At 47.0% G+C, this 576,716-nt stretch overlaps 1 protein-coding gene across 2 annotated transcripts; it reads right to left on the minus strand.

Moving 5' to 3' along the window:
- Positions 1 to 69,765: 69,765 nt before the first annotated feature.
- On the minus strand, positions 69,766 to 382,349 carry DCLK3 (doublecortin like kinase 3). Of its 2 annotated transcripts, XM_069613196.1 has the most exons (5): positions 382,053 to 382,349; positions 292,358 to 294,243; positions 199,765 to 199,897; positions 165,050 to 165,217; positions 69,766 to 75,427 (listed from the first exon to the last, which is right to left on the minus strand). In XM_069613196.1, the coding sequence occupies exons 1-5, from the start codon at positions 382,111 to 382,113 to the stop codon at positions 75,231 to 75,233; spliced, it is 2,445 nt and encodes an 814-aa protein (XP_069469297.1). In that variant the 5' UTR covers positions 382,114 to 382,349; the 3' UTR covers positions 69,766 to 75,230. The 2 variants fall into 2 exon arrangements, with proteins under 2 accessions (XP_069469297.1, XP_069469298.1); XM_069613197.1 differs by lacking the exon at positions 165,050 to 165,217.
- Positions 382,350 to 576,716: the final 194,367 nt, after the last annotated feature.

The raw sequence follows: 576,716 nt of genomic DNA on the forward strand, positions 1-576,716 counted from the left end.
TGTCTCTACCCTGCCCCCCACACCCCGCTCATGCCCCGTGTGTCTCTCCCCTCCCCCCCTGCTCATGCCCCGTGTGTCTCTCCCCTGCCCCCCACCCCCCGCTCATGCCCCGTGTGTCTCTACCCTCTGCCCCACCCCCCGCTCATGCCCAGTGTGTCTCTCCCCTTCCCTCCCACCCCCCGCTCATGCCCCGTGTCTCCCTACTGTTCCCCCCAGCCCCGTGTGTCTCTCCCCTCCCTCCACCCCCCACTCATGACCTGCCTCCCCTGTTACTTCCCAACCCCCGCTCATACCACGTGTGTCTCTCCCCTTCCCCCCACCCCCCGCTCATGTCCCGTGTGTCTCTCCCCTTCCCCCCACCCCCACTCATGCCCTGTGTCTCCCTCCTTTCCCCCCCACCCAACGCTCATGTCCCGTGTGTGCCCTGTTCCCCCCACCCCCGCTCATGCCCCGTGTGTGCCCTGTTTCCCCCCCACCCCCCGCTAATGCCCTGTGTCTCCCCTGTTCCCCCCCACCCCCCGCTGATGCTCTGTGTGTTCCTCCCGTTCCCCCCACCTCCCGCTCATGCCCCGTGTGTGCCCTGTTCCCCCCCACCCCCCGCTCATGCCCCACGTGTGCCCTGTTTCCCCCCCACCCCCCGCTCATGCCCCGTGTCTCCCTTGTGTTCCCCCCACCCCCTGCTCATGCCCCGTGTCTCCCTTCTTCCCCCCACCCCCCATTCATGCCCCATGTCTCCCTTCTTCCCCCCACCCCCGCTCATGCCCCGTGTCTCCCTTCTTCCCCCCCCACCCCTGCTCATGCCCTGTGTCTCCCTTCTTCCCTCCCCACCCCTTGCTCATGCCCTGTGTCTCCCTTCTTTCCCCCATCCCCCGCTCATGCCCCATGTCTCCCTTCTTTCCACCCACACACCCCGCTCATGCCCCCTGTCTCCCTCCTGTACTCCCCACCCCCCGCTCATGCCCCGTGTCATCCTTCTTCCCCCAACCCCCCGCTCATGCCCCATGTCTCCCTTCTTCCCCCCACCCCCCGCTCATGCCCCGTGTCTCCCTTCTTCCCCCCAACCCCCCGCTCATGCCCCGTGTCTCCCTTCTTCTCCCCCACCCCCCGCTCATGCCCCGTGTCTCCCTTCTTCCCCCCACCCCCCACTCATGCCCCGTGTATCCCTTCTTCCCCCCAACCCCCCACTCATGCCCTGTGTCTCCCTTCTTCTCCCCCCACCCCCGCTCATGCCCCGTGTGTCTCTCCCCCCACCCCCTGCTCATGCCCCGTGTGTCTCCCCTTCCCCCCTACCCCCTGCTCATTTCCCGTGTGTCTCCCCTTCCCCCCCACCCCCGCTCATGCCCCGTGTGTCTCCCCTTCCCCCCACCCCCGCTCATGCCCCGTGTGTCTCTTCCCTTCCCCCCACCTCCTGCTCCTGCCCCGTGTGTCTCCCCTTCCCCCCCACCCCCCGCTCATGCCCCATGTGTCTCTCCCCTTCCCCCCAACCCCCTGCTCATGGCCCGTGTGTCTCTCCCCTTCCCCCCAGCCCCCGCTCATGCCCCGTGTGACTCTCCCCTTCCCCCCCACCCCCCGGTCATGCCCCGTGTGTCTCTCCCCTCCCCCCCACCCCCGCTCATGCCCCGTGTGTCTCTCCCATCCCCCCACCCCCCCGCTCATGCCCCATGTGTCTCTCCCCCTCCCCCCACCCCCCGGTCATGCCCCGTGTGTCTCTCCCCCTCCCCCCGACCCCCCGCTCATGCCCCGTGTCTCTCTCCCCTGTTCCCCCCACCCCCTGCTCATGCCCCGTGTCTGCCCTGTTCCCCCACCCCCTGCTCATGCCCTGTGTCTGCCCTGTTCACCCACCCCCGCTCATGCCCCATGTCTGCCCTGTTCCCCCACCCCCCGCTCATGCCCTGTATCTCCCCTGTCCCCCCCACCCCCGCTCATGCCCCGTGTGTCTCTCCTTCCCCGCCAACCCCGCTCATGCCCCGTGTGTCTCTCCTTCCCCCCCACCCCCCGCTCATGCCCCGTTTGTCTCTCCCCCTCCCCCCCACCCCCGCTCATTCCCCGTGTGTCTCTCCCCACCCCACCACCCCCCGCTCATGCCCCGTGTGTCTCTCCCCTCCCCCCACCCCCGCTCATGCCCCGTGTGTCTCTCCCCTCCCCCCACCCCCCGCTAATGCCCCGTGTGTCTCTCCCCTCCCCCCACCCCCCGCTCATGCCCTGTGTGTCTATCCCCTGCCCCCATCGCCCGCTCATGCCCCGTGAGTCTCTACCCTGCCCCCCACCCCCCGCTCATGCCCCTTGTGTCTCTCCCCTCTCCCACCCCCCGCTCATGCCCTATGTGTCTCTCCCCTCCCCCCACCCCCTGCTCATGCCCCGTGTGTCTCTACCCTGCCCCCCACCCCCCGCTCATGCCCCGTGTGTCTCTCCCCTCCCCCCCACCCCCCGCTCATGCCCCGTGTGTCTCTCGCCTGTTCCCCACACCCCCTGCTCATGCCCCGTGTCTGCCCTGTTCCCCCACCCCCTGCTCATGCCCCATGTCTGCCCTGTTCCCCCACCCCGTTCATGCCCCGTGTCTGCCCTGTTCCCCCACCTCCCTCTCCTGCCCGTGTGTCTCCCCTGCCCCCCCACCCCCTGCTCATGCCCCATGTGTCTCTCCCCTTCCCCCCCACCCCCCGCTCATGCCCCGTGAGTCTCTACCCTGCCCCCACCCCCCGCTCATGCCCCGTGTGTCTCTCCCCCTCCCCCCGACCCCCCGCTCATGCCCCGTGTGTCTCTCCCCTGTTCCCCCCACCCCCTGCTCATGCCCCGTGTCTGCCCTGTTCACCCATCCCCGCTCATGCCCCATGTCTGCCCTGTTCCCCCACCCCCCGCTCATGCCCTGTGTCTCCCCTGTTCCCCCCCACCCCCGCTCATGCCCTGTGTGTCTCTCCTTCCCCGCCAACCCCGCTCATGCCCCGTGTGTCTCTCCTTCCCCCCACCCCCTGCTCATGCCCCGTTTGTCTCTCCCCTTTCCCCCCACCCCCCGCTCATTCCCCGTGTGTCTCTCCCCACCCCCCACCCCCCGCTCATGCCCCGTGTGTCTCTCCCCTCCCCCCACCCCCGCTCATGCCCCGTGTGTCTCTCCCCCCCCACCCCCCGCTCATGCCCTGTGTGTCTCTCCCCTGCCCCCCACCGCCCGCTCATGCCCCGTGAGTCTCTACCCTGCCCCCCACCCCCCGCTCATGCCCCTTGTGTCTCTCCCCTCTCCCACCCCCCGCTCATGCCCCATGTGTCTCTCCCCTCCTCCCCACCCCCTGCTCATGCCCCGTGTGTCTCAACCCTGCCCCCCACCCCCCGCTCATGCCCCATGTGTCTCTCCCCCCCCACCCCCCGCTCATGCCCCGTGTGTCTCTCCCCTGTTCCCCCCACCCCCTGCTCATGCCCCGTGTCTGCCCTGTTCCCCCACCCCCTGCTCATGCCCCGTGTCTGCCCTGTTCCCCCACCCCCGCTCATGCCCCGTGTCTGCCCTGTTCCCCCAACTCCCGCTCCTGCCCCGTGTGTCTCCCCTGCCCCCCCTCCCCCCGCTCATGCCCCATGTGTCTCTCCCCTTCCCCCCACCCCCTGCTCATGGCCCGTGTGTCTCTCCCCTTCCCCCCCACCCCCTGCTCATGCCCCGTGTGACTCTCCCCTTCCCCCCACCCCACGCTCATGCCCCGTGTGTCTCTCCACTCCCACCCACCCCCGCTCAAGCCCTGTGTGTCTCTCCCCTCCCCCCACCCCCTCGCTCATGCCCCATGTGTCTCTCTCCTCCCACCCACCCCCCGCTCGTGACCTGTCTCCCCTCTTACCCCCAACCCCCTGCTCATGCCCTGTGTGTCTCTCCCCTTCCCCCCACCCCCCGCTTATGCCCCGTGTGTCTCTCCCCTTCCCCCCACCCCCCTCTCGTGCCCGTGTGTCTCTCCCCTCCCCCACCCCCTGCTCATGCCCCGTGTGTCTCTCCCCCTCCCCCCAACCCCCGCTCATGCCCCGTGTGTCTCTCCCCCTCCCCCCGACCCCCACTCATGCCCCGTGTGTCTCTCCCCTGTTCCCCCCACCCCCTGCTCATGCCCCGTGTCTGCCCTGTTCCCCCACCCCCTGCTCATGTCCCGTGTCTGCCCTGTTCCCCCACCCCCGCTCATGCCCCGTGTCTGCCCTGTTCCCCCACCTCCCGCTCATGCCCTGTGTCTCCCCTGTTCCCCCCACCCCCTGCTCATGCCCGTGTGTCTCTCCTTCCCTGCCAACCTCGCTCATGCCCCGTGTGTCTCTCCTTCCCCTCCACCCCCCGCTCATGCCCCGTTTGTCTCTCCCATTCCCCCACCCCCCGCTAATGCCCCTTGTGTCTCTCCCCTCCCCCCCACCCCCGCTCATGCCCTGTGTGTCTCTCCCCTGCCCCCCACCGCCTGTTCATGCCCCGTGAGTCTCTACGCTGCCCCCCACCACCCGCTCATGCCCCGTGTGTCTCTCCCCTCTCCCACCCCCGCTCATGCCCCATATGTCTCTCCCCCCATCCCCTGCTCATGCCCCGTGTGTCTCTACCCTGCCCCCCACCCCCCGCTCATGCCCCGTGTGTCTCTCCCCTCCCCCCCACCCCCCGCTCATGCCCCGTGTGTCTCTCCCCTTCCCCCCCACCCCCCACTCATGACCTGCCTCCCCTGTTACCCCCCAACCCCCGCTCATGCCCCGTGTGTCTCTCCCCTTCCCCCCACCCCCCGCTCATGCCCCGTGTCTCTAGCCTTCCCCCCCACACCCCGTGTCTCTCTCCCCTTCCCCCTCACTCCCTGCTCATGCCCCATGTGTCTCTCCCCTCCCCCCACCCCCCGCTCATGCCCCGTGTGTCACTCCCCTCCACCCCCGCTCATGCCCGTTTGTCTCTCCCCTCTCCCCTACCCCCCGCTCATGCCCCGTGTGTCTCTCCCCTTTCCCCCCACCCCCGCTCATGCCCCATGTGTCTCTCCCCTTCCCCCCCACCCCCGCACATGCCCTGTGTCTCCCTCCTTTCCCCCCACCCAACGCTCATGTCCCGTGTCTCCCTCCTTTCCCACTCCCACCCCCCGCTCATGCCCCGTGTGTGCCCTGATCCCCCCACCCCCCCTCATGCCCCGTGTGTGCCCAGTTTCCCCCCACCCCCCGCTCATGCCCTGTGTCTCCCCTGTTCCCCCCACCCCCCGCTGATGCTCCGTGTGTTCCTCCTTACCCCCCCACCCCCCGCTAATGCCCCGTGTCTCCCATCTTTCCCCCCACCCCCCGCTCATGCCCCGTGTCTCCCTTCTTCCCCCCCACCCCCCACTCATGCCCTGTGTCTTCCTTCTCCCCCCACCCCCGCTCTTGCCCCGTGTCTCCCTTCTTCCCCCCACCCCCCGTTCATGCCCCGTGTCTCCCTTTTTCCCCCCACCCCCCGCTCATGCCCCGTGTCTCCCTTCTTTCCCCCCCCACCCCCGGTCATGCCCCATGTCTTTCTTCTTCCCTCCCACCCCTTGCTCATGCTCCGTGTCTCCCTTCTCCCCCCCACCCCCTGCTCATGCCGCATGTCTCCCTTCTTCCCCCCTTACCCCCCCGTGCATGCCCCGTGTCTCCCTTCTTTCCCCCATCCCCCGTGTCTCCCATCTTTCCCCCACCCCCGCTCATGCCCTGTGTCTCCCTTCTTTCCCCCATCCCCCACTCATGCCCCATGTCTCCCTTCTTTCCACCCCCACCCCCCCCTCATGCCCCATCTTTCCCCCCGCTCATGCCCCGTGTTTCCCTTCTTCCCCTCCACCCACCGCTCATGCCCCGTGTCTCCCTTCTTCCCCCCACCCCCCGCTCATGCCCCGTGTGTGCCCTGTTCCCCCCCACCCCCCGCTCATGCCCCGTGTGTGCCGTTTCCCCCCCCACCCCCGCTCATGCCCCGTGTCTCCCTTGTGATCCCCCCCACCCCCTGCTCATGCCCCGTGTCTCCCTCCATACCCCCCACCCCACGCTCATGCCCCGTGTCTCCCATCTTTCCCCCCACCCCTGCTCATGCCCCGTGTCTCCCTTCTTCCCCCCCACGCCCCCCTCATGCCCTGTGTCTCCCTTCTCCCCCCGCCCACCGCTCATGCCCTGTGTCTTCCTTCTTCCCCCCCACCCCCAGCTCATGCCCCGTGTCTCCCTTCTTCCCCCCACCCCCGCTCATGCCCCGTGTCTCCCTTGTGATCCCCCCACCCCCTGCTCATGCCTCGTGTCTCCCTCCATACCCCCCACCCCACGCTCATGCCCCGTGTCTCCCATCTTTCCCCCCACCCCTGCTCATGCCCCGTGTCTCCCTTCTTCCCCCCCACACCCCCCTCATGCCCTGTGTCTCCCTTCTCCCCCCCGCCCACCGTTCATGCCCCGTGTCTTCCTTCTTCCCCCCACCAACCGCTCATGCCGCATGTCTCCCTTCTTCCCCGCTTACCCCCCGTTCATGCCCCGTGTCTCCCTTCTTCCCCCCACCCCCCGCTCATGCCCCGTGTCTCCCATCTTTCCCCCCACACCCCCCTCATGCCCTGCATCTCCCTTCTTTCCCCCCATCCCCCGCTCATGCCCCATGTCTCCCTTCTTTCCACCCCCACCCCCTGCTCATGCCCCGTGTCTCCCTCCAATACTCCCCACCCCCCGCTCATGCCCCGTGTCTTCCTTCTTTCCCCCCCGCTCATGCCCCGTGTCTCCCTTCTTCCCCCCACCCCCCGCTCATGCCCCATGTCTCCCTTCTTCCCCCCACCCCCTGCTCATGCCCCGTGTCTCCCTTCTTCTCCCCCACCCCCCGCTCATGCCCCGTGTCTCCCTTCTTCCCCCCCGCTCATGCCCCTTGTCTCCCTTCTTCCCCCCCAACCCCCCACTCATGCCCTGTGTCTCCCTTCTTCTACCCCCACCCCCCGCTCATGCCCCGTGTGCCTCTCCTTCCCCCCCACCCCCCACTCATGCCCCGTGTGTTTCCCCTTCCCCCCACCCCCCGCTCATTTCCCGTGTGTCTCCCCTTCCCCCCCACCCCCCGCTCATGCCCCGTGTGTCTCCCCTTCCCCCCCACCCCCCGCTCATGCCCCGTGTGTCTCTCACCGCCCCCCCACCCCCCGCTCATGCCCCGTGTGTCTCTCCCCCCACCCCCGCTCATGCCCCGTGTGTCTCTCCCCTCCCCCCCACCCCCCGCTCATGCCCCATTTGTCTCTCCCCTCCCCCCCCACCCCCCGCTAATGGCCCGTGTGTCTCTCTCCTTCCCCCCACCCCCCGCTCATGCCCCGTGTGTCTCTCCCCTCCCCCCACCCCCGCTCATGCCTTGTGTGTCTCTCCCCTCCCCCCCACCCCCCGCTCATGCCCCGTGTCTCCCTTCTTCCCCCCCACCCCCTGCTCATGCCCAGTGTCTCCCTTCTTCTCCCCCACCCCCCGCTCATGCCCCGTGTCTCCCTTCTTCCCTCCCCGCTCATGCCCCTTGTCTCCCTTCTTCCCCCCCAACCCCCCACTCATGCCCTGTGTCTCCCTTCTTCTACCCCCACCTCCCGCTCATGCCCCGTGTGTCTCTCCTTCCCCCCACCCCCCGCTCATGCCCCGTGTGTTTACCCTTCCCCCCACCCCCCGCTCATTTCCCGTGTGTCTCCCCTTCCCCCCACCCCTCGCTCATGCCCCGTGTGTCTCCCCTTACCCCCCACCCCCCGCTCATGCCCCGTGTGTCTCTTCCCTTCCTCCCCACCCCCCGCTCATGCCCCGTGTGTCTCCCCATCCCCCACCCCCCGCTCATGCACCGTGTGTCTCTCACCGCCCCCCACCCCCGCTCATGCCCCGTGTGTCTTCCCCTCCCCCCACCCCCCGCTCATGCCCCGAGTGTCTCTCCCCCCCACCCCCTGCTCATGCCCTGTGTGTCTCTCCCCTCCCCCCCACCCCCCGCTCATGGCCCGTGTGTCTCTCTCCTTCCCCCACCCCCCGCTCATGCCCCGTGTGTGTTTCCCCTCCCCCCACCCCCCGCTCATGCCTTGTGTGTCTCTCCCCTCCCCCCCACCCCCCGCTCATGCCCCGTGTGTCTCCCCTTCCCCCCACCCCCCGCTCATGCCCCGTGTGTCTCTCCCCTCCCCCCACCCCCCGCTCATGCCCCTTGTGTCTCTCCCCTCCCCCCACCCCCTGCTCATGCCCTGAGTCTCTCACCTCCCCTCCAACCCCCGCTCATGGCCTGTGTGTCTCTCCCCTTCCCCCCCACCCCCCGCTCATGGCCCGTGTGTCTCTCCCCTTCCCCCCACCCCCCGCTCATGCCCCGTGTGTCTCTCCCCACCCCACCACCCCCGCTCAAGCCCCATGTGCCTTTCCCCTCCCCCCACCCCCCGCTCATGCCCCGTGTGTCTCTCCCCCCCACCCCCCGCTAATGCCCTGTGTGTCTCTCCCCTTCCCCCCGCTCATGCCCCATGTGTCTCTCCCCTCCCTCCCACCCCCCGCTCATGGCCCGTGTGTCTCTCTCCTTCCCCCCACCCCCCACTCATGCCCCGTGTGTCTCTCACCTCCCCCCCACCCCCCGTTCATGCCCCGTGTGTCTCTCCCCTCCCCCAGCCCCTGCTCATGCCCTGTGTGTCTCTCCCCGCCCCCCCACCCCCCGCTCATGCCCCGTGTGTCTCCCTCCTTCCCCCCACCCCCCGCTCATGCCCCGTGTGTCTCTCCCCGCCCCCCCACCCCCCGCTCATGCCCCGTGTGTCTCCCTCCTTCCCCCCACCCCCCGCTCATAACCCGTGTGTCTCTCCCCTCCCCCCACCCCCCGCTCATGCCCCGTGTGTCTCTCCCCTCCCCCCCACCCCCTGCTCATGCCCTGTGTGTCTCTCCCCTCCCCCACCCCCCGCTCATGCCCCGTGTGTCTCCCCTTCCCTCCACACCCTGCTCATGCCCCGTGTGTCTCTCCCCACCCCCCCACCCCCCGCTCATGCCCCGTGTGTCTCTCCCCTCCCCCCCACCCCCTGCTCATGCCCTGAGTCTCTCGCCTCCCCCCAACCCCTGATCATGGCCTGTGTGTCTCTCCCCTTCCCCCCACTACACCCCTCATGCCCCGTGTGTCTCTCCCCTTCCCCCCCACCCCCCGCTCATGCCCCGTGTGACTCTTCCCTTCCCCCACACCCCCCGCTCACGCCCCGTGTGTCTCTCCCCTCCCCCCCACCCCCCGCTCATGCCCCATGTGTCTCTACCCACCCCCGCTCATGACCTGTCTCCCCTGTTACCCCCCACCCCCCGCTCATGCCCCGTGTGTCTCTCCCCTTCCCCCCAACCCCCGCTCATGCCCCGTGTGTCTCTCCCCTTCCCTCCCACCCTCTGCTCATGCCCTGTGTGTCTCTCCCCTCCCCCCCATCCCCCGCTCATGCCCCGTGTGTCTCTCCCCTTCCCCCCACGCTCCGCTCATGCCCCGTGTGTCTCTCCCCTCCCCCCAAACCCCCGCTCATGCCCTGTGTGTCTCTCCCCTCCCCCCCACCCCCCGCTCATGCCCCGTGTGTCTCTCCCCCTCCCCCCGCCCCCCGCTCATTCCCCGTGTGTCTCTCTCCCTCCCCCCCACCCTCGCTCATGCCCCGTGTGTCTCTCCCCCTCCTCCCACTCCCCGCTCATGCCCCGTGGGTCTCTCCCCTGTTCCCCCACCCCCTGCTCATGCCCCGTGTCTGCCCTGTTCCCCCACCCCCTGCTCATGCCCCGTGTCTGTCCTGTTCCCCCACCCCCGCTTATGCCCTGTGTCTGCCCTGTTCCCCTACCCCCCGCTCATGCCCTGTGTGTCTCTCGTTCCCCCCACCCCCCTCTCATGCCCCGTGTGCCTCTCCTTCCCCCCCACCCCCCGCTCATGCCCTGTTTGTCTCTGTCCTTCCCTCCATCCCTGCTTATGCCCCGTGTGTCTCTCCCCTCCCTCCCACCCCCGCTCATGCCCCATGTGTCTCTCCCCTCCCCCCACCCCCCGCTCATGCCCCGTGTGTCTCTCCCCTCCCCCCACCCCCCACTCATGCCCCGTGTGTCTCTCCCCTGCCCCCCACCCCCCGCTCATGCCCCGTGTGTCTCTCCCCCCCACCACCGCTCATGCCCCATGTGTCTCTCCCCTCCCCATCCCCCGCGAGTCTCTACCCTGCCCCCCACCCCCCGCTCATGCCCCGTGTTTCTCTCCCCTCCCCCCACCCCCCGCTCATGCCACATGTGTCTCTTTCCTCCCCCCACCCCCGCTCAAGCCCTGTGTGTCTCTACCCTGCCCCCCACCCCCGCTCATATGCCCCGCGTGGCTCTACCCTCCCCCCACCCCCGCTCATGCCCCGCATGTCTCTGCCCTCCCCCCGCCCCCCGCTCATGCCCCGTGTGTCTCTCCCCTTCCCCCCCACCCCCCGCTCATGCCCCGTGTCTCCCTACTATTCCCCCCACCCCCCGCTCATGGCCCGTGTGTCTCTCCCCCCCACCCCCTACTCATGACCTGTCTCCCCTGTTCCCCCAACCCCCGCTCATGCCCCGTGTGTCTCTCCCCTTCCCCCCACCCCTGCTCATGCCTCGTGTCCCTCCCCTTCCCCCCCACACCCCGCTTATGCCCCGTGTCTCTCTCCCCTTTCCCCTCACCCCCCTCTCATGTCCCATGTCTCTCCCCTCCTCCCCACCCCCCGCTCATGCCCCGTGTGTCTCTCCCCTCCCCTCGACCCCCGCTCATGCCCTGTTTGTCTCTCCCCTCCCCCCACCCCCGCTCATGCCCCGTGTGTCTCTCCCCTTCCCCCCACCCCCGCTCATGCCCTATGTCGCCCTCCTTTCCCCCCCCACCCCCCGCTCATTCCCCCGTGTGTGCCCTGTTCCCCCCACCCCCCCTCATGCGCTGTGTGTGGCCTTTTTCCCCCCACCCCCCTGCTCATGCCCTGTGTCTCCCCTGTTCCCCCCCACCCCCCGCTGATGCTCCGTGTGTTCCTCCCGTTCCCCCCACCCCCCGCTCATGCCCCGTGTGTGCCCTGTTTCCCCCACACCCCCCGCTCATGCCCCTTATCTCCCTTGTGTTCCCCCCACCACCTGCTCATGCCCCGTGTCTCCCTCCTTACCCCCCTCACCCCCCGCTTATGCCCCGTGTCTCCCAACTTTCCCCCACGCCCCGCTCATGCCCCGTGTCTCCCTTCTCCCGCCCACCCCCGCTCATGTCCTGTGTCTCCCTTCTCCTCCCATACCCCCCGCTCATGCCCCGTGCCTTCCTTCTTCCCCCCACCCCCAGCTCATGCCCCGTGTCTCCCTTCTCCCCCCGCCCACCGCTCATGCCCCGTGTCTTCCTTCTTCCCCCCCACCCCCAGCTCATGCCCCGTGTCTCCCTTCTTCCCCCCACCCCAGCTCATGCCCCGTGTCTCCCTTGTGATCCCCCCACCCCCTGCTCATGCCTCGTGTCTCCCTCCATACCCCCCACCCCATGCTCATGCCCCGTGTCTCCCATCTTTCCCCCCACCCCTGCTCATGCCCCGTGTCTCCCTTCTTCCCCCCCACACCCCCCTCATGCCCTGTGTCTCCCTTCTCCCCCCCGCCCACCGCTCATGCCCCGTGTCTTCCTTCTTCCCCCCCACCCCCAGCTCATGCCCCGTGTCTCCCTTATTCCCCCCACCCCCCGCTCATGCCCCGTGTCTTCCCCTTCCCCCACCACCCCCCACTCATGTCCCATGTCTCCCTTCTCTCCCCCCCCGCTCATGCCCCGTGTCTCCCTTCTTTCCCCCCCACCCCCGTTCATGCCCCGTGTCTCCCTTCTTCCCTCCCCACCCCTTGCTCATGCTCCGTGTCTCCCTTCTTCCCCCCACCAACCGCTCATGCCGCATGTCTCCCTTCTTCCCCGCTTACCCCCGTTCATGCCCCGTGTCTCCCTTCTTCCCCCCACCCCCCGCTCATGCCCCGTGTCTCCCATCTTTCCCCCACACCCCCCTCATGCCCTGCATCTCCCTTCTTTCCCCCCATCCCCCGCTCATGCCCCATGTCTCCCTTCTTTCCACCCCCACCCCCTGCTCATGCCCCGTGTCTCCCTCCTGTACTCCCCACCCCCCGCTCATGCCCCGTGTCTTCCTTCTTTCCCCCCCGCTCATGCCCCGTGTCTCCCTTCTTCCCCCCACCCCGGCTCATGCCCCATGTCTCCCTTCTTCCCCCCACCCCCTGCTCATGCCCCGTGTCTCCCTTCTTCTCCCCCACCCCCCGCTCATGCCCCGTGTCTCCCTTCTTCCCCCCCTGCTCATGCCCCTTGTCTCCCTTCTTCCCCCCCAACCCCCCACTCATGCCCTGTGTCTCCCTTCTTCTACCCCCACCCCCCGCTCATGCCCCGTGTGTCTCTCCTTCCCCCCCACCCCCCGCTCATGCCCCGTGTGTTTCCCCTTCCCCCCACCCCCCGCTCATTTCCCGTGTGTCTCCCCTTCCCCCCCACCCCCCGCTCATGCCCCGTGTGTCTCCCCTTCCCCCCCACCCCCCGCTCATGCCCCGTGTGTCTCTCACCGCCCCCCCACCCGAGCTCATGCCCCGTGTGTCTTTCCCCTCCCCCCACCCCCCACTCATGCCCCGTGTGTCTCTCCCCCCACCCCCGCTCATGCCCCGTGTGTCTCTCCCCTCCCCCCACCCCCGCTCATGCCCCGTTTGTCTCTCCCCTCCCCCCCACCCCCGCTAATTGCCCGTGTGTCTCTCTCCTTCCCCCCACCCCCCGCTCATGCCCCGTGTGTCTCTCCCCTCCCCCCCACCCCCGCTCATGCCCCGTGTGTCTCTCCCCCCACCCCCGCTCATGCCCCGTGTGTCTCTCCCCTCCCCCCACCCCCGCTCATGCCCCGTTTGTCTCTCCCCTCCCCCCCACCCCCGCTAATTGCCCGTGTGTCTCTCTCCTTCCCCCCACCCCCCGCTCATGCCCCGTGTGTCTCTCCCCTCCCCCCACCCCCGCTCATGCCCCGTTTGTCTCTCCCCTCCCCCCCACCCCCGCTAATTGCCCGTGTGTCTCTCTCCTTCCCCCCACCCCCCGCTCATGCCCCGTGTGTCTCTCCCCTCCCCCCCACCCCCGCTCATGCCTTGTGTGTCTCTCCCCTCCCCCCCACCCCCCGCTCATGCCCCGTGTGTCTCCCTTCTTCCCCCCACCCCCCGCTCATGCCCCATGTCTCCCTTCTTCCCCCCCACCCCCTGCTCATGCCCAGTGTCTCCCTTCTTCTCCCCCACCCCCCGCTCATGCCCCGTGTCTCCCTTCTTCCCTCCCCGCTCATGCACCTTGTCTCCCTTCTTCCCCCCCAACCCCCCACTCATGCCCTGTGTCTCCCTTCTTCTACCCCCACCTCCCGCTCATGCCCCGTGTGTCTCTCCTTCCCCCCACCCCCCGCTCATGCCCCGTGTGTTTACCCTTCCCCCCACCCCCCGCTCATTTCCCGTGTGTCTCCCCTTCCCCCCACCCCTCGCTCATGCCCCGTGTGTCTCCCCTTCCCCCCCACCCCCCGCTCATGCCCCGTGTGTCTCTTCCCTTCCTCCCCACCCCCCGCTCATGCCCCGTGTGTCTCCCCATCCCCCACCCCCCGCTCATGCACCGTGTGTCTCTCACCGCCCCCCCACCCCCGCTCATGCCCCGTGTGTCTTCCCTTCCCCCCACCCCCCGCTCATGCCCCGTGTGTCTCTCCCCCCCACCCCCTGCTCATGCCCCGTGTGTCTCTCCCCTCCCCCCCACCCCCCGCTCATGGCCCGTGTGTCTCTCTCCTTCCCCCACCCCCCGCTCATGCCCCGTGTGTGTCTCCCCTCCCCCCCTCCCCCCGCTCATGCCTTGTGTGTCTCTCTCCTCCCCCCCACCCCCCGCTCATGCCCCGTGTGTCTCCCCTTCCCCCCACCCCCCGCTCATGCCCCGTGTGTCTCTCCCCTCCCCCCACCCCCCGCTCATGCCCCTTGTGTCTCTCCCCTCCCCCCCACCCCCTGCTCATGCCCTGAGTCTCTCACCTCCCCTCCAACCCCCGCTCATGGCCTGTGTGTCTCTCCCCTTCCCCCCCACCCCCCGCTCATGGCCCGTGTGTCTCTCCCCTTCCCCCCACCCCCGCTCAAGCCCCATGTGCCTTTCCCCTCCCCCCACCCCCCGCTCATGCCCCGTGTGTCTCTCCCCCCCCACCCCCCGCTAATGCCCTGTGTGTCTCTCCCCTTCCCCCCGCTCATGCCCCATGTGTCTCTCCCCTCCCTCCCACCCCCCGCTCATGGCCCGTGTGTCTCTCTCCTTCCCCCCACCCCCCACTCATGCCCCGTGTGTCTCTCCCCTCCCCCCCACCCCCCGTTCATGCCCCGTGTGTCTCTCCCCTCCCCCCCAGCCCCTGCTCATGCCCTGTGTGTCTCTCCCCGCCCCCCCACCCCCCGCTCATGCCCCGTGTGTCTCCCTCCTTCCCCCCACCCCCCGCTCATGCCCCGTGTGTCTCTCCCCGCCCCCCCACCCCCCGCTCATGCCCCGTGTGTCTCCCTCCTTCCCCCCACCCCCCGCTCATAACCCGTGTGTCTCTCCCCTCCCCCCACCCCCCGCTCATGCCCCGTGTGTCTCTCCCCTCCCCCCACCCCCTGCTCATGCCCTGTGTGTCTCTCCCCTACCCCCCACCCCCCGCTCATGCCCCGTGTGTCTCCCCTTCCCTCCACACCCCGCTCATGCCCCGTGTGTCTCTCCCCACCCCCCCACCCCCCGCTCATGCCCCGTGTGTCTCTCCCCTCCCCCCCACCCCCTGCTCATGCCCTGAGTCTCTCGCCTCCCCCCAACCCCCGCTCATGGCCTGTGTGTCTCTCCCCTTCCCCCCACTACACCCCTCATGCCCCGTGTGTCTCTCCCCTTCCCCCCCACCCCCCGCTCATGCCCCGTGTGTCTCTCCCCTTCCCCCCCACCCCCCGCTCATGCCCCGTGTGTCTCTCACCGCCCCCCCACCCGAGCTCATGCCCCGTGTGTCTTTCCCCTCCCCCCACCCCCCGCTCATGCCCCGTGTGTCTCTCCCCCCACCCCCGCTCATGACCCGTGTGTCTCTCCCCACCCCCCCACCCCCGCTCATGCCCCGTTTGTCTCTCCCCTCCCCCCCACCCCCCGCTAATGGCCCGTGTGTCTCTCTCCTTCCCCCCCCCCCAGCTCATGCCCCGTGTGTCTCTCCCCTCCCCCCCACCCCCGCTCATGCCTTGTGTGTCTCTCCCCTCCCCCCCACCCCCCGCTCATGCCCCGTGTGTCTCCCTTCTTCCCCCCACCCCCCGCTCATGCCCCATGTCTCCCTTCTTCCCCCCCACCCCCTGCTCATGCCCAGTGTCTCCCTTCTTCTCCCCCACCCCCCGCTCATGCCCCGTGTCTCCCTTCTTCCCTCCCCGCTCATGCCCCTTGTCTCCCTTCTTCCCCCCCAACCCCCCACTCATGCCCTGTGTCTCCCTTCTTCTACCCCCACCTCCCGCTCATGCCCCGTGTGTCTCTCCTTCCCCCCACCCCCCGCTCATGCCCCGTGTGTTTACCCTTCCCCCCACCCCCCGCTCATTTCCCGTGTGTCTCCCCTTCCCCCCCACCCCCCGCTCATGCCCCGTGTGTCTCTTCCCTTCCCCCCACCCCTCGCTCATGCCCCGTGTGTCTCCCCTTCCCCCCCACCCCCCGCTCATGCCCCGTGTGTCTCTTCCCTTCCTCCCCACCCCCCGCTCATGCCCCGTGTGTCTCCCCATCCTCCACCCCCCGCTCATGCACCGTGTGTCTCTCACCGCCCCCCCACCCCCGCTCATGCCCCGTGTGTCTTCCCCTCCCCCCACCCCCCGCTCATGCCCCGTGTGTCTCTCCCCCCCACCCCCCGCTCATGCCCCGTGTGTCTCTCCCCTCCCCCCACCCCCCGCTCATGGCCCGTGTGTCTCTCTCCTTCCCCCACCCCCCGCTCATGCCCCGTGTGTGTCTCCCCTCCCCCCACCCCCCGCTCATGCCTTGTGTGTCTCTCCCCTCCCCCCCACCCCCCGCTCATGCCCCGTGTGTCTCCCCTTCCCCCCACCCCCCGCTCATGCCCCGTGTGTCTCTCCCCTCCCCCCACCCCCCGCTCATGCCCCTTGTGTCTCTCCCCTCCCCCCCACCCCCTGCTCATGCCCTGAGTATCTCACCTCCCCTCCAACCCCCGCTCATGGCCTGTGTGTCTCTCCCCTTCCCCCCACCCCCCGCTCATGGCCCGTGTGTCTCTCCCCTTCCCCCCACCCCCCGCTCATGCCCCGTGTGTCTCTCCCCATCCCACCACCCCCGCTCAAGCGCCATGTGCCTTTCCCCTCCCCCCACCCCCCGCTCATGCCCCGTGTGTCTCTCCCCCCCACCCCCCGCTAATGCCCTGTGTGTCTCTCCCCTTCCCCCCGCTCATGCCCCATGTGTCTCTCCCCTCCCTCCCACCCCCCTCCCACCCCCCGCTCATGGCCCGTGTGTCTCTCTCCTTCCCCCCACCCCCCACTCATGCCCCGTGTGTCTCTCCCCTCCCCCCCACCCCCCGTTCATGCCCCGTGTGTCTCTCCCCTCCCCCCCAGCCCCTGCTCATGCCCTGTGTGTCTCTCCCCGCCCCCCGCTCATGCCCCGTGTGTCTCCCTCCTTCCCCCCACCCCCCGCTCATGCCCCGTGTGTCTCTCCCCGCCCCCCCACCCCCCGCTCATGCCCCGTGTGTCTCCCTCCTTCCCCCCACCCCCCGCTCATAACCCGTGTGTCTCTCCCCTCCCCCCACCCCCCGCTCATGCCCCGTGTGTCTCTCCCCTCCCCCCCACCCCCTGCTCATGCCCTGTGTGTCTCTCCCCTACCCCCCACCCCCCGCTCATGCCCCGTGTGTCTCCCCTTCCCTCCACACCCCGCTCATGCCCCGTGTGTCTCTCCCCACCCCCCCACCCCCCGCTCATGCCCCGTGTGTCTTCCCCTCCCCCCACCCCCCGCTCATGCCCCGTGTGTCTCTCCCCCCCACCCCCCGCTCATGCCCCGTGTGTCTCTCCCCTCCCCCCACCCCCCGCTCATGGCCCGTGTGTCTCTCTCCTTCCCCCACCCCCCGCTCATGCCCCGTGTGTGTCTCCCCTCCCCCCACCCCCCGCTCATGCCTTGTGTGTCTCTCCCCTCCCCCCCACCCCCCGCTCATGCCCCGTGTGTCTCCCCTTCCCCCCACCCCCCGCTCATGCCCCGTGTGTCTCTCCCCTCCCCCCACCCCCCGCTCATGCCCCTTGTGTCTCTCCCCTCCCCCCCACCCCCTGCTCATGCCCTGAGTCTCTCACCTCCCCTCCAACCCCCGCTCATGGCCTGTGTGTCTCTCCCCTTCCCCCCCACCCCCCGCTCATGGCCCGTGTGTCTCTCCCCTTCCCCCCACCCCCCGCTCATGCCCCGTGTGTCTCTCCCCACCCCACCACCCCCGCTCAAGCCCCATGTGCCTTTCCCCTCCCCCCACCCCCCGCTCATGCCCCGTGTGTCTCTCCCCCCCCACCCCCCGCTAATGCCCTGTGTGTCTCTCCCCTTCCCCCCGCTCATGCCCCATGTGTCTCTCCCCTCCCTCCCACCCCCCTCCCACCCCCCGCTCATGGCCCGTGTGTCTCTCTCCTTCCCCCCACCCCCCACTCATGCCCCGTGTGTCTCTCCCCTCCCCCCCACCCCCCGTTCATGCCCCGTGTGTCTCTCCCCTCCCCCCCAGCCCCTGCTCATGCCCTGTGTGTCTCTCCCCGCCCCCCCACCCCCCGCTCATGCCCCGTGTGTCTCCCTCCTTCCCCCCACCCCCCGCTCATGCCCCGTGTGTCTCTCCCCGCCCCCCCACCCCCCGCTCATGCCCCGTGTGTCTCCCTCCTTCCCCCCACCCCCCGCTCATAACCCGTGTGTCTCTCCCCTCCCCCCACCCCCCGCTCATGCCCCGTGTGTCTCTCCCCTCCCCCCCACCCCCTGCTCATGCCCTGTGTGTCTCTCCCCTACCCCCCACCCCCCGCTCATGCCCCGTGTGTCTCCCCTTCCCTCCACACCCCGCTCATGCCCCGTGTGTCTCTCCCCACCCCCCCACCCCCCGCTCATGCCCCGTGTGTCTCTCCCCTCCCCCCCACCCCCTGCTCATGCCCTGAGTCTCTCGCCTCCCCCCAACCCCCGCTCATGGCCTGTGTGTCTCTCCCCTTCCCCCCACTACACCCCTCATGCCCCGTGTGTCTCTCCCCTTCCCCCCCACCCCCCGCTCATGCCCCGTGTGACTCTTCCCTTCCCCCCCACCCCCCGCTCACGCCCCGTGTGTCTCTCACCGCCCCCCCACCCCCCGCTCATGCCCCATGTGTCTCTACCCACCCCCGCTCATGACCTGTCTCCCCTGTTACCCCCCACCCCCCGCTCATGCCCCGTGTGTCTCTCCCCTTCCCCCAACCCCCGCTCATGCCCCGTGTGTCTCTCCCCTTCCCCCCCACCCTCTGCTCATGCCCTGTGTGTCTCTCCCCTCCCCCCATCCCCCGCTCATGCCCCGTGTGTCTCTCCCCTTCCCCCCACGCTCCGCTCATGCCCCGTGTGTCTCTCCCCTCCCCCCAAACCCCCGCTCATGCCCTGTGTGTCTCTCCCCTCCTCCCCACCCCCCGCTCATGCCCCGTGTGTCTCTCCCCCTCCCCCCGCCCCCCGCTCATGCCCCGTGTGTCTCTCTCCCTCCCCCCCACCCTCGCTCATGCCCCGTGTGTCTCTCCCCCTCCTCCCACTCCCCGCTCATGCCCCGTGGGTCTCTCCCCTGTTCCCCCACCCCCTGCTCATGCCCCGTGTCTGCCCTGTTCCCCCACCCCCTGCTCATGCCCCGTGTCTGTCCTGTTCCCCCACCCCCGCTTATGCCCCGTGTCTGCCCTGTTCCCCTACCCCCCGCTCATGCCCTGTGTGTCTCTCGTTCCCCCCACCCCCCTCTCATGCCCCGTGTGCCTCTCCTTCCCCCCCACCCCCCGCTCATGCCCCGTTTGTCTCTGTCCTTCCCCCCACCCCTGCTCATGCCCCGTGTGTCTCTCCCCTCCCTCCCACCCCCGCTCATGCCCCATGTGTCTCTCCCCTCCCCCCACCCCCCGCTCATGCCCCGTGTGTCTCTCCCCTCCCCCCACCCCCCACTCATGCCCCGTGTGTCTCTCCCCTGCCCCCCACCCCCCGCTCATGCCCCGTGTGTCTCTCCCCCCACCCCCGCTCATGCCCCATGTGTCTCTCCCCTCCCCATCCCCCGCGAGTCTCTACCCTGCCCCCCACCCCCCGCTCATGCCCCGTGTTTCTCTCCCCTCCCCCCACCCCCCGCTCATGCCCCATGTGTCTCTTTCCTCCCCCCACCCCCCGCTCAAGCCCTGTGTGTCTCTACCCTGCCCCCCACCCCCGCTCATATGCCCCGCGTGGCTCTACCCTCCCCCCACCCCCGCTCATGCCCCGCATGTCTCTCCCCTCCCCCCGCCCCCCGCTCATGCCCCGTGTGTCTCTCCCCTTCCCCCCCACCCCCCGCTCATGCCCCGTGTCTCCCTACTATTCCCCCCACCCCCCGCTCATGGCCCGTGTGTCTCTCCCCCCCACCCCCTACTCATGACCTGTCTCCCCTGTTCCCCCAAACCCCACTCATGCCCCGTGTGTCTCTCCCCTTCCCCCCACCCCTGCTCATGCCTCGTGTCCCTCCCCTTCCCCCCCACGCCCCGCTTATGCCCCGTGTCTCTCTCCCCTTTCCCCTCACCCCCCGCTCATGCCCCATGTCTCTCCCCTCCTCCCCACCCCCGCTCATGCCCCGTGTGTCTCTCCCCTCCCCTCGACCCCCCGCTCATGCCCTGTTTGTCTCTCCCCTCCCCCCCACCCCCGCTCATGCCCCGTGTGTCTCTCCCCTTCCCCCCACCCCCGCTCATACCCTGTGTCGCCCTCCTTTCCCCCCCCACCCCCCGCTCATTCCCCCGTGTGTGCCCTGTTCCCCCCACCCCCCCTCATGCGCTGTGTGTGGCCTTTTTCCCCCCACCCCCCCGCTCATGCCCTGTGTCTCCCCTGTTCCCCCCCACCCCCCGCTGATGCTCCGTGTGTTCCTCCCGTTCCCCCCACCCCCCGCTCATGCCCCGTGTGTGCCCTGTTTCCCCCACACCCCCCGCTCATGCCCCTTATCTCCCTTGTGTTCCCCCCACCACCTGCTCATGCCCCGTGTCTCCCTCCTTACCCCCCTCACCCCCCGCTTATGCCCCGTGTCTCCCAACTTTCCCCCACGCCCCGCTCATGCCCCGTGTCTCCCTTCTCCCGCCCACCCCCGCTCATGTCCTGTGTCTCCCTTCTTCCCCCATACCCCCCGCTCATGCCCCGTGCCTTCCTTCTTCCCCCCACCCCCAGCTCATGCCCCGTGTCTCCCTTCTTCCCCTCCACCCCCCGCTCATGCCCCGTGTCTTCCCCTTCCCCCACCACCCCCCGCTCATGCCCCGTGTCTCCCTTCTTTCCCCCCACCCCCTGCTCATTCCCTGTGTCTCCCTTCTTCCCCCACCCCCCGCTCATGCCCCGTGTCTTCCTTCTCCCCCCCACCCCCTGCTCATGCCCCGTGTCTCCCTTCTTCCCCCCACCCCCGTTCATGCCCCGTGTCTCCCTTCTTCCCCCCACCCCCCGTTCATGCCCCGTGTCTCCCTTCTCCTGCCCACCCCCGCTCATGTCCTGTGTCTCCCTTCTCCCCCCATACCCCCCGCTCATGCCCCGTGCCTTCCTTCTTCCCCCCACCCCCAGCTCATGCCCCGTGTCTCCCTTCTTCCCCTCCACCCCCCGCTCATGCCCCGTGTCTTCCCCTTCCCCCACCACCCCCCGCTCATGCCCCGTGTCTCCCTTCTTTCCCCCCACCCCCTGCTCATTCCCCGTGTCTCCCTTCTTCCCCCACCCCCCGCTCATGCCCCGTGTCTTCCTTCTCCCCCCCACCCCCTGCTCATGCCCCGTGTCTCCCTTCTTCCCCCCACCCCCCGTTCATGCCCCGTGTCTCCCTTTTTCCCCTCCACCCCCCGCTCATGCCCCGTGTCTTCCCCTTCCCCCACCACCCCCCGCTCATGCCCCGTGTCTCCCTTCTTTCCCCCCACCCCCTGCTCATTCCCCGTGTCTCCCTTCTTCCCCCACCCCCCGCTCATGCCCCGTGTCTTCCTTCTCCCCCCCACCCCCTGCTCATGCCCCGTGTCTCCCTTCTTCCCCCCACCCCCCGTTCATGCCCCGTGTCTCCCTTCTTTCCCCCCACCCCCTGCTCATTCCCCGTGTCTCCCTTCTTCCCCCACCCCCCGCTCATGCCCCGTGTCTTCCTTCTCCCCCCACCCCCTGCTCATGCCCCGTGTCTCCCTTCTTCCCCCCACCCCCCGTTCATGCCCCGTGTCTCCCTTCTTTCCCCCCACCCTCCGCTCCTGCCCCGTGTCTCCCTGCATCCCCCCCACCCCCGTTCATGCCCCCTGTCTCCCTTCTTCCCCCCACCCCCCGCTCATGCCCCGTGTCTTCCTTCTTTCCCCCCCACCCCTTGCTCATGCTCCGTGTCTCCCTTCTTCGCCCCCCCACCCCGAGCTCATGCCGCGTGTCTCCCTTCTTCCCCCCTCACCCCCCGTTCATGCCCCGTGTCTCCCTTCTTCCCCCCAACCCCCCGCTCATGCCCTGTGTCTCCCATCTTTCCCCCCCACCCCCGCTCATGCCCCGTGTCTCCCTTCTTTCCACCCACCCCCCGCTCATGCCCTGTGTCTCCCTTCTTTCCACCCCCACCCCCGCTCATGCCCGTGTCTCCCTCCTGTACCCCCCACCCCCGCTCATGCCCCGTGTCTTCTTTCTTTCCCCCCACCCATGCCCTGTGTCTCCCTTCTCCCCCCCCACCCCCCGCTCATGCCCCGTGTCTCCCTTCTTCCCCCCCACCCCCCGCTCATGCCCCATGTCTCCCTTCTTCTCCCCCACCCCCCACTCATGCCCCGTGTCTCCCTTCTTCCTCACCCACCCCCCGATCATGCCCCATGTCTGCCCTGTGCCCCCCACCCCCCGCTCATGCCCGTGTCTCCCTCCTGTACCCCCCCACCCCCCGCTCTTGCCCCGTGTCTCCCTCCTGCACCCCCCACCCCCCGCTCATGCCCCGTGTCTCCCTTCTTCCCCCCACCCCCCCGCTCATGCCCCGTGTCTTCCTTCTTCCCCCCCACCCCTGCTCATGCACCGTGTCTCCCTTCTCCCCCCGCACCCCCCGCTCATGGCCCCTGTCTCCCTTCTCCCCTCCCACCCTCCGCTCATGCCCCGTGTCTTCCTTCTCCCCCCTGTTAAGCAGAAACCTGTGCAGTTCCCTCTGGGACCACTGCAAAAGATTTAGGCTTACAGGTGTTTGGCAGTAAACCCACTTGGTAGCATTCTGTACCACACAGGTTCACCTGGTAGCTGTGGCTGAGCAGTCAGACTTCCCTCAAGAAGAGTTAGGCAGTATGTGGAGTGTACAAGATAGGGCAATTTACACAGTAGAACAAGCAGACACGGAACAGAGCTTGGGTTTAAAGATATATAATTATTTATTTTAAGGACACATCTATGAAAACACACTGGCACTAATACGGCAAACAACTTCAATTACAATTACTATAAGTATATCAATCCCCTAACAATATTTTGACAAGTCTAGGTTCAACGGCACCACTTATTTGCAGACAGAGGTGAATGCGTTAACCTAGATGGCACTCTAATATTCGTTAGAACGGGAGAGAAAAGGCAGGGTATGAAACCAACTCGGTACCAACACTTTTACGAAGCAAATGCAAGGCCCGCAAGGCAGGGTCTACTGTGGATCACAAAGTTCAGAGGCAAGGCCCACTCGGAGAGAGGCAAGGCGATATGTCCCAACAAGTGTCACAATGGGAAAGCACTTCGAGTCTTTGTAGCAAATTGTCACAAGAAGGTTGGACCAGTTTAGAACAAAAAGTTAAGAAGGTCTGGAGGCGACCCAATGGAAAGGTAAGGATTTAAGAAACCTCACGCTAACCGTCACAAGGGAAGCCAGGCGGACACGGTACCTTGTAAGTGAAGAGACAGCTCCGGCGGGGGCAGTTGTTCCTGGTGGTGGATGCAAGTTGGGGCTTTGCCAAGAGATGAGATGATCTCGTCGTCGAAGGAAAGTTGAAGATCGTTGCACCACCAGGGAAGAGACCAGCCGCGGAGTGCTCCGTCACAAGGCACCACCTTTTGGTTGCGGTATGGGCTAGTGGCTATCTGGTTGCCGGGGTGCTCAGCACGGGCAATTCGACCACTACGCCCTGGAAGCGAAGAAAAAGCAAAGGGACTGGTTGTTCACACCAGTCAGGGGGAGAAGACTCTCCAACAGGGAGATCTCCTCTGTCGTTGGGAAGTGGTGAGTCGGCTCAGCAGGACTCCACCGGAGGTGTCGTCGTTGCAGGTCAACCCAGCTTTACCCTCGTCGGATTCTTAGGTCCTGTGGCGACTTCTGAAGATCCAGTGCCAAAAGCCCTGCTTTTATGCAGCAAACCCCCATTCATTCAGCCTAGCTGTCAATCAAAACATGCTAAGTGGTGAGCAGGGTTGGCTCACCACTTGGGCCAATCACACCAGAGTTCGACTTGAGTTGGCAAGGCAACTCAGTCCAGGGTGCCTAAACCCCCTCCCACACCCCCTGTGGTACCCAGACAGAATGGCACCACTCTGGAGGGCTTCTGTGTAGAAGCCCGCCAAAAGTGGAACAAAGGGCTCAAACTTTGGTTCGGAGTTACAGAGGTGAACACAGACGCCAATTTAAAAACCGACTTCTGGCAGAAAGTACCGACCGGTAGATTTATTTAAGACAAATAAACCGGCGGTAGGTTAGAGACTAACGGGAAAAAGTATTAGCCTCCAACAATGGGAAGAATCCCATAGAGTTATATTCGGGGTCGAATATAACAAGTAGTTTCCACTGCCACCAGCCAAAACTCGACGAGGGGGGACGGGACAGTGCCCCCTTGAATAACAGACCCAGGGGTAATCGAATTACCCCTACTAGTACGTCCACAATAGGATGGTTTGTACTAGTTCTGTTAGTAAATTTAGGTCTAGTAAAGCCAATGGTGACTTTACATGCCCTGGGAGACAGTAGTCAGTCCCAGGGTATGGAGTCTATGGTGGGGATCCTCTAGGACGCCCCAGTGTTACGGCACGGAGGGTGCGGTGTAACACACATAGTAAAACACATGAGACCCTATGGAGTAAAAGACCCCATAGCCCATAGAACACATTGACATTCACAGGAATCAACCACATTCATGTCCAAGAGTGGGAGAAAAGAGTCTCACTCTTGGCAGGATGGACAAAAACAAACTCCAGAAATCCAGCAAAGCTGCTGGGGGACTCACTAGGTTAGGAAATTCAGCCTAAACAGAGAATTCTCCCTAACACTCGCCCCCCCAGACTAAGGGACAGGAGGATTTAATCCACTCCTGGATGAATCTCATACCTCTAGACGATGACATACATCCTAGAGAGACCATCAGCATTTTGGTGGTGACACCCTGACCTGTGCTCAATGGTGAAATCAAACCCTTGCAGGCCGATTAACCATCTCAGTAGTTTCGGGTTTTCCCCTTTCATTTGCATTAACCATCTCATGGGTTGGTGGTCAGTCTGAATGACAAAAGTAGAACCATACAAGTATTGCCTAAACTTCTTCAGAGCCCACACGATAGCAAAGCATTGTCTTTCGATTGTTGCCCACCTTGTTTCAGGATCCTTCAGCGGCTGATGAAGCAAATGGAGTGCTCCCTACCTTTCCCATCCAGTTGACTGAGTACGGCACCTATTCCTACATTAGAAACATCTGTCTGCACAATGAAAGTTTGGTGGTAATCAGGAGCTCTGAGTACTGGGGCTTGGCAAAGAGCCTTTTTCAGGTTTTCAAAAGCCTGATTGCACTCCTCGTTCCATCTAACCTTTTTAGGAAATTTTGGAGAGGAGATGACATTCAGAGGAGAAGCTATGGTCCCATAGTTCTCAATGAAATTCCTGTAATACCCAGTGAGACCTAAGAAGGCTCTCACTTGAGTCTGAGTAGTAGGTGTTGTCCAATTTTGCACAGCTTCAATCTTACTGAGCAAAGGCCTTATTTCTCCACCTCCTACCTCATGTCCAAGATAGACTACCTTACTCTGTCCAATTTGGCATTTACTCGCCTTTATGGTCAGATTGGCTCGTCCAAGAGCCTGCAAAACATCTCTTAGGTGGGTTACATGTTCCTCCCAGGAATTGCTGAACACTGCCATGTCATCCAAGTATGCCATGCAGAAGTCCTCCATCCCATTCAGAACCTGGTTTACCATCCGTTGAAATGTAGCAGGTGCATTTTTCAATCCGAAAGGCATCACCTTAAACTGGTATAAGCCAACAGGGGTAGAAAATGCAGTTTTCACCTTGGCATGGTCTGTCAGGGCTATTTGCCAATAGCCTGACGTCAAGTCAAATGTGCTGAGGAACTTGGCTGAACCAAGTTTATCCACCAACTCATCTGTTCTTGGCAAAGGGAGGGCATCAGTCTTGGTGACTGCATTAAGAGCTCTGTAATCCACACAGAATCTAAGTTCTTTTGATCCTGCCTTTGGTACTAACACTACTGGGCTAGACCATGGACTTGTAGAGGGCTCTATTACCCCGAGATCAAGCATCTTGCTGACCTCACCTTTGATGTGGGTTCGTACATTTTCTAACATTCTGTATTCTCTGCTTTTGACTGGCAGACAGTCACCAGTGAGTATGTCATGCTGGCCCCAAGGGGTCAAGCCTGGTGAAAGTGAGAACAGAGAGGCAAACTGATTCAACATAGATTTGCACTCTTCTTGTTGCTCAGGTGTCAGATTTGAAGAGAGATTCACTTTTTTTGTCTAAAGGTAAGCCTCTGAGGAGATCAGGAAGAGCTTTACTCTCTTCTTCTTCCTCTGATGATGCTAGAACCAACGCTCCTACATCAGGTCTCGAGACATACGCCTTGAGTCGGTTGGTGTGGAAGACTGCGGAGCCTACTTGGGATTGCCCAAGTCTACCAGATAGTTGACCTCTCCGAGTTTACCCACAACTCTGAAGGGTCCCATCCATTTGTCTTGCAAGGCCCTCTGCCTTGTTGGGATCATAACGAGAACTAGCTGGTCTTGAGTGAACTCAAATAACAAGGGGGGTCCTGGGAGTCCCTCTGCCAGACATTAGTCCTGGTTACAAGAGACTTACCCAGAGTCTTTAGCTCACTATCTTTCACAGAGAAGAAATATCCTAAACATATCAGTCTTTGTCCTGCCCTGGGGCAGTCCAGCACCGAAATGCTAGGCAATTCTCCTCTGAACAAGAGTACCAACAGAAACCCCAGACACGTGTTTCGGTCTGGTTGGACCTCATCAGTAGGGTGGATCTGTGCCTCTCTAAGAATAGTGAGCAAGGGGTCCACGTCTGGATTCCCCTAGTAACTTAGGGTGAGACCCAAAGTTACTTAAATATGCAAATAACAAGGGGGGGTCCTGGGAGTCCCTCTGCCAGACATTAGTCCTGGTTACAAGAGACTTACCCAGAGTCTTTAGCTCACTATCTTTCACAGAGAAGAAATATCCTAAACATATCAGTCTTTGTCCTGCCCTGGGGCAGTCCAGCACCGAAATGCTAGGCAATTCTCCTCTGAACAAGAGTACCAACAGAAACCCCAGACACGTGTTTCGGTCTGGTTGGACCTCATCAGTAGGGTGGATCTGTGCCTCTCTAAGAATAGTGAGCAAGGGGTCCACGTCTGGATTCCCCTAGTAACTTAGGGTGAGACCCACAGTTACTTAAATATGCAAATAACAAGGGGGGTCCTGGGAGTCCCTCTGCCAGACATTAGTCCTGGTTACAAGAGACTTACCCAGAGTCTTTAGCTCACTATCTTTCACAGAGAAGAAATATCCTAAACATATCAGTCTTTGTCCTGCCCTGGGGCAGTCCAGCACCGAAATGCTAGGCAATTCTCCTCTGAACAAGAGTACCAACAGAAACCCCAGACACGTGTTTCGGTCTGGTTGGACCTCATCAGTAGGGTGGATCTGTGCCTCTCTAAGAATAGTGAGCAAGGGGTCCACGTCTGGATTCCCCTAGTAACTTAGGGTGAGACCCAAAGTTACTTAAATATGCAAATAACAAGGGGGGTCCTGGGAGTCCCTCTGCCAGACATTAGTCCTGGTTACAAGAGACTTACCCAGAGTCTTTAGCTCACTATCTTTCACAGAGAAGAAATATCCTAAACATATCAGTCTTTGTCCTGCCCTGGGGCAGTCCAGCACCGAAATGCTAGGCAATTCTCCTCTGAACAAGAGTACCAACAGAAACCCCAGACACGTGTTTCGGTCTGGTTGGACCTCATCAGTAGGGTGGATCTGTGCCTCTCTAAGAATAGTGAGCAAGGGGTCCACGTCTGGATTCCCCTAGTAACTTAGGGTGAGACCCAAAGTTACTTAAATATGCAAATAACAAGGGGGGTCCTGGGAGTCCCTCTGCCAGACATTAGTCCTGGTTACAAGAGACTTACCCAGAGTCTTTAGCTCACTATCTTTCACAGAGAAGAAATATCCTAAACATATCAGTCTTTGTCCTGCCCTGGGGCAGTCCAGCACCGAAATGCTAGGCAATTCTCCTCTGAACAAGAGTACCAACAGAAACCCCAGACACGTGTTTCGGTCTGGTTGGACCTCATCAGTAGGGTGGATCTGTGCCTCTCTAAGAATAGTGAGCAAGGGGTCCACGTCTGGATTCCCCTAGTAACTTAGGGTGAGACCCAAAGTTACTTAAATATGCAAATAACAAGGGGGGGTCCTGGGAGTCCCTCTGCCAGACATTAGTCCTGGTTACAAGAGACTTACCCAGAGTCTTTAGCTCACTATCTTTCACAGAGAAGAAATATCCTAAACATATCAGTCTTTGTCCTGCCCTGGGGCAGTCCAGCACCGAAATGCTAGGCAATTCTCCTCTGAACAAGAGTACCAACAGAAACCCCAGACACGTGTTTCGGTCTGGTTGGACCTCATCAGTAGGGTGGATCTGTGCCTCTCTAAGAATAGTGAGCAAGGGGTCCACGTCTGGATTCCCCTAGTAACTTAGGGTGAGACCCACAGTTACTTAAATATGCAAATAACAAGGGGGGAGGTGGGAGTCCCTCTGCCAGACATTAGTCCTGGTTACAAGAGACTTACCCAGAGTCTTTAGCTCACTATCTTTCACAGAGAAGAAATATCCTAAACATATCAGTCTTTGTCCTGCCCTGGGGCAGTCCAGCACCGAAATGCTAGGCAATTCTCCTCTGAACAAGAGTACCAACAGAAACCCCAGACACGTGTTTCGGTCTGGTTGGACCTCATCAGTAGGGTGGATCTGTGCCTCTCTAAGAATAGTGAGCAAGGGGTCCACGTCTGGATTCCCCTAGTAACTTAGGGTGAGACCCAAAGTTACTTAAATATGCAAATAACAAGGGGGGTCCTGGGAGTCCCTCTGCCAGACATTAGTCCTGGTTACAAGAGACTTACCCAGAGTCTTTAGCTCACTATCTTTCACAGAGAAGAAATATCCTAAACATATCAGTCTTTGTCCTGCCCTGGGGCAGTCCAGCACCGAAATGCTAGGCAATTCTCCTCTGAACAAGAGTACCAACAGAAACCCCAGACACGTGTTTCGGTCTGGTTGGACCTCATCAGTAGGGTGGATCTGTGCCTCTCTAAGAATAGTGAGCAAGGGGTCCACGTCTGGATTCCCCTAGTAACTTAGGGTGAGACCCAAAGTTACTTAAATATGCAAATAACAAGGGGGATCCTGGGAGTCCCTCTGCCAGACATTAGTCCTGGTTACAAGAGACTTACCCAGAGTCTTTAGCTCACTATCTTTCACAGAGAAGAAATATCCTAAACATATCAGTCTTTGTCCTGCCCTGGGGCAGTCCAGCACCGAAATGCTAGGCAATTCTCCTCTGAACAAGAGTACCAACAGACACCCCAGACACGTGTTTCGGTCTGGTTGGACCTCATCAGTAGGGTGGATCTGTGCCTCTCTAAGAATAGTGAGCAAGGGGTCCACGTCTGGATTCCCCTAGTAACTTAGGGTGAGACCCAAAGTTACTTAAATATGCAAATAACAAGGGGGGTCCTGGGAGTCCCTCTGCCAGACATTAGTCCTGGTTACAAGAGACTTACCCAGAGTCTTTAACTCATTATCTTTCACAGAGAAGAAATATCCTAAACATATCAGTCTGTGTCCTGCCCTGGGGCAGTCCAGCACCGAAATGCTAGGCAATTCTCCTCTGAACAAGAGTACCAACAGAAACCCCAACCATGTTAGCCTTTTGATCATGCCAGTGCTTAACCAATGCTTGTGCAGCTTTCAAGTTATTACTTGTTTCCGTCATCATGTGCGACATTCTCCTCCGGAGACCTATCACGTAGTCAGTCACTCTGACTGGCTTGGGGGAAGGAGCACTCTCCAACCCCTCCTTAATCAGGGCCAATGGACCTCTGACGGGATGACCATAGAGAAGCTCAAAGGGAGAATAACCTACTCCCTCCTGAGGGACTTCTCTATAAGCAAAGAGAAGGCATGGAAGTAGAAGGTCCCACTTTCCTTTAAGGGGTTCTTCTAAAGCACCTATCATGATCTTCATGGTTCGGTTGAACCTTTCTACCAATCCATTGGTTTGTGGGTGATAAGCTGTTGAGAACTTGTAAGTAACTCCACAGGTTTTCCGCATGGTTTTCATGTAGTGGGACATAAAGTTTGACCCCCTGTCAGAGATTACTTCCTTAGGAAACCCGACCCTGGTAAAAATACCAAGGAGGGCCTTAGCCACAGCCGGAGCTGTAACAGTCCTCATAGGAATTGCCTCAGGATACCTAGTAGCATGGTCTACCACAACAAGTATAAACCTGTTGCCTGAGGAGGTTGGAGGATAAAGGGGACCAACAATATCAATCCCTACTCTCTCAAATGGGACTCCCACAACTGGGAGAGGCACTAAAGGTGCCACTGTCATGATCTCTGCTTCCAAAAGGTCAGGGTTTTCCCAACTCCCTTGGAAGCAGATCCATAACCCAGGTTCCGAGTGCCAACCAGTCCCAATTGGGACCTTTTGGACCCAGTCCTGGCGCCAGTGGCACCAGGCTCATAAATATTCCCAGTCCCAGCGCTGGAAGCGCCGGGCTCATAATGCTTGGGTGGACTTACCTGCAGCAGACCATGCTGCTTACTTGCCTGCCAGCTGAGCCTCTGATCCTCTTCTGTTTGGAACTACTTTTCCTGTTGGGTGGGGCAGGAGCCACTCCCTAGATTCAGAACACTGGAACTCTTCTGGAAAGCAGGAACTCTTTTCTTACCTAGGCGTGGCTGTGGAAGGAGACACCTAAGCACTACAGGAGGCTATTTAAACCACACCCGATGGATGAATCTTGCTTTGCGTTATTCTGCATCCTCTGCAGCAGAACGCTCATCGTGTCTTCTGCATCTGATCCTGGGCCTAAGGAAAAAGGCTTACCATCCTGAATCCAGTCTTCAGCAACACCTATAAAGACAAGAAAGAACAGGTTAGCATTACGGTCTTCAGTGACAGCTCTTCACTTACCTGGTCCATCGGCTGTCACCAACGCCTCGCGCTGCATTCCGGCATCTGAAAGACAAAGGCTTACATACTCTTCGTGCGCTCCGGAGGTCTTCGGCGCTGCATCCCGCATCTGAAAGACAAAACAAGGTGCGTTTAAAGACATTGGGGAACTTTAATACTCACTTGCCATTACTCCTTTCCACATCTAACCCAGTGGGTATTCCGGCACCCTGCAGCCGCTCCGAACTTGTACCTGCAAAATAAAAAGACAGTTAGAGCGCATCGTGAAGCAGGCAACAAGCGCTTACGTACGTGCTTCCAGGCGCTTCTATTCATCACACGGGCTCCATCTTCAACTCACTTCAGCCCGTCATCCGCCATCGCCGGAACCCTGCAAAACAAGAGACATCATTACTAAAGACTTTAAAGACATTAGAATTACTCGAAACTTACCGTTCGTGCAGTAAACGACGGACAGCAGTCCCCTGAAGTCAAGAGGCCTGCTCCCCTTATCCAGTGAAGAAACTGGTTACAGCACCCTGCCCCGAGGCAGATGGAGAGCACAGCGTTCACTTACCTAAGGTGAGAGCGTTAACCTTTGGGGTTCTACAGGAGAATAGAAAGGGAAGAAGAGAGAGACATTCAATAACCCAGTTCCTTAATCCCATATTTTCTATCTGCAGACATCTTACCCTTCGAGTCAGACATACAGTGCACAGAGGTCCAGCCCAAAGAGCCAGCCGTGTGTTACACATCACCTTTGAAGATACAGTATACGCCCAGTCAAGACCGGCGCCTCTACGGGAATCAGGTGAGCGTTACAGAACGCAAAGCCTACCACAAAACTCCCGTCCAGGCGCTATGGAAACCTCGGATACCGACCAGCTAGCCCAGTTACTTGGGGAACTAAGGGCAGAAGTGCATGCAGCCCGTCAGGAAACGAACGCTCTAAGAAGGGAACTGATTATTTCCAAGGAGCGAACAGATGATCTCGCTAGACAATTGCTACAGTCACAAGCCGGACAGACCCCGTTATCCGCATCTGGGGGAAATCTTCCTTCTACATCCTCTATGAATCCAGTGCAGATCAACCTACCTGGGAATGTACCTCTGGCTCCGCCCGAACGATTTTCTGGTGACCCAAAGAGGTTTGCAGTATTTATCAATCAGTGCCGGTTGCATTTCTTATGCCGGCCAGCAGCCTTTCCAACTGATCAAGCTAAAGTAGCTTTCGTGCTTTCGTACCTTAGTGGCAATGCGGCAGACTGGTCGATCCCTCTAGTAAATCAAGATGATCCGGTCCTCCATGATTTTCAAGCTTTTCAGCTCAGTATGGAAAAACTGTTCGCAAGACATTCACAGGGGCAGGCCTTGGACAATGAGCTTCTTTCGTTGCGACAAGGTAATCAAGACCTTTTGGCTTATATTGCGTCTTTCAACAGACTGATAGTGGAAACTCAATGGCCTGAGGACAAAAGGATTACGCTGTTTTATAGAGGTCTACGTGGAGAGCTCAAAGATGTGTTAGCCCAAGTAGTGAATCCCCCACAAGATTGTTCGGACTATATAGACTTAGTCGTTCAAATAGATCACAGACTGCAGAACAGGAAGGCCGATCGTTCCAAGTTTGATGCTCGAGTATTTTCCAAACCGCCAACTCCTTCCAAAGGAGTAGACTCCGGGGAACCCATGCAAATAGGGGGTCTGAAAGGTCCTCTAACACAAAAGGAGCGGGAAAGGAGAAAACAGTTGCAATTATGCCTCTATTGCAGAAACTCAGGGCACTTTCTTCGAGACTGTCCGGTGAAACCTGCCAAGAAGGCAGTAGGAGCTGCAGTTACCAAAGTTACAAACCCTGAGCAGGGAAACGACCTCGCCCGACAAGAATAGAGGTCCTCTTGCCGAGCGTGAAAACCAGTTCCGTGACCTCGCATTTCGTGATACCTATGGTCCTCATTAGCCCTGATAATCCGGATCGATTACATGCAATTGAAGCTTACGTCGACAGCGGTGCCATCGGCAATTATGTGGATCATGAAATGGTTTTGAGAATGAATCTAACTCTTTGTCCCAAGGCTGTAAAGGACGTCATTACTACGGTGGATGGTACGGAGATAGCTTCCGGGCCAGTAACGCATACCACTCAAGAGGTGACGCTAGTAAGTCAAGATGGACACCATGAGAAGATCGTGTTCGATGTGATCAAGGCCCCTCAGTTTCAGATTATTCTAGGAATACCTTGGTTAGAGAAACACAATCCTCTGATCGATTGGCGAGCAAGAACGGTCCAGTTTCCAGAATGTGTCTCTACTTGTCACCCTCCACCTGGTGTTGCACTGGCAGCAATTTCTTCAGAGACTCCCCAGTTACCTCCCGAATACCTAGAATACCAAGATGTTTTCCGGAAGGATCAGGCTAACTCTCTACCTCCTCATAGGTCTTATGACTGCCAGATAGACCTGATACCTGGATCTACTCCTCCTTGTAGTAGAATTTATGCCCTCACCGAGCCTGAGAACCTTCACCTTCGACAATACCTGGATCAATACCTGGCAAATGGGTTTATTCGTCCTTCCAAGTCCCCTGCTTCTTCAGCTTTGTTCTTCGTTCCAAAAAAGGAAGGAGACCTTAGAACTTGTATAGATTATCGCTCCCTGAACCAGATCACCGTTAAGAATAGATATCCGTTACCTTTGATCCCTGAACTCCTGGACCAAGTCAGAAAAGCATGCATATATACAAAGCTGGATCTTAGAGGAGCTTACCACTTGGTACGAGTAAAAGAGGGCGATGAATGGAAGACAGCCTTCCGCACCAAGTATGGGCTATTTGAATATCAGGTCATGCCCTTCGGACTTTGCAATGCCCCGGCCGCCTTTCAATATTTTATGAACGATGTCCTCAGAGAGCTCATAGACGTGTGTGTTGTTGTTTACATTGACGACATCCTCGTTTATTCTTCATCGGAATCTGAACATCGGAAACACGTGAAAATGGTCCTCGAAAGATTGCATCAACACAAACTTTTCGCTAAGTTGGAAAAATGTGTTTTCAACGTGACTGAAGTTGAATTCTTGGGATCCATATTATCACCTGGCGGAGTGCGTATGGATTCAAAGAAGGTCGATGCAGTTCTCAAATGGCCATCACCATCCTCCGTAAAAGGTGTGCAAAGCATGTTAGGCTTCGCTAACTTTTACCGCAGGTTTATCCCTGAATTCTCTCGAATAGTCCAGCCCATCACTGCCTTGTTAAAGAAAAACAAACGTTTTGAATGGTCTACCGAGGCGGAACAAGCTTTCCAGGATTTGAAGACTAAATTTATCTCTGCGCCAATCTTAAAACACCCTCGCCCCGAACTCCCCTACATCGTAGAAACTGATGCTTCAAGCCTTGCCATGGGGGCAGTTCTATCACAAAAGGACCCGGTAACCAATCAGTTGCATCCCGTGGCATTTTGGTCCCGCAAATTCTCGCCTCCTGAAATCAATTACACGATTACTGACAAGGAACTTCTGGCTATCAAGTCTGCCTTTAAGGCTTGGCGGCATTATCTGCTGGGGGCCCGACACACTGTTACTGTGATTACGGATCACCGAAACCTGCAATATTTGAAAACCGCAAAAGCCCAATCCTCTAGACAACTCCGTTGGGCATTATTCTTTGCCGAGTTTGACTTCATAATTACCTATCGACCTGGTACAAAGAACGGTAAAGCTGATGCCCTTTCTCGGATGGGAGTGGAAGAACACTTGATCAACCCTAAACCTGTACCAATCATTCCCAAACAAAGAATTCTGGGTGTAATCGCCACAGAATCCATAGAGGAAGTTAAGGATAAAGCCAGGCAACTTGTAACTCCAGCAGACATACAGAATTGGCATCTGCAGGGAAAGGACTTTGCAGTAAAGGACAACTTATTGTATTTCCAAGAATGATTATACCTACCCAGCACAGATTTACAGAAAAAAGTAATCTCTTGTTATCACGATTCTTTAATGGAAGGACATCCCGGTATGGCCAAGACCTCAGAAAAGATCAAGCGCTACTTCTGGTGGCCGTCTTGGAAAAAAGATATCAGAGACTTTATAATGTCCTGTGGAGTATGCGCCCAAAACAAGAGTCAAAAGGAAAGACCAGCAGGCCTCTTACGCCCTATTGACATCCCACCTCGCCCTTGGCATACGCTTTCTATGGACTTCATCACCGATCTACCTCCATGCTCCGGATACAATACGATTCTAGTAATCGTGGACTTATTCTCCAAGATGGCGCATTTCATTCCGCTCAAAGGCTTGCCAACAGCAGCAACTTTGGCCCGAGAATTTCTCGAAAACATCGTCCGACTGCACGGTTTTCCTTCGGTTCTAATTTCGGATCGAGGTAGTCAATTTATTTCTCATTTTTGGCGAAGTTGCTGTCGGTCGGCTCAAATTGATGTGAGACTATCGACCAGTCACCACCCTCAGACCGACGGACAAACCGAGAGGACCAATCAAACTCTGGAACAGTATTTACGCTGCATGCTGCAACAAACTGAAAAAACTTGGAAAGACATCCTTTGGATAGCCGAATATGCCTACAATAACTCTGTCCATTCGGGAACTGGGAAAACCCCGTTTTTTCTTTTGTACGGCAGTCACCCTCGAACCTCGGAGTTGGAACCCCTCCAAGATCTTGAAACACCAGCAGTAGACTACCTGCATTCTACAATCACCCAAGCCTTCAGGGAGGTTTTTCTCACCTTCAAAGGGCTAAAGAACAATACAAGAAAGGAGCAGATCAACATCGGAAGGAAGCCCCTCCATATCAAGTAGGGGATCAAGTCTGGTTATCCACCAAATATCTACCTCTAAAAGGGCCACGCACATTCAACCCAAGATACCTTGGTCCCTATTCCATCACTACCATAGTAAACCCAGTAGCGGTCAAGTTGGACTTGCCCCCGCACATGAAGATACATCCGGTCTTCCACGTCTCTCTATTAAAACCCGTGCAACCTCAAACCCGACTAACTAAATCTCCAAAACCTATCCTAGTTGATGGAGAACTCGAGTTTGAAGTCAAAAGCATTCTGGACTCCAAGATCTCCAAATCTAAACTATTTTACCTAATTGACTGGAAAGGCTACGGCCCCCAAGAGAGATCCTGGGAACCTGCTGAATATGTCCACGCTCCTCGCCTAATCAAAAGATTTCACCGAACATTTCCTGACAAGCCAAAACCCCCGGAGAAGCCCGGTTTGGGAGGGGCCTTGAGGGGGGGTACTGTCATGATCTCTGCTTCCAAAAGGTCAGGGTTTTCCCAACTCCCTTGGAAGCAGATCCATAACCCAGGTTCCGAGTGCCAACCAGTCCCAATTGGGACCTTTTGGACCCAGTCCTTGCGCCAGTGGCACCAGGCTCATAAATATGCCCAGTCCCAGCGCTGGAAGCGCCGGGCTCATAATGCTTGGGTGGACTTACCTGCAGCAGACCATGCTGCTTACTTGCCTGCCAGTTGAGCCTCTGATCCTCTTCTGTTTGGAACTACTTTTCCTGTTGGGTGGGGCAGGAGCCACTCCCTAGATTCAGAACACTGGAACTCTTCTGGAAAGCAGGAACTCTTTTCTTACCTAGGCGTGGCTGTGGAAGGAGACACCTAAGCACTACAGGAGGCTATTTAAACCACACCCGATGGATGAATCTTGCTTTGCGTTATTCTGCATCTTCTGCAGCAGAACGCTCATCGTGTCTTCTGCATCTGATCCTGGGCCTAAGGAAAAAGGCTTACCATCCTGAATCCAGTCTTCAGCAACACCTATAAAGACAAGAAAGAACAGGTTAGCATTACGGTCTTCAGTGACAGCTCTTCACTTACCTGGTCCATCGGCTGTCACCAACGCCTCGCGCTGCATTCCGGCATCTGAAAGACAAAGGCTTACCTACTCTTCGTGCGCTCCGGAGGTCTTCACACTGCATTCCGGCATCTGAAAGACAAAAGCTTACCAACTCTTTGCACGCTCCGGAGGCCTTCGGCGCTGCATCCCGCATCTGAAAGACAAAACAAGGTGCGTTTAAAGACATTGGGGAACTTTAATACTCACGTGCCATTACTCCTTTCCACATCTAACCCAGTGGGTATTCCGGCACCCTGCAACCGCTCCGAACTTGTACCTGCAAAATAAAAAGACAGTTAGAGCGCATCGTGAAGCAGGCAACAAGCGCTTACTTACGTGCTTCCAGGTGCTTCTATTCATCACACGGGCTCCATCTTCAACTCACTTCAGCCCGTCATCCGCCATCGCCGGAACCCTGCAAAACAAGAGACATCATTACTAAAGACTTTAAAGACATTAGAATTACTCGAAACTTACCGTTCGTGCAGTAAACGACGGACAGCAGTCCCCTGAAGTCACGAGGCCTGCTCCCCTTATCCAGTGAAGAAACTGGTTACAGCACCCTGCCCCGAGGCAGATGGAGAGCACAGCGTTCACTTACCTAAGGTGAGAGCGTTAACCTTTGGGGTTCTACAGGAGAAGAGAAAGGGAAGAAGAGAGAGACATTCAATAACCCAGTTCCTTAATCCCATATTTTCTATCTGCAGACATCTTACCCTTCGAGTCAGACATACAGTGCACAGAGGTCCAGCCCAAAGAGCCAGCCGTGTGTTACACATCACCTTTGAAGATACGGTATACGCCCAGTCAAGACCGGCGCCTCTACGGGAATCAGGTGAGCGTTACAGAACGCAAAGCCTACCACAAAACTCCCGTCCAGGCGCTATGGAAACCTCGGATACCGACCAGCTAGCCCAGTTACTTGGGGAACTAAGGGCAGAAGTGCATGCAGCCCGTCAGGAAACGAACGCTCTAAGAAGGGAACTGATTATTTCCAAGGAGCGAACAGATGATCTCGCTAGACAATTGCTACAGTCACAAGCCGGACAGACCCCGTTATCCGCATCTGGGGGAAATCTTCCTTCTACATCCTCTATGAATCCAGTGCAGATCAACCTACCTGGGAATGTACCTCTGGCTCCGCCCGAACGATTTTCTGGTGACCCAAAGAGGTTTGCAGTATTTATCAATCAGTGCCGGTTGCATTTCTTATGCCGGCCAGCAGCCTTTCCAACTGATCAAGCTAAAGTAGCTTTCGTGCTTTCGTACCTTAGTGGCAATGCGGCAGACTGGTCGATCCCTCTAGTAAATCAAGATGATCCGGTCCTCCATGATTTTCAAGCTTTTCAGCTCAGTATGGAAAAACTGTTAGCAAGACATTCACAGGGGCAGGCCTTGGACAATGAGCTTCTTTCGTTGCGACAAGGTAATCAAGACCTTTTGGCTTATATTGCGTCTTTCAACAGACTGATAGTGGAAACTCAATGGCCTGAGGACAAAAGGATTACGCTGTTTTATAGAGGTCTACGTGGAGAGCTCAAAGATGTGTTAGCCCAAGTAGTGAATCCCCCACAAGATTGTTCGGACTATATAGACTTAGTCGTTCAAATAGATCACAGACTGCAGAACAGGAAGGCCGATCGTTCCAAGTTTGATGCTCGAGTATTTTCCAAACCGCCAACTCCTTCCAAAGGAGTAGACTCCGGGGAACCCATGCAAATAGGGGGTCTGAAAAGTCCTCTAACACAAAAGGAGCGGGAAAGGAGAAAACAGTTGCAATTATGCCTCTATTGCAGAAACTCAGGGCACTTTCTTCGAGACTGTCCGGTGAAACCTGCCAAGAAGGCAGTAGGAGCTGCAGTTACCAAAGTTACAAACCCTGAGCAGGGAAACGACCTCGCCCGACAAGAATAGAGGTCCTCTTGCCGAGCGTGAAAACCAGTTCCGTGACCTCGCATTTCGTGATACCTATGGTCCTCATTAGCCCTGATAATCCGGATCGATTACATGCAATTGAAGCTTACGTCGACATCGGTGCCATCGGCAATTATGTGGATCATGAAATGGTTTTGAGGATGAATCTAACTCTTTGTCCCAAGGCTGTAAAGGAAATCATTACTACGGTGGATGGTACGGAGATAGCCTCCGGGCCAGTAACGCATACCACTCAAGAGGTGACGCTAGTAAGTCAAGATGGACACCATGAGAAGATCGTGTTCGATGTGATCAAGGCCCCTCAGTTTCAGATTATTCTAGGAATACCTTGGTTAGAGAAACACAATCCTCTGATCGATTGGCGAGCAAGAACGGTCCAGTTTCCAGAATGTGTCTCTACTTGTCACCCTCCACCTGGTGTTGCACTGGCAGCAATTTCTTCAGAGACTCCCCAGTTACCTCCCGAATACCTAGAATACCAAGATGTTTTCCGGAAGGATCAGGCTAACTCTCTACCTCCTCATAGGTCTTATGACTGCCAGATAGACCTGATACCTGGATCTACTCCTCCTTGTAGTAGAATTTATGCCCTCACCGAGCCTGAGAACCTTCACCTTCCACAATACCTGGATCAATACCTGGCAAATGGGTTTATTCGTCCTTCCAAGTCCCCTGCTTCTTCAGCTTTGTTCTTCGTTCCAAAAAAGGAAGGAGACCTTAGAACTTGTATAGATTATCGCTCCCTGAACCAGATCACTGTTAAGAATAGATATCCGTTACCTTTGATCCCTGAACTCCTGGACCAAGTCAGAAAAGCATGCATATATACAAAGCTGGATCTTAGAGGAGCTTACCACTTGGTACGAGTAAAAGAGGGCGATGAATGGAGGACGGCCTTCCGCACCAAGTATGGGCTATTTGAATATCAGGTCATGCCCTTCGGACTTTGCAGTGCCCCGGCCGCCTTTCAATATTTTATGAACGATGTCCTCAGAGAGCTCATAGACGTGTGTGTTGTTGTTTACATTGACGACATCCTCGTTTATTCTTCATCGGAATCTGAACATCGGAAACACGTGAAAATGGTCCTCGAAAGATTGCGTCAACACAAACTTTTTTCGCTAAGTTGGAAAAATGTGTTTTCAACGTGACTGAAGTTGAATTCTTGGGATCCATATTATCACCTGGCGGAGTGCGTATGGATTCAAAGAAGGTCGATGCAGTTCTCAAATGGCCATCACCATCCTCCGTAAAAGGTGTGCAAAGCATGTTAGGCTTCGCTAACTTTTACCGCAGGTTTATCCCCGAATTCTCTCGAATAGTCCAGCCCATCACTGCCTTGTTAAAGAAAAACAAACGTTTTGAATGGTCTACCGAGGCGGAACAAGCTTTCCAGGATTTGAAGACTAAATTTATCTCTGCACCAATCTTAAAACACCCTCGCCCCGAACTCCCCTACATCGTGGAAACTGATGCTTCAAGCCTTGCCATGGGGGCAGTTCTATCACAAAAGGACCCGGTAACCAATCAGTTGCATCCCGTGGCATTTTGGTCCCGCAAATTCTCGCAAATCAATTACACGATTACTGACAAGGAACTTCTGGCTATCAAGTCTGCCTTTAAGGCTTGGCGGCATTATCTGCTGGGGGCCCGACACACCGTTACTGTGATTACGGATCACCAAAACCTGCAATATTTGAAAACCGCAAAAGCCCAATCCTCTAGACAACTCCGTTGGGCATTATTCTTTGCCGAGTTTGACTTCATAATTACCTATCGACCTGGTACAAAGAACGGTAAAGCTGATGCCCTTTCTCGGATGGGAGTGGAAGAACACTTGATCAACCCTAAACCTGTACCAATCATTCCCGAACAAAGAATTCTGGGTGTAATCGCCACAGAATCCATAGAGGAAGTTAAGGATAAAGCCAGGCAACTTGTAACTCCAGCAGACATACAGAATTGGCATCTGCAGGGAAAGGACTTTGCAGTAAAGGACAACTTATTGTATTTCCAAGAACGATTATACCTACCCAGCACAGATTTACAGAAAAAAGTAATCTCTTGTTATCACGATTCTTTAATGGAAGGACATCCCGGTATGGCCAAGACCTCAGAAAAGATCAAGCGCTACTTCTGGTGGCCGTCTTGGAAAAAAGATATCAGAGACTTTATAATGTCCTGTGGAGTATGCGCCCAAAACAAGAGTCAAAAGGAAAGACCAGCAGGCCTCTTACGCCCTATTGACATCCCACCTCGCCCTTGGCATACGCTTTCTATGGACTTCATCACCGATCTACCTCCATGCTCCGGATACAATACGATTCTAGTAATCGTGGACTTATTCTCCAAGATGGCGCATTTCATTCCGCTCAAAGGCTTGCCAACAGCAGCAACTCTGGCCCGAGAATTTCTCGAAAACATCGTCCGACTGCACGGTTTTCCTTCGGTTCTAATTTCGGATCGAGGTAGTCAATTTATTTCTCATTTTTGGCGAAGTTGCTGTCAGTCGGCTCAAATTGATGTGAGACTATCGACCAGTCACCACCCTCAGACCGACGGACAAACCGAGAGGACCAATCAAACTCTGGAACAGTATTTACGCTGCATGCTGCAACAAACTGAAAAAACTTGGAAAGACATCCTTTGGATAGCCGAATATGCCTATAATAACTCTGTCCATTCGGGAACTGGGAAAACCCCGTTTTTTCTTTTGTACGGCAGTCACCCTCGAACCTCGGAGTTGGAACCCCTCCAAGATCTTGAAACACCAGCAGTAGACTACCTGCATTCTACAATCACCCAAGCCTTTAAGGAAGCTGTTTCTCACCTTCAAAGGGCTAAAGAACAATACAAGAAAGGAGCAGATCAACATCGGAAGGAAGCCCCTCAATATCAAGTAGGGGATCAAGTCTGGTTATCCACCAAATATCTACCTCTAAAAGGGCCACGCACATTCAACCCAAGATACCTTGGTCCCTATTCCATCACTACCATAGTAAACCCAGTAGCGGTCAAGTTGGACTTGCCCCCGCACATGAAGATACATCCGGTCTTCCACATCTCTCTATTAAAACCCGTGCAACCTCAAACCCGACTAACTAAATCTCCAAAACCTATCCTAGTTGATGGAGAACTCGAGTTTGAAGTCAAAAGCATTCTGGACTCCAAGATCTCCAAATCTAAACTATTTTACCTAATTGACTGGAAAGGCTACGGCCCCCAAGAGAGATCCTGGGAACCTGCTGAATATGTCCACGCTCCTCGCCTAATCAAAAGATTTCATCGAACATTTCCTGACAAGCCAAAACCCCCGGAGAAGCCCGGTTTGGGAGGGGCCTTGAGGGGGGGTACTGTCATGATCTCTGCTTCCAAAAGGTCAGGGTTTTCCCAACTCCCTTGGAAGCAGATCCATAACCCAGGTTCCGAGTGCCAACCAGTCCCAATTGGGACCTTTTGGACCCAGTCCTGGCGCCAGTGGCACCAGGCTCATAAATATGCCCAGTCCCAGCGCTGGAAGCGCCGGGCTCATAATGCTTGGGTGGACTTACCTGCAGCAGACCATGCTGCTTACTTGCCTGCCAGTTGAGCCTCTGATCCTCTTCTGTTTGGAACTACTTTTCCTGTTGGGTGGGGCAGGAGCCACTCCCTAGATTCAGAACACTGGAACTCTTCTGGAAAGCAGGAACTCTTTTCTTACCTAGGCGTGGCTGTGGAAGGAGGCCCCTAAGCACTACAGGAGGCTATTTAAACCACACCCGATGGATGAATCTTGCTTTGCGTTATTCTGCATCCTCTGCAGCAGAACGCTCATCGTGTCTTCTGCATCTGATCCTGGGCCTAAGGAAAAAGGCTTACCATCCTGAATCCAGTCTTCAGCAACACCTATAAAGACAAGAAAGAACAGGTTAGCATTACGGTCTTCAGTGACAGCTCTTCACTTACCTGGTCCATCGGCTGTCACCAACGCCTCGCGCTGCATTCCGGCATCTGAAAGACAAAGGCTTACCTACTCTTCGTGCGCTCCGGAGGTCTTCACACTGCATTCCGGCATCTGAAAGACAAAAGCTTACCAACTCTTCGCACGCTCCGGAGCCCTTCGGCGCTGCATCCCGCATCTGAAAGACAAAACAAGGTGCGTTTAAAGACATTGGGGAACTTTAATACTCATGTGCCATTACTCCTTTCCACATCTAACCCAGTGGGTATTCCGGCACCCTGCAGCCGCTCCGAACTTGTACCTGCAAAATAAAAAGACAGTTAGAGCGCATCGTGAAGCAGGCAACAAGCGCTTACTTACGTGCTTCCAGGCGCTTCTATTCATCACACGGGCTCCATCTTCAACTCACTTCAGCCCGTCATCCGCCATCGCCGGAACCCTGCAAAACAAGAGACATCATTACTAAAGACTTTAAAGACATTAGAATTACTCGAAACTTACCGTTCGTGCAGTAAACGACGGACAGCAGTCCCCTGAAGTCAAGAGGCCTGCTCCCCTTTTCCAGTGAAGAAACTGGTTACAGCACCCTGCCCCGAGGCAGATGGAGAGCACAGCGTTCACTTACCTAAGGTGAGAGTGTTAACCTTTGGGGTTCTACAGGAGAAGAGAAAGGGAAGAAGAGAGAGACATTCAATAACCCAGTTCCTTAATCCCATATTTTCTATCTGCAGACATCTTACCCTTCGAGTCAGACATACAGTGCACAGAGGTCCAGCCCAAAGAGCCAGCCGTGTGTTACACATCACCTTTGAAGATACAGTATACGCCCAGTCAAGACCGGCGCCTCTACGGGAATCAGGTGAGCGTTACAGCCACATTCTTGGAGCCAACCTTACCAGAGGTCTGGCAGGTGTGGCAGCTCCTGCAGTGTTTTTCTACTACGGCCCCCATCTTCGGCCAATAAAAGTAGAGAGAGAGCCTTTCCTTAGTCTTCTTGAAACTCAAGTGACAAGCCAAAGGAATCTCGTGGGCTAACTGCAAGAACTGTTGTCTGTTCTCTTGGGGTACTACAAGTCGTTTGTAGTCTCCAGGTGCAGACTCGGTCGGTTCACTGTAGAAGAGGCCATCTTCCCAGTGCAACCTGTATTTCCCAGGCTCTTGCCCTTCAGCCTGGGCTTCTGCCTGGTGGCAAAGACCTTCCAGAGTTGGACATTCCCTCTGTCCCTTACTGAAGTCTGCCCTGTTGGGTCCACCTTCTGCCATAAAGACTGCAGCTCAGGATGGTCAACAGGATCCAGATCTCCAATGAGTTCCTGGCCTTCTATTAGCTCTTCCTCAGAGTCTAATTCTACCACAATGGGTTGTACCACCCTCTCAGCCTCAGCTGGAGGGGGAGTTACGGGTGTAACTTTGGACAACCGCGGGGAAGTCCTTGTTGGCTGCACTGGAATGCTGGCTGCTGGTTTTGGGACAGAAGTCTTAGGTTTCCCTTTCGCTTCTGATTTCACAGCAGCTGACAATTCCAGTGGAGCAGGAGTGATATCTTTCTTCATCATCTCCGGGGGAGTACCTCTCATGGTTCTCTCCCTTGCAGGTCTGGTTAGCTCCTGTAACCGTTTACTAGGAGGTCTGGGACACAACTCCAAGAGTTTTTAAATCGTTACCCAACAGAACTTGTCCTGGTACCTCACTCTGTATGGTGACAGGTATCTTTACAGTCATGCCGTTACACTGGATGAGAACTGGTAATTGGGGAAGCATCTGCACAGGCCCTCCAGCTAACTTGGTGAGGCGTTTGGGTGCCTTAGCAACATCCTCAGCCTGAAAAAAAGATTTATCCACCACAGTTATGCTGGCCCCAGTGTCCCTAATGGCAGGAGTCTCCTGACCATTCACCTGGACACTGTCCTTATAATACTCTTTAGTGTTATCTGGGATAGAATTATAGACATCTAAATTCAGTTGTTCCCACAACCCCAGAGACACTAAAGAAACACTGGCTGAGACTCCAGTGGGTTCATCAGCCAGTAGTAGAAAGTTTCCACTTGCCATTTGGACCTCCTCCTCTGGAGCGAAGGCTAAGGAGACAAGCTGGACCCCTGAAGGTTTACCCTTGCATCTGGGATCTCCTTTCACATGGTCAGTCGAGCCACAAACAAAGCATTTACCAAATGCTTTCTGGAATGGTGGCTTGTTCTGGCCTCCCTCCGGTTTGGCACCAGACGGTACACTATTCTGCTGTGGTTTTCCTTGTGGCTTACCCTTATGGTTTTGTTGGGGGCCCTCTTTGGAATTTGAGTTATTAGAATTCTCTTTTGAGTCTTTTTAGGCTGTTTTCCCTCATCCTTCTTCTGAGTTGCTCCAGAATCCTTATGTGTAGCCCTGTTGGCAACCCACAAGTCAGCAGCCTTAGCTAGCTTCCTGGAATCCAATTCCTTCGAGTCAGCCGAGTGCTGTCTGAGCTCAGGAGAACAGGCATCATAAATAGACTCCAACATAAAAAGATTCTTCATACCCTCATAAGTGTTCACTTTGTAACCCTTAATCCATCCCTCTAAGTTTTTCAACCCTTCATTCACCCAGGTAGCCCGAGGGGTACCATCATGCTTTTTGAGGGTTCTAAACCTCTTAAGATACTGGGAAGGGGTCTTCCCAAACCTAGCTATCAAAGCTAGTTTCACACTTTCGTAATCCTTCTTACCCACCTCCCCCAACTCCATTACCACATCAGTTGCAACAGGGGGAAGCCTAGAGAACAACCAGGGAAGTAACTAATTCCCTGTGATGTCCTGGAGCCCATGATTATATTCAAACATTTTCAACCAATCCAACACATCCAATCTCGGTTCATACATACCCACTAATTCCTTAGGCATCCGAGGTCTTTTGGGACTGGAACTTCTAGAGGAACCAGAGGAAAGAGAAGCATTTTCCAGAGACAACTTTTTCATCTCTAACTCATGATTAAGTTCTATTTCTCTGAGTCTTAACTCAGCTTGCTTCTGCTCAGCTTGGGCATTCATTCGTCTGAACTCTAGCTCTTGGTTTCTTTCAGTTTGGGCTAAAAAACGGTTGTACTCTAATTCGAGCTTCATTTTTTCAAGTTCCAAATCAGCAGGGTTACATGTGCGACCTGTTATGGGCCCCGTAGGTACAGTAGGTAAGGCAGACAGAGGCTCAGAGTGGCTAACTTCATTAGGTTCACTTTCCTCTTCTGACTCATTATCAAGACTTTTATTCAGATCAATACCATCACTGTTTTCTACATTCGCTGGAGAAGTTGGTTCCTCTGAACCAGTACCCAGACTTTGGTTTTCCAGAAATCTTGCTATCAGTTCTACTTTCTTGCCTCTTACACAAAGATTCCTTTGTCTACAGAGAGCTCTCAAACTCTCATTACTTTCGCCTGACAAGGACTCTTGGCTGTAAACTTCCATAGTAGACATGTTTTTGAAAGTTGCTTTTTAGTGCTAAGCTTTGTGGTTAGTTATCCTAAATTGTTGAAAAGCACTCTAAACTGTATACTCGATACAAATCCCACCGCTGTACACCAGTGTTAAGCAGAAACCTGTGCAGTTCCCGCTGGGACCACAGCAAAAGATTTAGGCTTACAGGTGTTTGGCAGTAAACCCACTTGGTAGCAGTCTGTACCACACAGGTTCACCTGGTAGCTGTGGCTGAGCAGTCAGACTTCCCTCAAGAAGAGTTAGGCAGTACGTGGAGTATACTAGATAGGGCAATTTACACAGTAGAACAAGCAGACACGGAACAGAGCTTGGGTGTAAAGATATATAATTATTTATTTTAAGGACACATCTATGAAAACACACTGGCACTAATACGGCAAACAACTTCAATTACAATTACTATAAGTATATCAATCCCCTAACAATATTTCGACAAGTCTAGGTTCAACGGCACCACTTATTTGCAGACAGAGGTGAATGCGTTAACCTAGATGGCACTCTAATATTCGTTAGAACGGGAGAGAAAAGGCAGGGTACGAAACCAACTCGGTACCAACACTTTTACGAAGCAAATGCAAGGCGGCAAGGCAGGGTCTACTGTGGATCACAAAGTTCAGAGGCCAGGCCCACTCGGAGAGAGGCAAGGCGATATGTCCCAACAAGTATCACAGTGGAAACGCACTTCAAGTCTTTGTAGCAAATTGTCACAGGAAGGTTGGACCAGTTTAGAACAAAAAGTTAAGAAGGTCTGGAGGCAACCCAATGGAAAGGTTAGGATTTAAGACACCTGACGCTAACCGTCACAAGGGAAGCCAGGCGGACACGGTACCTTGTAAGTGAAGAGTCAGCTCCGGCGGGGGCAGTTGTTCCTGGTGGTGGATGCAAGTCGGGGCTTTGTCAAGAGATGAGATGATCTCGTCGTCGAAGGAAAGTTGAAGATCGTTGCACCACCAGGGAAGAGACCAGCCGCGGAGTGCTCCGTCACAAGGCACCACCTTTTGGTTGTGGTATGGGCTAGTGGCTATCCGGTTGCCGGGGTGTTCAGCACGGGCAATTCGACCACTACGCCCTGGAAGCCAAGAAAAAGCAAAGGGACTGGTTGTTCCCACCAGTCAGGGGGAGAAGACTCTCCAACAGGGAGATCGCCTCTGTCGTTGGGAAGTGGTGAGTCGGTTCAGCAGGGCTCCACCGGAGGTGTCGTCATTGCAGGTCGGCTCAGCTTTACCCTCGTCGGATTCTTAGGTCCTGTGGCGACTTCTGAAGATCCAGTCCCAAAAGCCCTGCTTTTATGCAGCAAACCCCCATTCATTCAGCCTAGCTGTCAATCAAAACACGCTAAGTGGTGAGCGCGGTGGCTCACCACTTGGGCCAATCACACCAGAGTGGGACTTGAGTTGGCAAGGCAACTCAGTCCAGGGTGCCTAAACCCCCTCCCACACCCCCTGTGGTACCCAGACAGAATGGCACCACTCTGGAGGGCTTCTGTGTAGAAGCCCGCCAAAAGTGGAACAAAGGGCTCAACCTTTGGTTCGGAGTTACAGAGGTGAACACAGACGCCATTTTAAAAACCAAGTTCTGGCAGAAAGTACCGACCGGTAGATTTATTTAAGACAAATAAACCGGCGGTATGTTAGAGAATAACAGGAAAAAATATTAGCCTCCAACAATGGGAAGAATCCCATAGAGTTATATTCGGGGTCGAATATAACAAGTAGTTTCCACTGCCACCAGCCAAAACTCGACGAGGGGGGACGGGACAGTGCCCCCTTGAATAACAGACCCAGGGGTAATCGAATTACCCCTACTAGTATGTCCACAATAGGATGGTTTGTACTAGTTCTGTTAGTAAATTTAGGTCTAGTAAAGCCAATGATGACTTTACATGCCCTGGGAGACAGTAGTCAGTCCCAGGGTATGGAGTCTATGGTGGGGATCCTCTAGGACGCCCCAGTGTTACGGCACGGAGGGTGCGGTGTAACACACATAGCAAAACACATGAGACCCTGTGGAGTAAAAGACCCCATAGCCCATAGAACACATTGACATTCACAGGAATCAACCACATTCATGTCCAAGAGTGGGAGAAAAGAGTCTCACTGTTGGCAGGATGGACAAAAACAAACTCCAGAAATCCAGCAAAGCTGCTGGGGGACTCACTAGGTTAGGAAATTCAGCCTAAACAGAGAATTCTCCCTAACACCCCCCCCCACTCCCCGCTCATGCCCTGTGTCTCCCTTCTTCCCCCTCCACCCCCCGCTCATGCCCCGTGTCTCCCTTCTTTCCCCCCACCCCCGCTCATGCACCGTGTCTCCCTTCTGACCTCCCACCCCCCCGCTCATGCCCCGTGTCTCCCTTCTCCTCCCCCACCCCACCCATGCCCCGTGTCTCCCTTCTTTCCACCCCTCACCCCCCGCTCATGCCCTGTGTCTTCCTTCTCCCCCCACCCCCGCTCATGCCCCGTGTCTCCCTTCTTCCCCCCCGACCCCCGCTCATGCCCCGTGTCTCCCTTCTTCCCCCCCACCCCTGCTCATGCGCCGTGTCACCCTTCTTCCTCCCCCACCCCCCGCTCATGCCCAGTGTCTGCCCTGTTCCCCCCGCCCCCGCTCATGCCCCGTGTTTCCCTCCTGTACCCCCCCACCCCATGCTCATGCCCCATGTCTCCCTCCTGTACCCCCCACCCCCCGCTCATGCCCAGTGTCTCCCTTCTTCCCCCCCAACCCCCGCTCATGCTCCGTGTCTCCCTTCTTCCCCCCACCTCCGCTCATGCCCCGTGTCTTCCTTCTTTCCCCCGCCCACCCCCCGCTCATGCCCTGTGTCTCCCATCTTCCCCCACCACCCCCTGCTCATGCCCCGTGTCTCCCTTCTTATCCCCCCACCCCCTGCTCATGCCCCGTGTCTCCCTTCTTTCCACCCCCACCCCCTGCTCATGCCCCGTGTCTTCCTTCTTCCCCCCACCCCCCGCTCATGCCCCGTGTCTCCCTTCTTCCCCCCACCCCCCGCCGTTGCCCCGTGTCTCCCTTCTTCCCCCACCACCCCCCACTCATGCCCCCTGTCTCCCTTCTTCCCCCCCACCCCCGCTCATGCCCTGTGTCTCCCTTCTTCCTCCCCCACCCCCCGCTCATGCCCCGTGTCTGCTCTGTTCCCCCCACCCCCCGCTCATGCCCCGTGTCTCCCTCCTGTACCCCCCACCCCCCGCTCATGCTCAGTGTCTCCCTTCTTTCCCCCACCCCCGCTCATGCCCCGTGTCTACCTTCTTCCCCCCACACCCCGCTCATGCCCCCTGTCTCCCTTCTCCCCCACCCCCCGCTCATGCCCCATGTCTCCCTTCTTTCCACCCCCACCCCCCGCTCATGCCTTGTGTCTTCCTTCTCCCCCCCACCCCCATGGGGCCCCACCTTGCCCTACCCCCGCTCCTCATGCCCCGTGTCTCTCCTGTTCACCCCCACCCCCACTCATGCTCCGTGTCTTTCTCCCTCCTTTTCCCCCCGCTCATGGCCCGTGTCTCCCCTGTTCACGGCCACCCCTCGCTCATGCTCCGCGTCTTACCTTTTCCCCCACCCCCCCGCTCATGCCCTGTGTCTCCCTTCTTCCCCCCCACCCCCCGCTCATGCCCCGTGGCTGCCCTGTTGCTTAAGTTGCGCTGCTAAAAACCTATGAAATCCAGTAAAAAAAACTTTGTTAAAGGGACGTAGTAAAAAAACTTTGTTAAAGGGATGTTATGGTTAAGTTGCGCTATTAAAAACCTATGAAATTCAGTGAAAAAACGTTGTTAAAGGGACATTATGGTTAAGTTGCGCTACTAAAAACCTATGAAATTCAGTGAAAAAACTTTGTTAAAGGGACGTTCTGGTTAAGTTGCGCTACTAAAAACCTATGAAATCCAGTAAAAAAACTTTGTTAAAGGGACGTTATGGTTAAATTGCACTACTAAAAACCTATGAAATTCAGTAAAAAACTTTGTTAAAGGGATGTTATGGTTAAGTTGCGCTACTAAAAACCTATGAAATTCAGTGAAAAAACTTTGTTAAAGGGACGTTATGGTTCCAAGTAAAACCGAAAATCCCTTGAAATTCGCCAGTTATGGTAAGCTAAGCAACCATAACTCGTGCCACCACCGTGCACTGCTAAGCCTAACACCCAGGACATCAAAGATGACATCACAAATGTCATTGATGACATCACTGATGACATCACATATCTGACTCTCCCTTTTTTCCTTTCCTGACATATCTAGGCCACATGATTTTCCTCAGTAACAGTCAGGAACTAAACATTGTAAATGTACTATATTCGTAGACTTATCCTTCAAGTATGCTCTTACAATAATTCCCTTAGGGTCCAGTCATATCATATGAAACATATACATAGGGGAAGACAGAACCTTGAAAGACAGCAATCCTTTTTGTGCATTAAAATTATCAAAAGATTTATCAGCACTTTCTGATACTTTTGATGTTTTTTTATTACTGTACTTTCCCTGTATATGCTCATATTTTTATATGTTGTACTCACCCTATTTTCCTTAGGGTCCAGACACATCATGTGATATATATAGATAGGGTAAGTAACAGCTTTGAAACAGAGCAATCATTTCTCTGCATAAAGGTAATCAGTTAGGTTATGAACACTTTCTGCTACTATTGCTGTTTTTTTTTCTTACTTCAATTCCCTTGTATATATTCATATTTTTATGTGGTGTTGTCTCTTTTTGATTTGTCTATAATAATGCAATTATGTAGTAAGTGGGTTTTATTACATACTTATCACAAGTTTCACTGTATGCAAAACTCTAATATGAAAACAGTTATCCTTTCACTATTCAAATGGCAAGCTTATGAATATTGCACCTCCATCATGTATGCTGCACACACCTATGTTTCTACATGAGTACCTTAGTATACTGGATTGAAGTTAATAATAGAATGCTATTTATATCAATGCATAGCTTAATGCACTGATTAGCACTTGATATTTATTCCAATAATCTTTGACACTTTTTTTATTAACATTACACTAAGAATCCCTTGTACAGACTTTTCTTGAAAGGTAAATGCACATGTGATGTCATCAGTGATGTCATCAATGACATTTGTGATATCATCTTTGATGTCCTGGATGTTAGGCTTAGCAGTGCACGGTGGTGGCGCGAGTTATGGTTGCTTAGCTTACCATAACTGGCGAATTTCAAGGGTTTTTCGGTTTTACTTGGAACCATAACGTCCCTTTAACAAAGTTTTTTCACTGAATTTCATAGGTTTTTAGTAGCGTATATATATATATATATAGCAGATTTGAACAGTGTTTTTAAGAATGTAAGAATTTGGATTCCAAGATAGCCGCTGGACCGTGAGGGTGTGTGTCCCTATCCCTCCGTCCAGGTGACCAAATAAGGTATACGCAGAAGTGAAACCTGGCAATGTTATAAAGTGGCTTGGAGAAGATTAGCCACCTGACAGTCCCGGAAGATCGAGGTACCTAAGTTTACTCTTGGGAAAGCAGTTTACAGCTTAACCGGGATGCAGCATGAATACCGGCCCAGACAGAGGGACAGTTCTGGACAGGAAAGGAAGCAGAGGTGAGGACAGGCCAGCAGAGGTCTGCAACTGCGGGTGGTGAAAAGGAAAAGTAATACTTAAGCTCGCTGGGGACAGCAGCGAGAGGAGATAGCTGCGGTAGAGGCGTGGATGTCACTCAGGGAAACTGCAGCAGTGAAGAGACTAATGGTGGTGAGAAGACCTGGACTGCAGGAGGAGCTGCGCAACGGGAGCCGGGGAAGCTGAAGCACACTGGCGAAGGAGAGAAAGTAGCCTACGGCGACCCAACAAAGGCAGAGTGTCGGAGGACGGTGAGGATTACCCCTCCCCCAGCAACACATCGCACTGGGGAGAGCCCAATCAGGAGGCAGAAGACAAGACGGACCGTGGTCTGCTGGGGAGAAAATATAGCACGGAAAACAGAGTGAGCAGCCTGCTCACAAGGAACGAAGGAGATGAGCAACACATGTGGAGCACTCTTCCCCCAATCCGACAGCAGGCAGAGTATCCCGGGAGGAAATTGGGATGAAGACCGCTCACGGCCAGAAGGAGGCTGACCCCTTAACACGAAGGCACTCAGTGAGAGGGCTGCAGATAAAGCACAGACAGTGGGGGAAAGAAAGGAAAGACACCATAGAAAGGAGAGGGAAAGAGACGTCAAAGGAAAGATGAAGATGATTAAAAATAAAGAGCCTGCCACAAGGGGGAGAAAACAATAAAGCAATACCCAAGGAGGTGCACCCCACCCCTAAGCCTGGAGGCAGAGAGTGACTGGGGCAAGAAAGGAGGAGAGAGGAGCTTGAAGGGCAACACCCAGAGGCAGGCTTGAAACAGGGGAATCTGCGGAGAGAAGAGGGGAAATCAAGCACACAGGTGCCTTAGGAAGCACAGTGAATGGCATATTAGGGAGAGGGAGGCCAGGGAGCCTGCCCCCCCAGAATCCAAAGAACAAGTGAGAAACTCACTGAATAAGCGGCCAAGAAAAGAAAGGAAGAGACTGAAGCCAGAAGACCTAGATCCGCCCCAGAGTCCCTCAAGAGGGGCGAGGTGAATGCTAGAGAGTAGATCTGGTTGGATGGAGTTGAGAGGAAGGCGGTCCCCTGCGCAACCGGCAAGAGTTAGTGCATGGGTATGATAGTACTTGCGTCCTGGCACATGGTTTGTCAGGGAACCGAAACTCCAATGTTCCCAGTGGATTGTTTGCTGGCTGGTGTGACAAACCTTGCTTGGTGATGGTGATGGCGCTGGCGTTGGGTTGTTAACCCAGGTTGCGGCCTTTGGCTTGCTTCAGTAGTTTGTTATTCAAATCAAGGCGAAAGGGACTCTTGACCAATTTGCATCAGTAAGGGTTTATTGTGTAAAATGACAAAATGATCACAGGTCTAGCCATTAATGCTGGTTGAGGTGAAACAAAAGCCAATGCGTGTTTCCACTGTAGTCTTTTTCAAGGCAGAGACGGTGGTTGATCCTGGATAGGCGGGGAGTGCCTAAGGAGCCTCCCCAAGATACAGGGTGGTGAGCTGGTTAGCCAGTCTGAAAATACAGGAATGCAATGAATGCTAAAGAGGTAGGTGGAAGAAGAACTGAAAAGAAGAGGATTATGGGTAGTGGATAAAGGACATACAAAAGTGGAGCAATTGGTTAAACACAAGTAGGTGACATTTGAAGAGCGCCCCCCCCCTTCTTGAACACATATTGGTGATGGAACACGTGCAAGTTGACGAGAGAGTCCCCAGATGCCAGGGACTAAGCCTAGGAACACCCCAGTGAGAGCGAAAGGATCAACGAGATTGCAAGGGGGGCAATTAGAATGGCGCTGGAGACAGCAACAGCAGGTAGACACACACATATCAGAACCAGCAAAAGAAACTGGGGTAAAGGAGAATACCGAAACAACAACCAAGATGGCACTAAATAAAGAGGAGCTGCAGGACTGTTTGAAGGGAATGGAAAGCAGGATGATGGAGTCCTTCCAGGACCAATTCAGGAAAATGAAGGAAGAACTCCAGTCATCGCTTCAAGAGGTGAGAAGAGAAATCAACGAAATGGGCAATAGAGTGGATGTGCTTGAGGATGGCCTATTTGAAATGGCTGAAGAGGCGAAACCAGGGGCGTAGGAGACACATAAAATCTGGGGGGGACAGGGAACATCTTGGGGACTTTGCTTTATTTATTTATGTATTGTGTTTCAGTCAAAGAGCTCGACTTTTCACAAAATTATAATTAAAATAGCAGTACATATTAAATTACAAATATCACTGTATAAAACAAGAGAAAAGAAGAAAAGAAAAGAGAAGAACATTAAAGGATGCAGCAGCAAAGAACATGTCTTTGTATGTTGCATTTCTGGCTTCATCATCTGACTATGAGCTCATGTAAGCGAGAGAAAATAATTACTTCCAGTGGGCCAGAGCTAGGACGCCAGCTCGTTAAGAGGCAGATCACCTGTAAGTGGACTCCTGCCAAATAAAGGAGTTGCAGCCTTTTCTACCAACTGCAAGTTGCTACTTTTTTGTGTTGGTCAAGGAGACGTGTGTGTCTCTTGGAATGGAAGGATGGGGGTTTCAAAGAAAGAGGAAATCTTGTTTGTATCTCTGAGTAAGCCCTGTTATGGGAGTAGAGGGACCAGGTGTGTGATGTTGCTGCTTTGACTCTCCTCCGGGGGGGGCTTAAAGCAAACAAGGAGGATGAGCGATCGCAAGCCCACCCCCTTATAAGCACTCCCGAGGTCCGCATCTGGATGTGTCGGACCCGGGGGATGCCTAGTAGGTGGGGTGTATGTGGACCCAGGGGGTGGCCAGAGGGGCAGCCCGCTATGTGGGCTGCCCCTCTAGCGCCCCTGCGAGGGCCGGTCCAGCCTCTCATGATGAGTCTGGTCCCTCTTATTCCATCTTATGCTGGCTTCGGAGCCTAGCCTTTCTTTGCCTTTGTTATTCTGAAAGCAGAACTGGACCTTTATCGTTTAACATTTGCTGCAAAGCCTGATCTATTTGATTCTCTCATATGTTACTAGGACGGCAGAGCATGGGTCCTCTGCCCTGCTACATTATTCAAAGAGCTCCTCTAGCCTTTCTTTGCCTCTCCCTTGTCTCACTGCTTGCTTGCTTAATGCATACCTCCTAGCTTGAACACTCAACATATTCTCCCTAGCACAGCAATGGTAGCTGCAGTCTGTCTTAACTTCTATTTGTTGTGTATCTTGAATTGCCCTCTTATTTCCGCTTTTCTGTCTGCAGGGGAAAGGCATTTGCCAGTCACTGCCATGATGGTTCTACCTGACAATAAGAGAGCAACAGCTAGCCAATATTAGAACATGGGCATATTATGCCAGAGGCTGGCAACTGCCTTCCTACTGCCTACACAAGAAACAACTCTTGCCTTTGTTTCTAACAGTAATTCAGTGGATGAAGAAATGTGAGAACACACATATTGCTTATAAATGAGGGGGATGATGTCACACTTGGTTAAGGCATTTTGATCACACCAAGAGCTAATTTCCAGCTGCAATTAAGCAATTAGCTTTAAATAACGTTAGTATCACCTGGAAAGCACAGAGGTTGCTCAACAGGGTTCCTGGAGCACGAGGGCATGGATGATTGGAGGGCATTCTTGTCCTGGTTTGGAGCCTGGCCCCTACAGCCATGATGGGTCGAGGGGCCTATTACTTTTGATTTTACGTACCCTTTGAGGGTGGGCAGACATTGCCTCCTGCTTTAGCCCACTAACAGCTCTGCTTTGCAACTTTATTACACATACCTGTCAGTTGGCATGTAACTCAATGCTACTAATGTTATCAGAGAAGTCTGGAATCCTTTGCCACATCAGCTAGGGTACAGGCTTGCCACCTGAGACTTACCCATGTCTGAGTCGGCATCTGTCACCCTGTGGGGAAGACACGCAGAAAGAGCAGGGCACAGTGCCCTTGTGGGTTTTTCACACTTCTTCCTCTGGGTGGGCACAATAACTACGCAGAGAAAGCGGCACATGCTGGGCAACATTCTCCCACTTTGACAATTTCACCCAAAGAGCGAAAGTGGCCATTGGAAATACCTCTGTCGACTTATTATTGCGCAATCCACACTGATGGGTTTAAGCACCTGCTTAACGCGAGATGGCAATTAAGGGCATTTGCCAACGCACTCAAGAAGCACAGGGCACCCTCTTACCAGCGACATGCCATGCTCACTCATTCTGATCACGAATTGTCATTTATCTGGGGTCAGGTTAAATATATGTATTTATTTATTACATGTGTAGCATCACGCAAAACCCCCAAGCATCAAGGCGCAAATTAAACTGCATGGAGTGGACCACTTCCATTGGCGCACGTTTTTACTTTTCCGCCACAAAATGGAAGATTTTAGCATAAAAGGCAGGTGAAATCACATTGCTTTTCCACTTTGGAAGAGTGTAAATACCTTGTGCAATTAGCAATTGCTGGCAGAATTGACAATGGCTTCCTCTGGACTCTGCCCGCTTTTACCAGGTTTCATTTCCAAGCAGATCCCAGAGGAATCCCTTTCCTTATTTCCAGCATGAGAATCCATGCTGGCAGTAAGGCTGCATTTGTCTGGTAGAGCGGGAAATACAGGGGGTCCTGGTATGTCCACTCCGCTCCCGAACTCCACCCAGAAAATGCACAATTTCCGCACATTTCACTCTGGTCACCCACCGAAACATGCAGCCAACAACACATGGCCTACCTTCCCGCGTTCCCACAGGTGTCCCGACAAAAACAGTACCTCACATGTGTGGGTGCACCTACCTGGGTGCAAAGGGAAAAGGCTAAACCACCGGGAAGGTAGGACTTGTGGAGTTGGCGGCGTGTTTCGGTGGGTGGCAAGAGGGAAATGTCTGAAAATTTTATTTTTTTCACTATATTTCAGATTTTGCCGGGGATTGTGGGTAATACATTCTGGGACGATTCGCGCAAGTCAGACCTCTGTGGATTCCCACGAGTGTCCTCTTTTTGGAAATGCATGGGGTTCCCTGTTTTCCTTGGTTGCTTTGACACCTTAGGCCCAAATCTGTATGTTGTCCACATGAGCAAAATCTGCTCTGCCGAAAGGCTTGGGGTTACCAGTGGGTTAGCCTTTTCCCTTTGCGCACAGGTAGGTGCACCCACACATGTGAGGTACCATTTTCGTCGGGACACCTGTGGGAACGCAGGATGGTAGGACGTGTGGAGTTGGCAGGGTGTTTCGGTGGGTGACAAGAGGGAAATGTCTGAAAATTGTATTTTTTTCACTATATTTCGGATTTTGCCGGGGATTGTGGGTAATACATTCTGGGACGATTCGCGCAAGTCAGACCTCTGTGGATTCCTAAGGGTGTCCTCTTTTTGTAAATGCATGGGGTTCCCTGTTTTCCTTGGTGGCTTCGACACCTTAGGCCCAAATCTGTATGTTGTCCACATGAGCAAAATCTGCTCTGCCGAAAGGCATGGGGTTACCAATGGGTTAGCCTTTTCCCTTTGCGTACAGGTAGGTGCACCCACACATGTGAGGTACCATTTTCATCGGGACACCTGTGGGAACGCAGGATGGTAGGACGTGTGGAATTGGCAGGGTGTTTCGGTGGGTGACAAGAGGGAAATGTCTGAAAATTGTATTTTTTTCACTAAATTTCAGACTTTGCCGGGGATTGTGGGTAATACATTCTGGGGCGATTCGCACAAGTCAGACCTCTGTGGATTCTGACGGGTGTCCTCTTTTTGGAAATGCATGGGGTTATCTGTTTTCCTTGGTGGCTCTGAAAAGAAGACACCCGTGGGCAGCCCCCTTTCCACTAAAAACATCCATGGGTGTTTAGTGTGCTCCCCGCACCCACTCAAAACAAGTTATCATTTTTTTTATTTTTGTTTTTGTTTTGCCTCTTTCCTAGGGGCAGATTGTGCTAGCAATCTGCCCCCAGGGAGGGCTACATGAGATGCCCCCCATCCATTTGGGGTGGGAGGGAGAGGGCCACCCCCTTTCCACTAAAAACATCTATGGTGGTTCAGTGGCCCCCCACACCCACCCAAAACAAGTTATAATTTACATGTGTGTGGTCATCTGCCCCTGGGGGGGGGCAAAATGTACTGCTCCAGGCTTGGGGGGTGGCTCTGCCAATATTTGCAGTGGACCCCCCCACCCCAAATGGATGGGGGCTTTTCATGTACCCCTTCCTAGAGGCAGAAATCTTCCCCCAGGGAGGCTACATAAGGTGCCCCCATCCACTTAGGGTAGGGGAGAGGGCCACCCCCCCCCTTTCAAACATAAAAATCCTGGTGTTCTAGTGGGCCCCCCACCCCCACCCAAAACAAGTTATAATATATATATATATATTTGTTTTGCCCTTCCCTAGGGGCAGATGGGCACATGTGTGTGACCATCTGGCCCCAGGTGGGTGGCAAAACGTACTGCCCCAGGCTCGGGGGCGGGGTGGCTCTGCCAATATTTCCAGTGGCCTCTCCCCTCACCCCAAATGGATGGGGGCATCTCATGTACCCCTTCCTAGGGGCAGAAATCTACCCCAGGGAGGGCTACATAAGGTGCCCCCATCCATGTAGGGTGGGGGGAGAGGGCCACCCCCTTGCAAAAATCCCTGGTGACTAGTGGTCCCACCCACACCCACCCCACCCAAAACTACGTTTTTAAAAAGCATATTTTTTGTTTTGTTTGCCCCCTACCCTCTGGGCAGATGATCACCCATCTGCCCCCAGGGTATTGCCCCCATGCTCTGGGGTACAGGGGGGAGAGGGCAGCTTACATAGTAAGCAGCCCCTCCCCCCACTTCAAAAACAGATCCCTGCACGACACACCAAACACATATTCTGGGGGGGATAAATGATATTACATCCCCCCACTCAAAATTGTGGGGGGATTTGTACCCTCTATCCCCCCCATGTCCTACGCCCATGGGTCAAACAGAACAGAATTCTGCTGGAACAGGTAGCCAGAGCAACACATAATTTAGAAGTTCAGTCAGAGGACCTGGAGAATAGGTCTCGCAGGTCTAACATAAGGGTCAAGCGACTGATCGAGTCAGTCATGGACAACGACCTAAAAGACGCAATGCAACACTGTTTCAGCAGCCTATTGAACGGAACACAACCTGAAGATATACTGATAGATAGATTGCACAGAATTGACCCTAAGAGGAAAGACCCTGGGGCAAGACCTCGAGATGTTTTAATAGCCCTGACCTCATACACCATGAAGGAGGAAATACTTAGAGCGGCAAGAACACAACACGACTTGACAATTACCGGAACCCGAATCCAGCTAGATCAGGACCTGGCACTATCAACATTACACAAGAGAAGACTGATGCAGCTGGTTACGAAGTCTTTAATTACAAAACACATAGCCTACAAATGGACATTCCCGTTTGGACTGCTCTTGACATGGGAAAGCAAACAGCAACAGATTACAACGCGTGAGGAAGGATTATCGCTGTTGCAGAAGGAAGAGGACGTGAACCAAGATGAGCAGGGACCAAAGCAAAACACCTCAAACAAAGATGCCAGACCATGGGAATGGTCAATGGACAAAAGAACGAGGCATGGAAGGGAAACAAAACTGACAGGTCCCTGTACGAAATAAGGAATGTGTGGGTTATTGATGTAAGAGGTAAAGCCAGGGGTACAACCCAATGAAATATAGACGAGAGGATGGCTCAATTAAAACAACAATGCTAGGAAAAATATGAGCCTGGACGGAGGAGGGAAAGCGAGACACATTGGAATCCACATCAGGGTATGGAAATATCCAGGCGGAGGGAATTACCGGAATTGTAAAAGGCTCTACGTCCTGAGGGGACACAATGGGGGGGTTCGGGTGAACCCTGGCAACTATGGGATAAAGGGAAATGGGCAAATCAGGGAAAGGGAGGGGATGGGGTGGAGGAGGAAAGGAAGTTGGGGTTGGGGGAGGGAGTTAGTATAGGGTTGATGTATGGTTTAGAGTTTTTGCGGTGGAAGCAGCGTTAAGGACTCCGACGTGGGTGGAAAGGGAAAGAGGCAGAGGCCTTAAGTTATCGGTATACGGTCCCAAAGATACCACAGATGGCTGAGGCGACGATTATAACCTTGAACATGCAGGGCTTAAATTCACCAGCTAAACGCCTTTTAATATCTGGGAGACATGTGAAATTTCAAGGATCAATAGTGTTCCTACAGGGGACACATCGCCTCCCTCAAGATGAATGAAGGATGTTGCATAAGGCATTCCCCAAGCAATTTTATACATCAAGGGGGGGAACAAAAAGAAGGGGGTGCTATCTTGCTCAGCGCCAGTGTGGGGTTTGAAAAACACCACCTATACAAAGATACCAAAGGTAGATATCTGGTGCTCAAGGGGACAATAAAGGACCAACTTTATAGACTGATTGAAATGTATGCTCCCAACGAGAAACAGGATGTTTACCTACGGAAAATTCTGCTGAAATTGGGAGAGTGGTGCGAGGGACAGGTGGTGATTGGTGGAGATTTTAACTGTGTGCTGCACCCTACAGATAAAACGCTCCTGGCCTTCGCAGCGGATGGGAAAAACAGGCAGGCACTGGGGAAATTCTTTAGGGATCTAGGGGTAATTGAAAAATAGAGATTCTTTCATGCGCAAGACAGGGAATATACACACTACTCTGCGGTTCACAAGAACTACTCAAGGATTGACATGGTCTTAGTCTCAGCAACATTGATCCTGTAAGTGACAAAAGTAGAAATTGGGGTTAAAAACTTTTCTGATCACGCCCCGGTGATAATACAAATTGAACTGGGCATAGACAAAGAGAATAGACAGAAACACTGGAGACTGAAGGAGATTATTCTGCGGGATATACCTCTTAGAGAACACATGGAAAACTATAAATAACAATTTCAAAGACAAAAGACAATGCTTAGAGCCCTATGGAAAGTTAGATCCCTAGTTGGAAGTGCATGTGGCTGATCTCGTGGCACAGAAACTTTAAAAAAGTAAATCATATTATACTCAGTGCGGGAAAGCTAACCGATTCTTAACTGCTAAACTAAAGAAACAAAGATTCCGTATCTACATAGTCCAACTTAGAAATGAACAAGAGAGACTACAAGGGAGACTACTGGTCGGACATGGCGGGCAGAAAGGCACCTACGAGCACAGCATGTGGGATGCACCGAAACCGTTATAAACGGTGCCGGTGCATCCAACCTCCCCATTCCCAGTCAGCCCTATGGGGCCGAATGGGAATGCTGAGCTTTTTTTTCCGGTGCCCGCAAATGGCCAATTACTGGGTCGGGCAAGGCCATAATGACCCGGTAATTGTCCATTTGCGGGCTCCAGAAAAAAAGGTTTTACCGGCAAGGCTACTGCCAAACTTGTAATGAGGCCCAATGTGGAGGGAAAGGGGATCTATACCACATGTGGTGGACATGCCCCAAAGCGGTAATGTATTGGAAAGAGATCCTAGGGCACATAAAGGAGATCACAGGGTGCAATTGCCTGAATCACGAAAGGTGGTACTGTTGGGGGTGGAAGTGGAAGGGATCTATGTGGCAACCAGGTACAATGCCACTATCATCACACACCTGTTGATGGCAGCGCAAATAACCATGGCGCAAGGGTGGAAAACGGTGGAGGTCCGTATAATAGCATGGTGGTGGGTTAGGATCTGGGGAGTGATGGCTATGGAGAAAGTATGCACCTTGAAAGAGGGACGGTATCAGAATTTTTGACAGTATGGAGATCTTTCCATGAATATGTAAAAGACATGGAAAATCGTTTCCACAAACCGATAACACTTAAAATGTTCATGTTGAGCAAAGGAAAAGGTCTGAAACAGACTGCACTGCACCTGCATAGATGGAATATGAGACCCTAAAAGCAGAGGGAGAAACCTAAGCCATGAAAGTGGGGGTAGGGACTGGAAAGGGGTGGGGGTAAGAGGGGAAGTTGAAAAGGTAATTTGGAAAGTTTATTTTTGTGATATGGAAATTCTCATGAACACTATAAAGGCGGGATATGATACCAGTTGGGTGTAGAGTAGAATGGCATAAAGCAAGTTTACAAACAATACTACTGTTGATGTAATAGAACTGTGTTCATGATTGAATAAATAAAATTTGTAAACAAAAAAAAAGAATTGTAAGAATTTCCTTCACGTAGGACGATGCCCAATTGCATGACTGTCCTACACGTACGATATAGTGGTTCTGGATCAAACAGCGATTGGCCTTTAATGCAGCCTTATTGCCCTAGAGGATTTCTCAGCAGCCCATGGTTTGATGATTAATTTAAGCAAAACCACAGTGATAACCTTCAAGGCAAACAGAAAAGCCATTAAAAAGTATAATTGGGTGATGCAAAATTAATCTATACAAGAAGTATTAAATTACGTTTACGTAGGCATTCCAATAACTTGTACTGTAGATAGGGTGACACTCTCAAAAACATTTAATACTATGGCCAAATTCCAAGCTATTAGATCCTTCATACAAAGAGATTGGGGATATTCTATTGATGGATTACTGGTGGTGTATAAAACCTGTATTGTACCTAGTATTATATATGGTCTTGAAATCTTTGTATCTAAAGAAGTAACCTGGTTAAGTGTACTGGAAGGTAAACTTTGGGTCTTCCAAATTCAGTACCTATTGAAGTGATCTGAAATGAGCTGGGGCTTACTACTCCTGCCTTGTATAAAATAAAGGATTGCTGCTTGTAGCTTTTATCTGAGAATTCTGGGTAACAGTAATAACTGCAATTCTATTTACTCACTTTTTATAAACCAAATGGATGTTAGTATATCTTTACCAGCTTTAAGAGTGTGGACTGAGGAGATGCAGATGATATGATATGATAGATTATTTATAACGCGCTTAATATTCAGAGGTTTCTAAGCGCAGACCCGGGGTTCGAACCTGTGGAGCTCTATGTCGTCTTGCTTCCAAGACAAGTGCGTTACCCCTGGGCTATACTCTCGATATTTTTCAAGGATATCGGTTGTACATTGGACACAGAGGACTCTCTCCCAGCCAGGTCTTTCCCACTGAGCCAACATTCAACACGGTTAAATATCAGAACGGTCCTTCAGGAAACAAAAAAGAGGGGGAAGCAGTACATATTAAGATAAAATGAATTGGAAGGGTTCCCTTCTGGTAAACTTTTAAAGACACAATCCTTAATAGGATAGGCGGTCCAAGTAATAAAAAAGGTATAATGGCTGACCATTAAGGAGTGTACCTCATGGACCTTCGTGAACACAGCAAACCACAGGTAACCACTTGCCTTACCACTTTCTGCACCATGCTCCATGCTGCAGGTAAGGTTTTGAAGCTAACAGACTGGTGAGCAAACTCCTCCTCCAGGCTACAGCAACTGTAGAGAGACTCTCCAAAGGCACAAACTGGTCCACAGGCAACCACTTGCCTTATCACTTTCTGTGCCACGCTCTGCACTGCAGGTAAGGTTTTGACGCTAACATTGCTATCCAAACTCCTTCTCCAAGCCACTGAAATGGTAGAAAGACTCTCCAAAGGCACAAACTGGTCCACAGGTAACCACTTGCCTCACCACGTTCCGCTATATACATTAGATTTGTTCATAGACCCAGTGACATTATACTTGGGAGTGTGGGAAATGGTTAAGGCACACAATTCATCATATATACGAAGTGCATTAGAGTCATAAACTGGTGGTGCTTCAGTCTGTAATGAGGCCAATGGTTATTTAAGTGATGGCTTATCCTTGACCACTTCATTGTATTTCTTCCACTGATCCCCCATTTTTTCACCAATCTCTGTATGAGCAAACACCGGGCACTTGACCGTCCGGTTGCCCTCCCAACTGTGTAAAGGCAAATTCGAATGTGCGGAAGCAATCGGTAAAGCCGTATTATTCTAAGCATTTATAATAATATAACCCCCTACTGTGGATCAAATCCTTCTTAACAAACAGAACAGAGACCACAGGGATGAAACCTTTCAAATCCAACCCGAAAGAATCCACTTGCGGAATACCACAAGGATCATCCTTCTCCCCATTATTATTCAACATCTACGTATCTCTACTAATCAAAATCATCAAAAGCCACGGCCTCACCTGCTACAACTACGCTGACGATGCACAAATAGTCTACAAAATACAAGACACTCAAGAAGAAAACACAACATTAGAGAACTGCCTCCATGCTATATACAACTGAATGAACTTGAACTACCTCAAACTCAACCCAGGCAAAACAGAAATAATGATCATCACAAAAACAAGACAACCACTACATCCCTTGACCAAGGGAACTCGCTACAACCCAAGCCCCATTGTTGACTGTAAAACACCTGTCAAATCAATGTGCATCATACACATAGCAATCCACAACCAAGGCACAGAGTTCCTGAGAGACAAACTAAGCCTACATCACCCAACAAGGACACTCAGATCAAGCAATGACATCCGATTGGAACCTAAACCCTACAACGAAAGAAAACTTTGAGGATCTTCTTTCTCTCACCTCGCACCAAAAACTTGGAACGACTTACCAAAGGACATACATAACACAAGAAATCACCTACTATTCAGAAAACTCCTCAAATCCTGGCTCTTCACTGCATAACTAGAGGAACACCCACAGGGGCATATACATATTCGAAACAATGATGAGTGAAGAAACTGATCCCGGATCCCACTAAACAATCAACTACAAACAGAATCTAAGGAAGACACTCTACGAAATACCAAGCATACCAACTGAGAGAGAGATATGACAGGACGAAACTAAAGATTGAATACACAGCTAGACCAGGACGGAAGGACAAGGACGACCACCAATAGCACCCTGGCCTCAATTACACACTTGCACCACAGACCACCGACAAAAATAGATAGCAAGGGAGTAGGAGACTGCTAATCTACAGCACCAACACTAGAAGGGAGGACTAGACGCACCTCGTACCATTGCACTAAGCCCAAACACAACATAGCCGGGAACGCGCCACACCATCACTCACAACAATAGGATGGACAAGAAAGGAAAGTACTAATAAGCTTACCTACAGGAATGGCAGTTAAATTGAACAATTCCTGCAGTGACCTAGGATATATAACCGACTAACCCAAATTCAAACCTCTGCCTACCTAACTCACCCGAAATTCCACACAACCATCTTTCGCCCAGCAAACATGACGCACTTCACCATACCGCAACAACAACAAGCAAAGAACACATAAACCGCACCAACAGCACACAAGGTCTTGCTTCGGTCCAAAATTCAGACCAAAGCTCAGTGCACAGTGAAAACCAAACTGAAGCCGCCAACAGCACACCACTTCTCTCACTTTCCTACTCCTTCTTCACCCGACTAACCTAACCCGCCCGCCTCTTGTTTTACAGATCCGCCTGAGTGCCTGGGGACTAATACCATTGGTAATGGTGCGCTGTATAAATACCTTTAACATTTATAGACACTGATGCCCTATCATCTTTCTGTACTAAAACACAATCTCGGTTTAGCAAAGTACAATCCCTCCTACACAAGGAGATCATAGGGCATTGTGTTGTATGTTTATACTGGGTTGTTGATGTACTCATTGAGAGAGTCACACTACCTCCCATATAGGCACTAGTTATTTTCCAGGATCTGTGCTGGTCATCATTTTCTGTGTCTTCCTTGCATCGTATTGGAGATTCACGCTCTGTTGCTGATGTGATCATTGTTGGCTTCACAATAACCCCAGTGTTAGCGTTAGTGATTTTTTGTAGTCTGATCTGGTCGTCATTTTCTGAGTCTTCCCAATTCTCAGAGAAGCTGTCCACTATCACTTCTTCTGGGGGTTTAAAAGACCTCAGCACAAACCTTATCGGTAAGTTGCGCAAACATTTTCTGCAGGGTTTTCTGTTTCCATTCTGTGCCTTACAGTTCTTTGTTTTTTACACAGGCTGTTTTTCAATATTATTATGCTTCTGAGTTGCCTTTGTTTGTTGCGGCACCAGCACTGAAAGAGTAGCAACTACATGAGAAGGATTACTGAAGCAATTGTCCACCTGAATGGCCATTTGACCATTCATTTCAAGTACTACTGCTGGCGAATTTCCTGGTTCATCATCCATTCCACCTTGCCTTAAATCCAAAACCACAGGATTCTGCAACCGGACACTGATGGAGTTGTTAATCATCTATCAGTTTCACCAAACTTCTGGGGTTATTCTGCAGTATTTTGAACATTTGAATTGCTTGTGAAAGGTCTGACAAACCCAAAAACTGTTGTGGATTCTTGATTAAAAAATGTGTGTCTTAAGTTCCACTTCATTTGTAACAGCCTTGAGTTTCCTCTGGATAACCCCCAGTGTTATTGTATGCATTTGTACTTCTGCCTTTATACCCTCATATAATGAAACACATGAGGACAAGACATAGTTTAATGCAATTAATGCCTTTTCTGCATCGGGATTACTTGCAGCGTTAATTTAAGAAGGTGTAATCAAGTGTCTGTTATAATGCTTTGGTCTCCCTCCGAGTCTGTGTAAAACACAGGTGATTGTGGGCAGTGTACATCAGTCAAATCGGAAGTCACCACCTGATTGTCTAGTAATTCAGCTGTTACTTTATCTATTTCTAATGAATTCGCTACTGCCCACTTCTCTCTGGAAGCCGTAGGTTGTAAAAGTATGTTGGGGCAGAACTCCAATTGTGTTCTTTCCCCCTGTGTTTCGGGGATTTGCTTTTTCTGGCAATGCTCCCACTTTCTCCTGATGAAGCAGGTAGTGGTAGGTTCCTAGCCATTTCAAACATTTCTTCGGCAACTGATTTATCAGTATGTTTGGACAGGCTGCACAGGACATACATATAAATTGAGAGAAGAATACGAGGCAACACTTACTCTGCACACCCTCAGCAACTGTCAAACTGCCAAACTACTTCTCACTTAGCTTCCCACTTGCCTTCGGACATACTATTGCGCGCGCTGGGGGATTTTGTAACACCCAGTGTCTGCTTGCCTTACGCCAAGCACTGCATTGCTCCCAGGCGTAAGTAATTGAACTCAATCATATTGCTCTAACAAATCACGTCACTGTGAGGCATCAGTTAAGAAAAATAACAGGGCACTCTCTGCCAAAATGCTTCTCACTTGGCTTCCCACGTGCCTTTGTGTGGAGGTACACTCCATTTTCATAGATCGCTGTAAACTGCTTTAGCAGTCAGTGCTCCATTCAGGATCCTATCGTGGAACTCAAGAGGTCACAGCGCATTTTTTTTCAGACATTATTTGTCTTCAAGAACATTGGCTGACTAGTCAACCTAGACTTGACGGCTACCCGACATGCCTTCAGGCGGCCCAAAAGGGTAGAGTTGACTGTCTTATCGGAGGGCTTCTGACTGTGTCTAAATTGGGGAATGGAATCTCTAATGTAAAGATGATGGATTCACCAACAGCGGCTCTTGCAGTGGAATGTGTAATTGCAGTGGAAGGGGGAAAATACAGGATCTTGTTAATTAACATATATTGGCATGATGTGGTTTAAGGCAACAGACACGTTTGTGGAGAAATCCAGATCTCGTGTTGAATATTGTCTGAGTGGGAAAGACCCGGGACATGTGATCATAGTGGCTGACTTGAATTCTATCTGCCTGTTGTCAGAACATGACAATTTTGAGAATATTGTTGTTTTGCTGGATGATCAATCGACAAAGAAAACTCAAAGAAGGCTAAATGACAATTTAGAGAATATTGTTGTTTTGCTGGATGATCACTCGACAAAGAAAACTCAAAGAAGGCTAAATGGCTTAATTGTATGAATTATCTTGGTTTACTTAAAATCAATGGGGCAGTTAAGGGCCATTTCCCCGGAAACGATACTTGGTTTAGGGGAAACATGAAGTCCACACTGGACAATTTTTTATAGATAAGAACTTGTTTGCCAAATGTTGTGAATTTAGGGTTGAGCCTACTTTGTGGAGTGACCATTCTAAGTTGTGCTGTTCCTTAGACCTGCAGTTGGAGAACCAAAGGGGAGCCTATGATTATGTTGTTTCCACCAACTGAAGGGCCAACAGAATAACTTGGAACAAGGGTACAATTAAAAGATTAAATAACAAGATGAATCACTCGTTGGATTCTAGAGAAATAAATAGGGTTGTTCACCGTTGATAATATTGAGCAGGTGTTAACTACTAATTTGGCTGTAATACAAACAGCTAAATGTAGGAGGCAACAACTCTGTTGTAACGGCAAATTGAAGACCCATGCTTAGGATCAGGAAATTGTGGTGAAAAAGAGAATTGAGAACCACAATTAGGTCCATCAAAAAACTTGGTTCCCCTACAATAGTAGAAAAGGAAAAACGTGTTAAGATCGTTTCAAAATATAAGAACTGGGTTAAGCGGCAAAGAGCTTAAACAGCAGGACGCTGAGCTGATGATTGTTTGCCTTAAATGCAGAAAAGTAATTGATTTCTGGAGCTTGGTTAACAAATCAAAACTTCTGAGTCAGGGCGCATAGGTAAACACGGTTACCCACTTTTTACTTCTATTCACTTATATTCAAGGGACAAAGCGGTTCTGTTCCTTTTGAACTTATTTGCATTGGGGGATGGTAATCAATATTTGATAGACTTTTCCTCTCATATTATTGTTCATGTCATTCTTGAAGCAAGTCAATCAAGGGCACCTGAACCCAATAATTTATTGAATAAACTTTTCAAGGAAAATCCACATAGATGGGGCACTATCTAATCACTACTTTTCTCTCTCAGATATAAGAAGAAAAGGCTGTTTTCCTTCCTATATAATACCTATATACAAATGAGAACCTCACTCTGACCCCAAAAATTATCACCCCTGTTCAATCTTACAAACAGATAGTAACATTTATGTCACAGTACTCTTGAAACCTCTAGAGCTTTGGGCAAGAAAGGTGGGGTGTTTGAGCAAATGGCAAACAGGATTTAGGAAAAGTGTTGTCAAGATTGTTTAACAATAGCCATCACAAATCGATCCACTTAGCCGTGATTGACTTGAGTGCCGCCTTTGACCTGGTGAGTAGAAACTACCTATGGTTGAAGTTATGCAAATTGGGGAATCCCACTGGGATTTTTGTAGCTAATGATATGAATGTATGACTCAACCGTAGTGCAGGATAGATTAAATAAGGCTGGGGCGATGTCAAAAGCTATTTCTTTTGGGAACGGATTTAGACAGGGGTGCATCTTAGCCCCCTGTCCATTTATCTGTATGTATCTGATGTGGGGGAAGAAATCGAGCGTGTAGCCCTTGCGCCAACAAAAATGGGCGATTTGCAGATTATTTGGTTGGCTTAAGCAAAGGGTTTTCTGTTATTAGATAGCACGATAGTAGGATTGCAACAGTTCTTGAATGCTTTTGAAGGATATGTAAAACGGAACTATTTAAAGATAAATGTTTGGAAAACCAAAGTATTGACTTTTACTCCGAAGAAGACTATGGTTAGAGGTAATTAGATGATGAATGGACGTCACTTGTGAAAGTTCCAGACTTGATATGTCTGGGCTTTTATATAACTGGCTCTTTGAACAAGGCCAACATTCTTAGATATTTTCGACATCGGACCAAATCATTGATAAGTCAGATGATTTATTTTAATAATAAAGGTTGTAAATATTCACTGCTCCGTCTTATTAAATGTTATGCCACTATTGCGCTCCCAAAATTAACTTATGGGGTAAAAATGTATTCAACTTGGGTTTGTCAAATTTTGTCAAAAATGGAAAGCAGATTTTGAAGGAAAGTCCAGGGAATACCTAATTATGTGGCCACGTTAGCGATTGTATACAACCTTGGTCTGTGTGGTATTACAACTCTGGTGAGGTGGAAAGTGTTAGCATTTTTAATAAAATGTTGATGCCTTGCCCTAACTCATTATACTCTCATTTTAATCAAATTTTATTAGTAGAACGTGAAAAAATTATGAACAATTTTGGAATATTATGTGATTCTGTATTTAAAAGAAATAGGTTTTCACAGAGTGGAACTGATGAGTGTTCCAAACAGGGTAAGAAGTCCCTTTTTCGAATTAATTGGTGTATGTAGACAGATGGGTTTCATACCCAGAGGAATATGCAACATCTTCTCCATGAGCATAAATCTTTGGGGTCTCCCCCTCCCCACTGCAGAATATCTCCTTGCTCAAAGCTTAGACAGGATTTCACCAGATTTCAGTGGAACCTATATAGGAGTTGTGAGGTTCTAAAGCGATACAATAAAGTTGATCTTGAACACGTGGGTTTTCGCTTTTGGGGAGCTGCGTGGTCAATTGAAACCTTGGAAAACCTAATTATGAACTGTGAAATGTCACGCCCCAAACAACAGGTTTATTTTGATGAATATTTTGATAAGATGGGGTCAGTTCATTATGAGTCCTTCTGGAAATGTTGGTTGAGTGGTGTAAAGCAGTCACTCTCTATTGCTGTTGTTGGTTTTATAAACTCCTTAGGCCTCAATGATGATGGTGGGTAATATAAGTCTGGGGATTGGAACGATGAATTTTTGTAAAAAAAAGATATATTCTAATTTATTTTCTTATGTGTTGTAACATTGTTAAGGTTGAACTTTGTTTTAGCCAATAAACAATACAAAAAAAGAAACAAAACTAACAATCCAAAATGTGCTTTTGCTTTCTTTATTTAAAATAGTATTTTCAAGCAAAGGTCATAAAGTTGAACAAGTGCCTTGAATTAAAAGAAGTAATCATTAACGTATGTGCAGTAACATAGTTAATTAAGTCATTATTTTGTACTATTTTCTTACGTTAGACATCTTTGGTCTCAAAAATTACTTTTAAACATATAAACACTTCAAGTACAATACCAAAATATATACATTAAAGGAAAACACTAACACAAGGTGCTAATGAAATTACTTTTAAAATTCTTCTTTTCTTGAATGAGATTTAATCACGTACCCCTCTAATGTTCCTAAAATATGTCATTAGATTTCTGAATTGATGCTGAAAAGTTGCACATTTTAGTATTTCAGCCGAATACAGCTCATGTTAATAATTCTAGAGAAGAAACCAATGTTGAGTTCTGATATCAGATGGCTAGAGCACCCGTTTCCAGAAGCCAACCACATAATTTAAATCAAAGAAATCCCTATTGTTTTAAATCAGGAGGCATAAAGGGCGTGTCGGCAATGGAACTACGTAGGTTTGTTAGTTATCTTACATATATATACTACATACATAAACTATTTTACAGAAGCATATATAATGCAAAATATGCATATTTGTTCCGTGATATTTACTTGTTTTTGCCACAAAGTGCAGGGCCTCTTCTCTGTGCTAAGAGACAAGCACTTTGCAGAAAATGGTGATAAAACATGACTGCAAAAAACTGTTCATAACTCTTCAGGACTTGCCTGTGGCAGGAAGTAGAAACCGTTCTCTTGGCTTGAATACCACAGGGTAGAACCCATGATTACGATTGGTTAAATTTGAATCCCCATTGTGCAAAGACACATCCAGCAACCACCAGTAATGGAGCTTTAAAAACACGCACATACCTTGAAATAGATCAATGAAAAAGTAAACCAATTTGGGAACTTCCATGGACTTTCCACAGAAAGGCCTCATGACCAGAAACACTTTAAGGCCTTCTTATGTTAGCTACCATATCAAAGTAATGATGGGCTTCATTGTACACTTACAAGGACACACTTGTACACTTCTAAAAATACTCATGAATACTGTTGTGTTTTGAATTGTGCAAACAGACAAAGATAAATTATGCTTAAGACAAGCCTATGCCACAAAGACAGCAGCAATTTAATGGAAATGGTCTGACTAGGGTTGCCCAACTCCATGCCTCGAGGGCCAGAAACATGTTTGATTTTCAGGATACCCCTCATTAATATTCATGAGATACATTTGCATACAATGATTCTAAATGTACGCACATTTCTTTCTCATGAATATTAATGAGGGATATCCTGAAAACCCATCATGATTGCGGCCCTCGAGGCCTGCAGTTGGGCAACCTCTACCTGACATTTATGCTGAGAACTTAAACAGCAATTTCACAATAGTGCAGTCACTAATGCACACAGGGAGGCAAGAACCTATTACGCTGGCTCCTGTTGTACTTCATTGGTTACCATTTACTAAACCCACCAGGCCCCGAATGATGTCCTACTAAAGCACAATATGCATAGGTGGTGGGCTGGCAAGGCTGTCTTTACAATCAGAAATACACTTCCTATTTGAAACCCAGCATGGAGTAGTCCCCTAATAACATCAACTGCCAGCCCCCTTTAGTAAAACCTGACCTTTTCAAGCCATGTCAGTGGACATAAAAATAACAAGCAGGATCTGGAGTTTGCTGTGCAGTATTAAAGAAACATGTTTTGACAAACCTTTATAAATACTTCTCAAACATATGCCCTTTAAACTGCAAAACAAACTCGTCACATCCTTTTAGAAAGGCATTTCCCCAGATGCTATCAACAGCTAATGAGGGACCGCTCAGTGGTGAAGTGAGTACTGGAGTGAAATCACCTGCACATTTGCGTTTGCTCTTTTGCTAGTTAGTCCACTATTCCCTTTGGCCATGAGTGAATTACAAGATAATGCAAAGGCATAAATAATTCTACCGCCATAGCTACCTTCCAGGAGGTTCCTGAACTTACAATGGACAATAATAGGCAAGTGCCATTTTGAATTGTCCTTTCATGGGACAAACTGGCCTTCATTATGAGGTTGCCGGTAGGCGGTCGGTAGTACCAGCAGCCTACCGGCAACCTCGGCTTACCATTCCGTTGCCCGATAAACTGGTAATACTGGGATATTACGAGTGGCGGGGAACGGAAAGTTCCCAGCCTTGTGGAGTCCATCATAACTCCACGAGAATGGGAGCACTGAAGCACCGTTAGTAATAGTGCTGGTGCTTCAGTGAATTATCTGCGGGTAGTTCACAGACCCTACTGGCATGGTCCGGAAAAGGTGCCTGTAACGTTGTAACCAGCACCTTATTTCCAGACCGGCATGCTCATAATGAGAGCCACTCGTTTCAGTACAGTATGTGTGACCGAGATACGTTGCTGAGTGACACGTCTTCTGCCCCAACCTTGCTTGGTCTCAATTAGGAATATTCTGTATTAGTTTAGAATATGAGACTTGCATTGTAAGGGACCGGGGAAAGTTGTGTGGTGGCCTAAAGTGTAAGCTTAAGATAGATAACCTTGCTACATTCTGTATTCTTTGGCTCCTTCACCAATCATGTAGGCATTAACACACAATCATGAACCATCATCACCATTCCTTTGGCACCCATTGCACCCTCAATCCTCTACATTGGATCTCCTTGTTTACTCTAGGAACACAAGACTGGATGTGGGTCTACTCGTTATTTTGTTTTAAGACTATTCATTTTTGACAGAATACGGCAAATTACTTTTCACCTTTTTGGTCAAATTTGCCACTCTAATGTTTTTGGTATTTCTTATTCTACCAAGCCACTTTAAAAGAATGATTACAGGGGCTTAATCTGCATTGACGAGCCCTTTGATGACCATAAGCCCACACCCTCTTTCACACCTGAACTCTTTATTACCTATCATTTAAACATTGAATATTCATAGGTGCAAGGAGCAGCCACTCTGTTTGGTATAAAATGAAGGCCTCAGGCAATAGATTGATTTAGAGTCCCCAGTCTTTAGCACATTCTATTGTATTTAATGGTATCCCAAAACATTGTAGTGGGAAGTATAATGATGCCGGCATTTAAATGTAAACAAAGGTCCTACACACAGACAGGACTGATGCCATGTTTGCACGCTTGCTTTGGCAGGATTAATGCAGATCCAAGAGTTTGCAACTTGAAGCTTGGACGGAGCTTTGCCCACCCAGCCACTACCAGCTTCCAATTTTGAAGTCTGATACCACTGCACTACATGATCAAACATGATAGAAGGGGCCAAGTTGTGTCTGTTTTGGAGTCCTAACTATTATGCGAGATGATGGCGACCAAGAGAAGGTAGTCAAAACGTATTCCTTTGCCAGCTAACTCTCATGATTCCCTCTCCCCTCTGGTTGTATTATTTCACCAATGCATAGTTTGTATGGTCCATTCAGAATACTTCAATGGGAGGGATAATGCTTGCTGTGGCGTGAAGAAGTTGCACCCATAGCAGTGCCACATAGAACACAAGGGTGGGGTTTAGGAGCTAAGCTGAAGGAGACTCTCCTACCTGGTGGAAGAGGTGTGGGGCTGACTGGCTCTGGAGACCTGCTCTGTAATTGGTCCAATCCCCTGATTTTGACCTTGGAGTCGTGGCTTTTTTAATATGTCATCAGATTTGGAACTTGTGATATCAGATGCCTGATGTACCTTTAGTGATACATAGTCACCGTACTGGCGGAAAGTTAGGTAAGGATAAGACCTGAGGCCTATGGTCAGTGAGTTGAAAATTGGGTGTTTCAGATGGAGTTTGGTTTAAATTGAGGTGCAAGGGAAAGAGTGGTCAAGGGTTTGAGGAGCATTTTCTGGTGTCTCTTTTGGATGCTAGCTAATGCTTCTTCATTCTGATTAAATAAACCTTCCCTTTCTCCAACCCTGAGGCTGGAAAGATCTCTCCTTGGTGACTAGGAGTGAATGTGACATGATCACAGGTGTAAGTGAGGTTCTGCTCAGCGGAAGGGACTCAACTGCCAGTTAGCCTGTCCCAGAGCAGTTCCCAAATACTGAGCAGGGACAGGTCCATTGGGGGCCTAAAACCAGACACGGCTCATGCTAGTAATAACAGGTGCTTATGGTTTATATTAGTTTAGATGCAAGTATTACCTTTTTTGTATACATGATTATGACCAAATCTCTCTAGTATCATTGTGTTCAATCCCTGCACATCTGATGTATAGTATGATTTGTTTTACTCTATTGCTGCTGGCATCATTCTATGTGATGGGTATTTTGTCCATTCTATTTCTCTCAGTACTGTTAATCTTATACCCATCTTTCTTAAAGGAGAAATGCCAAATTTAAGTATATAGAATTGTGAAGTATTTAGCTTTTCTACCTTTTAATAGCAAACCAATCACTCATAATCTAAATAATACGTATGCAATGTAAAGTAATGACCCTTTGATAATAAGGAAAAAAACATTTTGAATGAATCCTTGCGAGTTCACCAAGGTGTGTAGGTGTTAGGAAGTGTAAGACACCATCAATTCTTATGACAAGCAGCAGAATCCAAGAATGTGGCTAGATATAATTCACTGATGCAAAACAGCAGCATGGGTGTCCCATGACTTAAAAACAATTAGATTTGAGAGGCTTGGAGGTGTACTTTACACAGAAGTGCCTGATCAACAAAAGGAAATCTAAGTGCACATTGCTCACATTCCCATACTCTGTGAATGGCTTCATGAGGCCTCATACGACCGACTCCAGGAGGTTAAGGGCAATGTCAATAATGTGCTCTTCTGTTTCCTTCTGTGAAGGCGGCACATTTTACTCATGTGTACATTACACAAGTAGAGTTGAAATAAGTGTCCAATTCCATTTGGAAATCAGCACTGTGTGTTTTGCTTCCATCACTGCTTTAAACATAGTGGTTTAGGCAGGACAGTGTTGTCAAGCTTCCACCTATTTTCAGAAACCTTCTAATACTACTCTACAACACTCCCTTACACTTAATTGAACAATGCCAGCAGCTTCCAGGAGGTAAAATCAGAGAATGGGTTTCTGACCTAAAGCACTGGGTACATTTGTTAAGGTGAAAATCTGAAAGCCTGCTGGGCGTAGCTCCATTTGTTGGGTTAGGTTTGCAATGTTGTGAAATGTTGTACAGTAAAGTGTTCTCTCTAATTTAGGCACAACGATTTTGAACAATAAGTTTGGCCCATCAATTGAAATTCAGAGTTACACTGTGGGTTGTAGGGCAGCACTGCACTCTAAACAAATCCTATTTGCTGGTACAGGTAGCATATTCTGCTGGTGTATGAGTTGTCAATTACAAGTTAGTATCTGTCTTAAATAACAATTCCTGCAAGCACTGTTGAGTGAGCCCTGGACAACAAAAGCAATATATGATCAACATTCTGATGGCTTGTTGAAAATGACAGCTCTTGATAGAAGTCATTGGTCGCCGATAGGGACGTCCTGTCGGCGACGGGTCAGAAAGTGGCGCTCTATGTTCATCGTTACTTCCCTCTGTAAATTATTGTCATTTCTTTTGCCACCTGAACTAATCCAGTGATGTTGAAGAACTTGACTGGCCGTGAAGCGCTTTTTGGGATCCACCACTAGCAGCTTGCTTATCAGATCTTTGGCTGCTATAGGATGCAAAATAAAAGCAATGGCAACACGTTAGTATGCTCTCTCTTGAACTACAACAATAAACAACAAACAATACATTGTGACATGCACAGTAAAATATGTTTCAGTTCATTTTGTTAATTCATTCATTCATTTTGTCGTTTGTATAGCACGTTTCACCATAATTATGGTCCCAACGCGCTGTTGGTTTAACGGCTTCAGAGAGACCAGAGTCCAAATTTGGGAGAATTGGGAGGTGCTATTATGCATGTGTGCATTTCAGCTATTAAAGTTATGTGAGAGGCCAAGACCGTATTAATCAACCCATGTCTGAATGGTGTGTGAATGGACGCAGCAGAGGTAAACTATGAACTAAACAGGATGGATTGTGTTTGAGGAGATAGAGAATTATGTGGAAATCTACAGTTTGAATAGTTGTCATTAAAAGTATCTTCATTCTTATGGTAGAGGTGTTGTGCAACAGTGTTTGTGTTATATGCGAGTGCAGGGTGTGTGGAATGTGCCAGAGCCTTCCGCTAAATTATGAAGGTGCAGTGTGCGAGGGGAGAAATGAGATAGCTGTACAAACAATGTTTACAACCTAGGCTCCATCTATGTACAAAGAGGAGTGCTACTAGCATCAAGAAGGAAAGCAGGGCCTAAAATGCGTAGAAAGACGAAATGTGAACAAAATTAGGAAAATGCCTAGATTTAAAAGGGGAGCAGGGCCTAATTAGGAAAATGCCTAGATTTAAAAGAGGAGCAGGTCCTAAAATGTATGGACAGACATTGAGTGAATGATTTTAGAAAACACCTTATGCAATATATGGCTACCTTACACAAATAGGCTAGATGCAGAATATGGCTACCTTACACAATTAGGCTAGATGCAGAATATGGCTTCCTTAAATAATTAGGCTAGATGCAGAATGTGGCTACCTTACACAATTAGGCTAGATGCAGAATGTGGCTACCTTACACATTTAGGCTAGATGCAGAATATGGCTACCTCACACAATCAGGCTAGATACAGAACATGGCTTACACAATTAGGCTGCATGCATGTAGCTTTATGATATTAGGCAATAAGAGTGGGGGGGTTTGCTGAAGTACTGCAATGGCTGTACGCCCCATGCACAGCACACATACCTTATCCATCGCAGCACAGGAGGTGCGTGGGGGCAGGTGGAGGGCAGGGGAGGCGCACACAACAAACACAGTTGCGGCAGAGGCCAGGAAAAATTAGAGAGAAAGCAGAAAGCGCAAGAAATGTAGAAGAAAAATAGCAAAATGGAGGAGGTGGCACAGAGCAAGAAGACTGCAGGGGAAGGGGTCAAACAACACACACACAGGTGTGGCAGAGGCCCAGAAAAATGGAAAGAGAAAGCAGAAAGTGCAAGAAATGAAGAAGCAAGATAGCAAGAAGAGGATGGGGCGAGGTCGTACAACAAACACAGGTGTGGCAGAGACTGTAAAAAGGAGAGAGAAAGCAGAAAGCTCAAGAAATGAAGAAGAAAGATAGCAAAATGGAGGAGGGGGCACTGTGAGGGACCGGAGGGGGGATCTGTAATTCCGCTCTCTGTTTGGTAGAGGAGAGGCACAGAGGACCCCTGCCAAGATTCTCAATATTGGTACGTGGCCGAGCAATCAAGGTCTAGCTTCTCAGGAAGGTGATGCAGGCTGATTCTTAAGTGCAATGTAGTCCCCAAGCACCCACAAAGGAATGTCCGCACACTGTATCGGTTAAAACACAGTCTTTATATAATTAATATTCAAGGTTATATACAATATCACGATAACGCACTTTGTACTTGGTTATGTATAATGGCAAATATATACAGTTCTACGTGGTACCACAATTACTATTAGATCTCTTTAAAGTGCATCAACGGTACGGTTAAATGGCACACAAATCAAGTCGTAAAGGAAACCAACAGTAGAGAAAAGAGGAAAGCAGTTGATAAGAACAACTGGCAGAAATACTGGTCACTACCATTAAACACAGTTTTGTGTGGAGATCCCCCCACCTAGGCAACCTGTAGAATAAAGATACAAGCCCAGTCCATATATTGTTCACAAGAGACTTCCCAATAGTTCTGCAACCCCAAAGTACCTGGCGTTGTAGCGTTCCTAGTCGGGGAATCGACAGCCCTTGGAGTCACGGGTCGTCGAACGTCCGACGGAGAACAGGGTGAAGTGGCAGCTTCGTTCCTAGTGGTGCTCATTGACGGAGAAGGGTAAACGTCCGGCAAGGAAGAGGCGTGCAGGGCACCTCAGTGTCTATAGTTCTGCACCGCGAAGAGTTTGAAGAACTGTGGCCCAGCAAGGGCGTTGAGTCGTCAACGTCTCTATGGTTTTTGGGTGGCGGGAAACCCACCGGAGACAGCTCCTTCGGCGCGTCGACGGTCAGGCCTTCTCCAGCAGGATACAGCGGTGACAATGTGGACCAGAGCATCCTTGGATTCGAAAGTTCTTAGGCAAACGGGAGCATGGCGGCTCCGGTTGGCGACGGCAGTCGTTGACAGTGGCGAACAACAGTCCGGGCGCTTCTCCTTGGGATTCCGCAGCAGTCCCTGTCTCGGGTCGGCAGCCTGTCGAAGGTCTGTCTACCAGGGAGCTTTGGCAAAGATCTGCTGGTGCACGATGGCCCCTCGTAGCTCGGGAAGAGGGCGCCTTACCAGGTCCTCTCTGGGTCAGTCCTTAGAGACACAGCAGCTTTCAGATTGTGAAGGAGAGCAAAAGCAATTCTTCTCGTCCAGCCGGGCTTCAAGGTCAAGCTTCAGTTTCACTCCAGTTACTCGTCATAGTGGACTTCAGCTTCTGAACACGATTCCTAGCAGTGAGAGGTCCCCAGATATACTGTTGATCTCCCATTCATTCCGCTGGGTCATACTCAAGCATCCAATCACGGCGAAGGGCATTCATGCAGGCAGGCAGCCAATCAGGCACACGGTGCATTCAGGCCATTCACTTCTCTCTAGACACTCACAACAAGTCATGTGTATTGGGACAAGTACCAAGCCATTCAACACTCCACACTGCATTCATACCGGTTTCGGGCAGGGTTGTCTCAGTCACTGTGTCAAACACCAGATACTAGACAACCACAACACAGAATGCGTATTCGTCACACACTCCATTCACCCAGGTCCCACCCACAGGCGTACCCACAACATACGGTTGTTGGGAGGGCTCCAGCCAGTCTGATCAGCACTTCCCCACACTACCATATATGGAACTTCCACCCAACAGCCAGTCAGGGGGAAGGGACAGAGTCAGGGCTTCCCGGGACTTCGGGAAGATCAAAGTAATAGGCGATGGAAGCAAGAGGCCACGGGGGCCATCTTGTCTCCATCAGGAATCTACCGATTCCAATGACAGGGCCTGGGCATCCCAAAATGGAGGACGCTCAGGGCACCAGTCAATTCAGCACGGAGCTGCCACCAGCCCGTACCCTGCTCTGTGGGCAACATACGGGTGCCCGAAAACATACACTAGGGGCACAGGGTTGTACCCCTACCCACGGGTGCCATAAGGGTATCCCATGGGTCTGTTCACCAAAACCAAAAGAGAGAGCTGCACCACCAGAAGTCCCACACGAACTCCTGCACAGAAAACACGACAGAACACATGATAAAAAGCAGTAAAGGACAAGGATACGGAGGCCCTGTCCCTCCGATGCATATCCAGCATCACAGGCACAGAGATCTAGAAAGGGGTCCCCTACCTCACCAGGCCAGGACACAAGATGGAAAGAGCTGCCTGGTCCTGGACTCAAAAGGAGGTTTGGGCTTCACCTGAGGAAGCAGCCAATCACAGCCACAGGAGGTGGGCAGATGGAGGGTGCAGAGCACGAGATGGGTCGCATAATTAACACAGGTGCAGCAGAGGCCGGAAAAAGGAAACAGAAAGCAGAAAACACCGAAAATGAAGAAGAGGGATAGCAAAATGGAGGAAGGGGCCCAGGGAGCAAGAAGAGGGCAAGGGAGGGTTCCCACAACAAACACAGGTGTGGTAGGGGCCGGAGAAAAAAGAGAGAAAGCCGAATGCACAGGAAATGAAGACGAAAGATAGAAAAATGGAGGAGAAGGGGGCACAGAGAGTGAGAAAGGGGTCACTTACCTCACCAGGAGAGGAAGCAAGAAGCAAACTCTCCATGGCTAAAAATATTAAGGTGGTCGTTCCAAGTTGACTGGTCATGGTAACTCCAGCATTATTTGCCAAAATGTTGAGATGTACCAACTGACCTATTCAAGATTGGGAGGCATATTTACCGCTGGCAGTATTCCGATTGAATACCACAGACATGAAATAATTATAAAAATTGGCAGATTCTAGTATTGTCAACAGCAGATATGGCAGCCTGGAAGCAGAGATCCGTCACTCCCCTAACTTCCCTGGCGTTTACGAGAGATCTACCAAATTTGTCATATCTTGTCAAGCTTCATGAATGGATACCCAAGCAGTTGAGCGACAAAAGTAAGAAGATGGAGGAGGAGAGCATAGTTGCCAAGTCAGAGATGACAGACTCGGGGAAATGATGACCAACCTCACTGTAGACACTGGAGTCATCAAGCTTGCAATATTGAGTTGACAAGAAAAAATGGCCATCGCTGTTGGGGGAAGGAGTTCTGTGATCACGATAGTACTAATTTATTGGACAGACTTGTGCGGATGGGTATAACACAAAATGAGAAAAAATATTAATGCTGAATCATTATTCTTATTTCGGGCTTTCCCAAAAAAAATTAAAAGGGAATCCAAAGTATTTTCCTCCGAAAACACTACCAATTCTGCTTGATCCCCCCAGCCCCAGACAAAGGTTACAATAGAGGTTTAGGCTCAAATCCTCAATTTGGACCGGGACCTACTGTAGCATTTTGTTTCAATTTCATTTATTGAAAGCTGCACATTACAAGGCCGAACATTAACAATCTTGCATAGAGCCCTTAAAACAATAATTCTGTAACCAGTAATAGATGAAAAACAAAAGAAATTAAATACATATTCCATCCCAGCGGCATGAATATCAGGAGTACTTTAACAGAAGTCTATACTAAGAGTTACAACAACCTGGCAAAATGAAAAAACATTGCAGGCCAGCCAGCACTGTAGCATGTTATTGTGAAATTCTTGAGGTTTCCAAGAAAATACATTATTGTAAAGAGAGCTAGTGAAGCGAGGGGCAAACCGTGGTGTGACAGAAAGGCCATGAATTAAGGAGATGTTAGCAAGGATGTGATTTAGAAATGTAAACGTTTCCTCAAGGCATTCTTAACCCCTCCTACGCGTCTGGTGATTGATAAGCCCCGCCCTTCCACTTCCCTTCACTTTGACACATTTCCTTTAGACATCTGGCCTGTGATTTTGCCTGCCAACCCTTGCTGTGCTGTCGATAGTTTTCAATTTCTTGTCATTAATGGTCACGGATTTGGGAATATAATGAAGCCATCTGGATGGTGTGTCACTGGAGTGCATAAGGCATTTTGTGCCTCTCTTCCGGGAACTTTGGCATGCTGGTCAGTGCCATCACATGGGAGGCCGAACATCCTGCTTAATGCACAGTATACAGTGATGCGGCCTGGGAGGTTCCTCCTGGTGGGCAAGCGAAGATGGCAGCAACTTAGGCATGTTTCCACAGAGGGGCCAAGTTGCGGTCATCTACAGATGAAGTGGGGTGCACATGTCATTCCCTCCTGGGGAAAGCTTTGGCAGCACTTTAATACAAGCTCACAGGTATGCCGATGATCTTGAGTGCTTCCCATTGTGAGTGGTGGATTGCTGCTGCAAGAGAAAGTGATATCCCCTTGCTCCTATTGGAAAAAGGTATTGACTGTTCACAATTGGGAGCTTTTCCATTGATTTTGATGGAAATATGGGTCTGTTTTCCATTAATTGAAGATTCATCATTTGTATCCGAGAGCTTGTCACCTCACAACAAAGTTGATGACTAATCCATTTTGATCACTTTTACCACCTAAAGTAAAGTGCTCACAGATCTACCAGGACTTTGGTTGAAACAGTCATTATCAGATGGGGCGAATATGTACTACTCTCTCCCTCTCTCCCTCTCTCTCTCTCTCTCTCTCTCTCTCTGTCTCTCTCTCTCGCTGTATCTCTCTCTCACCCCCTCTCATCGTCTTTCTCTGTGCTCTCTCTACCTTTTCTGGTGGTAGGGGTAGGGCATTGATCACTCTAGATGTTTGAATCAATACATTCAAATCAGGGAAAGCCAAGACCTAAGCCAATAATATGAGTAAAATCCAACAAATAGCTTCACATCTTCATAGTTTCAAAAAGGTTACAGATGGTTATTTTAGTGCTGCAACCCACACATCACGGATATGCAAAATGTGTCTCTCAGCCTTGCCACAGAACCTCATAAGCCACCCGTAGAGGCTGCTGGCATTGTAAGTGGTTGTATTCGACAGGGAAGGGGCTTTGGCGGGTGGAGGTAGGTAACCCACATGGAATTCTGGAAGGAGACAAGGTTTGGGCAGCACATGCTTTTGGTCTTGCCCCGTGTCCCCCAAGCCACCAGAAATGGCCACTGGCCCATGCCCAGTCTCCGCAACAACCCCTAGTGGGTAATGGTTCTGTCTTTCGGCCATGGCCAATGATCACTTTGCCATGGTCATGTCCACAAACCTACCTGTAATGGGCACTGCCCATTGCATGTGGCCAGGGCACTTTGTCAGTTTGCGTGGATAATTGCCTTTGCTCTACCCCAACTCCTCTAAACCCACCCATGTTGGGCACTTGCCCCGATTTATGACCATAGCCAATGGTCACTTTGCTCAGTCATGACCTGGTGCCCAGCCAGCCCCCCAAAAATGACTCTGGGTCTAGCCAGGTGCCAGGCTCAGTGAACTCCATTTACTGATTTCTGAGACACCTCCCTTAGCAGCACAGTGGAGTGCAAACCGCAAACCAGATCTGAGACCTGGGGCTAACAGTAGCCTGTGTGTGCCAGCCACAGGTCAGGTGGCCAAAATGGGAATTTTCTTTACTTTTTCTGCTACATTTCTTGCCTCTGGCGTTGCAGGATCCCTTGGGGGCTAACAGTGGTTGGATTTGTTCACAGGAAACACAGATCAGGGCCAAAGACAACTTGGTGGGTTGGTGAGCCCCAAAAGACAGCTGTTTTCTTTCATTTGTTTGCCATATTCCATTCCTCTCCGCCCTTTTCACCCACTGTAGGGTTAAGGGAAGCCCCAAACGGGTATAACATACCCCTTTCACAAATGTGTGCAGCTGTTTTGAAAAATTCGATCACCTAATCAATCAGATTCGTTTTGAAACTAACCAGTTTGGTTGCCCCTTAATAAAATGTGCCGCTTTTTGATGGACCTTAAATACAATTTGGCCAATCAGGATTCTGGAAATAGCCTGGCGTGTCTGCGAACAGTTCAGTGGAATAGAGCTGTTGACAGCATTTCAGCCACTTGTGGACAGAATTAAAACAAACTGCGGACTTACACTAGACAAGTGAAAACACAATCTTGGAAGCAAACGCCCACTCCACGCAAAGGTTTAATCTAAATCCATTCAGGTTCAGGTGAGAGCAAAGGTTTCAGTAGGAGGAGTTGCACGTGAAAGACATGTTTAGTTTTGGCGCACCCATATGAACTTACCTCTAATTGACAGAATCTCAAAAAACGTTCAGAGCAAGGTCGAACTTTTTTTCTGGAAAACTTTGTGAAGATTTGTTTAATGGTGTTAGAGGTTTATGCATCTTGTGAAAAACCCAATGGCTTTTCCCTATCAACCCCCTTGGTATCCTCTTCGGGGGTAGCTAGGGAGGGGTTATTGCTGTCGTATCCAGACAACGGGAGTGGACCAGAGAGGGAGGAGTCCCAAGGTGAGAGATGGTGTCCCCCTTTGCTTAACACCTCCCTTAAATCATTCGAAACCTCAAGGCCTAAGAATGACTACTGTTTTTCCCTTGCTCCCTTCCCACCATGAAGCACTTTGAAGCACTTCACTTGTGTATAAGTGCTGTACAAATAAACAATTACAATTACCTGACACTCCCTCCAACGTCATACCCCCTTATGAATAATATACTGTTCTCGTCCCCGATTCCAACATGTACCAAGACAAAAGGGAGACATAGGAGAACTGGGAAAAGGAAGTTACACGTATCACTGCATGACCTACAGGATTATCTCCCTTTTCCTGACAACATTCTACCTGCTTCACCCATAATCACTAAGAATCACTACAATTCCCATAGTTTCTCCCCACAGTTTTTTCCTAAAACCACTGAGACGAAGAAGAGGCAAGTTGGAGCCATGAAGATTACCCATAGGAACAAATGTATAATGGATTCCTATGGGCAACCTTCATTTTGTCCCGTTAACAAAGTCAGGCAGAGTCAGGCAAGGCTGGACAACCACTCACACCTTACTCCCGTTAATTATCCCAGCCACTATAAAAGGTGGAGCACACAGACACACTTTGTGTGAACTGGGGATGCTGGAAGAAGCACAGAGGCCAAGAGGAAAGCACTGCAGCCCTGGAAGAAGAAGGACTGCCAAAATACTGAGCCTGTGAGTACAGGGAAGGCTGCAGTATGGTGAGGGACCTCTGTTTCCAGGGAGCCAACCCAGGGGCAGCTGTGGTTATCTGGCAGTGATCAAGCCAGAGCTCCTCCCCTGGGTCAGATACTAAGCCCAGGCCTTTGGGGAACATGGTGAGACCCTGACCCCAGGAAACCTCCTATTTAAAACCTGCAGCTCTCAAACCTGTCAGAATGCTGTTTTAGGGAAGCTGTCGACGTGGGAGCAAAATAAGAACATTGCATTATGGGACTTAAAGTCCAGAGACATTTTTGTTATGGTTGACCTTTCTGTGCAAATCTAGAGGGTCTGAGCCTGGCTGAGGGAGACCCAAGTGCAAAGTAAAAGGAGTGTCCGAGCCTGACTGAGGGAGAGCCGTGTGAGAAGTAAAGGAGGGGTCCAAGCCCGGCTGAGGGAGACCCATGTGAGAAGTAAAGGAGGTGTCTGAGCCCGACCGAGGGAGAACCATGAGAAGTTCAGTGAACGAACTGTGATGTTAAAGATACCAGCCACCCTGCCGGGTGAACGGTAGAGTTGGGGAGGAGCAGCAGCAGTTGTGGTATAAGCCTTGACTTTAGGATCAAAGCCGCGAAAGGCGAAAATGATGAGTTGGTGAAATCAATGAAAATCCGGTCTGTGTTAAAAGAAACTTGAAGGAAACAGTATCCAATGAATGAAGGTTGCGCGTGTGCCGATAAGACGTGAGAGAAAGCAAAGCATTGTAAAGAACTGTGAATTAAAGATGCAAAGTAACAGAGTGGTCCGGCGAAAGAAGATTGCTCAATCGAAAGTCTGAGTGAAATGTCTGATGCCGTAAAAGCAGTGGGAAGATAAATAAAAACTGAGATACAAGATTTGAACTGTTAGGTTTGATCCCGGCAGCGGGAAACCTGGATGTGAGCGATGTCTTTGAGCTGTTAGTTTGGATTCCGGCAGATGGAAACCTGGATGTGAGAGATGTCTTTGAACCGTTAGGATTGACCCCGACAGAGGGAAACCTGGATGTGAGCGATATCTTTGAACTTTGAAATAAGTACTGTGCCCGGAACTACATTTACCAAGAGGCCTTGGGGTAGAAGAGAAAAAGTAACGTTTGAGGAAAGAAGGTCGAAGCGGTCATGCTGAGGTAAGAGCGAAAGCCTTGCAGTTTCAAAAGTGTTCGACAGCGGAAGGAAAGTGAAAGGAGGCTTGAGCCTGATGGAGGGAAGCCTATGAAGGTGTGATGGAAGCTTGGGGAAGGGAACCCCCAAAATTTGTGATTGAAAGGTTTGAGCCCAGTGGAGGGAAACCTGTATTGAATTGTGGTAACCAGAAGGAAACAAACATTTGTTGAACTGTTTTAGTGACTTTTTGTGGCAGGCCAAGTGGGCCCTGGTCCACAAAACCAACTGCATCCTTGTGTCCGAAGCCAGAGTGTGTCGCAAGGTCCAAGTGTTCCACCTTAGCCCATGCTACAAAACATGAGGAAGGGAGTTTAGTCAGCCATACTGACATTTCTTTTGAACACTGATTTTCCTTTTTGCATTACACGTTCCCTTTACACATTTATTGTAATAGAATGAGGGCAGGTATTAGGTGTATTAGTATAGGCCATTTTATTTTGACTTAGGACTGACTATATTTTCCTTTTGTTTGATGGTCGAGAATACTCCCATCTTAGGTATAGGGTAAGTAGAAGTTTTCAACCCCTTTTAACCCATCAATAAATGTTTTGAAATGTGCAGCTCTTGTGTCTGTGTCTACTTGTGATACCATGCCTTTCTCACAATCTCAATAAGTATTGTTTTTCTGGTGAGGCCAACTTTATATAACTACGGGTTGCTATCCCCTGGCAGTGAATTACCACCACTGCATACGCCCCAAGTAGCCACAGGTGCACAGCATCACCTACATAAGTGTAAAAAGGCCACCACAAGTCAGGTAGAATTTACACCATGGCATGCATTACAGATTGTAGAGGTGCACTGGACTGAACACACTTTCGAGTAGGTCTTCAGGAACCAGAAAGAGAAGAATAAACCCAATCCCAGCGGATGAGTGTGCTGAGTGGATGAGTGTGTAAGGTAAGTGTGTAGGAGTGTGTAGAATGCAGTGCGTGCGGAGTGGATGAGTGCGTGCAGAGAGGATGAGTGCGTGCGGAGCGGATGAGTGCGCGCAGAGCAGGATGGTCGCGCAGAGCGGGATGGGCGTTCAGAGCAGGATGGGCGTGCAGAATGGGATGGGCGTGCAGAGCTAGAGCAGACGAGTGTGCGTAAAGCTAGAGCAGACAAGTGTGCGCAGAGCTAGAGCAGACGAGTGTGCGCAGAGCTAGAGCAGACGAGTGTGCGCAAAGCTAGAGCAGATGAATGTGCGTAAAGCTAGAGCAGACGAATGTGCGTAAAGCTAGAGCAGACGAGAGTGCGTAAGAGAGGAGGGTGCATAGAGCGAGTGAGTGCATAGGGCTGATGAGTGCGTAGAACGGGTGAATGCGGAGATCATGCAAGGGCATAAAGTGGACGAGTGCCTAGAGCAGACGAGTGAATCGAGAAGACGAGTGCGTAGGGCGCATGAATGCATAGTGCTTATGAGTGCGTAGAGCGGATGAGTGCGTAGAGCGGATGAGTGCGTAGAGCGGATGAGTGCTGAGTGCACGTAGAGCGGATGAGTGCCGAGTGCGCGTAGAGCGGATGAGTGCCGAGTGCATGTAGAGCGGATGAGTGACGAGTGCGCGTAGAGCAGATGAGTGTCGAGTGCATGTAGAGCGGATGAGTGACGAGTGCGCGTAGAGCGGATGAGTGTCAAGTGCATGTAGAGCGGATGAGTGCGTAGAGCGGATGGGTGCGTAGAGCCGACGGAACGGGTGACGTATATGGATAGAATGAGTGATGTATGTGAATAGAACGGGTATGTGTGCGGATAGAACGGGTGACATATGTAGATGGAAAGTGTGACATATGTGGATGGACGAGTGCACAGAACGGACGAGTGCGTAGAACGTGGCTGTAGCTGGCGAAGTATATGGATGCAATGGGGACGTATGTGGATGGAATGGGGACGTATGTGGATGGAATGGGGACGTATGTGGATGGAATGGGGATGTAAGTGGATGGAATGGGGACGTAGGTGAATGGAATGAGACGTATGTGGATTGAACGGATGAAGTAAGTGTAAGGTACTGATGTAACATGTGAAATATGTGGAAGGTACAGATGAAAAATGTGGACGGGGTGCATAAAACAACTTAGAATTCACGGAATTGATCGGAGTACATGAACACATCCGAGTGCATGTAACAGATCAGAGTGCATGAAACGCGCTGGAGTGCGTGGGACGAACTAGAGTGCGTGGAACTGATTGGAGCGCATGGAACTGACTGGAGCGCATGGAAGTGTGCGACATACATGAATGGTTTGGAATGCATGTAACATTTGAAAGAGCATGTAAACCATCCTATCACATCACCATGCTTACTCTCCTCTTTACACCACCATTCAACTAGAACACAGAGATACTATGACACCATTCGGTATAGCTGTTCTCATACCAACATCTGCCTCATACTCCACATCACTCTAACTAATCACTGCTGGTTTCACACTCCCCAGCCAGGCGTTCTCCTCAGGCCTAACGCAGCCAGAACCGGTCTGGATAAAACCTGCCAGAACGAACACATACCCCTGACCTCTCACCCACCACACCTACCGCTATGGAGCAGCTATTACATGAATGCCACACCAGCTGCACACATATCCGGTGCTCACAAGCACCTTTGACTCTCTCTACTGTCTCTACTAACTTGAACTTCGGTTCCCGAGGGCGTTCAACCTACCAGCGCCTTCAGACCATACCAATGGTAAATAAGGCGCTATATAAATGCAAAGTAACATAACATAACATAACATATGATGTGTGTTAGGTAAAATGTCCACAGAGTTGGTAAATCTTCCTTTCCTGGTTCAACTCCAGAACCTTTTGCTTTTCTAGTGGGATATTTTTCATTAATACCTCAGTGAGTGGGAACCTTTTTCCACACTCACCTAATCTTTAACTCTTTTTATGGGTGTCATTTTTAAGACTCTCCATAGTGTCTTTTTAAAGTTATCACGTTTAACAACTTATTGGCAATAAGTGCATGTTGTTGCTGGGTTGACATTGGGGCTCCCCATTTAACTTTGTGCTAACCTTGAGTGAAGGAACAAGTTACTTACCTGTAACTGTTGTTCTCCAGCATGGGTCTGGCATGGATTCACATGCTCATGAATATTCCCCGTCGTCAGGCTGGGAATCCTCGGTAAAGAAAAATCAGTATCAGTTTCGTTTCTGATCTGTCTTTCGTAGTAGTAACCAATCACTGATCTCTGCGTCATACTGACCACAGCCAATGACTGCCATCTCCCTAAGCCCCGCCTCTGGCAGCCATCTTCGGATTTGGTAGCACGTGAAGTGGCAGTATGACCAAGTGAAGAGCCGCAGAGGGGTAGGCGGGAGGGTTCGCATGTGAATCCATGCCAGACCCATGCTGGAGAACAACAGTTACAGGTAAGTAACTTGTTCCTTCTCCAGCATGGGGTCTGGCATGGATTCACATGCTCATGAATAAAAGAATACATAGCAGTACACACATGCACAACCATGGGAGGTGGCAAAGGCTCAACATTAAGCATTACATCCAAAACTCAACATTAAGCAATTCTTACCTCCTCACCAGGCTCACCTTAGGCGAACAGATTGCGCAGCACTGCTTGGCCGACCCTGGACTCCTCCCTGGAATCCCAATCGACGCAGTAGAATTTCGTGAAGGTGTGCATCGACCTCCACGTAGCAGCCCTGCAGATGTCCAGCAAGGGCACACCAGATAGGAACGCCGTGGTAGCTGCGATCGCTCTGGTGGAATGGGCTCTCGGACGGCAAGGCAGTGGTCGGTTTGCCAACCGATGACAGTACATGATACAGCCGGAGAGCCATCTGGAAATGGAAGCCTTTGAGAGAGCCTTCCCCTGATTGACAGGTCCAAAGTTCACAAAAAGTTGTGACGTCTTCCGAAAACTCTTCGTGCGGTCCACGTAGAACTTCAGCGCTCTAGCCACATCCAGCGAGTGCTAAGTCCTTTCAGCCGGCGACAAAGGCGACGGGAAGAAAACAGGCAACACCAAGGGTTCGTTGAGGTGGAAGTCCGACGGCACCTTGGGCATGAAGGAGGGGTGCGTCCTGAGCACTACCCTCGTGTCGTGAAAAGTCAAGTACGGGGGCTTGCAGGAGAGGGCCTGGATCTCACCCACCCGTCGTGCGGAGGTGATGGCCACAAGAAACGCAGTTTTCCACGACAAGAACTTCAACGGAGCTGAGTGCAGAGGCTCGAACGGAGGTCCCATGAGCTTGGTCAGCACCAGGTTGAGCTCCCACGCCAGGGCCGGGGCCTTCACCGGCGGGAACGATCTGAACAGTCCCTTCATGAATTCTTTCACCAGACGATGAGACCACAAAGACGTCCGTCCCGTGGTTCTGGTGTATCGGGAGATCGCAGCAAGATGAATCTTGATGGAAGCGTGCGCCAGTCCAGCCTTGGCCAGCGTCAGCAGGTACGGCAGTACTTGAGGAGCTGTAATCCATAGAGGGTTAATCTTCTGTGTGTGGCACCAGACAGAGAACCTCTTCCATTTGTGTCCGTAGCATTTAAGAGTTGAGGACGCCCTGGCCTTTGCAAGAACCTCTCTGCAGTCGGCCGGTATGTCGTAACCTCCAAACTCTAACGCTGCAGGAGCCAGGCCTGCAAGTTCAGCGACTTCGGGTTGTGATGGAGGATGGCGCCTCCTTCCCTGGAGAGAAGATCCGCGTCCACTGGCAGCTTGATTGACGGGGACTCTGACAAGTCCAGAAGGTCCGGGAACCATATCTGCCTCGGCCACGCAGGTGCGACGAGGATCATCCTGCACCGTGACCTCTTGAGCTGGTTGATGAGCCGGATCAGCAGCGGCAATAGAGGGAACGCATATAGGAACAGGCCCTCCCAGGAGAACAAGAAAGCATCGCCCATGCTCCTCGGCTGGGGAAACCTGCTGGCGAACCTCCGGCACTTGGAGTTCGTCGCCGTCGCGAACAGATCGATCTGGGGTGTGCCCCACCGTCGGAAGAGGCGGTCCACTAGATCCTGTCGTAGTTCCCACTCGTGGCACGAGCGCAGCTCTCTGCTGAGCGAGTCGGCAATGGTGTTTTTTATCCCTGCCAGATGAAACGGCACCAGAAACATCCCTTGGGCGACGGCCCAATGCCACAGATCCTGAGCCTCCTTGGACAAGGCTGGGGATCTGGTACCGCCCTGCTTCCTGATGTAGAACATGGTGGTGGTGTTGTCGGTGAAGATCCTCACCACCTTGCCCTTGAGGGACGGAAGAAAGGACCTGAGGGCCCAAAACACTGCCCGGAGTTCCAGGACGTTGATATGGAGGGACTTCTCCGTCGGCAGCCAAAGGCCTCTCGCGTGCAGATTTTCGGTGTGCGCTCCCCACCCTTCCAGGGAGGCATCCGTGGTCACTGTCTTCTGGTGGCCCGGGGTCTTGAAGTCCATGCCCGCCGTCAGATGCGCGTGGGTGCCCCACCACCGGATCGCTCGTCGGAAGCTCTCGTCGAGTGTGATCCTGTCCTCGAAGCTGCCCGTCGTCTGGATCCAACGAGCGTCCAGGAACTCCTGCAACGGGCGTATCCGAAGCCTGCACAGGCGGATGAGATAAATGCAAGAAGACATCATTCCGAGGAGGGATTTGATGGACCTCACCATGGCCGCGTCCGCAACCAGCATCCGCTGCACCTTGCCCAAGATGGCCCTCGTCCTTTCCTCCAACGGAGAGGCCAGAAGCGCCACTGTGTCGAGTTTCACTCCCAGAAACAGTGTGTCTTGCGCGGGCACCAGGTGGGACTTGGCGTAGTTTATGGAGAATCCCAGGTCCGTGAGTAGTTGGACGGTCCTCGCCGTGTGCTCCGCGGCGAGCTCCTTTGTCTTTGCTCGGATGAGCCAGTCGTCCAGGTAGGGGTAGACGTGGATCCCATCCAGGTGCAGCCGCGCCGCCACCGGTGCGAGGCACTTGGTGAACACCCTGGGTGCCGACCTCAATCCGAAGGGCAGGGCTCTGAACTGGTAGTGACGCCCTTGGACCACGAATCTGAGAAACTTTCGGTGTCCCTTTAGGATGGGGATATGGAAGTAGGCATCCTCCAAATCCAACGACGACAGGAAATCGCCCTCCTCCAGTTGACCCAGGACGTGCTGGAGGGTGACCATCCGGAACTTCTGTGCCTTGATGAATTTGTTCAGTCGTCGTAGGTCCAGGATGGGACGCCATCCTCCCGTCTTCTTCTTCACGAGGAAGTATCTTGAGTAAACTCCAGAGCCCCGAAGTCTCTTTGGGACGAGCTCGATGGCGCCTTTATTGAGCATCGCCTTTACCTCCAAGAGAAGTTGAGGGACGTGATGTTCCTTCCTGGCCACGGGGGGACGCACGGGCACTTCTTTAGAAACTCGAGCGCGTGACCCTGGGCCAGGGCGTCCAGCACCCAACGGTCGGTGGAGATGGACTCCCACACGCTGACGAAGTTCGCCAGCCGGCCTCCCACCGGGGTGCTTCAGTGGGGGCCCGACCCCACGGCCGGTTCAGTCCTGCTTCGACGAGGCTTTGCCGCCTTGCCCTCCTTGGCGACGACGGCGGGGTCCGCCCGACTTGCCTCGTCCCCTGTAGGCTTCTTGCGACGACGAACGGGCCGCTTGACGATAGGTGGAAAATCCACCGCCGGAACCTTTGGAGGCACCCTGCTTGCCTCCGCCGCTCCGAAAGGGCGGCCGTCGTTGCTGGAGAACACCAAGAGCCCGGGCCGTCTCCGTGTCCGTCTTGATGGCTTGTAGGGAATCATCCACTGTTTTCCCAAACAGGTTGTTCCCGTCGAACGGCATGTCCAATACTCTGGTCTGCACGTCCTGACGGAAGTCAGTTGCCTTGAGCCATCCACGCCGTCTAAGGCACACGCCGTTGCCCAACCGGCGAAATCCAGTGTCAGCGATGTCCGTCGCTATCGTAATGGCGTAGTCCGATGCCACTTCTCCTTCCTGCAAGATCTCTAGGGCCTCCACCGTCTTGTCGTCTGGTAAGAAGTCCAGCAGGGGGGCGATTTTGTACCACAACTCCCTGTTGTAGCGGGCTACGATAGCCAAGGCGTTGGCAGCCTTAATCGTCGTCGCTGCCAATGAGATGACTCTGCGTCCCATCGTGTCCAATTTCTTTCCCTCGCCGTCCGGCGGGGAGGTTGACGTAGAGGCCGAGGCCCCCCCTGCTTTCTTCCTGGCTGCCGCAGAGACGTCCGAGTCCAGGGTCGGCTGTGCCCGAAGGCACAAGGGTGCCGCGTCCGGGACCCAGTACTTCTTCTCGTACCGGTCCCTTCTCGCAGGCGTTGTGGATGGGTTCTTGTGGAGGGCGAGACCCTCATCCCAGATATCGTCCAGTAGAGGTACAGTGAGGACCATCTTCCTCTTGGTCTCGTGCCGTTGATAAAGGAAACCTTCCTTCTTCTTCTCTTCCGGGCAGAGCTGGAAAAGCTCGGATGCCCTGGCGATCATGGCATGAAACGATCCAATCTCGTCGGGTGGGGAAGCCCGGGGAGGAGGTGACGACGGGAGATCCTCGTTGTAAACCTCGTCGTCTGTGCCCGTCGCGGCCATGTCAGTCCCCGTATCATCCCCACGGGTCGTGGAAGGGGAGGAGGGCTGAGCAGGGCGCGATGGTTGAAAAGGAGGTGGAGGATGAATCCTTCTTCTCTTAGGAGGAGGGCTCCCAGAAGGGCCTGGCTCTGGGTCCCCCGTCGGGAGAGGTTCCTCCATTGGTGGTAACGGCAATCTCGTCCTTATCCCCGAGCATAAGGACTGTATAGCCAACAAAATGGCCGCCGAGTTGTCTTGCGGCACTGGTTGAGGGGAGTCCGACGGGCGGTCAGGAGCCCCGTCGGCACCCTCGACGTTCTCGTCGTCTCCTACGTCGGGGTCCCTCCCGACGGGCTGGTCTTCTTCCACGCCAACGCCGTGGCTTAAGACTTCGATCAGCTCCTCCTCAGAGGTTGAGGCCGAATCCACGACAACCTCCTGCCCCCCCTTTTTCTTCTCCGTCGGAGGTTTCACGGGGGTCCTGTCGATGGGCATGAAAGAGGACTCCCTCCGCGGTGGCAGGGAGACTCTGGGCCCCAAGGTCGCCACCACTGGTGTAGCCTCCACAGGCTGAGCCAGGGCCCCCGCGACTGTCTCGATAGAGGCCTTGGCCGGATAGATTATGGCTTTCATCACCTTAGGTGCGCTCACCGCCTTCTCCTTGGGGGGAGGGTCACCGCCTCGCTCCCCCTCCGATGGGGCCTTCGAGCCCGACCGGGGTCTCTCCAGGAGCTTTGCCGGGTGCTCGGCCTTCCTCTTACCCGAGCCAGAGCGTTGGCTCGTGGTTGATGGCGCCGGGGAGGATGCGCCCTGCCTGGCGCCCGTAGAGCCCGACCGCTCGGCGCTCCCGGTGCCAGCGGACTCGCGGTGCTTGGCCTTCTGTTGGACCCCCGTCGCCGGGGTGCCCTCAAAGGTCTTAGAAGACCGTTTGGACTTCTTCTTCTTCTTCTCGCCTGACGGGCTCTTCCCTTCCAGCCAGTTGGCGAGACGCAGATGGCGGTCCTTCATGGTCCGCTCTGACATATTGCCGCAAAACGCACAGTCCTTCTCCACGTGCGTCTTGTCCTCATGCAGGCAGTAGAGGCAGAGGGAGTGTTCGTCCTCCTTAAAGACATTCTGAAGCTGGCATCCAGGGCAGACCCTGAACAGCTTTCCGGGCGTCGAGCTTCCCTTCTCCTGGGCCATGATCGAGATGGGCCTGAGAAACTTCTGGAGTCCTCCAAAAGCGTGGCTCGACGAAATCTTCACCCTTGAGGGGCGTAGAAGAATACGATACGGGTCCCCGTTGATCGGATAAAGAAATGGTGGAGCTTGAGGCTCTTTTGACCTAAAAAGAGAAGATTTTCCTAAGAAAAAGCACGAAAAAAGCACTAAAGCTCGAGAGCAATAGCACTGGGATCCCAACACTTGAACGTGCAGTAAAAATCTGAAGATGGCTGCCAGAGGCGGGGCTTAGGGAGATGGCAGTCATTGGCTGTGGTCAGTATGACGCAGAGATCAGTGATTGGTTACTACTACGAAAGACAGATCAGAAACGAGACTGATACTGATTTTTCTTTACCGAGGATTCCCAGCCTGACGACGGGGAATATTCATGAGCATGTGAATCCATGCCAGACCCCATGCTGGAGAACTATAGTTCCCAAGGGTAGAAAGGATCTTTGGATCCCTTTTACATTTTATTCTGTGGAACCAACACACCCCACCTTATGTGGAGTGCTGGGGAGATACAATGTATCCCCTTTCACAGTAAAAATGTAACAATTCTGTTACAGTGACAAGCTTGCCTTTAATGGCTGGTGGCAGTGATGCCTTTTACTAATTTGGTGCACCTTTACCGCGGGCTGTGATCACAGCTGCAGTAAAGGCACCTAAGGGTGCTCATTTTACCAAAATGGCACCTGTCTTCTTTTTCTGCCATTTTAGTGTTTCTTGTTGTTTCTTGTTCGTTCCCCTGACATCCAGGGTGGGAAATTCCTTTGTGTGATTTGTGTCTTCGGCGGGAGTCCCCTGGAGACCCCGCCCAGGCTCCAATCAGTCTGTAAGCACAGGAAATGGGGGAGGAGACCAAAACTTCCCCATCCTTTGTCTTACGCCTTGCTTCAACTTGGACAAATCCCAGTGGGGGGCTGGCTGTCCTGACTGGACAGCCAGACGCCCCTTTCTTGTAAAATGCGGGGAGAGAATGCAGAGGTTGTACTGTAGTTCCTATTAAATACTGGGAAGCTGAAGTCATGTCGACCACTGGAATAGAAAACCGAAGAGGATGATGAAGGAAAAGCGGCAGAGATGATTTCCAGCAACCAGAGAGCCTGCTGTGTAACCGGAGCCTGCTGCAGCCCTTCCTTCCAATCAACCTGGAGTCTCCAAAGACGACGACCCGAACCCAGAGCCTGGTGAAACCCACTAGATGGGTTGCTGCGACCTTGCGTTCTTGCAATACCCCAATACCCTGGGACCTCCAGCCACTGTGCGGTGCACGGTCTTTCGAATTACGAATCTCGCTGAAACTTCGTGGACATCTTGGTGTATCTCCAGAGACATGAATCAATTCCCTTCACAAGAGTGCTGGACCTTTGTAATGACGAGGATACAATTGCAATATTCTGTCCTCTTCTGTGCTCCTTCAAAAGGTGCCAAATCTGCAGAACTGCATTCAGCCATTAGGGAAATCTTGCCTAGAGCCTTCTTCATCAATCCCTGCTACAAAGTCCCTTCTGAGGTCTTGTGTTCGGTCTCCAGGACAAGGAATCCACTGACCGGGTATTTGGCTGCAGTTCCTGAAGTTCTCCTGCTGCAATCTCTTCTTCATTGCTGAGGTACTGTGTTGGCTTCGGTATATACTTAGTTTAAGCCTGTTGGGATTTCTGTGTAGTCCCGGGGTGTTTTCTGTGATTGAGAGGTTCCTCGTCAAGTGCACCCAGTCCCACTGCTAGAATCCTGCGGGGGTGTCTTTTGTGAAGCCTCTGGACCCTCTCCTAACTCTAAAAGTAAAGTACTCACCTGTTCGTCCCAGTTTCCATAGGGAACTCTGACTTTTGCTACCAAAGAACTAATTCTAACACTGCCTGTTGGTCACTAGTCCTAGTGACCCCCCCCCCCTTCTGCCACTGAGAACACTCATGCTCTAAGAGAAAGGGAAAGACTTTGAAGGGATTGGGAATTCTGCCTAGAAAAGAAATCAAGTGTTTTAAAGAGTTGGTTGGTAACTGTAATTCTAAAAGTGAACTGCTACAAAAAGTCTTACTGATCTTGAATGTGTGATGCACTATTCTTAAAAGCATGGTTAACATCTTTTCTTCCTTAGCCACACTTTTGCCAGTATAATAGAAAGTAGATGTTAGGTATTTTACTCTCCTGTGATTAGGTTGTGCCTCTTTACAAAAGTAATGTGTTGGTTTCACCAGGTTAGTCCTGTTAGGATAACTGTATGAGTGCCCCCCAACTGGGTCTTGCTTCCCCTGACTTGCTGCTAGTCTGTCCTTAATACGTCTACATTAGGTTGTTGCCTACCTAGATTAACTATTCAGTAAAGTGTGACATTGGGTTTCACTTTCCCTTTCATTGTGAAGTTAATGTATGTGGGTTTTACTTACCTTGTGTTAGCTGTGTGCCATCCAAAACAAGTTACCAGAGTTATTGCTTACCTCAATCTGGGGTTCCCTGATTTCAAAAGCATCTGTATTTGTATATTACATTCTTAGGTTTTACTCACCTGGTATAACTGTGTGTTATGACAAAAGTAGTTATAGGTTTTTACTGTACCTAGGATAAGTGTTTCACTATTCACCAAAAGTATATTGTCCAGTTGACTGTTTATGTGAGCTGTTCCAAGAGTCAGTGTACAACTGGAAGGGCCTACTGCCCTTGTATTACTGTATGTGATCTGAAAGTAACCATTGGTCTTTTACTCCCAAAGGATAGGCGTGACCTATACTAAATGTGTATAACAAGATTTTGACTTCCCTAGAACTACTGTTAGGTGTTCCAAATAAGTTTTTTACTTGGGTCTGTGTGCTTTCAAGTATAGCGTTGTGTTTTTATACTGAGATTTCTTGTAACATTTTAGTACTTACTTCCTCCTAGATTTATCTGGGCCTACCTGTATTTAAATAAATCCTTTACTTTTACAATACATAGTGTTTCAGTGTTTCTTTGGATCATTTGTATTACAATTTCACTTGTACTGTGTCTACTGCCCTCTCTCCCTCCTAAAATAAGCCTGGCTGCTCTGTCTACGCTACCCTGAACTCAGGTGGTAAAGCCTTATACTAAGAGTGGAGTCTTGTACTGCCTCAGTTGAATGGTTTTTCTAAGCCCTTAGTTGGACTTCAGAAAAGCTGTCCTAACCCTGTACACTGCTGACCTCAACATCAGACGCTGTTTTGCTTCGCTCCCTAGATCAACCCATGATGTAACAATTTTGCACAACAGCCCGAGGTCAATGAAGAAACACATGCTCTCATGGATGTCCCTCATAGGCATGTGACTAACCAGACGATCATGGTCCCACTCATCCACAACCAGATCTATGCCTCGGGCATAGACCACTGTCCTTCCTCATCTTCCCCCTCTCGCCCTAAACACCTTCACTCCATTCTCCTTGCCCCCTTGTGGCTCCTTTGGAGAAAAAAAGGATATGCAAATGGGTGACTTTGCCAGGCAAAGCTGACACTCTATGCGCTGCATGACTGATGTAAAAGTATAGCACACACATGTCTGTGTACCCACTCAGCAAATTCCATTCCTGCTGTCAAATGGGTGACTTAAAATATTCACCCCTATACAGGACCCCCAGGAGACAACAGGAATGTCAGTGTCAAGAAGCCCATGTCAGGACATGTGAAACCATAGAGGGGGCTCCTTAAGCCGTGGTTCAGGTACCTCCACCAAAACAGGGAGACTTCCAAGAACATCCGGTTAGGAACAGGAATCTCATCATGCTCTGCTACATGCTACCTAAAATGTGCACACGGTGTCGTGAAAATGCCAGCACGAAATGACATACTGCTGGACAGGGAGGGTGATGGTGATAAAGATCAGCAAAGACCAGTCTAAGTAGTAGATGGACATGATGGGTATATTACCCAGAAGAGTCCATAAGCAGTTGTTTCCAGGGACGTCATTTGGGGGTCATCAGAGGTCGCAGGGACGACCCTTGAGGTCTCCCTTGCTACCCCTGTGGTCTCCATTGCAACCCCTAAAAAATGTTTTAAAAGATTTTTTATATATATATATGTAAACTCCTGGGCTGTGGCCAGCACCATGTGGCTCTTTGTTTCTGGAGTGGCTGGCTTTCTTGTTCAGGCCTCTTAAAAATAACACGGGGTTCCACAAGTGCAACGCTTTGAGCAGAAATCCTAAATAAGAAAGAATAGGAATAACAAATAATTTGTCTTTCTGGAATTCTATAAAATAATTGCTAGACTCATTAAAGGTTTATTTCAAGCACACTTCAGGGGCGAGTCACTGATTTAGTCTGTTCTTAAACCCCTCACCTCATGCTTTCATCCTTTCATCCTTCTGAGGTCGATAAATGAGTACCAACACAGGTTGGGTGATATTGTATGTATATTATTTCTATATAAAGCATTAAAGTGTAAGTGCTATATAATAACACATCATTATCATTTGGCCTTGGACGTCTGCTTGCATTCATAGTAATTTGGTAATATAGGCCTATTCACACTGATATTAATGATACATATGGTGATCCACTCTTGTATGAAATGTATATCACATTGTAGTGATTTGGTAACCATATTTTTCGCAGTGTACTTAGGAATAATGCTATTTGATGCCACTCCTTGTTTTGGCAAGGGGTGAAAGGTCATGTTCCACTGCTATCCGTGATGTGGCTCCGGGCTGGGGGTCAAATGACATCACTTCCTGTAATGTCATCAGAGGTCAAATGTTGTGTGATGTCACTTCTGCTACCCCTGGCATGTTGGTGAATGACGTCCCTGGTTGTTTCTAAGGACATGTTAGGAGAAGACAGTAGCTGTAGTCAGTTATATATTGCATATCTGCAAGCAAGTTAGGTTAGGGACACAGCGTTGGCACTGCATGCACTCTAACAGAAGACTCAGGTCTTATTTTTCTCTTTCTTATTCGGAAGTGCAGCTCAGCCCCTCCTGCGCTGTCTGTGAGAACTCCACCAGACCTATTGCGGGACAGAGGAGGAATGTACCTCAGCACCTTGTGCAAGCAGCAGTCAATGATGATATGTATGTATATGTATGTCTGGTCTTGGAATATCAGCCTTGGGAAGCCTGGGATGCACAGATGACCAGTCCTGCTCTGAGGGGAGTGGCCACTGATAAAGCTGTTTACCACAATCCCCAGTGTTTGTTGTTCTTTCGGAAAGGTTAGCCAGGATTTCTGCTGGTGGGTTATAACAAACAGATAACCAAATATGACAAGGTGTTAATATAAATTTCTGAAGATCACAATCCCAGCACTATTTTGCATATGTGAACGACCAATGGCACAAGAATGAATGGGCCAAAATGATCTATTTACAGAAGTAAGATCTAGCACACCATGTGAACTGCTGTAGCCCAACTCCCCCTATACAAAACACACTGAACATGAAGGTACATCCTAAAACCCACCTTAGCCCAACTCTCCTCCAACCAAACACACCCTGGCAATGACATCACATCCTACACCCATCCTAGCCAAACCCACCCACACCCAACACATGCTGACCATGAAGACACATCCTAGCCCCACTACAGCCAAACTCCCCCAAAACCCATTACCCTTGGCCATGAAGGCACATCCTGCCCCCATCCTAGCTCCACTCTCCCTAAACCAACACATTGCCATCCCCGGCCTCTCAACCATCATCATCTCCATACCATTTTTCCACTGCTATGTGGCGTGGCAGAGGGGATACTAGCAGACAATGCATATCTAGTGGTGGCGAGCAGAGGAGATGACATATAGGGGAGTGGTTCACATAGAGTGCTAGATTGTACTTTGCTAAATAATTTTGGTACATTTGTTCTTGTCCCATTGCTCATTGCAGGGAGAAGTTGGATATGATATGATATATGATATGATAGGTTATTTATAATGCGCTTAATACCCAGAGGTTTCTAAGTGCGGACCCGGGGTTCGAACCTGGGTTGCTCTGTGTTGTCTTGCTCAAGCACTTTGCTCCTGAGCTATCCTCCCGAGACTCCTCAGGGGAGGTAAGGGAAACACTGGTGCTATCCTGGCCTTGCAACTGTCCAAAGGTCGCTTCTCACTTCAAGCTCTGCAGTATTTCTGAAAGAAGGGAGAGATGATGTACCACAGCTTCTGTTACTTCACTCACCTGTCCCTGCAGATTTGTGTCAGCCATGCCTTCTCAAGTGCCTTCCCAATTGCTTTCCTTTTCTGGATAGGATCTTTGGCGTGTTATAGATGGCCACCACACACCACAGTGTCAGCTACTCCTGTGCATCATGCCACCCGTCCACGGCATGCAGTCTGGCTATAAACAGCCAATGCGCCACCATATTGCAGAAGCCACTTGCAGCCCTTTGACACACCCCACTATCTCGTAGAGGTAGTCTGGTGTGCCCCTCAGGGGATCATGTACCCCACAAGTGTCCACAAGATCATTGCTACCATCATCTTCATTACTTGGTACGAAATCCTACTGAGGATGATAGTGATGGTCTGGTAAGTCACACCCCCTACATTTAACTGGCCTCATTGTGTAGGTGAACATCCCCCACTCACACTGCCTCCTCAGGCTGCAGGTGCCTGCACAGTTCATCGGACACAACCAGTGGTTGTGTCTTGTTACACAATTTGTTATCAATATTTCTAATGTATGCTGACAATATCCACTTTGTCTCAGCAAGCAGCCTCTGACACATGATTCTTGTTCCCCATCATTGAAAGTCTTGAAGACAAACAAATCGAACTGGTACACTCTCTCCACAATGTGACACCAGATACAAAATGAACTGCCCATTCACAAGGTTTTGGCCATTCCCACCATGTTGCATTACACACTCTGCTGACGAGCATACATAAAAGGCCATGACTAAGATGGCGCCACACACGTGGTGATACATCGTCAGCCGCTACCCCTCCCTATTCTCCTGCAAAGGAGTAGTCATTTCGTCACACTGAGGGCAGTGGTGGGATTTGATACAGACTGTGACTACAGTTTAGTCATCCAAAACAAAAGTCTATGCAGTTAGAAAGACTGGCATATTTCCGATTGCACACAATGGAGTTGAACGTGATCTGCAGCAGTAAATGTAGGCAAGCTAAATTGCTTAAAAGCCTCCAGGATTTTGAAGAATCCAGGGGGGTGGAGGAGGCACAAGTGGCCAATAGTGAACTGGAGCCCCCAGCTCAGGTGCCCATTTGACTCGGGACATAGCTATAATGGGCGAAAGTGATAGTGGTAGATGTTCCCACTATTCTACCCAGAGGGTGGGTAGTGTGGGGTCCCACAGTTCTAGAGTTTCAGCCAAATGCTGCATTTCTGTCAGGTCCCGGGTCTCAAATCGGTCTCAGATTAGTCTCACTGGGGCGGAGCTGGCTCCAGGAAAGATCCTTCCAGAGGAGAGAAAGGTGGACCTACTGAAACAGAAACAGAAGGATTTTGGTATTCTTTGCAAAATGGAGCTTGATGAGCAGAGTGACGCCGGCAAACATACCTCTAGACGGGGGCAGGTCTTCCTAGTGGTGGCACGCAATGAAAGCCTAGCTGCCACATCCCCCAGGATTTAGTCCAACCATACGAGGTGGGGATGGAAATCTTTGGCTGGGTTGAGGCACTGGAAGTAGCTTTCCATCTCCAGGATGTGAAAGAGGAATTGTGGGGGTGAAGCCCTTATGAGCAACCTACTGATGGCTGGAACTGGTGTAATTACCCAGTTAACTTCTGGCAATAGGCACATTTATGAGAAAATGAAAGCAGTCATGTAGATCCCAGATCAATACCTGAGTAATTTCAGATAACTCTTCAAAAATGCAGCCAAACTTGTGAGCAGTTACAAATCTGTTCCTGAAGTATCTGAATGGGTGAGCCACAGTTATTGAACTACAAAGGGAATGTTCCTGTCTGAATATATGTGAAAACGCCTTAGGCATTTGTTATTTCAACAATCAGTGGACCATGAGTTGCTGGCACAGTTATATGAGACATAAGGAACACATTCCTAAGCACAACATACCTCTCACACATAATCATAGCGCAATTCAAAACTTTTGTTAACAATTACAAAATGTATCTCATGTCAATTGTAAAGCAGGCAAACATAACATACATTAACAAGTAGTGTGGAGTACAGGGTAGTAAAGACAAGCAATACTATATGGAAATAGAAAAATCATATTCAATATGTGCAATAATTCATTATATCCATTGAATAATCAGGCACTGAGTCCCAGTCCGCCACAGTCTTCCCTGTTCTCTTTGGAGTGAGGAGCTGCAGCCACGTGTGGAGGAAGCTTGGTGCTGTCCCTTTAACAGAGTCAGTTGCTCTACATAAACCGAACTCTCGCGCGGAGCGCGGCATGGAGTCTGCCACGGGGCGAACTGGCAAAATGACTGCAAATGCAAATGCCGGCCCTGTGACCAGGCGAAAGACGCTTCAACATCGAAGAATGCTGAACCCCTGGACCGCCTTGAAAGCACCTATTTCGGGGCTTGCCAAAGTAAGCAAATCATTATGTTACCCGAACCTGAAATTGAAAATAAAGCACCGGCTCCATGCGTCCCTATTCCACCTTCAGTGAGCGGGCCGGACTGCTTGCTTGTAAGTGACAAGCCCGGGTCTTTCCCTGCACCCGTTCCGATAGCACGGCTTAAAACAACTGCCCTGTTAACCCTAGCCGACTTTCTTCCAGCAACTCCAGCTGCTGTTGACCCTCTCAGTCCCGAAGATGTAGATGAATTCTACTCGCCATTTCACGTCACTGACGCCGAATTTATGAAACTGCCAATTACTGAAGTTCCTAATTGCTCTGTGCACTATAGCACAACAATTAGTAGCACGGATATCACTGAGCTGCCAATCAGCCCCAGTTCTACCTTGAAAGGCTCAAACAATGCTAATTGTGACAAAAGTCAAAAACGTATGGATTGTTTCCCAGGCAATTTACAATTACATTTAGCCGATAATGAATGCCCCAACAAAGCAGTGGGGGCTGTGGGGGCCAAAGCAGTCATTGTTGACGTTGATATACAACTAAAGTCAAAGACAACAATTGCAAACTCGGATACACCATGCATTAGAGTGTCACCACTGACAAGCGAAGAAACAAACAATACAACTATAAATTCAAAACAAGTAGTCCTAACACAAGTGGACTCTAACAATGAGCAGTCATCTTCAATTTATACCCAGAAGCGGTGCCTCAACCTCGCAGACCGCGAGACTCATTTGATAGAGCGCCTGCATGCAGACTTCCTGTTGACAAAAAAGAAGTTGCGGGCCGCTCACCTATCACCATCAATCAATATTGAACAAAAGAAAAACAAGTCTTATGTTGACTCAGGTGAGCTCGATGCAAGAATCAAGGAACAAACTAATAATGATGCTGGGAAGACAAAAAGTGGGGCCGATGGGTATCGATCACACTGAAATCCAAGGCCTTGCGTTGCGAATAACCTAATGGCAAAGATGCATGAGAACATACATTTTGTTCCAAACTCGTCACCCATCAAAGACATGAATGGCTCAAAAGAAAACACCAGCACTCCACAACTGAATCACAAGACTATCAAACTGGAAGGAAACAGTGCAAATCACTTGATTGGGTCCCCCTATGGCATCGGGAACCAGAGTAGAGAATCCACAAACAGTTTACTGGCCGCTCCAGATAAACCAATAGATGGTGGCTCCAAGTCTAGCCTCTCAGGCGCAGCCTCAACCCAAATACATAATAACCTTCTAACAGCTTCTTCACTTGCCATGATTCCCTTTGTGAAACTTTATGAATCCCTTCACGAAGCGATCAGTCATCAGGTTGCCATGTTAAAGAACTTAACTATTAAAATGGACAAAATGGATTGCTTTAATGCCTTCCTGCAAAAACAGATAGAAAGAGAAGCAGATCTGACAGTCCTTTGGCAGCAGTGGTTTACTGTCCTGTCAGCCCGTCATCACTGTCAAAATGATACTTTGTCCCGGGGGGATAGCTCAGTGGCAGCGTGCGCGTCTTGGAAGCAAGACGACACGAAGCAACAACAGGTTCGATCCCCGGGTCCGCGCTTAAAAACTTCTGGGTGTTTAAGCGCGTTATAAATACGTAACTAAAACAAAAAAAAAAACACAATTACGCAACTAAAAAAAAAAAACAAACAATTCCTGTAACAGCGCCTCGATGCCTGCGGGCTGTGTGAGCGCTTTATAAATGTAAAATAACAACTTTATCTGAAGGTCTGTGGGAAGCAGTCAAAAGGATGCAACATAACGGCGGCGTCGCAACTTATCCCCCAAGGAGCACTCAGAAGAGGCAAGATGCCAAGGCTCCTTTTGAAGATGAAGCACGCCCATTTGTTCAATCTCAAGTTGATCCAACGTTGCTAGAAATAGCACAAATACCGATTGGCAATGTACCTTTTGTTGCAATATTGTCACAATCAAAAAGAAGTGGACACTGCTCTGGACATCCAACACAACCCATTCCAAAACTTGGTTTGTCAAATGCAGCAAATATGAAGGAGAATGCCACTTCATTTGGAATCATGCAAGATAAATTGGCAACTGAAGGCGGGGCGGTTCCATGTGCGACACTGAGCTGTGACAATGCTGTCACACTTAACAGCAACCATGCTGTTTCTGGATCCGCTGTCCTACCGCATACCTCGTTTGGCATCTTTTCAGGGGGTGCAAAATTGGCACAGAGCACATCGGTGGTGGGGGCGCCTGCTGTTGCTAGTGCCGCACTGGCTAATGAAAAGTCAACTAACATAAGACCAATTTCAACTAGACAAAAGCAAACTTGTCCAAATGCCAAGAAATTCATCAGGAATTTGTCCTCTCCGCCCAAACTCGGGCTGTTTAATCGTCAAAGTGCAATGAAATCGTCAAAATCAAAAACAGAGCTAAAATAGGCTCTAGGCGGCAGCTGTCATGCCGCAGCAAAATCACGAACCTCCAAACGGAGAAGAACTGCATCTGGCGAAGCCAGCACTTCCTCATCGCCCTTATCCTCTGCAATCAACCTGTGCGATTTATCAATTTATTCTTATCAGGAAGACTCAGAGAGTGCAAGCGTCACAGGTCTTGATGAAAGTGAGCCAAATCTGGCACCTTCTTCTTCACTAACACGACTCCCCGGTTATGTGCCGAACCACAATCGAGCCAAGACTCAAACTAATAATGCGGAGAGAAAAAAAAAGAGCTCCCCTCCGCCCCCCCCTCCGAGAACAAAAATCAATTGCAGACTGGACATTAAACCCAAAACTAACAACAAACCAAAGGAACCAGCGAGTTCACTATAGCTCTAGGGTTCATCTGCCCAACGATTATACACAGTCAAGAAGAATTTGGAAATTGAGACTGCAAAACATCCAGGCTGACGAGTCAGAAGTCAACTTAAACCGTTCAAACGTGATGAAGCTATTCAAATGTGTACCCTCACCAAGAACTATCGACTCAGACGACATCAAGATCGTGGAATATGCCACTGAGAAATGTTTCAGATCAAGTCTTGCTACACATTGTGTCAGTTGTTGTCCGGAACACAATCTTGAAAGCCAACGAAGAGCTCCTCTCTTTATGCTTTGACATATCCCTCGAACCAGAACAAGAGAGCCATAAAGAGTGAGATCAAATTAAAAAAAAGAAAGCAATAGATAGCTTGACCTTCGAGCAACGTCGTGAAGAGCTGCGAAATTCTTTGTCAGGTGCACAAAACAGGGATTTCCTAAGACATGCTGACAGCCCACAATTCTTGGGAAGCTTCACCATCACCAATAACCATGATCTGATGTGCATGAGCGCACGTGTGAAATTCTATCCTGGAACACACGCGGCTTTGTGCACTTATTCAATGCCTTTGATGTTCCTCTACATAAGGTCCTTGTAATTTGCCTGCAAGAAACATGGCTGCGTGATCCGCCGGCCAGGGACGGCTTCAGTATCTTCTCAAACCCAGCTGAAAAAAATCAAAGAGGCCGACCTTACTCTGGCCTCTTAACTTTGATCAAAATAACTCAGTGGTGGTGACCTGTAAAATCGTTCAATCCAAATCCTTTTATTCAAGGGACCATCATGCAGACTAGAGATGTGGACTTATCAAAACGAAAACATCTTGTGATAATAAATGGCTATTGGAATCCAGCAAAAATAAGCACAAAGAACTTTGTGAATTCGGTCATCATGCTCGTCGACAATGTAATTTTGATAATCTGCTGTGGCGACTTAAACTGCTCATGGTTTGAATACGACAAAGACTTCAAGTTAAGTAAATGCTTGCACGACCACGATGTCATCATCAGAGGCCAGCTATGGCAAACGGCAATGGCAACTAGAAACTGTTATATACTAAACGGAAATGTGAGTGGCGACCAGCCTTCAAAGTCAACATGGCACCGTGCTGGGACCCATAAAACACTAGATTATATATGGGCGTCTAGAAATGTGGTCAAAAAGGTTTTGACCTTCAGGTGCTCCCGATGGAAAACAGCGACCACGATCTACTGCGACTGAGTTATAAAATGGAATGGTCATCTGCTCCCAAAGGTCTCGAAGACGAAATTACTGTAAATGCCGGTCGAAACCGACTGCGCATTAATGGTTGCCAAATTCAACAATTGAACCTAAAGCTCCACAAAATGGACAATCGTCAAATTGTGGACTATGCGCCTCTTTTGATAGACTTCACTGTTACCGGAGGGGCTTCCAGATCTATGGGCTTTGCTCATAAGGATCTGTATAGCAATGCACTACAATGCGCAAAGAAATCCATGAGGAGCGATGTGAACAAGCTCGAAAGAAAATTGCCTAAAACCGAAGTCAGAGCTGCAATCAAATGTAGACAACAGGGTTATCGAAACTGGGTTAAATCCCATTTGGTAATCATCGAACAAGATTGAGCAGAAACAATGATGAAGTTATTAGTCACAAAAAACTCACGAGAAATTTGGGAGATTTTGAACACAGGCCACACACAATGTCACGCCGCCATCTTAAATGAAATTGCTGGTCCTGTGTGGGAAAAGCATTTTGCTGAAGTATACAAGAAACCAGAATTCGAACCATTGGTGACGATAAAAAACATTGGTATCCCGTGGGATGTGACAACCAATCTGCAGGAAATTGAAACAGCAATTAAAGGATTGAAAAACTCAAGAGCAGCCGGTCCCGACTTAATCACGAATGTGATGTTGAAAAAATACATAAACCCTATGGGCCCAGTTCATTGAAACTTTGTTTTGTCGACTCGCATCAATAAAACAAATTCCGAAATCTTGGCTGGAGGCCGTGGTGGTTCCAATAAACAAGAAGGGCAGTCGGGAAGATCCTGAAAACTATTGCCCGATTGCCCTTCTTAACACCATTGGAAAAATCTTTGGTTCTTTCTTGCGAAAAAAGTTGGCATCATGGGCCATGAGTGTCGGGATCTTAGACATTCGCCAAACTGGCTTTATGGCCGGAGTGGGAGTTGAGGTAAATCTCTTGATGCTGAACATATTAAAATTAGACGCCCTAAAAGCAAAAAATAAATCTATCTTGCCTTCATTGACATGAGACAGGCGTTTGACAGCATCTATCGGGGAAAGCTTTGGCTGAAACTGCAAGCCTGGAATTGCCCTGTTAACCAGGAATCCAGTAATGGCCTTACACATGAAGACATCAATACAAATAGGAGTGAACAACAAGGGCGACCTTTCGAACAAAATACAAACCAAGAAGGGAGTAAAACAAGGTTTCCCCTTGGCCACGGGGCTGTTCAAGCTGTTTATATCTGACTTATCTAGACAGCTCGATCAAGTTCACTGTTTTCCACGGAGGATAAATAACACTCCAATAAAATGCATTACATATGCGGATGATCTTGTGCTGATAGATTCTACCCAGATGGGCTTGCAGCGCCTGCTAAATGAATTGCACAAATACCTCGGCGAAAATGACTTAGAAATAAACACCACAAAAACGAAAATGATGACCATCAGCCCACATGGCAAAAAGAAAGACAAAGCATTTCGATGGAAGATTGCCAACGAACATTTGAACATGGTGAACTCAATAAGATACGTTGGAATCATGTTTAACAACTCAGTGCGCGAACTGCATTGGATTCTGGACCTTACAAACCGGATGACGAAATTCGGGTTGCAAGGAGCCAAAATATATAAAGATCATGGCAAATTAGCAGTGGCACCGGTCATGTCCTTTTATCTGCAAAAGGGCGTTCCAGCTATTACATTTGGCGCCGAAGCTGGGTGGAACATCCAAGCGATAAATTGGTAAATGCTGGAAGGAATATATTGGCGCAGAGCGCTTAGTCTACCTTCTTACATTTCGATGACAGCCATAAGACATGAATTGGCTATCAATTCTCTTTACTCGTGGGTAATGTGGAAATCCCTGGGCGCAATGCGGAAAATGCATTTGTGTCCCTCAATTCCGGCATATCAGTTATTTGCAACTGAAATGGAGGGCGAGCAATCTGGCTTACTAAGAACCTGGACATCCATTTTAGAAGCAATCCTGTCAGCCGCTGATATAAAGAAATCAGAACTGCTTCAACGGCCACAAATTGTGAAAAAGAAATTTGAGACCTGGAGCTGGATACTGAACTCAGAAAACCGTCAAAATTCAAGTCAGCAATGAACCTAAATCCATGTGAAATTAAGCTAAACGTTCAACCGAGATACTTACAACATTGCCCGTCACGGCACCATCGTGACCAATAACTGAGATTCAGATTGAACGCTCTAAAAACCAAATAAATTATGTGGCAAAGACGTGATAAGACTGCAAATGACAACTAATGTCGTTTCTGTGGCGCAGCCATAGAATCATTGAAACATCTAGTAACTGCCTGCGCAGGAACAATCGATCAGCCTTCAGTACATCTTGGAAAATACGCTCCGGTGAATAGCGATATGACAGCTTGGTGGCTCTATGCTACCGCCGGCATCAGCATAAAACTATCCTGTGCAATGGTGGATTACATGGACATGATCCTGGCGAAGGTCCCTGGTTAGACCTGCGTAATGGATCTCAATCAGAGCCTGATGGTGTGCTGGATGAATGTTTTAGCGATGAATGATGAATAACTTTGTTTTGCCTCGTCTTTTTTTTGTATCTCTTTATTTAGGTTATTTCAAAGTAATTACAACTCAGAACTTTCTTTCTTTTCTATTTGATCCTGGCTGTTTAAAGCGAGTTTGGAAGTAAAGAATGTTTGGATGTAACAAAACGTTGACGTCATTTGTTGTTAAACTGAAGTTTCAATTAAAAAAAAAATTATAAAAAATTAATCAGGTACACACAATCATCACACTTGATAATGGGTGCTATATATCAGACTTGTTAACAAGGTGCAGAGTCAGCAATAACATTTCAGACTCATTATTATGGTCCATTCGACGTAACCATGGCACTACATTTCAGCGATTAATACATCTAGCGCCTTCTTCAGGATTTAAAACCCTGTGGGGAATAGACAAAAAAGGAATGTGTAAAAGTTTGTGTTCTACACAAAGAGGAACTCATGCTACCATGAAGCCAGATACTAGTAAAAAACCGGGGGTGATAGCTCACCATAGTTCTAATAAACCAAGCGCCTCGATTTATAGGCAGAAAGGGCTGTCCTCTCTTGGCAGTGACCCGTTTTGAAGTTGGTCGGTATGTGGGAAATAAGACTAGTTTTAGATGTCTGACATCAGTTAACTGCTAAGTCGGTTGCTATCTGATCAGTGGTAGCATAGCTTTCATTTATTCAGGCGAACTAACGTGTCTATTCATGATGGATGGCCATCTGGAGCCATCCATAACAGGCCGAGTCTAGCAAAACTAAAAGTGTAATGGCTAAAGATGCAGATAATGTCGGAAGCGAAAGCAAAGAGGGGAGTGGGAGACACTGAGGAAACCCAACTCGCTAAGCGCGAAAAACGACATGCTAGGAATTTAAGTCACTACACAGTGGACTAGCAGCTTACCTATTCAGGTAATGCTGGCAGCGAGGAGAGGTGCTCTTGTCTGAAGCGAGCATAGCGCATAAACGCGCTTATCAGTGTTATCATGTAATGACGTCAGAGCGCGATCAAAGCAGTGCGATGAAGTCATTGCATGCAAGTTCCTATCGTGCAGGACTAGGTGGATGGTCTGACACAGCCATCTTGAGTGACTAAAGTGCATTCTAATGGTAATGCAAAAGGACCGCTGTGATTTATTTCCGAGACAGTATGTTCATGCTTTTTTATTTTATTTAATTTATTGAGCATTTATAAGGCGCACTGTACATCAAAAAGTATTTCTAGACGACACAAGGCAACAGGGGATAAAAACATCAGTAACAGTCCTACTAGGCCTTGTGACATTTGGATCGTGCAAGTGCAGGAAGAAGTCCTGGAGGATCGAGGAGTGGTGACTAGAGGGCCAGGCAAGAGCTCAGGGGGATGGCCCAGACCAGGGGTCAGACAAATGCTCGGAGGAGGCGGGGGTTGTGGAGGGCCACTGCCTAAGTGAGACCAGACAGGGCAGTGCTGGTTAGGGGGTGCGGGTGGAGACTAGTTAGGAAGGGCCTGATGCACTGTGTGACTCATAAATGCAACAGGCCACCAGTCAGAGCAGCAGGAGGGGGAATTAAGCTAGAGATGGGGTGGGGAAGGAGGTAGAGAAAAGCAGTGTCTTGAGAAGCTTCTGGAATTTAAGGAGGTCCGGCTCAAGTCTGAGAGGGGCAGGTAGGCCATTGCAGAGGGAAACACCTTCCGAAGAGAGAGATCTACCCCCCACTCTCTACTTGGAAAAAACGTCTGATCTGCAGAGAGTTGGAGCTGGAGGACCAAAAGGGCTCTAGCAGGAAGGTCGTTAGAGAGAGAGTTGGATGTAGCAGGGTCCCAGGTCCCAGAAGGTCTTGATTTTGATCCTTGCAGCCACCAGGAGCAAGCTGAAAGATTTAAGGGTTGGGGAGATGCAGTCCCTGGGCTTGAGGCCAAGGATAAGTCTTGCAGTCCTATTCCGGATAAGTTGAAGGGGGCGAAGAGTGGAAAGAGGTAGATTGAGGAAGAGGCTGTTGCAGTAGTCCAGCCTAGAGAAAACCAGAGCTCTGGAGACATTGAGTTTCTGGGGAAATGTAAGGAAAGGGATAATACACAAAAAAGAATATAACAAAGCACCACAAGAGGGCACTGTTGTGTAAAAAACAGGACATTCTTGTGTATACAATAGACCTGAAAAAAAGTCTTCCAATTCAATAAACAGTTTTACCTACATTTCAAAGGGACCGCTATGGTGGCAGCTTTTGCCCCGAGCCTAGCAGTAATCTGCATTGCCGAGTTTGAAGAGAAATATATCTATGCTGACATCAACCCTTTCGTGATAACATTATATCATCGAAACTGTATATAGATGATTTACTGTTTATATGGCATGGAAGCAATGACCACTTAATCTAGTTCCATGAGTGGCTTATTTATTTATTTTTACACTTACTAAGCGCGCAAAAACCTTTCTTCACTGACAAGGAGACCGGGATCAGCAGACCATCGATGTGGAAGTTCACTTATTGAAGGTTAATATTCTTGATAATAGTTGGTGGACCTACCATCACGATCTCTGTCGTCTCGTCATTTAGATAGAGGCCATTTGTTGCCATCTATACTTGGATTGTCAGGTATATCGTGTTAAGGGCTTGTGAGACTTCAAGGTAGTTGCCACAGAGGGGTAGTAGAATTTGTGTTTCATCGGCATAACTCGTATATGATATGCCGATAGAATCCAAAAGATCAAAGAGGGGTTTGGTGAATATGTTGTGTTTGGTTGGTGAGATGCAAGAGCTTTGGGGCACTCCAGATGAGATAGGATTGGGAGGGGCGCAGGCTGTTTCAGAGAAGACTCTGATTGATCTGCCAGCCCAGAACGATGCTACCCTGGACATGGCTTCTGGAGAGTAGTTGGCAGCAGACATTAGTTGGTGGCATAAAATGTTGTGGTCGATCAAGTCTTAGGCAGCGGAAAGATCCAGGAGGAGGAGGGAAGGCTTGCCCTCATCTCTGATTGCGTGAAGTTGGTTCTTGAGGTCCAACAGGGCAATTTCGGTTCCATGGCCTAGTCGGAAGCCTGACTATTGATCCCAGGATCTGGTTGATTTCTAAGTAGTGCTGGATGTAAGTATAGACTGCCCTGTCTAACGGGACAGTCATGATGGGGCGGTAGTTACTGGGAACTGCCGGGTCGAGTGTAGGTTTCTTGATCAAAGGGACAACCCAAGTTTCCTTCAGGCTAGTGGGGACTATGCCAGATGAGAAGGGGGCATTGATAAAACTTGTGATATAGGAGATTAGGGCTTCAGCGCAGTCCTTAATGATAGGGACAGGACAAGTATCGCCTTTGCGTCTGGATGGCTTCAGAATCTTGAGTATGGAGGCAACTTCCATTTCTGAGATATCACAGAAGTGAAATGCGTTTTAGGGAGTTGGGTTGACGGGAGTTGGCTTAATAACTGGAATCAGAACATACAATTTACGATGGAATGCAATCATCAGCTTTTTAGATTTTAACATCATAAATGTTGATGGGGAACTATGCTGTTCCTAATTTTGGAAACCAAGTGGCAAAAACACACTATTACACTTGAACAGCTCCCACCGACGTAGTTACTCCTTGCTCAGTACTTAAGCTTGAGGAGGAACTGCACTGACCTGACCTAATACAGGTATTAGACGGGAGACTGAGCAGCAGGGGCTCCCCAAAATATGAGTCATCACCCATACTCCAGACAATTCAGGCCTCAAGAAGATTATCAAAAAACATTGGCCTGTAGTTAGACTCTGTCTCCCAGATCAAGACCCACCCATGTCTGCGCTTAAACATGGCAAAAACGTGTGACACAAATTAGTTCCCTCACAATTTTGCAAGCAACCTATGAAAAACACACTGTGGGACGACCTGCGCCCTATTGTCGGTCGGTTCCCTTGTGGTACTGGTTCGGTTTGCAAGTTTACACAAACAATTACATCTTTTCAGATTGGCGTCAAACATTGGTACCTCGGGGGAAATACCAACTGCAAAACATCACACGTTGTGTATTGAATTGAGTATCCATGCAAATTGCGATACATTGGCCAAACCGGTAGGGCTGCACATGTTCGAATTTCTGAGAACCGGTAGAATTAGATGTAAAAATACTAATGCACCTCTAAGTGGGAACAGTGACAAACATACATATCCCAGATAATATAAAATGGTGGATAGGTGATACGGTCAGATAGAGCCATAACATAGACATGGCACTTTGAAACACAATTTGTTTGTATAAAGCGCCTCAATAAATTAAATACAAATAAATAGAACAGTCATTTCTAAGAAAAGAATGGCGCTTTATCCATCGTTTGTACACACATTAATGGACTAAATGACCAATTTCCAGCAACATTCAATCTCTTCTAGGCTATTCCGGCATGTTTGGCCCTGCCCGAGTGCTCAGTTTAAGAGCTAGCATGCATACGATTCGCTTTCTTTTGCTCCTCGTTTAGGCCGTGATGAAATACGCAAGAATGTCCAGTCTGTTACACGAAAGCGCCCTCTCGTGGTGCTTTGTTTTATTCCATTTTGTTCAAGCATTAACATACAGTCTTGGAAATAAATCAAAGCGGTCTTTTTGTATTACCATTAGAATACACTTTAGTCACTCAATATGGTTGTATCAGACCAGTCATCTAGTCCTGCACAATAGGAACCTACAGGCAATGACACATTGCGCTACTACGATCACACTCTGACGTAATTGCCTGATAACTCTGATAAGCGTGCTAATGCGCTTTGCTCAGTTCAGACTAAACTTCTCCTGGCTGCCAGTATTTACTGAATAGGTAAGCTGCTGGCTCACTATGCAGTGGATTCAATTCCTAGCAGGTCGCTTTTAGTTCTTAGCTAAATATAATAAGTTGGGTTTTGTAAGGGTGCAGAAGTATGAGACTGACACACAGGTGGCATGCTTCTGGGCAAAGACGTTCATTTATACACCACAAAAGAAGAGAAAACAAACCTATTGCTAACTCTAAGAGGGTTTCCCTGCCTCAACAAAACACTAAGGAAACGTCAGAATGTCTGTAACTAAAAAAGTACACCGTCCTGTGTCAAAATCCTACTTCTATCCCTTACACTTATAACCAAACTACACTGAATGTGTCTCTTCTGAGTCCAGAAGAATGACTCCTTTCTTCTGGACTGGTACAGTTCACAAAGTAGGTGGAATGTCACAGGAATACCTCCTTTGCCTGGTACTTTCTCATTCTGGTATTTAAAGTTCCACAAAGTAGGGGAAATGTTTCCCTTCCCCTGGTCTTTCTCAGGTTTATTTTCACAGTTCCACAAAGTAGGGGGAATGTCTCCCTTCCGATGGCCTTTCTCAGACTTGTTTTCATGGTTCCCCTGCTCAGTTGGGCAGACCTGGTATACCCCCCTGCCAGGTTTGCCATTAGGACAATGTGTGTATGTGCAGCTGGTTCCTTGACCCTGTACTTGTCCAACTGGTTTTCCTCCAGTATCCCTGGTATACTCCCCTACCAGGTATACTGGTCGTCCTCTTGAGGGTACTCAAGCCCTTCAGAACGGTTTCTCGTTCTAGTGTTCCAAACCCCTTCAAATTGGCTTTTTTTCTTGGGTCGCAGACCCCTTCACATTCACTTTGTGTTATCGGGCCCCAGACCCTTTCACCTTGGCTTTTCGTTCTTGGGTCACAGACCCCTTCACATTGGCTTCTCGGGTACCAGACGCCTTCACATTGGTTTCTCTTGCCCCCTCGAAGTTGGAGGGCCACCTCCATACATTCTGTAAGGTTTGCTGATCGCTCACTGTGGTCCTGGGCTTCTACGCGTCTTCCGACGGTTCTTTGAAGTTGTTTCCTGTTTATGTACTGCCATACGTGTCTACCCAGCACTTCTTTGGAGTCGGACTATGTGCCTCTGCTCCACCACGTCATACAGCACTCTGGACTGCCTGCTTCGTCAGGTTTTGGTCTGCTGGACCTCGGCAGAGTAGACAGGGATGCCGTAGCTCCACCGGCTACAATCAGGTCAGTACCTTCTGCTTCAGCTTCGCTGTCCACGTTATGGGTGCTCTGCCCGCGGTGCCTCCAGGGAGCGACTTACACACAGGTTAGTTCCTCTTCCATCTTTAAGCCACTTCTTGCTTGAAAGCTGGACTGCTCAACTAGGTTTCATGGAGGCTTCCTTATTGCTCCGCGCCTCTTTCTCATCTCAGTAGGTTGTGATGGGGGTCCAATGGAGTCAACCCAACTCTTCTTCTTCCCAGTACTAGAGGTGTTAGTTGTTTGACAAAGGTACATAGGGAAGTTTACAGGATTAGAGGAAGGTAAGGAAGGAGGTGGGAAAGAGGTGAGTGAGAGTTGGGAATATAGCATTGGCCCATGATGTCCTTGCTGTGTTTCATAGGGGGAATCCCTCCCCATGAGATCCTCCCACTGAGTACCACCCCGAGGGGGACTATCGAGTAGTGTCCTCACCTCCCTGCCCTCATGGAAAGGGTCCCCCCATCGGGGAGAATGGCCGACATCACAGAATTCGTCACAGTTTCCTCAGCGTCTCTCTCTCCCTTATTTGCTTTTGTTTCAGACATTATCTGAATCTTCAACCATTAGGCATTTTGTTGATAGTCTAGGCCAGTATTTGATAGGGATAGAGGACCATCCATCATGAATACACACATTATTTTGCCTGAAAAAAAATAAAGCTATGTTACCACTGATAAGATAGCAACTGATTTAGCAGTTAGCTGATGTTAGACATCTAAAACTAGTCTTATTTCCCACATAAAGACTAACTTCAAAGCCGGTCATTGGCAAGGACAGCCCTTTCAGCCTATACATTCAGTCTCTCAGTACATTGGAACCATGGTGAGCTGTCGCCTCTGATTTTTTACTACTATATGACTTCACGGTAGCATGAATAGAGGTACCTTTTTGTAGAACACAGACTTTTACACATTCCCTTTTATCTATTTTCACAGGGCTCTAGGTCCTGAAGAAGGCATTATATGTATTAATTGACAAAATGTAGTGCCATGTTTACATCGACCTAACCTTAGTAATGAGTCTGAGTTGTTATTGCTGACTCTAGACCTTGTTAACGAGTCTAATAGACCTGACCTTATTTTTATTTTTTATTTCTTATTGTATATTTACAGATACTTACAATAAACAACACAAAACAATATATTGTCAAGCTGAGATGGATCAAGAAGTTGAAAAAAGGAGGTTTCATTCCACAGTATAGACAGTAACCCCACCGATTATAGGTCTAGATCCTCAAACCGTGTCCAGATTTTGTCATACAGATCAATCTTCTTTTGTCTGGAGTATAATATTGTTTCCATTAGTCCAGACATCAGCCAATGGAGGTTGCACAGTTTTCCAACCTCTTAGAATCAACCTTTTCACTACCATTGCAGCTCTAAACAACCATTTATTCTCTGGCTTGGTCAATTCATCCAAAAGAGTGTCATCCCCTAATGACAGGGTTTGTTTTGAAATCCAACATCCAGTCTTTCCTCAGAACCTGGTTCGTTATCATGCATACCTTACCCCAGAATGTTCTCACTATAGCACAGTCGCAGATCATGTGCTCCAACGTCCCTTTAAAGTGCCTGCAACCCCAGAATAATTTTGAATCACACATACCCAAATCAGGCATTCAAACAGGTGTCCAGTAAGTTCTATTTAAGAGCTTTACTTGCCTTGCACGCTCTCCTCCATTCAGGGACCCAAGAGGAAAGTTACTACAAATCCATTGGTAATGACCGCCGCTGTTGGTTTATTGTATAACAGTTTGAGCCAGCCAATTAACTCATGTCCCAAACCAAATCTGTTTAACACCTCAAACAGATAAATACAATACATCCCGTCAAACGCCTTTTCTGCGTCCAAAGAGAGGGCCACCATATCACTCCTCCATTTGCTCCTTTCGTGTAAGGTCAACAATAGCCGGCTCATATCGATAGAAGCGTGTCTCCCCTTCACAAAACCCATTTGGTTTGAATTAATCAATCTGGGGAGGAACTTCTCCAAGCGCTGAGCTAACAATTTGGGCAGTATCTTTCTGTCTGTGTTTAACAAGCTAATGGGCCTGTATCTGATCGGCAGATAGGCATTGTTATCCTTCTTAAGAATTACTGATATATGTGCATGATGAGTTGTTGCAGGAAGAAGACCTAATCTAAGCAACATTCTAAACATGTCTAACATCAATGAATAGACACTATCCGGCATTAGCAACTAAAATTCGGAAGGAAAGTCATCTGGACCTGGAGTCTTTCCAGAGTTCAAGCTGTGGACTGCTTTCTTTAAATCTTCCATCAAGATTTCCATACCCAAAGATTCTGCCTCTTTGTTACTTGCCCTTGGAATATTAACAGAGTTCATCCATGAAGTCAGGTCTTCCACTACCTCAGCATGATAAAGATTTTCATAACATTGCTTGAAGCCATTATGGATACGCTCAGGAATGGACGAACTTGACCCATCGCACAAGTCTATTGCTTTAGTGGTTTTCTCACTCTCCATCTTCCTCAGGTGGTTAGCCAGAAGTCCAATACACTTCTCCCCATCCTCAAAGTAAGTACATTTCGTCCTGAACAAGGCATGTTCAGCCTTTCCTGTAAAAAGTTGATTAAGCTCCAGTCTTCTCATCTCAAGCGCTTTCATCATGTCTACACTTGGGTTTTGGTAATATCTACTTTAAAGCTCCCAGTGTTTACATCTCGTTTTCTTACTCTTTCCTCCTCCTGCTCGTAATCTCTATTACTAAGCCTCTCATGTAGCATTTAAGGGACTCCCATACTACCTGGTCATTCACCTCGCCATTCCGATTTATATCTATAAACAATGATGTTTCTCTTGTGAGGTAGTCCACTGTCTTCTTGGTCTGTAGAATCAGCGTATTCATTTTCCAATTGCTTGATTTCTTCAATGAGAAGTCCAATGACAAGACTGTCAGTACTTGAGCATGATCTGAGATAAGTAATACTCCAATTTCACTCCCCAAAAAGTTCTGGGTCATTTAACCTGAGGTGAATATGTAGTCAATACGAGAGTATACGTCATGAACCCTGACCTGAAGCTATAGTCCCGTTTTGTCGGATGGTCCAGTCTCCACACATCCATCAAGTCAAATTCTGAGACCAGATCACCTAGGACCTGCTTATTCTTGTATCTCATCTGCCTCTGAGAGTTATTACTCCTATCCATCAGTGGGTCCATAACTTCATTTACATTCCCTCCTAATGGGATTTCCCTAACTGAATGGTCCTGAAGAGATTGTGCTAGTGTGTTAAAAAAAATGATCCATGGGGGGGGGCGCTGTTGAGCAGCCTGCAAGATGGCTGCTTAGCTTTCATGCTCCGTGCCCGGATGCTCTTCATCCGTTTATATCAGCGGATATATACTCCATCTGAGGTTCGGAGTGCGAGAATCAAGCTGCCAATGTAGTGGGCGACACTACGATACCTTTTTTGGGCGGATTGGAGCGCTGGCTGCGCCGGTGCCGGCTGGCTCTTTGGGCGGTTGAGGCCTCGTTGCCACTGGATCGGGCTGTGGCCTCGCCCGCTGAGGATCTCCGGGGGCTGGGTTCCTGTCTGCCTCCTGCCTGCGGGTCCTAGAGCTTGGGCGGCGACCCGAGGACTCTCCCGCCCGCCCGGCTTCGTCTTTCCGCCACCGCTCTCCCTCCTGCCCACCAGTTGGGGCCGACTCCTTTTCCCGGCCTGCCTCCCGAGTGGAGCGGGGGCGGGCAGCCCCGCGACACTTACCTGCGGGAGCTGCCGGAGCGGCTTCCCCATCTTGACTCCTGTGCGGCGCCCCGAGGACTCTTCAGGCCGCCCGGCTTTGCGAGCGGGCCCACGCCCCGCTGGGCCTCCTCTTTCCGCCCCGCTCTCCCTCCTGCCCACCACCTGGGGCCGACCCCTCTGCCCGACCTGCCTCCCGAGTGGGCCGGGGTGGGCAGGCCTGCCAACACTCACCTGCGCGAGCCGCCGGAGCGGCCTCCCCAACTTCACTGCTGAGCGGCGCCCCGGGGACTCTTCCGGCCGCCCGGCCTTGTGAGTGGGCCCGTGCGCCGCTGGGCTTTCTCTTTCCGCCCCCGCTCTCCCTACTGCCCACCACCTGGGGCCGACTCCTCTTCCCGGCCTGCCTCCCGAGTGGGGCGGGGGCGGGCGGGCCCACCAACACTCACCTGCGGGAGCCGCCGGAGCGGCTTCCCCAACTTGACCGCTGACTTCGCGTGGGCCCGGCGCCCCGCTCTCCCTTCTACTGCCGGATCGCTGGGCCCCCTCTGGCCTCCTGGAGTGGATCCTCTGCCGGCGGCCCTTACAACCCGAGGTCCCTGGTGACGCCTGAACGTCGGGGGCTTCCCTGCTCCGATCCATCTGGGGGCTGGCCTCCATTCCTCGACCTGCTCTCCCTGCCGCTGGCCGCCCGTGGGGCATCCCGCCTCCTGCTGCTTCTCTGACCGCGGCTCCCCAGCCCCGTGGGGCAGCCCTGGCCACCGGAGATGCCTGGCCCCCTCTATGCTGCCCGCGGATCCTGGGGTAGCCGTGCTGGATTTGGCCCGCTCCTGACACCACATCCATCGGGCTGCTGATTGCGGGTGATTGCAGGTGAGGAGTAGGGGGTCCTTCACTACAGCTTGCCGCCCCCTCTACTTCACCAATCCTTGGGTGGCACCCCTGCGGAGCATTATCGCCCCCCACACTTTCTGATTGCTGTGTATAACACTGGAGCCTTGCTGCGCCTGCACTGCGGACGACCTCTGGGGGATCACCCTGGTCCTGCCATCCCCATTGCCAACCTCTCACTCCCCCGCATGCTGCCCCCCTACAACACTCTCCGCCCGGCGACCCTCGCCCGCCTGGCATCCTGGGCCTGGGTTGCGCTGTGTGGCGATCGCTCTCTGACTGCTACTCGACCTGATCCTTGCTGGGCCTGTCTTTACGCTATAGTCCCCTATCACTCCTGCCAGCCGGACCTACTGCCTCCTCGTACAGGGATACACGCACCCCGCGACGGACCTGCCTACTGCGCACCTCGCTTTCATCCCTATATGGTGATTAGCCCTGTATGGCCTGCCGCCCCCTCTGAGGCCCCCGCCATCGCCTGCCCTGTGGCCTGGTACGTGCATTCTGATTAACTGCCCTCTGGATCTTGGTGTGTCGCCAATATATCTGGCAAGTCACGTGAGGCCAACAAATCTGGGGCAATGGACAAATTCGCCAAAAATCTCTCTAGACAAGAGCAGGGAGGAACTACCCTACCTCAGGGTGATTCTGATGCTCCCTCGCTCTCCCCTCAGCCAGACCTTACAATATTGATGGAATCTATGGCCAAAAACGTTGCTTCGTTTCACGAAAAACTAGATGACATCAACGCCAGTGTCGCCTCACTGCGCACCAAATTGGACCAGCATGGTACTAGGCTGGTTGAGGCTGTGACCAGGATTGGGGCCAATGAGGATGTGGTGCACACGCTCCAGAGCACGGTGTCTGACCTGGTGCGCAATATGAAGCAGGTCAAGGCGAAGTGCGATGACTTAGAGTCCATATCCCGCAGGAACAATATCCGCATCGTCGGGGTCCCGGAGGCGGCCCTCAAGGGCAAAATGGAACATGCTGTTGAAAATCTCCTGAAAGACCTCTTGGGCAATCCTCAACTCTCCCCGTTTTTCACTATTGAGCGCGCTCATCGCGCACTGCTCCCCGCCCCAAACCCGGCGATTTTCCCAGACCAATCATCGCCAAGATTCTCAGTTTCAGGGATACGGATCTCATTCTACGTCTGGCTCGAGAAAAGGGTGAACTGAAATTTGAGTCCCAGACAATCCGTATTTTCCCCGACTTCTCTGTCAATGTCCAAATGGAGCGCAGACAATTCAATGGTGTGAAAAAACTGCTCAGGGAGAGAAGGGTGGAATACGCCATGCTGTTCCCCGCAAGGCTGAAGCTTACCCACCGCAATAAGTTGTATTTTTTCACAGTCCCAGAGGAGGCGGTGAAATTTATTGAGTCCCATATTCCTCTCCCTGCCCCTCTCGACGAACCATCAGCGGAGGGTTAAGTGGGTTGGCCTCGCCCCGAGACTTGAATCCTTTACTGTACTGATGGCCTCCTCGCCATCTGCATTTGCCTCACAATCTCATGAACCCTTGTCTTGCATATCCTTTGTTTGCTGTAACTTGTTGTAACGTCTCCTGAAACTTAATATGGGACACTGGAGCACGAACTACGGTATATCTCACCGACCACTGGGGACTTCTAGTTCTGTACCCTCTGTCTATCGTACTCTGCTGTGGTGTCTCTTGGAAAATCACCATGTTTTCTGCTGTACGCTATACGGTGTATACCACCGATCAGTCATCTTAGTCGGGCTCACGGTAGCAACGACCCCCACTGCAACTGCAACGCCGAGTTTGGCTTGTTTTGATCCCTGGTTGCGCCCCTGTTGGGCGCGCAAGTGTGGGGTGCCCTGTTGGGGTTCACACGCTCGCTTTGGTTTTCTGGGTGGGTACACGGGCACTGCTGAGTTGGGGGTGGCAGTGAGGGAGGGGGGGCTCAGTTGTGGGATGTTATGGTAGAAATGGTGAGATAGCAGTGGCTTATGGCCCGATACAGCGTGTTACTGTTGGGGTGACCGATACTTATTTAACTGGCTATGGCATTCGTTACTGGAATCCCCCTTAAAAACACTACTGAATGGCGGTTAGGTTAATGTCATGGAATATCAGAGGGCTCAGTAACTTCATGAAGGCGCGCAGGATTACTGCATATGCCCAGCGACACAGGGTCAAATACTTCTCTTGCAAGAAACCCACGCCTTCGCTCACCTCTCGGCTTCTCTCGCCCCGGCATGGGGCCCCAACAAATACTACACGGTGTACTCCTCACAGTCCAGGGGGGTCCTTACCTTGATTCACAAATCCTTGGAATTCTCCCTGCGCTCCAGCCACATAGATACGGAGGGCAGGTACGTGATCCTCCACTACTTCCTAGCTAACACTGAATGCCTACTTGTTAATACTTACGCCCCGAGTATCGATGCACCTGACTTCTTTGATCGCATTAATGACACCCTCCTAAGATATGTTGGGGATCCAATTATTTGGGGGGGGGACATGAATCTCATCCTGGACTCCGAGTTGGACAGATCCGGAACCGCACCCAGGGTGTTGTCCGGGGCTGCTCGCCGCCTCCGTGCACATATGGCAACTGCTGGGCTGGTCGATGCCTGGAGAGCATTCTACCCTTTGTCTAAAGAGTTTACATTCTACTCCTCTGCCCATGACAGTCACTCCAGAATCGATCTCTTCCTTCTCTCTGCCGGGCTCATGGCCAAAACACTTACCACACAGATCCTGCCATGCACGCTGTCCGACCACTCCCCGATCACATTGGACATAGCCCTGCACCCGTGCCTCCCCCAGCACTCTAACTGGCGTTTTAAGTCAGAGGCGCTCCAGGATATTGTCTTCAGGGCAGATATCCTCGCTGATATTACCTTGTTTTTTGACACTAACAAACGACATGACACAACGGATGGGGTGAGATGAGAGGCATTCAAGGCCTACATCAGAGGCATGTGTATCTACACGGAGGCGGGGGTCCTGAAAGCTATTAGAAACTCGTTACGCCGCTCTGAGTCTAGACTTGGGGGGCTGGAGCGTTAATATGCTGCCTCCCCTTCCCCACCGAAGCTGTCAGAGATACGTTCTGAACTAGATAAATTTGAATCCCTTGCCCTCAGCGAGATAAGATACTTTGCCCGAACAGTTGCGGCCCGGAGGTATGGGAAGGGAGAGAGGCCGGATCGCACCCTTGCCTGTCTTGTCCGATCCGAGCGAGGCAGAGCCCGGATCGACAGTGTCATCGACAATAACGGAGTGCGACACTGGTCCGACCGGTCCATTCTCGAGACCTTCGCAGATTTTTACGCTACCCTCTATGCCCGACAGCGGGAGCACAGCCCACAGGACCTGGACGCTCTCCTCGACCGCATCCCAATGTCCCTCATATCTTTAGCTACTAAAGAACAATTAGATGCACCCTTCACCCTCAACGAGATCGCCTCGGTCATCTCCGCCCTCCCTAAGGGGAAAGCTCCTGGCCCAGATCGCCTAACTGCCGAATTCTATCAAGAGCACGTTGCCCTTCTTGCCCCGCGACTCCATGAGGTCTGGGTCGAGTCCCTGCGCCTGGCCACCCTTCCCCAGACCCTGCGTGAGGCTGTCATCACAGTGCTTCCCGGGTAAGCCTCTTGATGAATGCGGCTCCTACAGACCCCTGTCCCTCATCAATACCGACACCAAGATTTTCGCCATGGTCATAGCTAACAGGTTCCTCCCCATCATGAAATATCTGATCCACCCGGATCAAAGTGGTTTTGTCCCTGCCCGCTCCACTACATTAAACATCCGGCGGTTATTCAACGTTATTTCTAGGATAGACCCCAAAGCCAACGCGGATGCCGTGACGCTAGACGCCCAAAAGGCGTTCAACATGGTCTCATGGCAATACCTGTGGGCGGTGCTGGTGAAGATGGGGATCGGCCCTTACCTGTTGGCCTGCATTAAACTGCTTTATACTAACCCTGTCGCCACAGTCCTGGTTAATTCTCACCTTTCAGCTCCCTTCACCCTCCATAGAGGGACCCGTCAGGGCTGCCCATTTTCTCCCCTCCTTTTTGCGATGGCTATCGAGCTCATGGCGGATAGTGTCAGAGACAACCACACCCGTAAAGGTATACGGCTACGGGACACCCCTGAGATCATATCACTTTATGCGGACGACGTGCTCTTGTACAGAAGAGACCCATCGGTCCATCTTGACCCGATCATTCGTGAAATAATCAAAATTGGCACCTTCTCGGGCTTCACTATAAATTACACCAAATCAGAAATTTGTGGTGTTGAACTGTGCAACTAAGTGGGAAGGGACCGGAGGAGGGAAGTCATTCCCCCTGGTTGTATCGAACTCTGAAAGCCAAGATACCAGGAGAAGGGAGTCATTCTCCTGGTAACCAAGGCCATGGGAGGAGAGTCACTCCCCTGGTTGTGTTGAACTGTAAAATCCAGATACCATGAGAATGGAGTCATTCTCCGTATAACCAAAGTTATAAAGAGGAGAAGTGATTGAACTTTGTCTTTTGTGTTGGAGAATAGTTTTGACCCGGGGAAGGGAGCCATTCCCTTTAGAAGAAACCAAAACCTGGAAGTGGACTTTTATCCCCACTCCAGAAGAAGGGAGTCATTCTTCTGGACCAAGAAGGTCTACTTTATCTCCAGTTTAGTTTTAAGTGTAAGGGACAGAACTAGGGGTTTGGACACAGGACAGTGGATTATCGATTTACACAGACATTCTGACAGAACCCTTAGTGTTTTAGTTGAGGTGGGGAACACCCTCTTAGAAATAGGAAAAATTAGGGTTTCTCTTAATTTTTCTGACTAATAAAAGTCTATAGCAATCACCATGCCACCTGTGTGTAAGTCTCCGCCTTCTGCACCTACTGTGTGCAAAACATAAAAAAGAAAAACAAAATAAATTTGTTAACAAGCAAAAACATATCCAATATACAGATGTTGGACAGTATCCCACAGCTCCCAAACCTGAAAGGCAAACCCAACTTGCCAAACCCCCAGCCCCATTAAAGCTGAAGAGCACTCTAATATTAGAATCAGAATAGCAGAATCTAAAAGGCAAAATAATGAAGAAAATAAACACCATACAAACACTTATCAAAATTCCAGTAAATCCCCAGCCCTAGCCCTCACATATTTAAATAGAAGAAAAGAATACAATATGAACAAAAGTTTGTTGTCCTGGTATAGGGCCTTGGGGAAGTAGAGGGTCAAATAAAACCCCATCCGAAAATTAGTATAGATTCAACATGTATAAAAGTTGCATTGCGCTTCTTTCTAGACATGTTTCACATTTTGGATGAACTGTTCAATGAGCCTAATGTTCACGTCCCACACCAAAAGATTGAGAAAACAGCCACAATCAAAATGTGGGAGGACCCGGCAATGAGAGTTTCTACATTGCATCGCCTTATCATGGCCTTCGTATCCATAATTGCAATGCAAGGTGATGTGTTGTTAAAATAGAAGGACAGAGAGCAGAATCACTCAAAGAAAGGGTGATGCATAGATGGGCAACGCTCAAAATGACTTGTTGTCTCTGACCTTTACGACATACCATGGGGGGCACATCCTGGGAGCCAGCAAGGGAAGCATCTCACCATTCTAACAAAGTATCAAAAGATGACACAGACTAATGAGCTTCCTGGTGGTCACTCATAGGCCTTACAGGATTTTTAGCTATTCCCTGGCTTCCGAGAACCGTTTGTAATTTTATCCAAGGAAATGCACTATTCTTTTGTAAAGGTTTTCTTGTAAAACCAAAAACAAATAAAAAAAAAAAAAAAAAAAAAAAAAGCAAGGGAAGCATCTCAGAAAGACTTCCGAGGGCTCTGTAAAGACCTCTGGATGTACCATACATATCTGGATTGACCGCATGACCCCAATCAGCGATATCTCCAGGGAAATCATGGTGTTGTGCCATGCTGTGCTGTTCAGGCAATGCAGAGTGCCTTCCTTTAAACTGTTGTGAGGCACTCCACACTCTGCCAGTACTCAATCACATGTTTTAATAAAATAAATAAATTCACCACAATCCTCAAAAAGTACCTGCTTCCCTTCCGATCTCAAAAGTCTGTCCCAAGAGTTCTTCTCTCGATAATCATGAACTTCGGTAATCAAATCTGCTGTATCTGAGGCTCTTCGACAACGAAGTTCATTGAATTCCTCCTGTGTATGGACTCAGGCTGTGCTTCTTCAGATGCAGAGATGCGCTGCTCCCCATTCGAGGAAAGAACCTCAGTGCGCCACACTCCTCGTCGTGATAATCTCTAGGAAATATTCTCCTTCACACTATGAAGAAAATAAGTATGTTCTAAAACGTTTAACAGATTTGTTGAAGAAGAACCATTTTGGAGAGTGTTAATCTACTTAGCTATAATGTGTAACTATCAAATTAACAAAGTTGAAGCCAAACAGACCATGGAAAGTAACTTAACATACCATAGTGGATAACCCATCCTAAAAATAAATCCAAGGTGGGTTAGGTGTAAAATCATGAGGTCCCCATTTAAAGGGCATTTTCCTGAGTAAGTGTCACTTGGCCATTTCACTGCTTCATTCAGGTCCTCTGTGGTCGTGATGCCATTAGGTAGGAACAGTTTAAAAGTTGCAGGATTTGTCAGGATTGCCTTCACGTTCCTATTTTTTGCTAAAGCTTTGGCCTCACGGAAAGCTCTCCCTGTTGTCCACGACCTCCTTGGGGAAATCTGGAAAAATTGTGATAGGCTTATTCTTATATAATGCCGGCCCTTTTTCTCTTGCTGCCTCTGCAAGGTCTGTTCCTTCACACAGATTTTAGAGGAGCATAATTATCTGTCTAGGTCTTCCTTGTACACCCTTGACCGCTCTACTTGCAAAATCCATATCTGACAGGTTAATCACTAAAGGGTTGTATAATTCAGATAGTAGATAGACCAAGAACTCATTTATGTTTTCCCATCTTCTTGTCTTTCTTCCAGACCCATAAGACGCAGGTCACGCTCTTTGCTCTTTATCTCCAGGTCCATGTTTCTTGCCTATAGCTTGCTCTTCTCGCTTTTCATCTCATTGTATGCCCTGAAGCTGCCTGTCATTTCTGTTGACATCCCCACATTGTCTTTCTCCACCTTTGAAATCCTCATTTCTAGATGGCTCGCCTTAGAAGAAAGGTCTGATAAAGTGGTCTTTACTTCACACACATCCTGTGCCACTTTTATTAATAGGCAATAGATGTCCTTGGTACCTGGCGGTTCATCTAGGTCCGCCTGTTCAGGTTTCTTAAAAGATGTGTTTTACAAATCCATTTTCATTTTGCTATTTAGGATCATATTATCCTTAGTTAGATCAAAGCCAGGGGGCAGGGCAACAGGCTTAAACTGCTGCTTCTACAGCCAACATTCCACAATCAGACCTGATCTTATTAATGAGTACTATTTGTTATGGCTGACTCTGCACCTTGTTAGAAAGTCTAATAACTAGCACCCATTATCAAGTGTGATGATTTTGTGAACCTGATTAATCATGGTATATAATGAATGAATGCACATATTGAATGTGATTTCTTTATTTTTATATTACATTGTTTATGGCTTTACTACCTTGTACTTCTCATTAGTTTAATATATGTTATGTTTGTCTGCTTTACAATTGACATGAGATACATTTTGAATTGTTAACAAAAGTTATGAACTGTGCTATGATTTATGTTTGAGAGGTATGTTGTGTTAAGGAATTCATTCCCTATGTCTCGTAAAACTAAGAAACTGGACATTATGTACCAGTAACTCATGGTTCATTTATTGATTGCTGAAATAACAAATGCCTACAGCGTTTTCAAATTTATTCCGACAGGAACATTCCCTTTGTAGTTCTATGTGAATTTCCCCAGTTCCTGGTTCTGTAAGGGATCCTATCCCTTCTGTTTTCCCACAAGTAACAACATTGACACATTTGACGGGATGTATAATTTGGTCACATGCAAACATTTCCTGAAGAAATGTGAAATGAAGTTACATCTGCATCTAGTGAGCAAGACTATCACAGGCCTTATGGAGCTGCTGACAGTAATGTGAGTACTTGAGTCCAGAAAAAGGCTCAAGCGAATACACCTGAACAGGGGCATATGATAAAAGTAAACACAAGGAGGGAAGGACAGAAGTTTTAACCCTTCTTCCAATAAAGGCCTCCAAAAACATGAAGGGAGATCCCAAACACATGGCTAGTCCGCCACAACATAAATGAAGAGTGAGGGCCACTCTTGCACTGAAGCGCGTGCACCCTCAAGACCCAAAGAATGTTTCCTGTGTGCAGAGTTGGCACATAGGAAGGGAGACCAAGCCTGCATGGGTAAACCCAAACAGGCCATTGTGGCTGCTGGTCACATGGGCAAGGCCACAGTGAGTGTGTGCATTTTAGCAAATGAAACCAGGGAGAGGCGAAAGTTTCTGTTGTCAATCTGAGTAGGAACGGCATCAGGTCCCCAGGAGAGGCCCCAGTTCCCACCATAATCAGATATTTTTGGGGCATGTTTTCATAAATGGGGAAAAGTCCCCGCTTTGCTTGACACTGCTTCTGGTGTCACTGCTGTCAGGTGACAATGGGTGAAGAAGGAGTTTATCCCAAGCCCAAATAAACCGGTCAGGATGTTTGATGGTCTTAGCTAATGTCCCTTGGCAATGGTAGAGCTTAGTTGGAACTGTAAAACCTTCATGCACCATGTTGCAGTCAAAGAATCCATTTCAGTGGGGGGTCTATTAGGTAATGACATCCCAACCGAAAATAGTCGCATCAGTTAGTAGAGCGAGAGGTCTGTAAGCAGCGAGGGAAGAAATGCTTGAGGCCATAGGGCCTGAGGTTCATCCAGCTAGGGAGTATGAGGAACCGGTTTCACTGGTAGCTCACAGTCTAATCCAGAAGTCCCCAGAGGTGCTTCCTCCTGTGGAAGAGGGCACAGTAATCTCCAGCAATTTTTGGCTTGTCTACTGGCATTGAAAAGGAACATGAGATGGTGGAAATTGTAGTTTTATGTTTGAAGGGCCTGCCAAAACTGAACGAGTTGCCCTCAGTTGGAGGCCCAGGCCAGGTTGACTCTTGCCAGAAACAGAGGGACTGTCAAACTCTGACAAGTCTCTGGATGCGGACAGGGATACAGGGACAGGGCATGGCCTCTGTTCTACTCCAAACAGGGGAACAGACGCAGAGCAGGAATCCTGGTCTATTCCAAACAGGGAGCCGCAGGCTCCATGAACTTCCCTTGAAGCTGGCTCCTGAAACTCTGGCTTGTCATGTAGAGGTGACTAGGACATCTGACAACTTCTCAGATCACTTTCACAGGCCTCACAGGGATGAAAATTTGAAGCCTCTGTGTGCTCCTTCCAACTTTGTCGATGTTCTGGTAAAGACAGGAGGGGCAAGTCAGACCCCCCCAAGGTCCACTACCTGTGCTTGGGTGGTCTTGTGAGAGGAAAGTGAATATCTCTCATTTGGGATCTCCCCAGGATCCCCGATCTGACAAGGACACCATTTCATATCTGAGGCTATGCAGATACCACAGGCCGGTCAGCAGACCTTTGCCAGCCAAACAGCTTTTCAACACTGGAAAGATGGTTTGTGCAGGGCCCCAGTTCTAGAATTCCCAGACTGTGGGCAAGGATCCATATGCCAGGCACCTGTACATCTGTAATTGTAACAGACTCAGCACAGCTGAGCTCAGAAGGGGTTGATAAGCCCACTGCCTACCTTAGCAGGTGGCTGATGGAAAAGAGAACAATTGGGTGACAATTGAAAGGAATCCAAAGCCTGGACATTGGGCCAGATTGCTACAGAGATGTCATATGGGCCTACCACGAAAGCATGGATCTCACCATTCTAGTACATATGGCATCAGTGTATTTTGTCGCTTGGGAGTACACCAGACCGTCACAAAGCTGGTTCACAACCTTTTTGGCTGGGGAAATGTGATATATTGTCATCTGCAAGGGTGTGAAAGCACTAGCTTTTTGATTTTTATTCAAATAAAATGATGCAGATAATTATGTTTCTGAAAGGACAGTCTGCTAATCAGAGCTCCCTTTCATGAAGCTCCATCAAAAAAGGATAGTGCATCCATGTGCCTTTGCTGGACCAGTCTCCAAGCAGCTTCAGCTCCTGCTCTCCAGTGGCAAATGGTAGGTGATTTGACTTAAAATCATTTCAGCCAAGGGTAGCATTTTAAATTATGTATCTCTGTTATAAATTATCAGGATCCTCTTTTTGTTTCTTCAGTCTGGTTGCTGGGTACTTGTTCTGGTGTATACTTTTCTTGTTCTCATTTAAAATGGTCATTTATACATAATATGTAGTTTTGACAAAACAGAGTAATTGTGATGTCATGAAATTCTAATGAGAATGTTTTGCTTCACTGTATGTTCAATTGTGGTCAGTTGGAACCTGCCTCTAAAGGGGGTGCCTGCTGTCTGCGTGTGTTGACTTATTAAAGAACTTATGAACTTGTTTTCTGTCTGGACTTCAAACTTAACATTGGCGACGAGGATTGCTGATAACTCACCGTGGAATTCTGTGTCTCCCGTGTGGTGGCGCTGCCCGGACCCCGGCTCTCCCTCCCTAGAAGACGGCAGGCAGGAGGCAGACGTAGCGAGGTGAGCACCAATCGCTGTTGCTTGGTCTGGCGCCGCCGCTAGTCGCTGTTGGCTTAAGTTTGGCGTCGCTGTGAATATAAATCTCTGGAAAGGGGCCCAGAGCCGCCGTAGAGCCTGCGCGAGCCATTCCCTGCGCGAGCCACCAGCACGGACGCTGGCGCGATGTTCCTCGCAGCGTTGTTGCTGCATTTGGGCTCCGGCGGGGAGCGTGGCATTAAGGAGGCCAGCGCGAACCACAGCCCAAGCTCCCGAGCGAGCTTCCCCTTCCAGCGCGCACCTCTAGACACGCGCTGTAGAGGGCGCATGGACCTCCGGGAACCCCGGTCCTCCCATTGTGACGTCGGTTGCTCAGCAACAGATCTTCCACGCCTCGGAGTGGAGGAAAGAGCGCAGAACTTGATCTGCCAGTCTGACCAAGCCCCGGATCTTCCATTGTGACACAGATACTGCCTAGCAACAGTATCTTCCCACGCCTGGGAGCACTTGATATTCATGCAGTAAGACAGGAGCCCATTATGACAAGACAAGGTGGCACAATATGTTAATGGGAACCTACAACATTTAAAAAAATATATATATATTTTTTTTCTCTCTTCTCTGTTGCTCATTGGCATACTAGGAAGATTATCAACAGTTCCATTTTTGGTGTGCCCTGCTGCAGCTGCAAAATATGGCTACTTCCCTTCCACCGCCTGTCCCCTTCCTGAGTGAACCGGGGCGACCTCCAATTGCTTGGGATAGGTGGAGAGACATGTTTGAGAACTACCTGGTGGCCATGGGCGGGAGAGATTTCCCTCTGCCCCTAAGAGAGCCTTACTCCTTCACAACCTTGGCATAGAAGGACGCAGGATTTATGATGGACTCTCTAGCCATCGTGCTCCAGATGCTGATGACATGGATGAGTACATGTTTGCTCTTAACCAACTTCGTGATCACTTTGAATCAAAGAAGAATGTTAGTTTTGAGAGACACAAATTCTTCCAGAGGGTCCAAGAGAAGTCGGAATCTGTGGAATAATACATTGCTTGCCTCAGATCCCTGAGTTATACTTGCAAGTTTGAACATTTAACTGATTCTCTAATCAGAGATCAGCTTGTTAGATGCACTAACAATGTGAGAGTCCAGGAGAAACTTCTTGCAAAAGATATGAAATTGGATGAGGCTGTGGAATTAGCCAGAAGCATCGAGCAAACATCAGAGTATGTTAAAGAACTTAGGATTGACAAACCAAATCTTCCATCGGCCTCTGTATGTGTTGTTAATCAAAAGAAAAAAATTAGTTTTTCCACAGTGAAGAGAGGAAGTGGCAATACGAAGAATATGTGTTCTCGTTGCGGCAGTTCAAGACATGGTGTGAATTATCCTTCATGCCCCGCCAAATATGCAGAATGCTTCAAGTGCAAGAATAAAGGGCATTTTGCTAACGTCTGCAAGGGTAATGCTATCGATAGTATAGAGTTCAAGCCAATGGACAATGGTGAAGATGGCATTGGAAAGGGGTACAACATTCATGAAGTATCGTGTGCACAAGAATTCACACCAAGGCACATTTTTGAAATTTCAGAGATGTCTGGGATGACCAAAGGTCCTGTGGATAAGTTTCAAGTTGATGGTATTGAGCTTGTAATGAAAGTAGATACTTGTTCCCCTTGGCCAATCATATCTCAAGACACGTTGATAAACATTTTGGGGAAGAGCACTGCTGTTGTTCGCCCTACCAATGTCAGGGTGTGTGGATATGCAGATTCTGATATAAAAATCCTGGGTGAATTTCTTGATAAAATAACTTATAAGGAAAGGGACTGCCAGGCCATTCTCCTTGTGGCGGAAAAGGGGACCTCTCTGTTAGGCTGGGAGGAGCAGAAGAAGTTGGGTTTAAGGGTAAAGGCTAGTGCACCAAATCCTGTCACCATTGCCGAGGTGGGAGATTCCTGGACCAGGGAATTTCCACAAGTGTTTTCTGAGAGTCTAGGAAGGTTGAAAGAGTTTGAGCATCACATTAAGCTTAAGATCAATGCCCAACCTGTGGTACACAAGGTACGTCAAGTACCACTGAAAATGAGGGCACAACTGAAGGAGGAGATTAGTAGTTTGGTTGACAAAGGGGTGATTGATCCAGTTGTAGCTAGTGAATGGTTGTCTCCAATTGTTCTGGTTACCAAGGCTAATGGTAAGATAAGGTTGTGTGTCGACCTACGCAGTCTCAATAAGAACATAGTGGTGGAGAGGCACCCGTTACCAAATATTTCAGAAGTTTTGTCTACACTAGGAGAACCTAAGTTATTTTCCATCATTGATCTCTCTGCTGCCTATCATCAGGTTCCGCTGTCTAAAGAGTGCCAACATCTGACTGCATTCATTACTCATGAAGGTGTTTTCAAGTATAACCGAATGCCCTTTGGTTTGGCCTCTGCGGCATCGGTATTTCAGAGAGTAATGGAGACAGTACTCAAAGGTCTTGAAAAAGTAACGGTGTTCCAAGATGACATTCTCATTTTTGCCAAGGATGGTCCTGAACATGATAGGATACTTAGATCAGTTTTGGTCAGGCTCAGGGATGCGGGTCTGACGGTGCAAAGGGAGAAATGCAAGATTGCTGTCACGGAAGTGGACTACTTGGGGCATAAGATCTCCTGCAATGGTATTTCTCCCAGGAAGTCACTAGTTGATAGCATTGTGGGTGCTCCCCAACCCCTGGATAAGGAACAGTTACGCTCGTTCATGGGGTTGGCGGAGTAATATCACAAGTTTGTTGATGGGTTTTCTACCATGTCGTCTCCTTTGAGAGATCTATTGAAAAAGGGCACCAAATATGTGTGGTCGGAAGAATGTCAAACTGCCTTTAGTAAGATTAAAGATAGTATTGTGAAAGCACCTTCATTAGGAGGGTTTGTTTCGGGTAGGCGAACTGTGCTGGCTGTAGACGCAAGCACATTAGGGCTTGGTGCCGCTCTTTTTAGTATGATGGTAACATTGAACACATTATAGCTTTTGCCTCCCGACCACTGAGGGGAGCAGAAAGCAATTATTCCGTGGTGGAGAGAGAGGCCCTAGCTGTGTCATGGGCCGTGTCTCATTTCAAATTTTTTCTATGGGGCCAGTCATTTGTTGTAAAAACAGATCATAAACCGCTGGTCCAGTTATTGGGCAGTGCAGAGTGGGCTAAAGGTTCACCCAGAATATCTCGGTGGATGATTGACTTGCTGGCATATGATTTTAGAATGGTGTACATACCTGGGGGAGAAAATGTGGTAGCTGATTGTCTTTCTAGACTGCCTACACAGAATGAGAGCCTTAAGGATGTGAGTGCGGAGTGTATTGTGGGCATTTGCGAACTTGTACACAATGCTATAAGCAAAGAGGAATGGGAATCCGCCGATGCTAATGATGAGGTCCTGGGGCAAGTCAAGTTATGGACCAAAACAGGTTGGCCCAGGAAAGACCTCATTGAGAAGAAATGTGATTATTTTTATTGCATTAAAGAGGAGTTGAGCATATCAGAGGATGGATCTCAACTCAGAAAAGGTATGAAGATTGTACCTCCCTGTGATATCAGGCCCAGATTAGTGGACATAGCTCACCAAGGCCATTTAGGTATGGGGGGTACCAAAAGGCATATCAGACAATCCTTTTGGTGGCCAGGGATTGATTGTCAGGTAGAGAGGTGTGTGAGGAGTTGTAAAGAATGTGAGAGAAGTGACAAAAGCAAGATGGTTAAAGAAGCCCCCCTTAAGACCTGTCAGTGTTCCGGGAGAGTCATGGAGAAAATTAGCAGTGGATTTAATAGGGCCTATACAGGAACTGGGAGAGGATTTTAAATATTTTATTGTCCTGGTGGATTATCACTCTAAATGGGTTGAGTGGAAAGCCATTAGAGAAGCGACCACTTCACAATTGATTAATTTTTTTGAGGAGGTGTTCTACAGGGAGGGATTCCCCTCAGAGCTTGTTTCGGATAATGGAATACAATTCTGTTCGGATAGAATGGTGGAGTTCCTCAATAGGTTTGGTATTAAACACTACAGGACAGCACTTTACCAGCCTAGAGCGAATGGTCTTGTTGAGAGAGCCAACAGATTCCTAAAGGGAGGATTACAATTAGCCATGGCTTCTGGTCTAAGGTGGCAGACAGTTCTCAGGGAGATGGTATGGAACTACTGCGTGACTCCACACTCTGTCACCGGCATTTCACCCTTCATATCTCTCAAGGGAAGACAATCCGGTACAAAGTTATGTCCGGGCTGGTTGGACTTAGCAAAGAGTGTACATGTAAACAGGGAAAAGATCATGCATCTCATCAGAGAGGCCCAAGGGGTGTCAAGGTGATACCATGGTCAGTGGGGGACTGGGTTTATGTGAAAAATCCCAGGGTTTCTCCCAAGTGTATTGAGAGTACATTCATTGGACCTAAGAAGATTGCTGTGATCAGGGGGAATGTTGTTATCATGGAGGGCGGAGAATGTTGGTCAATGGCCAAACTGGTTAAGTGCAATAAGCTTGACGATGATGTCGGTGAGGGAGAGAGAGAAGAGCAGGTTTCGGGTGAACATGGAAAGGATGAACATAGGTTTGAACCAATTGAACCGAATGTGGGAACAGCGTTCAGTCACAACAGCAGTTTGAATGCAAACAGAGTAAAAAAAAAACCTGTCAGGTTGAATGATTATTACCTAGGTTAAATTGACACAAATTAAAGGGAAGAGATGTGTGTTATATATAGTCTTGTACTTTGTCACTGGCCTGGAGTGATTGCCAATAGAATGTGATGTATGATGCAGCCAGGAGAATGTTGAGTGCATCAGTGTATGAATGTTCTGAGTGAGTCAGTTGGGGGCCTGAGCTGGAGTGAGTGGATGGCCAGTGGGTCTTCTCCTTCATGTGTACTGTACTACCTATCCCTGTCCTTGTCCTGTCATCCAGACTACTGTATATACCTGAGAGTAACTGGAACTGTACATATTGTACCAATAAAGCATACCTGGAACAGCATCAGTCTCCACAGCTGGTCTGTGTGTCCCTTGTGACTAATAAGAGACTTTATTACATTGGCGACGAGGATTAAAGAACCCATGAATATGGACAAACACAACTTAAAAGGACAGAGTGCAACTGAGGAGCTGCAGCTACAAAAATGTACAGTAAGGAGAGCTGTGGGGGGGAAGCAGCCTAAGAGTGACCCACCGTTCCCCCATAGACTCAAAAATAAACATCCTGCCAGCTCCAGGGTTGAAAATGTATAATGTGCCACTGGACTCTGGGAGGGAGGTCCCCAGCAACCAAAAACATTTCCCCAGAGTTCCCTCATGGAAAGGCGCAAAAAAAAAAAATAAATAAATAAATAAATCAAAAGAGGAATATGCCCCAGAGATCTTAATGGAGACAAAAAGGGCCCTGCTAGTTGGGAATTGACTTTTTGAGCCCCGTTCAAATCAATAAGTAAAAAGATAACTCTCAGCGTAGGAGTTGGGGGCAGTGTGTGTCAATGAAATGCAATAACTTCATGGGAGCATTTTACAGTTTCATTGACCACCCTGTACATTCTGCAAACCACTGGGTGGCGCCAGAGCTCCATGCACTCAGAATATTAACTGTGAAAATAATACATAAAGGCAGTGCACAACCCATAATGAAAGACATTTTTGTTGTGCCAACTTTTTTTTGTGTATTACAAAATTTCTCCCATGTGGAATGAACATGGATGAAGTTTGCGGTTTGATTTTATCAAAGATCCTGCCTGAATTTCAAAAAATGCTCCGTGTAATACAGTTACATCAGAGGCCCAGCGAGGTCTGTTCTCCTCCAGCCCTTCGAGTGAATGATGAGCAAACATGTCCGGGAAATGAATAATTTCAATGATTGCCTTAAACAAACTGGTGGTATTGGGTGCAGGAAGGAACACTTGCAAGACAAAATGTTATTTTATCAACAGAACTGAAATTACAACGTGGGGGAGATAAGTAAAAGAAGCTACAAGAAAATATATTTTCTGTTGGCTCCAAAATAGTGGAGTTAATGGTTTTTGGCAAATATGCAAACACTTGCTGTTGTGTGCACCTTAAGAAAGCATTAGTTTGGGGTGCTGAAAGGAACATTTTGCAAGACATTTTCTTTATTATTATATACATCAATGGAACTAAAGGCACAACGTGAGCAAGCAGCACACTTGTGAAATAAGCTACGAGAAACCCTTCCCTTGGCATCATTATTTTGGATTGAATTATGTTTGGCAATAATGCAAACGTGACAATTTACAATTTTTTCTTTATTTTGATTTTTTTTTTTCTTAATGAATGTGGAAAAGCCACCATGGACTTATGCAACACTTATAAATATAAATGAAAAAACGAATTTAATTTTTTTTTAAGCACAAAGTAATAATAATTTTTTTTTTATTTTCTCAAATTTCCACCAACATCAAGAAATGTTTATATACTGAATAATGTATGTTATGGTCATGGTGTTAAGGGTCTGATTTACCCTTTGGAGAGTTGTTGAACAAAACATTAGTTACTTTGGATACCCTGCAATTGACTTTGGGCCATTGTCTTGCTCAGTTTGTGTGATGTTGTGGCCCACTGTTATGTGTTCCATCCCGGCCATGACACACGTGTTGTAGTTCATGGTCGCGGTGCAGGGTATTCCTGTTAATGTGTACTAATCAAATAGTCTTGGAGATATTTGAAGCCAGGTGAGAATTTTAAATTTCCACCAGAGCCACAAAGAAAAATGTGGCGGTATGTATACTCTTTTTTGAGGTATATGTTATATGCGTACGCTCTAATGTGAGATGCTTAAGTGGCCAACCGACTGCATAAGGGTTGCGTCATGAAAGAGTTTGGGCAGCTGACTGAATAAGGGTTGCACCATAAAGAGTTTGGCCAACTGACTGAACAAGGGTTGTGCCTAAAAAAAAAAAAAAACATTTTTTTTATTGCCGGCAAATGTACATTCTGTATATATATAGTGCGCACTTGGCTGGTTCAGGGAAGACCTGATGGAATGTATACTTTTCTTGTTCTCATTTAAAATGGTCATTTATACATCATATGTAGTACAAAACAGAGTAATTGATGTCATGAAATTCTAATGAGAACGTTTTGCTTCACTGTATGTTCTATTGTGGTCAGTTGGAGCCTGCCTCTAAAGGGGGTGCCTGCTGTCTGCGTGTGTTGACTTATTAAAGAACTTATGAACTTGTTTTCTGTCTGGACTTCAAACTTAACAGTACTCTCTAAAATAAGCCATGCCTGGTTATGGTATGGTGACTGCCAACAGTACACAATTATTCAAGCCACAACAATTCAATATCATGCAAGTGTCAACCTTGTAATGTAAGGCCAGGAGAAGCATATATACAACGCCAGGGGCTGCCCTGGGAAGCACCTGAAGGTCTGGGGGAGATGGACTGACACTACACAGCCATCAAACAGGGGCAAGGTCTGGGGAGACGGGCGGCAGTTTGCCCATAGGAGTGGAATCAGAGACTCGGCATTCCCCTTTACCCCCCTGCCATGGCACCCCTGTGTGGCAGGTGCCAACCCGTACAAAACAATGTAATGTATCTGTGCACTGTGATCTTGTTCTGTCATTGATTAATGCTTGACATGTTGACTGTGGCTGGTTTTGGTTTTTGGTAAATCAACAAAAAAAAATTCTAAAAAAGAAAACCTTGTAAGGCAAGTCCCAGTGATGTTAGGCAAGATGGATTCATGGATAGACTGGCTGTCCCCACTCAACCCAGTGAGAAAATAGCCAGGAGCTGCATCTATTGATTCTCGGGAGGAAGGATAACACCTCCCCTCCAAAGCCCAGAATCTCTCAAACGGATGTCTCCTGGGAGTCCGTGCTTCATAGGCAGCATTCACATAACAGGGTCCACCTCACACCAGAATATTGTACACCAGAGGGACTTTCAAGTCCGCAGGCATGGGCTAGAGGAGCAAGAGAGGGAATGTGCCCTGAGAAGGGGTTACACCATCTTGGTATTCTGTTCTCTTCCTTAATGTTCCCTCCATTTCCTGCAGCACAAGGGACTCTGGGTATCATGTAAGAAGACTTGGGTCACTTGTTATACCAACAGAACCGGATTACTTACAGCAGGTTTGCTTTAGGCCAATCCCCTGTGACATGTTACCTTTATAACGGAGCTTTGTCCCAATCCTTCACTGATTCTACTTTGGACATCAGGAAGAAGAATACACGTTTGGACCTTCATTGGGAGTGCAATCCACGTCAGAGTCCTCTGACATAGAAGTGATGATGAAAGGCATCCACAGCTGAGGTGACCACTGACCCATATCCATCCCCTGGGAACAGTGGGGGTGAACTGCTGTGTACCAAGCCCTACAACTCTGCCAATTGCACTGGAACCAGGGTCCTCGCTGGAGGTAAAGGAACCCTGCCAGGTGCCAGACAAGCTCCATGGAATGGTAGTGCAGGGCAAGAAGTGCTCACCTTGTCCCAGAGCTCCTGCTCAGCTGCTTTGAACCATCTCAGAGATGCATCACCGCCCTTTCAGCCAATATAGGACCTGCAGTGCTGCTTTTGGCCCTCTTTGACTTCAAACCCTTTGCTGCACTTCAAGCAATACAGACGCCAGCTTGACCCATTGCCCAGGGATATCTCAAGCCACCCAAACCGCAGGTTTGAATTCATGGTATCAACCGACTCAAGCGCCAGCTCGAACTGCTCGAAGACCTGGAACTAGCTGTTGCAAACACTGGCTCGACCCAGAAGAAGCCATCATCTTGCAATCGACTTGACACCTCCTTGATCCATTGGTAGGCATTGTCCCAACCATCTCAAACACTGACTTGACCCTTTGGGAACCTCTACCTTCGAACCGACTTGACACTGGCCACCAGTGGGATTGCACTGACTTCAACCATCTCGAAATCAACTAAACCACAGCCAAAGTGCCAAAAAGTCCAGTTCGATGCTGTTAAACCTCCTAAAGACAAGACAAAGGTACTGTTAAGAGGACTATCCCCCGGTCCACTTTCTTGGACAATAGTGAATTTTAAGCCCCCCTTTTCACCTTGTTTTCCAGACATATCCTTTGAACTGTTATATTGCTGCGATTTCTTGCCTGAATGCCCTTTCTCAAATATCCAGAGTGCCATACAATCTGCATCTTCTGTGTTATTTTACAAGGGTGGATTCATTTGTTTAATTAAAAGACTATCATGGAGCCACCATGGGGCGTCGAGTTGTTCTGAAGCATCTCAGCCTAGCTCCTCCACAGGGCCCGTTTTATGGGGAATGAGCCCCTCCCACCCCCCATGAGTGAGTATCTGCCCCCTCCTTATAGCATTGTAACACTACGGAGCAGAGGAGAGGCGAAGTCCCAGAGATTCTATACCCCGTATTACCTGAATTCTGAGCCGGCAAACAGAAGGCAGAGCTCCCGCGCTTTGCTGCCCGGATCCCGGCTCCAGAACGAGCGGCTGGGGGACGCGGCCACAGTGGGGCCAATTTGTTGAGTGTGGCGGCCCAGCCTGGGAGGCTATTGTTAGCGCCCCTCCACATCGCCTGGTGAGCCCCTGGAGGGGGGTGCTGGTCTGGTGAGAGAATTGCGCTGCGGGCCCTCTCAGCGTCTCCTTCCCGGGCCTCCTCGGCTCGGACCACCGGGGGGCGTGTTTGGCCTTGGCGCACCAGAGTTTCTTCCCCCTGCATTACAAGAGGTCCGGGACGGCAAACGGGAGGCGGAGTTCCCATGCTTTACTGCTCGGGTCCCGGCCCCAGAACGAGCGGCTGGGGGACGCGGCCTTGGTGGGGCCAGTCTGTTGAGTGCCATGGCCCAGCTTGGGAAGCTACCATCAGCACCCCTCTGAATTGCCTGGTGAGTCCTTGGAGGGGGTGCTGCTTTGCTGTGACAACTGCGCTGCGGGCCATCGCAGCTTTGCCTTCCTGGGCCTCCTCGGTGCGGGACACCGGGGGGTGTGCTTGGCCTTGGTGAACCTAGCTCTACAGCACCAAGTCTCCTGCACAATTACTGGATCTTTGTGGATGCTGCAGCTGCATTGGAGGAAGTCTGGCTGTTTCACCCTCTGTTGGGCTTAGCTGCTACTACGTCGGCTACGGTGCCCCCCTTGGGGGGGTGAACCTAGGTGGTGGCTGGTGGCTCAGAACATGGACTTTGGGGGCCCCGCTTGAGGAGGAGGAGCACCGCTGCACTGAGGGGCGGCTGGCCCCCATTGCTTGGAGAGTTGGTGGTGTGACGGGCCCCCTTTCCCCCTCCTCCCCTTGCCTGGAGAGTCTCCCCCAGTCTTCCCCTCCCCTGTTGGCTGCGGGGCGAGGGGTGTCTGGGGTCTGGGAATCATGCGGCTACCATGGTGGGGGTCCCCCCCACTTACCTGAGTCGCATTAGGGATAGTGGTGGTGACCGCGTTCTGGCGAAGTCAAGGTCTCCTTGCCCAGTCTACTGCGGGCACTCCGCGCTGTGCACCTGGGGACCATCCAGCACCCTTCATTCCTGGCACATCTTAAGCAACTGGCCCTCTGTCCACAGAGCCTGAGTCTTTGTTCTTCTTCCCCCTGCACCGACTCTTTGCCCCCCCTAGCCGTTGGCCGCAAACTTATTCCACCCCGTGTCAGCCTTGTCCGCGGTATCTACTGGGAACACAGTTCGCTTGCAGTGGGGGCTCCTAGAAGTGACTTTCCCCTTGCCTCTCTGGCTCTTTGCTCGCCTCTGGTTTGGCTGTGCTCCTCGGCCCCTGCCTCTCCTCCACTACACTAGTCGGAGCCACCAACCCATTGCTTTCCAGCCACAGTCCTGCAGGTTCCTTTCTCTAGTCCCGGTGCTGTTGGAGCCCCCATGAACTGGGCTGATTCTCTCCAGAGGTTCCGTCGTGGGCCAGCTCCCCCTCCCACATGCCTTGCCATGGAGTCATCACCGCGGCCAGATTCAACAGACACCAATTCTATTGCCAAAAGCATGGAAGCACTGGTTGAAGAAATCTGGTGCTTTAGAGCGGACATTGTGCTTAGATTAGATACCCTGGATAAAAGAGTTGATACTATTGATGACCGGGTTCAAGCTCTGGAAGCGAATTCGACATCCATCGATTTGCTGGAGACCCAGTTTGATGTGCGCTTGGCGGAACTGGAGAGAAGGAAGGAGAAATGCACCTTAAAACTTGATGACTTAGAAAATAGGGAACACCGGTGTAACTTGCGTTTCCTGGGCTTTCCGGAGCGAGAAGGCGAGACTCAGTCCAACAAAATTAAAGCTGTCAATGCGGTCATTAACTCACTTTTTGATACAGCCAATACCAACGAGCCAACTATTGACAGGGCCCACAGGGCTGGTTTCTCCGCAAGGGGTCCCAGATCGATCTTGGTGAGGTTCCACTACTTCTCTGAGAAAAGTAAAATCTTGGACTTAGCCCGGAAAAGAGGTCCCATTAGCTGGGAGAACACGCAGATCACGATCTACCAAGACCTGTCTGCCCTCACCCTGGCAAGACGCCGGCTCTGCGCCCCCCTGACGAAGATGCTGCAATCCAAGGGGGTGTGGAACAGGTGGGGATACCCTTTTTCGCTTTCTTTTGAGATGGAGGGGTACAAGTACGCTTTGGTTATGGAGGGCGATATACACAGAGTGTCTCGGGAACTCTTGGGTGACCTAGGATCAGGCCCTGCCGAGGCGGCAAAGGAAAGAGCAGTATTGGATCCTCGTAAGTCCAATGTTTCCACGGAGAGAAGCAAGGTGCAAGGTCATAGAAAGTTTAGAAGGGTCACCCCGGCTTCATCCGAGATCTCCCAACGTCTGATGAGGCCCTGGCTGTGCCTCGATCTACTTCGCTTGGTGGGCCCATTCCAGCCTGGTCCTGAAAAGCGTGATAATCTCTTTCTAACATGATAAGCTCTGGGGATTCTAAGTACTTTTGTTCATGCAAATTCTTGTGGTAGTAGTGGCAATGGTCTTGGCCTATCACTGTCTGATCCTGTGTTTTTTCGTTTTTGTTTTGGCCCTGAAGAGTGCTGAGGTGGGACACAGATCAGGGTGGTCCCCCTAAATTGCTTGTGGGGCGCCCTGGTTGGTGGACCTCCATGTTGGAGGCATTGTTTATGCATTTTGTGGGTCTTCCTGGAGGGGGGAGGGGGTAGAGGAAGCAGTTGACATTGGTTCATGTGTTGGGGGGGCTCAGAATGTTGTGGTTTCAGTTGTTGTTGGCTGCCCTGGTGGAGGTGGTCTATGGTGGCCTGGTCGTGCGGCTAGTTCTATGTCGCAGGTAATCCAGGTACTCGGGGAAGAGGGGGGTTGGGGGAGGAAGGGATGCTTTCTTTTGGGTAAAGGGTATTTTTCCTTGCACCAACCGTTTGGAGTCTCTGTTCTTTGTGGTGTGATACATGTTATGGTAGACTGTGGGGGAATCAGTCAGGAGGGATATCTCAAGGGAGCTTGAGTTCCTGGAGGATCAGAGCTTGGACTTTGCTCACCCGATGGCTGAATTTAGTCACTCACTGATGCTGGGCTCTCTGAATGTGCGTGGTCTCAACTCTACTTATAAGAGGTCCCTAGTTGTGATGGAGTTTAATAGGTTGAAGCTGTATTTTCTCTTTCTTCAAGAAACTCACTGGGTGAGGGGTGGTGAGCTGTCTCTCAAGGCTAACTCAATACAAAAGGCTTTTCATGCGTCGTACCAAACTAAGAAAAGAGGGGTGGCGGTAGTGGTCTCCACGAAAGCGCACTTTACTCCTAAAGCCCAATCCAGGGATCAAGAGGATTGTTATATAATGGTCAAGGGGGAAATTAGAGGTTCCGAGGTGACCCTAGTCTCTATATATGCTCCTAATGAAGCCCAGGATCGCTTTTGGTCGGAGGTGAAGCCTAAAATCATTACCTTTACTGAGGGTGCTCTCGTGGTGGGAGGGGATTTTAATATGGTCCTCGACCTGGTTCGTGACAGGAAGTCTGATCAGACCGGCGTGGATTCTCAGGTATAGTGGCGCTTAGCAGCGTCTTTCCAGAGCACTAATGAAGAGCTAGGGCTCAGAGATTCTCACTCGGCCCGGGAAGGCCAGGACCCCTTCTATACTTTTTTTCTGGAGCCCATTCGTCGTTCTCTAGAATTGATTATATTTTAGTTGACAGATGGCTCTATGAAATGATATCCGAAATGAAGGTGGAGGTGACCCCTTGGTCTGACCACAACCTGGTTAAGGGTCAATTGGGGATCCCCCAGAGAGCTATAGGGCCTGTGAGGTGGACTTGTAACGATCTCCTGTTGAAGGATAAGGAGCTGGCCCAGTCCATCCTAGCGTCCATAAAAGAGTTTTTTTAAATCAACGACGATGGGCAGGTGAGGGTGGCGGGGGTCTGGGAGGCTTTTAAGGGCTTTTAAGGCCACAATCAGGGGTGTCTTGAAAGGGCTAGGGGCAGCGAGGAAGAGGGACAGGGGTAGGGAGGAAAGACTCCTTAGGGATAAAATCGAGGCCATTCAACCAGGGGGCAAATTAAAGTCTCAGATGCAAACTGAGAGGAAATTGTCCTTCCTTAAGCAAAAGTATATGGAGAAGGGGGAGAAAGCAGATAACATTTTAGCCTGGAGACTACGGAAGCTTAGGAATAGTAGGAGGGTGGATTCGCTGGTCCTTACGGATGGGGCGAGCTGCAAGGATGACCCTGGGATAGTGGAGCAATTCCGTTTATATTATGTGCGTCTGTACAGGACAGAATATGACAGGGATGGAGCAGATATAGATAGTTTTCTAGACTCTTTGCCAATTCCCTGCATGCCCCCCGAGAAATCCGATCCTCTGGAGAGGCTCATTACGCCCCAGGAAGTGATTGATACTATTAGCTCGATGAAAGCATGCACTACCCCAGGGTACAACGGGTTCACGGTTTTCTTCTACAAATCTTTTCGCTCCGCCCTAGCCCTGTTTCTGTCTGAGCTCTTCAATGCTGTCCTGGAGTCAGGCTGTCTTCCGCAATCAATGCTTTCAGCCCGTATTGTAGTCATCCCTAAGGGAGGAAAAGAGAAATGCCAGTCCTACCGCCCTATCTCCCTGCTCAACACGGACGTGAAGGTTCTGGCCAAACTGCTGGCGAATAGGCTGGCCCAGCACCTCCCGTCGTTGGTGCATGGTGATCAGGTGGGCTTCATCTCAGGGAGACAAGGGGGTGATAACATCAGGAAGACGCTGGACCTGATGCTCGAAGTAGCCCTTACAGGAGAAGAGGCCTACCTCCTGTCATTAGACTCGGAAAAGGCCTTTGACCGGATTGAGTCACCTTATATGAGCAAGGTCTTGCAGAAGATGGGGTTAGGGGTCAGATTTTGTAGGTGGATTGCAACTCTGTACAACGGCCCGACAGCCAGAGTGACAGTAAATGGGATGACTTTGGCTCCTTTCTCCCTCTCCAGGGGGACTCGGCAGGGCTGTCCGATCTCACCCCTTCTTTATGCCCTTGCAATGGAGCCCCTGGCCATAGCCATAAGACACCATCAGGGGATTACGGGGTCCGCTGTGGAGACCTCGACTTTAAGCTTTCACTTTTCGCGGATGATGTCCTGGCATATGTAACCAATCTTCAACACTCGCTCCCAACACTCTTAGACCTGATCCACTCTTTTGGTGCTTTTTCTGGGCTGAAAATAAACCTAGCGAAATCTTGTTTGATGCTATGGGTAGAGCTGATACAGAGGTTGAAGGGAAGGAATTGTTGGGGGGTATTAGAATTGAGCGGGATGCTACGCCTTACTTGGGGGTTCTCCTGCTGAGGACTTGACCCTCCTCTTTGAAGCGAATTATCCTCCCATCCTTGCTAGGATAGATTCGGATTTGCAACAATGGGCTCCCTTGACTCTCTCTTGGTTTGGTTGCATGGTGTCAATTAAAATGAACATATTGCCTCAGCTTCTCTACCTTTTCACCTCTCTCCCGATCGCTATCCCAGACTCATTTTTCAAATCCCTTCATTCAAGGGTCCTGCGGTTCATTTGGAATGGGAAGAAACCAAGGATCAAACAAGAGATCCTTGCACTTCCGAGATTTTATGGGGGTTTTGGCCTACCTGACTTCCGGCGCTACCACAAGGCAGCTCAATTAAGAGTAATGTTGGAACATTCAAGGGACGACATGAGAACCTACTGGTCATATATATCGAAGACATCCATGCTCACTCCAGAAAAGTGAGGGATCTCTTATGGGCCCCTAGTAAGTACCTCCCTAGTGGGATGAGAACTCATTCCACCTTGTCGGTGTTATGGGCATTATGGAGAGACTGTTAGGCAGAAACCTGTGCAGTTCCCTCTGGGACCACTGCAAAAGATTTAAGACTACAGGTGTTTGGCAGTAAACCCACTTGGTAGCAGTCTGTACCACACAGATTCACTTGGTAGCTGTGGCTGAGCAGTCAGACTTCCCTCAAGAAGAGTTAGGCAGTATACAGAGTATTCACAATAGGTGAAAAGAACACAGTAGAACAAGTAAACACTGACCAGAGCTTGGTGTAAAAGAGATATAATTATTTATTTAAAACCACATCTAGTAAAACACACAGGCACTAATGTTAAGCAGTTCAAAAACACAGTCACTAAAAGATATACACTCCCTTAAAAGAATATTTAGACAAGTCTTAAGTAAAGCCCCACTTATTTTCAGACAGCGGTGAGCGCTTAACGCAGATGGCACTCTAATAATTCGTTTTAAAAAGGGAGAGAAGAGCAGAGTATAATTTGAAACAGATCCCAACACTTTCACAAGAACACAACAAGAGAGGAAGGCAAAGTAAAACCGTGAAGTTAGAGTTCAGAAGGCCGGATCCACTTTAAGAGGATCAGAATGAAATGTGTCCAAGGGCACACGGTTGCGGTGCACAAAAGTCTTGAAAAGGTTCAAAAAGAGTTGGGCCAAAGAAAGGGACCAGTTAGATGGTCAAGGCGGCCAGCCCAGTCCAGAAGGTTAAGGGATTATTATTACCTTGTAGCAATCTTTAGAAAGGAAGGCCTGGCGGACACGCTACCTTAAAGTGGTGAGAATACTCCAGCGGGGGCAGTTGTTCCTGGCAGCGGATGCAAGTCGGTGCTTCGTCCGGGGGAAGAGAGGATCTCATCAGGGAGGAAGACAGGAGTCTGTTGCACTGCCAGGGAAGAAACCAGCCGCAGAGTTCTCAGGTAAAAGGAGCGGTCCTTTTATTCGCGGTCCAGTGGTAAGTGGCTATCCGGTTGCTGGGGTGCTTGGCACGGGCAATTCGACCAAAAGACATCCTGGGATGCGAGGAAAAGAAGGTAAAGTGGTTGTGCCCACCAGTCAGGGGAAGAAGCCTCTCCAGCCGGGAGATCTTCTCTGTCGTCGGGAAGTGGTGAGTCGGTTCCGCAGGGCTCCACCGGTGGTGTCGTCGTGGTAGGTCGGCTCAGCTTCTCCCTCGTCGGATTCTCAGGTCTTGTGGCGACTTCTGACGTTCCAGTCCCCAAAGCCCTGCTTTTATGCAGGACACCCCCATTCACTCAGCCTAGCTGTCAATCAAACATGCTAAGTAGTGAGCCGGCCAGCTCACCACTTGGGCCAATCACACAAGAGTGCGAATTGAGTTACCAAGGTAACTCAGTCCAGGGTGCCTAAACCCCTCCCACACCCCCTGTGGTACCCAGACAGAGTGGCACCACTTTTGGAGGCTTCTGTGGAGAAGCCCACCAAAAAGTGGAACAAAGGGCTCGACTTGGGTTGGAGTCACAGAAGAGAACACAAACGCCATTTTAGAATCGAGTCCTAGCAAAAAATACCAACCGGCGAATTAATATTAATTCAATAAACCGGCGGTATGTTCGAGGCTATGAGAATTAAATAATTAAAGTTGGTAGCCCCGAACAATGGGAAAATCCCATAGGGATATATTCGCGGTCGAATATAAAAAGTAGTATCCATTGCCACCAGCCAAAACTCGATCAGGGGGGACGGAGACGTGCCCCCTCGACTAACAGACCCCAGGGCAATCGAATTGCCCCGACCAGTACGTCCACAATATTATGGTTTCTACCGGTTTCTGTTAATAATTTGGGACTAGTAAAGCCAATGGTGACTTTACATGCCCTGGGAGACAGTAGTCAGTCCCAGGGTATGGAGTCTATGGTGGGGTGTCACTATGACACCCCTGTGTCACTGCACGGAGGATGCTGTGTAACACGCATAGTAAAAACACATGAGACCCTATGGATTAAAGGACCCCATAGCCCATAAAACACATTAACAGTCAAAGGAACACCATAAATCATGTCCAAGAGTGGGAGAAAAAGAGTCTCACTCTTGGCAGGAGAAAAAAAAAAAACTCCAGAAATCCAGCAAAGCTGCTGGGGGACTCACTAGGTTAGGAAATTCAGCCTAAAGAGAGAATTCTCCCTAACACTCGCCCCCCCAGACTAAGGGACAGGAGGATTTAATCCACTCCTGGATGAATCTTATACCTCTAGTCGATGACATACATCCTAGAGAGACCATCAACATTTTGGTGGTGACACCCTGACCTGTGCTCAATGGTGAAATCAAACCCTTGCAGGAAGATTGACCATCTCAATAGTTTTGGGTTTTCCCCTTTCAGTTGCATTAACCATCTCAAGGGTTGGTGGTCAGTCTGAATGACAAAAGTAGAACCATACAAGAATGGCCTAAACTTCTTCAGAGCCCACACAATAGCAAAACTCTCTCATTCAATGGTTGCCCACCTTGTTTCAGGATCCTTCAGTTTTCTACTGATGAAGCAAATGGGGTGCTCCCTACCTTTCCCATCCAGTTGACTGAGGACTGCACCTATTCCTACATTTGAAGCATCTGTTTGCACAATGAAAGTTTGGTGGTAGTCAGGAGCTCTGAGTACTGGGGCTTGGCAAAGAGCCTTTTTCAGGGTTTCAAAGGCCTGATTGCATTCCTCATTCCACCTAACCTTTTTAGGGAATTTAGGAGAGGAGATGACATTCAGTGGAGAAGCTATGGACCCATAGTTCTCAATGAAATTCCTGTAATACCCAGTGAGGCCTAAGAAGGCTCTCACCTGAGTCTGAGTAGTAGGTGTTGTCCAATTTTGCACAGCTTCAATCTTACTGGGCAAAGGCCTTATTTCTCCACTTCCTACCTCATGTCCAAGGTAGACCACTTTACTCTGTCCAATCTGGCATTTACTCGCCTTTATGGTCAAATTGGCCTTTATAAGAGCCTGCAAAACATATCGTAGGTGGTCCACATGTTCTTCCCAGGAATTGCTGAACACTGTATGTCATTCAAGTATGCCATGCAGAAGTCCTCCATCCCATTCAGAACCTGGTTTACCATCCTTTGAAATGTAGCAGGTGCATTTTTCAATCCAAAAGGCATAACCTTAAACTGGTATAAGCCAACTGGGGTAGAAAATGCAGTTTTCTCCTTGGCATGGTCTGTCAGGGCTATTTGCCAATAGCCTGACGTCAAGTCAAATGTGCTGAGGAACTTGGCTGCACCAAGTCTATCCACCAACTCATCTGTCCTTGGCAAAGGGTGGGCATCAGTCTTAGTGACTGCATTAAGAGCTCTGTAATCCACACAGAATCTAAGTTCTTTAGATCCTGCCTTTGGCACTAACACAACTGGGCTAGACCATGGACTAGTAGAGGGCTCTATTACCCCGAGATCAAGCATCTTGCCGACCTCACCTTTGATGTGGGTTCTTACATTTTCTGACATTCGATATCCTCTGCTTTTGACTGGCAGACAGTCATCAGTGAGTATGTCATGCTGTCCCCAAGGGGTCAAGCCTGGTGAAAGTGAGAACAGGTAGGCAAACTGATTCAACATGGATTTGCACTCTTCCTGTTGCTCAGGTGTCAGATTTGAAGATAGATTTACTCCTTCAATCTTTTCGTCTAAAGGTAAGCCTCTGAGGAGATCAGGAAGAGCTTCACTCTCTTCTTCTTCCTCTGATGATGCTAGAAGCAAAGCTCCTACATCAGGTCTGGAGACATACGCTTTTAGTCTGTTGGTGTGGAAGACTGTTGGAGCCTCCTTGGGATTGCCCAAGTCCACCAGATAGTTGACCTCTCCAAGTTTACCCACAACTTTGAAGGGTCCCACCCATTTGTCTTGCAAGGCCCTCTGCCTTGTTGGAATCATAACGAGAACTAGCTGGTCCTGAGTAAACTCAACCATGTTAGCCTTTTGGTCATGCCAGTGCTTGACCAATTCTTGTCCAGCTTTCAGGTTATCACTTGCTTCTGCCATCATTTGTGACATTCTCCTTCGGAGACCTATCACATAGTCAGTCACTCTGACTGGCTTGGGGGAAGGAGCACTCTCCAACCCCTCCTTGATCAGGGCCAATGGACCTCTGACCGGATGACCATAAAGAACTTCAAAGGGAGAATAACCTACTCCCTCCTGAGGGACTTCTCTATAAGCAAAGAGAAGGCATGGCAGTAGAAGGTCCCACTTTCTTTTAAGGCGGTCCTCTAAAGTAACTCTCATGCTCTTCATGGTTCTGTTGAACATTTCAACCATCCCATTTGTCTGAGGGTGGTATGCGGTTGAGAACTTGTAAGTAACTCTGCAGGTTTTCCACATGGCTTTCATGTAGTGGGACATAAAATTCGACCCCCTGTCAGAGATTACTTCCTTAGGAAACCCAACCCTGGTAAAAATACCAAGGAGGGCCTTAGCCACAGCCCAGCTGTAACAGTCCTCATAGGAATTGCCTCAGGGTACCTAGTAGCATGGTCTACTACAACAAGTATAAACCTGTTGCCTGAGAAGGTTGGAGGATCAAGGGGACCAACAATGTCAATCCCTACTCTCTCAAATGGGACTCCCACTACAGGGAGAGGCACTAAAGGTGCCACATTCTTGGAGCCAACCTTACCAGAAGTCTGGCAGGTGTGGCAGCTCCTGCAGTACTTATCTACTTCAGCCCCCATCTTTGGCCAATAAAAGTAGAGTGAGAGCCTTTCCTTAGTCTTCTTGAAACTCAAGTGACCAGCCAAAGGAATCTCATGGGCTAACTGCAAGAACTGTGGTCTGTTCTCTTGGGGTACTACAAGTCGTTTGTTGTCCCCAGGTGCAGACTCCGTTGGTTCACTGTAGAAGAGGCCATCTTCCCAGTGTAACATTATATTTCCCAGGCTCTTGCCCTTCAGCCTGAGCATCTTCCTGGTGACGAAGACCTTCAAGAGTTGGACATTCTCTCTGTCCCTTACTGAAGTCTGCCCTGTTGGGTCCACCTTCTGCCAGTAAAGACTGGAGCTCAGGATGGTCAACAGGATCCAGATCTCCAATGAGTTCCGGGCCTTCCACTAGCTCTTCTTCAGAGTCTAGTTCAACCACACAGGGTTGTACCTCCCTCTCAGCCTTAGCTGGAGGGGGGTTACTGGTGTAACTTTGGACAACCTAGGGGATGTCCTTTTTGGCTGCACTGGAGTGCTGGCTGTGAGGTTCTTTTTAGAAGTTTTAGGTTTCCCTTTTCCTTCTAGTTTCTTAGAGACAGCAGCTGACATCTCCAGTGGAGTAGGAGTGATCTCTTTCTTCATCATCTCCTTGGGAGTACCTCTCATGGTTCGCTCCCTTGCAGGTCTGGTGAGCTCCTGTAACCTTTTACTAGGAGGTCTGGGGGTATGTGACACTACTCCAAGAGTTTTTAAGTCATTACCCAGCAGAACCCTTCCTGGCACCTCACTTTGTATGCTGACAGGTATCTTCACAGTCATGTCATTACACTGGATGAGAACTGGTAATTGGGGAAGCATCTGCACAGGCCCTCCAGCTAACTTGGTGAGGCGTTTGGGTGCGTTAGCAACATCCTCAGCCTGAAAAAAGGATTTGTCCACCACAGTTATGCTGGCCCCAGTGTCCCTAATGGTAGGAGTCTCCTGACCATTCACCTGGACACTGTCCTTATAATACTCTTTAGTATTATCTGGGATAGAATTATAGACATCTAAGGTCTGTTGTTCCCACAACCCCAGAGACACTAAAGAAACACTGGCTGAGACTCCAATGGGTTCATCAGCCAGCAATAGAAAGTTTCCACTTGCCATTTGTACTTCCTCCTCTGGAGCGAAGGCTAAGGAGACAAGCTGGACCCCTGAAGGTTTACCCTTACATATGGGATCTCCTTTCACATGGTCAGTAGAGCCACAAACAAAGCATTTACCAAATGCTTTCTAGAATGGTGGCTTGTTCTGACCTCCTTCTGGTTTAGCACCAGGAGGTACACTAGCCTGATTTGGTTTCCCTTGTGGCTTACCCTTTTGGTTTTGTTTGGGGCCCTCTTTGGAATTGGAATTATTAGAATTGTCTTTGGAGTCCGTTTTTGGCTGTTTTCCCTCTTCCTTTTTCTGGGTGGCCCCAGAATCCTTGTGAGTGGCCCTGTTGGCAACCCACAAGTCGGCAGCCTTAGCTATCTTCCTGGAATCTAATTCCTTTGAATCAGCCAAGTGCTGTCTGAGCTCAGGAGAGCAGGCATCATAAATTGACTCCAACATTACAAGATTCTTCATTCCTTCATAAGTGTTAACTCTGTAACCCTTAATCCATCCCTCTAAGTTCTTCAAACTTTCACTCACCCAGGTAGCCCAAGGGGTACCATCATGCTTTTTGAGGGTCCTAAACCTCTTAAGGTATTGGGAAGGGGTCTTCCCAAATCTAGCTATCAAAGCTAGTTTCACACATTCATAATCCTTCTTATCCACCTCCCCCAACTCCATTACCACATCAGTTGCAACAGGGGGAAGCCTAGAGAACAACCAGGGAAGTAACTCATTCCCTGTGATGTCCTGAAGCCCATGATTATACTCAAACATTTTTAACCAATCCAACACATCCAACTTAGGTTCATACATACCCACTAATTCCTTAGGCATCCGGGGTCTTTTGGGACTGGAACTCCTAACAAAACCTAATACCTGCCCTATCTCTTATACACAAACGTGTGTAAAGGGAAATATGTATGCAAAGGAAAATCAGTGGCATAACATAAAGAATCAATGTGGTTGAGTCAGCTCTCCTTCCCACGTTGGACAGCACGGAGTAAGGCGGTCCCCGTAAATAAGATGACACACTCTGGCTCAGGTTCTCAAAACAAAGGCAGTTAAAAACATGGATAGAGGCCTGCTTGGCCTTCCACGTTTAAGTCACTTATCCCAGCTTTCAAAGATTTATTTCACAGTTCAACAAACGTTCATGCAGGCCTCCCTCGATCAGGCTCAGACCTTTCAAAGCAAAAAGTTCACATAGGTCTCCCTCGATCGGGCTCGGACTTTTCAATCACAGCACTTGCAGGGGTCCCTTGACCAAGCTTAATTCACATTTTTTAGGGGTTCCCTTATCCAATTTTATCACACTTTAGGTCTCTCTAAGTCAGACTCAGACCTTTTCCTGATGTCGAAGACTTTCGAATGTGCAGGGTTTTTTTCAATAGAGCCCTGCAGGAACACTACGACTTTCCCTGTTTCAGCTCAGACTCTTGTGTTATTTGCCCCAGTGTCTCTTGGTCTCAATAGTTCAGTATCACAAGCGCAAAGGTCAACATTCACCTTTTAACTCCCCCTTTTCTCTGGGTTAATCTTGATCAATATACATTTTAGAGTTCATTCACTTTGTCGCTTTATAACAAAACATTTCACCTTTCGCAGAGACTTTCAAGTGGGCTACTTCCTTTCGCCGGACCACTCTGCTATTCTGTATCACTGGCTTCACAGTTATCAGTAATTTACAGTTCCCAACAGGTCTGCCTTCCTTCACGTCTCATCCACACAAGTGCAGCCTTCAATTGTGAGATATATTGTTGCAACTTCAATCTTTCCTTAACACATTCCGGTCTTTCATTTCGCTCGCAATCTCACTGGTTGTGTGCATTTCTTTGAGCATATGGCCATGTAGGTACCGTGCCTGCATTGGACGCAGATGCAGAATAACTCTGACACCAAATAATCAAACCAACTCAGGAAGATGGCAAAGGTGCTGTTTTATTAACAATCATCTAAAACAGGGAGTTATAACGGACAACAACGGACGTTCGCTCGGGCTGTCAGTGAAGTTCTTATAAAAACATCCTTATATGCACAAAATATGTCAGACGTGACGTCATACTACGTGGCAAATAAGAAAAACCTACGAGGGATTGTGATACGTTCAAGGGGAACATCTAAGTATACATTGCATAGAGACTAGGATTGTGATAGGCTGTCTACTGTCAGGGTGACAACTTATGCCTACCTCTAAAACATGCCATCTTCAACACTAGTAAGTACACAGTATATCATTGGTCTTCAAACTATAAGGCCTTTCATTATACAGCCCTCTATAATTGGTTGGCACGCTCGTGCCATGTCTGGAACATTCGGTTCACTTAGCAGCACATAAGCTCAGGCCCAAGTGCCAGGAGGTGGACTTGACTTTACCTCCCCACCCAATGAGCCCAACAACTCTCATCAACCATGCCTTCTTCCATGAAGATTGTCTTTGAACTTGGCCTTGCAAAGTATTCTTGTCTCTGGGAATATAAGGCAGTGCAAGCACGCACTATTGTTGTTCTAGGACTCCACGCTCAACTCTATTTTCATCCTTAGCTCACGTGACAGGAGACCACGGTGTGGTCCAGTTTGCAGCATTTAAATGTCTTAAATGAATCAAACTTGCCACGCTTGATGTTCTTTCTTAGCACCTTAACAAAGGATGATTCAGCTTCTCACGTTAACTGCCTTCAAGAATAGATAACCGTCCTTGGCTGCTTCAGCTTTGATACCAGGCCAGACAGCCTCGCCATGCTTTTCTACGATCTCAGCTTATTCTTGCTGTGACACAGCTCTCGCCTTTTTCTGTCCATGGGTCCTGGCTTACTAAAATAATTAATGACACCGATGTCCAGCTTCTATACAATGGTGGCTTCGCTTGCAGTCTATTCACTACGTATAGCCAGCTTCTATGATCACTTAGTCTACTTGTGTTTCAGCATCTGTGCAGTTATTAAATGGCTTGTATTTTCTGTAGCACTTTGCACACGTGCAATCTTCTTTTCGCATATGAAAGTTTACTTGATTCTTAACTTCATCATCCGTTTCCGCAAGATCTATAGATTCTCTTCAGCCAGTATCCTCAGTGCGTCATGTTCGTCTCTTGTGACGTCACCAACTCCTCATTTTGCTCCTTTTCATATTCCTTCAGGGAGTTCCTCCCTCAGATGATCATCTCTTCAGGGATACATTTGATAGGGTTTTCTCAGAGGATACCTTCTTTCGAATGCTCGCCTTGGTATGGTCACAACAGCTGGTGCCAAACATGGCACAATCCCAGGTTTCCAACATATAGGAGGTAGGGGGGTGGGATTTCCTGAAGAGGCATTTAACTGCTCCTCTACACCTTTCTTGTTTTTTCTGTTTTAATTCACAAGTCAAGGTTAAAACCACAAGCTTGGCCTCGCCTCCCCAACTCTGTCGTTCACCCGGCAGGGTCGCTGGAGGCCTTGAAACTAAATGCAGTCTTCTTGTCTGGAATATGGCCTTCTCAGCGTATCTTTCACGGCTCTTTGGAGGCAATGACCTCCTGCAGGGATCTCCTGGGTTTCTCTACCCTTTGCTCTCATGCCTCCACCTTTTATCTGTGTGGTGAGAGCTACTGGGTATCAGATGGATGCAATTAAAGTCAAGTTTCTGACTTTGCTTGACCAGATTAGCGGGACATGTCCAATGAGATGTGTAAGGGTTTGCCTCTTTACTCTCAGTCGCCATCTTCCTCGGCCCAGTGTTTGTGTAGAAAAGGGGGGGGAATTGGGATGTTGGAGGATTCTATAAAATTGGATGGGTCATGGGTATGGGAAAGGGGGTAATACTGTGTCTCACCATCGGCTGCCTCACCCCCACTCCACGAAGACCCCTCACCCATGTGATCCTCCCGCACTGGTCCACCCTCAGGAACTGGATCCAAAAGCGTTGGCTGTATCCTGGCCACCTGGATGACAAGTTCCTGAGGAATAGCGGATGAGCCACCCTTTGGTTTCTCACAACTTGCACACCCTCAAGCCTCATCTGTAGGCAGCACCTCTGTTACCGTAAGGTTTTCTTCGCAGTTATAGTGAGATTTATGTCCTCAGCAGAGCAGCAATTGATTATCTTCAGGGGGAATGTCAGAAAGAAGTGTTTCCTGCCCTCTACACTGTGGCGGTACGAGTTACCATTGAGGTCAGATTAGAAGTGCTCAAAGCCTCCGCTGATTAAATCTGGTGTGAAAGGCAGAGAATTGTGCCTATTGTGGAACCTCCTAATATGCATGCTTGCCCTGCCTCTTCAGAGAAGCCAAGGCAACACCCTACCAGAGTGTTCACTCTCCCTGTACGACCTGGCTGGGACCAGTGCACCTAGAAATAAAAATTACCTGTTGGCAGCAGACCTGAAATCCTCCAGCTTTGCTTTAGTTTAAAGCACTAACATAACATACCCCAATGTTGTATGGTCATTTTGTAGCCTGTAGAGTGACTTTTCAGTAGTGAACAGTTCAAGGCAGATAGTTTTACGTATCCCACCTTTTGCATACATACACCCCGCTCTTACAGAGGGTACAACGTCCTTTCATCGCAGGATGTTTTTTCGCAAGGTTTTTTACTGCACATTTTTTATCGAAAAAAACCATCACATTTTTTTGGGGGGGGTTAAAAAATTATATATATTTTTTTTTTTTATTTGATTAAAGTGTTTTTTGGTTAATTAAAACCTTATACACTACAAAAATATTATATCAACCAAACACAGTTACATATTACACATAAAAAAAGCATACATCATATTACTCGCTTCCAAATATAAAAGGCTGCCCCAATAAAAACCTTAATCTCTCCATCATAAATAACTGACCAAAATTGGTCAGATTCAATCCTTCGCATATCCTCTACAAAATTTGCATACCCTTTGAAATAACATTCCCTTAATTTGGTGCATGAAGTTAGAATATGTCTTGCTGTCTCCACCTCTATATTACAGTGCCTACACAATCTTTCTGCACAGGGAATTTTTGTTCTTGCCTCAATAATATCATTACACGGGAGGATGTTCAAACGTAGTTGCAAGATAAATCTTCTCAAAGCTCTGCTTCCCGTGTTTAGCAGATATTGTCTTGGGGTGGCAGGTTTGAGGCCTTGGAGAGCATAAACAGAGTATCTGGACTTATTATAAAGATAAGATTGATTTTCACACAGATCCCAAATAAAAGCTTTATCTTTAAGACTTTTCTTAATACACATTCTGTTATCTTTTCCCATGAATTCATTATAGCCAAGGGCTTCCAGAAAAGATAATGCTATTTTTTGAAGATTTAGCATATGGGAATTCTTAAATCTGCCTTCACTTTTATTTTGTCTTATAAGGTTAAGCAGACTTCCTTCATCCCCATCCCCTGAGATTATTCTAAAATAGAGTTTGCAACATTCGAATTTTCCACAGAGTCAAGAGGGATATGAGCCCCAGTTCGCACCTTATAGCTTGTATTGGTACTGAATTGGGGAGTCCTAGGGCTGGTCTCCAGATCTTCCCTTCAAGTAGGTGTAGTTTACTCAGATATTTACTTTCTACTGTTTTTACTGTTCTACTGTTTTACTTTCTACCAGCGCATACAGAATACCAAGTATAATGCATCTTTTGTATATCTCAAGTAAACCTTCGATTGAGTGGCCGCCTTTACTGGTCATATATTTCCTTATGACTTTCCATTTCTTTAGTACTTTTAGATTAACCGCCTCCTGGAAAAAATGTATGCAGGGATTGCTCAGAATAGGCATCCCCAAATAAGGATAGGCCTCAACAACCTCCAGTTTAATAGAGTTCATCTGCCATCTTGAGGAAAGTTTTTTCTTTTCTAACTTTGTAGCTCCGAATACCATTACCTTAGTCTTATTAATATTAATACTAAGGTTATTCGCTTCAGAGTAAGCTAGTAGGCCATTCAACATTCTTTGCAGCCCTATCGGAGTCTTATCCAAGAGGACGGTATCATCTGCATACATAAGGCCACATATGGGTTTCCCCGCCACTATTGGTGGGAAGTTATTTATGATGGTAAAGCTTTCCCACATATCTGAAACATACAAGTTATACAATATAGGCGATGTGACACATCTCTGCTTCAGTCCAGTATTAGTAGCGATCTCAGGTGATAACATCCCTCCTTTGCCCAAACATATGGAGACAGTAGTTTCCCTATACATTTCTTCCAAAAAATGCAGAATTTTGGGGCAGATCTTTTTCTCTCTTAATTTCTTCCACAAAAGTCCCCTATTAACACTGTCAAAGGCTTTCGAATAATCAACGAAACACACATATAGTTTTTCCCCCTTATCCTTAGACCCTGCTATAATGTGTTTCAACATTATTAGATTATCAAGGGTGCTATATCCTTTGCGGAAGCCAGTTTGGAGAGCAGACAGAAGACCCTTTTCCTCTATCCAGTTATTTAAGCTGTCAACTAACAGGGAGCAGAAGATCTTACAGCTACTGTCTGCCATGGCCAGCAATCTATAATTATCGGGCAATTTTCTGTCCCCTTTTTTAAAAATAGGGACTACTATAGCTTTCCTCCAGCTATCCGGTATGCGGCCTGTCTCCCATATACCAGTGAATAGCTGGAGCAAAGTCACTGCCCATTTCATGGGATTTTGTTTTATGACAGCATTAGCTAACCCGTCTGGGCCGGGGGCACGTGATGATTTCATTTTAGAGATCACTTTAATAATGTCCAGAATACCAAAGGGAAATGTATTATAGCTGTATGGATTTATACCAGTAGGAATAGCAGACATATCACTAATCTTGAAGTAGAGATCAGTAATGTACTGCTTCCAAGCCTCCTGGCTCACATTAGTATTTTCCCTACAATCTTCCTCCATCAAGAATTGTCGATATAAGTACCAACATTTTTTTGAGTCATGGGTTTTACATATCTTATATAAACACCTCCAATTAACATTATTAGTACTATACTTATAATCCTTTAGCCAGTTTTTATATTGTGTCTTTATATTACTGATTCTCTTACTTCTCTCTTCGTCATCTAAGTCACATGTCTGCTTTAGTTTACGAATCTCACCCATCATTTCTTTTTTCCTGTCATAAATCACTTGATCAAATTTGTGGGAATGGTTTTTTCCCTTTTTATTTTTCACAATAAGGTTGCTGTTTGTCCTCCGTATTATTCCCAACAAATTCGTTATCAGATTGAGGCCGTTACGTGCAATATCCTGACCATAAATGATCAGGCGATCAAACAGCTCATTAAAGATAATTACATTTTTATCCGACCAAGTGATCCTGTTTCCACCTGCAGAAAATTGAATATCCATCACATTGCCCACATCCCAACTTTGCTTTTTCGGGCCATTAAAAAATTTACCCCTGATGGGTGTATGGTCACTCAAAGTGGTATCTATGTGTTCAAAATAGATCATAGATTGGGTTAGTTTTTTTATTTACAAACATATAGTCTAACCTATAGCCTACCTTCCCATTTGTCCAGGTTGCCCCAGTACCTGGCCCTATATTAGGTTCCAAATATTCTAACCCCCAACTAAACATAAGGTTCATCCACCGGCATCCCTGCACAAACTGGGTATTTAACCCATCAACCAGGTTGCCCTCCTGTGTTTCCAATGATGCAGTAATGACCGTTTCGTCCCACAATTCTTTGCACCTATTCATCTCCCTTACAACAGAGTCACAGTGGGCGTTAAAATCACCCACTATACAAATTTCGGACTGAGGAGAATCCAGGGTCCAGCTTTCAATAGTATGGTTTAGAAACTCCCCAATCTCCTGAACATCATCCCCCCCCCTGGTTGAGAGTAGATGTTAATGAGAAGGAGGTTCCTTGATAACCTTCCCCTATCTATGATTGCACACATAACATTAGGTAAGTTCCCATGCTTCTCATAAGGTTTAAATGAGAGATGGTTTTTTGCCCCAATACATAGCCCTCCATACGGCCGGCCCTTTTCACCTTTGGAAGCAGCGTTACTCCAGATATTATATCCATCAAGTAGAATTTCCCCAGTTACCCAAGTTTCTTGTAAAGCAAAAACATCACTCTCCAACAACAATTGGATACCATCCTTGTGTAGTAGGGAATTAAAGCCTCTACTATTCCAAGAGAGGAGATTGAATTCATTAATACATACCTCATCTCAATTCTGAGTAGTAGTATTTCCCTCCAAAGAATTTACTTCTACGTTTTTATTTCTTGGTTCCATAGTAGTAGGTAGAGCTCCCACCAAATCCATGTTTTTATCATTCCGATCATTATGAATTGCGGAATGGCATATCACAATTTCATAGTTATTGCCCCATACTCCATTAGAGTATTCCCTTATGAGGTCAACAAAAACTGCAGATCTAAATTGGACAATGACCCAGTTTTCCCAGCTTCCATATTCCGGCAGGATAATAGATTCAATATCCCCTGAATTAATATTTTGTAACTGTGGAATGTGTGACAGTTTATTCAGTAACCAAGCCCGATTTAAAAATGGGCTTTCATCAACAGTGGATTTTTCTATGATTTTAATACTTTTCCCCACTATAAGTAGGGGTTCTTCATTTATTCCCACAAAATTTGCCATACTTGTTTTTTGGTTACTATGCATGGCCAATCGTTCCATCTCTTTGATATATATTTCCCTCTCCCTTTTTGTGAGAGGCATAATATTGTTATTATATGGAATTTCAACATATTTAAAATTATTTTCTATAGGTACCATGTCTTCACATTCACTTTCCTCTATTGTATTATCCTTACCCTTTAGCCAGTTTTCTAGTCCCTTACTTTTAATTACCACTTTTTTCCCTTCATCCGACTTCCGCTGATGTTCAATAATTTCATAGTGGTTCCCCACTTCTACGCATTCAGAGTCTAAAGGGGCGGTATTTGCTAGAGCCAGGGAATTTTTTTTAACAATCTTAGTAGTTTTAGTCTTGTCCATCACCATCCTCTTACGGGTGGATTTTTTATTTTTTCTATTTCGCCTAGTACGCCTTGAGCTACCCTTATTTCTACCTCTCTCACACTAATACTAGTCTTATCAGTCGAGTTTTCCCTTGAATTAAGTTGTTCCATATGGGAAGTATTAGTCTGTACAGTGGTAATCTCATTTTCTTTTCAACCACCAAAACCAACTCACTCAAGTCTCCTAACACCTCATTAGACCCCACGGTATGCCTTTTACCCTTTTTAAAATCATTTCCACAGTATTCCTCTATCATAATCCCAAGTGATCTGGTATTATCAATATTCTGTAGTACCAATGATTTTGTGTCACTCTGTTCTTTAAGCAATTTAGTACAAATGGTCAAGAGGACATCCATCATGGTAGTTAAGGCATCCATTTTCTCACCAGATTTAAGTGAGTTTTCACTTACCCTACTTCTATCACTGTTAACAGAAATTTCAGAATGGTTACCCATAGAATTATAAGACTCATCGCTCGAATTAAGTTCCTCTTCTCTCTGGGCAAATTTATCCAAATCTGGGGAAGCTGACAGATTTGTACCGATAATATTATTCATATCGGTATCCTCTACTGCAGAAATTTCCAGATTTGTTCCCGTTCCCATAGATTGACGCCTGAATTTATGTACTAATGTCAACAGCGAATTATTATCAATCATAGAGCTATTAGAGGGAAGAGGGGGAGGTAATACATTATCAATCCTCAAGCTATTAGAGGAGGAAGGGGGGGGGAATACATTGTCAGGTACCGTTACTTTTTCTTTTATGGTAAAGAAGCTGAGTATCTTAGGTTGTTCTAATACGCCTTTAGTCTCACAAATAGGCTCATTCTTACTTCCCTTTTTTAGTTTTTTCCCTTTACCAGGCTTCTGGGTTCCTAATTTAATATTAGATGTGGATACGCTTTTCTTCCCCTTTTTAGATCTCAAATTATGTGAGCATGAACTTTGGGCCATGTTAATAGAGCGTTAGGGGGGATATATATAAATAAGATATGAAAAGGAGTAACTATTAATCCCTAAGGAGACGAATCACCCAAAAATTAAATCAATCCTATCCCAAGTAAATCTATAATAAATGTACCTAGGACCTAATCAATTCAGTAGTTAAAATACACTCCGTTTCTTAAAATTAACAGGGGAGAAGAGACCTTCGCAGCCCCTGAGATAAATTAAACTAATATCAGGGATCAGCAGATAATAGAACTATAAAATGAGCAGCCAATACCATCAATTAGAATGGGAGCGAATAAAAACCAAAATTATACAATTTCGTAAGGAAAATAATTAATTTGTTTAGTTAAAATTATCGTCACAAGTCATATGATGATGAAAGTTAATGAATGGTTGAAGAGTAGAGTTAAAATGTCAATAATTGGAGTATCAAGGTACCAATCCAAAAGAACCACCCGGAATGGGAACGCCCGACAGCTTGAGGAGCGGCCTTAGTCCGACTCTCCCCCCCAGCCAGGTGATAACAATGTATATTTCACTGAGATATCTGGTTTGCTTACTTAGGATCCTGTATATTAATCTTCCTTCAGCAGCATCGGCACAACACGCACAACAGCCGTATAACAGCCAGAGGGCTTAACTCCACAGGGCTTTACGCCGCAAGGCTGGTTTAGGGTTGGTTTTAAGGCCCGGTGGATGTCACGTGATTCGTCACGTGAGGCTGCAGCGCCCCGCCTCCTCCAGGAAGCAGGCACCAGTGTAGCAAGAGCAGTGAGCTCGCAATGCTACTCGAGCGCAATGTTAGGCGGCAGAACGTTGGCGTTTAGAGATACGCTTTTACAGATTTCGGCAGCACACACCCCTCGGCTGGTTTAGGGTTGGTTTTAAGGCCCGGTGGATGTCACGTGATTCGTCACGTGAGGCTGCAGCGCCCCGCCTCCTCCAGGAAGCAGGCACCAGTGTAGCAAGAGCAGTGAGCTCGCAATGCTACTCGAGCGCAATGTTAGGCGGCAGAACGTTGGCGTTTAGAGATACGCTTTTACAGATTTCGGCAGCACACAAATTATATATATGGGATGTGGGTTTTTGGTAATAGATATAAACTGAACGGGAATGGGGGGTTGAAGGGGACCCCCAAAAATAAATGTTACAAAAATTCAATGGGTTTTTTCCGCTAAACATTTTGCGGTAAAAAACCCCACGAAAAAACATACCGCGATGAAATGACATGGAACCTTACAGATACCGTAAATGACTCCCAAAACATGGATCCCAGCATGCCAAACCCCAGATTATTATTTTAAAAAATGATATGGAATGTAACAGCATGTTTGAAGACAATATTAGTGAGAACCAAGCTGCCATGGGGTGGGATTTGGATATGCATCCCACCAGTGTCAACCATAATGTAATCAGGGAGTGTTCAGAGAGCAGTCGAGGCAGTTGGGAGATGTTATAACCTAGTCTATCCTGGAGTGCATACATTTCCCTAAAGAGCAGAAAGAGTTCTCCTACACCACAAGATGAAGAGTTTAGCAAGTGTCTAACAGGCCAAGGTGAGTATATGGAGAACTTCCCTTGCTTGCGTCAAAGTCACACGACTAGTACCTGAGCTTTCAGTGACTGTCAAGTATGATATTAAAATCATTGTCTCAAATGAAAAATGCACTCAGAAATGTGTGATATCTGTTCATCAGATCAACAAAGAAGACAGGGGTATCAATGGTCGGGTCGTAGACATTAATTAACAAGTGTCAGAGGGATTTCCAGAATAGTAACTGAGACTATTGAAAATCTTAAATCTTGATCCATCACTACTACCCAAGGGTGAAAAGAATTGGAAGAATATGAAGTGAAAAATGTGGTCTTTCCTGGCCCTTTAATGTGGGAATCCTGAAGCATGGCTATTTTAGTGCCCTGCCTCTCCACATATGCTACAGTATTTCTGAACTTGGCAGTGTTAGTCAACACATGGACACTCTATCAGAGCAGCATTAAAAAGATTAGGAGAATAAGTGGGGCTACTGCACAGATATCACCTACAGGATTCGTGCATACATGTATGCTGTATAGACTTTTACCTTTCAACCCAACACACTTAGCACATTTCAGTAAGCCCCTCCCACACATGCACTGCCAACCCTCAATATACAGTGAGTTAATCACCCCCTTTCTCCAATCAAGAGGCAATACTGCAATACAAAATCCAATCAGGCCATCGGCAAGGGGTGCCAATAGAGGGCAATGATAAATTACTGCCACATGATCACAGCCACAAGAACCATCAGGACTAACTATGTATTACATGATATGAGTGCTCCATTACACTAGGAAGTCCCATGTGTAGTACACTTGCAGGCATACAGAGACCATCCCCATTTATACACAACATCAATCGGCAGCCTGAAAGAGGAACCAGCCACCAGGTGGAAGACAAACAGGTTGAACAATTATGGGTGTTTGAAGATAGTAGGGACTCCAGGTCATTCGGTGCATTTATCAAGCAACCTAAGGAAATCACATCCCCACAAAAATATAGAGCATCTCATAGAGCCGCCATAAAATGGTTACGTACAAACATTTATTCAATTTTAAACAGTAGTAAGAAAAGGAAATTCAACCATTACTTGACAATTCCACACATGCACTGATGAAGCATGGTGTGAGTGAGGGGAAGATTGGGTCATCTGTTCCAGAAATGTAAGGGCATCTTCCAAAAGAATAAGTATAGCAGGGCGTTTGGAGTGGTGAGCATCAGAGAGAAAGTTGGAGACATGCATCAGTGTAGTCTCAGTGGAGCGTTTACTTTGGAAGTCAGCTTGAAGTGGATCTCCAACACCATTATCCGCTAGGTACTTAATGATCTGGTTGAAGGCCACCCGCTCAAGGAACTTTAAATGATGGGATGGGAGGAAAACTGTGCAATAGTTATCTGGGATGTATGGGTCAGCAGAGGGTCGCTTCAAATATTGGTACGACAGCTGCAGATTCGAAGGAGGAAGTGAAGAGTCCAAATTAGATATATGGATTAAAGATCTCAGAGAGATAAGGGCAGGCGATTGAAACTAACTCTTTGAGCTTGTGGTGAGCAAATGAATTGATGGGATGGTAAGATGGCTTAGCACTGCGAAGAATGGGTGCTAATTCAATTCAATAGGAGAGGTAGGAAATAAGTAGTCAAGAATGGGCAGTGGGAGAGGTGGTGGACAAAAGGAGGGTGAGGAGGGAGGGGTAGCAGGTGTATGAGAGTGAAATGAATTTTAGAGTAAAGTAGTGAGCAAAGTCAATAGCAGAAAGGGAGGAGGTGATGGATATTCCCCTGGGAGGTGCGAGCAGAGCTTGGACGGTAGTTGAGAGTTGGTGGGATGATTGCAAAGAGAGAAAATTAGGTTTGTGCAGTAGAAGGTTTTGGAAGAGTTCAGTGCAGAGACGAGGGCAGCAAGGGAATTTTTGTATCTTAGGAGTAGGGTCGGAGTCTATGATTTGTACCAGCATTATAGGTCACGAGGCATGTTAGATGTGATCCTGGCTGAGGAAGGTGTGAATGCGGAAGCAGGAGTGTTGGCCAAAGGTAGCCATAGGTGCATAAAGAAAGTCATAAAAGCATGGTTTCTGGGCGAGGCATGAAATGGGGAGTGGGACAGGATAGAGAATCTCACATATCAAGGAAAGAGGCAAGAGAGTCCAGCCTGAACTTCCTCTTAATCAGTGAAGATGGAAGAAGAGGAGTAGAGGGTGGAACATGCTCTGTGAATCAGGCCCGGTCTCTTTGCAGATCCCACGTGGTGTTGGGATCGTCAAATACAGTTAAACAGTTAAAGGCCTTTGGTTGGTATCAGAGGATGACACAATAAGTGGATTTAAAAAAAAAGAAAAGTTGACTCATAGACGTTACTGTATTTGATGGGCCTTTCACAGTGATTAAGTCAGTTTATTTGTATTCATGTTTACCAGTTAAGAGGAAATGTCTTTTTCCTGTAGTCTGTGGTATGAATGTACCAAAGAGCGTACATCGTGATAGAAATGGCAGATATGTTTGACATTTTTATTTTCAATGCTGTCTCTTACCATCTGAAATTCTGTCCCAGTAAGGCGAGGTAAATTCATATTCACCAAACTGTATGATTTGAAATAGCTCTTCCTGATCTCGCTCTGGGCTCCGGAAAGGAGGAAAACCACAAAGCAGGATGTAGAGGATGACACCGGTCGCCCACATGTCTACCTCCAGTCCATATCCTATGAGACAATAGAACCCAAACAAGTAACAGATATATCCCAGTAAGTAAATAGATCACAGTACTTCACGTTAGAAAATTTTCTTAACATACAGTGAGTTGGTCTGCATTAGTCTGCTCACAAAACATGTGAAAGCAGACCTGGTACAGTGGTAAAACTCACTAGGTCAGATTCACAAAGAGATGTTAACCCAGCCACAAACTGTGACTAGCACAGTTTGTGCTTCACCCACACATAAACTGCACACGCAGACTGATTCACACAAAACACTTCCCCAGAGGGTTAACTTTTGTACATGCAAATTTCAAGTTGTTTTCGAGGATTTATGGAAGTAGATTCATCTGCAGAGAAAGGAACTGCATGTGAACACACTCCGCTCCCTGTGAGTAACCTGCGAACACACACAGCTATGTGACTGGGTGGGCAACAAGGGAGTGAGTGCATCTCAAATTCCTGAAAAAATGTGCATATGGAAATTATTCTTGCAATGGATAGGGAAGCTAAATAAGGGACACGTCTACAAGTCCATATAGAGTTATGGGTCTACAACCTTTAGCTCTCCAGATGTTTTGGACTACAACTCATCAGCCCTAGCTAGCATAGTCAATGATAAGATATCATAGAAGCCGTCTGAAACATATGGAAAGCAGCAGGCTGCATACCCCTAGTAGTGCATGGTGATTTAAAAAAACAAATCACTTGCTACTTTTATCTCTGTTTGCAACCTGATCCTATTAGTAGTGGCATAAATAAGATTGGGAGTTGGGGCAAATGTGCCTATTTAAAATTGTTATCAATATTTTAGCTCAGGGGCAACGTGCTCATCTTGCAAGCAAGACGACGCAGAGCAGCACAGGTTCAACCCTGAGTACGCACTTAGAATTAATTTGTGCACACGCGGTATGTAGCGTGCACCCCTGCAGCAATCTGGTCACCCTACTCAGGTCAACGCCTTTCTATTTGACTCAGTGGTGGGATTGACAAAGTGACCTTGACACATTTTGAACGCGACCCTCTTTCCTTTTGTGTTACGCCTCTTGCCCTTTGAGTTTCAGGGCAAGAGTCATGGGGTTGGCTCCCACTTTGATGACCCAAAGATAAAGGCTGTTTGCCAGACCCTCCACGAAATAAGCAGCATTTAAGGATTCAAGCTTCTTCTTATGTATCAACCTTCTTTACTTTACTAGGAGCAAGAAACACCTGTTTTTCCAATAGCAGCCGGGGGAAATAATTAGTACATGAAACACACAAATGATCAGTCCAACTCAGTTTTCTACCAAAGAAACAGGCCACATCCCACCTAGCCTCTCCTCTTTCTTTTCTGCTCAAGGCTGTGAAGTAACATTTCCCTTCTTCTCTCTATTTATGGGCATGTTTGCAGTGCAGACAGTGTAGATTCTGTCATGCATGCATAGCTATCCTTTGAGAACTGTTGGCATGTAAAGTATTAGGTCTCTTCGTATGGAAGTACAGAGGGGGGCGCGGGAGAGAGATAGGGAGAGAGAGACAGAGAGAGAGAGAGATAGAGAGAGAGAGAGAGAGAGAGAGAGAGAGAGAGAGAGAGAGAGAGAGAGAGAGAGAGAGAGAGAGAGAGAGAGAGAGAGAGAGAGAGAGAGAGAGAGAGAGAGAGAGAGAGAGAGAGAGAGAGAGAGAGAGAGAGACTGTGTGTGTGTGTGAGCGCGCGTTTGTGTGTGTGTTTCAGATTAGGCATGGTTAGGGTTTAAAGGTCCCATGGAATGCATATCCATCACCTCAGGATAATACTCCTGGGGCTAAATTCACCTTCCATGCTTATGGGAAGGGCAACCAAGACTCTTGCATATCTGTTCAAGCATGCACAAGCGGACTGCTTGGACCCAGGAGACTTTATCTCACTAGACAGACCAACTAGAAGCCTGATGTGTTGAACGCAGAGTCAGGTTCCACACAGGGTGAGAGGGATCAAACTATGAAACATCCTTATGGCAGAGCTCTGGGGTCATCTGTGAACAAAACTGACTGTAAATCCACAACAGCCCTCATCAACCAATATCCTCCAACCTTGACTGCTGGAGAGTGTGAACATGGCTAGAAGTAATTGAGTACTGTACAATACCAGGGAGATGAAAAAACAGGTGTGTGTCTGTGTAATTTCAAGACGGTGTATATTTTTCAGTATACCAGTGTGGCGTGCTTTTTTTGGATGCATGTGTGCGGACTTACTGTATCTCTGTGCCAGCCAACTTCTCCTCCGTAGAGTTAAGCCTGAGAGCTCTGTTACACTATCTCCTTGTGAGAGGGCTTCCCTTTACAGTTGGATGCTTGTATCCTGCCTTAAAGTTAGTGGTTGTACAGCTCTCAGAAGCGGACTGTACAAAAACCGCCTTATCATAGGCTTTCTTTCCTGGATGTGTGCACAACTGAGCTCTTCCGAGACTGATGATTTGGCAGCCGTGATCACTCAGTTGTTTCGACAATGGAAGCCATAGTAGAACTCTGTTGATGGTTAGATCATATGAAGGCCTGGGACAGGAAAGTCATCTAGGTTCTTCACTGAATTGGACGTCAAATGCAACCAAATGAGGCTGGGGAGTAGGTGGTGTGGATATCCCGGGTGACAGAAAAGGGTAAGCTCACATGCTAGACCTGCCAGGAACTGTTAGTAGGGCCATGCTTGATCCATTGACGGACCTGTGACAAGGTGCATTGGAAGTATTTATGAACATAAATATAAATCTGATTTCATTTCCTGAAATGTCAGATTATGGTTCAAGCAGAGTACCTTCCAATTTTGGTGTACATAGTAGCGCTTTTGAAGTCAATTAATCATGCAGGCCACAGGGACCTGTAATACTTAACTGGTTGATTACATGGTGGGTCTGTGCTTAAACAGTCTATTTGTGTCCTCTTTCATTTGGGAAATGACCCAATTTTCCCTCTGGAGACTGCACCCAGCGGTAGCATTAGGGGAGCATGCCTGCAATCATGGGGGTTGGAAAGAGGTTATGTGCTTCCACTTAATAATAGTTTTCTGGGTGATTACCCAGGTCAGGTGACAGAAGACTCAATGATCAGCATGCTTATATGTGCAAATAATGACATTTCATCTTCATTGTAGGATCTGCCCAAGTAAGGGAAAGCCTATAGGTCAATATGTATAGAACACATTTTCAGGACATGGTTATATCACAGGTTTCCCTGCTGTTAGGCCCTGCCCATGTGTTTCAACAGCTCATGTGAATTAGGCTGTACCCTGCAACGATAGGCATCAACAAAGTGCTGCATTTGTCCTTGCAATGGGGGCATCAACAAGGAGCTTGGAATGCTCTGTAAGGCCACTATTTTTATTTGCCTGAACTGCTGTGATAGATTCTGAGATGTGAGGAGTCTGAACATCATAAATTAAACATGTTTGTCTGTCCCACCCCTCTAGAGTGGCACCCTCTGTTGGCCTCACTCCCACTGTTACACCACACGTTACCCAACCTCAATTATACTTTCCTCAGATTGCCAGAAGATCTGTTCTCCTCACTGTTTGCAAGCTTGCACCGCTTTCCAATGAAACAATAGAGCCCTTACCAGAGGGCACCATTATGTGGTAGGTTACAGCTGTTACTGTTACTCTAACAAGGGTAAAGGTCACCTAGCACTATTAGAGTTTGAGCAGGGTGGAAAAAGGGCAACTTTACCTGGGGCTTCCTGTAACACAACTTTTCCATGTCTCATTTACTATTGCCCAGTGTGTGCATATCACAAAGGGAACTTTGGAATGCAACTTTTATAGGTGTTTACAGCCTCCATTCCAAGTTTGCTGATTTGCTCTAGAAGAGCAAAGGGGGGGGCTAAAATGCAGGCTTCTACTACACTTACAGCCTGCATTCCACACTCTCTGATTGTCTAAAGAGAAGAAAACATGTTCTAATGAGGCGTCAGAGCCGCACCAGAGAACTCTATTGTGGGATAGGTGAGCGCCACCCACGCAAGTGGTTCCAAGCCAAAGGAAACGATTTCTAATGATTGCCTTTAGCCATTCAGTGTTGACTTGGTAGTCTCATTACAACTACAATTACTTTTTAACCTAACATTTGTTTTATTTTTGTGGTCGTGTAAAACAAGGTTCAGTTACTGTTTTTATGTATATGAACATTGCATGGATTTTATGGATTGCGCTGTATTTTTGTGGCTGAAGCCAAAATATACATATGATTGGTTGATTGATTGCAAATGTCGCCTGGCACAAAATAGAGCCTGATGGTAAGGCTCTAATAGTATTAGATCGTGTGCATGGGGAAAGGGCAGGACATACCTTGGGCTTCCTGTGACAGAGCTAGTCCATGCCCCCTTTCCCAGTGCCCAAAATGTACACAACACAAAAGGAACCTTGGAATGCTGCTTTTACAGGTGTACTCCTCAAATCCAAGCTTGCAAATTGGCCATTGCATACTTGTCAACTCTACCGATTTAGGCGGTAGGATACCGCTTTTTAAGCAGTCCTACTGCATACCGATTTAGTGGCAACAAATACCGGTTCTTTTTTTTTTTTAAATATTCTTTTTAAAAATGTTTTTTTTGGCCTGGATTTAGCAGCCTGTTCAGCCATGGTTGCAGGGTGCGCAAGTACACAGAATCCGAGGAACGTGCTTCAGTGGGATTGTGTCCAAGCTGCTGCTTTTATAATGGTGTGTTCTTACAGGCAGCAGTTAGCAAACCAGTGCGCCAGTGCAACCTCCCCAGACTGTCAGCGGTGCCTGTGAGATCCGCTCCAGCACTTCTGGATATCAACAGCCACATGGTTCACCGTACCTCAGCTCACTGGTGACAGTCATCTACATGCTTGGGCGAGCCGCTGAAGCAATGGCGAGCCACTCCTCCTAATGAGTTCTGTCAGGTGTGAGCTTGCCTCAGGAGCCGGGGGAAACCACACGTTTCAGCCCTGCCGTGTGCGAGTCTCTCCACTTCCACCCGCCTGCAAGTGCAATATGCTATTTCTTCTACGTAGCTGCACAACGCAGTGCTCCTCTCTCTGGCACCTGCTACATACTTGCCAACCCTACCGATTTAGGCGGTAGGATAACCCTTTTTAAGCAGTACTACCGCCTACCGATTTAGTGGCAACAAATACCAATTTTTGTCAACTTTTCTGAAACTTTAAGATTCCTACAGATTTTTGGTCACAGAATGTTGGCATGTATGCCATTGAGCTGGAGGCAGTGAAAGTAACAAAGGAGAAGAATGGAATACCAGCTCCTACTGGTGGTTAAAGCCTGCATTCCACACTTGCTGATTCTCTAAAGAGAAGCAAACATGTTCTAATGCTTCGTACCGTTAGTTTGTATAAATGTGTATTAGAAGTAGAAGGTCTCTTCCTGATTGGCTGATTGGTATGTACAGATTAACCTTTACTTTGGCAGGCTGACCTTGGTCAGCCACCCAAGTATTGGGAAATGCTTTCTAAAAGGGAGTCTACTAAATATTTGTAAGACTAATACAGGCTCCTGGGGTGATTATTCATCAAATTATAGAATATTTTGTCAGGGCTGTTCAAGAACTTGGGAAAAATGTGCTCCTGATACTCCATCAGATACCTTGCATTTAAACAGCTGGTGAAAGTCTTTAAACAATTTTCAGCTTTGGTAAAAACACAAACGGCCTGAAATTAGATACCTTATTAGAACAAGTGAAACATGGTGACATTGGTAAAATTAAAAAGCCAAAGGGATCAACAAGTGTAGTAGTCTGGGAAGGTCCACTTGATACCTCGACACCTGTTAAACAACACTCTTTAATGAATACCTATAAGATCCATTAGGAAATAGAGATAAGGAAAGGAAATGTGATGCAAGGAGCCTCAGATAAAGAGACGGTTGACCAGATGAGGAATAGTAAATCAAGTCAATGAGGGTTAAAACAAGAATAAAGCTCAGTGAGGCAGGCAATAGTCTACAAGCAGAATAATGGAAAAAATAAAAAGAGTCTAAAAAATCAACAACTGGCGCAAAGTGGGGGAAAGAAACAAAGTTGCAAGGAATTGAGAACCATAAGAGCTTCTCAATCAATGAGTCTAATTATAAATGAGAAGTTGCTACCTGTAAACCTTTATTACAGTGCTAAACTAATTACTTTAATATTGAGTGTATCCTGCTTGGCTGCTTGAATATTTTTAGTAATATTTCCAGTGTCTACTTAAAAAATGGGCCCTCACCGATTTTAATTGTAAATATTTTTGATGCTATTTTATCTAATTTATCAAATTTGATAGATTTCAACCTGGTAGCCAAGTAGTATAGTAAACTCACTGGTACATGTATTGGTTTATAGGCATTGTGAGGCGACGGCGAGGAACTTTGGAACTGCGTTGAAATATGCTCTGTAACTAAATTATACACTTGCACTCGTAATTTGGATTGTAACTTTCTGTATATATGTACGGATATATGTATAGGTGTATTTTTATCATTAGAAATTGATGTGTTTGTAAAAATTCTTTGAACTCTATACAAATAAATAAATAATAATAAAGGAGAAATGCATTGATTTGAAATAGAAAAAAGAAGAAGAAACGAAAAAAGCAAAAAGGCATACAGAGTCAAGCTATAAGACTTATGTGGGAACACCAGAAATCCAAGGAACAATTTAAAGAATCTGTTCAAGAGCTCTCTGTAAATGATTCTAAAGAAAAGTCCTCCTTTAAAGAATCAGCAGTCTCCAAACCATAACAAAGTGATATTAAAGCAGAGAAAAATGAGGAAATTGTGCAGAGCAAAATCAAGCATTCAGAAAAGAATGTATCCTCTAATCATACAATTAAAGTGGTAGGCTCAAAAAACGGTTATCACAGAGTGGTGTCATCAAATGAGAAGAATGAGGGGGAGATTGCTTCATTGAACTAACCAGATCTCCCCATTTAAGTGTATGGTATGCATCCCTCCATTAAGCACGGACGGGCTGGAAAGAGAGTGTAGGCCATTGCCCCACAGGCTGGCTAGTTGGGCTGTTGCTCCCGGGGCCAGTACTGCAACATGTTACAAAAAAATATTGAAAAAAAGTAAATCCTTTGGAATCTAGCCTGTCTCGAAGGAACTGTGTAGTGAAAGGCCTGCTTGACTTCTGTGTACATTGGATGAGGAAGTTGTTTTGAATTCAGGAATGTAGCAGATGTTCCTAGTTGTCCCCCAGCATTTGGGCCTCTACAGTGAGTGAGAGGAAGAAGAGCCTAAGCAATATATTCATACCGCCAAGCAATAATGTAAACATTTAAATGGCAGATTCTGTGATCCCAAATGGCAATGTCTGCGCCATTGCGGCACATACACTATTGTTCTAGCACACTCCTCAACAGCTTATCAGGACACCTAACTGCCAAGAAAGTAAGAGTTTATATTGCATTAGAGTTTGCTCTCAGTTTCATTCTGTAAAAATGTTTCCCCTATCCTCTGGTGAATTTCTTTATCACTGGTGAGTTCATTACAAAGAGAGTTTAATAGCACCCTGAATAGCACTGGTGAATATTACTATGTGGTGGTTATTGAAAAGGCTGTTAGATTGTTAGTTTAATTCACTTTTATGCACAATTGAAAAACACGCACAGAAAGATGTGCCATTCAGGTTTTATTTATCAGTAGACTACAAACTAAGGGAGTCATTGAGAGTTGGGCAAATCTTTTTATGAAATACGGCCAGTTACCACCTCTGCTAGTGGTAGTTCTGAATAATCCACCCAATTTAGAGTTTACCCCTGGCACGGTTGGTATTTCTTGAATACCTAAAGATGTATTTCAGGAATAGCACCTCTGCCGGTGGCAACATAAAAAGGTGCTGTGAAGGTGGAAATTGACTATGTACAGAAGTGGCTTGCTCAAACCACTACTGTACATTTGGATACACAAATAGCTCAGTTCTGACCCTTTTATGCATTACATGGATACGGTGGTGAGGGGGGCATCAAAGATGCACAACATTTCAATTTCACCCCCTTTACCATGTCACTTTATAAAACCTTGTGTCACTGTAACCTGGCACCTGGCACTTGAAGGAAGTGCCTGGTGCCAGGTTTTTAAAAAATTGGGCCCATTTGGATTTTTAGATGCACCTCTCAGGTGGAGAAAAAAAGATGTAGATATTTGTTAGCTAATCCACCTCAAACTCTGAATCTGGTATTCCAAAAGAATACCATTGGTGGTATTTGATCAACCCTGAACTGGGCGGATACTAAAATTGACACTATGTGCCCCATGCCACCGATTGTACTGTTACCACCCAACTCTGAATGACCTCTAAATTTGATAATTATTCATTGTATTGTCGAGAAAACATTTATGTGACACTGAAAGACACTCATGCAAATCCACAAGACATTGGCATATATGGATGCATAGTCACGTGAACACAGATATATCCCTCCACATATTCTTGACATTTTCTAAAATGCACTCAAACACATACATGACACCTTCCTTGAAAATATCAATAACGATAATAGGACACTCTTACACCCTCTTTAGGACCAGATCCAGGCGGATGCCTTTCACGGTTTCCTTTGCTACCATAAATAATAAGAAATATGCAACTGCCATTCCAAGAAAGTGCAACTTGGGAGCACAATAAAAAATAAGTCCCCTCAGTGGCTTTTTCTCTGTGTTAACCAAGTGCAGTACCAGCAAGAGCGATGGTCCTCTTTGTTGTGCCCAGCCCAGACTAACTAGTAAATCAAGGTGATCTACAGTCTACGTGTGAGCCAGGTCAATGGAAGGGGTGGCTGACGAGGAATTGGTGACTGAGCAATGTGAGCAAGAGAAGGGAGTGTGCACGAGGTAATGGAAGGAGAGTGAGTTAAGGGATGGCGCAAAAGGGGAACAGAGATCTGCAAGTTAATTGTAAGGAAGTGGGTGAACGATCGTCAATGATGTGGTGCAAGGGAAGGACACCAGGGGAAGATTTCTAAGTTATATGTATGGGGGTTTGGATAAAAGGGCCACATATGCACCATAGAAATCTGGAAAGGTAAGTCACGGGACTGAGTGAATGTTGCTCAGATCTGTGCATGATCTGCATACCCCTGCATCCAATTGTGTGACTGACGTGTCTAGTTTTTCTTCTGTTGAAGTGATGGGTACTTGCTTTATGAACGTCTCTTATACTTTGTAAGGTTTGCATTATCATATGACCTGGTGCTTTGAAAGCAAGATTTATTGAACAGTGTACTGGTTTAGCCCGTGAGAAACAACTTTGCAGAAAGTGTTTTGTAGCTTATACTATTGAAAATGGAATTGATGATGAAGTCTCCCCTGTTGTTCAAATTGAAAACTGTGGAACCAGGATGCCAGGGTTCAAAGCCCCAACTTCAACACTTCACACATTAAGGGATCCGGAGCAAATCACTTTTCATCACTGTGCCTTATTTTCCTCAATTACCTGTAGAGAACATCTAATTTGGGTTTAAGATCTTTAGTGTTACTCCATAAGTAATGGTAGGGAGGCAGGATGTCAGGTGAGGGTGTTTTGCTGTGCCAGCTCGTATTTAGTGTTAAAGCTAAGCTCAACTATGGCTCGGTTCTACCAATGAATTCTCTAGCTTCCCCACCTCTTTACATTGTTTTTAAACTAAAGATGGGATGAGAGGAGAGGAGATGTAGCCTACTGTCAAATTGCAAACCGGAACACCAGGAAACGCCTGCTCAAATCTCAGCTTTCCCATTTCACCTAATTATAATATCCTTGTGACAACATTTTTCTATATTTGGTATGTGGGGGAAGGGTCCTGGGGCGCAGGTCTATAAGAAACCACAAACATAACTGAAAGATAGATTGTATAAAAGAAAAAGTAATGTCAATAATGCTTACTACATATTCTTGAGAATGCGTGGGCAGGGGAGAGGTTGGTGTTGAGTTTAGTTGTTATAAAAGTTGGAGCCGCTGTGTTGTGGGCTCCAGCCACTGCACCCCAAGGCAAAGGTTGCCACTGCAAATAAGGGCAATTGAGTCAAATGACATGGAGCACGTTCAATTGGTAAATGATTGGTTACTTCACATGGTAAACATCCATTGCAAGTCTGACACTATGGACATTTTAATTTTGACCACGTAGATAACTTTAGGTTAATGGGCTATAATGTGACACTATCTCATGTGGTGGAATGTTTGTTAGCAAAGACTTTTATTAGAAAAGGTTAAAAAAAAAAAAAGGAAAAACCTATCTATATTTCTATGAGAGGTTTCCCTACCTCAACTAAAACTCTAATGACTCTGTCAGGATGTCTTGTAATGAATAAAATCCACCGTCCTGTGTTCAAACCTATTTCCATCCCTTACACTAAGGAAGAACATGTGTCTTCTTGAGCCAGAAGAAGGTTTCTCTCGTTCTGGATATGGACCTTTTAGAGTTCATCTTGTGTGCGAAAATACAATGACTGTTTCTATAAACACAGTTCCAAGCATCAAAAGGGGGGAAAGCCTCTACCCTGATTTCTTTCTCCAAGACAAAACTGTAGCACCAAGTCTGGTGCACTACCCTTCCAGACCTGGCTGTCGCCCTTTAAAAATATCTCTTCCTTCGGCAATGGGTCCTTGACCTTTGGAGTCCGCTTTTTTCTCTTCTCCATATATATTACAAACCCCTCCTGGCTGTCTCTGACTTGCTCTGGGTCTCTGCCCTTTGATTATATATTTCTTTGCTGTTGTTTTTGGTCCCAGACCCGTGCGCTTTGCTTTGTGGGCCTCCCCCAACTTCATATGCTTCCCAGACCATGAGGGTTTGCTGATGTGGGGCTTCTATGGCTTTTCCACTCAAAATCCAACTGAACAGACCAGGTGTACTCTCGTGTCAGGCACTGTTCCACATAGGATGTGTTTTCATATCTATTCCTGTTTTTCTGATGTCTTTGTTATCCCTTTCCTTCCCCTGAGATATTGGCCTCTGCCTGGTGTCTCCTGAATTTTCTCTCTGTCTGATACTCTCAGGGTACCAGACCCTCTTGTGCCAGTCTTCCATGACACTTGGGTTACTCTCCAGCCAAATGTCTACTGGTGCAGCATATTCTTGTGTCATTGTATCCTTGCATTTCTCTTAGGTTCTCAAACCGTATTTTATCAGTCTCAATTTGCCTCGAGTCCCAGACTCCTTTATATTGGCATTCTGGGACACTTGGTTCACTCTCCTGCAAACTGTCAATGGATGTCATTTATATCTGTGTGCTTATCTCTATGTTGGGTCATTGACCCATGTTTCATCAGCCTCTCTACTTGGATACCAGGCCCTCCTTAGATTGCCCTCTTTTGGTTACCAGCCCCTCTCATGGACCCAGGCAGCACCTGTACCATGCTTTCGGGTCTCCGCTGTGTGGCGTCTTGCTAGGGCTCTTCTAGCTGTCTGTGTGTCCTTCCAGACCTCTTCTCGCAGCTCCCGCTGTCGTCCGTGTCCTTGCTTCAGTTTCGGTGGCTTGGGCTGCCCAGCTTCTCTCGATGAGGCGTCCCAAGTGCCTCACACACTTGGATGTGTTCTGCTTTCTGCTGGTCTGCTGGTCCTTGGCAGCCCTCCTAAGGACGATGACTCTGTTTCACCATCACGCCGGTCTGTAGCTACTCCCTGTGTCTCTTGATCTCCCGGGTTCAAACTTCGCTCTCTGTTCCTCAGGGTCAGGCTTAACAAAAAGTCTAGTCCTTCCTCTAACTTATATTTCAGGTAACCAATGGGCAGTCTCCAACAACTGGATTGCACCAGTATTTCTAGGTGACTTGGACTCCTCAACTGTATATAGGTAGATGTGTGGGGGACTATGGGTCATTTATTGGGGTGAAAGGAAGGAGGGGAGTGAAAGGAATGTAGGGAATATTGTGCTCTCCCAAGTTGATTGTTACTGATTCCATAGAAGGCATCCCTCCACCATGATATTTACACGTTGAGTACCACCCCCAGGGGCAATATCGAGTATCGGCCTCACCTCCCTGTTCTCATGGGAAGAGGCTTCCCCATAGAAGCAATGACAGTACCCTGGGATTCGTCACACAGTCAATCAAGTGAATTACTGTGGACGATCAGTGAATCTAGTCCAAATGTGGATAATAGTATGCAGAAACTGTGCCTTTGAGTACAAAATACAAGAGTTCTTGGATGGACGAGATAAGTGAAAGATATAAGACGAAAGTATTCGACCAAAATAGATTGGTGTTGTCTCCCATTTGTTTTTGCATATGAAAGCAATTTAGTATTGTGAAAGACTGGAAAGACATTGAGCTGCTATCATGGAATACTAGAGAATATGAACATTGGCTGGGAAGGAATTAAAATGTAAAAGAGATATTCAAATCTCATATTATACTTCCCCAAAAGGCGTGGTTGGTGGACCAAGAAAATAGAGATGGTATGCAAGTATTTTAAAATCCAGCACAAAAAGGCCTAAAAGGTAGAGCAAACGGAGGCCTGATATTCAAGGTATGACGTTCATTCATCACCAGGATTTCGTTCATGGAGTTTTATGCCGCAGATCTTTGGCTAAGAAAATCTAATCGAAAAATATGGGGTGGGGGAAAAGGGATATAAGTGATCGGGAGGTTTGGGGAATGGGTAGTAAAAAACTGGAAAAGGGGATTGGATGGGAACCCCCCAAATTAAAATATATAGCAATTCAATTTGTTTTTTACACCAAAAATCAGTGGCAAAAAACGATGGTGATGGAATGACATAGAACCATAATCACTCTACAAAATTCCCTAAGGATGGCAGCCATCACCATTCCAGTAATAACATCCAATGTACCGGCCATTCCTTTGACAAGAGAATGTTTGAAGGAATATAAGAACCTATTATGTATTAACAGATATGATCCATCACATACATTATGCACTTTAAAGTTCTTTGATATAGTAAATGAACTGTGACCTTGATGGGAGGAGGGTGCACTGGCATGTACTATACTTGTGTATGCTAACCCGGAGAACAAAAAAAAGGATCAGAGTCAGGAATATTAATGTCAAGATTTGTGGATAGTTGGGGGTTGTTGATGGCAAATGGTAGAAGTAAGGGGGACTGTCTAAGTCATTTTAGTGGAAGTTAGGAGAGTATTGAGCTCAATTTATTATATTTTTGTATCACATTTTATAGGGGTAGAAGTGATCTTGTTAGAAGCACTTGATACCTACTTGAGAAATCACCATATATTAGATTATAATGAAAAAGTCAAAGAGAGAGGATGATACCTGCATAGAACTAAAATTAAACAAAGAAGGTAACAGCATTAGATAGTCAAAGAAAAAAGTAAGTATTGAAATGACTTGATTAGAGCCCAGAATATCTCAGAACAAGTAAAGTGCATGGATATATCTGGGTGTACTATTATAGGTCCTTGTCAAATTGGGTATTAAAGCTGATCAAAGGCTTTAGACCTAAAAAAAATTAATGGACTGTTTTTGTGCAGAAAAATAAAAGGATAACTGAAGACAAAAGAATTTGAGAAACCAAAGGAAAATTTAAAAAATGAATGAACCTTTCGACTAGGAATTTTATTATAAGTCGGCAGGAATTAGACATACAAAACAGAAAAGCTAAACAGAAATTTAGAAACTGAAGAATGAACTACAAATGTAATAATATACAAGAAGGCTGTTAACATATGATGAGGGTAGCAAATAAAAAAGACGATAGCCTTTTGGAAAATCATTAATAAGATGAGCAATTATATTTTATTTGTATCGCGCTCATACACAAGTGTTTCAGTAAGGACATTGATGTAAGACAATTAAACAATATACCAATTGATAGATGGCAACAATTTATTTTTAAAAGAATTCTTGAAATGGAACAAATGAAAGACATCAAATGGATGCTTTCAAGTTGGTTCCTTGGAATATTTATATTTCAATAGAAACTAACAGGACACTTATTGCAAAGATGAAAGCATCTCTGACACCAGGACCAGATAGTCTTACAAATTACATTTTTAATGGTGATCCAGATATTTGGACAAGTATGTGAAACATTTATGTTCATATAATGATAAAAGAAAAGATAATCCTGAGTGCCTGGTTAGAGGCTATTTTAATGCCAATTCATAGAAATAGGAGCTATGAAGGATCCAAGAAACTCCAGTTGAATAGCCCTAATAGTTACCCCCAGCACTATGTCTAGCCTGTTAGAGGAGTTAAAAAAGTCAGTGAGGGGATTCCAAGATGGCCACCGAGATAGTTACATTGTAAGGAGAGAGCTCCTTCCTGCCACCCCTAAATGAAGATTAAATGGACCTGCCATCTACATAACAACCATCTGGGAGACCCTATCAGGACCCCACCGGAGGTGAAGGAAGTATCTACATTGTGGACGTCAGCAGATTAACACAAGAAACGGACGTCGATATGCTTGAGGCGTTGTCTGGGGCGTGGCACTCTTCACAGTGATCAGTTGCAATTGAGGGAGTCATGACGGGAGAGGTGCCCAAGAGAACCATTGTGTTGCATCAACATCGGCATGTTGGTCCAGTATTGCGGGCTACTTCCAAGATGGCGCCTAGTGTGCCATGTACTTCTCTAGTCTTTGGTCCTACTTCCATGCCGCGTCTTTCTACGCCTCGTTTTGATGCATTAAGATTACATGAGCTGTCTGGTGCAAAGACCCAGCGCATTGCTACTCCTGTAGAATACGCTCTGTGAGTTCGCTTCCAAGAGATATTCACCTCTTATGCCCCTTCCTGGCAAGCTTACTAACCTTCTCTCTTTTCGACTTCTCAGAGAATCAAACTACGCCCTCGCGTTCAATCCTCCTAGCTTCCTCTCTCCCACCGGCTTCCTGGGACCCGGTTCACTTCGGTAGGCTACGCCTTGTTTACATCTCACCACCGCTCTGCCATTACGTTTGTTCTGACTTTCTACTTTCTCGCCTTTCAGTCGCACTCCTTCCCTACTGAGCAACAAAAAAAACATCCTTGTCGAACTACTCATTCTCACTATTGCAGTAGGTAGGCAGAATTACTTTCTGTACATTTCTCATTTCGCTACGTGCACAATCTTACACAAAGTTCCGTTCCTCCCAGGTTGTTCCAATCTCACTTTAGTACAACGGTTCCTGACATAGGCACACCATTTATAGGGCTCTCGGTACGCAGTCTAATCTCCTCAAACATTCATTCCTTTTTCTCATCTTCACGCACACTTAACTATCTCTTTCTATCCCTCAGTCTGACCATATACCTAATTACCGGACACCAGACGAGGTCCCTCCCGGACAGCTGTACTAGACGTCTTTGCTGAAGCCATTGCATTCAGAGTCAAGGCAGTTTCACTGCACGCTCTGCTACAGCACACGCAGACTGGGGTTAGACAGAAAAGTTCCAGATCCAGGGTTTTTCTTCCCCTATATGGTTTTCCCTGGGACGCTTGTTCTTCCACGATCTGTATAGATTTAATAGACTCAGGAGGGTGCAAGGATCTCAGGAAGCCTCTCACTTTCAACTTGTGGTTGCATCTGGAGCGGGTTAGTGCTGGCAACTTTCAGTTTTCTTACTTGTTTGACAAGATTAGTTTACAGATAGCGACACCCGAATTCAAGTTGCCTGCGCCAGCATGGATCAGATGCAACAGCTGGTAGCAGCTGTACAGTCTTTGACCCAAGAGGTACAAGGACTCAAGCAAGAGAATGCCTTCTTAAGACAGCAGATTGCCCATAATCCTCAAAGCTCAGAAGTACCCCCTGGACCATTGCCTGGGGGCAGATTTGACAGGAACCCGCATAAGCTGAAAGAATTTCTCGAGGCCTGTACAGTGCAGTTTGCTTTTAAAGCAGCTTATTTTCCAACAGACAGGGACAAGATGGGTCACATGACAGCTCATTTGACAGGGGCTGCCTTGGCTTGGGCTACCCTCCTGGTGAGCACGAACAATCAGATCTTAGACTCATATCCAGCCTTTGTCAATAACCTTAAATTGATGTTCAGTCGACACAATATCACAGTTTCTTGTCAAGAACGTTTACTCGACTTCAAACAGGGTACCCAGGATCTACTCACTTACATTACTAGGTTCAAGCAGATGGCAGGAGAAAGTGCCTGGCCGGACAACGCCCTCATCACTCTTTTCCACAGGGAACTTGTGGAAGAACTCAAGGATGAGATCTCCAGGGTTCCTCGATCGAGCAATTTAGCTGAAATGATCACCCTATCTATGCAACTCGACTATCCCCTTCAGGAAAGGCATCTCGAGAGAAAGAAGATACGGATGAGTAGTCCCCCTTTAGATCCAAACCCTGCTCATGCAAGAGTAGTCACCCCGGAGGAACCCACGCAACTCAGGGTGACCCGAGGTGCCTTATCGGCTGAAGAACGTCAACGCAGACGTACATTATGCCTGTGCATGTACTGTGGTTCCAAGGACCACCTGGTCCAGAAATGCCCTATTGCGCCACCCCGCAAGCAGGGAAACGCCAACACCCGATTGTGAGGGTGAGCCGCCATTCGTCAAAAGCCAACGGGCTCCTCAGAACATAACACATCTCTGTATGGTATCCTTCCCATGGGTACACGCATGGTGGTTTTGAAAGTAGAGATCCAGGTCAATAATCAAACACGCAAAAAAGGTAGCAGGCGCCCCTCTCTCAAAAGAACATGGGATGATAACCTTTTCTGTGGTTTTTACCCACTGTGAGAGTCTGCAGCTATCGCTTTTAGCTCACTGTGCTTTTCATAAAGGAGGAATATCCATTTGCATATCAGTCTTTGTCCTGCCCACAAGGGCAGTCCAGCCCCGAAATGCCAGGCAAACCTCCTTTCAACAAGAGTACCAACAGCAACCCCATACATGTGTTTCAGCCTTGTTGGGCCTCATCAGTGAGGTGGAGCTGTGCCTCTCTGAGCACAGTGAGCAAGGGATCCACGTCTGGTTTCCCCAGGTAACTTAGGGTGACCAACATTTTTTGCAATGAACTTGGGGTGCAGAATTCTCTGTGGTACGATGGGCACACTTCTTTTCTCCCTACGATATAACCTTCACCTTCATTCCGAGCAATACCAATCTCAGGTCCGATGCACTTTCTAGGAAAGATACAGACCTGAGCAGTCAATTTAATTCAGAAAAACTCTTCCCTAAAGCCCTATTGGTACAGCTGATCTTAGACTTCCTACACAGAATCCGGCTAGATACTAGTGAGCACAAAGAATTCTCTCAACAGACGAACACCAAATATCCCCTTGTAAAAGAACACGGTTGTTACTTCGGGGGCAGAAGGTCTTTCTTCCCACTCAGTCTCTTCAGAAGGAAGTTTTACTAATTTGCCATGACTCCCAGATCGCAGGCCATCGGGGAGTGTACGACACTGCAGAACTGATTCAGCTGCATTTCTGTTGCAGGATGTCAGGGATTATGTCTCTTCAAGCATCACATGTCTTCAGGCCAAGACTCCCAGATCACTCCCCTTGGATGAGTTGTTGAGGATGCCCATTCCCAATAAACCTTGGCAGATAATATCTATGGATTTTATTGTGGATCTACCACCGTCTCAGGGGGCCAACACTGTTATGGTTACTATCGACTACTTCTCAAAATTGGCACATTTCATCCCTCTTCCTGGTATTCCTACTGCAGCCAAGATGGCAAGGATCTTCATAGAATCAATTTTCTCCTGACATGGCCTCCCTGATACCATTCCCTCTGACCGAAGTTTGCAGTATACATCTCGCTACTGGTGACAGGTCTGTGCCAGCCTTTCCATCAAAAGGTCCCTTAGTTCCGGATTCCGTCCGCAAACCAACGGACAGACCGAACGCCTCAATCAAACCATGGAAGGGTATCTGAGATGCTTCATCTCGCAGCTCAGGACAATTGGCTTGAGCTTCTACACCTTGCAGAATTTGCATATAATAATTACTCTCATTTTGCTCTCAAGACCAGCCCATTCTTTTGCAACTATGGCTATAATCCCACCTGCTTCCCAACCCTGATGCCAACTTCCACCCAGTTTCCGGATACCAACATTTTAATATCCAATATCCAACAGGGACACAAATCAGCACAAGCCACACTTTTGGAGGCTCAAGAACGGGTCAACCGGTTTGCAGACCGTCATCGCTTACCTGCTCCACCTTTTATCCCCAAGGGATCTGGTTTGGCGGTCCTCCCGTTTTTTACCACAGCACCTTGTGCCTTCCAAACTGTCTCCCCGGAACTTTGGACCTTTTGAAATCTTGGAGTCCTGAGGTATAGCGGCTTTCCTCCTTAAGCTTCCCACTTCTTGGTCCAGGATTCACCTTGTTTTTCAAATATCTCAGTTAAAACCACATGTTCCTGACTGCTTTCTTCGAGATTCTGGTTCTCATCCTCCTCCGGTTCTTACATCTTCTGGGCCTGAGTTTGAGGTGTCAGGCATTTGTGACTCCCTTTATTTCCGGGGCAGTCTCCAGTATTTGGTAAACTGGAAAGGCTACTCTCCGGCTGATCTGTCATGGGGGCTGGCTTCGTCGTGCACGCCCCTCACTTGATGTGGGTGTTTGTTAGGCAGAATCCTGTGCAGTGCCCTTAGGGACCACTACACGCAATTAAGGCTACAAGTGGTAATACAAGTTCACCTTTGGTACAAGCCTGTACTACTATGTTAAAGTGGTAGCAGTAGCGGAGCAGCCAGGCTTATCTCAAGAGTATATGAGCAGTAGCAGAGATTACACAAAGGGACCACAATTACTGGGCTCAATCAAACACTGACTCAAGGTTTCAGGTAAAAAATGTAAGTACATTTATTTTTAAACCATTTGTTATAAACACAACACTTTTATTAATTCAAAACCACACGTAAAATACACTACAACCAACCAATTCACTTGGTAAAGAATAACTCAAGGTAAGTACCCTATGTTTTAACGGACCGGTGTTGTGAAACAAAAGACATTGCCAGGAATACATATGCGATCACTTTTTGACAGTAATGACAATTCGGTCTTACGAAAGATACGAGTATCCGCGGCAGGAAATGTTACCGGGGCAAAAACACACTTACCACCTGAGTTAACCAGAGAGAGTTGCGGGCAAAAATCATAGGCAATACTTTTGTCAGGGCAGACAGAATCAGAGAACACTAGTTGACAGAAATTCAAGAGTCAATAGGCCGGATCCAGTGTCAAGTGGAACCGGATTCCTGTTGTCGAGGATCACACAGTCGGACAGTTCAAGATTCAACATTGCCAGGAGTACTTAGATATTGTCAACAGAGGAAGCAAAAGTTATAAGAAGGAGGGAAGATAAGGACAAGCCTTGGAGGAGGAGAAAAGGGATTAACCCTAGCTCCTCGAAGCAGAACACAGTCCCTTATTCAAGAAATAAGCTGGTGCCACGGCAGTTGTTCCTGGTAGTTTCCTGCAGACCCACGGTTCCTGGAGCTTCGGCAAGAAGGAGGACGTCTGAAGGGGGTCTGCACTACACAGGGATGAAGCCAGCAGCAGCGACGGTGAATAAAAGGTGCGCGCCATAAAAACAGGAGAGGCTCTTCAGATGGCTATCCGGACCACTACAGTAGTGTGCAGCGATTTCGACCAAGGAGAGGATCCTCTGGCTGTCGAAGATGAGCTGGTTAACCCCACCATGCTCGAGGGAAGAAGACTCTGGACTGGATCTTCTGATTTTGATTTTGATTATTTCTAAATGCGCACCAGGCAGACCAAACTGCATTCGGGCGCAGTTGTTAACTAAGAAATGACATTTGGCTGTGGGGAGCTGAGGGGGGCTGTATATGCCCTATAGTTAGCTTCACTTGAATAGGTAGGTTTTCAACTCTTTCCTGAAACCCTCTAGAGACTTACATGATTGTATGGCAATGGTAGCTCATTCCATACTTTTGGGCCAGATACAGAAAACCTCCTATCGACTTTCGAGGTACATTTGATACGTGGAACATCCACCAGAAGTTTATCTCCTGACCGGAGGTCTCTAGTAGGTTGGTGATGGTGAATTCTTGTGATCAGGTATCTGGGTGCAGTTTTATAGTAGCACTTATACATGAGGCATGCCACTTTAAATTTTACTCGATCCTGCACCATAAGCCAATGGAGTGCTCTCTGAGATGTTGAAACATGATCTCTTTTCTTTAAGTGGGCTATAAGTCTAACTGCTGCATTCTGTGCCCTCTGCAGTCTCAACATCTGTTTCGCTGGAATCCCTATCATCAGACTATTACAATAGTCAAGATGTGAGTTTACCAGCGCTCCTACAACCACAGAGTGATCTTGGGCTGCTATGAAGGGGAGTATTATCCTGAGCATCCGTAAGGAATGGTATGCGGCTTTTACTTTGGCCCCTACCTGTGCCTCACTAGCCAGATTCTCTTGCCATATACATCCAAGGTTTTTCACTTTCTTTGCAAATGGAATCTCTTCGTCCCGAATCTGTGGTGTCATATTTAGTTCTATGTTTTTGTTCTTTTTCTCTGATTTGAACAGTATCACCTCTGTTTTTGCTGCATTAAGCTGCAACTGGTTGCATGCCTCCATTTTTTATGTCTTGCATACATCTATTGATCCCTTCAAATGCTTCGGGCAGATTCACTGTCTCCACATAAATCTGTGTATCGTCGGCATAAGAATGGAAACGTAGGCCATGTTTCCTCAAGATGTCAAACAGTGGTTGAATATACAGGTTAAAAATCAGAGGTGAAAGCGCTGACCCCTGGGGTACCCCACAGCTCAGCTGTATTAGTTCTGATAGGAAGGCTCCCAGGGTCACCTGTTGGGTTCTATCCTGCAGAAAGGAATGGAACCAGTCCACCACTACTTTGGCAGCTCTCCCTATTTTTCCAATCCTTTGAAGGATGGTCTTGTGGTTGATCGTATCAAAAGCTGCAGACAGGTCAAGCATCAAAAGTGACCTCGTCGAAGGGTAGATAGCTCAGGACTGCAGCAGGGCGTCACCGGGACAGGATGATTGCATCAGCCGTCTTCTCCGCTTCTCTTCAGTTCCTTGTAGTTCCAGTGGCGACTCTGACTTCCAGCCCAAGAGTCCTGCCTTTTATGCTATAATCCCCCATTCACACAGCCTGGCTGTCAACCACGCAGCAGGGGGGTTGTCCAGCCCGGACAACCACCTCAGCCAATCATGGCAAAGTGCGACTTGGGTTTCCTAGGATACCCTGTGTAGGGGGTGACTACACCCCTCCCTCACATTCAGCCCACCTAGACACCCAGATACCTAGAGGGGGGCTTCTTGCAGAAGCTCGCCAAAAGACGGTGAACAAAGAAACCAAACCTGGTTTGCCGCGCAAAGTAAAACACAAGAAGGACTTTATCAAAAAGGAATGGCGAATAAACCTGACCGGAGCCAAAAGAAAAAGTATTTGGTCAAGCGGGTTTATGTTCGAGGCTAATATAATAGCCTAAAACAATACCATGTTTATATAGTATAAACGCGGTCAAAAAGTTAGGGTAGATACCACTGCCACCAGCCAAGTCTAAATGTTAAAAGAGCAAAACAAGGCTCTAGGAGGTACAGATAAAAAGGGCTAAGAAGTAACCCTTTCCAATACTCCATGTAAGATGGTGTGTACTGGATCTGTGGTTAGATGACTATGTAAAGTTAATGGCAACTTTACCCTTTTCTGGGGGACATGGAGTCGGTGGGACATCTAAAAGACAACCCTGTGTCACTGCACTGTAGGTGCTGTGTAACACACAAAATAAGGGGGCTACTGAAGTGGTGTACTCCAGAGCCTACAATCACAAAAACAGATGAAATATACATGGCAAAACATGGGTAAGAGTGGGGGAAATGTTCACACTCTTACCAAGTGAAAAAATGAACTCCAGAAATCCAACAAAGCTGCTGAGGGACTCACTAGGTAAGGGAAATTACCCATTGAATGAGAATTCTCCCTAATAGCGTTTCATTGGTTGCACCCTGGCAAACCGCAGTGCATGTCCCTTGGAAGGGGGCATAGTGTCACACCTCGCTCCCAGCATTGGTCACTATGGAGGAGATGGAGGCATGTTGGTCCAGTATTGTGTGCTACTTCCAAGATGGCGCTGGGTGTGCCATGTGCATCTCTAGTCTTTGGTCCTAATTCCATGCCTCGTCTTTCTATGCCTCGTTTTGATGCAGTAAGAATACTTGAGCTGTCTGGTGCAAGGACCTGGCGTGTCCCTAATCCTGTAGCATACGCTCCGTGAGTTCGCTTCCTAGAGATATGCACTCATTGTGCTCCTTCCTGGCAAGCGTACTAACCTTCTCTCTTTTCAACTTGTCACAGAATCAAACTACGCCCTCGCGTTCAATCCTCCTGGCTTCCTCTCTCCCACTGGCTTCCCGGGACTCGGTTCACTTCAGTAGGCTCTGCCTTGTTTACTTCTCACCACCGCTCCGCCATTACGTTTGTTCTGACTTTCTAATTTCTCGCCTTTCAGTCGCACTCCTTCCCTACTGAGCAATGAACAAAACATCCTTGTAGAACTACTCATTCTCACCATTGCGGTAGGTAGGCAGAATTACTTTCTGTACATTTCGCATTTCGCTACATGCACAGTCTTACACAGAGTTCAGTTCTTCCCAGGTTGTTTCAATCTCACTTTAGTACAACAGTTACTGACATAGGCACACCGTTTAAAGGGCTCTTGGTACGCAGTCTAATCCCCTCGAACAGTCAAACCCTTTTCTCATCTTCACGCACACTTAACTATCTCTTTCTATCCCTCAGTCTGACCACATACCTGATTACCAGACACCAGACAAAGTCCCACCCGGACAGCTGTACTAGACGTCTTCGCAGAAGCCATTGCATCCAGAGTCAAGGCAGTTTCACTGCATGCTCTGCTACAGCACACGCAGACCGGGGTTAGACTGAAGAGTTCCAGATCAGGGTTTATCTTCTCCTAGAGGGTTTTCCCTGGGCCGCTTGTTCTTCCAAGGTATGTATATATTTAATAGACCCAGGAGAGTGCAAGGATCCCAGGAAGCCTCTCACTTCCAACTGGTGGTTGCATCTGGTGCAGGTTAGTCCTGGCAACTTTCACTTTTCTTACTTGTTTGATGAGATTAGTTTACAAGATCGAAGGAGCATACCGAGGGGGTGCCCACTCCCAAATTGCAAAAGAAAAAACAACAAGAAGGCGTGCTCCAAAAACTATGGCGAAAAGGGGAAGAAACGGCCACTGACGAACGGGTGCCAGCCCACCAGGAATCTAGAGTGGTTTCATCACCAAAGATGACAGAGCAGGACTCCACACCGAAATAAGGAAGGGGGCATACTTTCACACCTCGCTCCCAGCATTGGTCACTATGGAGGAGATGGAGGCATGTTGGTCCAGTATTATGGGCAACTTCCAAGATGGCGCCGGGTGTGTCATGTACATCTCCAGTCTTTGGTCCTAATTCCATGCCTCGTCTTTCTATGCCTCATTTTGATGCAGTAAGAGTACTTGAGCTGTCCGGTGCGAGGACCTGGCGTGTCCCTAATCCTGTAGCATACGCTCTGTGAGTTCGCTTCCTAGAGATATGCACTCCTTGTGCTCCTTCCTGGCAAGCTTACTAACCTTCTCTCTTTTCGACTTGTCACAGAATCAAACTACGCCCTCGGGTTCAATCCTTCTGGCTTCCTCTCTCCCACCGGCTTCCCGGGACTCGGTTCACTTCGGTAGGCTCCACCTTGTTTACATCTCGCCACCGCTCCGCCATTACGTTTGTTCTGACTTTCTACTTTCTCGCCTTTCAGTCGCACTCCTTCCCTACTGAGCAACGAACAAAACATCCTTGTAGAACTACTCATTCTCACCATTGCAGTAGCTAGGCAGAATTACTTTCTGTACATTTCTCATTTCACTACATGCAAAGTCTTACACAGAGTTCAGTTCCTCCCAGGTTGTTTCGATCTCACTTTAGTACAACAGTTCCTGACATAGGCACACCATTTAAAGGGCTCTTGGTACGCAGTCTAATCTCCTCGAACAGTCATACCCTATTCTCATTTTCACGCACACTTAACTATCTCTTTCTATCCCTCAGTCTGACCACATACCTGATTACCAGACACCAGACAAAGTCCCACCCGGACAGCTGTACTAGACGTCTTTGCAGAAGCCATTGCATCCAGAGTCAAGGCAGTTTCACTGCATGCTCTGCTACAGCACACGCAGACCGGGGTTAAACCGAAGAGTTCCAGATCAGGGTTTATCTTCTCCTAGAGAGTTTTACCTGGGGTGCTTGTTCTTCCAGGGTATGTATATATTTAATAGACCCAGGAGAGTGCAAGGATCCCAGGGAGCCTCTCACTTTAAACTGGTGTTTGCATCTGGTGCAGGTTAGTCCTGGCAACTTTCACTTTTCTTACTTGTTTGATGAGATTAGTTTACAAGATCGAAACAGCATACGGAGGGGGTGCCCACTCCTAAATTGCAAAAGAAAAAACAACAAGAAGGCACGCACCCAGAACTATGGCGCAAAGAAGGGGAAGAACCAGCCACTGATGAACGGGTGCAAGCCCACCAGGAATCTAGAGTGGTTTCATCACCAAAGATGACAGAGCAGGACTCCACCAGTGAAATAATAAAACAATGCTTCAACGACTTCAAGGACCAAATGACGGAAGCACTTCAGGCACAACTCGCACTTATAAGAACAAAACTTGCACAATCCTTACAGGAGGTGAAAAGTGACATAAATAACTTGGCAGAGAGAGTAGAAACAAGTGAAACAGCGATTCAAGATATTGCAGAAGATACGCGCAAAATTGATATACTGACTGACCAGTTGGCAACAGCGACCCACAATATGGAAATACAAATGGAAGATCTCAAAAATGGATCAAGGAGATCCAATATTCGGGTCAAATTCCTCCCTGAAACGATAGAGGATCGAGACTTAAGAGGAACTATCAACAAGTGTTTGCTGATCTTTTAGACTTAGAAACGGGGGAAGATGTTCCGCTAGACCAAATACATTGGGGGGCTCAAAACGTAAGGACCCAGGAGCAAGGCCCAGAGATGTGGTTGTGGCAATACAAAGGTATGGACAAAAAGAGGCAATTTTGCAGGCAGCAAGAAAAGCAAATCCTACCAAGGTTAACAGATCTGAAATTCAATTGTACCAAGATTTGGCACAGGTAACTTTGTTGAAGCGAAGACTCATGGGTCCAGTAGTAAAGGTTTTGATCAAAGCTTGCTACAGATGGATATTCACTTTTGGACTACCTTTTGCATGGGAAGGACAACAACACTGAATCACCACTTGTGAAGAAGGATTACGGATATTAAAGATGGAAGAAGAAGGGAGTCACCAAAGGGAAGCTCAACATTTTCGAGAGACTGGGAGGTGAAAAAGATGGGAATGGACCAAATCAACTGGAGATAAATCATCAAAGGGATGATTCCAAGGAGGTGTCGATAGACGTATGGACATCCAAGTTCAACAGAGAAGGTAAAATGTGCTCTATTTTTAAGTTTAGGAATTTTGGGACTGTAGAGGTGATTGTGGTCGATACTATAATCTGAGGGGAGCAGGAAGTCCGAGTGAACGAGGTGGTGGGGCAGGTGGGGGATGTTCTCTGCACTTGTAATCGGGGGTACGATGTGTAAGGGTAGACCCGCACAATTAATCTCTAGGTGTGCAGTAGAGCTCAAGCTCCATTGCGCAACGCATGGGAGGAAGGGGAATAGGTTGGGCTTAACTTGGGAGAAGAGGGGGTGTAGGGGAGGGGGATCACAGGGGTGTGGGGTAAAGAGTTTGGGGTGGTCAGCTGCCAAAGGAATCAGCATAAGGGGCTTAAACTCCCCAGTCAAACGATGTAAATTGGGATTGTTTCTGAGCCGCGAAAAGCCTGACGTGGTGACATTTCAAGAGATGCAAGTTTCAAGAAAAGATGTGAATAAATTAAAATTATTTGGATACCTACATATCATTCAATCAAACAACAAGGGGAAAAGGGAGGGGTCCTAAAAGCTTTGAAAGATCAGGTTGGTCAGATTATATTGGCCAAAAAAATGGATAAGGAGGGAATGTATCGTTTCATTAAAATGCCCATGGGGAGAAAGAGATATACGATTGCTACAGTCTATGCTCCAAACTTGGGGCAAGATGGGTTTTTACACAGGGTTCTGGGCAAGTAGAAAGGTTTGCAGAAGGACAAATTATCCTGACAGGGGATTATATTATGGCCTGGGATCCACTAGTTGATAGGAGCAGGGTTGGAAAATTTTGCAACAACCCCCCACTCAAACATTAAAAATTAGTATGGCCAATTTATCATTAATAGATGCTTGGAAAGAAACTCAGCAGGACAACAAAGGGTATACGTTCTATTTATCTGTCCATGGGACATTCTCTATGATAGACTATATGTGGGTCTCAGCTGCATTATTAGGACAAATACAGAAGATGGTTACGGGCCCTATAACCTTATCTGAACATGCACCATTAATGCTAGTAATTCTTCAGGAAAACAAAGGGACAAGGTTATGGCGGTGGACATTTCCAGAATATATCATAAAAGATCAGGTACTGGGTGAAGATATTCTGAGTAATATTAGGAAATATTACAAACTAAATGGGACCCAGGGAACACCAGAAAGGTGGGTATGGGATGCTTTTAAAGCGACCATGGGGTGTGAATTTATAGCAAAAAAGAGAAGCAATTAGCAGTAGCACAATTAGAGCTGGAAACGCAATTAAAAATAGTTATGAAGGAGATGGAAACAAACAAGGGGATAGTAGTACGGAAAAAATATAGGTACCTCAGAGGACAATTAGACTTGCTGCAGACGAGGCGTGCCGAGAAAGCCCTGTTGTATTTAAGACAGAGTTACTACATCAAAGCCAATAAGGCTGATCGCCTGTTGGCACAACAAGACGAATGAAGGAAGAAGCAAGGACTATTCATAAATTTGAAATGGGGCAAGGCAATATAAACTATTCCTCCTAAAAAATAATAGAAGCATTTACAAAGTATTATTCAGCTTTATATACCTCAGACTCCCAAGTACAAAAGACATACTTGGAACAATGTGGTTAAACAAACTAGATGCAGCAAAAGGGAAGAGTTAGACGGTGAGATGACCTCATAGGGAGTTTGGTTGGCGATAAAGCCTCTACCTCTTCACAAGGCCCTGGGACCGGACAGTTTCCCAGCATTATTTTATAATACCTATATAGAGGTCTTGACTCCGGTGTTGACCTCACTTTTTAATTCCTTCAGGGAGAGGGTACTATTACATTTGCAATGGAAGTGGCTAAGGTGGTGCTTTTTCCAAAGCCAGGTAAGGCAGAACCCAATGTGGATCCTACAGACCTATAGCTCCTATCAATATAGATGCCAAACATTATACCAAAATATTAGCAACTAGACTGGGAAGGCATGTACCGATACGAGTGCATCCAGATCAATCAGAATTTGTTATAGGTAGGCAAACATTTGACAATACAATTCGAGTGAGCCATTTGATCAAGAAAATAAACAAAGCAGGAATATCAGCAGGGGTAATAACGCTAGATGCCCAGAAGGTGTTTGATCGAGTCGAGTGGCCCTTTCTATTCCTGACAATGGAGGCTGTGGGATTTGGTCCTAGATGTTTGCAAATAGTAAGGGCGAATTATCAATCCCCAATTCTCCAACTCGCAATTAATGGTGATCTCTCGCATGAAGTTTGGGTAACTAAGGGGACCACACAAGGGTGCCCGTTGGCTCCCGTATTATACGCATTACATCTTGAGCCACTATTATCTAGAATAAGGGACGAGGAGAAAATCAAGGGTATTCAATTCGGGGGAGAAAAACCTAAAGTAATGGCCTTTGTGGATGACCTATTATTGACGGTGACTGGCATGCCATCTTCTTTGTCAGCCCTAACAACAGAATTGACACAATGTGGGGAAGTGGTGGGCCTGAAAATTAACATACAAAAATCAGTGATGATGAAATTACAAGAAGGGAAAATATCAGGAAGGGGGGATGGCGACGAGAATCAGTTTGGACTAATGGACTAACGGAATGGGGAATAAGATACCGGGGTATACAATTAACTGATTACTTGGAGTCGATGTATCGAGTAACTTATCTCCCTCTTTTGGAGTCAATGAAACAATGGCTTAAGATACGCAACTTCCTGACAACATTGTGGATAGGAAGAATAAATGTAATTAAAATGATGGTTCTCCCAAAAGTGTTGTATTTTTTCCAGGTGCTACCAATAATGGACCCCAAGAAATGTTTTAAGACACTCAATAAGATTACAAGGGATTATATCTGGAGAGGTAAGAAACCTAGTGTTGCATGGACGACATTAACAGCATCAGTACTTGGGACTTGTAATGAACTGGTGCACTGGCAGAAACGGTGTTACGAGTCCGGCGGACACTCGGCAGGAGCACCGGCGGGTTACCACCAGACTTGTAATGAGGCCCTTCAAGGGGCACTAACGGTAATTCTGTTGGGCCGTATCCCGGTGGATTTGCCACCAGAATACTGCCCAACTCGTAATGAGGCACATAGTGCATTGAATCAGTTAAATATCTTTTAATGAAATGTCCACAGTTGAAAAGCTGGAGAAAGGTGTTTTTAGGGAAATGTGTGGTAACACTGAATTCCTCAGTGAAAGAAGAGCTCTGGCCCAGAATAATGAATGGTAACCAGATCTCACTGATTCTAAATTATTTTAGGTTCTGGGACAAGATTGAGACACTATTAGGTCAAATTAATTGAGAGGTAGAAAGAGAGAAGGGAGGAGGGCAAGGGACGTATTGAAGGTGTTTATTGAAACAGATAGAGTTTGTTATTTTACAATACAAATATAAGTGGTGTTGTGAAATGGGAAGGCAGGTCGAATACTGTGATAGTATTTGAACATCTTTTTTTCTGAAGTTAGATTCTTTCTAATGAGATGCAATATTAGGAATGTGAAACTTAAGATGAAATGTATAATATGTGAAATTGTTTTTCAATGCTGTCAATATAGTCTTGATTTTATTTTTACAGTGCTTAAGGATTTTAAACAATAATGAGCACTATAAATGTAAATAAATAAATGTCTAATTCCAAGATGCAAATATGTCTTGTACATGCTAGTAGTTAAGCCTAGACTAAGTGCAACCATAACAATAGAGTGCCAGAGAGCACGTTCTCTAAATTCCTAATTTGTCCATGACCTGGTGTTAGGGAGAATTCTCAGAAATGTGCTAATTCCCTTCTAGAGAACTTCTTCTTAGAGACACCCAGCTCTTTTGCTGGACTTTAGGACTTTTAACTTCTAACCTGGAGAGAGTGAGATCTTTTTCCCACTCTCTCAAGTATTTTTCTGTCATTTGGTATCATTGTGTTTTCTTTACCTTTGGAGTCTGACACACTCCATAGGCATCATCTTTACATTGTGACACACAGCACTTTCATTGCAGTGACACAGGGAAGTCTCTTAGATTTCCCAAAGGTTTAAATACCTTCTCTTGGTAAAACTACTGTTTCCAAGAAAAGTGAAGTGAAATTGACTTTACTTACATTTTGTAACTTTCTAGACCAAGCACACACTATCTTACACACTATCTTACAATAGGGTGCTGGAGGGGTTACTTAGTAGCCCCTTTGTCTAGTTTCTCAGGTAACATATTTATGTTAGCCTTTCCATGATTAAAGGCTGATGGCAGTGGTTTACTTTTTTCTACCGTTGTGTGTTTTTATCGGGGGCTGCAATTGTGGCTGCAGTAAAGCACCCATGGGTGCCCATTTTGTCAAAATGGCCTTGGTCTTCTTTTTTCACCATTTCTTGTTGAAAAGGTCCTTCTTGAGATTTACTCTGCGCGCCAAACCAGGTTTGGTCCCTTTGTTCATTTTGTCTTTTGCAGAATTCACAAGCGAAGCCGCCTATGGCTCCAGCGTGTCTAGCAGGGCAGGAAGCGTGGAAGGTGCCCGAAACTCCCTGTGCTTAATCTCCTTGGTTACAGGAATGCACCCAAGGGTGATTGGCTGGAGGGCTGTCCTTGGAGGACAACCACCCTGCTGTGTGAGTGACAGCTAGGCTGCCAATGAAGGGGAGAAACCTGCATAAAAGGCCAGGCTTTTTGCTTGGAAGGCAGAATCGACCACTGGACGAAGGAATCCGAAGAAGAACTTGGAAAAGACGCCTGCTGCAAATCCTGGACCATTGGTTTGCCCGGTGAAGCCCTGCTGCAGTGCTGAAGCTCTGAATTCGCCTCGACTAGAGAAAACCTGCAAAGGACGACCTCTCCCCTTGGGTGGGTTGGACCAATCGAGCTCATCTGGAAATCCACTCAGAGCTGGCTGTACTGCCATTGCTGCTGCAGGAACAGAAGTGCCAGGGAGAGGAACACCAGAATCGAGTGGGTATCTTTAAGTCAGACCCAAGCTCCAGGAAGATCCTCCAGACTCCCAGGAAGCAGGACTGACCAAGCCTGAGCCACCTCAACAGAGTGCTGGACCCCAGATGTGAGGAAAGTCCATAGTGGTATCCGAGAACCGCAGTGTTGCTATTTGCGAGAGCGGCGAGGAGCAGAAACCGCGAAATGCTGCTGATCTGAAGTTTGCTCATTGCTGCTGCCGACCTTCCATTCGTAGTGCAGGAGTCCCCAAAGTCCTCCCTCTTGTCCCCATGACTGAGGCCAAGGAACAACAGGATCTGCAGACCTATACAGGAACAGAAGCCAGCTGGAACCAATTTCTTCTAACCAACGGTACTGTAAAACTAAGGGGACTTACCTCTTGTTGTGTAGCCTTGCTAGTTCTCTGTAGACTTGTATTGGTTGCTTTTGCAGAGCTGCTTGTCCCCCACAAGCCTCCCAGCTTGTGGTCCCACAGTGATTCTATTTTTTCTACAAATACTTCTAAAACGTTGTTCAAGATGTTTACTTACCTGCAAGAAGTGCTTCAGCTCACCTAGACTTTTGCTCAATTAACTTTGGCTGGCCTGGCTCCCTGAAATACTCTTCTTCCCTCTGACTTTGTGCTTTACCTTTCCTCCAGGAAAGGGTTAATGTCATGATGCCTACCCCCGGGCATCCGGACCAAGCCCATCAGCGCCGGGAGCAGGCATCCAGGTGCTTACTAAAAGCCCAGCAGCCCCGGCTAGGGGCTGTCTGGGTACAGTCCTGGCGCCATTGGCGCCAGGCTCATAGAGGAAATCAGTCCTGGTGCCATAGGCGCCTGGCTCATGTACATTACTTACCTCATGCAGACCATGCTGCAATGGAGTCAAGCCAACGTGAGGCCTGAATGGGACTACTTTACTTCAGGGACTATTTTTTTACTCAGGTGTGGTTCTGGGGGAACTTCTTACCTGGGACTACTTTGAAGGCTATTTAAACCACGCCCAAACAGCAGCACATGCTTTGCGTTATTCTGCATCCAGCAGCGTAATGCTCACCGTGCCTGCAGTCAGCAACCAGTCTTCTGCCACGCCCGCCTCGAATCCAGAGCTCCTAGAAAAAGAGGAAAGAAGAAGTAAAGGTTAGAACACGGACATTATTTTAATTCCTTACCTGATTCCGGATCCATCACATCTTGGAACTTGGAAAGGACATTATTTCTGCACGCGTCGCATCGCCAGCTACAGCGCCGCGCCATACTCACCAGTCCTCACAGCATTTTTCGATTCGGCGCTGCCTCATCATTTTCTTCGCCGAACCCCAGCATCTAGGGGAAAAAGAAATATAAGGTGAGCCGAGAGAGCCAACAAATACAATCTCTTTTTACCACCATATACTTACCTGATTTACCACCGGAGGCATTATTCTTTAACATCCCGCAACTTCTTACGCTGCACCTGTAAGGAGAAAGAAAAACAAGTTAAATACACGCATCTTTTACCGGACAGTGTTGGGTAATACAGACTCTTACCTGAACGCCATCAGCTGCCACAAGACAATCTTCTCTTGGACCCAGCTGCAACACAAGAAGGGAATGGGACAAGAGTGAACATCGGACATATTGAACTCTTTGGACTTTATACTTACGGGTTTTCGCCAGGAACCTCAGAGTCAATATTCATCCGGAACTCTTCCAACACCTTCGAACCAGTGAAGTAACTGGTATCTACGCGCCCCTGCATTCCACGCAGGATGGAGAGCTCATCATTCAAAAACATAAGGTGAGATTACTGAAAGGGAATATCGGAGGTGATTAGTGGGGAGAACAGTGGGGTGCCATTACTAGAATCCACGGGTGGCTAAATCCCTTTCTCCACTTGCAGGAGAATACTTCTACAGGTCAAGCAGACGAGATTAGGCAGGCCAGTCCAGTCTGTCATCTCTGCACTACGCTTCACGTTGGAGGAGACCGCAGCTGTCCGGGTCCGATCAATGCCCCTGTGGGAGCCAGGTGAGCGTAACAGTTAATTTACTTTGCATTGGGGGGTTGAAAAGTATGTACTTGCTCCAGAATATTTGTGTAACCTTTGTTTTATTCTCAACCCCTTTTCTTTGACACCGAACTCGGTATTGCTCTAAATGTACCAGTGATATATTAATGTCCACAATGTCCTAGTTATTTAAATCACCTCAGGGTGTAGGAACTATCTGTGTGCCATCCGAAATGGGTACTTGCTGATTTAGAGAAACTAAGAGTGTGTATTTTGAAGTGTATTTGTGTGTTACTTATATATTGCTCCCTTCTGATGGCTTATTCAACTGACAGTTATATAAATTAAAAATTGTTTAATCAAGAAACCTTGAGTGTAAGAGTTTCTTTGAATACTTGCCACTGTGAATCTCTGTGTAAAAACCCTACTGCTCACATTGACCCCTCTTGAGATAAACCTGGCTGCTCAGCGACACTACCAACCTGTGTAGTACAGACATACACCAAAGTTTGGGTTATCTATTGCCAGGAGGACAGGGTTGGTGTAGTCGCCCCATAGGGCAGTGCACACAATCTTGCCTAACACCTTGTAACAAAAACTCAAAGAACATTTAAAGTTTGCCTTTCCAGAAAGCATGCGACAATCCATTGATGAAGGTTGTGATCAAATACAATGATTATTGTTTTATTCTGAGATGGAGGTGAATGGTGTAAGGAAGAGAAGGGGTGGAAAGGGGGCCAGAGGATGAGAGAAGATTCAGAAAGAGCAGATGTGAAAAGGAAGGAGAGATGGAAGGGGGAGAGAGAGCAGATGTGAAAAGGAAGGAGAGATGGAAGGGGGAGAGAGAGCAGATGTGAAAAGGAAGGAGAGATGGAAGGGGGAGAGAGAGCAGATGTGAAAAGGAAGGAGAGATGGAAGGGGGAGAGAGAGCAGTTTGAAATGGGACAAAAGTTAAGGAGTGTGAAAGATGTGAAATTATCAGAGTATCTTCGAGCTGAAAATGTGACCAAGAGCACAGATTTCTGGGGGGTTTTGTAGGGTTTTACTCATTGAGAATCATAAATAAGACAGTGGGATTCTTTAGTCTGTTACATTTGAACAACATACCTCCTAATGGAATATATCTGACGAGCTTGATGGGCATGGCTTAGCAGCACCATGTTGTGTCTGTACAATTTCCGCTTGGCCTACCCACGTGACACAATCTCTGCTCCCTGTGAATCTCTATCATACTTAATGTGCTACGGTCTGGTGACCAGCATCCATGTGACCCTTATTCAGAGTGCAAATGCCAGCCACTAATCCACTCTCTACTTGTATGCATTTCCCCAAGTTATGGCATTCGCTTGCACACTGTGGCGTCTTTGATGCTTGTCCAGCAGGAAAGGGATCTGAACTACTGATATATGCCTAGAAATTCAGGTTAATACCAGTGATATTTCCTAATGGGTGTGGCAGGCACAATAGAGAGGAAGGGGGGGGGCAGCAGGTTGAGTTAGAAGACTTCAGGGAGTAGTAAGCCTGGGCCTTGGCTCATGTTCCAATAGCTACGCCAAGTCATAAAACACCTTAATAGAAGGGGGTTCAACTGCCATTCTCACCTTTGCAACCATACCCCAGCATACCATTGGAGCAGTTCAGTCAATATTGCTTAATTATATGCATTGACGTACACTTACAGAACCAGAACAATATTTAGCACACACGGCAAAACACATGGATTACTAGAAAAATTGGAAAGGTAAGGTGAAAGACCCCAAGGCCTCAGGGAGGTGATTAGAGCTTTGCAATGATTGCATATATGCAACAATTGGCACCCAGTCTCCTTGCCAAATAATTTTCACAACAGTATTCATTTACTGCAGTATTTCATCTCTTTTTTGGAGCGAAATTCAGGGGGGTGTTTTGGTGAGGCAATTGCGGTAGAAAATAGGGCTGCAAAATTATTCTGTAAAAACACAGAACCACTAGAGTTGTGTTTTTAATTGATCCCACACTTATATGACCCCAAGCCAGTGACCATTAGATGACCATAATGCACCACTGTAGCCATTACAGTTGGCTATTGTTCCCCTCTTGGCCAAGACACTTAGCGCACACAGTGGTGGTGGGGCACACCTTGGTATATTTTTCTGCACCCATCATGCCTTACACTGACCACCTTATGTACTTCACTCCTTTTACAGTAGCACACATCTTGTAAATGGGCAAGTAGAGTCATTAAGAGGCCCTGAAAAGCGATTCTGTTGTGATTGGAAATGAAAGCAGTTCTACTCATAGGGCACTCGTCCGAGTCAAATGATGATCAATGTAATATTTTTTTTTAATATTCACCTTTTTCCAGCAGTATTTCTGGTGCCACATAGGTCGGTGTTCCACACACAGTAAATATGGGTTCAGTCACGTGCACCGCAAGGCCAAAGTCTGCTAGTTTTAGCGTAGTGGATTTGTCTGGATTATGCTGTATCTGTAAGTAATAATAACAAAAGAAATTAATATTTATACCCCATGAGTAAACATGCAAGAAAATCCACGATCAAAATAATGGGCGCTCCCAGTAATTTAAGTGGTCAGTTTGGCACCACATAAATACTGTCTTTTAGGAAAATATTTGCTGTTCATCAATTATTTCTCAAGGATGTTATAATGTATTTGGTGAACAAAACGCTTCCACCACCTTATCACAGGTTCATTTTACAAAAACATTAAACATCTTGTCTAGCCAGATTATCTTTAAGAAGAAGGGAATCAATCAAACAATACATTCTTAAATATTTATTAAATACGATTGCTTTACGTCCTTATTAAAAAAAACATGAGTATATCCCTGCGGCCCGCGCAGTGCCAACGCATGTGCCTACACCTCGATGTTCTTCATGAAGCCTCTGGGAGCCTTAAAACACAGCTCTGCTTCCTATCTGACGTAAATGAAAACCCTTGGGTACTCCTAATAACACAATAACACCAAACTATGGTGTCTTCTTCAGGTGGAACATCTGGAAGGCAATTACTGAACCTTTAAGGTGTTCTTTCTCGAGGAGTGTGAATTACATTAACACTTTACTGCTCGCTCAGTAAAGTGCTGCCACATAGAAGAATGTGTGAGTTCTTCCTTTCTACCCTCTGACGATATGAGAAAAGTCAAATTCCAAGATCGCCGCCGACACTAGGTGACCTGTCTGTAGCTGCTGCGCAAGCCCGGCAAGGTTTAACGGCTTCTCCACCACCCCGTAGCCGGGAAAATCTACTGTTTGGTGGAGGGAAGCTGAGGGAAGTGACGGCTCCTGCAAACGAATCGGCAGGGGGACGCAAGCAGCAAAGCTGCACCAGAGCTAGCATGCGAAGCAGTGCGGTGTCGAGCCACAGAGGCCACAGTCAGGAGTGCACCGCCGCGTGGGTGGTAGGAGCGAGGAATCCGGGTCGCCCCGCTGCCCGGGGCCATGTGAGGGCAGCAGCAACTTAACCGAGGAACCAAAAAAAACCCAGCAGAACCCAAGCGGAGGAGGAGCGGGTCCGCCCGTGGAGGCGTGCAAGAAGAGAAGAGGCTCCTGGCTAGGAGTGGGGTACCGTAGAAGACTCGGCCAGGCCTGTCCCTCACTATCCACCCTCCCCCCTTGGCGGTGGGGAGATATGCATCCCTGCTGGTTGAGGAACACCAACTAAGAAGAAAAGAAGGGAAGGCCTCGAAGATGAGGAGCCACCCGGGCCGCGGTGCCAGAAGGAGGCTGGATTTGAGAAAGGAAGGAAGGAAGGAAGGAAGGAAGGGAAGGAAGGAAGGAAGGAAGGAAGGAAGGAAGGAAGGAAGGAAGGAAGGAAGGAAGGAAGGAAGGAAGGAAGGAAGGAAGGAAGGAGGGAGGGAGGGAAGGAGGGAGGGAGGGAGGAAGTCAGGGAGGGAGGGAGGGAGGGATAGGGGGGGAGGGAGGGAGAGAGGGAGGGAGGGAAGGAAAGAAAGACAGGCACACGAGACAGATGTCCAAACCATCTAAAGCAAAGGCCTCAAAACAGGCAGCGGCAGTGGTGGACACGCCAGGCACCATTCCTACCATGTGGGGCCCAGAAGAGGGGAGAGGTCCTGCAGAGGGCCCCAAGAAATGTCAGACCAAAGGGAGCCTGATGGGACGAAGCCTTTGGGACCCATTTCAAGGTAGTAACTCCAAAAAGACATGATTTCCCTCCAGACGACATTGACGAAAGCATTCCAGGAACAATTTCAGTTAATGAGATCAGATCTTAACATGGCTTTAACAGAAATAAGGAGCAGAGCATGGGAGTGAATAGGAGAAGGCGGCAGCACTGGGAGTCATGGGGGGAGGGCACCCTTGGAGGATAACCATTCAAGCGGTCCACACATAACATGAGAGGCCTCAACTCCCCTCTCAAAATGGAAAAACTGGGACTGTTTACTAGGAAACACGCCCCCGATGTGCTGGCGATACAGGAGACCCACCTCCAGAGGAAAGATCAGGCACAACTAAAATTGAAGGGCTACTCTAGTATTTGTCACGCATCAAACCCGATGAAAAAATGCAAGTGGCACTAGCTATTAGGGATGGGATAGACTTCAGTATCAAAGTCTCCCAGGTGGATAAAGGAGGCAGATATATAATCGTGGTGGGGGAATACGTGGGGGCAACATACACACTGGCATCCATCTGCGCCCCAAATGTGGGGCAAGAGGCTTTCTGAGGGAATTGTTGGAGGTTCTAGAAGGGTTTGCTCAAGGCAACATTATACTGATGGGCGATTTCAAATTAGCATGGTTCCACGGAACTGGACAGGAGTCAAGGGGGGGGGCTGCGAGGGGACAGTGGCATTGGCCTTACTGAGGGACAGGTTTGAACCCTTGGACTATGGGATGTATGGAGGGGGGGCAAGGGAATAGGGAAGCCCTTACTTTTTTCTTCAATGTACACAGGACACAACCCTCTATTGACTACATATGGGTGTCAGCCCCCCTATTGGATGCAGTGTCGGGTATTGAGTTGGGGCCATTAGGGATCACGGACCATGCAGTGGTCACAATGGACTTGCAGCTGCCCGGGCGGAGACCAGGGATGTGGGGTTGGAGGGTACCGGGAGAGCTCCTGCAGGACCTGGTCATTAAGGGAGAAGTGGAGAAGAGGATTAGGAAGTGTTTTGCCCTCAATAAAGCATGGGGGGAGGGTGTTTGTTGGGACGCGTTCAAAGCTACGAAGAGGGGAGTTTTCAAAGGTATAGACAACTGAGAGCCCTTGAAACCCAGCTAGAGGCCGAAGTTGAGGTTAGTAGGACGCAGACCATGAATGCCCCATCTAGGAAAACAGTGAGGGGAATATCATGTAGCAGTGGGCCAGGTCAATGTTTTAAGGAGCAAGAAGGCAGAAAGTTTGTTATTGTTTGTTCATCAGTGGTTTCATGATAAAGCGAATAAAGCAGACAGGTTACTAGCAAGACTTCTTAGGTGGCATCCGGTAAAAATAATATCGCTGCCATAATAGACGATCAAGGGTCCCGCCATACCCGTACAGAGAAGATTCAGAAGTATTTTGTCAACTATTGTAAGGACCTATACACGTCTCAGAACCCGCCAGATAGAACGCAGGAGAACATCCTGGAAAGCATCCGCCTTCCCAAAGTATGAGAGGAGGAAAGCTAGCAGCCAGGGCAAGAGATCACAGAAGATGAGGTCGGGAGGGTTTTAAGGGACCTCCCCACCAATAAGGTGCCAGAACCGGATGGCTTTAAAGCTAATTATGATAAGACATTTGCAGGTTCATATGTCCCACAACTGACTAGCTTCTTTAACCGCTTCTGGCAGTCAGGCAGAATTTCGGCATCAATGGAGGACGCAAAAACCATTCTCCTCCCAAGCCCAATAAAGATCATATGAAGTGCACATCATATAGACCAACAGCGCTAATAAATGTGGACGCAAAAATATACATAAACATTTTGGCCAAATGATTAGGAGGACTGCTACCCAGTCTAATCCATCCGGATCAGTCTGGCTTTGTACAGGGGCGGCAGACGTTCAACAATATAAGACGGGTAGCGCATCTGGTAGAAAAGGTGAATAAGTCCTTGGTTCCCGCAGTCCTACTGTCCCTCAATGCTGAGAAGGCCTTTGATCAAGTGGAGTCTCCTTTTCTATTCCATGTGATGGAAGGGATGGGTTTGGGAGGGAGCTTCCTGTGAATGGTTCAGGCAAACTATATCTCACAATGACGTGTCTGCTGAATAACGGGTCAATGACCAATGGTAATCAACTGAACAGTGGGACAAAGCAGAGATGTCCCCTCTCACCCTTGTTATATGCCATATGCTTAGAACCATTGCTGGAATTAATAAGGGAATCAGATGAGGTGCATGGGATATCATTTGGAGGAATACAGTAGCAGTATTCACAGATGATATGCTCTTAACTCTGGCACGTCCAGGGGAATCGTTGAGGGCAAGAAGGGAAATCCTATCGAATTTATGGGTGGCCTCGGGCCTCAAGATCAACATAACTTAATCAGAACTATTGAACCTCACGGTTAAGGGCAGAGAAGTGGCGGGGTTCAAGACTGAGTCACCATTTATATGGAGCCCAGGGGGGATCAAATACTTGGGAATTAGGATTACTCCAAATTTGGCGGGTTGGTATGCGGCCAACTAGCCGCCCATGCTCGCAACCATTAAGGCAGACCTCCTAAAGTGGAGGGCGCTTAAGATCTCCTGGATGAGTAGAATGGTGGCAGTGAAGATGGTGAAGCTCCCTAAACTGCTTTACCTATTTCAAGCACTCCCGGTGCCAGTCCTGAATACATTGTTTTGCGAGCTTAGGAAAACAAAGGGTGATTTCATATGGGAGGGCAAGGATCAGTCGAGCATTACTGACATCCCCGATGGGGAATGGAGGGATGGCACTCCTGAACTTCAGATTGTACTATGAGGTGTCCCAATTGCGGATCATACAGGAATGGTTCTCTGGAAACGGGGAATCAGTGGGTAGCAAAGGATCGGGCAGTGGTAAAGCACGACTTGGAGGCAGTTCTGTGGATGCCACGACAGCATAGGCCGAAGCACATGTACACAAGTGCTATCACTAGACTAGTGGCAGAAACATGGGACAAACTAGCAGGGAAATATGAGATCATGACATTCCCGTCCCCTTTCACTCCCATATTCAATAACCCAGACTTCTCACATGGGACAGAAGCTAGGGTATTTAAACAAATGGCGGGAGGGGGCGTGCAGAAAACTGCGAGATGTGTTCCAGGGAACTATCAGGCTGTTTATGGAGTGCAAACAGTGCTTTGGGTTGGGTGTGAAAGATTAAAAGAATATCAAGGCTTAATACCACATAATAGAAATACGCCAGTCACAAGTACTAATGTACAAGTACACTTTATTTTACAGAACAGCTGTCTGGCTCTCAGCACCCCGCAATGTGTGCAAGCAGACAATGTGAGATGAGAGAGTGCTAGACATTTCAAAAACATGAGTATTTATACATTTTTCTTACAATACCGGACACATTGACCAGCCCCTCTTCGTGTAAGACATTTACCTATAGTACATAGCTTTTCCACATAACTAATACATGTTCAAACATTCTTTGTTTGTTGTTTCTTCGTTATTTTCTGTTAAACACTTCATATGTTTTTCAAACATTGGACACAAAGGTAACAGTCCTTATTTTATTTACTTATTTACATATGTTTGTCTACCATTTGTTCTTAAGTTCAAAGTCATCTTAGTTTCAAGGAGCGAAAACAAAGATTTCTGCAAAAGCACATGTTCAGCTATTCATCATTCTGTTTCACTAGTTGAACGGGGAAAACACTGTTGGTACAGGTGGCATCTAAATTACTGATTAGCTTGGCTCTTGTTTAGCTCCAAGGTTTCCTCAGCGCAGGACAAACAATCCACTTCAGCAGCTTCAGCATGCTTATTTACGTTGACACAGTACAAAGTAAATTTTGCGCTGATGGAGCCGAAAACACAATTTCTAACATGGGACAGAAAGCAGGAGTTAATCAAAATGGCAGATAACTTAAAATGGCGGTGTAGTCAGCCTATTTGAGGTTCATTCAAATACGATTTACAATGCGATGCGAATGTACTTAGGCAAAGGTTTACTATCAGACGGTATTCACGAAAAATATACTTTTACAGGTGAAGTTGAAACGCTCAGGTGTTTTAAGTTACGGCATTGGCTTCTAGACCCAATGGTCAGAGCTGCAACCTGCCACGACTTTATCCAGTTTGAAAAATTCCTTTTGACACAGGACGGTTCCAGGGGGCTCATTTCCAATCTGTACATAATCCTGGACAAGGCTATGCGCCGGGAAGTCTGGCCCTATATAGAATGGTGGGAGGAAACGATGGGGAGAGACCTGTCGAGGGGAATGTGGGTGAGATTATGGAAAAGGATACCTAAGGTAGTTAAAGCAACCCAGTTACAGGAATGCTGGTACAAGCTGCTCTATAGATGTCACTAAACTCCAGCCCGACTCCACAAGATATTCCCTGGGACCTCGCAGGAATGTTGGAGGGGGTGCAGTGAGGAGGGTACGTGGTCACATATTTAGTGGAGATCCCCAAAGGTTGAGCGCTTTTGGAGGGAGGTACATGGGGCTCAGGTCCAGGCCTTTGGGGACAAGTAGGCCATACCACCAGAGGAGGTCCTATTGGGGATGGAAAATACACAGAGTTGGGGGAGAACTGGGGATGCAGGAAGGCGAGGAAGATGCTATGCCTGGCTGCCATGTTGCTAATTGGACAGAGGTGGAAAGAGGGCCATCCCCACGTTCCAAGATTGGTTTTGGAAAATTTGGGAATTTGTGGCACTGGAATGGGCAATGTTCCATGAATTATATCTTACCGTGCTTCTATAGAGACTGGGGGGAGGTCCTAACCTTTCTAACAAAGGATTTCAGAGTGCAATGGTGCCCCCAACGCCTGAAATGATTGGACTAATGTTGACATGGCTGAGCAAACGTTTGGCCCCTACCGGACATTGTCCACACAGACTCTGGGGGGAGGGAGGGTTATATTATAGTAGTATCTGTAGCACTCATATTTGCTTGTTGAAAACTAATAAAAAGAGTTTAAAAAAAGAAAAGTTAATATTTGTTTATTTTTGTATCACTTTTTGTTAGTCCCGCATATATACCTATATGTAATATTCAAATCACAAATACGAGTCAACATACTATGAACAAGCACAATAAAATACACATCAAACTCTACATGCTAATAGTTCCACAAAAAAGGGGTGGGGAAAGGAGCACACCTTCGTTTCAAAAACTTTTCACACAAAATCAAGATGATTCAACTTAAAGTTCATTAAAGGTTTCCCATTGTCAAGAAGTCAAGGAGGATTAATATGAGGGTTGCACAGATGTTCAGGGTTAAGACATTAATTTATTCAGAATTGTTACACAAAGGGCCAACCTAAACAACCAAACAGGATGGTCTCTCCTTGCAGCTCAAACCAACAAGCCTTCATGATAACAAACTATGTCTGGATTCAACATCAAGTCTCTGACTATCAGTGTCAATCGTCCAGGTGTCCCTTAAATGGGGTACTCCTTTTTTCTGTCAATTACAGTCCTGTGGGTTTAAGTGTCCCTACCTTACTTTCTTGATGCCTGGTTGTGCAGGTTGAGGTTCTATTCTTCTTGTCATTGATCTCTGGCCACACTTCCCTTCATGTGGGTATTGTTGACCTGCATGCACCTAAATAATAGGCAGGGCCGGCCTTAGGCACAGGCGATCTAGGCGGTCACCATGTCACTGTGTGCACCTGGACCAGCTGCACCTTAGAAGGAAGGGTGCACAACACTAGGTGCACTTAGGGAGAAGGGGCACAGGGGGTGCCACAGTGCCTTGTCCAATTGGCTGAGGAGACCTGGGGGTTTATTTAATTCTGAGCCAAGGCAGGACTCAGGACGTTTCGTGTTAGAGACTTCATGGAAGTGGCAACAAGGAGTGAGAGGATGGAGAGCTATCAAGCAACATCTTCATTGAGGAGCATCCGTGGAGGTAGCGGCAATTGGCATAAAGGACAGAAGAGGTGAGCAGAGGGTGGAACAACAGGTGAGTTTCCCCCACTCACTCACCACCTACTTCAAAGAGCTTCTGGGGTTTACACAAAACTTGTTAATGTTCACCTTGCTCTTCCTCTAGTGCTTCCCTTCCCCCCTTTAATTACGCCTCTTTGGATCATACTCTCTCGAGACTCCCTTCCTTACTCTCCCCCTTCTCTGCCTTTCTATCAGCTCTTCTCTCCTCTCATGCTCAGTCACGCTTGTTCAATCTACCTCCTTGTTTCCATCTTTCTCCACACTCCCTTCCTGTGATCTGTGACGCTGGAATTATGTCAACAAAACTCCTCACACCCACTATAGACTGAATATCCTCATTTCAAAATGTTATCTGGAAGACTATGTTGATTGATTGCGTTTTAAAAATTGGTGCAAGTGAGAGTGCCACATATACCACAGTGTATGCATTGCTTCAGGGAAGGGGGCAATATGGAGCACCAGGTCAAAAAGGTACCATTTCTCGCACTGGAGAAGGACTCTAAACAGCTCTTAAATTGGAAATTCACCATCATTGCTAGATCCCTTGTAAAAGCCACTACCAGGCTGTTAACATCCACAGCTGATGCAGGATCCCCCTCCAAGGTATTCACCAATTTAAATAGCAGTTATCCTAGTCCCTATCCTAATCCTCAAAGGAGAACTTGCTTCTCCCTTCTCTGCCTTTCTATCTGTCTCTTCTTCTTATCCTCATCTCACTGTTTTCCACCCTCCATCTTTCTGCTTCTTTGTTTCCATCTTTCTCCACTTTGATCACATCCCAAATTGATCATCATGTGATTTGTTATTCCTTTTACTGGTACTCCAATTGTGGACACAGTGAGTCACATGCAGCCCCCAAAATCCTTATTTACTGAGTTAATACATTAAAGTGGGGGTGTGGACTGTCTAAGCGCCAGACATTTTCACACTGACCTTATGTTGTGATGCATGACACAAGACATATTTTCTGGTTGAAGACTGGCATGGTTAGCATTTATTGTGCTTATACCGTTACATTTTGTCTTTGAAGTGCTGGTTAAAGTGCTGTAGAATTCTGCCAGTTATAGCTCGTGGAATTGACAATCTGGTTAGAAGTATTGTCTAATCCGTTACTGCATGATGATAGAAATTGTAGTCTACAAAATATCGGCTTTGTGTCTTATAAAATATAAGCCACTGCACACAATGCAAATTGAATGTTCTATTTGACCTTAATAGTAGTATGTGATTATTGCACAATTCAATGGAATACGTTTTAACTCTTTTTACTGGAATACATCATGTGACTGTTTATTTATTTCAATTTAAGGACATGTATGTTTATCCTATGAATATTAACTGTATATTAACTGTCTTAACTGTCTTAATTGCTACTGTCTTAAAAAAAAAGTTATTTTACGATGCATTGGTTAATTGTAATATGTTTTTGCTTTTCTTCTTTTTGTTTTTTACATTGATATGTGAGCTTAAAGTTTGTAAAAAATTAAACTAAATGCACAATATATTTTTTTTAAACTTTTAAAAAATGGTTTTCACTTCACCAAACTTTGAAATGCCGAGTCAATCCCACCTGCTTTCAAACCTGCAACCTGTAGGTTTCTCTGTAGTGTGCATTAAAGCCACTGAATTGCTTCATCAGCTCCATGTCCGGGCTTTGCCCACTGATGCTCTGCTATTGTAGAAAAGTACTGCCCAACCAACGAAGGTGCTAGTGGGCCCTGGATGCCCGGCTAGCAACTGCGCTACCTCAAAAATACAGCTCTGCCTTTGGACTCTGCCCAGATTCCAGGCTGATTTCCAAATACCAGATTGGCAAGAATGATGGGTTAAAAGAAAAATGCTGATAGACTGGTGGCTTTGCAATTAATCATAACTACTTCTAGGCCAATCTGTTCGGTAAAACACGAAATTACCAGAGGTTTGGGTGATTCAAAGTCTATTGAACCATCAAAAACGTTCAGGCAATTTATGCTTCAAAAGGTTTGCAGGGACTAATCTCTGAACTGCACTAGACAGAGAGAATGCTATGTTTAAGATGGGCTGTGGAGGTTTTTTTTATTTAAAAAAGGAAAGATAATGCACCAGTGCAAGTCAGCTTGAATTCATTTTGCAACTCTCACACAACTATTGCCAATATGTGAAATATACTATGTTAACCCGGGTCAACTTTGAATGAATCCAGACTAATCGGAATTAATCTGGGCAGCTTTCCATTCCATGAATTATTACCCTCTCTCTGTCATCACAGATGAGGACAATCCAAACTCAAATCAGGGTTGGTTTCAACTGAAAGGGGAAGTCCAGGCTAGTCACATGTGGCAAGCTGAACAATGTGTGATCACTTAATTGTCTCCACTAACATTCCTCCCTTGCCACCAACACCAAAGGTTAGAAAGGAAACACCTAGTGGACACAATTCACAAAGAATTGCTTTGAACCAAATCAGAAGATGCTCTGATAAAATCCGATTTGCTCCTGTTACCTTATACCTGATTCACAAATACTAAAACTAAAGCAAATCCAGAGCTGCCTGGAGCATCTCCAAGATGCCCTTAAGAAAATCTTTGCAAACCGCATTTGCGCATGAGCATCTCAAAGATACTTCAGTTTTTGTCTTCGTGAATACTATATGAAGTAGCAGAAGCAAATCCAAGATGCTCAGAGCATCTCCTGATTTGCACGAGAGCACATCTTTGTGAACTGGGCTTTTTGTATCAAAACCAAAGGACACACAAGTATGGTGGATAACTAAGACCTGTATATAAAATGGGGGGAAATCAGGTATAATAATAGATTGTGGGGGAGCAAACCTGACCTATATATAGTATGGACAAAAAGGCTCCCACACCTCATTTAGGTTTATAGCATGTAATTAGCTGGCTAATCTTGGGATTTACACACTGGCATATGACAATTAAAACATTGACAAGTAGAAGTTCAAGGAAAATATAACCTGACTTCAAAGAGTGTTATTGTAATAAAATAAACAGTTTTTAATAAATAGAAATATTAAAACCATCACATAAAACTAGACAAAGTGACCAGTGCTATAAAGTGCTTGAAGCTCGTCATCACAACAATTGCCATGTGCAAAATGTGCTTCAATTGTGCAAAATATACAATTAAACAGTATCTCTCCCTGAGAGATCTCAAAACAACTATACACGTTAATACATTTTCCTCATTTTCCGAAAGATGATTTAGGTCAGCATTTCTCAAATGAGCATTAAAAAAAAGAGAATAAAAAATAATGCTGAAGTTTTTCATCGCCACTATTAGTGTTAGCATAAACTGCATGTTTTGATTTTCTAGAAAATTGCTCAACCAAACCAGCGTAAAGAGCAGCCTAACAGTGGGAGGTAGCAGGGACTGGAAGCATATATCACAGATTCCCTCCCAGCAAGAACATTCTCCCACACATGTGGCTGCACATCAAAACTGGACTGAAGCAAAACTGACAATGAAATCAAACCCATAGATGATGAGCAGGAGGGTACTAGGTGTCAAAGGGTAAAGCAATGGCAAATGCCTGGGAGCGTGTTCTCGGTATAGGGCAGGTTCTTGCTGACAATTATTCGATCGGCAGGGGATCAATTTACTACATACACCAAAAAAGGTAATGGAAACCTTTTAGCCCGTGTGCAATTATTTGCCAAGTTTGCTGTGGTAATAGAAGAACATCTGCAGAGAGTGCTTGCAAAGGAAGTGGCATGCCGTTTGTTAGGAAAGATTCCCATTTAAGTGTAATTTTCCATCTAATTGTATTCCCCCCAACTTTTTGCTGCTGTTTAAACATCATAGCCTGGCTTTGCCAGTGAAGCACAGCCTTTAGCTACACTCCATTGGGCTTTCGCTCACTTTATTATGGGGAAACTGGCATGCCCTAAAACACAGTCAGTACCGGGAGACTTTGTTTCCCTTAGTCCATTCCAATGTTGCAACTTTTCTGCAACATGTTACAAGTGCACAATGTACCTTACAGTACAGTGCGTGTGGGTCTTCCTTTCATTTCCAAAGGCCCTAGACTCCCTCAAAGGATTTTGTAGGAGAAGTGTAGATGTGCCTTGGACCGGGCTGCTGGCAGCTTATCTTTTCCCATATTTTTAGTCCTTTCTTGCCATACAAACTGCATTTACCGCGGTTGGCACAGAAAGGTGGCCTGGCTCCAAAATGGCCATGCCACGAGGTTCTTTGTCCTCTCCTTTGGCCATCTTGCCCCTTTGCCTTACCCAGGTCAAGCCGAGCTGGGTCAGTCCTTATTTGGGCATGCATTCTCACGCGAAATGCCAAGCTTTCGTGGGCTTCTGCATGCCTTGGTTGTGTGTCTCCAGGATGGGGGCTGGACTGTCTAGTTCCAATACACATCCTGGGTGCCAGAGAGTATGATGTGCTGTGAATGACTGGGACCACCATGGTCTGTGATTGGTCCACATCTGGTGTGCCTGTATCTGAGCAGATCTCCCATTGGGTCCTCTTCGTTCTGGCGCGAAGGAGATTCTGGATAAGAGAAGGCCCCAAACACCCACACCAGGTTGATCTCTTGAGTTCTCACTGAATCTAAGATAGGATCCAAGTATCCTGAAACTAAGAAGCCAAGTAGAGGAACTGCTGGTGACCCGCTGGGAGGTTTGGCACCCTGAGCCCGCTGTTGTCCCGCTGGACCCCTCTACATCTGATCTAACTAGAAGGTCTGCAAAGGTGCTTCAATCCATTTGAATAGTGGAACCAACTATTCACGGCACCTTCATCTAAACCTGCAAGTAAGTCTCTTCAGAAGTGTCCCTGGCCCAACCAGTGGACTGACCAGCTTCTGCAGGACTTTTGCTCTGAAACCGCTGCCGTTTTGAGGAGACCCTTGAAACTTGGTACATCGCAAGTTCTGTGTTCACGCACTCTCACACCGAATTTCGTACACTTGAAATTCCCAGGTCTGGAATAAAGGGAGAGCGCCCGAACCGGAGTACACGCGGTTACCGTGTTGCCCAGCCGTGGTGACAAACTTCACAAGTGCCTTGCTGCTGTTCCCATTTATGCCCTGAAGCCTGCAGCAGTGGAACTGGCTCAATCTCTTCATCTGGAGCAGAGAAATCGCAACTGTCCCACCAGGGAATCAACCCTGTATCTACGCTGCTGAAAGCCACAGTGCTGCAAAATTGCCTCATTTGGACCTGCAACCCAAAGTGGACTCGACAGACGAAGTTTGGTCCGGAGTGCACCGGGGTCGGTGAGTACTTGCAAACCTTACTGGTGGCCCCGAGTGCATCAACCCACTTTTAGGCATGAGTGTCCTCTAAGGGACACTCACCTTTCTACAAATAGCCTGTCTTACCGTCCCTTTCCCAACTCCTGGAACCTGTTCTGCCCTCTTGGGGAGAACCTCCAGGAATAGTGGGAACTTGTTCTTCATTGCCTCACCCACCTTCCTGAGATGTTTCAGCCCCTGCAAGAGACCCTGTTTTGCCCTTCTGCACTATCTTGTGCACCAGCGTTTGAAAGTATATTGAGCACTATGCTCCTCTCTTCGTAGAGACTGGACTGCCTCTCAGTTAGGGTTTATTTAATGAAGAACTGCCCAAAGACTATTTGCTCTGCTTGCTTCCTTCCCTTTTAGGTTGTGGACCCATTCTGTGCTTTTAACAGTTTAGGCCACTTGGTATTGTATATATGTGTATTAGTAGTGTTGTATTGGGTTGATGTATTATTGTTGATAATTGCTTTGTGTTTCAGTTCAAAGGCCTTGAATAAATGTGCATGTATATATATATATATATATTCAGTGAAAAAACTTTGTTAAAGGGACGTTATGGTTAAGTTGTGCTACTAAAAACCTATGAAATTCAGTGAAAAAAACTTTGTTAAAGGGACGTTATGGTTAAGTTGTGCTACTAAAAACCTATGAAATTCAGTGAAAAAACTTTGTTAAAGGGACGTTATGGTTCCAACTAAAACCGATAAACCCTTGAAATTCACCAGTTATGGTAAACTAAGCAACCATAACTCGCGCCACCACCGTGCACTGCTAAGACTAACACCCAGGACATCAAAGATGACATCACAAATGTCATTGATGACATCACTGATGACATCACATGTGCATTTATCTTTCATGAAAAGTCTGTACAAGGGTTTCTTATTGTAAATTTAATTTAAAAAAAGTGTCAAGGATTATTGGAATAAATATCAAGTGCTAATTCGTCCATCCAGTATACTAAGGTGCTCATGTAGAAACATAGGCATTGTGTGCAGCATACATGATGGAGGTGCAATATTCATAAACTTGCCATGTTGAATAGTGAAATGATAACTGTTTTCTTATTAGAATTTTGCATGCTGTGAAACATGTGATAAGTAGATAATAAAACCCTCTTACTACATAATTGCATTATTATAGACAAAACACAAAGAGACAACACCACATACAAATATGAGTATATACAAGGAAATTGAAGTAAGAAAAAAAACAGCAGTAGTAGCAAAAAGTGGTCATAACCTAACTGATTACCTTTATGCAGAGAAATGATTGCTCTGTTTCAAACCTGCTACTTACCCTATATATATATATATATATATATATATATATATATATATATATATATATATATATCACGTGATGTGCCTGGTCTCTAAGGAAAGTAGTGTGAATACAAGATATAAAAATAGGAACATATACAGGGAAAGTACAGTAATGAAAAACAACAAAACTATCAGAAAGGGCTGACAACTCTACTGATTGTTTTAATGCACAGAAAGGATTGCTGTCTTTCAAGCTTGTGTCTTCCCCTATGTATATGTTTCATATGATATGACTGGACCCTAAGGGAATTATTGTAAGAACTTACTTGAAGGATAAGTCTACAAATATACTACCTTTTCCAATTTTAATTCCTGACTGTTACTGAAGAAAACCATGTGGCCTAGATATGTCATTAAAGGAAAAAAGGGGGAGCCAGACATGTGATGTCATCAGTGATGTCATCAATGACATTTGTGATGTCATCTTTGATGTCCTGGGTGTTAGTCTTAGCAGTGCACGGTGGTGGCGCGAGTTATGGTTGCTTAGCTTACCATAACTGGCGAATTTCAAGGGTTTTTCGGTTTTACTTGGAACCATAACGTCCCTTTAACAAAGTTTTTTCACTGAATTTCATAGGTTTTTAGTAGCACAACTTAACCATAATGTCCATTTAACAAAGTTTTTTCACTGAATTTCATAGGTTTTTAGTAGCACAACTTAACCATAACGTCCCTTTAACAACGTTTTTTTCACTGAATTACATAGGTTTTTAGTAGCGCAACTTAACCATAACGTCCCTTTAACAAAGTTTTTTCACTGAATTTCATAGGTTTTTAGTAGCAAAGCTTAACAATAGTAACTTTGACTTTATGTACATGTAATATGGAACATACTGAACCACTTCTACTGAATGTAATGTCCGCGAACATTTTTGATGTCCGCGGACATATTCGGACAACAGTACCACTACCTAAAAAGTCGGGGGGTGGGCATGTTTAATTGTTATATTACAACATGATAACATTTAAAAAATTCACAAAGTAGTACACATACATATTATATGTAGTAACACATAAGAAATGTAACCCATATATGTACTGCACTAACCATTCATTTAAATACAATATATTCTAAAACGGAATATACCAAGAGAAGATAAATAGGCTTCCAACATAATTACCTCACAGACACTCCACAACTAAGACCAAGACCAGACCTACAGAGTACTCAGAACATATCTTACCTGAAATAGTAAGTGTACATCATTTTACTCATATCTTTATAAACTTTCTGTATTAGATTAAAAAAAAAATATTATATATTTTTTTTTTCTCACAGAAATGTCTAGTACTCTTGAATGGCTAGAGGAGCACTTCCCACGTGACGAAATGTCAGAAAATAGTGAAGCTAATGGTACACACTTTACAATATAAACCATTTAATTGTTATTATTTTATATATATTTAACATATATATTTCTTTTTGTACAGAGCATACCAAGATAGAAAATATATCTGAAGAAACTGTTATGGAAAACACGCCTGACACCTTAAAAGAAAAAATGGATTTATTATTGAGCAATTTTAATAATTTGAAAACTTTTGTTGAGGATCATTTTAAAACAAAAACCTCATACCATTGTCCCACATGTACTTGTCCCCCTCACCATATCCCAGTCAATTATCCCCAAACCCTCTCCATAATCCAAAACGTTTTGATGAGACTTCCATCCCTCTTCACCTGATACCAATCATGTTGAAACCCCTAATTCTCCTGTTTATGTTTCTGTTTATGCCTCACCTTCTCTGTCATAAATTATTAATATATGTGAAATAAAGTTACATTTTTATATTGTGTTGTAATTACTTCCCATTTTTTATTTTTTTTAAAACAATGTACATGTCCGCGGACAGCGTGGGTGTTCTGAAATGTTCGCAAATAAACGAAAATGGCGGTGTCCTGAAGAACACTATACCTGTCCGTAATTTTCGCTAGCAAGTTTAAACTGTTCTAGAACATACGCAATGTCCAGAAATGTTTGTTTGATGTGTGACGCACTTTTAATTAATTCAGGACCCGAACACTGTCCGTAGAACATCAAAGCGCATGCGCAAACCAATGTCCGTGCATTTGGTGTCCTTCGGACAGGAGCTTCCTTCGCGGACCTGTTCGCGCAGGGATCATGTGACCGCGCCCATGCTGATCGCGTGTTCTGAATGCGGACATTGTTCATGTCCCCGAACAATTTAAAAGTACATTTTCGAGTAATCCACAATATTTTTCCATAAGAACTCATCATGGCCCAAGTCCCACATAGTAATCCTGACTTTCTACATATCTTTTGAAACTTTTTGTACCCTTTTTTGTGTTCGATCTGTCCGCGGACAGCACGCATGTCTGCGAACCGCGTACAAGCACCCCTATAAAAGACCACGCCCCAGAGCTTATTCTCATTGTGTTTCTGGCTATTCTTCAGAGCACAGCTATTTCTCCAGCAACTTGCTGATTCCACCATCGAGAGGGCATCCCTGGCTGCAGAACTGCCACCTGGTGCTGCACCTGCTTCAGCACCACCCCCACCCCCTCCACCACCACCACCTTCCCAAGGGCCTGAAGAGGGGAACAGGAGTGAGGATGCAGAGGAGGAAGAAGAGGATGACGAGAATGAGGTAGAGGAAATCCCTACTACCCGCACTAGACGTGAGTCTTGGGTGTGGCAGTTATTTTCCATTTATGGGAAAGGTCCTAAGGCTGGTGCGAACCGTGTATTCTGCAATGAGTGCAAAATGATACTCATTCGCGGAAAGCACGGTTTGTACAGCTTTGGAACCACGACCATGAAGCGACACCTGAGGTCATTTCACTCTGGGGCTATTCGCAAGGTTGTACCTTGCAAAGAACGTAGTAGGTTGATTTCCTCTACTTCATTCTCCGTTTCTGATCCTGTCACCACAAGGACCACCTCTGTGGGACAGCGCCTTCCTCAAGCTGCCTCACAGGCCATACAGAATTTTGATGACCCTTACTTTTTGAGGGTCACAGTTGTATGTATGTACTGTGACACAGTACTCTGCAGGGTGGAGCGACTTCGGAGTGCTTTTGAGACTACCGTCTCAGAGCACGAGAAGACCTGCTCACTACCCAAATAAAATGCACTCTACATCTTCCTCTCTCAGCTCGCCCTTTCTTATCCCTGTGGTTGGTGTCCCCGCCTTTACCCTCCTTTCCCTGTGTGTCGTGTCTAAAAAAACAAAAAAAAATACAAAATTACAAAAATCAAAAAAAATAAGGCTCTTTTCAGAGCCGCCTTTCACAGTTAAAAAATAGAAGTGAAGATAAATAAAGCAGGGCCCTTTGTATTTCTTAAAAGTCTGCAGACAGTTCGCGAACATTAAAAAAATTGGGGTGCTACCTTATTGTTACCATTGCATTTTTCTCTGGGAGGAAGTGGTGGCTCTGAAAAGAGCCTTTGGGAGGTGTTTGTATGTCAAAAATTATAAATACTTAACACCTACTTCAAAATGGATGCTGTATTTCTAAAAAAGGTCGCAATGCATTTTGTACATTTCTCAGAAAAATCTGATTGCCAGCATAAGTAAGATGGACTCCATCTCTGCGAAAAATGTATGTACTACGAAACATAATATTTTCATTGTGAAAAGAGGACATGCCAAAATCTCTTAGAAATGCACAAACAGCCTTATTAACATTGCGCCTTGCTTTTTCCATTTGTGGACCAAATGAAGAAGAACAAAGCCACATTTGTCTCTGCGCAATCCGTGAAAATATTTCTTGAGAATTAGGAAACATGTCCATGACTTTCCCAAGTCCTTCTTTCATAGCAAATTGCAAAGAAACTCCAGACACATGTCCTAAACTGTTCCCTCCACAATGAATTACAATTATGTCTGGATGTTGCTTTGTTTCCAAAGTAGCACAGAGAGGTAGCAAGTCCAACCACTTCATTCCAGGTACTCCATGCCAGTGTACTTCCACATGTGGAAATCCAAGATCTACAGCTACTCCACAGCTTTCTGCATGCACCTTCAACCAATGTATCCGCAAATCTCCCAAAATCCAAACAATCTGTTTTCTGAAAACACACAGCCATAGCTATCTGTTGTTCGCTCAGCAAAAAGAGTATCTGAGAAACTCTCTCCTGGCACAACACACCCACTAAACTTTCCTGACCAATCCCTTTCACTGCTCATTCTCATTTGCATGACTTCTGATCCCAAAAATTCCCGGATGTAACTCCCGATGTCCGCGAACTACCGCCATGTCCGCGGACATATCGTAACATGAACAGCCCTTCTACCATTTCCACTTCACTCTCTGTGCCATTCCCTCATTGGATGTAGCTAAGAAATCACATGACCATGCACCAATCACATTCAAGACCTCTACATCTATCTGCATCATCATAGATCAGCACTGCAAATGTACTGTGAATCTCTCTGAGTACAAGTGTCATATAATTGGCAAGCACCATCTACAAGAAATACTGTACAAGTCTCCAAGATTTCTACTTGCAGCTCCATGCATATCCATATGCATAAACACAAACTACAGGTATGCATATTTTCTGTACAGTACATGAACACATTTTCAAACTGACTTTTAGCTTGTGTAATCTGTAAAATGAATCTACTGTCTTTTTTCCAATTTCCTAAAATCAACTATCACTTATAAACCTTTATACTATTAACTTTCTTTATACACACACTACCAAATCATGTTAAACTAACATTTTTGAAATGACATTTATAGACTACATATATTCAAACAAAAGTGCATGCATGCACACTCTATGTTCCAATCTCAAAAAATAATACTTATACAATTACATTTATGTATTTATTTATTTATTTGATTACTTTAATTTAAGCATGACATTAAGGCACTATTACCTAGAACAGCTTAGTTACAGAAATGGTGGTATTCAGTAGTACATTATGAATTTCACAAGACATACTAAAGATATTTTGTTTGTTACAGTTACTCATTGCAATACATTTTGTTCATTAAGAACATATCATATGTATTGAACTGGTGCGACGTATCTTATGTGAATAAGATAGTTTTAATGGTTTTAAGGAAGGCGCTGAGGATTTCAATTAAAAAAATCAATATCTAAATTAAAAACAATGCTATATACAAACAAAATTACTAATTTGTTTCTTTTACAATTGCAGTGAAGACCAATCTCCTGAAAAGAAGCAGCCAAATTTCAAGAACAAAGAAGAACTAAGAATTAAACTGCTCATTTTAGAAATAAAAGTAAGTAGAATATCACCATAATATTTGTATTATTACTCAAACATACTGTAAATTTAATTCATGCTATTTCTGTGCCTAAAAATAGAGATTGTGCACCATTCTGTCCAAAAATCCCCATTTCTTAAACAGCGATTTACAGCCAGAATGGCACACAAATTCCTACTTTTGGACATACAAATTACCCAACCCAACCGCTAGAATTTTCATATTATAGAAAAAACAACTGTTTTTATTGTATACATTAGATTTACTATTTGTACTTCTCCACACCACTAGCATATTTTTTTCTGTCATCTGAACCTGAGTTTAGTAACATATTAATTGAAGAATACACATCCCTACTAGTTGTAGTTCCCAATGCACAATCAGACACCATTACATACATCATCTTACTCAAACACTCATGCACACAGCACACATACATTGCAGAACACCCCAACCCATACCTTCTTTATTTATTTCAATAGACCCTAAAGAATGCCTACCAAAAGTCAAGTCCATAGAAAGCAACGCAGAAGTAGAGCAAATGAAAATAAAAGTGTCCAACATAAGCATCCATCTCTAGCACAATTTGTAAAAAAAAGTTGAAACAAAACAGCTAATACAGTCATTTAGTGAAACACAAGAAGTTTCAAGTACAAAAACTTTGCCTCCTCTATCAAAATGTAAAACAAACCAAAAAACAATTAACAGAAAATCAGCTATCACTACAGATAAAACTACTTCTTTAAATTTTAATATAGTGCAAAGTAAGCATACCAAGAAAAATATTTTAGCCAAAATGTTCCATCACAAAGTCCTTCAAAATCTTATAAAAACAGGAGAGAAATCAGGTTCAATGCTTAAAACCTATCGTAGGAAATTAATTTTAGAAGCGTTGATAGATAGTGCAAATTCTTCTAAAAAGAAAGTTATTTATTTTAGTGTTAAACAAAATGAAACCACTAACAAAACTAATAACTAAATTACAAAAAAGACTTCTCAATAAACAAAATGTCAACAGAAAGAACTTCTTAAGTATCTGCGGAGGTGAATGGAGTCACACTACGAGCACCGTACTTTAATGAAGAAGCGTACAAACAAAAGCAAACAAATACAATTGCCATACATAGCAGTGGTCGAGGTTATGAAAAAGTTAATAATACCATAATGGAACAAGAAGTACTCCTTACAAAAATATGCCCTGAAAACTTAGAATTACCCCTCCATTCAACTGAATCAGAACGTCTAGTGTACAAATGGCCATGCACGTCAATATGTAACATTCCTAAACAATTTTTCAAGTCTTTACGCCAATTCCTCAATCAATATGTAAAAAGCAAAGACAAAATCAAAATTAAACTACTGCAAAATATGGATACCTGTCCAGTGCACAAATACACAGGACTACAAGGACATTCATTGGCCTGCATTACAGGACCTACTTGTAAAACCACCTTCCATGATATCAAAAGAATATCAACACATCATTCAACTATAAGAAATCTAGTCTATAAACTGTACTATGCTAAAAGTCCTGCTTTAGCACTAGCAAATTTAAATAACATTCTTCTACATGGTACAGCGAAAGAACTACTTCAAGAAATTGACTATATCCAGAAAAAATATTTTGGAAGTGAAAGCCATTTACAGAATGAAATAGCTTTAAATCAAATTAGCAACAATTCTACACATGGCAACCTTTTGCTAAACACATACAAAAAAGAAATATTAAAATGTAAAAGTACATCAGCTGAAGTACCAAACCATGTATGTGTATGTTGCCGCAGAACTTTTTATAAACGTAACACGAAAACTGTAGACCTATCATATAAAATAGAAGACAATGAAGATTCTAAATGGTTTGAATTAGCTCTCTATCTTGTAGCAGAAAACAAATACGAAATAAGTGACCCCTTAATACTTTGCAGTTACTGCACTACAAAACTTGACAACAACCAAACTCCTTCACGTGCTATCACAAATAATTTGGAATTATACCCACTACCAAAACCCCTACAACAACTTAATTCATATGAGAGCATCATAATTCAAACAGTACACCCATTTCAAGCAATAATACGCCTTCAACCAAAAACAGTAAAATTACCTCCCTCTGAATTGGTAAAAGGCATTCGTGGGAAAGTAGTTTATTTACCATTAGATCTAAAAGAAAATGTGCATACTCTAGGAGTGCAACGTCCAATGCAGCAATCTTTAATTATCTTAGTAAATGGAGTACCTACAAAAGACAAACAAATATGGCAACAGCTGGTAGATTTACATAAAGTTAGACAAGCCTTACAATATCTTAAAGAGAATAATGAATATTACAAAGAAATTAAAATTGAAGAAAACTTGAAAGATACAACTGAAATAATTCAAGAAACACAAGACGCTGGTCAATTTGAGCTACTAGATCCTGCTACAATATCAAATACTTTAGACCATTATACAATCCATCCTTTACACTCTAATGACGCCATAGAAGATGCACTGGAAACATACCAAATGCGTCAAACAAAAGGATCACCAATCAGCATATGGGAAAAAAGTATAGAAGCACGTGCTTTTCCTCTACTCTTTCCTACTGGCAAAGGAGGAAGGTATGATGATAGACCTATTCAAATATCAGCTTCAGAATACCACTCATTACGGATGTATTCTGAAGATCCCAAATTTAGACAAAATGTGGAATAAATATTCCACCTACTCTTTGAAAGTGAACTAGCAACTTTATGTTACGGAGTTGCACACATATTAAAATCCGGATCCCACTTTCGAAATATGACAGCTACACAATTATTACAAAAAGTGCAACAAAAGGATGAGGTTTTACAATCAAATATTACAAATCTATTAGCAAATATGCGTGGTACTAAAGAGTACTGGTTTCGATGTCATGGAGATGTACGTTGTATGATCAGAAACCTTGGCCCACCCACTTGGTTTGTTACATTAAGTTGTGCAGAATATGCATGGGAAGATTTACATGATTTCCTACGCATATCAAATAAAAACAAAACAAACATAGATATACTAACACCAGGAGAACTTTGTTCTTTGGATCCTGTAAATGTTTCAAGATATTTTCACCATCGCTTCATTGCTATGCTACATTTTATTTGTAATAAAACTGTTCCTCCCCTTGGAGAAGTGCAACACTTCTTTTGGAGAAAAGAATACCAAGCCAGAAGAGCACCACATATCCACATGCTTTTATGGATTAAAGATGCTCCTAAATTTGGTCAAGACAGTGATGCCACTGTTTTACAGTTTATTGAAAAATATGTCACTTGTGAAATTCCATCAGAATCCACAAATAGTGATTTTCATGCACAAATTTTACAATTCCAAAGGCATAAATGTGGCAAATATTGTCGTTGCAAATACAAAAACAAAGGGAAATACTACACCAAATGCCGATTTGGTTTCCCTAGACCAGTTACAAATACAGGTCAAGTGAACAACCTCATGTCTTCAGTTAGACATAGTGTTAAAGGTAAGTCACCTAAAAATACATATTACATAAAAAGAAAAGAAGAAGAAAAATATATCAATGATTATAATGCAATCAGTGCCCACTTATGGAATGCAAACATAGATGTGCAGTACATTGCAGACAATTCTACTGCAGTTGCACGAAATGTAACAGCATATTTAACCAAAGCAGAAAAGACAGAGCTCCAAGACCTCTGGAATGACCTGTCATCAGATAAAACAGTGTCTCAGAAATTACACAGCTTGGGCATAAAAATGCTCTCCCATAGAGAATGTGGATCATATGAAGCAGCTGATCGTTTAACTGGTACTGCATTGTATGGTAAATCTGAAAATATAGTATGGCTAAGTCTTGGTCCAGCTAAATCTAGAAAAAGAGTTCTAAAAACATACGAAGATATAGAAACAATAGCCAAACATGATCCCAACAGCCAAGACATTTTAAAAAACAATTTATTGGACACATACTACCCAAACAGAAGTAATTCTTTGGAAACCATGTGTCTATACCACATAGCCCAAAACTACACAAACAAAAATAATATAAAACCTGATGAAAAAAAAGGTAAATACAGAGTGACAAACTGTGAAGGCAGCTTAGTTAAACTCACTAAACCAAATTTAATTAATCATATCAAATTGTCATTGAAGACTCCTCAACATAAAGAAATATATTACATGTCCCTGCTACAACTCTTTAAACCATGGAGAAAAGAAGAAGAAATACTAGAAAACTATGACTCATATGAAGATGCTTTCAAAGCAAATGAAAGTACTATAGCTGATGTAAACTTTACACAATACAAAACAATGGGCCTCATTACAACCTGCCAGTCCGGGACCGTGCAAAATCCGTGATGGCGGTAAAAACGTTTCCGTGTCCGCAAGGGTGCGGAAAAACCGCACGATTACACGCTGTCGGTCACGCACACCACACGGACTCGGAAACGTTGTTACCGCCGTCACGGAATACCCCACGGAAATGGAAATAACGAAGCCACAAGTGGCGCAAAACCCGTTTCCGCCTCCGCCGCCACGGACACGGAACCGGAAATACCATGATCGCCAAAACAGGAAACAGAGAGGCGGCCATCATATAAAAGCACAATCCATTGCCATCCAGAGCCAGCACAAGCACAATCCTGACTCTGAGAAGCCAAAAGGGACCACCAGCATGTCTGCCAGGATTCCTGCTCAGAGGCAGCGCAAACAGCGCTTCAGCGAGGCGGAGCTAACCGTCTTGGTGGAGCACATTGTGGACAATGCTGAGATGCTGTTCAGCGCCGACCAACGGCGTGCCACACAGCAGCGGAGGAAGGAGGTGTGGGCCGAAGCTGCACGCAAGTGCACCGCTGTGGGCGTGGCAGTGAGGAGCGTGAAGGACTGCCACAAGCGTTGGGACGACCTGAGGCTGAGGGTACGCAACCTCATTTCCACGCACCGCCAACGCAGCAGTGGGACAGGCGGAGGACCCCCTTCCCCACTGAGGCTGCAAGCATGGGAGGAGCGTTGCAGCAGCGTCCTCCACCTAGAGGGAATCCATGGGATTGGGCAGGCTGAGGCAGGAGTGAGCCCACCTGCAGATGCCGGTAAGTGCCCAAACATGAATGCCACATGTAAATATGCAGTTGTGAGTACTGGGCCAAAGGACCCATTAACAACCCCCCCCCCCCAGGCAGTGCATGTGTGGGCCAAAGGACCCATTAACAACCCCCCCCCCAGGCAGTGCATGTGTGGGCCAAAGGACCCATTATGATCCGTATGGCAACCAATATCACTGAATGCAGACACCAGCAATCAGATGCATGTGACTAACACTATTCAATGTACAATCTTAATGACGCATGTGATGCACCCATCTGCCACCACAACAACACTAATTGCATGCCCTTTGTGTCCCCACAGCCGTTTCAAGTGACAGTGATACTGCACAACAGGCCAGCCAATCAGCATCGGCAAGTACACTAGCCACCGCCACCACACAGGAGGATGCTGCCGGCAGTCCTGCACCTCTGGCCACATTACCAGCCACCACAGATGTGCATCACACCACCACCACCACCAACATCCCCACCATCTCCACACTGACTGAGTCCAGACAGGTGCCACAGGAACCTATCATGGCCACCCAACAAAACACCGAAGGCAGCAGCACTGCAGAGGGGGCGGCCTGCAGTGATAACAGTGCCCCGCAAGAGCACTCGGAAACAGGGCCACAGGGGGAGATGCCCACATTGGAAGACCTGGGCTCCTTCCATGAGCTGGGGTTCAGCCCCACTTCACTGGGGAGTCCCATGAGGTCGCCCACCCCATCCATGGCCGAACTGAATGCCCGCATGCAGCGGATGGAGGACCAGCAGGCTACCCTCACCCAGCTGGTGGAGAGGCAGCTAGAGGAATCCAGGCTGCAGAGGGAGAGCTACAGCGCCTCAGTGCGTCGCCTGTCGAGGTCCATTGGACGCTTTGCGAGCACCATAGTGACCCTTGCACGCCATGTGCGGGAGGGCAATGATCACACCTCCAGGCTTGTGGAGGCCATGTTGGTTGGCCAACAGGCAAATCTGGCACGGATGCCCTCAATCCCTGATTCTGGCCAATCAAACACTACCACCCCATCCAGCTCCACTACTGCCAGTCCAAGGAGGCGCTCGAGTAGGCTAACGGGTCCCTTGGGCAAGGTTGCACAGAAGCGCACACGGAAGTGATGGCATGTGTGTAGGGCAGTGCAGGACACATGTGGACTACAAGGGTGTGAGAGGGGTGGTCACGTTTGGGTGGTGGGGTAGGTAGTTTTGGGGGTTTGGACAATGGGCTCTGGGTGGGGGTGGGCACGTTTGGGTGGTGGGTGGCCCCGGGTGTACAGCTTCCCTAACCAATGCACCTTCTTCCCTGTTGTTATTACATCAATACATCACCATTTCAAATCAAGACATACATGTGTGGACATTGATCATTTATTTTGCAGTGCAACTATTAATTCATTGTCGTCACCATGTTTGTGCATTACTGTGAATGTGCTGTGACTCAAAAGTAAATGCGAATCAGGGCATCCCGTGCTCTCTGGCCATCATGTGCACCCCCAGGGGGAGGCGGTGCCATCCCATCCCCATCTCCATCTCCATCCCCATCTCCATCCCCATCTCCATCCCCATCTCCATCCCCATCCCCATCCCCATCCCCATCCCCATCTTCCTCATCTGCGTCTGGTGGCATTGGGATGTTCCTGCGCAGGCATATATTGTGCAGCATGGCACATACCAGCGTGATTTTGCCCGTCTTCACTGGGCTGTACAGCAGTGATCCGCCAGATCTGCTCAGACAGCGGAAACGGGCCTTCAGCAGTCCAAATGTCCTCTCAATCATTCCACGTGTGCGGATATGTGCCCTATTGTATGCCTCTTCATGCCTGTTCCTTGGTCTCCGTACAGGTGTCATCAACCATGGCGTGAGTGCATATCCCGCATCACCTACATGGGATGTAGATGGGGGAACATGTCAGTGTTTGTGGCATCATGTCCTCATCTGCTGCTGTGCATTCTTGTATCATCATTCATTCATGCATATGAACCATGCAGTGTCTGGAGGTATGTTTTGGCCATCACGAGGAATGTCGCTGACTGCATATGGGCCTACACATTAACTTGCATGTTTGCTGTGCCCTGCGGGTGACATTTGATTGTGTGCATGTCATGGTGCAGTGCTGTCCACACATGGCAGAGTGACTTCACTGTACGGAAGTAGTAAATACTCGTCGTATCATTTACACGCCTCTCATGCTTTTTGGGGCAGTGTTTCAATTGAGGGTGGGTGTCTGCAGTGGCACAGGGTTCATGGGACAGTGACGGGATTGGCTGTGGCAGTGTGTGCACGGGCACATTGTGGTGCCCTGTCATGTCTTCCTTCATGATGTTTGGCATCCGCTGTGTATTTGGTAGATGGAAGGGGGGTGATGCATGTGCGGTCACAGCGGCACACTCACAATGCTCATTGCCTGGACACACACACACCACTCCGACAGGGTTGTAGCATCGTCAGCTGTACTCACCCAATAGCCACGTGCTTTGTCCGGCATAGCGTTCCATGTACCGTGGCAACGTGGAATTCCGCAGTACCATTGAGTCATGTGATGAGCCTGGGAAACGTGCGCAGCAGTGTGTAATCAGTTGCATGGCATCACAAACCATCTGGACATTCAAGGAGTGATACTGTTTCCTATTGCGGAACACCGCCTCAATTGCATGTGGTACTGTCAGCTCGACGTGGGTGCAGTCAACTGCGCCTATGCAATTTGGCATGCCTGCTATGGCATGGAAGGCCAACTTGGTGGCAATGACCCCGGGGAGGGTGCGGGGTAGGGCTATGTGTTCCGACACATGGCGCAACATGGCATCCAGTACCTGTACCAGGACTTTTGAGAAACACGGTTGTGATATGCCGTGCAGCTCACCAACCGTGTGTTGATAGGTGCCAGTGCCAAGGAAATGCAGAACTGAGACAACCTTCAAGAGGGGGGGGATGGCAGTGGGGGTGTCAATTAGGCTGCTGATGTTTTCCTCAATCATGGCGGTGATGTGCAGGATTGTTGCACGGTCCAGCCGGTATAGGGTGTGGATCTGTCCTGGGGTGAGGTTCCAGGGTGAGGCCCTGATGCGTGGTATTGGTGGCTGGCGGCGGGGTCGGGCTGGCTGGGCAATGGGGTTTGCCATAGCTGCAGGGTTGGCTGGTTGCCGCCTGCGCCTCCTCCGCCTACGCCTCCTCCTCTGCGCCATTGCTGCCACCATGTGCAGTACTGCCTGTTGGTTGAGTAGGCCCAGTCCCAGTGCTACTAGCCCTGCTGCCTGCATGGTTCTGTGTTGTGTTGGGCTGGGTGTGGCCCTTTTGTAGGCTCCCAGTGGCCTGCTAGGTCCAGCTGGGCTGATTTGGTGCACCTGTGCCCTGATTCAGTTCAGCCGGCAGTGTATAACGCCATGTTCGCGGTGGCGGCGGTTCCGCCACCGTGATCACGGTATTTCCGCCATTTTTTTCCCGGTATTTCCGTGTCCGCGCTAGTTGTGATGCTCACGGTGTTTCGTGTTGCCGGTAACGGAGGGGTTTCCGTGCAGGCGGAATTAAGGGGAACCCTATTTCCGCGGTGGCGGTTTAGGGTGGTGCTATTACCGGGGCCGCGGGTCATGATTGCGCGGACATGCAAACGGTGCCGGTATGGTTTTACCGGCAGTGTTAATTCCGGACCGGAGTACTTGTAATGAGGCCCAATGTTGCACAATGAACAGCAACAAGAAGAAGAACTCCAGGCCCAACTAGATAAAGACACTCCTGACAGTAGTCAACCTTCTGTAACAGGAAGCCAAGAACCACTGGGATAACCACTAATAATAAATGAGGCAGAATTAGCTATGATAGAAGTAGAAAACACCATGTGTCAGTATGAAGATAAAGAAGACTTAACTATACTACAATCAAAACTAAACAACAAACAACGTAGCATTTTTGAAGAAGTAACAAAACAAATTGCACATGGTGTGCAACATGAAAATAAAGAATGTTCCTGCCATAATTATAAACCTATACTACTGTACGTCAGTGGTGAAGCTGGTTCTGGCAAAACATTCCTGATCAAAATCATCAGTAAATTCCTTCAACAATTGACAAACAACAAACTGTCAGCTGTTGTCACTGCCCCCACAGGTTTAGCTGCCTACAACATAGGTGGTGTCACTTTAAACCGATTACTATTATTGCCAGTAGAACACCAGAACAAATTAGACTATTACAAACTTTCTGCAGAAGCTGCAATGGAACTATGCAGAGTATTGAAACAAATGAAAATGCTACTAATAGATGAAGTGAGCATGGTCTCCAACCTAATGTTGGCTTTGATTCACCTCAGATTACAAGAAGTACTGAAAACAAACTATGAAGAGCTCTTTGCAGGAAAACACATTATTGTTTTCGGAGATCTTCTTCAATTGACACCAGTAAAAGGTGACCCTATTTTTAAAGCATTAGGACACAAACTCTGCCGTAAAACTGTTGGCAGCATTGGAATGTCAACCTTTGGCAACATTTCCAATACAGAGAATTAACAGAAAAGATGCGGAAATCTGCAGATCTCACTTATGCCAACATCTTAAAAAGTATCAGAGTTGGTATACTCTCTAAAGAAGCAGAAACAATATTGAAAACCCGGCAAATTAATGCACTTTATGGCGATAATGCATGTGCTACAGATGTTATGGAACAATTAGCCCACAAAAATGCCAATTGTATGGCCTTAATGCCAACTCTTGCAAGCTGTTTCAAATTCAATGAAATAATGTTAAGTAAAGAAATGCAACCAATAATGGAAATTAGCGCCACAGACAAACTAGATGTACATGGTATGACACTATCTATGTGTGACCAAGCCACAACAAGACTAAATAGTTTAGAAAAATCAATCTCAAACACAGCAGGCTTAGAAAAGATATTAAAATTATCCTTAAATTGCAGAGTAATGCTTAAACATAACCTTGACGTGGACCAAGGACTAGTTAATGGAGCACTGGGTACAGTTGTTGGCTTTCAAACATACCCACGTGACAACAAAATTCAGTTTGTCAATATACTCTTTGACAAACTTTCAGAAGTTAAAAGGGTAGGACGCTCAACAGCTCGATTCCTTCTCTTCAAAGACATGTATGTACGCAGAGAACAATTTTCTCTAACTCTTGCATACGCAGTCACGATTCATAAATCACAAGGTCTTACCCTAGACAAAGCAATGATAGATATTGGTAACACAGTCTTTAAAGAAGGCATGAGCTACGTAGCACTATCACGCTTACGTACACTTGACGGTCTATTTCTAATCAACTTTGATGCAAGTAAAATAAACGCTGATATTCCTTGCATTTTAGAATACAATAGACTTCGCTGATTATACACTCCCCATCTAAACACATATTCTGTTCCACAAAAAGTAAAACATTATAAAAGAAAAATAAATCAAATAGAAAAGCAACAGGATGTCACTGCAAATCCTCCAAAGAGAGTAAAAGAAAGTAATACTTCATCAAGTACCACAAGCAAAAAAGAATCAATTAGGGAAAGTAAACCAGGTACTTCTTCAAAGAAGGAAGACAAACTCCAAAAAAAGCTGTCAGATACAGAACTACCTGGTCTATTTAAACTCTCAAATATAGTTGGTGTAAATTGCTATGCAAATATAGCAATTAATATTCTATTTCAATTACCACCAATTGTTGACAACATTTACTTACACAGTACAGACCCATTGTGTTTGCAAATGTTAATACTTCACAGAAATGCAGCAAACAATCCTGACAACACATATAGTGTTTATGGAATAAGACGACAATTGGACTACTGTGCTGGAATGGTGAAATTCACTATAAACTCACAGGAAGATCCACGAGAATTTCTAATGTACTTACTACAAGTACTGGAAAACAAAAACATACCTATAAATGAAATCTTCCAGATTTCATACATGTGGAAACATGCATGCACTCTCTGCAACAATGTGACACAAGAAGAAATCCCCAATGAACGCTTTGTATATATATCAATACCTAATTGTGAATCCATTCCATTTCAGCAACTTGTACAAAATGCAAACCATGGTAGATTATGTTCTACCTGCAATTCAGATAATCGCTCCACGTTAGTAATACAAACACATAGTAAATACATAATATTAATGCTTCTACGTTACAATGCAGATGGTACCAAAAACAACTGCAAGCTGACTGGATTCACACATGGTCAAATATCACTTGGTAAGAAAACCTTCACAACAATAGGTATAATCTACCACGCAGGAGCCACAACCAATTCAGGGCACTACAATGCATATATAAAAAAGAAATGTGGATGGTTTCAATGTAATGATAGTACCAGTACTCTAAAGCAGAGATTACCAGCAAATCTTACAAACGCTTATTTAATGTTCTTAAAACCAAAATTTGATAACTAAACTGTACTTAAACCTCAAGTAAACTTGTAGTAAAAAATATAAACTGTTAGAATATTCCAAAAGCTATCTAACTGCCCAAAGGCTCTACAACAATTAATCACATAAATGAATACCACTAAATTAGAGCGAAAAATAGACAGTTTGAATACGCCAATTGGTATCTAACTGTCCCAAAATGTAATAATATCCAAACAGATAAATCAATATCACTAAAATATATCAAAAAATAGACAGTTAGAATACGCCAATTGATATCTAACTGTCCCAAAATTTAACAATATCCAAACAGATAAATCAATACCACTAAAATATATTAAAAAATAGACAGTTAGAATACGCCTACTGGTATCTAAGTGCTCCAAAATTTCATAATATCCAAACAAATAAATAATATGTTACTGCTCCAAAGAAAAATGCAACAACCCAATGTATAAAGCATTAGCCAGAAACAACAAATGAACACTGAAAACAAACAAACAAATAAACTGTAGCATAACAGAAAAAGGTTTTTTTTTTTTAATCCAACATGGATTTTTTTTTCTTCCACAGACCCAATGATTTTAGCAACGAACACAGAAACTGAGCAAATTGCACAGTACTCTGGTTTGTAATCTACTAAATGTGAGGGTCCAAAAAAAAAATGTTGATTATACAATGTAAAAAGTCATTACAAAATACTAATACTAACATGCTATTTTCTTTTATCACAGAAATTAACAAGAAATACATGTACTCCAGTTACTAAACCAAACAGTAAGTATATTATACACTCTATGCCCTGGCCACAACCATCACAGCATATCACACCCATAGTATCTTATAACTTTGTTCCTTATAAATTTGTTTTTGACCCAAAGTTATAAGCAACTATAAATGTGATATGCTGCGGTGGTTGTGGCCAGGGCATAGAGTGTTGGGTGCATGGTCAAATGGCCATGAACCCAACACTCTATGCCCTGGCCACAACCACCGCAGCATATCACACCCATAGAGTAAAACATTTCAACTATGGCCTATGGAAACTTTTAATGTCCGCGGACATTAGCAGTGTTCTTAGAACACTTTAAATTTGCCAGCGAACAATACGGACAGCGTCCTCAGAACACCCCCATTTTGTTTATTTGCGAACATTTCAGGACACCCCGAGTGTTCTTAGAACACTTTCAACTTGCCATCGAACAATACAGACAGCGTCTTCAGGACACCCCCTGCGAACATTTCAGGACACCACAAGAGTTCTTAGAACACTTTCAACTCGACAACGAACAATACAGACAGCGTCCTCAGGACACCCCCTACGAACATTTCAGGACAACACGTGTGTTCTTAGAACACACCCCCATTTTGTTTATTTGCAAACATTTCAAGACATTGAGACAGTTCTTAGAACACTTTCAACTTGCCATCTAACAATACGGACAGCGTCTTCAGGACAACCCCTACGAACATTTCAGGACAACGCGTGAGTTCTTAGAACACACCCCCATTTTGTTTATTTACGAACATTTCAGGACACCGAGACAGTTCTTAGAACACTTTCAACTTGCCATCGAACAATACGGACAGTGTCTTCAGGACACCCCCTACGAACATTTCAGGACACCGCGAGAGTTCTTAGAACACTTCCGGACAACGCGTGTGTTCTTAGAACACACCCCCATTTTGTTTATGTGCGAACCTTTCCGGACAACGCCAGAGTTCTTAGAACACTTTCAACTTGACAACGTACAATACGGACAGCGTCCTCAGAACACCCCCATTTTGTTTATTTGCTAACATTTCAGGACACCCCAAGTGTTCTTAGAACACTTTCAACTTGCCATCGAACAATAGGGACAGCGTCTTCAGGACACCTCCTGCGAACATTTGAGGACACCAAGACAGTTATTAGAACACTTTCAACTTGCCATCGAACAATACGGACAGCGTCTTCAGGACACCCCCTACGAACATTTCAGGACAACGCGAGAGTTCTTAGAACACTTTCAACTTGACAACGAACAATACGGACAGCGTCATCAGAACACCCCCATTTTGTTTATTTACGAACATTTCAGGACACCCAGAGTGTTCTTAGAACACATTCAACTTGCCACAAAACAATACGGACAGCGTCCCCAGAACACCCCCATTTTGTTTATTTGCGAACATTTCAGGACACCCTGAGTGTTCTTAGAACACTTTCAACTTGCCATCGAACAATACGGACAGCGTCTTCAGGACACCCCCTGCGAACATTTCAGGACACCGAGACAGTTCTTAGAACACTTTCAACTTGCTATCGAACAATACGGACAGCGTCTTCAGGACACCCCCTACGAACATTTCAGGACAACGCAAGAGTTCTTAGAACACTTTCAACTTGACAACTAACAATACGGACAGCGTCATCAGAACACCCCCATTTTGTTTATTTGCGAACATTTCCGGACACCCCGAGTGTTCTTAGAACACATTCAACTTGCCACAGAACAATATGGACAGCGTCCCCAGAACACCCCCATTTTGTTTATTTGCGAACATTTCAGGACACCCCTGAGTGTTCTTAGAACACATTCAACTTGCCACAGAACAATACGGACAGCGTCCCCAGAACACCCGCATTTTGTTTATTTGCGAACATTTCAGGACACCGCAAGTGTTCTTAGAACAGTTTCAGCTTGCTTGCGAACAAAACAGACACATATTGAGTCCTCAGAACACCCCCCATTCAGTTTATTTAGAATATTTCAGAACACCGGTGATGTCCGCAGACAAATCGAACACAAAAAGAACGCCTACCACATAAAAAAGCACAACATTTAACCGATCTCAGACCCTTCCATCCTCCCCAAACACTCCTACACACCAACACACTCTACTAAATACACATTTTGAACAAACTTTCACCGCGCTGTCCGTGGACGTCCGCAAATCCAAGATGGCGGGCGCTATCGAAAATCAGACAGGCTTCATGCTTAAAACCGTCCAATCAGCGAACACGTCGCATGTCCACGGACATCACGCAAGCCGATTGGCCAATCAGGACACTGTCCGCGGAGCGAACAGGGAAGTTTGTCCGCGGACCGAACACAGATATCACTAATTTTTTTTACCTACTTTTTGGTCATTTTAAAAAAAACTACTGGACAAATTTTCACCAAATTTGCAAAAGCACGCTTTCGGGACCAAGCCGCTGCTCCTGGTCCAAATTCGGTGAAAATCCGTCCAGCGGTTTGGGCTGTAGGCGCGAGCAAAATTATTTTCCCATTCAGTCTATGGGAAAAAAAAAAGTTTTGGGACCCCCCCTATAACTTTGCCCCCCCTGGACGAATCATCACCAAACTTTGCAAAAAAAATTCAGAGTTGGCCATATACTTTTTTTGCAAAGTTTGGTGAGGATTCGTCCGGGGGAGCAAAGTTATAAGCCGCCCAAAAAGTGCTCTTCCTATTGAAACAGCAACTTAACCATAACTACATGGCCACTACTGTGGCCATGTAATACACACACACACCTGACTGGGAGTGATTTGCAGATTTGTAGTGTCTTTTACTCTGTGTGCTCATTAAGGTCTTTCAGTCACCCTAACCCCTCCTGAGACCTAGTCTTGACCGCCACCAATGCTACCTTGATTGGTCTGGCTTGTCCAGAGGGTTACCCTGTTCCAAGCAACTAGGCTGGCATTCTGAACCTATGCCCACCAGGTCAGAGTTCATAAATCCATCTTAACACCGTTATTGTGGGAAACCCATCTAAAATGAATGGATACACTTTATGGCTGAGAATGTGAAAGCAGATATCCTAAACCGTGCACATGTAGCAAATAACTTTTCTGTCATTCTTGATTGTTCTCCTGATATCAGTCACCAAGAACAGCTTTCCTTCACCATATGATTTGTGGACACAAACACAGCCGCCCTTTGCACCCAAGTACTTCTTGGGTTTGAGGCAGTAGGTAATAGTACTGGAGAAGGGCTATTTTGCTCCCTGAAATTAAAAAGAACTGTGGTCTAAAAGTGAATACTGCAGAGCAGGGGTGTTGCTAGGTCTGTAAAAGATCCAGGGCTATGCTTACGTCGGGACTGTCAGGACTTGGGGCTAGCTAGCCTTTTGCCTGTAGCCCCTGAGTTTTTATCCGGGGCTACAACCAAAAGACTGGGAGCTATAGCCCCCTGAGCCCCCCCTAGCAACGCCTCTGCTGCAGAGGACAGGGATATGACAATGGGGCCAATATAAAGGTGAAAATATAAGCAGTGCACACATGTGACCTTGATATAAATTGAAGGACTTTGCTCCTGCCATGTGGATGCCACTCCCTTAAACTGATGCTAGGGGATGCGGCAAAATGTATAACCAACTCAATTACTCTCTTTGGAAATCCACAGAGAATAGATGTAATTTTCCTCTTCCTCTGTATTTCTTTAGAACATTCTGAAAGAAAGCATGGGAGTGTGGGAGTGTAAATTAGACAGCATAAGAACTGTGCGTTATCAAATAATGGATGTACATGGTGCTTTTTTTGAACTTGCAGAAGAAGGAAAAACTGGTGTATCGCTTTGCCAGGAAGTAGGCACTGTTGCTCAGCAATTAGAAGACTGTGCATTTTTAGGGGTTGTGGTTTTCTGGTACAAAATATATTTGTTCGACTAAAAATAATAAGCGAAGCCAAGCAGTCCAGGTTTTGGGACATTTCTACTGCTGTTAGCCTTTTTGAGTCTTGTATCCAGATTCTACAGAACTACATAGAAAATGGATTCACAGATGCTCTGATTACAGCACAGGAAAGGGCCACCGATCTTGAAGATGAAGCTGCATTCATAGCAATACCACGGGCGGATGCAATAAAGCTCACTTAAATTATGAATGTAAAGATGATGCTCATTAAGAACCAAAGTTGAAGTTTAGGGCAGAATTTTTCAATGTATTGTTGGACACTGCATTAAACTCCATCCCAGAAAGATTTAAACAAATAAAGGAACACAAATTAACATGGGAGTTTCGATATGAGATGAATGGAGAATACAAGATGTCAGAAGGTCATGGAGGTAAATGTACTGCAGGGGAGTGAAATATTTAGGACAACTCTGGATGCAGCTGTGGGCTGGATATTTGTGAAGCTGGTAATCCTAGATGTTTGGGCTGGAAACAGTAGCCGAGGCAGCTTTTCGTCCCGAGGTGTGGCTAGCTCCTGAGGGGGCACCATCATTTTAAATGATTCATCGGTCAGTCCCCAATGGTGTGAACGCTTTCAGTTGAGGGGCCTACAGTTTTCCCCAAATCAACATGAGCAAACAGGTGTAGCGAGGGAGTCTAAAATAGTTAAGGGGAGAGTTCAGCAGGGTTCCCACTTTTAGAACATTTTTAAAATATTGTGTTGAAGTGGTGCATTTTGCATCAACATTTAAAGAAAAACAGGGTGAACTGGATGGACCCCAGCCGGCTCGTTTAACTGGGGGTCTCCAAACAGCCCTTTAAGATGAGTAGCAGCACCCTCGAGATAGATGGGGATGCAGATTCATACTCTTGCACCAAAGAACTATGACAACTCAATAGTTTGGCAAAGGGAGTCCGTTTAATGACAAGTACAAAAAATGCAGAGTTCCATTAACATCAGCAACTGCTCGATATTCCTTCTCGCTTCAACTCCACTTAATTTCAGAAAAACACAGTATTTATATTAAAAACTCATCATCACTGACGCGCAATCCTAAAAACCTAACATTCAACATGATTGGTTATGGGAAGGTAACTTTAACATAGGTACTATAACTGTATATGGTAACCGGGAGAGGGGACTGGATAATCAATGTCCGGTGGGGCAACTAAGACCTTCCTTCAAAATGGCACCTATAAACATCACTAAAAGTATGACGTCCCATTGGTTCTACTCACTATAGGACCCTAGATTACACGGTCCACTATGATTGGGTTGGCATAACCCCACTCATACCTTTCCACTTATGTCTAGCAGCATGCAGAACAACCAGCCAGGTGCAGGGAGTTTGTCTGCACCCCAGCTTCCCTCCAATTATGTTACAATCAATCATCACCTTGGTGGTCATGTGTCAATTACTTCCTTGTAATTTGGCCTCCAGTCTGCTTCTTGGTCTGAAAAAGTTAAGGAGTATGGGTACGGCAGAGATCCATGCGTAAGTGTGAAAGTCTCATCCCTTCCTGCCTGCCTTGTCACGTGATTAAGACACTGTGAAATCATCCTCTTCTCTGCGTAATTTCGTGTATTTGATTTCATTCTGCCAGTCTTCTACCATCTGTGGATTATCTTTACCTTTCTGAACAAGATACTCTGTTCTTTTTCTCTTTAATTGTATTTACTGTTGGCCTATTCCAGCCGATACGACCTTGGCTTCTTGGCATGGTTACCTTCAGCTGGATTTCTCTCCATCTTAATTCTCAATTTGTTTGCTGCAACACTCTCCTCTTGAGATCTTTAGTAACCTTTGTTCAATTCTTCTTATGTGCGTAGTGGATTTATACTCATTTACAAAAGTGCTTCTTGAGGTATACATATGTATAGTTGGTGCTTGCCGCAATCTATTTGCTACTAAGCATAAGCAAGCTTAACAATTTCTTTGCTTCTTGCGGTTTCTTGCATCTGTACATGTTTAAACTAACTGAATTTCTTCATCGTGCATATGGCATAGATTTCTGCGACTTGACATCAACTGCTTCACCTTTGGCTCAAGATATCACTTATTCATGGTATATCATCTCCTTGTCAATATTCTCAGGTCATTATATCTTCTATATGTGCATCCGTCCGATTTCTTATGACGTCATCATTCGTCTTCCTTTAATATCTTCTTGGCTTCTTCAGGTATTCCATTCTGGCAAACGTCATTTTGTCTTGCCTGTAGATATGGTTTTCTCAATGGGTACCTTACTTTTCAAGTTTTCTTAGGTGTCGGTACTTCAATAGGTTTTTTTACTCTGATAGGCACTGGGCAGAGCCCAGCTGCTGCTCTCTGCTGGTTTATCTGTTCATCACACGTCACAAATCTTGTCGTGAACGTACCTGGCACTTCAAAGGGGGTGGCTGGAGTGTGGATGACACTTGGCACTTCCTCTTCAAGGGTAAAAAGCCAAACAATTTACAACTAATTTTTTAGGGTAAAACATAAAAAATCAATTAAATTCCAGTAGATGACATGTTTCACAGTCTGTCACGTATGGTGAATATGTACAGTGGTGGGGCCTAAATATTTCCCCAAATTGGCATGAGTGACTGAGAGGGAGCCCCAAAAGAAGAGGGGTTGGATGGTTCCTTCCCCAAGAAAATGATTAAAATAATATGTTGAAAAGATGCATTTTAATAGCACAATTATCAAGACACTTGAGATAAAATGCCATACAATTTTCCGTTGGTTTTCTAGGGTATCACATGAACAAATCTAGTAAATGCCCTGTCACCAAAAGTACACTACACAGGTGCATTCTACACCATTTACTTGAGCCTACGGCTGCAACCGATCTATGCGAGTAATCGTCACTATAAATCCCTGGCATGAGGCTGATGCCAAAAATAATCTATGCCAGTAATGGTCATGGTAGTGAGAAAACAGGACAGTAATCAGCATTGCTCTAGTCCCCACCCCGCCCCACCATACAAACACAAGCACCCATTGAATTCATGCATGCTCACAACCATGCCCAGACACCTACACACTCAGTCAGAAACATGTGTGCACACACACTCTCATGCTAATGAACACACACATACATGCAAAGTGACAGACTCACTCAACATGTCTTACACACACACACATACACACAATGCATGCCTTACAATCAAGCATGCATGCATGCAAGCAAACATAACATAAAACACACTTACCTTATGTCTTCCCTCTTCCGACAGTGCCGGTGCACCCAGAACGACTAGAACCACCACGATGCACCAGTGCCATGCCGCTGAAACCTAGGGAAAGTATGCACCACTGTGCACTCCAGCACATGCACAAGTTTATTAGCTAAATTTGAAAATCCAGGGTTAGCGCTCTGAGCACCAGCCAGGCGTGTGACAAGCGGGTGATCCAGGCACAGATGAGGGGCCCCGGGTGTGATCTCTCCTCTATGGCTGAGCCACTGGGTTTCTCCAGAACAGAACCGCAAGACTTATCCTTGGCCTCAAGCCCAGGGACCCCATCTCTCCGGTGCTGAAATCCCTTCACTGGATCCCGGTGGCTGCAAGGATCAAGTTCAAGACTCTCTGCATTGTCCACGCGGCTTTCTGGGGCCTGGGATCTACCTATCTGCAACGTTGCCTACCTAAATACTATCCCTCCTGAGCCCTCCACTCATCTACTTCCAACCTTCTGCGAGTGACTGGTTCTCCAAGCAGAGATTTGGAGGGAGATCCTTATCCTCAGCAGCTGCCTCCCTCTGGAATAGCCTCCCTGCCGCCCTCATCTTGAGCTTGATGTTCTTAAGTTCCGGAAACTCAAGACCTTCCTCTTCTCCTCCTCCGTCACTCTCCCTCTACCCTGCTAACCTAACTCTCTTCTCTTTCCCTCCCCCCTCCTCTTCCTCACAGCTAGCTGATTGGCTGCCTGGTGTACCTCAGGGCCTCACAGGCCCCGGGCACACCCACCAGTCCTCTCTCGCACTTGCCTCAGGGCCCTTCAATCACCCCACCCTCACTGCACTTGAGTAATGACCCAAGAGAGTGGCTCTCTCTGCACTTACTCCAGAACCCACCGACTGGGTGCACTTAGACCTCCCTGTATCCGGTTGTGCACTTGCATGATCTGAATGTACTGTGCCGGAAGATTGTCTGTCTAATCTCCCCTTCTTCACCCCTTAATTGCACTTGGTAAAAATTCAGAGTCATCGCCAGACCAATTTGCTATGTCTCAACTGTAATTGTAGTATATGCACTTACTCTGCCTGTGCAGACTATTATTGTCTCAGAATTTCAACGGCTCTGATTCGACTGTTGTCTTTCCCCATGATCCCACCTTCCTTGAATGCTTTGAAACACTTGCCTTGTGTAATAACAGTTTTTAAATTAACCGTAAAATGGTGGGAGGAGCCTACAATGCTATCCACATATACTGAAGGGTTGAAATGCTGCAAAAGAGTAAAGGACTAGGGTTAATGTCTACAGTGGGAATGTGGAATATATACATGTGTTGAGAGTCTGGAGGGTCTGCAGAGAAGCCAACATATGATATATGTCTGAAGGTGGGCACCAGACAGGTGATCTAGAGTCACAAAGGTACTGGTGGGGGTAACGCACCGAACTAATAGTCTGTTTTGAATATACCCCACTGGGACAGAGCCAGCACTTATTTGCAATTTGATTCGTTTTAAAACACAATAGTGCAGCTTGTTTTTTATAAGTTTAATAATGTGTTAACACACAACTGTTCAGAACCTATAGTTTCTGCTCAAGGTTGCACTGAAATCCATCCACCTTCAGGAGATGTTCACTTTCCTCATGGGCTCGAGACAAGGTAGCATTAGAGACTTTCCGTATGGGGCTCCGGAAAACAACAAAGATGGGACTTACACAAAGCACTACATAAGAGATTCTCATCATTCTAGCTGCACACAACTTAGTTTCTTCTCTTTCCATGGCAACAGTCCCACATGAGAAAACAACATATTGGTGCGGTCTAAAGAACCCTAGGCCAATGTGTTTTGGTGCCAATACACATAAAAACGGACTTTACCAGCTTAACAGGCATGTGTAAACTGGCTGTAGATGCACTTGTTACTGGACCAGAGTGTATATATGTGTGGCTCTAACGTATGGGGCTGGTATTACCTGTTAATGAAAAAGGTGGGAGCTTGCAGTACCAATTTATGGGCCTGAATGGCCGCAACTTCTTGCTACTGGACATGTGAGAGCAGGATAGCTTTATCGGTTCTTGCAGATGTGTGAGCAGGTTAGCTGTGCCAGTTATTGCAGATGTGTGAACAGGTTAGCTGTACCAATTATTGCAGATGTGTGTGCAGGTTAGCTATACCAGTTATTGCAGATGTGTGAACAGGTTAGCTATACCAGTTTTTTCAGATGTGTGTGCAGGTTAGCTATACCAGTTATTGCAGATTTGTGAGCAGGTTAGCTATACCAGTTATTGCAGATATGAGAGCGGGTTAGCTATACCGGTTATTGCAGATGTGTGTGCAGGTTAGCTGTACCCATTATTGCAGATGTGTGAGCAAGTTAGCTATACCAGTTATTGCAGATGTGAGAGCGGGTTAGCTATACCGGTTATTGCAGATGTGTGAACAGGTTAGCTATACCAGTTTTTTCAGATGTGTGTGCAGGTTAGCTATACCAGTTATTGCAGATTTGTGAGCAGGTTAGCTATACCAGTTATTGCAGATATGAGAGCGGGTTAGCTATACAGGTTATTGCAGATGTGTGTGCAGGTTAGCTATACCCATTATTGCAGATGTGTGAGCAGGTTAGCTATACCAGTTATTGCAGATGTGAGAGCGGGTTAGCTATACCGGTTATTGCAGATATGTGTTCAGGTTAGCTATAGCCGTTATTGCAGATGTGTGAGCAGGTTAGCTATACCAGGTATTGCAGATTTGTGAGCAGGTTAGCTATACCGGTTATTGCAGATATGGGAGCTGGTGAGCTATAACGGTTATTGCAGATGTGATAACTTGTAACTATTACTCTGCATGTTTACAAAACTTGGTTGGAAGCAATCTTTTCTTCACAAGTAATATTGTCTTTGCAATATCGAAGATCAAGACAAAACGGTATGCCCTACTTTGCCGAATCACAATATTTGTCATATTTGTATTACCACAAACGTGATGATGGTAAGTATGGGTAATGGATATAGTAAGAGAGTGGTTGGGGGAGGAACGATGAGGGTACATGGGTCTCCCCCTGCTGTTTGTATTTTAAAAAGTGTCAAATTCCGGGGAATGAGGGATTCGAGCAAAATGCCATTCGGCAACAAAGAAAACGGCAAACATTTATTGATCCGATAAAAGGGCTTGTGGTTCAATAGTATATTGTAACTTTATAGTTTAAAAGTATGTAATAGCCTATACAAGCTCAAACTTTGGCCTGGACCAAGGGAACATGCAAAAGAAAACACTACTATAAAATAAATAAGCCTCCCTTGGTTTACAGGGACCCTTGCCCCGGTCCACATCTACATGGTTCATGCCCACCCTATCATGAAATCCTGGCTACTCCACTTCTGGCCCTTGTTGTGTCTGCACCAATCCCCCTCTCCGTCTCACTGACTCTTTGCAAACCACCAGCATGCACATCTAACTTTCATGTATACACTAAGCCACGGCCAGTGATGCTCTGATAATCAGCCACGTTTAATTAACTCGGAGCTCTCGGTTCAGTTTCCAGGCATTTATTTGCTCAGATGACACTTTCTGAGCAAATAAGACTGGTCAACAGCCCTGTCCTCAAAAACACCCAGTGAGCAGGCAATTAAAAAATAATATGGAGAGAAAGTATGCATGATAGCTCTGCGAATTAAGAAATCTCTGGTGAGATCGTGAAACCACAGAAATGCTCCCACGTATCAAAACATAGCACCAGAATAAATACATTTAGGGCTTGATTTTAAGGTGCATGCAAAAATAGAAAAGTGTTCATCTAAGAAGGATGAACACTTTCCTTAAGAGCACTATATTCTGATAAAGTGATAATGTGATGGTCTGGCATCAAAGCGACAACTTTTGCATGTGCCTGATTTACTGCTTGATAACAGCCTTAGCCTCATGAGAAATGCAGCATAGGCAATGCGGGGGATTCTCTTTTCAAATGCACTGCTTTAGAACATCAAAAAGAGGAGTTCAATTCTACAACACACTTCTTCGGTTTTTAAAATAGCATGCCCTAAACTGCAGCACCACTTTTCTAGTTTAATGAAAGCGTAAGAAAACTTCCTTAAAATAGCAAAGTGGCAGTCTTTTATGTAATGCGTGCAGTGCCACTGCTACACATGTTTCTATCTAAATGATAGACTGCTTTTGCTGCTGGACAGCATGGCATTTCCCCTCCAATATTTCCACCCAACTGGGGGCCTGATTCCGAGCTTGTGATAAAAAAAAGTGTGTGAAAATACGACATTCTCCCCTCCAGTCTCCAGAACCATCATTCTGAGGTTGGTGGACATATTGGAGGGTAGATGTGGTGCTTTCCAGCAGCAAAAACTGCTAAAATCTGAAGTTGTGGGGGAAACGTGCTTCAGTGAGATTGTGAGCATTTCTTAATAGACTTCAACTTTTCTAGTTTAAGATTGTTTTCTTAAACTTTCATTAAACTATCAAAGTGCTGCTGCAGTCTAAGAAATGGATTGTTTATAAAGGGAAAAAGTGTGCAGTGGGGTTTAACGACATCTGAAGGGTACCGTATGTGTACTTCTTTTTTGTCATGCTAAACCAGTGCTACTGGCAGGGGAATCCCCTCTGTGTGGATGTCCTACATTTCTAACGGTTGCTAGGGCTGCTGTCAAGCCATAAATCAGGCGCGTGCAAAATCCGAAGCTTTCATGTCCCTGCACCACATTCTTTCTTCATCAGAATATGGTTTTTGCAAGTAAAGTGTTCCTGCGTCACTTTATTACATTTGCACGCACCTCAGAATCGGCCCCTCAGAATGATGGTGCTGGAAACTGGAGGGGAGAAGGTCTGCTTTCCACACAAGCTCAGAATCATGCCCACTCTGTCTTAAATGTTTGATTTTTAAATAGCGTTACTTTATTTATCAACTCTCCAATTTACTTAATTCCCTCAAATAAACATAAGATATCTATTTTGGTATTGGTATTGATATTTATAACGGGATTATTTGGAAGAACTAAATAAAATCCGCCACTTTTTAAATGAACGCTAGGTGGCAGCACGTGCTCGTTATAAAAATTCGGAATCCACTCATAACGTTTTATTTTCACATATCAGTCAGTATCTATTACTATCGAAAAAGCAGCCTGCCGTCCTTGATTGAATGTTCTCCAAACCCCTCATAGGACCGTTTGTAAACAATACGGCTCCCAGTGCGAAACTATGCAATGTGATCCGATCCCCACACTTTCTCCCAAACCCTTTACTGCAATTCCGCCCGAATATCATAAAGTCATAGAATCATTGTCATTTAAATAATGTTTTCTTTTATTGTTCTTAAAAGTAATAAGTAGATAATAAACAAATAGCACTCTGGACGGAATGTTCTCCATGGTTCCGCCAATCAGAATCGAGTATTTCACAGAGATAACTATTATGCAGTATTTTTTTCGCAGAATTACTCATTACTGAAGTACTGGGCATCTCAGAAGGTCCATTATACTTGCGCCCCTGGGCTAAGCATGAGCATCTCTGCAGCTTCTTGTGTATGACAGCCCTCCATAACCCATTGCAGACATTGGGCCTCATTACGGGTTTGGCGGTAGCCGTGCGTTTAACAAAGCCATGGCTGCCGCCGAACCCGTGATTTTACCGGCACCTGCGAATGGGCAATTACCGGGCCATGCCGAGTTCGGCAGTCCCGGTAATTGCGCATTCGCAGGAGCCGGCAATAAGGGACTTCCCATCCCCATTCGGCCCCACAGGGCTGAATGGGAATGGGGAGCTCGGATGCACCAGCACCGTTCTGAATGGTGCTGGTGCATCCACGAGTGTGCTCACGGGTGCCGCAGTGCCCGCCAGGTGGGATCTGGCGGGCAGAGCGAGACCTGCGAGCACAACTCGTAGTATGACGGTACGGTAGCAATGGTGCTGGTAGCGATACCGGTGCCGTTGTTGCATTATCGCCTTACTTATAATGAGGCCCATTGTCCTTGCGTCTTGGCGTCCCCCAGCGCGATCATGTTTTGATGGCTGTGCACTGAAGTCGTACTGATGTGGCCTGCCACAGGATCTTTTTTGTTTTTTCTACAGCAGTCATATACCCCAAAGCAGGGTTCGGGGGATATGAGTGGGATTTTCGGGCCAAGTGTGACAAATTAAGTGCAGGCCCCTTAATTTGCATTTGATAACATCACAGGAAGTGACATCACAGGATGTGAATTCACAAGATAATAATCACTATGTATGAAAGCAGCCGCGAAAACATGGTAATCTGAGAGGAGAAGTTCTAATAAATACACTAGCAAAGTATAAAAGGTACCCACCTTTTAAGCCCAACAATTTATAATGAAATATTCTAAAGAAAACTAAATCCAAACAGGAGACGTGCGCTTTAGTGACACTTTTTATCTGTAATTGTGGGCAAGCGTCTGCATTGCAAACATGACAACCTGGTGTGAAATCCTAGTAGCTGAACACTTGAGCAAGCACACGTTTTTTTATGCTGGCCTCAAAAACACAGAACCAGGGTTACGCCTACCCATTAAAAAAAGTAAGCCGACACTGTCCACCCACATGTATCGACTTGTGCACCCGGAAATTAGCAGGGGCAGAACCAGAGAAAATATCTCCTCCATTCTCCAGGATGCCAACCGCTCTTGTTTTATCCTTGGTAAATATTCATGGTTCACTTGCAGGCCTCATGTATAATATAATGTGAGGAAAATGTTGCATTCTATTTAAACGCTTTTTGGCTTGGTAAATATAAACATGTGGAAACAAGGCAAATTGCTAAAACGGTTTTGTGCAGTATGTTTAATTATTCTGGAGGAAGTCACAGATTGTAGGCAGCTAACTGCTGCTTTGCATGTGCTTTGAAAATAAAAATGCCCCTTTGCGGTTGTTAACACGACAATGGCCTCTTAAATAGGCCATCAATAGATTGTAATTTGTGTTATGCTATATGATCATTTTTATGATTGTTGTTTATGAAACATGATGTTGTTTGATTAATACAATTTGCTTAACTTTGTGAACAAGATACATATATATTTCAGCATCATTGTAATTGTTAGATGAGATACCCTATCTGTAGACACCTTTTAGATAATTGAACTTCTCTTGGATATACATGGGAACAGCCAGCATTAATATATTTTTATACTGGCATATGTTGTGGGAAAAGGTAGTATGAAATGCATTGCAAAATGTTCTTGTGCATGGTTGTAACTTGCAACTATTGGGTTTTTCCATGTGCTACCATACACAACCAATTGCAAACTGCATGGCTTTCTACCCAATTTGTCAAAGAAAATGCTGTAAAATGCACCATTTTATCCCAATGTTTCAAACATTTTCTTGGGAGGAAGAAATCCTCTCAACCACCACTTGTTTGGTTTTGGCTCTACGATCCTGTATAATTGGCGCAAACATTGAAGTCTCTTCTGTTCAAAAATTCACCAGCCTCCACTGTATACCATCTATGTGTCTTTTAATGTGCTCACGGGGGCAGCGGGTGCTCCGTAATACTGGCATCACGCACCACATGCCATCCTATATATATTTATGCATATTATACAAGTTAGTCTGGTATAAACCTTTCTTCAGTAGAGAAATCTATCTTTGCTGTAGTTCATTTGCAGTTGTAGTAACCAACCAAATTTGGGTTCCTCCACATGTAAACTCAAGGGGAGATTTCTAGTGTCTCCTGTTTGCGGGAGTGCCACCGCTGACCCTATGCAAAAAATCGTAATGGGGCCTCACCAAATATTTTGCCCCGGGCCTCACCACACCTTGTGACAGCCCTGGTTGATGTGGCGTCTGTCTCAGCAGGAGTCCCAGCAGGAGGTTGACGGGTGACAAATTACCTCATCAGAAGAAACAAAAGAAACCTGAGGGACAGCCGCTTTTGAAAAAAAGATTTGCTGGCAGGCTTCCCCGACATCATGCATCCTGCAGCGTGTGTTGCTTGCGCTCAGAATGGACTGCAGCAAGCTTATGTACTCTGAGCACACTGCCCACGCAGCAGCCTGCAAGAAGAGGGAGTCAACGGCACCCTCATCCTGGGGCCGCACATGCTGCACACGCCTAGCGCCAGCCCTGCCCCAAAGGTTGTAACAGCTTTAATACCAGCAGGGTGCTGCATTTTGGACATTAGGGGCCAGATTACAGAAACCGGTGCAAGTGCAAGTTTGCACGGTATTAGCACTAGGGAAAAGTTACGCTTTCCAGGTACCTAATGCCCAGGATTGACGCTCCACGCAGGCTCTAAGGCTTTGTTATTACTGAACTGGCGGTTCTGACATAGATTCAAATAGTTGGCTGAAAATACTTGAGGGGACATTATGGAAATCTATTATGGGCCTACCACAAAGTGTCCCCATGGCAGCAATTAGACTAGAAAAGGGTCTGATTTCCCTTGCCGTGCAAGCAACATGTAAGCTGGGACTGTTGTATATAAAAATGATGAAAATCCATTATGTCCTCTGTTCAGCATATTGGGGAATGTAACAGGGACTAAGCTAAGTGAATTTAAAAATATGAATGAAAAGATGTCCAAGTCTATAGGGTGGGATCCAGATTGGATGGAGGATATAAAAAAAAGAAATGTAAAATAATTATTTTTATTAAGAGACGCGGATAGGAGCGTGGCCAGCAGCCACAGCTTGAGCACGTAGCTCTCCGTGGCTCCCGGAATGCCTGTCGGAATCCTGAGTAATATCCTACTTTTGACGCAAAAACGCTGACCACAAGTGGGGAACTTACTGCAAAAAGGCTTGTGCTGCTTTTTAGGTGAATGAGGGACAGGACTCTGTTCCAGAATCTTGGGGATCGGACAAGCGCTCCTTGTTGGAAAAGCAATCCGCAAATCCAAGATGGCCACCGGGACCAGCTAACAAACTGCCATCTGACTCGTGAATGAAGGGCAACTGGGCGCTGATGCGGCCATTGCTTAGGCAACTCTCTGTTCCAGAAAATATCGCTATGGTCAGACCAGTAGGGAGCGCCAGCCACCCTGCAGGATGGGACGGCAGCTGCAGGAGGAGAATAACGGTGCCGGAGCTCCAAAGAAATAAGTGAGGCACCACTGACAAGGAGATGTACGGAGATGTAGGGAGACGTACAGAGACCTGGCTAATTGGGGACCCGCATGCCCCTATGGAGAACAGAGAGACTGGCCCTGTGACCCTGTGGCGTGGGCTCAGATTGGATCAACATAAAGCTCCGACCCGGCCAATGAGGAGGAACGTAAGGGTAATCGCGTAACATAAAGACTTTTGAATCGGACCGGGGAAAAATGACGAAGCAGTACACCGGTGGGTGGAGACAAGATCCTGCCGTGCCAGTATCCATAGAAGAAGGCACAATGACGGAGGCGCACCCTGCAAGGACGGGTGACAAGAGGTGAGAGGAAATTGTGGCAGCAGGGTATTGAGAGGTCCTAGAGAGGATTTAGGTGCCACAGCTCACCCCCTGTGCCAGATAGACTTTGAGGGGGCCGGGAGAGGTGTGAAGGCGGTTGGGAGCAGTGCAGCCATGGACTGGCAGTGGACACTTCCCCCGACATGGTCAGAGACACTACAGTGATGCAGAATTTGGAGGTGAGGGAGACCCCCGGTAGCAGGGCACCATACCGGCAGTGGCGGTGACTTCCTCACTAGAAGCACCCAGCACTGTGATTACTATAGGGGGAGGTCATAAAGTTGGAAGCGCAGACTCCTGGTAGCTGAGCACGCATAGAAACCACGAAGACGTATAAGGTTACAATATAGAAGCTTGGGAGACCCCTAAAGGCACAGCACCACGAACCCAGAGATAATACTGCCCCTGGGCACAGCAGGAATGGTGAAGGTGCAGCAAAAAATTGAGAAGTACGTGGACCTGATGAGTAGGCTACAGAAACCTAAACGGACGGACTGAAGAGCGGAAGGCACAACTGAAGGAGGCGCAGGAGGAGTGACCCTGGACGCATTGATGGAGGCAATCCAGGCCACAAGAACTTCTCTGGAAGGGAGCATCAAGGAGGTGGGTGTGGATGTGTCTCTGGTAAGAGCGGACCTTCGTAAGGTGTGTGAGAGATTGTCACAGAAGTAGAGCAGAGAGTGAGCACTGTGGAAGATGACCTCCAACGACTTAAAAACCAAGTGGCCGGCCTTATAGGGGCAACAAGGACCTTGGAATCTAGAGCAGAGAAGGCAGAGGGGCAATCCAGGCGCTGCAATATCCGTCTGGTCTGGATACCAGAGAGAGAAGAAGGACCCAGCGTGGAGCTTTTCGTGGAAAATCTCATTCTAAATAAGATCGAGTGAAGGGTTTGAAGGGCCCGCCAAGAGTGATTGTGGCAAAGGTCATAAATTTCTGGGTCCGGGTTCCCTGAATGGGGAATTACCGGGCCATTCCGAGTTAGGAGGCTCCGGTGTTAGGTAGAATCCTGTGCAGTGCAGTCCTTAGGGACCACTACACACAATTAAGACTACAGGTGGCAACACAAGTTTTACCTTTGGTACAAGCCTGTACTACTTTGTCAGAGTGGTAGCAGTGGCGGAGCAGCCAGGCCTATCTCAAGAGTATATGAGCAGTAGCAGAGATTACACAAAGGGACCACAATTACTGTGACTCAAGCAAACACTGACTGAAGGTTTCAGGTAAAAAATATAAGTACATTTATTTTTAAACCATTGATTATAAACACAAAACTTCTATTAAACTCAAATAAAAACCACACGTTAAATATACTACAACTAACCAATTCACTTTGTACAGTAAGTCTCAAGGTAAGTACCCTGTGTTTAATGAACCAGTGTTACGAACAAAACACATTACCGTAAATACAATTGCGATCACTTTTTGACAGTTTGGTCTACTAAATAAACGCGTATCCGTGACATGAAATGCTACCGGGCAAAACACACACTTAGCACCTCAGATACCCAGAGGGAGTTGGAGGCAAAAATCACAGGCAATACTTTGGTTAGGCAGGCAGAATCAAGAAACACTCAGAGACAGGAGTTCAAAAGTCAAAGGGCCGGAGCCAGGGTCGAAAGACACCGGGGCCTGTTGCCGAAGATCACACAGTCAGACAGTTCACGATTCAACATAGCCAAAAATACTTCGATATTGTCAATGTTCAGAAGCAAAAGTTATAAGAAGGAGGGAAGACAAGGGCAAGCCTTGGAAATGAAGAAAAGGGATTCACCCAGTTTCCTCAAGTAGAACACAGTACCTTGTTCCAATGGTGCAGCTGGTGCCCTGGCAGTTGTTCCTGTTGGTTTCCCGCAGACCCACGATTCCTGGAGTTTCGTTGTGAAGGAGGACGTCTGAAGAGGTTCTGCACCACACAGGGATGAAGCCGGCAGCAGCGACGAGGAATAAAAGGTGCGCTCCTTAAAAACAGGAGAGGCTCTTCAGGTGGCTATCCGGAACACTACAGCAACTTGCAGCGATTTCGACCAAGGAAGAGGATCCTCTGGCTGTGGAAGATGAGCTGGTTGTCCCCACCAAGCTCAAGGGAAGAAGACTCCGGACTGGATCTTCTCTGAGTCGTCGAAGGGAAGATAGCTCAGGACTGCAGCAGGGCTTCACTGGGACGGGGTAGTTGCAGCAGCCGTTGTTCTCTCCGCTTCTCTTCGGTTCTTTGTAGTCCCAGTGGTGACTCTCTGACTTCTAGCCCAAGAGACCTTTCTTTTATGCAGAAAACCCCCATTCCCACAACCTGGCTGTCAATCACCCAGCAGGGGGGTTGTCCAGCCCGGACAACTACCCTGGCCAATCATGACAAAGTGCGACTTGGGTTTCCTAGGATACCCTGTGCAGGGGGTGACTACACCCTCCCTCATATTCAGCCCACCTAGACAGCCAGGTGCCTTGAGGAGGGCTTCTGAGCAGAAGCCCGCCAAAAGACAGTGAACAAAGAAGGCGAACCTAGTTTGCTGCGCAAAGTAAAACACAAGAAGGTCTATAACAAAAAGAAATGGCGAATAAACCAGAGCCAAAAGAAAGAAGATTTGGTCACGCGAGTTTATGTTCGAGGCTAATATAATAGCCAAGAACAGTACCACGTTTATCTAATATAATCGCTGTAGAAAAGTTAGGGTAGATACCACTGCCACCAGCCAAGTCTAAATGTTAAAAGAGCTAAACAATGCTCTAGGAGGTACAGATAAAAAGGGATATGAGTTAACCCTTTCCAGTACTCCATGGAAGATGGGGTGTACTGGATCTGTGGTAGATTGACTAAGTAAAGTTAATGGTAACTTTACCCTTTTCTGGGGGATGGTAGTCGCCTCAGAAATGGAGTCGAGGGAAGTCTCAAAGACAACCCTGTGTCACGGCACTAAAGGTGCTGTGTGACACACAAAAAGAAGAGGGCTTGTGAAGTGGTGTACTTCAGAGTCCACAATCACAAAAACAGGTGGAAACACATAGCAAAACACAGGTAAGAGGGGGGAAAAGCTCTCACTCTTACCAAGTGGAAAACAATAAACTCCAGAAGTCCAGCAAAGCTGCTGGGGGACTTACTAGGTGAGGGAAATTAGCCATAGATGAGAATTCTCCCTAACACCCGGTAATTCCTCCCTCAGGGAACCCGGACCTTCCCCATTCCCATTCGAGCCCCCATAGGGCTCAATGGGAATGGGAGAGGGAGCTAACAACGGGCCGATAACGACCGGCCCGTTGTTAGCTCCCTGGTCCCCTTGCGGGACCCGGTATAGACGCCTGGTTTTACCAGGTGTCCTTACCGGGTACCGCGAGCAGACCTCGTAATCAGGCGGAATGGGAATAACGGGTCCACATCCATTAGCGGACCCTGTTAACCCATTCCACCTGACTTGTAATGAGTCCCAATGACTGTTCACCCATTGTAGGTCCAGAGGTCAAGCGTTATGGGGAGGAAGGAACCAGACGCCAGTTGGGGAAGGTCAGGGGGGCGGGAGGGAGTCTTAGAATTGGGGGATGAGGGGAGGGGGCAGAGAGAGGAGAGGGGTTGATGATGAGAACTGGGGGTGTTGGGGGGACAGTTGGTGGGTGGGGTGGGAGGAGAGATAGGTGTACAAACAAGTTGGGCACAGTTGACTAATTGGTTGATGTTCGTAAGTAAACTGAATGAGCAGATCGAGACGATATACACAGAGAGCAGGGGTAATGGAACGGGAAGAAACAGGAGGAGGGAAATGAGGAGTCAAAACAGAAATGGGGTGTGAAAGCCTGAAAATTTGAACCTGGAACATCTGGGGGCTGGGTAAAGAATTGAAATGTCAGCGGGTAGTTTTTTATTTTATTTTTAAACAGCATGCGGTGCAGCTAGCACTGATACAAGAAACCCATATGGTATGCAAAGACATAGACCAGCTCAGGAGGAGGTGGGGAAGGATGGTGGTGGGTACAACTTTCTCGAAATTTGCAAGAGGGGTGCTTATTTGGGTAGCAGCGGGGGTGCCTTTACAGATAGGCAAGGTGATCACGGATGAGGTGGTAAGGACGTTGGCACTTCAGGGGATACTGTAGGGAAGGGACATTTGTGTGGTCAACTCGTATGCTCCCAACATAGTGATAAAGATTATTTCCCATCAGTTATGCAGTTGGTAGGAGGCTATCGAGGGGGATTGTTCATATGGGGGGAGATTTTAATTGTCTTTTAAACTCTAGCTGGAATAGCACAGGGACATCAGGGCTACAAAAACAACAAGCAGCATCGTCATTACGGAAGATGGTAGGGGACTGGGACTTGGTGGACCTGTGGAGGTAGTCTCATGGGTAATATCGCGGCTACTCTTACTTCTATGGGGCACATGGAACCTACTCACGATTGGACTACATATTTGTTGGGGCAAAACATTTTAGTAGATTCAGTGGGACAGGATATTTAGGAAGGATCCTCTCAGATTACGCTCCCTTGGTGACAACCATGGGAGGGATACGCCGGAGGTCAGCATTGAACTCCTGGAAACTCTCGGCCACAGCTTTAGAAGAGGGTGTATTTAGGGAGACAATGAGGGAAGGGATAATGCATCTTTTTTTTAAAAAATTAAGGCTCAGTGAAAGGGTGGTTAACCCTCTGGGAGGCCTTTAAGGTCACGATTAGGGGAATTTGCAAAGCCAAATTAACAGGGATCAGGAAGACTCTGCAGGAGCAGCTACGGACCTGGAAGGGGAGGTAACTAACTTGGAACAAGAGATAAGAGGCGGGATGGTATAGGGGGAAGGAATCAGCTGACACTTTGGCATCTCATCGGGAAGCACATGATTCACATTCCAAATTTGAGGGGAGCCAGAAGGATAGGAGAATTCACGGGGAGGGAGATATTTTAGAAGGGAATCGGGGGAACTGATTTCCACTCAGGCAGGGATAAATGAAACCTTTGAACATTTCTATCAAGCCCTGTACATGAGTGAAGAGTTGTACTTGGATGCACAGTAACTCCTAGATATTGCACAGTTACCGGTCCTGGCGAGCGATGTCCTAGAGAAGCTAGATGAGCCCATTGAGGAAACAGAAATACGGGAGACGCTACAGATGATGGGGGGAGGCAAAGCCCCGGGAGGTGATGGATTCCCTGTGGAATTCTACTGTAGATATGAGGAATTACTGATCCCCCGATTTAAGAAGGTCTAGGATGAGGCCTTTGAGATATGGATTTTCCCGGACTCCATGCGAGAAGCGGTGATAAAGCGGTGATAATGGTCCTACTAAAGGAGCGAAAAGGCCCCCTTGGGTGCGTATCCTATCGCCCGATCTCGTTCTGGGGAAGGTATTGGCTACCCGATTATCTGGGGTGGCTCCACGACTGGTATACCAAGACCAGTGTGAATTCATAGGGGGATTTCAGAATTCGGGTTGAGCAGGCATCAGGCTGAAGCAGGAGCTCCTGTCTCCCTGATACTAGATAAACTAAACATACAATAAAATCAAAAAGGAAGATTGATTCCCTTGAGAACTCCATCTCTAAGAAAACTAAGGCTGATATGGTGGAGACGCCCAGCGCCCAAGACATCTACATGCTGTTGTTGAAGGTCTCCCAGGATGTTGGGGAGATGAAGGCTTCCTTTGCTGACTTGAATGGTAAGGTGTCTGATTTGGATGGCAAAGTAGTGTAACTAGAAAATGATTCAGCAGGCCTTTCCTAAGAGATTTCAGGAAGCTACTGGGTGTATAATGATCCTTGCTGATGATGCCCAACAAGGCTAAAAACATGTCTGGGGATGCTTGTGGTGTCGTGCAGGAGGGATGTGACCTAGCAGTTCGGGCTGCCCCTTTGGGGGTGGGGTCAAGCCTGATTAGCATATGGTCTTTTCCTTTGTGTAATGGCTTGGCAGGCGAAGAACAATAGTCTGAGGGTAGCCCAGAGCAATGCCAGGGGTTAAGATGTATTCCAAACCTTCCAGCCATCACCTCTTTTGTGTTGCTATTGTCACCCCGAGTGGGAGGGGTATGTCCAGATGTGGGTCCCGTGCCTGCTGGGCCTAGAGACGCAAGCTACTCCTCACTGATGATGCCCAACAAGGCTGAAACATGTTTGGGGATGCCTGTGGTCTTGTACAGAAGGGATGTGACCTAGCAGTTCAGGCTGGACTACCCCTTTGGGGGTGGGACCAAGCCTGATTTGCATATGGACTTTTCCCTTTTGTAATGGCTTGGCAGGCGAACGACAATGGTCTGGAGGGTTGCCCAGAGCAATGCCAGAGGTTAATATTTATTCCAAACTGTCCAGCCATCATCTCTTTTGTTTTGCTATTGTCACCCTGAATGGGAGGGGTATGTCCAGATGTGGGTCCCGTGCCTGCTGGGCCTAGAGACCCAAGCTACTCCTCACTGATGACGCCCAACAAGGCTGAAACATGTTTGGGGATGCTTGTGGTCTCGTGCAGAAGGGATGTGACCTAGCAGTTCAGGCTGGACTACCCCTTTGGGGGTGGGACCAATCCTGATTTGCATATGGCCTTTCCCCTTTTGTAATGGCTTGGCAGGCGAAGAACAATGGTCTGGCGGGTTACCCAGAGCAATGCCAGAGGTTAAGATTTATTCTAAACCTTCCAGCCGTCACCTCTTTTGTTTTGCTATTGTTACCCCGAGTGGGACGGGTATGCCCAGACGTGGGTCCCGTGCCTGCTGGGCCCAGCAACCCAAGCTACTCCTCACTGATGATGCCCAACAAGGCTGAAACATGTCTGGGGATGCTTGTGGTCTCGTGCAGAAGGGATGTGACCTAGCATTTCGGGCTGGAATACCTCTTTGGGGGTGGGACCATATGGTCTTTTCCCTCTTGTAATGGCTTGGCAGGCAAAGAAATACGGTCGGGCGGGTTGCCCAGAGCAATGCCACAGGTTATGATTTATTCTAAACCTTCCAGCCATCTACTCTTTTGTTTTGCTATTGTCACCCTGTGAGCTATGCACCTGCTGTGCGGAGGCACTGTTGCGGAGGTGACCTGGAGTGTTTTAGGCTCACCCCTGCATCCCAGCATGGAACCTTGTTACATAGTGGCCCCTCTACCTCGCAGCCTACCTCTAAGGGTTGTAATTAGGGTCGATAGGGGTCTCACTTCCCTTCTGATTCCTATGCTGGTACAGTCTGTGCATCCCCCTGAATAAAATCCCGGGACCACTCTAGTGGGAGGTCTCAGAGCAGTCAACCATCTTCTGGGGCTTCACCTTCAGATTCCTAATTTGGGCCTCACAGAATCAGTCCTCAAACTGAGGTAGCTACAGCCCGATGATTACCTTCTCGGGGAGGCCACGAAACACTGCCATTTCCTTCTTGAATTATTCCCCCTTCACTGAAAACCAGAGATGGGCCTTGGTGCACACATCATGGTCTCTGTGGACACAGGTCGCTGTGAGATGGCTGGAGTCAACCTGTTCAGGCAAGACCAGGTCAGACCTAACTGTGGTCTTGAGATTACTGTAATCAAGCAAGGATTGCTTCTTGTGCCCTTCTTTCCAGATGGGGATAGTATAGATCTTGGTAGACAATCCCTGGTACTGGAATTTTGCTTTCTATGACATCTCTACAGTCCGGTACGCCAGGCATAAACATCATCTGTGACTTCATCTGGCTAGCAGTTGCTGCTATCCTCTGATGGGTGGCACTGTCATACAAACCTGGCGATATGGCCCATATTCACACATGCAGAGCATTTAGAAGGTCTGATCTGTGATATGGATCCAGGTGGTCTTTTAGGAATTTGAGGAGGTTTAATAATTGGCACAGTGAGTATCTCTGGTCTTCCACCTGGGTGTGCCGCGTTGCTCAAACTTCCTTCTCCTCTGATGCTAGTGGGTGAAGTTGTTAGGGTTGCTTGTCTAGCGGGCAGATTCTGTGGAGCTGCTTGTCCCCATTGCTGGGCCCGATACACCCAGGTGGCAGTTTGAATAGCCTATTCAAACCTGGGCTGATGGAGTTGTATGAGGTTCTGCTGCAAATTAGGTGGCAGTGACTGAATCAACTGCTCATGGATAAGTGTCTCCTTGACTTCCTTGGGGATCTGCTGGGCCAGACCCTTTCCCAGTAGAAGATGGATCCTGTATGCCATCTGTCAAAGTGCCTCTTGGGGCAGATGTTGGACCTCTCTTAGGTTCTGCAACTGGTAACCTGAATGCTGTCTGAGTCTCTCTAGGGTCCTACTGTATATGTTCCCATAGGCCATTGTCCCATCCCCATTGAGTACCTGATAAGCAGAGTGTCATTCCCCTGGGGAAATAGAGATGGGCCAGTTATTCTGGTCCCATTTTCGCAACCTTTGCAATCCGTTCCCAGTTTCGGAGAATGACTCTGGGCCTTCTGCCTGCACATACTTCTGCCAGGGGGCATTCAGCATTCTTGGGCCTGTATTTGCCCGAGTAGGGCTAGCCGTCCTTCCACCATCTTATATATAATGTCATGCTACTGCCCTTCAATAATAAACATCCTTATAAGATAGCAGTGATCCTGACAGACCTCATGCAGTCTCCAGTCTCAGTAATGAATATCCAGGTACCATCCAAAGGGCCTCATTATGAGTTGGGCGGTAAGTTTGGTGGTAGTTCCGCCCGACATAATTTCCGTTGGTACCATGGTGCCCGGCGGAACCAATGCCACATTACAAATGGACAGGAGTGCACATAAACCATCAGCGGGATTACCACCATAAGGCAAGTATAGGTGGTATTTCTGCCAAATATCGGGGGAAATTGTCCGAAACTCCTCTGGCAGAATTACAAAAAGATAATTCTACTGGCGGAATTAGTGCCAGGCAGAAATAGTGTCATACTGCAAATGGAAAGTCTAACGGTGACCATCTTTAAAATTACAATTCTTCCTGAATCTCCCATTTCCTGTAGGAATCCGAACCCACAACTGCTGAAAAAAATGTCCCAGGGGCTAAAGTACCCAAAATGTGGCTGAGAAAAAAAATCAGTGAGGCAGAGCTGAAGGTCTTCGCTAATGAAGTCATCACCCATACAGAGGAGCTTTTCGGTGGAAGAAGAAGGAAGACATCAGCCCAGAGGAAGAATGCTTATGGTGGTGACAGTGGGTATGATACCAGATGACAGCAAGGATTACCAGAAGAGGTAGAATGACACAAGGCTGCGGTGCATAGCATCTTGTCAAACTGCTGGCAGAAGACAGCTGCCAAAGAAGTTGACACTGTTCGGACACTTGCCCTGACACCATGGACATAGATGCCAACTTTTCATAGTGGGCTAGAGGGTCAGTTATGTTTTGCTCACACTCCCTTTGCCCACACTCCAAAAATGTGCATAATTTGCAAAACTTGGCCCACCTCACTAAACAGACAAAATGCGCTGTGAAGGCACAACATTGAGAACAATAACATTAGAATTGAAAATAAGCACAGTTCCCTTTTATTTACCTTTTTGTAATAGTGTATAATAGCATAGATATGCATATTTTGCCCAAAAGAGGGGGAACTTGTGATTAGTTTGTGAGACAAGCACTTCATCGAATTTGCATCACTCAGCGAAAGTGTGCACTGATTGTACTTTTGAATTATCCTTTAAACGGTATTCAATAGTGATGGAATTACACTCGAGTGCCTTGTGATGTTGAGGCAAAACTGTTCTGAGAACATGTGTTCACCAGCAGTGACTTTCTTGACCAAGTGAAATATCAGTAATTAACGTATGTGGTGATGGGGCAAACACAATTATCTGGAATTACAATTAACCCCATCGTAAACACATGTATATTAGTGCATAATTTATTTTTAGAAATCAGAAATTAACATTTATTTTTTAGCCCAGCCACACCAATAACTTAACATAACTCATTTTTTTTTTTAGATGTGGCAGCAAGGCTACACACTTCTGGGCTGAGAAATATGTAAACATTCGGAGGTCACAGGAGGTCAAAGTTCTGTCACTGGCAGAAGCAGACCTCCGCAAAGCCATTGTATGGAGATGAAAGTCTTGCTTTGCACGTAAAAGGATTATCATTTTAGTAAGTGATGACTTCCCGCCTTTTTTGTTTCGCAGCCTGTCCTGCTTGCAGGTTTTCTGACACTTTAGGCTCTAGGTGGTGGGGGGCAGGGGCGGTTGCAAGTCGCGGGTCATTTGACAGGTCTGCATGGGAAGGAAAAACTAGCATCCTAAGGCATCAGGGGCATGGTAGTAGCCGAAGTTGGAGTAAGCAGTCAAACTGCCAACTGTGGCTGGTGAGTTTGAATGGCACGTCTCCTTTGACAATGCACAGCCAACATCTCTATTAAATGCATGTGTTTCCCTTCATAGATGTGCACAATGTACAGGAGAAAGCCTACCAAATGGCAAAGTGAACAATGGCACTGAAGCAACATGCTTGTGCAAGGGAAGGTGGAACACTGTGAAAATTGATATAACCATAGTGTAAATGCAGATGTAACCCCATGCAATCATGAGACGTACCCATGAGGGCAGGTCATGGCCAAGTGCCAACATGAACCTATTGCTCCCACATCCACCACTGAAACACCCAAAACGCAATCAACTCGCATAGAAAACACCACCATCAATGACTGCCCCAATGTATGTAAATGCCATTTGGGCAAGCCATCTGCCAAGGATGCCCTGCAAATGAGCTCGGGACAGTCTCCTGACCCTAACACAACCTTGCAAGGGCAGTTACTTTTGCCCGATAACCTACTCTGCCCATGTTTCCTAGCCACCCCACTGCCCAATACACAGATGACACTTATCACCTAACACCATGTCACACGAGATACAGCCCTCACATCCTGCAAGGTGTGTGTGCCAGAGAGGCCTGTTAATATGCAACACATCCTGCAGAACGTTAAACCACTTTGAAACCATGTGTCTAGGATTAGCCTCCATCATAGTGCACAACTGTCTTTCAATACCATGTGCAATTATCCATGATGACTGACTGCATATGGCCCTTAAGAAACGTGCACATGTAATGCATGGGAACACAACAAAATAATTCTAAGTCCAAATAATGGAACCAACTCAGCAAGATGGCAAAGTACTGTTTTATTAGCAATTACCTAAAACAGGGTGGTTACAACGAACATCAGCAGACGTACGCTCAGTCTCTCAATATTTCTTTGCCAAGTGTGTGTTGCAATACGTAGATTACATTTTGGTCTTCAGCACATCAGAAGAAGAGTGCAGATGTGAATGAGTTCAGCTAATGATTATCTTAGCTGAAAAAAGATATAAAGTGGACAAGGAGAAATTGCAATATTGCCAAGAAGAGGTGTTATATATAGGACAGTTAATTTCGCATGAAGGAAAGAAAGTTACATCTGAAAGGGCTGAGGCCATTTTGAAAACAATGAAACTGCACACACAGCAATTTTTGGGACTGTGCAATTATGTGAGGGCATGGGTATTTGATTATAGTTTGCCCACAAAGCCATTGTTGCAAGCTCTGAAGAAGGCACAACAATGTCAGGAAAAGATTGAATGGTCCGAGGAAATGGAGGAAAGGTTTGACGAGTTGAAAAAGGCAATTTGCACGTCTCCAGTTTTATGGATTCCTAATTATTCTAAGGAATTCTTTTTATTTTTGCACACAAATGGAACAGTTATGACAGCAGTACTCACGCAGAGAACCACCTTAGGGTATAAGCCTTTAGCATATTACAGTGGAATTTTGGACCCAGTAATGAGAGGTCACTTCCCGTGCGAACAGTCTTTGGCAGCCGCCGGGTTCGCTACTGAGAAGGCTGCCAGCACAGTAATGGGATGTTGTATGACAATGTTTGTTGAACATGCATTATTTGCTGTTTTGGAAAAACCTATGGGTACGTTGACATCTCAAAGTGTTTCTGCTTATGAGGTGGTTATATCGAATCCAGTGATTAAAATAGTCAGATGTAAAACAGTGAATCCTGCCACATTTGTAGCTGAACCACTGGCAGATGACGAGCAGACACATGATTGCTCCAACTGTGAAGAGTTCTATGACGAGATTCTGAGGGTGAAAGAAAATGCTCTAGCAGCTGGGGAGATTCTCTTTATTGATGGTTCTTTGAAAATCGATCAAACTGTTGGGCAAAGATATACAGGTGCCGCAGTAGTAATGCACATGGCTAATAGGGAATTTGAAATATTGATAAGTGCACGACTACGTATCACTTTTCAGCACAGGCTGCAGAATTAGTGGCACTGATTGTCGCGCTTCAGAATACCGCAGACCAGGAAGTAACCATTTATAGTGACTCTGCCTATGTTACATCAACAGTGCATGCAGGGTTAGCATGTTGGAAAAGGAGGGGCTATGTCTGAGCGGACGGCGCTCGAGTGCAGCATGCCACCTTATTGGACAGACTTATTAAAGTACTACAGCTCCCAGTAGCCATCACAATTGTTAAATGCGCAGCTCTGACTAAGAGAGCAGACTTTTTCACACAGAAACCAAGCCACGGACGAAGAGGTGAAATGAGTTGCATATTCAGAGAATATTATGAGCTTTGATATGCCTGATGTGAATGAGAGAATGGTGGTGATGATGATTATTAATGAAAGTTTTGATAACTTGTCAAAAAAACAGTTAATGGAAGTTCAAGTTGAAGCACCACAGGATGAGAAAGATCTGTGGATGCGGAGGGGGTGTTCTTTATCCCCTTCCGAAGTATTGTGGCAACAGCAAAGCACTGGTAAACTGGTGATGCCTGTAGCCTTATTAAGGGTGGTGTTGGAACAGCTACACTACCCTGCGCATGTCACTAGGGAAAGCCTTGCAGTAACTATTGCAGAGGATTGGTTCATACCAAATTTGTTAGAACACGTTGCATTTTATGTAGTAAATTGCATCGTATGTCAACAGTTTACTGCTGGGCACATGCTGCGAACAGTTAGAGTTGTTATTCCTCGACCAAATGGTCCATTTCAGCATTTACGTATCATCTATGTTGATATGCTGCAGGTCTGTCATGGTTACTTATATATGATAGTGGTAGTGTGCCCTTTCTCAAGGTGGGTTGAAGCTTGCCCGTGAACACATCCAAATGCCACTTGTGCTGCGAAGTTCCAGGTTTGAGAAGTATTTCCTAGATGGGGAGTATGTGAGGTATTAAGATCAGATAATGGCCCCCATTTTGTAAATGAAGTATTTCAGCAGATTAGCTTATTGCTTAGTATAAAGCATATGTTTTCTTTGGTTTATCACCTACAAGCAAATGGAATCTGTGAGAGACTCAACGGCCTGCTTAAAGAGAGGATAGCTAAGCTCAAATTAACATTGATGGCTGCATTGCCTGCCTCTAGCATTATATGCATTGAGGAATCAGCCGGGCTCTGACCATCATCTTACGCCCCATGTACTTGTAACAGGGAGGCAAATGAGAACACCTCTTACACCTCCATCGAGGGTTAGAAGTGATGCCCAGACAACAGCAGAATTGTTAGGAGATGAGCTACGTGCCGACTTAACATGTATGACTACACATATCTCTGTCATTTCAGAACAAGTCAAGTGAACCGGGTGTAGGTCTCAGAACACAGATGAAGACCATACAGCAATTGGATCAAAAGAACTGCTACTGCCAAGACTTTTCCCCCGAGATCAAGTGCTAATCCAAAGTTCGCAAATGGCACCAACTTAGGTTTAATGGCCCGTTCATCATGTCTCTCCATCGGCAGTGAAAGTGCAAGGAAGATGTGCTGTGAATTCCTGGGAGATGTGAAGATCTACATTGGCAAGACCACCACACCCCCACCCCATTCGGAAGCAAGTCAAGGAGAAGTAGTTCAGCACGTGCAGACAAGATGGATGACGAGGAAGAAGGATGCAGAGACTGTCCAGTAGACAGATAAAGAGTTCATTGGGCTGTGGTTCGTTCGAGACACTCTTTGTAGCTGGCAAACAAGGAGTGAAAGAAAAGCTATTGCTCTTGTGCCACATAAATTTGCTGACATTGGACTGAGACATATTGAAGTCTTGAAAAGAAATGCCAGACTTAGAATTCATCTTTGACATTTGGAAAACGGACCAATATCCCGATTCCTTTCTCACTGAGTTTCTCTTTGGAAGTGTCCACGGTGGTGCCTAATGGCAACGTTCAGCGGATCATTCTTGCTGTTTTTCTCTTCATTCTTCGTGCTTATCCATCATTGGTTTGGAGAACTACTGATGTTCATGTATTCTTGCAAGATCCTAAAAATTGTCCAGTCGTATGGATATTGCTCACAGCTATAACAGAGCAAATCCTCCAGCTATCTGAGTACTGTATGGAAAACATGAATGCCTCTGTCTGATGATGATGCAAATAGACTAGTTGGAATGGTCTTTTATTTCTTGATTGAAGAACACCTGCATCTTGTTGGAAGACAAACTGATGTTCGTACATTTCTGAGAGATCCTAGTAATCAATTGCCAATCAATCAATTGCTACGTGACATAGCTGAACAAATACGTCTATTTTCTGAGGCAACACAGAGAGCATCCTAATGCTGTTGACAAATGAAAACATTCAAAACTTACTTGCCCGAGTTTTTTATTATCTACTGGAAGCATATCCAAATTTGGTCTGGAGAACGGACAACTCTTTTGTGTTCCTCAGGAACCCTATCAACCGTCCTGACATCTTGTGGAGCTTGTGGAGCTGATACAGAAATTGCCAGAATATTTTATGTGATTACCCGATTAAAGTTTGGTTTTTCTTGTCCCTACACCAGTAGCACATGTAAAAACACCAGTTTTACTGACAAATGTTTCTATGATTCCCCCAGTAAGAAGGAACTATGCAGACATACTTCATGAGATGATTATAAAAGCTCATGAGGCAAGAGGAGACCTAAGGGAAGTATAAGGGAAGATGATCATGACTTAAATGATTATCTAGACAGCACTGCAAGTTTGGGAAACAACATGTGGTATCAGCACATGAAAGAGGTAGGCAAAATAACCTTAAAGGAGAAATGCTATGTATGTACACTCCTGCCTTTTAGTATGGGGAAGTCTAAGATATTTGTATCCATTGGACTAGATGTTCAGACAGCACACTGTCTATGTCACATTGCATTATGCCGAAACAAGAGGTCAATTCATGGGTCGAACAGCTTACTTAGCATGGGCAATGGTATGGACAGATCCGGATGAAGATGACGATGTGCAAGATACAAAGACACAAGAGCCCACAATAAGAATCATGTGATAAAAAATGAACAGCTTGGAGTGAAAGGGGCTGGAGTTAGATGTGAAGTAAACAAAAGATTTGGGAGTCCAGGAAAATCTGCAGAAGGAAGAACAGAGGCCAGATGCAGATTTGGGGATCAGTACTTTCACCAGATGGATGGGAAGAAGGTGTGGTCATCTGCAGAGCATGAGTAGTCATTGGTTTCTACAAACCGACCATTGTACAGAATGGATGCAAACCTTTATGGCCGAGACTTGCTTAACTATTGGCCTGAGTCGAAGATAAAGGAGGGCTCTTGCAGATAGTGCCTTTGGAAAGTGCAAAGCTATCCTTCAGAAATAATGGCACAAGAAAACTTAAAGAAAACCAGAATTGTGGTTGAATCTTTGACGTGCCAGGAATGAGCATAGGAACAGCATTGATAATGGATCACTACTGGGCTTGTGGATCTAGAGATTATATAAAGCTGCCCAAGGATTGGGGAGGACTGTGTTCTATAGTGAATGTTCATGTTCCAGCATTGGTGATTGCTAAAAGTGATCTAAACATTTGCGAGTTTCCAAAAGCAGATGCTCATTTGAGGAAGAAAAGATCTGTTGAGCTCCTGAATTGCATGAAAAGAGAGAACTATTTCTCAGCCAAGTCAATAGAAGCTTTTGATTCTATTCCATATGAGCACAAATTATTCAGTCAGACTTCATCGATATTCATGATAATCTTCATGCCAAAGATCCAGACTTCAGCGAATACCAAGTGGTTACAGATAACCAGATAGGAACTTCTACAGTCGATGAATATGACTATCAAGGGATTCAATGCAATCAAGGAAGAGCTGAGAGCCATACGACTGATGACTCTTCAGAATATGTATGTCCTGGACATGATTACAGCTACGGACAGAGGTGTTTGCACCAAAATTGGAGAATCATGTTGCACATTCATACTTGCTAATGAGGATGAGTTTGGCACCTACACGGAAGCCATAGAAATGCTGATGAACTTACACATCCAAATGATAGACGAAGTAGAAGATATTACAGATGAAAGTTGGATTGGATCACTTTTCTCGTGGGTCTCTCAATGGATAGCAGATATGTTTAAGTTCCATGGAGCTCTGTTGGTGATGATTCTGCTTGGATTATGTGTAATAAAGATAGTAATCTCGCAATGCAAGAGGACTGCCAAGAAAGCTGTGGAAATGAAGATCATGATTGATGTCGAGTCAGGATGGAAGACTAAAGAGCTGACAGATGAAGAAATCAGAGACAACGTGAAGGCAAGTGTTCATGCACCTGAGGTGACGAAGTTCCTGTACCCGAAGAGCCACAAGAAGTATGTGGGGAAATGAATTTGCTGCAGCTCGAATGGACAATGCATGCTTATGTCTTGGAATAATGATGAGCATGTGAAATCATCAGGTTGCATGAAGGGAGTAATAAAGATATGGGTCCCAAAGGATCCTTTTTTCAGACGAGGATGTCTAGATGTGAAGACTGATGAAAAGGTTGTTGATGAATCGCCCAGCGGGGGAGAGTAGAGATGGAGTCGAGTACCCCCACCCAAAGCTCCTCTGCCATGCTGCCTACATATTGGGAGCCGGAATGTGAAACATGTGCATTGTCAGTAAGAATACCTATACCAAAGAGAATCCTGGAAGGAAGATTTCCATTGAGGAATCCGTACATGCATACATGACAATATGATGGTCATTTGAATGAAATCCCAGAGGAAGAGGGAAAAGCAAGCGAGAAAGCAGATTGGTGACATCATGGAAAGCAGAGTTGACGCACTCAGAAGAGATGCAGAAGACGAGAGAACATAAAGATTCTACAAGAACCAAGTTCAAGGTATTAAAGATGAGCAACATTTCGGGCTCGAGATGAAGATGTTCATGCTATAAGAATAATGGAGAAATTATTGAGTCATTTTAGAAGTATACAGTTGCAGTAACGCAAGTAGACAAAGTATTTTTTAAGGCTGGCTATGTAGTGAATAGATTGCGGCAATGCGCCAACCTATATACCTAGGAAATGTAAGGACTATGGACAATTCCACAATGCGCTTTAGCAGAGCTGGATTCCGAAAGCTGGGAGACATTTTCAGTGTGACGCAGTTAGAAATTGTAATCTTAACCATGGAGGTGGATCAAAGAAAGGCTTGGTTGGATCAACACCAAGAAGTCAAGGTCGACTTGGGCCTGGATGTGTGTATAAACAAGTACAGAACTTGTGAAAGAACAAAACTCCTGTCTCTAGTGAGAGGCGAGAACATTGAAGACTTCAGAGGTTCATCAAATAGTAGTATTTTAAATGCAGTAAGACTCGAAATCGTGGTCTACAGTCCCTAGGTCAGATGAAAATAGACACTATGATGAACTATATCGAAATCAAGAAGACAGAGTATGCTATACTCCATCATATTCTCCAGCACAGAGAACATTTCCAAGGCCGAGTTCAATGCCTTAATTGACTGGTAGGCTGCCAGTGTGATGATGGAAGCCAGGGCTAATTGGTGGGAAGCTATGATTGTGGCCATCCCACTGGCACCTGGATTCCAGCCTGCGTGCTGCATACGCATGTGTAATATTACTGAGGGAGACAAGGGTACCAACTAATTATAGAGGGACATGTAATAGATAGCCCTATAGTTTGTGTAACCAATGGGACGTTGTGTATTTGATGATGTTCGTAGTGACCTGCACTAGAAGAGGGCTTAGTTGGCCCACCTGATGTTAGAGACCCTATCACTTTCCCTGACCAGTATGGAACGCATACCTGATGTTCCTTGTAAGCCTATCACAATTTCAAATAGGTTATTGTAGTTTGCAACGTAGATTGACGTCAATAGTGACGAGGTTGTAGTACATAACCTGCTTTTTTAATGTGTTGAACTGAGTGTGAGGATCGAGCAAACGTGCTGATGTTCGTTGTAACTCCCTGTTTTAGATAATTGATATTAAAACAGTCCCATTTTGCCAACGTCCTGAGTTAGTTTGATTATTGATGTTTGAGTAATATTCTGCATCCCCATCTGACTCTATGTATTGCTCTCGTCTTAAAGAGCTGGGTCGGCTATCACAGTTCAACGTAGCAAATGTGCCTGCTTGCAGATTATCAGCTCCAGATAGTCTGGCCTGGGTCAGGCAGAATGGGAAAATCGAAACTGTAGTGGCATTGAGTGTCATTTCATTATCGCACCATAGTGCGATTATCATTCAGCCTGAGCATCAGGATGCTGCAGGCAATGGTGCATCAGCACTTCACCCCCACCCCCCATGCCAGCGCCGCCAGCGCCCTACATCAAACAGTTTCAAACTCAAGACCTACTGGATGACACCATCTGTTTTGCGAAACAGACGGATGTCAACCAAGGTCGCATGTGCTGAGCTCGCAGTAGGCTTGGCACAGGCAGCACCAGAGACGACACTATGCATGTGCGCCAGCGCTGCCGCATTGAAATTACTGGCTAATGGCACTCACACAGCCCAGTGGGAGCCAACGGAGGGAGCGCAACGGGCCCTGGGCTGGAGCCAGGGGGGGAAAGGGCACCCCCTTCCCTCCCCTCCCCCCTTGCTCCGCCAATGGCCAGCAACTGGAGAGAACAAAAGCGAGAACATGTGCAAGGAGAATGAGGGCACAAAAGGGGACAGAAGATTTTGTAGGGGCGTATAGGGCTTGAGAATATCAGACAGGAAAAGTGAGGGCAAGAAGTGTTCACTTTTAGATGTAAAAAGTAAGAAATGAAATTAAGAATTATGAACAATTGGAAGCCATACAGCCTGAAAACATAAGGGATGAGTACCATAGGTCAGAACAAATACCATCAGAACAAAAGAGTGAAGAATGTATTGGAAAATAAGAATGACATGTAAGGGACCAACAGAGAGAGAATAGTAATAATGAATCTGTGGAAGAACAGGAGTTTGGAATAGTAATTTTAGCAGAATCAAAAGAGAGACACTGGCAGATTCTCTTCATATTAACTAGTTGGAAAAACAGGATCTAGTAACAAACAAATTATGTTCCTGAAATGAAAGACCAGTTTATGGGAAGTGAGGTGGGTGAAATGACAGAGGAGGAAACAGATGTAGAAAGTGGGGTAGAGAATGACATGGAGCTGGAATGAAGTGTATGTCAGTTTTGGAGGGACTGAGACATAGGAAATAAGGTGCCATCTGTGATTTGAAGGCTAATAGGCAGTAGGAGAGACGAGAGAGTAGAGATTTGGAAAAGGGGAGAAACGAATAAGCAGAAAAATTAGGATTTAACAGACATCAGTAGAATGGTATACAAAGTAAATAGAAGTGAAGCAAGTACTGTACCCTGAGGAACACCATAACAAAACACATAGGAGGAGTTCTGACCCCTTTCCCGGAGACTGCTAAAGAGCGAGTCCCAAGAGAAGAAAAAAACACGGTTTCTCCACCCGCAGGTAAGTCTAGAAGTAACAGAACCGATGAGAGTTTATGAAGGTAAGACTGAAGCAGGAAATCAAACACAGAGAGGAGAGCAATTTCTGCAGAATGGCTGAGGCAAAATCCAGTACACACAGGAGGTAAAAGCGGTCCCTCGGCTATGGTTTTACTCAAAAACAGCAAAGCTGTGGTTAATGAGCAGTGTTGAAAAGGCTAGTGCACAATGCAACATGTAGCAGAAATGAAGCATTCCCCTATGCTTTCCCTGTAAGCACAAGTTGTACAGCTATGATTTCCCACATGTTTACAGGGAAATCACAAACAGATTTCATAAAGCGGCTTCACACTTAACTGTGACCGCAAACTAATCTCTGAAATTGTCACATATTGCTGTAACGTCTCAGTGGGCACATGGCTACATATATTTTGACTTTAACCAAAGGCTGACAGGTTCCTTTAGTGGTGATGTTTTCCTGGACCTGTGCCCTTGCCTTCACGTCAGAAACACATCTTCACCATCAGAGCCGCAAACATGAGCTAATGAGATCTCCAGGGCCAGGGAGGCTATAGTGAAGTGGAGGCCCTTGGGAGATACGCACGCGGTGGGAAGCGTCTGTGAGATCTGCTGTAGTTATCCTCATGCATATCGCTTCATTTTGACGGTCACTGTAAAACATCACAGGGGGATTTCCGCTCCTCTGGCAAATGTGTCATTTAAGATTTGAGACCATAGCCTCAAAGCTTTTTTGGTGCAAGTGATGAGATGCACTAGCCAATCTCATTGCAAAATGCACCAAACTGCATCTGAATGCGTGCATCATTTGCAGAAACAAGGAGGCATTTCTCTGCATTTCAATGCACCTCCCAAATCCACAAATGGGATGCGCTTTGAAATGTGCAGCACATAGTCACCTTCCCCTACGCCTGTTCATTACAGGAACAGCAGGAGGCGCAATGCACGGCAGCACCATTTCTGACCCTGTAACTCATTTTTGAATTGTGGCAGCAGCGGCTTAAAACGCTAATGTATGCATTGGGGTGGCCCGCGCATCATTTGTGCTACAGCTCATGCCCCTGAAAATGTGCAGGTCACCTTTGTGATTTGCACATTTGTGAAATGAACGCAAATGAAAAAAAAGTGCAGCCTTTGCATTTTCTTTCATTAGTGTGCTTTTTTGAGAACCTCCCCCTTGGAATGCACTTTTTCGGAGATAGCGCGAGACATTTAGGGGCCTCATGGATAATACTGTTGCTTCATCTCCCACGCTATACATATTTATGTTCAAAAGTAAAAAAAGGAGTGTGGGAGGATACTCAGACAGTGAGAGCATTTGAAAGAAATTATACAATGTGATGCATTTAAGAAATTATGACATGCAACATGTTCTTGCTTTTGCTTTCGTCCTATTAATGGCACACTCTCATTCGAAAACAACTCCTGAATTTGATCCGTTCATGCCAGCTCCTTATATCACTCTCTCATCATTTTAAGTTTAGACAGAGAATAACTATGCATTTTCTAAGAAATGCTTTAAGAAGAGTCCGGAATCCTTACATTTCTATAGAAACCGGGGTTTTGGAGATGATGTCCTTTGAAAGACTTCATAAACATAATATTGGAGAGCTGTTCAATGAGCCCTTCAACATAGAACACGATTTCACCAGCCAACACAGCTAAACGGAATATTTATTTATTTTTTATTTATTTACATTTATAAAGCGCTCACACAGCCCGCAGGCATCGAGGCGCTGTTACAGGAATTGTTTTGTTTTTCTTAGTTGCGTAATTGTGTTTTTTTGTCTTAGTTACGTATTTATAACGCGCTTAAACACCCAGAGCTTTCTAAGCGCGGACCCGGGGATCGAACCTGTTGTTGCTTCGTGTCGTCTTGCTTCCAAGACGCACGCTGCCGCTGAGCTATCCTCCCGGATATATATTCAGGTCTTGGAAATAATATACATGTTTATATTATTATGCATTCTCTTTGCTTTTGGGTCTTTACAGGGTGTACTTAAGGTCCCTGCCAGAAATTTTGCAGATCGATCTTAGAGTGGCAGGGGCAGAAAGTGCTTGTGATTGGTTCTTTGCATCCAGGAAGTGTACTTGGAGGTGAGCACAAGCGTCTTCCATCCACCCATCCCTCAAAATGCACTGATGCTCATTGGACAGGGCAGTGATCCTTTCCTGGGCAGGGCTGCCGTGAGAAAGTTTGGCAGGACATTGTCTGCCAATGCTCATTGCGTTCGGGTGGGACTTGGACTATGTCTGGAGGTGCTCATAAATCTGCGAGATTCAGGAAGCTGAGATCATTTTTGCAAGAAACCATAATACCTGTGTCACCCTACTTTTGTTTAGCATTCTCAATTCATGTGCAGTGATGGAACATGGAACCAGTTAGTGTTCCATGTTTCACCTGAGAATAGGTGTCAGTTGACTAGAGCTGGTGGGCCTTAAGGATGTGAATAAATACATATCCTAAATACCTTTGTGAACAGACAACTGAATTTGATGGTAGGAAAACCACTTTACATTTGAAGTCGGCCTACCATCAAATTAAGTTGCATCCCTCATCGAAAAACATGACTGCTTTTTTTACACGTGAATGTTTGTTCCAGTGTGTGTGCATGCCTTTTGGTTTGGTCTCAGCTGCTGCTGTTTTCCAAGGCATAATGTATCAGCTGTTCCTGGATAAAGAAGGGATCATTTATTTCCAGGATGATGTTTTGGTGTATGGGAGGGACTTGGATGAACATAATAAGAGACTGTTAAGGGTGGCGCGCTCAACATTCTAGAGGCGGCAGGTATGACATTGAGCAAAGAAAACTGCAAAATGCATAAAAAGTCTATACAGTATTTTGGTCATGAAGTTTCTAAACAAGGAGTTAAGCCCAAGGCTGATTTAGTCAACAGTATTAATGGGTTTCTGATTCCCCAGAGCTAGGAACGTTTGCTATCGTTCCTGGGTACGGTAGAATACTATGCCAAGTTCATTCCAGCTTTTGGCAGCAATACTTTTCACAATAGGAAATTGACAAAGAGGGGGGTGAATTTTGATTGGGATACCTACTGTGATATGGAATATCTGTAGATAAAAAGGGCACTTAATGAAAAGCTTGCCTTCAGTAATTATAATGCAGCCAGGCGGAGTGTGGTAATGACGAATGCTAGCAATAAAAGGTTGGCGGTTTTGTCACAAGAAGAAGGATGACAAGGGGTCACGGTGGCGTTTGCCTATAGAGTTTTGAAAGTCAGTGAAGAATGATTCTACTATTTAGAAGGAGATGCTAGCCATTAATTGGGCTGTGGAGAGGTGCAGCCCGTTCTTATGGGCAACCAAGTTTGTGTTGAGGTCGGACCACAAACCGTTAGAAGATTTTGACATTAAACGGGTTGGACAAAGTATCGTTCTGCATAAGGAAATGGATGACTAATTTGCAGGAGCATACATGGGATGTGGAGTATGTCCCAGGAATCCAGAACAAAGTAGGTGACTATTTGTCCAGACTTACTAATGTGGTTGATGACTTACATGATGATGTGTATAAGCAACAAGTTCTGGGATTGGAACATGAAGTGGTGTCTGAGGAGGAGTGGGCTGAAGCCATGAATTCTGATGAAACGTTGAAGAAAGGAAGGGGTGGCATGAATGAGGAAGCATGTTGAGGGTTTCATTCTGAGGCAATCAACATTGTACGCAATTAATTGTATGTTGAGAATGGGTTTGTGTTGAGAGGTGATTAAATTATTCCACCTATTTGTCAAGCACCTGGTCACTGGATTTTTTGCTTACCGGATTGTTCATTGGAGGTTCGGGATGACTTATCATTCTTCTTGGAGGCCCCGGCACGTGGTACGTCCAGAATGCTGTGGTCAGTGCAGGCAGGAGGCCCAGTCCCCTTCCTTCCTGAGCAACTGCAACCCCAGGCTGGGTTCAGGACCGGTTGCCCCACACCACGGGCTCACCTCCCAGAATTATCGAAGTGTGAAGGCAGTGGGAACCACTGAACTGGGAGGTGGTAGGTATCAGTGCTAAAGGGGCCAATAGGGAGCCACCCCCATGGCAAATGGCAATTGTGGTAGAAAAGGCAAGGCAAAGGCAGAGAAAGGGATAAGGCAAAGAAAAGGATAAGACCGGAAGGGGAGAATGGAGCAAAAGGAGGCCAAAGGGCAAGGTGAGCACAAAGAAGCGAGAGTCAGAACAAGACAACCGCTGGGAAGGAATAGGAGCGTTAAGATGTGCAGTTCCTAGTCTCTGCCGGCCTTAAATAGATGAACCCTGGGTGTTCCGGCATAGGTCGTTGCCTGGGCGACCACAAGCCATAATGTCACGTGATCCGACACTATAAGGCAGGGCCTTGACATTGGTGCGTTGCCTGTCAGCACTGGAGGACGTCCCCAATAATTGCAGTGCCTCCTGGGGCATCCCTGGGACTAAGGAAGCAGGAAAGCAGGAAATGGCCACCAGCACCACCCTGGAAACAACCGCCAAATGTCCGTGACTGAGCCGTGATGCAGTGCAAAGAGTTCCTGTGACACGCATCTGCAGGTAAGTGAGCGCGGAACATGACACTATTGAGGTGAGAGAAAACATTCTTTTGGTTGCCCGTGAGGGACATATGGGTATGTCTAAGATAAAGCAAATGGTGTGGCAAGATTATTGATGGCAGAGTGTGGACATGTAAGTTGAAAGCATGTTTACAGAGTGCAATACTTGTGTAAATTCCGACAAAGAGGGTGTTAGCAGGTCCAGTCCCATGCAGGTCATGACAATGGGCCTCATTAGAAGGTAGGAGGTAAGAAATTACCGACACCGGTAAGGGTACCGGTGCCGGTAATCCCTTACCTCCATATTCTGCGGTCCCTTAGCAGGTCCCTTCCTTAACGCCTGGTCTGACCAGGTGTTAAGGACGGGACCCGCTAAGGGACTTCAGAGCTAATAACGGTACCGCAAATTGCGGTACCATTATTAGCTACTTCCCCATTCCCAGTGAGCCCTATGGGGGCTCAAATGGGAATGGGGAATGGTTCTCAGAATGGGGACTTACCGGGTCCTCCAAGGTTGGAATGACCCGGTAAGTACCCATTCTGAGAACCCGGACCCGGTATGCGGTAAGGGGGTAGCCATGGTGCTAATAGCACCTTGGCTACCTCCTACCTCGTAATGAGGCCCAATATCTACAGTTCCTTGGGAAAGGGTATGTTTTGATATTGTTGGTCCCGTGAGGAGACAGGGGAAACAGGTTTATTGTATGGTGTTAATTGATCTTTTTTCTAGGTGGGTGGAGGTACAGTGGACACAGCATATATGAATACATGTACCAGTGATCTAATAACATTCCTGGATGTTATATTTGGGAGGGAAGGGTATCCCATGACATTGATTACTGATAATGGCGTGCAGTTGATCTCTAGTGAGAAGGAGAATTTTTAATGGGATTGAGCCTCACATGAGTTATATTTACCATCCTGAGACACATGGGTTGGGGGAAAGATCTTATCGTGTGATAAAAGCAGAGCATTCAGGCTGCTATAGTGTAAAACAAGGATTGGAGAAGGGCTGTTGAGGACACAGTGGTGGCATACAGATTCACTCCTCATTCCACAAATGAGGTTTCCCTTTGAGGTTCTCAGAGGCAGGAAGCCTAACACCAGAGTGTGTCCAGCATGGATGGGTAGGTCAGATGTGAGTAAAGTGAAGATGGAAGAGGTTAGACAAAAGATTCGGGAGAGACAACTCAGTAACAAAGTTGTGTATGCTGTGGTCGAAGTGTACAAAAAGAAGTACTGGAACTATGTTCCCTGCTGGTCTGCACCTCTGCCCACAACCCCCATTGCCGCGCCCTCTTCCCATGCACAAAATAAACCCCAAAACACATGCACCTGCTGTTCAAGGGCACGACCAGTGCAGTGCACTGAAAGTGCAAGTTTGGACTTCTTCCTACACTTTTATTTTAAAACAAAACCGTTCCTGTACGGTTTCTTATTAAAATAAAAATATAGGAATGGTAAAACTTAATTAAAAGAAGTAGAGGAGCACCGCTCCCGACCGCTCCCGCCCACTTCGACCACTGTGTGTATGGTGTCTGTAAGGCTTCCAAGGTGAGTAATGTGGTGGTAGATGAGTATGTGTGCATTAAGTTGCTTTTGGTGTTACAGAAGCAGGGTGGTTCATGGTCTAAACCCATAAGTGTAATGGAGGTGATGCATGGATCTGTAAGGACAGCAGATGGAAGGGTGTGGAATATGTCTAGAGTACGTAAATGTGAGAATCCCATGCTGTCAGGTACCGATGGCAAGAGTACGCTTGGTAGGATTGGCAAACGATTCCAGGGTGATTGAGAGAGGAATGGGGAGATTGAGATTGATAGGCCTAGGAGAGAGTGGAGCAAGCCTGCATATCTTGACGCATATGTTAACTGATTTAGAGGCATACCTGTAATTATTTCAGTTCTTCACTAGCCATCGCTGGGTTATGGTTGATCATAGAGTTCACACTACAACCAGTGCTTTGTATACACATGTTTCCCACCGTTGTATTGTTATTATTCATGTCCGCTTTGCTTATTCCATTATCAGTATAATTCATTTATGTTTATAAGCTGCTTAGCAACTTCGTTTAATGCAATATTGCATTTTGTTGGATAAGGAAAGGAGATGTGTAGCATTCTCAATTCACGCGCAGTGATGGAACATGGAACCAGTTAGTGCTCCATGTTCCACCTGAGAATAGTTGTCAATTACTGGAGCCAGTGGGGCTTAAACATGTGACTAAATGCATCTCCTAAATATCTATGCCAGTCAACTTTTTTACACTTTCCATTCCCATTAAAACCAACCAGGAGCAAAGCCGTCGCACCCTATATGCTTTGCCAGGTCACTGAGTAAGCTCGGCACAAAAAGAACAATTACATGTCATGGGTTGCCCTGTGTACGTGCTGCTGTGGTTGATGACCTAGGACTGATCTTTACACACCCACAGCACTCACTAACTGGCCACTGAGTCCACCAGGAAATTATTTCTTCTTCTTTGGAACTGGTTCAACTGGTTCAACACTAGAAATATCTTATTTTTAGGCTATAAGACTAAGAACTTGTCTTAAATACCAGCTCTCAAGTGGCTAGATTCCTGTGGGTGGCCAATTCACTTGTCTACTTACACCACACATGACCATGGCAGAATAAGTCTGTCTTACTTATCATTTTTACAGAACAAATGGTGTTGTTCTAAGTGTGTGGTTATTTTGTATATTTAGATATGTATATTTGGAATTAATTCTGTTTGCAAATATCTTTTTTCGTTATGTGTGTGGCATTATTTGTGACACTTGTAGCCTGATTCATGGAATTATTTGCGTGAACAACGCAGATTTGCGCGCCTTTCTGCCCGAAAATCCCTATACTTCAAATAGGGATTTTCGGGCAGAAAGGCGTGCAAATCTGCGTTTTTTCACGTAAATAATTCCATTAATCAGGCTGTTGGTTTTTCTCATTCAATGCCTGTATGAATTTATATGCATGCACATCATGTGTTGGTAAAAGTCTGCAATTCAATATGTACACCATCTGTTGGTGACCACCTGAAATTGAAATTGTTTTACTTTTTTTTTTAAATGTTTGTTTTGTCAAACTTTCTAATTAAAATGGCTACTAAGTCAAAACAGTAGTCAACCAGAGTTATTGCTCGCCCGCTCCAGATTGGTGCCATTGCCTCTAAATGGGTCAGCCTTAGATATAGACCTATTGATATATCCAGAGCATTGTTTGGGTTCTACATTTATTGCCCTTGGAGGCAAACTCTATATGAGCCTCACCTGTAGCTAAATAATCACACGGAAATTAGTAGTGTGTAAAACAACCCATGTGGGTAGGTCAGCTCTCCCTTTGTATACTAGTGTTTGATACCCTTTTTTGACCTTCCCAGTGCGCAGGGCTTTCCCTTTTGTTTACCGTGGTGGATGCATGGGCAATGCATAGTGCCTGCTATAAAGACGCTCTGCATCACTCATGCATGTCTTTATTGTTGCTTTATTCAAGTTACATAGGTTTCTCAATAAGTCCATAAGATATTATGCGGAGGACCCACGGGTGCCCACCACCCAGGTCCCACCTCTCCAACTGACTTGTCTGGAAAACTGAGTGGGGCATTCTACCATTTATAGCAATACACATTCTATCAATGACACCACCCCCACTCTGACATCATACACCTCACAATGACATGCTCATACAGAAACACCACACAAACATATAAGACAGATACAACACACCCCTTCTCTTTCCCAACCACATTCACGCCATAACAACATATGCACAGACACACAACCATACTGAGTTACCTTACTAGTGGGATTTAAAACTATGTTCACAATAACACTAAAACACCATTTATCTCCACTCATCCCTCCAACATCACAATTTACCAACACGTCACTGCCTCACTCACCAAAACCTTACATGTTTGAATATCACTGGTGGCGGGAGGCACACACATCACCTCACCAACACAAACATGCACTTCTGTCATGTTTCAATATCACTGGTGACCACAGGTATGCACTTGACCTCACCAACATAAACATGCACTTCTGTCATGTTCAGTATCTCTAGTGGCCACAGCGTGAGGACACATGAGGTCATCACAAGGTCCTTTACTCCGTTGGCTCTGAATCCCTCTCCCACAGCATCATTATTTTCCACAGCTCGCTGAACCGATTGGACCTCTTTAGGCTGCCCCTCCACACTCGACAGAGCTTCACAGCTGGGCTCCAGGCCTGCTCCAATGGCACTCAGTGCTTGCCCTATGCCGCACTTATCCATGCTGTCCTTGAGATGCAGGTAAGCAATGCCCTCGCTGCCTCGCTCCTCACCACCTGCGCCACTTGGCATCACAGTTGAGGGCCTTCAGCAAATTAAATTCTACCACCTTTCTCATCCTTCTTCAATCTCCATACCAACATCACCCTGTTCCTGCTGTTCCACACAGCCTGTATCCCTGGTCTCACCAGGAGCTATATGCAGTTGCCAATTCTCCTGACTTCTTCACTTCTGTTCCCTAACTGCTGCAGTGCACATCATCTCCCTGATTCCCACAGCACACATCAGACTTCACCTGCCATCTTCTTGCAGTACTTCTTTAATCTCCGCACTTGCAGCTGTCCAAGACCAGGTTGATATAGCTGTGCTGGGCCCCAATACTCCTTGCAGGTTCTACCAGGTGGTCGGTCTTCCTTTGGGGGAGTTAGGGTCCTCTCTTGGCTGTCCCCCACCACAGCTCTCAAGGGTTCTCTTTCTCCTTGCTTCGCCATAAGCCCAACTCATCACCATTTTTGTAAAGATGCTCTGCATCACTGAAGTATGTTTGTGTAGTTGATTTATTCAAGTTAAATACGTTTCTCAGTAAGTCCATAAAATGTTATGTGGAGGACTCACCGGTGCCCAACGCCCAGGTACCATCTCTCCAACGGACTCGTCTGCAACACTGAGTGGGGCATTCTACCATTCATAGCAATACACCTTCTATCAATGACCTCACACCCACTTTGATATCAGACATCTCACACTCACATTCTCAGATGGAAACACCAAACAAATACATATATACGACAAATACAATTCAATAAAACAGATTCCTGTTTGGAAAAAGAGTGAGCATGGACTTTCGGAATCCAGTAAATGTGCAATGTCTGAACAGGATGACAGTAAGGCAAAGTGTCATGGTTGACCTCAAAATGTCTAAAGCGTTGTTGATAGTGATACTATATTTGTAACGTCTTATTACTGTAAACAGCATAACTAACCCTATGTTTAGAGTAACAAGACAAATCAGATTGTCAGTAAGTCATCTGAATGACAGCGTGACTATTGGCAACTGTATCTCTTATCTTGGGAATATATAGAGGTAGAGCCGCAGGGAGCAATGGATGGGTGCTAAAATAGGTGCATGGAGTACTATAGTAAAGGAGAATTGTACAGTAAACAGGTATGTGTCTGAAAAATATTGTCCTGATCTTTATGGGTCGTTATATTGCACCACATGCAGCACTAGTCTGCTTCATGGTACTGTGACAGAGGACTGTTAGGCAGAGTTTGTATGCAGTACCCTTTGGGAACACTACACACAACTAAGACTACAGGTGTAAGCAAAACCAACCTTTGGTATAAGTCTGTACTACACAGTTTATGGTAGCGGAGCTGAGCAGCCAGGCTTATCTCAAGAGGGGAATGTGAGCAGTAATGATGTTACACATAGGTCTACAATCACAGTTGTTCAAATTAACTCTTACACTGAAGGTTTCTTAGTTAAACACTTATTAATTTATTCAACAGTCAGTTATAAAACATTCACTAGACGGAGGCAATCAAATATTATACACAAATATACTTCAGTACTGTACAATCTACGTTTCTGAGGCATTCAATCACTGTTTGGCATTCAGAATACTTTGAAGGAGGAGCAAAACGGCATAGGTTATCAGAACATAAAAGGACTACAATTATTACAATTATTCTTAGACAGTGCAGATATATTGAGTTCACCAGAAGAGTCAATTCAGTTCAATAGGCTAGGCCAAAGTCAATGGTTTAAAGTCTTGGATAGGATAAAGCAGTGCTGTTAAGTAAACGGAAAAGTCTCTGTCAAAGTCCTTAGAGGTAGTTTGTAAAAAGAAGAATCATATTTTGGGTCACAAGCTGATTAGGCCTGCGAGTTGCAGAAGTTTCACGCACTTTCACTGCAAGAGGTACGTACTCTCAGTCTTGTTTTACAGTACCTTACAAATGAAGAAAAAGAGACAGCTGATGACTTATGTTCCTAGCAGTTCCTGCAGATCTCACTGTTCCTGAGCCTCAGTCGTGGGGACAAGAGTGAGGACATCGGGGGACTCCTGCACTGCACTGGGACAGTCAAAAAGTGTGGCAAACTTCAATTCCAGTAGCTGCAAGTCAAGCACACTAACTGGTGTCTCTCTCCCTGGTTCTACGGTTTCCTGAAGCACTCTGAGGAAATTTCAACCAGCTCTGAGATGAGTATCCAGGTGGCTTACTGATGAGTTGATTGGTCCCACCAACTCAAAGGTAGAAGTCGTCCTTTAAGGGGCTTATCTGTCGATTAGAACTTCTTCAAGTAGGCACTGCAGCAGGGCTTCACCTGGCAAACCAACGGTCCAGGAGTTGCAGCAGGCGTCCTCTTCGAGCTCTTCTTCGGTTCCTTTGTCCAGTGGTGGACCCTATCTTCAAAGGCAAGAGACTCACCTTTTATTCAGTTCTCTCCCATTCTTTCCAGCCTAACTGTTACTCACCCAGCAGGATGGCTGTCTGTGACGGACAGTCAGCCAGCCAATCACCACAGAGTGCATTTGGGTCTCCTAGGAAACTAATCAGAGGGAGTTACGGGCACCTCCCTCACTTCCTGCCCACCCCAGACACTCAGGCACCAGAGGCGGTCTTCAGTCCTGAAGCCCGCCAAAGGCGAATGAACAAAGAGGCCAAACCTGGTTTGGCACGCATAGCAAAACTCTAGAAGGACCTTTCCACAAAGAAATGGCGAAAAAGGAAGACCGGGACCTGTTTAAACAAAGGGGGCTCAGATGCCATTTTGAACGCTACCGGCGCTTGCGGTCAGAAAAATCATGGTAGTTTGTTGTAAAACCACTGCCACCAGCCATTCTGGGAGGAAAGGGTAGCATTTGACTGCTACATGAGTATCTAGACACAGGGAATACTAAGTAACCCCTCCAGCACTCTATAGGAAGATAGGGTGTGCTGGGTCTAGTAATTTTAAAAAGACTAGTGAAGTCAACTTCACTTTACTTAAACAGTAGTTTAAACAGTAGTTTATCCCAGAGAAGCTATTTAAACCTTGGGAAAGCCTGAAAAGGTTTCCCTGTGTCACTGCTCTGAGGGTGCTGTGTGACACAAATGAAAAGATGATGCCTATGGAGTTGGTTAGACCAAGTCCCAAAGTTCAGCAAAAGAGCTTGGGGTATCTAAGGTAGAGAGGAATTTGCACATTTATGAGAATTCTCCCTAACAAGGTCTGACAGAACACACATGAGTCTATAATAAAGTTTAACACTTTAATTCAATACAATGTGTTTGTTTAGGTTGACTCCTATAGGGCTTGGGGAATTAAGAAGGAAACCATAAAGAGTACAAATACCTACGGTATCAGGATGGAGTAACTCAATGTGTTGCAGGGACCTGTCTATGGGAATGTTGGTCTTCCCAACATCCCCTAACTATCAAATAGTCTCAGGGATAAAATAAACAGTACTCTCCTTGCCTCAAACTTATAACGCCTAGCACACTTCTTGGCTCACATTCATGGGGTTATAGTGCTCCGCATGATTCTTGACTTCATCTAACAGCAGGTCCTTCTCTACCTTTCCCCATTGGCATAGGTCACATGTAAGGCTCAGATATTATTACTCTTTAGCTATGTATCACCCATCTGTGCTGTTGGCAACACCTTTTACAGACTCCTACTAGCAAGTATGTCCCTCCTTCTTTGTCAGGCTATGTTCTTATAACCCTACAGCCATAGGCTGCCCTCATGGTCCAAGGTCTGTTTTGCTCTCTCTCAACATCTGGTCTCCGGTGTCAGTGGAATCTTTGGCTTCTTTCCTTGCCAGTTTCTGGATTCTACTAGTGTCTGTGATGTAGCCCTGAGAAAGCTCTCGGCTTTCTCTCCTCCTCTGTTTCTCGACTTAGCTGAAGTCAGAGATCTAGCCCTCAGCAGGCTCTTGACTGTCTCTCCTGATCTGGTTCATGTTGCTGGCAGGGTCCATGGTGTAGATCTCAGCAGGCGCTCTCATGTCTCTCCTCCTCTGCAGCCGTTTGCTTTAGCCAGTGTCTGAGATATAGCCCTCAGCTGGCTCCTGGCTGTCACTTTCTCTGGTCTCTCTCATTATCTGCCTCTCTTTCTAGGTGTCACTTCTCCCCTTTCCTTTCCTTCTCTAGGGTGGTTGTCCAGTCTGTCTTTAACTGTATTGTTAACTACCTCGAGGAATACTTACTCTGTGGTCCGTCCAATCAGATTTCCAGAGCAAGCACTCCACCAAATCTAGTCCCACCCATGTCTCCAACTTTCTAACCTCTACCCATCACTCTCATTCCTCTTTAATTATAATCCTACTTGATCTCTCCACAGCCTCCAATGCCATCGCTAATCCGTCCCTCATTCAAACCCTCCCTTCGGCTTCAAAGAAACTGCACTTGACTGAGTGGCCTCTTATCTCTATAACCACTCCTTTTCTATATCACTGCACTCAAGCACTTCCTCCTCCATACTTATTCCAGTGGAATGACCCCAAGAATGTATCATCGGCCCACTCCTCTTCACAGGGGAGTAACTTTACTGAAAATGTACTGGGGACATGAAATCTAAAGGAAAGGGGCCCCTGCCAAATGAAGAGGACAAAATGGTGTGCCGTGAAAAGTGGAGGGGTAAAACACCCATGCCCCCCCTAAAAGTATGCCTGTGCCTCTTTATGCTCTACACCCCTCCTTTGCCAAACTCATCTCATCCTTTGGCATTCATCATTACCATTTTGGCCAAGACATGCAGATCTTCTTCCGCTGTTACTCCTTCACCCTTGGCATTTCTTAACACATCACCAGCTGTCTCACAGCTATCTCTCAATGAATAGCTATGCTCTTCTTGATGCTTAACTCCTCCAAATCGAAATAAAAGGTCTACCTGTCTCCAATGCAAAACGATTTTCCTCTCCTTTCTGTCAGAAATTCTCACTCCTTCAACCAAGGTCTTCAGCCTCAGAGTCCTCTTTGACAGTAACCTTAGACTCCAACAGTTCACTATGGCTGCTGCTAGGGCTGTGAGAATTAACCGTCTTGACATTTGGAAACCTCACCATATCTCCCATGCCACCCGGCAAATCTTCCCAACTCTGCTTTTATCAGTGGTGGCTACTCTTTTAGGATGCAAGTGCACCACCCCCTTGCCTTCTGGTTCAGTGAAAAGATGTTCGTTTTGATTTCAATTCGAAACGTATCATTATGATTCACCTAGCATGAGGCATAGTGATGGCTTCTGTTCTCCGACATCTTCTGAATCAATACAAATTTTCCAAATTGGAATGGTAATGATAACGTATGAACAATTGATTATACTGATATTTTATGAATGTATGTTGCAATTTCATTGATTACTAAACAAACTGAATTATGTCATTAGACTGCATAGAGTAATGCCTTGAAACGTGTTGGCAAGAGTACAGTCAAGCAATTAATACATCTATATCAATGGTTAACCTTTTTTGTAAATCATTATCGAAAATTGTAAGTATAAGTGCAAAACCTGGAAAGTGTACCTAACTTATTTATTTGTTAAGAGACTCAGGAGTTAAAATCTCTACTTTTCACTAGTGTGCAGCTATCCCAAGCGCTTCTACTGTCCAATTCACCCATTTTTATTCCTGTGTTTTAAAAAGCTTCTGTGTACTGTTGGTCACCATGCAACATTTTACCAACTATTTAAAAGAAATTCTGAGTGGTAGAACCCCCAGAGCCACCCTTGAATGGCCTTGCTACTTCGCTCTGCTCGGTCGCTGGCCATAATTTGTGAAAAATATGTACAACCCTCCAGTCAAAAATGTCAACAGTGAATCTCGATCATTGTTCGATCATTGTTCGAGCCTACGCCTTGGTCTCTTTCTCTACTCTGCCCAAAGTCCTCACCTTTGTTGCACACACCTTCTATAACCTAACTCAAACACCCACTTACACCATACTGGAACTGATTAAAAAAAAATGTAAGGCACCAAAGCACAGAAATGGTAGAAGTCATCAAAGGAAATGTAGAATCATGCCATAGTTGAATCCGAACCAGGCCAAGAAAACATTATCAGTGGAGAAGAAAAGTCTTAAGTCTCTTTTTAAAAGACTGGAAACTCAGAAATAAGCCAGTTCAGGATGGCTGCCCATGCAAAACTGCTCTGTTTAAATTCCTACTTCTTGACTACACATCTGTACCTGCTCTTGATGCCCAACAACCCTACAACCTTCATGACCTTTCTGCCCCATATCTCCCTGCACCTCATCCCGCCTCCACTCATCCATGCTTGCCTCCTTTCACTTCAATGCCCTCCCCCAAAATATTAAAGCCACCTGATCTGGTTAATGGTTCAAGAACACTCAATTGCCACTTACTGGTCAATGAAAGAGACTCTCCCACCTCCTCCTACTCCACACAACTCACTGCAGCCCTCCTAGCTAGACCTCACATAATGGCCTAGCTGTACTTGGTCGATCATCCCCTTTTGATCGACAGCTTCATGTGAAGCTGCAGCATGGGTTAAATCCTTTCTGGATGAGAGTGAGAGTCTGCATCGGGGATATGGAGGCCGACCTAGAATGCTTACTCTACGGGGTTCCACAGGGGGCATGTCTCTCTCTACCCTTGTATAATATCTTTACTGTCTCTCTATTCAATCTGCTTAAGAGTGGGGAATTCGTTTTACTAACTACTAACTTACCCAATGCGTAATTCCCCTCTCCGGAGCATGCACTGACGATGCCCTCAAGATTAACGAGGCATACAAAGTGATTCAGACATGGATGATACAGAATGGATTGGCACTAAATGATGGAAAGACCAAATTAATGGTAGTGGGCTCCCCAAGCAGAATTCTGAAGCTAGACCCAGCATATCAACACATACAGCTGGTTGGCTGCAGTCTCGACCAAACAGAAAGTTAAGTGGTCAGAGCTGTGGTAGGTCTTAACAGAAGAGCGCATGTGTCCAAAGCCATAAACAAGCTGCATTGGCTGCCAATAGAGACGAGCATTTCTTTTTGCCTACAATCTATCACTTACAACTGCCCCTTTCATCTTTCTGAAAGTCTGAGAAGAAATCTGAGATTAGGTCCTTGAGATTTAACAAAACCAATCTCCTTGTGGTGCCCAGGACTAAGCTGACCATTGTCAGCAAAGGTGCGTTTTTTACAGCAGCTCATATTGCTTGGAAATCGATCCCACCAGATCTCAGGAAGATCAAATTCAAAGAACTGTTCAAACAGTGCTTGTAGACATTCATGTTCGGATAATGTGTATCTGCAGACAGTTTGGTTGTTACTGGCGGGTGGTCGCCTCAGTTATGCCTTGTCCATATGTTTGTTTTTTGTGCGCCCTTATGCCCTTGGGCCACTGGTGCGTGATACAAATGTATAAACTAAACAAATGCATATTAATATATGGCATGGTAGTAGGCCTGTATTGCTTTTGTTATTTATGTCCGTTATCTATTCTTTGTCCCTGGCTTATGTTCCATTATCCTAACTCTCATCAATCAGTTACTTTCACTCACAAATCCTCAATCTTTTCTAATGTCGCCCACCCCAAGGATATCCTAATCTACCTGTAATGCTTCCTAGGTAAATCATTTGTGTTTGAAATGACACCCCAATATTGAATATATGCAACAAATAAACCCAAATGTGTGCCTTGCATGGCATTAGAAGAGCACATAATCAGAACATTGGCCATCAAAGGGCAGCATAGTACAGTGGGCACATTTGATATGACAGCAGAGGAAGAGAAACTGCTGAGAGCATACGGTTGGTCCCGCAAGACTACTGTTGAAGATGGCATGAACAGGCAAATAGAATCCTGTTTAGCTGATGTCCTTAAATCAGTCAAGGTGTCTAGGTTGGCACTTGAAAATAAAATTGGGGTAGTTGGTGAAGACCAGATCTAGGCAACCACTAGAGTCACAGAGGCTGACCAGGGCATGGCTGACAAGCAAGAGACAGTCACATTGCTAAAGGAACAGGTCAAGCGTCTACTGCCAGCAACAAAGCTCCTTGCAGGGCTTGCACAAAAGGGAGATCTATGTGGTGCAATAGTAGGCCGGTAGGACTGACGAAAAAAGGAATTTTAGTTTTTGGATCTACTTCTGGAGAAACTGATCCAAGATGATCTACACTCCAGAGGTCCTTCAGTGACATCAGTGAGGGAACTGAAGTTGAAAGTCAAACAAGATGTCACAGACCTCTCAGAGGTTGATTGGCAAGGTATGCTGCAATACCAGAGGAAATGCAGGTGAGCTCTCAACTCCGGCTCATTCCACTTAAATAGTTCTAGAGAGTGTACTACTCAAGGGATAGACTACCCAGAACAACGATAAGTTAAAAGGATTTATATTTACAGTACAAAACAACCAATGAAGACTCTTATAGCATTCCATATGGGGAATGGAAATAGAAAAATATGGCCAATGAATTAGAGAGCAAATGTCATAATTGGTGAGTTGGTAGTTTGAAGTAGATGCTAAATCCATGGTACTTGCTGAGTGGGCTTCCCTGGAGGCTATATAATATAGCGAACACCTATTGAACACAACTTTATTAGTTACTAAAAGGGGAATTATTGTTCACAAATTGAACTTCACCATTTATCGAAGAAAACCTCTGAGACCTGACATACTCCACAAATAATAGCTGACTTAACATAACCTTACCCACAAGAGACAAGGGCCAAAAGAAGATGCCAAACAAACAAAGAAATCATAATATGACCAACAGATAAAGGTGGTGCTGTTGTGGTCATGGATACACAGAAATACAAAAGGAACGTGTAGAGACAACTCCTTGACACAAAATATGATCAGAACTTATTAATGACCCCACCATGGAGAACAAAAAACTCTGGAGAAATCCAGGTCAAGCAATATTGAGGAGCACCTGCGACATCTGATACCAAACAATCTGATTCCTGGATGTTTTTTTATGCTCCCAAAGATCGACAAACCAGTAAATTCTGGATGCCCGATAATCTCAGGTGAAACACATTAACCAAAGCCATATGTAGATATATTGAATACATCCTAAAACCTCTGGTGATGTACACAGAAAAGCTTTATACAGAACACAACACACTTCCTCAGGAAGATTCAAGAGGTAAGCTATGTGCCCCTGGATGCACTCCTGGCCACGTTGAATGTCACTTCACATGATTCCAGCATTCGACATGAAGATTGAATCTATGCATGCCAGAGAGTTCTGCAAAACATGAAAAGTAAGAAATACATTGCAACAACAGCCCCACGAAAGTCATACTCCCACACCATAATTTTTGTTTATTAGAAGACATTTCCTTCAAAAGACTAGAATGGCCATGGGCACTAAAAGGGCACATATGGCATCCTCTTCATGGCTGACCGCAAATAAGAGCTGTTTCAACAACAATCCAAAACAAAACACTAAAATACCTGTAATACATTGCTGACAACTTCATGGGTTGAACGAAAGGCAAAGATTTTTTTAAACAATTCCATGAATCACTAAATGACTTCCCCCAATGCATCAAGTTCATCATTGAAAATTCCAAGTTAAGCACACATTTCCCAGATTAAAGTATCTGTTGGAAGGAATGGCCACATAGAAACCGCTGTGTCCAAGAAACCCACAAACAGGAACAAATACCTCCATCCAAACCACACAAAACGACCTGCTATCTAAAGCCTGGCAATCCAATACGAGCGCAGGAAGGCAAGGGACAATGAACTTGACAGACTCCCTACATCATTCTTGCAAATGAATTGACACGGAATTTGATCATGCATTGAAAATACCCAGGGACAACCTGCTACAATACAGAAACATTGGAAATAATAATTTTAATAATAATAATTTAGCACTTATATAGCGCTACGAACCCTCAGGCATCTGAACGCTGCTTATTTACCCACAGTGTGTGGTGCTCACTTATCGACCTTGGAAGGATGAAAGGCTCAGTTTAGCCCTGCCGGGATTCAAACCTGCGTCGACAGGCTCTGCAGGGATGTCACAGCCAGCGCTCTACTCGCTGTGCTATCTGACCGAAATAGAGAAATAATACCCTTGGTTCTCACCTATCATCCAGCACTAACACAAAAGAATAGGATTGAGAAGGAGCTACACCAACATTTAGCAGATATATGATGTTGAGAGACATTGTCAAAGAATATCCTCTAATTACTTACAAGTAAACAAAAAACCGACCATGGTCTCTGGCCAGGTGTCATTGTCTACTAGATTAAGAACAATGAGACCTGGAACACACCGATCTAATGTTAAGCGGTGCAAAACATTCCCCCATATATCTCTACCTTATCTACTATAACAACCCCACAGAGCCAGACCATATAGAGACTTGGGTCATACAATCGCATATCATGCATTGTTGACTACCTCATCCAAAGCAAGAAATGCCTCCAAGGAAAGTATGTAGGTGGGACCTGCCAGGAGCTGCATGAAATGATGAATCTACAAAGTTACTCCATTTTGAGCGACAAAATAGAAACGCCAGTGAGTCTATATTTTACACCGGACCGGCACACATTTCAGGATCTATCAGTGGTGGTTTTAAAAGGAAACCTTTCCAGTCCCATACAGAGAAGAACATGGGAGCTCAAGTACTTAATGATGCGTACACTTAAAGGCAGATGTCTGAAAATAGGTATGGGTTATATGATACACTACGGCCAACGTTGAGCCCAGCACTAGCAAGGCAAGACTGGCCCTGGTCTTTTCATTAACAATAAGGGGAAGGAAAGGAAAAACTGAGGGGATAGGTTAGTGACTACGTTTGTAAATAATGGGAACACAGACACAATCTGGGGATGCTTAATCAGGTTTATGATTGCTTTCTTAATCAATGTAAGTGATGCAATGCTAAAGAAATGTTTTTACAAAAAACAATCCAGAAAGGCATGTTAGTTTGGGTGTGACTGATTGCAGTCGTTTATAGTTTTTGTAGAAAGGCAGACTGCCTGCGTGGGGTCTTTGAGGTTCAAGAACATTGTTTTCCATGAGAATATGTTTGTCTTTTCTATCTTGTCCCTTCAGCACCTCACAGGGAATGTTCTTGCTACCAATACCATGCCATCATTCTACAATTGTGTTTTACAGCATATTCCATTTTGGAACTGACATAGGGACTCATCCTGAGGTGGGCAGAGCGATAAAATGCAGCAGTAACGCATTTACCGCTCCGCCCAATCTCGAGTTGGGCAGAAAGTGGGAGTTTTACCTCCAGCTTTTTGCTGGAGTTAAAATTCTCCCCTTTCCACCCATTTTCTGCACTATTAGCGCAGCAAAAAGCAGGCGTTAAAATAGCCAACCTGCAAAGGGACCTCGTAATCAGGCGTTAAGGGGTTAACGGCGCCGCCACCTTTTGCGGCGCCGTTAACCCCTTAACGCCAGGGTTGTAATGGGGGCCATAGTGTTGGGCGGTATCCCGGCGCAATTACCACCGGGATACCGCCCAACTCAGACTGAGGCCCATAGTCAACTAACTAGACTTCAAGTAACCTTCATGCATCTCATTAACCAGTCCATTATATCATCTGGAATATTTGTATGTCCAGCATACACTGATTCCCCCTGAATGCTGGACAACACCCCTTTTGCTGGACATGCTTTGTTACATTCAATGGTACGTACACGATGAATTGCCAAGCCAAATGTTTGCAAAAAAATGTTCATGCTTAATCTATAGCGTTCCAAACATAGATGTGCCACAGAAATGTCGGGTGGAGGCACCCCACAAACCCATCAGCGCTATATTGCAGCTGGTCGACCAAACTCATGACCCCTGCCATTTCTCAGGGGGGAGGCTGGAAGAATGCAATTTTTTAATTGCACCGGGGGATACACATATGCCAAACAAACATGCCATACAAAAACATTAAGGTAAATGTCAAGAATTGTTGATTTGGAGGCCATATTGGAATGTAAAATATCATCTTTACTACAAGTTAACCAATCACAAAAGACACGGAAAACTCTATTTTTCGAAAAGTGTTCAAATTCGGATTTATTTAAATTAGTGTGCAATGAAGGACATAAAGGAATCATGTATGCAAACATGTACGTTTTGCACACGTAAATATTAAATAACAACAATTGTCCTTCAAAAACTCGCACAACTAATCAAACTCACTAAAAGTGTGAAACATATTTGTGAGCTGAATCTTTCTTTGATGGAAAAGCTTTCAGGTGCTCAATTGCAACACAGGCCAGTACAGAGACGTCCTTCCATGAGTCCAGCACATAACCCGCTACCCCCTACAATGCTGGATACATTCATCTCAATTCGTATTGTGGAACCCAAACTTGCTTCTTTGGTCTAGACATGCATGCTGCAACTAACGGCTCCACCAATCACAATAGCAAAATGCATTGAACCAATCTGGGACCTAAGACAAGATGCACTAGATAACCAGAAAGCATACTATGCTTCCTAGAGAAGCTTGTTAACTGACGATACATTCAAGTAAATGTTAGGTCTGCAAGAGGGCTAAAGCTCACTCTAAGGTCTGGTGTAAATTGCAAAGCGCAGTAGCAATAAGAGTGGGCCACAGAGTAGATTCACCGTCATTCCAGAGAACAAATTAACTTTGGGCCATGGTGGAATCAACACTTTTAGCAAGCCTGAATTTGGACTGTGCTGTCCTTTCCTTAGGCTCCACCTCTATTTGCCAACATGTGTAACTTGACGAATATTCCCTGATCCTATGCCTTCTTGCTCCATTAGATGAATCAATCACTCAGTCAATGACACATAAATTCCTCAATCAACGATATATCAACATTTTCATTTCATAGCCAACGGCTTTACATATACAACCCACAAACTACATACATACCTTTACGCATAACAATACATTTCCAATTTAAAATCAGTCAGACCATATAGACCTAATTCGGTGATAGTAACTATACAGTTTTCATATCACATTGGCCATTGATAAGACCTCATACGAAAGTTAAAACCTTACAAAATCTATAAGATGCTTTTATGGATAGTTCATTAAGACAAAACGTTAAAAATCATCAGTATTTTCAGATAAAAATGTCACCATAAAATACATAAAATGAACATCATCTTTTTTCATAAAATGTGGCCATATTACAGACGTTTCATTAATATCAATCGTATTGTCATAGGATTTTAGAAATGATAGGCGTACATTGATTAAACGTTCACAATAAACAAGCAAGTGTTCTAATGTCTCCACCATATTACACCCACATAGGCGACACAATCTTTCTGTGCGTGGTCGCCCCAGTCTTACTCCTACAACTTCCAACGTTTCACAAATATTGTATTTCATGAATAGGTAATTTCTGAAAATATGAGAGCTCTGATATGCTATTATGTGTAGGGGCCTGGTTGTTCATGTCAGCCATTATTGACATTAACTCCCGCTGTTCCTCTAGGTTGCTAATTCAACCAAATGGAACTCTTTGCTATACAGCAGCATTTTCTGTTTAAACAAGAATTTGAGCTTATTTTCCGATATTCTATTAGATAAAACATCATAACCAACTGGCCAATTCTTGTGTTGATTAATGATTTTCTAAATTGTCCCTAAGTAGTATATCTCTCAGTTTTTCGATAGGCTTGCATGTATGTTACTATGATGGTATCATTCTCTAAGAACATCAGATTTTCAAAACACATAACCATTCTGCGCACACATTCTATAACTACCCCTTTTAATTCAAATTCTAAATATATATACTTGATTGTAAGATTCCTTGGAATCCTGAATAATTTCCTAAGGAGACAGGCTTCAAATTTTTTTAGATGAAACTAATATTGGTGACCCCAAATCTCACATCCATACAACAACAGTGGCAATATTTTAGCTGAGTAAAGCATCAGGATCGCTTACTTGGAAATACCAGCATTCTTGCCTATGAAGGCATTGACAGACTTCATACATTTTCCTTAGTGGTGTTCCAATGTTTGTCCCACTTCAACTTGTCATCTATTATAACACCCAAATATGAATAGACTTTAACTTGTTCCAATTTTGTGTGTTCTATTTCCCAAGAATAGTGTTTTGAGGCTGTAGTCATACTAAACACCATAACTTTACTTTTCTGTATGTTTACTTTAAGGCCATCTAAATTTGCATATTCCGATAAGGCATTTAGCAGATTTAGTAAGCCACTTGCAGTGAGATCTAACAACAGCAAGTCATCCACATATGCAAGCCAGCTTATCATTGTGGTTCCAACTTTTAGTGGGCTACACAACGAAATCGTAAAATGGTCATACATGTCGGCAAGTACAATTTGGACAGGGTTTCTGCCACAATGCAACCCTGCTTGACCCCTCGACAAGTATCCATGGAAGTTGACAGTTTACCCCTACCATCTAGGCAAATGCGAACTGTGGTATCTGCATACAGCAACATCAACATTTTCAAAAGTCTTTGTGTAATACCCCATGCACTAAGTTTCCTCCATAATTTGTTTTGGACAACAATATCGAATGCTGCACTGAAGTCAATAAAAGTGCAATATACATTGCGTTTGTGCTGTTTCCAAGAGTATTCAGTAGCCAAGGTCAGAATCAAAATGTTGTGCATTGTGTTAGCTTTAGGCCGTAATCCTATCTGATTTGGTGGAAGTATGTCCTTTGCTTTAATCCATAAATTTAACTCAGCTAGCAATATTCTAGCAAAGATTTTTGATGAAATGTCTAACATTGCTAGAGTTCGATAGTTCACTGGGTTATCCCATGCCCCTTTTTTATATACAGCGAGCAAGTGACCCATGTGCCATGTTGCTGGGATCTTACTGCCACATCCTATTTCTTTAAATAGTATGTGTAGTACCTGTGCCCATAATTCTGTAGAGGGTTTCCGTAATGCATTGCACACCCCATCGGGTCCACAAGCTCTTGACTTGTTCAGCTTTTCAATTATTATGACTATATCTAGTACACTTGTTTCATTATCCCATATTGCATTGGGAAAAGGAAAGGGTTGATCACAGTCTACCTTTGAGCCTAGGGTGGACTTTATGTGATCTATTCATTGGCATTCAGAGATGCAATTGATGCTCAATTCTCTCTTTTTTGCCCAACGCATTACTTCCCAGATAGCTGTATGATTGTGCTGTATAGCAAAATTCGCAATTGTTTTCCATCAAGCTCCTGAAGTTTTTTATAATTTCATAGCCATTTATGGTACACATTTCTGCATGTCTGAATATGTTTAGCTGTTATTCCTGAGTTGCAACTGGGTGCCTCTGTTGCAATCGATTTACGAAGCAATTTCTTAGCTACTGTTACGTTCTTATCACAGTATTGTCGATTGCCTATTTCTTTATTCGAGCGCTCAAGTGCAGATGTATAAGACCTTGGTGGGCCATTATTCATGCCTATTAATGCCATAATAGATGAAAAGAGCTTGACTATTTTGTGACTGTTAGTACTATCTCCACATTGCTCAATAAAACTCAGAACAATACTCACTACTTGTTGGTTTACTAATGTGAGATTTTTATCATGCCATTTAATTCGGTTCTGTGCTTCATTCAATGCAATCTGCCCATTCTTATCATACATAGCTAGGCATACTTTGTTCTCAACGGGGCTAACAATACACATAAAGGAAAGTGATCACTCTCATGGCGATGAACTATGGCCATGTCAACTGTTAATAATAAGCTAATGTTATTTGAAAATACATAGTCAATTGTAGACATTGCTCGCCCATCAGATCTCGTATATGCCTTCTCTGAGTCACTTGGACAACTACCTTTCAATTTGGTCAGGCCAAATTCCTCGATAATTTTAGCCCATGGTCTACCTTGACGGTTTGATAGCCAAAACAAAAGTAGAGCCACTAACTGGCACTTTATATCAAAAATAGAAAATAGAACACATATGCAGGGAATATAGCAGGAGTGGATTGTAACTGTATGGTTAGGGGAGTCTTTGGGTTGTTACTGCTGTCAAACAAATACACTTCATAATGATTCAGAGAAAAGGCAGCTAAAAGAGAGTGCAGAGATAATGTCATAAGCGAAAATAAAAATGGAACTAAAACCCAACTTACCAAAAGGTTTTCTGGTTTGAGATCTCTGTGGACTATGTTCTTGCGATGAATGTAAAGAAGAGCCTGACACAGGTCAGCAATCATGAGGGCCGCGTCGTGTTCCGTGAATCTAACACTTTCTATAATGGCATCAAATAGGTCGCCGCCCTTCACGTACTCCATGATCAAGTAGATTTTGGTCTCAGTTTCATACTCATCAAGCAATTTCACGATGTTAGGATGAGAAAGACACTTGATGATGGATATCTCATTCTCAATCATGTCTTCTTTTCCTTTAAGTTTGGATTTGTCAATAATTTTCATGGCGTACTGCTCGTTTACACTGCGCACTCGGCACTCTTTTACAATGGCGAAATTCCCATCCCCAATAGTCCTGCCAATCTCATAGAAGTTCTCAACATCAAGTCGACATTTCAAAAGTGGTGGCTCTGTAACACTACGTGGAGGATGATCACCTCCTTCTGAGGGGACTGTGAATCTCCCCTTCTCTTGTGTTCTCTCCAGATCACTTTCCACTTTACCTGCCTTGCTGTCCCATCCATTCACTTGTGTGTCCTGTATGTTGTCCTTCGGGCATGTTTTGGTTTGTCCTTCAGCTTCTACCTGACAAACGTCTTCTGCTATTTTACAGATGTCTCTCATTTTACAGAAACTACCCCTCTTCCTAGGCTCAGCTCTTCCTATTTTGGTACTCTGCTGGGGTTCAACAGTGTCTGTGTTAATTTGCATAATTTGTCGTTCATGGGGTTCCTTCTCCTGAAGTGAATTGTCCACCATTTTTTCAGACATGCCTTGCTGTTTTTCTAGTTCTTTGAGGTGGCCATCATTGTGAGGATGGTGACTTTCACAGTCTTTTCCATGCCATTCAAATTCTTCTCCTCCTCTTGTACTTCCTGTGCTCTTTTTGCAACTTTCTATGGGCGTCTTTCTTTCCAAATGATACCTCTGGCAGTCCCCCATCTTAGAATGGGGGGCATCCAATAAAGCATCTACCTGTCTCTCGCTGTGCAGCTTGTGTCTAAGCTGCCTCTCCTTTCGGCACTGCTCACACCTGACTGTGTCATTCAGACTCCCCTCTGCCATTTTGCTTTTACTATTTTTATCTTTAATAAGGGTGTTTTTGCCATCTCCTAATTTTCCAGCTGGTCTTCCTTGCTCTCTGTGCCACTTTTCCCGGTCCCACTTCTTCACCCTGACAGCCTCCATGTGCCGCACCTTGCTCTGGGCTTTCTCCTCATGTTTGCTGGTTATTCGAGGAGATTTGGCACCACAGCAAGTTTTTGACATTTCTGCCTCCTCAAAGCCACTGTCAACTTTCAAAGTTTGGTCCATCGGCTTACCCAAGCCTTTTTCAGTGGGTCTCCATTGCCCCTTAATGGTTCTGTGCCTGCAGAGGCTATCAGGATAAAGGTCCTCTATGACCATTTCAATGTTCTTCATGGTGAGCTGTTCCTGACCCACAGCAATAAAAACGTCATCTCCCCGAAAGAAATCAGAAATGCTTCCTACTTCTTTGCCCTTGAGGCTGAAGAGCTTCCTAACATGATCGTTCTTCCATCGCGGTAAGCCCAGGGCTTCAGAGATGTCGGCAATCAACTGTTCGAAGGTCTGCACGGACCGTCGGTTCAGGAGCAACGTAATCTTTCGGACAGCGCAGTTTCCAGGTTTAACCACCGTCACAATCCTCGGTTTGACAGGGCTGTTCTCCGAGTGGATGGTGTGAAAAGCATTTTGTGAATTGAAAAATGGGGAATTGTAACTGTTCGTTCCCAGGTAGGGTTTTCCAAAGTACCCGCGGCCCATAAGAGGATACGTTGTCTGCAACTTCCTATCCAATTTCCTGGGGATGATTGAGTTGTAGGGGTGATTAAATATCGGAGGTTGGCCTGGAATAAATAAATAAATAAATGAAGTTATTAGACTCTTGGGAAAACAATTTTTAGCATTTTACCCTTAGTGTTGGTCAGTTTCTTTACAAATGATGGTAATAAGCAGGTTTTATTGAACTGCCCTAACAATGGTCTTGCATCTGCTAGAATTATACATTTAGAAATGTGTACATTTAAAACCATTGCTTTGTCTACAGCAAACCCAACATTGTGGTTGTGCGTAGATGCAGAAGAGCAGATCATAGTTACAGTGAGTAAAAATGCTACATTAACTTAAACGTTTCTAATAGAAGAAAGTTTGTGAATTAGTGAAAAGAGAGCGAAACTGTGCCCTTGGAGATGGAGGTCCCCATGGTGAACAATGAGCATCGTCTGGAAGACCCCCTGAGATGATGCAAGTCTTCAGCTTCTCCCTGAAAAGTATGAGGCTCTGGCCGCAAAATAGTTCAGTATGGACCCAGTCGTCCCCCAGGCATGGAACCATAGAGAAGTCTCTGTCTTTGTGAGTTTTGCATGTAGTTCTGTGTGCATCAAACACATTGGCATTAGAGGAGAGCATGCACAAAATGATTATTACATATACAAGAACTGCCAGATGTGACACATTCCTGTGTGTGTGCAAACTCTAATTAGAAGAGCAAGCTTCTTCCGCCAGGCGAGGGTTTAAGCTAAGTTCATCTTTCAGTGCCTTTGGATAGCAATTAACGCCGCCTTTTCGTCAGGTACTATCCCTTGCAATCTTAAGGAGTTGTGGGTACCCCCTCTTCTCAAGAAACAAACACTAGACCCCACTACACCGACCAACTACAGGCCCATCACAACAGTGCCTTTTCTTCTGCCAGAGCGCTCATCCTGTCCAAATTGGAGTATTGTAATGCTCTCTACATTGCAGCCAACAAATACATCATCAAGATAATACAGATACTTCTGAACAATGCCCTCAGAGCGGCACTCAGCATAACTAAGAAAGAACATATTTTTAAGACCAGGAGACAACGCAAGTGGCTATCCACTTACGATCAAATCTGACTGAATATAGCATCTCTCATCCACAAATGCCTAAACAATAAGGCACCATGTTACTTGACAGAAAGAATCATCATAAAATCATCAAGTAGACCCACTAGAACAGCTAACACTAATTGTCTACTTGTACCACGTTTCAAACTCTCTACTATTGGGGGCACCAGTTTCCCTGTTAAGTCAGCACAATTGTGGAATTCCCTGCCACCACCCCTGAGAGTGGCTCAAACATTTTCTAAATTCAAGTAAACTGGTCCAGCCATACACCACATGTAAATAAACCTAAACTGCTTTGCATATTACACTTCTCCCTGTACATTGCTGCTATATCATATATGTGTATATCCTCCTATGTATGTACCCTCTCCCGATGTCTGTATATTATGGCTTGTACTTATACCTCAAGCAACATGCTAATTGCTTGTCTTTTTATTCTATGCTTGTATATAGAGAGGTCTCTGTCTTGTATGCTTGTATATCTTTTCACTATGTCGGTATACTATGATCTGTACTTATACCACATGTAACCAAGCTAAATGCCTTCTTGTATCTTCTGCGCCCTGATACCCTCGGGTGTGGCGAGCATTACAAATAAACAAACAAACAAACAAACCTCCCACCCAAAGGCACAGCTTCTGACTGAGAGACAAGTCATTAACATGTATTGCGAAGCTAATCACTAGCCAGGCCTGCTTCCACTGCCTTTTAGTCAGAAGGGTTGTGTTTCATTCCCTCATTTACCTCCTAAGGGCGCTCTATGCCTAATCTGCCAGGATTTTCTAAGGCCTGGCTGCAGCTCTTCTACCACACTCTACTGTCCGCCAATTTGCATTGCTGCACTGTAAATGTGGGAGCTGTATTTACTAGGCAGAGGCTTGGGTGGCATATAGGTCAATGCCCGATTGCCCAAACATTTGAGCCTGCGTAACCCAAAATTGTAGGTCAATGTCAGGCAGAGAGATGACTTAGCGAATTGTGGGGGGGTGAGGCCGGGAGGGAGAGTAGACAAGAAGCAATAAGGATAATTGAAAAAGTGCTGTAGAGAAGAGTGGAGAGGCAGACATGTCATTTAGGGAGAGTGCACAAAAAGCAGTGAGAATTGGGGGACATTGGGAAAGGACCAGTGAGACAGGCAGAAGGGGGAGCGCTGGAGGGGAGAGAATAGAAGAAATCATGAGAGAAGCATATAGTCATGGAGGGGTAAGTTGGCATCTAGTTGGTAATAGTGAGGGAAAATGTACTTGAAGCTTTATAACTAATTCTCTGCTCCAGTTGACTTTGTTGAATGAGGAAAGGGGGAATAAAGTAGGAAGAGTGAGTTTGGTGAGTGTAAGAGGAGCAAAATAACAGACAGCCTCATTCTGAGTTTGTTGTTGTAGCACGTAACACTACCAGAGGCCACATAAAAGTGCTAAAGTGGTAGAGAACGCAGATGAGTGCTGCAGTGAGTACCTTGGTGCATTTAAGATGTTGTGGTTAGGGAGATACAATACTCACAGGAGTTGGTTGACGTTTAAAATTACCAGGGGGCTCATTACAAATGCCTGCTAATCATGATCCTAAACCTCAATGTGACCTCGGAGACATCCTACAATACCACCCAGTGATATGTGGTATATATTATTGGGAGAATTGGCCACAATGTCCACAGATGTTTTACTCTAGTTTAGCCCCTGTATATACTTGATACTGGTTGTACATTCTGTTTCTATATGGTGCTTACAATGTCATCACTAGATGGCTCCAATCCACGTAACGGGAAGGGATCCATCCACACCATAACATGATGGCCCTGATCACAGACATGCTTTGAGTGAACGAGGAGTGTGATGTAGATGTCCTTTCAAGCACATGGGTGTTCAGACACTTAATGCTGTCTGTAGCAGCCATGGGAGTGGGGTGTTAAACCTGCCTGTTGCACCTGTTACAGATTTGAGCGCCGAGTATGATTCGCTCAACTCTCGTTACTTTTAATGTGCTCAACAAATTGTTAATTTTACATCTGTGGAATTTGTTTATGTGATTATGATGTACCCACTGCATTTTTACATGCTCTGATTTTGGCATATAAACGTTTGTGAATGTTCGTTGTTACTAGTTTACAATGTATTCCTTTTTCTGTATTTACTGCCTTCTGTTTTCTAGTACATATTGGATGCAGGGGGCATATTCGTATGCATTGCATATAACATGCAGCAGAAACAGAAACAATCTACTGTACAGTACACCTTTTGATGTAACCCCTTTCTCAATCCACCACCTTATTCAAAAATGGTGTTTGTCTCAGGCTGAACTCCCCTCCCAAGCATTTCACACCTGACAGCAACTGGGCTCCAATCGCAAAGGTACACTGCATAGGACTGCTCTTACTGCAGAGCAGCGCATTCACTCCTTGCTTTAAGCCTCTCCCATGATATCGTAATGTCCCTTTAACATGAGCCCAAATGCTGGACGCTTGTGGGCCATGTGCCATAGATTTTCCCCCTTCCCCAATTTGATGTCTCATTGGGGCCCATGAAAGCAATCATGACTGTGCCCCAAAGACATTGGTTGCTATGGTTGCCAACAGGGGAGTTGCTAGGTCTGGAAAAGACCCGGGGCTAAGCTGATGTCGGAACTGTTGGGACTGGGGGCTAGCTAACCTTTTGGCTGTAGCTCCTGAGATTCTATCCGGGGCTACAACCAAAAGATCAGGGGCTATAGCCCCCTTAGCCCCCCCCCTAGCAACGCCCCTTGTTGCCAATCCATTCCATAATGGGCTCCTCCTAACCAGTGGCTGTGCTCACAGATTGGGGGTGGAGAGTGGCCAAGACATTTCCATGAATGTACAATCAATTCAACATTGAAAGTTTATCAATTATAGATTGTAGCATATTTTATGGATAGGTCTTTGGTCCTATGTAATTTACGAAGTGGACAATGCAACATTAAAAGTTAAAAACTGCCAAGTAGATGATTATAGCAAGCTGTTCTCTGGGGCACGTGGCAGCTGTTGCATCAAAAGATGAAATAAGCACAGTGGCTCCCATTGGCAGATTTGCAGACGCTGCTTAGTAGAACATGCCATTGCTTGATGTTATCAAGCTGCAGCATTTTCAGAATGGGACAGCATACATGAAATTCTCAAAAACATACCATACTATTAGGCGGGACTTTCTTGTCACTACACTAAAATCAGGGATGTGCAACCTTTCCCTCTTCCGATGTTTTGGACTACAATTCACATTAGCCTTAGAATGCATGGTCAATGGTGAGGGATCATTGGAGTTGTAGTACATAACAAGAGAGACACAGGTTGCAGACTCCAGGTTTTAGCACCACAGTCAGGGTTTACTGTACAGTGAGTACAGGAATGATATCCCTGGTTTCGGTCTCCTGGCATCAATGTAGGGATTTTGAAGCTGAAATCTGCAAATAGCTTAGATAGCTACATGGACTCCTGGAACAAAGAGGGCATTCTTTCGTTCATAGGGGGCATGTCTACAGGGAGACCTTATTCAATAACCCTCCCTCACCACCTACATCATTAGCAGCTCACTTCTCAAGCATGTTGAAATGCTACCTACGGGAATTGGCATGCTGTCCTTTATAGCCTAAATGATCAGGTACTTGTATGGGTGATTTAAATTTGTAATGTTGAGCCTCCTGAGTTTGCCATGGGCAGTTGGGCAAAGCAGTCAGGGCCCGAATCTTCAGAAGAACGAGGACCTGTTCAAGATAAAGATTCTGATGCTTATATAAAGTACAGGATAACAGTGCTTGAAATGGAAAAATGAAGTGCAGGGACGAGCCAGCTTAGGCCAGAAGAACAGAAGGTTTGCACATTATATGCACAGAACAAAGTCATGCCTTTTACCCTTTATCTCTTCCTGTGTCTCTCATTTTTGATTGTTCTTTCTGTGAACCTTTAATCAACTCCCCAAGTCTATCTCTCTACCTCTGTCTCTCTTTCTCTTTACTCTTCCTCTTTGTTTACTTTTAATGGTCATGCTCCTTTGATCTCACCTTCATTGCATGCCACTTAAGCATTGTCTTTCTAGGATTCTCTTTCACTCTGTGTGGCTCCCTGAAAGGTGCCGTTTCTCCCACTGTATCTGGGATCCTCTACTACTCTTCTCTATCTCTGAAAGGTTTGCCAACTGCTTCTCACTGAGTCTCTCTCAAGTTCTTAGTCACCATATTAGTTCATGCTTTTTTTCAAAGTCACTTTTCTATAGTTGTATTTCGATCGCTGCCTCTCTGGGAGTCACTTTTACTCCATGGCTCCCTCACTGCTATCGTCCCTTCACTCTCTTTTCACTTTTCTTTTATTCTTTCCTGTCCATTTTACCAGCCCACCTGCACCCCATTTGCCATTGATAGTCGGGAGGAAGTTACTTAGCATAGTCGGTAGAGTCAGGAATTCTCGTATGTAAAACAGTTGAGCTAACCATTTAAGTAATTTGTAACCAGACACTTAATGGTATTGCGCCTGAACATGAAGAAAGATTGGTTGGCTCTCAGTGAGGGAGGTAAGGTGTTCCATGCTTGTGCTGCCAAAACAGGGAAGCTACTTCTCCCTGCTTTTTTTAGCTTGAATCTGGGCACAACCAGACATGCTGAATTGGCTGTCCTTGTGGGACGTGTCGTTTATTTTTTAGTAATTCTCTCATAGAGGTAGATAGGGGCTGCTTGGTTAAGGCATTTATGTGTTAGTGATAGCGTTTTAAGCAGAATTTTGTCCTTAGTAGAGAGCCATTTGTCTGTCTACTGAGGTGCGAAATGTGTTCTTTCTTTGGAATGCCATGAGCTGCTCTAAGAGCATTGTTTTGCAGAATTTGGATTTTATTGGTGATGCATTTGCTTGCCCCCAGGTATAGAGCATTACAATAATCCAACTTGGATAGGATAAGTGCTCTAGCTAGGATTGTGCAACTTTCCTTGGGCAAAAATGGTTTGCAGGCCGTGATCAACTTACAGGTGTAAGCTGTAGAGGATGCCATGGAGTTGACTTGTTTGTTGAAAGTGAAGGCAGAGTCAAGGTAAAAACCCAGGGTTTTTACCTCTCTGGCTACTTTAATAGTATTACCATCAATATTGAAGGAGGAATAGTCTGAGCTAACTTTGTTATGGTTGGTTTATGGTACTGATTATTAGGAGCTCGGTCTTATCATCATTCAGGCATAGCTTGTGTGTGCCATCCAGGCCTGGATGATCAGGTATATTTTATTCACCAAAGCCAGGTCCTTGTCATCTTCTCCTGAAAGAGCTATGAAGATCTGGTTGTCATCTGCATAGTTAGTGTAGGTGACATCCAGATGGTCTAGGTCATTGAACAGCGTTTTCAATATATTATACATTGTAGGAGAAACACAAGAACCTTGTGGCACACCACAGGTTATTGGAATCGGGTCAGCAGTTGCTAGTGGAGAGAAGACCTCATAGTCCTATTGTTCAAGAAGGATTTGATCCAAGTGATGGTGTCTTGTGAGAAGTGTGCCGCCGAGGCTAAGTGTTTACAGAGTACTTGGTGATCCACCAGATCGAAGGCGGCCGAAAGATCAAGAGGTAGCAGCAAGGCTATTTTTTCCCTTGTCCTTCAGTTCATCAATCTGTGTTTTTAATTCTATTAGAGCTGTCTCGGTACTGTGACGTGGTCTAAAGCCAGATTGGCGGGCTCCAGCTAGGAAGTTAGTCTCTAGGTACTCCTGGATTTGGATGTAGGCCACTTTGTCAAGAATCTTAAGTAAAAATGGCACAGTGGTGATTGACCTATAGTTGGTTGGAATTGGGGGGTCCCTTGACTGTTTATTCAGGATGGGTAAGACCCAGGACTCCTTTAGATTACTAGGGACAGTGCCAGAGGTGAATGAAGAGTTAATTAATTTGCTTATAAATGGTGCCAGGTCTCTGGCGGCGTCTTTGATTATCTGTGCTGGGCAACTGCCTCCTTGACACCTTGACGGTTTGAGGTAGGAGATGATTTTTTCTACCTCTCGGATGGAGACTTGAGAGAAGATGGACTGAAGTGGAGGTTTGCTAGACGGGGCTGGGGCTGCACTTTGCTTGCCTATGTTAGGTAGGTTAGCTTTTTTATTAGCAATCTTACATTGGAGGAGGGAGATTTTATTCTGTAGGGCGTTCTGTATGTTCGTGCACCAGAGTTTGTCCTTTAGACACTCGTCTGACTGAAGAATGGGAGCTTGCATTTAGTGCTTGAGCTAGCTTTATTAATCCTCTCATTATAGGATTCCTGTTTGGTGCGAATTATTTCCTTTTTGTAAAAGGCAGCTAGGTTGATCAAATTTGTTTTATTTTCCTCGGTAGAAAGGAGTTTCCACAGAGTTTCAAGCTTTCTTTTTTCTATTCTCAAAGTTTTTAAGTGGGGTGTGAACCATGAGTTAAGGTGAGCTTTAGGGTTGCTTTTCCGCATTTTAAGAGGTGCAATAGCGTCTAGAATTTTAGTCATGGTAACATTATAGGCATCTACTTAGTTATCAGGACTAGTTGAGTTCGGCAGAGAATTGAGAGTGGGCATAATAAGTGGGCTGCGGTAATGTTCCTTTTATTCCTCTTAAGGAGGGGTGGTGCAATTTGATTGACCTTGGAATAAGAGGTATAAACTGGCACTGTAAAAGAGATCAAGAAGTGATCTGTCCAAGTTTGAGGTAAGATCAATATGATAGAAGTTGCGTAGTTGAAGTCTGCTACCTAGTCAAGGGTTCTTCCATTGTCATGGGTGGCCTGGGTGAAACTTTGGGTGAGCCCCAGTTCTGTTAGTACATTGGAAATTGCTAGAGCATGATGGTCGTTGGGATCATGTAATATTTGCCCGGTTCAAAGTGACTTTGCACTGCTGAAAAGTGACTTTGCACTGCCGACACAAACCCTGATTCATGGAACTGTGCAAAGTGTATTTTTGCCGTGAAAAGTCCAGGCAAAGTGAGTGCAAGTGACGAGCAGTTCGAGACAAGCACCAACCCCATCCAGCAGCTTCCAAAACTCAGAGAAATCCAGGAACTGTTCAAAACTTAAAGCAACTCCGAGGCAACAGATTCATGACCAAAAATGATGATGGTTACAATGAAAGACCAGTCAACCTAAATCACCCTTTTTAAAGTTAACAACAAGAACGATTTGCTCATCTCATTTTTCTAGCAAACTGCAAAATGTACTTTACCCCCTGATGAACCACTTTATGTAAGGTGGGGAAACACGTGTTGAGGACATAACACGCTACTCTTATGTATGCCAATGTGCAAATGTATCTGTGAAAGCAACAGACATTTCAACTTTAATTTCAATTAAACAATTGCTTGGAGCGCCTGGCAAAAGTGTCTGACCTTTTTCATTGAACTAAAGTGAGCGCATAGTCATTTTTGCAGTACAAAATTACTTTTCCCGGACTTTGCACAGCAAAGATACATTTTGCACAGTTCCATGAATCAGAGTTTATGTCGGCACTGTAAAGTCACTTTTCAGCAGTGCAAATTCACTTTGAACCGGGCAAATATGTCATGAATCAGGCCCAATGCATCTTATTCTGAGGGAAAACTGTCTGGCCCTAGGCATGCTGTCCATGTCCCCATTTGCTAGGGAAACACCTGTTAGACTTGTCCATTCTGTACTTGTACCCACTTCTGATGGAAACATGCACTGGCCTGCCCACTCTATAAGTGTAGTTTGTGAGGGACGCTTGTATTTACTTTTTTGAGAGGAAACCTACACTTCCCCATGCTGCGCCATTTGTTGGATAAGTTTGCTCTTGTTGTATGAATGCTATATGTATTTGAGATGAAATCTTGCATTCGCCATGTTCATGCTGTGTTGGGGACAAACTCCCAGGTAGGATTGAGAGCTACTAGAAGTTTGTGGATTCAATGAACTCGTGGAAGGCCCCAACACCTTCCCCCAATAGGAACGTAGACCCAGACAGACAGCAAGTTCAACTGTGGTTTATTACAGACAAAACCAATAGGGATCAGTACAAGGATAGAAGAAATCCAAGAACCACTCAAGGTCTCCTGACTCGCAGGCCAGTTTTTCATAGTGACGTCACAACCTAGGCCCCACTCCAGAAAACCTATCGTCATCTGGAATTGGGTATTGGGTATTGAGTAATAGTCCATCTGTGGTGGACACTATACATGTTAGTCTACTGGCTCTCGCATGTCAGGTGGCTGGCCTGGTCCTTCCCCTATTATCTAGCTCTAAATAATGTTGCAACATGAGGGTCTTGCCGTTGGTTCTTGCCCGTTGCTACCCACCACTAGGTGCCTGAACAGTGATTGGCTAGAGCTGACCTCCAAAGGCCTGGGATCTGCAATGATTCTCAGCTCTTGGTGTACCTCCGCAAGGAAATAAAAATGACTATGTGTCAGCATTGTAACTTGTGTTGACCACCTTAGACTATGAGAGTGCTCGTTCACATCATGCAACACTTGTCTCACACTGTAACAACTTTGTTGCAAGCTTCTGTCGGGCGGCATGAGATCGGCACTCTTTACCAGCTCTGGTTTCGATTTGTCATCAGAGTCAGCAGGATCACATATTCAGAGACCATGATTTGGGGCTTCTGTAGCTCTGAATTACTCTAAATTATGAGGAATTATTTGCACTTATTGCGACAGGTGTTACTGTAGTTCAGGGAATGGAATGTCATTTATAACTAGTGGCCTTGGTAGCTGACCCTGTCTCACACGTTGGCTCTCTGTTCAGCTTGGATTCAGCTCAGCTCTTGCTGCGAGCCTGTGGCCTGCTGTAATTTTCCTAAGCCATAACATGGTTTCTACATGTTCGTGCTATTCTATATTCTCTATATGTTATTCATACTGGACTGTCAGGTCCTACAGGTGCTCCTGCAGTTCCATAAGCATCTGTAAGCTTCATTCAGGATCTCTTGCTTCTTTGTGGTTTCTGCGTTAAGCTAGTGACAAAATAATAAAGTGATGACAGTATGTACTTGTATCTGTCCTTTACCTTCTTTGCATCGTGTTCTTCATTTAGTCGAGTGCGTGGTTGTGTTTCACTGTGCGGGTGGCACTTGTGCTTCCTGTCTAACGCTGCTATGTCATGGTGTCTCTAACAGCGTCAGTGGCTTCAGCTTCTTGGTGCTTTAGTCAATACTGTCAATTGAAGTCTCCTTAGTTGCGGCCTGAGGGTCTTCATTCACTTTGGGTAGGGTTTGTACTGCACCAGATCTATAAGGTTGGCTAAGGGGGTACCTTTCGACATACTTATCGATGATTGGAGCACTAGGAATCGGTCCGAAATAGTATGGGCATTCACAATATCTTCGGTTCCTTTTCCGCATCATATACCTCATTGGAGGGGATGATTTTGCCCATCCTTCTTCAGTCCCCCCTCTGGTCGACTTGTCGATCACATCTTTATATGGCCGTCCTCCTGCTCTGGGCTGCCATATCTTCGTTATTCCTCCTAGGTGTCCATAGTAGTTTGTGTGGTCATCAAATGACCAGTGCATGTAACAGCATACTCCTCTGGGGTTGCACCAAACCCACTTCCCTTCATAGAACCTTGGATCATGTGGATTGTCCAGCTTTATTGTTCCTGCTGGAAATAGTTCACACTGTGCAATCCTTTCTCTTAGTTTTTCACGTTCTGCAACAATCTCATCTTTCGTGCCTCCTATGTTCGCATCCAATAGGATCTGCATTCCGATAGCCTCTTCTGCTGTTTTCTTGCATTTTGCCATGCAGATCTTAATCCCACACAATGATGCTGCTCCCAGCATCAGGGCTCCTGCTATCACCTTTAGTCCACCTCACAACCATGATGGCATCCATGACCATATGTATGCTAGCCAGCTCTTGTCTTTTCCTGTTTCTCGTGCTTGATCCTCCATTTTCACATGCATCTGTGCTAACTGTGAAACTGCATCTGAGAGAGTCCTGTTGTCTTTGTCGTTTGCTTGTATGAATGTGCAACAGGAACTCCTATCTTTGCGCAAACTCCTCCTTCCATAGGCGTGAGATGGTCCAGCATGTATCTATTCTGGAGCGCCACCAACCTTATTGCTCCAAGCTCTTCTTTTATGGCGTTGAACCCATTTACTGTGGAACTGATTGTTACCATCAGCTCCCAACGAGTGATCTGTAACCATTTTGCATTTGTGTAGGTCTGTATTCCTGGCATTATTGATGCAAAGAACATGTATGTCCTGCTAAACAGTCTGTGTTCTGCTGGGATCTCATCTAATGCCATCTCAGATGCCTCTGAGAAGTATTTCCTCCCTCTTGTCACTCTACTCAATCCGTCCTGCTTCTCTGCCTTCTTTGTCTGAGCTGTTGGTGCTATCTCGAATGACTTCTTCTTTCATCTGTTGCTATCCATGCTTGGGAACACATCAAGCTTCACATCCTTCTTGGGTACCACCAATGACGGCATGTTGATGTGTACCAATGTGCAAACTCCTCCCCTTTCCGATGGCAGCTTCTCATATGACTTTTATCCACATACCCAATAGTGATTTATCACTACTCCTGTTCCTGCCCTCAATTCTGGAAGCTGCTCAATCGCCTTGCATCCCACGTTTTCACCAAATTCAACATCACCATTGTTCTAATAGCACAGGGCCGGTGTCTTCAGGGGAATTATTGGCATTGGTCCAGCTTCGTTCTCCACCCATGTCAGCAAATTTGCACTTGTATCCCACTCCTTCAGGCACATGTTGTTTTCTTCCTGCACCTTGTTCACTGCCGATTGTGTAATGTCAGTGCCTTGTTTCCCACCACTCGACCTTGCCAACCTTCGTTAGTGTACACTCATCCATACACTAATATCTGTGGCCTTTCCCAGCATCCTGGCTCTCCTTCTATCTCCTTTACTCTTGTCCAAGGACATTGCAATTCTTTTAGTGTGATGGTCTTTGTCTCTCCTTTCTTGGGTCCGTCAGTTATGTACTGTAATCCTTAATCTAGCTGACAGTAATTGTTCATCATGTCTAATGTCTTTATGTAGTTATCTTCATATGGGAAAGTCCCCTTGGACATCCATCTCAATGTTGCTGTTTTCCCTTGGAATCTTCCTCGCGTCTGCACCATCGCGAGATACATCAGGCACTGTGCTCTTGCTGCAGGTATTTCAGTTGCTTTGAAAGTTTGGGAAGCACTCACGGCATAGGGGATTAAAGAGCAGACATAACAGCTCTCCCTGGTGGTTTTCTTACCTACTTTGGTAATATGGTTGTACCACATGTTGTTTGATACCCGTGCTGTGTCAGTGAGATACATATCATCTCCCTTCATGCCTGTGTCAACACTGTGCTTACCTCTTCTTACCTTATCAACAGTGTTTTCTCGTCTACCTGACTTGGTCGTCCATCCTTCTTGGGTCAGAGAAATGTTAGTAGAGGGTACAGCGGTCATGCTTACAGCAATGTACAGTTGCCAAAACACTATTCCCATTATGCCACTGGGAAGTAATAAACACACCATGATAATACTGTTCTTTATTGTTTCTTTCATACCCACTTACGCTGCTAGGTCCTTGCAGCCTGATGAGATGATAAAGTTGCTCGCTGAAATTCGTGAAGAAAAGCTTTATTGTTTCAGTATTTGTCAGTACCTCAAGCTCAGCGAACTAAATACTCACTTATTGCAAAAACAAAGACCTCCTCCCAAACCTTTCTTACTGATGGATCTCTCAATGTGGCCAAAACTGGTAGTTCACTGTGCTTAAGTTGTTGGAATACTTGGGCCACATACTCCAGAAAGACAAGGAAATATACTTCCGGTGTTTGTGCTCTTAATTGTCTGGGTCTTCTTATATAATGCACAAACTGGTTAGAGAACCTTTCAGGGTGAGAAACGGGGGTATTATCAGGACAACACCCTACACAACCCTCTCTACTTTCAAGTAGACCTGTATGTGCAGAAAGGAAAATAACAAACAGTGTTACAATTTCAGTGTCGTCAATTTGTACAAGTGTTTCAGTTGCTGCTTCTGCTGCTTGGGATCGTCGAACAATAGGGTGACCTGGTCTCCCTAACTATGTAATGTTCGCTCGCACTTGCAGTTCATCGAGGTCTTGAACGTTGGCCCTGTCGATCACGGTAACTCTGTTGCCAGGTGAGGCCACTGCTTTGTATGGTTTGATATCATGCATGTGGTTCCAGACGCTTTTGCCGACCAGCTTTACTGCTTTATCAGCTACAGCCTCAACTACGTGAGGGCCGGTGAATCAAGGCGCAATCCAGCGCCTGGTTAAATGTTGTAGGAGGACTACATTCCCCCCCCTCAACTGAGTGTCTTAATTCAATGTCCTGTGCTGTGTCCTTGTTGTCACTCCCTCTGTTGTCTTCAGGTCCTCCGTGGATCTGCTGTATCTTGCGAGAGATACAAGAAGCACTAGAAACCAGGGAAGTGATATAGTTAAACATTTCCTGTCCTAACACATCTGCACTGTTCTCACAATCCTTCAATGCTCTTGTGGGAGGAGCCAGGGGAAGATGCATGCACCGTCCTGTCACCACCTCATGGGACGTTAAATGCTGGTCGGACCCTGGCTTGTCGTGCAATTCAAACAATGCCAATGGTAGGCAGTGTAGCCAGTTTTTCTTGGTGCTCTGCTGAGTTTTGGCAATACACTCGTTTAAGAGTCCATTCAGGAATTCACATATCCCGTTTGCTTGCAGGTGGTAAGCACAGGTGAATTTGTGACTAGCAAGATTGTGATGTGCTGAAACTGTTCATTGCCAGAAATGGGCCTACAGGCCTTGGTATGGCTTCTCTCACCACTCTCAAAGGGTTCCATGTCGTAATATCCCTGAAAACATGTTGCCATACAAGAATGGTGCCTTTTTTGCTATGATATTACCATAGGGCACCTGCAGGGGACAACCCTGCAACCCAAATATTTATTTAAAGGGAGCAGGGGACACCCCTGCATCCCCTGCTCCCATATACCCCATATATTGTCTCCATACATAATGTCACCTATGTAATTTCCCGGTGACTATATGTATGGTGACATTATTTATGGGGATAATAGTACCTGATAACTCTCAAAATATGTCCTGTTGTAAACTGAGGGCATGTCAAGCATTTGCTAATGAAATGAGCGGCATGTTAATTCAAATTTGGGTAAAACCATGTTTCTCCAATTCGTGTAGCAATTACTTCTTTCCCTGTGTGTGTTGGGTAATGCAATTGTGCTAGTGCGCTTTTCAATAATGCCAGTGGCATAACCACTTTCCCTGTGTTGTTCTGTCGCTATAAGGCATCTGTTGGAGACATGGAGCATCCTGTCTTTATCCATAGCTCCTTCTCCTCCTGTGGTGCAGCTTCCTGCAGTTCCATAATTTGTGTCTCTGGCAATGCATTGTAACCTTCCCTTATCACCATGTTCCTCACTCCTCCGTAGGCCTTTGGTCTCTCCTCTAACTCCCATAGTTGCCCAAAATACGCTGCTCACTTTGCCTCATTATCTGCTGCTTCGTTTCCTCTTGAGATAGGGTCTTCCCCTTTTGTGTGGGCCTGGTCTTCACTAGTGCCAGCTCCTTTGGATATGCAATCACTTCGATCAATTTGTCTAGTAATAGCGCATGCTGCACTGGGGTCCCGTCTGCTCTCCTGAACCCCCTCCTCAGCCATCTTTCCAGTTCTGAATGTACTGTTGATGTAACGTAAACTGAATCAGAATGTATTGTCACATGCTTCTCTATGCTGTGTTCTAGTGCTAATATGAGAGCCACTAGTTATGCTGCCTGTGCTGAATAATGGGATGGTAGTCATGCACTTACAACCACCTCACTGGTCCCGTCCTCCTTCAGTCTTACCACTGCAGTCCCCGTTCATCTGATCCCATCAGTTTGGTCAATTGTCGACGAACCGTCAATATACAGCACGTCTCCCCATTCTAGTGCGTCTTCCTCCACCTTGCGTATCTCACTGAACATCTCTATGGTCTTTGTGCAATCATGTATTTGTATTTCTTTATTTGTATAGCGCGCCTGGCCCAAAGGCATCTGGGCACATGTGCATTCTCTCCTGCCTTGAGAGCGTCTGCCAAAAATAGTACTGGGTTTACAGTCCTGCATCTTCCTATCTTCAGTCCTACATTGGATAGTACCACTTCATGCCCTGATTCTCTCTGTGTGTTCAGTGTGGTCTTTGGTTTATGCAACATTGTACAGAGGGTGTGCTCCACATACAATGGGGTGGTACACCCCATTGTCACTGCTGAGAACATTTCCACTGCAAAGGCAGCTACAGCCAATGGCTTTTTTCATAGATAATGCCCTTTCATCACTGGGTCAAGCTGTCCACTGTTATAAGCAATTGGCTTATGGCCCATGCTCGTCTTCTGAGTAAGCACTGCCTTCCTCACTACACCATCAGTGTGTGAAAATAAGAAGAATATCTTTTTGTAGTCTGGGGTCCCTAATACTGAACTGCACTTATGGCTTTCTTCAGTTCCTCAAAGGCCTCAGTCATGTCTGTGTCCATGTCACTGTCTTTGTTCCCCTTTGTGCTTCTTTCAGTGCACCCAATAGTGGCCTTGTGTATGTGCTGTAGTCAAAGAACCATGTTCTGCATTAATTGCACGTCCCCAGGAATTGCTGCATTTCCCTTACTGTCTTGGGCTGGGGTGTGTTGCATATAGTCTCTGCTCTCTTTGGGACAATGTGTTGGCCGTCCTTAGATATCATCTGTCCAATGTAGGGTACCTCTTTCTGCCAATACTGTAGTTTGGCCTTGTCCACCTTGTACCCCTTGTCAGCTAACACGGTCAACACGTGTACTGAGTCCTTTCTGCACTTATCTTCTGTCTTGCTGCAAATCAAAATGTCATCTACATACTGCAGAACTGTGCTTTCTGTCTGTATGTTGCTTATATCCATCTGTATCACCCTGTTAAAGATGGATGGTGACTCGCATTACCCGTGTGGCAAACAAGTATGTTTCCACTTCTGGTTTCTTTACATACAACTGGTGAGGTCTTGTGAGTCTGGGTGTAGTGGCACTGAAAAGAATGCATTCTTTAGATCAATGACTGTGAAACAGGTGGCTTCTGTTGGAATGCCACACAAGATTGTCGCCGGGTTTGCTGCTACAGGATATTCTGCTTCTACAATGTGGTAAAGAGGTCTTAAATCTTGAATAAAATGCCATGACCCCCCGTTGGCCTTGCGCACAGGGCACACTGCTGTGTTGCATGGAGAGTTTGATGGTACGAGAATGCCTCTCTCAGTGAGTTTGTTAATTGTCTCATAAATGCCCTCATCTGCTTCCGTTGTGAGGAGATACTGCTTTAATCTTGGCAAAGTTGCTCCTGGTTTCAGTTTAATCTTAACTCCCGCAATTATCTTTATGCACCCCAAGTCATAAGGATTGGTGCTCCATAAGCTGTCTTGTATCTTGGCCATGTCCTCCTCCCAGAATGAGGGCGGTGCCTCCAGCGCCATTGCCGTTCTCTGTGGTACTTTTCTGTAGTGAATCTTTAACCAAAAGGTTATACGCATTTAGAACACTATCTCCAGTTCCTGCCTCTTCTCCTAGAACAGCTCCTCATCTGTCACAGTTGTTAGCATGCACCCCTCTGCAATTGCGATTATTGATCTCCATGCCCTCCCTGTGTCATCCACGCATGTACTGCAATCCAATCCTCTCTTGCCAACACTGCCTCAATTTTGATGGACACTATCGTCCCTTCTTGCTCATCCAGTGGTGTCTCTGGCCTGAACAGGTATTCGTTTGGAACTCGCCACACCTTCCCTGCAATGCCTGGCATCCATGCAATTGCAATGTCTGTCCCATATTGAAACATATCTGGGTCCACTGGCACCCCCGTCTGTACTGTGCATCCACAAACGGCCTGGACGATCTGTTTTACACTTAACATATGTATGCCTGGTGTTGATCACACTATGCCTTTGTCGGTGAATGATATAGTCATGTTACGTCTGCTCACAATGTCTCGTACAAGTATGTTTACAGGTGTCTGTCGAGAGTAAAGTAAAGGTAGTGATAAGTCATGATCTCCTATAGATAGGGAGATGTTATCGGTAATAGGAACCACGTCTCGAGCCCCAGAGAATCCTTGAGTGTTCATGACATCGCCTGACAACTTTAATGTTCCTTCCCTAATGTATGACCTAGTCGCCCCATTGTCAACAAGAAAGGAAAATATTTTGTCACCTGTCGCCACCCCTATTCAAGGTTCCTCCGCAGGGTTGTGTGTGATCGGCAGGATGGGACACATCAAGTTTGTCTGTGGGCTGTCCTATTGAGGGTACATAGATAGTCCGTTCCCTGTAAAGGGGTTGGTCGCCACCATGGTGACCCCTCCCAATTGTTGAACTGGTACTGTTGCCACTGTGTCATCGTCTTGTGCCTGTGCTAGCTGTTGTTTGCCCCCCTAATCGGTGGTGCTTGTAAATACTGTGGTATCAGTGCTGCCATTTGTGGTGCCTGTGCCTGCCCCTGTGGCTGTGCCGGTGCTTGTGGTTGTGCTCGTGGTTGGGCTTGTGGCATCTGCTGATATGTACCTTGCAGCTTCCCCTGTGGCTGTTGATCCTGCATATAATAATCTTCTTGCATGCCTTTATTTGACTGCTGGTAATGTTCTCCCCAGTTCTGTTGTACCCCTCTAAATCAGCATGCTCTCGAAATGTGTCCTAGCTGTCCACAGGTACAGCACTGAGGTGGCTCCCTCCCCTGCCCTGGAAAACCTTCTGAAACATCCCCAGGGTCTTGCTGTATCTGCTGTCGATAACCCTGAAATCCTCCTGAAAACCCCCCTTGGTTTTGATGCATCTGTGGCCCAAAGCCACGCCCTCTCTGTAAACATTCCCTTCCCCGAAATTCCTGCTGCGGACTGCCCCTTTTGCTTCCATCCCCATCGATTTCTTCAAACCCTACTGTACAGGCTCTGGTAGTCCCTGCACTAAAATGTGATAAAATATTTATCTGTGTCCAGCTACTGCATTGTGTTCTGGACCTGGTCCTGCAAAGTGGCTGTGTGGTGCTGTCATTACCTGTGTGCGCTTCTTCCTCTGTGCCCCCCACACCCTCCCCCTCCTTTGAATGCATCAGTGTGTCAGAAAGGTAAGTGTCCCCCCCTTCACTGCAGCCAACCATGTTCATATCGATCTCTTCTATCTTCTCTAACTGCTTCACTATCTCTTATCTCCTATCCTTCTCCTATCACAAAATCTGTTCGGTAGAAACTTAAGAAGGACATTCTGGGCTCCAACCCAGGCCTTCCTATTGCAGACATCTATGTCATGGCTTTCGCCAGAGAGACTCTCACTGACATCTTCTTCTTCATTAAGGCACCTGACCTATGGACTAGCTACATGGTCGGCTTTCTCTCTCCGATCGCCTCTTCTCCCATTAATGATGGCACTCACTGGGAAGTTCTCCTTGACCTCTTTGCCATTTCCAGGGTCATCATTAATGTCTATTTCAACGGAACCACTGTGGTTCAGGGTCCTCAACCCAGTCTTCTTCTTTTTTACAGGCTCCTCCCTCGCCTCTCTAACCTCACCTCTCCCTCCTGCCAAGCTCCCTTGCCCTCTGTGCCTTCCTTCTCCTCTGTACAGGCACCCTCACCCTGCCTTACTGTCCCGGCCACCGTGTCAGCCTTGGCTCCTTCGCCATCCTCTACTTTCCATCTGGCCCTATCGCCACCCTTGGGTGGAACCACTGTCCCCTCTGCACCCCCCCGAGGAAGACCCTCAAAGACGGCAAGCCACTCCACATTACCACTATCAACACTCACTCTGCCATCAAGCACTCGTCTGACATCTGCAACCTCCTCGAACTCATGGATCTTGATGTGCTCGCCATCACGGTGGTGGAAGCGATCAGAGACAGGAGGATCAGGATAATAGTTTACCTAGACGACATTCTGATCTTACCTCAAGACAAAGTGACACTAGTGAGGCAAGTGCAGTGGGTAAGCCCTGCTAACCTCATTAGGGTTTCTGATCAATCAGGAGAACTAAAAGTGGTTCCTCTGTCATCCTTTACCCGTATTTCCCACATAAGCCCAAGCTGCCTGCAGCGCAATGCATTAAAGATTATAAGAAAGCTACTGAGGAGGTTAGGCATCGGGTTGCATCAGTTGCTGATTGCTATGTCCTCTCCAATAGATACCAGGCAGGGCAAACAGGTCCTTTTACTTCAGCTCCTACTTTGATCACCTGCGTTAATCGCCAGGGTTCCCCACTTTAGCCACTTTTCAATCAATATCGACAGGCTGTATCTTAGGTCTATCAATTGCAAAGCCAAGGCTTTCTTTCTGGCTTACACAGCTTTTATTTCCCCCCCAAGATTTCTGTCCTTCAAGAGAGTGTAAGGAAGGCATGGTATCAAAGTAAGACAGACACAAGTGATCACAGTTCAAGGGTGTTTATTGAACTTTATCAGGGGTTTGAAAAATGCTCATATAAACCTAAATCTATGATGGGAGCAAGCTTGACCGTCAAATAATAATAATACAGTCCTGGTGGAGTCTAGTCAAATAAAAAAGGGTACATACTAAAAAAGAACTATTGCCAATCCTTACCGCTATGCTACAAAATAGTGTGGGATAATGCTCACAAAAAGAAAGAAGTGTTCACAAAATGATAAGTCAGGATGTAAGGCTGTCGGCCTCCCTTCCCCACGTTTTAAGCACGGGACAAGGCGGGTCACTTAAGCACAGCACACTCCTGGGCTTCTTTGGCACACGGTCACAGTTTCTTTCACCACATTAGGGCCTTTTATGCCCAGGTCTATTTTGTGCAAAATCTCTTGCCTCAGAGGACCTGATGTACCACAAACAACAAACAAAAGTTCCTTTCTCCTTATTCATGTTAGACGATTTACTCTTCACCCTGGATCCCCCTCAGCCAGGCTCCGATCCTTCTTTCACCTTTAACCTCCCTCAGTCAGGTTCAGACCAACTTCAATTTGTAGGCATCCTTCAGTCGGGTTCACACTTGCCTCAATAATCTTCTCGGGTCTGTCAGGTGGGTTAGAAAAGTCATGCAGTATGCTGGTATAGATTTGGGGATATTTGGGGCCCATTCAGTCTACAGAGCAATGGCGTTGAGGGCTTTCACAGCAGGTGTATCCATGCATGATATTTTGAAGTCTGCTGACTGGTCCAGGGAAGCAACATTTAAGACATTCTTACTTCAAGCCTGTATCATTTGTGGCTGCAGTGGTTTTAGACAATTTCAAACAAGCATAATGCTCGTCTCAGTTCCTGACATAGAATGAAGATTACCCAGGTTTATAGCACCAGGTGTCTTGATTCTATTAAAGACACATAGGCAAGCATTATCCTGCCACACATACGTAGGAGGGGCAGGCTGATTGTATGGCTGAGAATAATCTGTCTTGCTATACCGTTATAATGTGGTTTGCTTGGCTTGGCTGAGTATTCCCTCCCTAATTGTATGTTTGGTTGCTCCCTATGTGATGATTTTAAGAGCAACTGAACGGAGGGCTTCTCCAGAGCTGTTGCGAAGCTTACTGCAGTGGTCATGCATGGACCAGGAGCAGGTTCCAGTGTTGTTAAAGAGTCCACGATGGGGATAGTTTGGGAAGATGTTTATCGGTTGAACTGTTACTTGTTGGATCATCAAAGAACGAGGAGGAGGCACAGCAAGACATAACATGAGGAGTGTGCTGCTCATGATTGGTTTATGAAAATGGACACACAACTACAGGGACACTGTGCACTTCTGGGGATTTGTAGTCCTGTGTAGTGGAAGTTTTGTTTAGTTGGATGTTTTACTGTTAAATAAAGTGTAAAACAAAAAGTGAAGATTTGAAAAGGCTGCTGTGAAGAGTGGCATTAAAGAGTTCAAGCATAATGCTCGCCTCTGTGTTTTTAATAGAAGCAAGACTCCCGGCTCTATAAGCCTGGGTAATCTTCATTGTGCAATATTCAGGTTAGGGTTTCACAAACTATTGTGTTATATTATTAGAATGTGCCTGCGTTGCAGGCACCCGGCAGAACTGAAAGAGAAGTGAGTCGGTTTGGTTAATGGGTGGGTGATTGTTTTGTGCAAACATTTAGAGAATATGTATGGCAGCAGCACTAGGGACAGCATATCAGGAATGCCGGTGAGTGTGATGTGATGAGTTCGGACATCTAAGCCTGCTACAGTTGTGTGAAACATTTTAATGGAAATCTGTTTATTCTGATGATCAAGGATAGCCTGGGAGGCGGTTTCGCTCTAGTAAACCTTTGCATTATTTATCAAGCCGTCATAGAAGGTTAGTTTCCAGGCATAAAGGGTGCATGAGTCACCCTGCCACCTAGGAAGGTGGTTTTGAACCAGTTTCACATCGACCCTATTCCCTTTGCAGTGCTTCCATTTTTGAGGGCACAGTGCTGCAGACAGAGGTAACTTGAGATCATCAACCTTGGAAACATCGACTCTCTGCTAAATATCTGAGCGAGTACATTTTTTGTGCAACTGATAACCTTCCATGATAGTGCCTTTTATATCTTTATAATGGCCCGTTGATGAAAATGTGACTCGACTGTCAAACACAGTTGCCTTCTCACCGAGCAACGATGGGATACATTATATAGTTATGGACATTTAAATATCAACCAAATAATAATGTCATGTTTTTACATACAGTAGTGTTATTAGTACCTAATTTAAAGGCAATCAAATTATTGACCTCCGACTATAACAGGCTGTGGCCTTGCTGGGATTCAAACCAGTGACAGTGATTTGCACACAGGTGGTTAGGGCGTGCGTTTACCTCTCTGAGCTGACACTACCTCCATGAGAACGGATCAGCCTTCCTATTTGTGATGGCTGGCTTTCTGGGAGCTGCGAATATGTTTCATCCCTGTAGGTGTCCTGTTAAAAAACATAATGCAAGCTGCCAAGAGTAGCACGGTGGGGACTGTGGGTGCATTGCATAAAAAGGACCTCCTGGCAGATTTTCCCTCTAGACACCAGTTGCCTATGGCTAATCACACAAAGGTGCCAAAAGCTGACCAATACTTCAACCATGTGCTACATCAGGCACGCTCGGTGGCACTTCCCATGGATGTACCACCAATGAATCAACGCAAGGCCATTTGCTTCATATCGTGAAAGTGGGACAAATCTGCACAGTGGAAGAAAATGTTTGATTCAGGTAGTCAGATACCCATTGCTATTAAAAAAGAATGCAAAGCGTTGACGCTGGTTAAGGATGAGCTCTCTGTTACAGCACAGGGCAGCCTCTTGCAAAATAAAGTCATTCAGTTGGCTCATGAAGCACACTAGAACATTGTGTCCTCCAAGTGATTGCGAAGGCTAAAAGGATGGTTTCATACAGTGGACTCCTTAATAGAGGAGGTACTAAATAACTGCTTCATATTTAGAAGCACACCTCATTCATTCCCTGAACCACTAGAAATGACAACCCTACCACTTACTGTGTTGGATAAAGTGGCAGTCGACCTATTTGGACCTTTACCAAATGGCACCTACATTTTGTTAGCCATGAACGAAATGTCCAGATATCCGGCCCTTCAAATCTTATCTTCGACCGCATCACATGTGGTGATTCCAGTGCTAGATATAATGTTTTCCGCCTATGGCATTCCTAGAGTGGGGAAATCAGAAAATGGACCCCCCTTCAATGGCCGTGATTTTGCTATGTTTGCTGAATATCTATGTTTCCATTTATTAAAAATCACGCCTCTGTGGCCACAGGCCAATGGGACAGTCAAACACTTTATGGCAAACCTCAAGAGGATGCTACAAATATGCCACATCACCAAAGGTGCTTTTATGCAAGAACTATATAAATTATTCAGGGATTACCAAAACACTTCTCGCAGCACAACTGGAACATGTCCATCTGAAATGATGTTTAAGAGAGAAATTCTGACCAGGATAACGCACATGTCTAGAATTGGCATGTATGACAATCATCTAAAGGACATACAAGAGAGGTATGCACATAACAAAGGCAAAATGAAAACATACGCCGCCAGGAAGTGGAGAGCAAGTCCAACCTTTAATAAAAGGTTGTTCTGTGTTGGTAAGACAGCTACAACTGAACAAGGCGATGCCTGCCTTCTGACCCATGCCTATGATCGTAACAGACATTTAAGGGTCTATGGTTTTTGCCGAGAGAGAAGGTCAGATACTCACGAGAAATTCTTCTTTCTTCCAAAAAGCCCCATTGTAGGTTGGCAGCACAAGCAAAGAGTCCTCTGTGGATGAATCTGACTCAAGCAGATTGGTGGAGTTTGATGGTGACATTGACACTGATGATAGTTGTGACAAGGAAACCTACTATCCTTCGGAGGCAGCAGGATGGCCTTCCCGTAGGGTAAGAAGACCCAAGTGATGGATTAAGCAAATGGGTTAAAAACTCAAGTTATTGTTTAAGTAAACGTGGGTTGCATAGTCTTCTTTCTATGCCCATGAAAAGAAGGGTGGGAAGGAACAAGGGAAGGCAAGAGGAGGAGGCAGAGATGATAAGAAATAAAATGGTATGCACGAAAGGCTCCTGTGTTTTCATTGATAAAGGTGTTTATCAGTTACCTGAATCACCCCAAAACAGGGGGGCTACAAGTCTCTTATCTTCAAGGTGACTACCAAGTAGCTTGCCATTGCCTTCATCATCCTAGGTCTGGTTTCAGCCAATAAAGGCAACATTGCTGATTCACAGTTCCTTCTTCAACTTTTCCTTAAAAGGCAGACCAATTTTCCCCTTCACAGTGTTGGGATGCACATACAGCATCCAAGCACAGGCAAAAGATTCAGACTAAGGAGAATCTATTAGCGCACGAGAATGTGAAGGTGTGCGGCAGCAGGCAAACATGGATCACAGTTTGGAGCTGGCAACAAATATATCTTCAAGGTATATATAGAGGTTTAGGTATGCCCTGTTATAGGGCATGGGTGGTATTGTGTAGCAGTAGTGAAATTAAAGTTATAGTAAGAAGTGATAATGTGTGACAATGGTGGGGCAGACACGGCCAGAGTGAGGGAAATACTGAAGCACTGCCATATTGGAAGTGAGGTGTAGCATTTTATATACCATGTTGTAAGTGCAGTACTGTGGCACAATGAAGATTTTGACTCATTTCCCTTTCCTACGCCCCAGTAGTGAAAGCTGAGAACAGTAGCATTAATGCTGAATAGATAATGGTTTATTTGTATCCAGCTGCTTGCCCTTGGCGGACCAAGAGTGGAATGTGAACGGCAGAGCAAGGGTAGGGATTCTGACTTCCTGAAGGACAAATCCATGAGTCAGGTCAGAGGCCTCAAGCTGCCAAGATGTAGGTTTAGATTTAGAGCACTAGCGCCCCTCAAGAAAATGGCTGTCTTGTTTAAACTACAAAGCTGCTGGGGAAAAGGACCAGAACATCCCATGATTTGTGATACAAAGAGCAGGTGGTGATGCTAACAAATCTAGTTCAATGCTGGGGAGGCATTGCTGGGGCACCTGCATGTCTGGTATCACGAGGAACGTATTGTTATTTTAAAGGGCCAATTTGACCTCAGAGTTGTCTATTGAGCTAATGCTAAGGACCATGTGCACACAATGGCACACCATGGCCGTCCCGCGCAACATACCAGGTAACTCGTCAATCTAGTAGCTGGGAACCCAGGTAACAAGGTTAGGGGGACCACGTGTTAGAGGGTATGGGTAGATTAGGGTGTGGCCAAGTGGTCAAGGGACTAGAGGGGACTGTTAGTATGTATATAGGTGGCAGCCAATGTGGGGGGTGGGATAACACTGTCTTCTTCCTTAAAAACCATGTGCCCGCTTTGAACTAACTGAGAAATCCATGTCAGTTTGGTTCTACGGGACCTTCTGATACTTTTTCCTTTTTGTATACAAAATAAACCTTGTTTTCCTTGCAAAGCGGTGCACAAAGCCTTTTTCTTTAGAGGAGTGTTTTTATTGTCTGGTTGTCTGGAGGTCTTGCCTTACAACAGTTCTGTGTAATTAGGGCATATCATTGTTTCATCTTGATTACCTCTGCATTGCGTGTATCTTGCCTTTAATTTTCGAAATTTCATAATATTTCAGTTTATCACAAACCCTTTCCTCCCTTGTGGGTGTGTCAGGGTCTCCAGTGAAAACCTTTACATTTTTTGGAGAATTCGGTCGCGCCATTGTGCTCTTTCTCCCTCGAGCTTCACTCTCTCTGCTTTCTGTTTCAGATGTTTAGCTTAGCCTTTAAAGGGCCTTTCACCGGACCTGGTCTAAGCACCTCCTTCATGCTCAGTCCACCAGGCAATTTTTCATTGTATATTCCCTTTAAAGAGCATATTAAATTGTTGCTTTCTGCACACTATCATCACTGTGGAACTAACCCACCTGTTTCTCTACTGCAAGTGATGGAAAGCACAAAAGAACCTGCAAGAGTTTTCTCTGTAGCTTTCGTCAGCAATGCTAACATGTTTTCTTTTGGGATCAAGCCGCCACAGTTTCTGCTTCCTGTCTGCTTACCAAACAGGCTCGGGCAACAACACTCATGGTGATCCTTATTAAAAGGTTTTTGAAATAGTTCCACTTAATTCCAAAGAGCAGAGATCCTTTGCAATAGAGGGGCATCACACACTGTTTTTTACTCCACTTCAAAGCCACAAAATCGATGCCAGAGTAGGATGGACCGACAGCCACATTTAATGCATATAGTTGACCGTATCAATAGACTTTACAGAAGAGAGGTGCGCAGACTCTGCTTCTTATTTGGTAAACAGGTTTTTTTGTATATGCTATTAACTGTGTGTATTTCCAAGGTAACACACAATTGAGCTGTGCTGGAATAGAAAATAAGCAAGGGTGTCTTGTCTTTCCATGTATTCTAGTATCAACAATTATTCTGCCTCCCTCCTTCTATTGAATTTCATTCGTTTACATTCATAACCAAGCAACAATGGAGGGCCTCCATGCCCAGCTATAACCTAATTTTGCAGCTTGGTAAAGGAGCAGAGGTAAATGAGCAATATGAAGACATTAAGCTAGCTCAGTGGATTAAGAGCCTGCCTTTGAGCTCTGTATGTAGCCACGAAATCACAGATTTGAAGCCAGAACCCCAAAGGCAATGAAATTATGCCAATTTTATGTATGTTGATAAAGATATTTGGAAACGTAATAATGGAAACACGCAAAGATTGAGTAAAGGGAATTATGTATTTGCGAATGGCACACTTATTCCAGTCCAATTAGTCTTCAGGATCTCATTGAGAACTGCAGAACAAAGATGTATCCTGTATTTGATACACAAAATACTGTGTAATTTCAGGTAAGTGGTCTTATATAGCACCTTTCGGACATGTTCATTGGCCTCACTGCACATGGCTCTGTAAGAAACGAGGGGGGGTTCTTAGTGGGAGACCGGGAGAGGCAAACAGGAAACCTATGATGCTGTTGGGTGGGGGTTGGAAGTACCTAGGTCCTTGCTGCCGATCTACTTGTATTGGTTTGGTGGGGAGATTTGGGGATACAATATCTGAAGCAGAGAATCCAAGGTCTTGTAGAGGTTGGAGTGATTTGGCTTCAACCTATCAGACCTTTTCCAACTGATTTGGAGGAATGTAATAGGACTAAAGAGGAGAACTTGGTTATAGCTCGATTCGTTTTGATGTGCTAATGGCTAGGCATGTGGCTGCCTTCTCAATGGGGATTTCTGCGGTAGCGTGTTTAGGCAGATTTTAGAGTGAGTCGGATAGTGACAGTGTGGGGAAGAGGGGTGTAGGCATTACAAAGCACAGCAAACTGGTGTCTTCCCTGCACATCTACCACTGGCCTCTCCCAGACCAGTCCAAGTTCAAGCTCTCTCTCTCTTTCTGTTTGTCTCTGTCCATCTCTCTCTCACTCTCAAATTGATACATTGTACCCCATTTGTTATAGGGACTTGGGAATTGGTAGATGAAGATAGAGGGCAATCTGGAGACTGCACTCATTATCATAAACTACATGCAAAGGGTCATGGGAGGCAAGAGCATTTGGTTCAGACAAAGGCTCCTTGAGATACAAGGAAGCCAGGCACCCGTTTCGCCTTCCTAAGTGTGTTGTTGGCAGTCTGAGAGATACCTCAACCCTCACCTTAACATCCTCAAGGGATTTGTTCAGTGGCCAGTTGGGATGTTTGCCCATCGGGCCAGCGAGCAGCATTTTTCAGGCATTCATTGGGCGATTGAGGCAGGGACCAGAATCGCTAGTGGTTTCCCCCAAAGGACAACCTCGGCATCTACGCAAGCCTCGAACTCCTCTCACACAGACACAGGCCAAAAGAACAAGGTGAGAGGTGACCACCTCTCCCGTAGTTTTATGGCAGCACCATAACTTCATTATCTCAAAGATGCTAAAAGCCTAGAAGGGGTTCTTCATTATGCAATGAAGAGAAGGGAAGATAAAAGGTGGAGTTTTCTGAAAGAATTGTCACTCTTTCTTCAATGCCATGAATTTCAAAACTATACTTGATGCTTTTGATAGGTTCACATATTATAGGCAAAGTAAGGGCAAAGTAAGAGACAAAGAGAATGTACAAATGATTGCTCCTTAAGACATTCAAAGTTTAATTTGTTTAACTCATTTAATAATGACATTGGTGGATTTCTCCAACAGATAGCTATGGATTATCCTCAGGTGGAGTACTTGCAGGTCCCCATTCTCCTAAATACAAATGTTTTCTTAGAGTTGTAATCACTAACACAATGCAGATACTCAGTCATATATGTGAAATGTGCTGCCCTCAGAATCATGTTCTAAATCCAAGATTATGAGTGTTGGTCAAAGATAATTTCTCTTCCTTTCTGCCGTACCCTCAACCATGCTAAACAAATGACTCCCAAGTCAAAACCATGCAGAAACAAGCAATGATAAGAAGGACACTGGGATAGGTACAAAAATATAATGTTCTTTAAGTATACAAACTATCAAGATGACTGACAACAAGCCATAAGCCAAAGCTTCAAAAACAAAATATCACCATGTGAAGCAAAAAACATTGTATAACAGAACAAAAGTAATACATGGTAATCTGCACAAACATGTAAGTCATTATTAACAAAACATTTTTGAACATATTATAAAGGCAATATTCTGTGGTTTTTTGGAACAGGGTATAGAAATTAATTCCCAGGGACTACAGGTGATGAGAATGATGATAGGTGGTGTCAATATCTATCGAACCAAGCTCTTGCGTTTCGGCTAATAGGCATCTAATGTTATAAGTAGCCCAGCCTTCACCAGGTCAGGAAAAGGTAGAGGGAACACAATCGTTTAGCTGGTTGTGGGAATGTCGTTAATACAATTCTAATAATTTGCCAAATAAAATATAATTAAAGTGCCCTTCATTGGCTAGGGTAAGTATTTAAGAAGATTAGGCTCAGTTTAGATTAGAGGGGAATTTATTGTGGTCTTCTAAACGGTGGGTTCCGCGCTTCAATACTCCAACTAAGTTCAAATGGATTTAAGTAAGCATGTGACACAATACTGGTAGGTCTGAAAGAAATAGAGCAGAAAAGTCAGATTGGGAGAAGTAAAGTAAAGAATTCAATGTGTGTACTAAAAATGAAAGTGAGAAATTGAAACAGGGTGACTTACCCAGACTGTCCATTCCTTAGTTCAATAGGGGAAAATGAAGAAGGAGGGGCAAGGATTCGATCCCCTGAACCATGCCATTCCCTACAGGATCTTGCCACAAAGAAAACCACAATGGAAATGTAAAAAAGCTTTGATTATAAAGATGGAAGAGTTTGTGCTGAGGCCACATGGGGGCATCATGTTGCCGGGGATGTAATTTGGGGGTAGTCAGAGATTTCAGCTGCTACCCCTTGCAAAGCCCTTGCAACCTCTGGCACTGCACTTGCAATTCTAGCCCACTGGCCTTCATATTTATGATGGCATAAAGGGATGTATCGCTTTGTAATAAAGCACTGTTGGCCAGAAATAAACAGATTTGGTTTTGACAATTTAAGTGTGCACAATCCTGTTCACCCTTTCAAACCTACAACTGCTTGCTCAGTGGAAACCACCAGCGCAAGACGCTCCTGCAGAATTGTGAGCTTTATCTCTTGCCATTAGGAAATTCAAGATGTTCCACAATCGTACTTCCAATGGCATCTTTAGAATGATTGTTACATAGGGAGCTGTACTTGTATACTGGCAGAGAGAGAGAGAAAGTAACAGAGGGTGAGACAGAGAGAAAGAGAGAGAGAGCGAGAGAGAGAGAGAGAGAGAGAGAGCTTGCAGTTTGCTCACATGTGACTGTTTATGTCTTGAGCTTGACACCTGTATTTCTATGCACTTTTATACATTTCAGGCATTACTCCCTTTTTTAGAGTAGGTTGGAAAGAAGGGATGGGGATAGGTAAGTGATTGCTTTTTGTAATTGTGTTAAATATTTCGTTTAGATTTTTCGGTTGATGTTCAATGTGATTTGGTGCTTGGCATATCAGTTTTATGAAACACAAACATTTGGTTCTGCTCATGAAAGAAAATAATGCAGAAATCTTAGTATGGTGATGTAAAAATAAAAATTCAAAGGCAATAGATTTGGTCTACTTGGTCAATTGGAGACTGTGAAACAACATTGTTGTTGCAAAATAGCCTTAGCTTGACATATGGTGGGACCACCTGGTCACGTGAGGCTGTACATTACATGTGAAAAATATACCTGGCATATCAGACTTTACATACTATAAAATGGCAGTACTTGTTTGACTGATGATGCACTTGGCATATAATAACATTGGTTAGGCTTGTGGGGCTTGCATGAGGTCTAGCCTGGAATAACATGGCAAATGGCACTACTTGGGTATATGGGGCTGCTCTGAGCATATTGTAACAGTACCTGGGCAATCTGCATTTAGCCTATAATGTTCATGCCTGGCAAGTGTGGATTTAACTGGCAATAGGTGGCGGTAACTGGCTACATTAGGCTGTATTAGCATAAGAAGACATGTCTGCTCACCTGTGACAGTTTTGATGGGGGTTTCCTTCCTGGCATATCAGGGGGGCTGCACCCATTGCATACTGAGCAAGCACCATAGATAATATATGATTGGAAACTAAATGAGCCTTTTTTCCATTTTATCCATTTTAGTATTATTTATTATTGTGCTAATCTTACTTTTATTGTAGGTATAGTTTATATATATATATATATATATATGATACATTACTCACCGTAATCGTATTTCTGATGCTTGTATCTGCTTAGATTCACATGCTGTGCATAGGCCGACATCTAGTGGAAGCTGCGGAGTATTACAGTTTGTTTTTCGAAAATCGAAAAAGGGCGTCGACACAGGGCGTGCCAGTAATACTATCCCTAGTGTGACGTCCACTGTACCCATGATCCCTCACGCGTCTAGGATCCCCAGATTGTGTTTTTCCTGACATGAGGTAGCATGAGGAGTAGCGTGAGTACAGATAGTCCAAGCAGATAGACAGAAAGGTAAGACTACAAGCAACCATGCGCCTTCTCTCGGAGGGGAGGAAGGGTGGGTCGCATGTGAATCTAAGCAGATACAAGCATCAGAAATACGATTACGGTGAGTAATGTATCCCTTCTGAGGATTGTGGAATCTGCTTAGATCATATGCTGTGCATAGATTAGCGAGCAGTACCAGAAGAAGGAGGTGGGATGTGAGAAGGGTCATGAGCAAACAGGTGTCTTAGAACCGCTTGTCCCACTTGTGTATCTGTCTTGGAATGAGTGTCAATGCAGTAATGCTGAGTAAAAGTGTGAATAGAGCTCCAAGTAGCTGCTTTGCAAATGGTGTCGAGGGGAACATTTGCAATGAAAGCCAGAGTGGCCCCAATGCCTCTAGTAGAGTGGGCCCTTGGTGTAAACGGCAGAGTCTTTTTAGAAAGAGAGTAACACAGCTGTATACAGTTGATAATCCACTTAGAGATAGCGCCCTTAGAGACGCGATCCCCCTCTCTGCCTGTAGCTACGGAGACAAACAGTTGATCTGTTTTCCTTAGCGGTCTGGTTTTATTTACATAGTATAAGACCGCCCTACGCACATCTAGGGTGTGTAGTTTCACCTCAGCCGAGCTTTGTGGGTTTTGGAAGAAAGCCGGAAGCTCGATGGACTGGTTTACATGGAACTTGGATATGAATTTTGGTGAGAACCTAGGGTGTGTGCGTAAAACCAGTTTGTCCTTGTGGATAGTAAAGAAAGGATCTTGCACTGACAGAGCCTGAATTTCACTGACCCTTCTTATGGAGGTAATGGCTACTAAGAAGGCCGTTTTATAAGTCAGGTGTTTGAGACTACTTTTATGCATGGGTTCGAAGGGGGGCCCCATGAGCTTAGCTAGCACCACGTTGAGGTCCCATCCTGGCGGTGGGTTCGAAATAGGAGGGTGAAGTCTCTTTACTCCTTCCATGAAGGCTTTAACCACTGGTACTTTCCACCACGAGACCCTGTTATGGGATGTGGTGTAAGCGGAGAGGGCTGCCAGGTGTACTTTCAGAGAGTTAAAAACCAACCCTGCATCCAGCAGGTGGAGCATGTATGTTACAACGTTGGAAGGAGTGCAATCAACCGGGTTGATTTGTTTATTCTGGCACCAGATAACGAATCTTTTCCACTTGTCAAAGTAACAGTGTCTTGTATTTGGTTTCCTGGACTCTTTTAGAATGTCCATACACCTCTGTGGTAGTTTGAGATGTCCAAACTCTATGACTTCAGGAGCCATGCTGCTAGGTTCATAGAGTTGGGTTCCTGATGCAGTGTTTGACCTTGTTGCTGGGACAGAAGGTTGTACCAGGCTGGGAGTCTGATGGGCTCGCACACCGCCATCCTGCGTAGGTGTGGAAACCATGGTTGTCTCGCCCACATGGGAGCAACTAGGATGAGCGTCATTGATTCCTTGTTCATCTTGTACACCGCCTTCCTGATGAGAGGAGTTGGTGGAAAAGCGTACGCAAACATCCCTGACCAGTTCATCCACAGGGCATTCCCCTGGGAGTCCGTTTGGGGGAACCTGGATGCAAATCCTGGGCATTGTTTGTTTTCGCTTGTGGCGAATAGGTCTATAGTGAGGAAACCCCACTGAGAGAAGAGATCTTCTACTACGTCTCTGTGAAGGACCCATTCGTGTTCTTCTGGGAGGGGGTCTCTGCTTAGAGCATCCGCTAGGGAATTGAGCTCCCCTGGAACATGTTGCGATGACAGGAAGATGTTCCGTCTGAGTGCCCATATCCATATTTTCTGGGCAAGCTTGGACAGATTTGGCGAACGAGTCCCTCCTTGCTTGTTCAGATAGAACATGGCTGTCGTGCTGTCCGTCCTGATCTGCACCGACAAGTTCAATAGATGGGGCTCGAACGCCTGCAGCGCTCGGAATACTGCCAGAAGCTCTAGCAGATTGATGTGGTTCTTGGCTACTGAGTGAGACCAGAGACCCTGAGCTGTGTGGTGGAGATGGTGAGCTCCCCACCCAGTCAGGCATGCATCTGTAGTAACCACTGCCTGTACTTCGGGATCGTAAAAGGGTTTCCCCTTTGCGATATTCTCTCTTGTCCACCAGTGTAGGCTCTGTACGAGTGTTGGCGAAACGACCACTAGATCGTCCCACTGACCACTTGCCTGAGACCAATGTTTCGCCAACCATTCCTGCATGGGACGCATGCGCAGACGCGCGTGGGGGACCAGGTAAATGCATGACGCCATCATGCCCAGTAACCGCATAGCTTTGCGTACTGTTATCTGTTGACCTGACTGATAATGCGGAATTTGCAGAAGTATATTCCGAATTCTTTCTTCCGAAGGGAAGGTCAATTCTCTCTGAGTATCTAGGATAGCTCCTAGAAACTGTTTTGAGGTGCTTGGCACCAGACTTGACTTCTTCTCGTTGATAGAGAAGCCTAATTCGTGGAGGAGGTCGATAGTCCTCTGAATGTTTGATCTGCAGATTCCTGGGGTTTCCCCCGTTATGAGCCAGTCGTCTAGATAAGGGTACACTGGGATTGCCTCCCTGCGTAGGTGTGCAGCTGCCACCGCCAGTACCTTGGTGAATACCCTTGGTGCTGAAGCTATCCCGAAGGGCAGTACCTTGAATTGGTAGTGGCGACTGTCCACCTTGAAGCGCAAGTATTTTCTGTGCGCCGGGAGCATAGAAATATGAAAATAGGCATCTTTCATATCCAAGGTTGCCATGTAATCCCCCTTTTTTAGGAGTGGGATTACCTCTTGTAGCGTGGTCATACGGAATTTTTGGGGCTTGACATACTTGTTGGCAGGTCGTAAGTCCAATACTGGGCGCATTGTTAAACCTTTCTTTGGCACAAGGAAGTAAGTTGAATAGATACCCTTGTTTACCTGGTGTCCTGGGACGAGTTCTATCGTGTCCTTTAGGAGCAGATTGTAGATTTCCTCGAGGAGGATCTTTTGATGTTCTAAAGAGTGGACTTTTTGTCTTGGAGGGTGGTTTCGGGGACGTTGCAGTAGTTCTATACAGTACCCCTTGGATACCGTCGACAGCACCCATCTGTCGGATGTTATCCCTTCCCATGCCTGGGTGAAGCTGGATATTCGTCCCCCTACTGGGGTTGCATGGGAAGGGACCCTGAAATGAGCGTCACTGCTTTGGTGGAGGCGTGCCGCCTCCTTTACTGGGGCTGCCTCTGCCTCTACCACGTCCTCTTCTACTAGCCCTACCATACCCCTGGGTAGACTGTTGTGAGTTGGTGTTCCACTGTGTACCCTGGGTGTGGGAATAGCTATTTCCTCTATTGGAATTTTGGCCGCGGGGGCGACGAAAATTGCCGTTCCCTCTTTGGTTAGGTGGTTTTGTAGTTAACTGGCCAAGGGATTTGAGGGTGTCGAATTCCTCCTTAGCGTTTTTTAGTGCGTCCTCGACTGCCTTTCCAAACAGGAGATCACTTTCCACTGGTTTGTCTAAGAGTGCAGCTTGTGTTTCTGCTCTGAATCCCGACTGCCTCAACCAAGCATGTCTTTTGATGACAGTCCCCTCTGCTATAATTCTACCTGCATTGTCTGCGGCGTCTAAAGTTGCTTTTAAAATGCAGCCTGAGACGTTTCTTCCCTCTGCACAAATGCGAGATAGCTGGCTCTTAAGGGGTTCGGGAGCGGAATCTATTAGTGCTGCCACTTCTTCCCACTGATGGCAGTTGTAGCTGGCCAACAGTGTGGTGGAATTCGCGATTCTGGTTTGGTAGGCTGCCGTGGAAGCTACTTTTCTACCAAAACCATAGAGTTTCTTACTTTCCTTGTCGGGGGGAGCCTCCGAGGAAGATAATGGGGTTCCAGCTCTCTTGCGGGTGTTAGTTACGACTAGAGAGTCTGGCTTAAGTTGGCCTCTAATATATAGAGGGTCCGACTGGGCTGCTTTAAACAGCTTCTCTACTCTCGGGTTTACAGGTCTTGTCAGGTTTGGGTTGACAAGGGATGGTGCTATTCTGCGTTGAATAGATTTCAGGATGGGAATGGTCTGGGCTACTGTCTTCCTTTCCCCTATTAGTTCCTCCGCGAAGTCCCTCTCTTCTTGGACACCTTGTGTGTCTATGTGGAAGTGGTTAGCTGCCCGAGAGAGCAGTTCATTCAGGAGGGGCTGATTATCTATTGGGGAATCAGACACTGGGGCTTCCCTTTCGACTGGTGAGTCCATTCTGTAAATATCTGGGCTATTTTCTGGCTCATCCTCGTCTTCGTCCTCCCCGTAATAATCTGACACTGCGAGATCTTCTGGTGTCTCAAAATCCTGGCCCTCTATAAGGGAAGAGTCTCCTTGGCCTGTAGGGAAAAGGCAAGAATAGGGTTGGACCTCGAAGGGGTCTGAAGCCTTTAACTCCACCAGGTGTACTTCAGAAAATAGAGACGGTGTAAGACCGTTAAATGGAAAGGGCAAATGTCCCCGAATCAGTGTGGGAGGGTGGGATAGACTTGCCAGATATATAGATGTATTACTGGAAAGAAAAAATCAAACAAAAGCCCCTTATTTAGCCCACACTGGTCGTGCTATTTTCTAGCATTTAAGTGCATTGGAATTCTTGCAAGTGTCTCCACATTTGTTTTAGTTGTCCCCACTTCTACTATACATAAAAACATGTTATTATCTTTTTTTGTTTTTGTTTATTTGTATATTAGTTTAATTCAATCTTTTACAAAAATAACATTGCATTAATTCTAGAGTCCAATGCCTCCCCTTTTCAATTAAAAAAAGATTAATTTGCAATCCCCAGTGAACCATCCACTTCCAGTAAAGCAAGGGATTCCCTTGTACCTTTTTACCGCTGACAGAGACAAGCAAATCCTCTCTCCTCTTAGTAGCATAGGCCACCATTCTTCGCAGTTATTGTTGCATGAGGTTCCAAAAAGCGTCCAAAGTGTTTTGCCCTAATCGTGGTTAGGGCCTTGCATTCAATGAACATATGGGGAAGGTTTTCCACCTGATCAGAATGTTTACAGAATCTACAGCAAGCACTGGCTAGTTTCACTCTGGCAGTAGCCGACAGAACTTAGTTGGTTTTGAGTACGTTTTTTCTAATTCTCATGAAGTCGGTTCTAAAGAGAGGGTCCGGGAATTTCTTTATATATTCAGGGGAGCTACCCCGCCTCCTGGGTTCGATTGCTGGGTTGTAGAATAAGTGATAGTTGTTTATTTCATCAATTTTTGTTATTCAGTCTACGTTCCACAGTTTTATCTTGACCGACCCAGGAGAGCAACAAAGATGTTTCACCAATACGCCCAGCTATCTCAGTTTAGCTTCACATTCAGTCCGCCAAGTAGCAAGGGCGTTCCCGTCTTCCTTCAGAAGTGCTGCTTTTATGATGGACAGGATAGGGGCCACGTTCGTGTCCATAGACTTCCAAAGAAATCCAGATTCTTTCCTTTTCCATTCCTCTGCTGCTTTTAAGGAACATACTCCCAACTCACGTCTGATGACTTGGACAGGAACTGATCTTGGGAGGCCCAGTAACCCTTTCCTAAAAAATCCCTTCCAGGAAAGCCCAACACTTTTTCAGAAACCACCTTAGCCTTATACATCTCCAGGATAGGGAGGATAGAATAGCGAAGAAACTTTGTTTTATTATATTTGTCTGGTTTGCTAGAGCTGTAGCTTTCCCCTTTAAAGTAACCCAGGTGTGTGTTTCTACCGTACTGCCGGAGATGTGGATCCCTAGATATTTAAAGAATTTCACTGTTTCTCTTCTACTCCCAGGGGCCATCAAAACCGTGTCTTTCTCATAGGGTTGCCCTTCTTTATTGACAAAATCTTATTTCTTGTGATGTTAATTTTGAGATAGCTTTCCTATGCGTACTCAGTTAGCGCCTTTAGCTGTCTCTACAGACCTGTGGCAGTTTAATCTAAAGCGACTAAGTCGTCTCCGTATAATAGTCGAGTGACCTTTACCCCATCTATTGTCGGCGGAAAACATCTAACCTTTTCCATTGATTTGTCCAAGTCGAAGATGTAAAGATTAAAGAGGGCTGGTGCCAGGTGACAGCCCTGTTTTACTCCTCTCCACGTCGGGATTGCCTCGCTTAACCACCCGTATTTTGATGGTGATATTTCAGTGAAGGGACCTTAATTGAGCCACACCGTCTTCCGGGCACCCCCACCTGTCTAGTTTGGCCCATAGGTGCTCTCTGTGGATACTATCAAATGCTTTTTCAAAGTCTACGAAGGCTAAACACAGCTTGCCCTTGGACCTGAAGGTTTTATCCTTCAGAGTCGATAATATACATATCGGTGGAGTGGTTCCCAAGCCTTTAACAAAGCCAGACTGGAAAGTGTCTAAGCAGCCAGCGTCGCTCGTCCACTTATTTAGTCTCTTTTGAGAAGGGTTGTGTAGATTTTTCCCAGTACATCTAATAGAGCAGTAGGCCAATAATGGCTCAGGTCCAGTTTGTTGCCACTCTTAAAGATTGGGACTACGTTGGCCGACATTCCGGAGCCTGGGATTTTTTGGGTCTCCAGCACATTCTTCAGTATCAACTCCATCATTGTGACCCATTCCTCTGGTTTTCTTTCAATATTACGTCTGAAAGACCATCAGGCTCCAGTGCTCGTGAAGGATTGGCCCACCTAATTAGATGTATCAAGTCTTTGTGATCGAAGTTCAGACTCCATCCACTTTTGAGCAAGTTGTTGGTCATTTTTGCCCATAACAGGAGCAGCATAAAGCGCTTTAAAGAAGTCCACCGAGCTGGCCTCTGTCACTCGGTTTATTTGTGAAAAGGTAGGGTCTTGATGTATCTGGTTAAGCAGTCCTTACCAATCAGCTGTGTTCTTAGAGCTAATGATTTTCAACATCTTCTCTGCGTCCTGAGAACTTTTTTGACCCTTGAGCCAGTTTTTGTCAGCGTTTTTAATCCCTCTCACAGTCGTTTTCCAGCCCAGGGGGCAGCTCTCTTAGACCGTCGAATAGCGCTTCTCTTCTCCCTTTTTTTGTAGCTACCAGCTGGTTATACGCATGCAGGTGGGAGCCCATGACCTTCCTTTTTGGTCCATTTTTTACCAAAAAAGAGACCAGTGTTGGCACGAAATTAACATCCCCTGGTGTGTTCCGATTGCAGAGGTCTCCACATTTCCCTGGAAAATGACAATTGCTTTGTAGGATGTCCTCCTTCCTCATTCTCAGGCAGCAACCATTGCTTGCGGTCTCCATTTCTACATTCAAAGAATGCTTCACTCTCACTACTTGGGCAAACCATGCATTACCTGTTTTCAGGTGGTCTCAGGGTTCTTTCTCCTGCTCGTCTATGCAGAGAGAGTTCAAGTCTCTGCATAGTGTGATTGATGGAGCCGCTTGGTTGTAAGCTTCGTCGACCGCCTGACCCACCTCCTCGAGCGTTACCTTTGTAGTAGTGCGTGGTGGATTTCAATAGATATTTAGGATTATCTTTTTAGTTTGTTTCTTTCAAATCTTTTATTGAATTATCATCACATGCAAACATTACTGTGAACACACAGTTTTATAAAGGTTAATCTATATCTACGATATAACAGCTTTTATCACACCGAAGGGAACTGTTCAGTTCAGAAGAATGTCATTTGGGTTAGTTTCAGTGCGTGCCATATTTCCAAGAGTTATGCATAGGTATTTTATTAAGATGCAAAGTGCATCATTATTCAAAGATGACACACTGGTGGTGGGGAAGACACTTGAAGGACATTACCAAAGGTTATCAATGGTGTTGGAGGAGTTCAATGATGCTGGTTTGACTTTAAAAAAAAAGGAAAATGTAGGATCCGGTTGGACTTGTTGAATTACCTTGGGCACGAGATAAATTGTAGAGGTTTAGAACCTAGAAATGAACTGGTCAATGCAAATGTAAACAGTGAGATGCCCCGAGACAAACAAGCAGTCATGTCCTTTCTTGGGTGGTGGAGTACTATTCAAAGACTGAAGATCTAAGCCTCACCGACTAAACTCTCCAATGCTCCTATATTAGGCAAATGGAACCTATCAACTACTGCTGCCTTACTAACTGCTCTGAGGTACACAAACAGCCTTATCTTCCCATGGGTTTCCTCACAATGACTATAGGAGAAATCCACTCTGTTGCCTCTACTCGCTTGATTACTCCTTGCCTTTCCAATTATTAAAAAAAATACTATTGGAAAAAAAGGAAGTCGTAGTGCTCTGTACATGTTCTGTAAAAAACAAAACAACAATTCTCAAAATCCTATTACTATAACTTGGACTGTGCAGGCTACTCACACCTGACATGGTAACCTGTGCCCTCTTATCTGCCATACTGTAGTTTTGCAAACTACGACTCACTGCAGCACAGCTAATAACTCAGTAGATTAGATTTCCTAGCATTTTACTATTGCTGCAGCACCCCGATGTATTGATTTCCACACTTAAGTTACTTGAATCATCCTGGCTTTCAGCATGTTGATTTTATTGGCAGACCCAGACATCATGATTGCCCCTAATAATATACACAGCACCCTGGAATATTTGTTCAGGACCCAGATATGTATTGGCAGAACCCTGCAATAGGATGCATCCTACACAGCTTGGATTTTGTATTGTTTTCACAGGAATTATTATTTTGACTGGCACAGGAAATGTAATTACTTAATGCACTTTTTGTAAACAGAGGTTACTTCTTCTGACACATGATTTATGATGTATATATCCGTTGGGGGCAAGCTATCAGATGGTCATGGTTCCTAATCTGATAAAACAAAGAATTCCGCTGGATATGCTGTGCACTGTGTTCAGAGATCTTAATGAAACTCTTGTCAGGTGAATGTAGACCATCCAGTTGTTGTCTATTGCCTTCTGGTTGTTGTAGTTTCTTCTTGTACATTATAAAATCAGGATACCTTTCCCAAAATGCAGAGGGGAAAACTGGACTGGATGAGCTACGGTCATCTGACGTGTATTTGCGAACTATGTTTTTGATGTCGAACAAAGGAACATTTGTCCTGCTTTATTATCTGTCAGGCCCACGTTTCTGTTGAGCATGTAAATGACCTTGCTGCTGCACGGAAAACTATCGCCCTATCCCCATCACCCCTTTCCTGGGCAAACTCTTAGCAAAGCTGGCCATCCACCAGCTTACCCTCCACACTGAATCTGTTGGTTGTCTCCATGACCATCAGCCTGGCTTCAGAGCTGCCAGAGGCACGGAATCTGCTCTCCTGAACACACGTGAAGATCTGCTCTCTAACCTTCATTCCAGCATTCCTTCTGTCCTCATCCTCATTGATCTTTCCTCTGCTTTCGGCGTGGTCAACCACGCCATCCTGATCAATCGACTCCCTGAGAACCTGGCATCACAGATCAGGCCCTGGCGTCGCTGACCTCCTTCCTGTTGGACCACCCCTCCCAGGTCCAACTTGGCCCCTTTCTCTCCACCACCTCTCTCTCTACCTGTTGCATTACCCAGTGCTCTATTCTCTCACCCTGGTTTTTCAACGTCTACTTGAACCCTTTGGCCCACCTGATCTTTACCTTCTCCTATAACTTTCAGTGTTATGTGGATGACACTCAGCTTTCCTCCAGGCTCCCCTCAGCCTCCTCTCCTCTCGCGCTCATTACTGACTATCTGCGATTCAGGATTGCTGTGCCTCCAACAATCTCTGCCTTAATGCCAGTAAGACGGAGATCCTTCTCATTGGGACACCTGCCCCTGCTTTCCCTCTCTTACTCTGGCTGCCTCGCCTATGGCCCTCTTTCTCTGCCTTCCTGTGAGGCAAAAAACCTTGGGGTCATCTTCGACTCCACTCTGTCTTTCTCTGCTCACATCTCGGACGTCGCCAAGAATTCCAACTACCAGCTGCACCTCCTCAAAGGGACTCTTCCCTTTCTCACTTTCTCCCATAAGCTCACTGTCTCCAGAGACATGGTTCTCTCTATGGTGGACTACTACAACAGCCTCTTTCTCAATCTGCCTTCCTCTACTCTCCGCCCAGGGCAACTAATCCAGAACAGGACTGCAAGACTTATCCTTGGCCTCAAGCCCATTGACTGCATCTATCCAGCCCTGAAATCTCTCTACTGGCTCCCGGTGGCTGCAGGGATCAAGCTCAAGACCCTTTGAATTGTCCACAAGGCTTTCTGGGGCTAGGGCCCTCACTACATCCAACACTCTCTTCCAAAATACCTTCCTTCTCGAGCCCTTTGCTCAGCTACCTCTAACTCTCTAGTGGTTAGAATCTTCTCCTGGCAGAGTGTGGGGGTAGATCTCTCTCCTCTGCAGGTGCCTCCCTCTAGAATGGCCACCCTGCCCCTCTCAAACATGAACCGGACCACTTGAAGTTCTTGAAGCAGCTCAAAACTTGGTTGCTTGGCTACCCTCAGAATCTCACTGAGTACCAGGCTCTTTCTTGAACAGTCACCCTTGCATTGCATCCGGGCCTACCACGCACTTAGGGGCTGTAACTGTAACCGAAAAGTCCCTTGTTCTCCTTGCACTACCCAGAGCCGCGCTGCCCTGGCTGCACTTACTCAGAGCATTACTGCCCTGTTTACTCCTCTGCTCTCCCTTACACTTCCCCCCTCCCTTACCCCTTGCACTTCTCGTTCTGACAATTGCATGATCTGAATGACATAAGGCCTAGTAAGATAGTTTGTCTTGTCCTCCCTTTCTCTTCCCTTCCTTGTCTTGTCGCGCCTAGAAACACTTCTGTCCAGGCGCGTTATAAATGACTTATATCATATCACATCAATAATGATTCAGAGGCAATGAGGTTCAAAGAATCAATGTTGCTGAAGAATTTGAGACTCCCTCTATAGAACTCTAGAAAACATAGAGCATATGCAACCGTTGGGCCTGTTTAAAAAAAATAGTCGGAGGAGAGTCCACTCTTCCAATCCCCCTTGAAAGAGAAGGGCTTGTCATCCTTAGTGATACTTAGGTTTAGGGTGTCCCAGGCTTGCCTTACAGAAATATGGCAACTGTAAGCTTGTATCTCCATCACATTCTCTTTGAAAAGTGGAAGGGGTGTGGAAATATTTACTGATCAGTATTACCTCCAAATCTGACCATTAGAGAACTACAAAACTGGAGAATTATATAAATGCTAATCTGAAAAGCACTATTGAAGCTTTCTTGTCTGATGCTATTGGTCTGAAGGAGAACCCTTTGGAGCTTAGAGAGCTGGTATGCTCCTGTGAAAGGGTAATCGGGACGAAACAAGATGCTGAGGGTAAAATTCTGCTCACATGGTTGGCCACTAGGGGGCGCACGGATGAGTCGCCTCTCCGTGTGAGCGCTCAACACAGGGTCCGGAAAGTGGCAGTGAGCCCCCACTTCGAGACCCCCCCCAGAGTTGTTTTTTTGAGCGAGAGACGTGGGACGGTGTCCCCCCAGATGAGAGAAAACCCGGAGAAAATCGGAGGTGGCATCGTGGTGAAATCAACATCGGCGTTCTGAGGCCTTCGGGGCGGCGTGCGTCCTGCGGAACTTCCAGTCCAGGCCTGCGTATACGCGGGAAGAGTCGCCTTCTGTGACTGACCCCGCGCTCTTCTTGGAGCTCCGTGAGGAACCTGCTGTGCACTGCTGCTCAGTGCGGCTGGGAGCCCCCTCTTGGGGCTCGCTGACACCCCCGCCACGGCACGGTAAGCGGATCCTTCGTCCCCCCCTGCATCGCGGGGCAGCTGTCCACTGCTGGTCTTTGCCGGCCAGCCCTCGGCTCATCCTCCCCCCTACCTACCCTTCAGGGGGCCCCTCTCCGGTGCTGTGGAAACGGCACTCGCTGCCTGAGAGGTGATACGTTTTGGCTGGAGTACATATCGGAACAAAACTCGAGAGGCCCTGGTGGTTCGTGTCCGTATCAAGAGCTGGTCCTTCGCGCTGTCCCGCGACTGCGGGTGCTAACGTTACATCGATAGGAGACCGCCAGGACATTTTTCACCCCGCTTTTGGGTGCCGCCCTTCATGGACCCTAAAACCAAGTTGGCGAAATACACGTTCTCACCAATTGCCAGATCCCCAGGGCCCTCCTCGACTCCTACAATGTCGACAGCAGGATCCGAGGCTGCCGCGACCAAGGCGGATGTAGCTGATTTGCTTGCCGAACTGAGGGGTATGCGAGCAGATATTGGTAACAGGATAGATAAGATCACGCAGAGGATGGACAAAATGGACGACAGGCTCGAGCAGGTTGAGCACAACCAAACATCTCTGAACGTACTGGAAGCACAGATGGATCACCGCATTGCAGACATATCGAACAGAGAAGACGAATTGCGCCTTAAGGTCGACGACCTCGAAAATAGGGAGCGTCGTAACAATATTCGAGTCTTTGGCCTTCCTGAGAAAGAGGGTGAAACCGAACTAGACCTGAAGCAATCGTTACACACTATCCTGAAGCTCCTCTACAACGATGACTCAGTTGACGCACCTAAAATTGACCGAATCCATAGGGCTGGAGGTAGACCGGGGGCCCCGAGATCGGTCCTGGCTCGATTCCACAACTACGCGGACAGAGCACGAATCTTGGAAAAGGCCAGAACCGCCCCACAATTGTCCTTGGAGAACTCCGCCATTTCTCTCTACCAGGACTTGTCATCTCTCACACTAGCAATGAGAAAAAAGTGCTCTACGATCACGAAAATGTTGAAAGACAAGGGCGTCAGGTACCGATGGGGGTACCCATTCTCCCTCACCTTCGAATGGGAAGGCTCGACATTGAGACTTGTCACGGAGAAGGACATTGCTGATTGTGCTTCGGACCTGATAGGCTCGCCGGAAGGTGCCCCCTCTCACGAGGATCAAGGAACATCTGGTGGTGAGTGGAAAATCAAGGCTTCACGGCGGAGGAAGATCCCAGGTTCCAGGAAATTCAGAAAGATGAACACCTCCCAGGACATGGAACATTGACAAGGTGCCTGAAGCGCTTTGGCATACCCTTGGGTAAAAAGTAAACTGGGCAAATTACTCTGCCGAGGAGGTTACGAACTCATGCATAAGAATCAACCTCCTGCTATGAGACTGTGTAAGGTCACTTTTCTCCAAGTGTGAGGTATCTTTAGCTCTGTGTGTCCCAGACGCTCGGTATGTGATATGGCATAATACTCACTGTGCCAGCTCCTGGGGGATGGTTGATGACTCTGTTATTGGACTAATGTTATTGTTAGGTGCACACAAAAGTTGGGGGCTCACTGATATATGTGACTTTAATATGGTAGGACCGCCTGTTCTGCGGTCTCCACTGGTGGTCCGAGTTCGGCTGGGTGATGTTTACCTGGGCGAATCGGGCGCCAAATGTGTTGGGGAGGGGGTGGTGGGTGGGGGAGGGGGAGGTTGAGGAACACACACTTTGCAACAATCTTGATCCAAAAGATATGCAGACGCACCTTGGCCACACTGAGGTCTATGGTAGGCACTGGACGATTTGGTCGTCGGCCTCCGTGGGATTTTTTGGGATCTACTCTTATAATGACGACCCATGCATAACGATGGCCGGCAGGACATGTGCCGTGGCACAGATGGAATGGCCGCCCACGATCACTAATTACACCTACGATGGCACTCGCACCCCGTAGGGACACATTACGCATTTGCACACTCAACGTCAAAGGCTTGAACTCTCCCACAAAACGATCAATGGTGGCCAGGGAATTCAGAAGATCGAACGTAGACATCTTGTTCCTTCAAGAAACAAGATACCGGAGGGGTGAGGAGAGAGCCATCCCGTCACGGGAGATTGGCCTCGCCTACTGGAGCTCGGGTATATTGAAAAAGGCAGGGGTGGGAATTCTGGTTCGCAAATCCCTCCGAATGACAATTCTTGACATATGGACGGACACTGAGGGTAGGGCGATCACGGTTGTGGGTAATATAGGGGGCATAACAATCACTCTGGCCACACTTTACGCACCCAATCAAGGGCAGAATCGTTTTCTTCACAAAATCTCTGAAAAGGTCTTTAACATGGCTAAGGGGCACACGGTCCTGGGCGGGGACTTTAACACATGGATGGACAGCTCTATTGACAGGCAGACCAGGGCCGACGCATTAGACCCGCCCAACACTCGAACTGAGGCTGAAATCAAGTCTACCCTTCATCTTTATGGCCTTGTAGATAGCTGGCGACATCTACACCCGTTGGACAGAGGTTTTACCTTTCACTCCCTCCCCCACGACACACTCACATGCATCGACTATATCTTTCTCTCCAACGATCTTCTACGTGTACTGCAAGCTGCCACTATATACCCCTCTGCATGGTCAGACCATGACATGGTTGCAATTGATATATCTTGGGATGAGCTGTCACCCCGCAACACCAAATGGAGGTGTAACGAATCCCTCTGGGCTGACCCGGTCTTTAAGGAGACCTTTGAAAATGAGATCGAGCAATTCTTTCCCACTAATGATACAGGGGAAGTAGGGAAGGTAGCTGTGTGGGAAGCAGCCAAGGCTACCTGGAGGGGAATCCTTATAAGGGAAGGGGCCTGAAGGAAAAGGGAACGTGCCCTGATAGAAAGGGGCATTAGGGAGAAGCTTGCTGTGGCTCAGAACTTGGCGCAGACCACCCCGTCTGACAGACCAAGGTATTTAACTGAAGCTAAACAACTCAGAGAAGAATTGAGGATTCTTATCGCTGGCAAAACAGCCCAGACCTTACAGTCCCTTAAGCAAAAATATTACGAGAAGGGGGACAAAGCAGATGCTCTGTTAGCAGCTCGCCTCCGTGCGCAGAGAGCGGAGAGATGGGTCGATCGAATTGAGAGGACTGATGGCACTTTAATAGATACGACGGTCACGTCCCCGAAGGACATACAGGAGGCATTTGCCTACTTCTACGAAGATCTATATATGTGTGACCCCCCTCCCCCTGTAGGAAGCGTAGATGAATATCTTGAGGGAGCGCGTCTTCCCACCCTCACAGGTGCAGAGGCCGAATCCCTAGATACTCCGGTCACTGAGGAAGAAGTGGAGAGTGCCATTAAGAGGCTAAAAATAGGGAGAGCCCCAGGGGATGATGGATTTACACCGGGTTTCTATAAAGCATTTTCTACCCTCCTTGCCCCCTTCCTAGCATCCTTGTTCAACCATATTTTCAATACGGGTCAGGCCCCCCCATCCTTCTCTCAAGCCCTCCTGGCTGTAATTCCTAAGGAAGGTCGAGACCCCAAATACTGTAGTTCTTATCGACCCATCTCGCTTCTTAATATCGACGCTAAGGTGTATGCTAGAGTCATTGCGGCTCGACTCGAAACATATCTTCCTAGATTGGTACACTCTGACCAAGTTGGCTTTGTTCTTGGCAGGCAGGGGGCGGATACCATGCGGAAAACACTCCACTTACTACACAAGGCACAGGGAATGAAGGGGGACCCATCTCTTTTATCGTTGGATGCTGAGAAGGCTTTTGATAGAGTGTCTTGGGACTTTTTAGAAAGAGTGTTGGTGTCATATGGGTTGGGACCGAAACTCTGCCGCGCCATTAAAGCATTGTACACCTCCCCCACGACATCGGTGGCGGTGAATGGAGGATATTCACGTTGGTTTCCCCTTGAAAGAGGTACGAGACAGGGTTGCCCATTGTCAGCAATATTGTTTGTGATGTCCCTTGAACCATTGGCGCAGAAACTAAGAAGTGACGGTAGAGTTAAGGGCATCACGGTGGGAGACAGGGAGTATAAGCTAGGGCTATACGCGGATGATATTTTGCTTCACCTGACCGACCCCTTAGACTCGATCCCAGCTGCGCTTGATATAATTGAGGAATACGGTGCACTGGCTGGCCTAAAGATCAACACAACGAAGTCAGTCCTCCTCCCGATTGACAAGAGTAGGGATTCCGAAATCGTACGCTTTGCCCCGCTAGGAGTCCAAGTCAGCCTTACTACCCTTCGCTACTTGGGCATTAATGTCACCCGCGACCTTGACTCCTTATATGAAGCTAACTTCCCACCACTGTCACATGCTTTACAGAAAGATAGCCAACGGTGGTCCAAGCTCACAATCTCCTGGATGGGCCGTTTAAATGCCATAAAGATGGTCTTTCTCCCTAAGATATTATATTTGTTCCAGATGCTCCCCATTAGGATGCCCCCGGAATTCTTCATCGATGTGCGAAAAATGTTTTTGTCCTTCCTGTGGCAGGGCCAGAGACCTAGAATTCCAAGACCCTTACTCCAGCTCCGCAAAGACAACGCGGGAGTGGGCCTCCCGGACATGGAAACGTATTACAGGGCGGCGCAACTTAGAGTTCTTGTCCCACACTTTAGGCAACGTTCGGAACCCCAGTGGATAGCGCTGGATAATTATCACCTTCGTCCCTTTATTGTGCCCGAATGGTTATGGGTCCCCAGATCCCAGTTGCGTGAAAAAGTCAGATCCCACCCCATCTTGGGTACGTTATGGGCAATTTGGAAACCAGGCAGGAAAATGATGGGAGTCACGACGTGGCCAGCTCCCCTGGGTCACCTTTGGTCACCAGGGATCCGAGACGCAATCCCAGAACCAGGAAGCTATGAAACGTGGTACCAAGCGGGGCTGGAAAGAGCGGGCCAATTATGGCGCGACGGGACCTTTATGACCGTACAGGAGCTCCAAGAGGCGCTTGGCATAGGCACGCTTTCAGTCTTCCTGTATCTGAGGCTCAAAGGGGTAATGACAAGGTCAATCTGGAAGGACCAGCTGCAGAGGGATCTTACCCCATTTGAAATGATCCTTGATCGATGTACGGGCTCCAGTGGTCTGATAAGCGCTATGTATTCGGCCCTGATTGAGACCGATATCTCCCCCTCATTGGTGCTTAAGGGCAGATGGGAAGCAGATATGGGCAGACAAATCTCCGAAAAGCTGTGGCTAAACATCTGCAGACGCACTGCGAAATCCTCAATATCCTGCCAGTACAAACTGCATACCATAAAACTTTTGTATAGATGGCAGTACGACCCGATCAGGCTTGCCAAAATGTATCAGGGGGTTAGCCCATATTGTTGGAGGGGCTGTGGGAAGCGGGCGGGTTACTGGCATATGTGGTGGGGGTGTACCATGGTCCAGACCTACTGGTCAGAGGTTCTTAGCTGGATCAGGGATCTGGACGATGAAGAAAGGGTGCAGCAGCCAATGTTTATCTTGTTTGGTCTGATCGAAACAGGGGACAAAGTTGTAAAAGCACCCAGGATGGTACAAGGTCTGTTGATGGCTGCACGAGCCTGCCTCACTATGGTGTGGAAGAGGGCCAAGCTCCCTACTAAAACTGAATGGCTTGCGGTTGCCCAGACTCTCTACAGGATGGACTACCTAACCGCCGCTTTACGCGGAGATCTTACTGTTGTCGAAGGTGCCTGGTCCGAGTTCAGAGCCAAACATGCCTTGTAAAGACAATGTGTGCAGTATATTGTTGCGATTCGTGTCAATAACGATAACAAACGTAGATTTTTGCTGTGGCGGACCCTTGGATCATGCTACGTGTCCTGGTCGGATATCATATTGATATTAGAAGCTTTCTGGTGTTGTCTCATTGTTTAATGGTGTTTCTCAATCACGTATTTGGAGATAATAAAGAGAGGGGGGAGGGGGGGTGAAACTGGGTTTTGTTGATCTTATTCATTATAATGTTTAATTTTCAGGAACTACTCCACATGATATGTGAAGATGGTACTTGCCTTATATGCTCCCTTTACTTATTTACTGGAGATTTTGGATGTAAGTGACTGTTGAACTTGTACAAAATCAATAAATCTTGAATTTAAAAAAAAAAATTCTGCTCACGCTGTGCGAGTCACCAGAGGGAGGGAATAATACGGGCAGCAGCTTTGAATAATGGTGTTACATTTAGTGGAGGGCGGCTGAATACTATGTTTCCCACGCTTAGTTCTGAATCCCTTCAGAGGAGAAAAGAAATGCTAAAACTTAGAAAGGACCTCCTTGAGCTGGATTTCCAGGCTTCAGTAAAAACAAGTTCATTTTGAATCTTTTGATTGCAAAGGTTGTCTTAATGACAGTTATGCATCCTTCTGATTGTGCAGCATTGCACTGCAGCTCAACACTGTTAGAGGGGGCAAGAATAACCTTTTCAAGAGTATGGGGCAATTCATTTACTGATCACTGGGACAGGGATAAAGATTGTACTCTGGATTAATTATATCCATTGGTCACGGAAATGTTATTAACTGCTGTAAACTGCTTCCAGACACTAACATCTTGAACAAAATTCACACCTCCCAACATATGAAAATTAACTCTCGCTCATGGTGAAATACTAAACCCCAATCAGGTTTTTACAAAAGCTACAATACAAAAGTATGGGAAATATTGACATATGTAAAGAAAGGTATGCGCTATCACCATCGGAATGGTCCCGTGGCTCTCTGGCGGATCTGAAAGGAGTGTGTGGAGGGGGGATGGAGTGGGTTAGTAGGGTATAGCGGGAATAGATAGAGTGAGAGTTATGATGTCCTGGTGACAGCCGCAGTTCGGTTTGCACTGTTCGCTGAGCTTTAGTGCGATTTTCAGGTCAGTACAAATCCCATGTGCTGTTGTGCATGGCTATGGATTGTTTGTTTTGTTGTTGCAGTGTGGTGAAGTGCATGCGGACTGCTTTGCAGACATGTGGTTGTGTGTGTTTGCATTAGGGAAGTGTATGCAGAAATGTATCATTTCAAGTGGGGATATTGGGGATTTTTATTACCTCGTCGCTTTGGACTATTGTGCTCCAATTTTGTTTTGTCACCATAAAAGCACATCTGGAATTTACTATTCAGTGGTTCACTGAGTCCAAAAGCACATATGGAATTTACTATTCAGCGGTTCGCTGAGTCCAGCCCTAATTAAATCTATCGTCATTGGGGTCCAAAAAGGAAACAGGTTGCAAAAGATAATTTCAATAAATTGATAAGAGCGCATACTTTGAGAAATAAAAAAAGAAACTGCTACAGTATATTTTTAGCTCCTCAACAGAAACATACTACCCAACTAAGGGAGAAAGGTCTTGGCAGCCTTTTCTGGGAAGGCCTGCAACTCATTCTGCCATTGCCCTACTACCTTGATCTCCAAATGCAGACTGCAAGAGCCAGATGCAATACATGTCTTAAGATATCCACACAAAATGTATGTAAATAAAGAAATTCTAAGTTGAAGTTGCTAACATAGTCAATAGTTATCCTGAACGCGTGGTATGGTTGGAGGGTTCTCAGCCCTGGACTTTCAGGCCAATTTCCAATTCGGTTGGTGCTTTAGGGCAAGTCCCTGTACCAGGATAGAAGAGGTTGTCTCCAGTATCACATTGGGCATGGTGTCATGCATGTGTAGAGTTTAGGACTGTTCATTGTTATCCTTTTCAAAATTATATTTGTTGTAAAAAATAAAAAAAAGGGACTTTATTCCTTTTTGTTCCCTTGACCTATTTTCACCAAGAGGCATCCATGATCAATTGCACTGGGAATATAGAACCATTGCTCCCTGTAATGTCTTCTATAAACAGAAGGCCCTTTTGATATTCCACATGTTGACATAAGCATGCAAAGAGTTCAATACACATCAGTTTGCTGCTTTGTGTAGAGTGTTGACAATGTCAGTGACAACCTTATTCTGTGCTCTCTGTCCACCGATTGGTCCAGTGGAGACATTTTGGGAGACATTTTGTAAGAACCTAACGGTGTATATCTATATTCAACCAGAACACGTTTTGCTGCTACCGTTTAGAATGATATTAGTGGCCTGATAACATAACAAAGAACACTTAATGAATGGGTTACAAAGACGTGGACCCATGCCCGTTTCCAGGAAGTTGGCATGAGTGAATCTCTTGTTTCTATCTCTTGATTTATTTAGGAAGCAATCTGCGAGCTGTTGCTGGGCACGAAAACTACACGTGGGCGACAATGTGATTTACTGATTTATAACAGAAGAAAGACTGTCTCCGAGGGACATCAACGGTCAATATGGTGCCTAGGGATAAATAACTATGTTCTCTCTATGTCCCTTGCCAGCAAATGTTCCCCCACCCCCAAATGAGGAACCGCTGGGACTTGAATAAAAGGCACTAGCATTTCACAAAAACGGGAACTGAAAAAGTTTAAGTTAAGTCCATCGGTGGAAACCAGGACACAGGGTTGGGTTGCCAGATCTCCTTTTATTTTAATCGACCCTGCTGGCACCCTTCTGCAAATGCAAAAAAGCAGCAGATACATTCTAGGACCTCTGCATTTCCTATCACCTGGATATACAGTAAGACCAATTTGTTGGAAATCATTTTCCTAGGAAACCCTTCCAATCAATTGGCAAACGGAAATGAGGCTCGGCGGATTCTCACCTCGCATCACCCACATTGCAAAAGTCTGGGACCCATCCAAGGAGATAAAAGGAAGAGACTGACAGAGACTCTGGGCCTCATTACGACCCAGGCGCTAATGGGTTAACGGCGCGGTAAAAGGCTGCAGCGCCGTTAACCTATTAGCGCCTAATTACGAGGTCCCTTTGCGGGACCCGACCTTAACGGCTGGTTTTACCAGCCGTTAAAGTAGGGACCCGCAAAGGGACCTTGGTGCTAAGTACGGTGCCGCAATTTGCGGCACCGTACTTAGCGCCTTCCCCATTCCCATTGAGCCTTATGGGGCAAAAATGGGAATGGGGAAGGGCCATGGAGGAAGGGGGAATTACCGCCCCGCCAACCTTGTAATGGGGTGTTAATTCCCCCTTTCTCCATGGCGGAGTCGGTAAATTACCGACATGGACCATGGTGCTAATAGCACCATGGTCTTCCGCCAGGGTCGTAATGAGGCCCAATATGTTATAATTTCCTGGGGTGTGTTTGGCAGGAGAGGGAACCAGACATAAACCCTCCGTGAACAAAGAAGAGGTGTTCACGGGAGAGTTGGAAACATTTATTGTGCATGTTGGGTAAGCTTGGAAAGTCCAGGGAAATGGAGACAAGTCCCCTGGCTGAATGAATACTAAGCTTTCTTTTGTGTTATTTTTGCAAAGTAAAGAAGACCACATAAGGAAGAGACAAGCTCGTAATTTGTCAAGTAGAACAAAAAGGAATCCAGGGGAAAGGAGATAATCCCTGGTCATTGGAATGTTACATTGTGGAAAAGGAATGCTTGTTTTGTTTTTTGACAACCCGAGACATTGGGAACTTTCTGTTGGCAAGAACTGTCATCATCACTTTAGTTCTGAATATAGCGTACTTAAACATAATATTTAAATTACTAGTGTTAGGGTCAGAAGCAGGTTTTTTTGGAAACAACAGTGACTGACTATTTATTTTACATCCTGATGTTTTCCTTGGATTTCTTTGAGGCAGGGAAGCCCCGCTTAGCTTTAGGGACAGAGAGGTCGTTTTTCCACCCCTTTTACTGGTTAATAAAAGTTTATAACCAAAGCTATGTCACCTTTGTGTTTGAGCCTTACTTCTGCACCCTTACGCCTGTCTATAAGATATGTCACTAACGCAGATCAGATTAGCCACTCCAAGCAACCTTTTCGAAATAACCTGAAGACCCTATTCTTCAAAGAGCATCTCACCCATCACTAAACTCTCCACTTAAAGGTCTTCCTCTTATCACCCTCTAGAGCTCTTCCCTCCCTTGCTCCCCGTACTTATCACAGCCAGGGGTGTGGCTAGGTCTGGAAAGGATCCGGGCTACGCTAATGTCGGGACTGTCGGGACTCATGGCTAGCTAGCCTTTCGGTTGTAGCCTCTGAGATTCTATCCGGGGCTACAACCAAAAGATCTGGGGCTATAGCCACCCCACCCAAGTGGCCCCTTAATGACACCTCTGAGTCAGCTACCTCTGCTACCTGCACACCCCACCTGGGTGTGTGCACTATGTAGAGCAATCTGTTGCTTCCCAGCTACATTTCTGATTTACAAATCACATATAAACACACATTTTTTTATTTAGTATTATTCAGTATAACATATAGTCAACTTTAAATACAGTTCATCATATCATTAATATAATAAAAGAAAACAGAAATTCATTCACAATATTTACAGTTTCAAAAGTTATTAATCAGAGAATATTTCCCATAAAAATCCATAATTTTGTTAAATAAAATATGCACGCGTCATTGCTTCCACACATAAGTTTCCCAAATGTCACTCCCATTATAATCTTCTTGTGTGCCCTATGCCTGCATGTACCTGCACCTGTTTTCTTGTATTGCTTCACAGTCCAGCATAAGATGTTTTACAGTTTCAATAAAGTTGTCACCACACAAGCAACATAATCTTGCCTTCCTCAAAACCTCAAAGCGTGTCCCCAGTATTTCACGGGTCAGCACACCAATGAATTTCATTCTTATTGATGTGCATGAGGTGGTTCCCCAAATAACCTTTTACATAGGTACGTATACCGTCACGCCCCTGTTAATGAGTAATACATAACTCAGCAGGAGATGTGCTGCTTGTTCCACTAGATTTTGTTCTCTTGTTATGTTCTTCAGGAAGGGTTCGCATCGTTCTCTTATTGCCTTTATATGGTAGGGTCATATAATTACCAGTTGACCTACTTAGCCACAACCTAGCACATTCAACAAGTTTAGAGATATTGCTAGTTCTCATGTAAGCATGGGGGGAGGGGTTGGAGGGTAGAAAGCTATATACAGGATTTATATTTATATGCAGGTAGGGACAGGGTAGAGGATCACATGTGAGGATTATGCTCATCTACACCCCAGAGAGGGACCGAGGGACCCCTCTAAAGACAGTGGTTGCTTCTCATGCTGATTGTCATGGTCCAGAAAAAAGAGAGCAAACTATCCTCTGCACCTGTGGTGAGAGAGTGAATCAGTGGATAAGTGAATGAGTACACATGACTGGCCAATTGTCATGGATCTGTCCCAGAGGCGTAGCAGGATTCTCTAACAAGTGGGGCTTGAAGCTAATGTAGGTGGGCCAACCGCAGTGACATTAACACCTGTAAATGCACACACAACGCTGCTGAGTGGGCATTTGCAGATTTTGGGTGGGCATTGCCCGCTCAGGCCCTACCCTATCAACGCCTCTGATCTGTTCTCTAGGTGCTGAAGACACCTGTTACTAAGTGCTGGATCAAAACAGCTAGCTCTTAATGCTATGTTAGAATACAGGCTAAACAATGGCCCATAGGGATGGCCCGTGGCACCAAACGGTCTCAAACACATGCCACACTCAACATCCAAAACACAAGATGCATGCATTCAAATGTTCACACATCACACACAATGACACCGGAACCCATCAGACTAAATGATGGAAGCTCAACCATATACCGCAATCAGCAGCTCACAACATACACATCTTCCAGACACTGTGTTTATATCCAAACTCACAACATACTAGAGGAAGGTCAAAAGGACCAGATTATCTTCTGTAGGAACTCACCCAAAGGGTAAACCCTTCATCAATGAACTGTAGTCTGGGAACAGTATCTAGTCGACTGAATCAAAGCACATTCCAGACAGCCCTCAGCTTCAAGAGGCCATGAAAAGGCACTTTGCAAATCCTACAAAGCGCCAATTTCGCAATACAACCCAGAGTGGTTTGTGACATACTCATGCAACTGTGAGCATCAGGGTAGCAATGGAAATCAAATTTTGAAAAAAGGAAACTAGGCAAAAATTGAAACTATCTGATGAACACGAGTGCTGATGGACATCACAAGTAAAGAAAAGGGTCTACTGAAGTATCAGGTCATCTATTATTCAGGAAAGATTCGCCCATTTGGTCACTACTCGAATGGGCATGGCTTACCGAGTTCAGTTCACACAAGAGGGCAAAGGATCCTCCACGTCAACACGATGGACATACAGAGGAAGGATAATCTGGCGGCAGCTTCTCAGCGACTTCTGTAGCTGATTATTTCGCCTCTCTCTTCATCCCCAATGCCCAGGAAGAAGGTTTGAGCCACATGTCTGGAGACAAAACCTGATGGAATGGGTGCTAGGTAGTGATGCATGGGCAGCTTTGCTTCTGGCTGGGCATTCCTCACTGACCCCTTGATTTCGGCCACTAATGAATCGTCAGATAGAGGATGATAACAAGACAAGATAGCGTGAGTCAGGGAGGATTTATTGAATAAGTGAAACCAATACCTTCCTGCAGGAATTACATCACAATATCAGTGACAAATATTAATAACCAACCTCCATTCAGGATGTAATCTGCCCCAAGAGAAGCAAGACGGTTTCCTGTTAGGGAACTCCCGTCCCCTGCACACTTTCAATGGCCTATGAAAGCCCAACAACTAACGAGAAGTGACAAATGGCCCTAGACTAGAGACCAACTTCACAACTTCTGAATTATAGCAATTGATTGTGTGTATTTTACACAATTAAATAACTTTCACAATTTCATTTAGACTGCAATATCGTGATAAATGCAAATAAACATTAAAATCTCAGTAGATTCATTCATTTAAAGTAATAAAGCCTGAGGTGTTTCGAGATAACATAGGAGTGCATAGTGTCTATCATAGGTTTATCTGTAATCAGCCTCACGCCTGCTTTGCTCTGCACATCAACTGAGATCCAGTACTAACACCTACAACACCTGGGATCCCTTTCATAAAAGTGTTGTCCTCCACCTCTCACACATAAATGGAGCATTGACCTTTTGCCCCATACGGGGAGGGGGGTGCACACTGATGTTAGAGAAGGGGCCGGAAGGCCTTACCTGTAATATAGAACTTGTGCCAGCTACCTTTGTGATCCTGCATTGTGAGGGAGGCAGTCCTTCATTTCCATGGGACCTGGCCCATTCAGATGGGCATCTGCCTCTGCCCATAGCACGCCGATCTTGAAATTAAGTGAGTTATTACTGGCCAGACATTTGAATTCTTTAGTGGTGTATAATATAAAAAAGACCACCACAACATGTGTATCAAGTATGTTATTGAAAGTGGTGACCTCAAATAAAAGAGGTCACATGACTGCCAATCTACATTCTAACACCACAGTGGCCCTACACATGTTCACAGTACAATATGCACCTGTAGCTGTGCAGGCATTATGAATAAAGACTGCCATCCATGTTGTGTTATGAAGAATACAATATAAAACTCACACGTCAACATGATCCCTCGGGTGTCTGGTTTTTAAGAGGGTTTTCAGTAGATTTAGACACCTTAATAAATCATGGACTGCATCAGCAGATCGCGGTTGAAAGCCCACAAAAGGTGGCACTGGGGTTCTTTGTCTGCACAGTCATTCAGACCATACCAGGACCATTCCGATGAAAAGAGCTATGTACATAATTGAGAACTGAACTGGGCCGTTTTCTTTCATGGTTTGATTTTAATATGAGGTGAATGGGTGGGGGTATTTACTTTGGGTAGATTTAAACAGGCGAGTGGGCACGCTAAAGTAAGGAATATAATTTGTACTTGTTTTCACATATGGGATGGGTGTGGTGTAACATCATTCTATGGAGCCCACACAAATGTAAGATGGAACAATCCTTTCTCTGAGCCTCTTGTGCTCCCTGGCTGTCCTACCTCTTCTCCTTCTCAACATGCAGCTTCAAAGGCCCTCTGGTGTGCAGCCGCCTAGTTTTAAGCAGGCTTTTGTTATGGAAATGGATCCTTGATACCAGGATTTCTGGTCGTCCCTCGCTGGGAGATGTCAGGCCTGGCAAGGTAGGAGTTACCATTCCTCCTAGGGAGTCAACAGAGGCATGCATCTCCCTTGTCTCTCAATCAATGGCATGTAGACTTACAGGTGCCTGAAATGCACAACAAAGCCTCACATAGTTGTCTGATTTCACAGCTATGACACTGGTATGTTACAGTCAGATGTGGCATTAATAAATATGTGTACTACCACCCACCATACCAAATTAGGTATGTCTTATATTTTCAGATTGTTCTGCCAGCAGGTGGGAGTTTATCATAATGATGATGATTCTGGAACAGAGGTGTAGACTTCAATGCAGCCTCTGCACTGTGGTGACTTGGCTGTCAGAGCAGATGTGCAACAGGACACTGTTATCTCGGGAGGATAACTCAGGGGCAACGTGCTCGCCTTGGAAGCAAGACAACATGGAGCAACACAGGTACGATCTGCAGGTCCGCGCTTATAAACCACTGGGTATTAAGCGCATTATAAATAAACTATCATATCATGTAATTTCATTTATGCTTGTAAGTGTGAGTGGAGGCATAACATAATAGAATGTCCTGCAGGTTCTGACAATGTTATTGTTTAGCTGTGAAGGTGCCACCCAGGGCAGTTAGAGACATGTAGACTGGGTGGTGGGAGCCATTGGGCTCTCCTGGAGATACTTATTTTAATTCATTGTTTTTTTTTTATAACGCGCTTAATGCCCGAGTTGGGTTTCTAAGTGCGGATCCGGGATTCAAATCTCTGTTGCTCTGCATGGTCTTGCTTCCAAGACCAGCAATTTGCCCCTGTGCTATCCCCCATTCACAATTTAAGATCCTGCTTCCAGTCTCTAATGCCTGACATAATGAATCTAACCTGATTATTGTGCATCCTATTAAAGAGCCTAAGAACTTACCATGCTGCCTCCCAAAGTACTTCATTACAGACACCTATGCGCTATGAACCTGCTATGTGCAGCTCTAGAGCAGGGCCTGCAGATCGGGATACTGATGCTGTAGGGCACAGGTGTACACTATGCTTTTGGTATGGAGTTTACTGAAAAGGGGGTCTTGTGAGCATACCACCCTTTTAGAGAAATATTACTTGCATAATTGTATTATTAATACAAATCAAAAAAGCTAAGGCTTTTGCACCCTTGCCAGATCTCAATCCTTCACAGGTGCACCAAAATGTATGATAGAAGTGTGGCTTCCTCTTGTTTTGTTTATTAATCAGAGGAACTGGCCCTCGCAAGCAGCCCTTTCACCTTGCAGCTCTGTTGCGTGAAAGGGCTGACTGAGGCGGCGTGTGCCTCTGCACAGGAAACAAAGGGGGAGGCGGGCACACTGCCATCATTCCTTTTGGTGCACTGCACCCACCTCTCCTTTTTTCTGAATCACAGGCTCTGAACTGTGCAGGGAGCCATTACAGAAGGCTGCCTGCATTGGTTGGAGCCTGTGATTAAGAAAGCAAAGGGCAGGTGAGCGCAGCATAAAGTATGACAGAAATGTGCCTGCCTCTCCTCCTGTGCTCCCACTGGCAGTAAAGCCCGCTCCTCCCTAGGCCAGTTCTGATGTAAGCAGACAATGGGCCTCATTCCGAGTCCAGCAGTAACCCTGCCGGTGCTACAGGTCCACTGTAGAAGTACCCTTGCACTTACACAGCTCTTAGGAACGTTTAGTAGATTTTATGGTGGACCCTCTTCAATGCATACAATATTGTTATATTTAGCTAACATTTTCTCAAAGTCCCTCTATGGAGCTAAGGTAGTGGGTGCCACTGCCAATGCACATGACTAATTTTTATAAGGGCGACATTTAGGTGGACCATCATTAGCCTCCAATACAACATGTCAGTATGCTCTTTACACTAGAATTGGAATTCATGTCCCCTGTATGCATCTCTGGCTGATGCACAGAATTAAACCGTGTCGGGCAAAGTAAAGAACATTATAATGTGAACTCTCCGATGCTGGTTGTGCATTTAACAGAAATCTGTCTGATGGCGGGGAGGCATCTCTTCCGCTACCTGGTTTCTTCATCCTTCAATGCATAATCCGATGTAACCCAGGGGAACCCGCCATTGCCTGGGTTCTTGTGCCTTATAAAGAATTACACAGTGAATGCGCGGATAGGGTTGGTCAGTAAACGCAGAAGTTATGTGAGAAAATGGCCGCTGACATTATATGGGATCCCTAGATACTCTGCTTTATCGTTTGCAATGCAAAAGAGCAAGCCAAATGCACAGGGATCCCAACCGCGCAACCTGCATCAGAATGTGCTGTGGGTGGAGGGTGCTGGCAGATTCCTTGCATGAAGGGCAGAGGGTATCCGGTAATATTATCCCCATACATGGCTGCCATACATATGGTCGCCGGGAAAAGGCTGTGGTGACTTTGTATATGGTGATCATATATATGAGGTCAAGAGGAGCGGGTTGCGAGGGTATCCCCCGGACCCCATGAAAAAAAAGGTTTTGCAGGTTGCAGGGGTATCCGCCGCATGTTCAATGTGATAATGTCCCTGCAAACCACAGCCACTATTTGCGACATTTCTGTCAGGCACATTTTTTGCAGGGACATTATCACATGGAACCGGGGCAGAAAGACACGTAGTGGGGCAACCCCTTCTGCCTCCCCCTACACACTGGAATACATCACACGAGGGGAGGCGGGTCTAACACGGGGTGGGCCAGAGGTGCGGCCCACTATGCCAGCTGCCCCTCTGAAACCCCCACCGTAGGCGGGGCATCTGCTGAGCACATTTCCTGCTCCACGTTCCGCTCCGTGCAGTGAATTAGTTCCAGAAATGGTACAGCTGAGGTAAAACAGAGTGTTTGTCATCAGGTGTTTTGCCTCCTTTATTTCATTTCACAGAATCAGCCAAATAGGAGTTAATGGAAATGTGCACTTCCACAGTAACCTTTGTTAACTATCTGCAGGTTATCTACCAAAAACGTATGCCATAATTAGTAGTGAAGAGAAATTGGAAGCATTGGAAGTAGTATTGTGTGCTTGAACTTGAGCAGGTGGGATAAGCACATTTTCATTCTAACAGGCTCATTTGCATGACGCTGAAAAATCTGCTGAAGCCGATTCTGCACCCGTGCCCAGGGTTTGCTGCACTGGATTTCCTGGGAGCGGATACTGGCCTATGAACTTCTCATGCTCTTTGACCATGCTGTTGGGCGGGCAGAAGGTGGAAGGATTCACGCCTCTTTGGGAACATCAAAATGTACTGCAGGCAGGGCCACTTGCATATTGCAAGAACACAGTGAGGAAATGCATAGTGCGGATTTCCAGCTCTATGCTCCCCTACCTCCCAATGGCAAGGGTGGGTGGGGGGGGCATCCGCCCCTCTGGTGCCCAGTGCATGCCCAATGCGACCCCCAGCCTCCCGCTGGTGCCATATTAACCGCTACTGCTCCCTCCAGGGATTTTCCACTGTACCAAAATAGTGAGAGCCCGTCTGTGTTTTTATTCTTAGTTGCCATCTTGCGATCTTCTCAAAATGAAGCAAACATTGCGGCTAGTTTCGATCCCTGCGGAACGTAAAACTAAGGTGTAACCAAAGTCATAAGTGATGTACACCTTGCTTGCGTTTGGAAGGCGGAGGGGGGCAATGCAATTCCTCCCCCTCATTCACGCCGGGCCTGCAAGACCACCTTGTCAGGATGCATTCAGGATGCGATGCGATGTTTTATTCAGGCGTAAAACAAATGGATTCCCATTAAATACACTTGCCCCTTAGCATCTGCTAAAACGAAGCGGATTCCATAAAAATGCACTGTGAATACCATCTGCCAAGCGTAATTAGCAGGAAGCATGTTGCCTGTGCTCTTTTGTTCTGGACTACTTTTTGTGTGAAAGTGTAACGTGGCATGGGGACCCAAAAGCACATAAGCTCTCAACTGTGATAACTCTTCAACGTAGATTTTGGAATGTTTTACTCACATGCCTGTGTTAAATGTTGCCCTTGCAGCATTTGCTTTGTCTTACTTTTTAAAAAAAATAAAACATAAGTTTATTAACATTTTTAAAAGTGTTCTTATGCGCCTAGGCTATCACGGCAAATAAAGCAGCCCCTGGATTGTACACGAAGGGCCGAATTATCAGGAGAGAAGGGAGGAGATGTGCTGTTCTTAGATGCCGATTTCGAAAATGCATAGGTTACCCCATTCCCAAGGGGCAATGACCCAGCACAAACGATGCATTGGTTACCCCCCTCTTGACTACCTTAGGGTCGGGAGCAAGCCCCTGACCCCAATGGCTGACAGACTCCCAGTACTCATGTGAGTGCCGGGAAGACATTTAACACGTATAGGCTCTTAAAGGACCTGACATTTTGGAATGTAACAACACACACCCCGAAGTGACTACTAAGAGCACACAAACATACACCCACAGCAATTTGGTATCAGCTCTGTGAGAAGGGCTAACATATGTCAGGACTGATACTTAAGCGTCTGGTCTGACTGCCTCCACTACAGCCATGTGGAACAATAGCCAGGATGGGGCCCCTATGATTTCCCTGCAAGATGGGCAACGCCTTCTCCCAGGGCAGAGGAAGCCAGCCAAGAAAACCTCCTGCGACCTTAATGATTGTGCCCCTTGCTGCAGGGTTGCTTTCGGCCAATCATCTGTGCCATTTTCTCTTTAAAACGAAAGGGACACCCCTTCATTCTTTGATCCATTTTATTTATCCCTATAGACACAGGACACAAAGGATTTGCTGGACCTCTGTTGGAAGTATGGGCTACTTCAAGGTCTCTGACATAGCGGTGAAGACAGAAGGCATCCAAGGCAGGGGAGCGCTATGTCCCATAACCATCCCCAGGCAACAGTGGGGTACCTGCTGTAGGATCAAGGTCTCACGTCTGGCTGCACCGGAACAAGGATGCTGTTTACTGGAGGTGTAGGATCACCTTTGGGCCCCAGTCAAGCTCCCTGGAGTCGGAGTGCAGATCAGAAGGACTCATCCTGGTCTGGAGCCACTGGATTGGGACTCCCAGCAGCCCAGAAGACGATTTAATCCTGCTTTAAGACATCTGCAAGCCATTTCGGCTGTGCTCAGCGCACTTCGGTCCACAAAAGGACCTGCTGTGCTATGCTGCTTTTGGCACTTTAGAGAATCTTTGAACTCAACCCGACCAGCTGAACTCGCAGTTGTGAAAGTCGACACAACCCAGAAGAAGCCATGGCTTGCTGCCACCACAACCGCTGCCCGAGCCATTCGAAGGCATTGTCTCACCATTTTAAATGCCTAGTCAGCCCTGTTGGAGTCTGCACCATTAGCCCAACATTGGCTTGACCGCAGCTAAAGCGCCAAGAAGCACGGCTCAACATTATCGAGCCCCAAAAGGCAAGAATAGAAGTACTGTGAAAAGACCATGTCTCCTGTTCCACTTTTGGGACCAAAGGGACATTTTCAGCCCCATTGTCTACCTTTTTCTTCCAAGACATAACCTTGAACATTGACACTGTTGACGATTGATGTCCTGCTCAGAATGCCCTTCTACAAAACATTTATGTTCTCTAGGTTTTCTTTACAGGGATGGATTTTTCTAGTGTTTTCTGATTAGTTTGATTAAAAGTAGGGTGACCAGACGTCCCGGTTTGGCCAGGACTGTCCCAGTATTTGCTGCTCTGTCCCATCCCCCTTTATCAAGATCATGTTCCCATTGGAAACTGCAGTGGTCCCGGTTTTTTGTAGTGGGTCTTCAAAGCTGGCAGGCAAGAATGCGCAATCTTGCAAAGAAGAAATGCTGCATTTTACATCATAAGATAGTCCTAGTTTGTGATAAATTCATTATAATATGTGTTTCTTTGAAAGGTAACACTTAACCCCCCTTCTCCTCCAAATGCTACTGAAGTGTAGTGCTTTCACAGCCACTTTCAAGAGTAAGTCCTACTTTTATGTTAGTTGTTGTGTCCCGTTTTTTACTTTTTAAACCTGGTCAACCTATTAAAAGTCTATTTTTTAAGTAGAACTTTGATTGGGCATTCTTTTGTTTTGGAGTGTTTATACTATGGCTTTTTGTTTTGCTACTGTTATCAGCTCACATCTGTCCTGAACACACTGCCTGACTTCGATCTGCGAGTCGAGGAGGTATACCTTTCGTGCTGTACCTGTTGAACCTTTATGATTGGGATTGCTACTGGTTTAGCAGTAGTGCGGTGTTGAGTAGGCAGTATAGCCACTACACGTCCCTGTACTCCTGCTGAGCAGTAGCCATTTTGTTACAAACAGGCTCAGGGGAATCTGTTTGTTTCCATTTTGAATTTGGGATCCACTTTAAAATGTGGAGTAACACGCCATGATTTGCACAATAGCACAAAGTGGATGAAACAGTGCGTCTGACTGTTTGCATCCAGGATTCACACTTTCAGGTGCACTTTGTGAACTCTGCCAAACTTAAATGCAAGTAAAGGGAAGGCCCTAGTACATTACATCACTTGTACCAAAGAAGTGATCCATTGGCCGGTATTCCGGCGGATTAACCTCCGGAATACCGGCCAACTCGTAATGACCCAAATGTAATATATTTGGCTCTGGGCTCATCCATATACCCGATGGTCCTAATTTCGAAAATAAACAGTCACTGTCCCATGCGGTGGTACTACTGAACAAGTGTTTTAAATGTGTGGTGCAGGCTCTATCAGATATTCCTTCTTGGACAGCACACAGCTGACAGCCACCTCTCAATAGCTCGCGCTTCCTTCTGTAGCCCTCTTAAATTAGGTCATTGTGTTGTAGTTGTAATCTGCAGGATGTAATTCAAGTAAGGAGGGTGATACTCCTCGATACGCTCAAGTGACTTACTGTAAATAATTCAGAGAGAGAGAGAGAGAGAGAGAGAGAGAGAGAGTGTGAGAGAGAGAGAGTGTGTGTGTGTGTGTGTGATGCGAGAAATGTTTCACAGGGAAACATGGGGGAGGATGAGGGAAGCACACTCACTGATGCCTTTTAAGGGACCTTGTTAGTTTGCACGGAAATATGATCAGTCGCATGTGTTCACTGGGAATTTCACAAATAGCAAAATTGACAAATTTCCAAAAGTTAGGGAAAAAGACACAACATTGGATTCCAATCTGGTAGATTTTAAATGGCGCTGCAGTGAATACAATAGGTGTGAACAGTTGCGCATTGCTATTTATTTCATGGTAGATTATTCAAGCTCTGTGAATGGTTTCTAGGCACTGAGATAGCGCATGTGAGGGTTAAGCTGTCAAGAAAATTACCAAAAGGGAGACAACAGCTACGTTGTAAAACGCTTTCTAAAAACAAATTGACTGAACCTAGAGCATAGTTTAAAACAGCCAATTCCATTCCGTACGAGCCACGGCTGAGAAGGATCTGCCGCCTTTGCGGGTAAAGCAGTATCGGAGAACAGTCCGAAAAGATTGATGAGAAGGAAGAAGTAAACGAGGAGCTTATAGAGACTTTGAGAGATAAAAAGGGGAGAGTAGAGTAGAAATAGGGATGGACAATGCATAAGACCTTAAAATGACTCCAGGCTGGGGGAGGGGTCAACCCGGCTGCAAGACGATTACATGAGCTCTGGGCTGTCTGTGACCCGAAAATGAAAATCCTCACTTTACAATATAGCTTTCATGCCCCGGCTGGGGGGGGGGGGGCGGACATGGGCTTTAACTGCCTGCCAGCCCGAGCTTTGGTAGGCCTGGGCAAAGCAAGGGCCTTAGCTTAGGCACGAGCCGTTAAATACTATTCGCAGTGAAAGCTATTCGCACCCCGGGATTTACTGGGGAGGGGATAGTTTTCTTCTTTGTTTCCTTCCGATGGGAGATAAGCTCAGCACAAGCCCATCACCCGTTGGAGAATTCTTTTTTTTTTAAATAGCTGCCGCCGTTGAAATGGAAAAGGGATTAGGTCGCTTTTTGGAGGATGGCAGCCGTAGAAAACATGTTCCAAAATGGTTGGCGTAATCAGAAAAGGGGCCTAGTCCCTTTTCTATTTCAGTGGTGGTGGCCAGATGGGAGGAACTTCGGTCCCGCAGGTATGTGGGGGCGGGGGGAATTGGGTGATGTGGGGAGGCTACCTGTTGCCTCCCCACATTAGAAGAAAACAAATGAAATAAAATCGCCGCCCGGGGTGGTGCCTCATGTGGCTGGAACAGCGGGTAGGGATTGTGTATTCTCGCCCGCTGTTCCAGCCACCTGATTGGTTGGGTCACCCTCCCAGGGTGCGAATAATGATTTGACCCTTGAAACATGCATCGGGCTCCATAAACATCGAAGAGTACAGACACTGACTAAAGCAGTGGAAAATGTGGTGGGGAAGACGCAGAAGAAGTGTGCTGCACTGAAGTTGGCAGGTCGCGCATATACGGGGCGCCCGAGAGATATGCCTTGGCCGGCTGCTATCACCAGTGATCGCTATCAATGGATTTTGGATGTATTTATAACGCAAGATCCCCTATCATGCTCAAAAATCTTTGACTCAATCCAACATTATTTTGAATCAAATATTGCCGTAGATGTCTCATGGGTGACCAGCTGGCATGCCAGCAAGGCAGCTTTTAATTGTCAAGTGTATTCATTTTTGCTTACCTGAGTAGAAAGCCCAGAAATCATACATTTAAACAGTAGAGAAACAACTGACACAACTAGCAGCATTACACAAACAATCAGCATCTTCTCAAGTATATCGGCAAATGACAGGAATCTGGGGTAAGAATACCTCATTGAGGGCAGACGAAACTAGACACGTGTATTATCAAACTGATGTTGAGGAGAAAACAAAACACTTGCAACCATATATCTCCCTTAAAAATAATGATGGCCGAATGGTTTACAGAGACGATGACAATCTTGAATTATGTAAACAATTCTATATGGGTCTATATAAAAGCGCTTAACTAAACATAGATTTGCAACAAACGTACCTCTCAGAGATTCCCCTTCCATCCGTTTCAGAACTGGATAAAGAATCACTTGAAGCCCCGATAACTAAAGAATAAATTCATGTGTTTCTTAAATCCCTTCCCAAAGGTAAAGTCCCAGGCCCAGATGGTTTCACACATGTTTTTAAAGGAAATTTCTAAATCAATGTTCACCTCACTTGAAAGCATATTTTAATAGCTTTATCAAATTCATTTATAGGAGAAATATAACCTGCCTTCTCTACTAGGACCCATGTGTCCTTGATGGTCCTGCAAAGGTACCCAAAATAAGACACATTTTAATTCAATTCTGTTAGCACAATCAATGTCTTTCTTCTATTGGTCTTATTTGCCTTCATTTGCCAACACATGTTTCAAGCTATTAACTCTTCATCAGGGCATACATTTTGCGAATGCACAGAGGAAGGATTTACGCTGAGTGCACCTGAATTAAGGTACTTCAATTGTGGTACACCACAAGAATTATATGTTTATATGAAGCATATCAGCCATTTTGGAAGGCACGTAGTATAAATATACATGCATGGGAAGCTGTAATAAAAGAAAAAAAGCAGTTAAGGTTAAAAGTATAATTTGTGAACTAGATGCCGAAGGATCACATAAGGTCAAATAATGAGAAGCACTTCATATTACTAACCTCATGTTTTAATAACTTTTCTATTATCGGTTCAGTCAACGCCTCCATGCTGGATTCATCCCTCACACTATTGGCTAGACTTCGAAAAGACTATTCTTTATGCTAATCATAACAGCCAATTACACTGTTAAATACACATGCAAAATGTTTCTCTAAAGTGTTTGCAAATCCCTTTGAGGCAATTATAATATAATTGGTACACCGAGATCAATCAGTATTCACCCCAGGGAAAAAGGCATTCTACAATATTCATTGAGTACTGGGTATTACTAATCATGTCCACAAATGTGCTTATCCACTGATATTGCTATCACTAATTTGGCCACCAAATAATTTAAGTGATATTAGCTAACTTTCAGACCTCTTCAAGATGAGCAGTAATGTATCAAATACTCTACTGCTGGGTAGAGGGTTAAGGCTGGGGTGGCCCCCATTCGTGTTTAACTTATCTTTAGAACCATGTTCTCATAAGATTAGGTACAAAACAAGTACTACACCTTTTCCTATATTCCTACATTCAAACAGGTTCACAAAATATCACTTTCACAGATGATATTATTTGCATGATTCATGACTGATTTAACTAACTTCTGTAAATAATGAGATATTAAATAATGTTGGCCGAGTATCAGGCTTCAAAATTAATTTGCAAAAATCAAATGCACTTCATATTTAGGAATCTAGGTATTAATCTCACCTTACATAAACATTTCATTGTTTAATGCAAACTTTACTCACTGTTGAAGACTTGCAAAGATGGCATAACCTTATACTATCTTGGTTCATAAGAATAGCTGGTGTATGACAACTTTGCAACCCCATCTTCTTTATCTGGTATAAGCCTTATTAGGCTAGCATATTTTTGGGAAACGAAAGACAAAACTAAATGTTAAACTTTATCTGGTCTTATAAGCATCCCGAACTATCAAAAAAAGTAATGACGCAGGACATTTCTCAAGGTAGTCTATTGGTCCCAACCCTCAATAGATATGTTATGGTATGACAGTTGAGAGGCATGATTGAGTGGTAAATCAAAGATTTCAAAAGAAGTAATGGATTGACATCCAACTCTCAAGAAGTCTGATTTCTCTGATTTCAAATTCTTTGGTTATCTCCTAAAGCCCAAAACATGTTCTCATCTGATCATGATATTGTGAAGCAGAATTCACCAAGCGTTGGATTGTTCACCCACTAATAGGGAACGTGAGCTGGGGTTAGACCGTCGTGAGACAGGTTAGTTTTACCCTACTGATGATGTTGACCTTTGCCCTATGACCTGACCTATGCCCTAGATCATTGAGGGATCATTTGGAAAATGCTTACAATTTGCATATATCCATTGACACTAACCGCAGTCTTTAATAACCCCAATTTCTTCCCAGGTCTTGAGTCAAATGATTTAGCAACTGGCAAGAGGGAGGATCAACAAGATTAGAACAACTATTTGTTGACAAGTCCCCTCTGGATTTTCAGGCTTGCAAAATCAGATTCAATTTAGTGGAAAAAGAAAAGTACCAATAGATACAAATCTGCCATTAGATTTTAAATCCAGTGATTCACAAAGGGGACTGCAGGGACCCATCTTTAAGATCACCCACGAAGTAGTCTCACTCTCTATAGCACCATTGGCAACAAAGATTAAACACACTCACTTGCCTGCATGAACACATGGGAAAAAGATGAAGAAATTATACCAGAACAAGGTCAACAGGTCAGGGCTAGAGAAGGTAACTCATTTTCTAGACCATATGAAAATGCACTTAACATCCATCTAATATTGTATTTAACCCACGGTAGACTTAAATATATACATCCAGGTGTATCATATTTGTGCGGGTGGAATTGTTCCCAGGCCAGTATTTTTTTAAACATGTTGGGAAAGTTTAAAGGTTCAGATATTCTGGGGGAAGTATTATTTCGTTAAAATAAAGCACATCACTAGATTCACCATAAAGAATACTTATTTGCAGTACTAGCAGAACATGCTCAAGATCTGGACTATCCTTTGCACACTGCAGTGAGGAAATTGTTAACATGTCTATTAACGTTTATCAACATATCTATTGCACAGTTGTGGATGTACTCTGAGTCTCCACATATGAATGTCTTGTGACGCAGGGTCTGGTCTTTAGTAAGTATCGAGAAAATATCTGCAGCAATGTATTAGAAATTCCAGAATTATTTGGCAATTTGATCACCATTTAATGATTTTGTCAATCGAAATGAGGTGAGTTGCTTAAAACTTTACACATACAAGCTTTTCACCTTCATAAAAGATGCTGAATTATTAGATTATATATAACGATTTAGATGTAAGAGGGCCACCCTTAAGTGGTGATTTATGTCTTGTCTTTTCAGAGGGCACACTAATTGAGCTTTAAGGCCTTAATCTGTAATGTTTGAAATGGAAATTGATGTGACAAATGTTCATGTTTCTTCACAGCTGATCGTTTTATGTTTGGCAGATCGGTTGACATCATATTCTTGGCTTTAGGATCTCGTGCGTCTGATTCGCTGTGCAAGTGTCTTTTACTCCTTGGTTTAAATAAATGATTCTCTTTTTATCTCAGCAGCTGCCTTTATAATGTTACACACATGATGAAGTGAATAGGTTCTGTTGATATTCTGCTTTGAACTTTTCTTCAAGTGTCTGGGGCTCTATCTTTGGTGAAGTATGAGAAATATGAAATATGAATTCCTATATTTTCTTAAGTGTCCTGTGGTGACTCTGCAGCCTCTTGATAACTCAGCCCTTGGTTAGTCTGTGGAACAATGTGCTTCTCAGCACTGGCAGTAGATTCCTTCTGAATGTTCTTGTCAGCTTCAGCACATCCTTCTATTTTGTATCCTCTCTCGCCAGAATACTCCCTGCAAATACCCCAAAATCTTCTCCTAAGCCACCTTCTATTTCTGTAACCCTTATAGCATTATTATTATTATTATTATTGTTTTTATTATTAGGATCTTTGTGGAGTGTGGACCTAGTTTGAGGAAGCAACAAAGCGCTTTGCAATCATAGGGGAAGAACATGGTGAGGGGAGCATAGAAACAAGAGAGCGAGATGCTAAAAACAGGGTGTGAGAGGGTGTGCAGTCAGTTTGACAGCAAGGGATCAAAAAGCAATCAAGGGAGGTAACAGTCAGGAGCAGATCATCCAGTCTTGGGTAGGGTTAGGAGTGGAGGGTGCATGGACCCTGGCTCCACTCACCAAGTCAACTGCTCAAAGAAATGGAAAAAAGACTCCTCTACTTCCACTTTCTGCATGTTAACAGGGCAACTTGTCAGAGCAGAGGGGATGGGGAGCAGAGAATTCGGAGAACTAGAGCTCTCAGGGTGCAAGGGAGTGGTTTGTGAAAGATGGGGTTAGCCAGGTGGTGATGGCTGGGACAGCTCAGGCATTGATTTATAAAAAAGAAGAATACAAAGAGAGAATGTCTGTGCAAGTGCAGCCACCCCAGATGGAATACACAGGGGTGGATGAGGATTGGGGGAGGCTCAACAGGGTACAGCTCCAAAGTACAGTACCTTTTAGAGGGGGGTTAAGAAATAAAGAGGGAGTCCAAAGAGGAGGATGGAGCAGTAATCTAGGTGGCTGGGAACAAAGGTGGAGATGGGAGTGTAAGCAGAGAGAAAGCTGAGAAAGTTGCAGATTGTAATGGATGTTGGGGAGTTCAAACATGGCAGTAGTGAATGTAGAAGTCGTGAACGACTGTAGTTATATCTTCTTGTCAATATATATTGTAAAAGCAAATGTGTAATCTGTGTGATTGTGTGTTTGCAATAGGATTTATATTGGCAATGCAATCAGAGTATTGTGAAAAAGTATAAGAGAACATCTGAGTATGATTGGCAACCAGGACCCTAAAATGCTCCTAGCACAAGATTGGTAAACTTAACATCAAGAAATTGACAAATCCAAGATTGAATTCTTTGCTGTAGTACAAGTGAAGATATCACTGAAAGTAGGTGATAGAGAACTAAAACTCAGACAACTTGAAGCAAGGTATGTGTGTGAACTTATTTATTTGTTTGGATTTATCAAGCGCCCAGCGGCCGGAGGCATCGTGGTGCCGTTACATTATATTCAGCTTGGTACATATTATCAGAAATGGTAACAGGCAGGTGTATATAACATTGTGGAGCAGTTGTTCCGTGGTTACAGTAGAACAATATTGAAAGCAATGCAGAGTAAAATACAATTTCATTGAACAACTTTGTTTTCAAGGTTTTTCTGAAAGTAGAGAGGGATTGTTTGCTTCTCAGACTGGGCGGTAGTGAGTTCCATGCTTTAGGGGCTAGAACTTCAAAGCTGGTTCTGCCAGCTTTCAATCTGTTAAATGCTGGGACTGAGAGTTGGTGTGCGTATTTGTTGCATTTAGGCCTATGGGTTGGCGCTTAGAACTTAGAACTGTCCACTTAGGATTAAATATCGATGATGAACGTTAAGTTTTTCTATGAATATGACCTATAATATTTGAAGTTTGAACAGCTGTATATCACATAACAAGGAAAAGAACTGTGGAGTACCCATTCAAAATATATGATCAAACTAATTCACTAGGGAATTACAAAGGGAGATCTAATCATGGAATATTTTTTCATGCAACTGTAAAACTATCAAAGTACTCAAACAGATGCAAGATAATCAGACACAAGAATATGTTCATTAATTGTAAAAGAAAACATATATATGACCCACTTTAAACCTTCAGCCATAACCAGAAGAGTCAATGTTGAGGGATCATGTGAGCCTTAGTCCATAACATCTGTTGCAGACCCCTGCATTAAGCACAACTATCATCAACTCAAAACGTCCACCACATTATGATTAAACCAACAGTATGCAATACTTGTCATATACAAAACCCATATTTGCAACTTTTATTTGAGACGGGCAAACATGATGTCACATATTACCTGTGATGATGTCACATGTAATGACGTTATTATATTAAGCGTAAGTCACCATTGCACATGTATCACACCAACAATTTAGCTGAACAGAGCTGGGGAGAAGTTTGCTCCTAAAAGTGGTGATAAGCATTACTCAGCACTCAATTATGAGCAATTTAAGCTTATTCATAATTTCTCAGGATAAGCATTACAATTGCTACACTAACTCCTACTAATCTCATTATACATTGAGAAAGATGGTGGACACTACCACAAGAATAAGAACGATATAACTATTAAGAATAATCCTATATCCAGAACAAGTAGATAATAATAAAGAGGTAAGTTCCAATTATCATATGAATAGGTTGACAAAATATTAATCATATTAAAGACTGTTACGACAATGTAATAATTACACAATCTCACATTTTAAAGGATGCAACAAATTGATGACTGTAATATAAGGGAGCAAGCATGAAACTTGATGAAATACTAATGATGCGAGATCAAAGGAATTTTTATGGTAGAACAACAAATTATTGATTAAATACATTATTATTTCTTCAGACTGTATCGGTAATGAATAATGATTATTATGGATTCAAACAAAGACAATTAGGAATTAGGCAAGCTAATGTATAATCAATACAAGGAAAATTGCTACCAAAAACTATATTTAAAATTGGACCTCCCATTGACATCACATTTAAAGTGATTTATATGGTTTTGCTACTGTTTTAATACAGAAGGTAGGGTTCATCATTAAGTGTAAATGATATAAATCTCACACAAGAAATCAAACAATATATGAAATAGAATTGAACAAAAGAATACTAATAAGTATTGTTATCTTTATCTTCTTGTATCTCTTACATTGTTGTTTCTCCACACATGCCTAAAATTACGGTTTTTGTTGTTTTTCTGTATCTACTTTGTTTCAATATTACTAAATCAATTTTATGATAGAACAGTGAATGTTGTATTACTTGCAGCCTTGAACAAGCCCGGTTAGGAGAAACATGTGTTGGCAAGCAACTCAGGGTTTAAGCAAAGCTCAAATACTTTAAGATGACTAATCAGGAGTTAAGAGAGGGTTTACTATCTGTATATAATAATGTGACTTCAACTGCTGCTCTAACAATAGACTGTTTATCAATTATTCCACATATTTAAAGACTATGATCATTCAAAGCGAATTAGTGGCATGTGTAATTTATAAGGATGTTGAACTTACAGGTGACTTATTACGTGCAAAGAGCACTTGATATCTGGAATACAAATGTCCTCAGTGATATATTTATTAATGACACAAGGTTTTAGTGTCTTTCCCAGGATATTTATGGCAGAGCAAGCATTACCAGTTAATGTAAGGTTTTTGGTGCAAAAAACCTCATTCACACCATTCGTAATTTAGTATCACATTGACAGAGAGAACCCCCGGGTGTGAGCCATGGGAGATCAGTTGAGGGTGTTGGGGGAGGAAGGACAGAGGACAGGGGAAGGCCAGAGGCACTAGAAGCCGGAAGGTGGAAGTAGATTATCTCAGTTTTTGAATTAAGCATTTGTCAACTAAGCTGCATTCAGAGCAAAATGGTGGTCAGGCACTCTGTGATGCAAGAAGAAGGCTTTGCTGTAAAAGATGAGAAGGAAAGAAAGATCCAGGCAAAGAGATGAGATAAGAACCCAAAGTCGTAAACAAGCTTGCCAACGTTTAAGGTGTAGAGAGTGTCTCTTAGTAGACCAAGGTCACACTTTAAAGGACTACGATTGCTAGTGGGGTTATAGAGGGTGTTCCAGCATTCCAGGAGATGGAAAAAGCATTTAGTTATGAAGGAGGTAGTTCAGGCAAGGACAGTGAAGAGGTCAACAGTGTAAAATGCAGCAGAAGGGTCAAGGAGGATGAGCATAGAGGATAGGTGGCAGTAATGGACCGTACTACGGAAGTTAGATACATGGGCAAATGTTGTTAATGTATAGTGATGACTGCAGACCAGCTCAGAGGATTTGATGTTTTCACGTATCTTCAGGTAAGTGATGATGAGGTTGAATGCCATGCGCTCTATGATTCCAGAGTCGTGTGGGAGAAGGGAGACAGGTCAGTATTCAGCAGGATTGTAGGGGGTCAGCTGGACATTTTCCCAAAGTTTCAGGCAGTGCACATCTTAAAACAGGTTGGTAAAATACCGGAGGACAGGAAGAAGTTGGGATGAGAGGTCAGTGCAGGAAAGGAGTGTCAGTTCCTTAATGGTGCAGGATGAAAAAAGATCAACTGGGAGCACAGAATGGTTTGTCTACTGGAGGATGGGTCAGTTAGAGATATGGGGAGAAAATTAGAGAATGCTGTAGGTGACGGTGGGATGGAGGAGAGGAGAGGGGCCGTGTTGTAGCAAAAGGATGCTAGTAAGGGTGTCATGGATTTTAGAAATGTTTTCTGAGAAGTAGCATGGGAAGTTGTTTGTAGGTCGGGAGAGGAAGAGAGAGAAAGTGGATGAGGGCAGAGAAGCATGGCATGGAGGATGCTGGATAACTTTCAGGGGTGAGAGCAGAGAGAAGATATGAGGTTGGGGTAGTAGCAGTTCTTGGCAGTTAAGGGTAGAGGAGAGCGTGTGGCTAGATTCCACGTACCAGGCACGGAATACCGGGTACCAGGATTTGAGCCAGTCTGATTTGGCCACTACTTGTCAATTCAGTGGGTCATTGCAACAGATCTCTTGGATTCACCTCCCCTCACACGAGGAACTCACACCTACCAACCATCATAGATACTCAACTGCTACTGCCATTTAGGGAAATACTAAACTTCTGCCTCTACAAGGAAAGAGCACCACTTTCTAATCACTGGGGGAGACTACAAAAAGACTGCAAACCCCTAGCTTCTTATGCAGAATGCTGAACTTTGAAGGTATCATGGCCTAGCTTCTTATGCACTGGCCAGTCCGCCATAATGCTCTCAAACCAGAATGCTGAACTTTGGAGGTATCATGGCCTACCTTCTTATGCACTGGCCAGTCCTCCATAATGCTCTCAAACCAGAATGCTGAACTTTGGAGGTATCATGATAGAGAACAGTATTCAGTCTCAAACATGGGACGGAAGATGCGCTGCTGGATGTCCAAGAAGTGCTATTTGTGGCCGAGAATGGAGGGTAGATGACCTGCACCAACGTAAGCACAAGATATTAGAATGAAAATCTGAATTTTCCCGTATAAGTGAAGGATAAATACAAACAACCAACAATACTAAACAAGATTGTGAAAAAGAAAAAAACAATAAAGAAATCTCTCCTGAAGAACCATAGCCAAAGCTATGGGGAAACACGTGTTGGGAGATAAACCAATGTCAGAGGGATGATGAATGTATGGAACAAATACATGGAATAAATTATTTACACCATTGACTACCATTTGTTCTGGGGATCGCTCCAGGAGTACCAACTTCTTTCTCTACTTATTTGGTAAAGGGAAGTCCTCCATTTGGTTGATTTGACGGCAGTCTATGAGGCAGTGGACCCCCACCTGTTACTTACCAACATGATTGCCCAGTCACTTAAGAATAACAGTCATGGCATTGAAGTCATTTAATAACTTTTGATAAACTAGTTACAGTAAGAACAAGTGAAGAATTCATCCCAGAGACTGTGGCTTGGAGCCCATCAGAACTTCTCGATTTATTTTCTCCATTGTGACCAGAATCTATCGATGCTGATGAGTTAGGTAAATGATCATGATCTTCTTCATTTACCGCACTGGTTGTGGAGCAGTGAGAGTGTTTGCCTCTAGAAGCCAGCGGAGGAGCAGGATTCAAGTACCACCTCCACCAGCGACTTTTGGAAATGGCTTTCATCAAATGTATTTTAGTGCTTTTGTTCTGATGTCTTCAAGCAAATAAAATACAAACAATTTATAAAAAATAGAATACAAATACTCCTCGCAGCCTACAGTGATGTATGTACTTGTATGTACACGTGGAGCAGCAGTTATCATTGCAGCTTGGTTAGCTGAGGGAGTCTGTGCACTGACCTGCTATATGGAGATAGTCCTTCCATGTATGAAGACCCCAGGGACAGTTTGAAATCCTCTTTCCAGGGATCAAGTAGCACAGGTTGTCTTGGCGACTACCATCATGTTTTGGTTTATGGCCAAAATAATATCCCTCAGAATGGTGTCTCTTTATTGAGATATCTTTATTGAAATGTGGGCTCTGGTTTTGAGTTGCATTTCTTCAATTTTTACTCTTCTTACAGTACTTTTCAATTTCAGATTTTAGTGACTGTGGGGCGCACCACTCAAAAGATTATTGTAAACGCTTGTTATCGCCTCTGGCCACTTGCAAGGTATCCGCACATTGCCCTTTTTCACATGGGATTCTACTGCTGCTAGTTGTCAAAGACTGGGGGGACCCCGGGGGCCAGAGGGGGGTGAGCGAGGGCAAGGCAGGTTGGGCTTGAGCTGAACAATGGTTTCAATTAAGGTGTTGGAGGGGAGTTTCATCAAGAAGTGACCTGGTGATTGTTCCTGTTTTGTGTTGTATCTAGTAACTAGCAATACCTTATGTCCCATTCATTGAATCTGTACTGAAAAAACAGGATGGGATGAATACAAATAATAAATAACAAGCAAGCAGCACTGCACACAATTGCTATTGCTTATTTCCAGTGCTTATTGTATGCACCCCAAAAATTAGAGTATATAAAAACACATGCAAAAAAAGATATACATGAAAAGCAAATAATAAACATGAGAAAAATGACCCAGGTGTATATTGTATGATTACTGCACACTCCCATGCCATTTGCAGAGCACCTGTGGCTATGGGCAATGCATGAATGTGTGGGCGATTGAGCTTCTTTTGAATGGCAAGGAGCTACAGGGCGGTGAGATGATAAACAGTGCCTCAAAAGGCTGTGCACGACCAGTACCAAAGATAGGTTGGGTCAAAGCGGCCGGATTTGTTGCTGATGTGGTCTATCGGCTCATTAAAAAAGGGATATGTACAAGACTTGCTCTCAACAACTGTATTATGTGCCATATTGCAGGTATGGGGGCTTTTCTTAGCACACACCAAGCTGTGAAGCAACAGTGCACTTTACGATAAGGGGCTAAAGTAATAAGCTACAATAATTTGGATACAATTAAATGGATGGAATATTATGGGTACACTTAAAAGAAAATGGAGAAAGGGGGAAAGGACAAAGGGGATGGAAGAATAGGGAGAGTGTTGAGAGCGCTGAGGTCGATAACTTTAGTCATATCATATTTCCGCATCGGACAGCAGAATCCCTTCCAATGACCCACAACTGAGGGACAGTCGGAGATCTTTGTCTGAAGGGTGAACCATCAAGATATTTGGCAATGGTATCAAATCCACTAGCTAGCAGCTATATTACTACATTTAATCTCAATGAACTACGTCGAGCCTCTATTACGGTAACATGGCAACCAAATATGACCATTTGTTGCCATTGCAACTCAAGCTCTGCAGAAGATCTGCTTCACTTTATGTTCTTTTGTATCTCCTATGTACGTCCTAGGAAGAGGTTTCACTGTCATTTGTTACGACCTAAAATTTGTACTCAGTGCGCGGTAGCTCTTTCTTATTTATTAAAGGAAAAGGAGCCCAGTGTTTGTTGATCCTGGGAACATTATTTGGTAGCTGCAACGAGCATTAGAAAGAGGATTCTTAAATTATAAGGTGTTTATCTCGCTGTTATGATAATATGTTTAACTTCTTCTATTGTATGATGAATTGTACTTTGGTGAATTTTTTATTTATCTGCCAAATGTGAAGTACTTCAGGATTAGTGTTGTATCTTGTCGGTTGTTCTTTGTGCTGCACAAAGATCGCACTAACCTTGTTCATTTTATCTGTTTTATGATCAGTATTTCCATTTTGTCTGTTTTTGCTTTTACTGCTTAATCTACTTGTTCGAGTAAAGCACTTTGACTAACTGACAGTTGGAGATTTGAATAGCGAGGTAAGAGGTGAAAGTGGGGAAGTGGAAAAACATTTGAGTATCATCAGCAAAGAGTTAGTAGGAGAAGCCAAAATTAGGCAATGAGCTTGGCAATAGAGGAGTTAAAGAGGGTGAAGAGTAGGAACCGAAGGCAAAGTATTGTGGGTCTCCAATGAGGAGCTCACTGGAGTCTGAGATGTCCATGTTTCAGGAGATTGGAAGAGATAGTTTTAGAGTGATGTCATGTAATTCAAGCAAGGGTAATCTCCTGAATTCCTAGAAATGAATATGATAAGAGGAGAGAGAAGTGCCAAGTGAAGTGATCTTGGTGGAAAGCCTTATTTATCTGCTGAAGTAACCCTTAGGTTTTAGGTTAAGGGGGATCGTGTCAGGATAGAACCGGAAGGAGATGGAATAGTGTTAGGTACAAGAGGCATGTACACTGGCCAAACAATTACTTTTGTATCACTGTCTCTTTGTTTTTAGGAGACCTTTTTTGAGGACTTCACAAGACACAGCTGTATGTGTTTTGATCACTGACATTGTTGCTTGCATCTCAAAGTGAAAATCCCATATATTTCAGGCCAACCAGTCTATAATTACTAGATTATGAACAAAACGATTAGACTGAAATTCAGCGTAAACACTTTTCTTAAACTTAATCTCATCAAGGTCATTTTCATGATGCTTGTTTTGTTATTCCTTGTAGGGCTACAAACTAGATTCATTTAATGCATAACAATGTGTTGCATGCCTGTGTTACACAATGATTAAGAGCAGGTGACATGCCGGCACATGGATAAACTAGAGGAGAGATTACAGAAATCACATGTATTGTATGTGTGCACAAGTGAATAGAGAAATTAATGGATGCATGAATGTGCGTGTCAATGAGAGAAATTAATTAATTAAATTATTAATGTGTATGAATTTGTGCTGGGCAGTGAGCCTGCCTCTCATTGTGCGCAGAGAAGGGAGGAGGGTGCAGAGTGATGGAGGGATCTGCCAGGATATGGCATGTTTTTATGGCCATCAAGAGAAAAGCAAACATGGTAAGTATTATGTGGCAGGACTGGCCTTCATTGGTGGGACAGTCTGAATATATTTTCTTACTGTGGTGGCGTGACATGTTTTAATGGGCCACAAGAAGAAAACCAAGGATATATTTTCCTAATGTGACAAATCATGTTTTGATGGGCATTAAGAGGAAAGCAAACATGATCAGTGTTGTTATGAAGAAAGACTGGCCTACATTGCTAGTATAGTCTGGATAGAGTTTTTTAAGCAAACAAGAAAAGTGTTATGTGGCTAGACTGGCCTATGTTGGTGGATATATGTATTTACAGTGACACGCCATGTTTTAATTGGCATCAAGAGTAAAGGAAACATGATAAGTGTCATTAAGTGGCTAGACTGTCCTACTTTGTTGCAACCAGTCTGAATATATTTTCTGGCCCGGCAATGCATTTTTTACTGACATCAAGGGGAACGGCCAGCATGATGAGTGTTTGTACATGGTGAGACTGGCCTCTACTGGTGCAGCCAGTCTTGACATGTTTTCTTATTGTGGCATGGTCTTTACTTGGCAATCATTAGTGGCATCATGCACAAAGCAAGAAGAGAAATGAGTGGGCACCACTTGATAATAGATTCTGTGGCGAGACAGGAGGCGAGCATTATGCTTTCTTACTTTATTACTGCCAATCAGCACTTTCAAATTTAAACACTTTTTTTTTTTTTTTTAAACTTATCAACATTTTGTTCATGTCCCCTTCTTTGAACTAAAAGGGTGATAGTTTCTGTCCTTTTACCCAAAACAAAAAACAAAACTGTCTTTGAACTACAAACTCCCAGGTTCCCCTGCCTTCTTGTAGTTCAGCCTGAAACAGCCCCTTGTCCAATCAGGCTCCATCTCCTGCTATATGCTCCCCTTCCGTGATACGATCCTCCTCTTTCTTTGTTGCTGCCATAGAGATAAGTACTATGATCTGATGATTAGTGTGAAGTATGACATGATTGCGTTGGCCTAGTATCTTTCTACACAGTTATCAGTTTTATGTGCGCGCGTAGGGCGTGATAATATAAAAAAAAAAAAAAAAGAAGTACCATTTTAGTCATGTAAAGAACGGGATTTCGTTTGCGTGTGTTTGACTGGATCGGAGATTGAGGCCGGAGCCGCGGGCGAACACACCCGCGTTTGGAAGCCGGCCTCATCTCTTTGTTCTTTCAGCAGCGCTCGGCCCGCGAAAGTGTCTAGGACCTCGCGGGCGCCGGCGCGGGAATAGTTTTCCCTGTACAGCGAGCGTACGGTGCGCGGAGGTCTTTAGGACCCCGCGGACACTGACGCGCGGGGAGGCAGCTTCCTCCAGTCAGTCCTAGCGCGAGCGAGCGCCGTATTTCGGAGTTGGACGCCGGCAGACACCTTATTCAGTGGCTTTTGAAAAAAAAGAAAAAAAAATATATAAACTTGTGGCATATTAGCTGAAGTAAGCCCCCCCTAGCAGCTACTGGTAGCTACAATAAATAATGGCACATTTTCTCGACCACACAGCCTCCCAGAGCACTTCCCCGGAGTGGAGTGCAGAGGAATGGGGAGAGCAGCCTCCAGCTGAGGGAGAGGATCTCTCTCTCAGCTTTAAGAGAGTCCTAGGAGACTCTCTTTCCCAGGCAGTATCGGAGGGCATGATGCCCCTAGCCCAGAGGCTAGACCACCTGGAAGCCATGCTACAGAAGCATAAAGCAGATAAGGAGGCTCCAAGAAGAAAGAGGGCGCTGAGCCCAGGGGAGGGGACTTCAGCAAGACAACCTGAGGAAGAGGTTGAGGGCTGTAAGAAAGCTCGGAAGAGGACCCCCTCTTTGACACCCCCGAGCACATCAGAAGGGGTGAATGCAGCACCTCAAGAGTCAGCCGACCCAGTGAGCAGGCTTAAAAAGGCCTTCATGATGAGGGCGGCAGTGCCGGACTCTCGACCCCCTACACCAGGGGTGTATAATATAGGGGAAGAGGAGGACGCAGGATACTCGCCAGATGACGAAGGCGAAGGGGACATTGTCATGCCTCAGCCAATGTTGGCTCAAGAACCTCGAGAAGAGGATGAAGAGGGGTTGCTTGAGATGTTCGACTCCGAATCGATCGCTCATCCCAGGTCCTCGGAGTGGGTGCCTTCGCCCAGAGTGGCGCAATATATGGCACTACATATAAGGAAGCCACTGGATAAGGAAGTAAGGGCGAAAATGAGAGCAGAGTGCCCCAGACCACTGTTACCAGGGAAGGTCTCTGAGACACCAGAACTGGACCCAAAGATGGTGACCTTTGTCACGAAGGCAACGAAAGATATTAGAAAAGGTGTGGATAGAGCATGGCGGGGATGCCAGGACAGAGTTCTAGACATGGCAGGTCCGCTCGCAAAACTAATGGACCTGGCGGAGAAAGCCGCAGACACCGGCAAGCCAGTAGACGTTGTGGCACTGGGTAATTGGGCTCAGAGAGCGGTTTGCTTGCTGGGTAACGCTAACTGCGCCCTGTCAGCAGAAAGGAGACGTGATGTCCTACTTAAAATAGACGGAAAATTGAGCGATTTGGCCTCGTATGAGGCGGGAGGAGAGGCGAAAGGTCTGCTTTTTGGCGACACTTTCGCAAAAGAGATGTCCCAGTTTGTGGGGACATACTCGGCACTCGAGAAGGCGCAGAATTCCATCAAGCGGATCTTCCCAGGCCGGGTTTTTGCCGGGACCAGACGGCAAAGAGGTCGGGCGTCCGGTCGTTTCAGTCAATCCAGAAGACCTCAAGGACACAGAGCCCAATACTGGGACAATCGACAACAGGACAACTTCTTTCCTACTATATCCAGGTTTCCCAGAAACCGCAGAAGAGGCTCCTACAGGCAGGCGAACGCTCCGAGCGGTGAGTACCCAACGCACTGCGTTCCTTATGGGAGGCAGGACTCGTTGGTTCTTGAATGCATGGCAAGAGTTATCCAGCGATGCATGGGTATTGCAAGCGGTTTCGGGCATGCAGCTAGAATTTGTAGGCGACCCCACTCAGCCGCAAGAACCAGCGCAGATGCATATGCCCTTAGCAGAACGACAGCGACTAGACAGCAAACTCCAGGGCCTAGCAGACAAAGGCGCGATAGAGAGGGAAAGATCGCGAAGCAAGGGTTTCCTCAGCAACATGTTTTTGGTGCACAGAGGAGAGAAAATGAGGCCCATCATCAATCTAAAGAATTTGAACGAGTGGGTACTGAACAGACACTTCAAAATGGAGGGGATCCACCTACTACGGGATCTTCTCAGAACAGGGGATTGGTTAGTGAGGTTTGATCTGAAAGACGCCTATCTTTCGATCCCGATAGCGACGCAGTACCGGAGATATCTCCGTTTCCGATGGGGGGAGGACATTTGGAGGTTTACCTGTCTGCCCTTCGGCCTGGCCTCAGCGCCATGGGCGCTCACAAAGATCATGCGTCCGGTTGCAGCAGCCATCCGCGAGAGGGGGATCAGGATGATCTTATACCTGGACGACATCCTCATACTGGGTCAGTGTGCCGACAGCCTGCGAGCGCAGGCTTTGTGGGTGTGCGATCTCATCACCTCTCTTGGCTTCGTCATAAACGACGAAAAATCCGAACTGAGTCCATCGCAGAGGATGGATTTTCTCGGTTTTGTAATAGACACAAAGAAGGCCACTCTAGAGCTGCCTGCAGTAAAAATGAGAGGAATAAAGAAGGAGTTGAGACCGACAGTTGCGAAGAAAGTAGTATCTCTTCGCAGTCTAGCCCGGATAGTAGGACTGCTCGCAGCCTCCATCCAAGCTATTTTTCCCGGTCCGCTGCATTACAGGGCTCTTCAGAGGTTGAAGATAAGACACCTCAGGGAAGGGCTGGGTTACCATCAGTTAGTGACACTAGACCAGGAAGCCATCACCGAACTCCAATGGTGGTTGCAAAACATGGAAGCTTGGAATGGCCGGGCCATCTTCGGAGACACCCCAGACATCGTTATAGAGTCAGACGCGAGCAGAGCAGGTTGGGGAGCGCGTTGCGGCTCCTTACAAACAGGAGGGAAATGGTCCAATCAAGAGTTGTCTCTCCACATAAACTGCCTAGAGCTTCTGGCGGGGTCTTTCGCAGTGCAGGCCTTTACCAAGGACCGCGCCAAATGCTGCGTCCTTCTAAAGATGGACAATATATCGGCAGTTCGTTATATCAACAAACTGGGAGGGACCTCCTCCAGAATGTTGGCCGAGTTGGCAAAAGAGTTTTGGCATTATTGCCTGAGGCAACAAATATCGGTATCAGCAGAATATTTGCCACGAGTGCAAAACACGATAGCGGACTGGAATTCGCAAAATTTGGTAGACTCCAGCGACTGGAGTCTCCCGACAGAGATTTTTCAGAGGTTTCAAACCTTATGGGGACCCCTGGACACCGACCTATTCGCATCCAGGCTAAATGCTCAGATACCCAAATTCTTCAGTTGGAGGATAGACCCGGCGGCAGCGGGTACGGACGCTTTCCTACAACAGTGGAAGGGAGCGATTCACTACGCCTTTCCCCCGTTCGCAATGATAACGAGAGTTCTAGCGAAAGTGCGCAGAGAACGAGCAGAGTTAGTTTTGGTGGTTCCGATCTGGAAGTCGCAGCCGTGGTTTCCAGTAGTGATGGAACTTTCTATGGATTTCCCGAGAGTGATTCCTCGCAGGATGGACATTCTTCGGGACCCGAACGGGCAATTCCATCCACTAGTCATGGGGGACACACTTCGCCTGATGGCTTGCAGGGTTTCGGGCAGAGATGGCATCTGCCAGGAATTTCGCAACTCGCTTCCGACTGTATCAGGGACTCATGGGCACCATCTACTATTAGGAGCTATGGTGCCGCGTGGAAGCGGTGGTCCGCTTTTTGCGAGGGAATTGGTATGGATCCCATTTCGGCCCCTATAGTTCAGATTCTTAATTTCCTGGCGCAGCGCTTTGCAGAAGGGGCAGCATATAGGACTAATTGGGTATATAGATCGGCCATCTCAGCAGGGCATGATAAAGTGGAAGGGGCACCAGTAGGTGAGCATCCAACGATTTTGCAACTTCTAAAAGGTATCAAAATACGCAAGCCCCCAGGCCCCAAATACACAGTTCTCTGGGATGTTCAGAAGGTCTTTGAGTTGTTTATGGCGTGGCCACATAACGAATATCTCTCTCGGTCGCAGTTGTCAGGGAAACTGGCTATGCTTCTTTGTCTCATATCCTGCAGGCGGGTATCTGACGTTAAAGCCTTAGAGGTGGACAGGAAGGTATTCTACCCGGAAGGGGTGGCTTTTAACGTGGCAAATAGGACAAAGTCAGACTCATCGATTATAACATACCCGTATTTTCCAAATAACATTAAACTATGCGTAGCACAATGCATTAAGGATTACGAAGTAGCTACTGCGCAGTGTAGGCCCAGAGGGGTTACTCAGCTCTTGATTGCGCGTAGGAAACCTTTTCACGCTGTAGCGACAGCCACCATAGCGAGGTGGTTCAGGGAGGTCATGCACTGGGCAGACATTCACTTGGGGCAGTTTGGGGCTCATTCCGTAAGAGGTGCAATGGCGTCCAGGGCATTTTCAGTGGGGGTACCGTTGCAAAACATTATGAAAGCTGCGGATTGGTCTAATGAATCTACATTCAAAACCTTTTATTTTAAACCTATCTCCCAGATAGCGAATGCAGTAATTGACAGCTTTGAACAAGGATAATGCTCGCCTCCTGTCTCGCCATAGAATGAAGATTTCCCATGCTGAGAGCGCTGGACAGTCTTGATTCTATTAAAGACAAGGAGGCGAGCATTATATCCCACCCAGTTATGAGAGATATCAGTTACGTACAGTAAAGTTTGGGGATTGCAGTGTAACATAGATGACTTGAAGAAGTAGAACCCACCCTTATGATTGTTTGTTTCTTGGTTACAGGAGAAGATCAGAAACAGGCATGAGACAGCTGCATCTCCAATATCTGGCAGTTGAGTTTAATTCCGTTGGATGGTTAAGGTTCAGACAAAGGCTACAGTCCAGTCAGTTGAAGTCAGCAGTTGCGGTTAAGTTGGTTAGACATTCACCACCAAAGAAAGAGGAGGATCGTATCACGGAAGGGGAGCATATAGCAGGAGATGGAGCCTGATTGGACAAGGGGCTGTTTCAGGCTGAACTACAAGAAGGCAGGGGAACCTGGGAGTTTGTAGTTCAAAGACAGTTTTGTTTTTTGTTTTGGGTAAAAGGACAGAAACTATCACCCTTTTAGTTCAAAGAAGGGGACATGAACAAAATGTTGATAAGTTTTAAAAAAAAAAGAAAAACCTTTAAATTTGAAAGTGCTGATTGGCAGTAATAAAGGAAGAAAGCATAATGCTCACCTCCTTGTCTTTAATAGAATCAAGACTGTCCAGCGCTCTCAGCATGGGCAATCTTCATTGGCGAGTATCAACTTTCAAAAAATGTAAACAAAATGGTCGATTTGTTCAAATATTTCTTATCCAAATTTTCAAAAAGGAGCTGGCTGTGATGAATTCGGAGACACCCAAATCCAAAATACGTGTGCAGCAGAAGAAGACCAAGTAAGATACGAGGTCACACAGCCGCTCTCACAGGAACCCAATCCGGGTTTATAAGTGGACAAAAATCATTTCAAGTTCAATTAGTTAGTAAAAAATATATGTTGTTGATTGAAGAATGACAACGTTGTGGTTCAGTTGTATTTCAACATAATTTTATCAAAGAAAGGAATCTCTTATGTGAGAAGTCACTAATACACTCTTAGTGAGGAAGAAATTGCCACATAAAGTTTTTCAATCAGACCAAAAAATTGCCAATGCATTTCGGAATAACATTTCCTTCATCAGGGCAGGTCTGAAATAGCAAAATGCGTGTGCTGTATGTGGCGTTGTCAGCTACTAAGAATTCAAAACTGCCTGATGTAAAATCAGCACAGAAGAACATCCTTCAGCAGTATGGCGTGCGGGACACGGGGGAACTGTGGTGCTCCCGTTGCCTGCTTGTGAAACACTGCGGCTGTAGCATCGATGCTTCAATCAACAACATATATTTTTTACTAACTAATTGAACTTGAAATGATTTTTGTCCACTTATAAACCCGGATTGGGTTCCTGTGAGAGCGGCTGTGTGACCTTGTATCCTACTTGGTCTTCTTCTGCTGATCATGCACAAAGCAACCATGAACATGTTTTGATATGGGAATGCTGGCAGATATTGGTGCAGCCAGAATGAAAATGTATGGGCCCAGCCATCACGAAAATGTGTTTTATAATGGGACACATGTTGTGGGGAAAAGCATCATGAAAATGCAATGGAAAATGCTCCTGTGCACTGTTGGTGAATTGCATCTATTGAATTTATTTCATTAGTTACCCTATAAAACCAATTGCAAACAGTGTGGCTTTTCACCCAATTTTTGAAAAAAGTGTGCTGTAAAATGCACAATTTTGACCCATTCTTTTAAAAATATTCTCGTAGGACTCACTCCCCCGAACACCCCTTGGTTGGCTCAGGCTCAGTTGTCACACGGACAAGTGACGAGAATGGGGAAATCTAAGAGCCAGGGGCAGAGTTACAGGTGCAGAACCCCAAAAGTGCAAGCAAACATTGTCTCCTGTACCTTCTTCCCCACCTCCTCTTCCCTAAACCCCTCTCCCTCATGCCACCCCTCCCAATCCCTGTACACAGACAGCAACCTAGCATGAAGAAGACAGGACTGTTCAAACAGTAAGACAAAACCACTCACATTTCAAAGCATGTGCTAGTAAACATGTGTAGAACTGCTATTGGGCGCAGAACCTTACTCTGTTAACTTAAGGGAGTCTTCTTCATCGCCTAGTAACCACTCAATGCTTACTTTAAAGTTCAAGTAATCCCTGCGATGGTCTGGCTAAAAGCCACATTTATTAGTCTGGGGCAGATTCGAATCCCGATCTCGCGTTTAGATACTCGAATCCGGTATTTAGCGCGTTATAAAAGAACAATCATTATTATTATTATTATTATTATTATTATTATTATTATTATTATTATTAATATATTAAATCACATTGTAGTATGGAGAACTGATGTCCTGTTTACTTTCGGTCGGCATAATCGATCACTACATGTTAACTAAACGGCTAGCCTGTCTCAGTCTAAACTGTGTTCACACTGTCCCACATGCAAGAAAATGTGCATGCCCAGGTAGGAGTAGAGCATCTAAAGCACTACTGGGCACTGCCAGCCACTCTTGCACACTTGCTCCCCATCACGCAAGTTAAACACGGTGCCCATTTTGTGTACCGAAAATCGCATCTACTTGCAAAATGTAGTAACTTTACATTTGCACAATAAAATAGAGCGGCAAGGATTGGTTGGCGCTAGTCGGCTCTGCTGTGCAAGGATGCAGTTTGCAGGGGTGCCCTCCGCACAGCCTCTGAAGTAATGACAGCGGGGAGTTCTGGGGCAACTGGGCAGCAAGTCATCTCTTTCACTGGCTAGGACTCCGCGACTCGGAGCTATTTCAATTGAAAAGGTTGAAAGGCCCTGACGCCATCCATGCTTGGTCGCTTCTGCAGATTTGTGGTAAACATTCCCACGCCTCCAATTTTAAAAAATGCCCTGCGGCTGACGCCACTGCATGGGAGTCACAGTGCAGAACACATGGATTGCCACAGGATGAAGAAACCTCGCATAGAAGAAAATGTCAACGGGTGTTCAGGTTGCACCATTACTCTTAAACTAATGCAGCGTGCACCTAACGAAAAAAGAGGCAAAGCAGCATGTAGCAAAAGCGGCAGCAAATCTTGACTATCTGTAACTCCCCTGGACTTGGTAGGGAATTTTTTTAAAACAATCCCGTCAAGAAAATATTAAGAGAAAACAAAGCTGTGTCTGGGTGAAGTCTTCCCACGCCTGCGTGGGTAATGCCAACTACCTCTAGCGAAGAGGGGAAGATATTAGACAAGGTAATCCCATCAAACTCTGAAAAAGCAGATCCCTGTGCAGTGACACCAGTAATGCATGCTATGAGCCCTAAGTTAACACACACACACAGCAACAACACACGCATGGCTGGCAGTGCCGTTGCCAGGAATCAAATTTAGGAGGGGCACAGAGAGAGCCAAACATAAAAGTTGGGGGGTGTTACATGGCACCCCTGCAAGGGGCCATGGTAGATTCCACGGTGTTGTTGTGTGGTCACATGGGCAACCATGTGACCAACCTGATAAAAGGTCCGAGCCACTTCCGGCTCGGCAGTCAAGACCAAACTGACTCCGCGTGTGTGTGTGTCTTGGGTAGCACCATGCGGGTGCCCCCACCACGTGTGCTGGGCCCAAGGACGGGGCCCAGCTCCAAGACGGTGCCCCTGCCTGCCGGGCAACACCGTCCGGACGGTGCCCCTGCCGGGCAACGCCGTCCCCATGTGCTCCCCTGGCCCGGTGGACCCGAGCAGCCCCCAACAGGGGGACAAAGACAAAAGTGGGAGGGCCGCCTATGAAGGGTGATGTGTGACGTCACAAGCACTCCTGCAGAGAGTCGTTTGTGCACACCAACTACCCACACCCCACTACACCTCTGCTCCCATCAGAATGCAGGCATGAAACCATTCAGTGAAGCCGGGCAGGAACACTTGAGAAGTACCTCATGCTGCCTGAATGCATACCAAGATCTCTGCTGGCTTTGAAAATGTGCCGTGTGATATGCAGACATGTGCCTTAGTGAGTGTCACAAATAACACCGCCAACAGAGAACACGGTCACTGCTCGCCTTAGGCAGGGGGGGGGGCACAAAGGTTGGGCCAGGATTTCAGAGGGGGGCACCCTGAATTTCCCCCTCCCCCAGCGATGCTACTGATGGCTGGCATCCCTTATTCTGGGCATAGGGGTGCGATCAAGTGAAGGATCTGCTTCTTGCTGTGCTGGCAACACCATTAGCCCTGGCGGAAGAGGGGGCACTCCTGTCGTTACAGTATGTAACGCATAGCCAAATGGTGTTTAAGAGGGGAGGGGCTGGACATGCCAGTTGAGCACTTACAAATGCCTTCTACTGGACCCAGTAGCAGCTGTTCGTTTTTGGGCAGTGAAATGGATCTCTAGGGCTAAATAAACACACAAATTGAAAGAAATAGCCACCAATTATCTTTTCTAAGATGCACGTGCGCTTACTTGTTGCGATGTTCTCCGCGAAGAAACTCCTATTTAAACAAATGGACCCAGTAGAAACAATGTCTAAGTAATAAATGGGGGCTGCTATTAGGGGACTGCGACCCAGGTTGTCCAAACCAATATATTGCAACACACCGGGGGCAGCAACAACAGGTACAGCTCTAAACACGCAAAATGCACAGTCGGGGAAAGCGAGGGGAAAGGGAGTGAAACATATCACCAACTAGGAGAGACCCCCGCCGCAACTTCCCCTGGTGGGGCAGGTACTCACCCAGATGATGGCAGCAGGCGCATGGGGGGCTCTCCACTGCCCCCGGGGGGAGCGCAGGCATCGCCAGTCAGGACTCCCACACGCGCATGAGGCGAGCGTTATGGTAATGCTCCTCTCAGCGGTGAAATGTCACGCTGAGCCATCGGGCACAGGATGGGGCTCCAGAGAGGAGGCTGGCCATGCGGAGGGACGGGGCTGCGCATCCTGGGGAGAGGTGGCACTGTAAACAGCGACAGATGGGGTTGGAGGGCGGGGTTACAGGGCGCAGAACCCCAAAAGGGCAAGCAACTCCTGTACCGTCTGCCACACCTCCTCTTCTGCCCCAAACCCCTCTCCCTCATGCCGCAACACCACCCCAATCCCCGCCCACGGACAGCCGCCTAAGCACGAAGAAGACAGGACTGCTCGAACAGTCAGACTGAAAACCACTCACATGTCGACGCATGTGCGAGTACACATGTGTAGAACGGTTACTCCGCGAATCTTAAGGGAGTCTTCTTCGACGCCTAGTAACCACCCCATGCTTAGTTTAATTTTAAAGTAATGCCAGCGATGGTCTGACTATAAGGGGCATTTATGAATCGCATTGGAGCATGGAGAACATATGCCCTGTTTACTTTCGGTCGCTATAATCGATCAATACACGTTAACCAAAATGCTAGCCCGATCACTGTGCTCACACCTGACTGCCCCATATGCAAGAAAACGTGCATGCCATAGGAGTAGAGCACCCAAACCACTCTGGGAACACGGGGCACTGCCAGCCACCCCTTGCCACTTGCTCCGCATCAAGCAAGTTAAACACGCTGGCCCTTTTTTGTACCGAAAATCGCACCTACGTCCAACATGTGCGAACTGTATGTGTGTACAATACATTTTTTTTCTTTCCTCCTTGTGGATGGGAATTGTGGAATTCTTTTTGAAAAAAAGTGTCTTTTTGTTGAGACAATTAAATCAAATAAAAAAAATGCGTGTACAATAAATTAGAGCGGCAAGGATCGGTTGGCGCTATACCGCGGTGCCATGCAATGGTGCTGTATGCAGGGGCGCCCTTCGCACAGCATCGCAAGTAATGCCAGCGGGGAGTTCCGGGGCAACTGGACAGCAATGAGTCTCTTTCTCCGGCTAGGACTTTTTCCCGACATGTAACAGGAACTTCCCCGAAATAATGTACCATGCTGTAAACTCACTTGCCGCCGACAGGCAGCTACCCAGCTCCACAGGGGCACATTTTAGGTACCAGTAACATCCACCGAGTACCCTTTTGGGGTGTGTTTTTCAACATTATTATGTGTGGCTTGCATAGTACCGACATATCATGTTCGCTAATGTTTCAATGAGGTTTGTTACATAAAGTGTCTGCATTTGTCTCTGTGTATCGTACAGCTTTAAACAGGGGTGTTTTATGGCAAAGTCGGAAATGTTTTCAACCGCAGCCCTGGCAACCTATAAACAGTACGTGACCCCCTTTCTCCTTCGCCGCCCCTGCTGCACGCTGCGGAATTGTTTGAACTGTCTCACACAATAGGCCTGCCCTCGACCCCCCTGCACACAGCCCCGCTCTGTGTTGTTTTTATGACAGAGCTGGCGCATCCCCGGAGGGATTGAGCCAGGGCAGCGGCGCGGGGTGGAGTAAACTCATCCGGCGCCCCCTTGCTCCTCTCCCGGTAACAGCCGAGGAGGCGCCAAACAATGCCGCTGCGCCGAGCCGGGGACGACCTCTCCCAGGACATTTCCCCAGGGACCTGCCGAGGCCGCCTGGCAACCGTGTCAGCCTCAAGCGCAAGGCCAAACACAGGCAAGCACACAAATCACCCGCCTTTTGTGTTCTCCTGCAACAGGCCCTCGACCAAGCTGCTGAACGCCGTACAAGAGACACGGGATGTGCGTGTTACGACGTCAGAGTTACCTCATACCATAAAAGGTGTTAGTACGGCTCAGATGGCGAATCGACTATTCAACTGGGTGCCTTGCAGCAATGCGTCTACATCAGGGTGTGCTTTCGTGATGTGTTCACATGGTAAAGTGTTCGGGAGGGGTCTCAGGGTGTGCTTTCGTGATGTGTTCACATGGTAAAGTGTTCGGGTGGGGTCTCAGGGTGTGCTTTCGTGATGTGTTCACATGGTAAAGTGTTCGGGTGGGGTCTCAGGGTGTGCTTTCGTGATGTGTTCACATGGTAACGTGTTCGGGTGGAGTCTTAATGTATTATAGTACGTTTTAACACCTGAGTGCCACCAAAAAAAACGTGCTCCCTTTCATCAGTGGGTCTATTTTTGGCAGCCAAGTGAAAGGTCTCCCTGCCCCCAACATAGACACCTGATTGGGCGTTACGCGTCCTTCCATCACCTCATTGAGTTAACGCCTACGTATACGTTTTTAATGAGGATGAAGTTCAAGAGCCTCCCATGTTCCCTCCAGCTGCAGCTCACTTTCACTACTCAGGTAATCTTGGAGGCACAGGAAATGTAGAGCAGCACAAAGCACAATATATAGTATTGCTGCTCCATTTCATCAACAAGTGGTATACAAAAAAGTTAAGAGAGATGGAGAGGGCTCGTTTCCCAGGAAGTCAGTTTGCTACAATCACATCTTTGGCTTCAGAGAGGAGGAAACCCGACCCATGCCCCGTACAAGTGAGAGACATGCTCATGCCAGAGTGAGGTTTCTGTAACATGACTACAACAGGAAAACATTGAGAGGCTTGTCAGCGTATTATGTGGCGATGAGGGTGACTAGGTGACGGGCTAGCGTATGGAATATCCGGGCGGAGGGCGTGCAGATTGGCCAGCCTCGGTTCACTCGGAAAATAAAGTCACACGCGTGATAACATAAAAAAACGAGATTTTTTTCCTCTAGCACATAATTGCTTACTTTATATAAAGTACTCAGAAGGTAAAAGGTTTACACCAACCTTGTCCAAATGAAACAATAAACCACCAAACAAATATTAAAAATGAACACATAGACGCAGAATACCAGGTAACTTTTTGACACAAAAAGACAAAAATAGAGAACTATTGTACAAGGTGGAACAGGGTTACAGACAAGTGTTAGGCAGAGAAACTCGTTTTAATCTCGAAAATGCTTTGTTTGCATTCTTGTGTAAACCTTAAGCCCTGGCCACATTCTATTCACTGGTCTGGCAATACACTATTCTGGCCCTTACATTGTTTAAAAAGTCTGCCTAAAGGTGTAATTAAAAGAACGTCTTTTCAATTGTGTCACAGAACATTTATGCATTTAAATGACAAAAGAGCCCTTTGAAAAGGCGATTTTTTTTGTGCTTGCACAAAAACAGTTCCCCTTTTATTCTCGGCACTGGATGGGGAGGTTCTCCAATGCAAAGTGTTCAAACACCACTGTGACTAAGTGGCTGACCAGTCTAGTGGCCACTTGTGAATATCTAGGCACTTCGGGATAGTATTGTACATGTATGTTTCTATCCTGGTCATAAGTTTGAATCTGGATTTCAGGAACATGGGTAGAACAAGTCAACCCCTCACACTAGCATACATCTTTCCCAGTATCATACTTTCTGCAGAGACCCCTTTATGGGAGGTCAGAAGGTGCACATGCCGCAGCCCCCATCGCCCCACCCAGCTGCCAGATGAAAATAACTCGGTACACATTTTTTACAAAACATACAGAGCAAATGTCATGCTATTTATTTATTTATTTTATTTATTGGGCCTTTGTAAGGCCCTTATACATCAAGTGAATTGTGTTTGAAAGCGCCCACAGGGCAACGGGCAGGGGAACATGGGAATGAAATGCAAATATAACAATGAAAGATAGAGGCGGACCTACTAGGCCTTGTGAGCATTCAGAACGTGCAAGTGCATTATTGTCTAGTGCACTGTCGAGGTTCTGAGAAGGGCTGGAAACCAAACGTGGCCCTGGAAATGTCTGTCAAATTGGCCCCATATCAAGATAAACTAGAAGATTTCTGATACATTCTTTATTCATCCCACGCAAAAGAAGCCCACCGGGAAATCTCCAGAGTTCCCTGTAGGCCAGTCCACCACTGGTAGTGGGCACTGACTCCCAAAGTATAAACGCTCAAACCTATACAGCGCAGGACATATCCTGAGCTCTTACTGCTAACTAATTATTGACTGCAGAACAATATATCCAGTCAGAAGGAATGTCTGAAATAGATACTGACACGTCAGTGAGAGCCAATTGAGTCCTACGTTTCCGAGAAGGATTAAAATGGGTCCTCCGCGACCAAGTATTCTCTGTCTCTTCATTGTTTTTACACCTCTGAATGACGGTATGCCAACCTTTGCGTTCTACGAGGGGACTGAGTTGCCAGACCAGAGCCTGGAGTGGGCTGTGTTCATTCCGACCTGCCCATTCCTGCATGCACTCACTGCATACTGAAACACCTACTGTGTTGCTGGATAATGAAAGTGCTGTTATGACATGTCCTTGTTATATGATCATGCGTGTTTAAAGTTCAAGTCCACTTATACATTTATTGACAATTAAAAAAACAATAAAACTCATTTCAAACAATATCAACATCATCTCAAAGCTACAAAACACATAAAGCCATTTTATCCTTTAGAACATTATTAAAATACCTACAAAATGTTAGCACAGCGATAAAAGATGTGCATACAGAGAAGAAAGAGGATGGGTGAGCTGCCAGTTTAAGGTACGGGGTGTAAGGTCTGACAGAGGCGTAGGTGGAGACACAGGAGAGGATGGGTGGAATACTGTGGACGAGTTTGGGGACGACAGTGAAGAAGAAGTGCAACAGGCACCGGAAATAACACCTCGGGTGGAAAGTTTGTGGGATGAGAGGGTAAGGAGGTTTGGCCGGATGGCATTGGCCATGAAAATTGGAAGTGCAGGGAGGAAAGCAGGCTTACAGATGCCTTTGAAAAACAAGGGTGTGGGTAGGGCACAATATGTACGCTGGGGGCAGATGGACAAGAACAATTAGATCAAAGTGCTCCCACCATTAACAGTGGGGGGCGGGGAAGTGGATATACACATTTGAAAAACAGACTACGGGTGTGCCCCTTGCCATGGGCAATATGAACATTTTATTAGTGGCGATAGTCAGGGACCAGGCTGGAGGTTAGACGACGATGCACATGACGGTGCTCTTCACTAACATCAGTGCACAGATGTGGGGTGCGCTGCGGCACACTTACCCTGACACCCAAGACATACAGTCTATTATGCAATATTCCATGGGTGATGACGAAGACCCTGCACAGTACATTATTAAGGTTCAGGAGCTTTGGAGGGCAGAAACGGGGAACCAGTGGGACCGGTCAGTTCCTCTTTTCTACTAAGTTATCAAGAGGGGCTTACCAAAGGAAGTGCAGAAGGCACTAGACAAAATTGTGGGCATTGAAGCAAAGGGATGGCTGGAAATTCAGAGTATAATACTGCACAGAATAGCAGCATTTTGGCCACAAGGAGGACAAGGGCAGTGGGGAGGCAGACAACAGTACCCCCCTCAGGAGTGGCAACACAGAGGTCAGCAGCGTGGGAGAGGTGGATTTAGGGGAGGAAAAAGGGGCTTTGAAGGAATGGGACAGAGAGGGGTGGGTATGGGTTCCTCACAGTGTTGGAACTGCGGGAAGTGGGGACACTTTACCAGAGAATGTAGAAGCAGGGAAGGACTTGTTTGCAATGCATATAATACTTACCACCCACCACTGTAGAATACACCAAAGATTCTGACACCAAGAATGACCTCCATACCCTATGAAATACAGCATACATGTGCACAACTCCTACCCCAGCCCCCAGGGGCGCAAGCACAGCAACAGCAGCACCAACAACAGCAATGCCCACAGCAGACAATGCCCCAACACGGAAATGGCAACATGCACACACCCAACAAAGTACCGAATGGCACCATAGTGTCCGGTAGGTGAGCGTGATGGGAAATAACCCGTTCACGTTCCCCGGGTCGAACACATATCCCGATTAGGACAGCCCTCAGGGATTGCTTGCGTGCCCAGTACTATCTATGACAGCTCATCCTGATGAGAAACCCTTGGGCGCAGGGATAGGAAACACACACTTAATTCTTATGGTCTAAACGGGTGCCACAAAATCATGCATCACTGAGGGAGATTTCCCACTATCATGCCACACTCTTGACACTCAGGGATTCTCTGGGGATGTCTCCACGGTGCCATACACTAAAGAGGTTGACATCAAAATCGGAAAAGGTGGTGCAGGCCCCCAAACTCTATTCTGAAAGTTCGCCAGTGAACTTGCTAGGCAGCGATCTGCTCAGCAAGCTCAACATGATGATATCACATTCCATGTCACAAATGTCAATGGTTTCATAGTGTATAACATTTGAACCACAAATAATATAAGGCAATCATCATTCAGATACATCACAAAAGGTGTGGTCAGAGAGCTCCCACCATCAAAAGCAAGGACATCCTCATTTGCTCAACAAATCCCATTCCAACTAAAGGGGGTACATATACCAAGTACACAAACACAAGACAACACAAACAGGCATATTTCAATGTCATAGCTACCTGACCTAATCTCCAGACTGTAAATAAGTAACAATATTGACATCACTAAAGTCAATCCTATACATGCTCTCCAGATCACTGTGCCTCTCTACTAAAATATGCAACCAAACCTCCCACCCTCTTCCCATCACAGCTACCAACATTCTTCCCCAAACTACAACAATTTCCAACAAAATCCTCAATCTTTTAAAGAAAAGCATATTACAGCCCATTGTATACTGAAGCATTCTTACTAAAAAAAGAACTAATATATTAAGTCCCAGAGCGTATCAAAACTAGTACTGGAACATCTAAGTCTATAGGGCGCTGGTAGGCTAAAAATACCAATAGACTGTCATCATCAAAGTTCACCATGTTATAAAAACACAAACTTTAGGACACCTTACATGGGGATATTCCCATAGCTCCACTCAGAACCTGACAATTCACTTCACCCTATGCTCACAATGTAGACCGTCAGGGGAATGTTAACAGATTGTTGCAGTCCCTCTGAAGTCCACAAAGCCCAAACCAGGAATTCAAAAACTATGACAATCACAAGTCATCACATTAAAGTGAGTCTCCATCGGTCCTGCTTTGTTGTGCTGCCATTTATCTGGTGTACAGGTGTGATTACTAAAAGTGTAACCTCAGCAAATAATTGCTCAGTGGTTAAAGAGCTTGTTTTTAGGAGGCTAGCTCCAGTGTTACATTTTGCCAATCCTAGCAGGTCAACTATGCAAGCAGCATTGGGAGGGTATACAGCTGCATGCAAAATTAACGGGCCATATCATTACGGCCACTCTCTCCGCACACAGACTGCCCCAACCAAGTTATCCTTCCAGCCCCACCAGTGTCATCTTTAAGAACACAATGTTGACCTTGCAGCTTCAAGTGTGCGGCCGCACCCGACAGCATTGCGACCTTCAGTATCTATGCCACATTCTTTCGGGCAGACATAATACAATGTATAACGGACGTCTGCACGCCCATCCAACACGTCAGAGGCTTTCCCCCAAAGCACTCCCTAGGTTGTGGCATGCACGAGGCCAATACAAATCAAAAGAAGGAACCGAATTAACGATAAACACGTACGCATAGCACATTTAATAAAAATAATAAGCAAAAACAACAAAAAATGTAACTTTATACTAACCAAAAAAGCAAAGAGTAATAAGTGTAAAAACACATTAATCCATATTGAGTATGCACTCACAGTTAGCAGTCACTTCTTTCTCCCTGAAGGCATACAAAAATCTACCTTGTTACTAGATGTTGTCTCTGTGGGTTCACACTCCAAATCCAATAAGAATGCCTCTGCACTTGTGTGGTCCAAAAAAGAATGAATTTGGCCCTCAGCACAACTCTAAAAATAGCAGGATACAGCATGTTGTATTTCAAATGTTTACTTCTAGCATTGTTCTTAGCCAGATTAAACGTACGCCTCTTCTCTAGGACATCCTTGCTCAAATCAGCAAAAAACATTACTTTATTACCACTGCATGCACTGTCTCCGAGTTCACATGCTTTCTTCAGATCAGTTCTTTTACTGTAAATCTCAGAAGCTTAAAAAAAAAAATGCCTTGGTCTCTGTCCCAATGCCAGTTTAGGACTCAGTGGTCTATGTGCTCTTTCAATTTCCAAAGTCATTTTTGGATCCAGGTTAAGCATTTTGGGTAGTGTGAGAAACCAAAGGGGGTCTCACCTACTAATCCCGGGAGATCTCTCTCTCCTTCTTTCAGGTGGCTAGGGCACGGCCATCGCCTTTGGATCCAGACCCTGGGGGTGGGCCAGTGCGGGAGGATCACCATGGTGACGGGTCTTCGGGGAGTGGTGGTGAAGCGACCGATGCTGAGATGCAGTATTCCCCCTTTCCTGAACCCATGACCCCTCCTATTTCATAGGATTCTCTGATGTCCCAACTTCTCCCCTTTGCTACACAAGAACTGGGCAGAGGGAGACTGAGAGTAACAAGTCTAGCCCTTACATATCTCATTGGACATATCCAGCTAATCGGGTCAGGCACTTGACTTTAATAACATACATCTGATAGCCATTAGCTCTGCCCACACGGATAAAAGTTGGAACATAAAGACACTCTGAGCAAGGTGGAACACAAGAAGCATTAGAGCTTCCAGGGCAAAGGCAAACCCACTGGAGCAGAGCGACGGATCTATGAACGAGAACCAAGGGAAAGGAACCCAGGAGTTCCCTGCAGGAGGTTGTTGCCTCCAAAGAACTGTAATAGATATGTGGAGAAGGCCAAAGCCCCAGACAAGCAGACTGCATTGTGTTTGAAAGGCACCCACGACCCTCCCAGGTGAATGACAGATTTGGGGAGGCGAGGCCAAGCCTGTGGTATTAACCTTGACTCTTGAATTAAAACAGCAAATACAAGAAAGGAATGCACACCGCTGGTGAGTTGGCGAGCAAGATGAAAGACCAGCGTGTGTTATGGAAAGTTTGAAGTGGCAACAATATACCTAACCATTGACGGCTGCACACGTGTGGATGAGACGAAAGGCAGACCTGTGGTGAACTTTAAAATTACCGATAACTGTGAAGCCCATGATACAGAGTAGCAGAGTGGTCCGGCGAAAGGAAGTAGCCCACTCGAAATTCTCAGCGAAAGGTGAAATGTTTCTATTATAAAGCCTCAAAGTGAATGAGCTTTAAAATGCGTGATGATCAAGATTGATCCCAGAAAAAGGAAAAGTGGAAAGTGAATATTGAACTCTTGTGCTTATGCTATTGAACTACATAGACCAAGAAACACTGGGGCAAATAACACAAGAGTGCAAGTTGAAGGGAAAGACGCAGTGGTCCTGCAGAGGTCTATAGAAAAGCCTTGCACAGGCGAAAGTCTTGGACATCAGGAAATGGTCTGAGCCCGACTGAGGGAGACTGGAAGTGTGATAAATTAGGGGAAGGGAACCCCTAATGAATGTGAAGAACGCTTGCGGAAGGGATTGAGAGGTCAGAGAGAGACCTACGTGACCTTTCTGTTCATACTTTGAGAGGTCCGAGCCTGACAGAGGGAGACCTATGTGAACTTTTACTTTGAGATTTCCGAGCCTGATTGAGGGAGACCTGCGGGAACATTTGGTTGAACTGTGAACCCTTTTGTTGAACTGTGAAAGAACATTTGCAGCGCTGGAAAAGTGACTTTAACGTGGAAGCCCAGGCACGCCTCGATCCACATTTTGAACTGCTTCGTTTTGAGAACCTGAGCCAGAGTGTATCATCCTGTCTACGGGGACAACCTTACTCCATGCTGTCCAACGTGGGGAGGAGAGCTGACTCAGCCACTTTGATTCTTCATATTGTAACACTGATTTTCATTTGCGTACACATTCCTGTTTGCACACTTTTTCTATAAGAGATAGGGCAGGCATTAGGTTTTGTTTGCATAAGCCATTTTGATTTGACAGAGACTGACTAGGACTGTGTTTTCGTTATTATTTGATGGTAGAGACTACTCCCATCTTAGCTATAGGGCAAAGTAGAAGTTTTTTCAAACCCCGGGAATTTAATAAAGGTTTTACAAATTGTACTTTTGTGTCATTCTGATATTTGTGATACCATTCCTCCCTTACAGTAGGGTTTTTTGCAGAAACTCTGCTGGATTGCCAGCTTTGCATTTTGGAGATCCCAACTATGCAATGTTATTTATCTTAGAGAAATGTTCCTGTTCTGATAAAAATCTATGAGAGCTAGTCTCTCATTTGTAAATGCAATTCGCTAACCTGGTCAGCCATCCTTTGCACTTTTTCCTCCATCAGACTCACACGAGTCTCCGCTCAGTCAATTTCTGATGATAGCTCCAGGAATCTCTCGTCGGAGTTAAAAGCTTTGGTTTTAATTTCAGCAATATCCACTGTCATCTTGGTCAGACGCTCCAGTAACTTGTCTTCTCTGTCAGCTACGGCATTTTCCCCATCTTCACCTTGTTGTCTTTTGGCTGGTTGGGAAACATTGGAGGTAACTGAGTCAGCCATAATGAAGACACAGGAGCACACTTTTCAAGCTGCAAACTCTGAAGCCAGCAGTTCTAGAATCCTGGGTGTGTTTTTTAAGAGTGTAAAGAAGTCAAATGCACACATTATTAGTCTGAAAATATGGACTGCCCCTGACACAGAGACAACTGAGAAGTGTGAAGAAATGCTTGAACATCTACATTCACAATCCCTACCTTCCGCTCACCGCCCCTTTGACACCATAGTCCCACATTACGTTTGCAAATAGGTTTGAAACCGCTTTCTCAACTTGGTATACGGTGCAAAAAGCACTCAAGGGTTTGTATACTATACAGAATGGTTTAAAGTCATTGCATCGAATGCCAAAGCATCAAATGCCATAGCATCTAAAAAAAAGGCAACAAAAAAAGCATTGAATGCATTTTTTTTCCATTTTTGTGTTTCTCCATTTCTTTTATGGGGGTCCCCCCTAAGCCCCTGTTTTGTTACCCCTTAAAACCCATTATAATTAAAATCAAACCTTTACCTTTGAAAAAAATACATTTGATGCTTTTATTTCGATGCATTTTGTTCGATACTTTGGCATTCGATGCTTTGTATTCGATGCAATGACTGGATACCATAAAGAATCACACAGCTGTCACATAAGTACTAATACTGTATCTCTCACATATGTACTGAATACTACTATTACACCTGTGCTTGAGCAAGTGATAAAGAAATGGGTTTCAATAGAGACACGTGTCCCCCTGCTTTTGGCCTCCCCTCTTCTGTTCTACCCGCCCAGATGCAGGTCAGGCTTTTTTTAATGATTTGATGCTTCCTTATGAAGCAGTGCAGGGCCCCGCTCTCTTATGGACATGGCTGGCTCTTCTGGAATTGTTAGCTGCCAAGGTTGACATGGCACAGTCTCGGGAGGATAGCTCAGGGGCAACATGCTCATCTTCGAAGCAAGACGACAAGCAACACAAGTTCGATTACGGGTCCGCGCTTAGAAACCGCTGGGTATTAAGCGCATTATAAATAACCCATTACAATTACAGTAGCGGTCCCTTGGAAAAAATCAGGGCCCCAAAGTGCTGCACCTTGATGGCCATACATGTGCTCGTTATGGAAATGCCAAAAGAGGGGCTGAGCAAATACACATATGATGCTATGTGACCCTTCTTTATCTATCTTAAGCTAACTCACTCGAGCCAGGCACACACTTTTTGGGACTGTATTGGACACACAGCAGGATATGGTGAAGGCACTCTCAGACTGTCCTCTACGAAAAGAGAAATATGGCCCTTGCCCCCCAGGATTATGCTGCTCGCTGATCCCACTGACACAACCCCGTGGTGGCGTCGAGAGCTAGGGAAGCTTAGTAGGATCTTGGTGTGTCTTGAGGTATCGATCTTTTACCCTGCTAAATTCAGAGTGCAAGAGGGACAAACAAGTGTTAACGTTGACCAAATATTTTGCTGACAGAGAATTTGGCATTCATTATGAGTCAGGTTCTTATGTTGGAATGAGAAATTGTTTGAAATACTACCTGTTGGTAACATTTGCCTAGTCATCAGCCACATAGAGTATTATAGGAACACTACATGCATTACATACATAGGATTTATTGCAATTTTTACATGCGCTCAAAAGCTGGAAAGTAAACATTTCAAAACCATGCTAGCAAGATAAAAACATGTGCCCTTTAAGTGAGGGAGTGAGCTATAGCATCCCTTCAATGAAAGGACAAAAATTGCCTAGGGTCCACCGAATCAGGTAAAATTGTGGACCACATAGATGACCACCATCTCAGCACTTTTGCTTTATAATGAACAGAGGCGTCATTAATAATCCTCCTTTACATTATATTACATGGCACAGTAGCAGTGTGATCCACAGATGTACCCAATCCATTTCCATCCCCCAAACAGTGTAGGTCTGATCTTTGTTTAACAATAATAAACACATTACATGAATAATTTCCAAAATACAGTCATATAGTTTGTTTGTTTGTTTATTATATTTATAAAGCGCACCAAACTCGGAGGTATCTGGGCGCATTACATGGTTGCATAGGTTACATACATGATAGAAACAAAATAGTTGACAGTAAATTACAGGATGAGAGCAGAATAGTTGGGAATATTTACAGTAAATTACAAGCATATGCAAATGTTACATGCAGAATAATGTAGAGAAGTCAAACTGGTCCATTCATTATACATCAGATGATAGGAGCCAAGATTTGGCATTGTTCCTAAAGCTGTAGTAGGAGGGTTCTGCTCTTAGGTCCACAGGCAGTGAATTCCAGATTTTAGAAGCCATTACTCGAAAGCTACTTCCACCAGGTTTCTACAGTTTAAGTCTAGGGACCTTCAGGCAGTGTGAGTGTGCAACTCTAGTGGGTCGTTGCAATGTTTTTTTGGCAAATTTCTCAACTAGATATTTAGTGGCAGAGTTGGCGAGGCATTTATGTGTAAGGCTTAGGGCTTTAAAGTTATTCTATCTTTAACGGCCAGCCAATTTGTGCTGCGTCTGACAGCTGAAATGTGCTCAGTTTTCGGAATGTTGAACACCGTTCTTAAAGCGTTATTCTGCAATATTTGTAATTTGTTCACATTGTATTTACTGGATCCTAAATATAAGGCGTTGCAGTAGTCTAACTTTGATAAAATTAGAGCTCTGGCCAAAGTGGAGCAGCTGTCTGTCGAGAGGAACGGTTTGCAAACGTTAATTAATTTACAGGTGTATGCCGTGGCCAAGGCTTTGACCTGTCTATTTAGGTTTAGAGCTGAGTCGTGGTAGAAACCTAGAATTCTTCCCACCTTGGATACTTTGATATTGATGCCGTCAATGTTGAGAGATTTAAATAGATCACTGAAGTTGTTTAGTTTTGCATTAGAACCGATGAGAAAAAGCTCAGTCTTCTCATCATTAAAGCAGAGATTGTGAGTGGCCATCCATGCTTGAATGAACAGATATATTTGGTTTAGTAAGGTTGAGTCAGTTTCATAGTCACCAGAGATGGGGATGAGAATCTGAGTGTCATCTGCATAGTTAGTGTAGGTGACACCCAGATTGTCAAGATCATCAAAAAGAGGCTTGGTGAATATGTTGTACATTGTGGGCGAGACACATGACCCTTGTGGGACTCATAGTTCGATTGTCCAGGAATGATTGAATCCTAGTCATGGCTTTGTCAGATAAGTGTGCAGCTGAGGTTTGGTGATTGCATAAGATTGTGTGATTAACTATGTCAAATGCGGCTGAGAGATCTAAGAGAAGGAGGGAAAGCTTCCCTTTGTCCTTTAAGTCATCCATTTGATTTTTCAAGTCTATTAGTGTGGATGTGGTCCCATGTTTAGGTCTAAACCCAGATTGATGCAGACCAAGGAGATTGTAATTTTCGAGATAAGACTGTATCTGAACGTAGGCTGCCCTGTCTAGAATTTTCAGAAAGAAAGGGACAGTAGTTATGGGCCTGTAATTGGAGGGTATGTTAGGGTGTAGTTTGGGTTTTTTTTAAAAGAGGGAGGACGCAAGCATATTTCAGGAAATCTGCATACTTTATCACTGCACTGGTTATAAAACCATGATGATGCAGAGAACATCAGATTGCCGCATGCATTAACACTTGTCACTGCATGTGGAAATCTCAGATGAAAATCCACGTGATCCTAATAATTTTAGGATGGGGTAACTACTGTTAATTTTCGTTTCTTTAATCTATTCCCAGACAAACTTTTGTCCTTGATTTTCTTGTAAGGATCTCATCAGAATTGTATGAGGACTTACAAAAAATCGTAATTAAAGGAAGAGTGCGCTCAGAAATATTATTGGCAAAAAAGATGGCCAATAATAAAAATAAATCTAAAAAATATTTTTTTAAATGTCCCTATGTAAAGTATTGAGCAAATGAAGCTCAAACCCTAAAATGGGAAGCACTAGAAGGCATCCATTTTGTGAAATGGATGCCGCCTGTGCTTGCCCTTGCGGCACTAATGAAGCAAAAACCAGCCAGCTGTAGTAAACAAAAGCTACCACTGGGTGGCTTTTGCTTCATTGGTGCCAGAGGACGGAGACCAGAGACTGCAGGTAGGAAAGCTGCACCTCGGTAAGTTCTAATTTCTTTTTTTTAAATAAGCACTAGCTGCGTTTTCTTTTCTAAGTTTTACGGGCTGGAGGAGCCCGGAAAACTTAGAAATAAAACCGCAGCTTTTATGTGGGCTCCAAGCTGAAGCTACCACAAACATAAATACTACCTTGTTGTATTTAAAAACGTTGCAGGTTTCTTTCTAAGTTTCTCATGCTCCTCCGAGCCGGAGGAGCCTGAGAAACTTAGAAAGAAAAACCGCAGCATTTTTGAAACACAACCGCGTTGTGTTCCTCCCTGCCTTGGCTATCACTTTGGGTCTCCGGGGCTCCCACAGGGGGGCCCCGGAGACCCAAAGTGAAAGCCAAGGCAGGCAGAAACACAAAGCGGTTGTGTTTCCATGCCGCTGTGTTTCTGCCTGCAGCAGCTTTCACTTTGGGGCTTGCGGGCTCCCCCAGGAGACACCATGCGAAAGCTGTCGCAGTCAGAATAACAACGTTGTTGTATTTATGATTTCCGTGGTTTTCCAACCACAGCAATCACAAATAAAACAATGTTGGATTTTTAATTGACGCGCCTTGGCTTTTTGCCTTCATTTTACATTTTCTGTGCTTCCCTGGGCTTGGGGAGCACCGAAAATGTCAAATGAAAGTGAAGGCAGCCTCCTCAGCTCTGCTCTGGCTGCAGTAAGCAAAAGCTCCCAGTAGGGGGCTTTTGCTGCTTGTTTAGTGCCGCCAGGGAAGAGCAGAGGAGGCTGCTTAAAAATCACAAAATGGGTGCTCCCATGAAAACACTTTGAGCCTCGTTTGCTCAAAGTGTTTACATAGGAACTTTCATTCAAAATATGTCTAAACTATGTTTTAGACTATTGTCCATCATTTTAGCAATTAATATTTCTGAGCGCACTATTCCTTTAAATGTTATACATCTGTATAAGAATTTAATAAGTAAACCTCACTAGTTTCTCACAATTTCTTATAAGGTCTGCACCATAATCTTATATGCCATTTTATGTCCGTTGTCTGTTCCAAGGATGGGGGTCATGCAGGGTTAGGCCACCGGTTAATGTCCCATTTACTAATCAGTAACCTTCTCTACATTGAGTCCAACCTTTCTACTTCCCAGTCCTATATGAGGTCAGGTCATCATGGAAACTGACACAAAGAACTCGCTATTTAAAAGTACCAACATTTCATAGCGCCACCCACCCTGTGTTGAGGGTATAAATTACCTGAACATGGAGCAAATTCCACCTGAAGTGCCAAGTGAACCATCTCCTGAATTCCTGGTCACCATGTTCCAACACCATGAACTATCAAAAATGAATTCTGGTATCACTCAGGATAGGTTTGCTAAGTACAGGGGTGGAAGGTATCTGAAAAACCTACTCAGAGATAACAGTTTAGCCCCAGAGGACCCCATAATCATGACATGAGATACCAGTGCAAAGGAATGAGATGCCACCCTACAAGGCCACGCAATCCAGGCCTTACAGTCACACAAGGAGAGCCTAAAATCTTCAAACAGGTGTGAATTTACAGGGTTCTGAGGGTCCTAGTTTGCAGGGACAATCCGGTTACAAAGGCCTGCTGGCACACACAAGAAGGGATGAATCTCTGAAACAGGGTTAAGCTCAACTATTTGTATGTGCAGAAATATATCTACCAGACCTACAGTGGTATACCTACCAGGAGCATTGAACAGGACAGCTGACAGGCTCAGACAGATACTCTCAGTATCTGTGGACTACTCCATTGCAAACGAAAACTTCCAGGTCTTGTGCAGCTGATGGGGTCTCGATCTTGGTAGAACCCCTTTGTTATAGAGGAAAATACTCTAGGCAGGTAGTATCAGCCTTCCTACCAGGTGCAAAAGTATGGGTGATGGATGCACTCTCAGAGCCATAAACACAAAGCCTCCTTTTGACTTTCCTCAGATCAACATATTTCCACTGAACCTCAGGAAGGATCATTCGGAGAAATCCAGAAACATTATAATAACTCATATTGGCCCAAAAGTACATGGTTCCCAAAACTGAGAATGGCATAATCGCCCCGTGGTGGTTTCTGGCGAACCCACCACCTCTACGCTACATTGAAATGTCTAATAGGAAGTTGTAGTAGCTCTCTTACAGAAAAAAAAGGAATCGTGTCAGAGGCAGCCATGCATTTCCAGATGTCCCATCAATAGTCCATATTGTCATCTTGCAACCAAATCTGTAATTAATATGGATAATGCTGTGGTGAACACTCCGGCTCTTCTGCAACAGGAAATATTTGGAGGATATTGGACTTCCTATCAGATGGATTTAGATTGTGACTATCAGCATTAACAATATGCACGTAGTGGATGGCTCTGAAAGCATAAGCATTCCGAGCTGTGTCACGAAACTGTACCGATTGGGCCTTCCATTTCACGTTTTCTTTCCACAACGGCAACCATACAAGTCCCTAGTTCCTCTATGGGATGCAACCCTTGTGTTAGGGAGATTATCTACACAACCAGTTGGTTGTGTAAAAATGGTAGACGAATGTGTCATCCAAAAGGAAAAGCCAAACTCTCTCATGGTAAGCTTGACAAAGCAGTCAAGCTTAACTTCAGGAGGGTAGAGGGCTAGCAGGGATGTACAATTATTCCCAGCCTAGTTTCCTGGAACAGGGTAACCTTCTGGACAAGCCAGAGCAATCAAGGTAGCTTGGCAGCAGTCAAGACTAGGTCTCAGGAGGGGCGAGGATGACTGAAAGACCTCAATGAGCACACACAGCAAAGGACACTTACAAATCACTCCCAGTCAGGTGTATATATATTAAAAATAAATACATGTATTTCAAGGCCTTTGAGTTTCAACACACAAATCAAATCACAGTAATACTTTTAAGCCAACACAATCCTATCTAAATACATATATACAAGACCAATGGGGTCTAATGGGTTAATGCAAGAAATGGGTCCACAACCTAAAAGGGGAAGGAAGCAGGCAGTGAAACTAGTCTTCAGTCCCTTCTGCATCCAACACACTCCTAAGAGGCAATCCAATCCCTAAGAAGAGTGGAGCCTATTCCTCAAATGTACTTGCACTGCTGGCACGCGCGGTAGTTCAAATGGGTAAAACGGGGTCTCTTCAAGGGTCTGTAGCAGCTCAGGAAGGTGGGTGAGGTGATGAAAAATAGGTTTCCACTATTCGAGGAGGGCCTCCACTTGAGGGCAGAGTCGATTCCAAGAGTTGGAAATAGTTAGCTAGTTTGCACTAGCAGTGGAAAGGAGAGGGGCCCTCAGGGGCCACTTGTGCATAAAAATGGATGGAGGCGCTACGGGCCACCAGTTAGGGTTGCGATTACTCACCGAACCCCGGCGCACTCCGGACCAAACTTCAGCAGTCAAGTCCACTTCGGTTGCAGGTTCAAGTGCAGCAATTTGGCGGCTCTGCAGCTTTCAGCGACGAGGATACAACGATGACACCCAAACGGGACAGTGGCGATTTCTCTGCTCCATGTGGATGGATCAGGCCAGTTTCACTGCAGCAGGCTTCAGGTGAAAGAGGGTCAAAAATGCAGCGCACCTGCAAAAGTTTGTCACCACGGCTGGGAGACACGGTAACCATGTATACTATGGTTCGGGCCCACTCACTTTACTCCAGATCTGGGAATGCCCAGTGTCTGAAGTTTGGAGTGAGAGTGCCGTGAACACAGAGCTAGCGACGTACCAAGTTTCGAGAGCCTCCTCGAAACGTCAGCGGTATCAGGGCAAAGAGTCTGCGTAAGCTGGTGAGCCCACTGGTTGGCCCAGGGACACTTCCGAGAGAGCTTACTTGCAGGGTTTGATGAAGGTGCCGAGTATAGTTGGTCCCACTATTCCAATGGGTCGAAGCGTCTTCGCAGACCTTCTAGGACAACCAGATGCAGAGGGGTCCCATGGGACGACAGCGGGCTCAGGGTGCCAAACCTTCCAGCGGGTCACCAGCGATTCCTCGACTCTGCTTCTTAGTTTACGGATACTTGGATCCTATCCTTCGTTCAGTGAGAACTCCAGAGATCAACATGGTATGGGTGTTTGAGGCCTTCTCTTATCCAGAATCTCCTTTGCGCCAAAACGAAGAGGACCCGATGGGAGATTTGCTCACATACAGGAATACCATACATGGACCAATCACGGACCACAGTGGTCCCAGGCATTCACAGCACTCCAGACTCTCTGGCACCCAGGATGTGTATTGGAACCAGACGTTCCAACCCACATCCTGGAAGCACACACACAAGGCATGCAGAAGCCAGAGAAAGCTTAGCAGTTTGCGTGAAATTGCATGCACAAATAAGGACTGACCCAGGTCGGCTCGACCTGGGGAAGGTGAAGGGGCAATATGGCCAAAGGACAGGACAAAGAACCTCGTGGCATGGCCATTTCGGAGCCAGGCCACCTGTTCATGCCAAACACAGTAATCGCGGTTTACCTGGCAGGAAAGGGTTAAAAATATGCAAAATGATAGGCTGCCACCAGCCCTGCCAAGGCACATCTGCGCTTCTCCTAAAAAATACTTTGAGAGTATCTAGGACCTTTGGAAATGACCAATAGACCCAAGTGCACTGTACTCGAAGGTACATTGTACACTTGTTACGAACAGTTGCAACATTGGAAAGGACTAAGGGAAACAAAGTCTCCCAGTACTGACTGTCTTAAGGGCATGTCAGTTTCCCCCATAAAAAGTGAGCAAAAAGCCCAGAGGAGTGCAGCAGAAGGCTGGGCTCCTCTGGCAAAGTCAGACTAGTCAGACTATGGTGTTTAACATCTGCAAAAATATGGGGGGTACACAAATGGGGGGAAAATTACACATAAATGGGAATCTTTCCTAACACTTATAGCAAAACAACACACTGACCTGGTATAGACAAAACATATACACCTTTATTACAGGGTCACACATATAGTATCTATTTTAGGGAAAATACGTACTCAACTGAACTGTAGGTATAAAAACAGTAAATGGACAGTTGAGTCATAACTCACATTACCCTAAAATGCAAGCCCCATACCTGGGGGCAGACACTATACATACAAATGTTCAGATGTGAGTAGAGAATAATCGCTAGGCAACAAAGCACAGTAACACCACTGTGATCATGAACCAAGAAGCCACACAGAACTTTGTCACAGATTTCCTGCTACACTCTGAATACAACAAAGTATTATTCATAAAACGTATGCACACAATATAGTGATAACACTTATATCTAGGCAACATGGGAACGCACTATTCAACACTACCAGTAGGGCTGCCAAAGTAAAAGATATGCATTATCTAGACAATCCCTGTGCCCAGCAGTGCATATAACATGCCAAGAAGGAAAACAGTAACAGCACACTTCGATACACTGTAAATCCTAAGGCATCAGTGCAACACAGGGGGCATCTAAAATTCCAGGGCTTAGTGGAAAACTCCAAGGACCTTAGAAAAATGCTGCAGTTCGGGTAAGTACTTCGGGGTGTCACTTGTAGGCGTTCTAGTGTACTGAAAGTGCCCCATAGAAACCAATGGAACCAAGTCTCTAGGCTGACTTGAGGTTGCGATAAAAAAGCCAGGTAAGTTCTACTTCACCCGCCCACATAGGTGCAGAGGTGGCAGCAACCACCTAGTTGAAACCAGAAAATACCCCTACGAAGAGATCCTAGGCCAGGTTCCAGTCCCAGCAGCCCCAGGACAGAATGCAGCCAAGGTGGACACAGCCCCTAAGCCAAGTCAATTAAAAAAATGGTATTTGGTTAATAAAACATAAATCATTTACAAAGAAAACAGAAGAGTAATACAATCTGCAATATATAAACAGCCACTTTCAACTGAGTCAGAAATCTCATTATCACTATAATCAATAACATACAATTACCACTTCCACAAATTATCTACATCAATAAAATCCAGTCTGTGAACAAACTTTTTAATGTGCATCCTGTGTAAGCTAATTAAGACAGGGCATTTCATCACCAAGGGCCTCATTACGGGTCTGGGCCAAAATTGGTGGTTACCCTGCTGTAGCGGGCTTAGCGCGGTTACTGCTGTGTGGAACAGTGAATTACTCCTGTATTCCAATCTGGCGGGTGCACATCAAAACAACAGCGGTAATGGTAATTCCACTCAGCGGAGTTACAGATGAAAATGAAGTACATGGCGGAATTTCCACCAAAAACCAGTGGAATTTCCGTTACTGCCTAGCCAGTCAGCAGAATTTCCACCGGCAGAAATTCATCATCACTATATAAGAAAGCACAGCGGTGGCCATTTTGGAAATCACAATCCGTCAAATATTTGGACAGATGAGTGCAATCCAAACACCCAGGCAATTTCAAAAATGTTACGAGGAAAGGGCAAAGGCAGGGTGCCCGATATGAGGCTGCGTAAGCCAAAGTTCTCGGCGCAGGAGCTGACTGTACTAGCAAAGCAGGTGCTGGCAAAATCTGAAGGGCTACATGGGGCCCAAAACCGCAAGGCCAGCCAAAAGTGGAAAAACAACATATCGGCTGAGATCAGAGACTATGTGGTGACTGTAGGCCACGTCCAATGTGAGGTCGATGACATGAAGAAGCGATGCAATGACCTTAAGGCCAGGGTCAGGAGCCTAATATGCCTCCACCACTGGGAGACAGCTGCCACTGGAGGTGACACAGTAGAACCACTGCAACTTACACCTTGGGAGAAAATGGTCAGTGGCATACTGCACATGGTCAGCATCGAGGGTGTGGGCATGGCCGAGTTTGGAGCCAGCAGCCGGGGGAATCTGGTGAGGACCTGGGTGGCATATGGTCCCATACATAGTCCAACCCTGCAGGCATTCACAAACACACAGGCTGGCATGCATGTAAGTGACGTGAACCCCAGCAAGCACGCACAATCTGTGTGAGGCATCAGGCCACAACGAAATGAGTCAGTGAAGCAATGATCCCCCTTACATGACACCCAGGCAGGAAGTGCAGGGGATGACATAGCCAAGAATCACCTTTGCAAAGCAAGACAGAAGGTAAAATGCACATCCATGTTGCACATCACAACCACTCCTTGCCCGCACAGTGGTCACCCGTGCACAGGCAACACAACAATCATATAACCATTTGACAAGCCCATGTCCATGAATGCACATCAGTGTATGATTGTGTCAAACCCACGAGACCATCCACTGCAACGCTCCATGTAGACACACACTGACAAATCCATGCCTGACATTACGTACACCTGACTCACACACAACTAAATGCACTGCAGTGACCTGACAGCACCACCAGAAATCAAGCATCGACAGTCCCGACACACATTTGGACAGGAAACCATGTAGGTCAACCAATCCCAAGGTTACACGTCCGAAGCAAGCAGGGCACCCCACACCTGGCCGCCCACATGCAATGCTGCTACGAACACAGTGGCTGACACATGATGAATGCCCCCCCCTCCAGCAGGCCCAACACACAGTGATGACATAGTACACGTGACAGTAAATGTTGAATCACCATGCACCTCAGCACCAAAGTGGTAACGCACATTTAAAATTTCAATTCTAGCCAACAGGCGGGGGCACTGTTGCATGGCAGTAAGATGGCCACCGCCTGAAAGAGCTCGCAATTGGTGTCATCAAATATCCTAAAATATCCTGCTCTAACGTGTCGAACCAGGGCTATATATAACTGCTGTGTGTTTGTAATAGCTCGGGGCACCACCCAATCTCCTCTACAACCTATCTCTTTGCTGCCGAGTGCTGATCTGGCCCCAACAACTGGCATCAAGGCCGGGTTCTGTGACGCTGTGAGTCCCCTTGGAGGGCCGGTCTTTGCCACACCCCCAGCTCCTCTGCGCCCTGTGGACTGGTGCAGAGGCTGCTCCCGGAAGATCAAAAGGGGGCCACCGTGGAATGGAAGACCTGCAGACCGCCCCCCTGATGGCGAGGATCGTCGCAGCACCACCAGAGCTCCACTTCGTGAGTTTGGCACCACTAGTGTCCCCCCACCCATGGAGCCACCAATATAGGGCCTGACGTGAGCCCACTCTGCAGGCACCCTAGGGGGGGCTCGTCCGGCCTGCCGAGATCCACTCTCTGCGTAGGCTGCTCCTGTGTGCCCTCATCTCAAACAGAGCCACATCAACCAGCCCTATCCCCGGCCTGGGTGCAGGGAGACGGCTGACCACCCAGCAGACACGCAGCTGCATCCCTCACTCTGTGCATGCCTTCTTGGACATATAGCCCTCCTGCTGGCCTGACTCTGCAGCATGCGACACCCGCTACAAAATCCATGTAATAAGAGCCCACGAGGACAGCTCAGACCTGGGCACCGATCTCCAGTAGGAAGCCCCATACAGGGACCATCCCCCCAGTGTAATAATATTCATACTTGCCTGTGACAACCCTGTGGTGAGAGTGAGTACTCTCCACCCACCAGCTGCAACAACCTGCCCCGCTGAGAATCCAGTGGTTGTACATAGGAGGAGGGTCATCCTCTGTCGCCTACAAACATTTGCAAGATGGGAACCAACAGGAGACAGGTGAAGATCGATCAGTTCGCCCGTCAGGACCATCCCCTGCTCCTCCAGCGATTGACCCAGCCCCCACTGCTGTCAATGTGTCTACCTTGAACCAAACTCTACTCACCCTGAAAAACAGTACAGACACACTGGGCTCTAAAATAGACACCCTGACATGCAGGGTGGAGACCTCCGCCATTCAAATCAACAAACTCTGCGGCCAGATGACCGAGGCAAAGCAGCGAATAGGGGAAAACGAGGATAGGTTTGTAACCTTACAGAGAGAGGTGGTGACCCTGCACCAATATGTAAAATACTTGGAAGCCAAAACTGATGAACTTGAGGGGCGATCCCACAGAAATAACATTTGTATCATTGGGGTTCCGGAATCTACAAACAATGACAATATGGAGCTATTTGGTGAGAAACTCCTCCTGGACATAATAAATCAACCTCCGATATACTCCATGTTTCTTTTTTTTTTTTTTTAATTTTTTTTAAAATTTTTATTTATAATATATACAATATATACAATATATCAGCCACTACAATATTACAGGAAACCAAATTATAAACAAAGAGAAATAATCAAGAACCAACTTAAAAGAAGTCATTGAACACATTCCAAATCTTTTCATATGTCGACATTTTGCATTTCAATCTGTAAATAAGTTTCTCCGTCCGTGAGAGGCATTGCATTTCCTGGATCCACTCCCCATAGGAAGGAGATTCCCTCCCCTTCCACCCACGGAGAATCAACCTCTTGGCCACAATAAATGCACGAAAAAACCACTTCTTGTGGGCTGCGCTGATTTCACCCAACCCTGAATCATCACCCAGGATTACCGTCCTAAAATCGAGAACTGAACCACCTCCTGTAATCCTGTCACACACATTACAAACCTCACTCCAAAAATCTCTGACTCTCACACAATCCCACAGCATGTGTTCCAATGACCCGACTGCCTGGACGCACCCCCAACAGTTAGAATTGTCAGACATGCCTCTTTTATGCAATGTTTCAGGGCACCAATATACCCGGTTCAGGATCTTTATCTGTCGAGAGCGTTCATTTAGATTCAGAGAGCACAAAGATACATTACTGCACATATTCTGCCAATCAGCCAAATCAATCTCTGATCCTATTTTCTCACTCCACACTCCCCGCAAATTGTCATTACTCCGAAAATGTGACACCATTAGCTTGTAAAGCCGACTGGCTAAACCGCCACACTTCCCACTTGAGTCAGTCAGCAAAGCACACACATCCAAAGAGTCAGACCAGTCGACCTCACCAACCGCTCTCTTTAGCCGTCTATATGCAGAATCCGATAGACCATCAAAATTCCATCTCTCTCTCAGCTCTGCGGCAGTCAACCATCGATCATCATTCCCCAAATCAGAAACCAGTCTAATATTCATCAAAAACCATTCAGGCCAAAAAACTGTCCTCAAATTGTCCCTGATCCTAGGATTCAACCAGATAGAGGCACTCCTGCTTTTGAACGCATCCCGTTCAAGCAACGACCAAATAGCAGTCCATGAATCACGCAAAAAGGATGTTGCCAACAAATTGCCACCCGAAATCTTGGTATTAGTGGTCAACAAGGCTGTCGGGCCCAGCGGTCCATAAGCGCTGGACTCTGCCACCGCCCAGCTGTCTAAATCACCTGACAAAAATGGAACAAAGGAATAAGCAGAAAAGGCCAAATGATAGGCCCGAAAATTCGGTACCCCAAGACCACCCAAATGGACCGGAAGCTGTAACTTCCAAAGACTAAGTCTTGGTGGCTTTTTGTCCCACAAAAATTCTTGAACTAATCGATCCAATTCCTTCCAGTAGCAGCTCTTAATCTTCAAAGGAAGCATGCTAGATACAAAATTGATTTTGGGCGTTGTATTCATTTTCAGGGCATTGACTTTACCCCATAAGGAGAGCTTAAGCAAAGACCACCTTTCTAAATCCGATTTACTTTCCCGAATAATCACAGTCATGTTCTCATCCACCATCCTGGAAAGAGGATACGTCAACCAAACCCCCAAATAACGTAAGCGTTCCCCGCACCACGTAAACCCCTGTCCCGTAACCAGGGTTTTATCACATCCATTCGTTAGGGGAAGCACTTCAGACTTCAAACGGTTAATCTTGTAACCCGATCAATCATGAAAACCCGACAACAGCCTCATCAAACTAGGCAAGGACACCTGCAAGTTCTCCAGTACTAATAGAAGATCGTCCGCATAAAGCCAAGCCTTTTGTACCATACCCCAGCAACTCACCCCGTGCAAATCTGGTTCATGTTTGATGCAAACAGCAAGAGGTTCAATTGCTAGAATGAACAACAGAGGGGAGAAAGGACAACCTTGACGCGTGCCGCGTTCTAAACAAAAGGGTTCTGAAATTAGGCCATTAGTCTTAACGGCAGCAGTCGGCTTGGAATATAGAAGAGCAACCCAAGAAATGAACTCCTCCCCCAGATTCATCTTCCTCAGTACAGAGTACAAGTAATCCCAACTAACCCTGTCGAACGCTTTTTCCACATCAAGCGAAAGGACAGCAGCATCTCGATTCGTTCTGTCTGCCGTTTCCATGGTAAGCAATAATCTTCTGATGTTACTAGAGGTACGCCTATTTTTCATGAAACCAGATTGTTCCTCACCAATCAGATTAGGTAAAAATTGCGCCAGGCGCATAGCAAGGACCTTGGCAAGAATCTTATTATCCGTATTGATTAGGCTGATCGGACGGTAACTGCCTGGGAGATTACAATCCCTACCCTTTTTCAAAAAACCCGAAATAGAAGCATGATTAGCACTTTTAGGCAACATCCCAGTCTGTTTGCTAGATACGTACACCTCTCTCAAGAGTTCCAAGGCTGAGTTCGGAAGAACCTTATAAAACTCACAAGGGAGGCCATCAGGACCCGGGGATTTGCCTGTATTCAGCGCTGAAATCGCTCCTTTGATCTCATCCACCGTAATTTCAACACCAAGCAGATCACGATCGTCATCTAAAACCGTCGGGATTGGCAAATTACCAAAGAAGTTCTCACCCACACCGGTAATACCCGCCTCTTTGCTATACAGATTCTCATAGAAGTCACGAAATGTCAAGTTAATTCTATTTGGATCAAATGTAATTCTACCATCCTTGTCTATAATAGACGTTATTGCAGATTCCGAAATCCTTTTCCTTAACCTGTAAGCCAACCATCTGTCGCAACGCTCCCCTTTCTCAAAATATGTACATTTTGAATAGAACAAGCCTCGTTCAGCCCTCATCGTCAAAAAGTCCTCCATTTCTTTTTTAAGTTTCTTCAAAGTTGCTAAAGAAACCGAATTAGTCGGGTCAAGCATCAGATCCCTCGAAATCCCACTAATACGTAGATCTAGATCACGCCTCTTACACTCTTCCTTCTTTCGCTTACCACACGACAGCCCTAAACAGATACCACGCATACTGCATTTAAAGGCTTCCCACGTGTTCTCAACACTGATCTCTTCCGAGCGATTCTCTGAGACAAAGTAATCCGCCTCCGAAACAATCCGTTCCAAAATGTCATCATCTAACAGAATAGATGTGTTCATCTTCCATGAGAAACTCCTTTTACAGTGAAATTTAAGTCTCAAATGCATCTCAACGGGGGCATGATCACTCAATAAAATATTGCCAATACTACTTGACACAACACTTTCCGATACATTCCCACCAGACAAAATCATATCCAATCTAGAGAACACACCATGCGTGCCAGAAAAGAAGCTATATTGCCGTTTGTCCAGGTTCTCCAAGCGCCACATATCTTTCAGATCATGCTCCTCCAAGAGTGAATGAAGTGCTTGGTGATGATAATCACAACGCAACACACGCCTGACTTGACTTCTATCCAGATCAGGATCAATTACCGTATTGAAATCACCCCCAAGCAGAATATTAGGGTTATTCAAATCTAAAAGGGTTTGCGCCACCATTCTGAAGAAGGAGCCATCATCCACTGTGGGAGCATACACATTGCAAAGGGTTAACAACATCCCCTGAATCTAAACCAGCAATGCAATCATTCTGCCCTCTCTATCTGCACATTCCTTCAGGATTTTAACAGGCAGTTTCTTACGAATCAGAATGGCCACACCCCTCGACCTCGACGAGAAGGAAGATCCATAAACTGAACCCACCCACTCCCTTTCCAGCCTCGAAATCTCGTCCTCCAAAACATGAGTCTCTTGTAAAAAACTGATGTCAGCATGCATATCCTGTAACATGTGAAAAACGTTCTTCTTCTTTAACGTATTATTGACCCCATTAACATTCCAAGAGACAATGCGCAGGTCATTAGTGGTCCCCCCTATGCAAAAAGGCATGACTATAAAATCTGGAACATCGAAAGCAAAACTAAAATAAAAATAAAATGAAAATAAACCAGAAAAAGAAAATAAACATAAAAACGAACCAAAAACATAAAATAACAAATCTGAAGAATAGATAAGACTGCGAAGTCTATTCAGCTCAAAGAACAAGTGAATCCACATTCAGAACCAATCCCAGGACCCCTCCCAATATCCAATAAAAACCACATTAAAATATTATCAATAAGCATACTAAGAATAATTATCACGCGTAACCGAAAACCGCCACATGACCATAATCCTCCACCCCCCAATAGATGAGTCAAACCATATAAATATAATAATGTAGTAACAACTATTATTAATAACAACAATTATTAAGGCAACCGGTAAGCTCACCCCTTATTATGTATTGGGGCCCTATGTGTCCTAGACTCTTACATGCTAAATCATAATCCGGGACCAGAGATCCATCTCAGATTTTCCACCTGACTGAATTGAAGTACTCATCAAAATGAAAATTGTGTTCATGGGTATGTTGTTACCTAGCATTAAAGTTTTGGCAACAGCTCTGTGTAAGTTACTTCACACTCCCCTCACCTTCAGACCCCAGAGCCAACATGTAGGATCTCACTCTCCACAATATCCCCAACACAACCTGACTACCAAAAACTCATAAATAATCTCAAAAATAAAAATTGTTATAATCATGAAGGTTTACCAACCCCAAGCCGGCATCAACTAAACCAACAGATTCCACAGAGATCACATCTAAATGAACAGAGGACAAATGGGCAAAGGGCACCACGAACTTGAGACAAAAAACTTGAAACGAAAATGGCAAAATACAGGCAAACTAAGAACATTCAGATGCAGTCATACCACTTCCAGAATGCAACAATAAGATGAAGCAGAGGGTGCATACGACATCTTCTCACATGTCAAGGAAGACAATAATCACTTATAGTCGTACTACATTCCTTCTTGACCTTGCATGCTCAGAAGTGGCTAATGGAAAATCACAAATCACACTAGCTAGACGGTAAAGCAATTCAACAATCAAATACATGTCGAGAATAGAAAAACATGAAATTGCCTGCTGCGGCAGTTAATGGACTCATGTCTATTTGTTGTTTTCTAAAGCATAGGTCAGCAATTAGAAGCTTTCAGTCGCTAAGAGTCTGTGTGAGGGACGCCTTGATGCATATTCTCTGAGCCTGGCCCTCTGGATGTGCAGACCACCCTGTCCATGAGCAGCTGGTCCCTCTGCAATCATCAGTAGCCTCGCTCTGCTGAGAAGCAGGGCTTTTAAAATCTTCTATATAATTGACGTCTATGGGAAGTGAATAAGATTCTCCTAGCACATGCTGTGAGCTGCTTCACAAAAAGCAAATATATATGGTTCAAATAAACAAAATCTACTTCTCCCGGAAGGTCTTACCCATTCTAGAATGTTAGCGTCATCTTCCCTCTGGTGTTCGTGTTGCCGTTTGCCCATAGCAGAGCATGTGTCACTCTTATTTACAAAGAGCAATGGGCACACAATGTTTACAACAAATGTCCCAGGCAACTTATAAGTAAGCAAAAGCAAGTGTCTTCTCCATTTCAAAACCTCTTCCTAGCTGTTTTCGGGTTATGTGTTTCAAGTCCATAGTTGACGACCCAGTCCGGGCCTCCCCGCACCGAGAGCACAGCAAAAGCACATCGGGTTCCTTTCGTTCGAAGATGCCGGGCGGATCAGCTGACGTGAGCGCCGCTCGGCGTGCTTCAAACGTCATTCCGCGCGGGTCCTTTCCTCTAAATATGCCGGCAGCAACGCGGAGCTCCGTCCGAGGCCGTAACATGGAATCCGGGTAAGAAGAAGTTCCAAATCAATTTTAAAAGACTCGAAATGCCAACAGTCATCGGCCACCGGCGCCATTTTAAAAATAAAACCTACTGTGAAAATAAGTACAATGTAAAAACAAGACTGATCCACTGGGGGATGAGGCAATTGGATGTTTTGTAAATCAATTAATTAGTCAGAGCAGGTATAGGAACACCTTTCCTATAGGTCTCCAGCCAATCCAGCGCTTGCACAGGGTCAGAAGTGCTTTTTTCCCCCTCAGGAAATACCATAGTAAAAACGTTATTCCTGTTTAGAAATGCTCGCAGAGACAGCTGTCTGGCCATGTCTTTAGCCCCCTTAAATGACCTCCTCAAGAGCAGGATTTCTTTGGGATAATCAGGGTATAAATAAACAGATTTACCTTTGAAGGAGGCATTCTCAATCTTCCTAGCAGCTTTCATTAAACACTCCCTTGACCTCTGATTCAAAAAGGAAATCAAAACATGCCTCGCTTTGCCCCCCTGATGTTTCCCAATTCTAAAGACATTGTCAATATCTTACATTTTAACGGTGAGGCAATGGAAACTTTCCTTAAAAACCTGAAAAATCAGGGAGGGCAAATCCTCTTCATCTCCTGCTGGATCCTCCACTCCAACCAATCTGATGTTTTTAGCCCTGAGCTTCAACTCCAAATCCAAACGCTGTTCCATTTCTCTCTTCAAGTCAGACTTCAGGTTATTATATGCTTGAAAGCTGCCTGCAATCTCAGAGCTCATAGTCAAGGATGATTTCTCCAAGTCTGTGACTCTGCCATCCAGTTGACCAGTCTTCAAATTAAGCTCAGCCATAGTTAGCTTGATTTCACTCACATCCTGGGCCACCCTAAGAATAGTTTTGTAGACGTCAGACAGGCTTGGGGTGTCCTCCATCTCTGAGACCTGCTTGGATTTTTTTGAGGCAGGGTTCTCGGCTTCACCAATCTTTTTCTTTGAGTTCATGACAATGTCTTTATAAATTTCTTCAGGGAGAGGTCCAGAGCAGTTGAGCTAAGCTGCTACTCCGCTGCCAGCCATTCTAGAATCTCCATGTTTCTTGTCAAGAGAGCTCACCGATCTCTCACCCCCAGGCCCTCCCCTGAAGTACTGGAGAGACCCATTTCCTCCAGAATACTAAATTACTGAGACATAGATATCCTTCTCAGAGTCAAACGTGACAAGGGAGAACTCTGTTTCGCCTCCTCCATCGTCTAGCTGTTTCCAGAATCTATGTATGCAGTACATAGGTTCAGGAGCAAAGAAAGATACATCAGGCAGTAAAAAACAAGCTCAGAAAGAAGAACATCCGATACGCTATGCTTTTTCCTGCTAAACTCTGCGTAGTCCACAATGGAAAGACCTGGCTCTTTACCAGCCCTGCATCGGCAGATCGCTTTGGGTCCGAGCTACCCGACTCTCCTGAGACCCAATGGGACCCTAACAATTGATACACACATGTCCACCCTCAAACTATATGATTGAGCAGCCCTGGCCCCGAAACTGAGAAGGGCTAGATTGACACCACGTTAGTGTGAAACTGGAGCTGCTACTGAGTTGAGCGAGCAATACTGCCATGCCCAGTACCTAGTTGGTGCAGCCACTGCTTCTTGTTGGCAATGTGTTTTATTTGATTTGGGATGGGTATTAAGCCAGCATGTTGGTGTTTCTGGCGTTGGTTATTGTTCTATGTTTATGCTGCCTACACAATTGAAGATTAACCATGCAGATTCATAAGCGTAACAGATGTGCAATTGCTGGGGGTGGTATCCAGCTAGGTTGTTAGTGTCATGCTGTGATATTTTATTCCTAATCCCTAAAATGAGTGACCATGGGGGTGAATTACTAAAAGTTATGACTTGGAACATCAGAGGGGTCACCAACAACAAAACATTTTGCATGGTGATCAACTATGCTAAACTGCATGGGGTTAATGTACTCTGTTTACAAGAAAAACACCTCCCGTCCGACAACCTACTCCCACATGCTAATGGGTGGGGGGTACATAGATATCGGTCCTCATATTCTTCACAGTCCAGAGGAGTCGCAATCTACATACACCAGTCATTGAGGTTTCAATTGCATGAAAAGATAAGTGACTCAGAGGGCTGCTACATTTTCCTGGCAGGAGAATATTTGGGTACAAAACTCTTCTTATTAATATATATGCTCCTAATACAGATTCTCCCCAATTGTTCCAGAAATGTGTGGCAATGATTCATACATTCTCAGCATACAAGGTAATATGGGAGGGAGATTTCAACATCGCCATGTTCTTGGACCTAGGCCGATCAGTGACAACACAAACTACCCTATCCAAAGCTGCCAGTTTCTTGAGGGGGGACATAACAGAATCATTTGGGTTGGTGGATGTGTGGAGATATCAGCACCCTACTACCAGGGAGTTTTTATTTTATTCGGAAGCCCACGGCAGCGCATCTAGGATAGACTACATTATGCTTACTGCCCCTCTGGTAGGGACGATACAACTTTCCAAAATTCTACTGAGGACACTTTCCAACCATTCCCCAATAGTGGCATTCTTTTCCATCCCGATATGGTTTTGCACACCCCGCAGTAGCGCTTCCGCCCCGGGCCCTGGAAGATGTGGTGTTCCAGGCAGGGATCCTGGGAGACATTCTGGAATATTTCCAAAATAACACAGACTCAGTGCCTGACTTTGGAACTGTGTGGGAGGCCTTTAAAGTCTACATTAGAGGTTGCTGTATCTCCAGGGAGGGGGGTGGGTCTTCGTAAATCCCTAAGGAGGTCCCTCTGTAACCTGGAGAAAGATCTGGAACAGAGCGGTGAGAGGTATCCCCAGACTGAGGAATTATTATCCATTAAGAGACTTGAGCACCATGAGATAGTGAACAGCGAGGATAGATACCTGAGGGACCCAGTACTAGCCACAAAATATGCTGAGGGAGGTAGACCCAGCAGTACACTTGCCTGGGTGATCCGCAAAGACACGGACCGGGAGGGAATTAAGGAGTCCACTGACACATCCAGATGCTTGGTTTGTGACACTAGCGAAATCAACAAAACCTTTTGTGACTATTACAACTCACTATACTCATCACAATTGATGGTCTCCTTAGCCCTCCAGCCTCTTTTCCTTTGCAGATGGAGAGCAGGTGCAAGCGGATCTAGGTCACCTGTCCTAAGCCCTGCCCACCTGGTGCCTTCCTGCCTGCTGCTCTTTTTCACTACTGAGCAAACCCCGCCCATCTGGTGCCTTCCTACCCGCCGCTCTTTTTCACTACTGAGCAAACCCTGCCCACCTGGTGCCTTCCTGCTTGCCGCTCTTTTTCACCACTTAGCAAGCTCCGCCCATCTGGTGCCTTCCTGCTTGCCGCTCTTTTTCCCTACTTAAGGAGCCCTCCAGCCTCTTTTCCTTTGCAGATGGGGAGCAGGTGCAAGTGGATCTAGGTCACCTGGCCTAAGCCCCGCCCACCTGGTGCCTTCCTGCCTTCTGCTCTTTTTCATCACTTAGCAAGCCCCGCCCACCTGGTGCCTTCCTGCTTGCTGCTCTTTTTCACCACTTAGCAAGCCCCGCCCACCTGGTGTCTTCCTGCTTGCAACTCTTTTTCACCACTTAGCAAGCCCCGCCCACCTGGTGCCTTCCTGCTTGCTGCTCTTTTTCACCACTTAGCAAGCCCCGCCCACCTGGTGTCTTCCTGCTTGCCGCTCTTTTTCACCACTTAGTAAGCCCCGCCTACCTGGTGCCTTCCTGCTTGCCGCTTTTTTCACCACTTAGCAAGCCCCGCCCATCTGGTGCCTTCCTGCTTGCCGCTCTTTATCCCTACTTAAGGAGCCCTCTAAATCTGTGCTCTACATTATGAGCAGGATCCTCCTCCGATGAGCAGGCCGAGGCTGCTCGTCATTCAGCACACTATTGTGCACTTACAATACAACTCCGTCAGTGCGGGGCCCCACACTGCAGGCCATCTGGGATCGTCTGGACAGGATGGAGCAGAGGCAGGCAAAGATGTGCTCCATAGCCCAAGAACAATTGGGGCTTTAAGAGGCTATGCAGGATTGCATTAAAGGGGCATCTAGACGGTTGTCCAGGTCCATAGACCGTCTGTGCAGGAGTACAGTGCTCAGCAATGCCAGCCAGTGTCTCAAGAGCCAGGGTTTACGGGAGTTTATAAAACAGTTGTCATCCTCCCATGATGCCATGGCCCGAGCCATTCACCTCACCCTGGACCATCTCCGGGGAAGAGTGCAGGAGAGTTTGTAGTCCGCTATCCCTACCGAGACGTCATTGATGAGCACCCCACCCAGGCGCTCACAGCCCCATGCATCACATGCTGCAAAGCCTGCGGACAAAGGGGAAAAGAGGAAGCACTAGTGGGAGTTAGTATTGGGGCTAGGGCGTAGGGTGGGTAATGGTGTTGGGGTTGGGTTGTGGGGTGGGTGCTGGGGCTGGGGTGTAAGGTGGGTGATGGTGTTGGGGATAGAGTGGGTTATGGTGTTTTGGCTGGGGGTTCTTTGTTTTTTTTTTTTTTTCAAAATATTTATTTTAAACAAACAGGATAAAATGATACAAAGCTTAATCAATCACGACATATGGTACAGAAGCAATACAGTTGGTTGCTCTTCCCTCCCCTCCCCATGATCTTAATGTTCCTCTACCTGGCCCAGCTGCGAATTATCGTTCCGTAAGGTTCTCCTGGCTAATTGGGGCTTGTATGTCAGAGCTGGATAATTCTGATCAAAGTCCAGGATCGGGCCCCAGATGTTCTCGAAGCGATGTAGGCGGCCTGCCCCAGCAGCCGTCACCTTCTCCGCGATTAAGATGTCCCAAATTTTAATCCACCAAAAAGGCATTAGTGGTCCTTCTGCGGTTTTCCAAGTGCGGGCTATTACATTTCTGCCTGCCAGTAGACATTGGGACAGTAGTTTGGCCGTAGGGCCAGATCTAGGGTAGATCCCGGGGACCGGGGCTCCCAGAAGGATGGGCTCGGGCTCCAGGGGAAGTCGTATCTGAGTGATGTCTGCGATTGTTGCTAGGCATTGTTTCCAAAAGGTCTGGGCCCTCGGGCAGGACCACCACATATGAAAGAAAGACCCTACTTGGCCGCATTGCCTCCAACAGTTCGGGTTAAGTGTAGGGTTCATATGGTGTAGTCTCAGGGGAGGATAATACCAGCGAAGAAGGATTTTGTATGCGCCCTCTCTGTTCGTAATGCAGGATGAAGAAGTGTGTGCCCGCGACCAGATGTCAACCCATAGCTGGTCCTCGATTGGGTGGCCTAGGTCCGCCTCCCATTGGGCCATGTATCGGGTTTTAGAGGTTAGGAAGTCATTTTGGAGGCGTTTGTATAGAGTGGAAATTCTCCCCCTGGTTGGGAGGTCATTTAGGGTCAGTTCAATAGCCGTGGGAGAGCGGGTGGCGGCTTGGCGGGTCTGTGGATGGGAGCACCAGTGGCGCAGCTGAATGTACGTAAATCTATCCTGTTCCTGAAGCTGGAAGAGTTCTTTACAACGCCCAAAGGTGCAGGGTTGTCCCCCTTCGAATAGTTGCTCCAGGGTCTCCAGGCCTCCCGCAATCCAGGCTCCGAAGATCCGGGTGGGCCAGCCAGGGGAGAAAGCTGGGTTCAGGAACACCGGGGAGAAAGGGCTGAGTCCCACTGGGGTTTTCTTTTGTTTCAGCGCTTTATCCCAGACAGCAATAGTGTGTTTGGTGGTCCTCAGGAGGTTCTGCCACAGTCGGCGCTCGGAGGGATTGATGTGCGGAAGAAAACGTAGCGGGAGCGGTAGTTGCGCCTGTTCGAGGTCCACCAATCTCGGGCGGTTGGTAAGTATCTGCCATGATCGGATGCAGGCGAGTTGGGTCGCCATTTGATATTTTTGTAAATCTGGAACTCCGAGGCCACCCAGTCTAGCGTTGCCCAGCATCGTGGACCTGGGGATTCTGGGCTTCCTCCCTTTCCAGATAAACCGTGTCATTTCCTTTTGTAGCTTCTGAAGAGCAGGTGCCGGAATTGGTACTGGAAGCGAAGCGCAGGCATATAGGAGTCTTGGTAGCAAGTTCATTTTACAGGCCGTGATGCGGCCCATCAGTGAAATCTCTTGTGCCGCCCACCGCTTCAAGTCTGCCTCGAGGTCTGTGAACAGTGGGGGAAAGTTTGCTCGATAGACTTCCCCAGGGTCCGCTGGGATCTGGACACCCAAATAACTGATGCTCTTAGTCGTCCATTGTATCGGACATAGTGGGGCCAGATCCTCCCGGATCTCTCGGGACAGGCCCACCCCCATGGCAGCTGACTTCCGGAAGTTGATAGCAAAGCCTGTGACCTTTCCATAGCTCTCTATCTCAGCTGGGGCCTGAGGGAGGGAAGTACGAGGCTCCGTGATGGTTAGTAGGACGTCATCTGCGTAGAGGGCCAGTTTGTGGTGTGTTGCATTCGATTGGAAGCCCTTAATCGCCGGGTTTCGCCTGATCCGTTGGGCGAATGGTTCCATAATTAGTGCGAAAAGCAGTGGCGATAACGGACAGCCCTGTCTGGTTCCACAGGTCAGGTCGATAGGGGGGGAGAGGATGCCATTGACTCTGAGAAGTGTCTTGGGCGCTGTATAGTTAGCCAACGTCATGGCGCAGAACTCCGGACCAAAGCCAAAGGCCTCGAGGGTAAGCCTCATGAAGTTCCAGTCCACCTTGTCAAAGGCCTTAACTGCATCCAGGGCCAGAAGCACCAGCTCCTGGGAGTCTCGGGAGGCAAGCTCCACCAAGTTCAGAGCTCTACGAATGTTATCAGCGGTAGAGCGGTGTGTGATGAAGTCACTCTGGTCGGCGTCGATTATCTCTGGCAAAATCCGGGACAGGCGGGTTGCTAAAATTTTGGAGTAAATGTTGGCATCTATATTGAGCAAAGCAATCGGTCTGTAGGACGCAGGATTCTTCAGGTCACCGCCAGGTTTGGGCAGCAAAACTGTGATGGATTCTTTCATCGACGGGGTTATAGTGCCTGTGTTCCTGAATGAATTAAACAGCTGTACCAGAGGTGGCAGGAGTTGGGGTTTGAAGACTTTATAAAACTTCGACGTATAGCCGTCTGGGCCTGGGGCTCGGGATTTAAGGGATTTTATCGCCTCATCGACTTCCTCAGTGGTGATTGGGGCTTCCAGCGAGTCCCGAGCTATGTTTTTCAGTTGGGGGAGCGCCGCCTTTTGCAAGTATTCCCTCTGTTCTTTGACGTCTCGGGCCGGGGCGGTCATCACTTGGGTCAGGTGGGTCGATGCGATTTGAAGCTTGTCGTGATCCGAGTATTGAGTCTTGCCCTGCTGATCCCGAAGGCCCACAATTGTGTTATTCCTTCTTGTCTTGGCAAGTTTAGCCACCAGTAGCTTGTTTGCTTTGTTGTTTTTGGCATAGTAGAACTGTTTAGCCTTCGTCATTTGATGGGCGGTATGTTCAGCGTAGTGTGCTTCAATTTTCTTTTTTGCTATTCGGAGGGCTCGCTGCGTTTTAGGGGTCCAGCCCTTCTCCTTATGGATCCTCTCCGCCCTCTCGAGTTCCTCTTCAAGATCCTGACAAATCTGTCGTTTATGCCTATGATAGGCTACCCCTTTGGCAATCAGTTCTCCCCGCACCACTGCCTTCATTGCATCCCAGTTGTTGGCTAAGGAAGTATCTCCGCTAGAGTTTTCTTTAAAGAAGTTGTTGATCGCGGTTGCGATTGCGTCTCTGAGTGGCATCTCATTAAGGATGGGATCATATAGAGTCCATCTACGCCTCTGGGGCGCCGGGGGTCCCTGGACTCGGATTTTCAAGGTTACCGGGGCGTGGTCGGATAGGATTCTGGAGCCTATAGTTACCTCTTCAGTGAAAGCGAAGATCTGCGGAGATATCAGTAGAAGATCTATCCTAGAGAATGTCCGGTGAACATAAGAATAGAAGGAGAAATCTTTTTCAGATGGGTGGAGTACCCTTCATGAGTCCACCACTCCAAGGGTTCTAAATAATCGCAAAAGGGCTAAAGCCTTGGTGAAGTCCCCGGCGGAGGGTGGATGCGATTTGTCTTTTACGGGGTCTGGGACCCCATTAAAGTCCCCACCGATCACTATCTGGCCCTCCAAAAAGGGAGAGAGGGTTGCGGTTAGAAAATCATAGAAGGGTGCTTGGCCAGAATTCGGTGCGTACACAGAGACCAAGGAGAACAGCTGTCCCGATAGCAGGCATTTCACTGCTATGTAGCGTCCCTCCAGGCAGCTTATGGAGTCCAGAATCTGGGGATTCAGTCCCCTCCGGAACAAGATTGCTGTACCGCCCCGCTTGGAGCTTCCAGATGCGAAGAGTTGCTTTGGAAAGTCGCGAGAGTGTAGGCGGCTGAAGTCTGCCGGGAGCAGGTGAGTTTCCTGTAGCATGGCCACATCGGCAGAGTCATTCTGAAGTTTTTGTAGAATTGATTTGCGTTTAGGCGGTGAGTTCAATCCCCTGACGTTCAGAGAGACAAACTTCCAGAACTGCTTGGCCGGGGCGTGACCCAGGGTCGCTGATGAGACTTGTGGAGGGGGGGGGGCTACTGGAGAATCAGCCATTATGTCGTGGGAGATGTGACCATCTGTTATCCTGCTTTTGGGGTTTTTTCTCGGACCGCCAACGGGCAGTCCGAGGTTAAACTGGGGGAGGGGGACCCGTTATGGGGTCAGGCCCTCCCCTGGCCAACGGGGCTGTGAAACAGCGAATAGCCAACATGGCTAAAGGTATGAATAGTCTGAGTGAAATGCTCCAAGGACTCATAAGTGGAACGTACCTTGGAGTTGGGCATGGGCCGTGGGGGGAAGCCCGTTGCATCGGGGGTGGAGATCATCCATGTTTTCAGAGGTGGCGGTCGGCTCCACAGCGCTGGGTTCACTAAGCCGGGTCTCAGGGCGCCGAAGAGTCCCTCGTGGGGTAGCTCCGGGTCATTTCCTCCTCCTAAATCTCGGAACCCTCGACCATGTGTTTTGTATGGGCCTAGGGGAGGCTATAGGGTCCGGGTCAGCCGCCGCTTCAGTGGCCTGTTGGGACGAGGTGTTAGCGGAGTCCGGATGCAATATACTTTCAGCATCGCCCAGATGTTTGATCCTACGCATGGTACCCTTATAGGAGAATTGCAAAGCTGTAGGAAAGAGCCATCTGTAGCAAATTTTTTGGGCTTGGAGGAAGGTAGTCAGTGGGCGAAGGGCTCGCCTTTTCTGAAGGGTCAACGGAGATAGGTCTTGATAGATCTGAAGGGGGGTCCCCTGGAAGGTGATTTCGTCGTTGGAGCGACTTATTGCCGAAATGGCTTCCTTTGTCGTATAGAAATGCACCCTGGTGATAACATCAGGCGGGCCGTCTGACTCCACTCCACGACGGGGATTTAGCCTTTGAGTGCGATCCAGTAGCAATAGTGAGTCCTCCAAATCGGGGAGAAGAGATTGAAAGAAAAGGCCTACATATTCGGCTAGCCCTTGGTCTGAGACTGATGTGGGAACCCCCCGAATGCGGAGGTTGTTGCGCCGGGCTCTGTTCTCCATGTCCTCCTGCTTGTATTCCAGGATTTCCACCTTGTCCTGCAGAAGCCCAACGGAACGCTGGATCTCAGTCAGGGAGGACGCGTGGTCTTGGGCGCGATCCTCAATCTCACTCACTCTCTGTTCCACCTCCGAAACCCTCTTATCAGTATTTTCCAGCTTGGCAGTAAGCTCAGACATACATGATCGAAATTCAGTTTTAATGTTAGCCATGAATTCCCGAATATCCTCCTTGGTTGCTAGAGGTCCCTTGTTGTCCAGGGATTCTCGTGAGATGGAGGGGGGATTGTCCAGTTTCTTCGCTTTGTCGGCTGACATTAGCATTGTTGCTATGTCTGATGACTTGGTGGATTTCGATTGCTTAGACATTGTGTGGTCTGACAGGAGAGGGTTAACGGCTGAAGGTGGCTCAGTCGCAATGGTGGCGATAGTTGGAGGTCTCTCAAAGAGTTGGGATAAGGATCCCGATGTCTTGGTTGGGCTTTTAGTTAGCGAAGGAGACTTCAGTGCGAGTGAAGAGGAGGAAGGTTGCTGTGTCGTCCCGGTCTCCCTGGTACCAAGACGGCCAAGGGGAAGGTGAATGTGGCCCGGGGCGCCCCAGGAAATAGCGGGAAGATGAGAGGGAGCGATTTTAATACCGGAGCACACCAGTCAGGGTGGTCTTTTGGGGTGGATGGTGAGGACCCCGATCGCCACGGGTGTTAGTGAGACTGCTGGTGGTGGTGGCCGTAGACAAACTATATCAAGGTGGATTGCTCAGTAAAGAGGGCGACAGAGCATGGCGCCGCTGACCGGAGCCACGAGCCAGTGGGTCCGCTCCCGCAGAGGTGTCGGGTGCAGTAGGGTGTTGCAGCCTCCTCACAGTTGAAGACAGGGGTGTTCTGCGGTGCACCCCTGAGAACTCTCCGGCTTCGGCCCCCTCTTCTGGAGTGGAGGCGGAGGGATACAGGAGAGGACGAGAGCAGGGAGGCTGCGGCTGCGTGTCGCGTGTTGGGGTGGCTGCAGGGTTCTATCCCCCTGGGGATGTCCGGGGAGGTGGGCCAGAACTGAGGAGGCCCGGGGCACCTACCGCGTCCTCCGCCGTCCGTGCTCCTCCGAGGGTGCTGCCTGAAGCGCCGCCGGGAGTATCAGCTGGAGCATAGACGTGTGGCTCGGGTCCCTCTGATCATGTGAGGCGAGAGACACATGGGTCTAGATCGATTCCAGGGTTCATAGGGGGAGCTTCGATGGCGAGGCCGCGTCTCAGTCGTTGTCGCTGGGTCCCGTCCGCCATCTTGGATTACGCGGCGGAGGGGCCGCGGGATAAAAAGAGCCCGATTATCTTCATCTTGGCGATTCTGGGTTCCAGCAGCACGCCGGCCGGGCTCCACACCCTCTCACACCCTCTCATCTAGTTGGGTTCGAAAAACGCAGCATAGGAGCCATAGAAAGCAGTGTTGCAACGGGCGTTCCACGGAGGCCATCACGGGAGCGACTGCATAGCCAGCGCTCCAGGCCACGCCCCGGGTTCTTTGTTTTCATGAATAAACACAGTTGAATGATCATTTGAACAGTTTTTATTCAATGGTGTTGAGACATGTGCATTCAGTGCATATATGGGCTGCATGTGTACCAAGTCAGAAGAAGTTGCCCACGATGTCCTGGCAGACAATTCGTCCTTCCCTCACATCCCGACGTATGTCCTGTGGTGCCCTGTTTAGACCTTTAACGTCTTTCTCATCTGAGCTTGAGGGGAAATGGTCCTCATCAGGAGGCATTTCTATGTTCCTTTGCATGCACAAGTTGTGCATCAGTGCGCATATGACTACTATTTTGCCTACTTTCTCAGGGCTGTACATGAGAGCACTGCCTGTGTGGTGAAGGCACCTGAATCTTGATTTCAGCAATCCAAATGTGTGCTAAATCATGACCTGCTCCTCATTGTAGGCTATCTCCGGTGGTGTGCCAGGGTTTCTTACAGGTGTCATCAGCTATGGTAACTGCCAATAAACAGCATCACCTACAAGACATGAATGGACTGTGTAAGACATGGCTGTGTGTGGGCTGGGGTACATGTAATTGGTCCTGATGTGTTTATTCCATTGTGCAATACTCAGTGCATGGTGAACCTTGTGTGCATTGAGGTTGATGGGACTTGGTCTACATGTTACACTTGCAGTCATTCACGTTGTGGGAGTTGGCAGTCATCAATTATTTGTCTATGCAATGTCATCAGCAATGCACTTGTCACTTATGGTGTGGCAGTACACCATGTACGGACCATGGGAATGCTTTCATGGGTTTGACGGGTGCCCCAATTGCGTTATGCTGCCTTGCATGGCAGGATGCCCTGTGTCTTCACATGGTTACAGTCTGAACTGGGGTAGGTCAATCAGGGATCTAGGCCTGTTCTGTACATTTCTGTTGTTGCTTCATGGGACTTGTAGTTGTTTCACATTTCTACTCCTTACGTACCCCAGGTGTGTGACAGTGATTTTGCTAATTAGGTCTGCCTACTACTTACCCACGCCAGGTGAGCTGTCCTCTGTGTCTCTCCATGTACTCTGGTAGGGTGCTGTACCTCAGTATCACATAATCATGTGTCACCCCAGGGTATCAGGCACAGCAGTGGCTGATTGTGAGGTCTGCATCACATGTCATTTGCATAGTCATGGAATGGTACTGTTTCCTATTGCGGTATGCCTGTTCCATTTCCGGGGGGGGTCAATGCCACAAGTGTGTAATCCAATGCCGCTATGGTATTGGGGAAATGGGCAATGGTGTAGAAACGTGCCTTTGCTGCTTGCACCTGCGCCGGGGTGATGGGCATGGAGATGTGCATATGGGCATGCTGAATGAGCGCATCCAGGACTTGGTCCAGCACCTTGGAGAAAGTGGGCTGTGACATCCCATGCAGTATCCCACCTGTGTGCTTGAATCCGTCGATACCACAGAGGTGTAAGACTGACACGCTTCAGCAGGGGGAAGAGAGGTATAGCAGTTCTCATTGCAATGTCACTCTGAAGTTCAGCCTGGATCAGGGTGAGCAATTCTGTAATGGTGGGACAGTCCAATCGATAGAGTGTCACTAATTGGCTGTCCGTCAGTGTGCATGGGGCTGGGCGGACATGTGGATGCCCTCTGCATGAAACATGTCTCCTGCGCCTTTGTAGTGCCTGTCATCTTCCCTGCTGGGGTCTTGCGTGCTGCTGTAGCTGGATGTATAGTAGGAAGTTGTGGAGCCCATAATCGATGTCTGCTTTTGCCTACGTGTTGTTTGGATGTGTGTTTGGGAACGTGTGGCCCTTTTATGCTCCCCCTGAGTGGTTCTGGCGCACCTGTGCCCTGATTTCTGGCACCTGTATGCATTTACCTCCACTTTTTTGGTGGGGATATCTGTGAAGTGTTTTGGCGGTATTACCGCCGATATTTGGCAGCCATTCTGCTGATTTTAGACTTGTAATGTGGCAGAAATGGGTTTTTGTTTTTTGGTGGCAATTCCACCGACGGAATTAGCCCCAGCGCTATTTTTGACAATTCTTGGACAAATTACCACCACAGGTAATTCCAGCAGGGAAATTTCCACCAACCTTTCTGTAGGTCGCGATTTGGCGTAGTGGTAAAGTTGGCTGTAATGGAATTACCGCCAATTTTAACACTTACCGCCGTACTGGTAATCAGGCCTTAAGTGATTTAAAGTCTCAATTTCATTTGTATTAGCACAAAAACAACAATAAAACAATTCAATTGGCAATAACTTACGAATGGTTACAATTTCTCTTGTATATAATACATTCAATCTGAATCTCATAAAATTGTTAGGCAAAAACTTGTCAGACGATCTTATCAAATAGAGAGCCCCTCTTTTTCTGTTCATTATTTAGTTGAGAAAAAAGTCTATGCATATGGGTCGCTTCAGAGGTGCCGATCCAATCTTTACATTGCTCAGAGTAGGAATCAAGATATCAGATGTTAACTCCGTAACAATCATTATATTCTGACACATTTTAGTGAAAGTTGAAACTACATTCTCTGATGGTGCATTTCACAGGCATTTCAGATCATAACAAAATGAATCAGTGGGGGTTCCAAATTATTTCTGTAAAATAACAGCAATCTCCATATAGGTACAGCCATTGCAGATATGATAGCCAATTCGAAATAAATCACTGCTGCTGGAACACAATCAGGAAGCTTCAGAACCCTGCTCCTAATCCTGGCCGCTAGCACATCCAGTTTATCACTGTGAGAAACCTTAAGGTGCTCTCACGGGTAGGCCTCAGGGATCTTTTGTTCAGGTTGCCAGGGGAGGGCCATCGCCCTTGGTTCCCAATGCTGGGGGCGGACAAGAGAGGGAGATCACCTGGGCAGGGGATCCTTGGGGACTGCAGATGGAATGCCCTTGGGCGAGACGCAGTACCCCCTTTCTTTTGACTTACCCCTACACGACATCCACCTTGTCTGTATGGGATATTGGGCCTCATCACAAACCAGGCGTTAAGGGTTTAACGGCGCTGTCGGCGCCGTTAACCCTCAACGCCTGATTACCATTTTAACACCTGCTTTTAGCAGGCTTTAAAATGCAAGGCGCTAACCCGCCTTGGTGCTAATTACGGCACCGTAATTTATGGTGCCGTAATTAGTGCCTTCCCCACTCCCATTATGCCCTATGGGGCAAAAATGGGAATGGGGAAGGGTAAATGGGGAATGGGGATTTACCGCCCCACTCACCTTGGAATGGGGCGGTAAATCCGCCATCCACCATGGTGTAAACAGAGTTTACCATGTAAAGTAGGGAATTTACCGCCTGGGTAGTAATGAGGCCCATTGTCACCAAAGACCCATCATGCCCCAACCTTTCCCTATACCGAAAAGAAGGCAACACCATCCGGGAAAACCAAAATTATCTCTAAATCCCAACATAAGTTTTACCCCTTCTTCCTCGAAACCCACTTCTCAACAAACCTACACTCGGATCCCCTTTTCTGATAAAAAATCCACAGCATCTTTATCCCTTTTTTTGTAGAAAACCACAACTCCAATAATTCCTCTCCACTGCTGTTTCCAAAAATCACTGGGACGAAGAAGAGGCTGGGACGAAGAAGAGGCTGGGACGAAGAAGAGGAAAAAGAGAGCTACAAAGATTACCCATAGGAACCTATGCACCAGAGATTCCTATCGGAAGTCACCATTTTGTCCCAATAATGAGCCAGGCAAGGTCAGGCCTCCCACTACAACCATTCCCACCTGAAATATATCAAGACACGCAGACAGTATAAAAAACAGAGCACACAGGCACACTTTGAGCAAGCTGGGGATACTGGACGGAGCACAGAGGCTAGGAGGACATTTTGAGCTGAGGAGACCCTGGAAGGCTAGGAGAACCAATGACTGCCTAACTGGCAGGTCTGTGAGCACAGGGGAGGCTGCAGTGAGGTGAGGGAGTGCCAACTCCAAGGAGCCAAACCAGGGGCAGCTGGCAGTGCCCACACCAGAGCTCCTACCCTGGGCAAACAGGAGGGCCCGGGCCTTTGAGGAGCAGGTGGTAGGACCCTGAACTCAACAAAACATACCCTAGTGGTCTTTCTGCTCCCAAAACCGACAGAGTGCCAAAAGGGGAGCTAGTGAAGTGGGAGGAGAATCAGAATGCATTCTGGGACTTGAGATTCAATGACACATTTTGTGAGTGAAACTGAGGAAGGTGGAGCACAAGTTCAAGCAGAAATTCCAGGGTGAAGGCAAACCTTCACAGTGTTACGCTCACCTGGTCTCTGCATAGGCGTTGGGGCACGGTTGCAGCTCTCCCGGGGTGAGGTCGCTCGGGTCCGACTTCGCCCTCTGCGCTTATGTGGTGACAGGTGGTAATAGGTGATGCTTCTCGAGACTGCTCCTGCGTGGAGAATAGGGGGCGTGAGTATGCCAGCTTGTGCGCCTGATCCCCTTCCAGACCCCTTCTCCCAGGAAAGCTCACCTGTTGATTAGTTTTGGCGAGCACTGTCCTGCTGCTTCTGGCAGGGGCGCTTGTATGATCTGGACCGAGTTCCTTCACTGGTCCCTTGCAGGTGGTAGTCCAGTCCTGCTGCGACTAAGCCACTATACTTCAGGTAAGTGTTCCTGTTTGCCTTTGTCTTTCCTCATCTGTTTATGTTGTATTGTAAAGTTTGTTGTCTTGTATTTCTGTCCGTTCCACTTTTGATGTTTGCTCTTTTGCTTTCTTCCCTTGCAGGTGATGTTGCCGGCCCGGAAGAAGCTGGGGAGCTCGAGGCGGCAGCCGCAGGGAACGAGGAACGAAGCTGCAGCGGTACAGTAGCTGGTAAATTGTTAACTAGGGGGCGCACGGGGTTCAAATGCGGCGCAGCCCTAGGACACATGTTCTAACCTTCTCTTTCTTCTTCTTCACGGGGTCTGAGTTGGTGGATGCGGAGTGCGGTGCTGCAGTGTCGGGATCAAGATCACTGGATGTCAGGACAGGAGATGAGTCTGTAGATGAAGCGATTAAGCACCGGTTTCCTGGAGGTGAGTATACAGGAGAACGCCTGGTAAAGGTAAGTAAACTGGTCCAAGCGGCGGTGAGCGTCACGTTGCACGTGAGTGCACAGTAACGCAAAGCACCGGCCTTAAGGATGGAGCAGCTTATATAGCTGAGCTTCTGAAGCCACGCCCACCAGGTTCAGCCTGCCTGCCACACCCTGTCACACCCGATGAGTCAGCACATGAAGACCAGGCCTAGGGAGCCACACCCGATGAGTCAGCACATGAGGATGTATCAGCTCCTGGAAAGTTCTTGTAAAATAAAAGCACTCCTGCACTGAAATAAAGTAAAAGCACTCCTGCACTGAAATAAAGTGTTCCTGCTCACATCTCTATATGAGCCTGGCACCAAAGGCACCAGGACTGAGTCCAACCAGGGTCCCTGTGTTTATGGGTACCAAAGGGCCATACGTGAGTCAAGTGACCACTGCCCCATCACTAGATGGTGTGGTTTTTGTGTTCTGGGGCCTGTGGCCATGACAGCCCTCCCCCTCAAAGCCCCTCTCATGGGTGGGTTCCCCTCTGGCCCTGGTTTAGTGGGGTTATTGCAGTGGAACTGCCCGATTAATCGTGGAGCGTGGACATGCTCACTGGGTTCCCAGGTCCGATCTTGAGGTCCATAACCTTTCCAGTCTATAAGGTAGTATAACTTGGATCGGACCATCTTAGAGTCTAGGATCCTTTTAACTTCATATTCTGGTTCTCTTTCAACTATTTCGGGATCCGGTGGTGTATCGATCCGCTTACCTGATCTCAATGGTTTTAGGAGGGAGACATGAAACACCAGGTGGATCCACATGTGGGCCGGTAATTCTAATTTCATGGCCGCAGGGTTGATCACAGCCTTGATAGTGTAGGGTCCCAGATATCTGGGACGGAACGCCCGTGGTCCTTTCAGGGGGATGTTTTTGGATGCTAACCAAACCTTTTCTCCGACTTGGTAGTTGGGAGCTTCCCTTCGGTGTAGATCCGCAAACTGATTCTGTTTCTCTTTGGCTCTGGCAAGATGCTCTGCTGCTTCCTTAAGAACCTGGGTGATGATTTTGTGTAAGGTCATAACAGCAGGCATTTCTAATGATTCGAGTGGGTCAAAAACAGATGTCCGTGGATGTCGGCCGTACACTATGTAGAATGGCCTTTGTCCCGTACTGGTGTGAATGGAGTTGTTATATGCGTATTCTGCTAACCAAAATATGTCCTTCCAAGTATCCTCGGTTTATTGCAGCATACACCTTATGTATTGCTGGAGGGTCTGGTTAGTCCGTTCATTCTGGCCGTCGGTTTGGGGGTGATGACTTGTAGATAACCGCAGGTCGATTCAGGCAATTTTACAACACCTTTTCCAGAATGCAAAGACAAACTGAGTTCCTCGGTCTGATATCAATATTGATGATAATGAGCCAGACAATCTGTTTCAAAAACACGGCAGCCAGAGTAGAAGCAGTTGGGAGACCTTTCAGGGGAATATAGTGGGCCATTTTGGAAAACAGATCTATGATAACTAAGATGGTATTGTATCCATTACAGGAGGGAAGGTCTGTAATAAATAAAATCCATTGATAGCGTATGCCAAGGTGCTGGGGGTACTTCTAAAGGACGTAGCAGACCCGCAAGACTTTGTTTTTGTGACTTTTGTTGTGCACAGGTGCCACAGGTTGCGATCAACTGGACAAAGCCTTTCGCCAAGTTTAGCTAGGGTTTTAGCTATTCCCGGATGCCCTTCTACTAATGAATCATGATAGTTTGCGATGATTTCATTCTGTTATTTCTTATCCGGGATGTAAAATCGCCCTTGGTAGTATGGTAGGTTGTCCACGATCGTATAACGGTCTCCCTTCCCTAGCCATTCCTGTTGCACTGGTGGACTCATCAAGTGTTGCAGGTCAGATTTTGTGTTGTCTAGAGTGGTGGTTGCGGCGATCATGCCTTGGATTCGTCCTTCCGGGATGATGGCCTTGGGGTCTGGTGTAGTGAATGCCTCTTCTTCCTCACTCATGCGAGACAGGGCATCCGCTTTTCCATTGCGTACTCCCGGTCTATAGGTGATGACGAAGTCGTATTCCGCAAAGAAGAGAGCCCAGCGGAGTTGGCGTGATGATTGCGCTTTAGCGGTCTTCAGATATTGTAGATTGTGATGATCCGTGATGACGGTGACTCTATGTCTAGCTCCAAGAAGATAATTTCTCCAGGCTTTGAACACTGCCTTAATTGCTAGCAGTTCTTTATCAGTGATTGCATAATTCAATTCAGGGGCTGAAAACTTGCAAGACCAGTATGCCACGGGATGAAACAGACCTGTTTTGAGGTCTCGTTGTGACAGGACTGCTCCCATTGCTATGCTGGAAGCATCAGTTACGACCACGTATGGTAGTTCTGGTCGAGGATGCCGTAGAATTGGTGCTGTGGTAAATGCTTGTTTTAGCTCCTGGAAGGCTTTCTCTGCCTTGGCGGACCAATTTGGCATATAGCCGGTGTTGCTGCAGTTTCTCCAAAACTGCCCGGACATGGTTGACGTGGTCCTGCTTGGTGGTCGAATAGATAAGAATGTCATCAATTTAGACAAGAGCGCAGACGTCCAACAGTTCGCGGAGCACGTCATTCATGAAAAATTGGAATGCCGCCGGGGCATTACATAGTCAAAAGGGCATAACCTGATATTCATAAAGGCCATATTTCGTGTGAAAGCCGGTCTTCCACTTGTCTCCTTTTTTGACTCTTACTAGATGGTAGGCCCCTCGTAAGTCTAGTTTTGTATATATCTGAACGTTTTTGATTTGATCCAAGAGCTCGGGGTGTTAAGTATTTCAATAAGGCGATACACCCTGGTCTCAGCCTTGTAAGTATGCAGCACACAGCTGCAATGCTTATAGGTTCTATATTCTGAGTGATATACCACTCATATCACATCAAATACCCCAGGTCACGATGAACCAGGAATCAGGCTGGTTGGTAAAGGTAATATTTATTTATTTATTTAAAATTCAAATCACTCACATATATTTTTTATAGGGAGCAGCAATCACCAATGTGGTGACAATAACAGATAGGAAGGTATGTAATGCACTTAAATTCACTCTACGGCAACACAGAAGGAAAATACCAGAGAAAAGAACACTTTTGGCTTGTTTGGAAAGAGAGCACTTAAGCTAGGATTTCCCCCTGCAATATTCCTCAGCCCACAAACAAACAATTCTAAATAGATATAAGGAAGCAGCAGGTAATCAGGAATAAGGAATGGAAAACAGAATTCAAATCTAATCTTCCCTCCCCAAACAAGAGAGAAAAATGGATTTGAAATCTTTCACTTTTAAAATGACATTCCGGAAATGGCTGTGTAAAACAATGAATGTGTGCAAAAATCCTTAAATCAGTACAAATCCCTATGGGAGCAACATGGGAAAGGTACTAACAATCATGAGCTATAGTATGAGCAACAGTAAACACTTTGAATCTGAAGGGAAGGTTGAAAATAATTTAGAACAAAAATCACACATGTAAAACTTTGCAAAAACCGCGGATTCCCGCATAAAATTAACCAAACGGTTTTTGGGTTAGGATGTAGCTATATGTCTTAGGTACACTCCAGAGTTGTAATGAAGTCTCTAGCTATTAAACTGAAGGAGATATGCAATGTTGAATGAGAGGCGTTTTTAGGAAAATCGGGTGGTGAAAACAGAAAAGAAACTCAGTTTGGACAAGAAAATATTTACTATAGTTTTACTCTATGACTAGAGCTTTCCCGGCTAGAATACCAAGGAGGGACAAAGTAAGCTCTTGAGTTGATTCATGACTTCAACACTAAATCCCCAGTGCCCGCCCCGGCAGTGCCAGTGGGATTACTCGAACTAGGATTGATAATTTAAGATTTACACAAGATAGAAATGACTAAAGAAATGGCGCTTAGCAAGATAAATCAAAGACAGGAGGACAATAAGGATTCTGACAATGTTACAAGTTATTTAGTTAATGATAGGATGGTTTAGAGATTGGGATGAGACAAGGCAAGGCAAGGTATGCTATGATTTTCTATGATTCCTATTAATACTTACAGTCCACTTTAATTTAGGATTTTGGACCGTCAAGGGTTCTGGTCATCACACGTATTGGGTCTAACTAAGGACAGCTAGGCAACACGAGCGTGACAGGATCATCTGGACTGTTCTGGTCAATGGACTGCACTGGACTGGCCCTTCTGATTACTGGAGACTGAATATCAGTGGGATGGCAAGTTTGAAGCAGGCCTGCATCTAGCAGTAGCAAGCCAGACTGGATCAGGATGCTTCCCTTGGGTTTTTGGGATTTTTAGGATTTGAGGTCTAGATGAAAAAGGGTTCCGCAATGCATAGGCCTTGGCTTTGCAATGAAAATCAGGAATCAGGATCAAACAGGATGAAGAAACAGAACCAGACGCCACGCAGGAAATCAGGAAGAAAGTCAGGAATCAGTCTCTCTGTGTGTTGTCAGGTTCCCTTATTTATCATGCCAAATGAAATCACTAACGTATATGGCAGGGGCAGGCTTACTGTCCACACCCATAATTATAGCACACTCATTAACGCACGCTCCATCAATGCTCATGCCCTAGACATCCACGACCTCATATCTACACAAGACCTTGATATTCTCATGATAACTGAATCCAGGCTTCACGAAGCCTCTGGCCCAGCACTATCTCTAGCCCTACCACCAGGATACACCATCATCAGGCAAGATCGCACCACCCTAGGCGCTGGAGTGGCCATTATAGCCAAAAATACACTTCAAATCAGAAAGGTAGACAAAGGTAACACAGAAAACAGTGACTACCTGCTCACCAAAATCAAACTATCAGACCACTGTACTATCACATTGCACCTCGTCTACAGACCACCTGGTCCCATAGGTGATTTCCAGACCACTCTCATTGACCTCCTCTCCGATAACCTGAAACATACCACCAAAGCCATACTAGTAGGCAACCTCAACTTAGGCCTCTATGATGCCAACAATCACTCAGCAAAAACACTTAACACAGCACTCGAAACCCTCGGGTTTATAAACACCATCACCACACTAACGCACATACAAGGTCGATCCCTAGACTGGATAGCTCAGCATAACTGTCCTATCTCCATCACCGCCAACACACCCATCCCATGGTCAGACCACCATGCCATTCACTTTAACATCCCCACTACCAGGAATAACAAAACTCATGAGCCACCGCTGCCCAAAGCACTCACTAGAAGCTCTAGTCAGCTCACCAAAGACAACCTTATCCCATTCCTAGACGGACCGGCATTCGGACCCCCTTTCTCAGCTGATCCCGAGGTCCTAGCCAGATCCTACAATACAGCCATTAAGGCAGCTGTCGAAGCCATTGCACCACTTAAACCACGCAAGGCAAAACCCACAAGCCACACCAATGCCTGGTTCACCGAAGACCGCCTCGTACTCCGCTCAGAGAAGCGGGCAGCACTGACCCACTGGCAAACCTCGCGTACAGAGGAAGCTAAACTCAACTTCAAATCCAAAACAAAAGAGTATAAAAAAGCTATAATCAGGGCCAAAGCCATTTCCTTCGAAGCTAGATTCCTAGAGGCACAATCCAATACAAAGGAAATCTCGCTTTTCAGAGACCTCAAGACCCCCACACCAACACGACAGAACTTCACCAAGGATAAAACCTGGTGTGATGAAATCCAACTAGCCATGAATGGTAAGATCAATACTCTCCAAGCCAAAATTCAAACAACCAGGCAAACACTCAACATCCCCACCTCCAACACCACACGATCACCCTCACCTAGGGCACAAAACTCCTTCTCCTTTAAGGAAATCTCAGAATCAGATCTAATCAACATTATGAAAACGATCAAACCATCCAACCACAAAGGAGACATATGCCCAGCCACACTCACCAAAGAATGCACCAACCATCTCGCCCCATTCCTCACAGCTTTTGTTAACGCCTCCTTTGCCACAAGCAAAGTACCATCATGCCTGAAGGAAGCCTGTGTTCGCCCTCTCATAAAGAAACCTTCTCTTGACCCAAGCATACCTAACAACTACCGTCCCATTACCACAGTCCCTTTCCTTCTTAAAATACTGGACAAGGCAGCATACATACAAGTACAACAATTCATTGAGGAAAACAGACTGCTTGGATTACGCCAATCAGGCTTCAGCCCAGGTCACGGGACCGAGTCAGCGCTACTCGACCTAAAAAACCAGATGGACGAAGCAAGGGACAAAGGGAAACCTGCTCTCCTCCTCCTCTTAGATTTATCAGCGGCTTTCGACCTCGTCGACCACCAAGTCCTGTGTCATCACCTCTCCACCACAGCCAACTTCTCCACCAATGCTACAGCATGGATCACCTAATTCCTACAAGGGAGGACCATGCAAGTCTTCTCAGACCTGGCATCAGCCTCAACAACTATTATCCTATGCGGTGTCCCGCAAGGGTCATGTATCTCGCCCACCCTCTATAACATTTTCACTCGACCCCTATTCCTCATCCTCGACTCCCTGGGTATTTCATACACAAACTACACAGACGGTACCCAGATCCTTGTCACCCTAACAGGAGACTATGACATTGACTCAGAGACTCTCAACTACATCTACAACACAATTCAAGCTTGGATGGCAACCAACGGCTTGTGCTTAATTCAGACAAAACTGAACTTCTCATAGTGGGCTCCAAGGAGACACTCAAGAACTTTGACTCCCAATTCACTCATTTCACCATTGACAGCATAAAAATACCAGTAGCAAACGCAGTAAAGACATTAGGTGTCTATCGAGACTCAAATCTAACAATGACCAGACAAGTAAACGCCATTGCCTCAACAGCAGGCTACCATGCCAAACTGCTGACAGCAGCAAGACCTTTCCTATCAAAGGATAACTGCATCACAATCGCCAGAGCCATAACAGGGTCAAGACTTGACTACTGTAACGCGCTCTTCCTGGGCACCTCCACCAAGAACTTATCTAAACTCCAGATGATACAAAATAGCACTCTTAGAGCAGCCACGGGTATACCCAAGAAAGAGCACATCACCGAGGCCAGAAAACAGGCACACTGGCTCCCAGTAAGAGAAAGAATTGTATTTAAGGCACTTGCTATCACACACAAATGCATCCATCTCACTACCCCACCCTATCTCTCCAATAGGATGCACCCCACTAGAATCACCAGGCCAACCAGAACTCCATACACAAACCTGCTCATGACACCTAGAGTCAAGAGAGCCAGAGCAGGTGGGGCAAGCTTCCCATACCTAGCTTCACTACAGTGGAATGCCCTACCTCCACCCCTGCGAGCTGAAGTCTCTCACATTGCATTCCGCAAAGCGGTTAAAACCATACTCTTCAACTAAACATTACCCATGACTGCTTACTCGCTGTGCACCTGATATTGGATTATCTGTGACCTACCCCTTTACATATACGAAATGGAGGTAGCCGTATGTACCCATTAATGGATTATCTGTAGCCTGCATCCATCACATGTATGTAACCTTTATCAGCTCATGTATGTAACCTTTATGAAACTAAGCATGCCACAAGTAACAGTGCCATAATGCCTCTGGGCTATATGTGAGCTATACAAATGTAAAAATAAATAAATAAAATAAATAGGATTGGGCAACAGCATAGTTTCCTCCTTGCGCTTCGCTGATTGGATCACAGAAAAGGATGTCACGTTTATGGTCTTACTTTTACAATGTCTAGGAACCTCCCCTAGCTCCTAGAACCAAAATCTAATTTTACCACAAATACATATTTATACAGTGATAACCTCTGAGAAAATCAGATACACAGGTTACATGTTTTGTGGGTCATATTTCAACCCAAACCCCAAGTATGTGGGACCTGGTATAGCCTTTCTGCTACATTTTGGCAATTTTAGCCATGAAAGATTTGGCCTAAAATTTCCCAACTTTGTATATAGATGCACATTTACCACTGAGATGTGTGTACAAATTGTTATGTTTTCAATTTCAATATTTTCCCCACAATCTGGGATTCTTTACAACTTCTGTTCCTTATGCAATACTGAGTTCTACCAAGTCTTTAAAGAAATAGCATAAAATTAGATTTAAAACTACCAACTTTCATATTTTTCCTCATTCTTGCTGCAAAGTTAAATGTCTTGAAAGTTCAGTTACAAAGTAGGCTTTTTAAAACCCACAGGGAGTCTATTGTCACTTATCATTTTATTTTATTTTCCCCAACTGTAAGTAAATGTCAATTCCTTTGAAGCAGGATGAGGGGCCTCTCTCTTGACTGAAGTTTACTGCCCCTCCCACTTGAAAGGTGAGAATCTTAGCCTGCTATTGTCTCAGCCTGGAGCAAAGACGAATGTCTGATGACGACTTGGGAAGTCCCATTGTCCTGGATATCCAAAGCCTCCAAGCTAGCAATTAGCCTTTCTTGTGCCAGCAGTTTATGAGGTGTCATCCTTTCTCAGGGCTAGCACCCGGCAGAGCAGGTTTTTTTTTAAATACAGTTTACCAACTTATCCCGGTTTTAGCTTTTATTTTCTCATTTTAAATCTTCATTTAAACCTATGGAATTAAAACAGTTTATAGGTGTATTTCTATCAGTAACAAATCCTTTTACATTTCTAAGTAATCAGGCCTTTACACAACAATGTACTTTTAAATAGGCGATTTTGCTCTTCATTCAGGAAAAGGCACATTTAACTTATTTCTTTAAATTTGGTTTTCATCTGCAGCAAATACACACTTTGTACAGCTCTTTCCTTGAGTGCTGGAGTTGTTTGCAGCATGAATACATGTATCAGGCATCTGTTAGAGTCTTTCTCTTACAGCTGATTCTTTAGATACACTTGCAAAGTTTCAGCCGCCTTTCCTGTGTAAAATGAAAACACAGTCCCTGGTTGCTTTTCCAAAGATACTTTTGACAGGAGCTGTCATTCAAATGAAGCCGGTTCCTCTGAGACTCAATAAATGATCCAGGGCATTCTAGGGCCTTTTTGATCACATTGGTTCATGAGAAATGATGGATTTAGTGCCAAAACAGCACTTTTAAGGTTGGGAAAGTGTCATTTTAAAGAGGCATTTTGGGTTTTCAGCACACTTCACTCCATGTTAAATGTTGCAGAGCACACTGGCATACTCCTGCAGTGAGTCCTCTGTTCCTCCCCACCTGAAATGTGTGTGGCAGGGGGTGCAGCCATTTTCTGGTTATTTCAAAAACGCAGTTTAGAGATTTTGGCGCACATGAGTCAGCAAGGCCATCTTGTGCTGTTTCTTGCACCAATGCAGCAAAGTGATGTAGTAAGCACAGCTGAGTGGGTCAAAATATCCCACAGGGATAAGAGGTAATGGGTACCGTTTTTTACTGTGACCTGGTTAAAGGAATAGTACGCTCAGAAATATTAATTGCTAAAATGATGGACAATAGTCTAAAACATAGTTTAGACATATTTTGAATGAAAGTTCCTATGTAAACACTTTGAGCAAACGAGGCTCGAAGTGTTTTCATGGGAGCATCCATTTTGTGATTTCAAGCAGCCTCCTCTGCTCTTCCCTGGCAGCACTAAACAAGCAGCAAAAGCCCCCTACTGGGAGCATTTGCTTACTGCAGCCAGAGCAGAGCTGAGGAGGCTGCCTTCACTTTCATTTGACATTTTTCGGTGCTCCCCAAGCCCAGGGAAGCACAGAAAATGTAAAATGAAGGCAAAAAGCAGAGGCGCGTCAATTAACCCTTTAAGTGCCAAGGACGAGGTATCTCGTCCTTGACAGTGCACACGCAGTGCCAAGGACGAGATAGCTCGTCCTTTTTGGCACCTTGTTTTGAGCGATCCCTGCAAAGCAAAGCAGGGATCGCTCAAAACTGTAATCCAACCCCCGGGCTATGTGAGGGGTAGGTCACCCTCACTGCCAGGGGGCTGGATTACCTTCAGTTTCCAGTCAGCGTGCATAACGCACGTCGGCGTGAAACTGAAAGTAAATCCACCGCAGCAGCCATTTTCGGCGGCTGCTGCGGTGGATAAAGAAGGTGAGTGCCCTTCTTTGTCAGCCTCGATCTCCGTCTGTATTTCAAGCCGGAGATCGAGGCAGGTATCGTTGGAAAGGGGAGATTCTCCCCTTTCCAACGATACCAATTGTGTGGCATTGCTGCCCGCGGATCGGGGGCAGGGCGCCTCGATCCGCGGGCAGCAACGTCACGGATCAAATGAAGAACCGTTTGTGACGCGGGGGGAGGGGGGGCTGCTTACTAGGTAAGCGGCCCCCTTCCCTCATGGCACCAAAGCATGGGGTCACAGCGCCAGGGACCCCTGGGGGCAGATGATCACTGCCCCCAGCGGTGAAATAAAAAAAAAAAGAAAAATCGAGGGATGGAGGGAGGTGGGAGGGGTTTTGGGGCCCTGGGGCCCACTGGACCACCAGAGATGGAACAAACGTGGTGTCCCTGGAAAGGGGACTTTCTCCCCTTTCCAAGGACACCACATATGAGGCATTGCTGCCCGCGGATCGGACGCAGGGCGCGCGATCCGCGGGCAGCAATGCCAGTGGATCAATGAAGATCCATTTGTGACGCAGGGGGAGGGGGGGCTGCTTACTAGGTAAGCGGCCCCCCTCCCCCAGTGGCCCCAAGGCATGGGGTCACAGCGCCAGAGACCCCTGGGGGCAGATAATCACTGCCCCCAGGGGTGAAAATAAAAAAAAACAACAAAAATCGAGGGGAGGTGGGAGGTGGGAGGGAGTTTGGGGCCCTGGGGCCCACTGGACCACCAGGGATGGATCAAAAAGTGGTGTCCCTGGAAAGGGGACTTTCTCCCCTTTCCAAGGACACCACATATGAGGCATTGCTGCCCGCGGATCGGGCGCAGGGCGCGCGATCTGCGGGCAGCAATGCCAGTGGATCAATGCAGATCCATTTGTGACGCAGGGGGAGGGGGGGCTGCTTACTAGGTAAGCGGCCCCCCTCCCCCAGTGGCCCCAAGGCATGGGGCCACAGCGCCAGAGACCCCTGGGGGCAGATAATCACTGCCCCCAGGGGTGAAAATAAAAAAAAAAAACACAACAAAAAATCGAGGGGAGGTGGGAGGGGGGTTTGGGGCCCTGGGGCCCACTGGACCAGCAGGGATGGATCAAAAAGTAGTGTCCCTGGAAAGGGGACTTTCTCCCCTTTCCAAGGACACCACATATGAGGCATTGCTGCCCGCGGATCAACACAGATCCGTTTGTGACGCAGGGGGAGGGGGGGCTGCTTACTAGGTAAGAGCCCCCTGGGGGCAGATAATCACTGCCCCCAGGGGTCAAAATAAAAATAAATAAAAGCAAAAAAAATCGAGGGGAGGTGGGAGGTGGGAGGGGGTTTGGGGCCCTGGGGCCCACTGGACCACCAGGGATTGATCAAAAAGTGGTGTCCCTGGAAAGGGGACTTTCTCCCCTTTCCAAGGACACCACATATGAGGCATTGCTGGTAACGGATCGGGCGCAGGGCGCGCGATCCTAGGGAGGGGCATCTGACCCCAGGGAGGGATCCAAGAGGTGGGGCCCCCCTATCTGCCGCCAGGAAGGAGGGCCCCCAGGGAGGGTTGCATGAGGTGGGGCCCTCCATTTGGGGTGGGGGGGCTGAGGGCCACCCTCCGTTGCAGTACATCATTCGCTCCCAATTTAGGGTGCCCCTCAGCCCCCCCTAAAAGGCAGCCTATGAATTTGTATTATTTTTTTTATTTACCCAACTTCGCTTGGTGCAGATGGCCACATTAGTGTGGCAATCTGCCCCCAGGGTGCCCAAACCCTACTGCCCCATCTATTGGGGGTCCTGCCCCACCTTTTGGGGTGGCCCTCTCCCCTCTCACCCCGAATGGAGGTGGGGTGTACCTCACGCAGCCGTTAGGAGGAGGCCCAGGGAGGCCTGCATGAGGTGTGTCCCCCAGCCATTGCGGGTGGGAGGGGGGGAGCCACCCCAAAAGGTGGGGCAGGACCCTCAATAGATGGGGCAGTAGGGTTTGGGCACCCTGGGGGCAGATAGCCACACTAATGTGGCCATCTGCACCAAGCGAAGTTGGGTAAACAAAAAAAAATATACAAAATCACAGGCTGCTTTTTAGGAGGGGCTGAGGGCCACCCTAAATTGGCAGCGAATGATGTACCGCAAAGGGGGGTGGCCCTCAACCCCCCCACCCCAAATGGAGGGCCCCACCTCATGCAACCCTCCCTAGGGGCAGATATCTGCTCCTAGGAAGGGGCATCTGACCCCAGGGAGGGATGCATGAGGTGGGGCCCCCCTATCTGCCCCCAGGGTGGGTTGCATGAGGTGGGGCCCTCCATTTGGGGTGGGGGGGGGGTTGAGGGCCACCCCCCATTGCGGTACATCGTTCGCTGCCAATTTAGGGTGGCCCTCAGCCCCCCTAAAAAGAAGCTTATGAATTTGTATTTTGTTTTTTGTTTACCCTACTTTGCTTGGTGCAGATGGCCACATTAGTGTGGCTATCTGCCCCCAGGGTGCCCAAACCCTACTGCCCCATCTATTGGGGGTCCTGCCCCACCTTTTGGGGTGGCCCTCACACCAAATGGAGGTGGGGTGTACCTCACGCAGCCGTTAGGAGGAGGCCCAGGGAGGCCTGCATGAGGTGTGTCCCCCAGCCATTGGGGGTGGGGGGGCACCCCAAAAGGTGGGGCAGGACCCCCAATAGATGGGGCAGTAAGGTTTGGGCACCCCGGCGCCAGATTGGCACACCAATGTGACCCTCTGCACCAAGGGGAGTTGGGTTACCAAAGGAAAAAAATGAAAATGGTGGAACGCTTTTTAGGGGGGGGCGGTGGGGCACCCCAAAGGGTCAGGGAATTTTCTAATGGGATGGGGCGTTGACCCCCTCCCCCCCACCCGCAAATGGAGTGGGTGCCAAGTCATGCAGCCCTCCCTGGGACCAGATCTCTGCTCCTAGGAACGGACGCCTGAGCCCAGGGAGGAGTGCAGGACAGCCCCCCTCCTTATCTGCCCACGGGGAGGGCTACATTTTGCTGGTGTGACCGTAGGTAACACATGTTCTTTGTTTTGTTTACAGCTTTTTCTACCCGAGCAGCTGCAACGTTATGTGAGTACTGTTTTTTATTATTCTATGGTTAGGGCCCACTGTCAGTGGGGTGGGTGAGACTGGGGCTGGATTGTTGGTGGTGTGGGTGGGAATGGCCCGTCTGGGCAGATCACCTCCAACTGTCCTGGAGTTGCGGCTGGGCTGCATTACAGCTTTTCCCTTCGGGGAGGTATTGGCACACTGCCGAGACTCCTTGGTGGGGAGAAGCTGTAACGCAGGGCAGCCAGGGCTCCAGCAAAGTCGGCGGTAATATCCCTGGCCTTGGGCACCCTTCTCCCATGTGGGTCTTTGCTGGTGGTCCTGGGTATTACATTCTGGGCCGATTTGCGTAAGTCAGACCTCTGTGGATTCCCACGGGTGTCCTCTTTTGGCAAATGCATGGGGTTCCCCGTTTCCCTTGCTGGCTTCGACACCCTAGGCCCAAATCTGTAGGTTGCCCACATGAACAAAATGGGCAGCGGCGAATGGCTTGGGGTTCCCAGTGGGTTACCCTTTTCCTTTTGCGCCCCCGGTAGGTGCACCCACACATGTGAGGTACCGTTTTCATCCAGACACATGTGGGGACGCAGGAAGGTAAGCCACGTGTTGTTGGCGGTGTGTTTCGGTGGGTGGCCAGACGAAATGTCTGAGAATTGTCTTCATTTCCAGCCAATTTCAGAGACATTTCCCTGTGTCCACTCACCGAAACACATCACCAACAGCAGATGTCATACCTTCTCGTGTTCCCACAGGTGTCCCGACGAAAAAGGTACCTCGCATGTGTGGGTGCACCTACCGGGGGCGCAAAAGGAAAAGGGTAACCCGCTGGTAACCCCAAGCCTTTCGCCACTGCCCATTTTGTTCATGTGGGCAACCTACAGATTTTGGCCTAGGGTGTCGAAGCCAGCAAGGAAAACAGGGAACCCCATGCATTTCCCAAAAGGGGACACCCGTGGGAATGCACAGAGGTCTGACTTGCGCGAAGCGGCCCAGAATTTATTACCCAGAACCCCAGACAAAGTGAACATTGTGTTTTTTCCCCACCAAATATCACACTTTGTCGGGGATTGTGGCTAATAAAAACTGGGGCAATTTGCGCAAGGCAGAACTCTGTGGATTCCCACGGGTGTCCTCTTTTGGGAAATGCATGGGGTTCCCCGTTTCCCTTGCTGGATTCGACACCCTAGGCCCAAATCTGTAGGTTGCCCACATGAACAAAATGGGCAGTGGCGAATGGCTTGGCGTTCCCAGTGGGTTACCCTTTTCCTTTTGCGCCCCCGGTAGGTGCACCCACACATGTGAGGTACCGTTTTCATCGAGACACATGTGGGGACGCGGGAAGGTAAGCCACGTGATGTTGGCGGTGTGTTTCGGTGGGTATGATTTGCGCACATCGCCCCAGAATTTATTACCCAGACACCCCTGCAAAGTCCTACGTTGTGCCGGTCGGCAGAATGTCTGAGATTTCCCTCTGAAAACAGACTTGGGGTTACTTGTGTTTTAGGCTTTCCCCTTGGCGGCCAGGTAGGTGCACCCACACATGTGAGGTACCGTTTTCATCGGGACACCTGTGGGAACGCGTGACGGTAGGCCATGTGTTGTTGGGGCGTGTTTCGATGGGTGCGTCGAGCGAAATGTGCAGAAAAAGTGTTTTTTTTCCCGACATTTCGGACTTTGCGGGGCTGTCTGGGTAAAAAATTCTGGGGCGATGTGCGCAAATCATACCTCTGCGGATTCCCACGGGTGTCCTCTTATCGGAAATGCATGGGGTTCCCTGTTTTCCTCGGTGGCTTGGACACCCGAGGCCCATATCTGTACATTGTGCCGGTCGGCAGGATGTCTGAGATTTCCCTCTGAAAACAGACTTGGGGTTACTTGTGTTTTAGGCTTTCCCCTGGGCGGCCAGGTAGGTGCACCCACACATGTGAGGTACCGTTTTCATCGGGACACCTGTGGGAACGCGTGACGGTAGGCCATGTGTTGTTGGGGCGTGTTTCGATGGGTGCGTCAAGCGAAATGTGCGGAAAATGCTTTTTTTTGCCGACATTTCGGACTTTGCGGGGCTGTCTGGGTAATAAATTCTGGGGCGATGTGCGCAAATCATACCTCTGCGGATTCCCACGGGTGTCCTGTTTTCGGAAATGCATGGGGTTCCCTGTTTTCCTCGGTGGCTTGGACACCCGAGGCCCATATCTGTACGTTGTGCCGGTCGGCAGAATGTCTGAGATTTCCCTCTGAAAACAGACTTGGGGTTACTTGTGTTTTAGGCTTTCCCCCTGGCGGCCAGGTAGGTGCACCCACACATGTGAGGTACCGTTTTCATCGGGACACCCGTGGGAACGCGTGACGGGAGGCCATGTGTTGTTGGGGGCGTTTTTCGATGGGTGCATCAAGCAAAATGTGCAGAAAATGCGTTTGTTCCCCAAATTTCGGACTTTGCGGGGGTGTCTGGGTAAAGAATTCTGGGGCGATGTGCGCAAATCATACCTCTGCGGATTCCCACGTGTGTCCTCTTTTCGAAAATGCATGGGGTTCCCCGTTTTCCTTGGTGGCTTGGACACCCGAGGCCCATATCTGTACGTTGTGCCGGTCGGCAGAATGTCTGAGATTTCCCTCTGAAAACAGACTTGGGGTTACTTGTGTTTTAGGCTTTCCCCTTGGCGGCCAGGTAGGTGCACCCACACATGTGAGGTACCGTTTTCATCGGGACACCTGTGGGAACGCGTGACGGTAGGCCATGTGTTATTGGGGGCGTGTTTCGATGGGTGCGTCAAGCGAAATGTGCGGAAAATGCGTTTTTTTCCCCAAATTTCGGACTTTGCAGGGGTGTCTGGGTAAAAAACTCTGGGGCGATGTGCGCAAATCATACCTCTGCGGATTCCCACGGGTGTTCTCTTTTCGGAAATGCATGGGGTTCCCTGTTTTCCTTGGTGGCTTGGACACCCGAGGCCCATATCTGTACGTTGTGCCGGTCGGCAGAATGTCTGAGATTTCGCTCTGAAAACAGACTTGGGGTTACTTGTGTTTTAGGCTTTCCCCTTGGCGGCCAGGTAGGTGCACCCACACATGTGAGGTACCGTTTTCTTCGGGACACCAGTGGGAACGCGTGACGGTAAGCCATGTGTTGTTGGGGGCGTGTTTCGATGGGTGTGTCGAGCGAAATGTGCAGAAAAAGTGTTTTTTTTCCCGACATTTCGGACTTTGCGGGGCTGTCTGGGTAAAAAATTCTGGGGCGATGTGCGCAAATCATACCTCTGCGGATTCCCACGGGTGTCCTCTTATCGGAAATGCATGGGGTTCCCTGTTTTCCTCGGTGGCTTGGACACCCGAGGCCCATATCTGTACGTTGTGCCGGTCGGCAGAATGTCTGAGATTTCCCTCTGAAAACAGACTTGGGGTTACTTGTGTTTTAGGCTTTCCCCTTGGCGGCCAGGTAGGTGCACCCACACATGTGAGGTACCGTTTTCATCGGGACACCTGTGGGAACGCGTGACGGTAGGCCATGTGTTGTTGGGGCGTGTTTCGATGGGTGCGTCAAGCAAAATGTGCAGAAAATGCGTTTGTTCCCCAAATTTCGGACTTTGCGGGGCTGTCTGGGTAATAAATTCTGGGGCGATGTGCGCAAATCATACCTCTGCGGATTCCCACGGGTGTCCTGTTTTCGGAAATGCATGGGGTTCCCTGTTTTCCTCGGTGGCTTGGACACCCGAGGCCCATATCTGTACGTTGTGCCGGTCGGCAGAATGTCTGAGATTTCCCTCTGAAAACAGACTTGGGGTTACTTGTGTTTTAGGCTTTCCCCCTGGCGGCCAGGTAGGTGCACCCACACATGTGAGGTACCGTTTTCATCGGGACACCTGTGGGAACGCGTGACGGGAGGCCATGTGTTGTTGGGGGCGTTTTTCGATGGGTGCGTCAAGCAAAATGTGCAGAAAATGCGTTTGTTCCCCAAATTTCGGACTTTGCGGGGGTGTCTGGGTAAAGAATTCTGGGGCGATGTGCGCAAATCATACCTCTGCGGATTCCCACGTGTGTCCTCTTTTCGAAAATGCATGGGGTTCCCCGTTTTCCTTGGTGGCTTGGACACCCGAGGCCCATATCTGTACGTTGTGCCGGTCGGCAGAATGTCTGAGATTTCCCTCTGAAAACAGACTTGGGGTTACTTGTGTTTTAGGCTTTCCCCTTGGCGGCCAGGTAGGTGCACCCACACATGTGAGGTACCGTTTTCATCGGGACACCTGTGGGAACGCGTGACGGTAGGCCATGTGTTATTGGGGGCGTGTTTCGATGGGTGCGTCAAGCGAAATGTGCGGAAAATGCGTTTTTTTCCCCAAATTTCGGACTTTGCAGGGGTGTCTGGGTAAAAAACTCTGGGGCGATGTGCGCAAATCATACCTCTGCGGATTCCCACGGGTGTTCTCTTTTCGGAAATGCATGGGGTTCCCTGTTTTCCTTGGTGGCTTGGACACCCGAGGCCCATATCTGTACGTTGTGCCGGTCGGCAGAATGTCTGAGATTTCGCTCTGAAAACAGACTTGGGGTTACTTGTGTTTTAGGCTTTCCCCTTGGCGGCCAGGTAGGTGCACCCACACATGTGAGGTACCGTTTTCTTCGGGACACCAGTGGGAACGCGTGACGGTAAGCCATGTGTTGTTGGGGGCGTGTTTCGATGGGTGTGTCGAGCGAAATGTGCAGAAAAAGTGTTTTTTTTCCCGACATTTCGGACTTTGCGGGGCTGTCTGGGTAAAAAATTCTGGGGCGATGTGCGCAAATCATACCTCTGCGGATTCCCACGGGTGTCCTCTTATCGGAAATGCATGGGGTTCCCTGTTTTCCTCGGTGGCTTGGACACCCGAGGCCCATATCTGTACGTTGTGCCGGTCGGCAGAATGTCTGAGATTTCCCTCTGAAAACAGACTTGGGGTTACTTGTGTTTTAGGCTTTCCCCTTGGCGGCCAGGTAGGTGCACCCACACATGTGAGGTACCGTTTTCATCGGGACACCTGTGGGAACGCGTGACGGTAGGCCATGTGTTGTTGGGGCGTGTTTCGATGGGTGCGTCAAGCGAAATGTGCGGAAAATGCGTTTTTTTGCTGACATTTCGGACTTTGCGGGGCTGTCTGGGTAATAAATTCTGGGGCGATGTGCGCAAATCATACCTCTGCGGATTCCCACAGGTGTCCTGTTTTCGGAAATGCATGGGGTTCCCTGTTTTCCTTGGTAGCTTGGACACCCGAGGCCCATATCTGTGCGTTGTGCCGGTCGGCAGAATGTCTGAGATTTCGCTCTGAAAACAGACTTGGGGTTACTTGTGTTTTAGGCTTTCCCCTTGGTGGCCAGGTAGGTGCACCCACACATGTGAGGTACCGTTTTCATCGGGACACCTGTGGGAACGCGTGACGGTAGGCCATGTGTTGTTGGGGTCGTGTTTCGATGGGTGCGTCAAGCGAAATGTGCGGAAAATGCGTTTTTTTCCCCAAATTTCGGGCTTTGCGGAGGTGTCTGGGTAATAAAATCTCGGCCGATGTGTGCAAATCATACCTCTGCGGATTCCCACAGGTGTCCTCTTTTCGGAAATGCATGGGGTTCCCTATTTTCCTCAGTGGCTTGGACACCCGAGGCCCATATCTGTACGTTGTGCCGGTCGGCAGAATGTCTGAGATTTCCCTCTGAAAACAGACTTGGGGTTACTTGTGTTTTAGGCTTTCCCCTTGGCGGCCAGGTAGGTGCACCCACACATGTGGGGTACCGTTTTCATCGGGACACCTGTGGGAACGCGGGACGGTAGGCCATGTGTTGTGTTTGTGTGGTTTTCATAACGTTTTGACCCATTTGCTGGTGCCCTTTGTCTCACAACGCTTTCTTTTCCCAAATGTGACCTACATTTAGTCGCTGCTTTAGCCACCATACACTTTTGTAACCTGCACAAGTCACCTACCCTTGAAAAGGTCTGCCTGTGCTCTTTCAAAAAATGTATGGCTGCTGTTCCTCACCACATTGGTTTTCCCAATTTACACATGCTAAGTGCGTCTGGTCAGGCCGTGAGCGTAAAACTCCTGTGTACCATGGCTCAGTGTTTGGCTTGTGGTATTGCATGTTTTGTAAAAACACTACAAAAATGGTATGCTCTCCTAACTGCAAGAGTCAGGGAAATGTAGCGAAGCATTGTTTTTCTCAAAATTCATAGAAGCCATTGCCGTACCAAGCCAACCATGTCCAACACATACCTTTTTTTTCAGTCATTTTCCCGCTTTTCCCCCATTCGATGGCAGTTTCCCCTACCTAGTTGTTGCCTGACCTATGCAAATCACCCCTTCCTAAACTTGGAATTTTGTCTACTTTTCAGAAATATATGCCTTTCTGTCCTCCAGTTTGGCTTTCCTGCCCTTTTCTTCCATTCCGTTCATGCATGTCCAATTGGCAAAAATGGCAAAAATCGCCTACCTCTCACAAAACGGTTGATAACCACATCAAAATAATTGTTTTCCATTTCCACTCAACCTGTTCCTGAAAGCCACGACATTGGGGAACTCAGCACAGCAAACCATTTGTTCCTAGCTCTTACAAGGAAAAAACCACAGGCTTCTTTGTACATAATTTTATTGGCATTTTTTGAAAAAACCCAATATTTTCACACTTTTTCCTTATTTTCTCTCACCTCCCTACAGCAACCTGGGATTCCTGGGTGGCGTTACGACCGCCTACATGTGGGAAAAAAAGGAGCCAAATTTGGCCGAGATATATCATGTAACAAAAAAGTTACAAGCCATTGAATGGCCACATACCAAAATCACCAAAAAAGGCCCTGGCACTGGGGAGAAATACCCATGGCACTTAAAGGGTTAAAAATACAACGTTGTTGTATTTGTGATTGCTGTGGTTGGAAAACCACGGAAATCATAAATACAACAACGTTGTTATTCTGACTGCGGCAGCTTTCGCATGGAGTCTCCTGGGCTCCCCCAACCCTGAGGGAGTCCAGGAGACTCCAAACAAAAGCTGCCGCATTCAGAATAACAATGTTGTTGGATTTGTAAATAATGCGGCATTTACAACTACAACAACGTTGTATTTCTCACTGTGGCAGCTTTCGCTTGGAGTCTCCTAGACTCTCTCAGGGTTGGGGGAGCCCAGGAGACTACACGCGAAAGCTGCCGCAGTGAGAAGCACTGCGGCAATTCAAAACACCCGTGTTGTGTTTCTGCCTGCAGCGGCTTTCACTTTGGGGCTCGCGGCCCCTCCCCGGGGGAGCCCGCAAGCCCCAAAGTGAAAGCTGCTGCAGGCAGAAACACAGCGGCATGGAAACAGGAGCCCCAGAGACCCAAAGTGAAAGCCAAGGCAGGCAGCAACACAACGCGGTTGTGTTTAAAAAATGCTGCGGTTTTTCTTTCTAAGTTTCTCTGGCTCCTCCGGCTCGGAGGAGCACGGGAAACTTAGAAAGAAACCTACAGCGTTTTTAAATACAACAATGTAGTATTGATGTTTGTGGTAGCTTCAGCTTGGAGCCCACATAAAAGCTGTGGTTTTATTTCTACGTTTTCTGGGCTCCTCCAGCCTGGAAATCCTCAGAGATTCAGCTTTCCTGCCTGCAGTCTCTCGTCTCCGTCCTCTGGCACCAATGAAGCAAAAGCCACCCAGTGGTAGCTTTTGTTTACTACAGCTGGCTGGCTTTTGCTTCATTAGTGCTGCAAGGGAAAGCATAGGCGGCATCCATTTCACGAAATGGATGCCTCCTAGTGCTTCCCATTTTAAAGTTTGAGCTTCATTCGCTCAATACTTTACATAGGGACTTTTAAAAAAAATATTTTTTAGATATTTGTTTTATTATTGCCCATCTTATTTGCCAATTATATTTCTGAGTTCACTATTCCTTTAGGTGCTCTGTAGTCAATTGAAGTTCTCAAGTCCCTCTCCTTTTTAAGCACAAAAAAGAGGGGCGAGGATGCAGGGGACTTGGACAGACGAATTAAGCCATTTGCCAGATACTGATCGAGGTATGTTTTTAGATGCTGGTTTTCCTGTTCTGTTAGGGTGTAAATCCGGCTGCAGGGAACTTGAGCACCAGCTACCAGATCAATTTGGCAGTCATACGGTCTGTGCAGAGGTAGGGTGTTCGCTTGTTCTTTTTGAAAGACATCTTGGTAATCCAGGTATTCAGGTGGTAGTGAACTGGTGAGGCCCTGTATGGTTTCTTGCTTCGACGATCGTGGGTCGGTAATTTGAATGTGAATCCCTTGCTATAACAGGTGTCGGCACAGTTTTGGGGAAAGGTCAGAACTCGTTTACCCCAGTCAATCCTGGGATTGTGGGTCTCCAGCCAGGGCATTCCCAATATCATCTGGAACTGAGGAGCGCCGATGAGATCGAAGGTGATGTCCTGTTGGTGACCGTCCTGACACAGAAGCGTGATCTTCTCAGTGTAATTCGTCACTGGGCCGGATGAAAGCTGAGATCCAACAACTGCTGTGAAGTTTTCCGAAACCTGCTTCTGTCGGAGAGGAAGGCCTATTCGGGTAGCCAGATCTTGGTCCATGTAATTTCCCACAGCCCCACTGTCAATGTATACCTCCAAGGCATGTATTCTTGACGGTTGCTTGTGGTTTACCAGGAGCACAGGGATGTCTAGATGTGAGGTCTGTATAGGTTCCTTTTCACCGCTCGACAAGTGGACCCCTACGCTTGCCGGGCGTTGGAGTTTCCAGAGTCCTGTTCTTCTTCTTCACCCTTGTCAGTTGCTCCAACTGCTTTCCCGGGTGTTTTCACCAGGCATTCTCGGAGATAGTGACCTGCCTTACCACAGTACAAACAAAGCTGCTGCTGTCTCCTTTTCTCCCTTTCTGCCTTGGTTAGTGGGCTACGCAAGCCTCCGATTTGCATTGGCTCAGACTGATCGTGGGGTTTGGTTTGATTCTCACAGAGTCGCACATAGAGCGACCACCCCTCGGCCTTAGCCCGATCCATCTTCCGATCCTGCAATCTGTGAACGAGCTGCACCGTCAGGTCGATGTATTCAGCACATCTTTCTGGGTGATTTACTACTTGGGCTAATACGTCCTTAAGTTCCCCTCGCAAGCCTTGGTGAAAGAGCGTAGTTCTTTTCTCCTCTGGCCAGTTAGTTTGTGCTATCAGAAGATTGAAGGAAGCGATATATTTTAGTAGGTCGTGATTACCCTGCCGTAGTGATAACAGTTCATTGTCTGAAGATGAAGCAATGAAGTACCGGTTTCCTGGAGGTGAGTATGCACGAGAACACCTGGTAAAGGTAAGTTAACTGGTCCCAGCGGCGGTGAGCATTACGTTGCACGCGAGTGCACAGTATGTGATGTTATGTTATGTTATAGAAACTTAATAAAGCGCACATACACCCGTAGTCATCTTGGCACTGACGAATGGAAGGAGAACAAGTAACATAACCACGTCAGAAAACCCAGCTAAAAGAGAGCAGTTTTCAAAAATCTGCAGAAGGTGAGGTGATCTTCACTAGCATGAAGAGCAATAGGAAGATCATTCCAAGCTCTTGCAGCAATCACAGAAAAGGCCCAACCTCCCTTACGTGACAGACGGTAGTGGGGGACTGCGACAAGAAGCGCAGATTGAGATCTCAACAGACGGGTTGGAACGTAGTGAACAAACTTAGCTTGAAGGTACTCGGCGCCCATGCCATAAAAGGCGCAGTGCACCAAACACAAGGATTTAAATAAGATCCGGCTGGCAACAGGAAGCCAGTGTAGTTTCTTTAGCAAAGGGGAAAGGTGGCATCCAAAAGGAGGTTGAAGTATGGAGCGAGCGGCCGCATTCTGCAGTAGTTGAAGCCTATTATTCAAGTAGAGTGGTTGAACCAAATAAAGGGAATTACAATAATGAAGGGTGCTAAGAACCAGAGCTGCCACCATCGGTTGCCTGGTATTCTGCGGGAATGAAGGGCAGGACTTTATGCAGAATGCAGAGTTTGAAATGCCCAGCCCTGCATACACTGGCCAACTGGTCATCAAAGGCAAGAGAGGCAGAGATTTTTACGCCCAGATCCTGGACCGATTGGACCGGGAGGGGGAGAGGGCCCAAACTTGATGGCCAGAATTGCGAGGTCCAGAATAGTTGGGGAGATGTAGTGCCCACAACCAGGACCTCGGTCTTACTACCATTAAGCTTTAGCCAGTTGCTCATCATCCATTGTCCCAGATCCTCCAGGCAGCTCCTGACCTGAGCCGCAGTGTCGGCTTGAGTAAGGTCGAGGCGGATGAGGATCCGTGTATCGTCCGCATAGGAAGAGTAACGGAACCCATGCACCTGGATAAGAAACAGAAGGGGTCTGATATAGACATTAAATAAAATAGGGGACGGTGCAGAACCCTGGGGCACACCACAAAGAAGTGTGACCAAGCCTGAATGAGAAGGAGGAAGAGAAATAGACTGGGAGCGTTCAGACAGGAAAGAAGTGAACCAGTCAAGAACCCGGCCACAGAGGCCAGAGTCAGAGAGACGAGAGACCAGGATGGAGTGATCAACCGTGTCGAAAGCAGCAGACAGATCTAAAAGCAGGACTGCTCCGACACCACCCATGTCTACCAGACAAGCCAAGTCATTGAGTACCAAATTAAGGACGGATTCAGTGCCCCTACCAATCTGTAAACTAGACTGAAATGAGTCAAAGTATTCACAGTAACGCAAAGAACCAGCCTTAAGGATGGAGCAGCTTATTTAGCTGAGCTTCTGAAGCCACACCCATCAGATTCAGCCTGCCTGCCACACCCTGCCACACCCGATGAATCAGCACATGACGACCAGGCCTAGGGAGCCACACCCGAAAAATCAGCACATGAGGATGTATCAGCTCCTGGAAAGTTCTCGTAAAATAAAAGCACTCCTGCACTGAAATAAAGTGTTCCTGCTCACATCTCTATATGAGCCTGGTGCCAAAGGCGCCAGGACTGAGTCCAGCCAGGGTCACTGTGTTTATGGCTCCCAAAGGGACATAAGTGAGTCAAGTGACCCATTGCCCCATCACTAGATAGTGTGTTTTTTGTGTTCTGTGGCCTTTGGCCATGGCAGGGACGAGAGCAGCAGGTCAAAAACCCCAAGAGTTCCCTACCGGAGGTCGTTGCCTCCACCGGGCCGCAAAAGACACATGGAGAAGGCCATATCCCACATCAGAAGATAAGAACACCATTGTGTTTCAAGGATATCAGCGACCCTCCCAGGATGACAGCAAAGTTGGGGAGGCGAGGCCGGTGAGTTGGCAAGTGACCTGAGAGACCGGTATGTGTTAAAGAAAGTTTGAAGTGGGGGCGTGGCTTGGAGCCATGGCGGTCGGATCGGCTATGTGAGAGCTCCCGGCTGGTGCCACGCATCCAACAACGATGCACCTGTAAATCAGAACTTGTTGCATCGGAAGATGGCGTATTCAAAAGCTGAGGAGCTGCTGCAGATTTTGACTGGCTCACATCCCTCTACAACCCGAGGACCAGAGGTTCTTCTACTCGGCGCCTGCCCGAGACTCAGGGACGAACCCAGCAGCAAAATGGTGGCTACATCTGTGAACTAATACAGCCTGCCGCCTCAGCCGCAGAGCCTGGGCTCTGGGAAGCAACATAACGTGGAATGTACACCTCCTCCTGGGGATTCCCCTGGCCTGACTCCTGGACCGGAGCACTCCCTGGCACCATACCCTGCCATAGCCAAAGATCCACCCACATGGAACCTGCCCACCCTGCTCTCCAGCATCCAGACATAGCCCCAGAGTGGACAGTGCTAATCACGCCCTGAGACAAGCGGAGCCTCACACCGCAGCAAGAGAGCCCGAGGGCACCAACACCTCTTCACAAGACCAAACCCCAAATAACAGCACCACGGACAACACAAGCATAGCGCTGGCCTATGGCTGCATGATAGGTTGCACCTGCCAGCCGTGTCCCCGCTCCCGAGACCTACCGAACTTCGGCCAGGCCAGAACCCCCAGAGTTCCAAACAGAACCCTTCAAACCACCTGAAACTCTTGGAACGTAGGGTACACTGGGACAGCCCCAGATGCTAACAGAGGCCTCCCACATGGATGTCTACTGGAAACTGCCTCTCCTCCTCAGAAAGCACCCCTGGCCCTTGCAGCAACATCCAGCCCGCACCCAGCAAACGCAGACCCGGATAGCCACCTAAAGGTAAGGTGATACCTGCTGTACTACCCAGGGGACCCTCCCACACAAACTCGCAGTGCGCAGGATCACCCTCCTCCCCCCTCCAGAACACTGAGGTCATCCCCCCTCCAGAACACGCAGGGACTCAGGAGTCATGACTACTGGGGACCCTAACCTTCTACGAATATCTGGCAACCAAAGGAACAATAGTGCCGGCAACTATAACTCCCATCCAGACCAGAGCACCAGCACCTTGCCACTAACTACCTGTGCCAAACGACCATCCATAGCACAGGAGCGGCAGCAGCCCCGACGAGGGGAACTAACCACCTAGCCCTGCTTCTCTGTGCTTGTACTCACAACCAGGGCCGATTTGTTAAAGTGGTCTACAGCACTGGTTAGAGTATACAAGCCCACACCACACTCACTCGCAAGAGCAGCAGGGGTGAGACTGGCACCACGAAAGTAGCAGCTAAAGGAGAACAAAATTTAAACCCAGCGCACACCACTGCTGAACTTCAAAGCACTAGACAGGGCACAAATGCTGCAAATCCCTCCCACTAACGCCGGGGTGACCAAAACACAATGACCAAGAACCCTAAGACGTTGAAGCAGACAGACATCGCGGCTCTGCTGACGACCCCCGTGGCCGAGAAGACAAGACGAAGGGAACGCAGTGAAATCATGGCCTCAAGCAACCATCCAGAAACAGCGCCTGACCAGACAACACAAGCAGTACCGAAATCTGACCTCCAAGAGCTACTGTCAGCCATCACCAAGGAATATCAGAAGGGCACCCAAGAGGTGATGAGCAGAACCTCAACCCTAGACAAGCGAGTGGGGGAAATAGAATCCAGAACAGTGGAAATCGAAACCACACTCTACGAACAAAACTTCGAAATAGGGGAGGGAGCGGATAGGATTGCAGCCATCAAAGCCAGATGCAAAGCACTTGAATGCAAAAGGAGGATGCAGAAAATTAATAACATCCGCCTGCGGGGAATCCCAACATCACTCACTGAGGAGGACCTGGTGGCTTATGTGAGCGACCTGTTCCGCTTTATCCTGTCAGGTGTACATTTTTACAAAGTTAAGGAAAAAATAATGCGAGAGGCCAGGAGTTCAGCCTGCATACAAACTCCTTGTACCAAGACCTAGCCGCTGTCACACTGCCAAAAAGGAAAGACCTAAAACCTATGGCAGAGTGGCTCCGCGAGAGGAAGGTCATATACCGCTGGAGCTTCCTGACGGCTCATACGTTCACCTGTTAGGGCAAGCCCTGACCCATCCTCTCTCCAAGGGAAGCAGAAAGGTTTCTGAACCTGGAAGCTGAGGAAGACGAAACCGGCAAGGGCGCCTCTTCCACAGAAGACGCATCGAGAGAGCCCCTTAGATCCAGGACCCGGGTGGACTATCGATGCAGAATTAGAGGCCCCTCAAACAAGAGCAAAAAGGAACAATAATCGCTAAAGGCAGAACCTCCATGCTCCCGCAATCCAACGGCGGATTAGACCGCCACAATCGACTCAGCACTCCAACACGGTTCCACGGAAACACGGGAGCCATTTGCCCTGTAGCAACACATGGAATTTGAGAAACTCACAATACGCCAATCACTTAACCACAAGCGTTACCAGATTTATAAGAGGCGCAACAGCCTCTACCCGAGTTGGTTGCGTTGACCCAGCCGGATACCCCGTTGGTTGAAGGATGACTCTGCCAACCTGTTTGTTTCTCTGGGTAGGCGCAGCGGCTAGGCCGAGTATCGGGGGGGGGGATACAGGGAGATGGGGGAACACTCAAAACGGAGCATGCACTGAAGAAAAACAATCTACGCCACAAGGAAATCCTACCACTGAGACCTAAAGTGACCTGCAGGCTAACACTGGGTCGATCACAGGTGTTCTGGGGGACACTACGCATAGCAACCAGATACCGCCCAAATTACCACCACTAACAAGGAACTTACCATGATAACATGGAACGTACAGGGCCTAAATGCACCGGAAAAAAGGAAATCTGTTGAACGCCGGCTCTCCCAGCTCGCAGCAGACATCGTCTGCCTGCAAGAGACTCACCTCCTGACAGGAGACAAAAAGCAAATCAATTTCCAGCGATACCCAAAACGCTACTTTGCCTCAGGACAAAAGAAAAGAGGGGTGGCCATACTGATTAGTCACAACCTTCCACTAACGCAAGTAACAGTCAAAAGAGACCCAGAGGGGAGATATCTCCTACTGAAGGGCCTCCTGGCCGAGCTGCAGATTACCAAGCAGTAATATATTGCCCGGACAGCACACAAGACAGTTTTCTTCGCAATATCCTACCAACCATATCTGCCTTCACCAAGGGCTGCCTACTAATTGGCGGTGACTTCAACCTAACCCCACATCCGAACATCGATAAAACACTGGCCCAACCAGGGAGGATTTCGCCAAAACACTGAGAATGGCAGAATTCCTAAGGGAAACAGAGACCATTGACATCTGGAGACTAACCAACAAAGAAGCCCGGGACTACAAGTTCTTCTCGCACGTCCACAAAGAAAATTCAAAGATCGACCTGCCATTAGCATTTAGCACCCTCTTTCCATGCATAGAAGACATTCAAATAGGGCACAAGATAATATCAGACCATGCACCAGTTACCTCCCTCATTTCACTGTGGCCCAGCTGCGTCCACCATCTTTCTCTCGCAGGTGGTCTAGGTTTCCGGCAGCCACACAATCAGTGAACCATACCAATTTAGACCCGGACAGCACTCCACAGCAGGGCACCAGCTTCCCCCACTCGCAGGTGTCCTCATACACTTTCAGTAATAGCTGCTACCACCCTAACGTAGGATCAAGTAAGGATCTCAACGAGGAGGAGTGCAGACGCGTACGCACCACACAGCCCATCCTGGGGTTCCGTGCGCAGCGAGGATCTGTGGTGCCCTTGCTAACAGGGCTGCCTGATTAGATGGTAGGCAGGCCCCTGGAGTTTAAATGCCTGTCCACGACTTGCACGGTACCTGCAGCCGCGGGTGGTCCTGCTTGTAGAGCTAGCGGGTGAGAACTGGCAGCTCACTGAAGGATTTGGCGGTGGACAGACCTGGAGCCTGCGACGGATCTAGTGCTTACCCTTGGATGTGGGTTGGGTCGGGTCGGACCAAGCAGTGAGTGCAGGCAGGAACGCTAGCGTATGGTGGTGGCACGAAGCTAGTGTGGATGCACTGGTTGGATGAGGGTACCTGTGAGGGGCCTTGGAGAAAACGAGAGCCGGTCTGTCTGGAAGCAGGAGTTAACTGGGACGCAGGAGCAGGCCCTGGGCTGGTACCTTGCACTGCTGTCCCTCGGACTGAGGGACTCAAGCTTTCTTGGTTTTGCAGACACACATGCTGTCTTACAGAGGACTTCAGAGTTGCCGAAGATGTCACTGTGGCCATAACTGCAACTTAAAGTAAACTTACCCCACATGGGTAGCGCTACATCTGCTGTGCTGTCAGGGGGCAGCGCTGGAGATGGTGCTGTGAGGAGGAGGAGCGCGGTAGGAGCGTGGGAGAAGGGTGCTGCTTCCCATCTGTGGTTCTCTGGGATACTTATGTGCTCTGGGAGACAGTAGCTGGGTGAGGACTCTCACACAAGCCCGAGGGCCTGGACATCAATGCAGCCAGGGGCCTGAACTGACTGGAGGGAGAAGATCACTGCGGATACTGAAGGAGTGTGGGACCTCCTTGGTTGAATGGCCTGAGTGCAACTGACAATCGCTGGCAACCAAGCATTGAGCCTGGATGCCCAAACTCAGCAACACAAGGGGTGGATTCAATGTAGCTGTGGATCGGTAGCAAGTTGAGGAACCGATGGTGGCCGCCTGACCTCAGAAGTGGACATGTAGCGAGTAGGGGTGCCTAACCACCATTGTTAAGCTGCTGTGTAGACCTACAAGCGCCGGGACAGGACCTTCTTTGATTGCCCGAACTGGAGACATTGTTGTTCCACTGGCACTGAGTCCGTGCCTCATGAGGCACGTAAACGGAGCAGGTGAGGATAGTGGAACAACAACATTGCTGGTTTTGGAGGTTCAGCGGACGAACACATGGGGGTGATGACTGCGGAGAGGTGAAGTTACTGTGCATGTTGCAGCTGGAATTACCGGACGCACGATAGGGTGCCCATGCTCAGCAAAGCCTGCCACTAGCATATGCTGGCATGACAAGCATCGAACGCCTAAACTCTCCCATGCTGGAGCCCCCTGGTAGTGCAGCTGGAGGAGGAGGCAGGGGGCACTGCACATAAACAGACACTGAAACCGTTGCTGCGCTACAGAGTGGCCCTGCACCGGATTTTGAGCCTCTTGTGCTTAAGGAGGCTGCTGACTCCAGGTACTAGCTGCAGTGCACTGATTTTGTGGGGTTGGTCACCCCTTGTTGTGGGGCCTACTCTGGTGGCTCTGGGAGTACACCTGTAGACCTGAGCAGGAACTTGGGTTGGCACTGTGGATTGTCTCTGTTGAACTGCTACTGGGTGATCAAGGGGCAGAGTGACGACAACTGAATAAGAGCACTGTAACACAGATGGTAGGGCTGGGTCGCTGGTTGCTTTAACCTCATAGGAACATGTCCCCCACCAAAGGAAAGGGCAAATCCACGATCATGGATTCGTTTAACAATGCTGGCAAGCCCCGGGACCCAGTGCAGAGTGTGCCTACACCGCAGTCAGAGACGTGCACTCCTAGTTCGGGCCCTCAGGGAAACTTGGTGCTGGTGGCAATAGCCGCACTAAGATCCTCTTTGGAAGCGAAGATAGATGAGATTAAGGTGGACATGCAGCTGCTGCAACAAGATGTTTGTAACCTGGCTGTAAAGGTAACATCGGCTGAAACTGAGCTGAAAGAAACCCGGGAGACCACGAAGGATCTCGAAACCCAAGTCATGGAGTTGGAGAGAAGGAATACCGCTTTGGAGCTATGATTCGAAGATGCTGAGGGGAGGGCCCGATGGAACAATGTTAGATTGCTGGGGCTCTCGGAAGGTCTGTAGGGCTCGAACCCGCCCCGTATGTGGAGAACTTAATATTGCAAGAAATTGGTGCAGTGAACTTATCGCAAGGATTTGCAGTTGAGCGTGCTCATCGCTCGCTACAAAAGAGGCCTCCACCGGGTCACATCCTAGACCAATAATCACAAAGATCCTAAACTTCCAAGACCGGGAGGTGATTTTAAAGTACTCAAGGGAAGGCGGCGAGATCCAGACAGACGATTCCAAAATTGCCATTTATCCGCATTACACGCCGGCGGTCCAGATGCCCAGGAATTCTTTTGTACCAATCAAAGCTAGATTCATGCATCTAAATGTTAAATATATGCTCATGTATCCTTCGAGGCTCAAAATGATCTTCAAGGGCAGAACACATTTCCTAGAACCCCCTCCGGTGGCCAAAATGTGGCTGGAGCACAATAGTTTGGCTTGCAGGGAGGAACCCATCACATGAGGCAGTGGGCACTAACATCGGGGCAGGGTGGCTTTGCTAAGGGGATGGAACATTTGAGCTTTGCATGGTGGGCATCCTGCTGATTCACGGTGTAATATGGCGTCTGCTTCCATCAGAATAATTGTTTTTCACTAACGATGGGGTCAACGTTTGATCACCAGCCAGGGGTTTATTGGTCTGTCCCACGCATAGGCTGGTGTTGGCCTGTTGCTAACACCCTTTACTCCTTCCTTCCTACTACAAGCTACCCAGGAGCAGGAGCTCCTCCGTCGGGATCTGCCACTGCAGGAGCAGTTCGGTGGCCGACACGAAGCCCAGCTGACACCCGTTGAATTTCAACAAAGCGCGGTAAGCGTTATTACACAGCTTTATTATTTCATCCCTGATGACTGCGGATGAAAATCCTTTGCCGATGCCCGCACATTCGAATCTTTAAAGCCCTGATCACTGCAGATGCCATCAAGGTACACAAGGTACCTTCCTACTCAAAGATGGCCACCCGCATCAATTTGGTAGCCTTCCGAGCCTAGCCAGGCCCACATCAGCTGCTGTCCATTGGCTGTCCTGCACTTCTTCAGCCGTATTGGCTGCCGGCAGGCACAGCCAGCCCTCCGCGAAGAACGCCCACGAGAATAAGGCTGATGCCTGTTCTCAGCCTGTTATCTGCCTACTCTGCCATCTGCCAGACCCCCTGGCCCGCCACAGACACCTACTAAGGTAACTTTTGCACCCGTTGTGCCGCAGAAACTACAACTCTTCACAACATACCTGAACTCTGGTGCATTTGACTTTAGCCTCAGTGCAGCTTCATCCTGCATTTAAGCTAATAGATAGACATCACTCTTAGCCTATTGTTGGGCTATCTATGTTATGCTCCTTGCCCAACACGCCCCGTTGCGCACAGGCTCTACCTCTGCACGTTAGCACCCTTATGTTATCCGCTCCTCTAAGCCGTACAATAACCTGATGCTGGGCAATTTCACCCTAGCCCACATGTGCTATCCTGCCTTCAGGTGTTGCACTATGCACGTTACCCTAACTGTGATATCTCAAATCGAGGTGTGTGTTACTGCCCTGTGCTTTTTAGCCATTGTGATAAGTCAAATCTAGATGTTGCCCTGCCTGTGCATTTTAGCCATTGTGATATCTCAAATCTAGGTGTTGCCCTGCCTTGTGCTTTTAGCCATTGTGATAAATCAAATCTAGGTGTTGCCCTGCCTGTGCATTTCAGCCGCTGTGATATGTCAAATCTAGGTGTTGTCCTGCCTTGTGCATTTAAGCCTACTGTGATATGTCACTGTAACACCTCTGCCTGGTGCACTCTGTACTATTGTATTTAATGCGCCTGACACCCAAACTTAGCTGCGCTGTATTTTTCAATGCCTCATCTGGGCATCTAGTCATATCAAAGCATTTGTACTTACTGTGCCGCTCTGGCCATTGATACTTCTGTCCCATCTAATGAGACCCAATCTTGTCCCTTGTGAACAATTTCATAGGTATCCCACGCAGGTAGCTAGCACTACCATCATGCACGTCAGTGTGCGCCTTCTACTACACTACACTCTAGCCTTACGTGCTGCCCCAGTCACTCAACTACCCACAGCAACTACCCTTCCCCTTGGGGTTAAACCTGATCAGCCACCTAATAGTCTGGCCTGCTCGAACCTACACCACCCAGCTCTACCAACTATGACTATGACCCCTATAATGAGCCCTGCAGCAACTACCACAGGTTTCCACCACCCTAGTAACCAGATTAACCAATACCTTAATGACCCATCTCTCTGGCTGGAACACTTTGCTACGAAACCCACTCCCAACCAACCTTGCCCCCTCATTCACAGAAACAAGAGACTAGGCACTAGATTCTGCCTACGACACTCCTGCACCAACGCCACTAAGCAAACCTCACATACTCCACCCAGCTCACCCTCATCCACTGCTACATGCAAAACCACTACCACAGGGGTTAAACTGCCTGTGTTCAAGGGCGCCCTTATCAATGCTAGATCTCTCACAGCACATGCTCTAGACATAGCTGACCTCATCACCACCGCTGACCTTGACTTCATCGCCATATCGGAAACTTGGCTACATGCCGCATCTGGCCCCTCTCTATCCCTGGCTTTACCGCCTGACTATAGCATCACACGCTGTGACCGCACCTCTGCCCAATCCAGAGGTGGTGGCGTGGCCTTCATCCACAAAAATTCCCTTGACCTAAGAGTGGTATCCGACTCCAAACTCGAATCAGCTGAACTGCTGTCAGTCAAACTATTACTAACGCCCAACCAAACAGCCACCCTCCACCTTATCTATAGGCCCCCAGGTCCGGCACCTACCTTTGTCGGTGAAATATCTACTCTCCTCCTTGACAAAACTAAAAACAATTCACAAACAATCATCCTAGGCGACCTCAACTTAGGTCTTAGTGACCCAAAAGATCCTGTGGCAATTGATCTGGAGAATGCTCTAACAGACCTTGGCCTCACCTTGTACATCCAAGAACCGACCCATTTCAAAGGCAGGACCATTGATTGGTTAGCCGGCTCCAATTGCAACATCCAGATCCTCAACAATACCCCATGTTTATGGTCTGACCATCACATCATAACTTTTAATATTGAAGCAACCCCACGAGCCCCGGCACCAATAGCCCCAGCACTCCCTACTCGTAGTAAAAAAGACATAACTAAGGAACAACTCCTCCCACTGTTACTCCCTTCCCTCAATGCGGCTACTAACTCATGTTCTGATCCCACCTCCCTAGCAGACACCTATAACCAAACTATGCTCACGGCTATAGACTCTATAGCACCCATCAAACTTAGGAAGGCCAAACCATGAGCACATCTTAATTCATGGTTCACTCCACAGTTAAGAATCCTCCGCAAAGTTAAAAGCTGTGCGGAAAATCGCTGGAAAAGCCACCCGTCTGATGAGCATAAAGATGGTTTCCTTGTTGCCTCCCTCACCTACAAAGATGCCATTATCACTGCTAAAAAGGAGTTTCTTAACAATCGCATTCTGCAAGCCGATTCAAATTCTAAGGAACTCTTTAGAATCCTAAAAGAGCTCGAAACCCCAGTCTCCGCTCTAGACACATGCACGAAAGATAGTAAATGGTGTGCAAACATTCAAGCAGCCTTACTAAATAAAATGTCCATGCTACAATCTAAAATTAAAGACAAGCAGGACAGCCTGAAGCTTGACAACCGCTCACTCTCCCCTGCAAGGTCCCCCCCTCTAGACATTGCTAACACCAAACCATTCACCTTCTCATCGCTCACCGTTACTGAGGTAGAAAATATAATCCTGAGAATTAAACCATCCAACTGCCAAGGTGACCCTTGCGCAGCTCCCATCATTAAGGACTCAGCCCATGATCTGGCTCTATTCATTACGGCCTTCATCAACTCCTCCTTTAAAACAGGTATTGTCCCGGACAACCTCAAGGACGCGTGGGTGATCCCGTTGCTCAAAAAATCCGTCCCTAGACCCAAGTATACCCACAAACTTCTGACCTATCACTAGAGTACCGTTTTTGCTTAAGATTCTGGACCGTGCAGCTTACCTTCAGATCCAAAACTACCTGGAATCTAACAATCTGCTAGGTCTACAACAATCTGGATTTCGGCCCAGACACGGGACGGAAACTGCTCTAATAGACCTAAAAACCCAAATTGAAGTATTGAAGGACAAGGGCAAACTAGCAATGCTATTACTCCTCGACCTCTCTGCCGCATTTGATTTGGTCAACCACCAGATCCTTTGCAGGCACCTCCACTCTGCTGCTAACTTCTCATCCTCCGCTGCAGCCTGGATCAAATCCTTTTTGAGCAATAGATGCATGAGGGTCTTTGCACCATCCGCAGCCGCGGACCCCTCCCCTATTCACTGCGGCGTACCTCAGGGATCTTGCGTGTCACCTACACTTTACAACATCTTTACGAAACCACTCTTTGATGTGCTTGACTATCTGGGTGTCTCCTAGACCAACTATGCGGATGACACACAGATACTCATTCCCATCTCAGGTGATTATCTAGCTGACACCAAGGCCCTCAATGACGTCTACCTGGTCATCCAAGCCTGGATGGCCCAACACCAGCTATGCCTAAATGACGATAAGACGGAGCTCCTTATCTTGGGTACCTCACAACGCCTGAGAAAACTTGAGCCGTCTTATCAGTCATTCACCATAGACGGTAATACCATACGAGTCTCGAAAGACACCAAAACGTTAGGCTTTTACCTTGACGCCACCCTATCCTTATCTAGACAAATAAATGCAGTCAGTTCTGCCTCTGCATACACGTGCAAACTTATTGCAACCTGCAGACCGTTTCTTACCACCCCTGACAGTGTCACACTAGCTAGAACCATCATTATGGCAAACATTGATTATTGCAGTGCTCTTTACTTAGGTACCAGCCAAGAGAACCTGAACAAACTCCAAAAAACCCAGAATAATTCCATTCGAGCGGCCTTGAACATCCCCCGCAAACACATTTCAGAATCCAGAACCAACCTAAAGTGGTTACCTGTCAAGCAGAGAATTTCTTTAAAAACCCGTTCCCTCACGCACAAATGCCTGACCAACAAGGCCCCTATCTACCTCTGCAGTCGGCTGTCTCGCCACTCAACCGCCTGACCGCTTAGAACTGCCCAGACTCATTGTCTATCGATCCCCAGGTTTAAGCTTCAAAAAGCGGGGGGCACTAGCTTCCCTGTCCTAGCCTCCAAAGTATGGAACACCCTCCCCGCTACTATCAGAGCGGAAGATTCTTTCAACACCTTCAAGACCAAAACCAAATCTTGGATTTTTGGCCAGCACTAAGACATGCTCTGCGTCTCTGTTTTACATACTCTGGCCCGCTTCCTCTGATACTATTTCTGGCCCGCTACCTCCGTTACTATTTCTGTACACCCTAGGGTATATCCTCTGTTAATCCTAGTGGCACTGTAATCTTTGTAATATATGTAATTAGAAAGACTGTTAATATGCTGTTAATGTAAATTTTGTAATGTACTTTTTGTCTGTATATTATTGTAACTCTGTACAAATTGCGCCCTGATGCCTCCGGGCCTGATGGTTTGCGCGTTATAAATAAAACAAATACTCGGCACACATTGGCCAGGATAGTCCCAAACGGTGCAGATATGCCTGAGCACTGTACATATGGAGCAGTTGCTGGGTGGAAGTGTATGATTTTGTTTACTATGTTGATAGTTGCATGTTCTTCACGCATTTGGGTACACATGATACACGATACAACTCTCTGGCTGGGAAAGTGGAGGGGAACAGAGTGGCAAAGTGTGACCTGTGATTCAGGGTTACCCATGGTAGACTGGTGGGAGACGGCTACCTGGGTGCATAGAGTAGGTTCTAGACATCTGCATGGCGACCCCTATTAAGGTACTGATGTGGAATGTGTGCGGGCTGGGCACGTTCTTGTGCAGGAATCGCGTGAAATCCTTTCTAAACCAAAAAAGGGCATTCATTGCCCTACTACAGGAGACCCACCTCGCAGCTGAAGAACTAGAAAGGGTCAAAGAACGCTGGGAGCAGGAATATGGGGTGGCATGCTCTAAATACGCTAGAGGGGTGTTCACATGGGTAAGTGATACTATGCCATTCCAGCTGTTCAAGGTAGACGCAGACGGGAGGTATCTCATCTTGAGGGGCCACATAGACCATGTTGAGGTGTATATAGTTAACTATACTTTCCAAATCATGGCATTCCATCTCATGTTAACACACATATGGGGATGTGATTTCAATTGTGCCAGGGATCCTATGTTGAACAGGTCCTTCCCTGCTCCTGTAAACTTAGCCCCGCCACCTGCAGCTCTCAAAGTGGTACTGGCCAACCTGGACTTGGTGGATGCCTGGAGAGAGCTGAATCCTGGGAGTAGGGGTTACTCCTATTACTCCTCACCCCATGCCCTATACACCAGTATCGATTACTTCTTTGTTGGCTGGACTCAAATGGCTGAAATAGGTGAAGCAGAGTACTTGGGTCAGACAGTATCTGATCACTCCCCATTATTGATGAAGTGGAACATTAGTGGCCCCAGACCTCCCATCCCAATGTGGCGCATGCCAGCTGACGCCTTAACAGACCAAAAATTCAGATATAAGCTACAGAAGATGTTGGAGGAGATTTTAGAGTGCAACATAGGCAGTTTAAAGGAGTGGGGTACTGTGTCGAAACCCTGAAAGTAGTGGTTAGGGGTGAGGTCATTGCCAGTGTGGGGGGCATCCGGAGAACACTGAGGGCTGACCTGGAAAAGCTAGAAGATGAAATACGAGACATGGAGGCCCGGGAGGCGGGACAGCAGTCCAGTGAAGGGAAGTTTGCTGAAACCAGGCATCGCTGCTTTGAGGCATGAGGGAGGTTATCCAAATCAGCTACACCATTAAGAATACCAGAGCTCATGCAGAGGGAGACAGGCCGGGTAGACTTTTATTGTGGCTTTGTAGGAGGGAACACCCCAGACACCTGTCCAAGGAGTTGAGAGATGGAAGAGGTAGCATGTGTAGGACGCAGCTGAAAATCAATAGTATCTTTGCTAAGTATTACTCCCAACTGTATAGACATGAGGAACTGGTCCCTCAGGAGGATGTGATGGGCACTCTTGCATAAAGAGGGCTTCCCAGATTGGAGGCTGCGCGGCAGGCTGCACTGGATCAAACCATCAGGGCTAAGGAAGTGAGCATTGTGATCACTTCACTTGCCACTAGTAAAACTCCGGCCAGTGATGGGCTCCCCCCTGAATTTTTGCAAAACATACGCATCAACTGTGGCCCCAGTGTTGCTCAAGCTATTTGAAGAGGCCTATGCAAAAGGCGAGTTTCCGGCGAGTATGAGGGAAACCTCGGTAATCCCGATCCCCAAGCCAGGGAAACCCACGGATAAATGTGAATCCTATCGGCCGCTAGCCATGTTAAATTATGATATGAATATCTTGACGACAATACTGGTGGGGCAACTCCGCAGAGTAATTACGGGTTTGAAACACAGCAACCAGAACAGTATTATTCCTGGACATAACACTACCCTGAACTTGCATCGTCTGCAACATATCATTGCACAGACTAATGAGTGTCCGGAACAATGCGCAGTTGTGACATTGGACGTGATAAAAGCTTTTGATTCGCTGTACTGGGAATGGCTGTTTGCAGTACTGCAGGAGTTTGGGTTTGGCGAGCAGTTCATACGATGGGTAAAAATTCATCCCCAATCGCAAGGGTAAAATCTGGGAGGTAGGTGTCGGCGGCGTGAGACATACAGAGGGGAACGCACCAGGGGTGTCCGTTATCACCCATGCTGTATGTGCTGGCACTGGAGCCTTTAGCAATCTAGCTTCGTAAAGAATCCCTGGAGGCAGGTATATGGGTTGGTTGTACTGGCCATTTAATATCACTATATGCTGATGACGTTTTGCTCTACCTCAGGGACCAGCCAAATAATCTGACAATAGTTGTGGAGGGACTGTACAATTTCGCTAAATTGTCTGGAATATGTTTCAGTAAGGAGAAGTCTTGCCTGTTCCCATTGGCGGGTCTCTGGGCGGGGGGGGGGGGTTGATGCTGATGATCTGCTGGAATTGGGGCTCCCGTGGTATGTTAAACACCTGAGGGCATTCAAGCATGAAATACGGTAGGGGTGGTAAAAGGCCTGAGGTCAATGACATTCTTGTCTAGGCTCCCACTGTCATTGATGGACAGGGTTGCGATTACAAAAATGATTATCTTACCTAGATTTTTGTATGTTCTTTACTAATGTACACCACTACATCAAGGTCTCCTTTTTCCGTTTGCTGGACTCGCTGATCAGGGGATTCCTTTGGGGCTCGTCTCGCCATAAGTTTTCTCTCGTAACACTTTGCATACACAATAAGGATGGAGGTGTGCAGCTCACGAATTTGGAAACCTATTACCTAGCGGCACAACTCAGTTTTATTACCAAGTGGCTATCCAATGACGTTATATCTGAGTCGCTGTTACCACAGCGGCTGGTGGCTCCTGCAAACCATAAAAAAGTATTATGGTTGCCGCTGAGCTGCCTGTGCACTACCCCTCTATTAATTGTCTTGGACAGGAAGGTGTAGTGCAGGACACTGACACTGTTGAGGCTAGATTGCCCATACTCGCCTGAGGTCCCAATAGTTGCAGATGTATGCAGAAACGGGGAAGACCTTGCGGTTGGGAGGGCTGGGGCATCTCTACTTGGGGCGACATGTATGAGAAGGGTACATTTAAAGAAATGGAGGCCATAACTGAGCAAACGGGATTGCCCAAGAGTCAATTATTCCAATACTTGCGATTAGTGTGGGTGGCCAAACGGAAATGGACAGGGTGGCCTGAGGAACCGGAGGCAACCCCACTATTGACTTTGATGTACTCCCTGGATGACGGCTGGCGACCGGTATCCAAACTATATAGTGGCTTGGCCAACAGACCTAACCCTCAGAGTTCTGAGTTGAAAGCATGCTGGGAGGCAGACCTTGGGGTGGACATAGAGGAGAGGGAGAGGGGACGCATACTGGGTTTCCCTCCGGAAGTGACTAGGAACCCCCGTTTCAAACTGGTCAAATGAATGTGCTGTATCGCACCTACATGACACCTAGCAGGGTGGATAGGTTTAGCAGCAGTAAGCAACTGACATGCCTCTGGTGTGGCAGTGTAGGGGCTGACTTGGTCCACATGTTTTGGGGCTGTACAAAGATGCAGGGTTTCTGGGGCTGCATTGAGCAAGCGTGCAGGAAAGCTGGCATTACAAGGTATACCTGGAATCCAAAAGAGTGCCTGCTGGGGGCATTCCTGAGTAATAGCAAACATAAGCACGTTATTAAGTTTGTGGACATGGCGTGCATTCTTGCTAAGCGGGGCATTGACATGGCCTGGAAATCACCTGGGGGCCCACAGCATACACGCTGGCGCAGGGACTTTGAGACCTGGGCTGAGGCGTAGACCAGAGTGTGGGTAGCACACACCCAGGAGGCGAACATGAGTGGAACCTATGAGGCTTGGAAGCTACTGATTTGGGACATGTTTTACCCCTCAGATGACAAGCCACCGTGACGCCACTCTATAAAATGTTGTATTGATATCCTGACACCTTGAGTTTTGTGCCCTGCCAGATGCCCCTTTTGCCCCAAGAAAAAAAGCAATAATGTACAATACGCCCTCAACATTAATGTAAGCCGCCCAAAGAGGGTCTCCACACACCTGGCCTGTGTACGGAACAAATATGCTAAATTACCTAGTTTACATGTGTGAAGAACGCTGTTTTTGTTGTTTTATGTTTGTTTCTCATGCTTGCAACTAGCCTTACATGTAAGTTTACTACACTTGAAGCAAAGAAGGAAGATCAAGGCTATGTGATTGTATGTTTATAAATGCTAATAAAAATAAGTTAAAATAAATAAATAAATCCGCCACCAACTTACCCCATCACCACAGTCTTTAAGTCATGCTATCATCTCCCTACTAGGGTAATCTACCTCTACTGGTCTGTAAAGGTAGTGAACATACAGTCCGAGAGATAAGGGGTGAGGGTTTATACTCCAGTGAGGGCAAAGGGTAAAATTAAACATTTTGAGGCAAACTATGTAAGGACTGTGATATGGATGAACGCGGAGTAATGATTACCTGGTATACTCTGACATTTTTGACACTGTCATTATGCATTTGGAATTCTTTAAATCCGGTTTTAACGAACTTGATATGTAAGGAAAATTAACTGGTTTTAATCTGTTCTACACTGTCATCAAAGGCACCACGTTCAAAGGGCGTAACAGCCTCTACAAAAACCAATCACTCGTGACAAAAAAGTCTTTGCTGAGAGCTGCAGCGAGGGAGGGCGATTAAACCCTGCTTTACACAACAGAAGGTGCGAGGCTTGGTAAATTAAATAACGCTTGTATCCAATGGTTTCTGAATAAAAGCCTGCTAAAGATGGCACCTCAGCGAAAACGGTGTCGTGTTCATCCGGTAACTGTGAGCCCAGATCCTGATCTGACTGAAAAGCTTAGCTTATTTGAGGTCAAAGTTCACTCAGTGATGTTTGTACAAAGTTTAAATTGAGGGAATGAATAACTGTGGCTTTTTCTTCAATGCTGGCTTGTTCGCAAGGAACAGGTCCTGGGTTTTTGTTCGAGAGGGATTACAGATTTCGACAGTGAGGAGAAATCACAATTTACATGGGGCTGCGGACATTGTTGACGCTCTTTTTGTATGACTGACAACTTCCCAATGTTCAGAAGCAAAACAAAAAATTGGTGTGTGGAAGAACAGTACAAATTGATGTTAATTTCAAGCGTGACTGAATCAAAAACAAAACAAACAGGCATTGGCAAAGCCAAGAGTTTTAACTTGTGTAAATGTATTTTATTGTTCATTTATAAGGTGCGTAATACCAGCAAGTGGATTGTAAGCACAGGATCGGGATTCGAACCTGACCCTGAGCTATCATTGCTCCCCATATAAGTGCTAGGTATTTGCCAGGAACTGCTATTAGGTGCCCAAGTACACGCATCATATTGCACCTGCTACCATCAGTAGCCAGTTAATAACACTATGGCAGTGCCTGGCAACTGTCATTCCCATGTCTACACAAACTGTTGTCATTGGCAATGCCTGTTTTTGTTTATTTTATTTTTTTGCTTGGATTCGCAGTGTATCTCGACCAGGGTGGGAAGCCCCTTGATGACCAAGAGATCCTAAATTGAGGTAAATCACCATTTTTGAAACCATCTTAAATTGAATACGGACATATTCACATATGGACAGCAGCTTGTCCTGTGGTTTTTAATATCCTAGCATTGGTGCTTTCAAAAATGGGGAGAAACAAATACAGAGCCAAAAGGTCCCACAGGCTGCTAACGAAGAAGCACAGAAAATAAATGGCCTGCCATTAAGAAGACAACGCAATGCAGCATCTATATTCTATGTCGAGACCCAGAAGGCTCGGATTATGCTTTACTCTCAACTTTACTTTCTCGAGCAGCATCATTAACAGTAAAACAGTAACCACAACAAAGCGAAAACTGTAGTGCTTAATGTCATTGGTCCTTCCAAACATGTGACCCCTCTCCACCAATAGTTCATATCCATCCCTTTAAAGACCGCCCAACATTTGAAATCTTCCTCTTTCTTTTCTGCTCAGGCATCCACTTAAATGTATATATTTTATTATTCCTATACTGTGTGAGAGGATTGAATTGTGAAAACTTGTAAGGACAGCAATACCGTTGTCGGGGCAAAGCGAACGTGGCGCGAGAAGGTTTTGGCGGAGCATATCCGCAGAGCAGTAGGAAGTTTGACCGTTCCTTTTGCTAGTTGTGGTCGCGACGGGGCAAAGGTTCCAACAACAGCAACTCTACTACTTTAAAGAAAGGGGACATTATGGTCACGGAAGTGATCGAAGCGCAATGGGACTGATTGTAGTTCCGGCGCTCTCAGATCATTGTTTGTGATGGTTGACCACTGAGTAGGAGCCCCAGAGCGTCTGTCAAGTTAGCATTAAACGCCGATTCAGAGCCGGATCAGATGGTCTGAGTATCTGTGACGAATCAACTTCTGGGGGCAACAGTGGTCTAGGGATGAATATTAGTTTCTAAACTATCAATCAACCCCACACCTCTACACCAGAAGGGATCCGAAGAGATTGGATTACAAGTAAATTATAAGACCTCCATTTCCAATTTTTGTTAACGTGGATGGGACAGCAAGCTTATCTCTGCAAGGTCGTGGATCGTTGGTTAGTTGCAACACAGCAAAAATATAATTATTACCCAATGATAAAAGGCACTGCCCAGTCAAGGTTGTATATAAATATCTACTTTATTATTAGTACAACATACAGTTCTAGCACACTACAATTACAACCCACACTGTAAAGGAACACAGGGGACAGACAGGTTAACAGAGGAAAGGGATGCACTCTTGATACTGACAGGAGAGTAGTTGGTAAAGCAATCAGTCTTATAGTTCAAGATTATTTGGTTTCAGCACCAAAGGGGAAACGGGTCCTTACTGTCTCTAGGGGCCTTCGGAGAAGGACCAGGGGGGCAAAACCACAATGTACCTGGTGCTGAAGAAGTTCTTGGTGCTCAACAGCTTCAAGGCGCTTCCAGGGCACTTCGCAGCCCGTAAGACAGAGTTAGTGGTGGGAGACAGCTGCAGGTAGCAGGCGGCAGGCAGTTCGGCAAGCGGTGCAGCGGCTCCGACCAAGAATCGGTGTCTCCGTGCTGGTTGGCGGATCTGGAATGCTGGTTGTGGAGTCTTGGACGGCTCTGGCAACTACGGCATGACAACAGTCAACGGCGCAGCCGGATGCGGTCCGAGGACTCGACTGTCTCGAAACTGTCCTTAAAAAGATGGACGCTGGATGATGCTTGTGTGGCACTCCTCTTAGCTTCTTCGCAGGGTTCATGTCCTTTCAAGGCAGACGGCCCAAAGCTCAGGAGGGTGTTAGCAGGCAACAGCCTTGTCCTTTGTCCTGACACTCTCTGGCACTTCCCACCTAGGGAGGTTGCTGTCGGAACCTAGCAGGGCACGCATTGTGCTGGCTGGGTACCGGTTCTGGAGCTGCTGGATGGGTCCTCTGAGTCCGGTATGCCCCTCTGTTCCCAGGGAGATGTTTAGGGGAGGGATTTTGCTTCCCTCTTGGAACTTCTGGCCTTCCTTCACTGGCGGAAATGTAAGGTAGACTGTACCTTCAGCTCGGGTCCAAATGATTCCTTCTTCTTACTCCTTGCAAAGTCTTCAGAAGATCTGATCAGTGAGTGGGTCAGCCCTCTTTTAAAGCTAAATAGGCCCCAGCGATTGGTATAAGCTAAGCCCACCTTAATAAACCAATCCTTGATCCCCACCAACAATCTTCAGTGATGCTTCAGGTCACAACCAGGGCGCTATGCAACAGACAGGGGAAGGATAACAACATGTACTTCTAAGTCCCACTCATCTTCCTGTCTGCTGTACATTAAATTGTCTCCCTAGGATTCCAAGATGGTGGCTCGCTAGGGAGGATGTGCTAGAGAACACTCCGCCCCCCTCCAGCAGCAATAAAGGAAGCAAGCACTATCCACCCACTGAGTCGTGCCACCATCCTAGCAGCAGACTGTGCCGATCAGAGACACCCTATGGAGACAAGCCGGCGCTGCATTACAATCTGAGACCTCGGGACACCCGAGACCTAAATCCCCAACAGTGAAGGGGAGGCACAGGTCCTCACAGCTCCCTCCAACAACACCACAGAGCTTGATACCTGCAAGCGGGCGGATCCAATACCTGACTCGGAGCACCAGGGGGAGCGATCCAGCAGCGGTGCCCCTCACCCAGAGGGGCTGAAATCCACATTGCCCTGGACTGCACCGGTTGTCGGCTCACCGGACATGAAGGTGACCCCCAGGCGCAAGGGGGTCGGCGCCTAGACGCCTGGATGGAGGGAATCCAACATCCCAAAAGACGGCCATTGCAGCTGGGCGCCACGGTAAAAAGCTCCCCGTGGCGTAACAACAAAGCTCCAGCCATGTGGATTTGGCTGCAACTCACTGGCCCCCGACTGGGGAGGCTGACAGAGCGGCCTGGCAGGCAGCAGATTATTGAGGCGGGGGCCGGGGCTGCCACGGGTATCGCATAGCGGCGTGAACCCCGGTCCCCCGCCCACAGCTTGCACAGTCCTATTAAGTGCAGCGGAGACCCCCGACCCCCCAGGACCAACAAGGTGATCCTCCCCCCCCCCGCTTCAGAGGAGATTCGGAGGGACACGAGCAGCCCGGGGAGAAGGAAGACAGGACAATCATTACAGTCGCTCACAATCAACGGCGCACTAAGGACGCATATCTCAGTCACTACAAAGGGCACAAGCTGGACTCGCTTGAGGCCCCCACACCTCAGGCAACAGGTGAGGCACTAAAATTCTGCAGATACCAGGGCACAGACCCCTCAGAAGCACCAGTGTCTCCCTAGGAAACATCAGCCAAGGCCCTGGCAATCGCCTACCCCCAGAAGGAGCACAGGCCCCCGATCACAGGGATAACCCGGTAGGGCCAGTAGGCCAGACTGAGGGACGTAGTAGCACCATTGGCTAGATTCCTGCAGAAGGAAGAGATCCTCCATACAGCACGAACGGCGGAACCCATTCATTACAATGGGGTGGAAGTACACCTCTTTCAAGATCTAGCCCTTGCCACCCTCATTAAAAGAAAAGAAATGGTACCGCTCTTGAGATTCCTCCAAGACAAGCAGATCAAATACAGATGGATGTTCCCCTTTGGACTCCTATTCCACTGGCAAGGCAAGCAACACAGGGTCACTTCCTTACAGGAGGGACTCCAAATCCTCCACCTAGATGACGAGGGGGACAATGCTGATACAAGGAGATTGCCACGACGATCTTGCCATCCGAAACCCTGGGAATGGACGCAGGTGAACTCTGGCCGTAAGCGACCCCCACCGCGGGGCCCTCGGCATACGACTCACCAGAACGATGATCAGGGAATGAAAGAACACTCATGATTGACTCAGGGCTCGACCCGGCTTCATGACAACGGATGTGCTTTTCAACACCCTACCTCTACGTGAGGGACGGGGGGCTTGAAAGGCTACTTTATTGGAATCTGAATGGGGGTTTTAGGATACCACCCTGGGAACAAGGGCAGGCCCTATCGCTGCTCTCAAAGAGGAGGGAAACCTAGGAGATGAGACCCGACACAGGGTGGGGGGAGGGTTGGACGGCGGGCAAGGGATAAGAAAACGTTGGTCGAGGGGTGTTGAGGGAGGGGGGAAGGGCTCAAGTTGGGGAAGAGCCCAAAGGGAAAACCGATCCAGGAGCATCAGAAGAAGCAAGAACAGGCACACCCTAACATATGCTTAAAATACTCTCCCTGAACATATGGGGGTTAAACACCCCAGACATTATTGCATTACAAGAAACCCACATTAAAAAAACAGATGCCCACCACCTGCAACTGAGACATTTTCAATTAATCACACAAGCAAATGACCAGACCATGCTGGGGGGTGAGGGGGGTTTTGATCGCGGTTAAAGCTGGGCTGGCAGCATCAATCACATCCTCAAAAGCAGACAGGGAAAATAGATACCTATTTGTAGCGATAGAAATAGACCCGTACATTGTTACGCTCGCCCCGGTCAATGGCCCCAACAAAGGGCAGGGTGGGGTTCCTGAGGGGTTTGCACAAGCAGAGGTGATTTTGATGGGAGATTTTAATCTGGTGTGGGAACCCAACGGGATAAAAGACTTCTGCCCAACATCTTCAACCCCCCCGTCACTAGCCCTGCAAAGGAAGATGGAGCATCTGGCACTAGAAGACATATGGGTAACACTTCAGGGGACGGACCCGGGATACACCTATTATTCTCATGTGCACCACATTCTCCCGCATTGACTACATCTGGGGGTCACCCGCATTGCAGGGCACAACCCAATCAATAGACATACTTCTGATTACCCTATCGGATCATGCACCAATTGTAGTGACACTCAGATTGCACAGCCCCCGGGCGAGGCCTGTAGAGCTGGTCTTATCCGAAAAAAACACTGACACATACCGCCCTACGAGGGTAGGTTGAATCCAAAATTAGAGACTATTTTGAACGATACAGGGGTATGGGAGTCTCTGAACCAATGATCTGGGACCCCTTCAAAGCCACTTTAAGGGGAGAGCTGATAGCCCTCCGGGCGTGCTGGAGAAAGCAGCATCGAGCCTTGGAAACCCACCTAGAAAGCGAACTTCAGGACATAATAGGGAGAGTGAAGCTTAATTCATCTAGGAAATTGCGGAGTGAACACCAACATATCAGGGGGCAACTTAATCTTCTCTAAGCGAAAAAGGGCGAATGGGGCCTGCTAGCGCTAAAACACAAATACTACATCCACGCCAATAATCGCTATTGGCGAGGCAGCTCAAGCAAAAAGTGGCTGCTCGAACTATTAAAGGGATCTCCACCCCAGAAGTGGAAAGGGTGCACTCCACCCCCAACATAGCAGCCCAATGTGTCACCTTCTAAACTGATCTGTATAGATCGGAAAATCCAGACGACGCACTCCAGCAAGACTTTTAGTCCACTCACACTCCCGAAAAAAATAACCACAGCAGAACATAACACTCTGGAAGCGGACATAACACAATAGGCGGTACTTCAGGCGATAAAACGCCTCCCTTCAGACAAAGCCCCAGGCCCGGACAGATACACGCCGGGTTCTACAAAGCATATCAGCACATCTTAGCCCCTAGGTTAACAACGCTTTTTAATTCTTTCGCATCGTCGGGAACCATCACCCCCACGATGGAAGAGGCTAAAATACTGCTCTTCCACAAACCTGACAAGGATCCCCCGCATTGTAGCTCGTACAGACCCATCGCATTGATCAACATCGATGCACAAATATACACCAGAGTCCTAGCTAGCAGACTAGAGGCCCTACTGCCACAACTCATCCATCCAGACTAAGCAGGATTTATTAGCCAGAGACAAACACACAATAATTTAAGGAGGGTCAGTCATATTCTATCGGGGGAAAAAGGAGAACTAGTTGTCTTCCTCTCGTTAGATGCAGAAAAAGCGTTTGACAGAGTGGAGTGGGCCTTTCTATTTAACACTTTGGGAAGAATGGGCATAGGGCTGTTAGGGAGAATTCTCATTTATGGCTAATTTCTCTTACCTAGTGAGTCCCTCAGCAGCTTTGCTGGATTTCTGGTGTTTATTGTTTCCACCTGGTAAGAGTGTGAACCTTTTTCCCACTCTTACATGTGTTTTGCCATGTGTATTTCTACTTTTTGTGTGATCTTGGGCTCTGGAGCCACACCACTCCATGAGCCCAACTTTTTGCGTGTGTTACACAGCACCTTCAGTGCAGTGACACAGGGTTGTCTCTAAGACTTCCCACTGACTCCATTTTCTCTGGGGCTGACTGCTGTCCCCAGGAACAGGTAAAGTTGCCATTTACTTTATGTAGTCATTTAACCTACAGACCCAGTACACCCCATCTTACATGGAGTATTTGTCACGATCCCTGCCCTAAACCTGGATAGCCAGGCCAGGGGGGCTACCTCTACCCCATCAGGCCCTCAAGGGCCTTGACATTTGCCCCCAGACTCTCTTGGAGTCAGTCCTGGCACCTATGACGCCAGGCTCATATGCTAGAGCAGTAATCAGGGCCCATAAGGGCATTGCACAACAACATGGATGCCTCCACATGGCTCAGTTCCTAAACTGAACCATGCGGTCTAGCATTTTGGGTGTGGCAGGCCCAGTGATACCTGGGATGTCTGCAGGCTATATAAACCACACCCTAACTCCAGTACAGGCTTTGCGTTACTTTGCATTCCAGCAACGTGACACTCATCGTGTTCTGCAGCATCTTCGAACCTCGAAAAGTCAGCACCTGCAAAACAAAGGGACATCGTTATTTTCAGCAGCTTACCTGAGATTCCACCACAGACTGCAATCAGCACCCAAGGAACAGCAAGCTTCTTGGATCTTCGAACCTGCAAAAAGAGAGAAAAGAGACATTAGACATTTACATCAGAGCCGGCAACTTACCTCTCAAGTCGCCCATTGACCAGCACCGCTTAGGAGCCTCTTGCTTCGGTGAACGCAGCAGCCAACGGGAATAAAAGACAACAGGTTAGCAGAAGCATGGCACCATAGCGCTATGTATAGCGCCCACTTACCGCATCGAGGCGCTCCCGAAACACCATCACTCACCGGTGAGCCCAAATCCAGCCAACGGCCCACAGCGGACTCTCGCGCACCTACTGGGAGAGAAAAGACATCATTAGTTCAAAGAAAGGCTTACAGAATAACAGTAATAAGACCTACCTGAGAGACTCAAAAGGGCAGCATCAATGAAGTAACTCGATTGCAATCGTCCCACAGAGGACAACGCGCCCCTACCAAGAAGGCAGGATGGAGAGCTCACCAAAGCCCAAAACAAGGTGAGGAAAGGCCCGGGGAGGCGCTGCGGGCATACCGGGTGTTGGGTGGTTATTTCCCCAGTTGCTCTATCTTGAACATATCCCACCTGTTTTCCAGAAAGAACTGCCTGCTGATAATACCCGGGAGCGACCGAGAAGGGCACCAGGGTTCCGGCAGCTGGGTGGCGTCCCCGTCGATACCAGGTGAGTGTAACAGAATGTGAAGCCTAACAAATCTATCCACCTGAGCGCCATGGAAACATCAGAATTAGACCAATTGGCCCACTTATTGGGAGAACTTCGTGCAGAGGTTCACTCTGCCAGACAGGAGACTAACGCTCTTTGGAGAGACTTACTGGTGACTAAAGAGCGTAACGAAGACATTAGCAGACAAGTCTTGCAATCCCATGCGGGTCAGACACCTCTACCTGGAAACAACCCACCGATGCAAAATCCTAGTATGTCATCCACAGTCTCTACTCCGGTACAAGTCGTGTTACCAGGTACAGTTCCTTTGGCACCCCCAGAGAGGTTTTCTGGAGATCCACGTAAATACGCAGCCTTCATAAATCAGTGTCGCCTTCATTTTCTTTGCAGGCCTGGAGCATTCCCAAATGACCAAGCCCGGGTAGCCTTTGTTTTATCATACTTAAGTGGCAGTGCCGCGGAATGGTCGGTACCGTTGGTGTCCCAGGATGACCCTTTATTATATAATTTTGGAGACTTTCAGAGGGAAATGGATAAACTCTTCGCTCGCCATACCCGTGAACAAGCTGTGGACAATGAACTCCTTTCCCTCTGACAGGGAAATCAGGATTTGTTAACGTACATTGCTACTTTCAACCGACTGGTTGCTGAAGCTAGGTGGCCTGAGAACAAAAGAACCACATTGTTTCATCAGGGTTTACGAGTAGAATTAAAGGACGTTCTAGCTCAAGTGGTTGACCCTCCCAGAGATTGTTCTGAATTCATAGACCTGGTTGTGCAACTGGGTCACCGGTTGCAAGACCGAAAAGCAGACCGTTCAAAGATGGACCCTCGGCCTGGGTATGCTAAACCTAGAGACAATGTACCTCGACTACAAGAGAATACTGTGGAACCCATGCAAATTGGAGGGCTACGACCCCCTCTAACAAAACAAGAACGAGATAAAAGGAGACAACAACAACTATGTCTATACTGCGGGAAGTCTGGGCATTTCCTGAGGGACTGCCCAGTGAAACCTCAGAGGAAGCTCGTTGGAGCCACGAAAAAAGAGGAAGAAAGTCAGTTGGGAAACTGCCCAGCTCGGCAAACTTAGAGGTCAGTTTGTCGAGTGAGGTAAAGGAGCCACCGACCTTACACTTTGATGATCTTGATTAATAACCAACAATCGTCAAGAATGCATGCCATTGAAGAATATATCGACAGCGGAGCTGTTGGGAATTATGTAGATCAGGACCTAGCTGCAGAGATGGAGCTTCCCCTATGTTCCAAGCCGACTACAGATAAGGTAACCGCAGTGGATGGGACTGAAATCGCTTCCGGACCCGTAACCCAGCGCACAGCCAAATTAACCTTGCTGTGCCAGGACGGACACCGAGAACTCATTTCATTCGATCTCATCAAGGCACCTCAATTCCGGCTCATACTAGGGATGCCATGGTTAGTTGCTCACAACCCTATGATTGACTGGCGGGCAAGAAATTTAACCTTTCCAGGCAACTGCTCTCCAGCCTGCTATTACCAAGGACACAAACCTGCTTTCAGTATCTCTACGACTCCAGAAGTGGCAGCTTTGGCAGTGACTAATACTTTGCCTGAAGAATACCAAGATTTCCAGGATGTATTCCAGAAGGACCAAGCAAACACCCTGCCTCCGCACAGGCCCTATGACTGCCAGATCGACCTTGTACTGGGTGCGCAGGTCCCTTGTGGCAGGTCCTATGCTCGCACAGAACCCGAAAACCTTCATTTGAAGGCTTACCTAGACCAGTACCTCGCTAATGGATTAATCCACCCATCCAAGTCCCCAGCAGCCAGTCCTTTGTTCTTCGTACCGAAAAAAGAAGGGGACCTGAGAACCTGTATCGACTACCGCGCATTAAACCAGATCACTGTAAAGAACCGTTACCCCTTGCCCCTCATCCCTGAAATGCTGGACCAGGTCAAAGATGCCCAAATTTACACCAAACTGGACCTTCAAGGAGCATACCACCTGGTGCGGGTCAGAAGCGGAGACGAGTGGAAGACTGCGTTCCACACCAATTATGGTTTGTTTGAATACCAAGTCATGCCCTTTGGATTATGCAACGGCCCTGCAGCGTTTCAGTATTTTATGAATGACGTTTTGAGAGAGTTAATTGATGTCTGCGCCCTAGTATACATAGATGATATCTTAGTGTACTCAACTTCAAAACAGGATCACATCAAGCACGTCCGTTCAGCTCTCTCCAAGCTCCGGGAACATTGTTTATATGCAAAAATGGAAAAGTGTTTTTTTTCACATCACCGAAGTTAAATTTCTGGGTTTTGTTCTTACTCCAGGAGGCATCAGAATGGACTTGCATAAGGTGGACGCCGTTTTGAAATAGCCATCTCCAACGTCAATAAAAGGGGTACAGAGCATGTTGGGTTTTGCGAACTTCTACCGCCGGTTCATACCAGACTTCTCACAGGTTGTACACCCGATCACCACATTGTTAAGAAAAAATAAGAAGAAATTCGCCTGGACCGAAGTTGCGGAAAAGGCTTTTCAGGAACTAAAGAGAAGATTCACCTCAGCACCGATCCTGCGACATCCACGTCTAGACCTCCCGTATATTGTGCAAACAGACACTTCCAGTATAGCTATGGGAGCTGTCCTCTCACAAAGGGATCCCGAAACTGGCCAGCTACATCCAGTGGCCTTCTGGTTGAAGAAATTTTCACCTCCAGAAATTAATTATGCCATCATAGACAAAGAACTCTTAGCAATCAAATCCGCCTTCAAGGCCTGGCGACACTATCTTCTGGGAGCCAGACACACCATTACAGTTATTACTGATCACCGAAATCTGCAATATCTTAAAACAGCAAAGGCCCAATCTTCACGCCAACTGCGATGGGCTCTCTTTTTTGCCGAATATGATTTTGTCATAACATTTCGACCAGGCGTCAAGAACGGAAAAGCTGATGCACTTTCTCGTACTGACACTGATGACTTGGTCTATACGGTGCCATATCCAGCCCCCATCATACCTGAAGACAAACCCTTAGGCCTTACTACAGCCTTAACACACATGGAACTGAAAAAGGAAATCCAACAAACCATGAATCCGGATACCCTCCTTGCATGGCAAGCGCAGGCAGAACAATATTCCATCCAAGACCGTTTACCCTTCTTTAAGAGCTGCCTATACATCCCCACCAAGAACTTACAACAACAAGTCATTTCTGGTTACCACGATTCCTTGATCGAAGGGCACCCCGGGATTACCAAGACCTTAGCCAAGGTGAAACAGAACTTCTGGTGGACTACTTGGCGAAGAGATATCATCCCATACATCCAATCTTGTGGAGTCTCCGCACAAAATAAATCGCAACAACACAAACCATCTGGCCTTCTGAAACCTTTCGACATTCCTCCAGCGCCATGGCACACCCTTTCCCTCGACTTCATCACTGATCTACCTACCAGTCAGGGATTTAGCACCATCCTTGTAGATGTAGACCTATTCTCAAAGATGGCCCATTTTATTCCACTCAAACGCCTTCCAGATGCCTCCACTCTAGCCAAGGTGTTTCTGGAGAATATTGTTAAATTACACGGCTTCCCATTAATCCTGATCTCCGATCGAGGTAGTCAGTTTGTTTCCAACTTTTGGAGAAAGTGTTGTGCAATGGCACAAATTGACGACCAGCTATCCACTAGCCACCACCCCCAAACGGACGGCCAGACAGAAAGGACCAACCAGACCCTTGAGCAATACCTGTGGTGTATGTTACATCACGAGTTAAGAGACTGGAAGGACTTACTTTGGATAGCCGAGCACGCTTATAACAACTCCTTACATTCCAGTACTGGACAAACACCCTTTTATACTCTATATGGCAGACACCCACGTACCTCAGAATTGGATCTCCCATCCAATTTAGAAATGCCAGCGGTAAAAACCCTTCACACCAACATCACTCAGGCTTTCAAAAAGGCCAAAGAACATCTAATTCATGCCAAAGACAAGCAAAAACAATTTGCCGACCAACACAGGACTATGGCCCCTGATTATCGAGTAGGAGACAAGGTTTGGCTAGCCACCAGGTTCATACCCATCAAAGGAAACCGGACCTTCCAACCCAGGTATTTGGGACCCTACACCATCAAGGCGGTTATCAATCCGCTGGTCGTCAAATTAGATTTACCATCCAATCTACGCATCCATCCGGTATTTCATGTGTCCCTTCTAAAACCAATGCAGCCAGGTACACGGATTAAGGCAGCACCAAAACCCATTCTTGTCGACGGAGAACCAGAATTCGCAGTTAAAGGCATACTGGATTCTAAGTACTCAAGAGGGAAGCTATACTATCTAATCGATTGGAAAGGTTTTGGACCCCAAGATAAATCCTGGGAACCCTGCGAAAATGTTCACGCACCACGTCTGATTAAAAGCTACCATTGAAACGTCCCAACTAAACCTGGGCCAGACAGAAGAAACACCTTGAGAGGGGCCTTAGGGGGGAGTGCTGTCACAATCCCTGCCCTAAGCCTGGATAGCCAGGCCAAGGGGGCTAACTCTACCCCCATCAAGCCCTCAAGGGCCTTGACATTTGCCCCCAGACTCTCTTGGAGTCAGTCCTGGCGCCTTTGGTGCCAGGCTCATATGCTAGAGCAGTAATCAGGGCCCATAAGGGCATTGTGCAACAACATGGATGCCTCCACATGGCTCAGTTCCTAAACTGAACCATGCGGTCTAGCATTTTGGGTGTGGCAGGCACAGTGATACCTGGGATGTCTTCAGGCTATATAAACCACACCCTAACTCCGGTACAGGCTTTGTGTTACTTTGCATTCCAGAAACGTGACGCTCATCGTGTTCTGCAGCATCTTCGAACCTCGAAAAGTCCGCACCTGCAAAACAAAGGGACATCGTTATTTTCAGCAGCTTACCTGAGATTCCACCGCAGACTGAAATCAGCACCCAAGGAACAGCAAGCTTCTTGGATCTTCGAACCTGCAAAAAGAGAGAAAAGAGACATTAGACATTTACATCAGAGCCGGCAACTTACCTCTCAAGTCGCCCATCGACCAGCACCGCTTAGGAGCCTCTTGCTTCGGTGAACGCAGCAGCCAACGGGAATAAAAGACAACAGGTTAGCAGAAGCATGGCACTATAGCGCTATGTATAGCGCCCACTTACCGCATCGAGGCGCTCCCGAAACACCATCACTCGCCGGTGAGCCCAAATCCAGCCAACGGCCCACAGCGGACTCTCGCGCACCTACTGGGAGAGAAAAGACATCATTAGTTCAAAGAAAGGCTTACAGAATAACAGTAATAAGACCTACCTGAGAGACTCAAAAGGGCAGCATCAATGAAGTAACTCGATTGCAATCGTCCCACAGAGGACAACGCGCCCCTACCAAGAAGGCAGGACGGAGAGCTCACCAAAGCCCAAAACAAGGTGAGGAAAGGCCCGGGGAGGCGCTGCGGGCATACCGGGTGTTGGGTGGTTATTTCCCCAGTTGCTCTATCTTGAACATTGCGCACCTGTTTTCCAGAAAGAACTCCCCGCTGATAATACCCGGGAGCGACCGAGAAGGGCACCAGGGTTCCGGCAGCTGGGTGGCGTCCCCGTCGATACCAGGTGAGTGTAACAGAATGCGAAGCCTACCAAATCTATCCACCTGAGCGCCATGGAAACATCAGAATTAGACCAATTGGCCCACTTATTGGGAGAACTTTGTGCAGAGGTTCACTCTGCCAGACAGGAGACTAACGCTCTTCGGAGAGACTTATTGGTGACTAAAGAGCGTAACGAAGACATTAGCAGACAAGTCTTGCAATCCCATGCGGGTCAGACACCTCTACCTGGAAACAACCCACTGATGCAAAATCCTAGTATGTCATCCACAGTCTCTACTCCGGTACAAGTCGTGTTACCAGGTACAGTTCCTTTGGCACCCCCGGAGAGGTTTTCTGGAGATCCACGTTAATACGCAGCCTTCATAAATCAGTGTCGCCTTCATTTTCTTTGCAGGCCTGGAGCATTCCCAAATGACCAAGCCCGGGTAGCCTTTGTTTTATCATACTTAAGTGGCAGTGCCGCGGAATGGTCGGTACCGTTGGTGTCCCAGGATGACCCTTTATTATATAATTTTGGAGACTTTCAGAGGGAAATGGATAAACTCTTCGCTTGCCATACCCGTGAACAAGCTGTGGACAATGAACTCCTTTCCCTCTGAAAGGGAAATCAGGATTTGTTAACGTACATTGCTACTTTCAACCGACTGGTTGCTGAAGCTAGGTGGCCTGAGAACAAAAGAATCACATTGTTTCATCAGGGTTTACGAGTAGAATTAAAGGACGTTCTAGCTCAAGTGGTTGACCCTCCCAGAGATTGTTCTGAATTCATAGACCTGGTTGTGCAACTGGATCACCGGTTGCAAGACCGAAAAGCAGACCGTTCAAAGATGGACCCTCGGCCTGGGTACGCTCGGCCTAGAGACAAGGTACCTCGACTACAAGAGAATACTGTGGAACCCATGCAAATTGGAGGGCTACGACCCCCTCTAACAAACCAAAAACGAGATAAAAGGAGACAACAACAACTATGTCTATACTGCGGGAAGTCTGGGCATTTCCTGAGGGACTGCCCAGTGAAACCTCAGAGGAAGCTCGTTGGAGCCACGAAAAAAGAGGAAGAAAGTCAGTTGGGAAACTGCCCAGCTCGGCAAACTTAGAGGTCAGTTTGTCGAGTGAGGTAAAGGAGCCACTGACCTCACAATTTGCAATTCCGGTGATCTTGATTAATAACCAACAATCGTCAAGAATGCATGCCATTGAAGCATATATTGACAGCGGAGCTGTTGGGAATTATGTAGATCAGGACCTAATGCAGAGATGGAGCTTCCCCTATGTTCCAAGGCGACTACAGATAAGGTAACCGCGATGGATGGGACTGAAATCGCTTCCGGACCCGTAACCCAGCGCACAGCTGAATTAACCTTGCTGTGCCAGGACGGACACCGAGAACTCATTTCGTTCGATCTCATCAAGGCACCTCAATTCCGGCTCATACTAGGGAGGCCATGGTTAGTTGCTCACAACCCTATGATTGACTGGCGGGCAAGAAATTTAACCTTTCCAGGCAACTGCTCTCCAGCCTGCTATTACCAAGGACACAAACCTGCTTTCAGTATCTCTACGACTCCAGAAGTGGCAGCTTTGGCAGTGACTAATACTTTGCCTGAAGAATACCAAGATTTCCAGGATGTATTCCAGAAGGACCAAGCAAACACCCTGCCTCTGCACAGGCCCTATGACTGCCAGATCGACCTTGTACTGGGTGCACAGGTCCCTTGTGGCAGGATCTATGCTCTCACAGAACCCGAAAACCTTCATTTGAAGGCTTACCTAGACCAGTACCTCGCTAATGGATTAATCCACCCATCCAAGTCCACAGCAGCCAGTCCTTTGTTCTTCGTACCGAAAAAAGAAGGGGACCTGAGAACCTGTATCGACTACCGTGCATTAAACCAGATCACTGTAAAGAACCGTTACCCCTTGCCCCTCATCCTTGAAATGCTGGACCAGGTCAAAGATGCCCAAATTTACACCAAACTAGACCTTCAAGGAGCATACCACCTGGTGGGGGTCAGAAGCGGAGACGAGTGGAAGACTGCGTTCCACACCAATTATGGTTTGTTCGAATACCAAGTCATGCCCTTTGGATTATGCAACGCCCCTGCAGCGTTTCCGTATTTTATGAATGACGTTTTGAGAGAGTTAATTGATGTCTGCGCCCTAGTATACATAGATGATAAATTAGTGTACTCAACTTCAAAACAGGATCACATCAAGCACGTCCGTTCAGTTCTCTCCAAGCTCCGGGAACATTGTTTATATGCAAAAATGGAAAAGTGTTTTTTTTCACATCACGAAGTTGAATTTCTGGGTTTCGTTCTTACTCCAGGAGGCATCAGAATGGACTTGCATAAGGTGGACGCCGTTTTGAAATAGCCATCTCCAACGTCAATAAAAGGGGTACAGAGCATGTTGGGTTTTGCGAACTTCTACCGCCGGTTCATACCAGACTTCTCACAGGTTGTACACCCGATCACCACATTGTTAAGAAAAAATAAGAAGAAATTCGCCTGGACCGAAGATGCGGAAAAGGCTTTTCAGGAACTAAAGAGAAGATTCACCTCAGCACCGATCCTGCGACATCCACGTCTAGACCTCCCGTATATTGTGCAAACAGACACTTCCAGTATAGCTATGCGAACTGTCCTCTCACAAAGGGATCCCGAAACTGGCCAGCTACATCCAGTGGCCTTCTGGTTTAAGAAATTTTCACCTCCAGAAATTAATTACGCCATCACAGACAAAGAACTCTTAGCAATCAAATCCGCCTTCAAGGCTTGGCGACACTATCTTCTGGGAGCCAGACACACCATTACAGTTATTACTGATCACCCAAATCTGCAATATCTTAAAACAGCAAAGGCCCAATCTTCACGCCAACTGCGCTGGGCTCTCTTTTTTGCCGAATATGATTTTGTCATAACATTTCGACCAGGCGTCAAGAACGGAAAAGCTGATGCACTTTCTCGTACTGACACTGATGACTTGCTCTATACGGTGCCAGATCAAGTCCCCATCATACCTGAAGACAAACCCTTAGGCCTTACTACAGCCTTAACACACATGGAACTGAAAAAGGAAATCCAACAAACCATGAATCCGGATACCCTCCTTGCATGGCAAGCGCAGGGAGAACAATATTCCATCCAAGACCGTTTACCCTTCTTTAAGGGCCGCCTATACATCCCCACCAAGAACTTACAACAACAAGTCATTTCTGGTTACCACGATTCCTTGATCAAAGGGCACCCCGGGATTACCAAGACCTTAGCCAAGGTGAAACAGAACTTCTGGTGGACTACTTGGCGAAGAGATATCATCCAATACATCCAATCTTGTGGAGTCTGCGTACAAAATAAATCGCAAAAACACAAACCATCTGGCCTTCTGAAACCTTTGGACATTCCTCCAGCGCCATGGCACACCCTTTCCCTCGACTTCATCACTGATCTACCTACCAGTCAGGGATTTAACACCATCCTTGTAGATGTAGACCTATTCTCAAAGATGGCCCATTTTATTCCACTCAAAGGCCTTCCAGATGCCTCCACTCTAGCCAAGGTGTTTCTGGACAATATTGTTAAATTACACGGCTTCCCATCAATCCTGATCTCCGATCGAGGTAGTCAGTTTGTTTCCAACTTTTGGAGAAAGTGTTGCGCAATGGCACAAATTGACGACCGGCTATCCACTAGACACCACCCCCAAACGGACGGCCAGACCGAAAGGACCAACCAGACCCTTGAGCAATACCTGCGGTGTATGTTACATCACGAGTTAAGAGACTGGAAGGACTTACTTTGGATAGCCGAGCACGCTTATAACAACTCCTTACATTCCAGTACTGGACAAACACCCTTTATTCTCTATATGGCAGACACCCACGTACCTCAGAATTGGATCTCCCAACCAATTTAGAAATGCCAGCGGTAAAAACCCTTCACACCAACATCACTCAGGCTTTCAAAAAGGCCAAAGAATATCTAAATCATGACAAAGACAAGCAAAAGCAATTTGCCGACCAACACAGGACTATGGCCCCTGATTATCGAGTAGGAGACAAGGTTTGGCTAGCCACCAGGTTCATACCCATCAAAGGAACCCGGACCTTCCAACCCAGGTATTTGGGACCCTACACCATCAAGGCGGTTATCAATCCGGTGGTCGTCAAATTAGATTTACCATCCACTCTACGCATCCATCCGGTATTTCATGTGTCCCTTCTAAAACCAATGCAGCCAGGTACACGGATTAAGGCAGCACCAAAACCCATTCTTGTCGACGGAGAACCAGAATTCGCAGTTAAAGGCATACTGGATTCTAAGTACTCAAGAGGGAAGCTATACTATCTAATCGACTGGAAAGGTTTTGGACCCCAAGACAAATCCTGGGAACCCTGCGAAAATGTTCACGCACCACGTCTGATTAAAAGCTACCATTGAAACTTCCCAACTAAACCTGGGCCAGACAGAAGAAACACCTTGAGAGGGGCCTTAGGGGGGAGTGCTGTCACAATCCCTGCCCTAAGCCTGGATAGCCAGGCCAGGGGGGCTAACTCTACCCCCATCAAGCCCTCAAGGGCCTTGACATTTGCCCCCAGACTCTCTTGGAGTCAGTCCTGGCGCCTTTGGTGCCAGGCTCATATGCTAGAGCAGTAATCAGGGCCCATAAGGGCATTGCGCAACAACATGGATGCCTCCACATGGCTCAGTTCCTAAACTGAACCATGCGGTCTAGCATTTTGGGTGTGGCAGGCCCAGTGATACCTGGGATGTCTTCAGGCTATATAAACCACACCCTAACTCCAGTACAGGCTTTGCATTACTTTGCATTCCAGCAACGTGACGCTCATCGTGTTCTGCAGCATCTTCTAACCTCGAAAAGTCCGCACCTGCAAAACAAAGGGACATCGTTATTTTCAGCAACTTACCTGAGATTCCACCGCAGGCTGAAATCAGCACCCAAGGAACAGCAAGCTTCTTGGATCTTCGAACCTGCAAAAAGAGAGAAAAGAGACATTAGACATTTACATCAGAGCCGGCAACTTACCTCTCAAGTCACCCATCGACCAGCACCCCTTAGGAGCCTCTTGCTTCGGTGAACGCAGCGGCCAATGGGAATAAAAGACAACAGGTTAGCAGAAGCATGGCACCATAGCGCTATGTATAGCGCCCACTTACTGCATCGAAGCGCTCCCGAAACACCATCACTCGCCGGTGAGCCCAAATCCAGCCAACGGCCCACAGCAGACTCTCGCGCACCTACTGGGAGAGAAAAGACATCATTAGTTCAAAGAAAGGCTTACAGAATAACAGTAAGAAGACCTACCTGAGAGACTCAAAAGGGCAGCATCAATGAAGTAACTCGATTGCAATCGTCCCGCAGAGGACAACGCGCCCCTACCAAGAAGGCAGGACGGAGAGCACGCCAAAGCCCAAAACAAGGTGAGGAAAGGCCTGGGGAGGCGCTGCCGGCATACCGGGGTGTTGGGTGGTTATTTCCCCAGTTGCTCTATCTTGAACATTGCCCACCTGTTTTCCAGAAAGAACTCCCCGCTGATAATACCCGGGAGCGACCGAGAAGGGCACCAGGGTTCCGGCAGCTGGGTGGCATCCCCATGGATACCAGGTGAGCGTAACAGTATTGGAAAGGGTTAACTCTGTTCCCTTTTTGTCTGTACCTCCTGGAACCTTGTTTCGCTACCTTAACACTAAGACTTGGCTGGTGGCAGTGGTATCTACCCTAACTTTTCTACCGCGCATATAGTGTATAAACGTGGTACAGTTTTAGGCTATTGCGTTAGCCTCGAACATAAACCCGCTTGACCAAATATACTTTATTTTGGCTCCGGTTGGGTTTAGTCACCATTTCTTAGTGTTAACATCCTTCTTGTGTTTTACTTTGCCTTCTTTGTTCGCCGTCCTTTGGCGGGCTTCTGCGAAGAAGCCCTCGTTTAGCGTCTGGGTCTCTAGGTGGGCTGAATGTGAGGGAGGGGTTTAGTAACCCCCTGCACAGGGTCTCCTTGGAGGCCCACGTCACACTTTGTATCCATTGGCTGAGGTGGTTGTCCGGGCTGGACAACCCCCGTGCTGTGTGACTGACAGCCAGGCTGTGTGAATGGGGGATTTTGGCATAAAAGGCAGGACTCTTGGGCTGGAAGTCAGAGTCGCCACTGGAACTACAAGAACCAAAGAGAAGCGGAGAAGAAGACGGCTGCTGCAACTCCTGAGTCCCGGTGAAGCCCTGCTGCAGTCCTGAGCTATCTACCCTTCAACGACAGAGAAGATCCAGTCCGGAGTCTTCTTCCCTTGAGCCTGGTGGGATCAACCAGCTCACCTTTCTACAGCCAGAGAATCCTTTTCTGGGTCGAAATCGCTGCACGAAGCTGTAGTGGTCTGGATAGCCATCAGAAGAGCCCTCTCCTGTTTTAAAGGAGCATACCTTTTATTCACCGTTGCTTTGCTGCTGCTGGCCTCATCCCTGGGTAGTGCACATCGTTCCAGACATCCTCCTTCTTGTCCCCACGACTGAAGCTTCAGGAACCATGAGTCTGCAGGAACTACCAGGAACAACTGCCGTGGCACCTGCTTTCTTCATTCGAATAATGTACTGTGTCCATTTGGTCGTTCTCTCCGTCCGACCTTGAGGAATCGGGGTGAACCCTTTTCCTTACCGAAGGTGTGTCCTTTCTTCTTTCTCTCTTATAAATTTTGCCTCCCTTCGACAATATCCAAGTACTCCTGGCAACGTTAATCTCGAACTGTTCTAATCGTGTGATCCTCGACAACAGAGCCCTGCTCCATTTGACACTGGCGCAGGCCTATTGACTTTAACTGTCTCTTAGAATACGTCCTCTGGTGCAAGTGCCTTGACAAAAGTATTGCCTATGATTTTTATCCCCTTTTCCTTGGTTTTTATGCAATGTGCTAAATGTGTTTTGACTACGGTTACAATTCTCCCAGCGGGTACACTTTTCTTTCGTAAGACCGCACTGTCATTACTGTCAAAAAGTGAGCGCTGCTTAACCCCCGGTAAACTCTTTTGTTTCACAACACCAGTCTGTCAAATCCCAATGTACTTACCTTGAATTGACCTGAACCAAAGGAATTGGTTGTGTGTGGTATATTTAGAGTGTGGTTTTGTTTAATAGAAGTGAAGTGTTTTGTGAACAGATGGTTTAAAAATAAATGTACTTATATATATTTTTTTAAAACAAATATTTTATTAGATTTTCAATTGATAACACATAGAGCAGTAATGATAAAACAGTTCGATAAAGTTCCTCCTAAATTCATTCAACAAGAATAAGCATAACAGTAGGTCATCTCCTAAAGCCATTGAACAATTATTAAACAATAATCAACCTTCCCCCCCCGCTACGTTTAATGACCTTATTACATAGTCTGACTTAACTTGAGATCGAATATGCAACATATGGGGGTACAATCGGGAAGTATTTTGCCTGCAACAATGGATTCTAACTTAAGGTTCCCGTTGTGAAACTTTACAATACATTGCCTTCCCTGCTTCATCTCCCCGCCGATGTTTTACTGAAGCGTTAATAAACTCGGAATACATCTGAAGGCATTGTAAATGACAGCTCTGTTCATCTCAATTAATTACCTCCAGGGCTTAGTTCGAAATTGACCACGCTTCCCCCTCCATTACAAGTTAAATAGCTTTCGTAAATGAGTAAATCCATCGTTTGTCCTTAGGCCATGCCCTTTTGGTATTGTTTCAAAAAGAAATTGTGCTTTTAACCAACTTTATATGTACAAAATCAATTTCAATTACATACGTTATATAGGACTGAGTTGTATCTTAGTGACAGTCCATTCTAAGGCTGTTTCTCAGTCTTTGACTTTACCATTTCGGTCTAGCTTCCATGTCTATTTTTGGTTCGAAGGCATATAAGCAATTACAGCATAGCTTTGACCACATTGAACTCTTGTGCTCTACATTTTACTTATGTTCTTGTCTTACAGAACGTTATAGTTCACATTGCCGCCTAAAATTCCCCAATTCTCACCTTCCCACCCTCAACACTCCTCCCTTACCCCCTCACTTCTTTTTATTAACCCCTCCACCTCTATACAATCCTCTTCCCCCCTACTATAAGTATTATTTTACATTTCAGATTCTAGGCTTTTAAGGTTTTCTTCCCCTTCTTAACCTCAGCGTCTCATTATCTTTGTTTTTGAGAGAGTTCAGGTTACATGTGTGTTTCGGAGCAGGCGGGGTTTGAAGAAATGGGCTTCTCTGTCCCGTACATGTTCATGAAATGGATTCCATATAGTTAGGAATCTTAGGTATTTACCGGTGCTGATGGCGCATATCTCCTCCATAGCCATCACCCCCCAAATCTTAACCCACCAGCATGCTGAGATTGGACCTTCTTTGTTTTTCCAATTTTGTGCAAGAGTCATTCTAGCTGCTGATAGTAGATGGGTGATGAGTTTAGCTGTCGCTCCTGACATCGCGTATTTCCCTTCTTTAGGGACTCCTAAGAGGATTGTCTTCGGAGATCTCGGTAGATCCACCCCTGAGATGTCTTTTATGTAGCTTAGTATTTCCTTCCAGTAGGCAACTGCTTTAGGGCACGTCCACCACATGTGGAACAGGTCTCGCTTCTCACCGCAGTTTCGCCAACAGTTTGGTGAGTAAGACTTTGCGATTTTGCGAATGCGGTTCGGGGACATATACCATCTGAGGCACAGTTTGTACGCAGATTCCTTTATTGTGGTGCATCTGGAAGTTCTATGTGCACGTGCCTATATTTGGCACCATTCCTCCTCCGTTAGTGACTCTTGCATATCTCTCTCCCAATTCATTTTGTATGTGAGATGGTCGGTTGGCTGGTCATTGGAGAGGAGTTTGTAGAGTCTAGAGACCCCCTTCGCCGTATTGCCTTTTTGAAGCGACAGTTGTAGACCTGATGGCGTTCTCATGCCCGTCTTCTTCACCGTTGGGTGGGTAATCCAGTGCCTTATTTGCGCATGTCTATAGCGTTCATTTTCCCCTATATTGAACTTTAACTGGCAATCTGTGAAGAGCAATGGAGCTCCGTCTTTGTACATGTCTTTCAGGTGCATCGTTTCTGCCCCTGACCAGCCCACCCAGTATCCCCGCTGGAGACCCGGTGTGAAGTCTGGGTTGCTCACCAGTGGCGTATATGGACTCAGTCCACCAGGAATGCGTTTCTTTTTCCGGGCTTTATCCCAACTTAGTAGAGACCATTTCATCATTTCCAGTAGAGCTTCTCTGTTGTTTCGGTTTTCTTTGCTCAGGCTCAAGAGGGCTATTAGGGGGACGGATGAGACTGATTGTTAGATTCTGCACCATCCTTTATGATCCTCTGGTTTCGCCCATCGCAGCATTGGTGATAGTTGTGCCACCATAATGTATCTGTCCATTTCTGGAACTCCCAGACCCTCCAGATGTGGGGAGCGCATTAGGATTAGTTTCTGGATTCTAGGTTTCTTATTATGCAATATGAATTTGAATACCTCATCTTGCAGTTCTCAGATCTTGGCTGGTGGTATTGGCACTGGCAGTGAGCTTACTACATAGAGGAGGCAGGGGAGAATGGTCATTTGACAGCTGTGATGCGGGTGAACCATGACAGCTTCTGGGAGTCCCATCTGCGCAAGTCTTCCTATAGTTGTTTCCACAGCAGCGTTATGTTTGTTTGATATAATTTGTGCGGATCGCTGGCAGGGTGAATTCCTAGATATTTCAGTTTTCTTTCAACCCAGCACATCAAGAATGATCTTGCCAATGTCTCGATCTCTTCTCTCTTTGCCGTTATGTTCATAGCTTTCGATTTGGAGAAATGTATGGAGAACCCCGAGATTCGTCTGAATTCCTCCAACTGGGCCACAGCTCTGGGCATTGTATTTTTTGGATCTCCCATGAAGAGCATGATGTCATCCGCGTATAGGGCTATTTTGTGGGTTTCCTGACCTATTGTAACTCTCTTGATACTGATGTCCTGGCAGGTCTGCATAGCATATGGTTCCATTGCCATTGCGAAAATTAGAGGGGCGAGGGGGCAGTACTGTCGTGTGCCCCTTCCGATCTCCACGAATTGTGTGCCCTGACCATTGATCCTGAAACTTATCGATGGATGCCCAGCATCAATGACGTCTACTGCCCTTCTGACGTTGTCTTGTGTGCGTTTGTCTGCGATGAACCCTGCTTGATCATCCTGTATTATGTTTGGAAGGATTTCCATTAGACGAGTTGCTAAAATTTTCGTGTAGACTTTCACATCCGTGTTCAGCAGTGCTATAGGCCGGTAGCTTGCACAATTTTTGGGATCTTTGCCTGACTTTAGCGGTAGTATAGTTATGGACTTCCCCATATCTTGCGTGACCTTCCCCTCTTCTCTAATTGTGTTGAATAGTTTTGACAGCGGGCCTAGCAGTTTTGTATGGAATGTCTTGTAATGGCCATTGCCAAAACCGTCAGGACCTGGCATCTTATTTGCTGGTAGTGCTGTGATAGCGTCGCTGATTTTTTGGGCAGTAATCGGTTTCCCAAGATTGATTCTGTCTTTCACTGTAATTTGGAACAGCTGGAGAGAGTTGATACAGGCGAGTTGATGGCCTGGGTCTAGAATTTGCCCCTTTAATAGTTCCATGTGAAATCGTTTCATTATTTCCTTTTTGTCCATCTCTGCTGTGTGGGATTTCCCATGGGAGTCATTTAGCTGCACTATGTAGTTCCGGGTTTTTTGTTTTCTCAGTTTTGCTGCCAGGAATCGATTAGCCTTGCCCCCATGTATGTAGCAGGATTGTTTTGTTTTTAGTAGCGACTGAGCCACCCAGTCCGCCGTGTGGTTCTCCAGTTGAGCTCTGATTTTCCGTAGTGCTCTTAAGGTTTTCCTAGAGCCTTGAGTCTTATGTTGGGCTTCTGTAACTTTCACCTCTTTTTCTAGTTGGTTTGTCACTAGTGCTCTTTTGCGGTGGTATGCCGCGGCTTGTGACATGAATTCTCCCCTGATCACTGACTTTCCTGCGTCCCATATTACCCCCCAGGCCGTTTCCCGTTATTGTTTTCTTTAAAGTAGTTGTTGATGGCGGTCTCCATATAGGTTCTTAGTTCAATGTCTCTTAGGAGGATTTCATTTAATCTCCAAGGTGGTTTAACTCTGTTTCCTTCCACCCCCCAATCCACACCCACCATCACTGGTGCATGGTCTGAGTGATATTCCACACCAATTTCTACTTCCGTTATTTGCGGAACTAATGTTGTGGATACTAGGATCATATCTATCCTGGAATAACCAAGGTGAACAGCTAAGCAGTGGGTGTACTCTCTCCGGTCTCCATGGAAAAATCGCCAGGTTTCAATCACTCCTAATTCTCTGAAGAACCGGCCCAAGGCTTGTCTGTTATTCGGATCAGTGGTTGTTGGGGGAAGAGTCTTATTCAGCATCGGGTCCATAAAACAGTTGAAGACCCCACCCACTATCAGTTGGCCCTCACACCAGCTGCCAAGACTGCCCAGTAGGTCCGTTATGAACACATCTTGACGACTATTTGGAGCATAGATTGCTATGATTGTGTACAATTTCCCTTTTATCAGCCCTTTGAGCCCCAAGTATCTTCCCTCTTTGTCTTTGCGAGTTTGTAGTTTTTTAAAGTTTAGTGCTTTCCCAATTAGTATGGCCACTCCTCTTTTTTTCTCACCACTTGAAGCGAAGTATTGTTGTGGAAAACACCGACTGGCCATGCGCTTTTCATCTTTGGGGAGGAGATGTGTCTCCTGCAGGAGCCCAATCGCCGTCTGCATTGATTTCAGCCTGTCTAGTATCGCCCTGCGTTTTATTGGTGAGTTCAGGCCCCGTATATTCAGAGATATGACTCTTGACTCAGCCATTTTGGTATAAGAGGGGTTGCGCTGGTATAGGCTTGGATTGGGCTATGTCTGTGCTTTCCACGTTTACTTTTTGGTGCCCTAGGGCTCGGGTTGGTGCTGTTGCTGTAGTTCTTGATTAGTTTTGCTCTTCTCGCCGTCTACCAGTTCTCCATCTCAGCTCCCACCTTCTAGGTGTGCAGTTCCCTCTCCTCTGTGTAGGTTTTGTATGTTTTGATGTGTTGTCAGCCTCCATCATTGTACTGCTGCTATTTGTTCCCTGTTTATCCGCCTCTACGAGCTTGCTTCTACAACTTGTCATTCCTGGCTCTGTTGCTGGATTTTGGCCTTCTCTGTTTTTTTAGATTTACGCTTTTTCTCAATTGACCATTCCCATGGTTTACTCGCTGTGTTTTGGGAATTGGGACGTGTTCGGGCAATCGGTTGCTCTTGGATTTCTTCTAGCTGTAGGATTGCACCGCCCTCCTCACAAGTAGTGATCTTCTGCTGTTTGCCCTCCCACATAAATGCAAGGCCGAAAGGGTGAGTCCATCTGTATCGTATCTCTTTTGCTTGTAGTACTTTTGTAATTGGCTGCATCATTCTTCTTTTGCGAAGCGTAATAAGTGCCAGGTCTTGGTACAGTTGGATGTGGGAGCTATTGATTGTGAGGTCATTGTGGAATCTTGCTGCACTCAGTATTTCTTCTTTCTGATAGTAAGACGTTACCGCTATTAGTACATCTCTGGGTCTTGCACCAGGGTCATTCCGTTTTTTGGCCTACCCGATGAATACGATCAAAGCCAATTTGGTCTGATTAAGTTTCCGGCAGAAGACTGCTGAAGCACAGTTGCATTGTATCTTTAAGGTCACGGCCCGTGCCTCCTTTGATGTTGCGCTCCCTGTGAGAGGCGGGCGGACTCCTCCCGCAGGAGGTTCTGCGATCGCGGCACTCGGGGGTGCTCCAAATCCCTCACCGGGTATCCCAGTTGCAGCGTAGGCGGATCGGTGAAAGCACGCATCACAGTTCATAAATCGCCCGCTCACGGGCGCAGGGCAGCTACGGGCTTATCAGCTTGCGTGTGTTGCGAGGTCCGATAGGGGAGGGGCAGGCGCCAAAAGGCCTCGGTTGATATCTCTGGGTCCAGCGAGGCTGCGAGTCTCCTTCCGGTGTCTCTGGATTCCCCTAAGTTTCAGCCAGCTGAATTTTCACAAAGAAAAGGGAAAAAGTTTGTTTTTTGCTGTGCACTCCGCGTGTCTCCCAGAGCCGTACGGGGAGCTTGTGAGTCAGGCAACCATCTTAAAGCAACCCATTGGCAAAGTTTACTTTGATGATCATCGGCAATGCTGGTGTACGGTTCTTAAGCTATTGCTTTGGACAGTGATGCTTTGTCTCAGCCTCTGTACATGGGCAGTTTTTTACTTTTGTATAAAATGGGGAAAAGCCCTTGAAAAATATAATAAAGGTCCATATAAAATGCAGTTTAAAAACTATTACTTGGGACACAGCCTGGTCATGGCTGCTCATGGTCCTGCCCACTGCAAGTGATGGTTTTGGTGTTCTCAGGTGGCCAGAAAAAAGAGGAGTGGCGGGTGTGCATGCCTCCGCACCCCCCATGTTCCTTACAGTCAGACTCTGTATATCAGAGTACCAGGTTAAGGGACATTTAACAATTAACTAAGCTATTGCAGAAGACCTCCGATCTAAGGTGGCGTGCTAAAGGTCCTGGGAGGTTGTATGCTTTATTAATACCAGTCTCATAGAAGACCCTAGCCCCAACAGAGTTGAACTGTAGTTAAGCTCTTTCAGTTCCTTCCCAACTATCAAGATTGCCATATATTGATTTTACAATCCCAGTCCCAGGGGGAAGCCGGTTGTGGTCCTGTCGGGGCCCGTGGAGAGGGAGCAGGAGTCGGTGGGGATAATCTACCGGAGTTAGGCTTCTTTGTTGGCCGCAGAGACGCTGTCTTGCCTACCTGCCTGCCTGCTGCTTTGCCGCCTGGGAGCAGGGTGGATCAAAAGGGCTAAGCTTGCAGTAAGCCTTGCAACTAGCTTTTGCAGCTAGAGTGAGAATCAAAGACCTCCAACTGACACCCACTGCCGGGGGTGCCGTTAGTCCCTTTAGCACTCCGTTCATATTATTTATTTATTTATTGTTCACTTGTTATGCGCTAATACAGGAAGCAAATACTGTTTCAAAGCGCCCACAGGGCAACAGGGAGGGGACAGGGGATGAAAGACAATTTAATTACAGCAATGTTAAATAATTAAATACAACAGAATAAGAAGAGACAATGGGGAGGGGAAGATGAACTTACTATGCCTTGTGAGTGTTCAGAACATGCATGTGCAGAGGGGGGAGGGTTATGGGATAGGTGCTGTGGTGCTCATGGAGAGCAGCAGGAGAAGTGCTATGAGGAAAGGTAAGTGCAAACTCCAGTGGTGGAGGGTGGGCCAAGGCAAGGGCAGAGGACAGACGGCAGCTGGGATAAGATGTGGGAAGTCAGGGCCCAGAGGATGCATAAGGGCCCTGCACACCAGTCAAGCTACTGTGCGATTAGAAGGGGAGAGAGTTAGGGAAGGAAGAGGAGAAGAGGAAGGTCTTGAGGCCTTTCCGGAACTTAAGGAAGTCCTGCTTGCTCAAGACGAAGAGGAAGGGGGAGGCTGTTCCAATGAAGGGATCCCAGCTGAGGAAAGTGATCGACTGCCTGCTCTCTGCTTAGCACACCGCTTCACACGCGAGGAGGTGGCGCCAGAGGAATGCAGGTGTCTAGTGGGGAAGCATTTGGTCAGAAAGAGTTGTAGATAGAGTGGTCCCCGGCCCCAGACATCCTTGTGGATGATGCAGAGGGATTTTAATTTAATCTGTGCTGGGATCGGGAGCCAGTGGAGACTTTGTAGGGCAGGAGAGATGCGGTCCCTGGTCTTGAGGTCAGGGATAAGTCTTGTTGCCCTATTCTGGATTAGCTTGAGGGGTCGCAGAGTGGGCAAGGGTAGATTAAGGAGGAGGCTATTGCAATAGTCAAGCCTAGAGAGAACCAGAGCCCGGGTAACATTGAGTCCCTGGGGGAAAGTGAGGAAAGTTAGAATTCCTTTCAGAAGGAAAAGCTGAAAGTGGGACTTCTTGGCAATGTCCTAAGTATGAGGGAGGAAGGAGTGAGACGAGTCGAGGATGACTACTGGGTTCCTGGTTTCCAAAGAGAGAGCAGGGGGAGAGACCATGGAAGAAGGCCAGAGTGCCAGGAAGAAGTTGGGTGCCGGGGTCCTAATAGGGAGGGTATCTGTTTTGCTGGCTTTGATGCAAAGATCATTAGAAGTACACCAGGCCTGGATGGCTGCCGGGCAGTCAGGGATAAAGGAGGGTGCAAGGGCGTCTGTAGGAAGTTTGAGGAATTGTGTGTCATCAGCATAACACTGGAAGGTGGGGGAGAAGGAGGAAATGAGGCGTGCCAGCAGAGTAACGTAGATGTTAAAGAGCCAAGGTGAAAGAATGGATTCCTGGGGCATGCCACAGGTGAAAGAGGAAGAAGGGGAGGAAAGGGTGCCCAGCATGACTTTAGAAGAGCAATCCATTAATCTTGACATCTCTTCTTTTGACTCTGCCAGCACGGTAAGTGCACTCAGCACCCTGTGCCGTACCTCGGAGTGAAGTTTTGAGGCTTGGAAGCCATAGAAGGAAGCGTCAGGGAGTGTGTTGTCGTGCTTCTGTGTTTCCGTGGTCAAGGAGGTAGAAAAATGGGAACAAACCTATACCTGGGGAGTGATCCACATTGAGAGTTCTTGCTGTGGATCCGCTTTCAAGTCAGGTTCTGGTAATATGAGAGCGTAATTCTGGGTTCTATTGGCTAGAGACCGTCGATTCCTCCGTTTGATTCCCATTCTTCTCAGATCCATTCAAGAAAAATAACATTTGAATGTGACATCTGGCCGGACGGTTGATAGGGCAGAGATAGTTTGAATTATAGACTGGTAAGAAAATCCTGAACCTGGATTATCACATCATTTTGTCCACATTTTCTACCACACATACAGCACAGACAGTTGACCTCTGACTTTGTTACTCTACAGACTCATTCTTGGACTCTTCTTGCTGACACAGAACCTGTTGTACTGCAACTGAGTTTCTGGGTGCCCAGCCCACATATTTGTAGGCTGTTGTCAGTCGATATACTGTGTTTACATTAGTGTAACAGAGTACTGTGATATAGTATCAGATTCATAAGAGGACTGGTACAAAATCTACAGCAGTGGTGGAGGTGCTGATGCCGCATATATACAATGTGAGAAGTGGCAGTTTGAGAGATGACCTAAAAGCCCTGATGGATGACATACCACGGATTGGGAGCGTGAAAGTACAAAGTATTTTTTCAATAATGGCAGGTGAAGGCCAATCCCTTATGGAGGACCAAAGCTCCATATTGACCACTAGTCCTCCGGCCTCTGCTCAATTGATGGCTGAAGCATTCAGAAACAACTTGGAATTCACTTTATCTATGACCTCTATAAAAAAAAAAAATAACTCTCTTCCTCAAGAAAAGATCACTAAGCCTAGGATAAATAGAGGCATCGACATCAATCTCCCCAAGAATGTCACGATTTCCATCCGAGGAGCTGTCCTCGCGAGAGGGGGATGGAGGCCTTTATGAGGGTAATTCTACTCTAAGCATCCCCTCAGAAAGTGCACCTGTCCAAAAAATGTCTCTAATTCACACAATAGTGAACAATTATACCAACAAGTCCGGAACAAGCCCCAGTAATAATGACTCTAGTAACCACTTAAATGGTAAACCTGTTGATATGAGCAGGAAGGATTCCTCGGACTCCACTCTAGAGGCACTTAGCTTTGTCCTGAACTCTTTGGTAAATGTTTTTGAACTTTTGAAAAGCAAAGTTCAAATGCACTTGGGGATTCTGTTATAGATGTCGAAGGAGATGGGTTGTTGTGATGCATCTATGGTGGTCCTAAGCAGCAGAATTAATACAATTGTAATGGATGCCTGAAAACCCTGAACTCGTCAGTGCTAGATCAGTCAGCGATCCTGAAAAAAGGTTAACGATAATTTTGGCAACCTTAATGGCCAGCTGGACCTGATCAGGGGAGAAATAAAAGATTGAATAGAAACTAAGAGACCAAAAGAGACAGTGACAAATATTATTACTGCAGTGCCTTAGCAAGAATTTGCTTTGTCTTTTATGGACGACACGCCACTCTCTCAGTCGATGTTGGAAGAGATCATAAAGCTGGCCGAAATTGCGGATGATTTCAGCCCAGAGGAAATACAAGCAGGAACATCAGGAGAAGTTGCAATGACATCCCCTATAATGACCGTCAAGAAGTGGGCCCTCGATATTCAGATGTGCTTCCCACAATAAGAACAAAATGAACAAATAAAGGCGAAAAAGAAATGCAAGGAAAAAGAAAGCAAACAGGGTGTTATTTTTTTTTAATTGTTTTTATTGTTTTTTCAACATAGATAATGCAGTTTTCATTACAAAGAATATGAAATAACTCAACTGCTTTACAATTGCACATTCTTAACACCTAACCACAACTTGACCCCTGCCTCCCTTCCCCCACCCTGCAACCCTTGAAGCAACATATGATCTAAAGTGATTTTTACAGTCCGGCAAAGGAGTTCATAGGCAAATGAATTATTTTAGAAAATTGGTACTTGCATAAGACATTTCGGAATTAACATTAAAGTAATAGGCAGATCATTGTAATTACGCTTTAGCTGTGTCGTGTTGCACACTCAACTTTATGCAATGTACTTGGCTCGGAACTCGGACCAATCATTGTCAATGGAAGTGCGATCACCGTGAATGGTTGCTGTTAGCTTGTCCGTATTGAAAATATTACGGGAGACATTGATCCACTCAGCTTTAGTTGGTAGACGTGTTCTTTTCCACACAGTTGTAAGGCAGGCCCTCGCAGCAAGCAAGAGCCCATGTGTCATTTTGGGCAGCTTGATTGTTTGTTCTTCTGTCTCGACCAGACTAAATAGGATCAAGAGTGGGTGCTTCTCCCTCTCCTCTCCTTCAAGCTCTTTTATCCAACTGAGCACTTCATCCCAATACGCCTGGACCGCCCTACATCCCCACCACATGTGCCAGTAGTCCGCTTTCTGGCCACAGCCCCCCCAGCAGAAAGGACTCACATCCTGATACATCCTGGCTAGCCGGAGTGGGTCGTACTGCCATCTATATAAAAGCTTAATCCAATGCAATTTGTACTGACAAGAGATAGAGGTTTTCGAGGTCCTTCTACAAATCTTAAGCCATGTTTCTGGGGCGAGATTTCTCCCAAGGTCTTTTTCCCATTTATGTTTCAAAGTGATTGAGGGGGTTGTGTTGACTCCAACTAGCGCTGCATACATTGCACTGATGAGTCCCTTGGAGCCTATGTACGTGTCTAGAATTTTTTCAAACGGGGTGAGATCTCTCTGTAGATCCTCCCTCCAGACCTCCCGGGTCTTGACACCTTTCAGTTTTAGGTATTGGAAAACTGAGAGCTGACCTATGCCGAGGGCTTCCTCCAGCTCTTGGATAGTGATGAAAGCGTTATTCCTCCGTAATTGGGCTGCCCTTTCAAGCCCTGCCTCGTACCACGATTAAAAACTGCCTGGATCAGGAATGTCATCCCGAATGCCCGGGGCCCATAGATGCGCCAGGGGGGAGGGCCATGTCGTGACTCCTTTCATTCCTTTGTTTGGTTTCCATATGGCTCGTATGGTCCGGAGGATGGGGTGATTTTTAATGTTATTTCGTAATTGGGGCCCTGGTACCATAACCATTCCCCCACGATAAAAGGACGGAGATAGTGGTTGTCTAAACCTATCCATTGGGGGTCTTTTTGCTGTCCGACGTGTGGCATTAGCACTTGCAGTTGCGCTGCCCTGTAGCACAGCTCTATGTCTGGGAGACCTACCCCGCCATCATCTTTCGGAGGTGAAGTAAGGCAGAAGGGACCCTGGGTTTTTTGTTTTGCCATAGGAAGGTGTGTAGGACTTTTTTGGTGGTTACAAAGAATTCTTTGGAGAGTTGGATGGGGAGCATCTGGAATAGGTAAAGCAACTTTGGCAGGATTACCATTTTAATGGTGTTCAGTCGGCCCATCCACGAGATGGTGAGCCTTATCCACCGTTCAATGTCCTTTTGTATTGTGTTTAATACCAGGGAGAAGTTGGCTTCAAATAGGTCACCCAGGTCATGAGTTACATTGATGCCCAAATACCACAGCGTAGTGAGACTAACCTCCATCCCTAGGGGTGTAAATCGCCCAACCTCTGAGTCCCTACTCTTGTCTAACGGGAGGAGGACCGATTTCCCCTTGTTGATTTTCAGGCCCGCTAATTGGCCGTATTCCCCAATTATTTCCATAGCCGCAGGTATCGAACTCAAAGGGTTCGTTGTATGCAGGAGGATATTGTCAGCATATAGGCCTAGTTTATATTCCTGATCCCCTACTTTAATTCCACCCACCCTTTTGTCAAGTCTAAGCTTCTGTGCCAGTGGTTCGAGAGACAACACAAATAATATAGCAGATAATGGGCAGCCCTGCCTGGTGCCTCTTTCTAGTGGGAACCACCTTGAGTAGCCACCGTTCACCGCCACAGAGGTCTGGGGAGCTGAGTATATTGCCTTAATGGCGCGGCGTAGTTTGGGGCCAAGACCTATCCAGACTAGAACCCTTTCCAGGAACTCCCAATCCACTCTGTCGAAGGCCTTTTCGGCATCAAGCGACAGGAGGGTAGGGTCGTCGTTCCTCCCCTGTGCCGCGTGTATCAAGTGTAACGTTTTCCTCATCGTGTCAGCTCCCTGTCTCCCCACAACAAAGCTGACCTGATCCGTGTGTATTAATTTCGGTAGATGTGTTTCTAATCTGGCCGCTATCACTCTTGCGTATATCTTGGCGTCTATGTTAAGGAGTGATATGGGGCAATATTACCCACAGTATTTTGGGTCTCTGCCTTCTTTTGGGATGACCGTTAGGAGGGCCTGAGCAAAGGATGGGGGTGCCTGTCCTGTTTCAAAGATGTGGTAAGGAATGCAGTGAACATTTTGTAGAAGCCGGGGGTGAAGCCATCGTCCCCAGGTCCCTTCCCCGAATTAAGACGTTTGATGGCTTCAGCCACCTCTTCCCCAGTGACCAGAGTGTCAAGAGCTTCTGCCTCTGGGCGCATGAGTGCGGGGAGATCTGCCTCTTTGAGATAGGCATCTACACTCCCCGGTGGGGGAGGAGGGTCACAGGTGTATAAATCTTCATAAAAAAAGACAAATGCCTCTCGTATGCCCTCCGGGGAGGATTCTGTCGTATCTACGAGAGTGCCTCTGTCCTCTCTATCATGTTTCCCCATCTTTCTGCCCTCTGCGCACGAAGCCTTCCCGCGAGGAGGGCATCAGCTTTATCTCCTTTTTCGTAGTACTTTTGTTTCAGATATTGTAAGATCTGAGTCACCTTGCTCATTTCCAGGGCTTTTAGCTCCTCCCGTAATGCCTTGGCTTCCGCAAGGTGTGTAGCTCTGCATTGAGGCGATGTCTGGGCTAGGCACTCTGCTTCGTCTAATTTCTTTCTAATGTTAGCCTCCAGCAAGGTGCATTCCCTCTTTTTCCTCGCCCCCTCCCTGATTAGGATCCCACGCCAAGTGGCCTTTGCAGCTTCCCATACATTCACTTTCGTGACTTCACCCGTATCATTGGTCATGAAGAATTGTTTGATTTCATTTTCTAATTCTTCCCTAAAGACCACATCCGACCATAACGTTTCGTTGCACCTCCACTTTGTAGTGCGATGGGCAAGGCCTTCCCAGTCTAGTTCCGCCACAACCATGTCATGGTCAGACCATGCAATGGGGTGTATGTCTGCGGTGTGGAGTATTCTCATTAGGTCTTCAGAGAGGAACATATAGTCTATTCTTGTGAGCGTGTCATGAGGGATGGACCGAAAGGTAAATCCTTTGTCCAATGGATGTAAATGACGCCAACTGTCCGAGAGGCCGTACAGGGCAAGTATCGTTTTAATCTCTGCATGTTTCTGCGACCGGGGAGGTTGGGAGACGTCGTGTGCGGTTTGTCTATCCATGGCACTGCTCATCCATTTGTTGAAGTCGCCCCCAAGAATAGTATGACCTTGCGATTTATTGAACAGCCATTCGGTCATTTTAAGGAGGAATCTTTTTTGGCCTTGGTTGGGTGCATAAATTATGGCAAGGGTTACGACTGTGTTTTGAATGGATCCCACTATTAATATGGCTCCACCCTCCGTGTCAGCCCAGGAATTTAGGATCTTCATGCGGAGGTTCCTCCGGATCAGAATCCCCACCCCAGCTTTTTTGAGGACACCCAAACTCCAATATGTGTGCCCCAACAGACCACTGGGGAACCCCTTCTCGCTACCCTTCTGATATTTCGTCTCTTGTAAGAACAGAATATCAATGTTAGACCTCTTAAATTCTCACGCTACCAGTGAGCGTTTAGTGGGGGAATTTAAGCCTTTTACATTGAGTGTGCATATGCGTAGGTTGTGATGTCTAAGTGCTGTTGCCATTGTAAAGTGTGAGGTAGCCCAATAAGTGTGCCTGCCTCAATGTCTCTGCTCTAGGCACCTGCCATATGTCTATTCTTTTACAAGTAAGCCGGTTCCTATGTGGCCCTGTGGGGGCCGCTGAACATCCTTGTCGCTCAGCCTTCAACAATGTCAAACGTGCCTTTCTCTCCCTCTCATTTTCGTACTCATCGGTTCCACCTGACCCTTCGAGTTGCATTAGCCCACCCTCCCCCCACCCCAAACCATACGGCGTCCAATCCGGCTGGGTTATATTCACCCAATCGTCTTCGGACCACCAACGGGGACCGTACCTCAAACGGTCCCATTCACATAATCATAAAACATAACCAGGAGCCCCTAACTCGTCCCTGCATATGTAAACATGTTAACGAACTGAACTGCATTTCAACAATAAGATCTCGGTCATTTGCGCCTGATATTCGGCCCCCGGTAAAACTCCATAAGGGCCCTCTTTCATTTTCATATCGGTTCTCACCACCTCCTTCGTGCTACCCTTTCTCGGGCCGCACTCAAACCTCGGCCTCTTCCACCTTCTTTAAGGCCCACTAAAGTGAATTGAATCACATCGTCTAAGTGTACCCTCATCCCAAATTGCTTTATGAGTACCTCATCCGCATCAAGTGGGGCGGTGCGAGGAGGACAACGATTCCACTCTCCCCTGCTGCTACCCAGTGGGTGTCCATCTGACGTTTTCAGAGGCCTTTAATGAATCTAATGTCCGTCGTCAGGTGCACCCACGAAGAGAGAAACAGTTAGAAGAACGAGGTGAGTTTAATGTTCGGTGTCTGGGGAGGTGTTCATCCGTCTATATTTCCTGGAGCCCTGCGTCTTCTTTCTCCGTGAACTTTTGGTGTGCCATTCCTTTGCCTCTGGCCTGTTTCCACTCTGTGATGGTTCCTCCTCTTGGGTACCCAATAGATCAGATATGCAGCACCTAATATCCCTTTCTGAGATTAGTTTTATGGCATTGCTTTCCCATTCAAAGGAGAGCGAGAAGGGATATCCCCAGCGGTATCGCACCCCTTTTTCTTTCAGCATTTTGGTGAGTGGGAGGCACTTTCTCCGCATTGCTAGCATGGGGGAGGATAGATCTTGATAGATGGAGACATGCCCCGGGCCCAGCGTGACTTGCAGAGTGTTCCTGGTCTTATCCAAGACCCTGGCCTTGTTTGCGTAGTTATGGAATCGGGCAAGCACCGTTCTCGGGCCTCCTGGCTTTCCCCCAGCCCTGTGGGCACGATCAATTTTGGGTTCGTCAATTGAGTCATCATTGAAAAGCGATTTAATTATGTTGTGCAATGTTCTCTTCAAATCTGACTCAGTTTCCCCTTCATTCTCCGGAATTCCGAAGATGTGTATGTTATTAGGCCGCTCTCTGTTTTCCAAGTCATCGATTTTTAGGCGAAATTCCTCTTTTCCATGGCCTCGAGTTCGGCGAGTCGCACGTCCATTTGGCTCTCTAGGGTGTTCAGCGAAGTCTGGTTGTGCTCAACCTCTTCAAGCCTGTCCTCCATTTTGTCCATCCTTTGGGTTATTTTATCAATTTTGCCGCCAATGTCCGCTCTCATACTCCTCATTTCGTTGAGGATATCGGCGACGTCCGCTTTGGTGGAGGCTGCCTCGAGTCTTGGTGATGACATAGTGGCGACTCCAGGTGCGCAGTAGCTGTGTTGCGAGCATGAGAACTGGTATGCCGCCAGTCTCTCCTTGGCGTTCATACGTTGGGTTTGGCAGTGTCTGAGCAAGAGATCCCACTAAGGGTACAGCCAGAGAGCGGATATCAAGGCTTGTTCCTGGTTCCACAACCACCCAACTGAATATGGCTCACAGGCTGGAGGGTGCCCTCTGGCCAAGGAATCTGGAGTGTTGAGGAGGGGCAGGGTGTATGCTGTGCCTTGGTTTATCAGAGGGCACCCACTTAACAGTGTTGAGGTCCAGTAGAGGCAAGCATCTTATGAGTGTTGGCTCTGAGAAGGGCACATGCTCCGCAGCGCACAGGGGCCCAGCTCTCAGCATGGGTGGGCCTTTCCAGCGGGAAGGGTGCTCCGTTGTCGGCGTGGTCTTGGCTGTGGCGTGGATGAGATCTCCTGACAAGGGGCTTTAGTTCAAATTAAGGTTCAGAGGTGAGTGTTTTCCTTCATCGCCGGTCTGCCCGTCTGGCCCCGGGGGGGGGGGGCGAAAGACTGGTGGTTGTGCAGAGGAGGGCACACGCCCCATATATGGGACCCAACCCTCTGCACTGTCCTCACTTCAGGCGCAAGTCCCTTGCCCTGATTTCTGTGGCTGTCTGTAGAGTCAAAATCTCATTTCAGGGTACTGTGTTTGACCTTCGAGGCTGCTGGGCCAGAGGTGTAGGGCGCGTTCAATTTATGCGTGGGCCCCCTCGGTGGCCTGTGTGTCTGGCCTTGTTGTGAGGGGCCCTCTTGGGCCACATGCTTCCTGTCGCAGGGGCCCCCACCCGGTTTTCAGTTATGATGAGGGGCAGGGAGGGGTTCCTCTCCGCGCCCCAAATGCTATCTCCAGCCCCGGGCCCTTGATGGGCAGAGTGCCGGGGGATAGAGGGCCCCAGGCCAGGCGAAGCGCCGCTGTGTGCTCCGAGGGGGGGGGCAATTTCCCTCTCCATGGCTTCCTTTTGCCGTGCCGTAGAGCGTCAGAGCCCGGAGCTGCTCAGGCGGCCGCACGGGGAGTGCGGACACACTCGTCTGCCCCGGGTGGTGGTCCACTCCACAAGCGAAGCGGGACAGGCGGAAGGGCCACGGCTGCCGGGTGTTCACAGCAGGGCCTGCGCTGCTCGCAGTCAGCTAGTAGAGGGAGCCGGAGTCCTCGATGTGGAGCGTAGTCGCGTCCTACTTTCCGGCTGCTGCGTATGCAGCGGAGAGGGGCAGTGCTGCTAGACTGACTTTTCTCCAAGATGGGACGTCCGTTTTTCATCCAAATTTCGCTCTGTGGGTGGGGGGCCAATTCAGGTGGCACGGGCAGCAGTTGTTTTTGCACGGGGGGTCAAAAGTGGGGGCTCAGGACACTTTTGGGACCCGTGGGTGCAGAGCTCACACAGCGGTGCTCATCGTCCGTGCGCCCCCTGGTGGCCAGTCAACAGGGTGTTATTTGACCAATTGTGAGCGAAATTCCTGATTTATTTCTGGTCTCTACCTATGAAATTATGTCTGCGTCCCATATGACGATGTTACACATATTGTTGAAGTAGGAATAAAAACTAGGATTGGCGCAAATGCAATGTTGAACCGTGTATTGGGATTAAAAAAACCTGGGAATTGAGGTTTCAGCTTCTATACCAGCACTCTATATACCAAAAGGTGTGGAGAAAAGTAGAGAGTTCTGCCCCAATGTTGAGGAAAGGGATTGTCAGTAAAAATGCTATTAGTCATAGCGGAGAGAGATCTGGTGGGGGTGGAGTAACTCAACTGCAGAGGAGAAAATGAAGATTTGGGCTCTGTTCCCAGATATATTGACCCAAGGGTTTCAAAAACTGAATGTGAGTGAGAAATTAGTTTAGTAACGGTGCGATTTAACCTTATAAATTGGAATACGCTGGGTTCCAGCTCTTGTAGGGGTAAGATGATGAGTGAGTTTATCTTCCAGGAACATGACTTGATTCTTTTTCAAGAGAGTTGGTTGCAGGGAAACTTTAACTTGGATGTTTTTTTATAATTATAACACAACTAGCTACATGCCTAAATGGCTGTAGACCATCAGGAGGTCTCTGTATAGGAAATTATGGTTGTAAGACTCTCCTTTAAAGTGGGAAAGTGGGGGAAGCAATAATTTCAATAGTAATTTTCAATCTCTACTGGAACCCTGCACACTCAAACCGGTCTGTGTTTTTGGAGGAATTATCCATATTACTCGCAGAGGTGAATTCTAGATTTGGCAAGGATGGCATCCTGATGGCAGGGGATTCGAATTCTTGTCTTCAAAATCCAAGCAGGACTAACAGTTCTATAGGGAAACGGAATGGTGAACGATGGATAGAATTCTTTGTTGACTGGAATTTACAACTGGCTAATGGGAATGTTGTTGAAGATCTGGCACCTATGACCTCGTGGAAGAATGGGAAAGCTAGTTCAATATTGGATTACCTAATACTTTCCATAGACATCTTTAATTGCTGTAAAACAATGAGAATAAGAGAGTTAGGAACCAGTGACCATTATCCATTACTGGCATAATTTTTATTTGAAATGGAAAAAGCAGAGGAAAGTGGGTATACACTGGTAATGGTCATTTCTAACCAAGAACAGATTATCTAGGATTGCTAAAAAAGGGGTTGATCTGAATACAAAATTATCAGAGTTATGTTTTACGCTTGACCCTGAACTGGTAAAGTTACATAGGCAGCAGATCCCCTAGAGTAAAGAAGGGGCGAGCTTCCAGCACACATATGCACAGTTTTGATGAGGAGACTGTGATCCGTAAAAGAGCAATGAAAAAGGCGATTCGGGCACTTAGTTACCAACATCTCTCCTCTTCAATTCTTGATAAAAAAAGAAGGATCTAAGAAATTAATATAGGAACTGGTCTACATCTCAAAGATTTAGGTGTAATCTTTGTGATGGCCTATTGATGCTGGAGGCAGTGTGTGCTGGAAATTCGAAAAACCTCTGACGTATCATTAATCGCCATCAGTCCTCTCAGGGATTTATGCAGAGTAATGTGGTATCAGAAAGTAACTGGGTGAATTATTTCAGAAAAGCGTTCAAGGAATTTAATCTGAGGAATATAAAATCATGCAATGCAGTCCAGTGGACCCTACCGGTAGAATGGCAAAATATTGAAAGCCTCATAGTTCATTCTTCCAACTCAAGGGCATCAGGGCCGAATTGTTTGTCCAATATGATCCTAAAGAACGACTTAGCAACATGGACCCACATTTTGCTGCAGTTGTTCAATGGTATCCTGACGCCCAGAAGATGCCCAGACTCTTGGAGACAAGCTCTAACAATTCCTATTTATGAGAAGGGCTATAGGATGGATCCAGTCAACTACCGCCCTATCCTATCACCCTCCTAGATGCTGAGAGTGAGATCATCTCAGGCATAATCCTGAAAGAACTGGAGGATTGGGCAGAAAAAACAGTATTTTATTGAAACACCAAATCGGGTTTCATAAGGGCCTAACCACGACATTAAATGGATTGCTATTGAACATCATTACTGATAAGACCTGGTCAAAGAATGGTCCTTTAGTATATGGAGCCTGGATTGATTTATCTAAAGAGTTTGACACAGTCAATAGGGGTAGACTGTGGTCTAAATAACAAATGCTGGGGACTTCTGGAAGGTATGCTTGTCATTATTATTCATCTTCATGCGAACACGAGCATTGAAGTTAAGCTCAATATGCAAGGGCATTTGTCATCTCAGATACCAACAGAGAAGGTTGTGAGGCATGGATGTATTCTGGCTCCGTCTCTTCAAACTTAATTTAGCTGATCTTGCAGAAACCTTATTCCTAGCACCCCATTCTCCAGCTAGTCTCAGAATTGCTACATGGGTAATAAACTAGATGGCCTATGCTGATGATGTGGTGTTATTGGAGTATACACCTATCGACCTCCAGCTCTTGATGACTGCTTTGGAAGACTATGCAGTGTTGAATAATTTAAAAATGAATGCTGCAAAATCCAATATCCTAGTTTTCGCTTACACTCTTAAGAAAATCCCTAGATTCAGGTGGATGCTAGGAGATCACAGATTACTAGTTTGTAAGGACATTTTATATCTGGGTTTCCATTTAAGAGCTAGTGCATCAATAAAAGCAATAGAGATGGATATAGAGAAAAAAGCATCACAGTCAACATGTCAGATGAAAAAGATCCTATTATAGATTTTCGTTATTTTCTTTGATAAAGTTCTATAAAGGGACGGTAATACCCATCCTTCTATATGGTATGGATGTTGAGCCATGTGCTACGAAGGTGAATTGGTCAAGAATAGTTGTATATAGAAGAATGTGCAAAATCTCCCCATGGCACATTTATGCAATGAGCTAGGTTTGTAATATGTATGTAATATATGTAACTTGTTATTTATAATGCATTAATACCAAAGAGGTTTCTAAGCGCAGACTCAGGATTCGAAAATGTGTTGAGCTGTGTCGTCTTGCTTTCATGGCAAGCATGTTGCCACTGAGCTAAGCTTGAAATCATTTGTAATGCTAGTATGAAAAATGCGAGCCAGAATAACATGGTGTCGATGCACAGCCATTTTGAACACTCATCTCCCTTTACAGTAATAAAGTCTGTGTTTCTGCGGGCCTCACAGAATGAGCAAGTAGCAGGGAAAACAGAGCAAGGTCACGTAAACATTATTCGAGTGGACTAACTGCGGAAAATAGCTATTGTATGGTTCATTGAAGGACGAATACAGAAAGGGGGTCGGAGCACACTGTTACGCTCACCTGGTGTCCACGGGGGCGTTGATCTGGACCGGCCTGATGTTACTTCTTCCAGTGATACTCGGAGCGCCGAGATGACGGAGTGGACCGGGCCACCCAGCTTGGTCTGTGTGGCTCGTATGAATACTCTTCTGTAATGCAGAAAGGGGAATTAACCACCTGTGAGGTTTAAGCTTAACCCCACCTTCTCCCCATGCATTACTTTGGGACTCCTTTAGATTCTCACCTGATAATCTGGAAAGATGAACTCTCCATCCTGCTTCAAGTGCAGGGGTGCATAGATGACCAGTTGCCTCACTGGTGTGGGAAGTTGGCGAGTTGCAGCCGGTGTTGGCTCCCTAGAGGTAATAGTTATAAGAGTTCAAAACGTCTGGAATTCACTCTGTCCAATTCCCCAAGGTTGCCCTTATGGATCTGGAAAGAGTTCACGTGGCAACCAGAGATGCGCAGGTAAGTGTTTAAAAAAGCTGTTTCGGAATAAAGAGGGAAGCTTGCTCTAATCTGTGGTCTTTTTCCTTTTCAGGCATCCATTCGGAGGAAGATCCGTGGATTGAAGCGTTTACCGCAACCGGGTAAGTCTGTAGCGGAATGTTTCCCCATGGGGGCTGGGGTGCGGCGGATATGCGGAAGAGGTCGCGCCGACCCGAGATTAGGTGAGTATTCCCGGTGATCTCAAGTAAGTCTTAATATTTGCCTTTGTTGTCTTAGATAACTCTCTGTTGCTCACCTTATTGTTATTATGTCCATAGGTGATGAAGAGCGGCCGCGGACTGAAGATGCGCGTGATGGAATGCTGAAAATGGCAACAGGTGAGTTCAGCGCGGCAAGAGCGACTAATGGATTCTTTCTTCCAGGTCCAAGTTGGGAAGATGCAGGATTCAGGTGAGTATGAATAAACTCTTGCTCTAACCTTTCCTTCTGTTTTCCTTGCAGGGTTCAGGAGCTCCGGAGTGTAGACGGGCGTGGCAGAAGACTGGAAGCTGCTGCAGGCACGATGAGCGATACGCTGCTACTGCAGAATAACGCGAAGCACGTGTGGCTGTCCGGGCGTGGCTTAAATAGCTTTGGAAGAAGTCCCAGGTAAGTATTCTTCCACTGCCCCACCCAGGTAAGAAAATAGTCCCTGCATTAAAATAGTCCCTCCTAAGCCTCATTTGGCTTAGGTCTTCATCCAGCATGGTCTGCATCAGGTGAGTAAGCAGCATGGTCTGCTTTAGGTAAGTTATCATAAATGAGCCTGGCACCTATGGCGCCAGGACTGACTTTGTTCTTATGAGCCTGGCGCCAGAGGCGCCAGGACTGCACCCAAACAGCCCCTAACTGGGGCTTTTGGGCATGCTCCACATGGCGTGATGTCTGCTTCCGGGGCTGCTGGGCCTGGTCTGGTTTCCCGGGGGCAGGCATCATGACACACACTGCAGGTGCATGATAAGGGGTCTGGGAATGCATGTGAGAGAGAGGGGCGCTGGGTTATTCCACTTCTAACTGGATTTTTCCACCCTCTGTCCCTTCGACTTGTGATCTGCTCTTTGGGCGAGAGCAGAACGCAATTGGGAAGGGTGGGGGAACGCCCCCATAAAGGAGAGCGTATTACGGAGAGAGATGTGGATGTTGAAACCCCAATGCAGTCTCGGTGAAAGGGAGGATGCTCCGCTTCAGACCCCGTTGGACGTAGTGATCTCTTTGCCTCCCTCCTGAGGGACTATGCAGTGTTGCTGGTGGCCAATATGAAGTTTTCTTCTGCCTCCTTTCTAACAGGGAAGTTACCTATATTCTAATTTCTATATATGTATATATATATATACTTGTATATGTTTATTGGCGTTTATATAGTTACATGTTATAAATAAAGGGCCTAAAATGAGCCGTTTTATAACCTCATATGATGTATGTGTGTGTTTTTCCTGCTAGTTTGAGTACAGTTACTTATTTTTTTGCAAAAGGGGACGGGGAGACGTAAGTGTTAGTGCTTTCCCCTTAGGGCCAAAAAGACACAAAACATCATTACAAGCTTATTTTGATTGGAGGAGGGTGTCACTTTATAGATTGATTGTGAAACCGAAGATGAACTCACTGTATATGGATACAGAGGTTCTTCTTGGGCGAGGGAATTGTGTCATTCTGTCCACTCTGAAACAAGATCTTGTTAAAATATTAGCTATATGTGGGCACTCTGAGGACATTTTAATTGCAAATCCTATGAAAGTTAAAAAGGACTTGATGAGCATGGATTGGATAGCTTCTAAAGCAAAATTCAGGGGCTCAGCGATTTATACATCGTTCCCTGTTCTAGACATACTAGGAGGCTTTGTATTACTGTATTTACAGCGATTCCCACACGCAAGAATGAGAACTGACTTTTTGAAATTTCGCTTAAAACTGGTGGAAACAAGAGATACAGAAAAAAGAACTCTCTCTGGATGGAAATTGTGATTTATGTGATAAATTGTTGGTGCAAGATCTGAAACACTTATTAACGGTTTGTGTAGCTACAAAGCCTGCAAGATTAAAACAACTTTCTCGTTTTGTGGGAAACAACGACAGGCTAGATACCGTGGACTTTTGGTGGAGACTGTCGGCAGGGAATAAAACTTTCTTATCCATGGGAATTTTATGATTGTTGAATGAATTGGGATTTATCAGGTTATGGTTGTTTTAGAAAATGAAGTAGAGTTCAGTGAAGTTTGTTGATGTATATGTTGAATGAAATGTAGGTATCATTTTATTGCCTGATTTGTCGTTTATGTAATTGTGAAAAGTCAAATTTTGGCTAAATACAATTAAAAATGTCTTAAAAGGGGGCGTGGCCAGCAGCCGAGCGATGAGGACGTGAGCTTGCATCGCTCCCGGGCCGTCAGCCAGATCCTGAAACAATCCTGTTTTTCCTGCAAGACTAAAAGTACCCAAAGTGCCTACTCGATGTGGGAACTTCTGTTGCACATCCCTACCTGCTCCTGGTGAAAATCGGTGTCGGGAGACCCACTTAGCGAGGTTTTCAAGAAAGTAAGCTTGCGCGCCACAGAGCACACAAAATGGCCGCTGCAGACCGCGGATGAACGGAGGACGCCGTGCGCCACCACCAAACCCTGCCCGAGTGCCGGCGGATGGCGAGTGGAGTGTGAGGTACTGTGTTGAGCTATAAGGCGGGCAAAGGACCCCAAAATAGAACCGAACCACCCCCAGCACCGCTCCCGGACTGCGGGGAGCGGGACCCCGCTGTGTGCCTCCCCGCCTCCCGCCGGTGAAACCCTCGGAGTCGTGAAAGTTCCCTCCAACGGCAGATCGAAGGGCAGAAGGGAAACACCCTTGGAAGTGGCACCGGCGGCTGTCGTTCACAGGCAGTTAGATCCGCACTAACGCAACGACGTACGCGCCCTTACACTATTTCTGCCTGCTGGTGCCGTCGGAACGCCCGGAGCCGCCGGGGCACCTCGGGCGCTCCGCTTAGCATTGAGCGCCTACCAGACTCCTGAGGCTGCCCCCGCTCGCTGTCGGACAGCTACTACCTCAATCTTGCGGTAAGGAGAAGGGGGGGGCGGGAGAGCAGGCAACACACTTACGTGCTCCCCCCTCGCCGCCGGTGGGCCCACTACAGGGACTCTTCCAGTTGCCCCATCATAGTGAAACGGATACGTCATATTGAGGCGCACAGATATCTTTCATCCTCAACGAGGGCGAGCGCGGGCTGACTTCAACGGACCCCGAGTAACCTGCATCTTCATCCCCCCCACTGCCCAAGAGAAATCGTTGTTGTGGCCCCAATAGAAGCACACTTGCTGGATTTACCACCACCTTCCCACCGAGCATAACGGAAGCGACCAAATTTCGACGAAATAAGGAACACTGGGCAAGGCGATCAGAACATAGTAGTGCACGGTGACACTGTTTTACGACGCACCTGCCGCAAATCCTAGCTGTGTGGGAATGCTGATACAGTTACCCCAAAGACATGCTGGAGGGTGCGGTGTGGAACGTTGTGTAGTCCGAAGGTGTTACCAAACCCAGCTTCTGGCGCGTTGCTACAGTGCACAGAGACAATACGGTGCACCCGCCTTCACGCAGGAAAGCAAAGAGGACCAGGAAACAAAACACTACCCATATTGTGCGGGTAAAGATCGGTGAGCACTCCAAAGGACAAGACACAAGCCCCCTGAAAGCTAAAACAAGCTACACATCAAACCTAATACAGTATCCGGCAGATTACACCCAGACCACGAAAAAAAGTTCTATAGCGGAACAGCTGCTCCCATAACGGTCACGTTCACACTACCCAGGACAGTAGTCGCCCTCGCAACCCGCCTCGGATAAACAGGCGGAATCCGCAACAAACTGTCCACCGATTAACGTTACAGACCATGCCAGCTGCAATGGGGAAGGATAAAACAAGAAAATTGACAAGTCAAAGCAAAATGGACCAATTCACCACGACCACGGCGAGCACCCAATTGGATCACGAACAATCAGACACCATGTTAGAAACAGAGCATAACATATCCCTGAAGGATATCATGGCTGCAATAACAAACTCCAGAACCTCCATGGAACAAAAGATGGATAGCATCAGCACAGACGTTTCGCTCCTCCGCCATGATCTTCAGAAACTGTCCTCCCGCACAGGGGAAGCGGAACAGCGGATCTCTGGGACTGAGGATGGGCTGCGCACTATGGAACAAAGGATGGCTGAGGTAGTGGCACGTCTGAAAACACTGGAAGAGAAAGCAGAGGACAGTGACGGTAGATCAAGAAGAAATAACGTTTGCATCCTGGGCGTACCGGAAAAAACAGAAGGCCCTTCCATGGAACTGTTCCTTGAGCAATGGATAACTGATATGTTTGAGCCCCAGACATTCTTGAAATTCTTTTCAATTGAACGCGCGCACCGTGTGCCCACTGGAAGACCGATACCTGGAGCACCTCCACGCACCATAGTTGCAAAACTGTTGAATTATAGAGATAGAGATGCGTTACTCCAGACGGCACGGGCCAAAGGCACAATGAACTTCAATGGGTCCAGGGTGACATTCTTCCCTGACTACACAAGGGAGGTTCAGAGAGCCAGGCAGTCTTTCGATCAGCTCAAAAGACAACTCCAGACCCTACACGTGAAATACGGCTTGCTATTTCCGGCCCAGCTCAAGATCTATCACGGTGGGACAACGGTACACTTCACTGACCCAAAAGAAGCGTGGAACTGGGCAGAGAAACACATTGAAGGCGACTGGAGACTTGAAAGCAACAGAAGCAGAAACAGGAACCGGCGTGAGCCACTAGACAGAAGGCGCCCAGCTCCACAACCTCCGATGCAGGAACCACCACCACAAGAGGAAATGGGCTGAAACAGTGACACTAACAAGAAATACTACTCCGTCGCGGCCCATTTAATGGGCTATCATGCCACACCGACATAAGTACGGCATGCGGCCCGCGAAGCACGGGAGTACTCATTGTATCGGCCAAAGCCACTCCCTCAACTTAAGACTTGAGACTCGAGACACCAGACTTGCTAAAGAACAGTAAGTCGACAGGAAGGTGTAAACAGTTCACACTAAGTTAATCTGGTAAAATAGTTGTTTGGCGCCAGTAGAGTTAGGGCGACAGATACTTCATGAGAGTCACTAACGTGAACAAAAACAGGACAATCCGAGTGATGACATGGAATGTAAATGGGCTCGGCAATTGTATTAAAAGACGTCTAGTACTGCAAACACTGAATAGACACTCCCCGGATGTGGCATTCCTGACGGAGACACATCTAGCCGGTACCAATTGCTCCTTCTTTAGACGCACCAACTACAGACTAGCATTCCACGCCGGTTTTACCATGGGGTCACGAGGGGTACTGATCCTAGTACACAAAAGACTCCCCTTTGTGCCCGCATCCATTACGCAAGACACGGGAGGGAGGTTTGTGCTCACGACAGGTACAATTGGGGAACGTTCTGTGACTATGCTGGCGGTGTATGCACCTCCTAACCTACTAACCCCCCTGACCAATGACATTACGCCTCTAATTATGAATAATCTTGCAGACCTTACGTTGATTGGGGGAGACTTTAATGAGGTAATGAACGTGGACCTTGATAGAACGCATATAAGATCCAGAAACCCGAACATACGCACAAAACTTGCCACATTCACTAGCGCATTGGGGCTGCAAGACGTATGGAGAATGCTGCACCCTGTCACAAGGGAATACTCATACCATTCTGGTGCACACGCCTCGCTGTCTAGGCTGGACTATTTTCTGCTGCCACTAAATAACATGCACGAAGCACGTGAGGCACAATTTCTCCCCAGAGGTATATCGGATCATTCCCCACTTATAATAACACTTAACACCAGCAGGTCGATCCCCCCACCCAGCTGGCGATTGAACAGCTACTACCTAGGCTTCCCAGAACTAGTTGAACACGTCCAAAAGACCACTGAAGAATATTTTGAGATGAATACTGACTCAGTGGATAACCCGGTAACGCTATGGGAGGCATTCAAGACGGTGCTCAGAGGGGAAATAATAGCCTGGACCACAGCCCATAAGAAAAAACAATTAGAAGCAATACGCGATGCCGAAGCGAAAGTGCAAAAAGCAGAGGCTGATCACCTAACCCATGACAATTCGGAAACGCATCGCGCACTACAACTAGCGCAGACACAACTTCAACACATAGCCCTAGACAATGCAAAGCAGGCACATACTGCGATGCGCGCAAAGATATACGAAACAGGGGACAAAGCCGGGAAGATGCTGGCATGGCTGGAACGTAGACATCTGGGTTTCAGCCAGGTCAGGCAACTGACAACAGAAGAATCAGAACTATTAGTGACAGACGTAGACATAGCAGAGGGTTTTGCAAAATACTACGCTGAATTATACAAAGCACCAACCTCACCACCCGTAATGGACATCCTGGAGGAGATCGCTCTCCCCACCCTAAACACAGTCTACTCTACTAGAACAGGTAATCACCGAGGAAGAGCTAACCCAAGCCATGTCAGAACTCCAATCGGGCAAGACCCCAGGTCCGAACGGCTTCCTCATTGAAACATGGAAAAAAATAGGCGCAAATGTAATCTCCCCACACTTACTTCATTTACTACAACACTCCCACTCACAGGGCTGTCTCCCTCCTGACTTAAGGAAAGCCACAATTATAGTCCTGCCCAAAGCAGATAAGCCACCCGATAAATGTAGCTCCTACAGGCCCATCTCTCTCATAAACTGCGGGGTCAAAATATTGGCAAAGGCACTAGCCAACCGCCTCAACAAGTCATACACACACTAATACATCCAGATCAGTGTGGATTCATGCCACAGAGATCCACTAGACAAAACATATATAGGCTACACACAGCACTGGAGAAGCTACCTGAGAAACAGGACCCCCTGGCTTTACTTGCCATAGACTTCGAGAAGGCGTTCGACTCTATCTACTGGGAGGCAATATGGGCTATTATGCAACGCATGGGCATAGGACCGTACTTTATGAGTTGGGTCAAACTGCTATACAACCGCTCTGAAGCAGTCACAAAGGTAAACGGGCACGTCTCCAATCCTTTTCAACTAGGCAAAGGCACGAGACAGGGTTGCCCCCTGTCCTCCCTAATCTTTGCAATAAAAATTGAGCCATTAGCAATTCTATTAAGATCTACACAAACATGGAGCAGCTTCAGATGGTCAGACGACTGGGAGGATAGGGTATCCCTATATGCAGACGACTTGTTAGTATATCTGAAAGACCCACCCGAATCCTGCCCCATAGTGACGCGATTACTAATAAAATACGGTGCGTTTAGCGGCCTTCCCGTCAACTGGACTAAATCCATACTATTCCCACTGAAGCAAATAGATAACGCGGTGCCAGACGAGTGTCCATACTGTGTGGAAAAGGAGCAATTCAGATACCTAGGCATCCAAATTACGAATAACCTAACAGACTATGTGCCCAAAAACCTGAACCCAATAATGACGAGATTCAAGGAAGACGTCCGTCACTGGATGTCCCTACCACTAATAGGCAGAGGCGCACTCTTTAAGATGATGGCGCTCCCCCGTTTCCTCTACATACTTCAAAACGCGCCACTACCTATAGCACCCAGCAAATTCCATAAAATAGATCAGACGCTCAGATTGGAGGTCACCCTCGCTTAGCATCAACCACAATACAAAGATCTGTATGGGAAGGCGGAATTGGACTGCCCCGATTGCAAACCTACTACTGGGCTATTCAGATGCAATAGTGAACGACAGACTCCATGCGGACACAACATTACCGCACAACAGAGAACAAGATCCCAACCGATATGGAAGATCCGTATTAAGATACCTCTACCGGAAAAAAGACTGATCTGCTGCCCCTTCCATGCTGTCACACATATCCCTAACATGGACAGACACCCACAAATACTTAGGCTGGGACAAAAAGTTGACCCCAGCTCAACCGTTGTGGAATAACAAACTACTCCCGGAAGTGAATAAACTTCCAAAATGGCACTCTTGGACCCAATTGGGCATCACTAAAATTGGCGACGTAGTGAAAGGGAACGAAATAATACCATTTGCAGACCTAATCACTACCTTCGCTCTGCCGATAAATGAGCAGTATCACTACACACAACTCAAGCATGCACTACAGGCCCATCTCCCTGAGATGATTGACATGCCTGATTATACCCCTTTAGAACGTAACCTATTTCCGGATATGATTAAAAACAAAGTCACATCCATCATGTACAGTGCCATAACATCCTTTGCCACCGGGGAGCTGTCGAGCCTGAAAGCCAAGTGGGAGGGGGACGTAGGTGACATACTCCCAGAGGAATGGGTAACTGCCCTGATGTTCCCCAGAGAAACAGTGATCTCCTCCAGGCTAAAATTAATCCAACTTAAAGTACTGCATAGAATATATTACCTGAGGGTAGCACTATTCAAATGGGGTTAGATCACCTCTTCAGCCTGTCTGAGATGCAAACGAGAAGAGGGCTCATATTATCACATACTATGGGACTGTACCATAATCCAACAATACTGGCAGCAGTGCTGCGATGATCTCTCAAGGGTATTGGGTAGAACGATCCATAGAAATGCAAAACTGTTACTGCTGGGGGTAGAAGATGAGGTTTAACTGTCACGCTACGAAAAACTGCTCTTATTCACAACCACTGCGTTAATCAAGAGAAATATAGCGCAACTCTGGGGCTCTGAAACGGCACCAAGCTATGAGCAATGGACCACGGATGTGGACATTTGTATTGCAATGGAGAAGAGAGTCTACACAGCCAGGGGCTGTCCTGAGAAAGACCCAAAAATTTGGCAAAAGTGGGAGGACGCACACTGAGAGGTAGCCCCCGTCAGGAATTGGGCTAACATCCAAGGACATGCACAGAGATCGAAAATCATATACTACTGGCATAACAAATGTAATTAGTAGTGCTAAGAAGCTTCATTGTAATGGGTACGTGGTATGCATTTGTTGGTGGGTGGGAAAGGGACATAACCTTTACCTCGCTGCGCGAGATGTATGTTTTCTTTATGTGTAAAAAAACAATAAAAAATGTTGTATTAAAAAAAAAAAAAAAAAAATGTCTTAAAAAACAAGGCCATTTCCCTAGAAATGTAATTCCCTTTGACAGACGATCCAGGTAGCACATAGCACCTATTTAATATCCACCAACAATACGTTTCTATCAAGGAAAACCTTGATGTCTTCACACAAAGAAGGCCAAAATAGTTAGTCGGTTATTGGATCCTGCTTGACACCAGGGAAAGTTTCTTTTAAGTCTTAGGAAAACTAATTGTTGCCATACCCAAAGGGGTCTAATCGAAGTATACAATATTCTCCCTATGATGCTAACTGTCTAGCCAGTTGAGTGCTGACCATGATCTAGTCCATCCATCTAGATAGACTATATCCTAAAATTCCTTGTAGTGAAAAGGTACACTCCTACAGGGGCCACTACACAACCTCTATAAGTGATATAAACTCAGTTAAGTGAGCGGATTAGCAAGGCTAGCCCAGGGGGTACGAGAAGTGTGAAGAGGTATGGAAGGAGGGGCGTGGCCTTGGTGAGAAGATGGGGAGAAAGGGGGGGAAGAAGGGTGACAGGAATTGAGGGGGAAGGGAGGGAACAAGAGACATGAATTAATCTAGGATTTAATTATGTTGGTTAATTGTTAATGATCAAGTAGTATGTAAGGCCAAAGAGCCAGGTTAGAATTTGAAATTAAGTAGCTCTCCATATGAACAAAACACTGGGGCATCATAATTAGGAATGTGCATATTCACAATCACGATTTGAACACCTTGATCCTCCCAAGCCACATGGATAACCTTGTATCACAGTTTAACCCCCTGCAGGGTGCAGAAAAGAAAGACAAATTGTGAAGGATCTACAACAAATGATGCAGCCTGAAGGGCACTTCTAACAAAACAAAAAAGAACTGAGCATAGTGAAAGCGGAGCAAAACTGGAACAGTTACAGGTAATCCAACCCTTACATTGGCAGGGGTGGGCCTGGACTCCACCCAGCACCCGCAAAAAAACCGACTGTTACCTGTTTGATCCTGCTTTCACTGCCATGGCCCATACTTTCTGGAGATGGGCCACATCGGTTTAACGGCCGCAAACCAAGCTCATAGATTGGTGCTCCCCGTGAGGAAAGGAAGCAGCCAATGAAACTGTCAACTTCCAGGCTGCTACTGTTATACGCAGTGCTCCCAGCCAATGAAGGGGAGCCCGTTGTGAACATGTCTGGGCCCGCTCTCTGTAACGGTGGGACGCAGCCACTCCCCGGGCCCTTGCTGGCAGGTGCAGCCATGGTAGGGACCCCTGCTCCACGCTGCTGCTATTGCGCAGGGCTCCCCCTGGTATACGCAGCCCAGCTGAAAGGAAATTTGAGTACCCCGCACACAGCTGCTGGCCACCCAAGAGCATGCCATCAACTTGCAGCAGGAAGGACCTTGAGGCCGCGCTGGCCAGGCGGTCTCCCAAGTAAGCGATTTTGTATATTATTGTTAAGGTGCACTTTATATGTACTTGATTATATTTTAAAGTACTTCACCTTACCTTTTATATTTTTAAATAACTTTATATTTCAAAGGACATTCTTTAGTTGTAAAGGACTCTTTCTAGTTTACTGCAGCTGCTAGGATAGTAGTGTGTGTTTTAATATCCATTATGATTTCCCCTTTTTATACACAACTAAAATACTGCTTGTGTACTGAGGCGGAGACAAACAATCAATATTAAAAGCAATAACTAAAGAACCGTACACCACCATACCTTTGTCTGCCTTTCCTGTTGTGTATAAATGCATTATAACCTTGTGTTTCTTCCTAGGGGGTTTTGGGACTCCTCATCCATTGCCTTTCCTACAGAGGTGACCCAAGGTGATCTGGACACTCAGGTAAGCAGAGGTTACAGGAGACAGGTAAGAGGCGTGTTAAATATTCTTAAAGTAAGAAAGAGTGTATTGCTGTGCCTACCTACACCCGTCTCCCACCAAGTGCGTTAAGTCCACCCTCACTTCATTTTTTGGAGTCACTGCTGAGATCACCCTTTGGTGTGCATATTGATTGATTGATTGATTGATTTATTTATATAGCGCTTTATACCAAGGCGCTGTACAGTGGAACAACATACCCGTATCATAGTCATTCTTATCCCCTTCTCTTCCAGAGGTCAGTGTACATATTACTAGCGCAAGTTTGTTTTTTGTGTGCAAATTTGTGGATAGTGTGATTTGTGTATATAATGGTAATCAAAGCATTTATGCTTTGTGGTTTTTCTGGATGTGTCACCACAGCGGCCTAGCAGGCACCTTCCTCATGGATCAGCTCCTAGGTAGCAAACTGGGTTAAGGGTGAGAGGATTAAGCCCAAATAGTGCTTTATCATCGAACATGTCCCATGGTATGCACCCCACCATGAAGTGCTCGAGTTGACAGAGAAACTAAAGTACCCCAGCGGTCAGGTCAAGTGAGTGGGGGAAACCTCTGGCGTAGCTGGGACCAGTATGCCTGTCTGCTATGGCCCTAAAGAATTTGTCCTGTGACATTGCCCATTACCAGACATCCTGTACTCTTTGGGCCATAAACACCTGTACTGTGTTGCAGGCTAGCCCACCATGTATTCCAAACCCAAGCAGTGCCTTGACCAGCACAGCACCATAGTCATCCCGCAGTGCCCAGCGTAGGTACCATTATGGCTGCCCCTGCAAGCACCCCTAGCTCATCTGAGTCTAGCGTGCATGCCCATTCTACAGCCTAGGAAAGTGGTGCCAGACTGGTCACTGCTGCCATGACGCATGATTTCAAGGACGTGTTTCAGGAGGCCATCGCCACATCATCAGAGCATGCTCACAAGTCTCCCCAGACCCTTATTTGGAGAGAATCCTTCCCAGAGAGGTTAAGAATACCAGATCTGGGTGAACTAGGCCAACCAGATGATCCACGAGTGGAGAGATTCTGATCTGGAGAAGCAGCAATGTGTCATTGAATTCCTGCAATGAGTCATCCAGTGGCTCTGTGCTACGCATCCAGATCCCACACTGAAGGATTCCATGTACACGCTGTGTGGAGGCTTTGGAGCCACAGAATCTGGTGCTGAGGTAATGGTGAAGTACTATGCTAGCTGCCTTCATCCAGGTGAGGGGCTCTCAGAATATCTGGCCAGGACTGAGCAGATTCTTTAGGTGGCTTTCTAGCGTTAGGTGGTTGGTCAAACAGCCTGTAACTGGTCAAGCTGCAACAAATCAAGTGCAGAGCAAGATCTCTGCTGCTGATGTTTATGCAGCTGAGACTCTGAGAACATACTCAGAAATCGCCTTTTTTTGGTGAACTGGTCCAGGGGATGCGTACTATGGAAGAAGAAAGGACAGTGTATAGTTTGTCTAGTTAACTGGCGTCCCCATATACAGCCCCAGAGTATGACTCGAGACATCAAGAGGAGTAGTTGTGACAGACCATCCAGACAATGCATCTGCGAGACACCGCCGTGCCATCGAGGGAGAGGGAACACCAGAAGAGCTGGAGAGCCACCCCAAGAGTACCAATGGCGAACCGCACCGCTCCGGCTCCAGTCGTGGCATCTCTGCCACAGGTGTGTGCATCCCATGGACACCTTCTGTATGTGCACAAACCCACCAGATTACATCAGAGCCGCAGATTACACGAGTGTCGCAGGAAGTTTCTAGGCCTTGAACACTCCAGCATGTGCGATGGTGCGAAATACCAGCAAGGGCCAGGAAACGGAGCGTCTGAATCCTCATAATTACTACGCTCGAACAGAGTAAAGACAGAAAATATTAAGTCTGCATCACCAGAAGGGCTCAAAGCTGCTGTGACATCACCGGTGGTTGAGTCATCTTACTCTAGCATCTCAGACCACATAGTTTGTCTGAGAATAAGGGTTCCATCTGTTAATATCCCCACAAAAATATCGCCATACAAGAATATCGGCATATTTATTAAGTCTTTATTGTGTGATTCGCACCTCATCAACGACGGCCATACATATTAGCACATTCTACAACATTGATCACCAAAAAACAAAACAGGTTACAACTTAACATTTGCATATTAAACATTAAGGCATGCATGCAAGCAGTCAGACATCATGAGAGCTCAACTGTACTCAATGAGGGGATTAGAATGCACCAGACGAGTCTGCCGCTCTCAGGGATTTCCACTACTCCTTCCATGAACAAGCCACACTTGTGTGACATCGTACTCTCTGTTCTAATAGGGAGGGTCAGTCCAGGGGGTCTTCCCGAGTTAATAGGTACGTGGTAAAAGGGATCCAAATGTTTTTGGGTCGATTTTGCCGCCCACATAGGTTTGCATATTCCATGTCCGTATCACTGAACCATATTAAATCTCCCAACCATGCTTGTACCCACAGGGGGAGGCACTTGTCCACTTCAGCAAAAGACATCTTCTCGCTTGATTATACAGGTAGATAATAGCTTATGGTATTGTTTCGGTAACCCAGGGAGCCACCCAAACATGCAACACAACAACTCACCTGGCACTGGTTGCCCCAACATTTCTGACATGACACTGACCCCCCACTCCCAAAAGGGGTGTAGTTTAACACAGGCCCACAGCATGTGTAACATATTTGCTGGGTCCAAATTACATCTCGTGCAGTTAGCGGGTCTTGTAGTGTCATATTGGTGCATACATGCTGGAGAGACGTAAACCCTGTGCAGCGTCTTAAGTTGAATTAGCTGCAGCCTGGAATTAAAAGCACCCTTATGTGTGGTGCCGCAAACCACCGCCCATTGTTTGTCTGTGAGGCCTGACCCGGAGTCCTCTTTCCATTTCCTCTTACCCTTAAGTGGCTCCCGGGGTGAATCAGTCTGAAATAGTTTGTACAGTGCAAACACCACCCCTCTACACCTGGGGGAGTTTTGAATATATTGTAACAAAGGAGTTTTGTGCAGCATTTCCGGGAACACTGGGGATCACTCTCTGAAGGCTGCTCTCATCCTGAGGTATTGCATTGTGCGTTGGAAACCGCCCCCCCATCTTTTCCACAAACAGTTCATGAGAGACAAACTTCCAGTCAAAGTACAGATCGTCCATACGAGCTATACCCACCCCCCCACCCAAGTCTTGAATAATGGCCTTATCGCAAGTTGGTAAGACGTCCGGGTCAAATGGGCAGTCCACCCCTAGCCTTCTCAAGGCTCTCTTCCATGTATTGTACATGCTACCAGGTCAAATCTACACTTGTCCGGTGACTTGCCAGAAATCAGCATTCCCTGGAGGGAGAACGGGTGCACCGAGCATCGCTCAATCTGGACGTGGGGGGCAAGAGGGGTCGGCTGAGCTCCCGTCATCTAAAATTTTGTAAAGGACAGTTATGCCGCCAGCAAATACAGTTCTATATCCAGCGCTCTGATCCCCCTGCACTTCCATGGCTGTGCTAGTGTCTCCCAACTTATACGTGGACACTTTGGGTGCCATGCCAGCCTGATCAGTAAGGAGCGTACCTCCCGGAAGGAGCTAACCCCCGGCCAAACTGGAACATTCTAGAAGATGTAAAGAAGCGTAGGTATCACTACCATTTTGGCAATCGCTATTCTTCCCTTGAGGGAGAGGGATAACCACACCACCTTTCCACGCTCGACCTCAATACTTGCAGATATTTGTTGTAGTTATCCTCAAGCAGTGATCTAGCGTCCTTGCTCACCCGCACTCCCAGGTATGTGACCACTCGTTCTTCCCAGCCGTATCCCTGGGTGTTTGGAGGTCAAACAGTATTTTCATTTAGGGGAAATAAAGAGGATTTTGTTTTATTGATTCTCATACCGGAAGCCACACCAAACCTTTCGACTTCCTGGGTCAACAGGGCTAGGTTGTTAGTGGGGTCCTTAATATATACAATTGTGTCATCCGCGTATAGAGATATTAGCTCCCTCACCCCCCCCCCCATTGCCAGGCCTCTATTCCCATGATATCTACGCAGTCGGGCTGCCAGTATTTCAATCGCCATGGCGAATAGCAGAGGCGAGAGAGGGCAGCCCTCTGTCTAGTACCCCTTCCCAGTTTGAAAATGCAGGAACGTGTGCTGCCCACACTTATTTGGGCACTCGAGCCTGCGTAGAGGAGCTGCACTGCCATGAAGAAATATTTTGGGACCCCAAACTGAGTCAGTACTTCGAATAAGTAGCTTCACTCAACGGAATCAAAGGCCTTTTCCATATCCACCAGTGCTGCCACTGCTTGCGTATTGGGGTCTATCTGGGCTAGGATTGCGAAAAATCGCTGACGGTTCAGAGAAGTCGACCTCCCTGGGATGAATCCAGTTTGGTCCATGTGGACAACCTGGGAGATGCGCGGAAGCAGCCGATCCACCAACACTTTGGCGAATATTTTTGTATCGAGATTCAGCAAGCATATCAGGCGGTATGACAAGCACTCAAGGGGATCATTGCCTGCCTTGAGGATCAGAGTGATCACCGCCTCACACATCGAGGAGGGGGAGTTGCCCCACTGTCAGTCCTTCCTCCCAGACCGCCAGCAAGTGCTGGGCTACCTCAGGCCCCACTCCTTGTAAAACTCAGCGGTTAAGCCATCTGTGCCCGGCGACTTAGAAGAGGGCAAAGCGCACATCGCATTTATGATCTCATCAACCGTGACGGGGTTGCCAAGGTCTCGGCCGATTCTTTGCTAATTCTTGGGAGGGATGCCTCCCCCGCAAATTTCTGCAGTTCTGCATTTGGTAGTGTACCCCGGGAGCCGTACTGTGACTCATAGTAGTGGCGAAAGGCATCAGCTATCGTACTTGGCTGCACTACTACCTCCCCTTCTGGTGTTTTTATCACATTTATTTCCATGTAGCCCCTTTCATGCCTCACAATTGCCACCAAGTATCTACCAGGCCTCCCCTCTTCTCCATACCTGCGGGCCATTGCTGGCTGAGCAAGGTATTTGACCTCCCTCTCAGCGAGGGTGCCAAAATGGTCCAGCTCCTCTCTTAATTTAGCGAGTGGGCCCGGAGTGTCTCCCTTGTCAGTCTCCTTTTCCCACCTTTTAATTTCATGCTCGGTATCATTTAGTTGCCTCCATATCTGCTTTAACACTCTCAGTTCTAGGGACAGACACCCTCCTCGAATGACCACCTTAAACGCCTCCCACAGTGTGCCCTTCTTGGAGACAGTGACCAGGTTTTCGGTGAAATCGTTTTTGATCAAGCTATGGATTTTACTCTTAAATACCCTGTACCCCAGTGCTGCGGACTTGAAACTCCAGTGGGGGTGAGGTGGTGCCAAGTCTAGCTGCAGTGACCACAACACAGGGGAGTGGTCAGAGAGCGTTCTAGGAAGCAGCACACAGTCTTCCGTACGATGCACTAGGTATGGACAGGCGAGAATGTAATCTGACCGGGATGAGGTGTTATGGGCAGTGGAATGGTGTGAGTATTACTCGCCCTCCGGCCTCAAGAGCCTCCAAACATCCCCCAGCTCCAATGCCTTGGAACGAGTCCTCACTCCCCCAGTTGTTCTGTCTCTGCTTGGGTCTAATACTACGTTGAGATCCCCTGCCCACACTATGTTGGTATGTATGTATTTCTGGCATAGCCTCACTAAGTTATGAAAGAACTTGTTTTCGTCAATGTTTGGACCATATATGTTGACAAGTGTGATCAGTGTGGTCCCCCAACATCCAGAAACTATAACATACCTCCCCAATTGGTCGATATGCGTGTCTTTGGGCTGGAACCACAATGTCTTGTGCACCACTGTCATTACTCCTGCAGACTAGGCAGAGTATGAAGTGTAGTACTTGCAGCTTCCCCAGCTTTTGGCGACTCCCTTGTTCCCCCCACCCATAAGGTGGGTTTCCTGCAGCATGACAATTTTGGCCCCATGACGTTCACAATATTGCACCACCTTACGGGATTTGCGCAGGTTGTTGAGTCCCCGCAGGTTCCAGCTAATGACCTTATGTGCCATAGCTAGGGTGAGGGCTGTATTCAAAAGTGACTTTGCCCCGCCCCATCAATCAGCTGAATATCTGACTGTTGGCCACCTCCATGAGGTACGAATCTTTTTGATGTAATATGAACCAAAAAACCCTTCAACTACCCCCTCTACCCCCTTCTTCATCATCCCAAAACAACTGCGCCTTCCCCAATTCCCCCCACCCACACTGCCCACACACAACATGCAGTGATCGGAACCTTCCATCCAAAAACTCTCAACATCTGCATAACATCGGTCAACCACCCGGGGACGCAGCACACCTCTGCCAAGGTGACCTCGCCCGCTTCAGACCCCGAAGGGAGGACCTAAAGAGATAAACAAATCTTACTTATGCAGCTCGGCCTATTCATTACATTATTAGCAATAGATTAGCAAGACCCATTGGGGGTACCCTGCTGGAAGTGTCTATTCGCTAGAAGCTGTTCTCTGGCTAGAATCAAGTAGTCTTGGGGCCCACAGTGTTTCATCTGCCCCTTCCTGGTTTATGATCACGAGTCCAATTTGATCACTTCGGCAGAGAATCAAGAAAGTCGTGCACGACCCCGGGGTCTGTGAAGAAATGGGTCTGCCCGTTATGTTGAGCCCTTAATTTGGAGGGATATTGCATGGAGTACCTTATCTCCCAGGCTCTAAGCGCTCTTTCCGCTGCTAGGAAAGATAGTCAAGCTTTCTGGACTGCTGGGGTGAAGTCTGGGTAGAAGGATACTCTTGTGTTCTCGTAGGTGAGGTATCCGAGTTCTCTCGCTCTGTGAAGTATGGTGTCCCAGTGCCGATAATTCAAGACCCGTGCAATGATCAGACAAGCGTTCTGACCTGGTCTCGGGGTAACTTGTGACACCTGATGTGCCCTCTCCACCAGGAATTCAGAGGACAGAGATGGGCCCTGCAGCATTTCCATGTTGATTTCTCCATGAAGACCTCCATATTTAGTTGCAAGGTTGTTTCCGGGACCCCCACCACGCTGATGTTGTTCCTTCGCGACCTCGCCTCCAGGTTTTCATTCTTGTCTCTGATGGACTTTACCTCTCTCTGTAGCTCCGTGACTGCCTGCATCGTTTCATTGCTCGTGTCCTCCAGTGCACTGACTCGGGTCGCAACCTCGGTTGTCCTGCTGCTTTCGATACGTTCCTGCATTCTGTCCACCTTATATGCAATTCCGTCCAGCTTAGTGTTTATGGCGGCAAAGCCAGACTGCATTTGTGCCAGCACCTGGCTCAGCTCCGATGGAGGGTTGGACATGATCGTTCCGGTTGCCTCTGCCACCTGAGGCTCCATGCACTGCCTCGTGGGAGCTTCTCGGAGCTCTGTCAACTTGTTACTGCCCTTGCTAAGCCCCTCCCTTTGGGTGAAACGCAAGCGGGACTGACGCTTGTTCCCTTTTGCCATGTTGCTTATGACAGGGACCACGCAAGCCTCCCCCCGTCATGGGGTCCAGGTCATAAGGGTGTACCCTCTTGGCTGTTGCTGGGTTTGTGTACGTTTCACTGATCCAGGCTGCCCAAGGAGATGTTGCAGTGGGATTTCAGGGTTATGGCCCTCTCGCGTACACGTGCTCCTCTGTCTAGTTGTGGTGCCTGCTCAGGATCTGCCTGCGACTCCAAATGTACGTTTTTACTACTTGTCTCTGCCCTCTCTCCCAGTTTCCTCCACTGTTCACTTGTCGTCATAGTATTATGCTAGTGTACAGTCCTTGACGTAACATTATGGCCTCCTCAAGTATATTACCTAGGTTCACTGTCCCGGCCACCCACAGAGGTGTCTTCGTATTGGATCGGCACAGAGTGGGGTCTCAGTAGTGTTAACAAGGGACCTGCACTGGTTAGTGTACCGCAGCTAGGGTTCCTAAGATTCAGGCCTTCATGTACTGCGCGCTGCCATCTGTGCCCCGTAGAGCCTGCTAGTTGCCAGGGCTCGTGTCCTGTATTTGCTTGCCAGGTAGACTCTGGGGACCCAGGGGGTTGGAACAGCGTATGGCCGCAGGCAGTCTTATAAAATATACCGATGATACGCTGCTTGCCAGGCTCTCTCTGCCTGTCAGTCCTGTTTGTGTCTCCTCATCCCCGGGGATTTGGCACGCAATGGAGGGGCACCCCAGAAGGCCTCAGGACTTCTCCCACCCTGGGTGGTCAAGCTGTCACACCCCTGCATTCCGGAGTCTAGAGCGGGCTCCAGGGAGTGGGCTGCATCAACGCTCCTACGGATCCCAACTCCTCTTGAAGGGGTCCCCAGTTCCCAAGACCCATGCAGACGGCAGCTGCCCGCCTCACTTGCACACTCATTAACCGCCACCCGCGGCTTCTCTCACTTTTCTCCGGGCTAGATTTTCCCGCCCAGGACCGCCCCGGGCCGGGGCCGCCACCTTGCAGTGTCGGCCGCTGGACGGGGCAGCATCTCGGTCCTCAAGAGGCCGCACCACTTCCCTCAGGGGCGGTCGACTCTTCACCACACCGCACATGGGCTACGATGTTGCCGTCCTCCTGCACCTGGGCAGCGCACAGGCACTTGCGTGTTTTCCGCCACGAGCCCAGGCCACCAGTGTTTAAGGCATCACAGGCTCCTTCCAACACAGTGGAATATCTGGGACACTAGGTTCTTCCCCCCCGGTGGGAGCCGTATCCCCTCTGCCCCAAACCGGGTCGCTGATGTCTCCATCCTCTTTCACCTAGGCCAGGCACTCGTGTGTTAGCCACTGCGAGCCCAGGCCGCCGATGTTGGTGGCGTCGCTGGTGGCCGGCCGCTCTTTAGGACTTCTGGGTCATATACATTTCTACAACTCAGGCTAATGTCTGTCAGTCGGTGCGCCTCACTTTGCCAGCTTGTTGGGCTGAGATGGACCCTGATGGGTCGTTGGTCTACCTCCCTTCAGTGGGATCCGGCAAGGAGCTCGCAGCAATGCGGCCATCCTGGTCACGGGCTTGCGAGCACCCCCGAATATCGCCATATTTTTGCGGCAATATTAAGCCATGGAACCTGCGGGGGACACCCCTGCAACCCCCATAATTTTTTTAATGGAGCGGGGGACACCCCCGCAAACCCTAGTCCCAATAAAACCATAAATGATCCCCACTAATAATATCGCTTATGGCCTTACACCACGACCATATATATGGGGATATTATTGGTGGGGATAATATTACCGGATACCAGAATAAGATCACCTGTAGCCCCGCTACCAGCAAGCGCAGCACCCAAACATCTTGGGGAGTACCTGAAGAGCTCATAGGACCACTAGCCATCGTGACAGTTACCAATGGTAGATGGCAGGCACAAGCACTACCGTATGGAGGTTCACAGGTGACTATTGTATACGAATCTATCTACAGAAAACACCTGGCACATATTCCATTGAGACCCTTGGCTGGACCAAACCTGTTTGGTGTGAAAGACAACCCCTGCAAATATCTGGGGCACTGCTGTTTCCACCTGATGTAGTCTGTATTCCCAATCGACACATGGGCTCTGGTGTGCATTGACGAACCCGCAACAATGGCATTGATAGGTACCAATTCCTCGATGTTTGATGCAATGGCTGCACTATGTCAGAAGATGGACCATGATGTGCCAGTGCATTGTCCATGCACGCTATGAGCTAGCAGGTGTGCTTAGAGAGAGAGAGAGAGAGAGAGAGAGAGAGAGAGAGAGAGAGAGAGAGAGAGAGAGAGAGAGAGAGAGAGATCTAGTCCAGAGCTCCATCTGATGGAACTGTTCGCACAACCTGGTTCAGGCAGATCACTATCCTGGCACACACCAAAGTGATGATTCTGGGAAAAGTGCTACTCAGTGGTGAGGAACACCCAAAACATCTGGTGATGGAGGCACCACAGAACATGGGTAGCTCCCAGTGGGTTCACTGGTACAGCAGACCTTGGTGATGTATGGCAGACCTGAAGACCTTCAAGACACCAGTCAAAAATGTGACAAATTAAACCATATGCTTACCAGGATGCATCATAATTGCACAGCTCCACCTGACCACTTCTATAGCCCCAGTGAGTGTTGCCACCAGCCCATTCAAGGCGGCGCTGGATGCAAGGACCCTGTACTTTGAAGAATTCCTGACAATTGACCATCTGAGGGAACAGCTTGCTATGCCCATCAAGTCTTTCACCACCAGCCCAGGGAACCGCGGCAAGGCCTCCAGAGTGGAACATCATATCCGTGTGAGCGATGAGGTGCCCTTCAGGGAGCGGGCACAATGCCTGGCTCCGAATGTACACCGCCACCTGGAAGATCTTCTCCAGGCAAGGATCGTCCAGGAACCCCTATGCTGCTCCCACTGTTGCCCAAAGGAGGACAGGGATGTCTGGATGTGCATCGACTATTGTCAAGTTAACACCTCCACTATTCCGGACGAATACACCACTCCTCGGCATTGGACTGCCTGATGGAGAGTATGTGATTTTCGGTCCTGGATTTACAGAGTGGCTATTACCAGATCCCGATGCATCCAGCGTTTCATAAGAAGACAGCTATCATCTGCCTGCTCGGTTTCTACAAGTCGTCGGGATGCCACAGGCTAGGAATCCTCAGTAACAGAGAGCAATTGTATCTGAATTTCAAATGTACAATCACCTTAGTGTTCTCTCAGAGTTGTTTTGGGTCATCCTGCCCTGCAGGCAATGGGCAGCCTCTACCTCGACTCCTCCCCTAGAGGTTCACTTCAGATTAGTACAAGGCACAGGAAAGTGTCAAGATTAGCTAATAAGAACCTGAAGCAGGGTAGGGGGGGGGGGAGTACATAATTTATTCCTTCTCCAACATTGGATCTTTCATAGATGGATACATTCATTATTAATATTTACGATCCACAAGCAGGCTCCATGACTAAAATACTTCAATCAATAATAAAGGAAGCTGTTCTACACTGGGCTGAAATTACGCCTGCCGGCAGTGTGGTATTGGCAGGAGACTTCAACAGACGGCTCCTTCACATACCCAACTCCAAGGATTTGGGGTTGAACTATGCTTGGCAGTCATTATTCAAATTTTCCGACTTGGAACCTCTGGACATAAAACCAAGTAAAGATCTTGGCCCGCCATATTAATGGTCCAATAGTATTACTACATCATTAATTGACTATGTGATAACAGACAAGGATACAAGACACTCATCTAGCTCAATTGTGATATCTCATTATAGGGCAAGTGACCACGGAGCACCATGTTGGACAACAACTCTAAAAACTGAACTGGAGATGCAGCAAAAATGCACCGAAGTAACAGTAAACCCTGCGGGCAATAGAATACGCTGGAACCAAAGGGACATCAAAAGGGTAAATGACACACTAAGCCTAACTATAGAGAGCCTAATGGGGAGCCTCAACACAGCCGATTGGAATCTACAAGATCTGATCAAGGAGACGACATCCCTACACGTCAACTGCGCCAAAGCAAAGAATAAAAACTTTCAGGATCGCTCTAATAAGTCCTTTGACATAGTGCTATTGGAAAGAAAGAAACAGTACCGCAGAGATAAGGCAGCACTTAAAAGAAAGAAGGAGCTATCCCCGGATACCATCAGGAAGAGAATGACAAACTTGGCTACAAAGTACAGAAATTGGGTTAAAAAATCATAACGCATCCATTAGGTTTGTAAATTGGAGAAACTTGTTCCTATGGCTGAGAATGGACAATAAAGCACAATTCTGGCAACATTTTAACAATTTTAAAAATGCAACCCCTCAGATTGACCGTAACCCAATCCCGCAGGAAACTTGGATTCAACACATCCAAGATCTCGACTCCCCTAAGGAGCAAATGGACAGGGAGACAGAACAATGGGTTCAAATCGAGTGGAGCGAGGTCAACCGGCTAGCAAGAGCAAAACTGGAGGATGAGATCACTGAAGGGAACATTGAAAGGCTAATAATAAAATCTAAAGCCTCACGTGCGCCGGGTCCGGATGGCATCCCTAACCTTGTCTTCAAGGCGGACCCAGGCCTTTGGGTGAGAATCCTGGTTCCTTACTTCAGGGAAGTACTCAAGTCTGGACAAACTCCCGAGAGCTGGCACTAGTCCATTTTGGTCCCTACCCTAAAGAAGGGGGCGAGACTTATAGCAAAGAACTATCGGCTACTGGCGATGATGGACGCCAGGCAGAAAATCTTTGCCAACGTGCTTCTGGAGCAATTAAATACCTCGATGGAAACAGTGAACATTTTGAGTACGTTCCAAACAGGATTTAGGAAAACCTACAACACTACCACCAACATAGCAACATTACAATATCTATGGGCACTATGACCAAAAGAGGAGAATAATCTCTATTGTTGCTATGTAGATTTTTTGAATGCCTTCGATCTGGTATCCAGAAGCAGACTGTGGAGGAAATTAAATGGATGGGGCATCGATCCGGCCCTACTTTACCATATACAAACACTTTATAGTAACACCACAGTAGCGCTTCGCCTCAATCAGGAGGGGTCATTGACAAAATATACCTCCACCTAACTGGGGCTCAAACAGGGCTGTGCATTGGGTCCCATACTCTATAACCTCTACACAGCCGACATGGAACAAGCACTAAGGGCACCTAGAAATTTCCCCCTACTATAAATGGCGTAAAAATCATTGTAATGGCCTATGCCGATGATATTATAATTTTTGACCAGACGAAGATTGGCCTTCAGCGTTCCTTAGACGCCCTAAACCAGTACGCAAAAGAAAATCACATGGTGATAAATAAGATCAAAACAAAAATAATGTGTCTGAAGGACTTCCAAAACAACTCAAAGAACCCACAGTGGCATTTGGATGGTTCAATCCTGGACACTGTTAAGGAAGTTATTTATTTGGGCTTCCTAATATGGTCCACCCTGTTGGCCTCCAAATATGAAGAACATATCTGTACAAAAATTTGGAGGAGATGGGCAGCTATACAATCATACGTGGAACATAGAGGTGGCAGTAACATCGAAGGGTTCATACAAATTAATAAGACAAGCATATGTCCCGCCATTTTGTACGCATTGGAGATCTTGTCAACCCGGGAAATTGGATGGCTTAATAAATTGGAGGCTAAACTTCTTCGCATCATAATGAATATGCCGAGAGGTGTCCCAGTGGAGGCTCTGCGTCTCGAGTATGGCCAGCAGCCTTTATCTTCAAGCTGGGCATTCAAAAGGATATTGCTTTATCTTAAAATGGACAAGATGGCACTGGGTACAAACCACCTACTTCAACTGCTGAGCAAAGATTTGACCAAAAGCCGCCCCAATAACTTTGTTAAAGATCTTCTTACCTCTACGGAAGACCTGCTATTGAAACTAGGCCTTACCATGGACACAATACGTGAGCGACCAGACTGCTTATCACTAATAAAAAGGAAAAGGACTGAGCCAGACATGGCCAAGGCAATAGACAGACTGAGCAGCCTCAGTAGATATGGAGAATATTCTCAGCAGGCTTTCAAGATGGGTCAACCACAAAGTTATCTACTGAAACTGTCCAACCCTGCCCTTAGAAGATTTACACTGCAACTCAGGTTCAACCTACTAGAGACAAAGGAATATAAGAACAAGTGGGACAAAACCGAACAAGAGGACATGTGCAGGCATTGTACTAGGGAAGTAGAGACCAGCAGACACTTACTGACTTCTTGCCCAGCATTGAATGTACTGTGTAGCAAAGGATATGGGGGTTTTGTCCGCTTAACAGATAATATAAGCAAGGACCAATTCTGCGCAGCCTTAATAAGCGGTGACTCTATTGTAGTCATCGCTGCTGCCTATAACATTTGGAAATCGGCAACTCTTGATAACCAGACTGTGTGATTGTAAGCTTCGAATATAAGAACATTCCATTTACATGCTTATTAGTGTGACGTTTTAGGACTTATTTTATTTATTTGGATTGATAATTGTAATTTTGTATTTTGTGTATATTAAATGTGCAAAAGTTTGTTCTTAACGGAATATAAACAATAGATTTTTTTATTTTTTAAAAGAGTGGGCTCCCCAACCTTTCCAGGGACGCATCAGTGATTAGTGTGACTTGGTGAGCTGGGGGCTGGAAAGGCGCACCCTGAGTGAGATTGGAGCATATCGATCACCATCGAAGAGCCTTGTGGAAGGCACGTAAGATGAACACCTTTTCGTCCCAGGGTCCTGAGATTTTTTTCCAGCGGGCAGCTTTGTGCATCAGATAGTGCTGCGGGAAGATATCATCCCTAGGAAGGATTTCAGGATGCATACCGATGTTACTTGTGTCCTGGAGAGTAGGCAGGTCTTTGCCAGTATGGTCTTTACGCTGCCTGGATATGGGATAGCGCTGCAAGAGATTGTGTTCAGCTGGGCTTATAGAAACAGCATCTTACAGGAATGAAGAAAGCAGGACTTCTTGTAATTTATGTAGAATCCCAGCGAGTATAAGCAACTTATCTGCAAACTTATTTGTAGTTGGGGTTGTAGAAGGGATGGTGCCCTGACCAGCTAAAGGTTGAAATAGAGAGAAACATGTACCCATACATGATGCAGGTGGGACGCAGTCAGAGCTAGGCATTTTGTGAAGACTTGTAGTGCTGATTTGAGGCTGAAGATGGCAGTGAACTGTTAGTGGAGGCTGGCAACCGTGAATCGCAAAAAACGTCTTGTGGCAACGATCATTGGGTATGTGGAAGTAAGCATCTTCCATGGCCTGGGAGGATAGAAAATCATCCTGTTGTAACTGATCCAGTACATGTTGTAGCATGACCATACATAATGTTTGGACCGGATGAATTTGTTAAGGAGGCAGAGGTCTAGAATGGGGTGCCAACTGCCTGACTTTTTCTTCACCAGGAAGTACCTTGAGCGCACTCATTGATCCCATTGTGCACAAAGAACACTTTCTATTGCACCCTTGGAGAGGAGGGTGCGTAATTGACACAAGGACGGAAGTGGGAGAGGCGTCTGCCCACCGGAGTGTGGAAGGGGCAGTTCTGCAGCCTCCTCAGACATGTTTACACAAGTGTCCTCTTGGTTGGGAGGAACGTCATTGGCAATGGTTACCTCTATAGGACTGAGACATTCCTCTGTAGTTGTCTCCAGATAGGTAGGTGTTAGAGCGATAGGAGTGCAAGTGATAAGAAGGCTGAAAGTCCTGTGATAACCTAGAGAAACAGGATTTCCCAGGCCGAAAGGACTGACAGCATTGCTGGAGTGACCCCAAAGATTGTGCAGTGTCAGTCTTAATGGCTTGTAGGGTGTCATCTATTTTCTTTCTGAAAAGATCGTCTCTGTCGAAAGGCATTTCCATGACCTTGGCTTGAACATCCAGGTGGAAGTTTGTCGCCTTCAACCAATCTTGTCGGCGTAGGCCTACACTGTTTCCCATCTGGCCAAATCTGGTGCCAGCAATGCCCAACGCTACTGAGATAGCATGGTTCATGCGGAAGTTTGAAGGACCCATCCTTCTTATCTGGCAAGAATTCAAGAATTGGCCCCATCTTGTACCATAATTCTCTGTTGTAACAGGACTGGAACACCAAAGAGGTGACCGCCTTAATTGAAGTAGCGGCTGTGGACACAATTTGTTTTCCAAAGGCGTCCAGCTGTCTTCCTTCCTTATCTAGTGGTACCGCACACAGAGAAAAGGGGTTAGCTAAGTGCTAGCAAACAACTGGCAAAACGACAGATTCCGGGCTGGGCTGCATTTGGGGGCATTGTCCAGCACCCTACATTTATTTTCAAGTCTGTTCTTTTAGTGAGGGGCTGTGAAGGCATTCTTCATGATTAGAAGAACATCCTCCCAGACGTCATCCAAGACTGGAATTGATATGACAGTCTTTCTTGGTTGTTCCCTCCTTTTCTCTGGAGCAAATTGAACATCCTGCTGGCTTTAGACATAATGATATGGAAAGTACCAATTTCATCGGGGTTGGTGGGTCCCTGAATGGGAGATCGTCGGGCTCACCATCTGCCAGGATGAGGTCCACAAACTCATCTGTCGAAGTAGTAGGGGAGGCATCCCTTAGTAAGGTGTCATCATCTGATTCAGTATCCTGAACATCAGGAATAGGGCGATGGACCTGTACTGGGAGACTGTCATGGCGCCGAGGTGGTACAGGCAAATCTGGAGCCAAGTCTTGTGGGACCTCAACGGTGGTATTAGAGGCACCCTGGGTTGTAGTATTGACACTAAGTTTTGTAACATGTACAATATCTCCATTGAGAGATCAGGTGGAGTGGGAGCAAACAGTGGTAAAACAGGGACCGATGCATGAAGCATGTGAGCTGGAGGCATAATTTGAAGTGCTTGTAAGTAGCGGTCTTCCTCATCTTCTTCCATGGAAAAAGCACCTTTGGGGGCCTTCAAAATCTCTGTTGATGACATGATCCAGAATCTCTTCATCAGGCACCAGTGAGTGACCTAGAATAGCTGGCGGGACATATGTAGCCAGTGTAAACAACGACTGCTTGTGTCGACCAGAAGAGGTGGTCGGCATGTTAGACTGTGGAATTGCAGCTATTGACTGAGCTTTTATCATTATAGCAGTCAACAGGACTGTCGTTAACTGAGCTATAGCCGACAATACCATAAACAAGGTTGCGGTTGATGAGACTGTCATTGATAGGGCATCACAGATGGCGTGATAGATGGAGCATTGGGTCTATTAGTCACCAATGTAGAAGATTGTCGATGAGTGCTTTGTAGATGTGGTCATCGATATGACCGTAGACTAGGCCATTGTGACCGTGGCCACGGGCCATTTATGAGGGGATTTTTTAATGTTGCGCACTTCCACAGGGACAGCATGAGCATGGGTGGAATGGTCCTTCCTCACCGTTTTGCCATGAGGAACATCCTCATGAGACCTCGATCCTCTTGGAAGATGGAGTATGCTCTTGGGATCTGTGGCAGTGGGAGGTCTGACACCAATTGGAAGCCATGTCTGCAGACATGGTACCCTCATCCTGCCAAGTCACTAACCTTCGATGTCGGTCCTTGGGGTTCTTGCTGGAGAAGGAGTGACAAATGGAGCAGGCGTTCACATCATGCTCTGGATACAGGCAGTATATGCACTGCTCAAGCTGGTCTTCCAGAAATGTTTTTTAAAAGGCAGGTGAAGCATGCCTTGAAAAGTCTCTTTTTAGCCTTTTTATCAGCCATGGTGGCAGAGAGACTGAAGAGACCCGTTGTCTACGAAGCTGGTGGCAGTTGGACTGAGGCATCCAGGAGCGGGCACCTCCAAAGGGGATCCAGGAGCCTAAAATACACAATTCATCAGGATAGATTATATATCTTAATATAGTGACATTTCAGAAGAATCTGTGGAGTTATCATTGAAAAAACATCAAAGAAGCACAGAGAACTGGTAGAGGACTCCCAACACTTCAATGTGCAGTAATAATCTGAAGTGACCCTCTAGGGAGGACCTGATGTAGATGCTGCCCATTGGCTGCATGGCAAGATGGCCCAAAACGACAGAGAGAACACTAAAGTGATTGCAGTTTTGAAATTAGAATAAAACAGCTCTCTGTTACCGAGGATTCCCAGCCGGTGATGGGCAACATTCATACAGCATGTGAATCTATTAAAGATCCAGTGCTGGAGAAGAGAACAGACGCTTTCACCAGCTGAGGTCTCCATGTGGCGGAACAGAACTAGCCAGTTCACAAGTTGGAATTTCAGGCATTAAAGTTGGCTGTTATAGAAACGTCCCAGGAGTACCTCTAGGGTTTTGAAGTCAGTGAAGCTGGATGCTACTGGACACCAATGGCTAGCCGCATTGTCCACATACAAATTCAATGCAAAGTACTGACCTGGGAGCACCAACATCCATGTCATGTGTCAGAGGCTTCATTTTCTGCCGGACGATACAGCAAGATCCAACTCATGGAAGGCAGGAGTCAGAGCTATCTACCAGGCTGCAAGTTAGCAGGAAAAAAAATATGGTTACAGACCACACTCACAAATGAATTCCAAGTGCAAGACAGCAGGAGCCAGATTGAGCCAGGGGCATGAATTGCTTGGGATCGCCAACTGAAGCTGTACCAGCCGTATACTGCAACATCACCTGTATGAAGGTATTTGAGCTACTGCGTTTGACCCGAGATGAAATCAGTTAATCCCAGCTAGCAGATCCTGGCATTGCTCCATTCCTGAAAGCAAAGACCACAGGAGCGGGGGTACCCAGATATATTCCTGAGATCCAAAACAGGCTGAAGTGTGGATGGAGTGGTTTTACGGAACCTGACCTTGTTGGAGAAGGGACGCATTGTGTCCCTGCCAGGGTGTCGTCAGACCTTGGTCTGTGGATATAAAAGAAGAAGGGTTGGGGAGAGGAGGTGATAGAAAAGGAGGATTAGCAAGTGGACAAACAACTTAGTGTGGGAAAAACACATGAGGGGAAGAGTAGGAATCATGGGTGTGTTAGCTGGGATGCATGTTTCTTAACTGTGATTAGTTATTGGTAAGCATGAGGGAATTCATGTGCAACTTGTATTACAAGCAAGACGTATCTGTGATGGCAGTATCTAGACCAGATGATATCTGGTAATACATATAGTTGGTGTGTGGTTTTGTGATGGGCTTGACAGGTGCTCAAGTGAGCCCTAGTGATGGGGAGGCTTTCACCAATTTAGTTTGTAAGCAATTCCCCATGTAACAAGCAAGATAACTGTGTTTGCAAGCTAGCTGACAGAAATGTCAGCGCCAAGGGTTGGACGTGTATAGATGAATGCGTGGTAAACAAGAGGAAAAAAGTGAGGAATGAGGGAGAAAGACAGATGCTGAACTTGAGTCCAATAATAAGTTCTTAAACTGTAAGCTGAGTCTAGTTCACCATAAATGTAACCAGCTGATCTCTGTGGGGGTTTGTTCATACAACAATGAAGTCTCAGGTTCAAAAGCATCTGAGTTGCAGTGTGTGGGAGCATCAGGGAATCAGATAAGGAAGATATGCAGTCAATATGGTGTGAGAGACAGGGGGTCTCTCTGAACGCCGGGCTTCCCTAACATTATCTGGAACTGGAGATCCGGTGGCAGTGTGTAAGATGGATGTGCAGTAGGTGGTAAAAGTTACCACAGTGAGAAAGTTATGAGGTTTGTGTGGGGGGGGGATCAAGGGTGCAAATGAAATTGTAAAGAATAATCCATCAGCAGGGGAGAGAGTTGAATGTAAAATGTATGATGGGGTCCGTGAGAGGGAAGTAAGATGCTGGAGTCAGTGTGACTAGGACAGAAGTGTGAAAACAGCAGTGGGCAGGAGAAATTCTTTGTAATGGAGAGATGGGAGGAGTGGGGACTCAAAATGTGTGAGGTGTGTTTAGGTATCGGTGTGGGCAGGGGTTAGCTGTTAGGAGGGAGGAGGGAAAACATAGTGCTGTCTGTGGGATGCTTCCGGAGGAGTGGTTGGGTTGGAAAGAGTGTGAGTGAAAATGGTTTTACTGTATCCAAATGTGGGAGGGAGGGAGTCAACCCTGCCTAGAATATGAACAGAGAGAGAGAAAACCCACATGCCATCCAATACACGGTGTGCCCCCATCTTCCCCATACTCTGTCGAGCTGAATAGTAATTCCAGCCAACATGAGGCCAGCTGGTTGATGACAAGCCTCGCCAAGTCCTGTGTAGCGAGGCTGCCTTTGGCCACCCACCACGTTTAAAATGCACTCATATACAAGGAAACTCTACATTGAATTGTATTGTATTCCTCATTTATATAGTGCGCTTTCCCCATTTGTCTAGCCTCAATGCGCTTTGTGGTTGGAACACCCTCAGTGACTGTAGTCCATGTGTTTGAGAGTCTGAGAGTTGATTTAAAATGTGTGTGTGTATTTTCCAGGTTCGGACTTAGGTGGGCTGGCTAGGCTCCAGTAAGCATCCCGGAGGTCAGGCACGCGGGCGGGTGCTTTTGGTGGTTTCAGAGAGTGCTAGTGTCGGAAGTTCAATGTGTGCCCAGCTAGACTGACATTTTTCATAGATTGTCGCTGTATACTAATGGCAGAGGTGTTGAGGTACATCAGGGATTTCAGTGTGGATGGCTAGGCAAGCTGCTAGAGCGGAATAGCATAGCCATAGCTGCATTCTAGAGTACATGGATGGTTGGCCGTGCCTGCAGCCTGTGTTCATAGACATGGTGCAAGGTATACATACCGTAAACTTGGATGGAGTTTATCTTCAATGTCGTTTTTTTCTAGGTCCAACGCGAATGGCTGGTCTCGACAGTTGTGGTGATGTACGATCGTCTGTGTGTCAGGGGCCAAAATATGTCATAGTCTGCCGCTACGAATGCTGCTGGCATCCGTGGAGGTTTGGTGGATAAGTGTGTTGTTAGGTTTGGGCCAGTGTGTCAGTTCATCGCAACATTAAAGTGACATTGTTACACTGCTTTCTAGTGTTGCATTTAGAAATAATACAAACGATCGAAGATCTGGAAAAATGTAATTCTGAATTCTCTGTTTATCGCATGTATCAGGGGATCCGAAAGGTGCTATATGGAAATACTGAAGGCTTCAAGATGCTGTTGACAAATTGGCGCTACAGTATAGACTTGCATACTCGCCGCAATGAAGTATGTACTACATGCACACCAATCCATTTCATCTGTTTGCGGCAGTGACATCATCACGTGTCTGCATATGATGTCTGACACCGGACCTGTCTGGGTTGGCCTGCCTCCGGTCACCGGGGCAGGCCACAGGTTGTGTCGGGTCCCCCCGACACGGCACAGATGCGCTGCACCCACGCAGCAGATGATTGTTAGGGATCACCCTGCAGCGCGAGGATCACCAGGGCATTGATCTCAGAGCCAGGGATCACCCCAGCAATAGCGGCCTAGACACTGGGGGCCCCCAGGCCAAGCCGCAAACCAGGCCACGTCCACACGGTGCTGGGACCCAATAACAGAAACACAGACACAAGTTGCCACTTCCTGGGGCTCTGCTGCACTGCTGTCTGCGTGCCAGCAGAGCCACTTTTATTAAAGGAGCGTCATGACAAAGTCATGACGCTCACGCAGAAACCCACTAGACCAACACACAACACTGTCTATTTAGAGTTAACAATATGGTGGGCGCGTGCTACATGCACGATAGTCACCAGGGTGATGTCATACAGGACACCTTTACCTAATTAGGTAAGTCTATGAACATGGGTGCATCAATTTACATTTTTTAGAATCACATATTCTGACTAAACCCATGTGGCATGGACCCAGAGGATTAGGTCACAATCTCACCTGCATGCATTTGGTTTCCACAAGTAATGATATACACCTAGCTCTATGGAAAAATAATTTGAAACCATTGTGACATTCATTTAAGTTACTGGGAATTATCCAATAAGGTAAGTGACCTTGGGTTACGCGTATATCCCCATATTCATCCATTCTATTGGGATCTTTAAACTTTGACAAGCTGAGTTTATGGACAGAACCAGGTCATCGTACTGACAACATTTTTCTCCCCTTCTCCTCGATTATAGCAAGTAAGACGACACCTCGGTGTCATTACTCACACTTAACTGTATACTGGCCGCACTTGTTTTGTACTTGGTAAGTGCTGGCATTATGCTACACGCCATTTATTCCTCTATTAAGGGGAATGATCTAATTTAAATATCCTTTTATGCTTACATTAATAATAGCTTGTGAACTTTACTCTGATATATTTATCGATTTCTCTACCATCAGGCACTGGGTTTGACAACAAAGCAATACTAGGTGAGCCTTACACCAATCTGATCTCATACCACTACCCTCACCACATGATATAATCCTCAGGTGTATAGAGGTTACTATTTACCACCAATCCAACAACCTTGTTCTTGAATAACAGTAATTTAATGACTTTACTAATCCAATTACAATTTTTGACCCATCATATTTGGGTTGGGGTACTAACAGACCACGCACGACCAATATAGACAGCAATCAAAAGGGTGTCTGGTTGCCTCACCTATTCCACTCATACAACTACTATGTCATGGAAACCAGTACCCTCTGAATCTACTAATACAATTCTTAGAGGATTTGCACTGAACTGTATTATACAGGATTGCAAAGATGATGTTCTTTGTTTTTGATAGTACGTTTTTCCGAATGTCCTTGTTTGTTTTCCTGCCTATACTCTTGTCGAATCACAATTATGGTATGTATCAATAACTTGTATAAATTGTGCTATATATGAAATGCAACATGCTCTGATATAAGGCTTTTCAAATGGTATTTAAACAGCCTTGACAAAGACAATGTTGAAACACGTGAAGGCTGTGACTACCCCCATTTCGAAGAGAATTTAATATTGATTTATGAATGTCAATGCAACTATCCAGTTGCATTTGTACTTGTATTAATTCTGACAATTCAGGCTACAATTGACATGTGGCTAAGAGCAAAGTGTTAGTGACAATCTTATACTGTAAATGTTTTGTGTGTTGTCACATTTCCAAGTGTTACCTTCTGGCATATGTTGCCAAATACCCAATTTGAGGTATAAATTAGCTCATGAGGCCTAAGGTACAGCTCCCCCACTTAGCATAGCAATACTAGTTATGACTCTCTCTGCTCAAGGAATAGCTTGCTCCTGCCAAATGCACTAAGTACAGGCCGACCATATGCGTTTAAAGCTCCCGCTTTATGGAACATTGTGTCAATTGACCCACAGGCCATATTAGCTCATTAGAAGTTATGCAACCTACTCAAAACTGATAAAATCAAACCAGTGCTTTAAAATGGGGGAAAGGGAAGTGCAGGTCCTCACCAATCTAGGCTTTAAGTGGGATGGGGATCAGCCTGGAACAGTCTGAAAGGCCAGCTGAGACTCATTGACCTATTTCAGTTCATCTCACACTATGCGACACACCATTTTGTTAGTTCTCCATTTGTCTCGCTTTCAGTGTGTCTCACTCTGCATGCCTCATGCTCTCATTGAGTCCATTTCTATGTGGCTCTCTTTCCCCAAACTCCCACTTCAGTCATGTTGTCACAAGCTCTAACTCTGTACGTCTGTTTTTTCTGTGCTTGGTGTGATGCTGGAAATGGGTGTTGGAAGCACAGGGCCTATACTTATCCGTGTCCTGCCACTTCTCTGTTGGTGCTTTCTGTGTGTTTTTCTGCACAGGAGTCCAGGTTGGACCGCTGGAAGTGCAGCTCTTCATTCTTACCTTTTGGTGAACACATCCATACCCCTAGTGTATGTTTTTGTGCCCTTGTGTGTTGCCCACAGAGCAGGGTATTTGCTGGTGGCACCTACATGCTGATGTGACAGTTGCTCTGGGAACCCTCCATTATTGGGATGCCCAGGCACTGCAATAGGAATCAACAGATTCCTAGACATGGGCAAGATGGCCACTGGTGGCCTCTTGGTATTCCTTTGCCTTACCACCTTGTTTCTCAAAGTCCTGAGAATCCCTGGCTCTGTTCCCTTCTCCTGAATGGCTGCTAGGTGGAAGGACCATATATGGCCCTGGGGCTGCCTCCTGCCAGACTGGCTGGAGCCTTCCCAGAGGCTGCTTGTTGTGGGTACATCCTTGGGGTGTAGCCTACCTGAATGCTACCTGAATGGAGTGAGTACTCAATATGCATTCCGTGTTGTGGGTGTCTGGTCTTGGTTGTGTGACAGGATGCTTAAGCCAGTCCTGACAAACTGGAATTAATGCAGTGTAGTGCACTAAAAGGCTGGGGAATAGCATCCAATCCACATCCTGTGTTGTGGGTGTCTGGTTTCTGGTGAATAGCCTGAAAGCATGTGAGCGTGACTGGGTGCTGCCTGCGTGAATGCACTTGTGTATGGTTGGCTGGTTGTACCTGGCTCAGCCTGAGTGAATGGTGAGTGTTTTATATAACAGAGGGCCTCACGCACACCTCCCTGTCAGAAGCTTGAAATTGAAACTGAAGTCAGAAGCTGAAACCAGAAACCTGAAGCAGAAGCTGAAGTCATCTTAAGCTTGCAGTCTGCAATCCAGCTGGTGGAAGAAGTCTGAGGCTGCATCTCTTCCTATAATCTGAAAGCTACCATGCTGATTCAAGGACTGAACCAGAGAGGACCTGGATAGGCGACCTCTTCCCGTAGCTGCAAGGGAACATCGTGCAACTGCTGCTCTTCACCCAAAGTGTCCTGGAAGCCAGTTCTGTGTGCCTGCCGTCCAGAGAAGGTACCTTTATGGGTCCAGAAGAGGAGTGCCTGGACATCTTGAAGCCAAGAAGTTAATCTTTGTCACCCAGGGTCCGGAGGAGTGTTCGCGACCGCTGTAAGCCAAGTTACTGCGTATCGCTCAGAAAGAGGGGGTACGCTGGCATAGTGCTGTTTGACACCCAGAGCTCCATAAGTTCCAAATCACTGAAGAATCCTTCAAAGGGTATCCCTGCCACGACATCTGTCCAATATTCCACGCCAGAGAAGGTCCAGGGTCGCTGCCTGCAGAGGAGAGGCAGCCAGTGGGTTTCCCGCCACCAAAATCCAAAGAAGATGTCCTGAGGGACTAGACTTGGTGAGGGTCCGCAGTCCAGTGCAGTGGTTGTGTCCAGGTCACCAGAGGCCATCCTGAGGTCCGTGCTTTGGCTGCAGCACTTAAGAACCGAAAGTTGGTAAACTGTGAAATCCCAACACCTACTTCTGCCACTGCACCCGTTGCCACGAAAAGTCACCCACGGCCACCAAGGGTCTTCTCTTCGTCATCTCGGCCTTGTCGAGTTCCACAGCAAGTTTCACCTTCATGGGACATCCACAGCTGGCGTAGCAACGTGACAATGGAGACCACCGCTGTAAATCTGCCAGGATATTGGCAAACAGAATAACCAATAGCGGCACTCAGTCTGGCAGAATTACCGTAAGATTCTGACTGCTGGTGTAGGTATGCATTCAGGAGTACCAGAGGACTCCATGGGGACGTTGCCATTATTATAGGTGCCTGTAATACCAGATATTCGCCGGTAAGGTGGCAGAATTACCTCCATTACTTAGCTGTAGATGCATCCACCGCCTCACCAGCTAATGAGTTGGCCGGTGCAGGAACATGCTGATATACGTTATTACCAGCACAGTATTACCGCAACGGCCAACTCGTAATGAGGCCCACTGTCTAGTTGGCTTTGAGAAGCGCAGGTACTAATTTTATTTTAAAAAATAAGTGCAGGTACTGAGGGTCGAGTAGGACCATTTAAAACACTGACTCAAACAGAACATGGCAATCTAAAGTCTCCTTTCAGTGTTCTCTGCTCATTTAAGTGCTAGGAGAACATTTCTCTAAATGGACTTTAATAAAATGTTGCATGAGCAGTGTTAAAATACAGACGCACCTTCTGTCCCCAAAAAACAAACACATAAATTCACCCTCTCCCCAGAGGGCAAGCAAAGTACATGTACAAGAAATTGTCCACTCACCAAGTCATCAGGACTCTAGCTGGAGTCCTAGGGTCTCCTCGAAGTCTGGCGTCCAGCCCAGAGAGTGAATCAACAGCACCCGTAGACCGAGCTCTGAGTGCCACAGAATGACGTTAGACATGGAGTTAGGAGGCACAGTTATTAAGATGGTGGGCAGCAGGGCAAATGGTTGATAGAGGAGGGTGTGGAAAGGTCGGCAATGTTCAGGCGCCTACCCCCCATTTGATATAACAATATGATAAGTCATTTATAACGCGCCTGTATACAAGTGTTTCTATGCGTGACAAGACAAGGGAGGAAAGACAAAGGGAGGACAAGACAAACTATCGTACTATACTGGATGGACAGGAACAAAGCAAGGTGCAAATGGAACATTCTTACATACAAGGAAAGGATGCTCACACCTCTCTCTTCAAAAGGAATATGGTTAGAAAATGCAAAGAGGGAAACCGGGCCAGGAGGTGCCTCGGGGGGAGAAGAGCCAACTGGGCCAGGTGAGATGAAACCAGCCCCTTTGGTCAGGCCGCTCGGTACCAGGAAGGTCTCTGGCCTCATGACAATTCTGCCCCATAAGTACAGGGGGCTGAGGACAAAGGAGCACGGGGCATGTTTGCAAAACTTGCAAGTAAAATAATTAACTTGCCATCCGGCCCACCCTACAGTTATAGTATCAGGGGTTAAAAACAGGGAGCAGTGGCGCTTTAAAGGTTTCAAAGGGCAGTAAAAATGTATATTTAGGTAAAAGACAGAAAACAAACATTTTTCAAAGTTGTGGGGGAATGGCGGCAGGGGTCAGGTGTGTGGTAGGTTGCCAGTATGCCCAGCCGGCCCTGTGAGCCCCCCGAGCACACAGAAAACACCAGACATTGTGTTCACTGTCCGGGCTCCACGGTCGCACTGGCGATCTAAGGACTGCCCCTTTTATTACGCACACGTGGCAGAGTTACATCACTCCTCCACATGTGTTCCCTTAAAGATACAGGTCCCACAAGGTGGAAGGCTGCCCCCAACCGCCCTTGTGGTTGCAGGGGGAGGTGATAACCCCCCTTTTTACATCACCACCCTGTGTTTTTATTCTCAATTGGGAAGCTGGACGCTTTTAATACTGCATAACTCTGCCTGCTGCATTTTCAAAACCATACCATCCCCCCTTTGATGCCCTGCAACTCCTTTTCAGCCCAACCTGGCCGTAATTACTTGTCATTCCTGTTCAAAGAACGGGGTGGGAGAACGCTTCTCCTCTTCTCACTCACACAGTGGCATCACTTGTTTCTTGACCCTCCCCCTTTTAATGAACTCTGGTTAACAGCCGCAACTCCCCCGCTTGGTGAATCAAAGGACACAGAACAGGCCCTGACCTCGTGGGTCGCCCAGGGCTGGCTAGAGCACTGTTCCTTCTTATTTGTGTCAAGCTCCCGGTCTGTATTAACCTGGTCACTACGGTCCAATGATTACTGGTAATGACTTACCAAGAACACGGTTAGATCCTGATGGTCATTGAAGCTTCCCCTCTTTTTCCCTTGAATTCTTTCGAAGAAATAAAGACCTTCCAAATGATGTACCTCACTAGCTGATAGCAACCAAAGCTAGAGGAGTGAATCACTGGAAAGGGCGAAGCATTCACCAAGTTATGGGAGATGACCAGGCAGAGAACAATGGATCCAGACTTCTGGGCCTACTGGTGTTCAATTCCTTGTCTTCTCCTACGAAGGCAAGATCACCAGATTCAGTATGGATCAGTTAGACGCAATCAACACCCTCCTTTTCCTAATGCCCCTTAGATGCTAATAACTGCTGTGTCCCCAGTCCAGTGCATGTTTTTGAAAGTCAGTACAGAGAGGTATCAAAGTTCACAATGATGGATCTTCGTGGAAAGGAAACAGAACAGGAGTCCAAAACAACTTGGTAGATGCGTTAATAGATTGAGTCCTTGCAGCAGGTAGCCACCATGGAAGGGGCCATATGCAAGGACATGGATTAGGTAGTTTCTTAATCAGAATGCATACGTAATGCCATGGAAATTGGAAATAGCAGTACCTCCAAGGCTGTAGTCAAGTTGCTGGGTAATCAGAATGCAGACATAATGCTGTGGAAAATTGGAAATAGAAGTTCCTTTAAACAGGCCGTAGTCGATTTGCCGGGTAATCAGAATGCAGACATAATGCCATGGAACTAGGAAGGAATGCTGGATACAACCCAGGAATAACGAAGGTCAACAAGGTAGCGGGGCGCTCGTAAGACACTGGAGCTTCAGGAAACAATGAAACGCTAATCAGATGCACCAGATGCCCGCCATCACTGAGTTTAAATACTGTCACAAGGGATGTGGGTAATGTGACATTGTTGATCACGTGACAGCCTTTGAAAACAGCAACCGGACAGGGAGTGCAGCGTCCCAGACACGCAGGACGTCTCCATTGAAACTTCCCTTTGAGTCTCCAACAGGAATAGAATGGTCTAGCTGCTGTTCTATGGGCGAACTGCTGCTTGTTGTATCCTGAGTCTGTAGGCAGTCTCATCTTGGGTTTCACAGAAGGGGAACCGGAGGCAGGAAGGAGCAGGGGCAGACATGACACGGTCAAGCTCATTCAGTTCTTTGGGCACCCTGGCCATCCGGCCTGCAGAGAAGCCCTAGTGGTTGTAGGGCGTGGTGCGATAACCCCCCTTTTTCACATCATCGCCCTGTGTTTTTATTCTTAATTGGTGATGTGGTTGCTTTTAATACCGCCATGCCAGGCACTGCCTGGTCCCCCACTCCTTGCTCTTTACCACTTGCTGTCGTTCAGGGCCACTGGCACTTTCCATAAAAACAGATCTGTGATTTTATCAGAGAGTTGTACCCCATACATCATATAACAATCTGGTACCTCAAGATGTATCATGCCATGTTGGATTTGGTCATGTTGGATTTGGTTCTTTCCAGGGGAAGGAACACCCACAAAGACACCACAACGAAGCTACAGAATTAAATATTCCTGTACCATCCAATGAATAAAGAAAAGAAGGACAATAAGTACACAAATTGTGTGACAGTATCTCACTCCTGAACATTGTAGGGCACTTGTAAAGGACCGGAACATGAAACGTGCCATGTAGGACAAATAGGTGGATGATTATTCATTGCCTTCGAACATGCAATTTTTTAAAAAGAGGACCATTCAGGGGTTGACAGATATGTATTTGGTTTTGTCTTTGTATTTAATTATATAAGTCTAAGTCACAAGGTGGTTGGGTTACAAACCTTTTAGTGCCAGCGAAGTAAATTTTAAAATCGTGTCCATATTCTTGCATTTTTACATATTGAAGATTTTTCATATCATAAAACTGATCCTAATTTCTTAATGAGAGTTGGAACCCCTCTGTTCTGTTAAGGATTTCGATCAGGCAATACACCCGGGTCTCAGCCTAGCATGCAATGCACAAATTAAATACTTATTTATTGTGTCTATAGGTTCAATATTCTGATTGATATTCCACTCATATCACACCCCTTCTCAAAATACCCCCAGGTCACCATGGACCAGGAATCAGGCTGGTTGGTAAAGGTACTATTTATTTATTTAAAATTCAAATCAAACATATGTTAAATATATGGGGCAGCAATCACCAATGTGGTGACAATACAAATAAGAAAGTAGGTAAGGCAGTTGAATTCACTTATAGCAACACAGCATATAAAACACAGGGAAAAGAACAGTTTTGACTTGTTTGAAAAGATAGCGCTTAAATTAAGATTTCCCCCTGCAAATTTCTCAACTCACAAAGAAGCAATTCTACACAGATGTAAGGAAGCAGCAGGCATTCAGGAATAAAGAACAGTGTACAGGGTTTGAATACAATCTTCCCTCCCCAACCAAGAGAGAAAAACGTTTTGGAAATTTGACCCTTTTAAAATGACACCCAAAAATGGCTGAGCAAAACAATGAAAAGTGTGAAAAAGTCCTTAAATCAATATAAATCTCAATGGGAGCAACACTAAAAAGATCCTAACAAACATAAGTTATGATATGAGCAACAGCACACACTTTGAATCTTAATGAAAATTTGGAAATACTTTGAATTGGAAATCACACGTGTAAAACTTTGCAGAAATGCGAATTCCCGCAACATTTTCATTAAACGGTTTTTGGAAGCAGTTTATGGGATGTAGCAACAGGTCTTAGTTTTAAGTCAAAGTTGAAATGAAGTCTCTAGCTATTAAATTGAGGAAGTTATGTAAGTTTGAATGAGAGGCGTTTTTGGAGAATAAAGGTCCAAAAAAGAAAACAAATCAATTTTTACAATGACAATTATGCTCTACACTAGGGCCTTCAGGCTGGTTACCAGTTTGAAACACAGTAAGCTCTAGAGTGATCCGTGTAACCAACCCTAGCACCTCCGTGTCCGCACTGGAGGACTCTGTCCGATTACCCGAGGGAGGATTTAAGGGTTTGGGATTTCACAAGACAAAAGGATTTTAAAGAAATGATCACTAGCACAAGAAATCAAAGGCAAGGTTTCAAGACTGGGGTGACAATATTACAAGTTCTTAAGGTAAGGATAGGATGGATTAGAGGTTGGAATGGACCAAAACAATGTATTAAATGATTCTCTATGCTTCCTATTAATACTTACAGTACACTTTAATTTAGGATTTGGACCATCAAGGGTTCTGGTCATCGGGATCAGTCTAACCACAGACAGCAGGGCACATCTGGCAGAACAGGATCAGGTGGGCGGTTCTGGTCACCTGGACTGGTACCTCAGACTGGACTGGACTGGATTGGATTGGCCCTTCTGGTTGCTGGACACTGTAGAACATTTGTATGGCGAGTTTCAGCAGGCAAGCATTAATGTTAGCAAGCCAAACTGGATCAAAATTGCTTCCCTGAGGTTTTGGGATAGTGTCAGAATTTAGGCCTAGCTGAAAGGAGTTCAGCAATGCTGAGGCCTTGGTTTTGTAAAGAAATCTGGAATCAGGAACAAAGATGGAGGATTCAGGAACAGGGCACCATGCAGAAATCGAGATGGAGTCAGGAATCAGTGTGTGTCTCTGGGTTGTGAGGTTCCCTTATTTATCATGCCAAATGACATCACTCAGTTTATGGTAGGGGCAGACTTATAACTCACACCCACAAGGCTATGATTGGTCAAAGGCACAGTTCCTGCCTTGCTCTTTGCTGGTTGGATGACAGAAAGGGTTCGTCATGTTTTAAGATCTGATCTGGAAACCTCCCATAGTTATTGGGACCAAAATCTAACTTTCCCACAAATACATATTTATGTATTGATGCCCTCTAAGAAAATTGGATACATAAATTACATATTTCGTGGGTCACATTAACATCCAACTCCCAAATCGGTGGGACCTGGTTCTGCCTTTCTGTTGAATTTTGGCAATTTTAATCATAAAGGTTTGGCCTAACATTTCCTAAATCGGTACATATATGTGCAATCACCCCTATAACATGGGTCCACAATATTAGATTTGCAACATTAATAGTTTCTGCGCAGTTAGTCATTTTTCATAACGTCAGTTCCTTACGCAGGAAGAAATCCTACCAAGTTTTCAACTGGCTAGCATAGGTTCAGATTTATATGTATGTACTTTTCACTCGTTTACTTATTTTTGTTGCCAAGTTAAATGTCTTCAAGTTCAGTGGCAAATAAGCATTTTAAATCCAAAAAGCACATGTCCGTTTTTTTCTTTCTTCCCAAGTGAGAGCAAATGGCAAGTCCTTTGAAGTTCAATGAGAAGCCTCTTCCTGGAGGGTGGAGCATCCTGCCCCTCCCCTGGAAGGATGAGTGTCCAAGCCTTTTATTGTCTTTGCCTGGGGCCCAGACAAAAGTCTAATGATGTCCTTTGTTATGAGTATGCAAGGCCTCCCAACAGCAATTAGCCTTCCCTGCCAGCAGTGAAGTGTCAAACTTTCCCAGGCTAAGGATGGTCAGAGCAGAATTGTTTTTTTTAAAAAATAGTTAATTAACTCAAGAGTGGGTTTAAATTTAAGTTTCACTTAAATCTTTCATTTAAACTTATAAAATGAACACAGTTTATAGGTGGACTTTTACATTAGCAATCCTTTGACATTCTTAAAGAATTAAGCCTTTAAACAAAAACATGCTTTCACAACAGGCGATTTTGCACTTCCTTCCTGATAAAGCACATTACTGATTTCCTTAACTCCGATCTTCCTATGCAGCACATACATATTTTATTCAGCACCAGTTCTTCCCTTGAGTTCTGGGATTGTTTGCAGTCTGGATACATGTATCCAGCCTTTGTTTAGAGTTTCTCTCTGCACAGCTGATTATGTTATTTGTTGCAATTTTAGCTGCATCCCCCCCAGCCCCCCCCCCCCCCGTGGAAATGAAAACAAAGGTTCCTGGGCTGCTTTTTCATTAGATACATTTTATAGAGCTGTCAGTCAATGAGGCCCGGTTCCTCTGAGCCACACTGGATGATCCTGGGCATTGCAGTACCCTTTTAATCTCAATGATTCAATGGAAATGAATAGATCTAGTGCCAAAATCAGCACTTTTTAAGGTTGCAAAGCTACCATTTTTAAAAGGCACAATTCTGCTGCTTTGCTCCATGTTGAATGTGGCAGAGCTCACTGGCATGCTCCTGTAGTGAGAACTCTGTTTTCACCCCCCCTGACTGTGTGTGGCAGGGTGTGCAGCCTTTTCTGGTTGTGACCCAAACACAGTTTTGAAGATTTTGGCGCTCACAGGAGTCGGCGCACCCATTTTGGGCTGTTTCTTTCACCATTTGTGAAGTGATGCAGTGGGGCACATTGGAATGGGTCAAAATATCCCACAGTTCGTACGAACCAATAGAGACGCTCACATCTAGTCGTGTTGGTTGTATTTGGACAAAACCCATACCCCTGAAGTATGTGGCCATTGCCTTATTCAGATTCTTGCGTGATCTTTCGACCACAATGAGGGATTCTGCTCCCCTCCAAATGTAACGTTGTATGATTTCCAACCAGAGTATTTGTGTCCCCCAGAACAGCAGCTATCCGCCTGAGTGACCCCCATCATTTCTGTGAGCAGGTTCCCCCTGCCCGGGTCACCCCCCGCCCCCCCACCCCATGTGTACCACAAATGTTGTTGGTTTGTGGTGCGTGTCCAGCAGTGAGTAAATGAAGCCCGGTTTTCTTCACCATTTCACCATCATCCCTGGCTCCTTGGCACCCCCTTTCTCGTGTTCCATCTTTTCCGGCTCCTGTCAGAAGGAATGTGCAACCACCCATACTGTGCACCTGGTTTGGGTAGCCTGAGCTGCCGGTGGGTGGAAAAGTGTTTTATGTTCACATCTTTTTTAGCCTGATATATTTTATGTTGCAGTTTGAAAGCCAACCTCCCATCTTCTTAATACCCGCATGTCGAGGCCAAACCAGGCAACTGAGGTGGCCGCCCCAATTCGGAAGGTGTGTGTACCAAGGTCCTGGGCATCTAAAACAATCTTGCTCAATGGCGCCCTGAGAACCCCCTTTGAATTGGAAGCAGCTGAGCGCGGAGCCAACCTTATGCATTAGTAAGGCAGTCCTGCCCTTGGTCCATGGCCTGGCATCCATGTATTCTGCCAGATTGCAGACAGGGAAATATCTGCTGTTGGGTACACAGTTCAATGTAATGCTCCTGCCCTTGCCCAGCTGGTCTTCTTTTGACCTTTTTAACCTGAGCGTCGCAGTGCTCCCCTCAAACACTGCATCAGCCCAGAGGTGTGTTGCCCCTCCTCCCATTTTATTTCTGGGTACTAACTTATGCATCCTGAGGACCCCGAAGAATGCTAGCGTGCAAGCTGCTCTGAATAGTTGTTTCATACTCATCTTTGTAGATGTGTTTTAGGGAGTCCAGTGCTGACATTAGTTTGCCAAAGTCGATGCAGCATCGTATTTGCCCTTCTAATCTAGCCCAGCCCTTCAAAGTCATGCGTATGTAGTGTTCTTTGGCAGGGGTCTTGCCTGCCAATTGGTGGTAATGAGATATCGCTGCCATGTGGGTTGCCAACCAGCACTTTGTTTTGTCGTTTGAAAAGGCAGAGCTGATAAACGCTATCACAGGCTGCCCCCTTGCGTGTGGGGCAGCCCCAGGGCAACTGTTCCAGCAAGTCTTATATTTCCTGGCCGTGCTGGCTCCATAGCGTCAACCACAAGCCTACTCGGGTCATCCCAACCATACTCCGCAGTTCCAGTTTGAACGGAGTCATCTGCTCTCTCGCTTGGGGTACTGCCTTCCTGAATTGCACCCACTGCAAATGAGCGAGCATCAGCTGCAGTGTTCTTCAAACCAGAAATATGCCTAGTCTTCACCTCTGTGTTTATGTTCAGGATTGTGGCTGTGATGAGCCTCAACAACCCTAGCACCTTAGGGCAGAAGGAAGAAGGACCAAGTAACTTACCTCTAACTGTTGTACTCCAGCATGGGTCTGGCATGGATTCACATACTCATGAATATTACCCGCCGCCAGGACGGGAATCCTCAGTAAGGAAATAAAGCAGTCCTGATTTAAAAGCTTCAAAACTGCATTTCTCCCATCATCCAATCGCTGGAGACCGGGTCATACTGCACCCATCCAATGACGATCGTCTCCCTGAGTACGGCTCCCTGCAGCCACCTGCAGATTCAAAAGCATGTGAGGTGCCAGTATGAACCAAGAAGAGCCACAGCTAGGAAGGAGCAAGGGTTTGCATGTGCATCCATGCCAGACCCATGCTGGAGAACAACATTTACAGGTAAGTAACTTGTTCCTCCTCCAGCATGGGGACCGGCGTGGATTCACATGCTCATGAATATGATTATACAGCAGTACACAAACAATCACGGGAGGTGGCAAGGCTCAACAGAAGTACAAACACTTACACCGCAAAAAGACTTACCTCAAGTAAACAGGTTACTAAATCCCGGTCGACACAGTAGAACCTTGTGAAGGTGTGTGTAGACCACCATGTAGCAGCCCTGCAGATATCCAGCAGGAGGAACCCCAAAGGGAAACACTGTGGTTTATGAGAAACCTGAAGGTGGCTCCCTGACTAGTCCCTGAGGATCTGTCATCCAGGTGACCAGGACGCGGCCATCGCTATTGGATCCAGTTCCTGCGGGTAGACCAGTGAGGGAGGATCACCTGGATGAGGGGTCCTCGGGGAGTAGAAGTGGGACACCGATGGGTGAGACGCGGTATCCCCGTTTTATAACCGTTTTTCCCCAGCCTACCGCATAGGATACTCAGACACTCTACCCCACCTTTTCCAACATGAACACTTTCACACACCACGAAAGACAACAGACTAACGCCAGAGCCCTTTACCTGACATGTCCCAACACAAAGGTCAGGCAAAGTCAGGCACTTGACCAGAATCACACAAACCCGATGGCCCTTTCCTTTCCCTACAGGGATAAAAGATGGAGCATGAGAGCACATGACGAGCAAGGCAGACTGCATGACAACACAGCTATCCAAGCACTGCAGTTCAAGAGGCTGAGAAAGGCGGCAAGAACCGAAAGGGTGACAAGGAGAAAAGCGACCTTGCCCTTTTCAACCCAGACCTGCAACGTCTCCCTGAACGAAATCGTAAGACTATGAACAATAGCCAGAGTGTGTTGCAGCAGATGTCAAGGGTACACGGAGCATGCCTACACTGATAATCAGAACAGGGAGAGACGCTTGCTACCATGGTACCGATCTTTAGTTCATAGACAAGAACAGCCAAGCGGTTCATGACAGACGGTGAGTTGAGGGGATAGCCGGTAAGAAACCGAACTGTGTTGAACGAAAGCCGCAAAGAGCAAATTAAGGAAAGTTCAAAGAACTGTTAACATTAAGGGAAAACCAGCTGCAGAAGTGTCCAGCACCACGTGGGTGCTCATTCAAGATACTCTGGTCGATCCCGCGTTTGTTTGAACTTCCAATTCCAGAAGGCCCTAGGAGAGCCGGAAGGAGAAGGTCAAAGTGGTCATACAGGGATCTAGCAAAATCCCCTGTACAATAGAAAGTCTTTGATCTACAAGTAATTGAAAAGCTAAGGGAGATGAATCCTGCATAGTGAGAAAATAGAAAGAACTGTGTGATTGGCAAGAGTGAACCTGGCGGGGGGATCCCAATGAAAAGGGGGGGAAGTCTGAAGTCCCAATGAACAGTGTGTTGACAGGAGTGAACCCGACAGAGGGATGTCCACAGTGAACTGTTTAAGAAGACATTGAAGGCTTGTGAAAAGGCCTTTAAAGCCACAGGTTTTGAGAAAAAGCCGCATTGGACCTGACGAAGGGAGGCTGATATTAGAGAGGGGTCTGAGCCCAGAAGAGGGGGACCCCGGGGTGAAAAGTCATCACCCAACATACTTTTGGAAAGGAACTTTTTGTTTGTTATTTTGAATACATCAGGTCCTCGGAGCCAAGAGAATTTTTGTAGAAAAGAGACTTAACCACCGAAGATCCTTATAGCTGAAAACGTAATTGTCATCTCATGCTAAGAAAGCTCGAGAGTGTGCTGTGCTCAGGGGGCCCGCCTTGTCCCGTGCGCAAAACGTGGGGAAGGGAGTCCCTAGGCCACCACATCCTGACTTATCATTTATGAACACTTCTTTCTTTCTTGTGAATCATATCCCACACTCTTTTTGTATTTAGTTGTAAGGATTGGCAATAGGTTTTTTAGTATAGGCCCTTCTATTTGACAAGCCGCCACTAGGACTGCCTTATTATTATTTGATGGTCGTAGCTTGCTCCCATCTTAAATTTAGGTTTAGATTAGGCATTTTTCCAGCCTGCACATACAGTTTAATAAACACCATTGAACTGTGATCTCATGTGTCTGTCTTTACTGTTGCCATGATGAGTTCCATTCAGGTTGCAGCAATGGCTCTGGTGGAATGAGCTCTAGGCCGGACTCGAAGTGGTCTGTTGGCCAGACGATGACAGTGCATGATGCAGGCAGAGAGCCACCTGGATATGGCAGCCTTTGACAGGGCATTTCCTTGATTCATAGGACCAAAGTTCACAATAAGTTGTGAGGTTTTCCAAAAATCCCTTGTGCGGGCCACATAGAACTTCAAAGCCCGAGCTATACAGCGACCATTCAGAAGCTGTGGCATGATTCGGAAAGAAGACTGGAAGCACCAAGGGTATGTTAAGGTAGAATTCAGAAGGACCCTTAGGCATAAAGGAAGGATGGGTCCGAGGCACCACCATTGAAGCATGAAATGACAGATATGGGCATTTGCAGGACAGAGCTTGAATCTCCCCGACCTGCTTGGCCGAGGCGATAGTCACCAAGAACACTGTTTTCCAAGAAAGAAACCTCAGGGGGGCCTGGTGCAACGGGTCGAATGGTGGGCACATGAGCCTGCTGAGAACGACATTGAGCTCCCAAGCTGGAGCAGGGGCCTTCAATGGAGGAAAAGACCTGAAGAGGCCCTTCATGAATTGTTTGACCAGTTTGTGGAGTGTAATCCTCTGGGACTTGCACCACACTGAGAAGCATTTTCACTTGTGACCGTAGCATGACAGGCAATGACTGTTTTACATTCCATAGGAATATCATAGTGGCGAAACGCTAAGGCTGCATGAGCCAAACCTTGAGGTTCAATGATCCCGGGTCGTGATGCAGAATGGTCCCCCCTTCTCTGGAGAGTAGGTCGGGAAGAGGAGGCAGCCTGATGGCCGGGGCCACCGACAGGCGGAGCAGGTCCGGATACCAAATTTGGCAGGGCCACCCTGGGGTGATGAGTACCATCCTGCAGGGAGAGAGTTTGACTGTGTTGATGAACCACAGCAGAAGAGGAACCGGGGTAAAGGTGTACAGAAACCGACCTTCCCATCTGAGCTAAAATGCGTCCCCCAGGCTACCCGGCCGGGGAAACCTGCTGGCAAACATCTTGCTTTTTGAGTTCACTGCAGTGGTGAACAGATCGATCTGGGGATGGCCCCATTTGCTGAAGAGGCGAGACACCCGATCTTGCCGAATCTCCCATTCATAGCAGAACCGCAGGTCCCTGCTGACGGCATCCGCTACGGTGTTCTTGTTCCCTGCCAGGAGAAATGGGGCAAGAAACATGTCTTGAAGAATCGCCCAGTGCCACAGGGCCTGAGCATCCAGCAAAAGAGCAAGGGATCGAGTCCTGCCCTGTTTCCTGATGTAGAACATCGTGTTGGTGTTGTTTGTGAAGTTCTCCACCTGGCGTCCAGAAACTTCTGAAGAGGCCTCATCTGCAGTCTGCAGAATGGGACGAGGTGAATGCAGGAAGACGTAATGCCCAGTAGCGTTTTGATTACCAGGACCGTTGCGGATTTCATCGTGGATAGCCGATGTACCTTCCCCAGGATGGCTACCACTCTCTTCTCCGAGGGGTATGCCAAGGATGCCACTGTGTTGAGGTGGGCCCCCAGAAACAGATTGTCCTACGATGGCACTATGCAGGATTCTGGATAATTGATGGAGAATCTGAGCTTGTCAGTAGGGATATGGTCTCTTCTGTGTGCTGTATCGCCAAGTCATGAGAAAATGACCAGATGAACCAGTTGTCCAGTTAAGGCTACACGTGTGTGCTTTTGGGGTGTAGATGTGCCCGCACTGCGGCCAAGCATTTTGTCAAGACCCGTGGCACTGATTTCAGGCCAAAGGGCAAAGCCTTGAACTGATAGTAACGTCCCAGAACTACGAAGCATAGGAACTTTCGATGCTTTGGGTGTATGGGGATGTGGAAGTAGGCATCCTCCAAGCACAGAGGTGTCATGTAATCCCCTTCCTCCAGTTGGCCAGGCACTTTCTACAACGTGACCATCCTGAATTTTTGGGATATTTTGGTTGAGGCATCTCAGAACCAGGATTGCCATCCCCGCAATTTCTTTCACACCAGAAAGCATGTGGCGTAAACTCCAGAGCCCCGGAGGTGCAGAGGGACAGACTCTATTGCCCCTTTTGCCAGCATGGATTGCACTTCTTGTAGCAGCTGGGTCATGTGGAGGGATATGGTCTCTTCTGTGTGCTGTATCGCCAAGTCATGAGAAAATGACCAGATGAACCAGTTGTCCAGTTAAGGCTACACGTGTGTGCTTTTGGGGTGTAGATGTGCCCGCACTGCGGCCAAGCATTTTGTCAAGACCCGTGGCACCGATTTCAGGCCAAAGGGCAGAGCCTTGAACTGATAGTAACGTCCCAGAACTACGAAGCATAGGAACTTTCGATGCTTTGGGTGTATGGGGATGTGGAAGTAGACATCCTCCAAGCACAGAGGTGTCATGTAATCCCCTTCCTCCAGTTGGCCAAGCACTTGCTGCAACGTGACCATCCTGAATTTTTGGGATATTTTGGTTGAGGCATCTCAGAACCAGGATTGCCATCCCCGCAATTTCTTTCACACCAGAAAGCATGTGGTGTAAACTCAAAAGCCCCGGAGGTGCAGAGGGACAGACTCTATTGCCCCTTTTGCCAGCATGGATTGCACTTCTTGTAGCAGCTGGGTCATGTGGAGCTCCTTCCTGGCTACAGGTGTAATATGAGCGCACCTGTGTTCGAACTCCAGGGTGCGCCCCTGACGAAGTATGTTCAGCGCCCATTTGTCAGTGGCGATGTCCTTCTACGCATTGCCGAATCTGATAGACGACCTCCCACCAGGGTTTCAAAAGTGGGGGTCCAGGCCCAGGGCCAAGTCAAGCTTGCTTGGGTGCTTGTGTCTTGCCTTGTAGGCGTCATCAACGCTGCAATCCTCCTCCAAAGGCCTGCGACCAGCCCCTGTATGCTTCCTGCGCCATGGAGCGGGAGGGCTGATGGTAGGAGGCAGCGGCGTATACTCTGGAAGATCTGCAGAACATTCCCCTTGAAGATCGAAAGAAAGAGGACCAATGCTGTTGCAGAGTCCCTTGTGATCTTGCTGTTCCTGTGTCTGTCTTTTTTACCTGCAGCATATCATCCACTACCTTTCCGAAGAGGTTATCCCAGTGAAAGGGCATATCGACCACCTTAGCCTGGAGATCAGGTCTAAAGTTGGTGGCTTTCAGCCAGCCTTGGCACCAGAGTGCCACACCATTACCCATCTGATGAAAACCTGAGTCTGCAACATCCATGGCTACAGTGATGGCGTGGTCGGAGGCCACCTCTCCTTCCTGAAAAAATGCGAGAGCCTCTGTCTTCTTGTCATCCAGCAAGACATCTAGGAGTGGGCCCAGTTTGAACCATAGCTCCCTATCCTACCGGGCTAGAATGGCCAGAGCATTGGCAGCCTTGATGGTTGATGCTGTGGTGTATATGACATGCTTCCCCATTGCATCCAGCTTCTTTCCTTCCTGGTCTGGCAGAACCATAGACTTGGAGGACGGGTTCGCAGACTGTTTGCTTGTTGCGGCTGAGACCACGGAATCTGGTGATGGCTGTGATCGAAGCCACTTGGGGGCTAAGTCTGGCACCCTGTACTTTTTCTTGAGCCTATCCCGTTTTGCTGGTGCAGTGCTTGGGGTTTCATTAGCGAAAGGCCTTCCTCCCACACCTCGTCAAGTAAAGGGACAGACAATACTGTCTTCTTGGCTGATGTGTGCCTCTGGTAAAGGAAACCCTCCTTTTTCCTTTTCCTTGGGCACTAAGTTGAAAAGGGTAGATGCCCTTGCCATCATGGAGTAGAACAACCCCACTTCATCTGGGGGAGAACACCTGGGGTTATCATCGGCACCTATTGGTTCCCCATCCGCAAGAATAAAGTCATCAAACTCATCCATGTCTGTGGTGCCGGTATCGGTATCTGTTGGAGTATCAGTATGTGGTGCGTACCCTTCTGGTGTTGCTGGGATGGGTGGTGGCATTGGTGGTTGCCTCAGGGTAGCTGAGCAATGTCTGTGTGGAGGACTTGGAGGGCTGCACCTGGGGTCGATCCCCAACGGGGCCGCTATTGATGGCAGCCATTGTTATATCTCTGATACCAAAGATCTCAGCACAATTAGAATATCCTGAGTCATGTCCCTAGAGGCCTGTGGAGGGGCTGCAGGTGGAAGCACTGATGGAGGTTTATTGCATCTCACTGGGATACTATGCCTTGGTGACTCTATACCTATCAGTTTCCTCCTCAGAGCTTGTGTAGATAGTCATGATTAGACCACTTGTGACCTCCTTCGGACTCACCACCGGTCTGGGAGGAAATTCCATCAGATGTAACAGATCCTTTGGTCTCGACGACTCCCTCACAGCAGAAAATGTGACCGGTGCCTTTACCGACTGAGTAGTGGTAGTTGACAAGGCAGTAGTTGTGGTTGGAGCGGTCGTGGGCCTTGGAATCAGTGAACTCCTTGCTGATGGTTTAGTTGCCCATTTCTCCCTGGTTGTCGAGGGGGTAGCTGTTGACAGGGTAGACGCCGACGGGGTCATGGACAGGAATGTGCCGCCCACAGTCGTCAATGGGGTAACCATCATCAGGGGCCTAGTCACTGAAGTCGTGGTCGGAGGCATCGTCGATGGGGGCCTCTGATTGTGCGACACAGTCACTGATGAAATTATGGACGTAGGAGTCGAAGAAAACCTTGACGTGGCTTCCTTACAGGAATGTTTCTTCTGTTTATCAGAGGTCGAATGGATCTGGGGTCTGCCTGAGCGTACCTGGTGACTACGCCAGGGGCCCGGTCTTCCTTCAGCCATGCCACCAACCGTCAATAACAGTCTCTTTTAGTCTTGGCTGGGAGACTTCGGCCAATTTCGCATTGGTCTTCCTCATGATCGGGATGCTGAAAATAGAGGCACCTTGTGTGCCTGTCCTTGATGTAGATGTTCCTCAAACCACACCGCTAGCTGAGCCTGAACAGATCTTGTTGCCTTCCTCCGACATGGTGAGGCACGATGTAGGCTTTCCAAACTTGACAATAAGATCCGACGGTATAGTTGTCGATCTTCACCGGCAACGGTTTGCCGCTACCGGCACCGACTATGAGTCAGCGGATGTCAGATTTAGGACAAAAATAGTAATCTTGAAAAAAATAGCTTGATCAGCAACTCACGAGGCCTCCCTGAACAGAAACCTGCAGCAAAAATCTGAAGATGGCCACCGGGGGCGGGACTCAGGGAGCCGATTGTCAGTGGATGGGTGCAGTATGTCACCAGTGATTGGATAATGTGAGAAAGGCAGTTTTCAAGCTTTTAAAGCAGGACTTCTTTCTTTTCTTACTGAGGCGGCAGGGAATATTTATGAGCATGTGAAACCATGCCAGACCCCATGCTGTGGATCCCATGTTTATGACTTGCACTACTAGGTTGTCTGACCAGAGTATTACGTTCTTGTTTTGAAGTCTATGGCCTCTAAATTTGGAATGCAACCTCGATGGTGAGCAACTCGAAAAGTGTTATGTTGGCGGTTAGCCCTCCCTTGTGCCAGCTATCTGACCATGCTTGCGCACACCTCTCTCCTCCCAACAGTGCTCCAAAGCCTTCCCTCCCCTGAGACATCAGTGAACAGTTCCAGGCTGCCGCTGTGAACCCATAAATTCTTCCACATCTACATCACATTGGCATTTTCGAGGAATAAATTCCACATGCATGGTTTGACAGCAGCCCCCAGGTGCACGTGGTGTGTTGGCCTCTGTAGTCCCGCTGTCTTCAGTGTTCGGCGTCTTGCAAATACTCTGCCTGCTAGGATGCCCCTTCCTGTTTAGTTCAGCTTCCCTGCTAGTGTATGGATTTCTCCAAGTGTGGCTTTTTCTTTAGATAGCATCAGTGCGATAGACTGCTTAAGGGTCTTCCCTTTTTATGCCGGTAACTTTGTCAGACCTTTGGATGTGTTCATCTATTATTCCTAGAAATGTTAGCTTGGTGACTGGGCCTTTTATCGCGAGCAAGCAGCAACCCACGCTCTTTTACGCTAAGGCACGGAGCCTTCCAATAGTGCTCTGCACTCCTACGTTTTTGCCCTATCAATGAATAGGAAGTCTGCTAATTAGTGCATGACCACACACTCGTGAACTCTGTTTTAGGGCCCATTCCAGGAATTTGCTAAACCTCTCAAAGTGCATGCACGAAATAGCACAACCCATGGGAAGCCATTTGTCCCAATAGTACTTGCCCTCAAATTTGAATCAAATCCGGTGAAAGCTCTCAGGCTCCACTGGCAGCAACCTGAAAGCAGACTCAATGTCTACTTTGTCCAGCAGTGCTTCTATCCCTGCAAACTTGACTAGGTCCACTGCTTCATCAAAGGATGAGTAAGTCACTGAACACTCTTCCTTTGCCTACCAGTCATTTACTTAGTTGCCTTCTGTGAATGATAAGAAATGGATCAGGTGAAAATGTCCTTACCCTTTCTTAGGGACAATGCCCATGGGGGATATGATAAGGTTGGGCAGCAGAAGGTTTCTCCAAAGGCCCCAATACCCAACCCAATCACAGTTCCTTGGTGATTTTTTTGCATTACAATCTCTGGCATTAGCATGGCCGAATTGAGGTTGTCAGCCTCCCTACTGGTGATAAGCCCTTCAGAGGGTATGGCGAACCCATGGGTGAAGCCTATCATTATTTTCCTGGCATCCATGGTTTTGAGATAAGCATTGAGCAGTGGGATCTTTGTGTTCAGATGATGGGGGAAGAAGCTGTCTGGGAGTTCACTGGGCAGACCCATTTAACGCGGTCTGCTGTTTTCTTTAATCTTGTTCCCAGCTCCCTTCTGCTTATGCTCACAGCCTGTTGAGGTGTGGCTCCCTCTGCACTTGCTGCATGCGTATTTGAATCTACATCCTCTCCCAAAGGGGCATGACCCTTGCTCAAACCTCCAGCATGTTGTTTGACCCCTCACGGTTTTTGGAACTACTTGGCCACCACCATCTTTTGTATGTAGCCTGACACATCTTCGTCATCCCAAGGAGAATTTCCAAATAGATTGTTAAATATACTTTCATAATATGAACAATAGTGTAATTACATTTAAATATTAAGAAATTAAAAATGTACTTATCTTAATATCCGTCATATCTTCTCTATCTTTACCAGATTAAGCTGGTTCCAAACTCAGGAAACCACCCCATATTTTATCAAACAGTGTCTCTTTTTTCTTCATGGACATCACAACTCTTTCAATGTTACAAATTGAGTACATTTCCTCCATCCATAACTCTGTTGTTGGCAACACAGTTGATTTCCAATTACGTAGAATTATCTTTTTTGCAGCCAATGAACCCTTCAAAATCCCTGTTAATTGGTGGTACCCTAGTTCATCCAAATCTGTATCCACTCTCACTATCAAGGTTTCAAAATTAAATTGCTTTTCTTCTTTCAACACTCTATTCATCACCTCAGTAATTCCTTTCCAAAATGTTCTTACTTTGTAACACTCGCAAAACATATGTTCTAGAGAGCCTCGCACAAGACCACATCCCCAACATGCATCCGTCAAACTCGAGCAGTTTTTTACGCGTCTGGTTGTGTAGCTATATCTGCAGTTTGACTAGCAGTCCTTTCTGCTCAGGGGTCAAGTCCTAAAAAAAAAAGTGGGGGGGACTCTCAATGGCATTTGCCTTTCATAAAATCAAAACCCACCAAAAACGAAGAGAGGATATTTTCTTCTAATAGTGTTTAAAAATGTTAAAAAGCATGTATGTTTTAAACACCAAGAATTAAAGGCATGGTCTAGTAAAAAATTTTAGTTCAAAAATAGATAGGCCACATTAAAAAAAAAATACTAGCATCCTCCATTTTAAAACTTCCTATGTAAAATTTTGAGCTATTCAAGCTCAAAAGCAAGCACAAGGGCGCCGCCTATTTGTGAAATGGAGGCCCTCCTGTGCTGGCTTTTGCGGCACTAATGAAGGAAAAGCCAGCCAGCTGTAGTAAACAAAGTCTACCGCTGGGTGGCTTTCCCTTCATTAGTGCCGGGACTCGGAGGACGCGGACCGGAGACCAGAGCAGGAAAGCTGCAGCTGAATCTCGGTAAGTGCTATTTATTTTTTTTACAAAAAATAAGCACTAGCTGCGGTTTTTTCTCTAAGTTTTCCAGGCTGGAGGAGCCCGGAAAACTTAGAAATAAAACCGCAGCTTTAAAAACGTTGTATTTATGTTTGCGGTCGCTTTTGTTTTCCAACACAACCGCGTGTGTTTCTGCCTTGCTTTTTCGAATTTTGAGCTTGAATAGCTCAAAATTTTACATAGGAAGTTTTAAAACTTGGCCTATCTATTTTTGAAATAAAAATTTTTACTAGACCATCCCTTTAAGAGCAATGTTTGTGCGGGCACATGCAGTCATGAAATATATCATTTCAACTTTAGTTGTACTGTATTTGATATCAGGTTATATGGTGCAGTGGTGAAGGGCCTGGCCTGTGAGCCTGGTGATGGCGGTTTGTATCCCAGGTTCAGCAAAAATTCAAAGAAGATAGTCAAATGTTCTCATTTTACACAAGACTTCTAAAATACCGAGGGGGACTGAGTCCACCCTCTGAAAAAAGTGGGTGGACTCCTCCTGCTTTTATGGCCCACCCATACTCAATGTGTTATTATAAGCATTTACATTCCCACATAACAGTTGTCCTTTTTCACCTCAACCCCATGCCTGTAAACACTGCATAAAAATACTTATCATTTGGTCGAGTGCTGGCCTCTCTTGGGGCCCTGAAGCTTCTGTATTGGCCACAAGCACCAGGTTGTCCACCATGAGCTCAGCTGACCTTCCAATATTGGCAGGCACCGTTATGGCCTCATGCCCCCTAGCTGTAACCTTGTCCTTTCTGTTTGCCCTCTTCATCGCTACCTCTCCTCTTCTTTGCGGTCTCCTGCAATTTCAATGCTGCTGCCTTGCTGTAATTGTCTTTCTCCAGTTGTTCACTGGCGGTGCATCCTTGCCCAAGATGATCAGATCCTCCATAGCGTCTTTTGTCGTTGCTGGGGAAAGCATCAGAGGTTCCGTGCCCACTTGCGATGTCCCTGCTTTTTCTCCCTCCGCCATTCGCTTTTTAATCCAGTCTGTGCCGTGTTCCGCCGCTGCTACTGGCGCCATTTTTATCAGCTGCAAGGTCGATGCTCGCAAACTGAGTGTTGTTGACCATGGCATCACCTTGGAATCACACTTAGCAGGGGCAGCCTAACGCCATTCGCCTCCCCCCCTCACTGCACACCCACCACCCCTCCATTCGGACATGGACACCGAGGGGACCGAACGGACAAGGCGGCCATGGTAATGGAAGGCGGGATGGGGAAGGGAGGGGAAGGAGGGATGTATTAGACCACAAAGGGTTCTCACCAGTTAAGGTGGAGAAGCTGTTGGCGTGGTTATCTCAATACCCCCTCACGCAAGGAAGGAACTTATTGGCGGAAGGTTTCACGATGGGTTTTCGCATCCCTTACAAGGGGGCTATTAGGTCCAGATATGCAGCAAACGCAAAATCAATAAAGGATTGGCCGGTGGTGGTGAAGGAAAAAATATTCAAAGAGATAGAACTAGGAAGGGTGGCAGGACCTTACCCGAGGCCCCCGCTGGCAAACCTCATCATCTCCCCACTGGGGATCGTACCAAAAAAGGACAAGGGCAAGTTCCGCCTCATACACAACCTATCATACCCAAAAGGGGGGTCGGTAAATGATGGGTTGGATGTGGCAGACTGTTCGGTTTCATATGCATCATTCGACCAAGCAGTTAGCCTCGCACGCATAGCTGGCAAGGGGACACTGTTGGCTAAAGTGGACATAGAGGCTGCATTCAGATTACTGCCGGTGCACCCAGACAGTTTTTATTTACTAGGCTTCCAATTCGAAAATCAAGTCTTTGTAGATCTATGCATGCCAATGGGGTGCAGCATTTCGTGTGCTTACTTCGAGGCATTCAGCTCATTCCTCGAATGGGTCTTGGGAAAGCTGGAGGGGAGGGGTGGAAAAACTCATTACCTAGATGATTTCTTGTTTATAGGAAGCCGCGGCACAAATATTTGCGCCTCTTTACTGGACAAATTCATTACACTGGCGCACGAGCTGGGGGTGCCCTTGGCAGACGACAAAACCCAAGGGCCATGCACTAAACTAACATACCTAGGGATAGAAATAGATACCGAGGAGGGCGCATGCCGCTTGCCCAGGGACAAGATTGAGGAATTCATAGCAGACATTGACACGGCACTGGCAAGCGAACGAGTCACTGTGAAAAACATCCAATCTCTGGTGGGAAAGTTCAATTTTGCCGCGAGGGTTATTCCGGCTGGGAGGGTGTTCGCAAGGAGGTTGGCCAGGGCAACAGGGGGAGCCGAAACAGCATGGCATAAGGTACGCATGGGGAAGGGCATGAAAGAAGACCTCCGAGTGTGGCGCACCTTTTTAAAGGACTTCAATGGGGTGTGTCTATGGCAGGCACCATGGACAACTAGCGCTCAGTTACAGCTGTTCACGGACGCGGCGGGGCGGGTGGGTTTTGGGGCCATATTGGGGAGGGAGTGGTGCAGGGGCGACTGGCCCAAGCAGTGGAACAGAAAGGGCCTATGCACGAACATAACAGTGTTGGAATTATTCCCGATTGTAGTTGCTCTGCACATCTGGGAGAGCGAACTGACCAACAAGCGGTTGGTGATATGGTCAGACAATATGGCCGTTGTCCAGGCGATCAATAACAATGCGGCACGATGCCCAGCCACACTATCGCTGCTGCGCAACTTAGTACGGAAATGCTTGTACATAAATGCAGCAGTATGCGCGAGGCACATTCAAGGAGTGTCTAACACGGCGGCGGATGCTCTTTCTCGTTCACAGATGGCACGATTCCGGAAAGCGCATCCGCAGGCACGGCACAACATGACGCCATTCAACGAGCAGCTGTGGCACCTCGTAAGCTGGAGCAGGGAATGCGACAGTTAGCCACCAGGGCTCTGGCAGGGAGCACTAGGGCACGCTACAGAGCGAATTTCACAACATTCCAAAATTACACCAGACATTTGGGGGCGGTGAGTGGGGAGGAGAAGGTGCATGGATTCACGCTCAGGGCAAAGGAGGAGGGAAAATCAAGGTCATGGATGGCGGCGCACCTCAGCGCAGTGGCCTTTCATCATCAGCTTGAGGGTACGTCCGACCCAACCAAAGACTTCTTGGTCAGGGCGGCCCTAAAAGGATGGGACAGGGATAGGGGTACCACGCAAACAATACATGAGAGGAGACCCATATAGTTCGAATTACTAAAGAAGATAATGAGGGCTTTAGCAGACGTATGCTACTCAGGACACGAGAATACCATGTTCAAGGCCTGCTTTTCCACGGCCTTTTTCGGCGCGTTACGGGTTAGCGAGTTAGGGCCGCGGCTAAGGGCGATAGAGAACACAGGGCGCTGCTAATAGGGGACATCTCCATCATGAATGAAGTACTATATATAAAGATAATGGTATCAAAAACCGATCAAGGGGCCAGGGGCTGCTCCCTGGCCTTGGCGAGATTGGGGCAAGACACATTTTGTCCGGTAAAAAACATGGAAGGGTACCTAGGGATAAGGAGGGAGGGACCAGGGTACCTATTTACACACGCTAACGGCCCACCACTCACACAGTTTCAATTCCGGAGGCTACGGGCCAGCACGTTAGAAAGAACAGGGGAGAACCCGGCACAATATTCCACGCATTCGTTCCGCATAGGCGCGGCAACCACGGCCAGTAGAGAAGGTATGGGGGAGGAGGCGGTCAAGAGGCTGGGCCGGTGGGAGTCCGATAAATACAAAGTGTACGTACGCTTATAAGACGGGCGGCAAGGGATGGGGGGGGGTATCTGCGGAACAGGAGGAGGGACACTTCCGGTAATCAGCTGTAATGTTTCCTCCCAGATGCGGCACGGGTGTGGATCGTGAGCCATTCCTTCGTCACTCGGGCGGCAGGAAGAGCACGGATTGCACACAGGGATGGTAACCTGGGCTTTCGGCAGACACAGATACGGTGGTTGGGAAAGGCCGGCCTCCACTGCGACCAGTTGTGCGACACCCTGGAAACGGCCTCGCACATGCATGGTTACCCCGATGTCGTGCTGATACATGTGGGGGGTAACGACCTGGTCACAAGGGGATGCAAGAACTTATCCGCTCGGTTAAGGGCCCTGTTTACCAGAATTGGCAGGGAATTCAAGGCGGTCGAAGTCATGTGGTCGGAAATTATCCCCAGAATGGTATGGAGGGGGGCGGTAAGACACGGGGCGATTGAGGAATCGAGGCGAAAGACCAATGGGAGGATGGGGGGATTTTTGAAAAGCAGGGGAATGGTTTGGTTAAGGCATCCTTTGCTAACATTAAAAGTACCCGGGTACTTTGAATCGGACGGAACACACCTTTCGGATGTAGGAACAGCACTGATGTGCCTGGAATGGATAGAAGGGCTAAGGAAGGTGGGTTGTACATAAGGGCGGCCAAAGTGGGGGCACGGGTAAGGAGGGGACGAGAGCCATTGGGGGGGGGTTGAGCAGGAGATCAACAGGGGAGGGTAGGAGATGCAGGAAGGGAGAATGGGGGAACTCTCTGTCGCCGGCAGCCCGCAGAGAGTCTTGGAGGAGTTACATTGCGATCCCTGTAGCAAAGCGCTGTCAGGCCCATAGGGGAATGCACAGCCAACAGATTAGATCTTACGGTGCCCCAGGAGTACTAGACTCAGGGGAGGCCCTGGGAAAAAGGGGAGGGAGATAGGGGTCTTGGAAACCATTCCAAACCCAAAAGAGAGGGCCGGGGGGGGGTCAAAAGAAAGAAGCTCAAAATACAACAAAGGTATACAAGGGGAAGCCCTCCGGGGGGGGAAGGAATTGGGGGATGAGGGCCTCAAGTAGAGGCTGTGCTAGAGAAGAAGGTGGGACGGTGAGTCTCAATAGCAGGGGACACTAGTGCATATGGACATCGCAGGATGATGACCTTTTAGGCAGGGAGAAAGTGGTGGGTCGGCACCGGAGGTCGGGGCCGGCCCGGTGTATGTATGAGATGCATTGGGACACTGTCGGTGGTGTCTGTATAGGAATTTGCCAGTCGCCAGGCGCCAAGGGGCGGCCTGCGGTAGATAGAAGGGGACCTGGGGGACGCAGAGAGGGGAGGGGGTGGGCAGAGCTGCATTCTGGGTCTATGGACCAAAGTTAAGAGGTGAACTACACAATATGGATGGGGGCAAATGGCAATCAGCGACAGATGAACACGGGGTAGAGAGAAGATAGACAGGGCCGGGATACCCCGGAGGCGTCCGCTTGACGCCGACGGGGAGGGGGTGGGGGGCGACCCTAGGTAACCTCACACGGAGTAGAAGAACCTGTGGTGTGGTGAATTACGGATCGTATGTAAGATAACTCCAAGACTTTATGCAAAAATAAAGCTGCTTTGGCATTAACATTTCCAATCGAACAATTGTCTCCGCCTATTATTGCTTGCACGGGGAAGGGGGAGGAGTGAAGGCCGGCACGGGAGAAAGGGTGGGGGGGGGGGGGGGAAGGCTGGGGGGGAGGTGCCGGCCTACACAACACTGGGGCTACAGAATGGAGGGGTGGTGGGTGTGCAGTGAGGGGGGGAGGCGAATGGCGTTAGGCTGCCCCCGCTACGGCGGGTGAATGCGCGCGGGACGCAGCATGGCAGGCGCCGCCCCTTAGTGGGGGTTGCCGGGCCAGAGACCCTCCCCCCCACCCCCCCCCCCGAGTCTCCGCCCTCCCGAGGCTGGCGGGAGGCGCGGGGGGGAGGGGTTAACTCACGCCCACAGGGGGGGGGAAGGGGCCGCCCGGAAGTGGCTGGGGTACCCGGGGAGTGATTGGGGGGGAGGGGGGAGGCCGGGGGGGGGAACAGGAAGCCGGGGGGGGGGAAGACCCTACAAAAGGGCAAGGATCGTCGCGGGAACGATCTCTTCCTCCGGTTTCCTGTCCCCCTCCACGCGTTGGGACTTGAAGAAGTTTCCCACCCGCCCTCCCTTTATGAAGAAATGTGTGGTAATTATTTTGCTTTCTTTTCAGGTCGCCCGGCGGAGTTACATTGCGATCCCCGTAGCAAAGCGCTGTCAGGCCCATAGGGGAATGCACAGCCAACAGATTAGATCTTACGGTGCCCCAGGAGTACTAGACTCAGGGGAGGCCCTGGGAAAAAGGGGAGGGAGATAGGGGTCTTGGAAACCATTCCAAACCCAAAAGAGAGGGCCGGGGGGGGTGGTCAAAAGAAAGAAGCTCAAAATACAACAAAGGTATACAAGGGGAAGCCCTCCGGGGGGGGAAGGAATTGGGGGATGAGGGCCTCAAGTAGAGGCTGTGCTAGAGAAGAAGGTGGGACGGTGAGTGTCAATAGCAGGGGACACTAGTGCATATGGACATCGCAGGATGATGACCTTTTAGGCAGGGAGAAAGTGGTGGGTCGGCACCGGAGGTCGGGGCCGGCCCGGTGTATGTATGAGATGCATTGGGACACTGTCGGTGGTGTCTGTATAGGAATTTGCCAGTCGCCAGGCGCCAAGGGGCGGCCTGCGGTAGATAGAAGGGGACCTGGGGGACGCAGAGAGGGGAGGGGGCGGGCAGAGCTGCATTCTGGGTCTATGGACCAAAGTTAAGAGGTGAACTACACGATATGGATGGGGGCAAATGGCAATCAGCGACAGATGAACACGGGGTAGAGAGAAGATAGACAGGGCCGGGGTACCCCGGAGGCGTCCGCTTGACGCCGACGGGGAGGGGGTGGGAAACTTATTCAAGTCCCAACGCGTGGAGGGGGACAGGAAACCGGAGGAAGAGATCGTTCCCGCGACGATCCTTGCCCTTTTGTAGGGTCTTCCCCCCCCGGCTTCCTGTTCCCCCCCCCGGCCACCCCTCTCCCCCCCAATCACTCCCCGGGTACCCCAGCCACTTCCGGGCGGCCCCCCCCCCCCTGTGGGCGTGAGTTAACCCCTCCCCCCCGCGCCTCCCGCCAGCCTCCGGAGGGCGGAGACTCGGGGGGGGTGGGGGGAGGGTCTCTGGCCCGGCAACCCCCACTAAGGGGCGGCGCCTGCCATGCTGCGTCCCGCGCGCATTCGCCCGCCGGTACCGGCCCTCCTTCTGCTGCCTTTTCTTCAACCTTTGGGTGGGGCTAGGGATTTATGAGGCTGCCAGTGGAGCGTGGCCTTTTTTCTCCCACCGCCGCAATGGTGTTGGGAGGTTGCAGCAAAGAAGTGTTTTTCAAAACAATCTCACTGTCTCTGTGTTGTGCGGTAGCCCCTCTTTTCAGCACTGCTCAAGGGGTCAGTGACCGCCGCAGTGTGGTGTTTGGAGGTGGCAGCAAAATGCGAGACAAGTCAGCCGGCAGTGCCACCCGCTGTACTTCCTTGCATTGTGGGGTGGCACTCTATTTTGTCTGCTGAGGCAATTGCTGCCGTCCCTTTACATGGGTGTATAGTCTTTGCCCTTGCCCATCCAGAGTTCTAAACCCGGCCCCTTTTCAGGACAGATGACGGTAAGACCCATGCCGCACTTCTTTCCAGCTCTGCCTGTCCAAATTGAGATACTTTCATTCCATCCACTTCTCGGGGCGGACGACGTTCGTACTCTGCCATTCGTCTTTCTGGAAAGAATGCATTATCTCCAGGTCTTCATTCTGGAAATAACTCTTCTCACTCGCACTCGCATAAACCCCTATCTAAATACTGGAGTAAAAGTGCCCCGTGATTTACGTGTTATTGTCCCAACTGTCTGCATGTTACTGCCCCGATGCTTGCGAGCTATCGGTGCTATACAAATAAACAAGAACTTGTGAGGGGTCAGAAATGAAATCCAGACACAGTTGTCATTTTGTCAAAATCAGACATTTTATTAAATAAAAAGGGATTGGGATAATACCTCTCTAGCACTATTCTAAAGAGTGACATCCCAACCTAGAAACGTAAACTAAGAGTCGGTTTGTGTCAGGATGTCAGTTATTAAAGAAAGCGTCCTTGTGTCCAAAACATCATGTTCCGACCCTGGCACTAAACAAAACAACAAAAGGGTACAAGGAAATGTATGTGGGCCTCATTACAAGTTCAGCGGTAGCCGTGGATTGCTGCCGGACTTGCAATATTTAGCGATGCCTGGCTTGCCGAAATTACCAGGGCATTATGACCACAGCATGCCGGTAAATGTTAATCCCCATTCCCATTTGAGTCCCGTAGGACTCAATGGGAATGGGGAATACAGAAGCACTGGCACTGTTAATAATGGTGCCGGTGCTTCTATGTAGGTCTGCTTACCGTGGCCACTGTGCCCGGAAGGGTCCCACCTTCCGGACACAGCAATTCTGGCAAGCAGGCCTGTAATGTGCTGGTCCGGTAACAATGGCGCAGGAAAGCTTACCGGCACCGTTGTTACCGGACCGGCACTTATAATGAGGCCCAGTGTCTTGATGTTGGCAAATGTGTTAAAAATCAAAAGCATAAAGGATGATTCCAATGAAAATGTTCTCCAAGGTAAAGACCCTTGGATCCAGAGGTTGTTCCCCTTCCCTGGATTCTTTGATCAACTGGAAAAATGTCTCTTTAGCAAATAGCTCCCTCACTGGACTTCTTGTTTAAACAAACACATTCTGGAACAGTCTTTCTGTAATATTTCTAATACTTTGAAGACCACCTGCTATACTCCCCTGTGAGGAATCCTCACACAACCACAGCTGCCCGGCGTGCTCGCCTGCCAGGACTTTTCTTAAGGTTTCTCAGATCACCTTGTAAACTCCCCTGCCAGGAATGAAATGATACTTTATTTATAGCGCACCCGTATACAAGTGTTTCAGAGCGCGACCAGGAAAAGGAGCAGGGGTACTTCTCATCTTCTCCCAGCTCTGTCAGTGTGCCTTGCATTCCTGAGCCTCCGCGTGGGCAGCAGTGTCTCCTCCTGCACTGCTCGACTTGACAGTGCTGTTGCCAGCTTTAAAAGTCCTGATCATTGTAGGTTTGTAAAAACAACTAATCTGCATGTTAAACTTTGAGCACCTGTCACTCTGCACACATTCCCTTGTCGTCGTCCTCGTCTCAGCACCTGGGTGGTTATGGGAGTTGGAGTCCATAGTTGTCTTGGGATGTTTAACTCCTTGATGGATTTTCTTATGGATGTCATATAAAGGTACATCCACAATAAAAGATGTTCTGTGTGAGTTGTGGGTGTTTGAGTCAAAGGTGGCAACCTGACTCGAATGACAAAAGGCCATTAGATTGTTACAAATGGCAGGTTCACCCTGAAAGGGGGTGACTGCGTCTCACCCGATGGACCAGGTTATCTCCCTGGAGGATTTCTTCCCTCATGTGATCCTACCTCATACAGGCGCCTTCAGGGTCTGGATCAGGTAGCGGCTGTCATCCCCAGGACACATGGGACGAGGTCACAACCAGGAAAACAGCGATGAGTCCATCCAATTAATCAGATATCCTTCATATCAATACCAGGCTTCCTGCAAAAGGACTATTTCTTTTAATTTTAAATTGGGGCTTTCCCTTGCAATGCGGCCCCTGGTCCCAAAATGAGGTGTTCTGGGTACCTTTATGTGGGGGAGTCTAGCCGTGTGTGTTCTTATTCTTATTTGAGCCAGATGTGGTACCCAGTGGTCAAAATGGGGAACATAACTCCCTATGAGTAGTTGGACTGGTAGGTTGGGAATTACTGCCACCACAAGATGGAATTCTCTTCCCAAGATGGTGATGGGGATTTGTGCGTGGGGGTGTCCCTCAACACGAACATTGACACAACCTACCCTCTCTTTCACGGTCTGCTTCCATCCCTGGGGAAGCAAGTCTGCTCTTATGGCACAGACCGTACTCCCAGTGTACGGCCCAAATCATTTTTCCTTAGGACAGCATGGAATCTATAGGACGTTTTGGTCCCAGCATATAGGAAAACCTGGACTTCTCTCCTCTCTGCTAGTATCTCACTGGGTCCGGTATACAAAATACTTGCATAGGATGGTTCAGCTTGACTGGGATCTTTGAACGATGGTGTGGTGGGGTTTACAATTTTATTCAAGGGGTAATAGCTTGTCGGATGACCATACTCCCCACAAGAGAAACATTCTCTTTGATTCAAGGATGTAAATGGGGGTAGAATAGATAGTATTTACATGGTTTCACACCCTTTTCCTTGGATATCAAAACTTAGTCCAGTACCTTTAGGACTACCGGGTGTCTCTAGTCGTAGACCACCGAGTGGTGCCCCTGGGGTGTTGTCACGAAAAAACACATGGTCAGCACTGTACTACTAACCAAAGCATGTTATGGCAATGTACCAATATCAAAGGCATGTTATGGCAGGAGGCTTATATTGTAGACATGGCAGCAGAAGGCTGCCTACACAACTCCAATAGCGTCCTACACTACCCAGCAGGCCAGAGTCAGTACAAGCCTTTCACAAGGCTCTGAGACACACCCATGCCAGTGCGCACACATGTGCGTTTACTGCGAGACCTCTCTTACGCTACAGTCCTCCTACAAGTCAGACATGCCTTCCAGGACCTACTGCAGGCAAGCCACTGTGGGGCCCAGCCCACACCTGTAAAGCCTTCAGGGCCTGCTCTACCTTCAAAGGAGTGCTACTTCAGCATCATACTCCCCTAACAATGCAACGTGATTACGCATTTCAATTTGTAAAACACTGGCATGCTAAGAACTGCGTATTGCTAAAAGCAGCCTACATATTGTGATTGGCGAGTAACGGTGGATCACCGCATTTATGATTATTTTCTCTGCTTCCGCTGCGCACCCACACTTACATTGGCTTTTATTCCTTAGTTGAACTAAGAACTCCTGCAAAATGTGGCACAACCTTGGGGAACTTGAACTGCTGCTGAACTCTGAATGAAACCACTGCCAGTGATAACGAAAGTCAAAACTAAGTAGCTTTCACCCTTTCTCTTGATATTCATTTAATGATGTTCTGCCGAAGTGGTACTGCTGCTTTGGTACAGCGTTTATATTTCGCACACAATGTATTTGAGCACGAGGTAATGCAAAACTAAGGCATACACACAGAGTGTGTTCTGGCATGACATAAAGCAATGTGATCATCTGCAATGAGTGTATGAAAGGGTGGTGTTCAACCAACTTGGGAGAACCAGCGGAGCCGAGGAACATTTACCCTAATACCACCCTTACACATCCACAACCTCTCCCTAATTCCCTTTGCGGTTGTTACCCTACCAATCCAGTGGACCCTAACCCTCTTTCCCAGCACGTTGCAGTTGCCTGTGTATAATTAAAGTGCAGGTGGAAAGACCTGGCGGGGAGTTAGGAGTTTGTGCTACCTCTGTGCAAGACCCACAGGAGATCCTGACATAAGCATAAGCCCACGTAATGTCAGGCACCTGGGAGCACAAAATCCACATCAAGGAGGACTTACTAAAGGTATTACAGGATTTAAAGTCAGAGCTTAACACAAGACTATGCAACTTTAGCTAGTCAGGTGCAGACAACAAGCTACAGCTCAGGCTACCCCATTGCCC

Source organism: Ambystoma mexicanum, chromosome 5p (assembly GCF_040938575.1).
Source record: "Ambystoma mexicanum isolate Mex_15411 chromosome 5p, UKY_AmexF1_1, whole genome shotgun sequence".
Lineage (NCBI taxonomy): Eukaryota > Metazoa > Chordata > Amphibia > Caudata > Ambystomatidae > Ambystoma > Ambystoma mexicanum.

Bases quoted from the DNA above. Each gene is read 5' to 3' on its own strand.
- DCLK3 (XM_069613196.1), bottom strand. From the start codon at position 382,113: ATGCCTGCGCTCCCCCCGGGGGCAGTGGAGAGCCCCCCATGCGCCTGC. The intron at 199,898-292,357 runs GTAAGTTGGGTT...TATTACTTACAG, and splicing joins TCAAACCAGAAAACCTTTTG to ATACAGCATAATCCAGACAA. The intron at 165,218-199,764 runs GTGAATATTAAA...ATTGTCTCATAG, and splicing joins AGAAATACTGCTGGAAAAAG to GATATGGACTGGAGGTAGAC.